The 576,716-nt window shown below is 41.6% G+C and overlaps 10 protein-coding genes across 14 annotated transcripts; 3 read left to right on the top strand and 7 right to left on the bottom strand.

Moving 5' to 3' along the window:
• The first annotated feature begins 17,354 nt into the window (after positions 1–17,354).
• pepd (peptidase D) lies at positions 17,355–51,628 on the top strand. Its single transcript, XM_084075757.1, has 15 exons — positions 17,355–17,471; positions 20,811–20,994; positions 23,016–23,143; positions 25,231–25,294; positions 27,605–27,652; positions 28,466–28,527; positions 29,266–29,310; positions 35,050–35,125; positions 36,067–36,113; positions 40,303–40,371; positions 42,994–43,071; positions 43,707–43,855; positions 47,907–48,091; positions 49,715–49,906; positions 50,918–51,628. The coding sequence occupies exons 1-15, from the start codon at positions 17,455–17,457 to the stop codon at positions 51,059–51,061; spliced, it is 1,488 nt and encodes a 495-aa protein (XP_083931883.1). The 5' UTR covers positions 17,355–17,454; the 3' UTR covers positions 51,062–51,628.
• Positions 51,629–120,902: 69,274 nt separating this feature from the next.
• On the bottom strand, positions 120,903–242,999 carry thsd4 (thrombospondin type 1 domain containing 4). The gene is made up of 16 exons (XM_084075402.1): positions 242,861–242,999; positions 240,204–240,404; positions 238,981–239,284; positions 236,756–236,858; positions 232,103–232,239; positions 148,893–149,097; positions 143,376–143,554; positions 138,140–138,236; positions 136,302–136,493; positions 135,534–135,663; positions 131,303–131,507; positions 129,629–129,802; positions 127,038–127,211; positions 126,259–126,438; positions 122,555–122,699; positions 120,903–121,724 (listed from the first exon to the last, which is right to left on the bottom strand). Exons 1-16 carry the CDS (start codon positions 242,968–242,970, stop codon positions 121,582–121,584), a joined length of 2,679 nt encoding a protein of 892 aa, XP_083931528.1. The 5' UTR covers positions 242,971–242,999; the 3' UTR covers positions 120,903–121,581.
• On the bottom strand, positions 206,775–211,558 carry LOC311033712 (uncharacterized protein). The gene is made up of 2 exons (XM_084041325.1): positions 207,068–211,558; positions 206,775–206,975 (listed from the first exon to the last, which is right to left on the bottom strand). The coding sequence occupies exon 1, from the start codon at positions 211,537–211,539 to the stop codon at positions 207,154–207,156; it is 4,386 nt and encodes a 1,461-aa protein (XP_083897451.1). The 5' UTR covers positions 211,540–211,558; the 3' UTR covers positions 206,775–206,975; positions 207,068–207,153.
• A 22,851-nt stretch (positions 243,000–265,850) lies between the features above and the next one.
• Positions 265,851–367,851, bottom strand: lrrc49 (leucine rich repeat containing 49; the record flags this gene model as incomplete). The annotated part of the gene is made up of 14 exons (XM_084055482.1): positions 265,851–266,215; positions 267,914–268,067; positions 280,314–280,423; positions 281,117–281,302; positions 283,241–283,484; positions 303,328–303,423; positions 304,588–304,766; positions 318,572–318,655; positions 325,405–325,552; positions 329,382–329,443; positions 352,235–352,378; positions 362,729–362,795; positions 364,315–364,518; positions 367,754–367,851. The coding sequence occupies 14 exons, from the start codon at positions 367,849–367,851 to the stop codon at positions 266,000–266,002; spliced, it is 1,992 nt and encodes a 663-aa protein (XP_083911608.1). The 3' UTR covers positions 265,851–265,999.
• A 9,915-nt stretch (positions 367,852–377,766) lies between these two features.
• Positions 377,767–387,839, top strand: larp6a (La ribonucleoprotein 6, translational regulator a; the record flags this gene model as incomplete). The annotated part of the gene is made up of 3 exons (XM_084064087.1): positions 377,767–378,812; positions 383,507–383,705; positions 384,976–387,839. The coding sequence occupies 3 exons, from the start codon at positions 377,767–377,769 to the stop codon at positions 386,071–386,073; spliced, it is 2,343 nt and encodes a 780-aa protein (XP_083920213.1). The 3' UTR covers positions 386,074–387,839.
• A 4,619-nt stretch (positions 387,840–392,458) lies between these two features.
• On the bottom strand, positions 392,459–403,698 carry tm2d3 (TM2 domain containing 3). 2 transcript variants are annotated; one of them, XM_084076481.1, is made up of 6 exons: positions 403,538–403,698; positions 402,225–402,326; positions 400,962–401,122; positions 398,557–398,734; positions 396,395–396,470; positions 392,459–394,883 (listed from the first exon to the last, which is right to left on the bottom strand). In XM_084076481.1, exons 1-6 carry the CDS (start codon positions 403,641–403,643, stop codon positions 394,718–394,720), a joined length of 789 nt encoding a protein of 262 aa, XP_083932607.1. In that variant the 5' UTR covers positions 403,644–403,698; the 3' UTR covers positions 392,459–394,717. The 2 variants fall into 2 exon arrangements, with proteins under 2 accessions (XP_083932607.1, XP_083932608.1); XM_084076482.1 differs by having other exon boundaries at positions 400,965–401,122.
• Positions 403,699–404,600: 902 nt separating this feature from the next.
• tars3 (threonyl-tRNA synthetase 3) lies at positions 404,601–442,902 on the bottom strand. Its single transcript, XM_084075640.1, has 19 exons — positions 442,573–442,902; positions 441,573–441,677; positions 440,265–440,452; positions 439,296–439,419; positions 437,393–437,517; positions 436,332–436,449; positions 432,360–432,424; positions 431,556–431,634; positions 427,504–427,650; positions 425,719–425,817; positions 417,047–417,213; positions 415,116–415,278; positions 413,493–413,630; positions 412,346–412,423; positions 411,590–411,690; positions 408,694–408,798; positions 407,349–407,421; positions 405,939–406,053; positions 404,601–405,473 (listed from the first exon to the last, which is right to left on the bottom strand). The coding sequence occupies exons 1-19, from the start codon at positions 442,894–442,896 to the stop codon at positions 405,325–405,327; spliced, it is 2,463 nt and encodes an 820-aa protein (XP_083931766.1). The 5' UTR covers positions 442,897–442,902; the 3' UTR covers positions 404,601–405,324.
• A 1,873-nt stretch (positions 442,903–444,775) lies between these two features.
• On the top strand, positions 444,776–481,790 carry ulk3 (unc-51 like kinase 3). 4 transcript variants are annotated; one of them, XM_084051558.1, is made up of 17 exons: positions 444,776–444,835; positions 445,530–445,652; positions 446,914–447,054; positions 448,659–448,779; positions 450,292–450,387; positions 452,570–452,713; positions 453,386–453,468; positions 455,054–455,209; positions 457,680–457,785; positions 457,956–457,996; positions 460,831–460,933; positions 462,488–462,552; positions 465,915–465,993; positions 469,993–470,033; positions 475,821–475,868; positions 476,475–476,538; positions 481,269–481,790. In XM_084051558.1, exons 2-17 carry the CDS (start codon positions 445,548–445,550, stop codon positions 481,283–481,285), a joined length of 1,410 nt encoding a protein of 469 aa, XP_083907684.1. In that variant the 5' UTR covers positions 444,776–444,835; positions 445,530–445,547; the 3' UTR covers positions 481,286–481,790. The 4 variants fall into 4 exon arrangements, with proteins under 4 accessions (XP_083907684.1, XP_083907686.1, XP_083907685.1 ...); XM_084051559.1 differs by having other exon boundaries at positions 444,799–444,835; positions 445,544–445,652; XM_084051561.1 differs by lacking the exons at positions 444,776–444,835; positions 445,530–445,652 and adding an exon at positions 445,840–445,877.
• A 5,696-nt stretch (positions 481,791–487,486) lies between these two features.
• Positions 487,487–490,887, bottom strand: LOC311046120 (growth arrest-specific protein 1). The gene has a single exon (XM_084058260.1). It carries the CDS (start codon positions 490,163–490,165, stop codon positions 489,413–489,415), a length of 753 nt encoding a protein of 250 aa, XP_083914386.1. The 5' UTR covers positions 490,166–490,887; the 3' UTR covers positions 487,487–489,412.
• A 7,852-nt stretch (positions 490,888–498,739) lies between these two features.
• Positions 498,740–508,909, bottom strand: cplx3b (complexin 3b; the record flags this gene model as incomplete). The annotated part of the gene is made up of 3 exons (XM_084058952.1): positions 498,740–499,087; positions 499,539–499,626; positions 508,755–508,909. 3 exons carry the CDS (start codon positions 508,907–508,909, stop codon positions 498,863–498,865), a joined length of 468 nt encoding a protein of 155 aa, XP_083915078.1. The 3' UTR covers positions 498,740–498,862.
• Between the last annotated feature and the right edge of the window lie 67,807 nt (positions 508,910–576,716).

Below are 576,716 nucleotides of genomic sequence, written 5' to 3'. Positions count from 1 at the left end.
CTCCTGAACACATTTATTGTATATCATGGTGTGATGGTGGACGTGAAGATTGGATTGTGTGTTCATGTGCATTAACATGAAAAGCTCACTGACCTTGGGCGGAGCCCCTGTGTGGGTCTCTCAGTGGATCAATTCCACCTGCCAAAGAAAGATTGATTCAACCTGTTACAGAGCTCTATATAGCCAGTGGTGTAAGAAGTACACAGATTTATGTGTTACTTAAGTAAAAGTGGAATATACCACAATATAAAAAAAATACTCTGTCACAAGCAAAAGGCCTGTATTCAACATTTTACTTGAGTAAAAGTACAAAAGTATTGTCGTCTAAATATAATTGCGCTACCCGAGTAGGCTACCAAAGTGAAAGAACTCACATTTCAAATCAAACGTTTTCGAAAATAGTTTTCGAAAATAGTCGATCCACAAGCTCACAACGCGTCGCGAGCTTGTGGATCAACTATTTTTTGAATAGCAAAGTAATAAATGTAGGTTTTGTAACAATCAATCTGCAAAGTACTGTAACTAGTAACTAAAGCTGTCAAATAAGTGCAGTGGAGTAAAAAAGTACAATATTTGCATCTGAGATGTATAGTTTTTAGAAGAAGTATAAACTATCTGAAAAATGGTGATAGTCAAGTAAAGTAAAAGTACCTCAAAAGTGTTGTAAATGTACTTTCTACCCACACTGTACAGTTCTCCCTTCATGCAGCTCCCCTCCACCCATGTGGAAACTGCTCATTACAGCCTGTTGTTTCTCATTGTTCCGTTGGGTCTAATCCAATCCCATTTTTACTGCAAATCCACCTTTCACAATGATTGGCAGGAAAATTGCCAAGTAAGTGGCACTCATTTATAATAATAGACATTACGTGTACAGTGTAGCACCTTCTATTGGGATATTATTATGACAATATTGTTGATTTGTGCTAAGGTGGTTCTTTTTCTGACAACTGTGGTTTTCCAAAGTCGGGTTTCATTCATTGCAGCAGTAGGTGATGCAGTAATTACTACTTGTCTGCATCTGGAGTGACTAATGAGGCACACACTTACTCACACACAACTCCCACAGACAGACGAAACCTTAATTGTTAACTGAACATACAGTCTAATTTGTTGTTTTGACAATTGGCGTGCAGTGTATTTTTTTTATGCTGGTGCACAGCTGTTTTGTTTTAAATCACTGTAGCTCAATGTGCAAATCAACACATTTTTGTTTTTATGTTAAAGTTTCATATTATGTTCAGAATCATTTCAGTCCAATGTGAAATCCAGGAAATGATATTGGTAACATTGATTTAGAGACATTTTGGAAATTGAAAATGTGACATGCTGATGGGGGTGAGGGAAATAATGTCAACGGTATGCAGTATATGAGAGAGGATGCAAGCTAGGCTCCTTAATATAATACAGTTGAACAAGTCTTTGCTGAAGATCACATTTTATTAGCAGGAACAAGATGAATATCAGTTTTCCATTAAGCCTACAGATTGCTGTCACATTTTAATCTATTGTACATTAGTATCCAAACCCACTACGACACAATATGATGGCTCAATGCCACATCTTACAATCAATGCACAGCATCTCTGTATACGTACATCTGTAGTTCGCGTATATCGAGAAGCGTTCGTTTGACGTCCAGACGCGTATTATTTAATGGTAACTAGATTCTACCAAGCCCCGCCCTGCCTGCCTTGCGATTGGCTGAATGCAAAAATGAGAAAACAACGACTCCGCCCCCAGAGGGGACGGTGGGGGCGTTGTCACATTCTAATACAGAATAGTAAATCATGTTTTGGGTGTTTGAGTGTTTGCCCCATCTGCCACTGACTACTGGCCAATCACAGCACGTCTTTTCCGGGACTTGTCAGACTCTAGTTGTATACAGTAAAACTATCACACGTCGCAGGCGACCCGAGGGAGATGAGTGCACGTCGTCGAGTCGGTCGGATAGGCAGTTGTCCTGAAACACCCCCAATTGATTGCCATGGCAACTCCAGTCTAAGCTCGATTTGGCTAATTCCCAGCACCTGTCAAATTCCCTACACCTGCCATTTGATTAGCTGGTCAGTCCACTTTTCACAGTCAGTTTGCACTCTTCAGACGTCCTCCTCACACTCTCCTCAGATGTTTACCACTGTACTACAATGACTTTTCTGTATAGACCATATTCACACGGCGGCCATATTGCCATTAAGTCAATGAAATGCCACCCCAGTTGCCACAGCAACGCAATGTTAAATTCCAAAATGGCCGCCGTGTGAATATGGACTATGGGCACAAAAGGGACACAGACAGACAGACGGTTACAACTGGTACTCTGACGGGTATAATGGGTATTGCATAACGGTGGGGTATGCATTCCCTAAATGTTGTTCCCAACTTGCACCAAGTAGGCCTAGTATAAGGTCTAGTATAAATAATAACAAATACACATAAAACATTTCATGGAAGCAACATTGTCAAAATGTTTTATTACAGTATGTACTCTGTGGAACAGATGTTGCCCTGTTAGACAATAAGTCTGGTCTTTTCTATATGAGATCAGTAATGACTATTTTTTTGCTAAAAGCTATTTAAAGTCAATGGCTAAAACTAGTTTGTGTAAACTCATAGATAGTTCAAACAAGCAACAAAGTCAACAATCCACAGCTGACTTTCCCTCTAGCCTATCCCACAATACAAACACTAGTATTACTTAAATCAGTACAGTATTATACTGTATATCAAGCGCACCTTGCCTTTGACAGACATTTGTCAACTGCTGTTTTGCTTAATTTTGTCATGTTTCTCTTTACTTTCTTTATTGGTACCATGATGACTTGGCTTTAATCTTGGGAAAAGGCATGTTTGTGTGAGCATTTTGTCTCCGTGCAGAGAGCTATGAGCTTGTATCTCTGCTATTTTTGAATAGCCCACAGACATCTTAAAATGACGCACAGATGCGTTCCCGGTCTGGAAGGATTAATGAAGGTCAAGTTCGAATGATGATTGAGCTACTTTAGGAGAAAATGGAGCGACAAGACAATGAGATTTTCGGAGGGGGTGGGGGGGTGGGTGTTACCAGGCTACATGGACTATACAGCATCCAGTAATAAGTGTGATTAGCCGGTTTGTAGAATATTAGTGCAGGACTAAATATTAGTGAAGGACTAAAGCTTGATTTATACCTCTGCGACAAAATGTAGTGAGCAGTTTGCTTGATAGAAATTATGTATTTTCAACTGGGAGAAAAAGTGCTGAAAAGTGCAACTTTTTCAGTTGCAAATACTGAAAAGCACAAGCATAAATCTATCAGCAAAGCATTAATCAGGTTTAATCCATTTGCGTATTAACAAGGGGGTGCAGGGAGGCGATGGCATCCATAGAAGAAATGTTTCTATGGATGCCAGATTCAGTCTCTCAAACAACTTATTCTGCAGACATTAGTTTATTTATTACACTCATTTCTTCAAAATTTAGACTGTTGACCAAAGCTAACTTTTTAGTCCATGCCTAATCCTGTCAGCACGACTGCCTTAAACGTGCAATGTTGTTGTTAGTAGGAATAAACACAGAAGCAGGAAGTGGCCTAAGAAAGGGGAGGAGCCAAACCAAGTTCCTGTTTCTACACAAAAAGGGAGGTGGTGCCCCCAGAGGCAATATTATTTTACCGAATTGGTTCCCAGATTGGTCAGTGCACTTCTGAGGAATATTTACTTTACTGGAGTGTTTTTGCAATACTTTTACTTCTACTCCACTACATCTCAGAGGCAAATATTGTACTTTTTACTCCACTACAATTATTTGAAAACTATTACCATTGCCATTACCGCTTCAGATGTAATCAACAAACTATACTGTAAAAATCAATCATTGGCTAAAATATCAAATATTACCCAAGAAAAGGAAAAAAAAAAAATTGTGAAAATAGGCGATCTACATGCTCACAACTCCTCGCGTAGATGTAGAAGCTATACTGTAGATCGCCTATTTTTGCACAATATTTATCTGTGGAACCGAGTCAAACTAAATGTAGCTAATGCCTCAACTCTTACAACTCCAAGTGCTTGTCAGGGTGGGGGGTCCCCAAATCAAATTATTTTGGGGGTCACAGCCTGAAAAGTTTGAGAACCACTGCGCTAGGCGACACGGCAGTTCCCAGTTCAAGGCTGATCAGAACAGATTATCGGACCAGATTACTTGTAGTGTGAGGGGTTCACAGATCCAAAATGATTCGCTCACAAAAGACCAAATGATTTGAACATGATATATCACAAAAACGGATTATTCTATTGACATTAACATTTGTATATGTTGATGAATTGAATACATAGGACCCCAATGGAAACAAGACTGCAAGGCATGCATTTTTTTCTAATAAAATATTCAATCAATCGATGTTGTCACAGCATCGATTCTTAAATTGATTACATCACCCCTACACCATAACGTTATCTGATCTCAGACTAAATGTGGGGATAAAACCAGATTAGTGTGGGGGAGAATGTCTGAAAGTTTTAATCCCCCAGATTGCCTGAGAAAATCCTAAACTATTCTCGGTCGGGCACATATAAGTAATGCTTTAATTCCCCTTCAAGAACCACGTACTACTAGGTGCCCTTGAATGGCGTACTTGCTGTGTTCCCGATTGCTTTAGCAAAGCTGCCCAGTGGGCACCATTAGCTTCAAGATGTAAATCTGGGTGCTGAAAGAATTGCTGAAATAGAGCAATAATAATAATTCAGAAAGCCTTTCTTTAACCCATTAATACCTGGAACGCATCTGTGTCACTTTAGATTTCTTTGGCTATTCAAAAATAGCAGATATACAAGCTCATAGCGCGGCACCGAGTGCCGCGCTATGAGCTTGTAGATCTGCTATTTTTGAAAAATCGTGAAAAAATATTTTTTTAGATTTTTTTCCAAAAACTGTTAGGATTTAGATTTTTTTAAAGAATTGCCTCAGGTCTTAATGGGTTAATGAAGGTCAAGTTCGAATGATGATTGAGCTACTTTAGGAGAAAATGGAGCGACAAGACAATGAGCTGCATGCACAGCCCCGTAGTCGGGCTGGAATCCAATGAGGTCATGCAGAGCCTTTTGTTCCACTACTAAACTGTCTCCCTCGTGCTTTGTAATTTGTGTAATAAAAATGCACAATGCAGTCGTGTCCTCTTAAAATAAAGTTAAATATGTTATTATACGATTACGATACGATATGACTTTATCATCAGCTCACACTGAAATGTGTCTTGCGACTCAGCAGCCATGTTGGAAACCAGTGGTGGAAAAAGTACTCAAATGTTTTACTTAAGTAAAAGTATCAATACTGCAATGTAGAAGTACTCTGTTACAAGTAAAAGTCTGGAATTCAAAATTGACTTGAGTAAAAGTACAGAAGTATTGATATCAAAATGTACTTAAAGTACCAAAAGTAAAAGTACTAAAATGTTGCGACATGTTGTGAGCTTGTAGATCGGCTATTTTCAAATAGCCTAGATATAAAATAGGGCTACAGTGGTTAATGTATGTTTTATAATAGTTTATAGTAACTAAAGATGTCAATTGTAGTGGAGTAAAAGTACAATATTTGCCTCTGAGATGTAGTGGAGAAGAAGTAAAAGTATAGACAATTGGAAATACTCCAGTGAAGTAAAAGTACCTCAAAATTGTACTTGAGTAAATGTACTTACAGTACTTACTTTACACCACTGTAATACACACATTTGAAACGAAACAAAAATAAATGACATGCATAAAAACATGAAAACATGAGCATGCCACCGCTCAGCCAACCCCTGGCCAGACTCTAAATTAAGCATCAAAGTCGACTGATGGACAAAGGTCTTCAGTCTGACCTTCTTGTATGTTGGAACGCCGTAGTGCATGGTACACAGTACATTTTTTCATAGTATTGTAGATTCCTAGATAGCCAGGCATGCAATGCTCATTTGGTATGTTCTTGCACTCTAATTCAATGACGTGACGCGCACGTCGCTTAACACCTACACTGCAAGTCACACAATGGACAATTGATATGCATCTAGGCTCATTCCTATGTTAATTCGCTAGGCGTGTGTCGGGAGCCTTTGAAAACTTTGTTGAGGTGCGAATTTAAAGTAGTTTTAAATCTATGCGTGTGCCTGCGTGTGCTCCTGGTCAAATAGGTTCCGGCACGGCGTGCAAGGCCGTCCAGTGAGCATTGCACCCCTGTAGTGAATATTGTCAGCATGAAATATAGGTGTTTTTTTTAATTATTGTTGTTTTTAAAACCCTCCCTTTTTAGATTGCTTTTATGCAAATGTTTTTAGATTAGTTTCTAATGTAAGTGCAATATAAATAAAACGTATTATTATTATTATTAATGGTTCATCCGCAAGATACAGTAGAAAGAAAATTACAAGATAAACCTTTAAATCACCGGGAGGAAATTCAGTTGTCATGGTACCCAAGCAACAGCAGTGAGAGTGAAACAAGAGCCAATAAACAAGATATAGATCACACTTAATTCAGTTAAATCCACGACATCTGCACTGGGTCTCTGAATGACTGAATTAGCATATTTACAGTCTATAAATGAATAAAGAGTATATGGTCTGTCACCAGTGAATATATGTATGAATATATGAATGAATATACATCCAACGTCAATGAATATATAAAAGGATTACAGACTATCAACAGCATGAATATTTGTACAGTGTCAACAGGCTTCAACAGTGAGTATAGTCTATCAACAGTGAATAAATGAATATGGTCATGAATATACAGTATTATTTTAGCTTCGTTGAGGTCATGCCCTATAGTTGCCTGCAAGCAAATAATATTGGAAAGAAATTGATGTCAGGTGTTGGAGGTTCAAGTAAATTGGCTCCTTTTCATGGCTCGTGAACTTGAAACTTTTATATTTGGACTGTTGTCTTAATTTTTATAAGATGGTGGTTGTTGCAGGTCCCTGCACTGTACTTCACCAAGGTGTCCAAGATTAGCCATGCACACACACACACACACACACACACACACACACACACACACACACCCACCCACCCACCCACCCACCCACACACACACACACACACACACACACACACACACACACACACACACACACACACACACACACACACACACACACACACACACACACACACACACACACACACACACACACACACACACACACGGACAAGGGAGGAAACGTTATCTCCATCTCCCTGTCTTCATGGCCTGGCAGAGATAATAAAAGTAGAAACGCTGTTAAATAATTTATGAGAGTCCAATTTAGTATTTTATTGTCATGGGGGACATCACAGACATGCATCATTTTGTCCTATTAAAATCTCCTGACTTTTGTTTTCTGTTCTGTTTTGCACTATTACTTTGGATGATGATTTTACCATCATTTTTACATGAATGGTATGGACTACAAAACACACATAAAAGGTCTGGTCCTATAATGCCTTCCTTTGAATTCGTATTTCTTTTATAGACCGACTAATCCGCTGTTGACATTCTTTGGCTGCATGCTCTATTATATGTATATTAATTAGGACAGATATGGGGGCTGCTGTCATTTAAATTCCGGGGTTGATTTGTGTTCCCAGTCCGACCCTGTACAAACATAATTGACACAACCTTTATGAATAATCAGCATACATGATCATAACCCTTCCCCCATTGCCCCGTGCCTTTTCATTCATGCGTTGTGCACAACCCCAGAGTCATGGCAGTGTTTTGGGGCTGCGCTACAATATTATGTATTCATTTCATTGATAAGATAGGGTTTACAAATCTGCAGGAATCACTGCTTTAATTTCATGTTCTAATAAATATTCTTATATAAGGCCAACAATGTATGCTTATTGTAGGCATAACAAAGTTTGGGAACCCCTGCTCTAATACAACGTCGGCATATATTTTCTAGTCTGAGTATTATTGCACCTGCTGCCAAGCCTAGTGGTCCATCATAGTTCTCATAGATCAGTTGGGCGGGAACCCCTATTTGTAACTATACCTTTCCAGGCCAGGCCAGCAATGTGTCCATGTGTGTCCCTGAGCAACAGTCTTAACCCCTAATTGCTCCCCGAGCAATTAGGGGTTTCATTGCTCCCCGAGCAATTAGGACTAGCAAGTGATTACAGGATGGGTAAATGCAGAGGACACATTTCACGTATGTGCAAATATAAAATGACAAAAAACACCCCAAGGAGTGGGGCCAGATATTATTATTATTTCTAGAAAATGTACCGCAGTAGAAGCACGCTTAGCAGAATCCAATTCCTGTTTCTTTGTGGGACATTTTAATTAAACTGAGCTGTGTGAACAACAAGCTGAGCTCTGATGGTGCCATTAATTGACTGGACAGTTTTTGTGAGAGTGGTACAGCTTCGGTGATGATGACTGAGGCATATCTATCTATCTTTCTTTCTTCTTCTCTCCACCTATCCCAATGTGTTTTCTATTCTTTATCCCTCATTTTCTCTTGCTTCATCCTAGCTTGAGGCTTGTCTGTTGATGAAGTGTTGATGATGCAAACAAACCACTCTGCTGATATTTGCGTTGGCTTAGAGAGAGGCACTCAACAGACAGCAGCAGACAGACAGTATACTCAAGTAAATGCTCAAGTATTCAAAAGTACAACTTACATTTTCTTTTTAAATATCAGTGCATTGTTGTATTGAGATTCCCTGAAGAAGACCGTTTGTCAGGTCAAAACATTGGTTTCCTAATAATTTAATCAAATTAATCTTTTGCATCCTAGCTCCAAAAATGTACTTCAGAACAGTACTCAAGTAAATGTACTTAGTTACAGTCCACCAGCTGTCTACAGAAGCATTAAGCTATTTAATACTGTTTGGTATGTGTTAACTCAGGTTTGTTTCAGTGTGTAGGGTACGCTATTCCTGAGAAAATCATGCTAATTATAGTTTCAACTGCCACAGTTAATACATGGCAGGAGACAACCTTTTTGTTCTATCTTTTGTTTTCCTTACAACATTACTGCTGTTGTTGGTACAACACTGCATAATATAATCACAATGGCCTCTGGTGTATTCATATTTAAATTATACGATATCCTCAGTAAGAGTGACTCAGGCTTATGGAGTCACTTTTAACCCTGATTTAATCAGGCAAGTCTTCTGAAAAAATAAATAAAGTTTTAATATTAATGACGTAACCCCACTAGCTATAGCCTACATATACATATATATATATATATTATTTTGTTCTCTCTTTTTTTAACACTGCAAGTCTCAGTGTCTTTGAAGACACCCACATTTCTACTGTACGTGTCCAAGCCCCTCAAGGAGAAAAGTTTGGTGAGTTCAAAGCTCTGCAGATCAACTGTATCATAAAGAACTCCAGCTGGCTTGGGAGATAAAAAAGAGAAGGAAAAAAGACAGAAATTGGGATGCAGGGGAATTGGCAATGCTGTACAGCATCTGGGATGTGCTATCATTGTTTACCCCGAGCCTTGTTTTGTACTACCAGCCGAAGGAAGCCCTCGTTCTCTGCCAGCCCGGCTGCCAATGAGGGTGAACAACCACATCAGTGTGACTACTGTACTCAAACATCCTGAAAACACTTCTGCACCGGTTGACACCAAGACACCAACATTCCTCTCCTTGTACTGTACTTGTAGCGGCTGTAATTCTTAATTAATGGTATTCTTTTGATTACACTTGGCCTGAAAACATGAGTAATAGTCATTTTACTAGAAGTTGGTTAAACTGAGACATATTTTACTTCCAATTGAGCACATAAATTGAGTTCAGCGAGTCTACATGGGTTAGAAGTACAGAAATTCTGTTTCTCATATCATCATGACCCAATATCGGTGGCTTGGTTGGTGTATCACACAGCACATTGGGTACCACACAGATTCCACTGTCAAGAACAGTTAAATTGGTGCTCCAGTACAGTATGTCTTTGACCAAGTCTGCTAATGCATTAAATGAAAAGCTATTGCTAATATTATAACATACTGTAAAATATGATAATATAGCAGTTGTATGGGCCTACATGTTAAATGTAACAGTTACAAAGCCCTGTAAAACTAAATGTACAAAACAAATAAAATAGAGTGTCAGCTATAATATAGGCACTAACATAATACTTTGATTTAGTCATTGTGACAATTACAAATCAGGCTTAACCCTCAGAGCCAATATTGTACAAGACTATAACTATATCAAAGAAAAAGAGGCATGCTATAGGAATGTAGGCTACTGCAGTTCTCTCACACACAAATATTGCAGATAAATTACAATGTGTTATGATATCAGGGGCTACAAAGAAAGAACATTGGAGTGAATAAATATACATATGTATAATATACATCAGTGACAAGACGACGAGTCATATTACATCCATTCTGTTAGCAATTCCTTCTCTAACTCTTAGCTCTGTCGGGCTGTTGCTGTTGTCTTTATTTGTTGATTGATTATACATACATCCTAAGTGGTATTTGTGATGTGAACCTATTCCATTTGTTCTTATGGACCGCTCATTACTGCATCAAAAGAGAGTTGCATCTCCCCCTACTGTTCGTACCGTAGGAGTGCAGTGCATATCTGTGTGAGAGACAGATGCAGACAGACACATGACATGCACATGCAGAGAGTGTGTGTGTGTGTGTGTGTGTGTGTGTGTGTGTGTGTGTGTGTGTGTGTGTGTGTGTGTGTGTGTGTGTGTGTGTGTGTGTGTGTGTGTGTGTGTGTGTGTGTGAGTGTGAGAGAGAGAGAGAGAGAGAGAGAGTGTGCGCGCGCATGCGTGTGCATACATGTGTGCGCGTGAGGATTATATGACATGATGAAAGGCATGTGCATTACTTAGAGTGTTATTGCCTTGTCATAGTGTCGTATTGCCTTATGTTATGATGGTGCTCTTACCTTCAGAGGACATATACTGCGGTTGATCAATAATGACAGAATCCACTGGTGCATCCCGTTCTCTTTCCTGCTACTGATATGATCAGATGAGATGAGATAGATAGGATAACAGCTGTAGCCTACCTCTGTTTAACAGCAGCGGCAACTCCATCTACCAATCGGGTCAAGCTTCTGAATTTTGACACGGTTGAAAACACATCTGTCTGTCTCCAGATGTTAGGCTGACTGTCTGGCTTCCTGGTGCAGCCAGAACCACTTAAACCCTATATGGTATGTTTAGTTGACCGGGGTCCCTGGGGCTACTAGGTCCACTCCCTTTTTTTCCCTCTATACCCCAAATCTCTTCATTGACAATAGCCGATCTTCAAGCAGCACAACACGTTGCAACACGACACACTCTGAGCTTGTAGATCGTCTATTTTCGCCAAATGTTAGCCCCCCCAGAATAGGGTACGCTACGGTTCAAACTGTGGAGATAGTGGTGGGTTTCAGCCCAGCCCCTACCACCCTCCCATGGTGGAAAGTAACTAAGTAAATGTACTCAAGTATCGTACTTAAGTACAATATTGAGGTATTTTTTACTTTACTTGAGTAGCCTACTTCCAATTTTCAGTACTTTGACTTCTACTCCACTATACCTCAGAGGCAAATGTTGTACTTTTACTATACTTTGTATATTTTGATTATTATTACAAAACATACATTACCCACTTCAGCCCTATATACATTTCGGCCATTTGAAAATAGCCGATCTACAAGCTCACAATGCGTCGCGATGCGACGCATTGTGAGCTCGTAGATCTGCTATTTTCAAAAGATTTTTATACATTTTATACATTTGAAAACTTGTGAAATGGGACATTCTACATAATGAGTACATTTTACTTTTGTACGTTAAGTATATTTTGATGCCAATAAGTACATTTTGAATTCCAGACTTTTACTTGAGTATTTCTACTCTCCATCCATTCAAATTCCCGGGGACAATAAAATGAAAGGACCTCAAGTAGGAGGATCAGAACATCACCTCCTTCACCATGAGGGCCCGGCAGAGGAGGTTCTTCCTGCGGCAGCTGATGAGATTCACTGCAGCAATGCGTGGGAGGACGCTGAAACTGGTCCTCCGCTCTGTGTGTGTTTGTTTGTTTGTTTGTTGGCAAGATTACTCGAAAACGGGTGGGCAGATTTTCATGAACTTGAAGGGAATGATCAGTAGGCTGCCCTGAGGAGATAATCAGCTCGGGAGGGGGCGGGGGGGGGGGGGGATCAAAAACCTCAACGATCAAGGTCAACTCAAGGCCAAGGTCTGACTTAGCTCAAAGAGACGATTAACTGCTGGGTCTGGGCCGAAAAGGTTAACGTCACAATAAAGGTCACAGTAAAAATCATGGATTTCCATTAATTACTGAATTACCTCTGTCAATGGATTGGGACGGATGTTATGGTTTTGCGCCGTTCCATTTGTCTGTCTGTCTGTCTGTCTGTCTGTCTGTTAGTGAAATAATTTGAGGTTATGGATTGAAAAGATCAAGGTCACAATCGAGTTTAACTCAAAGGACCACCAATACAAATGACTATAAAGCTGTCGACGTTTATCGTGTTTTATCCCTTTGACAGATATGTACAAATATGTTTGTATATGCATTCTTGTCATAAAAGATGTCAAATGATCAATCAATCAATCAATCAAATGCAGTGGATTCCTTGTGCAAAATTAGATCAAGTGATGCAATCATTTTCTATCCGTGACAAAACACTGTGTCATGACATAACATGTCTGTCTGTCTGTCTGTCTGTCTGTCTGTCTGTCTGTCTCTCTAAATAACTCAAGAATGGATAGGTAGAGTTTCACAAACATTGGTGGGAATGATGAGTAGGCTTCATTTGAGAAACTACTCGACGATTTTCATAACATTTGGTTGGAATCATCAGTCAGCTGAAGAGTTGATAAACTTTTGGACAAGGGCAAAATCACTCGCTCATATCTAAGGTAGATATTATATATCTTGACAGTCACATTGTGTTGGCAGAGGTATGCACTCCACTGAGTGCAATCTTTATAGTTTAACATTGTCCTCATTCACTCATTTTATGATACAGCAGCTGACCAAACAGCATAAAGATACAGTATCACCCTTTTGGTCTCTCTTGGCTTACTCCCTCACCCAGGGCTAAATAAAGCCTGGGTATGTGGTATATACAGTATTTATCACATACCCAGCCATTATTTGTCCCGGGTGAGGGGGTGATAAAAGAACAGAGAGGGTGATAAGCTAGCAAGCTAATGTGCTGATACTCACTGAACTGTCACCACTAGGGACCTTGCCGTGAAAGGAACTCACCATGTCAATTGATGAATCTCTGCTGCAGAACATGGTTGCTGTGTAGATGGTGAGATAGAATTCACAGCTGAGGAAACACTGGTGTTCATTAGAACACAAATGAACCAAAACCCAGAGTGGAAAACTGTGGCCTATGACGGTTCACACATAATGGCTGCATATACCGTTACCAACGAGGGCGAGGCAGCCAGCAGCACCTGCCATCTTCTCAGCCAACTAATTCCCTGTGAGTCCCCACACTGTCAGGAAATCCCAATGAGAATACGATTTCATTGTAGGAACAACAACGCATATTTAAATGCAATTTGCCGGGTGCACGGCTCATGAAGACTCACAACAACAAAATACATACAGTACACGACTTGTTTCGGCATCAAGCCTTTACTTCCTCAGCATACGCATAAGACATACACGCTGAGGAAGCCAAAACACGTCCGTGTATGTATGCCCGTGCCTTAATGAATTAAAAAGTACCAGAAGAACTTTTTGAGTGCTGGTTATTATTTTCTTACTGCCATTTCATTCCCTAGTTGCCACAGTTCCTCACTGACAGTAATGTTAATCAAATGCTATTTTCTTATTGTCTTGGTGAATAAATAAATAAATAAGCATATGGGATACACAAATTATCACCTGGCATTTGCTGTTGCCCTCATTATCCTCAGGCAACAATGAATGCCTGTGTGTGTCTGTGTGTGTCTGTGCGTGCGTGTGTGTGTGTGATCCACCAACTATGCACAGATGCTGAGCATACACAGGAAGCCACAGAGTGAAAAGTATAATTACAATATGTTGCTTATTATCAATTAATCAAAACACGACACATTTCTCCTGCAAAACCAATAGCAACAGCAAAACAATAGACAAGCAGTAGACATCAAAGACAACACTAAATTAAATATTGTAAATACATATATCCCAGAATAGCAAAACAGATTAAAACCGATTATAACAATCAGTCAATCAATCAATCAATCAATCAATCAATCAATCATATCAACAGGTAGGTTTTGCCCTTGTGTTATTAATCTCTTAAGCCCTACAGTATGTTGTATGAGGATGCAAAGCAGTGTGTGCTTGTAAATCCGCTATTTTCACTATTTCAAAGATTTTAAGGGAAAAAATGTTTTAAAGTGCAAATTGCAGCTGGTAAAAAAGAGTGCTGTAACTTTTACAACTAGCCCATATAGTATATTATGTCTCACAAATTATAAAGTTACATGTTTAAGCAATAACATTCACCCTTCCATAAACGTATCAGACACAGGGGGGTCCCTGCTTGGGGCTTGACTGTGTTACTATGTATAGGGGGATGACATTTGCCAAGTCAGAACTGCCAGTCAAAGTGAAGACTGGCCAATCACAGTGCGTCCTCGCTAGACACGCTTGCAGAGACTCTTGGGTAAAGATGTCAAAGACATTGGCTGCCATGTTATTTGTGTCCAAAGTGGCCCACTGATACCCCAAACTACATAGTGCTGCTTTAAAGCGTTGAACGGAATCAAGGGGCTAGCATCCGGGTTGTAAATTGAGGCTATATGGGAAGTGACAGTTCATATGAATGGCGTACGTAGTCTCGCTGTTTCACCCCTGCTGGTGTCAGAAGCAATTAGGCTACTATATGCGTCCAGTCGCTAGTTTAAAGACTTCTTTCAATCACCATGCGTTTTGGTAAACTATGGTCACATTTATTTTAAGATTCATGATAAAGTATGCTGTAGGAGGGGCGTGGCTACCTTGTGATGATTTTGATTGACAAGCTACACAACCAATAGCATTAATTCCCCACCCCCGCCCCCGAGTCCATTTTTCGGATATAGAAAGATGGCGGATTTTACGGTCAACATTTACGTTCTATAGAGTCTATGGGCGTAAAGCTGTCCATATTTTTTACTGTCTATATGAGTGGAACACGTGGGAGCAGTGAGATCAGGACATGCAGGCTTCATCAGGACAGGATGGATGATGATGGATAATCTATTCTGCGTGAGGCTCACCCTTCTGTACATTATGCTTTCTCCTCTAGACGTATATATAATAAGTGCATGAAATGCGTTTAAAATGTAAATATCATTTATACTTTTGTTCAGTAACAATCGTGCAGGGGAAAAAAAGAGATAACCTGTGACATTATAATCTGTAGTAAATTAAGAGTAACGTAGTAGTAGATGGGTTATTAATTGATCGGAGGAACACGGAAAATGGAGCAGTTCTCTATTACAGTATGTACAGAGAGAACCTTAGCAAATGTATGTAAAATGAATGACCTAACCTTTACAAAACATTAGTACGGTATAGGTTTTGAATTGTGATGTGTTGTCGGTAGCTTTTCTTTATGAATCCTTTGAACGAGTGTATAGCCCTATCTATTTTACTGTAACACAAGCTTTAATATGGGACGATAATCGTTTATCACAATAAAACCAATTTCATATCATTTATTGTGAAATTGTAGCCATACACTGGCTACTTGGACCGCTTTATTTTTTTACTCTTTACACCAAATCTCTTCGCCAAAAATAGCCTACACACAAGCTTGTAGATCAACTATTTTTGGCTTATGTTCCCCCCAGAATATGGATGCTGGTGGTTAACAAAATATTTTGACTATCGCGATACTATTGTTAATCTTATTTAATGTTATTTTGGCCACAATAATAGTTTTTCTGTGAAGTTGTAAATATTGATAGCAGGTTGTTTTTGTTTTTTTGGCTAAAGTGTAGACCTAGTTGCTTATTTGGGCTTGTTTCCTGTTGTTGCTAAACCTAGTGGTTCTCAAACATTTTTATGTCAAGGACCCTCAAATTAATATATTTGTCCATGGACCCCCCATCTAAAAATATTTTGTGCCAGGGACCCCCGCTCCAGATTTGTGTTGCTAAAATGTGCTAAAAAATATATTTTTTCACTTAAAAAAAAAAAATAGCAGATCTACAAACTCGCCGAGACATAATAGTCTAAAGCGCTCACAAGGCCTTGTTGCTTCTTTTGGGCTTGTTTTCATACACCATCCATAACTGATATTTGGAATTTTTGTTGTTGCGTGAATAGAAAATTGCATCAGGATAATGTAATTATTATAGGATCCCAGTAATCCGATTAATGTGAAGGGATGCACATGAACAATTGCATCTGACTTCAATGTCACTTGAGAGAGTATACAACCTACAGTATCACGTGTCTGCTTTATTCAAATACTCTAAAGGTTGTCTCACCAAAAAGCAGATGCAATGAACAAAATGTCAAAACAACACAAAGACATATCTTCATATTCATTTGACATTTCAGAAGTGCAGCATGTGTTCATTGGACATTAGCAGCAGCACATGAGACCCTGCTCTATAGCCTATATTCTCCTTTTTAATTAAACCAAAACGAATGAACTAATCATTCAACAGGGAGTGGAGAATTGGTGCCTATGTACAGTATGCCTGAATATATCCTCAATGTCATTATACATACATACATTATACATGGAGATATTTACCATAAAAATAAATAAATCTGCCAGTAAAATAAATTGCTTGTATTTAAGTAAAGCTCAGTAATTGGTAGCAATTATTGCAAAAACAATGATGTGTGTGCGCGCGTGTGTGTGTGTGTGTGTGTGTGTGTGTGTGTGTGTGTGTGTGTGTGTGTGTGTGTGTGTGTGTGTGTGTGTGAGACACACACAGAGGGACAGAGAGAGGAAGAGAGACATAGACAGAGAGAGAGAGAGAGAGAGAGAGAGAGAGAGAGAGAGACATACATACATACAGACAGACAGACAGACAGACAGACAGACAGACAGACAGACAGACAGACAGACAGACAGACAGACAGACAGACAGACAGACAGACAGACAGACAGACACACACACACACACACACACACACACACACACACACACACACACACACACACACACACACACACACACACACACACACACACACACACACACAGAGAGAGAGAGAGAGAGAGAGACATAGACAGAGAGAGAGAAAGAGAGAGACACACACGCACGGTACGCACGGTACGCACGCGCACGCACGCACCCACCCACCCACACACACACACACACACACACACACACACACACACACACACACACACACACACACACACACACACACACAGAGAGAGAACGCAGAGAGGATGCAGCTCGAGCTCAGCCAAGTCAGCTGATCTGCTTCCTGAAATGACCACGTGACTGCTGTCATAACATCACGTGACAGTAGAGTAGAAGGAAGAGCATCATGGCTGCAGCAGCACAGTGAGTACAGCTCTCACTGTTATATACGTGTCACTTCTTTATTATCATGTCTTTATACAACTTTTCAGGAAGGTTAAGAACATAATGTTTTATTTAAATGTCTCGGTCATATGTTGTCATTTACACTATACTGTATGTTCCATAGAACGTGTTGTTTTATCTCTCAAGAGTTGCTCGTTGAAAGTTCACTACAACATTAACCAGTGGTGTAAAGTAACTAAGTACATTTACTCAAGTATTGTTCTATAAGTACGATTTTGAGGTACTTTTACTTTACTGGAGTATTTCCACATTTCAGTACTTTTACTTCTACTCCACTACATTTCAGAGGTACTTTTGACTCTACTTCAATTATTTGAAAACTTTAGTTACTATAGTTACTTTGTAGATTTGGATTATTATTACAAAACATTAACCACTTCAGCCCTATTTATGGCCATTTGAAAATAGCCGATCTACAAGCTCACAATGAGTCTTGATGCAATGTGAGCTTGTAGATTGGCTATTTTCAAAAATATTTGTATACATTTGAAATCTTGAAATGGGACATTCTGCATAATTGCAGTGGAGTAAAAGTACAATATTTGCCTCTGAGATGTAGTGGAGTAGAAGTAAAAGTACTGAAAATCGGAAATACTACAGTAAAGTAAAAAATACCTCAAAATGGTACTCAAGTACAGTACTTGAGTATATATTCTTAGTTACTTTTGGCTATACACTGATGAATACCTTCCAGATAAATATAGATATTGAGATTTATTTTGGAATTGCTTGTATTACCTTAAACTTTTGCACAATAGTAGTAGTACTACTAGTACAGGTATATTGTTACTGTGTTAGCCTTTGATCAAGACTATCGTAGATGTATTTTATCGGGTTTGACTTCTACTTTCATATCTCTGTAGCCTTGGATTACAATACTGCATTATAATATATGACAGTCATGTATCAAGGCTATATCCGCGCTGTGTCGTTTATGGTTTATATTAACCTTTGAAATGTTGCAGTTGGATGAGATTTATCTTGGTTATATTATCTAATCGGACCGGAGCCACAGAGCAAAGATCAAGTTTTATTATGATTTATCTCATTCTTCAAGAGTGCCGTCTAAGGACACCAAGTTAGGCTGAGCAGGGTCCGCCCGCCTGGGGTTGGGTTTGGTTAGACTTTGTCTTCAACTTAGCCTTGCATCAAGATGGATTTGATCCAGTCTGACTTTAACTTACTCGTATCATAGATATGAAAATGTCTATGATGAAAAATATAGATATAAAATACTGTACATCTGTAATAGTCTCTCGATCCAAGGCTAGTCTTCACTCTGTCCTATTCATGAACAAACATGATAGATGTTTAGGTGCCTAATAGAGAAGAAGACGAGAAAGGATTTTACAGTAGAAATTGTCATAATAGTAAATGCATTGAGGATGATTGTAAACCAGGGGTCTTCAACAGGGGGTCCGGGACCCCTAGGGGGTCCTCAGAGTTACTACAGGGGTTCCGTCAAATATTTGTGTGATATGACTTTCTTTTTTACGTTAACCACTTGAACCCTAGCATCCCTTTTCTGAGGAGAACTTTAGCCAAAAATAGCACATCTACAAGCTCACAACGCCTAGCGCTGCGAGGCGTTGTGAGCTTGTAGATCGGCTATTTTTGGCAAAGAGGTATCTGTGTAGAGGGAAACAAGAGCAGACCAAGTAAACAAAAAAAGTTGAATCTGAAACACAATTTTATACAATATAGAGTACAATATAGAGGGGGTCCCGGCTTCATCTCTCTCTCAGCTAGGGGGTCCTTGGCCTGAAAACGTTGAAGACCCCTGTTGTAAACGACAGTAAGCTGATGGATGCTTAAAGTTAAAGAATTATCAGTATTACTTGGATGGGGATTAGAATCAACAATTGGGTAGAGGGGTATTAACCTTAGCCCTGCATGGCCAAACTAATATCACTGCAAATTATTTTTTTGTAATGGCAGATTGGACTGGTTCCCACTTCCCAGGCTATAGTAACCTTGCATTGCACTTTCACTTCCTTTCCAAAATATTTCTGGTTTAATTTGTTAACTTCTGCTGACTAGACGGACAAGAACATTGTTCCCGTCAACTAAATAAATGAAACAGGAACTATCTTTACAAGTGTTTTACAAGTGCAACTTCAATTTCAGCACAATCTCATTCTCAAAGCGGGCTCCTGTCCGGGGACCCCCAGGGGTCCTTGAGGGGGTTTCCAGGGGAGGTCCCCAGCAAAATGAGGAAGTGTTTAAACACTTGTATTTGCTACTTGAAAATAGCTGATCTACAAGCTCACAAGCTTGTAGATCTGCATGGAGAATTTTTATTTTATTTTTTTAGGGGGGGGGGGGGGTTTGCCTCTGGGGGCACCACCTTTTTTGTGTAAAAACAGGAACTTGCTTTGTCCCCTCCCCTTTCTTAGTCCACTTCCTCCTGGGTGCTTCTGTGTTTATTCATACTAACAACAACACTACATGTTTAGGGGCAGTGGTGCTGAACAGTAAACAAACCAACATACAGTATAAGTGTATACAGGGTATCTGCAATTTTTTTTTAAGTTGCAATTTAATTACTTTTAAGACCTTTTTAACACCAAATTGGCCAAATGGTCAAATATTACGTAAGAAAGAGGCAAACATTGTCGCAATGCGAGGCGCTGTGAGCTTGTAGATCGGCTATTTTCACCAGGGACGTGCACAGATAGACTCTAGGTGGTGCTAGAGCACCTGCCCTTTGCCCTCTTGACCAGAAGTGCCCTTTTGAAAAGAAGGGGAAAAAAGTTTTTTTTTTTCCCGGGGTCCGGGACCCCTTGGGGGTCCTCAGAGTTACTACAGGGGGTCCGTCAAATATTTATGTGATATGATTTTTCTTTTTACCATAACCACTCGAAACCTAGCATCCCTTTTCTGAGGAGAACTTTAGCCAAAAATAGCCGATCTACAAGCTCACAACGCCTCGCCCTGCGAGGCGTTGTGAGCTTGTAGATCGGCTATTTTTGGCAAAGAGGTATAGGTGTAGAGGGAAAAAAAGAGCAGACCAAGTAAACAAAAAAAAGTATAATTTACTTGAGCACCTGCCCCTCAAAATGTCTGTGCACGCCACTGATTTTCACCATATTTGTCCGTGGAACAGAGTCAATCTAAACGTGATGCCTACGATTCCAAGTGCTTGTCAGGGTGGGGCGGGGGTCCCCGGTTCAAAAAATATGATTATTTTCGGGGGTCCCTCCCGGGGCCTGAAAAGGTTGAGAACCACTGGATTAGAGAACCACTAGACCTACAGAAACCCCCTATCACCCTTCACCCATCTCCCTGTGTCCACAGACCTGTCTACTGGCTTGGGAAGGACACCCTCCGGGTGTCAGCGGCCCTGTTTGCAGAGAACCGTCGACGCCTGGTGGAGGGGCTGAAGGCCAAGGAGGACCTTCTGCCCAAGTCAGTGGTGGTGCTGCAGGGAGGAGAGCAGACGCAGAGGTTCTGTACCGACACGGACCTCGTCTTCAGACAGGTAGGAGGAGCCAGTGGTGGGAAAAAGTCACTCACATTTCTTACTCCAGTAAAAGTATCAATACTGCAATGTAGAAATACTCTGTTACTTTAAGTAAAAGTCCGGAATTCCAAAATTTACTTGAGTAAGAGTACAAAAGTGTTGGCATCAAAATGTACTTAAAGTACTCATTGTGCAGAACATTTTCAAATGTATAACATGTATAAACATCTTTTGAAAATGTTTGAAAATAGCCGATCTACAAGCTTACAATGCGTCGCGATGCGACGCATTGTAAGCTTGTAGATCGGCTATTTTCAAATGGCTGAAATGTATATAGGGCTGAAGTGGTTAATATGTTTTCTAATAATAATCAAAATCTACAAAGTAACTACTAAAGTTGTCAAATAATTGTAGTGGAGTAAAAGTACAATATTTGCCTCTGAGATGTAGTGGAGTAGAAGTAAAAGTGCTGAAAATTTGAAATACTCCAGTAAAGTAAAAAATACCTCAACATTGTTCTTAAGTACAGTACTTGAGTAAAAAATTGTACTTTACAGGTACTGGTAGGAGCTGGCACCATTATCACATTTTACTTGACGATTATTAGTTGTCATGCAAATAATTGCGACTATACATTTTTTTTATTGTGTATGAATAAAACATTACATTTCTGTTTGCCTTTAACCTGTTTAAACCCAGCATCCTTACTGTGGGGAAGGCTTTAGCTTTTTATTAACCCTTTAAGACCTGAAGCCGATTCTACAAAATGTCTTCTAAATCCCAACAGTATTCTGAAAAAAAGTTTCTATATCAGTGGTGCTCAAACTTTTCCATGTCAAGGACCCCCAAATGTATATGTATTTGGCCGTGGACCCCCATCTCAAAATATATTGTCCAGGGACCCCCAGAAGCAAAGATTTGAGTTAAAAATGTTTGCTTGAAAACAATACATATTCAAAGATTTGCACACATTTTCACGATTTTTCAAAAATAGCAGATCTACAAGTTCATAGCGCGGCACTCGCTATGAGCTTGTATATCTGCTATTTTTGAATAACCAACGTGTAAAATAATGCTTTTTAGCTCAAATCAAAACGTGACACAGATGCGTTTCAGATCTTAATGGGTTAAACCATTTTGCAATAGGGGGGTCGCAGGCAGAGGCTATGGCTATTTGGGGGTCTTTGTCCTATCCAGTAGAATACTTATTTGTAAAAATGGCTCCATTCAAATTCATATACTTTCTGGTCATTTCTATCCACAACTGCAGTACAGCCTAAAAAGCTCTATTAACTGCGTGTGATGTCACTGGTAGGCGAGTTTCTGAACTGTCCACAGCCCTCCTCTGAGTAGAGACCGGGTAGACAAGCTTCAGTGAGGACCGATTGTTTGAAGATAGGTTAACAATGAGTGAAGGGCTCCATTTAACCCATTAAGACCGGGAACGCATCTGTGTCATTTAAACATTTCTTTGGCTGTTCAAAAAAATCCGCTATTTTTTTGAAGAATCGTGAAAACTTGTGCAAATCTTTGAATATATATGTATGTTTTTAAAGCAAACATTTTTAACTCCAATATTTGCTTCTGGAGGGTCCCTCGAACAAAAATATTTTGGCGGCCAAATACTTATGATTTTGGGGGTCCTTGACATGAAAAAAGTTTGAGAACCGCTGATATTATAACAAGTTTTTTCAAAAAAATGTGGATTTAGAATACATTTGTTGTATCCACAGAAGCAAAGATTTGAGTTAAAAACTTTTGCTTGAAAAAATATATATGTATTCAAAGATGTTCACACATTTCCATGATTTAAAAAAAATAGCAGATCTACAAGCTCATAGCGCGGCACTCTGTGCCGCGCTATGAGCTTGTATATCTGCTATTTTTTGAATAGCCCAAAGAAATCTTAAAATGACACACGGATGCTTTCCCCGGTCTTAAAGGGTTAAGTACAGTGCTTGCAGTAAATGCACTTACAGTAGTTTGCTGTCCACCGCTGTCATCATCAGTGACACCTAATCTCCTCCGTGGTCATTTAGGAGTCCTTCTTCCACTGGGCTTTTGGAGTGACTGAAGCAGATTGCTTTGGAGCCATTGATGTGGACACGGGGAGATCCATCCTGTTTGTCCCTAAACTGCCGGACAGCTACGCCACTTGGATGGGAGAGTGAGTCATATTGATCTCTAAGCAGAGATTTACAAAGAGGCTATGGGCAAGAGATTGAGTTTACCAGTATGATGCTCTGATGAACAATATGCAGAATGTTTTATTCACATTTCAAAATTAATCTTATTGTCATAGTGATTTTTTTTCAACTATGTAAGGGTAAGATAATTCACAAAAATGTGTCTCCTTTTTATCTCGCTGTTCGGTAATTAATCCATTAAGACCTGGAACGCATCTGTGTCATTTTAAGATTTCTTTGGCTATTCAAAAATAGCTGATATACAAGCTTATAGCGTGGCACCGAGTGCCACGCTACGAGCTTGTAGATCTGCTATTTTTGAAAAATCATGAAAATGTGTGCTTCAAATCTTTGCTTCCGGGGGGTCCCTGGAACAAAATATTTTGAGATGGGGGTCCGTGGCCACTGATCTGAGAACCACTGATATTATGGCTTAAGTTTTTTCAAAAAACTTTTAAGATTTAGAAGACATTTGTAGAATCCCCTGAAGCAAAGATTTGAGAAAAATTGCTTTAAAAATATATATATATTCAAAGATTTGCATACATTTTCAAGATGTTTCAAAAATAGCAGATCTACAAGCTCATAGCGCGGGAGTGCCGCGCTATGAGCTTGTAGATCTGCTATTTTTGAATAGCCCTAAGAAATCTAAAATGACGCACTGAAACTTAATGGGTCTTAATGGGTTAATTCATGGTTAAATTGTGTAAAGTAGTTTACGGTAAATGTGACAGTACTTTGGACAGACATATTGAATACCGTCTTTATTTTGTCTATATAATTATAAACACTTTCATGTTGCCTCGCTCTCGCTCGTCTTGTTCATTTAAAAGGCATGACTAATTAAGTGTTTCTTGAACAGCAAGTTGTGGCCCAGAAATAATGTTTGATGTTCTGCCACGGTCACAGTTTCAATTAGGGAATATTGTGCCATGTAATATATTGGTTCCTGAATTAATAGTGAATACAAACTTCTTTTATGGCATATATATACTGGACTAAATAATGTGTTTATTACATTTCATACCATGCCCTCCTTGACATTCATCTTGGGCATTTGAATTTAATTTGGATGGAGTGACAGTACTGTAAATGCCTGAAAATGGTTCATAACCCCCCACCCCCACCCCACCAACACCACCCAAAAGAAACGACACCAAAAACATTCTTGCAGCAGAACATCAATAATAGAAATGTTGTTGCCGCCGTGCTTACCGTTAATAACACTGACGCACAGGGGGGTGTTTGGAAGGAAAAGAAATCATGCCTGCAGCATTAAAAACAGCTTCCCTCGCGCCTACAAGATTATGCTAAAATAACACGGGAATTATCACTTTAGTTGAACTTGGTGAGAAAAGTTGTCAGGATGTTGATACAAATTTGCATTCTGTGAGGAAAGGAGCGATCCAATTCTTTATGAATACTTGAGAGAGGTGCATCTGTAGTGCAACACATGAAATGTGAATAATTCATATTTGTATTCTTTGTGGTTGTGAGATTCATGTTAAATGGGGCATTGCTTCTTTAGAAGATAAGAAAATAAGGCTCTATCTCTATGCATGCGTTGACTAGTTGGCGTCACTCGTGAGTTGTTCATTTTTCATTCAGGGTTTATAAATCTCAGCAGTTTCATGTTACAGAGGACTCTTCTCTTGTTTCGTTCTATTAAGTTTGTTTTGTCCTGTGTCTTTCAGTCCTGCAACTGTCTCATAACTACAGAATCATATTTGTACTGTACGACCAGCCTTATGTCAGTAAAAACATATACACACACATTGATGTGTTATGGCAAAGTTCATGGCCTCAGAGGCATTATATGGTATATGTGTTTTAAAATTCTATATTCTTAGTTGACCGGAGTCCCCCAGGGGTCTGTGCTAGTGTCCCCCTTCCTTTTTTCCCCTCTACACTAAACATCTTTGCCGAAAATAGCCAATCCACAAGCTTGTACGAACTTAATCTGCTATTATCAGTGTTCGCCTCAGAATAGGGATGCTAGGGTTCATGTGGTTAAAATGATTAGATCTCCTTTGTTATCACTAATTCAGTGCTTTTTTTATGTTGACAGCATCCATCCTAGAGAGCACTTCAAGCAGAAATATGCGGTGGATGAAGTGCAGTACGCATGTGATGTAAGTCTGCCCGTGTTGGGGTGTGTGTGTGTGTGTGTGTGTGTGTGCTCATCCTCATACGCCCGCTGACCTTTTCCTCACGCAGTGACTGTCTGAACTCTGATGTTAACCCATTCAAGCCGGGAACGCATCTCTGTAATTTTAGATGTCTTTGGCTATTCAAAAATAGCAGATACAAGCTTGTAGATCTGCTTGCAAATCTTTGACTATAGATTTGTTTTAGCGAACATTTTTAAATATTTTTAGATGGGGGGTCCACGGCCAAATACATATCATTTTGGGGGTCCTTGACATGAAAAAGTTTGAGAACCACCATATATAGCAACATACCTTTTTTCAAAAAACTGTTAGGATTTAGAAGACATTTGTAGAATCCCCAGAAGCAAAGATTTGAGTTACAAATGTTTGCTTAAAATATATATATCTATTCGCACAAAGATTTGCACAAAATGTCCAAGTTTTTTTCCCAAAAATAGCAGATCTACAAGTTCATAGCGCGGCACTCGGTGCCGCGCTATGAGCTTGTATATCGGCTATTTTTCAATAGCCAAAGAAATCTAAAATGACACAGATGCGTTCCCGGTCTAAATGGATTAAGTTATTGAGCTGTGAAGTTGGAGGGAGTGGGTGCACTGCTTCCGTAGGCCGTTTTAAAGGTGAAAGCTTTCATTCTTTTATTTGAAGCCGTGGGCGAAAATGTAAGCGGGGCGCGCCGGATGGTATGACGACCGATCGAGTGGGTACCATGACCTTCTAGAATTTGCAATGGGCTCTGTGCACAGCAGCCATATTGGAAAGAAATTGGGCCTCTTCCTTACTTCCTTCACAGTGGTTCTCAAACGTTTTGATTTCAAGAGAGTGTACACCAGTTACACACCCGTAAGGTGCCATTTGGAACCCCCTCAATGGACCATGAGGGTACCTGAACCACATTTTGAGACCCACTGGTGTAGTAGTGTGTCCAGTGAGCCAGCATGCACAATATCCGCATCCTGACTCTGTTTGACCAGAATGGAACAGAGCCTTAATTAGTATAATTGGTAAATGGTAAGACCTGTGAAGGATTTTTTCCCCCCAAAATGGCTGCTGTGCCTAGAGCCTATTGCAACATAACCTCGGTCCCAGCCTCACTCATCTGCGAAGAGAAGAGCCTGGTCACGACCTAAAGCAGCGAGTGTCTAGGAAGTCCTGAGTGGACATGATTTCCGTTTCCCCTGGAAACTATATTTTTTGACCAATCACAACACTCGTTTCATTCACGGAGAATGTTAACAGATTTGTAAAGCATCAACGTCATATCCTTGGGTGGTACTTCCGCCAAATTCAACCATTTCCGGTTGTCAACTTCCTAGACAACCAACATCCCAGGTCTTGCCCAGGGTGATTGCAACATGAGAGTAGCTCAGCCACGTTTAACTCTTTCACTGCCAAGGACCACTTTTACGACCATCTTTCCAAAGGTCCAAACTGCCAAAGAAGACTATCACGACTTTTTCGTTTTCAATGGTCTTCCATCAGATTGCGCTGTTTCTCCAGCTTTTTATTAAACAGAAAATGCATTCATGGTTAACGGCATCGGTATACCAATTTTATCCAATCAGGATGGAGAACTCAGTCAGGATACAGATTAAGCAAGTGAAATGATGACACAAAGAAATGAGCAGACACAATTGGAACTGGAACACTATACTAATGAAGCTGATAAATGGGTACTCTCTCCTGATGGGCTGCAATTTTGTCACCTACCTGAAAATGTATTTTCTGTTTATTAACCCATTGAGACCTGGAACTGTCTCATTTTTAGATTTGAGCTAAAAAGCATTATTTTACACTTTGGGCTATTCAAAAATAGCAGATATACAAGCTCATAGCGCGGCACCGAGTGCCGCGCTACGAGCTTGTAGATCTGCTATTTTTGAAAAATTGTGAAAATGTGTGCAAATCTTTGAATATATATATTTTTAAAGCGAACATTTTGAACTCAAAAATTTGCTTCTGGGGGTCCCTGGAACAAGATATTTTGATGGGGGTCCGCGGCCAAATACATATAATTTTGGGGGTCTTGACATGAAAAAGTTTGAGCACCACTGATATAGAAACAAACGTTTTTCAGAAAACTGTTGAGATTTAGGAGACATGTAGAATCGGTTTCAGGTCTCAATGGGTTAAAGAGCTGGAGAACAAACACACTTTTACTATCAGAACATAGAGCTTTAACCTTTTAACAAAAACCCTTTTTGTTTTAACCAAGTAATATCACTTACCCTACCTTTAACCCTCTCCTGCATTCTCACTGCTGTGTTCCTACAGATTGTTGACGTCCTGTCCAACCTGACGCCTGCAGTCCTCCTCACTCTGGTACGCCTCTTGAGACTTTTTACATTCATGTTATATTTAGACATGCTTGCTGGGGGGGGCTGGGTGCGGGGTCCATGGCTCTGCTTTTGATATCCCTCCCCGTTCATGCATTTTTTATCGCTGGTGGGGGGATACACTTGCACTGAAGCATACATTCGACTTGAGCCTAAATGTCAGTGTGTCAGGATTACAAAGAAACACAAATTAAATCAGGTGATTTCATTAAAGTAAAAAGAGGAACATTTATATTTTCTTGTCTTTCGCCACCATTATGTAATCAGCCAATGTTCATGTTTTTTTATTTGTTTCCCCTTGTAAGCCATATACTCTCATTCTTTGTACTTTAACCCATTTAGACCGGGAAAGCATCTGACGGTGTCATTTTCAGATGGGGCTATTACAAAAATAGCAGATATACAAGCTCATAGGTGCTGCGCTATGAACTTGTAGATCTGCTATTTTGGGAAAAAACATTTTTTGCTAATCTTTTAATATACATATTTTCAAGCGAACATTTGTAACTAGAATCTTTGCTTCTACAAATGTTTAAAAAAATATATATTCAAAGATTTGCACTCATTTAAAAAAAAAAATAATCAAAAAATAGCAGATCTACAAGCTCATAGCGCGGCACTCGGTGCCGCGATATGAGCTTGTATATCTGCTATTTTTGACTAGCCAAAGAAATCTTTAAATGCCAGAGATGCGTTCCCGGGTTGAATGGGTTAATAATTAGTATGTTAACATGAACACAAAAGACTTGAAAGTGAAATAATGAATTCGTTTTTTTGCTTTTATCTTCCTTTTGTCCAGCGAGGGCAGAACACAGACAGTGGGAGTATCTGCCGTGAAGCGTCCTTTGAAGGAATCAGCGGGTACGTTTGATTGGCATCGGTTATAATTCCCCGAGGTATAATCGTACATTGTTCGACAAGGTTGTCGGGGAGTTTATTGTCAAGTATATGGTGGTGAGAGGGGCCTCTGGCTTACAGATTGTTGGCAAGATTATTCTTATTTTCTGAGCTAATTTGATTGGACAGATCTCACTTGTACGTTATTAATTCATGGCCAACTTGCTGTCTCCTCCACTGGCCTTAATCCCTTGGATTAGTTATTTTATGTTTTTTTTACGCCATACTGTATATATGTAACTGTGTGTGTGTGTGTGTGTGTGTGTGTGGGGCATATACATGTATGCTGTGTGCAGTAGCAGTCTTTGATTTGTCCCATGTGCAGGGTATGTCTTTGGGGAAAGAAATAGCTTTTTATCGGCCTTCGGTTCAGATGCTGTTCTTTTAATGATAATCCCTTTATCTAGGGATTTTAAAGTTCTCAACACATTTCATGTCATACAGTACATATATCTGTGTTTTCTTTTTGATTGTAAAAGCCTGTATCCCCTCTGTTTTCAGCTGTAGAAAAGGTACAAATGAATTGTCTAGTACCGTAGCTACCATACACTTATTGCAATACCAATTTGGTTCTGTGTAATGAAATGAAATGATTCCCTGCTATGATGGTGCAGGATAGATGGTGGATGATAATGACTTTTTTTTTTCACAAAGGCTGTCAATTTACTGTAGTGACATATTGCTGTATCTTTGATTTACCAGGTTCCAAGTAAACAACACTCTTCTCCACCCAGTCATTGTGGAATGGTAAGACATTTTTCTAACTATATTAGACGAGTATATCTCTGCTGTCCGGCAGAAACCAGCTAACTCCAAAATGTTCATGTTTCAGGAAAATGAAACAAAAAATGGAGTTAGGAGGTTTTGTTCATCATTGATAAGAACAGCTGAATGGACCTCCAAGCTCACAATGCAAAAGCGTCATCTGACCAGCTGGTTTCTGCCCGACAGCAACAATATCAAAGTATTAGAAGCCTGTTAAAGATGCTAATAATTTGTATTTGGACATAAACAGCTGTTCAGTCATTGAGCGGTTGCGGTGGCCTTGCCCCGGTTATCTACTCTAACCCTTTCAATACGGGAATGCATCTGTCATTTCAGATTTTAACCACTTTAACTATTATGTTCATACTTTGGCTATTCAAAAATAGCAAATCTACAAGATTCAAGATTGCTTTATTTGTCATTTGTTTTCCATCTGCGAACAGTGTTAGAAAATAAACAAAATTATGTTTCGCCAAGTAAAAAGACAGCAGAATTCATAAAGGAATAAAAACAAACAGTGCAGAAACATACCCTATCGACCTGAATAAAAAGACCTAAAAACTAAGAATTCATGTTATGAAAATAAGCATACCCAGATAAAGGGAAAAGCTTGTTGCGCAGCACCAAGTGCCACGCTATGAGCTTGTAGATCTGCTATTTTTTGAAAAATCATGAAGATTTGTGCAAATCTTTGAATACATCTTTTTTAAAGTGAACATTTGTAACTCAAATCTTTGCTTCTGGGGATTCTACAAATGTACACACCTTTTTTACAAAATGATATGTATTTGGCCGCGGACCCCCATCTCAAAATACGTCGTTCCAAGGACCCCCCCCAGAAGCAAAGATTTGAGTTAAAAATGTTTGCTTTAAAGAACATGTATATTCAAAGATTTGCACACATTTTCAAGATTTTTCAAAAATAGCAGATCTACAAGCTCATAGCGCGGCACTCGGTGCCGCGCTATGAGCTTGTATATCTGCTATTTTTGAATAGCCCAAAGTATAACACAAACGTTTAAAGTAGTCACACAGACGCGGTCCCGGTCTTACCGGGTTAAATTGCGTGTCTGCCAGCCTGTCCGTGTGCCTGTTTCTGTGTTAGAGAGCCCCTCCTGCGTGCCGTGATGGTGTCCGTGCCGCTCTGCCTATCGCTGGCATTAAGACTTTTGCACCCTCCAGACAAATTGACATTTCCTGGAATGAGGATGAATGCTGCTCAGGCACACTCCTCTCGGGGAAAGCAGACTTGTTTGGTTGCCCCCATACCGCCCCCCACCCCTCCCTACCCCTCCTCTCTTTCTCTCTCTCCCTTTCCCCTCTTTATCTTCATCGTTTGCTTGTGTGTACGGCCGGTCCTTTGGGCATTCTTTTCATCTTTTCAGGTGCCATTAGCGTTGCCACTGGTTACTGAAGTTTTCTCGCGTTAGTTTTTATCGGTGGTATTCTTATACGCTGCATGTCGAAACCCCATTAGTCGCTGGTATGTGTTACCGCGATTAAACGATGGGACTGCTAATTGTCAGATACTGTATTATACCACCCTCGTCAAGAAAAGGAGCTCTTGCAGCTCGGTTTATGTTCATGCAGTGGTGGAAAGAGTACTCACGTTTTTTTACTCGAGTAAACGTATCAGTACCGCAATGTAGAAATACTTTGTTCACAAGTAAAAGACCGGAATTCAAAACGTACTTGAGTAAAAGTACAAAGGTATTGATATCCAAAAATATACTTGACTCATTCACTGCCAGACTTATTTCTGGCTGTGTTTGCCCACTGCCAGAGATTTCTGTATTTTTTTTTACCTTTTCAACTGGTCACAGAAAATGTATATCCAGATTTGAGTTACAAATGTTCGCTTTAAAAATATATATATATTCAAAGATTTGCACACGTTGTCATGATTTTTTCAAAAATAGCAGATCTACAAGCTCATAGCGCGGCACTCGGTGCCGCGCTACGAGCTTGTAGATCTGCTATTTTTGAATAGCCAAAGAAATTACACAGCTTCTTTCCCGGTTTAAATGGGTTAACTGAGGTTCCAAATTGTGGCATATCATCTGAAGGACTCCCTAAACCCATTCAGACACATTACTCCTCATGGAAAGATTCCTGCAGACCCGGGAATCCTAATACGTCTCATGCCTTGTAGAGGATTTAATAGAGCCAGGTGTTCCATTGCCGAGATCTGATTACTGTCAAAGCCCTTGTTTAAATAGGTGTCTGATTACGCTTCTAACCTATAACATTGTACATTGTTGTTAATTGCTTGCTTTTAATTGCTTGCAATTATGTCACCTCTTAACCCTGTTTTTGCATACTTTAGGGTTAGGGTTAATGGGTGTAGGCTTTTACTAAATAGAATATTTTGACATAGGTTACATCTTATAATGTTTTAACTCATTAAGACCTGGAACTGTGTCATTTTTTGATTTGAGCTAAAAAGCATTATTTTACACTTTAGGCTGGTCAAAAATAGCAGATCTACAAGCTCGTAGCGCGGCACTCTTTTTGAAAAATCGTGAAAATGTGTGCAAATCTTTGAATATTTATATTTTTAACTCAGATCTTTGCTTCTGGGGGGTCCCTGGAACAAAATATTTGTATGGGGGTCCGCGGCCAAATACATATCATTTTGGGGGTCCTTGACATGAAAAAGTTTGAGCAACACTGATATAGAAACATACGTTTTTCAGAAAACTGTTGAGATTCAGGAGACATGTAGAATCGGCTTCAGGTCTCAATGGGTTAAGTGAATAAGTGACAGCCACTGCATATACATTATTTTCAGATTCCAATTCCAAGCTGAAAAACATTTGCCTACAGAAGCTGAGACTCGACGTGTGATTTGAACGTCGGCTACGCATACATCAAGCTGACAAATTGATAAAAGGCGAGCATTGCATTGAAATGAAAGTTGTTTACGTCTTTCCATTAAAAACAGAAAGTCACCAAAATACATTACTTGTGAAGGGCTGCCAAAACCTTCGCATACAACTGTACAACATACATAATGGAAACTGGCCCATATTATGTCCTTTGATCTGGGTGTGTGTATATCTCCCGGATGTAAAGCGCCTTTGAGTACCTAGTAAAGCGCTATTTAAATCTGAGATATTAATATTAGTATAGATAATATTATTTATATACTGTACAGGTGTATCACAAAATGTTTTTTTTTTTTTGTTTGTTGTTGTTGGGGTTTTTGTGCGCGCAATGTTTAAAACAAAGACATTTTCTACGTCCACTAAATAATTCTTTCTTCATTATTAAAATATGTTTGAGAAGTTATGCCCATATCAGTTTGAGCAACACAGATATTTTGAGGACTCATATAGTTTGGCCCGGACGGGGTAGGAAGGAAGTACGGCCGTCCAAGATTGAAATAACAATATCCTAACCCATTGAGACCGGGAACGCATCTGTGTCATTTTTTGATTTCTTTGGCTATTGAAAATTAGCAGATATACAAGCTCATATATCTATTCACCTGTTTTCTAGGCTGTGTGTTTTCCACTTCCTGTCGATTTGATCCAATGAAATCCAATGAAACTGGTCAGATGACCAATGATATCCAATGAAATCGACAGGAAGTGGAAAACACAAAGCCTAGGAAACAGGTGAATGTGAGCTTGTAGATCTGATAATTTTGAAAAATCGCGAACATTTGTGCAAATCTTTGTGTATGTATATATATATATATGTATGTATGTATGTATGTATGTATGTATGTATGTATGTATGTATGTATGTATGTATGTATGTATGTATGTATGTATGTATGTATGTATGTATGTATGTATGTATGTATGTATGTATGTATGTATGTATGTATGTATGTATGTATATATATATATGTGTATGTATGTATGTATGTATGTATGTATGTATGTATGTATGTATGTATGTATGTATGTATGTATGTATGTATGTATGTATGTATGTATGTATGTATGTATGTATGTATGTATGTATGTATGTATGTATGTATGTATGTATGTATGTATATATATGTGTATGTATGTATGTATGTATGTATGTATGTATGTATGTATGTATGTATGTATGTATGTATGTATGTATGTATGTATGTATGTATGTATGTATGTATGTATGTATGTATGTATGTATGTATGTATGTATGTATGTATGTATGTATATATATATATGTGTATGTATGTATGTGTATATATATATATATATATATATATATATATATGTTTTTAAAGGGAACATTTGTAACTCAAATTTTTGCTCCTGCAAAAAACTTATGTTGCTATAATATCAGTGGTTCTCAAACCTTTTTTATGTCAAGGACCCCCCAAAATTATATGTATTTGGCCGCGGACCCCCATCTCAAAATATGTTGTTCCAGGGACCCCCAGAAGCAAAGATTTGAGTAAAAAAATTATATGTCTATTGAAAGATTTGCACACATTTTCATGATTTTTCAAAAAATAGCGGATCTACAAGCTCGTAGCGCGGCACTCGGTGCCGCGCTACGAGCTTGTAGATCTGCTATTTTTGAATAGCCAAAGAAATCTAAAAATGACACAGATGCGTTCCCGGTCTGAATGGGATAATCCGAGAGACAGGTAAGAGGTTTTTTTTTCGTATACCGTATATAGAAGAAAGAATGTTTCAGGCAGAGCGTCCTGAAGGCATTGAGATGCCCAGAAGAATCTCAGGCCTGTCAATCAAGTTACATGTCAAAGTGAATGGAATCTTTCTTCTCCTGATTCTAAAATTCAAATCACCTCCCTGCTTTTTCATGCTTTTTTTTCCCCTTTTCAGACCAGAGAAGAATACAATGTAGTTTTCTACATGACCTGCAGTACATAATAATAAGTATCGCAGTTGCAATATGCTGCAGGAATGACAATATCTGTTCATGCATTGTGTTGCTAATATCATTGCCATACAGAATGTCCAAAACTTTTACTTTTCAGAATTCAAATTTAAAAACGGCACCAAAAAATATATATAGCAGATCTACAGCTTGTAGATTATTATTTTTTAATGCTTTTGTGTGACACACTAGTATGATCAAGTAGGGCATTAATTTACAAAAAAACATAAACGGTTAATCCATTAATACTGGGAATGCATCTGTGTGTAACCACATTAACCATTATTACCAGAGTAGATCCGCTACTTTGGAAAGTTGAGAACATTTGTGCAAATCTTTGAATATATGTGTATATATATATTTTTTTTTTAAAGGGAACATTTGTAACTCAAATCTTTGCTCCTGGAGGGGGGTCCCTGGAACGACATATTTTGAGATGGGGGTCCGCGGCCAAATACATATAATGTTGGGGATCCTTGACATGAAAAGGTTTTGTTCCAGGGACCCCCAGAAGCAAAGATTTGAGTTAAAAAATGTAAAATATATATATATATATATATATATATATATATATTGAAAGATTTGCAAACATTTTCACGATTACAAAAAAAGCAGATCTACAAGCTCGTATCGCGGCACTCGGTGCCGCACTAGGAGCTTGTAGATCTGCTATTTTTGAAGAGCCAAAGTACAGTAGTAAATAATGGTTATAGCTGAAATCTAAAATGACACGGTTTGTGTTCCCGGATTGAATGGGTTAAAATATGGAGAAAAGAGGTTTCTGCCCGACAGTGAAGATGTGCTGTTTGGGTGCTGATCTGAGAACGGCTTCCTGATTGATGCCTTGTCTCTCTGTCTGTCTCTCCCTGCAGCCGTCTGGTGAAGACAGACATGGAGCTAGAGGTCCTACGTTACACCAACAGGATCTCAAGTGACGCTCACAAAGAGGTACGGTCCTGCAGGGCAGGAGAGACAACAGTGTGTCTCAAATAATGAGAAAAATGAAAACATGTTCTAACATTTTCCCAAAGAACTTTCAAAGAAATCTTAAAAAAATCTTAATTGTTCAATTTCTTTCTTTTTTTTTTACCAATACCGACAATAGCCAATCTATAAGCTCACAGCACGTCGCAATGTGACACGTTGTGAGCTTGTCAATCTCGGAACCCAGAGACACACTAAAAAGGAAAAACGGCAACCTCTGCTGTTCTTCCTCCTGAGTGTGACTCTGGGACAATGGCGACGCAGCACATGTGCGCAAGGAAACGGGGTTTCACCGCTCCACTTCCGGTGGTGAGCTTGCGTTTTCATTCCGACTAGATAACATTTCTACACGGAACACTAACACCACTTCTCCCAGAGAACATGGATGGTTTTGGTTATAAGCCCACTTGTTTCTATGATGAAAGAGTAAGTTCAAATGTGAATATCTTTCCGTGGTTGTCTGCTCCGCGGACGCTATTGTTAAATTAGTTTCGGTTTAAGTTTCGAGTCGGGAAGGATGACGGACACCTGAATCCCGCCCACTACATTTGATTGGATAAAGCGCGGCCTCTGAAGCCACGCCCACTCCCACACAGTGTGTACACGTTCTGACGAACCTTCAAGACAGATTCCAACGCAGTGCAGAATCTGTTCTTGAGAGATTATGAGCTTGTAGATTAGGCTATTTTCACAATTTTTGAAATAGTGCTTCATAATGTATTTAGATAAGTTAAAGTTAACCAAATGTATATCACGAGCTAAAATATTTGGGAACCACTGACCTGCAGAGACGTTAGTTAGATCAGTGGTTCTCAAACGTTTTCATGTCAAATTGACATGTATTTGGCCGCAGTATCTCATGTCCAGTTGTCCACCAATAATGAAGCACCTTTGTGTCTCTGCAGCTGATGAAGCACGTGAAACCTGGAATGAAAGAGTATGAGATGGAGAGGTGAGTACTTGTAGATCAGCAGGTTATGAAAGATGCACACAAAACAGCTGGAGACATCTTCAAGAGTTGGTTAATAAATCTAAAAGTAGAGTACTTTGTTAATTCTCCATTGGATATAATCAGTCTCCATGTTTCCATTGGATATATCAGTCTCCATATGCTATTTCAGATGTTTAATTTTCTTGCCACATGTCTGTATTTAATATATCCCTGTAACCAGGGATATAATTGCACTCAGCCTTGAGTAATTAAAGAATAATTAAGGAATTCTCCAATCATACGGTTTTAGTTACTGTGGGAAAATCTTACATTCCTATTGATTAGTCAGTCAGCTGTGTACAGTACCCTCTGCTAATTGCACCATCTGCAATTCTGCATCTAAAGGATGATAACAGAACGGTGGGTTCATTACAAGGGTCAAGGTGTGAAAACTGCTGTGTTTGGATAGGAACACCATATTACCCAAAATAATCAAGCTGATGCAAGTTGCTTTGGCGCTTGGCATAGTTACAGTACAACAAAACATTACATTATTAACCCATTAAGACCGTGAAAGCATCTGTGTCATTTTAGATTTCTTTTAGCTATTCAATAATAGCAGATATACAAGCTCATAGCGCGGCACCGAGTGCCACGCTATGAGCTTGTATATCTGCTATTTTTGAAAAATTGTGAAAAGCGAACATTTTTTACTAGAATCTTTGCTTCTGGGGGTTCCTGACTCCCTGGAACAACATATTTTGAGATTGGGGTCCACGGCCATATACATGTCATTTTGGGGGTCCTTGACATGAAAAAGTTTGAGAACCACTGATATTATAGCAACATAAGTTTTTTCTAAAAACTGGATTTAGAAGACATTTGTAGAATCCCAAGAAGCAAAGATTTGAGTTACACATGTTCGCTTACATTTTTTAAATATACATTTTCAAATAATTTGCACAAATTTTCAAAAGAAATAGCAGCTCTACAAGCGTGCTGCGCTATGAGCTTGTATATTTGCTATTTTTGAATAGCCAAAGAAATCAAAAAATGACACAGATGCCTCCCCGGTCTTAATGGGTTAATGCAGGACTCTTAGCATAGAGCACACTGCAAACCTGTAAGTGTCACATGATGATGCGATGTGAGAGTGTGGTCTAGCCAACACCAACTCGGGACTCCTGAATCGCTTCCCTCCACACTCTCCTATCTACAGTAGCATCAGGGTCTTGAGCTCTAGAGTGTTGTTAGCTAAGCCGTCGCGCCGCAGTGCTTCTACGTATAGGTGGTGCGCTTCTTGCCTTTCAGGCTGTGCCCTGGGTTGGCTCCCATAGTGTCTGGCTTGCCTCTAGTTCCCGGGTGCCTGACGCAGTGCCCTGCCAGCCTCATCAAGTGTCACATACAGTATTGCAGGACACTGCAAAACAAGCATTAGAATGTTTAGAGAGCAGATGAATAACTCAAAAGCTTATAGTGAAATGTGAGAGATAATATATTCTGCGGTGACATCCATTCAGTGCCTGAGGCTTTCCTCGCAGAACTCCCACTAGTCTGTCTAATGGAGTCGCTGCATTCCGCTCAATAAGGAATTGTTTGGGGGAAAATGGCTTAAAGTGGATTTAACGTGTCAATTGATATCATAAAAGCAACGTCGGAGAGGCGTAAATATAAGCACCGCTGGAGAGGCTTTCACAGTGAATAAGCAGTTTGGGGTACCCCCCCCCCGCCACCGGCTCAACAGCTCGGCAACACCGTGAAAATGTCAGGGAGGCGTCACTTCAGAGTTATATTAAAATTGCTATCGAGGCGCTCGGGTGGTGCAGTGGTAAAGTGCCTGTCCGGCTTTGTCGAGCGTCTACACCAGTGTTTTTCAACTTTTCTCATGCCAAGGACCCCTAAATTGATATACATTTGGCCGTGGACCCCCCATCTGAAAATGTTTTGTGCCAGGTACCCCCAGAAGCAAAGATTTGAGTTGAAAAGAAATGTATAAATTCAAATATTTGCACACATTTTCACAATTTTTCAATGGCAGATCTATAAGCTCACTTGGCTGCCTCGCTATGAGCTTGTATATCTGCTATTTTTGAATAGCCAAAGCTAAGTGGTTACAATGATTGTGACGCTATGTTAACTAATTTTGCTGAGGACCCCCTGGTACCCCCCCCCCCAAGGACCACTGGTTGAGAACCACTGGTCTACACGAACACAATTGGCTTGTGTTTGGGGGAGGGAAGGGTGATTGAGCATTACAGTATACACATTCCTACGGGCTGGGGCGGCACCTGTCAGCAGGGAGTGTTGGGCGGGAGGAGTAGGACGAAGGTTCTACGTCCTCCTGGTGGGGGCTCCTCAGTAGGATACAACAGCAGTGACAACACAAACAGGTGTGTGTGGGGACTGGGGAAGAATCAATTGGCATAACGACTACATTGGATTGCAAAAAAGGGGTAAAAAGCTAAAAAGTGATCCTTTCTGCAATGTAATATTGCATTAACAGGAGTCTTTTGTATGTGCATGTGCTGTGCCCTATCTATAGTCTTGCATCACTACATAACTTACAGAAGAAAATCACTTGCAGGAACCTCCTCCTATCAGTTTCTACAATCAGTATCTAGACCTTTGCTTTTTTTATTATCTTGTCCATTGGTTCTCAAAGTGGGGTCCGGGGACCACCAGGGGTCCTTGGGGGGAGGGGGGTATCATGGGGTCCCCAGCAAAATGTGTTAATAGCGTCACAATCGTTTTAACCACTTTAAACATATTTCATACTTTGGCTATTCAAAAATAGCAGATATACAAGCTCATAGCGCGGCATTTTGGGGGTCCTTGACATGAAGAAGTTTGAGAACCACTGATCTAGTGTGTTAATCTACTGCAGAATGTCAATCAAATTCTGCTGATAAATATGTTGGTTAGGGATGGCCAAATGGAGACCATTTTATTAACCGGTTACCATTAGGCCTTACCGATTAATTAATCGATAACCGTTAAGGAAAATTTGTGTTAAAAAAAAAAGAATACATTTTATTTTGAAGGGCCAAGTTTACACAGTTTGTTTTGTGTCTCCAGCAGAGTTTCTAGTATCTATATCTCTCTCTGGAAGAGGTTGCACATGAACTCTGCAGCCGCACTGAGGCGCTCCAACACAAACATTACCAATACAAAGACGAGGAAGGAGAAGAATAAAGTGGAAGTCACGTGTGTAGGTGTAGACTTGGCCAAAAAAATATTTAAAAACATTTTGGCCCTTAAATTTTTTTTTTTTTTTAAATAATAATGATTTTAATCGTTAGTATTAATCGGTTGCCAATTTCTTAACGGTTATCGGTTGGCCATCCCTAATGTTGGTTTTCGTTTTTTTCCTGAATCCTCCATTACAGCCTGACGGTTGCTCTTCGGTGTGCAGGACAAAGCAAAGAGCACACTGCATATCAATCCCTAGTATGCATCATTCTGATGTTCTCGTTGTTCTGTCACGACAGAGAGAGGCGGCACAGAGAGTGTTTTGATGTGCACGACTGTGATGATTAGCCCGTTCAAGCTGGGAACGCAAGTTCAAAAATAGCAGATCTACAAGCTCATAGCGCGGCACCGAGTGCCGTGCTATGAGCTTGTAGATCTGCTATTTTCTTTTTTAATCGTGAAAATGTGTGCAAATCTTTGAAAAGATATATTTTTTAAACTACAGTTTTAACTCAAATCTTTGCTTCTGGGGGTCCCTGGAACAAAACTTTTTCATGTCAAGGACCCCCAAAATTATATGCATTTGTCCGTGGACCCCCCATCTCAAAATATGTTGTTCCAGGGACCCCCCGCCCCCCCTAAAAATTTTACTTTTAAAAAAAATATATATTCACAGATTTGCACACATTTTTCACGATTAAAAAAAAAAAAACAAGCTCGTAGCCCGGCACTCTGTGCCGGGCTACGAGCTTGTATATCTGCTATTTTTGAATAGCCAAAGTATAAAGTGGTTACACAGATGCGTTCCCGGTCTTAATGGGTTAAGCAAAAAGGGGGGGGGACGCTAAATAGGTTTTTTTGTGGAAAGCGTGAGGTCAGGAGTAGGGCAGGGTGAAGCGCTCTGCTAATTAGCGCTTCATGTGATCTCGGCGGTATCATTCATTTGATTTTCTTCCGCGTTGCTTGGATATGTCTTTGAAGGGGGTGTGTGTGTGTGTGTGTGTGTGTGTTCTATTTTCAGCCTGTTCCAGCACTACTGCTACACCAAAGGGGGAATGCGTCACACCTCCTACACCTGCATCTGTGGAACGTAAGACGTTGTGGAGGGAGGGATGGAAGGGATGGATGGATAGATAATTGGATGGATGACTAGATGGTTTAGATAGATGATTGGATGGATGATAAAAATGTATGGGTAGATGGATGGATAAAGAAAGAGGGAGAGAGAGAGGCTGTGGTGGAAAGTAACATTTGCTCAAGTACAATTTTGAGGTACTTTTACTTTACTGGAGTATTTCCGATTTTCTACACTTTTACTCATGCTCCACTACATCTCAGAGGCAAATATTGTACTTTTACTCCACTATAATTATTTAAAAGCTTTAGTTACTAGTTACTTTGTAGATTTCGATTATTATTACAAAACATACATTAACCACTTCAGCCATATATACATTTCGGCCTTTTGAAAATAGCAGATCTACAAGCTCACAATGCGTCGCGATGCGACGCATTGTGAGCTTGTAGATCTGCTATTTTCAAAAGCTTTTTAAACAGTTTGAAAACTTGAAATGGGACATTGTGCGTAATGAGTACTTTTACTTTTGGTACTTTAAGTATATTTTGATGCCAATACTTTTGTACTTTTACTCAATTCAATTCTGAATCCAAGACTTTTACTTGCAACAGAGTATTTCTAAATTACAGTATTGATACTTTTATTTAAGTAAAAATATCCGAGTACCTTTTCCACCACTGGAGAGAGGCCGAGAGAGTCTGGCGCTGAAAATGAACACAGACAATGAAAGGTGAAGCATTAAAGCTGCAATCCGTAATTTTGTCCCGCAAAAAAAAACATTAATTTGGCGGTCCTTGACATGAAAGGGTTTGAGAACCAGTGTGTTAAAGGACGACTTCACCACTTTTCAACCTATCTTCATATAATAGGTCCTCACTAATGCTCATGATAAAATGATACAATTTTTTTCTACTTGGTCTCTGTCTCATAGGAGGGCTGTGGACAGTCCAGAAACCCGTCTACCAGTGACATCATCGTTAGGCAGGATTTGTTTTCCCAAAAAGATTAAACATTTTTTATTCAGACTTTTATTAAGGCGAGAACAAGGGGATCTATTATTGCATTGCAACTTTCCAGGAATACAAAGCCTGCAGTTTCCATTAGCTTGGATTCCCCATCGATGATGTCACTGGTAGACGGGTTTCTGAACTGTCTACAGCCCTCCTCTGAGAGACAGACTGATTAGATTTTTTTTTTTTACCATTTTATCATGAGCATTAGTGAGGACCTATTATATGAAGATATGTTGAAAAGTGGTGAAGTCGTCCTTTAAGGGTACATCTGGGATGTCTTCTACCACCATGTCCTCTCCAGCCCAAAACATACTTCACACTTAAAGGAGAGTTCCAGTCATTTTATGTGTTTGCTTTGATGTGTCGCTAATCACTCACCAACATACCAGGGGCAGTTGACTTTTTTCATAGAAGCCCCTGTTGTCCATTGTGGAGACCCCTTCCACTGGCATAATGGAGTAATGCGGATAAACAAAAATCGCCTATTTTAGCAGCTCCAAAGTTCTTTTTTTTCCCACTAATCCTCATTATGCAGTGTGCTGACACTCAAACATGCACTGAATGTCCCTTATGAGCTGCCGTTCATGCAGAACGAAGTGAAGCCAGTCCTCGGGTGTTGCCAGATTATGTGAGAGAAACAAGCAACCAGCTCCACGTCGTTCTGCGTGAACGGCAGCTCATAAGGGACATTCAGTGCATGTTTGAGTGTCGGGACACTGCATAATGAGGATATAGGCCGTGCAACGGAGCATAACGTTGCTGTCGGATAGAAACCTCTTATCTCTGGCAGATCTGGCAGATCTACCTGCTCGAAACACTTTAAAGCAGGTAGATCTGCATTTTTTTTTACTTGAATCCTGAAATGTTTTGGACATAATGAGGTTTCCACCCGACAGAGACGATAAATTAGGCTCAACTCTCCTGTGTTGGTTCACTATTGGTTCACTCAGTGTCATTATGGATTAACCCATTAAGACCTGAGGCGATTCTTAAAAAAAATCAAAATCATAACAGTTTTTGGAAAACAATCTTAATTTTTTTTTCTCAAGATTTTTCAAAAATAGCAGATCTACAAGCTCGTAGCGCGGCACTCGGTGCCGCGCTATGAGCTTGTATATCTGCTATTTTTGAATAGCCAAAGACATCTAAAGTGACACAGATGCGTTCCAGGTATCAATGGGTTAAGACCTTTCTAGGTAATGCTGCTAATTACACTGTCCTGGCCTTTTGTATCTAGACATTTTTTAACATAATGAAACGCGTCCTGGGGATTAGTGGCCAGTGAATGGGAACGTATTTTCCTGTTAAAATTAAGTACTTGCTAAATTAGAACATGATTGTGTCGCCGAGGCACTTCGCCAAGGGCTTTTCTAGTCGAGATGAGAGAGCCTGAAAAGATGCCAAAGCATTTGTTTAAAATGATCATTTGAAAGAACCTTGATTGTCCGAAAATTTTACTTGTTCTTCTGACATAAAATCAAGATTTTTTTCCATGAAGTTTGCAATCAACTTTCTGGTGACATTACGTCAAGCTGTGGAACCACACGCTGTGCCGCGCAATTGCAATTATTTTTCTTTGAAAAGCACATTTTAATTATACATAATTATCGTTGTTCAACAGGGGCAACAACGCCTCTGTTCTCCACTACGGCCATGCTGGGGCTCCCAATGACAAGACTATTGAGGATGGAGACATGTGGTAAGTAACTGCATTTAACATTTTATTGAAGCAAGGTTAAAAAATAAATAGGTTGCGCCTTAACTCATTGAGTGCCAAAATTATTATTATCTATTTCTGGCCATTACAATTTTTTATTTTTTATTTTTTCAAAGTAAAAAAAAAGTGCTTAGGAAGCGAGATACAGCCTTTTTAAGTTATAATTTAAACAAGGAGGAGTGGATGGAGCTGCAAATCTTCAGATGATGATATCTTGTTGTTTTTTTTTCTTTCTTTTTTTTCTGTTTTTTTTTTCAAAAACACGTGAAACACGTTAATGGCACTCAACACCATAGCGCTAAAACACGTGAAACACGTTAATGGCACTCAATGAGTTAACAGTGGGAGTGTCAGTGGAATTATGCTAAACCCAAAACCCAGTAGACATATTCCACAAGATATGAAAAAGTTAGCACATCTCAAACTTTAAGTGGATAAATAAGTGTAAATGTGATTGTAAATTGTCCTCTTTGACTTGAAGTTAAACCCTCCATTCTTTGTAAAACGGACCTGAGTTACAATTGTGCTTGGACCGTTTTTTTCTACACCAAATGTCCTCACCAAAAATAGCCCATCTACAGTACAAGCTTTTATATTCTATACATTTTCCCCTGCAGTCTGTTTGACATGGGTGGAGAGTACTACTGCTACTCCTCTGATATCACATGCTCCTTCCCAGCCAATGGGAAGTTCACAGCAGACCAGAGGGCCGTCTATGAGGCGGTGCTCAAGTCTTCCCGCGCTGTCATGGCTGCCATCAAACCAGGTATCACCAAGCCAAGCCAAGTTACTGTGTATCGCTGTTGTCGGGCAGAAACCTCTTATCTCCACATTGTAACTTTTTATTTTTTTCCCGTAAATGAATAATACTAGACCATACCCGTCGGGGGAAATGAGCACCCAAAATATGTGCATTGTGGGTAGTGCGCTGTGCACAGACAGTAGATCAGGGATGGAAAGTGACTCGTCGCGGAGCCACAGGCTCATAAACAGTTCCAACAGCCGGAGCCGTCCCTCGCCACACACGGACCCACCCACACACGGCCGGAACCGCACACGTCCCGTCGCCGTGTCCTGGACCCACAGTGCACACACACACACACACACACAACCGTACTAATGTTTTCTTAGTGTACACGGCCCGTAAAGGAAAGTTTAAGCACGTTCTCTGTGTGTGCTTGTGCTCGACGGCAACAGTCTAACAGTGGGTCTATGGATTCGACGCATGCGCAGTTTGATCATTCATCTCATAGATCTGGGGGGGGGGGGGGGGGTAACCATGGCGACGGCTGTAAGCATGGTCCCATAGCCTGGATTATTGTACATAAAAACGCTAATAAATAGCTGACATTTGGGGAAAGTGAAAACGGGCGTCGCTGGTCCGTGCACATGCAGATCAATTGCTCCAGCCACTGAGGAGAACTGGGCTTGGGACAAACAGACACATTCTTGGGGACAGAGCTTTGTTTAATTATTGGAGGATAACATAGATACTATATGCTACACGAGCAAACATCATATTAGGATTACAAGGTGATTTGTAAGTCTTTTTGTTCGCAGACAGAATACCTACAGTTAGCTGCCTATTTTAGCATGAAAAGTGATAGAATCATGTATTAAAGTTCTCAGTCGCCAAGACTGATTTCAGTCATTTGGATTCCATGGAAGCCAGCATGTCTTCTATGGAAGCATGTTGCGCAGCAAAAATAGCCGATCTACAAGCTCTCAATGCGTCTGCGACGCATTGAGAGCTTGCAGAAAGGCTATTTTCGTTTTTTTTAAGATTAAATTGGTCAAACTAGCAATATGTCCTGAAGCATCTTCCACAATATGTTAATCGTTTGGGATATTTCATATAAAAGCAAAGGTTAAAGCCTCAATCTGTGATTTCTTCACATGGTTGGCAGTATGTAGAACAGCAGGAACTATATTACTAAAGCGTGCTAATTTTGCATATAGGATGCGTTCGAAAATACAGCTCTGAGCGCACTGGCCAATACAAACTAATAGGCAAGTGCGCTCCGGTGCGCAATTTCCGAACGCACCCTTTGTGTTAATTGTTTAGGAATCGGCGCTAGTGTGTTGGGGGGGGGGGGGATGCTTTCACACTGTTTCACAAATCGCACATTATGACATTTTCAGTCGTGAGATTTTATTTCGCTTTAATCCATGTAGAATATAAACATAATTTAGCACAAAAAGTTTGCAGGTTCGTGTTTGGTAGATCGTAGTTTACTTTTTCTATTGTAACAATGCTTCTTGGCAATAACATTTATACAGTCGGAAAGCCTGTTTATTTACCTTTTACATGGTGCCCCTTTTGTAAGGAACATGCATTTGTGGGATAGGCAGCGCAGCCAGCCGAGCATGTGGGTTTGTGCCCATGAAAAGAAAATCTTTACCAATGCCAAACAAACTTATTCCATATCCTGGAGGGACGTTTGTGCTGCGACTATTCATTCACAACTATGACAGCTGCTGTTGACTGATCTGACAAATATTTGACAATTCAGGTCCTTGGCCTGCTGTCAATGTGCACAAGAAATATGGCGCTCATCGGCCTCGTAGTATACGAGATTAGCTGTGGAAAGACGCACACGCAGCCACACATACAAGATTGAAAAGATGAAAACATCTCCTGGTGAACATGAAGGTCAAATAAAAATATACCGTTGCTGTCGGGCAGAAACCAGCTAACTCCATTTTGACACTTTTGCATTTTCTTTCCATAAATCAGTGCTATTGAACACCCTTTACGTCTGTGAGTTGATTAACCCATTAAGACCTGGAACGCATCTGTGTCACTTTAGATTTCTTTTGCTATTCAAAAATAGCAGATATACAAGCTCATATATTTTTTTCTGAAAGATTGTTAGGATTTAGAATTTTTTAAGACGCGGCCTCAGGTCTTAATGGGTTAAAAAAATATTGAACCAATGAAAAGTATTAAAAAAGCGCTTCTGACAAAAGCAGCTAACTCCATTGGATCCTCAAACTTTCTGCTAAACCGGCTAACTCCACCAAAGGAGGGTGGGGTTTGCTGGTTTTGCTGACTCCAGGCTCCACCCCCTTTTGACCTCCAACCTCATTGTGAGCTTGGAGGTCCATTCAGCTGTTCATATCAATGATGAACAAAACCTCCTAACTCCACTTTTTGTTTTGTTTTTGTCATTTCCTGAAAAATCACTACTTATTTCAGTTTTCTGGTCAATATTTCCTGTCATCACAATCAAATAGTACAGATTACAGTATATAATGGATCTGCTGGTGGCATGGCACAGTTCAAGAATACACCATCTCTGCTATAGCAGACATTTGAGACCAACGGGTTACCTGGGAGTTTGTGCAGTTGCTGTGAAACCGTCAAAAACCTGCTTTTAGCAAGTGGCACTTTTTTTTTGCCTTAGAAGATTAAACAAGTTTTAGTCTCTTAACACATCGGGTGCCAGCATTTTTTCATAACAACTTACCGCGGGTGCCAGCATTCTCCCCATTGACTGCGCTTTGCTGTTTAAAGCTCTAGACTCCACGACGAGCAAATCCATGTAAAAAAAAAAGCATCCATTCATGTAGCGCGATGACCCTGGCTACATCCTGGAACGATAACATTTCACTCGCGAATTACAACGGGGGCGGATCGCGCACCGCGCATGACCGGTTTTCCCCACCGGAAACAGATTCGGAGATATAGGCGTTTTAAAGAAGGAAATAGACAGGAAGCGGATGGGAGCCATGTTTTTGTTTCCGGTGATCTATCTGGCCGATCCTTCTCAGGATCACAATGGGTACTCCCAGAGCTGCTCTAGCCCCTCCCGTGTGGAGAAAAATGAAAAAAACAAAAAGACACCAAAACCGTACCGGTACGGTTATGGCACTCCGCGTAACTTTTTGCACCTTTTGCAAAACAGTATATATACGGTTTTGGCACCCCATGTGTTAAGTGCTAGAAAGAAACAAACACTAAGCTATTATTGGCACCAGGAACAGGCTTGGTAACAGCAGGGTTCCCTATGGAAACGCAGCACGAATTAGTACCTCATGAGCAAGCCAATAAATAAGCAAACAAGCAAGAAAGCGCTAAACTCGTGTATACTTGATTAAGTAGGTACCTACCGTATATCGTCTCTGTCGAGTGGAAACCTCTTATGTGTAAACAAAAAATAGCAAAAGTAGCAGATCTACAAGCTCAAAACGTGTCGCGTCGCGTTTCGAGCTTGTAGATCTGCTACTTTTGATGTTTTTGTGTGGCGCTGTACTATGATCGAGTAGAGCGTTAATTTACGGAAAACAGTTAGAATATGGAGATAAGAGGTCTCTGCCCGACAGCAACGATATACTGTAAGTTACTCAAGTAAAAGTATTCGTATCAAAATGTACTTAAAGTACCAACAGTAAAAGTACGAAAATGTTTGAAAATAGCCGATGCGTTGTGAGCTTGTAGATCGGCTATTTTCAAATAGCCTATAGGTATAAAATAGGGCTAACGTGGTTAATGTATGTTTTATAATATAATGATTTTTATCTGAAGTAACAAGTATCTAAAGTTTTCAAATAATCGTAGTGGAGTAAAAGTATAATATTTGCCTCTGAGATGTAGTGGAGTAGAAGTGAAAGTACAGAAAATTGGAAATCCAGTAAAGTAAAAACGCCTCAAAACTGTACTTTAAGTACAGTATTTAGTTACTTTCCACCACTGTTAGCAAGTGCATACGACAAGCAGGTACAGTATAAAGGAAGTAAGTAAGTGTGTTACTGTACAATCGAAAATACAATGTTTTCATTTACAAAATACAATAAATGTTTGCGTTTCCCACCAGGTGTGAAGTGGACAGAGATGCACCGGCTGGCCGACCAGGTGCACCTGGAGGAGCTGGTGAAGATGGGCATCCTGAAGGGCAGCGTGGCGGACATGATGAAAGTCCACATGGGCTCCGTGTTCATGCCCCACGGCCTGGGACACCTGCTGGGCATCGACGTCCATGACGTGGGCGGCTACCCAGAGGTCAGTGCCCCCCCGCCAGTGTTGATTTCGTCGACTAAAAACTATGACGAAAAATGTTGGTCGACTACCTTTTTTTCACTGCCGAAAACTAAATAAAAACTAAGCTATGATGACTAAGACTAAATATATTGACAATTTCGTCAACAAATAAAAACTAGACTAAAATGTCAGTGAGGGACTAGTGTAGAAGAGATCCAGTAGATCTAAAAGACAAGTCATGGCTGATTTGACACTTGGTTGCGCTCTGAAAATAGCAGATCTACAAGCTCACAACGCGTCTTGCTGTGACGCGTTGTGAGCTTGTAGATCGGCTATTTTCAGCTTGCAACCAAGTGTAAAATCAGCCATTACGACACCATCAAGGCACCGCCAAAATACATTTCGGATGACTAAAATATGACTAAAACTAAATGGAATTTCATTCAAAAGACTAGAACTAAATCAAAATTTGCTGTCAAAATCAACACTGGTGCCCCGCCCGCTCTATATCCCACTGTATATGCGGGGCGAGACAGAGGCTCTCTAAACCAGTGGTCCTCAAACTTTTTTATGTCAAGGACCCCAAATTGACACTTAAAAAGATATGCCACTGAAAAGATATGCCAGGGACCCCCATAAGAGAAGATTTTTACGGCTCGAGCAGTGATTTTCAACCATTTTAATTTCAAGGACCCCCAGTTTGACATGCATTAGGGCTACGGACCCCCATTTAATGGCATTTCTATCTCCGGGACTCCAATTTATATTGTAAAATAAATGTTCATTTAACTCCAGAGAGTGCACAAATGGAACCATTTGTACACTCTCAAAGTTACTGACCCATAAGGGTCCATTTGGTTCCTAACTATCTATCATTTAGCTGGGGACCCCCTGGAACTCCCCTGAGGACCCCTGGTCTAAACTAGGTGTTCCATGTAGCATTATATGTTCCAAAACATTGCCCGCCGCTGAACCGAACTGTCACACACAAACACTCCATCCAAATACATCCTTCATCACATCCAGACTTGATTATTGTAACGGCAACAGATATACAGATATACAGATATCCTAAGCAAGGGATAATGTAGGTGGTCATTATTGAAAATTAAGTCCCGACAGGGTGATTATCCACTGACGCGGAGTCCCAACACACTCTTGCCCCCCGGTCATTATTGAAAATTAAGTCCCGACAGGGTGATTATCCACTGACGCGGAGTCCCAAAACACTCTTGCCCCCCGATTTGCCTATAATACCGCCGGATTTGCCCCGGGGCGACTGTGTTTTGGGGCGAGCGTTTTGGTATTCTGCCGTTGTTGTGGATCAAATAGAGTCACTTTTCGGTTATTTCATCGTCTATTTCTCACTTCAAATGTTTTCAAAAACATTCTTGAGAGCAAAGTTTAATTGTAAATGACATGGTTTGTTTGTTTACATGGCTGTCATGTTGGATACGGCATAAAATCAAGCTTGATATGAGCAGGTGCTCTGAGTCTTCCATTAGACAGCGGTCTGTTATTGAGCTCATCGGTCATTATCCACTGATAACACACCGCTACAATTCAGCGACTTGACCAACCGGAATCAAGCATTCAACCAAGCCGTGTAATAAAGTGTATTATTACTATTATTATTTTGCTCAGGGCGTGGAGCGGGTGGACGAGCCGGGCCTGAAGAGTCTGAGGATGGGTCGGCTGGTTCGTGAGCGCATGGTGCTGACCGTGGAGCCCGGCATCTACTTCATCAACCACCTGCTGGACCAGGCCCTGGCCAACTCCGCCCAGAGCTGCTTCATCGACAACCAAGTGCTGGCTCACTTCCGCGGCTTCGGAGGGGTCAGTCTTATCCTCGTCCTCTTGTTTGCTTGTTTTATTGTGTTTGAGGAGTAGGATTTAGTTTAATGAAGAGGAAGGGCATATGAGTCACCCGCCCACTCCCAGCTCTCACATAACACATGCTGTACTGTGTGGAGGCTCACGTCTCCGTTTGCCTGTTTTGTTTGCTTTCAATCGAGTGAAGTGAAGGTGCGTTATTGTGTGGGCTTTTCTTGATTCATTTTCTTTGTTCTATATGATGCTAGTGTGAGTTCACTTTTTTAAATCAATGCAGCAGCAATAAAACGGATAACTTGTGTCATAAGAAGGCGGTCATAGCCATCACATTAAGAGATAATTTTAAGCATGAATGCTATAATATCATTAAGCACATGAATAGCAATTATTATTTTTTGTGTTTCATTTGAATTGATTTTAAAAGGAAGTGAATTGAGCACATTCTCTGGTGTAGATGTCGTCCAGACCATCAGTCTCCAACTGATCAGTCTTTCTTCTGTCTCACCACGTCTTGTACTGTATGTGTTGGTTGTTTTAATGACTGTTATATTGCTTTGGGGGGACATTTGAAGTTCACAAGTATAGTAAGTACACACACACACACACAATATTTGAGAAATAGACGTTGTGAGGACCGTTTTCTTGCTCCTCACAAGAAAAAAAATGTTTTATGGTTAAAAAAGATTTGGGGAGGCTTACAATTAGGAGAATATTCAGTTTGGGGTTAGGTTTAGGATTAGACATTTAGAGGTTAGGTTTAGGGGTCGGGTTTAAAACATGATTTATACTTTGTTGCGTGCCAGTGTCATGCACCGAAAAATAGCTGATCTGTAAGCAGTGCGACGTGTTGTGGGCTTGTAGATGTGCTATTTTTCGGCTTTGGGATTACGGTTAAATTGGCAAAATTAATTGAAAATGGCATTCATAAAATCACTGTCTTAAAATGTTGATATCCTATTTAGTATAGTAATACAAACTCTGTGTGTGTGTGTGTGTGTGTGTGTGTGTGTGTAGGTGCGCATCGAGGACGACATTGCGGTCACTGCGAGCGGTGTGGAGCTGTTGACCTGCGTGCCTCGCACGGTGGAGGAGATCGAGGCGTTCATGAGTGACCCAGCGAAACCCTTCAGCCCCGTGGTCAGCAGCGACAGGTTATAAAGGACATCGCTCCGCCATTGTCAGGCGTCGCCAACAACACATTTCACATTTTATGCAGAAAAGGGATTCTTAGCTTTCTTTCTATGATCAAATTAATTTGATTATACTGCCTGTATTTTGTATTAATATTCATATCGGGCACAACACAAACATAGCTGTACTGTAAACAATGACTTGACTTGCTACAAACACCCAACTGAAAATGATAGATGGGATTACCATTATACTGTGATAAAGGAACGACTAATTCCTAAGATGTTAGCATAAAGCAAATTAAATGTATTGTTTTCTCTTTCACATTCTCATCTGTAACACCTCCACAATAAAGCTGTATGAATCACATTCAACAGAAGCAGAACATGTCCATAAAAAGTCACGGAATGTTGTGCTTTAATTTGCCCTATAAAGAGCACTTTTGTACCAGCGATGTGCTGTCTAAAAAGATCTTGCTGCTAGGATTTCTGTGCCTCATGCTAAATGACCTTTTTTGTATTCCAATTTGTTTTTTATTATTAATGAGCAATTCCCCAAATCATCTGTGACTTAATAAACTCCCATTTTCAATTGGGTCTGTCATGGTTTGTTTCTTTCAGCTTTAGAAAAAGGATGCTATCTAAACCATAATGCTGATGTGTTGTAATGGCTATTTCTGACCTCTAGATGGAGAACTATACCCACTGTATGAGCCAAAGGCAGACCCATAGCATTTCAGCCACACTGACTGATTGTGCCACTGCTAAGATACGTTAGGTTTAGCGGGAGTCTTCAACAGGGGGTCCAGGACCCTTAGGAGGTCCTCGGATACTGCGGGGGGGGGGGGGGGGGGGGGGGAGGTCGTCAAATCTTTGTGTGATAGCAGCTTTTTTTTTTACATTAACCACTTAGACCCTAGCATCCCTACTCCTACAACATTGGCTCACGTGAGGGGTTGTGAGCTTGTAGATCGGCTATTTTCGGCAAAGAGGGGGAAAAAAGAGCAGACCAAGTACGGTCAAGTGTTGAGGGTGTAAGTGGTTAAATGAAAAATGAATAAACATGAAAATGAATCCAACACACTAGAGGAGATGGTGTGTAAAGTAAATGTATTGACAACACTGATGATAGTGCTGTCAAACTTTCAGTGAAATCTATGAAAAAGTTTAATCTGCAACACAATTGTATACAATATGTAGTGGGGTCCCTGCTTCATCTCTCTCTCAGCTAAAGAAGCAGGAACCCCTTAGCTGACAGAGAGATGAAGCAGGGACCCCTTAGCTAACAGAGAGCTGAAGCAGGGACCCCTTAGCTCTACGCAGCATCATAGTCCTCATCATAGTCAGTATCCCGGGGTCTATAACACGAAAGGAGAATTAAATAAGCCTGGATTTAAGTCAAATCCAGTTTTGACAAAGTCTGGTCCGTACAGCCTGGTTTATTCCGTTCCATGAACGCCAAGCCAGGCTGAAAAGGAGCGACTTTGTCGAGCTAGACCTTGTCAAGCCAGGCTGTGTCTAGCCAGGATGGTAAAGCCAGGCTTCACGAATTCCTCGTCTCTTCATGTTGTAGTTTAGTAATGAATGGCTCAAGCTGCTCTCAGAGCCCCTTTTATGCCAGGTGAGTACAGGTGATTTTTTTCACTGCCTGTTTTTCAGTCAGTCTTTTACTTCATTTTCTAGGGGAGGCGAGCTTTTAGTTCCTGCCACTGATAGCGTCACAATCATTTTTAACCACTTAGCTTTGGCTATTCAAAAATAGCAGATCTACAAGCTCATAGCGCGGCGCGCCATGAGCTTGTAGACCAGCTATTTTAGAAAAATCTTGAAAATGTGTGCATATCTTTCAAATATATATACATTTTTAAAGCGAACATTTTTAACTCAAATCTTTGCTTCTGGGGACCCTGGCATTTTCAGATGGGGGTCCGTGGCCAAATGTATATCAACTTAGATTAAGGCTTCGGTGCAAAATGTCAGTGTGTGTGTCGACCGCATAATCCACATACGGTAGACTGACACTGGTACTTCATAATGCCTTTCAACCTCAGCCGGGTGAAAAGAACCTGGTAGTGCTTCTCTTGATACTGCGGTAGGCCCACTTGCCCGGCCGCGGTCGTTGTAGGAGTTTGCACAGTTTGTGATTTAGGTGGTGCTTGTCCTTGATGATGCGCTGGGCTTTGACTATACACCGCTTTTTGTACAGTTCCTGTGGTGAGGATCACAGGAACTGTACGAAAGTCCTGTGGTCCTGTGGTGAGAATCGATGAGGATGGGCACATGATCTCCGCAGCCTCCTGAAGTCAACAATCAGCTCCTTGGTCTTGGTGAAGTAAAAGGAGAGGTTGTTCTACCGAGTCATGTGTGTCTGTGCAGTCATACGTGTACAGGGAGTAGAGGAGAGGGCTCAGCACGCATCCCTGGGGTGCTCCAGTGTAGGGTCAGGGGGTCAGATGTGATGCTGCCCATTCTCACCACCTGATGATGTCGGTTGGACAGGAAGTCTTGTATCCAGTCGCACATGCTTGGGTTTGGTGTAGCCCTAGGTCTCGGAGCTTTGTGTCAAGTTTTGCTGCGTCAATGGTGTTGAATGCTGAGCTGTAGTCCACGAACAGCATACGTACATATTTGTCCTTCAGCAGCTTGTTGTCCACGTGCGAGAGGACAGTGTGGAGAGCCATGGCAATAGCGTCATCGGTGGATCTGTTTTTGCGGTATGCAAACTGCCACGGGTCCAGCGAGGCAGGTAGCGTGGAGCAGATGTATTCCCTCACCAGCTTCTCAAAGCATTTGCTGACTATCGGGGTGAGAGCGAAAGCTCTCCAGTCATTCATGCATGTCACTTTGGCCTTTTTGGGAATGGGCACAATGGTTGACATTTTGAACCGTGCAGGGACCACAGCCTGGGAGAGGGAGAGGTTGAAGATGTCAGTGAAAACACCCGCCAGCTGGTCTGCACATGCTTTAAGGACCCGGCCTGGAATCCCATCAGGTCCCACCGCCTTCTGGATGTTGACCCGTGTATAGGCTGTGTGCACCTCGCACTCCGAGTTGGTTAGAGGGGTCTCCTCTGCTGGTGTTGCTGATGGCCCCGCTTGGCTGCCGCGGTTGGAGCTGGTCTCGAACCGGCTGTAGGTGTTCGGTTCGTTGGGGAGGGAGGCACTTCACTTCAGTTCTCTGCTTTGCCGTCCGTCAAGGTGTGTACCACGTGCCCCTGATGTCGCCACTGCTGAATTGGTCTTGCATCTTTGCAGTGTGTGCCTTTTTCGCCTTCCTGATGGCGCTGTTTAGGGCCGTGCGTTGTAACCAGTAAACTGTAACCAGTATATTTAAAAAAGAATATTCAAAACCAGCATGAGATCATATAGCTCCCCTGGCTTGTTGGCTATCACCCGTCTATTAGCTAATTCAGTTATCAGCTTCACCCAGCAGAGTGCTCATAGAGGAGAGTGAGGGAGAGCAGTTAGGGGGCTCCGGCGGCGGCTCCTACCGGAGACATTAGCATCTTTCCGCTGGTCATCAAAGTATTGGCTTAGGAATTCGACAAAAACAAAAAACATCTCCATGAATTCAAGTCTCCATGGGGTGTGTAATCGATAGGGAAAAAAAAAGTCATTTTGGGGGTGAACTTCCTTTAAGAATCTTCCTCAGGGACACCTTAACACATTGCCGGAGCCGGGAATCGAACCTGGGACCTTCTCCTTCCCGGGCGGGCTCTCTACCCATTGTTTGACTCAACTTATAAGACAGCATCCAAACTTTACATGAAGTTGTCAGGGAGTGCCGGGTTGTTCTGGCATCAGTGTCAGCTCTGTTAGTGTTTGTAGGGGAAAAGAAAACATGCAACCACAAGAAAATATCATACACAGACATTATCTCTGAAAAAATAAATAAACACATTTACTAAACATATCACACAACACAGTAAGCTAATTAATCATTGCTCTCAAGCTACAAGCCATGCCATCTCCTCATTCATATCCTTGGAAGAAATCCCCCTTTTGTTTAATAATTAATAAATCAATCATCAATCAAACCTTTCCCGGATTTCCTCTTTCTTTTGTAGAACGCTATGCCTCCTGCTCCTGCTATTACAGCTATTCGGGACAGAACCGCGGCCAGGATAACGAGAACAATGTTAACGCCAGGCGGATCAGATGGCGGGGGAGTTGTTGGGACCGGCCTGGGCCTCGGAGTGGCCTCTGGACTAACGTCGGGTCCGGTGACGTCAGTGATGCCAGGGATGGTGGCGTCAGACGGCGTGGTCGCGGTGGTATGGTCGTCAGACGGCGTGGTCGCGGTGGTATGGTCGTCAGACGGCGTGGTCGTGGTGGTATGGTCGTCAGGCTCGGGCACAGGGTTTGGAAGAGAGGTCACGTTCAGTTGGAAGGTGAAAGGCGAAAAGGCGGTTCCACGTTCATCCTGCAGAGAGCATTTATAAAATCCACTTTCATTATTATATTATTCGTCATTTTTCGTCACCAGCATTTTTTCGTCACCAGCATTTTTCGTCATTTTTCGTCACCAGAATTTTCCGTCACCAGCATTTTTCGTCATTTTTCGTCACCAGCATTTTTTCGTCATTTTTCGTCACCAGCATTTTTTCGTCACCAGCATTTTTCGTCATTTTTCGTCACCAGCATTTTTCGTCACCAGCATTTTTCGTCATTTTTCGTCACCAGCATTTTTCGTCATTTTTCGTCACCAGCATTTTTCGTCATTTTTCGTCACCAGCATTTTTTCGTCACCAGCATTTTTCGTCATTTTTCGTCACCAGCATTTTTCGTCATTTTTCGTCACCAGCATTTTTCGTCATTTTTCGTCACCAGCATTTTTTCGTCACCAGCATTTTTCGTCACCAGCATTTTTCGTCATTTTTCGTCACCAGCATTTTTTCGTCACCAGCATTTTTCGTCATTTTTCGTCACCAGCATTTTTCGTCATTTTTCGTCACCAGCATTTTTCGTCATTTTTCGTCACCAGCATTTTTTCGTCACCAGCATTTTTCGTCATTTTTCGTCACCAGCATTTTTCGTCACCAGCATTTTTTCGTCACCAGCATTTTTCGTCATTTTTCGTCACCAGATTTTTTTCGTCACCAGCATTTTTCGTCATTTTTCGTCACCAGCATTTTTCGTCATTTTTCGTCACCAGCATTTTTTCGTCACCAGCATTTTTTCGTCACCAGCATTTTTCGTCATTTTTCGTCACCAGCATTTTTCGTCACCAGCATTTTTCGTCATTTTTCGTCACCAGCATTTTTCGTCATTTTTCGTCACCAGCATTTTTCGTCATTTTTCGTCACCAGCATTTTTCGTCACCAGCATTTTTTCGTCTCCAGCATTTTTCGTCATTTTTCGTCACCAGCATTTTTCGTCACCAGCATTTTTCGTCACCAGCATTTTTTCGTCATTTTTCGTCACCAGCATTTTTTCGTCATTTTTCGTCACCAGCATTTTTTCGTCATTTTTCGTCACCAGCATTTTTCGTCACCAGCATTTTTCGTCATTTTTCGTCACCAGCATTTTTTCGTCATTTTTCGTCACCAGCATTTTTCGTCACCAGCATTTTTCGTCATTTTTCGTCACCAGCATTTTTCGTCATTTTTCGTCACCAGCATTTTTCGTCATTTTTCGTCACCAGCATTTTTTCGTCACCAGCATTTTTCGTCATTTTTCGTCACCAGCATTTTTTCGTCACCAGCATTTTTCGTCACCAGCATTTTTCGTCATTTTTCGTCACCAGCATTTTTTCGTCACCAGCATTTTTCGTCATTTTTCGTCACCAGCATTTTTCGTCATTTTTCGTCACCAGCATTTTTCGTCATTTTTCGTCACCAGCATTTTTTCGTCACCAGCATTTTTCGTCATTTTTCGTCACCAGCATTTTTCGTCATTTTTCGTCACCAGCATTTTTCGTCACCAGCATTTTTTCGTCACCAGCATTTTTTCGTCACCAGCATTTTTCGTCATTTTTCGTCACCAGCATTTTTTCGTCACCAGCATTTTTCGTCATTTTTCGTCACCAGCATTTTTCGTCATTTTTCGTCACCAGCATTTTTTCGTCACCAGCATTTTTCGTCATTTTTCGTCACCAGCATTTTTCGTCATTTTTCGTCACCAGCATTTTTTCGTCACCAGCATTTTTCGTCATTTTTCGTCACCAGCATTTTTTCGTCACCAGCATTTTTTGTCACCAGCATTTTTCGTCACCAGCATTTTTTCGTCACCAGCATTTTTTCGTCACCAGCATTTTTCGTCATTTTTCGTCACCAGCATTTTTCGTCATTTTTCGTCACCAGCATTTTTTCGTCACCAGCATTTTTTGTCACCAGCATTTTTCGTCATTTTTCGTCACCAGCATTTTTTCGTCACCAGCATTTTTCGTCATTTTTCGTCACCAGCATTTTTCGTCATTTTTCGTCACCAGCATTTTTGTCACCAGCATTTTTTCGTCACCAGCATTTTTCGTGACCAGCATTTTTCGTCATTTTTCGTCACCAGCATTTTTTCGTTACCAGCATTTTTCGTCATTTTTCGTCACCAGCATTTTTTCGTCACCAGCATTTTTAGTCATTTTTCGTCACCAGCATTTTTTCGTCACCAGCATTTTTCGTCATTTTTCGTCACCAGCATTTTTTCGTCACCAGCATTTTTCGTCATTTTTCGTCACCAGCATTTTTCGTCATTTTTCGTCACCAGCATTTTTTCGTCACCAGCATTTTTCGTCACCAGCATTTTTCGTCACCAGCATTTTTTCGTCACCAGCATTTTTCGTCATTTTTCGTCACCAGCATTTTTCGTCACCAGCATTTTTTCGTCACCAGCATTTTTCGTCATTTTTCGTCACCAGCATTTTTTCGTCACCAGCATTTTTCGTCATTTTTCGTCACCAGCATTTTTCGTCATTTTTCGTCACCAGCATTTTTTCGTCACCAGCATTTTTCGTCATTTTTCGTCACCAGCATTTTTTCGTCACCAGCATTTTTTGTCACCAGCATTTTTCGTCATTTTTCGTCACCAGCATTTTTTCGTCACCAGCATTTTTTCGTCACCAGCATTTTTCGTCATTTTTCGTCACCAGCATTTTTCGTCATTTTTCGTCACCAGCATTTTTTCGTCACCAGCATTTTTCGTCATTTTTCGTCACCAGCATTTTTTCGTCACCAGCATTTTTTGTCACCAGCATTTTTCGTCACCAGCATTTTTTCGTCACCAGCATTTTTCGTCATTTTTCGTCACCAGCATTTTTCGTCATTTTTCGTCACCAGCATTTTTGTCACCAGCATTTTTTCGTCACCAGCATTTTTCGTGACCAGCATTTTTCGTCATTTTTCGTCACCAGCATTTTTTCGTTACCAGCATTTTTCGTCATTTTTCGTCACCAGCATTTTTTCGTCACCAGCATTTTTAGTCATTTTTCGTCACCAGCATTTTTTCGTCACCAGCATTTTTCGTCATTTTTCGTCACCAGCATTTTTTCGTCACCAGCATTTTTCGTCATTTTTCGTCACCAGCATTTTTTCGTCATTTTTCGTCACCAGCATTTTTCGTCACCAGCATTTTTCGTAATTTTTCGTCACCAGCATTTTTTCGTCACCAGCATTTTTCGTCATTTTTCGTCACCAGCATTTTTCGTCACCAGCATTTTTTCGTCACCAGCATTTTTCGTCATTTTTCGTCACCAGCATTTTTTCGTCACCAGCATTTTTCGTCATTTTTCGTCACCAGCATTTTTCGTCACCAGCATTTTTCGTCATTTTTCGTCACCAGCATTTTTCGTCACCAGCATTTTTTCGTCACCAGCATTTTTCGTCATTTTTCGTCACCAGCATTTTTCGTCACCAGCATTTTTCGTCACCAGCATTTTTCGTCATTTTTCGTCACCAGCATTTTTCGTCATTTTTCGTCACCAGCATTTTTCGTCATTTTTCGTCACCAGCATTTTTCGTCACCAGCATTTTTTCGTCACCAGCATTTTTCGTCATTTTTCGTCACCAGCATTTTTCGTCACCAGCATTTTTCGTCACCAGCATTTTTTCGTCATTTTTCGTCACCAGCATTTTTTCGTCATTTTTCGTCACCAGCATTTTTTCGTCATTTTTCGTCACCAGCATTTTTCGTCACCAGCATTTTTCGTCATTTTTCGTCACCAGCATTTTTTCGTCATTTTTCGTCACCAGCATTTTTCGTCATTTTTCGTCACCAGCATTTTTCGTCATTTTTCGTCACCAGCATTTTTTCGTCACCAGCATTTTTCGTCATTTTTCGTCACCAGCATTTTTTCGTCACCAGCATTTTTCGTCACCAGCATTTTTCGTCATTTTTCGTCACCAGCATTTTTTCGTCACCAGCATTTTTCGTCATTTTTCGTCACCAGCATTTTTCGTCATTTTTCGTCACCAGCATTTTTCGTCATTTTTCGTCACCAGCATTTTTTCGTCACCAGCATTTTTCGTCATTTTTCGTCACCAGCATTTTTCGTCATTTTTCGTCACCAGCATTTTTCGTCACCAGCATTTTTTCGTCACCAGCATTTTTTCGTCACCAGCATTTTTCGTCATTTTTCGTCACCAGCATTTTTTCGTCACCAGCATTTTTCGTCATTTTTCGTCACCAGCATTTTTCGTCATTTTTCGTCACCAGCATTTTTTCGTCACCAGCATTTTTCGTCATTTTTCGTCACCAGCATTTTTCGTCATTTTTCGTCACCAGCATTTTTTCGTCACCAGCATTTTTCGTCATTTTTCGTCACCAGCATTTTTTCGTCACCAGCATTTTTTGTCACCAGCATTTTTCGTCACCAGCATTTTTTCGTCACCAGCATTTTTTCGTCACCAGCATTTTTCGTCATTTTTCGTCACCAGCATTTTTCGTCATTTTTCGTCACCAGCATTTTTTCGTCACCAGCATTTTTTGTCACCAGCATTTTTCGTCATTTTTCGTCACCAGCATTTTTTCGTCACCAGCATTTTTCGTCATTTTTCGTCACCAGCATTTTTCGTCATTTTTCGTCACCAGCATTTTTGTCACCAGCATTTTTTCGTCACCAGCATTTTTCGTGACCAGCATTTTTCGTCATTTTTCGTCACCAGCATTTTTTCGTTACCAGCATTTTTCGTCATTTTTCGTCACCAGCATTTTTTCGTCACCAGCATTTTTAGTCATTTTTCGTCACCAGCATTTTTTCGTCACCAGCATTTTTCGTCATTTTTCGTCACCAGCATTTTTTCGTCACCAGCATTTTTCGTCATTTTTCGTCACCAGCATTTTTCGTCATTTTTCGTCACCAGCATTTTTTCGTCACCAGCATTTTTCGTCACCAGCATTTTTCGTCATTTTTCGTCACCAGCATTTTTTCGTCACCAGCATTTTTCGTCATTTTTCGTCACCAGCATTTTTCGTCACCAGCATTTTTTCGTCACCAGCATTTTTCGTCATTTTTCGTCACCAGCATTTTTTCGTCACCAGCATTTTTCGTCATTTTTCGTCACCAGCATTTTTCGTCATTTTTCGTCACCAGCATTTTTTCGTCACCAGCATTTTTCGTCATTTTTCGTCACCAGCATTTTTTCGTCACCAGCATTTTTTGTCACCAGCATTTTTCGTCATTTTTCGTCACCAGCATTTTTTCGTCACCAGCATTTTTTCGTCACCAGCATTTTTCGTCATTTTTCGTCACCAGCATTTTTCGTCATTTTTCGTCACCAGCATTTTTTCGTCACCAGCATTTTTCGTCATTTTTCGTCACCAGCATTTTTTCGTCACCAGCATTTTTTGTCACCAGCATTTTTCGTCACCAGCATTTTTTCGTCACCAGCATTTTTCGTCATTTTTCGTCACCAGCATTTTTCGTCATTTTTCGTCACCAGCATTTTTGTCACCAGCATTTTTTCGTCACCAGCATTTTTCGTGACCAGCATTTTTCGTCATTTTTCGTCACCAGCATTTTTTCGTTACCAGCATTTTTCGTCATTTTTCGTCACCAGCATTTTTTCGTCACCAGCATTTTTAGTCATTTTTCGTCACCAGCATTTTTTCGTCACCAGCATTTTTCGTCATTTTTCGTCACCAGCATTTTTTCGTCACCAGCATTTTTCGTCATTTTTCGTCACCAGCATTTTTTCGTCATTTTTCGTCACCAGCATTTTTCGTCACCAGCATTTTTCGTAATTTTTCGTCACCAGCATTTTTTCGTCACCAGCATTTTTCGTCATTTTTCGTCACCAGCATTTTTCGTCACCAGCATTTTTTCGTCACCAGCATTTTTCGTCATTTTTCGTCACCAGCATTTTTTCGTCACCAGCATTTTTCGTCATTTTTCGTCACCAGCATTTTTTCGTCACCAGCATTTTTCGTCATTTTTCGTCACCAGCATTTTTTCGTCACCAGCATTTTTCGTCATTTTTCGTCACCAGCATTTTTTCGTCATTTTTCGTCACCAGCATTTTTTCGTCACCAGCATTTTTCGTCATTTTTTGTCACCAGCATTTTTCGTCATTTTTCGTCACCAGCATTTTTTCGTCACCAGCATTTTTCGTCATTTTTTGTCACCAGCATTTTTCGTCATTTTTCGTCACCAGCATTTTTTCGTCACCAGCATTTTTCGTCATTTTTCGTCACCAGCATTTTTCGTCATTTTTCGTCACCAGCATTTTTGTCACCAGCATTTTTTCGTCACCAGCATTTTTCGTGACCAGCATTTTTCGTCATTTTTCGTCACCAGCATTTTTTCGTTACCAGCATTTTTCGTCATTTTTCGTCACCAGCATTTTTTCGTCACCAGCATTTTTAGTCATTTTTCGTCACCAGCATTTTTTCGTCACCAGCATTTTTCGTCATTTTTCGTCACCAGCATTTTTTCGTCACCAGCATTTTTCGTCATTTTTCGTCACCAGCATTTTTCGTCATTTTTCGTCACCAGCATTTTTTCGTCACCAGCATTTTTCGTCACCAGCATTTTTCGTCATTTTTCGTCACCAGCATTTTTTCGTCACCAGCATTTTTCGTCATTTTTCGTCACCAGCATTTTTCGTCACCAGCATTTTTTCGTCACCAGCATTTTTCGTCATTTTTCGTCACCAGCATTTTTTCGTCACCAGCATTTTTCGTCATTTTTCGTCACCAGCATTTTTCGTCATTTTTCGTCACCAGCATTTTTTCGTCACCAGCATTTTTCGTCATTTTTCGTCACCAGCATTTTTTCGTCACCAGCATTTTTTGTCACCAGCATTTTTCGTCATTTTTCGTCACCAGCATTTTTTCGTCACCAGCATTTTTTCGTCACCAGCATTTTTCGTCATTTTTCGTCACCAGCATTTTTCGTCATTTTTCGTCACCAGCATTTTTTCGTCACCAGCATTTTTCGTCATTTTTCGTCACCAGCATTTTTTCGTCACCAGCATTTTTTGTCACCAGCATTTTTCGTCACCAGCATTTTTTCGTCACCAGCATTTTTCGTCATTTTTCGTCACCAGCATTTTTCGTCATTTTTCGTCACCAGCATTTTTGTCACCAGCATTTTTTCGTCACCAGCATTTTTCGTGACCAGCATTTTTCGTCATTTTTCGTCACCAGCATTTTTTCGTTACCAGCATTTTTCGTCATTTTTCGTCACCAGCATTTTTTCGTCACCAGCATTTTTAGTCATTTTTCGTCACCAGCATTTTTTTGTCACCAGCATTTTTCGTCATTTTTCGTCACCAGCATTTTTTCGTCACCAGCATTTTTCGTCATTTTTCGTCACCAGCATTTTTTCGTCATTTTTCGTCACCAGCATTTTTCGTCACCAGCATTTTTCGTAATTTTTCGTCACCAGCATTTTTTCGTCACCAGCATTTTTCGTCATTTTTCGTCACCAGCATTTTTCGTCACCAGCATTTTTTCGTCACCAGCATTTTTCGTCATTTTTCGTCACCAGCATTTTTTCGTCACCAGCATTTTTCGTCATTTTTCGTCACCAGCATTTTTTCGTCACCAGCATTTTTCGTCATTTTTCGTCACCAGCATTTTTTCGTCACCAGCATTTTTCGTCATTTTTCGTCACCAGCATTTTTTCGTCATTTTTCGTCACCAGCATTTTTTCGTCACCAGCATTTTTCGTCATTTTTCGTCACCAGCATTTTTCGTCACCAGCATTTTTCGTCATTTTTCGTCACCAGCATTTTTCGTCACCAGCATTTTTTCGTCACCAGCATTTTTCGTCATTTTTCGTCACCAGCATTTTTCGTCACCAGCATTTTTCGTCATTTTTCGTCACCAGCATTTTTTCGTCACCACATTTTTTGTCATTTTTAGTCACCAGCATTTTTTCGTCACCAGCATTTTTTCGTCACCACATTTTTTGTCATTTTTAGTCACCAGCATTTTTTCGTCACCAGCATTTTTCGTCATTTTTCGTCACCAGCATTTTTTCGTCACCAGCATTTTTCGTCATTTTTCGTCACCAGCATTTTCCGTCATTTTTCGTCATCAGCATTTTTTCGTCACCAGCATTTTTCGTCATTTTTCGTCACCAGCATTTTTTCGTCACCAGCATTTTTCGTCACCAGCATTTTTTCGTGACCAGCATTTTTTCGTCACCAGCATTTTTCGTCATTTTTTGTCACCAGCATTTTTCGTCATTTTTCGTCACCAGCATTTTTTCGTCACCAGCATTTTTCGTCATTTTTCGTCACCAGCATTTTTTCGTCACCAGCATTTTTCGTCATTTTTCGTCACCAGCATTTTTCGTCATTTTTCGTCACCAGCATTTTTTCGTCACCAGCATTTTTCGTCATTTTTCGTCACCAGCATTTTTCGTCATTTTTCGTCACCAGCATCTTTCGTCATTTTTCGTCACCAGCATTTTTTCGTCACCAGCATTTTTCGTCATTTTTCGTCACCAGCATTTTTCGTCATTTTTCGTCACCAGCATCTTTCGTCATTTGTCGTCACCAGCATTTTTTCGTCACCAGCATTTTTCGTCACCAGCATTTTTTCGTCACCAGCATTTTTTGTCATTTTTCGTCACCAGCATTTTTTCGTCACCAGCATTTTTCGTCATTTTTCGTCACCAGCATTTTTTCGTCACCAGCATTTTTCGTCACCAGCATTTTTTCGTCACCAGCATTTTTCGTCACCAGCATTTTTCGTCATTTTTCGTCACCAGCATTTTTTCGTCACCAGCATTTTTCGTCATTTTTCGTCACCAGCATTTTTTCGTCACCAGCATTTTTCGTCATTTTTCGTCACCAGCATTTTTTCGTCACCAGCATTTTTCGTCATTTTTCGTCACCAGCATTTTTCGTCATTTTTCGTCACCAGCATCTTTCGTCATTTGTCGTCACCAGCATTTTTTCATCACCAGCATTTCGTCACCAGCATTTTTTCGTCACCAGCATTTTTTGTCATTTTTCGTCACCAGCATTTTTCGTCATTTTTCGTCACCAGCATCTTTCGTCATTTTTCGTCATCAGCATTTTTTCGTCACCAGCATTTTTCGTCATTTTTCGTCACCAGCATGTTTTCGTCACCAGCATTTTTCGTCACCAGCATTTTTTCGTCACCAGCATTTTTCGTCACCAGCATTTTTCGTCATTTTTCGTCACCAGCATTTTTTCGTCACCAACATTTTTCGTCATTTTTCGTCACCAGCATTTTTTCGTCACCAGCATTTTTCGTCATTTTTCGTCACCAGCATTTTTCGTCATTTTTCGTCACCAGCATTTTTTCGTCACCAGCATTTTTTCGTTATTTTTCGTCACCAGCATTTTTCGTCATTTTTCGTCACCAGCATTTTCCGTCATTTTTCGTCACCAGCATTTTTTCGTCACCAGCATTTTTCGTCATTTTTCGTCACCAACATTTTTCGTCACCAGCATTTTTTCGTCACCAGCATTTTTCGTCATTTTTCGTCACCAGCATTTTTTCGTCACCAGCATTTTTCGTCATTCTTCGTCACCAGCATTTTTTCGTCACCAGCATTTTTCGTCATTTTTCGTCACCAGCATTTTTCGACATTTTTCGTCACCAGCATTTTTTCGTCACCAGCATTTTTCGTCATTTTTTGTCACCAGCATTTTTCGTCATTTTTCGTCACCAGCATTTTTCGTCATTTTTCGTCACCAGCATTTTTTCGTCACCAGCATTTTTCGTCACCAGCATTTTTTCGTCACCAGCATTTTTCGTCACCAGCATTTTTTCGTCACCAGCATTTTTTCGTCACCAGCATTTTTCGTCATTTTTCGTCACCAGCATTTTTGTCACCAGCATTTTTCGCCATTTTTCGTCACCAGCATTTTTCGTCATTTTTCGTCACCAGCATTTTTCGACATTTTTCGTCACCAGCATTTTTTCGTCACCAGCATTTTTCGTCATTTTTTGTCACCAGCATTTTTCGTCATTTTTCGTCACCAGCATTTTTTCGTCACCAGCATTTTTCGTCATTTTTCGTCACCAGCATTTTTTCGTCACCAGCATTTTTCGTCACCAGCATTTTTTCGTCACCAGCATTTTTCGTCACCAGCATTTTTTCGTCACCAGCATTTTTTCGTCACCAGCATTTTTCGTCATTTTTCGTCACCAGCATTTTTGTCACCAGCATTTTTCGCCATTTTTCGTCACCAGCATTTTTCGTCATTTTTCGTCACCAGCATTTTTTCGTCACCAGCATTTTTCGTCATTTTTCGTCACCAGCATTTTTTCGTCACCAGCATTTTTCGTCACCAGCATTTTTCGTCATTTTTCGTCACCAGCATTTTTCGTCATTTTTCGTCACCAGCATTTTTTCGTCACCAGCATTTTTCGTCACCAGCATTTTTTCGTCACCAGCATTTTTCGTCATTTTTTGTCACCAGCATTTTTCGTCATTTTTCGTCACCAGCATTTTTTCGTCACCAGCATTTTTCGTCATTTTTCGTCACCAGCATTTTTTCGTCACCAGCATTTTTCGTCATTTTTCGTCACCAGCATTTTTCGTCACCAGCATTTTTCGTCATTTTTCGTCACCAGCATTTTTCGTCATTTTTCGTCACCAGCATTTTTCGTCATTTTTCGTCACCAGCATTTTTCGTCACCAGCATTTTTTCGTCACCAGCATTTTTCGTCATTTTTCGTCACCAGCATTTTTCGTCACCAGCATTTTTCGTCACCAGCATTTTTCGTCATTTTTCGTCACCAGCATTTTTCGTCATTTTTCGTCACCAGCATCTTTCGTCATTTGTCGTCACCAGCATTTTTTCATCACCAGCATTTCGTCACCAGCATTTTTTCGTCACCAGCATTTTTTGTCATTTTTCGTCACCAGCATTTTTCGTCATTTTTCGTCACCAGCATCTTTCGTCATTTTTCGTCATCAGCATTTTTTCGTCACCAGCATTTTTCGTCATTTTTCGTCACCAGCATGTTTTCGTCACCAGCATTTTTCGTCACCAGCATTTTTTCGTCACCAGCATTTTTCGTCACCAGCATTTTTCGTCATTTTTCGTCACCAGCATTTTTTCGTCACCAACATTTTTCGTCATTTTTCGTCACCAGCATTTTTTCGTCACCAGCATTTTTCGTCATTTTTCGTCACCAGCATTTTTCGTCATTTTTCGTCACCAGCATTTTTTCGTCACCAGCATTTTTTCGTTATTTTTCGTCACCAGCATTTTTCGTCATTTTTCGTCACCAGCATTTTCCGTCATTTTTCGTCACCAGCATTTTTTCGTCACCAGCATTTTTCGTCATTTTTCGTCACCAACATTTTTCGTCACCAGCATTTTTTCGTCACCAGCATTTTTCGTCATTTTTCGTCACCAGCATTTTTTCGTCACCAGCATTTTTCGTCATTCTTCGTCACCAGCATTTTTTCGTCACCAGCATTTTTCGTCATTTTTCGTCACCAGCATTTTTCGACATTTTTCGTCACCAGCATTTTTTCGTCACCAGCATTTTTCGTCATTTTTTGTCACCAGCATTTTTCGTCATTTTTCGTCACCAGCATTTTTCGTCATTTTTCGTCACCAGCATTTTTTCGTCACCAGCATTTTTCGTCACCAGCATTTTTTCGTCACCAGCATTTTTCGTCACCAGCATTTTTTCGTCACCAGCATTTTTTCGTCACCAGCATTTTTCGTCATTTTTCGTCACCAGCATTTTTGTCACCAGCATTTTTCGCCATTTTTCGTCACCAGCATTTTTCGTCATTTTTCGTCACCAGCATTTTTCGACATTTTTCGTCACCAGCATTTTTTCGTCACCAGCATTTTTCGTCATTTTTTGTCACCAGCATTTTTCGTCATTTTTCGTCACCAGCATTTTTTCGTCACCAGCATTTTTCGTCATTTTTCGTCACCAGCATTTTTTCGTCACCAGCATTTTTCGTCACCAGCATTTTTTCGTCACCAGCATTTTTCGTCACCAGCATTTTTTCGTCACCAGCATTTTTTCGTCACCAGCATTTTTCGTCATTTTTCGTCACCAGCATTTTTGTCACCAGCATTTTTCGCCATTTTTCGTCACCAGCATTTTTCGTCATTTTTCGTCACCAGCATTTTTTCGTCACCAGCATTTTTCGTCATTTTTCGTCACCAGCATTTTTTCGTCACCAGCATTTTTCGTCACCAGCATTTTTCGTCATTTTTCGTCACCAGCATTTTTCGTCATTTTTCGTCACCAGCATTTTTTCGTCACCAGCATTTTTCGTCACCAGCATTTTTTCGTCACCAGCATTTTTCGTCATTTTTTGTCACCAGCATTTTTCGTCATTTTTCGTCACCAGCATTTTTTCGTCACCAGCATTTTTCGTCATTTTTCGTCACCAGCATTTTTTCGTCACCAGCATTTTTCGTCATTTTTCGTCACCAGCATTTTTCGTCACCAGCATTTTTCGTCATTTTTCGTCACCAGCATTTTTCGTCATTTTTCGTCACCAGCATTTTTCGTCATTTTTCGTCACCAGCATTTTTCGTCACCAGCATTTTTTCGTCACCAGCATTTTTCGTCATTTTTCGTCACCAGCATTTTTCGTCACCAGCATTTTTCGTCATTTTTCGTCACCAGCATTTTTTCGTCACCACATTTTTTGTCATTTTTAGTCACCAGCATTTTTTCGTCACCAGCATTTTTCGTCATTTTTCGTCACCAGCATTTTTTCGTCACCAGCATTTTTCGTCATTTTTCGTCACCAGCATTTTCCGTCATTTTTCGTCATCAGCATTTTTTCGTCACCAGCATTTTTCGTCATTTTTCGTCACCAGCATTTTTTCGTCACCAGCATTTTTCGTCACCAGCATTTTTTCGTGACCAGCATTTTTTCGTCACCAGCATTTTTCGTCATTTTTCGTCACCAGCATTTTTCGTCATTTTTCGTCACCAGCATTTTTTCGTCACCAGCATTTTTCGTCATTTTTCGTCACCAGCATTTTTTCGTCACCAGCATTTTTCGTCATTTTTCGTCACCAGCATTTTTCGTCATTTTTCGTCACCAGCATTTTTTCGTCACCAGCATTTTTCGTCATTTTTCGTCACCAGCATTTTTCGTCATTTTTCGTCACCAGCATCTTTCGTCATTTTTCGTCACCAGCATTTTTTCGTCACCAGCATTTTTCGTCATTTTTCGTCACCAGCATTTTTCGTCATTTTTCGTCACCAGCATCTTTCGTCATTTGTCGTCACCAGCATTTTTTCGTCACCAGCATTTTTCGTCACCAGCATTTTTTCGTCACCAGCATTTTTTGTCATTTTTCGTCACCAGCATTTTTTCGTCACCAGCATTTTTCGTCATTTTTCGTCACCAGCATCTTTCGTCATTTTTCGTCACCAGCATTTTTTCGTCATCAGCATTTTTTCGTCACCAGCATTTTTCGTCATTTTTCGTCACCAGCATTTTTTCGTCACCAGCATTTTTCGTCATTTTTCGTCACCAGCATTTTTCGTCATTTTTCGTCACCAGCATTTTTTCGTCACCAGCATTTTTCGTCACCAGCATTTTTTCGTCACCAGCATTTTTTCGTGACCAGCATTTTTCGTCATTTTTCGTCACCAGCATTTTTCGTCACCAGCATTTTTCGTCATTTTTCGTCACCAGCATTTTTTCGTTATTTTTCGTCACCAGCATTTTTCGTCATTTTTCGTCACCAGCATTTTCCGTCATTTTTCGTCACCAGCATTTTTTCGTCACCAGCATTTTTCGTCATTTTTCGTCACCAACATTTTTCGTCACCAGCATTTTTTCGTCACCAGCATTTTTCGTCATTTTTCGTCACCAGCATTTTTTCGTCACCAGCATTTTTCGTCATTCTTCGTCACCAGCATTTTTTCGTCACCAGCATTTTTCGTCATTTTTCGTCACCAGCATTTTTTCGTCACCAGCATTTTTCGTCATTTTTCGTCACCAGCATTTTTCGTCACCAGCATTTTTTCGTCACCAGCATTTTTCGTCATTTTTCGTCACCAGCATTTTTTCGTCACCAGCATTTTTCGTCATTTTTCGTCACCAGCATTTTTTCGTCACCAGCATTTTTCGTCATTTTTCGTCACCAGCATTTTTTCGTCACCAGCATTTTTCGTCATTTTTCGTCACCAGCATTTTTTCGTCATTTTTCGTCACCAGCATTTTTTCGTCACCAGCATTTTTCGTCATTTTTTGTCACCAGCATTTTTCGTCATTTTTCGTCACCAGCATTTTTTCGTCACCAGCATTTTTCGTCATTTTTTGTCACCAGCATTTTTCGTCATTTTTCGTCACCAGCATTTTTTCGTCACCAGCATTTTTCGTCATTTTTCGTCACCAGCATTTTTCGTCATTTTTCGTCACCAGCATTTTTGTCACCAGCATTTTTTCGTCACCAGCATTTTTCGTGACCAGCATTTTTCGTCATTTTTCGTCACCAGCATTTTTTCGTTACCAGCATTTTTCGTCATTTTTCGTCACCAGCATTTTTTCGTCACCAGCATTTTTAGTCATTTTTCGTCACCAGCATTTTTTCGTCACCAGCATTTTTCGTCATTTTTCGTCACCAGCATTTTTTCGTCACCAGCATTTTTCGTCATTTTTCGTCACCAGCATTTTTCGTCATTTTTCGTCACCAGCATTTTTTCGTCACCAGCATTTTTCGTCACCAGCATTTTTCGTCATTTTTCGTCACCAGCATTTTTTCGTCACCAGCATTTTTCGTCATTTTTCGTCACCAGCATTTTTCGTCACCAGCATTTTTTCGTCACCAGCATTTTTCGTCATTTTTCGTCACCAGCATTTTTTCGTCACCAGCATTTTTCGTCATTTTTCGTCACCAGCATTTTTCGTCATTTTTCGTCACCAGCATTTTTTCGTCACCAGCATTTTTCGTCATTTTTCGTCACCAGCATTTTTTCGTCACCAGCATTTTTTGTCACCAGCATTTTTCGTCATTTTTCGTCACCAGCATTTTTTCGTCACCAGCATTTTTTCGTCACCAGCATTTTTCGTCATTTTTCGTCACCAGCATTTTTCGTCATTTTTCGTCACCAGCATTTTTTCGTCACCAGCATTTTTCGTCATTTTTCGTCACCAGCATTTTTTCGTCACCAGCATTTTTTGTCACCAGCATTTTTCGTCACCAGCATTTTTTCGTCACCAGCATTTTTCGTCATTTTTCGTCACCAGCATTTTTCGTCATTTTTCGTCACCAGCATTTTTGTCACCAGCATTTTTTCGTCACCAGCATTTTTCGTGACCAGCATTTTTCGTCATTTTTCGTCACCAGCATTTTTTCGTTACCAGCATTTTTCGTCATTTTTCGTCACCAGCATTTTTTCGTCACCAGCATTTTTAGTCATTTTTCGTCACCAGCATTTTTTCGTCACCAGCATTTTTCGTCATTTTTCGTCACCAGCATTTTTTCGTCACCAGCATTTTTCGTCATTTTTCGTCACCAGCATTTTTTCGTCATTTTTCGTCACCAGCATTTTTCGTCACCAGCATTTTTCGTAATTTTTCGTCACCAGCATTTTTTCGTCACCAGCATTTTTCGTCATTTTTCGTCACCAGCATTTTTCGTCACCAGCATTTTTTCGTCACCAGCATTTTTCGTCATTTTTCGTCACCAGCATTTTTTCGTCACCAGCATTTTTCGTCATTTTTCGTCACCAGCATTTTTTCGTCACCAGCATTTTTCGTCATTTTTCGTCACCAGCATTTTTTCGTCACCAGCATTTTTCGTCATTTTTCGTCACCAGCATTTTTTCGTCATTTTTCGTCACCAGCATTTTTTCGTCACCAGCATTTTTCGTCATTTTTCGTCACCAGCATTTTTCGTCACCAGCATTTTTCGTCATTTTTCGTCACCAGCATTTTTCGTCACCAGCATTTTTTCGTCACCAGCATTTTTCGTCATTTTTCGTCACCAGCATTTTTCGTCACCAGCATTTTTCGTCATTTTTCGTCACCAGCATTTTTTCGTCACCACATTTTTTGTCATTTTTAGTCACCAGCATTTTTTCGTCACCAGCATTTTTTCGTCACCACATTTTTTGTCATTTTTAGTCACCAGCATTTTTTCGTCACCAGCATTTTTCGTCATTTTTCGTCACCAGCATTTTTTCGTCACCAGCATTTTTCGTCATTTTTCGTCACCAGCATTTTCCGTCATTTTTCGTCATCAGCATTTTTTCGTCACCAGCATTTTTCGTCATTTTTCGTCACCAGCATTTTTTCGTCACCAGCATTTTTCGTCACCAGCATTTTTTCGTGACCAGCATTTTTTCGTCACCAGCATTTTTCGTCATTTTTTGTCACCAGCATTTTTCGTCATTTTTCGTCACCAGCATTTTTTCGTCACCAGCATTTTTCGTCATTTTTCGTCACCAGCATTTTTTCGTCACCAGCATTTTTCGTCATTTTTCGTCACCAGCATTTTTCGTCATTTTTCGTCACCAGCATTTTTTCGTCACCAGCATTTTTCGTCATTTTTCGTCACCAGCATTTTTCGTCATTTTTCGTCACCAGCATCTTTCGTCATTTTTCGTCACCAGCATTTTTTCGTCACCAGCATTTTTCGTCATTTTTCGTCACCAGCATTTTTCGTCATTTTTCGTCACCAGCATCTTTCGTCATTTGTCGTCACCAGCATTTTTTCGTCACCAGCATTTTTCGTCACCAGCATTTTTTCGTCACCAGCATTTTTTGTCATTTTTCGTCACCAGCATTTTTTCGTCACCAGCATTTTTCGTCATTTTTCGTCACCAGCATTTTTTCGTCACCAGCATTTTTCGTCACCAGCATTTTTTCGTCACCAGCATTTTTCGTCACCAGCATTTTTCGTCATTTTTCGTCACCAGCATTTTTTCGTCACCAGCATTTTTCGTCATTTTTCGTCACCAGCATTTTTTCGTCACCAGCATTTTTCGTCATTTTTCGTCACCAGCATTTTTTCGTCACCAGCATTTTTCGTCATTTTTCGTCACCAGCATTTTTCGTCATTTTTCGTCACCAGCATCTTTCGTCATTTGTCGTCACCAGCATTTTTTCATCACCAGCATTTCGTCACCAGCATTTTTTCGTCACCAGCATTTTTTGTCATTTTTCGTCACCAGCATTTTTCGTCATTTTTCGTCACCAGCATCTTTCGTCATTTTTCGTCATCAGCATTTTTTCGTCACCAGCATTTTTCGTCATTTTTCGTCACCAGCATGTTTTCGTCACCAGCATTTTTCGTCACCAGCATTTTTTCGTCACCAGCATTTTTCGTCACCAGCATTTTTCGTCATTTTTCGTCACCAGCATTTTTTCGTCACCAGCATTTTTCGTCATTTTTCGTCACCAGCATTTTTTCGTCACCAGCATTTTTCGTCATTTTTCGTCACCAGCATTTTTCGTCATTTTTCGTCACCAGCATTTTTTCGTCACCAGCATTTTTCGTCACCAGCATTTTTTCGTCACCAGCATTTTTTCGTGACCAGCATTTTTCGTCATTTTTCGTCACCAGCATTTTTCGTCACCAGCATTTTTCGTCATTTTTCGTCACCAGCATTTTTTCGTTATTTTTCGTCACCAGCATTTTTCGTCATTTTTCGTCACCAGCATTTTCCGTCATTTTTCGTCACCAGCATTTTTTCGTCACCAGCATTTTTCGTCATTTTTCGTCACCAACATTTTTCGTCACCAGCATTTTTTCGTCACCAGCATTTTTCGTCATTTTTCGTCACCAGCATTTTTTCGTCACCAGCATTTTTCGTCATTCTTCGTCACCAGCATTTTTTCGTCACCAGCATTTTTCGTCATTTTTCGTCACCAGCATTTTTCGACATTTTTCGTCACCAGCATTTTTTCGTCACCAGCATTTTTCGTCATTTTTTGTCACCAGCATTTTTCGTCATTTTTCGTCACCAGCATTTTTCGTCATTTTTCGTCACCAGCATTTTTTCGTCACCAGCATTTTTCGTCACCAGCATTTTTTCGTCACCAGCATTTTTCGTCACCAGCATTTTTTCGTCACCAGCATTTTTTCGTCACCAGCATTTTTCGTCATTTTTCGTCACCAGCATTTTTGTCACCAGCATTTTTCGCCATTTTTCGTCACCAGCATTTTTCGTCATTTTTCGTCACCAGCATTTTTCGACATTTTTCGTCACCAGCATTTTTTCGTCACCAGCATTTTTCGTCATTTTTTGTCACCAGCATTTTTCGTCATTTTTCGTCACCAGCATTTTTTCGTCACCAGCATTTTTCGTCATTTTTCGTCACCAGCATTTTTTCGTCACCAGCATTTTTCGTCACCAGCATTTTTTCGTCACCAGCATTTTTCGTCACCAGCATTTTTTCGTCACCAGCATTTTTTCGTCACCAGCATTTTTCGTCATTTTTCGTCACCAGCATTTTTGTCACCAGCATTTTTCGCCATTTTTCGTCACCAGCATTTTTCGTCATTTTTCGTCACCAGCATTTTTTCGTCACCAGCATTTTTCGTCATTTTTCGTCACCAGCATTTTTTCGTCACCAGCATTTTTCGTCACCAGCATTTTTCGTCATTTTTCGTCACCAGCATTTTTCGTCATTTTTCGTCACCAGCATTTTTTCGTCACCAGCATTTTTCGTCACCAGCATTTTTTCGTCACCAGCATTTTTCGTCATTTTTTGTCACCAGCATTTTTCGTCATTTTTCGTCACCAGCATTTTTTCGTCACCAGCATTTTTCGTCATTTTTCGTCACCAGCATTTTTTCGTCACCAGCATTTTTCGTCATTTTTCGTCACCAGCATTTTTCGTCACCAGCATTTTTCGTCATTTTTCGTCACCAGCATTTTTCGTCATTTTTCGTCACCAGCATTTTTCGTCATTTTTCGTCACCAGCATTTTTCGTCACCAGCATTTTTTCGTCACCAGCATTTTTCGTCATTTTTCGTCACCAGCATTTTTCGTCACCAGCATTTTTCGTCATTTTTCGTCACCAGCATTTTTTCGTCACCACATTTTTTGTCATTTTTAGTCACCAGCATTTTTTCGTCACCAGCATTTTTCGTCATTTTTCGTCACCAGCATTTTTTCGTCACCAGCATTTTTCGTCATTTTTCGTCACCAGCATTTTCCGTCATTTTTCGTCATCAGCATTTTTTCGTCACCAGCATTTTTCGTCATTTTTCGTCACCAGCATTTTTTCGTCACCAGCATTTTTCGTCACCAGCATTTTTTCGTGACCAGCATTTTTTCGTCACCAGCATTTTTCGTCATTTTTCGTCACCAGCATTTTTCGTCATTTTTCGTCACCAGCATTTTTTCGTCACCAGCATTTTTCGTCATTTTTCGTCACCAGCATTTTTTCGTCACCAGCATTTTTCGTCATTTTTCGTCACCAGCATTTTTCGTCATTTTTCGTCACCAGCATTTTTTCGTCACCAGCATTTTTCGTCATTTTTCGTCACCAGCATTTTTCGTCATTTTTCGTCACCAGCATCTTTCGTCATTTTTCGTCACCAGCATTTTTTCGTCACCAGCATTTTTCGTCATTTTTCGTCACCAGCATTTTTTCGTCACCAGCATTTTTCGTCATTCTTCGTCACCAGCATTTTTTCGTCACCAGCATTTTTCGTCATTTTTCGTCACCAGCATTTTTCGACATTTTTCGTCACCAGCATTTTTTCGTCACCAGCATTTTTCGTCATTTTTTGTCACCAGCATTTTTCGTCATTTTTCGTCACCAGCATTTTTCGTCATTTTTCGTCACCAGCATTTTTTCGTCACCAGCATTTTTCGTCACCAGCATTTTTTCGTCACCAGCATTTTTCGTCACCAGCATTTTTTCGTCACCAGCATTTTTTCGTCACCAGCATTTTTCGTCATTTTTCGTCACCAGCATTTTTGTCACCAGCATTTTTCGCCATTTTTCGTCACCAGCATTTTTCGTCATTTTTCGTCACCAGCATTTTTCGACATTTTTCGTCACCAGCATTTTTTCGTCACCAGCATTTTTCGTCATTTTTTGTCACCAGCATTTTTCGTCATTTTTCGTCACCAGCATTTTTTCGTCACCAGCATTTTTCGTCATTTTTCGTCACCAGCATTTTTTCGTCACCAGCATTTTTCGTCACCAGCATTTTTTCGTCACCAGCATTTTTCGTCACCAGCATTTTTTCGTCACCAGCATTTTTTCGTCACCAGCATTTTTCGTCATTTTTCGTCACCAGCATTTTTGTCACCAGCATTTTTCGCCATTTTTCGTCACCAGCATTTTTCGTCATTTTTCGTCACCAGCATTTTTTCGTCACCAGCATTTTTCGTCATTTTTCGTCACCAGCATTTTTTCGTCACCAGCATTTTTCGTCACCAGCATTTTTCGTCATTTTTCGTCACCAGCATTTTTCGTCATTTTTCGTCACCAGCATTTTTTCGTCACCAGCATTTTTCGTCACCAGCATTTTTTCGTCACCAGCATTTTTCGTCATTTTTTGTCACCAGCATTTTTCGTCATTTTTCGTCACCAGCATTTTTTCGTCACCAGCATTTTTCGTCATTTTTCGTCACCAGCATTTTTTCGTCACCAGCATTTTTCGTCATTTTTCGTCACCAGCATTTTTCGTCACCAGCATTTTTCGTCATTTTTCGTCACCAGCATTTTTCGTCATTTTTCGTCACCAGCATTTTTCGTCATTTTTCGTCACCAGCATTTTTCGTCACCAGCATTTTTTCGTCACCAGCATTTTTCGTCATTTTTCGTCACCAGCATTTTTCGTCACCAGCATTTTTCGTCATTTTTCGTCACCAGCATTTTTTCGTCACCACATTTTTTGTCATTTTTAGTCACCAGCATTTTTTCGTCACCAGCATTTTTCGTCATTTTTCGTCACCAGCATTTTTTCGTCACCAGCATTTTTCGTCATTTTTCGTCACCAGCATTTTCCGTCATTTTTCGTCATCAGCATTTTTTCGTCACCAGCATTTTTCGTCATTTTTCGTCACCAGCATTTTTTCGTCACCAGCATTTTTCGTCACCAGCATTTTTTCGTGACCAGCATTTTTTCGTCACCAGCATTTTTCGTCATTTTTCGTCACCAGCATTTTTCGTCATTTTTCGTCACCAGCATTTTTTCGTCACCAGCATTTTTCGTCATTTTTCGTCACCAGCATTTTTTCGTCACCAGCATTTTTCGTCATTTTTCGTCACCAGCATTTTTCGTCATTTTTCGTCACCAGCATTTTTTCGTCACCAGCATTTTTCGTCATTTTTCGTCACCAGCATTTTTCGTCATTTTTCGTCACCAGCATCTTTCGTCATTTTTCGTCACCAGCATTTTTTCGTCACCAGCATTTTTCGTCATTTTTCGTCACCAGCATTTTTCGTCATTTTTCGTCACCAGCATCTTTCGTCATTTGTCGTCACCAGCATTTTTTCGTCACCAGCATTTTTCGTCACCAGCATTTTTTCGTCACCAGCATTTTTTGTCATTTTTCGTCACCAGCATTTTTTCGTCACCAGCATTTTTCGTCATTTTTCGTCACCAGCATCTTTCGTCATTTTTCGTCACCAGCATTTTTTCGTCATCAGCATTTTTTCGTCACCAGCATTTTTCGTCATTTTTCGTCACCAGCATTTTTTCGTCACCAGCATTTTTCGTCACCAGCATTTTTTCGTCACCAGCATTTTTCGTCACCAGCATTTTTCGTCATTTTTCGTCACCAGCATTTTTTCGTCACCACATTTTTTGTCATTTTTAGTCACCAGCATTTTTTCGTCACCAGCATTTTTCGTCACCAGCATTTTTTCGTCACCAGCATTTTTCGTCATTTTTCGTCACCAGCATTTTCCGTCATTTTTCGTCATCAGCATTTTTTCGTCACCAGCATTTTTCGTCATTTTTCGTCACCAGCATTTTTTCGTCACCAGCATTTTTCGTCACCAGCATTTTTTCGTGACCAGCATTTTTTCGTCACCAGCATTTTTCGTCATTTTTCGTCACCAGCATTTTTCGTCATTTTTCGTCACCAGCATTTTTTCGTCACCAGCATTTTTCGTCATTTTTCGTCACCAGCATTTTTTCGTCACCAGCATTTTTCGTCATTTTTCGTCACCAGCATTTTTCGTCATTTTTCGTCACCAGCATTTTTTCGTCACCAGCATTTTTCGTCATTTTTCGTCACCAGCATTTTTCGTCATTTTTCGTCACCAGCATCTTTCGTCATTTTTCGTCACCAGCATTTTTTCGTCACCAGCATTTTTCGTCATTTTTCGTCACCAGCATTTTTCGTCACCAGCATTTTTCGTCATTTTTCGTCACCAGCATTTTTTCGTCACCACATTTTTTGTCATTTTTAGTCACCAGCATTTTTTCGTCACCAGCATTTTTCGTCATTTTTCGTCACCAGCATTTTTTCGTCACCAGCATTTTTCGTCATTTTTCGTCACCAGCATTTTCCGTCATTTTTCGTCATCAGCATTTTTTCGTCACCAGCATTTTTCGTCATTTTTCGTCACCAGCATTTTTTCGTCACCAGCATTTTTCGTCACCAGCATTTTTTCGTGACCAGCATTTTTTCGTCACCAGCATTTTTCGTCATTTTTCGTCACCAGCATTTTTCGTCATTTTTCGTCACCAGCATTTTTTCGTCACCAGCATTTTTCGTCATTTTTCGTCACCAGCATTTTTTCGTCACCAGCATTTTTCGTCATTTTTCGTCACCAGCATTTTTCGTCATTTTTCGTCACCAGCATTTTTTCGTCACCAGCATTTTTCGTCATTTTTCGTCACCAGCATTTTTCGTCATTTTTCGTCACCAGCATCTTTCGTCATTTTTCGTCACCAGCATTTTTTCGTCACCAGCATTTTTCGTCATTTTTCGTCACCAGCATTTTTCGTCATTTTTCGTCACCAGCATCTTTCGTCATTTGTCGTCACCAGCATTTTTTCGTCACCAGCATTTTTCGTCACCAGCATTTTTTCGTCACCAGCATTTTTTGTCATTTTTCGTCACCAGCATTTTTTCGTCACCAGCATTTTTCGTCATTTTTCGTCACCAGCATCTTTCGTCATTTTTCGTCACCAGCATTTTTTCGTCATCAGCATTTTTTCGTCACCAGCATTTTTCGTCATTTTTCGTCACCAGCATTTTTTCGTCACCAGCATTTTTCGTCACCAGCATTTTTTCGTCACCAGCATTTTTCGTCACCAGCATTTTTCGTCATTTTTCGTCACCAGCATTTTTTCGTCACCAGCATTTTTCGTCATTTTTCGTCACCAGCATTTTTTCGTCACCAGCATTTTTCGTCATTTTTCGTCACCAGCATTTTTTCGTCACCAGCATTTTTCGTCACCAGCATTTTTCGTCATTTTTCGTCACCAGCATCTTTCGTCATTTGTCGTCACCAGCATTTTTTCATCACCAGCATTTCGTCACCAGCATTTTTTCGTCACCAGCATTTTTTGTCATTTTTCGTCACCAGCATTTTTCGTCATTTTTCGTCACCAGCATCTTTCGTCATTTTTCGTCACCAGCATTTTTTCGTCATCAGCATTTTTTCGTCACCAGCATTTTTCGTCATTTTTCGTCACCAGCATGTTTTCGTCACCAGCATTTTTCGTCATTTTTCGTCACCAGCATTTTTTCGTCACCAGCATTTTTCGTCATTTTTCGTCACCAGCATTTTTCGTCATTTTTCGTCACCAGCATTTTTTCGTCACCAGCATTTTTCGTCACCAGCATTTTTTCGTCACCAGCATTTTTTCGTGACCAGCATTTTTCGTCATTTTTCGTCACCAGCATTTTTCGTCACCAGCATTTTTCGTCATTTTTCGTCACCAGCATTTTTTCGTTATTTTTCGTCACCAGCATTTTTCGTCATTTTTCGTCACCAGCATTTTCCGTCATTTTTCGTCACCAGCATTTTTTCGTCACCAGCATTTTTCGTCATTTTTCGTCACCAACATTTTTCGTCACCAGCATTTTTTCGTCACCAGCATTTTTCGTCATTTTTCGTCACCAGCATTTTTTCGTCACCAGCATTTTTCGTCATTCTTCGTCACCAGCATTTTTTCGTCACCAGCATTTTTCGTCATTTTTCGTCACCAGCATTTTTCGACATTTTTCGTCACCAGCATTTTTTCGTCACCAGCATTTTTCGTCATTTTTTGTCACCAGCATTTTTCGTCATTTTTCGTCACCAGCATTTTTCGTCATTTTTCGTCACCAGCATTTTTTCGTCACCAGCATTTTTCGTCACCAGCATTTTTTCGTCACCAGCATTTTTCGTCACCAGCATTTTTTCGTCACCAGCATTTTTTCGTCACCAGCATTTTTCGTCATTTTTCGTCACCAGCATTTTTGTCACCAGCATTTTTCGCCATTTTTCGTCACCAGCATTTTTCGTCATTTTTCGTCACCAGCATTTTTCGACATTTTTCGTCACCAGCATTTTTTCGTCACCAGCATTTTTCGTCATTTTTTGTCACCAGCATTTTTCGTCATTTTTCGTCACCAGCATTTTTTCGTCACCAGCATTTTTCGTCATTTTTCGTCACCAGCATTTTTTCGTCACCAGCATTTTTCGTCACCAGCATTTTTTCGTCACCAGCATTTTTCGTCATTTTTCGTCACCAGCATTTTTTCGTCACCAGCATTTTTCGTCACCAGCATTTTTCGTCATTTTTCGTCACCAGCATTTTTCGTCATTTTTCGTCACCAGCATTTTTTCGTCACCAGCATTTTTCGTCACCAGCATTTTTTCGTCACCAGCATTTTTCGTCATTTTTTGTCACCAGCATTTTTCGTCATTTTTCGTCACCAGCATTTTTTCGTCACCAGCATTTTTCGTCATTTTTCGTCACCAGCATTTTTTCGTCACCAGCATTTTTCGTCATTTTTCGTCACCAGCATTTTTCGTCACCAGCATTTTTCGTCATTTTTCGTCACCAGCATTTTTCGTCATTTTTCGTCACCAGCATTTTTCGTCATTTTTCGTCACCAGCATTTTTCGTCACCAGCATTTTTTCGTCACCAGCATTTTTCGTCATTTTTCGTCACCAGCATTTTTCGTCACCAGCATTTTTCGTCATTTTTCGTCACCAGCATTTTTTCGTCACCACATTTTTTGTCATTTTTAGTCACCAGCATTTTTTCGTCACCAGCATTTTTCGTCATTTTTCGTCACCAGCATTTTTTCGTCACCAGCATTTTTCGTCATTTTTCGTCACCAGCATTTTCCGTCATTTTTCGTCATCAGCATTTTTTCGTCACCAGCATTTTTCGTCATTTTTCGTCACCAGCATTTTTTCGTCACCAGCATTTTTCGTCACCAGCATTTTTTCGTGACCAGCATTTTTTCGTCACCAGCATTTTTCGTCATTTTTCGTCACCAGCATTTTTCGTCATTTTTCGTCACCAGCATTTTTTCGTCACCAGCATTTTTCGTCATTTTTCGTCACCAGCATTTTTTCGTCACCAGCATTTTTCGTCATTTTTCGTCACCAGCATTTTTCGTCATTTTTCGTCACCAGCATTTTTTCGTCACCAGCATTTTTCGTCATTTTTCGTCACCAGCATTTTTCGTCATTTTTCGTCACCAGCATCTTTCGTCATTTTTCGTCACCAGCATTTTTTCGTCACCAGCATTTTTCGTCATTTTTCGTCACCAGCATTTTTCGTCATTTTTCGTCACCAGCATCTTTCGTCATTTGTCGTCACCAGCATTTTTTCGTCACCAGCATTTTTCGTCACCAGCATTTTTTCGTCACCAGCATTTTTTGTCATTTTTCGTCACCAGCATTTTTTCGTCACCAGCATTTTTCGTCATTTTTCGTCACCAGCATCTTTCGTCATTTTTCGTCACCAGCATTTTTTCGTCATCAGCATTTTTTCGTCACCAGCATTTTTCGTCATTTTTCGTCACCAGCATTTTTTCGTCACCAGCATTTTTCGTCACCAGCATTTTTTCGTCACCAGCATTTTTCGTCACCAGCATTTTTCGTCATTTTTCGTCACCAGCATTTTTTCGTCACCACATTTTTTGTCATTTTTAGTCACCAGCATTTTTTCGTCACCAGCATTTTTCGTCACCAGCATTTTTTCGTCACCAGCATTTTTCGTCATTTTTCGTCACCAGCATTTTCCGTCATTTTTCGTCATCAGCATTTTTTCGTCACCAGCATTTTTCGTCATTTTTCGTCACCAGCATTTTTTCGTCACCAGCATTTTTCGTCACCAGCATTTTTTCGTGACCAGCATTTTTTCGTCACCAGCATTTTTCGTCATTTTTCGTCACCAGCATTTTTCGTCATTTTTCGTCACCAGCATTTTTTCGTCACCAGCATTTTTCGTCATTTTTCGTCACCAGCATTTTTTCGTCACCAGCATTTTTCGTCATTTTTCGTCACCAGCATTTTTCGTCATTTTTCGTCACCAGCATTTTTTCGTCACCAGCATTTTTCGTCATTTTTCGTCACCAGCATTTTTCGTCATTTTTCGTCACCAGCATCTTTCGTCATTTTTCGTCACCAGCATTTTTTCGTCACCAGCATTTTTCGTCATTTTTCGTCACCAGCATTTTTCGTCACCAGCATTTTTCGTCATTTTTCGTCACCAGCATTTTTTCGTCACCACATTTTTTGTCATTTTTAGTCACCAGCATTTTTTCGTCACCAGCATTTTTCGTCATTTTTCGTCACCAGCATTTTCCGTCATTTTTCGTCATCAGCATTTTTTCGTCACCAGCATTTTTCGTCACCAGCATTTTTTCGTCACCAGCATTTTTTGTCATTTTTCGTCACCAGCATTTTTTCGTCACCAGCATTTTTCGTCATTTTTCGTCACCAGCATCTTTCGTCATTTTTCGTCACCAGCATTTTTTCGTCATCAGCATTTTTTCGTCACCAGCATTTTTCGTCATTTTTCGTCACCAGCATTTTTTCGTCACCAGCATTTTTCGTCACCAGCATTTTTTCGTCACCAGCATTTTTCGTCACCAGCATTTTTCGTCATTTTTCGTCACCAGCATTTTTTCGTCACCACATTTTTTGTCATTTTTAGTCACCAGCATTTTTTCGTCACCAGCATTTTTCGTCACCAGCATTTTTTCGTCACCAGCATTTTTCGTCATTTTTCGTCACCAGCATTTTCCGTCATTTTTCGTCATCAGCATTTTTTCGTCACCAGCATTTTTCGTCATTTTTAGTCACCAGCATTTTTTCGTCACCAGCATTTTTCGTCACCAGCATTTTTTCGTCACCAGCATTTTTCGTCATTTTTCGTCACCAGCATTTTCCGTCATTTTTCGTCATCAGCATTTTTTCGTCACCAGCATTTTTCGTCATTTTTCGTCACCAGCATTTTTTCGTCACCAGCATTTTTCGTCACCAGCATTTTTTCGTGACCAGCATTTTTTCGTCACCAGCATTTTTCGTCATTTTTCGTCACCAGCATTTTTCGTCATTTTTCGTCACCAGCATTTTTTCGTCACCAGCATTTTTCGTCATTTTTCGTCACCAGCATTTTTTCGTCACCAGCATTTTTCGTCATTTTTCGTCACCAGCATTTTTCGTCATTTTTCGTCACCAGCATTTTTTCGTCACCAGCATTTTTCGTCATTTTTCGTCACCAGCATTTTTCGTCATTTTTCGTCACCAGCATCTTTCGTCATTTTTCGTCACCAGCATTTTTTCGTCACCAGCATTTTTCGTCATTTTTCGTCACCAGCATTTTTCGTCACCAGCATTTTTCGTCATTTTTCGTCACCAGCATTTTTTCGTCACCACATTTTTTGTCATTTTTAGTCACCAGCATTTTTTCGTCACCAGCATTTTTCGTCATTTTTCGTCACCAGCATTTTTTCGTCACCAGCATTTTTCGTCATTTTTCGTCACCAGCATTTTCCGTCATTTTTCGTCATCAGCATTTTTTCGTCACCAGCATTTTTCGTCATTTTTCGTCACCAGCATTTTTTCGTCACCAGCATTTTTCGTCACCAGCATTTTTTCGTGACCAGCATTTTTTCGTCACCAGCATTTTTCGTCATTTTTCGTCACCAGCATTTTTCGTCATTTTTCGTCACCAGCATTTTTTCGTCACCAGCATTTTTCGTCATTTTTCGTCACCAGCATTTTTTCGTCACCAGCATTTTTCGTCATTTTTCGTCACCAGCATTTTTTCGTCACCAGCATTTTTCGTCATTTTTCGTCACCAGCATTTTTCGTCATTTTTCGTCACCAGCATCTTTCGTCATTTTTCGTCACCAGCATTTTTTCGTCACCAGCATTTTTCGTCATTTTTCGTCACCAGCATTTTTCGTCATTTTTCGTCACCAGCATCTTTCGTCATTTGTCGTCACCAGCATTTTTTCGTCACCAGCATTTTTCGTCACCAGCATTTTTTCGTCACCAGCATTTTTAGTCATTTTTCGTCACCAGCATTTTTTCGTCACCAGCATTTTTCGTCATTTTTCGTCACCAGCATCTTTCGTCATTTTTCGTCACCAGCATTTTTTCGTCATCAGCATTTTTTCGTCACCAGCATTTTTCGTCATTTTTCGTCACCAGCATTTTTTCGTCACCAGCATTTTTCGTCACCAGCATTTTTTCGTCACCAGCATTTTTCGTCACCAGCATTTTTCGTCATTTTTCGTCACCAGCATTTTTTCGTCACCAGCATTTTTCGTCATTTTTCGTCACCAGCATTTTTTCGTCACCAGCATTTTTCGTCATTTTTCGTCACCAGCATTTTTTCGTCACCAGCATTTTTCGTCATTTTTCGTCACCAGCATTTTTCGTCATTTTTCGTCACCAGCATCTTTCGTCATTTGTCGTCACCAGCATTTTTTCATCACCAGCATTTCGTCACCAGCATTTTTTCGTCACCAGCATTTTTTGTCATTTTTCGTCACCAGCATTTTTCGTCATTTTTCGTCACCAGCATCTTTCGTCATTTTTCGTCACCAGCATTTTTTCGTCATCAGCATTTTTTCGTCACCAGCATTTTTCGTCATTTTTCGTCACCAGCATGTTTTCGTCACCAGCATTTTTCGTCATTTTTCGTCACCAGCATTTTTTCGTCACCAGCATTTTTCGTCATTTTTCGTCACCAGCATTTTTCGTCATTTTTCGTCACCAGCATTTTTTCGTCACCAGCATTTTTCGTCACCAGCATTTTTTCGTCACCAGCATTTTTTCGTGACCAGCATTTTTCGTCATTTTTCGTCACCAGCATTTTTCGTCACCAGCATTTTTCGTCATTTTTCGTCACCAGCATTTTTTCGTTATTTTTCGTCACCAGCATTTTTCGTCATTTTTCGTCACCAGCATTTTCCGTCATTTTTCGTCACCAGCATTTTTTCGTCACCAGCATTTTTCGTCATTTTTCGTCACCAGCATTTTTTCGTCACCAGCATTTTTCGTCATTTTTCGTCACCAGCATTTTTCGTCATTTTTCGTCACCAGCATTTTTTCGTCACCAGCATTTTTCGTCATTTTTCGTCACCAGCATTTTTCGTCATTTTTCGTCACCAGCATCTTTCGTCATTTTTCGTCACCAGCATTTTTTCGTCACCAGCATTTTTCGTCATTTTTCGTCACCAGCATTTTTCGTCACCAGCATTTTTCGTCATTTTTCGTCACCAGCATTTTTTCGTCACCACATTTTTTGTCATTTTTAGTCACCAGCATTTTTTCGTCACCAGCATTTTTCGTCATTTTTCGTCACCAGCATTTTTTCGTCACCAGCATTTTTCGTCATTTTTCGTCACCAGCATTTTCCGTCATTTTTCGTCATCAGCATTTTTTCGTCACCAGCATTTTTCGTCATTTTTCGTCACCAGCATTTTTTCGTCACCAGCATTTTTCGTCACCAGCATTTTTTCGTGACCAGCATTTTTTCGTCACCAGCATTTTTCGTCATTTTTCGTCACCAGCATTTTTCGTCATTTTTCGTCACCAGCATTTTTTCGTCACCAGCATTTTTCGTCATTTTTCGTCACCAGCATTTTTTCGTCACCAGCATTTTTCGTCATTTTTCGTCACCAGCATTTTTCGTCATTTTTCGTCACCAGCATTTTTTCGTCACCAGCATTTTTCGTCATTTTTCGTCACCAGCATTTTTCGTCATTTTTCGTCACCAGCATCTTTCGTCATTTTTCGTCACCAGCATTTTTTCGTCACCAGCATTTTTCGTCATTTTTCGTCACCAGCATTTTTCGTCATTTTTCGTCACCAGCATCTTTCGTCATTTGTCGTCACCAGCATTTTTTCGTCACCAGCATTTTTCGTCACCAGCATTTTTTCGTCACCAGCATTTTTTGTCATTTTTCGTCACCAGCATTTTTTCGTCACCAGCATTTTTCGTCATTTTTCGTCACCAGCATCTTTCGTCATTTTTTGTCACCAGCATTTTTTCGTCATCAGCATTTTTTCGTCACCAGCATTTTTCGTCATTTTTCGTCACCAGCATTTTTTCGTCACCAGCATTTTTCGTCACCAGCATTTTTTCGTCACCAGCATTTTTCGTCACCAGCATTTTTCGTCATTTTTCGTCACCAGCATTTTTTCGTCACCAGCATTTTTCGTCATTTTTCGTCACCAGCATTTTTTCGTCACCAGCATTTTTCGTCATTTTTCGTCACCAGCATTTTTTCGTCACCAGCATTTTTCGTCATTTTTCGTCACCAGCATTTTTCGTCATTTTTCGTCACCAGCATCTTTCGTCATTTGTCGTCACCAGCATTTTTTCATCACCAGCATTTCGTCACCAGCATTTTTTCGTCACCAGCATTTTTTGTCATTTTTCGTCACCAGCATTTTTCGTCATTTTTCGTCACCAGCATCTTTCGTCATTTTTCGTCACCAGCATTTTTTCGTCATCAGCATTTTTTCGTCACCAGCATTTTTCGTCATTTTTCGTCACCAGCATGTTTTCGTCACCAGCATTTTTCGTCATTTTTCGTCACCAGCATTTTTTCGTCACCAGCATTTTTCGTCATTTTTCGTCACCAGCATTTTTCGTCATTTTTCGTCACCAGCATTTTTTCGTCACCAGCATTTTTCGTCACCAGCATTTTTTCGTCACCAGCATTTTTTCGTGACCAGCATTTTTCGTCATTTTTCGTCACCAGCATTTTTCGTCACCAGCATTTTTCGTCATTTTTCGTCACCAGCATTTTTTCGTTATTTTTCGTCACCAGCATTTTTCGTCATTTTTCGTCACCAGCATTTTCCGTCATTTTTCGTCACCAGCATTTTTTCGTCACCAGCATTTTTCGTCATTTTTCGTCACCAACATTTTTCGTCACCAGCATTTTTTCGTCACCAGCATTTTTCGTCATTTTTCGTCACCAGCATTTTTTCGTCACCAGCATTTTTCGTCATTCTTCGTCACCAGCATTTTTTCGTCACCAGCATTTTTCGTCATTTTTCGTCACCAGCATTTTTCGACATTTTTCGTCACCAGCATTTTTTCGTCACCAGCATTTTTCGTCATTTTTTGTCACCAGCATTTTTCGTCATTTTTCGTCACCAGCATTTTTCGTCATTTTTCGTCACCAGCATTTTTTCGTCACCAGCATTTTTCGTCACCAGCATTTTTTCGTCACCAGCATTTTTCGTCACCAGCATTTTTTCGTCACCAGCATTTTTTCGTCACCAGCATTTTTCGTCATTTTTCGTCACCAGCATTTTTGTCACCAGCATTTTTCGCCATTTTTCGTCACCAGCATTTTTCGTCATTTTTCGTCACCAGCATTTTTCGACATTTTTCGTCACCAGCATTTTTTCGTCACCAGCATTTTTCGTCATTTTTTGTCACCAGCATTTTTCGTCATTTTTCGTCACCAGCATTTTTTCGTCACCAGCATTTTTCGTCATTTTTCGTCACCAGCATTTTTTCGTCACCAGCATTTTTCGTCACCAGCATTTTTTCGTCACCAGCATTTTTCGTCACCAGCATTTTTTCGTCACCAGCATTTTTTCGTCACCAGCATTTTTCGTCATTTTTCGTCACCAGCATTTTTGTCACCAGCATTTTTCGCCATTTTTCGTCACCAGCATTTTTCGTCACCAGCATTTTTTCGTCACCAGCATTTTTCGTCATTTTTCGTCACCAGCATTTTTTCGTCACCAGCATTTTTCGTCACCAGCATTTTTCGTCATTTTTCGTCACCAGCATTTTTCGTCATTTTTCGTCACCAGCATTTTTTCGTCACCAGCATTTTTCGTCACCAGCATTTTTTCGTCACCAGCATTTTTCGTCACCAGCATTTTTTCGTCACCAGCATTTTTTCGTCACCAGCATTTTTCGTCATTTTTCGTCACCAGCATTTTTGTCACCAGCATTTTTCGCCATTTTTCGTCACCAGCATTTTTCGTCATTTTTCGTCACCAGCATTTTTCGACATTTTTCGTCACCAGCATTTTTTCGTCACCAGCATTTTTCGTCATTTTTTGTCACCAGCATTTTTCGTCATTTTTCGTCACCAGCATTTTTTCGTCACCAGCATTATTCGTCATTTTTCGTCACCAGCATTTTTTCGTCACCAGCATTTTTCGTCACCAGCATTTTTTCGTCACCAGCATTTTTCGTCACCAGCATTTTTTCGTCACCAGCATTTTTTCGTCACCAGCATTTTTCGTCATTTTTCGTCACCAGCATTTTTGTCACCAGCATTTTTCGCCATTTTTCGTCACCAGCATTTTTCGTCATTTTTCGTCACCAGCATTTTTCGTCATTTTTCGTCACCAGCATTTTTTCGTCACCAGCATTTTTCGTCACCAGCATTTTTTTGAGGGGGTTCCAGGTGGTCCCCAGCTAAATGACGGAATGTTGATAACCAAATGGACCCCTATCTTTAAATCTTGAGTATAACATTTCACACTCTCAAGAGTCAAATTGTTAAACATCTGCATTACTTACTATACAGGTACACAATTAGAGAAAGTAAAGAATTGTTTGTTTTGACAGCATCTTATCGAACGATAACAACATATTCTAAGTTTTGGGTGTGAGAGGCTAAAGCTCATCAAACGGTGTTCTGTGGCTCAAATGGCGAATAAATAATGGACCTTGATATGAAAAAGGTTGAAAACCACTGTTCTAATGCATTTATGTCAATTGAAGCAGACTGTCTCTCCACAATTAAAATCATCACAACTCCCTGAATGTTCAACCTATTTTCAAGCGGTTAAGAGTTACGGATGGATCCAGTAGGCGTAGGGCCGTAGGCCTATATTTGGTTACATCTAAATTGCATATTTTCATACCAAAATACTTTCAAGTAACAGTAATAGTCACAAAATATGTTTGTCTCCATTCACTGACAGACTACATGAAATATGCTGGACACATTGCAGCGTTGCCTTTATCCAACATCCTTATGTTAGCTATTCAGGTCAGAACAGAGCAGAACAGAGTCAACTTTGAAAGACTGAAATAATTGTTCATTTGAGAGTTTTCTCAAATGACAAAAACAGCAACTACAAATGAAATGTCTGTGTTCCATATTTTAATGGCACTGAAAGCATAACATATAACACAAATACTCCAAGACAGCCAAAAGCATAGGAACCTGTTTAAACTGTAAAACAGTAAAAGACGATTTATTATTGCACAAATCCAGAGTGTGGAGTTTGCCAAGTTCCAACTAACTAGATGCTGCGCAGCTGCTGCCTTTTAAAGGGTTAAGAGCTGGGTTACAAAAAGACCCGCCCCCACCTGTCTCTGATTGGCCACCAAACGCCCCCTTCTGTGACACACGCGGAAGCTTGCCTACAGCTTTCCTACGCTACAATGGCGCCCAAGATACCAATGCCTCAGAGCCGAAGGAGGCGTCTACCTTTATATGTCTATGGGTTACGCCATCGCCTACCCCTGAACTCTGAACCCTGTGGGTTGGCGTGCGAACTGATACACGGCGCCCCTCCTGGCCCGGTGGTCTATTCACACCATAGTAAGACTGTAGGTTACTGATGTAACCCCTGTTTTTGAGTGGTGCCGAAGGCAACCACTCCTACATGACTTTGTCCGTATGTATGTATGTATGTCTGTCCACAAACATTGATGACAACGTCAATACGGGGCTCATCAAAGGCACCACTCACTTCACACAGGGTGTGATCTTTTTAATTATTATTATTATGGAGATGTGGAAAATAACGGACTTATAGACTTTGTAGCGCCCTCCCTGGCTAGGCGGATGTACTGCTCACATGGAACTGAGATTCATGGACAGGGTTTTTGATTTGCAATGCCGCTTTGGTGTTTGCTTTGTGGACTTGAAGCCTGATAAACTGATGTTTATGTTTACTGAATGTAATAATATGATGTTCATCCATTAGGACTATATGATGTTGGTCCTGGACGTTTCGGTTATCTCCATATATGGAGTTCCAGGAGGGGTTCTCTGATGTCAGAGCTAGGTATCTCCATGTATAGCCGTCTAGGAGAGATGCTATGATGTGTTGGAGATTTCAGCTATTTAAACAACAGACAAATTGTGCAATGAAATAATTTGTTGTGCCTCCGCCCGTTGTATTGGTGAAATTAAGTGCAGACAAGACTGTTAAACCAGTGGTGTGTTGTAGTGCTGTTGTATTGGGTCACATTAAGAACCTTTCACTCCCATAGAGGTATAATTTAATGCTCACTCCGCTATACAGCTCCGAGATGAATGGCCGCAAAGGCTCCGCTGTTTACCCTATTCGCCACATCGTATCCAAAAACGAATGGTAGATTTCATTTATTTGATTGTACTGTAAGTTATATGAAAAATAAAAATCTTGCTACAACCACTTACAAGGGTTGAAAGGCTGGACTTTTTACTGTCTCTCTCTGTGTGTGTGTATGTATGCGTGCGTGTGCGTGCGTGTGTGTGCGTGTGTGTGTGTGCGTGTGTGCGTGTACGCGTGTGCAAGTGCGTGGTGTGTATGTTGATGCTAAATTGTCTAAATCATGGTTCTCAAAGTGGTGTCCGGGGACCCCCAGGGGTCCTTGAGGGGGTTCCAGGGGGTCCCCATCTAAATGAGTTATTTCAGCATCAAGATCAACTTGACTACTTTTATCCTAAATATGTTGTGGCCGGGATTTGAACCTCAGTCTCCCACGTGGGAAGCCAACATCTTAACCACTAGACTAAAGAGTATTTTCTATACTCTGGGGGGAATAGGCTCTATGGACAGCAGCCATATTGTGAATACATTCACAGGTGTTACCAAAGATACTAAGGCTCTGTTCCATTTAGTGTAGCACAGTGGTTCTCAGATTTTTCAATTTCCACGACCCCCATAACTCTGAGAGTGTACAAATGGAACTAAATGGACCGGGTCCATTTGGTTTCATTTGTACACTCTCAGAGTTACACACTCGTAAGGGGCCATTTGGAAACCCCTTAAGGAACCATGAGGGTCCCTCGTCCCTGGGCCACATCTTAGAGCCACTTGGTGCAGCTGGCCATATATGTTAGTGCACGGTGGAATTGTAGTGTAGCAGAGTGTTTCCAGTGAGCTAACATGCACAATATCAACACCCTGACCTCTGTTTGAGCAGAATGGAACAGAGCCTTCATTAGTATCATTGGCAACACCTGTGAATGTCTTCACTTTAAAAAGCCTTGACTGGGAGCTTCTTTTTTTTTAATGTGCAGACTTTATTATTTCTTATAGATATCAGACTTTTATCTCATCAGGCTGTGAGCCACTCTGCTACATATACATGATGCAACATATTGTGAGCTTGTAGATCTGCTATTTACAAAAAGAATATCGGCAGAAATTGGAAAGAATTTGCAATATATATATATTCTTTAACATTTTAACAACACAAATCCTTGTATGGGGGGTACCGAAACGAAAGTTAAATCCGAAAAAATCACTAAGTGTGGAGGCCAAAATCGTCCCCCCAAAAACCTGTTAGGAGTACGTTTCAGGCAATTTAGAATTGATTGGTAGTACTTTGTAGTGACTTTTTTTGGTCCCTAAAATTCATCGAGCTCCGGACTTAGTACATTTTTTTTTTCACCATTGGGTCACTACCGAAACAAAAGTTTGTCACTACCGAAACGAAAGTTAAATCCGAAAAAAATCACTAAGTGTGGAGGCCAAAATCGTCCCCCCAAAAACCTGTTAGGAGTACGTTTCAGGCAATTTAGAGTTGATTGGTAGTACTTTGTAGTGACTTTTTTTGGTCCCTAACATTCATCGAGCTCTGGACTTGGTACATTTTTTTTTTCACCATTGGGTCACTACCGAAACGAAAGTTTGTCCCTACCGAAACGAAAGTTAAATCCGAAAAAATCACTAAGTGTGGAGGCCAAAATCGTCCCCCCAAAAACCTGTTAGGAGTACGTTTCAGGCAATTTAGAGTTGATTGGTAGTACTTTGTAGTGACTTTTTTTGGTCCCTAACATTCATCGAGCTCTGGACTTGGAACCTTTTTTTTTTTCACCATTGGGTCACTACCGAAACGAAAGTTTGTCACTACCGAAACGAAAGTTAAATCAGAAAAAATCACTAAGTGCGGAGGCCAAAATCGTCCCCCCAAAAACCTGTTAGGAGTACGTTTCAGGCAATTTAGAGTTGATTGGTAGTACTTTGTAGTGACTTTTTTTGGTCCATAACATTCATCGAGCTCCGGACTTAGTACATTTTTTTTTTCACCATTGGGTCACTACCGAAATGAAAGTTTGTCACTACCGAAACGAAAGTTAAATCCGAAAAAATCACTAAGTGTAGAGGCCAAAATCGTCCCCCCAAAAACCTGTTTGGAGTACGTTTCAGGCAATTTAGAGTTGATTGGTAGTACTTTGTAGTGACTTTTTTTGGTCCCTAACATTCATCGAGCTCTGGACTTGGTAAATTTTTTTTTCACAATTGGGTCACTACCGAAACGAAAGTTTGTCACTACCGAAACGAAAGTTAAATCTGAAAAAAATAACTAAGTGTGGAGGCCAAAATCGTCCCCCCCAAAAAGACAGTTCATCATTTACAACTGTCTGTTAATGTGTTTGTTCATGTTTAACATGCTTTGTAAAACATTCCTAAAATATCTATAAATCCTTTGTACATGTTATTATGTGCCCTACAGTAGAGTGAAGACAGTTCATCATTTATGACTGTCTGTTAATGTGGACTTTCTCCTTACCTGTTGCAAACTACCTGGCTTTCATGAATGCAGACACCAAACAATTACTAGAATTTTCATTCATGTTAAGCAAATGATGCGTAAGACATTCGTAAAGAGTATGTAAACCATTTGTGGTGTTAGGGACCAAAAAAGTCACTACAAAGTACTACCAATCAACTCTAAATTGCCTGAAACGTACTCCTAACAGGTTTTTGGGGGGACGATTTTGGCCTCCACACTTAGTGATTATTTCGGATTTAACTTTCGTTTTGGTGGTGACCAACTTTCGTTTCGGTAGTTTGATTACAAAATGTAAGTTGTGTAAAAAATAATCTGACTATACTAAGTTGTTATTTGTTTGTTTAAGTCAGGCTATACTCTACTCAGAGTCATAAGTTTACAAAATGTACTAAAGTACAGTGAACGTCTGTGCGGTTTGTCTTCATCACTGAAAATAACGTACATGTAAACTGATGTCATGTGCAGTTGGGGTGAAGAAACACAACCATTTCACTCCTAATAATACCTATTTGATTTGACATCCTGACTTGCTGCTGTAGCTGAGGCTTGAACCTATTACCTGCGGCTCACTAGTCAGTGACTCTATCCATTCACCTACAGCTGTTTCCTTGGAATCTGTGGTTCTGAAACGTTTTGTTGTCAACCCCCCAAATTGACATGTATTTGGGCAGTGGACCCCAATGTGAAAAGACGTAGTGTCAGGGCCCCCCATGAAAAAGATTTATATTTATGCTGTAACACATTTTTTTAAAGTTATTTGTCTTGTTTGTTGTTCAAGTCAAAGCACCAGGAAGGCTGTTCTTGTCAGCCATCTGTTAGCTCAATGGGTTGAGACGCAGTATTCATGATCCAGAGGCCATGAGTTCAAATTCCATTGATGTCTTTCCTATGATTCTTTCCTTTGCAGACTGGCTTCCAGAAGATCAACTGAAAACTACCAGGAAGGCTATATTTGTCATCCAACTGTTAGCTCAATGGGTTGAGACGCAGTATTCATGATCCAGAGGCCATGAGTTCAAATCCCATTGATGTCTTTCCTATGATTCTTTCCTTTGCAGACTGGCTTCCAGAAGATCAACTGAAAACTACCAGGAAGGCTGTACTTGTCAGCCATCTGTTAGCTCAATGGGTTGAGACGCAGTATTCATGATCCAGAGGCCATGAGTTCAAATCCCATTGATGTCTTTCCTATGATTCTTTCCTTTGCAGACTGGCTTCCAGAAGATCAACTGAAAACTACCAGGAAGGCTGTACTTATCAGCCATCTGTTAGCTCAATGGGTTGAGACGCAGTATTCATGATCCAGAGGCCATGAGTTCAAATCCCATTGATGTCTTTCCTATGATTCTTTCCTTTGCAGACTGGCTTCCAGAAGATCAACTGAAAACTACCAGGAAGGCTGTACTTGTCAGCCATCTGTTAGCTCAATGGGTTGAGACGCAGTATACATGATCCAGAGGCCATGAGTTCAAATCCCACTGGTGTCTTTACTGTGATGCTTTCCTTTGCAGACTAACTTCTAGAAAAACAAGTTAAAACCACCAGGAAACCTGTAACTCTCAGCCAACAGCTTAGCTCAATGGGTTGAGACGCAGTATACATGATCCAGAGGCCATGAGTTCAAATCCCACTGGTGTCTTTACTGTGATGCTTTCCTTTGCAGACTAACTTCTAGAAAAACAAGTTAAAACCACCAGGAAACCTGTAACTCTCAGCCAACAGCTTAGCTCAACTGGTAGAGCGTCTGTCCAATAACATGACTTGACTTGACTTGAGTGGGTTCGATTCCCACTCGAGTCAAGTGTGCCCGGTATCTTGGGGCAACGGATAAATTGACTGATATCCTTAGTGATGCTTCCCTTTGCAGACTAACTTCTAGAAAAACAAGTTAAAACCACCAGGAAACCTGTAACTCTCAGCCAACAGCATAGCTCGACTGGTAGAGCGTCTGTCCAATAACATGACTTGACTTGACTTGAGTGGGTTCGATTCCCACTCGAGTCAAGTGTGCCCGGTATCTTGGGGCAACGGATAAATTGACTGATATCCTTATCTTGACTTGACTTGACTTGAGTGGGTTCAAGTCAAGTCATGTTATTGGACAGACGCTCGATTCCCACTCGAGTCAAGTGTGCCCGGTATCTTGGGGCAACGGATAAATTGACTGATATCCTTAGTGATGCTTCCCTTTGCAGACTAACTTCTAGAAAAACAAGTTAAAACCACCAGGAAACCTGTAACTCTCAGCCAACAGCATAGCTCGACTGGTAGAGCGTCTGTCCAATAACATGACTTGACTTGACTTGAGTGGGTTCGATTCCCACTCGAGTCAAGTGTGCCCGGTATCTTGGGGCAACGGATAAATTGACTGATATCCTTATCTTGACTTGACTTGACTTGAGTGGGTTCAAGTCAAGTCATGTTATTGGACAGACGCTCTACCAGTCGAGCTATGCTGTTGGCTGAGAGTTACAGGTTTCCTGGTGGTTTTAACTTGTTTTTCTAGAAGTTATTCTGCAAAGGGAAGTATCACGAAGAATATCAGTCAATTTATCCGTTGCCCCAAGTTACCGGGGACACATGACTCGGAGTGGAAATCGAACCCACTCAAGTCATGTTATTGGACAGACGCTCTACCAGTCGAGCTAAGCTTTTGGCTGAGAGTTACAGGTTTCCTGGTGGTTTTAACTTGTTTTTCTAGAAGTTAGTCTGCAAAGGGAAGCATCACTAAGGATATCAGTCAATTTATCCGTTGCCTCAAGTTACCGGGGACACTTGACTCGAGTGGGAATCGAACCCACTCAAGTCAAGTCAAGTCAAGTCATTGGACAGACGCTCTACCAGTTGAGCTAAGCTGTTGGCTGAGAGTTACAGGTTTCCTGGTGGTTTTAACTTGTTTTTCTAGAAGTTAGTCTGCAAAGGAAAGCATCACAGTAAAGACACCAGTGGGATTTGAACTCATGGCCTCTGGATCATGTATACTGCGTCTCAACCCATTGAGCTAACAGATGGCTGACAAGTACAGCCTTCCTGGTAGTTTTCAGTTGATCTTCTGGAAGCCAGTCTGCAAAGGAAAGAATCATAGGAAAGACATCAATGGGATTTGAACTCATGGCCTCTGGATCATGAATACTGCGTCTCAACCCATTGAGCTAACAGATGGCTGACAAGTACAGCCTTCTTGGTAGTTTTCAGTTGATCTTCTGGAAGCCAGTCTGCAAAGGAAAGAATCATAGGAAAGACATCAATGGGATTTGAACTCATGGCCTCTGGATCATGAATACTGCGTCTCAACCCATTGAGCTAACAGATGGCTGACAAGTACAGCCTTCCTGGTAGTTTTCAGTTGATCTTCTGGAAGCCAGTCTGCAAAGGAAAGAATCATAGTAAAGACATCAATGGGATTTGAACTCATGGCCTCTGGATCATGTATACTGCGTCTCAACTCATTGAGCTAACAGTTGGATGACAAATATAGCCTTCCTGGTAGTTTTCAGTTGATCTTCTGGAAGCCAGTCTGCAAAGGAAAGAATCATAGGAAAGACATCAATGGGATTTGAACTCATGGCCTCTGGATCATGAATATTGCGTCTCAACCCATTGAGCTAACAGATGGCTGACAAGAACAGCCTTCCTGGTGCTTTGACTTGAACAACAAACAAGACAAATAACTTTAAAAAAAAGTGTTACAGCATAAATATAAATCTTTTTCATGGGGGGCCCTGACACTACATCTTTTCACATTGGGGTCCACTGCCCAAATACATGTCAATTTGGGGGGTTGACAACAAAACGTTTCAGAACCACAGATTCCAAGGAAACAGCTGTAGGTGAATGGATAGAGTCACTGACTAGTGAGCCGCAGGTAACAGGTTCAAGCCTCAGCTACAGCAGCAAGTCAGGATGTCAAATCAAATAGGTACACATGACATCAGTGACATCAGTTTACATGTACGTTATTTTCAGTGATGAAGACAAACCGCACAGACGTTCACTGTACTTTAGTACATTTTGTAAACTTATGACTCTGAGTAGAGTATAGCCTGACTTAAACAAACAAATAACAACTTAGTATAGTCAGATTATTTTTTACACAACTTACATTTTGTAATCAAACTACCGAAACGAAAGTTGGTCACCATCGAAACGAAAGTTAAATCCGAAATAATCACTAAGTGTGGAGGCCAAAATCGTCCCCCCCAAAAACCTGTTGGGAGTACGTTTCAGGCAATTTAGAGTTGATTGGTAGTACTTTGTAGTGACTTTTTTGGTCCCTAACACCACAAATGGTTTACATACTCTTTACGAATGTCTTACGCATCATTTGCTTAACATGAATGATAATAAGTGTGGAGGCCAAAATCCCCCCCAAAAAAAACTGTTAGGAGTATGTTTCAGGCAATTTAGAGTTGATTGGTAATTTTCGTTTCGGTAAAATTTATTTTACCGAAACGAAAGTTAAATCCGAAAAAATCACTAAGTGTGGAGGCCAAAATCGTCCCCCCAAAAACCTGTTAGGAGTACGTTTCAGGCAATTTAGAGTTGATTGGTAGTACTTTGTAGTGACTTTTTTTGGTCCCTAACATTCATCGAGCTCTGGACTTAGTACATTTTTTTTTTCACCATTGGGTCACTACCGAAACGAAAGTCTGTCACTAGCGAAACGAAAATTAAATCCGAAAACATCACTAAGTGTGGAGGCCAAAATCGTCCCCCCAAAAACCTGTTAGGAGTACGTTTCAGGCAATTTAGAGTTGATTGGTAGTACTTTGTAGTGACTTTTTTTGGTCCCTAACATTCATCGAGCTCTGGACTTGGTACATTTTTAGCGGCGCTAGCCTCTATACCTGGCTTTTGCGTCAACGTTCTGATTGGTCAGACACGTCAACAAAGTGATTGGTCAAGCTTCACGTGACACGTGGCTATAAACACATTATAAACACTTATTGATGACAAAATGTATCAAAAGCGCCGCTACCTTCACACAGGTGTGATTTTTTTTTCACCATTGGGTCACTACCGAAACGAAAGTTAAATCCGAAAATCCCATCCCATCTTAATGCCCACTCTGTGCTACAGCGACACAAACACAAAGACAGACACACGTAGGCACCAGCGAACGCAAAGCCCCGCACAACGGCTGGGGTCTAGGGGGGGGCGTAGTCCCCCGAGACTCTAGTAAATGGATAAAGTGGTTAAAATGTTTATGATGCTACCTTAACTACTCTAGCTGGGAACCCCCTGAAATCCCCCCAAGGACCCCTGGGGGTCCCCGGACCCCACTTTGAGACAGGCTAAGAGCTTGTAGCTGTGTTAGCATTTGGAACCGTATCCATCACACTAAGAGCTGGTGTGTGGACTTCACGTCTGATAAACCATTAAAATACCAGTGGTCCTCAAACTTTTACGTTTCAAGGACCACCATAACGGGTCCATTTGGTTCCATTTGTACACTAAAGAGTTACAGACCTGTAATGGTCCATTTGGTCATCAACAATTATAATGATAATGAAGGATCCCAACCCTACACAATGAACATAAAGAATAAAACAAACCATGTAAGGGTAAATACAACATTATGAACATAAAGATAAAATAAACCACATACTGTAAGGGGAAATACAACACTATGAACAAAGAATTAAACAAACCATGTAAGGGTAAATACAACACAATGAACATAAAGAATAAAACATAAAACCATAAAGGGTAAATACAACACTATGAACATAAATAAAACAGACCTTATAAAATGGTAAATACAACACTATGAGTAGGGCACTGCAGGGAATTGAACCCCATCCCGGTACACCAGGAGAACCACACCAGAGCCTTTGTTTTTATGTTGTTATTTACAAATCACATGGTAACATTCACTCATTTACATTTCAACAGTAAAGTCACTTCACAATTTTCAATGTAGATATTCATCTATACTCTTTGTCCAGAGTGACTCACAATAAACAAGGTAAACACATACATAGAATACCATCACATTCAAATACAGTAAATGGAAGTTAAAACAAAACATACATTACAACTGAAATATTTTTTGTGCAAATATTACATAATTTCCAATGATATTATCCATCAAAGACTAATGCTATTATGTAATTTTGACAAGCCTATGAAGTCATGACGACCAAGAAGAAAACAGGAAAACAATAACCCAAAATACATGTCAATAATTAACATTACAACAATAAAAAAGGAGAAAAACTAAAACAAAATACAGATAAGATACAATAAACTAACAGATATTCAAATTAATATTTGCACAAAAAAAACTCTTGCTGACCTCCCTCATCTATCCCGTCACAGTTCATCCATTTACCAATTTAGTTTATCCACTTAACAAGGCTGCCATGTTAAAGGACAAGTCCGGACTAGTCTTTTTTTTTCCTACTTTTATTGATCCCAAACAGGCCATAAATAGGTAGCCATGTTTTCACTCCACACAAACTTTAAGGAAAACTCCTTAGACAAGAAAATATATTTGTTCATGATCATAAAGTGCTCCAAGAGCTAAGTGAAAAGTGCAGCAGCAAACTTTTGGGTCAAAGGACCATCGTCAGTGCCTCGCCTACTGACCCCCGTGAATAATGAAGCTTTACCCGCAAATGACAACACATAAATCCACATCACATACAGCGCCTATGGTCATATGTGATGTGGACTGACGTGATGAAGACTTACCTGCACATGACTGAAGTGACGTGAAATGATAAGACGAGACGCAAATCAAATTACGCGAAATGAAACGAGACATAAATCCACATCACATACTACACTACACTACACTACACTACACCAGACATACACTATGGTCATATGTGATGTGGACTGACGTAATGAAGCTTTAACCGCAAATGATTAGATCTGATGATATAGCACTGACGATGGTCCTATGACCTAAATGTTTGCTGCTGCACTTTTCACTTTGATCACTTGGAGCACTTTATGATCATGAAACGAATAAAATAAAAATAGCTTTTCTTTGTCTCCGTCTAAGGAGTTTGTGTTTTTTTTCTGCCAGTTTTGCTTTGTTTTTGAGACCAGCTACAGTCAGTAAATATTCCTCTTTTTCCTTTTAGTTTCCTACAATAAAAAAAAAGAAAGAAATGTACAGAAATAAAACATTATTTTTCAAAGGAACCTCATATATTTAAGGAAACATGGAACAAAATGGACCCTTGTCCACTGTTTCCCAAGTTATGGGTCGGGACTCAATAATGGGTCGTGGACACATTTTCTTGGGTCATGAGTAAATAACCCCCCCCCCAACCAGTTAATTAAGTATTCAATCAAAGCTTCCAGCAGGTTATTGGCCTGTGGATTACGGTTCATTGAACATTGTAATGTATTAAATACATTTGAAAATTACATTGGTTTGTTCTGAATGGAGCAGATATGACATATTGGAATATTGTTGATGTCCAAAAAACATTATAAAAAGTGAAAATAGCCGATCTACAAGATCAATGTCACAAAATAAAGAAAAACATTCAAAATAATGTAATTTAAGAAAATGCTAAATAAGAAATCCCATAAAGAAAAAATAATGAAAATCTACAAGAGTGAAGATCTACAAGCTCAAACTAATTTCATAAAGTAAATTTAAAAAATAAAAGCAATTCCATAAAGTAGGAGAATCATTTGTTTAACATACAACTTACATTTAGTTGACATTTAAACCAGTGGTTCTCCTCCTAGATATTTGGCAAAAACATTAAGATTTAATATAAAAAAGTTATACTAAATAAATAATTTATACTAAGTTAGTACCAATGGATTGATTGGTCTTTAAAGCATGCTCTGAAAAGGCCCACCCATCTGTCCACTTAACACGGCTGCCATGTTAAGTGGTCAGATTCAGAATAAGGTTGAGAACCACTGATTTACACATTTCAAAGATCTACAACTACAGCAGAAATGAACATTTAATTAAAGATCTACAACTACGGCAGATGAAAACCTAACCCTATGGATTAAGTACATGAGCAACATGTAATTAAGTTTCACAATTAAGATTGACATTTTTAGAGGACCTTTATCTTATTTAACACTTTTTTAAAGCTCTGTGGACATTGTTTTAATAAAAACCTGATAATGCTTTTAATCGGGTAAACAACATATAGATCATATTTGTTATCAAAAAATAAAAATGTCCACAAAACTTACAAGTGTGAAATAAAATCTTGACTCCTCCAACCAATTTTATATTTGTGAAAATTGTAATAATGTAATCATTTACAGACCATAAATGGGTAGCCATGTTAACATCTTTATAAAAAATAAAAACCGGTTGAAGAAAAGTCTCACTTCTCAAAAACCTTATGGAAAACTCCTTAGACAAAGACTAAGTAAATATATTAGTGTTTTAATTTTTCATGCTCATAAAGAGCTCCAAGTGCTAAAAGTGAAAAGTGCAGCAGCAAACGTTTGGGTCAAAGGACCATCGTCAGTGCATCGCCTACTGACCGCTGTGAATAATGAAGCTTTACCCGCAAATGACAACACATAAATCCACATCACATACAGCGCCTATGGTCATATGTGATGTGGACTGACGTGATGAAGACTTACCTGCAAATGAATTATAAGTGACGTGAAATGATAAGACGAGACGCAAATCAAATTACGCAAAATGAAACGAGACATAAATCCACATCACATACTACACTACACTACACTACACTACACCAGACATACACTATGGTCATTATGTGGTGTGGATTGACGTAATGAAGCTTTAACCGCAAATGATTAGATCTGATGATAGCACTGACGATGGTCTATGACCTAAATGTGTGTTGCTGCACTTTTCACTTTGAGCACTTGGATCACTTTATGATCATGAAACAAATAAAACAAAAATAGATTTTCTTAATCTCCGTCTATAAATCTTCATCTTTTTCCTTTTAGTTTCCTACAATTTTTAAAATAAAACATTTACAGAAATAAAAAGTTCTCATATTTCAATTTCTCAGATTTAAGGCAACAAATGGACCCTGGTCCGCTGTTTCCCAAGTTATGGGTCGGGACTCAATTGTGGAAACATTTTCTTGGGTCATGAGTAAATAACCCCCCCCAACCTGTTAATTAAGTATTCAATCAAAGCTTCCAGCAGGTGATTGGCCTGTGGATTACGGTTCATTGAACATTGTAATGTATTAAATACATTTGAAAATGACATTGGTTTGTTCTGAATAGAGCAGATATGACATATTGGAATATGTCCAAAAAACATTATACAATGTGAAAATAGCCGATCTACAAGATCAATGTCACAAAAATAAAGAAAAACATTCAAAATAATGTAATTTAGGAAAATGCTAAATAAGAAATTCCATAAAGAAAAGAAAATAATGAAAATCTACAAGAGTGAAGATCTACAAGCTCAAACTAATTTCATAAAGTAAATTTAAAAAATCATTTGTTTAACATACAACTTACATTTAGTTGAAATTTAAACCAGTGGTTCTCCTCCTAAATATTTGGCAAAAACATTAAGATTAAATATAAAAAAAGTTATACTAAATAAATAATTTATACTAAGTTAGTACCAATGGATTGATTGGTCTTTAAAGCATGATCTGAAAAGGCCCACCCATCTGTCCACTTAACACGGCTGCCATGTTAAGTGGTCAGATCCAGAATAAGGTTGAGAACCACTGATTTACACATTTCAAAGATCTACAACTACAGCAGATGAAAACATAACCCTATGGATTAAGTACATGAGCAACATGTAATTAGGTTTCACAATTAAGATTGACATTTTTAGAGGAACTTTATTTTATTTAACACTTTTTTAAAGCTCTGTGGACATTGTTTTACTTTGTTTTAATAAAAACCTGATAATGCTTTTAATCGGGTAAATGACATATAGATCATATTTGTTATCAAAAAACAAAAATGTCCACAAAACTTACGTGTGAAATAAAATCTTGACTCCTCCAACCAATTTTATATTTTTAAAAATTGTAATAATGTAATCATTTACAGACCATAAATGGGTAGTCTTATGACCTAAATGTGTGTTGCTGCACTTTTCACTTTGAGCACTTGGATCACTTTATGATCATGAAACAAATAAAACAAAAATAGATTTTCTTAATATCTCTGTCTATCAATCTTTCTCTTTTTCCTTTTAGTTTCCTACATTTTTTTTAAATAAAACACTTACAGAAATAAAAAGTTCTCATATTTCAAAAGAACCTCATACATTTAAGGCAACAAATGGACCCTGGTCCGCTGTTTCCCAAGTTATGGGTCGGGACTCAATGGTGGGTCGTGGACACATTTTCTTGGGTCATGAGTAAATACACCCCCCCCCCCCCCCCCAAACCTGTTAATAAAGTATTCAATCAATCAAATCAAAGATCTACAACATCAAAACATAACCCTATCGATTAACGCTCTGTACATGAGCAAAATGTAGTTCACAATTAAGATTGTTTTTAAAGGAAAAAATATTTTATTCAACACTTTTTAAAGCTCTGTGGATTTTTTGTTTTACTTTTTTTTTTTAAATGACAACCTGATAATGCATTTAATCATCGGGTAAACAATACATCATATTTTTATCAAAAAAACAAAGCAAAAATATCCACAGAACTTACAAGTGTGAAATACAATCTTGACTCTTCCAAACAAAAACATTTGGAAATTTGTAATAATTTAATCATTACAGACCATAAATGTGAAGCCATGTTAACATCTTTATACAAAAGGAAAACCGGTTGAAGAAAAGACTCACTCCACAAAAATCTTAAGAAAAACACCTTAGACAGAGACTAAAAAATATATATTAGTGTTTTATTTGTTCATGCTCATAAAGAGCTCCAAGTGCTAAAAGTGAAAAGTGCAGCAGCAAACGTTTGGGTCAAAGGACCATCGTCAGTGCCTCGCCTATTGACCGGCATGAATAATGAAGCTTTACCCACAAATGACAACACAGAAACCCACATCACATACTACACTCACTACACTACATTACGGTCATTATGTGATGTGGACTGACGTGATGAAGCTTTAATTGCAAATGATTACATCTGATGATATAGCACTGACGATGGTCCTACGACCTAAATGTGTGTTGCTGCACTTTTCACTTTGAGCACTTGGAGCACTTTATGAACATAGAAAAAATAAAATAAAAATGTATGTTCTTAGTCTCTGTCTAAGGAGTTTTCCTTAAGGTTTTTATGGAGTGAGTCTTTATTTCTGCCAGTTTTAATTTGTTTTTGAGATCAGTCAGTAAATATTCCTCTTTCCTTTTAGTATCCTACATTTGTTTTACATTAATAAAATAAAATATTTAGAGTAGTAAAACGTTCTTATGTTTCAAAAGAACCCGATACATTTAAAAACAAAAATCAAAGAAATTCCATTGAAAATATTAAAATAAGAGTAATGAAAATAGCAGATCTACAAGCCGAGCTTGTAGATCTGCTATTCTCACTAGGTCCCAGGGAGACATCACATTTCTCTTTTGGGTCTCGAGCTAAAACGTTATGAAAATCTTTACACTGAAATGTTTACATTCCAGTGTGTTTTTGCCATTGCTTGTTTATTGATAATTTCAGATCCAGATTCAAACAGTGACTATTTTTTCTGGGGTCAAATAGTAAAATGAAAATGAATTAAAAGCCCATATAAGAAGCAAGCAAAATAGAACAAGTGCTATTTCGTGAAAACAACAAATCTAAGCAATAAATTAGAAACAAAACAAAAAAAAGAGGTTGTGAAAATAGATTTACATGCTCGTTGTGAGCTTGCAAATCTATTATCTTCACTAGTTTGGGTCCTGAGCTAAAAGGTTTGGGAACCTCTGCAGTGGCACAATGCCTGGTAGCTGTTAAATATAGAGCTTACACATTTTGAATGACATCAGTTATGACTGTAATGTTTAGAATGCAATCACACAGTTGTGACTAATGTTTATTTTATTTTCCAGGAGTGATACAGTCTACAGTGACTGAACTGCCTCTTACACAGTGTCACAGTGGCTGCTAGCTGATGCCTATGAGTTCAATTCAAAGTTTACAATTTAAATGGTGCATTTATCTATAGTACCTTTACCAAAGCACTTTGTAATGTGCATTACATTCACCAACATACTTAGCAGGGGGAGAGATAGAGAGATGAGGGATAAAGAGACAGAGAGAGGGATAGATAGAGAGACTCGTATAATTTACATCATTTGTGAACGATTGACATAAATCATACGAGGCGCATATGACGCAATGGCAGCAGCATTCTTTGTTTCATGTTCTCTGCATCAGTCTCAGTCCAGCATCAGTCCATTTTCTTCATTATTCTCCTGCCAAATGACGAGCATTGTACGCAAACAACGTGAAACGAAGTCCACATCACATACTGGTCATATGGTTGTATGTATCGTTTATATTATATTATTATATTATTATTATTATTATTATTATGTGATGTGGATTGACGTGATGAAGCTTTACTCGCAAATGACGGCACAAATAACGAGTAACTATACGTGATGCACATGCCGACATCCGTCAAACACCTTCACATCACATACTGGTCATATGCGATGTGGATTGGCGTGATTAAGCTTTACCGCAAATGACGCAACGCAAAATCAATTGTGCCAATATTTGTCAGCAATACAGCAACAGCATGAATGACATTAGTACACAACACTATGAATGACATTAGTACACAACATACAACACTATGAATGACATTAGTACACAACATACAACACTATGAATGACATTAATACACAACATACAACACAAGCAACAGGAATAACCAAAGTCATTAAATGCATATGATATGAATGATGGCCCTACATCTCTCCCTGTTCTGACCTACAGTAAACAACGGCGTGTACCTCGCCTAAAATAAAAAATTGCCGACCGATGTGAATGACGAGCTATCCGCAAATGTCGTGAAATAATCACAAAATCACATAAATCCACATCACATATAACCCTAACCCTACGACCAGTAATGTGATGTTATTATTATTATTATTATTATTATTATTTTTATGTGATGTGGATTGACGTGATGAAGCTTTACTCGCAAATAGCCTGAAACGGTACAACGGCAATAAAATTACGCGAAACGACACACGACGTAAAGGACGACATGCATCACATACCTCCACATATGTTCATATGTGACGTGGACTAACGTGATGATGTTTTACCCGCATATGTTGTGAAATGACACAACACAAGACATACATCACATCAATGCACATCACATACGGCCCCCGTGTACGGTCATATGTGATGTGGGCTGACGTGATGAAGACTTACCTGCATATGACGGAAGCGACGTGAAATCAAATGTAATTTTTACCCGCATGTGTTGTGAAATGACAACACATACATCACATCAATCCACATCACATACTACACTACACTACACCATGGACTTATGTGATGTGGGCTGACAGGATGAAGACTTACCTGCACGGATATGACGTGAAATCCTGAGACGCGACGCAAATCAAATTACTTAACGCAAATGACACGAAATGCTACGAGACATAAATCACACAAACGCTGGCCGTGACCCAATAATAAAAAAAAATGGTCCAGTCCCTTACATATTCTTCACGAATGACGGGCATTGAACGCAAACGACGCAAACCGCTGGCCCGCCACCCGTTAAATGACGCAACGCAAGCGGCGCTGATAGTGCAAATTTTACAGTTAAAGCTAAAAAAAATGTTTAGTTGATACTATGACAGGGCAAAAAAAAAGCTATATTTTTAACTTTATCAAAAATAGATAAAGCACAAATAGGTTTAACTATGTGAGTTTGCTATGTGACCAAGAGCCACATATACTATACCCTGTCACTATATTATACAACCTAGTATACATACTGTATACTGTACCCTGTCACTATATTATACAACCTAGTATACATATACTATACCCTGTCACTATATTATACAACCTAGTATACATATACTGTACCCTGTCACTATATTATACAACCTAGTATACATATACTGTACCCTGTCACTATATTATACAACCTAGTATACATATACTATACCCTGTCACTATATTATACAGCTTAGCGTAGGCCTACATATACTGTACCCTGTCATTACATAAACAGCCTGGATACGTATACTGTCAGTACTACGAATAGAACCAAATGGACCAGTGACGGGTCCATTTGGTTCCATTTGTAAAAAACTCAAAGACACACTAGAAGGAAAAAAAGTTATAACTTTATTCAAGCAAATAATGAAGAGAAAAGAGGGGAAGTTAAAGTATGGAGGTCAGGCAGAAACCTTGTATGTCCAAAATTGTTACTTTTTAAAATGGACACAAAATAACCTGTGTTCCAATGGATCCAATATAATTATCATGATCTTTGCGTTGTGAGCTTGTAGATCGGCTGTTTGTACTGCTTTAGTATGTGACACTGTCACACGGTATGACCAAGTAAAGAAATGTCTTTACGACAATTTTTTTTTAATATATATATATATATATATATATATATATATATATATATATATATATATATATATATATATATATATATATATATATATATATATATATATATGGTTTCTGCCCGACAACCAATGATAGACCGTGTCACTACTATCACTTACCTTGAACAGCAGCCACGACTCAAACAACACCACGCACATCATTTGCTTTCTCTTTTAGTTTGCACAGACCTACAGCATAGATGACTGTTAACACAGTGTTAATGGGGCTACATGTTACCATAATGATACCAGACATAAATCACATAGCTCCACATCACATACATTTGTACACACAAACCACTAATGAAGAACTAGTGCAATAGACAGAGAAGAAGAAAGAAATGTGTTTGTGAAAAGAAAGATAGACAAAAATAAAAAATCGATCAAATAACTCAGACACAAAAGTAAATAAAAACAAATAATCTTGTTATTGCTTTATTAAAGCAAAGAATAGAGAAAAAGAGGAGAAGTTACGACCACATATATGTGATGTGGACCGATGTGATCAAAGTTTTGGGCGCAAATGACGTGAAACAATAAATAAAATCACATTAATCCACATCACAGAAAGGCACATGGTCCTATGTGATGTGGACCGACGTGATGAAGCTTTACCCACAAATGACGTGAAACGATAGACGACGCAAATTACCACATACATGGTATGGTAGCATGTAGCATGTAGCCCCCTTAACAAGCAGCAGCTGCAATCAAAAGGTTCCTACCTTCCTGCCATCTTCACTTACGGACGTCTACTTCTTGTCATCTTCGTGTTCTGTAAAGACACAAAAAAGAAAACAAAAACGTTGAGTTGAGCAGGCCTTACAGGGTGACATTTTGGAAGCCAAGATGGTCTGTAGGTCACTGACAGGGCTGTGTCACCATTAATGCATTTTACTTGAGTAATTGTCACAAATAATTGTGATTAAGGATTTAATTGTATTGTACATGAACATTGAACATGTTTGAAAATAAATCAACATTTTTGTAACTAGAAGAGTGGGCACCCGGGAAAAGTGGGCACTTCAATGTGTAATTGGCCATTTCTATTCCTCAAAGTAAGTAATTAAGTAACTTAAAGGAGTAGTTCACCCACAAAATGACTTATTTTCTATCAATTGCACACGCCATGAAGCCTTAATTCATGGATTTGTTTTTGTCGCATTCCTATGCCAATAATTAGATTCCCGTCTCCTACCGGCTAATGTATCCGGTAGGAGACACAAAGTAAATTATTTGTGTCTCCTACCGGAAATACACCCGGTCATCAAATGATTGGCTTAGTAATGAGACAAAAACTAAATCATGAATTCAAGGCTTCATGGGGTGTGCAATTTATAGAAAATAAGTGATTTTTTGGGTGAACTACTCCTTTAAGTACATGCTTTGAAGATGCTTGACTGGCCTACAGCCACTGTGGGCATAAAACAATACGTTTTAGGTCTGATAATGATGTACCCACCCGTACATGTTCACATCATGTATACTTTACATTACTTAAAAAAGGGATAGTTCACCCAAAAACATACGTTTTTTTTCGATTAGTCACCCCACGGAGCCTTGAATTATGGACCGGTAGGCAGCGGTTCCGGTAGGAGACACAAAGGAGACTCTTTGTGTCTCCTACCGGAACCGCTGCCGGTCATCAAATTATTGGTTTAGGAATGAGACAAAAACAAAAACATATTCATGAATTCATGTCTCCATGGGGTGACTAATCCATAGGAAAAAGTGTTTTAAACCGTTGGTTCTCAAAGTGGGGTCCGGGGACCCCCAGGGGTACTTGAGGGGGTTCCAGGGGGTCCCCAGCTAAATGATGGACAGGAACCAAATGGACCCTTATGGGTCTGTAACTCAGAGTGTACAAATGGAACCAAATGGACCCTAACGGGTCCATTTGGTTCCATTTGTACACTCTCAGAGTTAAATTGACATTGGTTTTACAATGTGAATTGGGGTCCGAGAGGTATAAATGCCACTAGATGGGGGTCCGTAGCCTAATGCATGTCAAACTGGGGGGTCCTTGAAATGAAAATGGTTGAGAATCACTGCTAGAGAGCCGTAAAAACCTTCTCTTATTGGGGTCCCTGGCTTATCTTTTCAAATGGGGGTCCGCGGGGTAATAAGTGTCAATTAGGGGGTCCTTGACATGAAAAAGTTTGAGAACCACTGTTTTAAACTATCCCTTTAAGACAGGGGTCTTCAACGTTTTCAGGCCAAGGTCCCCCTAGCTGAGAGAGAGATGAAGCAGGGACCCCCTCTATATTGTATAAAATTGTGTTTGGGATAAACTTTTGCTGCTCTTTTTTCCCTCTACACCTATAGCTCTTTGCTAAAAAATAGCCGATCTACAAGCTCACTACGCCTTGCAGCGCGAGGCGTTGTGAGCTTGTAGATCTGCTATTTTTGGCTTAAGTTCTCCTCAGCAAAGGGATGCTAGGGTTCAAGTGGTTAATGTAAAAAAATATTTGGCGGACCCCCTGTAGTAACTCTGGGTCCCGGACCCCCTGTTGAAGACCCCTGCTTTAAGAACATTTTGCTTCTTTATTTGCTTTACATTTTGGGAGAAACATTGCCAATTTAGCAAAGAGGTGCCGTCTATTCCTGTATCAAACACCATGTTCAAGTAAAGTCTACAATGCTTATCATTTCATCAAGTTTCAGAAACAACTAAAGACAGTGGCTCTCAAATGTTTTCATATCAAGGACCCCCACATGAATATTCATTTGGCCAAGGATTGGGCCTCTTCCTTACTTCCTTCACATTACCACGTTACCAATGATACAAATGAAGGCTCTGTTCTATTTAGTGTAGCACAGTGGTTCTCAAAGGACACCCATAACTCTGAGTGTACAAATGGAACCAAATGGACTGTAATTTGTTTCCATCTGTACACTCAAGAGTTACACACCCGTAAGGGTCCATTTGGAACAGAGCCTTCATTAGCCTCATTGGTAACACCTGTGAAGGGAAATGAGGAAGAGGCCCGATTTATTTCCAATATGGACGCTGATTCCAAAACTCCAGTTTGTGCCTCCTACCTCCAGCATGGTTGTGTGTTACAGTGAAATTGGTGACCTTCAGAAAACATGCGACCATCTCGTGGACTTCACAAAAACATCACCACGTCCAAATGTAAATAACAACCGTTTGTTTATGAACAGAGCAACTCTGTTCATGAACTAACAGCAGTGATTTACTTTGGATGTTTGACATGTGATGGACACGATGGACACATCTTTTGCCAGGTCACCAATTTCTCCATAACACTGGAGGAGGCAGAATGTTGAGGGTTGGGATTCGGCTTGAAAATAAAACCACAGACGTCTTGGTTCAGCTCTCAGCCGCTAGACCAGTGGCTCTCAAAGTGATGTCTGATACCAGTCATCAGTTACCATGAGTATAAACTCTAGGGTTTATACTAGACCGGTCACAATTATTACGCAATAGCCTAATTGCAATTATTTGAATTTGTAATTATGTTTTGCATAATCGTCATAATCATTACCATGTTAATAATGTTCATATATTTTCAAACATTTTGTGGAAATAGCAGATCTACCAGCTCAAAACGTGTTGCGATGCGACACGTTCTGAGCTTGTAGATTGGCTATTTCCACTCTGCTAATCCCACTATGAATGTATTTGTTGTAATTAAATGATGTATATTATGTGTCATATCTACCTTGTGCAACTTTTGTTTACGAAGCCCTAAAAGCCAAAAATAAATTACATTTGTATTCATAATGTTCCCATGCTCAACGTCAAACACAATTAAATCTTTGATCGCAATCAATCATGTGACAATGAATCGTCAACTTCCATTTTGTAATGGTGACACAGCCCTAGTTTATAATGGCCAGCAGTGGTGGAAGAAAATACTGATTTGTTTTTACTTAAGTAAAAGTATCACTACTGCAATGTAGAAATACTCTGTTACAAGTTAAAGTCCAGAATTCAAAATTCACTTGAGTAAAAGTACAAAGGTACAGGTATCAAAATGTACTTGAAGTACCAAAAATAAAAAGTACTCATTATGTAGAATATCCCGTTTCAAAAGTTTTCAAAATATATTAAAATCTTTTAAAAATAGCCGATCTACAAGCTCACAATGCGTCGCATCGCATTGTGAGCTTGTAGATCGGCTAATTTCAAATGGCCAAAATGTATATAGGGCTGAAGTGGTTAATAATTGTTTTTCTTAATTATAGTAAAAATCTACAAAGTAACTAAAATAAAGTTTTCAAATAAATGTAGTGAAGTAATAAGTACAATATTTGGATCCGAGATGTAGTGGAGTAAAAGTAAAAGCATTGAAATTTGGAAATACTCAAGGAAAGTACAAATCCCTTGAAATTGCACTTAATACAGTACTCAAGTAAATGCACCTAGTTACTTTCCACCACTGCTGGCCAGGTGTGATCCAGGTACGTACCGTGTGGGGCCTCCCGCCGCGTGGTTGAAGATAGCTGGTATTAATAGAGCCGCGTAGGTTGTATGGCACCACGTCCCGAGCACCGTACGCCTTGTATCTCAAACGGAGAACGTTCGTTGGCACCGTTATACGTTTCAGCTCTCAGGGCCTCGTTGTTGCGTCGACGCCATCGAGGTTCCATCTTCAAGCCCCTTGTCCTGAGTTACAGACACTCTATTACCAGCTATCTCCTGATGACTCCATCCATCCTTTGAACCTTCCCTGAAGCATTCATACAGTGAGTCAAACGCTGAGTCATAGCTAGGAGCCATGACTCAGCGTTTTTAACTCACTGTATGAAGTAGATTTAGTCCACTCTGCAGAAGGTCACATGATTAACCTGCAAGACACAGATATATACCAACATTAAATTTAATATATTGTATAATAATAACAATAATAATAGAAAATACAGTTTTTAAGTAGGCTATAGTGCAGGGGTGATACAACTTTGATGGTGTATAGGGCCACTATATTTCCACACTCACTCCAGAGGGACACATTGCATATTATTGTTACTGTCGGGCAGACGCCTCTTATCTCCATATTTTTACTTTTTTTGTAAATTAAATTCGTCATTCTAGTATGTCACACAAAAGTAGCAAAAAATAGCTGATCTACAAGCTCAAAGCGCGTCGCATCGCGACACGTTTTGAGCTTGTAGATCAGCTATTTTGGAATTGGAATCCTGACAGTTTTTTTTTAAATTTAATTTCAAACGGATTTGCTTATAATTAAGTTAACTTTATGAACTTAAATACAAATACATTGGATATAAAGTCATTGAACTAATAATATAGACTGGAGTAATTAAAGCGGGTCATGATTGCATGTTTGGAATTGGAACAGCTGAAATCAATAACATATATCACTATTAACCTGCGGGCCGCATTAAGTTAAGGTGAGGGCCGCATGTGGCCCCCGGGCCGCCAGTTGCCCATGTATGCTATAGTGTTAACCCTTTAAGACCGGGAACGCGTCAGTGTAAACACTTGAACCATTATCTTACACTTTGGCTATTCAAAAATAGCAGATCTACAAGCTCACCGAGTGCGGCGCTATGAGCCTGCATATCTGCTATTTTTTGAAAAATTGTGAAAATTTCTGAATTTCTTTTACTCAAATTTTTGCTTCTGGGGGGTCCCTGGAACAAATATACATATCATTTTGGGTGGTCCTTGTCCTTGACATGAAAAAGTTTGATTATAGCAACATAAGTTTTTTTCAAAAAACTTATGATTTAGAACATTGGTTCTCAAAGTGGGGTCCGGGGACCCCCAGGGGTACTTGAGGGGGTTCCAGGGGGTCCCCAGCTAAATGATGGACAGGGACCAAATGGACCCTTATGGGTCTGTAACTCTGAGAGTGTAAAAATGGAACCAAATGGACCCGTTAGGGTCCATTTGGTTCCATTTGTACACTCTCAGAGTTAAATTAACATTGATTTTACAATATGAATTGGGGTCCCAGAGACATACATGCCATTAAATGGGGGTCTGTAGCCCTAATGCATGTCAAACTGGGGGTCTTTGAAATTTAAAATGGTTGAAAATCACTGCTAGAGAGCCGTAAAAATCTTCTATTATGGGGGGTATGGCTTATCTTTTCAAATGGGGGTCCGCGGGCTAATAAATGTCTATTTGGGGGGCCTTGGCACAAAAAAGTTTGAGAACCACTGATTTAGAAGACATTTGTAGAATCCCCCCAGAAGCAAATATTAGTGTTAAAAATGTTCGCTTTAAAAAAACATATTGAAAAATGTGGACACATTTTCAAGTAGTACCATCAACAGTAGCAGATCTACAAGCTTGAAACGTGGCACAAAGCAACACGTTTTGAGCTTGTAGATCTGCTACTTTTGCCATTTTTTAAATCCTGAAAAGTAACAGTTTGGGACATTCTATGGTTTCCTCCCGATAGAGACGATATTATAGTTTCATCTTAGCCTTAGATCAAGACTCAGATTTCTTATCGATTTTGATATCGATATTTAGTTTAGATTACTTATTATCCTGCCTGAGTGTTATTTATCTTATGTTACAATTTAGCTCAGTTTAATCTCTATCCTTAGGCTTTTACATTTGTTTTGTTCTAGATATTTCATGAAAAGTATGAAATGTGAAAAGTGCTGTACAAATAAAATGACATTATTATCATTATCCTATCTTTGACATTCTTAACACTTTCCAAAAATAGTGTTTGTTTGTTAGTTGGTTCCATGTTAAAGTCTCAAACATCTTGATGAATGTATGTTACTCTAAATATAACGTGTTTATCCCAAAGCCACAGATGTTATCCCACCATACAGACCCTTTATGTTCGGTAATATTCCGCATTATTCGATAAATAAATGTTTCAATCTGGTCTGTCTGAACATCACTGTATATATCATTCAATGGGTGTAAGTGGCGCTGTTGCAGGTGAACACCGGTATTACACCCCATGTAATCCAGGAAATACAATGACGTTCATCCACAGAGGGGATTAAAACACTTCTTTATTAATCTATACTGAACATTAACTGAACACCAATACCCCGTATGTACGGATAACATCTGTGGCTTTAAGATAATCACTTTATATTTACAATGCATACATATAGACGCACGAGCCTTAAATACAGAACCACAAACTATTTGGTAAAGTGGCTGTTGCAGCAGGCAAATGTCCATGTAAATGTGGAACTAGAACGGCGTTCAGACGCACACGGGACTAAGACGCGTCTTTATTAAACTCTACGTAATATTACGGAACACAACATACCCGTATGGACGGGTAACATCCGTGTCTTTGTGTTTAAACACTTTATATGTTGGATTGGGTTCATTTATGAGGATTTATGATCCGTTTAAAACTACCAACAAACATCAGACTCGATCACCATAAATAATACAATCCCTGACGGGCCGTCTTGATCCAAGACTAAAGTAGATTTATAAACACACATGAACATATGGCAGGGTTAGATCTACAAACCCCCACACAGTGAGTGTTTAAACTTTAGATATAAATCAAACATTACCTTCAGCAGAGCGGCGCGACGTGGTGCAACCTAAAATGTTTGAAAGCAGACGTAGTGCGCCGCCTGTCTGTTTTACATCCGTATTCACATCCGGTTTGAAGCCCCGCCTACTGGATCCGGTGCGTTGAACACGTTCAAACGAACGTCACATGGACAAACCAATTGCGTTTTCTGACCGGATCTTCATCCTGCAGAGTGAATAGATCCCCACAGACTGCTTTTTACTCATCAACACTAAATCATCTTCACCTGTGCAGAGCAGCGGTGTAAAGTAACTAAGTACATGTACTCCTGTACTTACGTACAATTTTGAGGTGTTTGTGCTTTACTTGAGTATTTCCAATTTCCAATACTTTTACTTCTACTCCACTACATCTCAGAGGCAAATATTGTACTTTTACTCCACTACAATTATTTGAAAACATTAGTAGTTACTTTGTACATTTTTATTATTATTACAAAACATACATTAAGCACTTCAGCCCTATGAAAATAGCTGATCTACAAGCTCACAACGAGTAGCAAAGCGATGTGTTGTGAGCTTGTAGATCTGCTATTTTCAAAGCATTTTTATACATTTTGGAAACTTGTGAAATGGGACATTCTGCAAAATGAGTACTTAATTACTTTCAGTACTTAAGTATATTTTAATACGAATACTTTTGTACTGGTAAATGTTGAATTCCGGACTTACAGATTATTTCTACATTGCAGTATTGATACTTAATAAGTAAAAAATGTGAGTACTTTTTCCACCACTGCTGGTATGGAGTCAAAAAAACAAACGTGCACACACACGCATGCACGTACGTGCGCGCGCGCGACACACACGCACACGCACGCACACACACACACACACACACACACACACACACACACACACACACACACACACACATGCACGTGCACACATAGACATCAAAGGGGGCTTGAGCCCCTGCCCTTTTGTCTGTCGGTAAAAAGTGCCCTTGTCTCCTCTGACTGTAAACTGTAGAAACCCCTGCGCCCGTTGGCCTCGCACCTGCAGTAAAGCTTACTTAATTGAGCCCCGTGCCATGCAGTGCTCGCGCAGAATTATAGTTGATTTACAAGCTCACAACGCGTCGCAACGCCAGGCATTGTGAGCTTGTAGATCGGCTATTTTTTTGGGTGCGCGATACCGCCCGGCAAACGAAGTCTATTATACACATTCGAAACCTAACTGAGGGCACAACTGAACGCAGTGAATGCACGCAGAACACGGACCAATTGTTTGAGACAGATTAGGTATGTATGGACAAAAAATATATATATATAGCTGTTAATTTGAAATTACTTGTCAAGCAGGAGCCTATATATATCTCTCTTTCCCTCTCTCTCTCTCTCTCTCTCTCTCTCTCTCTCTCTCTCGCTCTCTCTCTCACTCTGTGTCAGCAGCAGTGGTGGGAAAAGTACTCAATTTCTTTACTTAAGTAAAAGTACTCATTATACAGAAGAATAAGTGGCGTCGTTAGGCGGGGGCTTCGGTGGCTATAGCCACCAATGTTTTTTCAAAGCCACCAATAAAAAAAAATATTTAAAAAAGTTTTTTTTATTTCTTTTTATTATATATTAAACCTGTATAAAACTCTTTATGTTCAATCAACCCTGTGTCTCTATAAACTCAGGGTTTTCTGGGACATTTTTTCAGACGGTTTTCATGAATTCAGCTTTCATGAAACCGATTCATCTCTAATCCTGGCTAAATTAAGCCAGGATAGGTGTTAAATCCAGGCTTAACCCCTAATTCTGCTTTCGTGAAATATACGGATTTCCGCGCGACGTCATCACAGAGCAGAATGCGCAATCTGCGCATGCTCGGGGGAAACGAATTGTTGCGCCGTTCACTCTGTTGTTATGTTCGGGAGTTAGATAGCCATAATTCTGCTATTATAGGCATAATAGGCATAATGCTGCTATTATATACAAACATATCCAACTTCCGACAAATCATTTTTATTGAGTAAACAAGGTATTACAAACTGCATAATTTAATCTACTTTCATTAAACCCGGTGAAGATCATTTCTTTTTTGAATGGACATTTGACCAGAGCTGCTGCGGGTAATGGCGCCCTCTATAGGCTTCCCCCTCCTCTGCACGGTCATATCCTCTCATGTTTACTAACAGGAAACCTGTCTATAGGCCCCCGGTCAGTATCATGGCCAGTATAATACTGACCTCTAGATAAAAGCAAGAGGCATGATTATTAAGTGTACAAAATACATTAGTAATTTATTTTATTAATCCTTACAATCTGAGGGGGGAAACTCCCTGTGGCAGTCAAACTCAGCATATCTGAAATCAGAAGTAGAAGTAATACAGATGATAAAACCTTTATTGGATGTTAAATACTGCTGTATTCTGATTCAAAGTCCAGTCTGTATGTGATCTTACAGTATACTTATAGTACAGTTAAGTCAACACATTCCGAATGGTTCATTCCCTTAGGGGTTGAATTCACTGCATACTTGACGCATGCTTTAACTTAACATTAATATACAGTACTTATGGATCAGAGGTAAATGTATAGTGCTGAGATGGAACTGAAAAACATTATAGCACATACATGCAGATGGATACGATGGTACAAGATGATTGAATATGACTGAAAATGGATTATAGTAGAAAAAGATGGGCTTGTTGAGAAAAGCCTTACTTCCAGCAGATGGTTTACCGAAACAACGTTATTAACAAGCTGTGATATTTCAGGAATAATCAAGTCAATGGGACATACTGTCTGTCCCTGGGGGTGTACAGTTGTGAATTGGATTGTTCCTTGTACCTTTTCTATATTGCCCCCCCCCCACCCCCACCCCCCAACCAAAAAAAAAACACAATTTGCTTCCTAACCATCTGGTTTTACCGTCCCCTTGACTCTGTGTTGAATTAACAACGAGAGGGGTGCAAATTTGTACACCTCTCCGAGTTACAAATGGATAAATTAGAGGGATTTTTCACTTGCAAACATGTTTGGTGTCATTTTAACGTCTACTCAGTCTTTTGTGAGCACCCCGGAAAAATGTAATAACATATTTTTTTATCAATGGAAAAAGTAATAAAAAAAACATGGCCCCCGCACGTATTAGGAGGGCAGTATGAGTCACCAGAACCAAGGACGGGTGTTTTCGGTGAATCCATCATGGTTAAAATGTATTTTTAAGTTACAATGGGTTTGTATAGGAAGGGGGCGTGTCTGATTAAATGAATATCAAATGTCGAAATACTGAATCAAGCAACTTGAAAACTGTTTGGGGTGTTCACAAAAGCCTGAGTAGACGTTAAAATGACCCCAAACCATAGAGGTATAATATAACTAGAGGGCGGATTGCCCCACCCCTAGCTATTCATTTCAACACAATTGCTCAGTGGCGTTTTGAAGCACCCGGAAGTAAGACATTTTGGTTCCATATTGGTTCCATGGGACCATTCCATTGGTTCCATGGGTCGTGACACGTCGTGAGCATGCGCACAAACGGGAGATGCACGCGCAGAAGCATTTTAAGTGCATTCTCAGGTTTGACCACCAGGCTTGGCCGCTTCACTTTTCTACCGTGGTTCTGGGGCCTTGCCCCAAACATGTTTGAAAGTGAAATATCCCTTTAACACTGAGGACTGTGTTGTCTGATAGAACAGTATCATGGTCTATCTCTCCCTCTGAACCCACGCAAATAAATAAAGAGGGCTTTCCTGTCCTCGGTCAAATGGGAGGACAAAGCCACAATCTCAGATGAATCAGTCATTAATACATACAATACAGTACATACATTACAGTATATATACATGAGCCATGGGCTGTGTTTGCCCTGCAGGGAACAATACAATAACATAACATAACATAAAATAGTGAACTCTTTGAGGCACTTGATCAGATCTTCTGGAGGGAAATGTCAGTTGTCATACGATGAAGATGGAGCTAACAAACGGAAACGGATTTTTAGACTGATGATAGGTTCTTGGTTTACCTATGATCCTAGATTACTATTCATATGCATTTGATTTATTGAACACCATTTCACATATAAGAACATGTAATGTGACATATTTCACTTATTCAGGGGGGAATTTACATGAGGTTCATTAGATTATCTGAGAAACCCCTCATTCAAGTGCATACAACTCAAAATGTGTTTTTGATAAGATCTGAATCACAATGGACATGTGAGGGTGTGATGAATGCAGTATGCCCAGTGTTAATGAAGTTAGCACCGTAAACAAATGGAGGATGAGGAGATGAAGAAACATCACCAGCTCTGGACTCAGAAAGAGTAAACGGATTCTCTCTGCTACCACTTTAGTATTAACTGCTGGGTGACCATCTGTCTGAATGAAACAAAATCCAACCACACACTTGTTAGCTTAACCCATTGAGTATTTCATATTCTAAAAAACATATGTTTCAGTGGTGCTCAAACTTTAGAATTATATGTATTTGGCCGCGGACCCCATCAAAATATGTTGTTCCAGGGACCCCCAGAAACAAAGATTTGAGTTAAAAAAAATTGCTTTAAAAATATATATATTTCAAAGATTTGCACACATTTTCACGATTTTTCAAAAATAGCAGATATACAAGCTCGTAGCGCGGCACCGCAGCTTGTATATCTGCTATTTTTGAATAGCCCAAAGTGTAAAATAATGCTTTCTTAGCTCAAATCAAAAAATGACACAGTACCAGGTCTTAATGGGTTAAAAAACAAGAACCTCAAAATATGTTTTGGGATGTTTTGAAAGTTATTTTCAATTCGAGAGACCTTGTGCAGATATAATACTCATCTCAACCTCAATGTTGACTGAGAAGTCAACGTCAAGTCTGTACCAAGTCGGCAGAATCCCTAAGTATGTCAGAGGGGTATATCCCCGTTACGATCCCCCGTTACTTACCGCACAACTTGCCGCAGCCAAGTCATGCTACTCATACACCGAGTTGGCGGTGCGGTGGGTTTCAAACCCATGTCCTTGTAGTTGAAATGCGAGAGCACAACCTCTGTGTGTATCACCGGTTGATAATATGTGTATTATGTGTATAACTGTGTAGTATGTAGTACATTTAGTATGTGGGTTTCGGACACAACATGTGACAGGAAATGATACCAAGAGAGAAAGACCCCATATGTAGCTTTTCTTGCACAATTCAACGCAAACAAAATATGCGACACAGAGAGCTATTCTTTAAAAGGATAGTTCACCCCAAAATGACTTTTTTCCCCGATCGATGAATCACCCCATGAATACTTGAATTCATGGGTATTTTTTTTTTTGTTTTTGTCTCATTCCTGAGCCAATAATAATAACAATAATAATAATTTGATGACCGGCAGTGATTCCGTATGGAGACACAAAGAGTCTCCTCCTTTGTGAGTAATCGATAGGGGGAAAAAAAGTCATTTTGGGGTGAACTTTCCCTTTAAGCAGCACCAAAAATGGAAGCTCTGTGTATGTTGAGGACAAGTCTTGTGTGTATGTTGAGGACAAGTCTTCTGTTCTCCCGACAACAGGGTCAGATCTTTGGTCAGCTACCGTATGGGAGAGTTCAATAGTACTCACTGATTTGTTCATTTTAGCACAACTTCATTATAGCACGTGTGAGCAGTCACACCATAAATATCGTCTCTGTCGGGTGGAAACCTCATGTGTCCAAATCTGTTACTTTTCAGGATTAAAAAAAAAAAAAAAGTCAAAAGTAGCAGATCTACAAGCGCGAAACTTGTGGGTCAGTACAGAGCACAGACCGTGAAAGCGCGGCCTCACGATCCTTCTGGCTTTTTGGGGTTTTAAGAGGGAGGTGTCAGAAAAGTTACCACAGGGATAATTTGTGGCGCTTGTGGCGTCCAAGTGTTCATTGCATCATCGCTCTTTGATCCTTCGATGTCGGCTCTTCCTATCATTGTGAAAAGTTAACCCATTGATACCTGGAACGCATCTGTGTCACTTTAGGTGTCTTTGGCTATTCAAAAATAGCAGATATACAAGCTCGTAGCGCGGCACCGAGTGCCGCGCTACGAGCTTGTAGATCTGCTATTTTTGAAAAATCGTGAAAATTATTTTTCAATATTTTTTTCCAATTTTTTTTTTTAGGATTTCGATTTTTTTAGACACGGCCTCAGGTCTTAATGGGTTAAACTATGGAGATAAGAGGTTTCTGCCCGACAGCAACGATACAGTATACAGACTGCAGTGAAGAAAAGCTTATTAGAAGGTGTAGGGTCTACTGTATATATATATATATATATATATATATACTGTACAAATACACAACAATGAACAGCGCTAGCTCTCCCTTCTCCCTTTACATGTCCTGTTATCACGGCAGCCCCAAAAGAAGTACATTTTCAGCTCAGCTGTCACGAAACACTTCCACAAATAAAAAGTGACACGGTTCCCTTTTGACTGGACGTACCGGGTTTGATCCCAAAAGGGGTTTGTAAAGGTTCTTCTTCTGCTTGATGCCGCTCTCTCTCTGGTCCAACCGCTATTCAGACAATTTTTTTTCCGCTTTTTCCACGGTGACTAAGTGGGAAGTAGGGGGTTGCCGTATCTTTGCTCAAGGACAGTTTGATAGGACGGCTTGTATGTGTCACTACTACAGGGACCTTTTGGAATAAAGGCCAGGGACAATCTCACTGGTTTGGGTCAGACTGCTTGCATTAGACTGAGACAGTGACCCCTACTCCTCCAATGTCCGAACTGCAGGTCAATGCGTGTCCACCGCTATTCCAAGCTATTCCTTGTGACGATCTTCGAGCAAATCTAGGACGTGTCCCTTCTGTCCCTTCTGTCCAGCTGATATTCTCGTCACTCCCTAAAATAAAAGTGTCCATTCCCGGGGGCAGGTTCCAAGCAGTCCCAACAACACCCCCCCCCCCACTCACTGACTCCCTTCTGGGTTTAACGTCTTTGACCCAGAAACAAGAGTTTGCCTGCTGTGGGTACAGAGTCCGGGCCCCACCGCGGGGATCCTAGGGGCCTATGGGAGAGACGGCGCTAGCTGCGTCCACGGTGGATGGACTGTCTGTGGGCCACTCGGGTGCAGGACGCGCAGCACGTGGTCTTGTAGTAGTCGTACACGCAGAGGCGAGCCTGGACCACCACGTTGCAGTTGAAATACTTGTCTCGGCAATTCTCATCTGAAACCGAAAGAATAATTAAAGTCTTAACCCATTAAGGCCCGAGGCGATTCTTTAAAAAAAAATCTAAATCCTAACAGTTTTTTGAAAAAAAAAAAAAAATCAAGATTTTTCAAGAATAGCAGATCTACAAGCTCGTAGCGCGGCACTCGGTGCCGCGCTACGAGCTTGTATATCTGCTATTTTTGAATAGCCAAAGAAATCTAAAGTGACACAGATGCGTTCCAGGTCTTTAAGAGTTAAATATAATGGAATAATTAAAGTCTTAAATATATGATATAAATATATATACTTGATTTAACCCATTCAGACCGTGAACGCATCTGTGTCATTTTAGATTTTAACCACTTTAACCATTATTTTTATACTATTATTATATTTTTTATACTTGGCTATTCAAAAATAGCAGATATACAAGCTCATAGCGCGGCACGAGAGTCAGTGTCGCGCTATGAGCTAAACTTGTGCAAATTAAATTTGTTTAAATCTTTGCTTCTGGGGATTCTACAGATGTCTTCTAAATCCTAACATGTCAAAATATTTTGTTCCAGGGACCCCCCAAGAAGCAAAGATTTGAGTTACAAATGTTTGTGTAAAAATATATATATTGAAAGATTTGCACACATTGTCAAGTTTTTTCCAAAAATAGCAGATCTACAAGCTCATAGCGCGGCTATGAGCTTGTAGATCTGCTATTTTTGAATAGCCAAAGAAATCAAAAAATGACACAGATTTGGCTTAATGGTTAACTATTTAATACAAAGGTTCCAGAGCGCTCTACAGTGCTGTAAGATCTATAAAGAGCAGATAACTCTGGGCAGTGGACAGACCTATTTGAGGTATACAGGGTTCTGGGTTGCAGTCCTCCTTCGCTGCTGGTTTGAGGTGTTCCTCACAAGCCTCACTGGAGCGCATGTCGTCAGACAGACAGCGCACCTCCCGCACGCGGAACCCGCCCTCACACGTCTTAGAACACTGGAGGGGTTAACGAGTTAGAGAGTTAGAGAAGACAAACGGACTGTACGAGAAAATGTTTCGTATACTTTTATTCAATTATACTGTCAAGTTTCCCACAGTGGTGGGAAAAGTACTTTTCACTTAAGTAAAAGTATCAATAATGCAACGTAGAAATACTCTGTTACAAGTAAAAGTCTGGTAATCAAAATTTACTTGAGTAAAAGTACAAAAGTATAGGTATCAAAATATACTTAAAGTACCAAAAGTAAAAGTACTTATTATGCAGAATGTTTCAGAAGTTATCATTATGTCTAAAATGTATAAAAACTCTTTTGAAAATAGCCGATCTACACGCTCAAGCTTGTAGATCGGCTGTTTTCAAATGGCCAAAGTTTAAATTAATGGAGTAAAAGTACAATATTTGTCTCTGAGATGTAGTGGAGTAGAAGTAAGAATACCTCAAAATTGTACTTACTTGAGTAAATGTACTTAGTTACTTTAAACCACTGCCCTTTACAAACTACTCACTAAACTTGATCAACTATTTTCTTGCTGAGCTGATTTAGTTCTTTGAAAGAGAATCAGAATCAACTTTATTGTCACATCACACGATTACAGGTGTAAAAGAATGGGTGAAGTATTTTTTTTGCAATTACTGTAGGCTACAGGAAGAGTTAGGATAGGGAAAGAGAGAATAGAGAAGAAGGGAACACAGTAGAACCAGAGCACTCTTCACACGTTCATGCTGTAGTTCAATATGAACAGAAGAAACATATACAGTACCAATTGTACCCTATGGTGCCCATTAAACCTGGCATGAACACACTTTGTGGGTGATAAACTAGTGCTAAAATGCATAAAAGCCAGGTGTAAATGCACCCAGACATGCTGACGGTAGTCAGGGATGCATTTGGCCATATTGAGTAATCAAGAGCAAATGCAATGTGTCTTGAAGCCACATCATCAGTGGTGGAAAAAGTACTCAAATTCTTTACTTGAGTAAAAGTACCAATACTGCAATATAAAAATACTCTGTTACAAGTAAAAGTCCAAAATTAAAAATGTACTTGAGTAAAAGTACAACAAGCTTACAACGCGTCGCGATGCGACGCGTTGTGAGCTTGTAGATCTGCTATTTTCAAATAGCCTATGTATAAAATAGGGCTAAAGTGGTTAATGTATGTTTCATTATATCATAGTTTATATCTGAAAAGTAACTGGTGACTAAAGTTTTCAAATAATTGTAGTGGAGTAAAAGTACAATATTTGCCTCTGAGATGTAGTGGAGTAGAAGTAAAAGTATTGGAAATTGGAAATACTCAAGTAAAGTACAAATACCTCAAAAATGTACTTAAGTACAGTACTTAAGTAAATGTACTTAGTTACTTTCCACCACTGTGTACGACCACATGAAAGGAACCGAGGAAATTGACTCAGAACACAAAATGTTCTGTTTGGCTTCTTTCTGAAAGGATGTAAATATTATGAGTAACGTGACGAGCGTGTTTCTCTGATGTGATTTCAATGTGTGTACTGTGGGACACGTTTCTAATGGCAGGTGCAAATCATCATCTGGATGCAATGTGGATACAAGACGTGTTAACCCATTAAGACCTGAGGCAGCGTCTAAAAAAATTCAAAATCCTAAAAAAAAAATCGGAAAAAAATATTTAAAAAATATTTTCACGATTTTTCAAAAATAGCAGATCTACAAGCTCGTAGCGCGGCACTCGGTGCCGCGCTATGAGCTTGTATATCTGCTATTTTTGAATAGCCAAAGACATCTAAAGTGACACAGATGTGTTCCAGGTATCAATGGGTTAAATCCCCATGGAATAAAGGAAAAATACAATCTCATGACTGAACATGTAATGACGACGTTTTTAGGTATTATGATTCTGAACCACATTTACAGCCAACCAGCCGAATAAATCACAGATTGAGGAGGCTTTAAACCTTTGCTTTTGTCACATTTCTGAGACCATTCATCCTTACAATAATCCTTTACAATCCTTTACAATAATTCCCCAAACCTCTGTCTGTCTGTCCCCAAAATCTCTTCTGCCCGGATCTCCTCAGTGGCTGGAGCAATTGATCTGTATTTGCACATGGCCCTTGACCATTAGCATGTGCACGGAACAGCGATGCCCGTTTTTCACTTTCCCAAAATGTAAGCTGTTAATGAGTGTTTTTATCTCAAAGAATTCGGGCTATGGGAGCTATCGTCGGCATGCTTACAGCCGTCGCCATGGTTACAGCCCCCCAAGCTATGGGCGGAAGGGGTCCTCCTTGGGGCCAAAAAGGTTTGGGACTATCGCTGTACAGCATGGCACATAACCCAAAGTCTGTCACTACCTGGAACTGCACACATCCCCGGGTATGTGCTAGTGTTTATGTAATATGCTTCTAAACATGTATTCAATTGCTAGTCTGACCACTTCAAAGACTAATAACCGAAAATAGCCGATCTTGTAGATCGGCTATTTTTGGTGCAAAGGCACGCTTCCATAGAAGACATGCTGGCTTCTAATGGAATCCAAATGACTGAAAAAAAAAACCATTAAGACCGGGAACGCATCTGTGTCATTTTAAGATTTCTTTGGCTATTCAAAAATAGCAGATCTACTTGTAGATCGGCTATTTTTGAAAAATCGTGAAAATGTGTGCAAATCTTTGAATATATATATTTTAAAGCGAACATTTGTACTCAAATCTTTGCTTCTGGGGGGTCCCTGGAACAAAATGTTTTGAGATGGGGGTCCGCGGCCAAATACATATCATTTTGGGGGTCCTTGACGTGAAAAAGTTTGTGAACCTGAGAAAAACTGGTTGGATTTAGAATACATTATGTAGAATCCCCAGAAGCAAAGATTTGAGTTACTTAATGTTCGCTTTAAAAAATATATATTCAAAGATTTGCACACATTTTCAAGATTTTTCAAAAATAGCAGATCTACAAGCTCATAGCGCGGCACTCGGTGCCGCGCTATGAGCGTGTAGATCTGCTATTTTTTAATAGCCAAAGTATAAGATAATTGGTTAAAGGACGACTTCACCACTTTTCAACATATCTTCATATAATAGGTCCTCACTAATGCTCATGATAAAATGGTACAATTTTTTTCTAATCACTCTGTGTCTCAGAGGAGGGCTGTGGACAGTTCAGAAACCCGTCTACCAGTGACATCATCGATGGGGAATCCAAGCTAATAGAAACTGCAGGCTTTGTATTCCTGGAAAGTTGCAATGCAATAATAGATCCCATTGTTCTCGCCTTAATAGAAATCTGAATAAAAAAATTGTAATCTTTTTGGGAAAACAAATCCTGCCTAACGATGATGTCACTGGTAGACGGGTTTCTGGACTGTCCACAGCCCTCCTATGAGACAGAGACCAAGTAGGAAAAAATTGTATAATTTTATCATGAGCATTAGTGAGGACCTATTATATGAAGATAGGTTGAAAAGTGGTGAAGTCGTCCTTTAACATCTAAAATGACAGATGCCTTCCCGGTCTTAATGGGTTAACCCATGAATCCAGGTGTGTGTGTAGTGAGGTGTGGGCTGGCGTGACTCACGGCGCTCCAGTCGGTGTGGTACCACTTGGCCCCGCACTCCTTGAGGTGGCAGCTCTGCTGGCTGAGCGGGCGGTCCAGGGACGAGCACTCGTACGGCGGCATGACGGCGTAGCCCTCGTCCGACTTCATGAGGCACGTGACCGCCCTCTGCTGGCTGCCTGAGCCACACTCTGCAGAGCACTGGGACATACAGTACACGCAACGCCGGCATTGGGATTACATTGATTCAGTGGTGTAAAAAGTACACAATTCTGCATCAATTCTGCAAAAGTAAAAGTCCGGAATTTTCTTGAGTAAAAGTACAAAACTATTGGCATGAAAATGTACTTAAAGTGGCTCAATGAAAAGTACTTATTATGCAGAATGTCCCATTACAAGTTTTCAAATGTATGAAAAAACATTTGAAAATAGCAGATCTACAAGCTCACAATGCGACACATTATGAGCTTGTAGATCTGCTATTTTCAAATGGACGAAATGTATATAGGGCTGAAGTGGTTAATGTATGTTTTGTAATAATAATACAAATCTACAAAGTAACTAAAGTTTTCAAATAATTGTAGTGGAGAAAAAGTACAATATTTGCCTCTGAGATCTAGTGGAGTAGGAGTAAAAGTATTGGAAATTGGAAATACTCAAGTAAAGTACAAATATCAAAAAATTGTACTTAAGTACAGTACTTGCGTAAATGTACTTTAGTGCATTTACGTACTTTACACCACTGCTTCCCTTTGACACCAGCATGACCTCACGTTATGCCCGTACTGTACTGTACATACCTGGCTCCAGGGACCCGTAAACCACTCGATGTGGCTCTCACACGCCCCGTTGTTGCAGACCTGCGAGTCGGCGGGCCGCTCATGGCCACACCCCTCCAGGGGTATGCTGCTGATGTGATTGGTCAGGCAGAGCACTCCGCGCGTCCGTACGCCCATTCCGCACTCAGCCGAACACTATGACAAAGAGCTAGATATGATTAGTCTCTGGTCATTTTTATATAGAGAAAAAAAAGGTATAAGTTGGTCTATTCAAGAGGTAGTCTGATATATCGGACTGACCACACATAATGTACAAAAATATGAAAAATGTAAAATAGGAATAATGAACATGCCTGCCTAGAATGCAAGGCATGTGTGCAGACAGTAGAATCAGAGGCCTTTTAGTGCACAGAGTTCACTATATTCATTATGGATATTGGAAATCTTTGAAAGAAAATAGGTTTATATCGGCCTTCCTGTTCTTCAAAGTATCAGAATTAGTATCGGCCTTGAAGAATCCATATCGGACCACCTCTAATGTGTTTGTCATTTCATGCTGTCAGTTCACAGTGGGTCAAAACACGGTTACCAAGTGATATAATAGTGTGTGAGTGACGTGTGAACAGATTATGAATTGTCTGCGCGCCACTCTATATGTAGAATAAGTATAGATATCCTCTTTCTGCCTCTGTGCAAAAACAAGTAGACTAGATCAGCGGTTCTCAAACTATGGGAAGGTGCCGTTGGCAACCGAAAAAATAATATTTCTTTTATCAAGAAATGGAAAGAAGTGGGAGCGTCGTGACCAGCGTGGAGAGGACATCAAAGACAGTCACTTGACTCCTCATACACACACACACACAGCTCCAAGCGACCGAGAACAGGAAAGACAACACACACACACACACACACACACACACACACACACACACACACACACACACACACACACACACACACACACACACACACACACACACACACACACACACACACACACACACACACACACACACACACACACACAAGCCCTTGCAGAGGTACACAGAACTGATTTAGTTGTTCATATTTAAACGATATATAGCAGGAATGAAGTTCAAAATGAGCGGGTGCCGGTGGGGTGGCTTAAAAGAGTTTTTGTAACTTCGAGAGCGAGAGGGTACAAATACATAGACCACGGGTCCATTTGGTTCCATTTGTACCCTCTCTGAGTTGATAAATATTCGTACATAAGAATGCTTTTATTGTAAGATATTCTTCACTATAAATAAAGTGTGGGATCGCCCAAAAGAATTCCCCCATACAATGGGTTCATGGTTTAAAAAAGTTTGAGAGGCCCTGCACTAGATAAACAAACACACATACTGTATGTATTATTTAAGAAAGGAGTAAAGATAGCATTGGAAAAATGGAGGTCCTGGGTATGTGGGAGAAAAAAAAGTAATCTCCTGTGAGAAAGGGATTTATTTGAGTTGTTTTTGGAAGAAGAGTTTGTATGTTGTATTTATTTAGACAGAAAGTAAGAAAGCCGAGGCTACTGATGGGATTTGACCCCAGGGCCACACATGGGGGTCTGAAGGCAGTGATCCTAATCACTACCTCATGGATGGCCACAGAAACATGAATAAAGGTTGTGCCCGAAAAAACACAGGAAAAAACAACAACAACTAAAAAGGCCTTTCTTGGGCATGGATCAACCAGTTAGTGCACAAACCTACTGTACTGTATAGTGTCCGTGTTTTATAATATAACTCAGCCACATGTCACTTACTGGGTGAAATGTTAGACCGTGGGTGGATGTCACAAACGTAACATGCAGTGGTGGAAAAAGTACTCGCATGTTCTACTAAAGTAAAAGTATCAAAACTGCAATGTAGAATTACTCCATTACAAGTCAAAGTCCGGAATTCAAAGTGTACTTGAGTGAAAGTACACTTTGTAGAGTGTACTCATTATGCAGAATGTCCCATTTCACAAGTTTTCTAAAGAAAAAAACATTTGAAAATAGCAGATCTACCAGCTCACAATGCGTCGCGTCCGTCGCATAGTTTTTGTTCCCCACATGATGTGAATCAATTAGTTCCTTAAGTTCCTTAACCCATGAAGACCTGGAACGGCGTAATTTTTCGATTTGAGCTAAAAAGCATTATTTTACACTTTGGGCTATTCAAAAATAGCAGATATACAAGCTCATAGCGCGGCACCGAGTGCCGCGCTACGAGCTTGTAGATCTGCCATTTTTGAAAAATCGTGAAAATGTGTGGAAATCTGGAAAATATAAATACTTTTAAAGCGAACATTTGTAACTCAAATCTTTGCTTCTGGGGGTCCCTGGAACAAAATATTTTGATGGGGGTCCGCGGCCAAATACATATCATTTTGGGGGTCCTTGACATGAAAAAGTTTGAGCACCACTGATATAGAAACATACGTTTTTCAGAATACTGTTGAGATTTAGGAGACATGTAGAATCGGCTTCAGGTCTCAATGGGTTAAAAATACTCACTACGCAACATTTATTTCAATCCTAAACTATGGTGACAATAAATAAAGGTTTTGATTGATTGATTGAGTGACTGACTGCCTCACTGACAGATGTAAATGAGCTTTACCCTGTCTCCCCAGTTGGTGTAGAACCAGCTCTTGGCACAGGGACCCATGTCACAGTTCTCATTGTCGCCGGGGCGAAGGTTCATGTTGCACTCCTCGTCGGGGACAAAGTCGCCCACGTTGCTCACACAGCGCACCTCCCTGGACCTCTGGCCCAGCCCACACGGCACCGAGCACTATAGGAAGACAACAGGCAACGTGGTTACAATGCACTGCTATGTTAACGTCGGAATGGACAACAGGTGCAGTGTTTATAGAAGTTTCACTTTTTAACAACGGCATGGTTGCACCCGCAGGAAAAATGTTTGGGAGGAAAAGTGTATAAAGTTTGGTTCGCTTTCCAGCCACCAGCAATTACAAGGAATGTTCAGGTTAATGGTTGGTGGAAAGACAATTAAATGAAAAAAGATTAGTAGTTTTCATCACAGACAAGTCACTAATGAGTCTGTCTGGTAAATAGCTTAAGGACAGTATCATGCTTTTCAACATGATCTCTATGTATAGTATGTGTTGTAGTCTTAATGCTCAATAAGCAGCCATAAAACTGACCAGTCTTTTGTGTCCCTGAAACATAGCCAAAGTTTTGCTTAAAAGTTTACTCAAGTGACGTCACACATGGTGTACAATCTGTGAATGTGAAAACTACGACCGTTAAGGTCTTTACACACCCGGGCCATTGACAAGTAAATCATATGAAAATGTCTGCGAATATTTCAAAAAACAAATGATGCCTCATTCATACAGGTTCATGCCTGATGTGTGGTGAAAAAATAGACCTCATTCCTCCACCATCTGCGCCCCTGTCACTAACTGAAATGCACATCAAAAGAGTGATAGTGTCCCTTTAAGATGCTGTACTACTGTAAATACAATTGATTAGAGCACACAACGTGTACCGTAAATTGGGTTTTGTGTGGCTGAAATATCTAGGAACATACTAAAGCGAGGTGTTACACACTATGTGAGATGTGAGACTTTAGGCAGTTTTCTTGTCTTTTTTTGTTTTTTGTTAACAGCCAAAGGCCACCTGTTTGTGAGTATCCACTATGGTGTCCTGTTCCTGAAATTCTAAAGAGTGTCTGAAATGAATAAATGAAATACAATGAAATATTGTTCATTTAAAGCTGCACTAATTGTACTTCCACCCCGGATTTGCTCAATTTCTTTTCCTCGGCTTTATTTGAAGAGACAAGATATTTAAATCCTCCTGACAATTAAAACCTCTTAACCCTTTAAGTCCGGGGAAGCATCTGTGTCATTTTTTTTTATTTCTTTAGCTATATTTGGCTAAGCAAACATTTCTAACCCAAATCTTTGCTTCTGGGGATCTGGGGGTCCTTGATATGAAAAAGTTTGAAAACCACTGATATTATACAGTAGCAACAAACGTTAAAAGAAAAAAAACTGTCAGGATTTAGAAGACATTTCTAGAACCCCCCAAAAGCAAAGATTTGAGTTACAAATGTTCGCTTTAAAATATATATATATTCAAAGATCTGCCCACAGTTTCAAGATTTTTCAAAAACAGCACATCTACAAGCTCATAGCGCGGCACTCGGTGCCGCGCTATGAGCTTGTATATCTGCTGTTTTTGAATAGCCGAAGAAATCTAAAAATGACACAGATGCGTTCGAAAATCAGTATAAAGTTAAAAAAAAGAATTCTTTTGCACTCACGGCGCTCCACTCTGTCCTGATCTGCCACTCGCTGCAGATCTTCAGCTGGCAGGTGCTGGCGGTTTCGGGTCGTTCCAGGTGGCGGCAGCGGCTGACGTGGACGTTGAGCGAGCGGTTGGCGTACACTTGTCGACACAGGACCTGCCGGTGCTGCATGCCAAGGCCACAGGTCTTGCTGCATTCCGACCACTCTCCTATGTCCCAGCTGCTCAAGGGACGAGAGAGCACAAGGAGCTTGTTGTCAGAGAGAGAGAGAGAGAGAGAGAGAGATGGATACGTGATGATTGGGTGGCAAGGGGAAATCACATACCTCACTTAATGAGGTGACCACTAAACTAGTGGTGGGAAAAGTGCTCAAATGTTTTACTTAAAGTAATACTAGGTAACGTTTTCAGTAAAACTAAAGTTAAATCGTATATCTTTAGTGAGTGGCAAATCTTTCACAACACCCACTCCAAGAATTTCACCCCCGAAAGCCTTTTATTTATATATTTTCTATTGAACGCCGTCGAGCATGACTTTCCCTCGAAAATGGAAGCGGAAATCCACGGGGTTCCTGTTTGGCCAGGAACTACCGCGCCGGTTTCCTGTTTGGCCAGGAACTGGCCAAACAGTTTCCTTTTGTTATTAGCGCGGTCGCTAATAACAAAAGGAAACTCACGCTGATTTTAAGAGAGAGAGAGATGATTTGAAGAACGAAAAAAAACAGAAAAAGAAAACACAGCTCACGGTAACTAAAGCTCCACTGGCTAAGAGAAACGATCCACAGATCGTATAAAACAATTAAAAGAACGCTTTTTGAAACACTTCCATCTTCCGGTGAAAACGAATGGAATTCTGGGTAACAGAGGATAAACGAACGGCCTGCAGTGACGGTAATGACCAGCAGAGGCTGCTAAAAGTCGTTTTTTGGAAACTTGCACAGAACAACTTTAAGTAAAAGTATCAATACTGCAATGTGGAAGTACTCCGTTACAAGTAAAAGTCCAGAATTCAATTCAATTCAAAATGTACTTGATTAAAAGTACAAAAGTATTGGTATCAAAATGTACTTAAAGTACCACAAGTAAAAGTACTAAATTGTTTGAAAATAACAGATCTACAAGCTCACAATGTGTTTGATGAGCAACTAGAAAAAGTGCTCCTCGGAGCACAGGTCTCCGCCAGGTCAGGTAGGCTACTGTGGCCTCCTGGTGGCGCTATAATAGGCCAACGTGAAAAGGGTGCCATTTCTTCTTAGGCCTTGCACGACAATCGGACACTGACTGCATTCATGATTTGAGGCATTTTGTCAAAAACATGTGTTTTGCTGAATTAGACCTGTTGGTGGCGCTATAACAGGCCAATGTTAAAAGGGTGGCATTTGTTCCTCAACATAGTGTGAATGTGCGTGCAAAGTTTGAGCGCAATTGGACGGTGCGTTCATGATTTGCAGAATTTTGTTCAAAACAAGCCAATAATGCAAACTTTAGATGTCAATCTTAGCCAATCAGTATGGAGTATGAAAAATCAAACACATCCGTCGTGATCACATGACTATAGAAATCATGTGTACCGATTTGCGTGAAATTTGGATACAATTGGAAGGAGTAGTATAAAAGAATGTGTTTTACACAAGTCGGCCTCCTGGTGGCGCTATAAAAGGCAGATGTGAAAAATGCAGGGCAAAGGTTTTTCCTTGACCTATAGGGAGTGTGCATACAAAGTTTTACACAGATCGGTGCAATTATAGGTAAAAACACGAATCGGCCTGTTATAGCGCCACCATGAGCCTGATTTAAAAATGTTCAAATGGTAGTTCTTCCTCGGCCTAATGGGAATGTGCTTGCAAAATTTCTCGGAAAGTGCATGCTGTGTTCATGATTTGAGGCATTTTGTTCAAAACGGAGCACTCCTGCAAACTTTGGAAGACATTTTTAGCCAATCAGGATGGAATATGAGAAATCTGAAAGACCCGTTTCGTTTAATGACTGTAGAGATACTGTGTACCGATTTGTGGGATTTTTGGACAAAATCTGTAGGAGTACTGTCAAAAAATGTGTTTTGCACAAATCGGCCTCCTGGTGGCGCTATAACAGGTCCCTGTGAAAAATTTGGGGCAGAGGTTCTGCTCTGGTATCCAGGGACTGTGTGTGCACAGTTTGGCTGCGAGTAAGCCAACGGTGCCGGAGATTAGCTGTACACAGACAGATCGAATGACGGACGGACACACGGACGGACACACGGACACACGGACGGACGGACAGGGGGTAAAACATACTCTCTCGCCATGCCTTTCGGCCTGGCGGAGACAATAAATGACCAAGTGGAGCTTTATGCAACTTTACCAGTGTGCAGACTCTATTCTTTTTTTCTTGATATTATTGGGCCCCTGTCGATGGCAAGGACACTGCTGTGTGCCAAGGGCATTCATGTGAACTAGAGCAGTGGTTTCGTGCCAAGGACCCCCAAATAGACACTTATTAGACCACGGACCCCCATTTGAAAAGATAAGCCAGGGACCCCCATAAGAGATGTTTTTTACGGCTCTCTAGCAGTGATTCTCAACCATTTTAATTTCAAGGACCCCCAGTTTGACATGCATTAGGCTACGGACCCCCATTTAATGGCATGTATGTCTCTGGGACCCCAATTTATATTGTAAAATCAATGTTAATTTAACTCTGAGAGTGTACAAATGAAACCAAATGGACCCGTTAGGGTCCATTTGGTTCCATTTGTACACTCTCAGAGTTACAGACCCATAAGGGTCCATTTGGTCCCTGCATGTCCATCATTTAGCTGGGGACCCCCTGGAACCCCCTCAAGTACCCCTGGGGGTCTTCGGACCGCACTTTGAGAACCAATGAACTAGTCAGTCTTTGGTTTGTATCCACCATCAACTTAATCACAAATCACAAGGCATGGCCTGCTTCAATGAAAAAAGAACACTCCAGTCTTTGTCCCATCAATGCTAAAACGCATTATGAAGAAAGGCAAATACCAGCATAATTAAACAGATGGTTGTTGTTATTAAACCCCACCCATCCCTTAGAACACAACCCAAACCTCCTCCCTCACATCAGAAGATCCTAGGGCACAGAAAAGAGCTAGAAGCAGTGTGTGCAGACAGCGTACATAACACCTTCATGACACGTGTTGCACTGAATTTACTATTTGCCTACAGACATTTTTATTCTTTTTTTTAAATGAGATAATCCATTACTGCATGAACCACATGACCACATGGTCGAATATTTGGCAAAAAGTAGCAGATCTGCTGGATTGGCTATTGTCAGTGAAGAGATTTAGTGTAGAGGGGACGATTATAGACCCTTGGGGAACTCTGGTCATTGAAATATATGGGGTTTAAGTGCTTAATGCACTTAAAAATGTTTTCATCCATCTTGTCTTGCATCATGGTGCAGCCAGGTGGTGCATGTGTTGTATGAATAGCACTCATGCCTTAAAGGCAGGGTAAATGTTTTAAGGTCAAAGCATTATTTTCTGATATTGCTATAGTATAGAGTGTTGGTTCAGTAACGGGAGTCTCCCTGTCCCTCCAGCTCGTCAATAAACAGGAAATACATTTTCAGGTGGGTTGCAAATCTCAGCCAATCAGGAGAGAGTACGGGTCCATTTATCAGCTTCATTTTTATAGTGTTGTAGTTCGATTGTTTTTGTGCTCATTTCTTTGTGTCATCACTTCCAATTTCACTTGCTTAATCTGTATCCTGTCTGAGTTCTCTATCCTGATTGGATAAAATTGGTCCCCAGCTAAATTTGTTAATACAGCGTCACAATAGTTTTACCCGCTTAAACCATATTTTATACTGGTTATTAAAAATAGCAGATATACAAGCTCATAGCATTCAAAAATAGCAGACATAGTTCAATGAGCTTGTAGATCTGCTATTGTTTTTAAATCGTGAAAATTTGTCCAAATCATTTTAAAGCGATTTTTTAAAACTAAAATCTTTGCTTCTGGAGGTCCCTGACACAAAATATTTTTGAGATGGGGTCCGTAGCCAAATACATTTTGGGGGTCCGTGGGGGTCCCCAAGTTTGAGAACCACTGCATTCCATTATGAGGGAGACAGGAGAGCGAGAGAGAGAGAGAGAGAGAGAGAGAGAGAGAGAGAGAGAGAGAGAGAGAGAGAGAGAGAGAGAGAGCGTGAGCGAGAGAGAGAGAGAGAGAGCGAGAGCGAGAGCGAGAGAGAGAGAGAGAGAGAGAGGGGTGGGAAGCTCTTACAAGGCTGGACAAGGCTCGAGGTTACAGGCCTCTTCCTGTGGGCTGGGCCTGGTGGTGCTGTCACACAACGCATCGGACACCGCCTCGTGGTTCACCCGGTGCACACAGCCAAAGATGGGATACCTGAACCCTGTAACAACCAATCAGAGAGTAGACATTTCATACAGAACCCCGTAACGACCAATCAGAGAGTAGACATCTTCATAAAGAACCCTGTAACGACCAATCAGAGAGTAGACATCTTCATACAGGACTTAATAGGGATTGGACACCAAAAGAAAATGCTTGGAAAGTGGTTCAACTTTAACCCTTTGAGACCGGGAACGCATCTGTGTCATTTTAAGATTTCTTTGGCTATATAAAAATAGCAGATATACAAGCTCATAGCGCGGCACCGAGTGCTGCGCTACGAGCTTGTAGATCTGCTATGTTTTTGAAAAATCGTGACAATGTGGGCAAATCTTTTATATACATTTTTAACTCAAATATTTGCTTCTGGTGGTCCCTGTAACAAAATATTATTATTATATATTAGACAAATACATATTATTTTAGAGTGCCGCGCTACGAGCTTGTATATCTGCTATTTTTGAATAGCCAAAGAAATCTTAAAATGACACGCATGCGTTCCCTTCCCGGCCTCAAAGGGTTAAAGGTGGTGTAAGTGATGTATGTCTTGTATTGTATTGTATGTCGCGCTGGATACAAGTATCCGATTACAGTAACGCACTGATTTGGAAAACGAGCACATTTTTGAATTGTTCTGACCTCTGCCACAGGAGGCGCTGCACTCCGTAGCCCCAGACAGTTTCCAGTTGTAGTCTCGTTGGCGCCGGGGGGGCTGTATCGCTGGGACCTGGTTGTCAGGGACGTGCGGCTGGTACCGTCCACCTCCACCCTCGTTGTGGGTGTTGCCATGGTGGTTGTACCCTCCGCCGCCCTGGCCGTTCAGGGTGTTTCCTGATGTGTGAAGACATACAGGAGATGAAGCACGGCAGTGATGCCAGATACTGTACAATAATCGTACCCTCTGTACGATGTACGATCAATCATTTTGAAAAATGACAATATATATCACAAAAACGTGTGTGAGTTTACTGAATTCCCTGACTGCTGATTCGGAATCCGGTTTGGCTTTTCAAACAGTGTATCAGTAAATCTGACTAGAGCTGTATTTGGAGGCATTAAAACACTAGTTGCGTCTTTCCAGGCCCCCAGAGCCGAGGTAGAACAGTGAAGTGGGCGCTGGGGGGCGCTGGGGGCGTGTCTTCTCCTCCGCGTCATCAGCGCCCATACCCTTGGTGGGGTTGGCGAAAGGGCCTATACTCTGTGTGGAGTTTGCATGTTCTCCCCGTGTCTCCTAGGGTAGTTAATACCCTCACAAAAACATGTAGTAATCCTAATCGCTATATCGCCTGATGGAGGGGAAGGGGACTGGTTGGAATAACGGGTTCCTTCCACGCGCTACGTCCTACCGGGGAAACTCCCCCCTGTCAGGTGACAAGAAGGTCAGTTGGCTCTCATGCATTGAAGGAAGCATGAGCTCGGCCCTGGCCTCGCTAGGCTGTGGGGGACTGGTGTAGCGCTGGTGTAGCGCCCAGGATCACTTAGGAAATTGGCACCGGGTGAAAAAAACGGGTTACAAAAATCGCAGGATAAAAATTAAGATAAACTAGAAAATGTGCTCCTCGGAGCACAGGTCTCCGCCAGTAGTAAAAAGGGAAAGTAAAAAAATAGTGTTGGGCATGTGCTGGCCTGCCCATTGACCATCAGGTCTAGAGAGTTCATGGGAGCCGTAGTGTGGCAGTTAGCACAGTCCTCCTGAGGTGTCAGGAGGACTTGAGTCAGCGGACCCGTCAGGACCCGTGCTATTTTAACCAAAGGAAATCACTCTCAGTTTGTACTGGAAAGTACTGTTCCTGATTGATCCTGTCTAAGCTATTTATATTACATATTGTGATGTCACGTGAAACTTGACCAATGTTAGGTGTTCTCAGACGGACACACACGCATGGTCGGGTAATTTGTACTGGAAAGTACTGTTCCTGATTGATCCTGTCTTACCTAAACATATTGTGATGTCACATGCAGCTTGACCAATGTTAGGTGTTCTCAGACGGACATATACAGAGACGGACGGTGAGGAAAAGATACTCTCCATTAATCCTGTCAACATTACATATTGTCACGTGTCACTTGACCAATGTTAGCTTGGCTGATGGATAGGTGTGTCTTACCTCACTTCCAAAGACATAAATAGTCTTTGGAAGTGACACACCTATTTATAGGTCTCGATTTCATCATGCGTCTCGCTAGCCAATCAAAGCACACCCTTTCAACATATTGTCACGTGTCACGTGAAGCTTGACCAATGTTAGCTTGGTGGACACACGGAAGGACGAGAACGAAAACAATAGTCTCCTGGCGGAGACAAAAAAAACAAAATGCTATTGCGCGTGCATCTACCGTTTGTGCTCCCTGCTCATAACTCTATGGCCATGCCTATTTGACCCAATATTGGTGCACAATATGGTGGCTGTGTACCAATCAATCAAAATGGATAGATGGACAGACACTCAGACAGACAGATGGATGTGCAGGCTTACCGTCTGGTCTGTGGTTTGGCTGCTGGGGGCCGAGTGGGTTGTCAGTCGGTAGGATGTACTCATAGCTAACACCAGGGTTAGGCTGCTGGTAGATCATCTGAAGGCAAATAATATGAGATTACTGTAGGACCATTTAGAGAGTACACCGAATATATCGTCGCCGCCGAGGGGAAAACCTCATAATGTCCAAAACCGTTCCTTTTTATTATTTATAAAACAACAACAATTAACATAGTGAAAATAGCAGATCTACAAGCTCACAACGCATCGGGTTACTTTTGTGCGACACTCTTGTATGATGAAGTAGGGCGTTAAATAGCGACAAGTTTAAATATGGAGATACAAGGTTTCAGCAACGATATGTAAAAGTGTAATTAGGAATCATGTTTATTCACATAATTGTAATGCTTCTGAAGCACACCTGTGCAACCTCACAGTGAGATGTGAGACTGGGAAGCCAGAACGTATAGCTAATATGTGAAGCGGGTAGGGGGTTAATCGCATGGACCGTCCGGCTAGATGTAGAAGATTAGAACCTAGATCTAGAACCAGCTATTTTCGGCAAAGAGATTTGGTAAAGAGGGGTAAAAAAAAAAAAAGAGAGGACCAAGTATAGATCCTGGGGGGACCCCAGTCAACCAAGTACATAGGTTTTAAAGGAGTAGTTCACCCCAAAAAATGGTTCATTGTCTCCGCCAGGCCGAAAGTCATGGCCGAGACTGTTTTGCACCCTGCCCCAAACTTTTCACATGGGCCTGTTATAGCGCCACCAGGAGGCCGCTTTTTGCGAAACCCATTTTTTGACAGTACTCCTACAGATTTTGTCCAAACATCACGCAAATCAGTACACAGCATCTCTATAGTCATACACGAAACGAGTCCTTCAGATTTCTCATATCCCATCCTGATTGGCTAAGAATGGCTTCCAAAGTTTGCAGGACTGCTCCGTTTTGAACAAAATGCCTCAGATTATGAAGACAGCGTGCGATTTCCGGGAAATGTTGCACGCACATTCTCACTAGGCCGAGGAAGAAATGCCACTTGAAAGTTTTCTCCGGTAGGAGGAGTCTCTTATTGACCAATGACCTCAGTTAAACTAAAACATCTCCATGAATTCAAGGCTTCATGGGGTGTGTAATTGATAGCAAATTAGTAATTTGGGTGAACTACTCCTTTAAGTGTCCTTTAAAGGGGGATGAAACCCCAGGCTGATTTTGCGGTTTGTTTTCCAGTTCAGGTTCAAAAACTACAGCAGATTAAAAACTCTGCAGACTAGTGTAAGCAACAAGTACAACTAGCAACTAAACACTGAACAACTAGTAGCAAAAGTAAGCTGCACCGAACAAATTAAAAACGAGAGTGTTAGATTTCCATAGGTGTTGTCCACAGTAAGGGCGTGGCCAAAGTGCAAGCATGATAAGACCGTATTGACACGCCTTAAAATCTAAACACACGCATTATTAATTTGATTAGCTGCAGCTGTGTTGCTTAAATCACTGCCTGCCATGTTTTTTTTCACCCTGCTGTAGTTTTTAACCTGAAGTGGAATACAAACTATAAAATCAGCCTAGGATTTCATATGGGGAAACATATAGCTTTTCATGATGAGTAATGCTACAAGTGGCTTGAGCAAAGGGATGATCACATTGGTGAGGGCAGCAGACATGGCTGGTGGTGGACATTTTTGTCAAAATATTATATTTTAAATATTAATTAAATATGACATATATTTTGCCATGGACCTGCAAATGAGCGGACAATAATATTAGGCGGGTGCATATATGGGGGAAAAAAGACCAGGAGACCTGGTTCTGCCAGACCCAGAATAAGTACTTTATAAGATCAGAGCACTACGTCACGGCTAAGCCGGACTTCACATGACGTGTCAGCCTTTTCAGAGGTCCCTTCTATGCCCATGTATGGACAAAAGGGGGACAGAAAACTGACATGCCCATGTATGGACGAAAGAGGGACGAAGCCTCATGTAAGCCGACCCTCTGGGTCTGGCAACAAAAAGCACCTTACCCAAAAAAAAAAATGAACAAAAGGTTTTTCAACAGTTTTTTTGTTGTATGTGGTGTCCTGAATAACATACTAAAAGCTTACCAAAGTTTGCCCACTGAAAAGGTGTTATTTCCAAGATGCCCAAATACTCATTCTTTTTATGTATTTGTTGTTGTTGTTAGTCATGGGTGCCAGTTCCCACCTGATGTTGTGTGTGAGTTCTGACTGCTCCAGATCATACTGAATAACTGCTAGTTTGCATAACGTCTTCAGACTAGGACTGAAGTCTAACATGTACGGGGCATCAGGTCTGTTGTATCCTCCAAAGAGGATGACACGATCTCCCACAATGCAACAGCACATCCTATACATCCCACATGGTTCTTTCCCTTTGTGCTCAACGTTCTTCCAGGAGAAGCTCTCTGGACTGAATTTCCACAGATCATTGAGGACAGTATAATTACTGTTTACGCCACCACATATGAACAACTCTCCATTGTAGGTAAAGGCTGAATGACCCCAGCGCCAGCGTTCTCCTGGAAGAAGCTGTGCAGAAGGTGTGTTCAGCCAGCAGTTGGTCTCTGTGTCAAACACTCTGATGTTGTTGTCCTGGTCCCCAAAGCCACCAAATACAAACATCTTTGTCCCAATGATGGTGGCAGAGTGATAATATGAAGCAGGAAGTGGCGTGCATCTGGTGTTAATTAAAGTCCAGACCATTGTGGTGGTGTCCAACTTGTACATGTCATTATAGTGTCCAGTTCTATTGTATCCTCCATGAATATACATGACCTTCCCCAAGGCACAGGCTGAGTGGCTCCTCCTCTCCTCTGGAAGAGTTCCAGAAACCTTGGGCTTGAACCATCTGTGGGTGTCGACATCAAATGCATAAAGAATGTTGCAGTACTCCTTCGTGTCATAATTATAACCCCCCCAGAGATAGATATCTTTTATCAGCACAGCTGTGTGGTAGCGCCGATTGGATGGAACCTCAAGGTGACATTCTCCTCTTCCAGTTGTCACTGGGGCCAACTTCCTCCAACGTAAAGACACTGTGTTGAAGACGTGGACATCAATCTGGTCATCCCTGTCGTTCCTGACCCCTCCAAATGAGTAGACTTTGTCTCCCACGGCAACAGCAGCAGCTCGACCGCCTAACTCTGGTCCTCCGTTCAGATGCAGCGTCCAGTAGAACATTTCTCACAACAGGTCCTCCAGGGTTTAAATTAGAATATTTAAGCCTTATCGTGTAACAGAATGGTGTCCTATTGTGTGCTCTACCACTTATATTGGTTCAGTGGCACACACGTCATACACAGTTGGACCAATCCACAAAGCTGATGTGTTGGGCTGGCCAATAAAGGAAGTCCAGATGGAAACCTCATATGTCCAAAAGTTAACTGTTCCTCTTTATTATTGTAACATTGTTTTTTTGTTTTTGTTTTGTTTTTTTGTTTACAGTGAAAATAGCGGATCTACAAGCGTGTCGCAATGCGTTGTGAGCTTGTAGATCTGCTTTGCGCAACACGCTTGTTTGATGAGGTAGGGCGTATTATTATTATTATTTGTATCATCACCTTTAACATTTACGTGTCCTGTAGTCCATGGTTCTCAAATATTTCCATGTCAAGGACTCCCAAATGAATATGTATTTGACCTCCATTGTAAATATATGCCCCCATCTGAAAATATGTTGCGCTAGGACCCCTCAGAAGAGATGTGGGAGAGAGACAACACACAGACAGACAGAGGTCTGTCTGTGTATAAAGGAAAAACGAGCCTGTGTAAAGGGAAAACGAGCAGACCAAGTACGGAGCCAAAGTTCAAGTTTACTATTGAGGGTTTAAGGGGTTAAATGTCTGAAAATACAACATACTCATTGAAACGATAACGGCAAACACACCCAAAAAAAAGAATAATTAATTGACACAACACTGATGATAGTGCCGTCAAACAAGTCTATGAAGCTATCTATCAAATCTATGAAAAATTGTATACAATATCTAGTGGGGGGAAGGGAGGTCTCTCCTTCATCTCTCTCTCTCAGCTAAGGGGTCCTTGGCCTGGAAACCCTTGAAGACCCCTGATATAGTCAATACACCAGGACCTGCAGGATTCTCTTCTGCAGGTTTCACATTGGATGTTTGGAGCCCAGACTTCACTGCCATGCAATCACTGATTGGAACATGTTGAGCCAGGTGCTCATTGGGATGTCAAGTGTTGACTTTTTGATGGCATAGAAATATATTACCAGAAACACATACAGAGCTAGCCGCCCCTAAATGACCATTAGGCCTACAGGTATGTAACTCTGAGAGAGTACAAATGGAACCAAATGGACCTGTAGTGTACACACTCAAGAGTTATGGGGGTCCTTGTAAATAGAAGAAGTTTGAGACCCACTGTACCAGTGGACTCCTAATGTGTCATAGTGTCATAGTAAATCAGTATCATACATATTGTGAAGAAAACCTGGAGACTAACATTCAGTAATTGGTTCTTATGGTCAAAACATTATGATGCTATGTAAAAACAAAATCAACATTTTTCCACGGACAAGGCCAAGTCTTGCCACAGACACATATATTGTCCTTGTACGGACATAGGCTATTGACATTGGTGGAAAAAGTACTCAATTTTGTTACATAAGTAAAAGTATCAATACTGCAATGTAGAAACACTCTCGGTTACAGGTGAAAGTCTGGATTTCAAAATTGACTTGAGTAAAAGTACACAATTATTGATATCGAAATCTGCTTAAAGTACCAAAAGTAGAAATTACTCATTGTGCAGAATGTCCCATTTCACAAGTTTTCAAATGTATAAAAATCATCTGAAAATGGCAGATCTACAAGCTCACAATGCGTCGCATCGCGACGCATTGTGAGCTTGTAGATCGGCTATTTTCAAATGGTCAAAATGTATATAGGGCTGAAGTGGTTAATGTATGTTTTGTAATAATAATCAAAATCTACAAAGTAACTAGTAACTAAAGTTTTCAAATATTTGTAGTGGAATAAAAGTACAATATTTGCCTCTGAGATGTAGTGGAGTAGAAGTAAAAGTATTGAAAATTGGAAATACTCCAGTAAAGTGAAAGTACCTCAAAATTGTACTTAAGTACAGTACTTGAGTACATGTAACTTAGTTACTTTACACCACCGCATATTGATGACCCCAGGACATGACCTGCTGTATAGGAGTATAGGTCTGAGCCGATTGGGTGACTCACATAAACATCTAGGATCTCATTGGTTGGGCCCTCGGCCAGGAAGGACTCCCCCGCGGTGGTGGTGATCTCATTGGGCCGCCGGTAGGTGAACATGGTCCCGCCTCCCTCGTACTTCCCCGGCCGGTCGATGGCCCGCCAGTTCCCGTTGATGATGGACCGCCCCGATCGGCTACGGAGAGCTGGAAGTGTCAAACAACAACAAAGACCAAACGACAACCTTCACCGACAAGCCAGTCCAAACAAGACAGGAAACGGTTATAAGAACCACTTCCACGTAATTGCCGTTTAATGTGAAAACGTTTAGACGTAATGAGCAATGTAGTAAAAAAAAAAGAAAAAAAGGCTGAACCCCTGAATTTCACCACTTTAAAAACACAATTACAGCAGAATAAACGATCTCACGTGCAGTTTCAAAGTAGCAGCATTTTATAAACGCGACCACCTTGTTTACGCTGGCAAATGTCTCATGTAAATCCTGTAATGGAATCTTTTCAAGTCCTTGTCCATTGATTCCATGGATTAAGGACGAGAGAGGCCATTAGAAAAGCATTAGATAGGTAACATTAGACAGGCTCGTAGGAGAGTGTTTTGACAACTAAAAGCACATTAGAGATGCACAGCGCTGAACAGAAGTCTATTGAGAGAGAGAGAGAGAGAGAGAGCACCAGCGCTACTGGAATGATAAGTGCCGCTGCATGGGGAGATTCCTGATTCGTGTCCCTGTCTTCTGTTTCCTGGCACCCGTCAAAATGTCATTCCTAAAACCATGTGTACTGTAGTACACTGTGTAAGAACCTCAGTGACAGTTTAGTGTGCAAATGCAGTGGTGGAAGAAATACTTACGATATTTTACTTAAGTAAAAGTAGCAATACCACAATATAAAAATACTCTGTTACAAGTTAAAAGGCCTGTGTTCAAAATGTTACTTGAGTGGAAGTACAAAAGTATTGGCATCAAAATGTACTCAAAGTACCAAAAGTAAATGTACTAAAATGTTGGAAAATAGCCGATCTACAAGCGTTGTGAGCTTGTAGATCGGCTATTTTCAAATAGCCTATATGTATAAAATATAGGGCTAAAGCGGTTAATGTATGTTTTATAATATAATGATTTATATCCGCAAAGTAACTAGTAACTCAAGTTAATTAATACTTTACCATTTCGGTAAATAAAATGTGTGTGCATCGTTCAATCAATATTTCAAATAATGACTTTATATGGTAAACCAATTAACTCATTGTCCGCCCCACATTTTCACATCACAACCACAACTACAGTATTTTATAAAGGAAATGTGATTTATATTCATTCCAACAATCATTGAGTCACGTTTCTGATGGAGCTGAGGTCTTAATTTCCTCTACAAGCTGTTATAATACGTTCCTCCAGCACTCACTCACTCACTGAAAGGAACTATTGTCTATCTATGCATACATTTCCACTTATTCAGCGTGCGTGCGTGCGTGTGTGCGCGCATGTGTGTTTGTGTGTGTGTGAGGTTGACGGGGGGGTACATGAGTGTATGACAGCGAGTGTGAGTGTCAGAGTGCACTTTGCAAACCCAGTTTACACTTGAAAAGGAGCCACAGCAGACAGAATGAAAGAGAGAGAGAGAGAGAGAGAGAGAGAGAGAGAGAGAGAGAGAGAGAGAGATCCATCTTTAGTGTTCACGTCTTCTCTCTCCCTTTTTCTTTCTTTTTTCCTTGAGGAAGTGGTGAAATTCCTCACCTTAATTAAAAAGGCTGAGGAGGCTGAAGGGCCATGGTCCTCTAATGAAAGCTTGTTTATACACTTTCCCCCGAAGGGGGAGGGAGGGAGGGAGAGGGGGGGGGGGGGTCAGGGGACCTCTGGGGGCCAGCGTCTGCTGCTGCCTCCGTCCCTTCAGAAAAGCTGCTGCTGAGACGTGGCATGGCTCTCATTAAACCAATGTCTCTGGCCTCTGACAACAAAACGCTGACATTCCAACCAGTCACTGTTACAGCAAATAAGCAGCTATACTGTGTCGTCGCCGCTCTTCGCTCTGCTATTAAAGACACCAATTATCTGTAGAGCAGCACTTCAGTGAGAGGGCACCGCGGTGGCGGTGGATAATACCCGCCATCATGCATGCCGGAGAAGTCCGGAGAAAAAAAGGGCAGACGCCCTCCGGCGTTGATCTGCCTTTTAATTAGATACATCTAGTCCGTTTTACAGGCAAACTGTGGCCGACTGCAGCATCAGGCTGCAGCCACACTGCTGTGACTTGGGGAATACAGTAAATGCAGAAAAAAATGATCCTGCCCGACTATTAGTCCTGTATTCTACAATCCTGAGAGACAGTGTTTTTTTTTATGGTAACACTTTACTTAAAAAGTTGGGTCTATAACGCATCATAATTGCGTTTAATATGCATCATAATGCACTTAGAAAGGCATTATAGCACTTGTTATAAATGTTTATAATCATGTACAGTATGACGGCTTATAAAAACGTTTAACGTATTATTAATCTCTCAAGAACAGATTCATAGCTGCGCTTGAATCTGTCGGGAGCCGCGTTGAGAACCTACAGTATTCACATTGGCTACAAGTGGGCGTGCCTTCCATAGAGTTAAAAATAATAGAGAGGGCACCGGATATCGCCTCCCGTCCACTTGCATTGAGTTGCTCACCCAGCGCGTGAAGCGAATTCACCCCTTCTTCCGGGTTGTAAAGTGTGATGGGCGTAGCCTATTTGGGGCCACTGTGATCCGTTCTGCGTCACACAAGTGACGCGTTTTACGTCACAGAGGTGCGCGTCCCTGTGCGCAAGCGTGTGCGCAAGCTCGTGAGCCAAGCCCATTGGTCGAAACAGTTTTCGCTCGTACATTTGCAGTGGCCCCATTCCGTTTAAGCTGCAGTACCTACGAATGACCAGCATGTCCATTTCGCTTCAATGCAAGCACTGGGTTCTGGGGGCTTGGTGCCTTCAGATCAGGGAGCAGGCCGCGCTTTACCCAATCAAATGTAGTGGGCGGGATTTACATGTGTGCGGCTCGCTTCCCACTGTAAACAAACCGAAACTCATTTAACAATAGCGTCCTCGGAGCCGACAAAACCACGGAAAGTTAGTAACACTTTAACTTGTTCTTTCATCATAGAAACAAGTGGGCTTATAAACAAAACGATCCATGTTCTTTGGGAGAAGTGGTGTTAGTGTTCCGTGGAGAAATATTGTTAGTGGGAATGAAAACATAGGCGCACCACCGGAAGTGGAGGGCTGAAGGCATGTCCAAACACCGGTTTCCAGTCAGCATGTGTCTAGTTCATTCCCCCCCCAGAGCCAAATGCAAGAGTGAAAAACAGCAGAGGGCGCTGTTTTTCGTTTTTATTTGACGATGGGTTCCCAGATTGACGTATTATAAGAGCTGGTCATAATGCATTATAAGCTCAGCGGAACAGCACATACTGAACTACCGTAACTTAGTTAGTTATATGTTGTTATGCATAACAAGTAAGACGCGCGAACGCTGGAAGCGAACGCAGCTCGAAAATAACAATAAGAAGAATAGAAAGGAATGAGCAATTACTTGCCATCCGGCCTGAAATATGCACAAATGACATGGAATTCTTAGATATCCCAATAGATGAACTTGTGTAGATGCTTGTAGATGTGTTATTTTTGACTGTCGCTGCTATATTTTTCTCAGAGGAGTGTAATTAGTCACCCAGGGGCACAGGCGAATTTCAGCCACACTGTAGTGCATGCAGGCAATGAGAGCGTGAGTCACATGGGGGCAGCCAATGAGAGCGTGAGTGACATGGGGGCGCGGCTGCACACATACTGCACACAGACAGACAGACAGAGACACAAGCCGAGCCGAGTTTGATAGTAGGCTCCACTTGGGCGGAGGCGCCTCCTTCCGCGTTCGCAATTATAAACATTTATAACGATTGTTATGAAGCATTATAAGTGCATTATAATGCATCATAATGCAAATTATTACAGCTAGTCTATACCCGGTTCGACGCATGCGCAGTTTGATAATTTGTCCCATAGCTCGCGGGGCCATCCCACAGCTGGGCAGCCGTAACCATGGCGACATTCTTTTACATAAAAACGCTAATAAACAGCTGACATTTGGGGAAAGCGGAAAAACAGGCTCCGCTGTTCCGTGCACACGGTAATGGTCAATGTCTGTGTGCAAATTCAGAGCAACTGCTCCAGCCACTGAGGAGAACCGGGCAGAAGAGATTTTGGCCTCACCACGATTTTGGGCTCACCACACAGAGCTTTGTCAAATCATAGGAGGATGTGAATCCCAGTGTGAAACAGTCAGTGGTGGAAAGTAACTAAGTACATTTACTTAAGTACTGTACTTAAGTACAATTTTGAGGTATTTGTACTTTACTGGAGCATTTCCAATTTCCAATACTTTTACTTCTACTCCACTACATCTCAGAGGCAAATATTGTACTTTTACTCCACTGAAATTAACTGCAATTAACTAGTTACTAGTTACTTTTCAGATATAAATTATGATATTACGAAACATACATTAACCACTTTAGCCCTATTTTATACCTAGACTATTTGAAAATAGCAGATCTACAAGCTCACAACGCGTCGCAAAGCGACGCGTTGTGAGCTTGTAGATCGGCTATTTTCAAATATTTTGTACTTTTACTTTTGGTACTTTAAGTACATTTTGATACCAATACCTGTACTTTTACTCAAGTAAATTTAGAATTCCGGACTTTTACTTGTAACAGAGTACTTCTACAGTGCAGTATTGATACTTCTACTTAAGTAAAACATTTGAGTACTTTTTCCACCACTGGAAACAGTGTGTGGTTTGATGTGACGCTCTGTTTGTCCTTCATGGGTTTTGATCCAGGTCCAGGTGGTTTATGGTAACTGTAAGCCTGGAAGGTCACTGAACTCCCCTAATGCTGTGTGTAGCTGTGATACACTGGTAACATGATACCATGGGATAGATATCAGGGCCATGCTAGTTGGCTTACCAGTAATTCTTTCAGATTTCTTTGGCTATAAAATAATCGTGAAAATTAGTGCAAATCTTTGATATATATTCTTTTAAAGCGAACATTTGTAACTCAAATCTCTGCTTCTGGGGGGTCCCTGGAACGAAATATTTTTTGAGACGGGTGTCTGCGGCCATATACATATCATTTTTGTTGGTTGCTATATCAATGGTGCTCCAACTTTTCCCATGTCAAGGACCCCCAAAAATATATGTATTTGGCCGCGGACCCCCATCTCAAAATGTTTTGTTCCAGGGACCCCCAGAAGCAAATATTGGAGTTAAAATTTTTCGCTTGAAAAAATCTATGTATATTCAAAGATTTGCACACATTTTCAAGATTTTTCAAAAATGGCAGATCTACAAGCTCATAGTGCGGCACTCGGTGCCGCACTATGAGCTTGTAGATCTGCCATTTTTGAATAGCCAAAATATAAAATAATGGTGATAGCTCAAATCTAAAATGACACAGATACGTTCCCGGTCTTAATGGTTTAAAGTGTTGACATCTCACCTAGGTAGTTGCGGCTCTTCACCATCTCGGTGACGTTGATCTTGGTGGCTCCCTCGGGGATCTCCACGATCTTGTGGTAGCCCACCCTGGACAGGCTGTGCTGGAAGAGGCCGGACACCAGCCGGCAGGCCGTGTTGTCCCCGCCGCACACGCCACACCTGTCCATCACCTTGCCCGAGCCGAGGTACTCGTCGCAGCCTGGGCTCTGTGTCACAGAGAGTAAAGGGATAGAAGAGGCCCTCTTTATGAACAGCGCATTAAATCACAAGTAAAATTCACTTATTCAAGAAGGACATGGGAGAGGTGGCAAATAGCTGAATGGGTGGAGAGGACGTCTGGCAATCAGCCGGTCAGTGGTGGAAAAAGTACTCACATGTTTTACTTAAGTAAAAGTATCAATACTGCGATGTAGAAATACTCTGTTACAAGTGAAAGTCCGTAATTCAAAATGTACTTCAGTAAAAGTACAAAAGTATTGGTATCAAAATATACTTAAAGTGCAAACGTAAAAGTACTCATTGTGCAAAATGAATACAAAAATCTTTTGAAAATAAGCCGATCTACTACTATTTTCAAATGGTCGTGGATTTGCGATAATAATCAAAGTCTAAAAAGTAACTAAAGTTTTCAAATAATTGTGGTCGAGTATAAGCACAATATTTGCCTCTGAGATGTAGTGGAGTAGAAATAAAAGTACAGAAAATTGGAAATACTCCAGTAAAGTAGAAAATACCTCAAAATTGTACTAAGTACGGTACTTAAGTAAATAGACTTAGTTACTTTGCACCTCTGATCCCCGGTTTATCCCCCGTAAGTGTCCCTGAGCAAGACACTTAACCACTAACTGCTCCCCAGGTGTTATATAGCACCCAGTGCATGCTCCTAATAATTAGGATGGGTAAATGCAGAGGACATATTATCACATACGTACAGTATGTGCAAATGTACAGGGACAAAGAAAATACCACAAAGGTGCAGACTAAGTGCAGACTAAAGTAAAAATAAAGTAAAAAAAATCTGACAGATCCATCTTGATCACATGACTATAGAGATAATGTGTAGAGATGTGTGTGATGTTTGGACAAAATCTGCACAAGTAATATTTTAAAAAATGTTTAGCAAAAATCTGCCTCCTGGTGGCGCTATAACAGGCCCATATGAAACATTTGGGGCAGAGGTTCTGCTCTGGCCTCCAAGAAGTGTGTGTGTACTTTTTTACCAAAAGTAAAAGTACTAGAATGCGTGAAAATAGCAGATCTACAAGCTCACAACGCGTCGCACCGCAACACGTTGTGAGCTTGTAGATCTGCTATTTTCAATAGCCTAAGTATATAATAGGGCTAAAGTGGTTAATGTATGTTTCATAATATCATAATCTGAAAAGTAACTAAAGTTGTCACGTAATTGCAGTGGAGTATAAGTACAATATTTGCCTCTGAGATGTAGTGGAGTAGAAGTAAAAGTATTGAAAATTGGAAATACTCCAGTAAAGTAAAAAATACCTCAAAATTGTACTTAGGTATAGTACTTAAGTAATTAATGTACTTAGTTACTTTACACACCACTGCACTCTAATATACCCTTGTGCTGAAGAGAAAAAAGAGGAATCAAATGTCCAATTAGCTCTTATCCATATTTATTCTACTATTGCGCCTCCCCTGACACCTCCGCGGTGGAGTGTAATCCCCATCTGCCGATTGATGCTTACTCCAACAGTTGCAACTCGCCGGAACTCCCTCTCGATAAAAGTGTCATCTAACGCCATAAGTCTGAATGTAACAAAGGAAGTGCTGAGCTGGTGTTGGGCTCATGCAGTGAAACACACACACACAACACTCTTTAGGTGTTGATCTGTCGAGGCCGTTTTTCCAAAACCGTACAAAAGTACATTAGCTGTATATGTGCAAGCGGACGAGGACACAGCTGAGGTTGATTAAAAACACAGTAACATACATTCACAAAGCTAAGGCTTTGCTTCACCTGCTTCGCCGTGAAACCGCATAAGACTCCATCATAATTAACTAAAATAACACAACAACCAATTAGTCAGAGGCCTGGGTCCTCTCCAGGAGTCATATTCTTGGCACACGGGTTAGAGAACACATTTTCTTTCACGTTTTCCTGAGCTAATCCTCCGGGGGGGGCGGAGTGCTTTCTGTTCGGCTTCATTGGTGGCTGTGAATAACAGGAAACGCAGCTACAGTGAGTATAGAACACTCAAATCAGCAGTCCATAAATTCAACCCAACAAGCCCTAAAAAGCAGCTGGACGTGTTACCAGGTGTTCCAGGACTGGCAGCGGTCCCACTAGAGGCGAGGGCCCCGTCTCTCTCTCGGACCAACCCAAAACATTCAGCCATCTCCCACTGGGGGCCCACAGTGACTGCATACTGATGCCAAGTGGTGGGGAAAAAAAGTATTCAGATGTTTTTACTTAAGTAAAAGTATCAATACTGCAATGTAGAAATACTCTGTTACAAGTAATAGTCTTGTAAAATAATTGACTTAAAAGTACAAAAGTATTGGCATCAAAATATGCTTAACGTACCAAAAGTTAAAGTACTCATTACGCAGAAGGTCCCATTTCAAGTTTTCAAACTGTATAAAAATCTTTGGAAAATAGCCGATCTACAAGCTCACAATGCGTCGCGATGCGACGCGTTGTGAGCTTGTAGATCGGCTATTTTCAAATGGCCGAAACGTATATAGGAGTAAAGTGGTTAATGTATGTTTTGAAATAATAATCGAAATCTTCAAAGTAACTAGTAACTAAAGTTTTTAAATAATTGTAGTGGAGTAAAAGTACAATATTTGCCTCTGAGATGTCGTGGAGTAGATAGAAAATTGGAAATACTACAGTAAAGTAAAAGCGCCTCAAAATTGTACTTAAGTACAGTACTTGAACAAATGTGCTTAGTTACTTTCCACCACTGCTGATGCCAAGACCTCTGTGAAGGCTAAAGCTGGATTTATACTTGGCTGCGCACATGTGTCGCTTTATTTAATACCAAAAAGATCTACAAGCTCACAACACGTTGCAGCCAGCGAGACACGTTTGTGAGCTTGTAGATCGGCTGTTTCCGGTATACACGACGACAACTGCGTCCGAACAAAGTATAAATGAAGCCCCTCAATTTGGCAAGGATGCAAAGCAGGCGGCATTGGGCACGACCCTTTTCCTTCAGATCCTCTGTGATTGGACAGCCGCCAATCTCCCATGCTTTCCTGTCTGCTCGGGCGTGTTCCAGAGGGGCGTGGCTTCACAGTGCCCCGCCCCAAATGCGTCATTCACACGAATCCCTCCGTTTCCTAGCCGTTAACCCATTAAGACCCGGGAACGCATCTGTGTGTCATTTTTTTTTACATTTATTTTGGCTATTCAAAAATAGCAGATCTACAAGCTCATAGCGCGGCACCGAGTGCCGCGCTATGAGCTTGTAGATCGGCTATTTTTTGCAAAATACGTGAAAATGTGCGCAAATCATTGAATATATATGTTTTTTAAAGCGAACATTTGTAACTCAAATCTCTGCTTTTGGGGGGATTCTACAAATGTCTTCTAAATCCTAACAGTTTAAAAAATATATGAAAAAAAAACGATTTTATAATCGACGCTATAATATCAGTGGTTCTCACACTTTTTCATGTCAAGGACCACCCAAAATGATATGTATTTGGCCCGCGGACCCCCATCTCAAAATATTTAGTTCCAGGGACCCCCCAGAGGCAAAGATTTAAGTTAAACATTTTCGCTTTAAAAAATATATTATTTATTCAAAGATTTGCACACATTTTCACGATTGTTCAAAAATATCAGATCTACAAGCTCGTATCGCTCGGTGCCGCGCTATATCTGCTATTTTTGAAGAAATCTCAAAATGACACACAGATGCGTTCCCGGTCTCATTGGGTTAAACCATCACAAACAATCTCTTCCTGACCCAGGGTGAGGTCTTATTATTGCTAAAGCTTTGTGTAGCTGCCCAGCTTTACGTGTGGTCCTTAAGTGCTGAATATAACTTTCAAAAGATAAATCCCATCAACAAATGCGAATAAGAATGTGTAGACAGTCATAAAAAAGGGTTTTGCAGCAGATTGCAGTGAACTCCTTGGGCTTAGCTGTACCGGGAGTAGCAATAAGTCACTATAGGGCCGAGGACAGAGAACTAGAGAGAGAGAGAGAGAACGAGAGAAAGTCCAGAATTCAAGATTCACTTGAGTAAAAGTACAAAAGTATTGGTCTCAAAATATACTTTAAGTACAAAGGTAAAAGTACTCATTATGCAGAATGTGCTATTTCACAAGTTTTCAAATGCATAAAATGCATAGTAATCTTTTGAAAATAGCCGATCTACAAGCTCACAATGCGTCGCATCGCGACGCATTGTGAGCTTGTAGATCGTCTATTTTCAAATGGCCGAAATGTATACAGGGCTGAAGTGGTTAATGTATGTTTTGTAATAATAATCTAAATCTACCAAGTAACCAATAATTAAAGTTTTCAAATAATTGTAGTGGAGTAAAAGTACAATATTTGCCTCTGAGATGTAGTGGAGTAGAAGTAAAAAGTACTGACAATTGGAAATACTCCAGTAAAGTAAAAGTACCCAAAAAATGTACGTAAGTACAGTACTTGAGTAAATGTACTTAGTTACTTTACGAAAGAGATGACGACAGGGTAGATGAGGACAGGAGGAGAGCGAAAGGCAGAGAGAGGGCAGGATGAACAGAACAAAGGCACAGGGATGGAGTGATGGGAAGAGGAAGGGTGATAGATCCATGATAGAGAGATTCTAGTGAAGGATGGAGGGAGAGATGGGGAGGGAGAAAAAGAGTCAAACGGGGGAGAAAGAGAGAGCAATGAGAGGAAGAGGGACGTATGGGGGGGGGGGGGGGATAAAACCCAGATAACCCGAAAACCCCAAAGTCACGCATCCAACAAGCTTTGAACTGAGCAGATTGGACCTTCCGTTCCAGAGATAATGGCCAAAACATCTTGAAAACGACCACTTTTGCAGATTTTCGATGTTTGAGTTCTGGCTATTTTCGGCAGTTTTTTTTTTATAACACGGTCTAGGCGACAAATGATACGCAGCCTGCGAGGTTAGTTCAGGCAGTATACACTCGAGAGGTTTACAAGCATGCACATTACTATGTGGGTGTATACTGTGTCACGCAAGACCCATACGTCATACACTGACGTGGCAATCATATGACCAATTGGGCGGGTTATTTAAGCTCACCTAAATCTGCATTCCTTCCGCTTTGTGTGTTCTGGTTTGTTGTCATACGGCTGTTTGCTCTCACCACCACCCCAGCACCACCAGTGGGCTCTGCTATTAGTTCTGTTCCCCATGGGGGTACTATATATATCTCCCTGCTCTTAATGGTTAATGATGGTTGTCTAAATTGTGCTGAGCAGGGAGAAATACTGTATGTAGCAGAGCCTGAACGCCAAGATAAAATATTACATCCACACATGTATTCTCATTCTATAATATTGGTTCAATCTATTTGTTCTATTATATTGGTTGAATCTATTCATGAGTTATCTGACTGAAACTAATTTAGATATCCGAGTAAAGTTCACTTTGTGGCCCGGCCCAAAAACATTGAGATATAGGGTCGGGTTGGGGCAGAATTTGAGAACTCTAGACCATTGGTTCACAAAGTGGGGTCCGGGGACCCCCAGGGGTACTTGAGGGGGTTCCAGGGGGTCCCCAGCTAAATGATGGATAGGAAAAAAATGGACCCTTATGGGTCTGTAACTCTGAGAGTGTACAAATGGAACCAAATGGACCCTAACGGGTCCATTTGGTTCCATTTGTACACACTCAGAGTTAAATTAACATTGATTTTACAATATAAATTGGGGTCCCAGAGATAGAAATGCCATTACATGGGGGTCTGTAGCCCTAATGCATATCAAACTGGGTGTCCTTGAAATCAAAATGGTTGAGAATCACTGCTAGAGACGTAAAAAATCTTCTCTTATGGGGGTCCCTGGCATATCTTTTGTAATGGGGGTCCGCGGGCTAATAAGTGTCAATTTGGGGGTCCTTGACATGAAAAAGTTTGAGAACCACTGCTCTAGGCGAGAGGGAGAGGCTGGGAGAGGGATGCTGCGCGAAGAGAGCCAGGGATGAAGAGACAGGAAAAGGGGAGAGAGAGAGAAGAAGCGGGGGGTGTTCTCCATGAGACATGGAGCCTGGCTCTCACCCACCCACTGAAGCTCATGTGTAACCCTGGCCAAAATACCACCATGTCCAAACTAAATACAGAGCACCTCCTCACAAATAGGAAACCAGGTCATGAGAGCAAATACATACGTACAAAAAAACAGAGAAGAAAACGGACAAAACTGGCAAATGCTTCATGTGCTCAGCGTGGAATTGATTGAGCTACAGTATAATACAGCACAAGGTTATTTAACCCATTAAGACCTGAGGCAGCGTCTAAAAAAATTCAAAATCATAAAAAAAATTCGGAAAAAAATATTAAAAAAATAATTTTCACGATTTTTCAAAAATAGCAGATCTACAAGCTCATAGCGCGGCACTTGGTGCCGCGCTATGAGCTTGTATATCTGCTATTTTTGAATAGCCAAAGACATCTAAAGTGACACAGATGCGTTCCAGGTATCAATGGGATAACACAGACGTCCTTGGTTCTGTTTACATGCATAATAATATCCTCTTGATATTTCTGATCCTCGTGTATTCTGTTGGATAACCCGGATACGCTCTAATCTTGGCTACAACAATAAGCCCAGATAAAGTGCCTGGGCATATTCTTGATATCTGGGATACTGAAGCAACATGCGATCTTGTATGTGGGGGTTCTCCGTTTCAGACAGTGATGGGAGCATGTTTTGCTTAAGTAAAATTATCAATGTATACTCTGAAGTAAAAGTACAAAAAAAGTATAGTCATCAAAACTATGCTTAAAGTACCAAAAGTAAAATGAAGGTAAATGACTTCAAGGTCAAAGTCGATGACACAATCATCACTAGCGAAGAAGAGATTACCTATTTGGGATGTATTCTTGACAAATACCTGACAGGTGAAAGCATGGCAACAAAGGTGGTCAAAGGAGTAAACCAGAGAAGCAGAGTTTCCTCTTTTGTCAACCCTCAGGCCCTCAGGACCCTCTCAGGGGCCCTGATTCAGCCCCGTTTTGACTATGCTAGCTCCTCTTGGTACTCCAACACCTCAGTGTCACTGAAGACTAAGCTTCAAACTTCCCAAAACAAACCGATTCGACTACTTCTCGGACTGGGGCCCATGACCCACCTCTCTCCCACTCACTTTGCCAGCCTAGGCTGGCTCAGGGTGGAAGACAGGGTTAAACAACTAAAAATGGGACTGGTCTTCAAAATTTTAAATGCAGATTTGCCTGAAATGCCCCCTATACCCGCATATCTGTATAAATACCTCAAAAAAGTTAGTGACACCCACAGTCACAAAACTAGAGGGAGCGTGAACAACAATCTGGTAACACCCACCCATAAAACAAACATGGGCAAATTCTCCTTCTACAGCACAGCCACCAAGGTATGGAATAGTCTAACCCCATTCCTCAAAAAATGCAGTTCGCTGGGCTCATTCAAAACAGCCCTAAAAACTCATCTTTCTGGAGGCCAAAAGAGGAGCTAGTACCAGTTTCCCTGTAAACAGACGATTATGTATTTTTATGTTGATTTTTGAACTGTTTGGTTGCTACTATATATGTCTATGAAATTAATTCAAGGACCCCAACGGAAACAAGTCCGCAAGGACTTTTTTGGCCGGACCTTTTAGACAAAAGTATTATAAATGTAACTGTGTTGTTTTACATTATTTTGCCTAATAAAAATTTCAATCAATCAATCAATCAATCAAAAAGTACTCATTGTGCAAAATGTCCCATTTCACAAGTTCAAAATGTATTAAAAAAAATATGAAAATAGCCGATCTACAAGATCACAGTGCGCCTTCAACGCATTGTGAGCTTGTAGATCTGCTATTTTCAAATGGCTGAAAGATATACAGTATAGGGCTGAAGTGGTTAGCGTATTTTGTAATGATAATTACAATTAATAATTGTAGTGATGTAGTGGAGTAAAATTAAAAGTATAACAAAGTAGAAACACTCTGGTAAAGTAAAAGCACATCAAAATTGTAAAATGTTAAGTACAATACTTAAGTAAAATGTACTTAGTTACTTTCCACCACTGCTGACACTGCACACTCATCCATAGTCACAGTAGGTAGTTAGGAAAATAATGACTTCCCACCAAATATAACATTACTTTCTCAACGACTGCAAACAGTTGAATAACCAACAGGACAAGTTGATAGTAAATAATGATGCAGAGAATGGAAATGCCTCAGCTAGCGAGAGAGAGAACAAAACAAACAGAACATGGTTTTATTTGTGGGCACATTGAAACACGGGACACGGGAAAGCAGTGAAAATAAACAATATCCCAAAAAAGACCAAAACAGAGATATGAGTTACTGTTTGCACGAAGAAACTGAGAGGGAGAATGAGTGACATGCTAGCTGTACACACAGTAAAAACATGTTTACAGGTCCAATTGGTTACAAAATGGTTAAATCAACACTGAGGATTTCACCCAGTGGTGTAAAGTAACTAAGTACATTTACTCAAGTACTTAGGTATGTTTTACTCTTTTTTTTTACTCTAGTATTTCCGGTTTTCAGTACTTGTACTTCTACTCCACTACATCTCAGAGGCAAATATTGTATACTTTCTCTCCATTATTTGAAAACTTACTTTTTAACTAGTTACTAGTTACTTTGTAGACATACATTAACCACTACAGCCCTAATATACATTTCGGCCATTTGAAAATAGCCCATCTACAAGCTCACAATGCGACGCGACCCGAAAGATTTGTATACATTTTATGCATTTGAAAACTTGTGAAATGGGACATTCTGCATAATGAGTACTTTCTACTTTTGGTATAAAGTACATTTTGATACCAACACTTTTGTACTTTGACATGTCAAGTCAATTTTGAATTCCGGATTTTCACTTGTAAGGGCACGGTCCCACCGCACTTTTATTTTACCTCTGGGGTGGAATCTGCCAATGCTTTGTCAACGCAAATGCGTGGATTCATGGTCTTGCGGATTTTTCCCATGAATCCACGCATTTGCATTGACAAAGCATTGGGAGATTCCGCCCCATAGGTAAAATAAAAGTGCGGTATGACCGTGCCCTTAGGGCGCGTTCCCACGCACTTTTATTTTACCTCTGGGGCAGAATCTGCTAATGATTTGTCAATGTAAATGCGTGGATTCACGCAAGAGCGGATCTTTCCGCATGTCGCGCAGACCGTGCGTTTATCCGCTCTACACGACTTTTCCATTTGAAGCATAAAACTGCTGGAAGCAGGAGCTGATTTTCCCCCTCTGTCCAATCGGGTGAGTCGAAGGCGGACCGTCCCAAGACTCAGGAAGCACCATGGTGCTCAAGGCAGAAGGCGGGCTACGGGGAGGGTCCAGAAAGCGAGTGACAGGCGCATCACTCCCGTTTTTTTAGAATCCGCTGGCTGCAAAAAACTGTGGCCGCGCACAACCTGCGTTTAACGCTAGCCGACCATGTTTTGGTGGGAGCGCGCCCTAACAGAGTATTTCTACATTGCAGTATTGATACTTTTACTTAAGTAAAAAAAATGGCAGTAGCCTACCTTTTCCACCACTGGATTTGTACTGTGTATCATATATGACAAAGTGCCTAATAACACTATGGTATACCCACTGCAATATACTATAAAACACTGTAACTTTTCATAATATTTTGACTGGCTTCAGTGAGTGCACCACAGGAAAAAAAGGGGGGGAAAGGCTTGCTGCTCATGGCAGCCTAAGGAAGGCTATCGGTTACGTAGCATACCCAATGAATCTTTCTTTCACATATCCATTTTCAACATAAATCCCTTGACCTAAAATAACACAATTATCACAGCTATCAATTCAGCTAGCCTTCAAGCTACGGAGAGAAAAAAAACGGGGAGTAAAGTAATCCTCCACCTCATAAAGATTCTGACAGGCTAAGAGGTTATCTGTAGCCATTTGCCTGGGAAAGGCTCTGAATCACCACATATTAGTGTCAGAGGAGAGAGCCGGGACCATAATTTATGCAGTGGTGGAAAGTAACTAAGTACGTGTACTCAAGTACTGTACTTAAGTACAATTGTGTGGTATTTGTACTTTACTTGAGTATTTCCGATTTCAAATACTTTTACTTCTACTCCACTACATCTCAGAGGCAAAATATTGTACGTTTACTCCACTACAATTATTTGAAAACTTTAGTTACTAGTTACTTTGTAGATATAAATTATTACATTATAAAACATACATTAACCACTTTAGTCCTATTATATACCAAGGCTATTTGAAAATAGCCGATCTACAAGCTCGATGCGACACGTTGTGAGCTTGTAGATCTGCTATTTTCAAACATTTCAGTACTTTTACTTTTGGTACTTTAAGTACATTTTGATACCAGTACTTTTGTACTTTTACTCAAGTACATTTTGCACACCAGACTTTTACCTGTATCAGAGTACTTCTACATTGCAGTATTGATACTTTTACCTAAGTAAAACATTGGAGTACTTTTTCCACCACTGAATTTATGAACAGACAATCTGAGCTATCGGCATTATACATCACATGACCGTGAACTTTTTAGCAAGGGGGGGGGGGGGGGGGGACAAAAAAAAACACCCTAATGTAGGATTTCCACTCCTTAGATATGGTAAGGAGCCAAAGTAGCTTCGAGTTCTACAATCCAGGAAGCATTAGTAGAGCTAAGGCAAATCATTTGATATCTAGTGATGTGGACAGTTGCGCCCTTTAAATCGTCCGACTGTCAAGACAGACTTTTCAGCATTAGTCTGGCATGCCATACAAATCACACACATCCTGATCTGTCTGCCCGATTAACCCCTTAAGGCCGAGAACGCATCTGTGTCAATTTAAGATTTCCTTGGGATATTCAAAATATTTTTTTGGGGGGGAAAAAAAGTTGTGAAAATGTGTGCAAATCTTTGAATATATAAATCTATATATATACATTTTTAACTCAAATCCTTGCTTCTGGGGGTCTCTGGAGCAAAATATTTTGAGATGGGGGTCCACGGCCAAATACATATCATTTTGGGGGTCCTTGACATGAAAATGTTTGAGAACCACTGATATATATAGCAACATATATTTTTTCAAAAAACAAACTGTTAGGATTTAGAAGACATTTGTAGAACCCCCCAGAAGCAAAGATTTCAGTTAAAAATGTTCGCTTTAAAAATATATGCATATATATATATATATTCAAAGATTTGCAAAAAAGTTGATAAAAAAAAAAAAAAAGCAGATCTACAAGCTCATAGCGCGGCACCGAGTGCCGCGCTATGAGCTTGTAGATCTGCTTTTTTTTGAATAGCCAAACGAAATCTAAAAAACGACACAGATGCGTTTCCCGGGTCCTTAAAGGGTTAATCCCCCCTGAAAACAGTCAGATCTCGCCCCCTCGGGGCTGTTCCCTGACAAGGGGGTGACCGCTACCGCGACCCCGTCAAAACGAGGTGTCGGGGGGGTGTCAGAACACATGAGCCACAGCTAAGGACATGGGAGAGACTTAGCTGTTCCTCTAGCAGAGGGAAAGAAGGCCCTTTTGCTCAAATCCCACGCAGCCTTTGGAACGGAGATGAACACTCCAGCCCAGAGGGGGGGCTGGAGACTTTCTTTTTCCTTTTTTCGGGGACATGCGTGCTGCTGTGCTTTGGCCTTTTCTAAGTCATTTAGGCAAATAGCCTATGTATAACGCTCATAACGCGTCGCATTGCCAAAAAGAATCATATTTGAACTGGGGACCCCCACCTAGACAAACACTTGGAATTGTAGGAGTTGAGGCATTACATTTAGTTTGACTCTGTTCCACAGATAAATATTGTGGAAAACACCTCGCTTGTGGATCAGCTATTTTCACAATGTTTGCCTCTTTCTGTCTTTTTTTTTTTTTTTTTTTTTGGTACACATTTCTTTTTTTAAACATTTTTCACTGTCATCTGCGGACCCCCCCCAAAATCATGTGGTGACCCCCCTGGGGGTCCCGACCCACAGGTTGAGAACCACTGCTTTAAGTATATGTTGATGCCAATACTTTTGTACTTTTACTCAAGTAACATTTTGAACACAGGCCTTTTACTTGTAACAGAGTATTTTTACATTGTGGTATTGCTACTTTTACTGTACTTCTTCCACCACTGCATTGCGTGCTGTACTTTGGCTTTTATTTTATTTTTTTAGTCAGGGGCCACATCGTTACTGTCTTTTATTTTCATCTTTTCTCTGTGGGTGGTTTAATGCCATCTGGAGAAGAAAAAACACCCCGTTTCTCGGTGGAACTACAGTATACCAGGGATTTTAAACTGTCACTTAGAGCGTATACCTTCATCTGGAAATGGTTAGGCGTGTCAGGATAGTGGAGTCGACTCGCAGTCAACAGGGGAACGCTGAAAATAACATTATTCTTTAAGTAAATCTCGACGGTATTTCCCCCACACACACACACTAGGAACTGGCGTTTACTCGCTGAATAGCTGAAATTGCAGAAACAAAATGAAACTCACACTGTGTTATTGTTGGTGGCACTTGTCACTGTGGATTTCTCACATCTTGCACCCCTACAGTACAGTATATATGTACCGTAATGCAGAGGTGTAAAGTAACTAAGTACATTTACTCAAGAACTTTACTTAAGTCAAAAATGTAGGTATATTTCCAATTTTCAATACTTTTACTTCTACTCCACTACATCTCGGAGGCAAATATTGTACGTTTACCCAACTACAATTATTGAAAAACTTTAGTTAGTTTATAGATTTTGATTATTATTAAAAAACATACATTAACCACTTCAGGATTTTTAAACATTTGACATTCTGCATAATGAGTACTTTCTACTTTTGGTACTTTAAGTACATTTTGATACGAATACTTTTCTACTTTTACTCAAGTCCATTTTTTATTCCAGGCTTTTACTTGTAACAGAGTATTTCTACATTGCAGTATTGATTGATACTTTTACTTAAGTAAAAAAATGTCATTCCACCACTGCTGTAATGTGTGCTGACTGACCCCTGAAGTTTAATGTAACCCACTCTACAGTATCTCTCCGAGAACATGGAGCATATTGCATAAATCTAACAGACCACCACAGAGAAGCACATCATAATACAGATATTATGGGGACCCTTGACACAGTAATTGCAAAAATTAATGGCAGCTACGTTTTTCTTCTCTTTTTTTCCCCTTCCAGTAGCATGTGTGCAGAGGCGTCTAGTCTAGAAATAAAGATTTAGAGGCGCTGCAAATCTCTCCGAGCCAATGGCAGGGTTAGTTGGTGGGTGGGGACGGTAAATATCATGCTTCCATCATAGCTTAACCCATTAAGACCGGGAACGCATCTGTGTGTCATTTTTAGATTTCTTTGGCTATTCAAAAACAGCAGATATACAAGCTCATAGCGCGGCACCGAGTGCCGCGCTATGAGCTTGTAGATCTGCTAGAAATCGTGAAAATGTGCGGCAAAATCTTGGATTATATATTTTTTACAGCAAACATTTGTAAAATATTTAGTTCCAGGAACCCCCAGAAGCAAAGATTTGAGTTAAAAATGTCAGCTAAAAAAAAGGGGGAAAAATAATATTTGCGCAACTTTTCATGTTTCAAAAATAGCAGATCTACAAGCTCATAGCTCATTGGTGCCGCGCTATGAGCTTGTATATCTGCTATTTTTGAATATCCAAAGAAATCTAAAAATGACACACAGATGCGTTCCCGGTCATAATGGGTTAAATGCTAAACATGCATGCTGTCAAGATATACGGTTGCACAGGCAATCTGTCACAGAATCCCTTCCCCGACAGCGCTGGCATAAGTTACAGCAGCCTTGCAATAATAATGCTTTTAACAATGTGTGGGGGCCCCTGGTTTGTGGTCCCCCACCACACAGGAATGCAAATATGACTAGAAATTGAGTGGTCAGAATGACTTCATGCTTTAAATTAACAGGAATGTTGGATACGGCGTGCTGCGAGCGCTTTTAACCCATTAAGAGCGGGAACGCATCTGTGTCATCTTAAGATTTCTTTGGGGCTATTCAAAAATAGCAGATCTACAAGCTCATGAGCTTGTAGATCTGATATTTGAGAAAAATCGTGAAAATATGTGCAAATCTTTATATGTTTTTTTAAAGCAGACATTTTTTACTCAAATCTTTGCTTCTGGGGATTCTACAAATGCCTTCTAAATCCTACAGTTTTTTCTTTTTTAAACATGTTTCTATATCAGCGGTTCTCAAACTTTTTGATGTCAAGGACCCCCCAGAAGCAAAGATTTGAGTCAAAAATGTTCCCTTTAAAAAATACATATTCAAATATTTGCACAACTTTTTATGATTTTTCCAAAAATAGCAGATCTACAAGCTCATGGCTATTTTTGAATAGCCCAAAGAAAGAAAAAAAGAATTACACAGATATCGTTCCGGGTCTTAATGTGTTAACTCCATCCCCGCCTACAGTAAATTAACTTTGAGATGCGGTGGAAAAAAAGGCCTTGTGCTGGATGCTGCACGGGGACCAGTCAGTCACAACTAAAAGCATGTGGGCTGAGCTGACTGTGTGTGTGTGTGTGTGTGTGTGTGTGTGTGTGTGTGTGTGTGTGTGTGTGTGTGTGTGTGTGTGTGTGTGTGTGTGTGTGTGTGTGTGTGTGTGTGTGTGTGTGTGTGTGTGTCGTTCCAACTCAGGGTGGGTCCATGTCAAGCGACTTTTGACTAATGAAGACTCAAAAACGTGGGGAGATGTTCTGCCTAAATGGTAGCAAGACTCACAGTCTGGGTGTTCCTCAACTTTACCTTTGTTCATTATTATTATTATTTATTTGTTTTTTGTTAAAGTAAAGTAAATATTTCTTCATGCCCCCAGGTTTTTCTTTACACCGCCTGCACATAATATAGTTTAACTCATATAGGCTTCATCTCCATAAATCAGTGGTTCTCAGCCAGTGGTCCGGGGACCACCAGTGGTCCTTGAGGGGGTTCCAGGTGGTCCCCAGCTAAATGATGGAGAGTTGGTAACCAAATGGACCCTTATAGATCTTTAACTCTTGAGAGCGTAAAATGAAACCAAATGGACCCTTATAGATCTTTAACTCTTGAGAGCGTAAAATGAAACCAAATGGACCCTTACGGGTCCATTTGGTTTCATTTTACGCTCTCAAGAGTTCAATTATTGTTAAACATCTGCATGACTTTATTTACAAGAAGTCTACACAATTAGAGAATGTAGAAGTAGAAGAATTGTTATTTTGATCAACGTTTGCCTGTTATCTCTCCTATGGTACCAACATCAATACAGCATGGAATTGTGGACAAAATCTTAATCCAACGATAAACAAAATATTCTAAGTCTTGGGTCCGAGAGTCTAAATCTCATCAAACGGTGGTTCCGTGGCTCAAATGCCGAATAAATAATGGACCTTGATATGAAAAAGGTTGAAAACACGGCCATAAATGAATAAAACATCATAAAAAAAATATGCCTGGATCTGAGACAAAGCTCAACTATATTTTTGTTTTTGCTGGACCTGGCAAAAATAAGTTGGAATAATGTGTTACTTATTGACTTACAAACCGACTTACTTACTGACTGACTGACTGACTGACTGACTGACTCCCCATTGTTGAAACACAGGTTATGTGTTGCCCACACATGCACCGTGCACCATGGATAGACAGATAGACTGACGGAGTGATATAGTTACAGCATGGTTTGGTCACCCCAAAAGTGAACTAGCAGAACAATCGCTCCTCGAAGGTCATGGGATGTAGTCTATCCTCATTTTGGTATAACAACAAACTAGCCAATCACAGCGCAATCGTGACTCCAGGCTATGGGATCTTTAAAAAAAAAAGAAGCTTTTGCAAACAATGTCAGCTTGTCTGGAAAGGATCTCTATTTCATCTTGTGCAGTCAAACACAAACAGTTTCTGATCTACAAATGTTGAAAAGGTTTGTTAACAACATCCACCGAGTTTCCGAGAGAGAGGAAACAGTTGCCGTGTGCGGTTGCTACCCTGTCACACATTCAACAATCCGATTGGGCTTTTTTATGTCCAGAGTCTGTGCTTTGTCTCTCCCCGGTCCCGGTGTTTATGGCGGTCATATCCTCTACTGACAGGCAGATCCAAGAACCAAGGCTGACAGTGGACTGACAACAGCAGATGCTGCTGGAGGAGGCTTGGTCCAGGCTCCTCCATCAGCATCATCCGTCCAGCGGAGGCAGCTGTTTGGGAGGCAGCCGTATATACTGTACATAAATGATCCATCATCACATCGACCGTGCGGGGTTAGATATATTGGATCCAGCCCAGGGTTTACAGTCTCCCCTTTTTGACGTATTGTTATACAGTAGAGGAAATCTGGAATGCATTCTGAGCCAGCCGTAATGTCGGGTATACGGTTATATTTTCACGTGTCCTTGGAAAGAGGTTCCACTTATGGGACAGGGAAACAAAAGCTGTTGAAAGTCGTGTCATTGCCACATAACTTAAAAAGTACAGTTTCGAATGTGGTGTTTACCAAACATGAAAAATGTCAACATAGCTCCCACGCAACCTGAAAACACAGCATTACGCTGGCGTCTTTACATATCCCACCCTGACAAGGCTTATACCAGTGGTGGAAAAAGTACTAAAATGCATCAATTTTACTTTAGTAAAAAGTATCAATACTGCAATGTGGAAGCACTCTGTTACAAGTAAAAGTCTGGAATAAAACATTTACTAGAGTAAAAGTACAAAAGTATTGGCATCAAAATGTTCTTAAAGTACCAAGAGTAAAAGTACTAAAATGTTTGAAAATAGCCGATCTACAAGCTCACAACGCGTTGTGAGCTTGTAGATCTGCTATTTTCAAATAGCATATGTATAAAATAGGGCTAAAGTGGTATGTTTTATAATATAATAATTTATATCTGCAAAGTAACTAGTAACTACAGTTTTCAAATAATTATAGTGGAGTAGAAGTACAATATTTGCCTCTGAGCTGTTAGTGGAGTAGAAGTCAAAGTATAGACAATTTGTAAATGCTCCGGTAAAGTAAAAGCACCTCAACTTTGTACTTAAGTACAGTACTTGAGTAAATGTACTAAGTTACTTACTACACCACTGCTTATAACATCCAAAGCCCGGGCAACACATTTCATAGTGAGTACACAAAATATTTCTTCAATCCAAGAAATCACTATGCAAACAAAGCCAACAGTGGCGTCTCGGTGGAGGCCAATTAGGGGATTGGGCCATTCAAGTGAAACAGCTCCGTTCGTTCTTTGGCACAAGTGGTGCATTCTATTTAAAAAAAAAACACTGTATATCCATTTAGGAAAAACAATCATCACTTGACATTCATCATCCGTTCTGTTATGTAGATAATCCGGTTGAACCGAGCTCTAGTGTGGTATGCTAGCCCCGGGGCCCAGAATTCCGAGTGCCTCGGAGACAGATATTAAAATGGTATTTCAACCTCAGCCAAATGAGAGAATCGGAGTGAACAATTGAAGAAGCCATTGAGAATCCCCCGCTGGCAGGACGCTTTATGTTATATACGTCCTCAATGAGACTTGATTTCCTTCACAGCATCACGGTTGACAGTTTTTGGTTCTAATGGAAAGTCTTTAAACCCTGTGAGCCATGGCAATTCCATCAGCCTCTCTCAGCTATATCAGCGCTTATGAAACCATCATAAGCTGTGTAAAAAGAAAAAGAAAAAAAGATGCTTTTGCCATCCTATATCAAAACGTTCCTTGTTATACCCTCCAGAACAAACTAAATAAGGTGAGAAAGATGGTTATATCTTAATCATATCAGCAGATCTATTAACCCATTCAATCCGGGAACGCATCTGTGTCATTTTAAGATTTCTTTGGCTATAAAAAAATCACACCCAGTGTGAAGAGAGTGGTGCCTTTGAAAGTGTAACTGGTTGCATCCGCAACAATCAGCAACAATATGTTGTCACGTGACACGTGAAGCTTGACCAATCAGCCGTGCTCAAACATACGGACGGACATACGGACGGACGGACACACGGACACACGGACACAAGTCAAATGTAGGAGTGGTTGGCACCACTCAAAAAATAGCAGATATACAAGCTCATAGCGCGGCACCGAGTGCCGCGCTATGAGCTTGTAGATCTGCTATTTTTGAAAAATCGTGAAAATTTGTGCAAATTTTTGAATATATATATATTCATTTTAACTCAAATCTTTGCTTCTGGGGGTCCCTGGAACAAAATATTTTGAGATGGTCGCTTTGAAAAATATATATATTCAAAGATTTGCACGAATTTTCACAATAAAAAAAAAAAAAGCAGATCTACAAGCTCGTAGCGCGCCACTTGGTGCCGAGCTATGAGCCTGTATATCTGCTATTTTTGAATAGCCAAAGAAATAAAGAAAATGACAGACAGATGCGTCGTTCCCGGTCTTAATGGGTTAAACTGTGCATTACCATCTGGAATAGAGAAATCTCTGAACAGAAATCTATGACATTTGACTCACAATTCTCTCAAGAAAACTTTAAGATTAAAGCATAGTCAAATCGCTCATTTCAACCGTTAAAAAAATGCACTCTGAGATGAAAGTAGCACATCCCTTTAAGAGCAGATTTACGAGGAACGGGTAAAAAAAAGGGGTTATTTGGTGAACATTATGGGCCCAATATCTTCCAGCTCCTCCGAACGTACAAGAGAGATGCATGCAGAGACCTTTGGACACCTGCCATCGTTGTTATCAAGATTTGGCCGGGCCAATGACACGCCATGCAAGCTCATCTGGAAATGCAATATTTACTTTAGAGGGCTCCCAGGTCGAGAAAGCTGAGGCAACATCATCCCGACGAAGAAGAATTTATAGTGGAGAATTTATAGTGGACATGACGGTCACAAGCATGGAAATGACATTAACTGAGATCTTACACATATCTCTCAGACTGACCACATCCTACAAATACCATTTGAGATGGTATTGTCTTTGGTTTCAGTCAAATACTGTGTGCAATAGGTTAGGACTTCTACACTTAATGTACACGCTCACAACGCATTGCATTGTGAGCTGTATGTTTTTATTTTATTATTCGATACATTTTTGCCCAAAATAGGGATGGCAGGCTGAAAGTAAGTGGCTAAGACACCACTGTGTAATGGATTGAAATATCGTTGCAATCAGTGGTTGAAAAAAGTACTCACATTTTTAACTTAAAGGAGCATTTCACCCCTGGAAGAAACTGCAATCACTCAATGGTAATAGTATTTGTAGTAGATAACAGTAGCACAATTTTAAATTTGCACCCTATGGCCAAAAAAATAATGAAATCTGTGTGTTTGACTACGGTTTGACTGGACTGCTGCATTACTACAATGACCATAATGCTTTGGTTTACTGCCCCTCCTTGTGGCAGGGGAGATTCTATGTGGGTGTGATCTCCAACGACAACATTCAAACAGCATGGCAGTGTTGCCATGTCTGCTTATTATAAGCGGCTTCTTTCTAAAATGTAGTTGATATTTGGGCTTGTTTCCAAATGTTTTGATTGTTGTTTAAACCAGTGGTTCTCAAACATGTTCATGTATTTTTCCACAGTCCCCCATCTGAAATTATAATTTGTGCCAGGGAGCCCCTAACAGATATTTGTCAAAAATATTCCACATTTTGCACTTTTTCCCCCTCAAGATTTTTTTGTAAATAGCAGATCTACAAGCTCACAATGGGTAGCGAAGCGTTGTGAGCTTGTAGATCGGCAATTTTCAAATATATAATATCCCATGTACATGTCTAGGTAAAGTTGGCCTAGTTATCCTCTTTTGGGTTTGTTTTCTTAGACCTGGTTGCTTATTTCTCTCACAATATCTGGCAACACTGACTGAAGAACGTGAACCTAGCACATGTTCATCTAGTTACATATATGTCCAAGGATTCGTTAGTGATGTCATATCACTGTCAAATCCTTGCTATCTTCATGCAGTTCTACTTCCGTGTCGCATAGTAGTGACATCACTGTCGAATCCTTGGTATTTTTATCCTAGCCTTTCGCGACGGTTTGTTTACCAGCTGCCTCTCCACGCTGTCTTTTTTTTTTCACGCTTGCGCTTATGAAACACTACACAGGATTATTATTTCATGTCAACATTCAAGTACAACTATCAGAAGATAACTCAGGTAAAGTAAAGTCTCACTCTGCAACGGGGGGCGCAGCTAATGGGAGTGACTGTGTGGGGACACCCCATTGGGGCGGTCTTTGGAGCTGGTCTGTGTGAGACGCGTCGAGACAACATGTAGTGCGGAAAAGGAATGACATAACATCTCGTGACGTAAATAACGTCACGAGATGCTAGAAGATTACTAGATATCTCAAAACACAGATCATACACAAAAATAATAATAATTGAGTCCTAAACTTCATTACCATTGGGTCATTTTCTTCCAGGGGTGAAATGTCCCTTTAAGTAAAAGTATCAATACTGCAATGTAGAAATACTCTGTTACAAGTAAAAGTCCGGAATTCAAAATTTACTTTAGTAAAAGCACAAAAGAATTGGTATCAAAATGTACTTAAAGTACCAAAAGTAGAAAGTACTAATCATGCAGAATGTCCGTTTTCACAAGTTTTCAAATGTATACAATGTATACAAATCTTTTGAAAATAGCAGATCTACAAGCTCACAATGCGTCGCATCGCGACGCATTGTGAGCTTGTAGATCGGCTATTTTCAAATGGCTGAAATGTATATAGGGCTGAAGTGGTTAATGTATGTTTTGTAATATTAATCCAAATCTACAAAGTAACTAACGTTTTCAAATAATTGTAGTGGAGTAAAAGCAAAAGTACAGAAAATTGGAAATACTCCAGTAAAGTAAAAAAAATACCTCAAAATTGTACTTAAATACAATACTTGAGTAAATGTACTTAGTTACTTTCCACCTCTGGTTGTAATTTATGAAGTAATGATGCCCACTAATGACAGAACCATTGTATGCTTAGAATAGAATAGAATAGAATAGAATTCCTAAAACTATTGCACAGCGTCCTCGTATTTCACTTCCCCAAAGTTTTTACACACTCAGATGTTTGTCGTTGTTGTTGCTGGTGTAACTTGAAATTCCATAATGGGAATTCAATCTTGTTTCACTTCCCTGTCCTCTCTGCTTCAAAGCAAGACGTTCACTGTACCGTCTGTCTTAGCAGAGCCAAACGCTTTGAGTCAAACTGAATGTTTTGACTGGCTGGGAAAATATGTATTGGGAAAGAAGTGCATGGATAATGCTATCCGGGGACTTACTGGAACCCTGCCAGAGCAGCTCTCAGTGGTTCCCTGTGGTTAAGCTGGCAGGTGTGAAAGGGTGCAAACTGTACCGATGTGAAAGGATGTACATCCCCTCAGCTTTACATTCACCTATTCACACACAGGAGCAGTTGTGTCTTGCTCAAGGAAGACACTTTGACAGTTAACACATTAAACGCCAAGAACGTAGTCCTACGGTCCATTAAATCCAACTGTTAAGCGCCGAGACCGTAGTGCTACGGTCCGGGTGCTTTGATGACCGGGTGTGTATCCGGTAGAATAATCTACTTTGTGTCTCCTACCGGATACATTAGCCGGTAGGAGACGGGAATCAAATTATTGGCTTAGGAATGCCACAAAAACAAAAATAAATCCATTGATTCAATGCTTCATGGGGTGTGCAATTGATAGAAAATAAGTCATTTTTTGGGTGAACTACTCCTTTAAGGTCGTAACAGTTATTCTCCTGCGCGGTGCGGGAAACAGAAAAGCTCACCACGGTGCGGGAAACAGAAAAGCTCACCACAATCCAGCTCTTGCCGCCAGCGCGCGTGTGCACAAACGAGCACGTGCGCGAGAATTTCACGGGACCGCGCCCGCCCGCCTCACCGCCCCCTCAACTTCTCAGCGCGTCCCAAATAATCGCCCGCCTCTCACTGAAAATGAATTACATAGGCACGTCGGCCGCTTCCCGTCTGAAATGACCTTAACACAGGGGGGAGCCAGGGATCTATACAGGAAGGAACAGAGCAAGTTATTCGAAGCTCAAGGTGTGCATCAGGCTGTTGCAGATGTTCTACCACTGTCTTTAGTAGCCAGCGTCTTCCATTGGTTTGTTTGAGGTCACTCAACACAAGGGGGATATGCTAACAAACTGCTGGGTTGGTTGTGGAGGGGAGGATGAGGAGGATGCCATCCTGATGAAACCCTCTCTTATCCCTTCTATGAGGAGCTAGTGGGGATGAGGAGAACATTCAGCCACAGACTAGTGGTGGGAAAAAAGGTTCATTTTAGTGAACGAGCGATTTTGTTCACGTTCGCGGCAACGATTCATTCAAATGATTCGTTCACGTTCTCGTTCAGTAGCGCTATTTTCTAGTGTTCAAAATGTACTTGAGTAAAAGTACAAAAGTATTGGCATCAAAATATACATAAAGAACCAAAAGTAAAAGTGCTAACATATTTGAAAATAGCAGATCTACAAGATCACAACGCGTCGCGATGCGACGCGTTGTGATCTTGTAGATCTGCTATTTTCAAATAGCCTAGGTATAAAATAGGGCTAAAGTGGTTAATGTATGTCTTATAATGTGCGTAAAACACCATCGCGAGAGCTTTTTTTTTTTACGTCGCGCGTGAACGTAACAGTTTCAGAAAGTGAACGAGTTTGTTCACGTTCGCGGCAAATGAACTAGTTCTTTTGAACGAAATCGATCATGAACGACACATCACTACCACAGACTCATCCCCCCTCAGCAGACCTCACCTTGGCCAGTCCTTTGTGCCAGCAGCCACCAGGCTCCACAACCAAGCTTGACCCCCATATGAGTTTAAGAACTGGATTTCTGACTCCGACTTTGACTCCTATACTTAACTCTGTCGCATTTGGACTACTAACACGTATAGAATGTTCTCATCTTATCTTAGTAGCAGTAGTAACAGCAGTAGTAGTAGGGATAGGAAGAAGGAAGAGGAGATAGAGGAGGTAAGATATTGACCCTGGTTTAATACTTTTGTTCTTTTGTTTGTTTTGTATTTGACTTTTGCCCACTTGGCACCTATTCCATGCCGGCTGTCCGCACAGGAAAGATGTCCCCTGTTTTTGATCCTTCCCAAGGTTTCTTTCTCCCCCCCCCCCTCCCCCCCTTGTCAAGGGCTTTTTCTTGGAAGTTTATTCTTGCTAGATTGAGGATCTAAGGACAGGAGGTGTTGTTTGTTTCCTTTGTTAAAAGTGCAGGCCTTTAAAGCTTGTTGAGGCCGTAACAGTAAGGGCTATTGGTTGAGTGTTAGGGTTAGGCAACGCGAGGCGTTGTGAGCCTGTTCTCTTCAGATTAGGGATAATAGGGTTCAAGTGGTTAATGTTACTTTTCAGGATTCAAATTCAAAAGCATCAAAAGTAGCATATCTAGGCCCAGACTGCAGGCGTAGCAGTCCGGGCACCTAGGCTGGCCACAGCCAGCTATATGCCTGACAGTGTGTGTCGCGGGTTCGAGTCCCGTTCCCAACGACCTTTGCTGCGTGTCACACCCCATCTCTCTCTCTCCCCATTTCCTGTCAGTCTACTTTACTCTATATCTATCCAATAAAGGCAGTAATAAAAATTAATTTATTATGTCTGAAACTGAGACTAAATATATTGACAATTTCGTCAACAAATAAAAACTAGACTAAACTGTTAGGGAGGGACTAGTGGAGAAGAGATCCAGTAGAACTAAAAGACAAGTCATTTAAGTTTGGTAGCGCTCGGGTGTTGCGCTCTGAAATTTGCTATTTTCAGCATGCAACCAAGTGTAAAATCAGCCATCACGACGCCATCAAGGCACCGCCACAATACATTTTAGTCGACTAAATCAACTGTAGATTTAGCCGACTATAATCTTATGATATTAGATGACTAAAATATGACTAAAACTAAATGTAATCTGATTCAAATGACTAAAACTGGAGCAAAATTTGCTGTCAAAATCACTAGGCTGTTGTATAGGGCTGTTCATTTACGAAAAAAACTCAAAAAGTTAAGAATATGGAGATAGGAGGTTTCTGCCCGGCAACAAGGATATGGTGGATGGATGTGACAGCAGACATGATGACACAGACCCATCTGTAAATAATAAGAGGAAAGCTCTATTAGCCTGCTGACCTGATAATTCCTGTTCAGCAGAGTCCACCACACATCTATGACTCATATCCTCTGTGTGTGTGTGTGTGTGTGTGTGTGTGTGTGTGTGTGTGTGTGTGTGTGTGTGTGTGTGTGTGTGTGTGTGTGTGTGTGTGTGTGTGTGTGTGTGTGTGTGTGTGTGTGTGGTGCCTGTGTTTTCCAAGTGCACAGCTATACTGCAAAGTGTGTGTGTTTGCTCATGTGCACCGGGTCCGTGTCTGTGTCTGTGTGTGTGTGTGTGTGTGTGTGTGTGTGTGTGTGTGTGTGTGTGTGTGTGTGTGTGTGTGTGTGTGGTGCCTGTGTTTTCCAAGTGCACAGCTATACTGCAAAGTGTGTGTGTTTGCTCATGTGCACCGGGTCCGTGTGTGTGTCTGTGTCTGTGTGTGTGTGTGTGTGTGTGTGTGTGTGTGTGTGTGTGTGTGTGTGTGTGTGTGTGTGTCAGTCAGTGGATATATAGCATTTCTGTGCGTTCTGTGAGTATATGGTATGCATGTTATGAGTTATGAGTGTATAGTCTGTGTGTTGAGTGCGTGCGTGTGTGCGCACGCGTGTGCATGTGCGTGCATGTGCGCGCGTGCGTGCGTGTGTGTGTGTGTGTGCGTGTGTGTGTGTGTGTGTGTGCGTGCGTGCGTGCGTGCGTGCGTGCGTGCGTGTGTGTACGTGCGAGTGAGTGTGCCTGCAGAGCATTGAGGCTGGTGTGTGTGTGTGTGTGTGTGTGTGTGTGTGTGTGTGTGTGTTTGAGGTGAGGTCACGTGCGTCATAGTGTTTGGTATGACAGCCTGTGTGAAGTGAAGTGTACGTACGGTGACCACAGCCAGCTATAGCATCTGCATCCCACATGGTGATATGCTGTGTATCTTAAACTGGGACCGATCCCAAGTGCTTTTAATGAGCATCCACTCCACAGCTAGCAATGCTGGATTTGCCTCAGTCAGCAACTTTGCGAAACACGTCTGCAGTATAGTGGACCCGAAGGCTCGGGGACTGACTGCTGTCAAGTTCAAAGGTAACACTCTCACTGGGTTTCACCAAATTAACACTCACACAGCACTGAAGTCTCCTCTGTGTGCTACTGGTACTGTATATCGTTGCTATCGGGACAGAAAGCTCTTATCTCCAATCTAACTTTTTGTGTTTTTTCGTAAATGAACGTACTACTCAGTGGTGGAAAAATAACTCACATTTTCTACGTAAGTAAAAGTATTATCAATATTATTAATATAATAATATAATATTATTATCAATACTGCAATGTAGAAAAACTCTTGTTACAAGTAAAAGTCCAGTATTCAAAATGTACTTGAGTGAAAATACAAAAAGTATTGGTATCAAAATGTACTTTAAGTACCAAAAGTAGAAAGTACTCATTATGCACAATGATCCTATTTCACAAAGTTTTCAAATGTATAAAATGCATACAAATCTTTAGAAAATAGCAGATCTACAAGCTCACAATGCGTCGCGGTGCGACGCATTGTGAGCTTGTAGATCGGCTATTTTCAAATGGCCGAAATGTATATAGGGCTGAAGTGGTTTTGTAATAATGATCAAAAGTAATAACTACAGTTTTCAAATAATTGTAGTGGAGTAAAAGTACAATATTTGCCTCTGAGATGTAGTGGAGTAGAAGTAAAAGTAATGAAAATTGGAAGTACTCCAGTAAAGTAAAAAATACCTCAAAATTGTACTTAAGTACAGTACTTGAGCACATGTACTTAGTTACTTTACACCACTGCACCTACTCGATCACCCTACAGCGTCACACAAAAGCATCTAAAGCTAGCTCTCAACCGCACCGACGTCGGGGGCGGAAGGCGTTGGAAATCGCGTTTTGCCCGACAACCTGTTGTAGATGCCGGTGCCGTGCCGTCGGGCCGGGACTTCTAGTACAATGTCGGTCGCCGACCCGAACTTGCTCGGTTCGGGTCCGGACAGGTCGATAGCCACGGGGTGATGAAGAGGGGGGAGAGAGGGTTTTGTACGTGTTTTGTTTTGGTCCCAAACTGAGGGCTTCAGTGTTGCCAGATTCTGTGAGTGAAACAAGCGACCAGGTCTATGAAAACAACCCAAAAAAAGCAACCAGATTTACCACTTGATCCCTGGTATCTTGAAAGCAAGCCCAAATAAGCAATTACACTTCAGTAACACGCCAAAACAAAAGCAACCCGCAACTATGAATATTTACAGGCTGACTTGACTTAATAAGGAGACCTGGCAACACTGGCAGGCTACTGCCAGTCTGTTGTAATCTGTTGTTGTCTGTTTGGTGGAGAGCCACCTTAAAGTAGCAGATCCACAAGCTCAGAACGGGGCGCGAAGCGACACGTTCTGAGCTTGTAGATCTGCTACTTTTGCTATTTTCTAAATTTGAAACCTGAAAAGTAACAGTTTTGGACATAGCCTATGAGGGTTCCCCCCGACAGAGGCGATATGCCACATTGTGAAATATTCCATTTTCCATGTCACTCACAGCATTGAAAGACGATCAGAAATTGAGCCGTTTTTTTTTGGTCTGTTGTGAGGTTAATGCTTACATTATAAAGGGGGAAACATGGCATGGAGATACCCAGCCTTTCAACCAAAGAGATGCACAACTATCTGATGCTTTTCCCATAAACGCCAGTGGTGGAAAGAGACTAAGCACATTAACTTACTGTAAGTACTGTACTTCAGTACAATTGTTTGGTATTTTTACTTTACTTGAGTATTTCCAATTTCCAATTCTTGTACTTATACTCCACTACATCTCGGATCCAAATATTGTACTTTTACTCCACTACATTTATTTGAAAACTTGAGTTACTAGTTACTTTGTAGATTTTGATTATTATTAAAAAAACTACATTAACCACTTCAGCTCTGCATACATTTTGGCCTTTTGAAAATAGCCGATCTACAAGCTCACAATGCGTCGCGATGTGACACATTGTGAGCTTGTAGATCTGCTATTTTCAAAAGATGTTTATACATTTGAACACTTGAAATGGCGACATTCTGCATAATGACTGCTTTTACTTTTGATACTTTGATGCCAATACTTTTGTACTTTTACTCCAGTAAATTTTGAATTCTGGACTCTTACTTGTAACGGAGTATTTCTACATTGCAGCATTGATACTTTTACTTAAGTAAAGCAATTAAGTACTTTTTCCACCACTGATAACCACCACCAAATGAGCACGCTTGTGTAAAAAAAAAAGAAAAAAGCATCTCGTTGAACTAAAATAAATAGACAAATGGACCATCACACACCACACGGAGACAAGAGAAGTGATTTGGAGTCTAACTAAACCCTCGTGAGCTTATCCAATTTGTTCTTTTCCCTCGGATTCCACTTTGGGTGTTTGTATCAGGGACATGCTGGCACGGAGGCTGACCGCGGCTCACGACCACAAATAGAAACTTCAAGGTTTCTGGTGAGTTTGGAATAGAAATGTATCTCAACTCTCCTCCCTCAAAATGAATAGCCCAGAATTCCCCCAACATGAATAACAACACGCATCAAAATATCACGCGGGGCTGGCTTTAACCAAAAGTGGATGACGAAGGGACTGCCGTGGTCGGGAGAGTCCCACAATTTACACAGTGAACGACTTCCACTACTGTGCGTCAAAGAGACCCAAAAACAGCCACAACACAAACAATATGGTTTGACTGCATATCAGCGTCTGATGGAATAGACGTTCTGCAAAAAAAGCCACGGCTAAAATGTAATAGCATCTGGCGTTGGTATTAATTCCCCTCACCTCAGGTATGAATGTTTCCCAGAGAAATAATAGCCATAATAATAGCCATGGTAAAGTAATTGAAAACGGGCTAATTTTATTCCTGTTCAGTATAGCTTCACATTACTGCTGTATGACTCTTTGGCTAGTGGTGGAAAAAGTACTCGGATGTTTTACTTAAGTAAAAGTAGCAATGCCGCGATATGAAAATACTCTGTTACGCGTAAAAGGCCTGTGTTCAAAAATATTGGCATCAAAATATACTTAAAGTACCAAAGGTAAAAGTACTAAAATGTTTGAAAGTAGATGCGATGTGACGCGTTGTGAGCTTGTAGATCGGCTATTTTCAAATAGCCTAGGTATAAAATAGGCCTAAAGTGGTTAAAGTATGTTTTATAATATAATAATGAACATCTGCAAAGTAACTAGTAACTAAAGTGTTCAAACAATTGCAGTGGAGTAATAGCACAACATTTGACTCTGAGATGTAGTGGAGTAGAAGTAAAAGTACTGAAAACTAGAAATACTCCAGTAAAATAAAACATAATTCAATATTGTACTTAAGTGAAGAACTTGAGTAAATGTACTTAGTTACTTTACACCAATGCTCTTTGGATAACATCAATGTGATTTATGTATACTTTACTCATTGGGCAAATGTTCCCATTGAGAGCAAAAAGGGCAGCGGACCGCCTTCCATCATAACCTAAATAGGCTATCTATATTCTGCAGTCTGCCCCCGAGGGGGATTTCTGTGTCCCAGTGTCCCAGAGAGAGAGATGTAGGCATGACTGGGGGGCCTTATCCCAACAGTAAAAAGAGGGGGGCCTCAAGCACCACAAACTTGCTCTACGAGCCTGGGGCCAAGGGCACAGGGCCTCCATAAATGCCCCGTGCTTGTAAAGCACTCGGAAATAGCACCGAGGGTGTCGATTCTACAGCCATTAAAACGCATTGGGTTTCTCTAACTGACATCACCGCTCTGGTTTGTGAAAAACTGTTTTGGGAAAAGAGTGACACGCTCTCTCTCTCTCATGGTGAAACCAGGAGGGCAGCTCTTAATTAGCCGACCTGTTGAAATAAGAACTCTCACTATTGTTGTGATATAAAGTGGTGTTGGTGTAAACAGCGTATATGAGATCTAGTTTCATGGCCAGAAGGCAAACCAAGTCATGGTTCCGACTTAACATGCCGTGGTGGGAAAAGTACTCTAATATTTTTACGTGAAAGTACCAATACTGCAATGTAGAAATACTCTGTTACAAGTAAAAGTTCGGAATTCAAGATTTGCTTGAGTAAAAGTACAAAAGTGTTGTATGTACTTAAAGTATCAAAAGTAAAAATACTCGTTACGCAGAATGTCCCATTTCAAGTGTTCAAATGTATACAAATCTTTTGAAAATAGAAGATCTACAAGCACACGACGCATTGTGAGTTTGTAGATCGGCTATTTTCAAATGGACGAAATATGTATTGGGCTGAGAACTTGGTTATGGTGTGTTTTGTAATAATAATCAAAATCTACAAAGTAAATAATTGTAGTGGAGTAAAAGTACAATATTTGCCTCCGAGATGTGGTGGAGTAGACATAAAAGTATTGGAAATTGGAAATACTCAAGTAAAATACAAATACCTCAAAATTGTACTTACATACGTACATGTACTTAGTTATTTACACCACTGCATGTAAGTCATGTACATGTACTGTACATTTACAAGGTGTCTGAACACTCAATTATACAGAAAAACACCTAACCATAAATGTCAGGAACTACACACAGGTTTGCCACGAAATTGACTTTCCTGACATAGTTATTTCCATATTTCCATACATAAATCAGACATCTATACATAATATAGACAATCGCCTTAAACAGAGTTCTAAAATCAATACTTCGCCCCAGACAAGACAGCAGTAACATGTAAGGGATCTTACCCCCCCCCCCCCCGTTGCACCATTAATTACCCAACTCAAAGCCAACTTCCACTCAGCTGAGACCAGCTACAGCCAACCAAACAGACATGCTAATCGGGATGTAGGCTACTTTCTCTCCGCTTCTATCCCTGGCCAAGCTCGAGCCCGTAATAGAGTTTCCAATGTGTTTTAACCCATTAAGGCCGCCGGGTCATTTCAAAACGTCTTTGGCTTTTCAAAAAAAGCAGATCTACAAGCTCTACAAGCTCAGATCTACAAGCTCATAGCGCGGCACCGAGTGCCGCGCTATGAGCTTGTAGATCTGCTGTAAAATCGTGAAAATGTGTGCAAATATTTGAATATATATATATTTTTAAAGGGACATTTTTTTACTCAAATCTTTGCTCTGGGGGACCCTGTTATCCCTATTATAATTGTGGGGGAAAAAGTTTTAGAACCACTGATATAGCAACACACGTTTTTCAAAGAACTGTTAGGATTTAGAAGACATTTGTAGAATCAGCAGAAGCAAAGATTTGAGTTACAAATGTTTGCTTTAAAAATATATATATATTCAAAGATTTGCACAAACTTTCACCATTTTTCAAAAAAATAGCCCCAGATTTTTTTTTTTTTTTTTTTTTTATGACACAGATTCTTTCCCCCGGTCTAAACGGGTTAAGTACATCTTTATAGTCCCAGGACAGGAGGACTGACAGACCGGGGGCTTCCACCATGGAGGAGGGAGGGAAATCTAATCCCACAGGCAGCCTGTGAATGCGCTGTGGAAAAATAAACAGCACGGAGAGAGAGGAGCAAGAGCCACTGTGAAAACATACCCCTACTGTAAATACCTCCGAGTCAGGGAGAGAGGGAGAGAGAGAGATCGCCTCGTAAGAATCACAGGCAGCACGGAGCCAGGGAAACCCAAGACAGAGAAAGAAAGGACGGTGTTCAGTTTTAGCCTTTTAGAATTTTCCGGAAAGGTTTTGCTGGAGGGAGGTATAAAAGTCGAACTTAGTCCACCGCTGTCGGTATCGAGAATCGAACTCACGATTGCAACAAAGTGTACGCAGAATCTGTACACACTGACCAACACACAGCGCACAAGGATGACAGCAGGGCTTCACTTAAAGGGGTAGTTCACACCCCAAAAAAAAAAAATTCTATCGATTACACACCCCATGGAGACTTGAATTCATGGATATTTGTTTTGTTTTTGTCGCATTCCTAAGCCAATAATTTGATGACCAGCGGACCAGTAGGCAGTTCCGGTGAGAGATACAAAGGAGAATATTTCTGTCTCCTACCGTCATCAAATTATTGGCTTAGGAATGGACAAAAAACAAAAAATATCCATGAATTCAAGTCTCCATGGGGTGACTAATCGATAGGGGAAAAAAGACATTTTGGGGGTGAACTATCCCTTTAACTTCCAGCATGAAGGGACAGGTGCAAGTCACACCGCGGACATGAGAATCATCTGATGTCCATAATAACGGTGTGACTTGGATACTGAAGCGTGTCCTGTCTTGCATGCAGATAACCAGTCTATGCATTTATTATCCAACCTGCATGTCTTCCATCAGAGACACCACAGTAAGAGTGTTAGTACGAAGGAGAATCCCTTTTGTTATCCAGAATGGAAAACCTGCAGCAGCAGCATCCAGCAGGTATCTCTGACTTTTTTTAGTACCACAAAGTATCAGTGCTATAGCTATCTGAGAGGATCAACAGGTAAGCATTAGTAAGTGCAATAGAATTAGTATCAAGGAGAGGAATCAGGTGTCACTATCAGAGATAAATGTCACACAGCGCCACAGAACATCTGAACGGCTGTATCAGGAGCAACCGAGCACCGATACAGTAAGTCCACTTACAGGGTTATAAGACCAGGAACGCATCTGTGTGACTTTAGATTTCTTTGGCTATTCAAACATAGCAGATATACAAGCTCATCGCACGGCACCGAGTGCCGCGCGACGAGCTTGTAGATCTGCTATTTTTGAAAAATCTAGATTTTTTTTTTTTTTTTTTACAAAAACTGTTAGGATTTAGATTTTTTTAAAGAATCGCCTCAGGTCTTAATGGGGTTAAGCTCACATCAGAGGGAAAGGCAATACACCAGACGAGAGTGCTACCAGTAGAACAGAGTATGACTAACGTGTCAATGAAATAAGAGTACACAGTAAAAAAACCTCAGTGTTGATTTAACTCAAGAGAGCGTTCACATGTGTGTGTCGGCTACATTTGTACACCCTCTGAGTTGAGTTGAACCACTGAGGATTTCAGCGTGCCTATCAGTTGGTGGATAAATCCCCAGGCTGGCCCGCAAGGTTCCTCGAGGAGGACCCCCCTAGAGGAGTTCCTTCCTCCTCTCCTCTCCTATCTGACACCATGCATGACCCCCTTCCTTCTTCTTACCTGTGTCCACGGCTTCCCCTGCCCGCGCACGTGGAGGCAGGCGAGCAGCAGGAGAGCCAGGCCTGACAGCATTCTCTCATGTGGACCCACCAGCACGGAGAACAGACTGGACCAAGCTCTCAGTCGCTCAGTCAGTCAGTGGGTCAGTCAGTGGGTCAGTCAGTGGGTCAGTCAGTGGGTCAGTCAGTCCGTTGGTCAGTCCGTCAGGCAAGGCAAGGCAAGGCAGGCAGTCTTCCAGTTGCAGACTACTACTGTTACTCCTCCTGGCTACTGTTTCTCTCTCTTCTCGTTGTTGCTTCTGTTAGTGGTGCTGAACACCAGGAGAAAAAAACACTCTCTCTCCCTCTCTCTTCTCTCTCCCGTTCTACTACTACTACTACACTACTACTACGACGACGGAGCTGAACTCTATGCTGCTGCCTTGTAAACTGAGCTGGAGGAGGAACTGATGGGACGAAGGGGGGGGGTAGAGGAGAGAGGGTTTGTGGAGTAGACGAGGAGGTGGTGTTGGTGGGGGGGGGGGGGGGGGGAGACTGTGGTTACTGCTGCTGACAGTAAGTTGGAAGAAAGAGAGGAAGTTTTAGGGATGAATATTTTCAATGTGAGAAAGTGGGGGGGGGGGTGGAGTGAGGCATAGACTCTCGCTGTGTTGTGATGACTGAATTAATAAGTGACAACGTTGTAACCAGACCACTGAGCCAGAACAATAAGGAAAGCACTCCACTGTGTGGTGACGATGGCCAGGTGAACACAGACAGACGTCTCTCTCGCTCTCTCTCTTTGCCTTTCAGAGAGAGAGAGAGAGAGAGAGAGAGAGAGAGAGAGAGAGAGAGAGAGAGAGAGAGAGAGAGAGAGAGAGAGAGAGACTTGTGAAGAGCCACGGGGATTTGACTTTGTCCAGTATCAGAATTGCAGGATATACCAACATGAGTGAAGAGGATATCGATGTTGCCGGGGGCAGAAACCTCGTATCTCCATATTCAAACTTTTTGTGTTTTTTCGTAAATGAACACCCTATTAGATACAGATTAGATGACGTTGTATCGAGTGAAAGTATCGAAACGTGGCGCGAAGCGACACGTTTTGAGCTTGTAGATCTGCTACTTTTGATACTTTCTAATTTGAACACTGAAAAGTAACAGTTTTGGACATACAGTATGAGGTTTCCACCCGACAGAGACGATATGTAATGGGAATTGAGACACGCGTTCAGAATGTCTGGGGGGGGGGGGGTTTTACATCTCAACAGCACTCACTTTAACCACTTAAACCCTTATGCTTAGTTGACTGGGGTTCCCTGCATGGGCTCTATAATGCTATACTAGGTCTGCTCCTTTTTCCCCATGATTTTTCAAAAGGTAGAGTAAAATCGCTGTTTTCGCTGGCAAGGGGACCAATAGGCTCTATGCACAGCGGCCATTTTGGAGAAAAATTGGGCCTCTTCTTACTTCCTTTACAGGTGTTACCAATGATACTAATGAAGGCTCTGTTCCATTCTGGTCAAACAGAGTCAGGGTGCTGATATTGTGCATGTTGGCTCACTAGAAATACTAGTGGGTCTCAAAGTGTGGTCCAGGGACCCTCATGGTTCCTTGAGAGGTTGTAACTCTGAGAGTGTACAAATGGAACCAAATGGACCCTCCCGGGTCCATTTGGTTCCATTTGTACACTCTCAGAGTTATGGGTCCTTGAAATTAAAAAGTTTGAGAACCACTGTGCCACACTAAATGGAACAGAGCCTTCATTAGTGTCATTGGTAACACCTGTGAAGGAAGCAAGGAAGGGGCCCAATTTCTTTCCAATATGGCTGCTGTGCATAGAGCCTATTAATCCGGAGACGGATGAATAATCAGCATTTTGCGATCCAATTCAATGATGTACAACACAGACCAGGGGGGAAAAGGAACACAGTTGTGGTGTCTAATGGTGAAATAGCCCCCTACAGATATTTATACTGTGTGTATGTATATATATATGTATAGTATATATATATATATATACTGTACATATTCTCAATCCACAGCAACCACATCTCCCAAACAATATGATCCCTTGCACTCCTTTCTTCCACCAGCGCCCTCCAGCTACTTAATTACAAGCCACGTCGCAAAAAAAGGTTGGGAAGCGCGAATCTGGAGCCAGAAGAGGCTCGACTCATATGGTTTTCCTATTGCGCTGCCATTGTTTCCACAACATTAACCCATCTAGACCGGGAACACGTCTGTGCCATTTTTTTTATTTCTTTGGCCATTCAAATATAGCAGATCTACAAGCTCATAGCGCGGCACTGAGTGCCGTCCTATGAGCTTGCAGATCTGCTATTTATTTATATTTATTATCTATTCATTATATATATATATTTATTTATATTTAATCTTGAACATTTGTACAAATTCTTTGAACATATATATATTTTTAAAACGATTTGTTTAAACTCAAATCTGCAGAAACTCAAATCTTGCTTCTGGGGGGGTCCCTGGAACAACATATTTTGAGATGGGGGTCCACGGCCAAATACATGTCATTTTGAGGGCCCTTGACATGAAAAAGTTTGAGAACCACACCACTGATTATAGAAACATATGTTTCTCAAAAAACTGTTTTGATTTAGAAGACATTTGTAGAATTCCCCCAGAAGCAAAGATTTGAGTTACAAATGTTTGCCTCAAAAATATATATATATTCAAAGATTTGTACAAATTTCAAGAGATCAGCAGATCTACAAGCTCATAGCTTGAATATCTGCTATTTTTCAATAGCCAAAGAAAACTTAAAACAACACAGATTCTTTCCCCGGGCCTAAATGGGTTAAGGCCTAATTCATGAGGATGCGGTGAGGCGAGGAGCGCACTCTTCATCCCCATATCTGACAGTTGGTTTTCACATGAAACTTTACAGCCATGCTGGACGCATCGGGGTCATTGTGGCCGCAGGACCCGTCTCGCGCACAAAGACAATTATGCACACAAATGCAAAGCAAAAAAAGGAAAAGGAAAAAAAACATGGGCTTGAAATATCCATGACATAATTGAATACCTTCCCAGTACAGGGAGTGACATGATACTCACAGCCACCACAGTAAGCATACTGTACACACAGCCAGCCATGTAGGAAAAAAACTGGGTCGTATCAATGAACGGGATATGGGCCACAGGTGTCTTTATACTGTTAACATGGAATTAATAGCAATTTGTGCACCAAAAACCAGAGGTGTAAAGCAACTAAGTACATGTACTCAAGTACTGTACTTATGTACAATGTTGAGGTATTTCCAATTTGCAGTACTTTCACTTCTACTCCACTACATCTCAGAGGCAACTATTGTACTTTTACTCCACTACAATTATTTGACAACTTTAGTTACTAGTTACTTTGTAGATTTTGATTATTATTGCAAAACATGCATTAACCACTTCAGCCCTAAATACAGTAGGAGGCCAGTGACTTGAGCCAGTTTCCCTTTCAAAACCTTTGCATCATGCATGTCACACAAACAGAATGCGATGCGTTTTGTTGATACAACAAGTTTGTTCATATAGAGTCCTATCACTTGTAACAGAGTATTTCTACATTGCAATATTGATACTTTTACTTAAGTAAAACATTTGAGTATTTTTTTTCCACCACTGCTCATTTGTGTGTTCAGTAAAATAAACACGTTCTAGGAGGTTTCAGATTTATGTGTGTGTACTCACACATTTAACTAGACAGCTGAGCAGTTAGGCAAACCCTTTGCACGGTAAGGTTAACATGGGTGTTATTAGACTGTTCTCTGTCACACAGAGCGAGTAGAGACATCAACAGCAGGGAGAGCGGCATGAAACGCATGGACTCCACACCTGGAGTTAGCTTGGCTTCTGCTGGGATCTCTCACACACACACACACACACACACACACACACACACACACACACACACACACACACACACACACACACACACACACACACACACACACACACACACACACACACACAGAGTGGACGTGCACACATACACATTCATGCCCCAACATGCATGAAGACACATGCGTGCACACTCAAGCAAATGCATGCATACACACTCACACACACACCCCCTGCGCGCGCGCACACGCACGCACGCACGCACGCACGCACGCACGCACGCACGCACGCACACACACACACACACACACACACACACACACACACACACACACACACACACACACACACACACACACACACACACACACACACACACACACACACACACACACACACACGCATCAAAAGAACACATGGGCAAATAACGCTGGCAAACACACATTCTGGTTGACCCGGCCAATAGGATATGCTTGTCTCAGAGATTAAGCCATGCAAGTCTAACACACTGTAACATGTACAGTAGCGCATGTGAACGGCTCATTAAATCAGATATGGTTTCATGGCTAAACACTCACACACGCGCGCACACACACACACACACACACGCCCCACAGCTGCAGACATGTGCGTAGTAGAGACATGTGTAGCGAAGGGAAGGCTCTTTTCAACAGGCCGTCATCACAGTAGGCTCATATACATAATCTATCTGCTCTCTGATAAGATCTGCAGGCGTTTTGTAACACCCTGGGGTTCTCCTCCGTTTCCTGTTCCAGCTCCACCCAAAACTCCACTCTGTGTGTTTGGAGAACCTTTGTCTCAACTCAAATCACAGGTCAGTCAACAGTGGTGGGAAAAGTACTCAGAATGTGTTACTTAAAGTAAAAGTGTCATTTCTGCGATGTAGAAGTACTCCGTTACAAGTAAATGTACGGAATCTTCATTTTACTTGAGTAAAAGTACAAAAGTATTGGTGTCAAAATGTACTTTAAGTACCAAAAGTAAAAGTACTAAAATGTTTGAAAATAGCAGATCTACAAGCTCACAACGCGTCGCGGTGCGACGCGTTGTGAGCTTGTAGAACTGCTATTTTCAAATAGCCTAGGTATAAAATAGCTGAAGTGGTTTAATTATGTTTTATCTAACTATATAAATGGCGAGCGACTTCCGCACCCTCGGTGAGGACACCCCACAGCTCTGTTATCGAATAAACACCGCACCGCCAGACCACATGTCGCCAACTGACTCGCCACGGCGGCCGCGCTGAATTTACGCGTCGCGTAGGGGACATCTCATTGCTCACTACACCTTTTCCACCGCGCAACATAATTAATTCTACTCACCAAATGTCGGACAAAACGGAAGGGGAGGCAGCTTCGTACCGTTTACCGTGCACACCACCGACACCGAACGGCGAGGGGTTTCGCCGAAACAACACCAGCGGCCGCCATTGCACTCTGCCCATCTCCTCCACAACACCACACACACAGCTCCTTTGCTTCAACCCCCCCCCCTTCTTACGTACCTCCTTTGTTCCACCCAGGCCGTTACTTTCACTTCACTCATGTCTCGATCACAATATGTCCGTCCTTCACGTGCCATGTTCATCCCAAACACAAAAACAAACAGCCACGGCCACAGCACAGCACGCTGCCCAGGGTAATCTGGTAAACAAACCTGCCTAGGTTCATGACACCAAAGGACTCGACAGTGATGTCATCATTATGCAACCCGGAAGTACAAATACCAAGGATAGGTCAGTGATGTCAGTCGGGTTGCCAAGTTTGCTGCCAGGTTTTAAAAAACAAGCGACAGAAACAAGCAAACCGTGCATGAAAAAAAAAAAAACTGCCGAAGGGGTCCGCCATGTTCCAGGGGGGTCCCCGGGGGTCCCAACACTCACAGGGGTCGGCGGACCACCAGGGGGTCCGCGGACCACCAAAGTAACAATCAATATTAACATTTTTTCCAAATTTTCTTTTTTTTTTTTTTCCTTTTGGACACTTTTACTCCGGCGATTTGGGTACCCCAATATACACGCACCCACGCTGGGCCCCGTGCGCGGCTGGGGTTGAGGGGGGCGTAGCCCCCCAAAACTCTAGTAGTGTAATAATGTATATCTGCGAAGTAACTAGTAACTAAAGTTTTCAAATAATTGTAGTGGAGTAAAAGTGCAATATTTGCCTCTGAGATGTAGTGGAGTAGATGTAAAAGTACTGAACATTTTAAATACTCCAGTGAAGTAAAAGTACCTCTGAATTGTACTTAAGTACAGTCCTTGAGTAAATGTAGTATGAGTAATGAGTAAATGTTACTTTACACCACTGTAGGTCAACTCTGAGGAGCTCTACGGACATGGTGAGAATACGGGACTGACTGATATGATTTAGATAAAAGACGTGTGATAGAAAGACAGGCGGGCAGACAGACAGACAGCAATGGTGGAACAAGTACTCAGATTTCTTACTGAAGTAAAAGTATCAATACTGCTATCAATGTAGAAATACTCACAAGTAAAAGTCCGGAATTCAAAATTTACTTGAGTAAAAGTACAAAAGTAATGGTATCAAAATGTACTTAAAGTACAAGAAGTAAAAGTCCTCATTATGCAGAATGTCCCATTCTGCATTTTTCCAGTTTTCAAATGAATACAAATCTTTTGAAAATAGCCGATCTACAAGCTCACAATGCGTCGCATCGCGACGCATTGTGAGCTTGTAGATCAGCTATTTTAAAATGGCCGAAAATGTATATAGGGCTGAAGTGGTTCATGTATGTTTTGTAATAATAATCCAAATCTATAAGTAACAAGTAACTACGTTTTCAAATAAATGTAGTGGAGTAAACGTACTGAAAACTGGCAATACTCCAATAAAGTAAAAAAATACCTCAACATTGTACTTAAAGTAAAGCACTTGAGTAAATGTACTCAGTTACAGTACTTTCCACCACTGATAGATAGACAGACTAAATACAAAAAGCAGAAGAGATGATACTGTATGTTAGAGAGAGAGGGGGAAAAAGAATCTCCTTCAACAACTAACTGGGTCAGCTCCATAGAAACCTTGGCTCCCGTTTTCTCTCTAATTCCTCAAGCCCTTCTTCCTCAACCCACACACATCACAGCAGCAGGTGGTCCCAGCATTACTGTACCCTGTCAGTATCTGGAAGACAGGCGCTTTGCACACAGCGCTTTATTCAGCTCCCGTTTTGTCTATTAACCCTTTAAGGCCCGGGAAAACGCGTCCGTGGGTCATTTTTTAAGATCTCTTTATTGGCTATTCAAAAACAGCAGATATATATAAGCTCATACCGCCGCACCGAGTGCTGTGCTACGAGCTTGTAGATCTGCTATTTTTCTTTTTTTGAAAAATCGTGGAAAAATGTGTGCAAATCTTTGAATATATATATATTTTTAAAGCGAACATTTGTAACTAATATCTTTCCTTCTGGGGGGGATCTACAAGATCTCTTTGGCTATTGAAAAATAGCAGATATACAAGCTCATAGCGCGGCACTCGGTGCCGCGCTATGAGCTTGTAGATCTGCTTTTTTTTATCATGGAAAGTTTGTGCAAATCTTTGAATATATAAGTTTCCTAGGGCGTTATGGCTCCCTGGAACAACATTGAGATGGGGGTCAAATACATATCATTTTGACATGAAAAAGTTTGAGAACCACTGATTATAGCAACATATGTTTTTTCAAAAAACTGTTTTTTTAGAAGACATTTGTACAATCTCCCAGGAGCAAAGATTTGAGTTACAAATGTACGCTTTAAAAAATATATATTCAAAGATTTGCACAAATTTTCATGATTTGAAAACAAACATAGCAGATCTACAAGCTCATAGCGCTATGAGCTTGTAGATCTGCCAACTTTTGAATAGCCAAAGTATAAGATAATTTGTTAAAGTGGTTACAATCTAAAGTGACAGATGCTTTCCCGGTCTGAAGGGGTTAACTGCCATATTTCCAGTTCTGTCTTGATAGTTGGGAGGACAACTCTCATCCAAAGTATCTTACAAATACCACGAGTACATTTATGTACCGTGTTGTTCAACCGGTTGGGAACAGTGGTGTAAAGTAACTAAGTACATTTACTAAAGTACTGTACTTAAGTACAATAGTGAGGAATTTTTACTTTACCTGAGTATTTCGGTACTTTTACATCTACTCCACTACATCTCAGAGGCAAATATTGTACTTTTACTCCACTACAAGTATTTGAAAACTTTAGCTACTTGTTACTTTTCAGATACAAATATATTACATTATAAAACATACATGAACCACTTTAGCCCTTTTTTATACCTAGGCTATTTGAAAATTGCCGATCTACAGCTCAAGCTCACAACGCGACGCGTTGTGAGCTTGTAGATCGGCTATTTTCAAACATTTTAGTACTTTTACTTTTAGGACTTTAAGTCCATTTTGATACCAATACTTTTGCACTCCAGTAAATTTTGAATTCCGGACTTTTACTTGTAACAGAGTACTTCTACATTGCAGTATTGATACTTTTACTTAAGTAAAACATTTGAGTACTTTTTCCACCACTGGTTGGGAATGAGTTTAATTACTCAGTGTGATTTCGAGAATAAATCATTCTTGAACGAATGAACCAAAAATACACACGAGGCACCATGGAATATTGTGATTATATTACAGTTACTGGTGTTGTTGGCATGAGGCGAAGCCGGCAAGTCTTACATGATTAAATGGATTAGCAACAAGATCCAGCTGCAATTTTCACCAAAAATCAATATACTGTTAACGACGACGCAGTGGGTTATCATCGTTGTACAACAAAGACCTTCAATGCTTTCCAATGGAGAAGTATTGAACCAGGCGGCAAGCATCTGGCTTCAAAAATGAAGCCAATAAGGAAGTGCCGAATTCCCTGCAGTTCTCATTAACGGTCCAGCAGGACCATTTTTCTTTTAGCACTATACACTGTACGTGGAAAAAGTACTCAAATGTTTTACTTAAGTAAAAGTATCAATACTGCAATATAGAAATACTCTGTTAAGTCCGGAATTCAAAATTTACTAGTACAAAAGTATCAAAATGTACTTAAAGTTCCAAAAGTAGAAAGGACTCATTATGCAGAATATCCCATTTCAAGTTATCAAATGTATAACAACATTTTGAAAACCACAGATCTACAAGCTCACAGTGTGTCGCATCGCAACGCACTGTAGATCGGCTATTTTCAAAAGGCCAAAATGTATATAGGGCTGAAGTGGTTAACGTATGTTTTGTAATAATACTCAAAATCTAAGTTTTCAAATAATTACAGTGGTGTAAAAGTATAATATGTGTCTCTGAGATGTAGTGCAGTAGAAGTAAAAGTAGAGAAAATTGGAAATACTCTAGTGAAGTGAAAAAAAAACCTCCAAATTTGACTTAAGTGCAGTACTTGAGTAAATGTACTTAGTTACTTTACACCACTGTGCATTGAACCGTAACAACAGGGACCGTGGAACCTGTGGGAGACATGGACAGTTGATTTGTAGCAGTGTATAGGAGCACGGACTTGGACCTCCACATCCTGGCAGGTATATTATAAGAATGAATATCCATCAAACATGATGGCGCGTCTCAGTTCTTATTTCCCCAACATTTACCTTACATTTCAAAGCCCTCCTTCCACACAAAAAAAAAACACAGCCTGGGATTCCACAGCCCAGTGTGGAATCCTGCAGATAAAGAGCATAGAGTACAAAACCACAGACTTTCTCGTGTCAAGGGACCCCCAAATTGATTATGCATTTGGCCTGCGGACCCTCAAAATATTATTCAAACGTTTCCAAACCTTTTCATCATCAAAGATAGCAGATGAACAAGTTTCGCAGCGTAGACCCCTCTTTGAGAACCAATATTTATAGGGATAGTTCACCCCCCCCAAAAAAAAGACTTGAATTCATGGATATTTTTTTTGTTTTTGTCACATTCCTAAGCCAATAATTTGATTTGGTAGGCAGCTGTTCCGGCTCCTATGATCTTGTAGATCTGCTATTTTTTTTTTAAATCGTGAAAATCTGTGCAAATCTTTTAATAATAAACATTTTTTAAAGTGAACATTTGTAACTCAAATCTTTGCTCTTTTTTTTTGGGAGGGGGGGGTCAAAACATTTTTAGATGGGGGTCCTCCACGGCCAAATACATAATCTAAAAGTGTTTTCTAAATCCTGACATTAACCTTACATTTCAAAGCCCCTCCCACAAAACAAACAACGGCCTGAGATTCCACAGCCCTGTGTGGAATCCACCAGGTGTGTCATTCAGACAGAGGATCAGTGAGAGGAAGAGGAGGAGGAGGAAGAGGAGGAGGAGGAGAGAGAAAAAGGCAGTGGTGGAAAAAGTACTCAAATATTTTACTTAAGTACAAGTACCAATAGTGCAATGTAGAAGTAGGCTACTCTGTCCGGAATTCAAAACTTACTTGAGTAAAAGTACAAAAGTATTGCTATCAAAATGTACTTAAAGTACCAAAAAGTACAAAGTACTCATGTGCAGAATGTCCCATTTCAAATGTATAAAAAACGTTTGAAAATAGCAGATGTACAAGCTCACAATGCGTCGCATCGCGACGCATTGTGAGCTTGTAGATCTGCAATTTTCAAATGGCCGAAATGTACACAGTGCTGAAGTGGTTAATGTGTGTTTTGTAATAATAATCAAAATCTACAAAGTAACAAGTAACGTTTTCAAATAAATGCAGTGGAGTAAAAAGTACAATATTTGGATCCGAGAAGTACTGCAGCTAGTGGTGTAGAAGTAAAAAGTATTGGAAATTGATACAAATACCTAAAAACAATGTACTTAAGCACAGGAACTTAAGTAAATGTACTCAGTTACTTTCCACCACTGGAGAAAAAGGCATGATTTTTTTTTGTGTGTTGCAGCTGGGATAGATATTAAAGCCACAGCAAGGCCAGGCACACACAGGTCCCAAGATTATTTCCTCTGAGCTATGTATCTGACTGAGGAAGGAGTGGAGGGGGGGTTAATGATCAAACCAGGGGCCAGGGAGGAGGAGGAGGTGAAGAAGGGAGGGAGGGGGAGGTTGGGGAGCCCTTGTGGTTATTTGTCTTTTGGCCTGTTTGCCTCATAAAGCCAGCTGGCTGTGAGTGACACGGTCCATCCTGTGGAGGTTAAAACATGTCAACACATCCGTGGTTTTGTTAGTTCCTCTCTCTCTTATCCACTGGCCCACACGCTCCTCAAGGCCACGCCCTAATGAACCCACACCTGGGCGTTGATTGGTTGGCCCACCTTCATGGCAGCAGTTATTTTGTCAACCCATTCAATCCGGGAACGCAGCCGTGTCATTTCTGCTAAATGACTGTAATGTCATTTTAAGATTTCTTTGACTATTGAAAAATAGCAGATCTACAAGCTCATAGCGCGGCACCGAGTGCCGCGCTATGAGCTTGTAGATCTGCTATTTTTCTATATATATTTTTTTTTTATCATGGAAAGTTTATGCAAATCTTTGAATGTATCCACACGTTTCCTATAGGGCGTTATGGGCATCACTTCCTGTCGATTAGATCAGGTATCAGGGATCAAATCGACAGCAATTGAAGCCCATAACGCCCTAGGAAACTTGTGGATATATTTTTTTGAAGTGAACATTTGTGACTCAAATCTTTGCTTCTGGGGGATTCTACAAATGTCTTGTAAAAACAGTTTTTTTTAAACGTATGTTGCTATGTATCAGTGGTGCTCAAACGTTTTTGTAGATCAGCTATTTTCACAATATTTTATGCCTCAAATCGTACAATTCCAAATGCTTGTCAGGGTGGGGGCTCCCCAGCTCACACATTTTTTTTTGGGGGGGGGAACAAATTAGAGAACCACTTGCAGTAGACCACCAATAGATTGTAGGTTATATTCCGGTTACATCACGGTTCATTCACCATGGTGTCCCAGGTCTACAGTAAAGTGGTCCCTGGTTAATCTTCTCAAAGTGAAACCACCAGTACATAGGGGGTCCCCAGGAGCAGCAGAGTACAAAACCACACACTTATTCTTATGACGATGGTGGACTTTCTCAAAGTGAAGGAGGCTTTGAGGTGTGGAGATGAATTGGATTCAGAACAGATGGTTACCTGATGTTAGCATAGTGCAAAACATTCAAAGCACACTACGCTACTTTGCCCTTAAAACCCTCAACATTCATGTAACCAGTTTATACCTGGCGTCAGTGTTGCCAGGTCTGCTTATTGTAATTTCCCCCCAAGATTTTATTTGAAAATAGCAGATCTACAGTTGTGAGCTTGTAGATCTGCTATTTTCAAATAGCTGATGTATGTTTAAAGTGCTCATGTGGCCCATAGTCGCTTCTTTTGGGCTTGTTTTCTAGACCTGGTTGCTTGTTTCTGTCACAGAATCTGGCAACACTGCCTGGCTTTTGGGTATTGCAATTGCAGTCATTGTGGTTTAAAACAAATATTAAAACAAGTAGCGAAAATAGCCGATCTACAAGATCATAACGAGCCACAATGCCATGCTGTGAGTTTGTAGAGTTTGTGGAGTTAAATGAGCACTGAAAGTATTGTGCATGTGATAAAGGTTGTGTGATCGTGTGAAACTTGATGCTGGATGCAAAATGAAGGCTTGTATTATGCACAAACTAAGTACTGTGTGCCCTTCAGACCGGTGATTCTCAAACGTTTTTGTGTCAGGGACCCCCAAATTGATATGCATTTGGCCTGCGGACCCTCAAAATGATTCAAACGTTTCCAAACATTTTCATCATCGAAAATAGCAGATGTACAAGCTCGCAGCGCAGACCCCACTTTGAGAACCAATGCTTAAGACAACCATAGAACCCTACCAGCCTCGTCATCATCACCAAGTGAAGCATGGTGCCGTCACCGTGGCCACCCGACTGAAACAACAGACAAGGTCACAACCAGCGGGCTGTGACCTAAACAGTGAGTCGTAAGACCACGTTTTCACAGGGTCATGGACTAAGAACGTCTTCGACAAGGAGACACTGGGTTATGTAATGTATTGGGGGCTGTCACTTTAACGGGGAATGTAAAGGTACATTTTGAGTCCACAGGAGATAAGCTGTGTGTTTGTTGTGTTTCTTTACAGACAGCCAACACACCACGCCATAAATGAAGCCATCAGGACTCAGGGGCGGGTCACACACACACACACACACACACACACACACACACACACACACACGCATTTATAAGCATGAACACAGTACAACATTAAAACATAAGATGTACACACCTACCAAACACACACTCTTACACACACACACACACACACACACACACACACACACACACACACACACACACACACACACACACACACACACACACACACACACACACACACACACACACACACACACACACACACACACACACACACACCTAGTAGCAGTGGTGTAAATGTATACTTAGTCACTTTACACCACTGCCTAGTAGGCACATCTCAATTGAGCATGAATTCCATGCAGTCAGTGAGCGCTGACCACACAGCGAGCGGCCCATGTTGCCCGGCATTCCAAACAAAGCGTTAGGGGCATAAAGTGCCCTCAACTATGTCTTCAATTGACACTCAGCCACCCAGGAAGTAGCCGATCACTTGTCAACAGTCGTGTGGCCTGAGGAGTATAACCCATGTTACTGCTGCTGAGTGCTAAAAATACAGGCCTGCCCTGCGCTCAGATAGTGTTCCCTCGTAAATCAGTTGATATCACAGAGGACAGTAAGACGCTCTCTGCCCTGGAACCACCATGCTCCAACCTCCTAACCACCCCATAGCTTTTACATTTTCAATTCAATTTTATTAAAGTGTCAAATCACAACAAGTTGTCTCAAGACACTTTACATGTAGAGCAGAGACCAGTAGTCCCACCCTGAGCAAGCAATTTTGCGAATTTAGCTAAGTGCTCAAAGCCCATGGTGGGTCACTAGCTTATGGCTAGTCATTTGCTGTTTGTCTGTCCATTTATCTTTCTTCCATTGTCTGTCTGTCTGTGGAAACAAGACCGCAAAGACTTTTTTGGACGGCCCTTTTAGACAAAGTATTATAAATGTAATTGTGCTGTTTACATTTTTTGCCTACTAAAATATTCAATCAGTCTGTCTGTCTGTCTGTTTATCTCTCTCAGTGGTTTTCAACTTTTTTCATGTCAAGGACCCCCAAAATGATATGTATTTGGCTGCAGACCCCCCCATCTCAAAAATATTGTGCCAGGGATTTTAAAAAAAAAGCAGATCTACAAGCTCAAGGCGCGGCACTTGGTGCCGTGCTATGAGCTTGTAGATCTGCTATTTTTGAATAGCCAAAGTATAAAATATGGTTTAAAGTGGTTAAAATGATTGTGATGCTATATTAACATATTTTGCTGGGGACCCCCGGGGAACCCCTCTCAAGGACCAATGGTGGTCCCCGGACCACTGGTTGAGAAACACTGATCTATCTGATGGGGGGACACGCCCCTTACGCCATGGCCGTCAAGGAAAATTCAGTGGCTCTGGCTGAAGAGGGAATATCCCACATGCAGTGATGGAAAAAGTACTCACATTTCTTACTTAAGTAAAAGTATCAATACTGCATTGAAAAAATACTCTGTTACAAGAAAAAGTCCGGAATTAAAAATGTACAAAAGAATAGGTATCAAAATACACTTAAAAAGTACAAAAGTAGAAAGTACTCATTATGCAGAATATCCCGTTTCACAAGTTTTCAAATGCATAAAATGTATAAAAACCTCTTGAAAATAGCAGATCTACAAGCTCACAATGCGACGCGTTGTGAGCTTGTAGATCGGCTATTTTCAAATGGCCGAAATGTGTATATAGGGCTGAAGTGGTTAAAGTATGTTTTGTAATAATAATCAGAATCTACAAAGTAACTAGCAAGTAAAGTTTTAAAATAACTAGAGTAAAAGCACAATATTTGCCTCTGAGATGTAGTGGAGTAGTAGTAAAAGTACTGAAAATCGGAAATACTCCAGTAAAGTAAAAAAATACCACAAAATTGTACTTAAGAACAGTACTTGAGTAAATGTACTTGTAATGCACCGCTGAGCCTAATGGAGACGTCGTGGGTCCAGTCAGTGAAGTGGTGATGAAAGTATGTGAAGCCCAGTTGACAAGCTCAGTGACATGTCTGTCTGCCCCGGGCCTTCTCCACAGTGGAGTACAGCTTATAGGTCAGTGTTTAAAGTCTTCCATCATTAAGGTATGCATGCGGTCAGCTTGGCTCAGGGAGGAGGAGGAGGAGGAGGAGGACGGCCCAGCTGCCATATGCACGAGTCCCCACAGGCAACTTTGGGTTTTATATCACGTCCTGTATTCATCCATACGTACATACGTTAACCCTTTAAGACCGGGAAAGCATCTCTCGTATTAGATTTGAACCACTTCAACCGCTATCTTATACTTTGTCGATTAAAAAAATAGCAGATATACAAGCTCAGAGCGCGGCACCGTGCCGCACTACCAGCTTGTAGATCTGCTATTTTTCTTTTTTAATCATGACGATTTTTATATATATATATATATATATATATATGTGTGTGTGTGTGTGTTTTTCTTTGCTTCTGGGGAATCTACAAATGTGTTCTAAATCCTGTAAATTTATGTTGCTATAATCAGTGGTTCTCAAACTTTTTCATTACCCCAAAAATTATATAACCTGACGCTACCAGATCCAAACAGCTTGCTCCACACATTGTTTCAATACCGCCACCTCTGGCAGGGTCAGGTTAAAAATTATATGTATTTGGCTGCAAACCCCCATCTCAAAATATGTTGTTCCAGGTACCCCCCAGAAGCAAACATTTGAGTTAAAAAATGTTCGCTTTAAAAAACATATATATATTGAAAGATTTGCAAAAAATAAATCACAATTTTTCAAAAATAGCAGATCTACAAGCTCATAGTGCGGCACTTGGTGGCGCGCTATGAGCTTGTGGATCTGCTATTTTTGAGTAGCCAAAGTATAAAATAATGGTTAAGGTGGTTACACAGATGCGTTCCCGGTTTTAATGGATTAAATGGCATACAGTATATGTATGTTTTTACAGCTTTGTAGAATGCCTGATACTACAGACATGTATGTTTCTGTATTCTTAGCTGTGGTCACATCGTTTGGTGTCAAGTTTCCCAACTTGCACCGACACAACTTTGCTGGCTGCCACACAGGAGTTTAGGTTAAATCCATGTAAATGACAAAGCGTATGCACATTTATCTCCATGTCATTTCAACTTCCTTGAGCTGAGCTCAGAGTTAAGCTACCTTCATCAGATGATACAGTGATAGAAATATGCTCTGGCGGTAGTTTACAATGAGAGCTCAGCATTAACCACATGAACCCTAGGCATCCCTATTTTCCGAGGGACAAACATTAGGCAAAACTAGCATATCTACAGTAGCCAATATACATTATAGCCAAAATAATTTTTGGCAAGGAGATTTGGTGTAGATCATACATGGGCATACACGGCCAGGGGGCCACATGCGGCCCCCACCTTCACTTAATGCGGCCCGCAGGTTAATATCGGAATACTGATATATTATTGATTTCAGCTGTTACAATTCCAAACATGCAAACATGAACCGCTTTAATTACTTCATAAAGTTAACATAAGTATAACTACATGCATTTGAAATAAAATAAAAATGTAACTTTTCAGGATTCCAATTCAAAAATAGCAAAGAAATGCAGAACTACAAGCTCAAAATGCGTCGCAGATCTGCTATTTTTTGCTACTTTGTGTTTGACTTTGTGTTCGACAGTATATTATGCAATGTGGTCCTTCAGAGTGAGTGTGGAAATATAGTGGCCCTCTCCATCATCAAAGTTGCCCACCCCTGGTGTAGAGGGAAAGAAAAGGAGCGGGGGACCCCAGTCAACAAATGATGAGCAGTAGCCTATATACTGTACTTGTAGGGTTTTTACGTGGTTAAATAAGAGAGAATGGATACAAATGTAAGATAGTTGTCTCCATTCTGTGTTGACATAAACACTCAAAGTGCCAGCTCAGCTGCTGTGGTGCTGAGCTGCCAGAATGCTATACAGGAAATGGACATTGGAAGCACTAGAGCAGGGGTCTTCAACGTTTTCAGGCCAAGGACCCCCTACCTGAGAGAGAGATGAACCAGGGACCCCCTCTATATTGTATCAAATTGTGTTTCAGAATAACCTTTTTTTGTTACTTGGTCTGCTCTTTTTTCCCTCTACACCTATACCTCTTTGCCAAAAATAGCAGATCTACAACTGCGAGGCGTTGTGAGCTTGTGAGCTTGCTATTTTCTGCTAAGTTCTCCTCAGAAAAGGGATACTAGGGTTCAAGTGGTTAATGTAAAACAAAAAATCCTATCACACAAAGATTTGGTGGACCCCCTGTATTAACTCAGAGGACCCCCTACGGGTCCCGGACCCCCTGTTGAAGACGCCTGCACTAGAGCATAGAATGTAACACTGCCAGCCGTTGCCAGCACAATAAACTGGGTTATGTTGTGCTCCAAGTTCATAACCAATGCATCATTTCTGGTACTGCCGAATAACCAGTCGCCTGATTAGATGGCAAAATGGCAATGGAAGAGCTTTGAAGGATAGCCGTGTGCACATATCCAAAACCTCAGTAGGGCAGGAGCTGGATACGGGGGGAAAAAGTACATGAAAGGATAAGAAAACACTGGGATTTAAGCTCCCCTTATTTGTAACATTTTGAACCCGCAAAAAAGTCTTTTAATCCATTAAGACCGGGAACGCATCTGTGTGCAACCACTTTAATCATAATTTTATACTTTCGCTATTCAAAAATGATCTACAAGCTCATAGCGCGGCACTACAAGCTTGTAGATCTGCTATTTTAGAAAAATTGTGAAAATGTGTGCGAATCTTTGAATATATATATTTTTTAACATTTTTAACTCAAATGTTTTCTTCCGGGTGGTCCCTGGAACAACATAATTTGAGATAGGGGTCCGCGGACAATTTTGGGGGTCCTTGACATGAAAAAGATTGAGAAACACCCACATAGAAACCATAGGTTTTTAGTCTTTAGTATTTTTAGAATCGGCTTCAGGTCTCAATGGGTTAAGATGGCAATGAAAACCATTATTCATTGCCATCTTATTTCAAATTCCTTGAGCTGATGGTGGGTCCCCATCACTGGAGTTGAGAACCTGGTTTATACCTCTGTAGCACTACTATATCTCAGGATGGCTGAAGCTGCTGTCACCCATTGCATTGAATAACCATCGTTTTTAAGCCTATATCACAACGACTATGAGAAAGAAGCATGGAGGTCCGGGGGGGCTGTGTGTGGAGGGGAGACCTGCGGGGATGATGCCTCAGCAAGGCTTGGGTTCTCTGGCTTTCTCCAGGACCAGCCAGGATCTCCATTATAGAACAGAACCCTGAGAGAGGACCGCACTGTTCGCCTCCAACACAGCAGCAGCTGTCAGCCACGAGCACACGCGCAATCCGTCACGCCGGGGGGGTTGTGCCCTCCGTTTAGCATAAATCACAATATTCTCAAAACCAGTCAAAACAGAAAACCGTGTGATATATTGTCCTTCCCTCGGGCTAATTATTCAAAACAAAAAATAACACGCGGCGCCGTAACGCGCTACAGCAAGTTATTGATTTCGCGTCTTAACAAGAGTTAAGAGTCATGCCGGGCCAGACACGGATGCCCTGGGGATTCCCCACGCTGAGAAAATACTAGTTCTTTATTCAGAGGAAATTAGCAGAACAAATGTAAAAGACAGGAGGTAGAGAGGGGGGTGGGGGCGGAGCCAAAGTCGTGTTGGAAACACATCAATTGGAGGTCCCGGGTGAAAGACGACACTTTTGCTTTCTCACAGCGTGAAGGAGGCGACGTGGCCCTACTCAGAGGGTTAAAGACTCCCCTGTCTCCACAATGCAGACTTTATGAGCTGTGCGTGGGCTCCCCATCTCAGAGAAGGACCAGGCAACAACGGGAACAAGTGTGTGACTTGGGATGGGACGATATGTCACGATTATTGTGACCAAAATAATTGCGATTTACAATATTATCGCGATAATAAAAATATGCTTTAAAAATCTTAAAAAGTCACTTTTGTTAACCTGCTTGAAACCCAGCATCCCTAGTCTGGGGTGGAACATTTGCCAAAAATAGCTGATCTGCAAGCTCAGAACGCGTCGCAACGCGTCGATCTTAATCGATGTTAATTGCATGAGATTGGCTATTTTTGGATAAGAGATTTAGAGAGTGAAAAAAAAGACGTTCTTTACAGGTGTGTTTTACCAATTCTAGAGGGTTTTAGTGGTACCGGATATGCAGCTCTGCAAAGGTGAATTGATCCCAGTGTATGACGGAGGAAAATGTCATGATAAATTAAAATCCTGATTATCGATACGACTATTGTGTAAATTGATGGCAGGGGGAGAGTATGGCGCCCATGATTACATAGGCAATTGGCACTGGGTGAAAAAAACGGGTTTCAAAATCGTGGGATAATTTATTGATTTTCTTTAAATAAAAAAATAAAAAATAAAGGTGGGGAAGCAGCTTATAGTTTGTATGCAACACATTATCTGGAACAAACTCCCTAGAAAACTGCATGTCTGATGCCACTCTTATGTTAATCTGCTATTTTTGAATATAGAATGTTGGGCTCCCAGAAGGCCAGAATAGGGACGATATAGGGTTCAAGTGGCTTAAAACATTCATGTTCATATAAATTGTACAATACTACACACAGAATTATGTAGTAATGCTTCTTGCACTTCAGGTCTTCGAAAATGCAGGTCCACGATTACATGGCCAGAGCACTAACAAGCTGAATGACCATGGTGCTGCTTGTCCTCATTAATACAATTTATACATTTTACATGGCATTCTCCGGCAATGGAGGATGCTCAAATATCAAATCACTGTAACTGGTTAAATACTTTCTTTGTAGGTCTATTGTACTTAGCAATTTTTAAAAAAGGGCAAAATGAATTCAACTTCTCAACTCCACGATTGCCGCCATTACAAACAGTGGTGGAAAAAGTACTCACATTGTTTACTTAAGTAAAAGTATCAAGTAAAAGTCCCGTATTCAAAATGTAATTGAGTAAAAGCACAAAAGTATTGGTATCAAAATGTACTTAAAGTACCAAAAGTAGAAAGTACTCGTTATGCAGAATGTCCCATTTCACAAATTTGAAAATAGCAGATCTACAAGATCTGCTATGCCAGGGGTCCAGGGGACCCTTACATGTCTGTACAGTAACTCAGAGTAAAATGAACACGGATATGACAGTGTAGATCAGTGTCCCAGAGATGACAAATTTGATCATCAAATTGTGGTCTGTGGCTTAATGCATATCAAACTAGGGATCCCTGTAATTAAAACGGACGAGAACCACTGCTCTATAAAGCAATCGCAGTAACACTTGCTCATAAAGTACCCAGGATTAGCGCTTAATTTATGATTACTTAATACATTATTTAAGCGTTGATTAAGCGTTAATTAAGCATTAATTAAGCATTAATTCCTTGTAATTCATCATTAATTAACATCATTAGTTAATCATTAGTTAAGCAGAGTTACCTTATACATTATTTAAGCGTTAATTAAGTGTTAAAGGTAGGGTAAGTGATATTTTTGGGTTAAAACAAAAAGTATTTTGTTAAAAGGTTAAAGCACTATATTCTGATAGTAATCATTGCTATAGAGTGTTTGTTCAGTAACAGGAGTCTCCCCGTCTCTCCAGCTCTTTAATAAACAGAAAATAAATTTTCTGGTAGGTGTCAAAATCTCAGCCAATCAGGAGAAAGTACCCATTTTTTAGCTTCATTTTTTATAGTGTTCCAGTTCCAATTTTGTCTGCTCATTTCTTAGTGTCATCACTTCCAATTTCACTTGTTTAATCTATATCCTGATTGAGTTCTCTATCCTAATTGGATAAAATTGGAAATGAAACTGAAACGAAAATGCATTTTCTCTTTTATAAAGAGCTGGAGAGACAAGGAGACTCCTAATACTGAACAAACACTCTATAGCAATGAGTACTATCAGAATATAGAGCTATTTAACACTTATTTTAACCAAAGAAAATCACTTACCCTACCATTAATTAAGCATTAATTCATCATGAATTCCTTGTAATTCATCATTAATCAACATCATCAAATTAATCATTAGTTAAGCAAAGTTACTTAATACATGAATTAATGATGAATTACCAGGAATTCATGATGAATCAATGCTTAATTAATGCTTAAATAATGTATAAACTCATTCAGTGCCATTGACGTATAATCTGTCTGATTTTTCAATTGCCCAGAGCCGGATAATCCGTCCGTTTTTTGTTTTTTTTCTTCTTTTTTCTCTTCTTTTTCTCACACAGAACCCAAGATATCGTGATACAAAGATTTACTGCTCCATTCACTTCCTGGTTAACTTATTACCTAAAAAAGGCTGTTTATTTAATTAGCACTGAATGAGTTAAGTCATCATAAATGACGCGTTAATTACGGGGCAAGTGAGCAAGTGTTACCGCAATGGCTATACTGATGGTTTGTGATCTCCTGCAGCAGTCAGTGGGCAGGCAACAAGCAGCACACTGGAGGCTTGCTGACTGGGGTCTGTCGTCATACTGAGACAGGGTTGTGATCTCTCCGCCAGTCTGTGCCAGTTCAGCCATATATCAGAGCTCTCATCCCCCTTTTAACAAGTTGGCCTGTCCAACCAGGCTGGGGAATGCCTAAAACAGATGCAGCTGTCAGAGGAGAGGAGTGAGGAGGGAAAAGGCTTTGGCTGTGGCCTAGGTGCACTGGATTTAGTTAGGGGTTAGTTAGGATTAGAGAGAGCCTCAGTCTGGGTCTAAAGCCTGTGGGCCAGGCCGTGAAAGAGGCCAGCAGCCCATGGCGCTCTCCGACACGAGGCTTGATGCCAGGACCCTAAGAGCCACACAAGCTGGCCTCTCACCCCCCCCCTATGTGCTGCCACACTGGGGCCTTAGCACTGACAAGGAGCAGAGTTCTCCTGGGGTGTGATGACGGCCCATACAATTCTTCAGAGAGAGAGAGAGAGAGAGGACAGCACTATAACCCATTCAATCCGGGAACGCATCTGTGTCATTTTAAGATTTCTTTGACTATTCGAAAATAGCAGATCTACAAGCTCACGAGCTTGTAGATCTGCTATTTTTGAAAAGAAATTGTGAAGATCTTTGAATATTTGAATATATACATGTACATTTTTAACTTAAATCTTTGCTTCTGGTGGGGGTCCCTGGAAAAAAAAAACATTTGAGATGGGGGGTCCGCAGTCAAATACATATCATTTTGGGTGGTCCTTGACATGAAAAAGTTTGAGAACCACTGAAATATAGCAACATAGTAAAACATGGTAAAAAAAAAAAAAAAAAAAAAATCCCCAGAAGCGAAGATTTGAGTTTAAAAAAATCACTTTAAAAAAATATATATATTCAAAGATTTGCACACATTTTCACGATTCAAAAAAGAATATAGCAGATCTACAAGCTCGTAAGGCGGCCGCGCTATGAGCTTGTAGATCTGCTATTTTTGAATAGCCCAAAGTATAAAATAATGGTTATAGCTAAAGAAATCTAAAATGACACAGTACAGTATGTGTAGTCTTGGATTGAATGGGATAAGAGTTTACTGGCTAACTGTGTAAGCACAGACAGTTTTGTGTTGACGAGGCACATTTCAGTGCCAATACAAAATGAATTTCTTTACTGGAGGAGCTGTTTGTCCACAAAGCCTGCCAGAACATCCCACAACAAGCCATGTTTGGGGCCCCACCCATTCCCAGCAACACTGATGCAATGTTTGTGATAAATGCAGATGATTGTGTGCACTTTTCTAACTCAGAAGCACAGAGTTAAAATGTTCGCTTTAAAACATATATTCAAAGATGTGCACAGAATGTTCAAGATTTTACAAAACTAGCAGATCTGCAGATCTAAAAAAATATCGTTGCTGTCGGGTAGAAAACTATTTTCTCCATATTTTAACTTTTAGTTTTTTCCTAAATTAACGCCCTACTTTATCACACTACAGCATCACACAACAGCATCAAAAGTACCAGATCCGTGGCCCCGACCGCTGACCTTGCGGTCCGGGCACCTAGGCTGCGATGCAGCCTGACAGCGTGTCGCGGCTTCGAATCCCGATCCCGACGACCGTTGCGGCGCGTCACTCCCCGCCTCTCTCTCCCCATTTCCTGTCTATCTACTATATGCTTGGCCTGGTTCCAAACCATAGACCCCGCCCACACTCTGAGTGGACTGCCTCTTGGTCTGGTGTTCAAATGTGAGCCCAGGACTTTCTTCGATACCGTCCAGTACCGTCCAATGAGAGTCGGAGGTGGGGGTGTGTCTAACGACAAGCCAATCAGCGAATATCTGCTAAAACAAGCTGTGTGATGACGTCAGAATTATAATCCCCTCCCCCGTGTAATCGCCGACACGGCAGCCAATGTCAGACTGAAGCTCCACGCAGCTTCAGGCTGATAATCAGGCTACTATATACTATCAATAAAGGCGTAATAAGAAAGTACCAGATCCGCAAGCTCGAAACGCGATGCGATGCGTTTTGAGCTTGTAGATCTGCAACTTCTTGCTATTTTTGAATTTGAATCCTGGAAAGTAACAGTTTTGGACATATGGGGTTTCCACCCGACAGAGACGATAATGTCTATTACATGTTTACGTAATAACTGTCTCTTTAGGCTCTGCTTCATGAGGGGATTGTGCACTCACGGTACGTTTTAACAGCGGGCAACTCTGGGCGATGCCGGGCGACATCGCCCAAAAAGATAAAGAAAATCCATCTTTTGGACGATGTCGCCCGGCATCGCCCGGCATCGCCCGATCGCCGGCTCTCATAGACTTTCATTATATTTTTGGGCGACGTCGCCCAGTATTGCCCGCTGTTAAAACGCAGGGTCAGAGTGGAGTCTGTGTGACTGTGTCACGCTTGTGCAGATCTGTTCTGGAGCATCACAGGAACAGAGCCACAGAGCCACATCGCCACGTAAACCATTGTTAAAATGTTTTTTTCTCCTCGACGAGAGGGTCTTGAATGTACTAGGAGAATGTGCCTTAAAGGTGTGTGAAGATATTTGATATAATATAATTTATTTAATATTGTACAGTAAGAATCACAAAGGTTCAACACCAAGCTTGCATCAGTGTCCAACGAAAATATGGTCAAGCGAGACATTGCAGAAATATGTGTGAACCGCATGTACTGTATAGGTTTGGGCTAGTGCCCGACCGAATATATCCGTTTGGCCAATATACAGTATCAAGACATTATTTGACTTTCTTTTACAATATCTGTACCGGTAACTATGTGGTCCTGATTTTTAACCTCTTCAAAAATAGTACATCTACAAGTTCACAATGCACCACGACACGTTGTGAGCTTGTACATTGGCCTTTTTTCTTTCTATTTTTCATAGGGTTTAAGTGGTTAAATGAAATAAAGTTCAGTTTGTGTTAAATGTTGTGTTAAAAAGTTTAATGTCTTTTCATATTAAAATGTAATTTAAGCATTTTATCTATCAAAAGTTTTTTTGTGTTTAATTGTACACATTTGTTTGCTTAAGTTAAATGTTCTCAAATAGTTTTTTTCAAATTTATTTCAAGATTTAGCACTTTTTTTTTTTTACAAAATATCAGTCCATCAGTAAATCGGTCATCTAGGTCAGGAAGACTCTCCAAAATCTGGACTGGCATCGGACCCAGAAATCTGTCTCTAGTTTGGGCATTGGTGGCTTCTGAGGTCTGGGTCTTTTTTCACTTTCCATTAAATTGGTCGTGTTGAGTAGCGTTTTATATCTTCATTATCTGCTGAGCAGTCGGAGCAGACCCCGGCGGCTATTGAACCTGGAACAGTACAAATCCAGGCCAGATATGGTTTCAACCCTCTCCTGGGCCAGCCACTGCCAAGCAAGAAAAGTGTGTGGTCGGAGATCGCCCTTTAAAAACACACACACACCCTTCTCAAATGCACATCCTTGGCACAAAGAGAGAGAGATCGCAGCTCAATAGGAATTCCCACCATAAAGGGAGCTTTCTTTTCAAGCGTCCATCTGAAATGAGTAACCGCATTCAGGGTTCTCGGTGGATGTGATCCGGGTTTTCCTCCTTAACGCAAAAGGGCTGGCAGACGTGTGCCCAGGGCCCTGCCGCCGCAGTCACAGGAAAAGCTTTCACCTAAAACATGTGATTCTGGGGAAGGCCTCAGTCTTTCCACTGTTAACCCGTTGAGACCGGGAACGCATCTGTGTCATTTTTAGATTTCTTTGGCTATTCAAAAATAGCAGATCTACAAGCTCATAGACACCGATCTTGTAGATCTGCAATTTTTTTTTGCAAATCTTTGAAAATATATATACATTTTACACTCAAATCTTTGCTTCTGGGGGTCCCTGGAACAAAATATTTTGAGATGGGGAGGGGTGGTCCGTGGACAAATACATATCATTTTGGGGGTCCTTGACGTGAAAAAGTTTGAGAACTACTGATATTATAGCAACATAATTATTTTTTCTTTAAAAAAAAATGTTAGGATTTAGAAGACATTTGTAGAATCGCCAGAAGCAAAGATTTGAGTAAAACAAAAATCAAGATTTGCACAAATCTGCACTGTGGGACACTGATCAAGGCCAAGACACAGATAGGCAGGGTACAAGCCCAATGAAGGGTTTTTATTCAACCTCTTAGCTCAGAGAGCTCTTGTTATTACGTTATTTGGCAAACTTAAATCATAATAGGGAAATCAACATAAATTCCTCCCAGGTCTGGGGACATTTTCCATTCACATTCACATTTGGTGTTTAAAGCTCGATCCATCAGGTTGCCTATGAAAATAAAAGAGACATTCTTTTAGTTCTCAAATTCACACACAAAGTCATTTAACGGTGTAGGGAATTTACTGTGGGATCTCACTCACCGCCCGAAAGCACCTGTCCAGTCACCAGGAGAGCCAGTGGAGAATGAGGCAGAGTGGCTGCGCTTTTAAATGTTTGTGGGCCACACCTAACTGGCCAGCGCAGGTGTGCGGAGTTGGGGCTGATTCATGATGAGGACAGGTAGGTACCGCCCCTCTATGACGTGTCCCAGGCTGCGCTGCTGTCTGTCTGGCCTCTCTCTGCCTCTCTCCCACTGCTTCTCCCTGGTGAGGTGCTTACCTGTCGGGCGGCGCCCTAGTGAGACTCCACATATCCCCCCCCTAAGCCCACCGCCTGTGCCGGGGGCTTCATTTCCTTCCTCCTCATACATCCTGGACAGGGCGTCTGCGTGCGGGATGTCCTTTCCAGGCCGGTGCTCCACCCTAAAGTTGTAGTCCTGGAGTTCCAAGAACCAGCGCGTCACCCTCGCGTTCCTGTCCTTGTTTGTCGCCATCCACTTCAATGGTGCGTGATCTGTAATGAGAGTGAAAGTGCGTCCCCATAGATAGTAGCGGAGGTGGTGTATGGCCCACTTCACCGCCAAACACTCTTTTTCAACTGTTGCATAGTTTTTCTCGTGGTCTAACAGCTTCCTGCTCACATACGTCACTGGGTGTTCCTCGCCATCGATGACCTGGGCGAGGACCGCTCCAAGCCCGGTGCCGGACGCGTCCGTGTGCAGGAGGAACGGCTGGCTGAAGTCGGGGGCCTTTAACACCGGCTCCTCACAGAGTGCGCTCTTCAGCCGCTGAAACGCCGTCTCCGTTTCGTCCGTCCAGGTTACGTGGTGCGGTAGTTTCTGCCTGGTTAACTCATACAGCGGGGCTGCAACAGTAGAGTAATTGTTAATAAACTTCTGATAATATGATATTAGTCCGAGAAACGACTTTACTTGTTTTTTCGTAGTGGGACGGGGCCAGTCCCGAACGCGCTCCACCTTGCGCGTCTGTGGCTTCACACAGCCCCGGCCAATCGTGTAGCCGAGGTAGTCGGTCTCGGTCAGCCCGAGACGGCACTTCTTGGCGTTGGCGGTCAGCCCGGCGCGTCTGAGGGCCTCGATTACTGCGTCTAGGTGCTGTAGGTGTCGGCCCCAGTCGCAGCTGTGTACGACGATGTCGTCCAGGTAGGCTGCGGCGTAGGCGCGGTGCGGCCGCAGGATTCGGTCCATGAGCCGCTGGAACGTGGCGGGGGCCCCGTGTACGCCGAACGGCAGCACCGTGTACTGGTAGAGGCCCTCGGGTGTGGAGAAGGCCGTCTTTGCTTTGGCCCGGTCCGTCAGTGGTACCTGCCAGTACCCCTTGGTCAGGTCGAGGGTGCTGACGAACCGGGCCGGGCCGAGGCGCTCGATGAGCTCGTCGACGCGCGGCATCGGATAGGCGTCGAACGTGGAAACGTCATTCAGCTTCCTGAAATCGTTGCAGAACCGCAGGGAGCCGTCTGGCTTGGGGACGATAACAATGGGGCTGGACCAGGGGCTGTACGACTCCTCGATGACGCCGAGCTCCAACATCTTGGCCACCTCTTCTTTAATCGCCACCCGTCTAGCTTCTGGAATCCGGTAGGGCCGTTGGCGCACCACTTTCCCTGGCGTGGTGCGTATGTCATGCCGTATGGCGTTCGTCCGTCCAGGCAGGTCGGAGAACACGTCTCGGCTCCGTCCCAGCAGCTCCTTGACGTCCTGGCTCTGCGCGGGGGAGAGGTCCTCTCCGAGGGGAACCGGGGGCAGGCTCGGCGGGGCGGACGTGGCGAGTAGGGCGGGTAGGGACAGCGGCGGCGTGGCGTTCCATTTCTTCAATATGTTGATGTGGTATATCTGGTGGCCCTTCCTCCGGCCGGGCTGTGCCACCTTATAGTCGACGGGCCCCATCTTCTCGACCACCTCATACGGCCCTTGCCATTTGGCGAGGAATTTGCACTCGCTGCTGGGAACGAGGACCAACACCTTCTCCCCCACCTGGAGCTCACGGAGAGTGGCGCCCCGGTTGTACGTGCGCGCCTGGTCCCGCTGCGCCTGCTCCATATGCTCACGCACCAGGGGCCAGATCGCCTTGGCCCTGGCCTGGAGGCGCTCAATGTGGTCCACGACGCTGCGGTGGGGGGAGGGTTGACTCTCCCAGGTCTCCTTGGCGATGTCGAGCAACCCACGGGGTCTCCTGCCGTACACCAGTTCGAAGGGGGAGAACCCCGTGGACGCCTGCGGCACTTCCCTGATGGCAAACAGTACAAAAGGGATCAACTGGTCCCAGTCTTTCCCATCAACAGTGGTTAGTTTTTTCAACATTTTCTTTAGTGTCTGATTAAATCTCTCCACGAGACCGTCAGTCTGAGGGTGATATACAGAGGTGCGTATACGTTTCACTTTTAGCCATTTGTACAGCAGCGTCATAACCCTCGACATAAAACACGTGCCTTGATCAGTAAGGACCTCCTCGGCTATCCCCACCCGGCTAAACATCATCATAAGTTCGTGGGCCACGGCTTTGGCCGAGGCGGTCCGTAGGGGAATGGCCTCTGGATATCGAGTGGCATAATCAAGAATTACCAGAATGTAGCGGTGTCCGCGGCCGGACTTTGGCAGCGGGCCCACGATGTCCATGGCGAGACGTGAGAATGGCGTGCTGATGATGGGTAGCGGGACCAGTGGGTTGTGGAACGTGGGTCGGGGGGCGGACTTCTGACACTCCGGGCAGCCCTTGCAAAAATCTTCCACGGCCCGCTTAACACCGGGCCAGTAGAAGCGGGCTAGAATGCGCTCGTGTGTCTTTTTCACCCCCAGGTGAGCACCCAACTGGTGCGTGTGTGCTAGGTACAGGACTCGTGACACATATGATTTAGGCACAAGCAGTTGTTCTAACGTTTCCCCCCCCTCGTCTATCACTCCTCTATACAATAGTCCATTTTTAACAAGAAAGTACGGGGGCTTTAGTGTACTCACCCCGTCACATTTCTTCCCATCAATGGCGGCGACACTCTGACGCGCCATCTCCAGCGTGGGATCGCACCACTGGGCGGTGGCGTACTCCCCCCCCCTCGGGGTTTCGGGCGACTCGGGCCTGGGGAATTCGGCGAACGGGTCGGGGTCGCTCGCCGCAGTCGAGACGGCGCGGCCTGGCGGAGAATGGACCTCCTCTTCTCCTGCGCTCGCCTCCTCGTCGTCCGCTGCTGGGGCGCCTGGAGCCTCTTCTGGCGAGGCGCCGCTCTCGGAGCCGGGGGAGGTGGGCCGAAACGCCGGGCAGGCGTGTAGTGGAGCTGGGGGTCCGCTGCGCTCTGCGCGGCGGCGTCGTCGGTGGGGCGGCTTCTTTTGCAGGCCGGGCTTCCAGTACCGCTCGAATAGGACGCAGTCCACGCCGATCAACAGCGGCACGGGGAGGTTCGGCACCACCCCCGCTGGCACCACGGCGTCTCCCCGTGGTGTCTGGACCCGCAGCTGCGTCACCGGGTAGTGGCGGACGTCGCCGTGTACACACGACACGGGCACGGTGGCGGTGGAGAGGCGGCCTGCCAGGTCGGCGCGGACCAGGGTGACGGCGCTGCCCGAGTCGAGGAGCGCGTGGGCGTCAGCGCCGTCTATCTTCACCGGCAGTCGGGCGTGGCGTCGAGGTCCAGTACCGGTGTGCAGGCAGGGGCGAGCCGGGTCGGAGCTGGCGGCGGTCCCCATTGACACGTCGCGGTCTCGGTCGGGGCAGGACCAGGAAATGTGGTCGGCTTGGCCACATACATAGCAGCGTCTCTGCTGGGCGCCCCGGCCGGGGCCCTCGGCGACGGCCGCGTCGGTGCGGTTGGTGGACGGCGGTGGCGGCTGGGCCCTCCGGCGGTCACGGCTGGGTTTTTCGTCTGGCGCCGTCTTGGGTGCGTCAGCGCGCGTGGACCTCATCATCTCAACGCTGACTTGGTGATTTTCCAACAGAGCTACGAGGGCCTCCAGTGAGGTTGGGCTCACCTGCGAGGCGTAGCGGCGTGCGTCGGGCGGCAAGGATCGGATGCATCTGTCAATGACGATTCGGTCGATTATGGGTGGCTCTCCTCCACTCGTCAGCCAGCTGTGCGTGGTGCGTAACAGGCTCGCTATTTGGGGCCGAGGTGGCTGGGCCGGCTGGTAGGCCCAGTGGTGGAACCGCTGCGCCCGGGCGGGCAGGCTGTAGCCCTGGCTGGCCAATATCGCTTCTTTTAGCTTACGATAGTCTCTGGCATCTGCCATGGTCAGGTCGCGACAAACCCGCTGTGATTCGCCCGTCAGGAAAGGCGCCAGGAGCGAGGCCCACTCTGCTGCCGGCCATCTCTCCCTGGCTGCGGTCCGCTCGAATACCTCAAGATAAGCTTCTATGTCGTCGTCTGGTGACAATTTAGTGAGCACCTCCCGCGGTGCGCGAGTCGTAGAAACATCTCTGGAGATGCGGTCGATTAATTTTTGTACCGCTGCCTGTAAGTCAGTTTGGCTTTTCAGAAGCGCAGTTAAAGCGGTAGAGTGCTCCATGCTGTGGCTTCTTGACGTAGATCAGTGTTGCCCGTATTCTCCACCATATGTGGGACACTGATCAAGGCCAAGACACAGATAGGCAGGGTACAAGCCCAATGAAGGGTTTTTATTCAACCTCTTAGCTCAGAGAGCTCTTGTTATTACGTTATTTGGCAAACTTAAATCATAATAGGGAAATCAACATAAATTCCTCCCAGGTCTGGGGACATTTTCCATTCACATTCACATTTGGTGTTTAAAGCTCGATCCATCAGGTTGCCTATGAAAATAAAAGAGACATTCTTTTAGTTCTCAAATTCACACACAAAGTCATTTAACGGTGTAGGGAATTTACTGTGGGATCTCACTCACCGCCCGAAAGCACCTGTCCAGTCACCAGGAGAGCCAGTGGAGAATGAGGCAGAGTGGCTGCGCTTTTAAATGTTTGTGGGCCACACCTAACTGGCCAGCGCAGGTGTGCGGAGTTGGGGCTGATTCATGATGAGGACAGGTAGGTACCGCCCCTCTATGACGTGTCCCAGGCTGCGCTGCTGTCTGTCTGGCCTCTCTCTGCCTCTCTCCCACTGCTTCTCCCTGGTGAGGTGCTTACCTGTCGGGCGGCGCCCTAGTGAGACTCCACAGCACGATAAAAATAAATAGATAGCAGATCTACGAGCTCATAGCGCTCGTAGATTTGCAATTTTTGAATAGCCCAAATAAAATAATGGTTTAATATAGCAAGAAAAAAAAATCTAAAATGACCCAGTTTGTGTTCCCGGTCTTAATGGGTTAAAAGACGGCCGACTGTCCGACAGAAACCATTGCAAGTTTTTTTGTATCCATCGCTCAGATGGAGCTTGCGTTGGCATTGGCCTGGAGTTAGACAGGCTGAGTGATTACTTGTAGGTTGATGATTCTAGTGCCAGGCAGAAAGGTAAATTCCTGCCGTGGAGCTGACGACAGAAAGGTAGCAGGCCTCACATATTCACCCCAATAACACTGTTAGTGTGGGCACTGAAGAACTCGAGAAACACACCAACGCCCCCAAACTGCTTCAGGGCTACCACACTATAGGTCAGCGGTTCTCAAGAAGTGGTCCGGGGACCACCAGTGGTCCTTGAGGGGGGTTCCAGGCGGTCCCCAGCTAAATGATGGAGAGTTGGTAACCAAATGGACCCTTATAGATCTTTTAACTCTTGAGAGCGTCAAAATGAAACCAAATGGACCCTTACGGGTCCATTTGGTTTCATTTTACGCTCTCAAGAGTTAAATTATTGTTTAACATTTGCATCACTTAATTAAAGAATTGTTATTTTGATCAACGTTTGCCTGTTATCTCAATACAGCATGGAATTGTGGACAAAATATTATCAAACGATAACAAAATATTCTACGTTTTGGGTCCGATTCTAAATCTCATTAAATGGTGGTCCGTGGCTCAAATGCCGAATAAATAATGGACCTTGATATGAAAAGGGTTGAAAACCACTACTCTAGGTGATTGCAGATTGCTAGATTCGGAGCCCCGGGAAGCAGTGGTTCCCAAAATGTTTGGGTCGAGACCCAAAAAAAGAGACATTTCTCCCTGGGACCCAAACCAGTGAAAATAATAGCCGATCTACAGCCTCACAACTTGTCGCATTGGCTATTTTCACTTTGATTTCTTCTTTTTTATTTGTTCATGAGATTGTTTTGAAAAAAAAGAGGAAATGTACTCGCATGCACCCATATACGAATGTTTCGGCAACCCACGAATATTTTGTCCCGACCTTGTGTATGGGAAACACTGTCAAAACAGCTACTGTAACGAGCTGTATTGTACATGAGCTGAGGATGATGACATGTCAACACACCGGCCATCGTTGACTCGTTGAGGTTTGCAAAGTTTTTCAATGGGTTAACCCATTAAGACCGGGGACGCATCTGTGTCATTTTAAGATTTCTTTGGGCTATTCAAAAATAGCAGATATACAAACTCATAGCGCGGCACTCGGTGCTGAGCTATGAGGCCGAAAATGTTTGAAATCTTTGAATATATTTCAAAGTAACATTTTTGACTCAAATCTTTGCTTCTGGGGGTCCCTGGAACAAAACATTTTGAGATGGGGGTGCTCGAACTTTTCCATGACCCCCAAAATTATATGTATTTGGCCACGGACCCCCATCTCAAAATATGTTGTTCCAGGGACCCCCAGAAGCACAGATCAGTTAAAAATGTTCGCTTTGAAACGTAGGGTATATACTGTATATATTTCTTTTTAAAATTGCAGATCTACAAGCTCATAGTGCGGCACTTATATCTGCTATTTTTGAAAAATCTTGAAAATGTGTGCAAATCTTTGAATATATAGTTTTTAAAATCTAACATTTGTAACTCAAATCTTTGCTTCTGGGGGGTCCCTGGAATGAAACATTTTGAGATGGGGATCCGCATCCAAATACATATCTAAAAAAAAGTTCTAAATCCTAACAGTATGTTGCTATATACCAACTTGTCCATGTCAAGGACACCCAAAGATATATGTATTTGGCCACAGACCCCCATCTCAAAATATGATGTTCCAGGGACCCCCAGAAGCAAAGATTTGAGTCAAAAATTTGACTTTGAAATATATTCAAAGATTTCAAACATTTTCGGCCTCATAGCGCAGCACCGAGTATGTATATATATATTGATTGATAGTTTTTTTTTCAAATAGCCAAATAAATGTTAAAATGACACAGTTGCGTTCCCGGTCTTTATGAATTAAGTCTGGTGCCTATGGTCCCTCATGATGTACATACCTAAGGCTGATGTTAATTTCCTCTCCTGTATGGATGTTCTGTCCAGTAACAAAAACACAGAAGCCACCAGGACAAGAACAAAGCTCAGAGGATTTGTTCTATAGATTTGAGTGAGATTTCTATCAGCACTGTGGAATTCAATGCTTCTGAGAAAAAGAAAAGTTCATAAAAACTATATCCACCACTCATTGTATTCTAGAGACCGTAAACAACAATGACAGAATGTTGTTTATTGTCCAATTTACTGACAGCAAACAGAATTGTTATGCAAGTTTCCAAACTCAGAAAATGTGTCTAATAACCCATTAAGACCAGGAAACTTTGGCTAGTCAAAAATAGCAGATATAAAAGCTCATAGCGCGGCACTGAGCTCGTATATCTGCTATTTTAGAAAAATCGTGAAAATGTGTGCAAATCTTTGAATATATATATTATGTTTATGTCTTCTAAATCTAAATTTTTGAACGTAGGTTGCTGTAATATCAGTGGTTCTCAAACTTTTTTCATGTCAAGGTTTTATTCCACGGACCCCCAGAAGCAAAGATTTGAGTTACAAATGTCCGCTTTAAAAAATATATAGATTCAAAGATTTGCACAAATGTTCACGATTTTTCAAAAATAGCAGATCTACAAGCTCATAGCTTGAGCTTGTACATCTGCTATTTCTTAGCAGATACAGATACGTTCCCGGTTTTAATGGGATAAGCAAAAACACCATGGACTGCATGTCCAAAACTATTTATTTCATGTGTCATTTAGCTCGCCAATGGAGCATACAATGCTACAACTCAGCAGTTCTTTGACTCAGTTCCTTGGAGGTTCTCTTGCAGCACAGCTGAGGAAGGACAAAAATCGTGACGGAAAGCAAAGTCCTGGCACACAAAGACAGCCGAGGCGTCCCCGAAAAAACAGTGAGCGACTGTTTAGCTCTGCAAAGCTCTGTTACATTCAGGATGTGGCCTGTCTGCCTGTGAGTAAGCGCAGGCTCTACCCAATGGAATGACGGAAAAGTTCACAGGTCACATGAATAGGAGTGTGAGTAAACTGTAATTTTCATCTTCTGAGAGGGAAAACGTGCCAAATCCCTTTTCCATATTATCTACAGTACAACCATCTTTTTTTTCTGGGCAATATGGAGTGAAGTCGCCATGATGCGATGCTGTTCTACGAAGACATACCGTACTGTCATTGTTGAGCATGCGTGCAAATAGCAGATCTACAAGCTCACAACAACTCGTCGTTGTGAGCTTGTAGATTGGCTATTTTCAAACATTTTAGTACTTTCGCTTTTGGTACTTGAAGTATATTTTGATGCCAATACTTTTGTAATTTTTGTAGATCGGCTATTTTCAAATAGCCTATGTATAAAACAGGGCTAACGTGGTTAATGTGTGTTTTATGATATAATAATTTATATCTGCAAAGTAAATAGTAACTAAAGTTTTCAAATAATTTTGAAAGGTAAAAGTAAGTAAAAGTACAATATTTGCCTCTGAGAGTGGAGTAGAAGTAAAAGTACTGAAAATTGGAAATACTCCAGTAAAGTAAAAATACCTCAAGTACTGTACTTAAGTACAGTACTTGAGTACATGTACTTAGTTACTTTACACCACTGCCCACCAAGTGGTTGAAACCGACCACCAAGTGCGACCACACTGCTCACTGGAGATTTGACCAACCGTCGGACATCAAACCTATACAGTATATATACGGAAACCACCACTGGTTTGCTTTGGGCCATAAAACCTGTCAGACCTGCTGTTTCAGACCCAGTGGAGGGTCTCAGTGCTGTTTCAGACCTAGTGGAGGGTCTCAGTGCTGTTTCAGACCCAGTGGAGGGTCTCAGTGCTGTTTCAGACCCAGTGGAGGGTCTCAGTGCTGTTTCAGACCCAGTGGAGGGTCTCAGAGCTGTTTCAGAGCGAGTGAAGGGTCTCAGAGCTGTTTCAGAGCGAGTGGAGGGTCTCAGAGCTGTTTCAGAGCGAGTGGAGGGTCTCAGAGCTGTTTCAGAGCGAGTGGAGGGTCTCAGTGCTGTTTCAGAGCGAGTGGAGGGTCTCAGACCGAGTGAAGGGTCTCAGACCGAGTGAAGGGTCTCAGAGCGAGTGGAGGGTCTCAGACCGAGTGAAGGGTCTCAGAGCGAGTGGAGGGTCTCAGAGCGAGTGGAGGGTCTCAGTGCTGTTTCAGACCCAGTGGAGGGTCTCAGAGCGAGCGGAGGGTCTCAGTGCTGTTTCAGACCTAGTGGAGGGTCTCAGAGCTGTTTCAGACCTAGTGGAGGGTCTCAGAGCTGTTTCAGACCTAGTGGAGGGTCTCAGAGCGAGTGGAGGGTCTCAGTGCTGTTTCAGACCTAGTGGAGGGTCTCAGAGCTGTTTCAGACCTAGTGGAGGGTCTCAGAGCGAGTGGAGGGTCTCAGTGCTGTTTCAGACCTAGTGGAGGGTCTCAGAGCTGTTTCAGACCTAGTGGAGGGTCTCAGAGCGAGTGGAGGGTCTCAGTGCTGTTTCAGACCTAGTGGAGGGTCTCAGAGCTGTTTCAGACCTAGTGGAGGGTCTCAGAGCGAGTGGAGGGTCTCAGTGCTGTTTCAGACCTAGTGGAGGGTCTCAGTGCTGTTTCAGACCTAGTGGAGGGTCTCAGTGCTGTTTCAGAGCGAGTGGAGGGTCTCAGTGCTGTTTCAGACCTAGTGGAGGGTCTCAGTGCTGTTTCAGAGCGAGTGGAGGGTCTCAGTGCGTCAGGACCGGGGGAACATGAGATGGAGGCATGCGGTAGCAGCCAAGGTCAAAGGTCAAACAGACTTAGCTAGGCTGTTACTCATCTGGCAGGAGGGTGAGTCTATAGGAGAAGAACCAGGGACCACACAGCCAACTCCTAGAGATTGTTCTATACTGCTGTACTCAAGCTGTTATGTGGACAAGAATGCAGGCTAAATGCCTCAAAAAGGATTCTTGGATCTGTGGCAAGAGTGGTATGGGTAAATACTCATTGGCAGTGGTGGAAAGTAACTAAGCACATGTACTCAAGTACTGTACTTAAGTACAATTTTGAGGTATTTGTACTCCAATACTTTTACTTCTACTCCACTACATCTCAGAGGCAAATATTGTACTTTCACTCAACACAACAATTATTAGAAAACTTTAGTTACTAGTTACTTTGTAGATTTTGATTATCATTACAAAACATACATTACCCACTTCAGCCCTATCTAAACTTCGGCCATTTGAAAATAGCCGATCTACAAGCTCACAACGCTTTCTACTTTTGGTACTTTAAGTACATTTTGATGCCAATATTTTCTACTTTTACGCGTGAGTGCGCGTGCGCGCGCGTGCGTGCGTTCCTGGGTGAGTGTGTTAACAAAAGCCAATAGGATGGAAGAAATACTGTAACACAGTAGCTTCTTTTGTTTACCTTTTTGTCTCTCTTTTCTTTGACACTCATGGACAGTGTATTGTACATTGTAAATGATGATTATTTGTATGGTGGTCTTCATCGTACTGTACCAATGGACTTTAAACCAATTTAAAACTTTAAACAATAAACAATTGGTTGGGGAAAAAATGACATGGATCTCGGGATCAACATGGCGAATGGCTTTCAGACTATGTGGCCACCCTGTGACTTCAGTCGTCTATGATATATCTAGGATGTATGACTGGTTTCAGTCTGATAAAAGCCCCTTTGACTTTCCATTAAATGAACCTAATACGTTTCAAAAAGCACATAATATTATGTGAAAACAAATGTGTGTAGGTATTTCTGTGGCGTACTGGCAGTGTGCACTAGAAATGTCCAGTGGTTTGAAAGATTAGCTACAGACACACAGACAGTCACACAGACAGACACAGACACTCTTATAGACAGGCTTGCCTGCCGTAAAAATAAAAAAAAAAGGCAATAGCCAGCTCCCTTCATAAACAGACAGTTCTGTATAACATACTTAATTTACATGAGTGCTATGGGTATTTCCAGTAACACATCATATTTGGAACCTAACAAACACACGCACCCACGCACTCACAAACACCCACACACACACACACACACACACACACACACACACACACACACACACACACACACACACACACACACACACACACACACACACACACACACACACACACACACACACACACACACACACACAGCCCTGAGCTCATAAACACAGCAGCAGCAGTGGAGGTCTGCTTTCTGTAGAGCATTTCATGTCACAGAAATAGACAAGGTCTGGCTGAGGACAAACTGCAACCTCATGCAACAGCGTCTACATCTGATCAGGTCTGAGAGCTTGAATAACAGCATGGCACAGTTTTGCTCCAACAAATGCTGTTTTTAGTGGGAAAAAAACTTGTAACCACATGAACTCTACAGCGTTCCTATTCTGGGGGGGGGGGGGGGGCGAAAATAGCAGTGGTGTAAAGTAACTAAGTGCATTTACTCAAGTAATGTACTTAACTACAATTTTGAGGTACTTTTACTTTACTGGAGTATTTCTAATATTCTGTACTTTTACTTCTACTCCACAACATCTCAGAGGCAAATATTATACTTTTACTCCACTACAATTATTTGAAAACTTTAGTTACTAGTTACTTTGCAGATTTGTATTATTATTACAAAATATAAATGAACCACTTCAGCCCTATACACATTTGGGCCATTTGAAAATAGCCGATCTACAAGCTCACAATGCGTTGAGATACGACACATTGTGAGCTTGTAGATCTGCCATTTTAAAAAGACATTTGAAAACGTGTGAAATGGGACCTTCTGCATAATGAGTACTTTCTACTTTTGGTACATTTTGATACCAACACTTTTGTGCTTTTACTCAAGTACATTTAGAATTCCGGACTTTTACTTGTAACAGAGTACTTCTAAATTGCAGTATTGATACTTTTTCCACCACTGGAAAATAGCCCAAAGCTCAAAGTGCGTCAGCTTGATCGGCTATTTTCGGCACAGAGATTTGCAGTAGAACAGAAAAAAGGAGGGACTAAATAAAAATACAGACCCTGGCCTGGGGGTCAATGAGTGTTTTTACACAGTCAAGACAGAACAAGGTTCATCACCCTGGGGCTCATGAAAGCCATTCAAAAAATGCATGTAAAACTGTTTTTCTCCAGGCTTTTTCCCTGAAAAGCTGACTTCTTAAAGATGACATCAGAGAAATGCAGGGAAATTAATGCTATTGCATTCATTTTGTTATCGGGGGTGGGGTGGGGGGAGGGTGGCTATGGCAGTGGTTCTAAAACTTTTTCATGTGAAGGACCCCCAAAATTATATGTATTTGGCCGTGGAGCCCCATCTCAAAATATCTTGTTCCAGGGACCCCCAAAAGCAAATATTTGAGTGAAAATATATATTAAAAAATGTTCACGATTTTTCAAAAATAGCAGATCTACAAGCTCATAGCGCGGCACTCGGTGCCGCGCTATGAGCTTGTAGATCTGCTATTTTTGAACAGCCAAAGTATAAAAGGTCAAAGTGGTTAAAATGATTGTGATTCTATATTAACACATGTTGCTGGGGACCAACCTGGAACCCCCCCAAGGACCCCTGGGGGTCCCCGGACCCCACTTTGAGAACCAATGGGCCAAGGCACGAAGAGCAGCTGTTTCTTTGGCTTATGTCATATCAATGAGCTTTGGTCTTCAAGCACAATTTACAACATCAGTCTCTTAATAATCTGACAGGATGGGCCCCAACATGCTGAATTCTAAAAGCTATAGAAGCATCACACACACCAAGAACTGATATGATTGAATGATTGCTCAATGTATGTATATGTATGTATCAATGTATGTACAGTATATGTATTTATGACAGAGAGAGAGAGTGCCGCGCTATGAGTGCCGCGCAGAGAGACCGAGTGCCGCACTATGAGCTTGTAGACCTGCTATTTTTGAAAAAACGTGAACATTTGTGCAAATCTTTGAATATATATATTTTTAAAGCGAATATTTGTAACTCAAATCTTTGCTTCTGGGGGTCCCTGGAACAAAATATTTTGCGATGGGGGTCCGTGGCCAAATACATATCATTTTGGGGGTCCTTGACATGAAAAGGTTTGAGAACCTCTGCTGTATACAGCAAATGCACTTGGTGAATAGAATTAGGCAGATGCTATTAGCATCCAGGTGACCGTGTCCATAGCAAACAATGCTATTTGCACCCAGGGGTGGAAGAGCCAGTGTGGCTATTTTGCACCCGGGTGTATATAGCATGGCAGAGACAAGCACCCAGGTGTCCGGAGCCAAGAATGCTATTTGCACCCAGGGTGGAATAGCCAATGTGTCTATTTTACACAAGGATGAACATACTGTGGCAGGGCATAGACAAGCACCCATGGGTGTCCGTGGTCAACAATGCTGTTTTTCTAATAGGCTCTATGCGCAGAAGCCATATTGGAAAGAAAGTGGGCCTCTTCCTTACTTCTTTCACAGGTCTTACCAATTATACTAATTAAGGCTCTGTTCTATTCTGGTCAAACAGAGTCAGGGTGCTGATATTGTGCGTCCTAGCGAGACCTGACAGAATGGGTTTCATTTGCAACCAGTATGACGCTTGCAACCAGTGTGACGTTGTCTGTTATGGGGTCTATTGGCTCACCCAACCAAACTGGCAGAAAGATATTGCCCTTTTACGTTGAATGTCGACTTTTCTGAGCCAAAAATACATTTCATTTAACACGTCTAGATGCGGAACATGTCCTCTCGACACAGTCCATGTGGAAACTGTATAGTCTCATTTACTTACTTGTCAAGTACTATTATGTGCAATTTCAAAATGGATTATAACCGGCCATTTCTGTCAGCGCACCTGCCTTGTTTTCAATGCCAACATCTTTATTGAGTCGACGGCACAGTCTGCACTGTTGACATTCTCTGTGAAGCCGGTGGGCGGACGCGATGGGACTGGGTGTAAATAGCCAAATAGCTGCCATGTGACTATTCTCGACCGGGTGAATATAGACAGTCGAATAAAATGATTGATGTGATGTTGATTATGGTTCTTCTAGGAATATTGCAGGCATGTGAGTTTTCTTCACCGGAAGGTGGTATGGTTCCATGTTGAGTTCCAGACGGGTGCATGTCATTAAGTAGACACTGTAATTATAGTACACTGCATGTACAATATCTGTTGGGGGAATGATGATCATAATAATAATAATAACAAAAAAACACATTCAATTAAAGTGTTGTAACGCATAGTAAGCCTATAGTGTGTTTTGTGTGCAAAATGTCAGCATTGAGAGCACGACCCATCTACTGTACATAGATAGACAATGTCGGAGTATAAAGGGTCAGTGACGTTTTTCTGCATATGTATCGGCCGAGAAGTGCAGCCCCCCACGGCTCACTAATCCGGCCATCAACCCCCTGCGCCATGAAAGCTAGCTCGCTCAGTGGAGGAAGTAGCGGCGATATATGGGGACGCTGCACTCTCCCCACGATTCGAATCGAAGCGCTCGCTCTCGTGCTTCTCCCCAGTGACTACACAAAGTCACTCACGTTTCTCACGTTCTAATATCACAGGAGCAGAGCCACACCCCAAAACAGCCAAAAACAGCCCAAAACAAGGCGATATCATTGTGGTTTATCTTCATGAAAGTGTCTGACTAGGAGCAGTGGTGTAACGTATAAGTACATTTACTCAAGCACTGTACTTAAGTACAATTTTGAGATATTTTTACTTTACTGAAGTATGTCCAATGTTCAATACTTTTACTTCTACTCCACTACATCTCAGAGGCAAATATTGTACTTTTACTCCACTACAATTATTTGAATATTTTAGTTACTAGTTACTTTGCAGATATAAATTATTATATTATAAAACACACATTAACCACTTTAGCCCTATTTTATACCTAGGCTATTTGAAAATAGCAGATCTACAAGCTCACAACGCATCGCATCGCGACGCGTTGTGAGCTTGTAGATCTGCTATTTTCAAACAGTTTAGTACTTTTACTTTTGGTACTTTAAGTATGTTTTGATGCCAATACTTTTGTACTTTATTACTCAAGTAACATTTTGAACACTTTTTTTACTTCTACATTGTGGTATTGATACTTTTACTTAAGTAAAAAAAATCAGTACTTTTTCCTCCTGCTATCAGAATAAAGCAGAGAATGCCAAGAAAAGAGGAGGAGGAAAAAAAGGAAAAGAAAGGAGACCCTAGCTCCGGTGAGATCAGTGCCCCTTGAATGAATGAATCACAATTTTGTCTGAATTACAAGTCGAGATTACATCAGGGCCAATATGCTGTAAAAGATCAGAGGACTTTCTGTTTTGATTAAATATTAATATGGTAAAGATCTGCACTGGATTACGGAGCATGGGAAACACAAAAGGGAGTTAACAGACCGGGTCAGCGTGTCCAGCTAGGGGATGCAGGGAAACTAACCCATTAAGACCTCATTAAGATCATTTTAAGATGTCTTATCAGCTATACTATGAGCTTGTACAGTAGATCTGCTATTTTTGAAAAATCTTGAAAATGTGTGCAAATCTTTGAATGTATGTTATTTTAAAGCAAACATTTGTAACTGTCAAATGTCTCAACGAATGTCTTCGGTTTTCTGAAAAAAACGTGTGTTGCTATATTAATGGTGCTCAACACTTTTTCATGTCGAGAACCCGCAAAATGATATGTATTTGGCAACATATATACGTCTCAAGATATTTTGTTCCAGGGACCCTCACAAGCAAAGATTTGAGTTAAAAATGTTCGCTTGATTTAAAAATATATATATATATTAATAATAAATATATATATATATATATATATATATATATATATTTATTTTCAAAAATAGCAAATCTACAAGCTCATAGCGCGTCACAAAGTGACGCGCTATGAGCTTGTAGATCTGCTATTTTTGAAAAGCCAAAGCCTGCTAGCTAAAAAAATCTAAAATGACAGAGATGCTTTCCCGGTTTCAATGGGCTAAAGAAGGCCTTGGAGTGGACGTATTTGGCTGCAGTTCATTCAGAAGCAGGACTTTTTAAAGTCACGCTGAAAGCCCCCCCCCCCTGTCCCCCAACCGCCCCCCCCCCCCCCCCGACATATTTCCCAGAGCTAAATCCTGATCAAAAGGGGACTAAACTGTATTCAGCATGTGAGACACTGAGCCAGTTAAAGGGACGTTAGAGACTCATGCGAGGGGGACTTGTGTTTTAAAGCCAATGCTCTCATATAGTGCATATAGGTGTGCTTTTAGTGGTGCATATTAAATATGAGGTTATGAGGGATAAATGTGTCCCCTCATTGAGTTCCCAGATAACTACGCTTTGGTCCAAGAGTGAAAAAAAGCGTCCATATTATTTGCCTCCTTCCTTTTACAGAAGTGCCGCTCTTATCCTCTGCTGCCCTCTCCTGGCGATAAACTGTATTAAATGATAATATGGTAATCATAGCTGTCTATATGTCCAAGACTTACTTTTCAGGAAATAGAGGAAAAAAAGAGCCTGTGTTCCAATGGATCTAATGTAGTTATTATTTATAGTCACAAGCTTTTGTCAATACTTTTCATTGGTTAAATATTTATAAAACCCACAGACAGACTTTAGTCTCTGACTCAACCCGGTGTCCCTATTTTGAGCATGTCCTGATAGGTGGCAAAGAAAAACATAAAAAACATTAAAAAGTAGCAAAAGTAACGACTCTACAAGCTCTCAACTTGTCGCACTAGGATGTGTTGTGAGCTTGGAGATTGGTTATTTTTAGCTACTTTTGAATGACAATATCATACGAGGAAGTATCAAAAAACGGCATTAATTTATGAAAACATCACGAAAAGATGAAATATGGAGACACAAGGTTTCTGCCAGACAGAGACCATATTATATATTGTATGTTTATAGCGCCTTGAGACACACGAGTAAGAGTATAAGCAGCCTTAATGAAACACACTGACTGATTTATGAGCTATCTATGAATTATCTATTCACCTGTTAAGTCCACTTATGTCAAGATTCAAGAAAGACAAAGAGAACTTCTGTACTGTAAATGGGGGGGGGGGGGGCACAAAAGTAAATACTCATTTATCACGATGGTATGAATCTGATGGATGTTCTGTGCTAACTACTGAACTAGGGAGGTCACTAGGGGTGAAAATGTGTACAAATCTCTACCACTCAAACAGAGAGCGTCTCCTTCCCAAACCCCAATGGTTCTAATCAGCCCCCCGCCCACAGGAGTAGCCCAATTCACTCACAACTTGCTACAAAAATCGCTCATGAAAAAATATATAATCTCCTACATTCCATTTTCCACCTTCACATCTGTCTCCTTCTCTAATAATCATAAAGTGCTATATATTTCATCTCGCACTTTACTTCCGGATGGTTCGTTTTGCACCTTCTTTGCCACATCCGTCACGGGACAGAAACAAGCCCTGCCGTGCTCTATGGAAAACAGCCCAAAAGCGCGCCCAAATGAGCCCAAAATCGCTTACACACAAAGCAGACCTGGCACCCCATTTCAACGTCACAGCAACATGCAGCCAATCAGCGTCGACGGCAACGCAGCCTACGCCAATCATGTGTGAGAGATCTACAAGCTATGGGGCAGAGACGCCGTGTGCCATGCACCGTATCTTAGCAACAACGAAAGCGCTCACTCTCATTGGTCGTGTCACGCTAAGAGCAGTTCCCAGACAATGGCATCTCAGAGAGCTTGCTGTAGTGTTTATATATATGGCTGTAGCCATCTGAGACGAGTCAGTCGCAGCGACGACGGACAGGGCGCTGTGATAGTTGGCATGTAGCTAACGCTAACGTGGTTGTCATGCCTGCAGTGGCTGTGCAATCACTTTGTCAACAATGCACGTTCGTGCGGTAACTGTTATTATTGCTGCTCCGTTAGTCCATTGTAGATGGTGTATGTTGTGTGTGTCTTCTGGTGTAGCTCCACAGCAACTCCACTAACTAACGTAATGGCAGGACCGCCCCGTGCAACGCACGTTTAGGCTGCATTATGGTCATGTAGTAATTTCAGATCATTTCGGTCCGATTAGGGCAGTGGCAGCGGCTCATATTTGAACTGGGGACCCCCCCAAATTTGTTTTGACTCCGTTCCACAAGTCAATATTGTGAAAATAGCATATCTACAAGCTCACAACGCCTCACGTTGAGAGGCGTTGTAAGCTTGTAGATCGGCTATTTTCAACATGTTTGCCTCTTTCTTAAATTATTTGTATATATTATAATCTTATATTATCTGGCCAATGTTTTATAGTATAGTTTGTTGACTACTTTTGTTGCAGTAATGGTCTTTTCCTTTACTTTAGCTTTTTTATTATCTCCGCCAGGCCGAAAGGGATGGCGCGAGAGTATGTCTCACCCCCTGTCCGTCCGACGGTCTGTGGATAGCTAATCTCCCGCATCGTTGCCTTGATCGCAGCGCAACTGTGCACACACACTCCCTGGATGCCTATTCAGAACCTCTGCCCCATTTCTTTCACATGGCCCTGTTATAGTGCCACCAGGAGGCCGCTTTTTGCAAAACACATTTTCTCACAGTACTGCTACATATTTTGTCCTAACATCACGCAAATCGATACACAGTATCTCTATAGTCATTAAAAAATACACGGTCTTTCAGATTTTTCATTTTCCATCCTGATTGACTAAAAATGCCTTCCAAAGTTTCCAGGACTGCTCCGTTTTGACCAAAATGCCTCAAATTATGAACACAGCATGCACTTTCCGTGCAACTTTGCACCCACATTCCCACTATGCCGAGCAAGAAATTCCACTTCAGATTTTTCTAATCAGCCTCATGCTGGCGCTATAACAGTCCGATTTGTGTTTTTACCTATACCTGCACCAATCTGTGTCAAACTTTGTATGTGCACTCTCTAGAGGTCAAGGAAAAACCTTTCCCCTGCATTTCTCACATCTACCTTTTATAGCTCCACCAGGAGGCAGCCTTATGTACAACATATTTCTTTACATTACTCCTTCCGATTTTATCTACATTTCACGCAAATCGGTACACATGATCTCTATAGTCATGTGATCACGACGGATCTGTTTAATCTTTCATATTCCATCCCGATTGGCTAAGATTCACATCTAAAGTTTGCACAAAATGCCACAAATCATGAATGCAGCGTCCGATTGTGGTCAACTTTGCACGCACATTCACACTATGTTGAGGAACAAGTGCTACCATTTTAACATTGGCCTGTGGGGGGTCCCCACCGACTCTACCTGGCCCTTAGGTGGGCCCCACCTAGGCAATTCTATGTGGGGCCGAGGTGGGTCTTAACTGCCATGCCCATGCGGGCTAGAAGTCGCTTCTACCTGGCCCTTAGGTGGGCCCCAACTAGCCACGTTTATGTGGGACCAAGGCGGGTCCTAACTGGCTTTGCCCATGCAGGCTTTAACTGGGTTCTACCTGGGCCCTAGGTGTACCCTAACCAACCAGCGTGCAGTGCCCATCGCTCCAAATGTTGTGACGTCAGGGCTCTCAATACTGCACATTGGTGGAGGAGGAGGGCCCGCAGGGCGCCCGCACACATCGCTGAACCAATGGTAGCCCACGGATGTTTTCTCTGGAGATTTAAAATCTGCCCCTCTATGCCACATATCATCCGCGCTACAGGGTCTTCACTGACCGAGCCACGGCCCCACTGGCCCTCATGACGCTATGCCACTTACAGTGGGTGATCATTGACTTTGTCGTTTTTTTTCATTCTTCTCATGCGTTTCATGCAGGGCATGTATGATTTCCACGCTGTGCCACTAGGGGCAGCAGCGGTCTACTGCCTACAGCTGCCTACAGCCCACAGCAGACAGCAAGAATATATTTGTTACTAGTATACTGTATATCCTCTCCAAACTGTACATACATTACTTTACACTTTTGTATTATGTTTTGACACTTGCTTTGGAAAATGTAAACGTATGTTTTATCATGCCAATAGCTCATTTGAATAGCAAAATTGTTTGTTTTGGGGTTTTTAGGCACTGTTTTTCCTAGAAAGACAGAGAAAGATCCTGTCTGTTGCTTACAGTACAAGATGTGACATTTATATTAAGCAAAATATTAAGCAAATAAAGTTAGATAGCATGATGCTGAGCTTAACATTAGTTTAATTTTAACGTCTTAATTGATAAAACGAGACGGGAAAATAAACGTATTTTTTCTCTTGCCAATAGCTCATTTGAATTGACAAATTGTATTTCTGTGGTGGTGGTTCAGTGGCACTATATATATATATATATATATATTTAATATATACTGGGGTCATACGTTCTGTGCTTTCTGTGTGTGCACTTATGCCGTGTGTCTCTTTCTTTGAGCGGGGGGGGGTCTATCAAGGCAGGCTATTTGTTCAGATGCAATTTCAGCGTGGCTATTAAATAGGCAAAAAAATCTGATCTACAAGCCCACAAAGAGTCGCGATGCAACTCTATCTTCTAACATTTTAGTCTATTTTTGGCAGAGAGAGAGAGAGAGAGAGAGAGAGAGAGAGAGAGAGAGAGAGAGAGACACACAGAGAGAGAGAGAGAGAGAGAGAGAGAGAAATTAATATAATATAGGCCTACTATATATACTTTACTCGTAACAGAGTAGGCTACTTCTACATTGCAGTATTGATATTTTTACTTAAGTAAACTGCAAACCAAAAAACTCTTCAACGACATGTGCTCCTTGTCCAGTCTATTCATCGCTAAACCGGTTATGTTAATTATCTCTCTCTCTCTATACAAAGACAAAGTCTCTTTTATCCAGATGCGCTCTCTCTCTCTGTCTCTCTGTACAAAGACAAGGTCTCTCTCTGAGAGAGAGAGAGAGAGAGAGAGAGAGAGAGAGAGAGAGAGAGAGAGAGAGAGAGATGCATCAAAGTAGGGGTTCTCAATCTTTTTCAGGCCATGACCCCCCAAAATAACCATATTGGGGACCCCCATTTTGCGTGTGCGGCTTTCATCATCAATTTAAAAATAAAGATGATCGGATCATCTGTGAAGCATTTTCATATACGCTGCTGTCTCGTTAAAACCAGCTGCGGGGGAATATTATCCAACACATCACCACGGTTAACGCTACGTTCATGTTTACTGCATTACATTTGTAACAACAGCATAATATTGGGTTGTGCAGGTGAGATTTCGAAAAATCTTCAGTGAATGCTTTTAGGGACTATGCCTAGGCCTACATAGAATGTGGAGGGAGAAGGGTACCAGCTGCACTTGTACCCCTTATTAACTGTAATATGCTCATTCCATGCAGCTCGGCAGAATGCGTGTGCGGCTTTAGTTTGATGAACATTGAACCTCATAATAACATCACTCCGTTCGCGACTACATACAGAACGTGTGTCGGCTCTGATGTTTATTAGACATATGGACCTCCGCTCAGGTCCTGGAATCCAGAGCCTTATGTCAAGACTTGGCTGCGAGCACATCGCACGGCAGAAAGTACAAAAACCAAAGTGGCACAGCCTGTCATGTCAGATAACCCCGACCCACTTTGGCAGTTTTTATAAGACAGGGGTTATTGGCGTCTTTTTGGTTTGTTTTATTTTATTTCCTCGTTTATACTTATTTCCTCCTCAATATTGTTTAAGAATTAATGTGCTATCCATGACATGCTGTCACCAGTTTACCAGTTCACTGTCTGTTATTTAATGATGATCGAATATTGGCTAAATGTTTACAATTTCTTCTGTCCAAACAATGAAAAGCACTAAGAAAAGGCAAGTGAGTCTCTCTTTAATTAAGCATGATGAGCCATGTGTTTTCCACAAAACAATTGAATATCATTGAATATAATTGCACCCTTGTCATACTACTATGTTATTAGCTTTCAGTAGGCCACCACAGGCACAGACAGTGCGTTTTAGCGCAGCGCGGCCTGGCGCAGCGCGGCGGAGTGGTTGCGTGCGGGGGGTCGGGGGGCTTTCGTGGGAGGGGGGACGGGTGGATCAGAGCTTAACCCTAAAACCGAAATAAAGTAACAAAAAAAAAACTCCAATCCGCTCAAGAACCTTGCTCCCCCACTTCCAAAATTAGCACTAGCCTACAACACTGGCCCAGTCTCTTGCCAAACCGGTTATGTTAATGATTATTCCAAATAAGCCAAGTGAGGAACTCTGCTATCAGGTTCCCCCTCCCCCCTACAGTACCTCTGTAGGCCTATCTCTTCTATCAAAGTATTTGTTCAGATACAAATTCAGAGCGGCCAATTTTGATATTTTTAATGCGCCTACATGAAGTTAGAGGGATGGGCAGAAATGGTGTAGGCCAGTGGTTTTCAACCTTATTCCCATCAAGGACCCCCAAATTGACACATATTAGCCCAGGGACCCCCATTTGAAAAGATATGCCAGGGACTCAACCATTTAGATTTCTTGGGCGTCCCAATCTACACTGTATCATCATCATCATCAGTGTTCATTTAACTCTGAGAGTGTACAAATGGAACCAAATGGACCCTGACAGGTCCATTTGGTTCCATTTGTACATTAAGAGTTACAGACACATAAGGGTCAATTTGGTTGCTAACTATTAATTTGGCTGGGGACCCCCTGGAACCCCCTCAAGGACCACTGGTGGTCCCCGGACCACTGGTTGAAAACCTCTGGTGTAGGCTATTTTCAACTGTTAATGGGTGTTTCTTTCTTCACAAATTAATTCTACTTTGTTGTACAACAGTGTCCCATAAAAGTAGCGAAAATAGCCGATCTACAAGCTCACAAAGTGTTGCATCATGATTTGAATTCCGACTGAAAACGCCACCCTTGCGTCTCCGTGTGTACAACCAAATACGCATCTTTCCTGCACCGATGACGCTTGGGGCTTTTACAGCGCTGCTCCTACACTACCACCGTCAGCAACAAGTGGACATGGAGTAAATGTACTTAGTTACTTTCACGTGCATATAAATGAGCCACGCGGTCTTATAAGAATGAAAACAAACGCCTCGCTGTTGGCCATGGATCACATGACGGTCGTCTGTTACGGTCATGGATGAACTCAAAATGTTACTTGAGTTCAATCAAAGTAAAAGTGCAAAAGTATTGGCAAATAAATGTTTGATAATAGCTGATCTACAAGCTCACAATGCGTCGCAATGCATTGTGAGCTTGTAGATCGGCCATTTTCAAATAGACTATATGAAATAGGGCAAATAATGTATGTTTTATAATGTCATGATTTATATCTGCAAAGTAACTAGTAACTAAAGCGTTCAAATAATGGTAGTGGAGTAAAAGTACAATATTTTCCTCTGAGATGTAGTGGAGTAGAAGTAAAAGTAAAAATAGCAGATCAGCATGCTTTTAGCGTGAGATTCGAACCCGGGTCGTAAAATCGCCGGACATCAGTTTTAACCGCTACACTAACTGGACTATTTCATTTATAGAGGAAAGAGGTAGAATCCTACTATACAGAAATTGATGCGAGAAAAAAACAACATATAAGACGTCTGTCTGTCTGTCTGTCTCTCCACGGACTTTTGAGACAGACAGACAGACAGACAGACAGACAGACAGACAGACAGACAGACAGACAGAAACCAATGTGTGTCTGAACATTTCTAAAATGACAGAGATGCGTTCCTGACTGCCCGACGCTGAACAGAAAACCCAATTTAAACGCTCTAAGCACACGTAATTATTGCTAGTTATTATTATTATTATTAATAATAATATAAGACATCTATCTGTCTGTCTGTCTGTCTGTCTGTCTGTCTGTCTGTCTGTCTGTCTGTCTGGCTGTCTGTCTGTCTGGCTGTCTGTCTGTCTGTCTGTCTGTCTGTCTGTCACAAAAAAAGTGACTCCAAAGCGGCACCTTGTGGTAGTATTTGGAACTTAAATTTACTGCAAAGCGGGTGAGGCAAATGAGTGAAGTGATACTCTTATGAAAAGCGACAAAGTCAATGGTCACCCACTGTATATGCGCTGCCACGTGGCCGCGGGCGCTACGTGGGCGTGGCGGCGGGCTAGACGCGAGGCCCTGCGTAGCAGGGCCGAGCTTCTAGTCTTTACAAATGTCTTCTAAAATCCTAACAGTTTTCTGAAAAATGTGTTTGTTGCTATAATGTTAAAGTTAAAAATGTTGTTTCAAAAAAACATATGTATTCAAAGATTTGCACAAATGTTCAAGATTTTTGAAAAATAGCAGATCTACAAGCTCGTAGCGCGGCACTCGTGCCGCGCTATGAGCTTGTAGATCTACTATTTTTGAATAGCCAAAGTATAAATGAATGGCATCTGTGTAATCTGAAATGACACAGATGCGTTACGCAGCCAAAAACAAAAGGAGATAATGAAAAAATGTAAAAGTCAAGTTCATATAATCAAAAGTTAAAAGCATGATGTTTCCCATATGATCCCTTTGAGACATCTGATGAAAGTTATATGGGAACGAATCATCCTTCTTGTCATTTTGATTCAATAATCTTTAAATGTTTTATATAAAGACGGGGGGAAAAAGAGCGCGTGGCGCCTCGTTCCTATAAAATCTTGGAGGGGAAAAGGAAAATAGTCTGTCAACAAACTATCACCACGGTCTACAAAAAAAGCACTTGGACCATAAACACACCTGTGAAGCAGATTTGTGACCAACAGTAATAACAGCCTGTGGCGTTACTGGGGAAGATCCCAGTTCTGAAATGTGTGTATGACTATGATGACAGCATTGTGTTGCTGAAAAATAGTATGCATGCCTAGCCTGGAAACCAGACGAACCTACCAGGGGGGAAAAAAAGAAATTGTCTGGCCATGCCAGGCTAATAATGCATGCCGACCAAGACCCTCGAAAAAGTAAAGAAAAAAGCACCCTACCTGACACTTTCCCGCCACACACACAGACGTCTCATTCTGTCCACATGGAGTCCCGTCGATCACTCTGTCTGCCTGTCGAACGTAGAACCTGAAGCCGATGGCCCTACAGTTCAGCTCACAGTGCTGGTCCCCAGGAACTGTAGACAACAACAACCAACACATAGTAGAAAAGGATGACTTCAAGTGCACATAAAGACTCGTCTAACCCATTCACAGAGTGCCGCGCTATGAGCTTGTAGATCTGCTATTTTTGAAAAATCGAGATTTTTTTTTTGCAAATCTTTGAATATATAATATATTTTTTAAAGCGAACATTTGTAACTCAAATCTTTGCTTCTGGGGGGTCTCTGGAACAAAACATTTTCAGATGGGGGTCCGCGGCCAAATACATATAATTTTGGGGGTCTTTGACATGAAAAGGTCTGAGAACCACTGAAACATAAGTTTTTCAGAAACCTGTTAAGATTTAGAAGATATTTGTAGAATCCCCAGAAGCAAGGATTTGAGTTACAAATGTAAAAAAATATATATATATTTTTTTTCAAACTAAATATTTGCAAAAATGTGCAGATCTACAAGCTAGAATGCAAATCTACAAGCTCATGAGCTAGGAGCTTGTAAATCTTCTATTTTTGAATAACCAAAGAAATAAAAAAATGACACAGATGCGTTCCCGGTCTTAAAGGACAACTTTGGTTTTTTACAACCAAGGTTTATATTTTAGCTTGTAATTAAAGTAAATAAATGATGAGTGTCATTTTTTTTCATTTACTGCTTTCTATAGTTTTAGCATTTTTTGAGATATTTTTTACAGTGGGCGGGGGCATTCTGTCCGGTGGCTAAATATGCCTTTTTTACACAATAAAAAAGGTCCGGCTGTCTGAGATGGCCAGATGTGAGTTATTGGGGGCTAGAAGAGCTACTGTAAATAATAATAAAGAAAACGCCGGGTTAATGTGTTAAAAAAATACATAGGGATGTCCGATATTATCGGCCTCCCGATATTATCGGCCGATATTATTACTGTATATGGTGTGTGTGATATGAAATTTGAGCTTACCCTAATCACAATAATCCCCGCATATATCGGTATCGGTTGATATCGGTATCGGTAATTAAGAGTTGGACAATATCGGTATATCGGTTATCGGTAAAAAAGCCAATATCGGACAACCCTAAAAATACATATTTAGCCACCGGACAGAATGCCCCCGCCCACTGTAAAAACACTGTAAAAACGATTGTGAAAATTGCTAAAACTATAGAAAGCAGTAAATTTAAATGTTTTAACACTCATCTTTTATTTACTTTAATTACAATCTAAAACATAAACATTGGTTGTAAAAAACCAAAGTTGTCCTTTAACACTTCCACCGCCAGAGGTTAATCTCATAATGTACTCACCAGTGCCAAGGTTTTATTGTTGTTTTTTGTTTTTTTCACTTCGCCATAGACCCCGTTAAAATCCTTAAGAATGCACGATGAACTGTTTGTAAACATCGTGCAGATGTCCCTGTGTCTACCAGTGAATACCACGTGTCAAACGGGGCATCCATGTTGTAGTTAGAACGGTTTATGTTAAACAGTGATGACCGAGGAGAAAAAACTACAAGGAAGAAAATGGAGTTTTAGTGTGCGCTTTAGAATGGAGGCCGACGGGATCGGCAAAACCGGATCGGAAATAGTTCCGTTTCCGGTGGTGTTACACTGAAATGGTCCGTGTCGCTAATTGAAAAAAATTAAATAAAAATCGAAAAAAAGGAAAAAGCACCCGGACCGTAGGGCTACGCTCTCGGCGCTTAACAGTTGGATTTAATGGACCGTAGGACTACGCTCTTGGCGGTTAATGTGTTAATGGGCTGAAGGCCTTACATATGTTCACATCAGAGTGTCTGATGATTGTTCCATTGTTGAGTTAGAAACTTTTTAGACAATGTTTTTGTATACTTTGTTAAGTATTGCCCACGTACATGTGGCCTTATGTGTTTACACTACTAGCACTGCCTGTCTGTTGTTGTTTGAACCCTGAGAGGAGTTCACCCAAACACGCAGATGGGCGATCAAAGTGGATGACCAGGCACAACACCCCCTGTAAAGGCGCAAATAATGGCTTTTATGTGAGGTATAGGTCAGACCCATTTTGTTGCTGGTTTGCACTGATGTTATGGCCAAAAGAACTATTTAGACCCCTATTTGTGACCTTTGACCTTGACCCAACCAACCCCAAAATCTAATCAGGTAATCTATTCTAGGGACTGATTGCCCAACTTTGCGGAAACTTTCAGGTCATCCGGTGAAGCCATTTTTCCCATTGAAAATCGGCAGGGTTCCAAAGCTTTGTGGGTCGAGGGGGTCAATGGTCCAAATGACACACATATTCCACAGAGACATGTTTTCCCAAATAGGAAGTCACAATGGTCTTTCATTTGGTTTGTATTGTCTTTTTTTTTTGTTAATGGTACAACAAGATACCAGGGTTGTGGCTCTTTCAACTTTGGGGGGTGGGAGGGGTAACGTACACTGTTTTTGTATGCTTTTGTCTCATTGGCCAGTATGTGAGTTGGACAATACCAATAAAGAAACCTTGAACAATGGCCTTTCATCTGGCAACATGACATGTGAACTTGAGAGGTCAAACTCATCGCCAAAGTGGATCAATTCCCCCCAAAAAAGCCAGAGGTCGCCCTGTGTGTTTGGTCTGTTTAAGTAGGGGGGAGGTGACTCATTCATGTTAACAATGAAACAATGCCTACATGAGCTGCTTTGATGGTTTGGATATTTAAAGCTCCAAACCGTAATTCACCTGGCAACTCATACTGTCAGCAGCAGTGGTGTAAAGTAACTAAGTCATTTACTCAAGTACTGTACTTAAATAAAATTTTGAGGTACTTTTACTTTACCAGAGTATTTCCAAATTTCAATACTTTTGCTTTTACTCCACTACATCTCTGAGGCGAATGTTGTGCTTTTACTCCACTACAATTATTTGAAAACTTTAGTTACTAGTTACTTTGCAGATATAAATAACTATATCATAAAACATACATTAACCACTTTAGCCCTATTTTAAACATAGGCTATTCGAAAATAGCCGATCTACAAGCTTACAATGCGTCGCGTTCCATCACATTCAAGGGCTTTTGGAGAGAAATGAGACAGACTCCATAGAGCACTGCAAAGTGTGTATATGTGTCTGTGTCCAGCTGATGCTCGTTGACGCTCGTTAATGTTATATACATCAAGGCAATTATGTTTTTGCACTCATTTTCGGTTTCGGACAAGAATGTTCCTTTTGGTCCTTAAAAAACGCCGCTTATCGATTAATGAATCGATTATTTGCATCCCTAGACACAGAGTGACATTGACTAACATCATAAGCCCTATTTTATACTTTATATACCATTATCCTATAATGACATGCAGGCCCAAAATAGGGATGCCAGGTTGTGAGTGGTTAACTGGATGGACTCGAGGCAGGCTGCCCGCCCCTGGTAATTTCAAAGTCTGGGGTTAAAGGGTTAAAGGTCACTGGGCCCCTCCCCCGCCAGGCCCCCTGCTGGGCCCTGCAACACCCTGCTGTCTGTGTCATCAGTGATTCATCAGTGACTCATCAGCCTCATCCTTGAAATCATGTCTTAAAAGCATTTGTATACATACAAACATTTACACAGCTTTGTTTTGCCTATTGTGTAATAGTCAATTCATCTGCTTTTGAACCCTGTTTAACCATAATATGGTTAAACAGGGTTCAAAAGCAGATGAACTGGCAGATGATAAGACATATTATGTCTTATATCATCTGTAAAGCCTTAGTAACTCTGTGCAGATGAGTCTATAGAAACGGGATAACCAAGAACGCAAAGCTCTCATTATGTATGTCCTTCGTCCTCGAAACTTCATCGCTGGTAAAGATAAGGTTTCCCTCGTTTTCCTGTATTTCATTTGTCTTATACATTTAGATGGGCTACATTTTATTATTGTGTACATGTACTGTGTGGTATCGTATATCGTATGTCGTGGTATACCTTTCTGCAAATATAATTTCACGTTTGGGACAATACATTCGTGACTCTGTACAGTTCAAATCCATGTTTTTTTCTAAAAGAAATTATCCCACGATTTGTGTTACCCATTTTTTCACCCAGTGCCAATTGCCTAAGCTGTAATCCTGGGCGCTACTCTCCCTCTGCCAGCCTGGGGAAAGCCCCGAACTGAGCTCATGCCTCCTTCAATGCATGAGGAGTGAGCAGGCCGCTTCTTATCACCTGACAGGGGGGGAGTTTCCCCGGTAGGACGTAGCGCGTGGAAGGAACACGTTATTCCAACCATTTCCTTTCCCCTCCATCAGGCGCCCCGGCTGACCAAGGGGAGGCAGTATAGAGACCAGGATTACTGCATGTTTTTTTGTGAGGGTACCTACCCTAGGGGACACGGGGAGAACATAACTCCACACAGAAAGGCCCTTTCACCAACCCCACCTGGGTAATGGGGCACTGAAGACGGGGAGGAGAGAACACGCCCCCAGCGCCCACAGCGTCCCCGGCGGGAGTCAAACCCAGGACCTTCTAGCTGTGAGGTGACAGCGCTACCGACTGTACCACCGTGCCAAATCCATGTTGAAGAGACATTCATGGAGCCGGTTGGTTTTCCTACCTTCATTGAAGGGCTCCCATTCATAGACTCGGCCCATGAACGGCTGGCTGTTGTAGGAAGAACACTGTACGGCCCGGATGGGTCTGCTGGACGGAGGACAGGCCTGAGGATGGAAAAGAAAGACGCGCGCACGCACGCACGCACGCACGCACGCACGCACGCACACACACACACACACACACACACACACACACACACACACACACACACACACACACACACACACACACACACACACACACACACACACACACACACACACACACACACACACACACACACACACACACACACACACACACACACACACACACACACACACACACACACACAGGAATGAGCACAGAGAAGCAATAACCTGTGGGTGGAAACCTTGTACGTCCAAAACTGCTATTTTTTTCAGGACATGACACAATTAGCTGTACATATTTTTCTTTTTGATTTTCTAACTGTTTATATGATGTTTTGCATAGTATTGTATACTGTATCTGTCTGTCATTCAATGTTTCGATGAATTGAGTACAAAGGACCCCAATGGAAACAAGTCATGGGTCTTAGCAGACCTTGTATTGAACTGTACTTTCCTGTGCTTTTTTTGTTTTTTGCAAACTGCTAATAAAGTATTAAATCAATTAATCAATCAAAGCTTGTGTTCAAATGCATCCAATGTAGTTATTATTTAGTCACAAGCTCTTGTTAATACTTTCCATTGGTTCAACATTTATAAAAACCCACACTCACACTTAAACCACTTTCACCTATTTCCGTTACTTTCGCATGACGATCTCATACAAACTAAGTAGGGCAATCATTTATGAAAAACAAAAACATAAAATATAGTTACAAGGTTTCTGCCCGACAGCAACGATACACTATATACTGTATATACACTGAGAGACAATAAAAAAAAGATCCAGCACTACTACAGATAGCTTGTCTATAACTATACACCTGGATCACATTTCATAATGCCATGCCCCATTGACTGACTGTCTGCTTTAACCCATTAAGACCCAGGAACGCATATACTGTGTCATTTTAGATCTTTAGCTATAACCATTATTTTGTACTTTAGGCTTTTCATAAATAGCAGATATACAGGTGCCGTGCTACAAGCTTGTAGATCTGCTATTTTTGCTAAATCTTGAACATTTTGTGCAAATCTTTGAACATTTTTAACTAAAATCTTTGCTTCTGGAGGTCCTTGCAACAAAATATTGTACAAATGTTCGCTTTTAAAAATATACATATTCTAAAATGTGCACACATTTTCACGATTTTTTTCAAAAATAGCAGATCTACAAGCTCATAGCGCGGCACTCGGTGCCGCGCTATGAGCTTGTATATCTGCTATTTTTTGAATAGCCAAAGCAATCTGAAAATGACACAGATACTTTCCCGGTCTAAATGGCTTAACCTCGTTGGATACTTTTCCCTTTTTTCTCCCTCATGGTTGTAGTCCAGCCAAGACCAGATTCTGTGGAGCTCGATTCCACTATTTATGATGACAGGCCAATAAAAGACCTTCATCCAAATCCATGCTCTGTCTAAAAAAGGTCCCCCAGCCAACATTACTTTGTCTTCAGTCTCTATCTATTACATAACCGTGATGATAATGTGTTGGGGAAGCGTTGCTAATTTAAAGGGATAGTTCGGCCCAAAAATAACTTTTTTTTCCTATTGATTAGTCAGCCCATGGAGACTTGATTTCATGGATATTTTTTAGTTTTTGTCGCATTCCTAAGCCAATAATTTTATGACCAGTGGACCGGTAGGCAGCGGTTCCGGTAGGAAACTCTTTGTGTGTCCTACCGGAACCGCTCATCAAATTATTGGCTTAGGAATGTGAAAAAAATAATAATAATCCACAAATTGAAGTCTCCATTGGGTGAGTTAGATAGAAAACAAAGTACTTTTGGGGGTGATCTATCCCTTTAAGTGTTACGCGTATTTCTTGCCAAGAACATTTTTTACACATACCCGGAATGTGTCCTCTGCATATAACCCATCCTAACAAGTAGGCAGCTGTTCTCAAGCCATCGGTTTGATGACTTAAATATAAAACACACACATACCCATGTCATAACATAACCCCATGTCAGTACCTGCCTGCTCAGGACAGCTAACTCAGTAGCAATGCAATACCAATCTGTCAATGTGAATTCAGAATCCTTTTACTGTACATTTTTTTTGCGTTAAGTTGCGTGCGTTGGCGAGGGTCTTACATCGATGTTGCAGATCTTGTACTGGACGGGCTCCCCCGCACAGGAGGAGCTGGGCAGAGGATTGTACGGTCTCTCAGAGTGCTGCTGCTGCTGAGCTCCAGACGGCTGCTGTTGGCCGCCGCCCGTGTACAGATCCTGGTGCTGCTGGGTCTGATGGGGCTGGAGGGCCGAGCCCGGCTGGTAGAGAGAGGCCCAGACCGGGTTGGGTTTGGTCTGGGACGCTCTGCCGGGGGGCTGTTGCTGGTAGTGGGGCCTGCCGTAGTAAGCGGGGTTGTTGTTAGAGACTTGTTCCCGGTTGTGTGACCTGTGAGTAGGGGTGTGTGGGGAAAAAACAATCAATTCATACTCGTATTACTCACGATTCTTATGTTGGACGAATCAGAATCGATTCTCATTTTCCAAAAATCTTTTTTTTTTATGAGAAATGAGACCATGTTGTCTTGGATTTACCTTTGTGTGTTTACATTATTATCAGTTGATAAAACCTTTCCAATTATAAAAGCTACATAAATGTGCTCTGCTTTCATGCCAGCAGACTGGAGTAGATCCTGAAATCCTATGTTTTGAATCGAGAATCGTTTTGAATAGAGAAAAAATAATCGATTTAGTCGAAAAAGGTTTTTTAAAGGACAACTTTGTTTTTTTACAACCAATGTTTATGTTTTAGATTGTAATTAAAGTAAATAAAAGATGAGTGTTAAAAATTTCAAATTTACTGCTTTCTATAGTTTTAGCAATTTTCACAATCTTTTTTACAGTGTTTTCACAGTGGGCGGGGGCATTCTGTCCGGTGGCTAAATATGTCTTTTTTTAACACATTAACCCGGCGTTTTCTTTATTATTATTTACAGTAGCTCTTCTAGCCCCCAATAACTCACATCTGGCCATCTCAGACAGCAGGACCTTTTTTATTGTGTAAAAAAGGCATATTTAGCCACCGGACAGAATGCCCCCGCCCACTGTAAAAAATATCGCAAAAAATGCTAAAACTATAGAAAGCAGTAAATGAAAAAAAAATTACACTCATCATTTATTTACTTTAATTACAAGCTAAAATATAAACCTTGGTTGTAAAAAAACAAAGTTGTCCTTTAAATCGAGAATCGTTTGTTTTGAAAAAAAAAAAAAAAAAATCGACGAAAATCGTCAAAAAATCTGAATCGTGACCCCAAGAATCGGAAATCGAATCGTGAGATACAGTAGCAGACGATTCACAGCCCTACCTGTGAGCACCGTGGTGGGCTCTGGAAGTGGTGTGTTGGTGGTGCTGGTGGTAGCGATCGGCCGCCGGGGAACGCTTCTGTCGGTGGGAAGTCGCCGCCGCAGTGCCGGGGCTCTGCTGCTGGCCCGTGTCCGTCTGCAGCGGAGCCACGTAAGGCATCCTCCCGTAGCCGTACCGGCCCGGGGTGATGTGGCTCACCCTCCTGAAAGACATGAAGACACACACCAATGAAACACAGCGGGAACGCAAGCCGAGGGAAGATGGGACGACTTCCTGATGGGAGGGGTGAAGGGGGGGGGGGGGGGGGTCATTGATAACTGGGGCGGACGATGAAGGTCACATTCCCCAAATTAAAGAAGAAGGAAGTCCGCACACTGTTCTCAAGCTCCAAGAAACTCACTTTTTATTTTTGCAACGTTTCGACCATCTAGGTCTTCATCAGGCAAATATTGACACAATCTTCTCTTTGAAATTCCCCAAATTGACAGGGAAAGTCGGAACGAAGATAGCTTCAACTGAACACATCACGAGTTTACAGGTGTAAAAGAAAACGATCTTAGCTCCCCTCCCTCAGCACTGTCGATGTGTGAAGGCTCTGTAATACCAAGTCACTTTAACACAGCCACTAAGTGGCAGTAGAACAATTAGAACATAATGGTTGCATTGGGACAAGCTCTCGGGTCCAGTATGAACGCGTGTGTAACTTTATATAAGTGTGAAGCAAGGCGCTGATGAAAAGGAAAAAAACGCACCTGTGCTGCCCAGTGAACTTTTCCTGGGAAAACAAATTAAAAGCAAAGAGCCCTTCAGCTAAACGTCATCTCTTGACTGAAGCAAACATTAAGGGCGGACCATGGGGAACGGACCCCTCCTTTAAATGCACACGACTCCTCGAGAAGAGAAGCACTCGGACCTTGGCGTTGGCGGCACAACGCTGGGAGCCTTTGTTGTTATTTTGGCCGCTTGAAACGTATTCCCCGCAACCTCCCATTACTCAGCTGTCAAAGCTGTTTGTTTAAGGGGCTTCTTAGCTAAAGCGCACAGGAAGCAAAGCGGCAGACCTGCCAAGCTGCCAGCCGAGCCATTGACTCCGTCTATGAAAGAGTGGGTTTCCACTGGAGGGCAGTCAAATAGCCCACAGAGAGGTTCTCCCCAGGCACTTTCAAAGTCACTTTTTAGTAGAGACGACTACTCAGCATGCAGCACAGTTGCAGAGGCCGCTCTACAGAGTTCTCAGATTCAAACCCAGATGGGGGTTTGAATCTGGGGCGTGTAAGATATTGCAAAAATGTCAACATTGTGACTGTGAGATCAATTAAGATAATTAGATTTGGAGCTTGAAAAAATATATACACTATGTAGCAAAGGGGTTGGTGTGGTTTTGTGATACTACTGTATGCTACAACCTGTTGAAAGTTGAAATGGAACATTTTCCTTTAAGCAATCAATCTAATGACAATGTTTGCACTTTTGCATACGATCAAATGCGACTCAATCTGACACGCAACTTCATCGAAGTGTCTTGATCAAGGTCACATCTGTGTGTCATTTTAAGATTTCTTTGGCTATTCGAAAATAGCAGATCTACAAGCTCATAGCGTGGCACAGAGTGCCGCGCTATGAGCTTGTAGATCTGCTATTTTTGAAAAATCGTGAAAATGGGTGCAAATCTCTGAATATATATATTTTAAAGCAAACAATTGTAAAATATTTTTGTTCCAGGGACCCCCAGAAGCAAAGATTTGAGTTACAAATGTTCGCTTTAAAAATATATATTAAAAGATTTGCACAAATGTTCACGATTTCACTCTGTGGCACACTATGAGCTTGTATATCTGCTATTTCTGAATAGCCAAAGAAATCTAAAATGACAGAGATGCGTTCCCGGATTGAATGGGTTAAAAAATGCGAGAGTATTACTCATTAAAGGAGTAGTTCACCCCAAAACTGACCTATTTTCTATCAATTACACACACCATGAAGCCTTAAATTCATGGCGATGTTTTAGTTTTTGTCGCATTCCTAAGCCAATAGTTTCAAGACCGTGTGTATTTCCGGTAGGAGACAGAAAGAGTCTCCTTTGTGTCTCCTACCGGATACATTAGCCTGTAGGGGACGGTAATCAAATTATTGGCTTAGGAATGCGACAAAAACAAAAAAAATCTCCATGAATTCAAGGCTTCATGGGGTGTGAAATTGATAGAAATAAGTCCTTTTTTAGAGTGAACTCCCTTAACCCATTAAGACCTTAAACGCATCTGCGCGTCATTTTTAGATTTGAGCTAAAAAGCATTATTTTGCACTTTGGCTATTCAAAAATAGCAGATCTACAAGCTCATAGCGCGGCACCGAGTGCCGCGCTACGAGCTTGTAGGTCTGCTATTTTTGAAAAATCAAGAAAATGTGTGCAAATCTTGAATATATATATATACTTTAAAGCGAACATTTTTAACTCAAACCTTTGCTTCTCGGGGTTCCTGGAACAACATATTTTGAGATGGGGGTCCGCGGCCAAATACATATAATGTTGGGGGTCCATGACATGAAAAAGTTTGAGAACCGCTGACATAGCAACATGAGTTTTTAACCCTTGCAGAATTGGAACCTCAGGCCTTAATGGGTGTGTGACTTAGTGTGACGTGGCAGTGCGGTACCAACCTGCGCCCCGCGGGCTGAGTCTCCCTCTCCCTCTGAGGAGGATTCCTCGTCTCTCCTCCACGACCGGCGCCGCTGCTGCCGTTGGAATACGAGGAATGATGACGGGTCATCGTGTCCCGGTGCAGAGGGACCGTATGGGTCACGTCCCCCCGGTGCAGAGGGACCGTAGGCCGCAGCGCTGACACCACGTGGTGGTGGCCCCCCCCCGGATGCTGCTGCTGCTGGGGGGGGTGCAGGCCTCCTCCTCCGGCCCCGGGCCTGGAGGAGGAGGAGGAGGAGGGGTAGTTGGACAGGGACGGCGCCGCGTACGCGGGCAGGCAGGGTCTGCTCTGCTCCTGCACGCCTCCTCCGCAGGTACGCGAGCAGGTCGTCCAGGGAGTCCAGGTGCCCCAGGAGCCCTGAACCCCTCCTCCTCCTCCTCCTCCTCCTCCTCCTCCATGCTGGGGCTCTGCTGCCCTCTGAGGAACCTGTGTGAGAGAGGACGACACCAGAAGCTCAGGGGTTAATAGGGGAAGTACACAGCACACACAGAAAATCGCAATTATTTTTTGCGTGATCCGTCATAATCGTTTCCACGTTGAAAATGTTTCAAATATATAAAAAAAAAAAGCAGAAATAGCTGATCTACAAGCTTACGGTCAATCATTTGTTTGTATATCTATTATTATTTGTCATATCTGCCCTGTAGATTCTTGATTACGAAGCCTAAAAGGCAAACAGAAATAAAATGTGTATTCATATATTCCAATGTTGAATGACAAACACACAATTAAATCGTTAATCGCAATTATTTCAGTGACAATTAATCGTCAACTTAAATGTGTAATCATGACAGCCCTGCACACAGAATGTGGAAATGCTACAGAGACAATGAGGGGGGGGGGGGTGGGGTATCAAGACCGGGTGGAAGAGCGCTCTCTCAGTGAGGCCCACCTTCCACTCCGCCTCAAGTCAGTGACCTCATCCCATCAACATGAGCCTCCTGGCCCCCCCTCACTGTTTATGAAACGGACCTCTGTTCATGCCTAGAAAGCTCCGATCTGGCTGATTAGTGGGTGTCTGCGAGTGGCCCGTCCCCCTATTGGCTACCTGCTGTTGACCCCATCCGTGTGCGTGTGCGTGTGTGTGTGTGTGTGTGTGTGCGTGTGCGTGTGTGCATCGGTTAAAGCAAAATAAAATCTCATGACTGAAACATTCTGTCAGGCCAAGTCCTAATGTGTGATTTGTGAAAGAGCACTTGAAGCTCAAAATGAGAGTGAATACCAAAAGAAGAATATTGCAGGTGGTTGGGCAATTTTTTTGGGGGGAGGGGGGGACGCTACAGTTGTGTTACTCATTCCACGAATGCACGATCCTTACAAGTTGTACCTCGTTGTAAAGGTGATCAATCAGGCTTGCCAATGATATAAAATACAACACCAATTGGTATTATTCAGACCGAAATAACATTTACATTTAATTACTTCAGGAGTTCATCTGAGACCATTAGAGTTTATGGAAAATCTATTGCAAGTTTGACCACTTCAAATCGTTACGGACCACTTCAAGTCTTTAATCTTAAAATAATTAATCACGCTTGTCGATCAGCTATTTAACAGGTTTCTGAAAAACGTATGTTGCTAAAATATCAGTGGTGCTCAAACCTTTTCATGTCAAGGACCCCCAAAATTACAGTATATGTATTTGGCCGCCGACCCCATCCCAAAATATTTAGTTCCAGTGACCCCCCAGAAGCAAAGATTTGAGTTACAAATGTTCGCTTTAAAAAATATATATTCCATGATTTTCATAAATTTTCACTATATATATTTTTTTCCCCAGATCTACAAGCTCATAGCGCGGCACTCTGTGCTGCGCTATGAGCTTGCATATCTGCTATTTTTGAATAGCCCAAAGTATAAAATAATGTTCCTGGACTGAATGGGTTAACAGCAACCACTGCTCTTTCTAGTCTGACGAGCCTGCCAAGCCCTGCAACCACCAGTCAACAGTGTGCCAGCCATGACGGGGGATATTTAACCCACGGAGCTGCGATGGAAATCCTGCTCTTTAAGAAGCACTTTGTCTCCATTCACCGTGACCTCCCCGCCGCTCCGCTAGCACATGGGGGACGTAGTAAAATGCTCAGCTTGCCTTGGACTTTAAGCGAATGGTAAGAGAATACGGAAGCACCGGGGAGGGAGGGAGGGAGGGAGGGGTGTGGAGTTAGTTGGCAGCTGGCATCTCCTTGCTGTCAGTGTCCGGCACTGAGCTATTCAGAGAGAGAGAGGCCTCAGACCGTCCTCACACACTCCTCCCTCTCTCTACACACTATCCTCCTCCTTTGTAACTCAACGCCACTGTCATCTCCCGGTGGGGTCAGTCCCGGGTCACACAGCTGGACCCCTGTGGTCTGTGGAAACCACAGACCTATAACCAAACCCCAACCTAGACCCACAAAGCTTAATCCATTAAGACCTGAGGCCAATTCTACATAATGTCTTCTAAATCCTAACTGTTTTTATTGAAAAAACGTATGTTACCCCCCAGAATTATTATGTATTTGGCCGTGGACCCCCATCTCAAAATATTAGAAGAAGCAAATGTTTGAGTTAAAAATGCACACATTTTCACGATTTAAAAAAACCCCGCAGATCTACAAGCTCATAGCGCGGCACTCTGTGCCACGCTATGAGCTTGTAGATCTGCTATTTTAAAATAGCCAAAGAAATCTAAATTGAGTCTGACACAGATGCTTTCCCGGTCTTGACGGATTAATCATCAGTGTTAATTTAACTCTGAAGGTGCAAATGTAACCAAATGGACCTGACGCCCAGGTCCATTCTGTTACATTTGTACACTCTGGGGAGTTACAAATGGATACATTAACAATTTAACTGTGCATTCTCTCTTCCAAGAAATAATGCCCCCCCCCCACCCAGCCCGGAACGCCCTGGCCCACAAATCACCCAGTACCAGTGTTGATTTCGTGACGAAAAATGTTCGTTGTCTACCTTTTTTCACTGACGAAAACTAATTAAAAACGAAATAAAAACTAAGCTATGGTGACTAAAACTAAGAGTAAATATACTGACAATTTTGTCAACAAATAAAAACTAGACTAAAATGTTAGTGAGGGACAAGTGGAGAAGAGATCCAGTAGAACTAAAAGACAAGTCATTTTATGTTCGGTTGCGCTCAGGTGTTGTGCTCTGAAAATAGCAGATCTACAAGCTCACAACGCGTCGCAGCGCGACGCGTTGTGAGCTTGTAGATTGGCTATTTTCAACATGCAACCAAGTGCAAAGTCAGCCATTACGACGCCATCAAGGCACGACTAAAATACATTTCAGTCGACTAAATTAACTGTAGATTTAGTCGACTATAATCTCATGATATCTAGTCGATTAAAACTAGACAAAAAATAAAACATTTCACATGACTAAAATATGACAAAATCAACACTGCGCAGTACCAACCGCCCAAAATGGCAGAGGACCGAGGTTCGGCCCCGTCAGTTAGATCCTTTCCGAGTAAATTCATCTTAGGCCATGATCGTTTCTGTGTCTGTCTTTGGACTCTTCACTACACTACTCCCTGGACACAGGTCTTTCTTTCACCGCACGGTGGGGGGTTTGGAGGACAGGGGTCTGCTGACAGCTGGCACGACCCCTCCTGTGATCAACGGGGCTTTTCACGTTGCGGACAGATTTACACCCGGGGTGGGTCGGGTTGCTCTCTCTCCGGTGACGTTCTCCCCCCCCCCCTGGTGACTGCATATTTACATGTACTGGGATATAGGCCGAATGAGTTCCATTTACAATTGAGGCATTTATATCCAGCATAATCCCGAGCGATGTACAGTAAGCAAGGTAGACACGAGGTAATAAGTCAAATGCATTGAAATAGTAATCTAGGCAGTAAACCAAGAACCTATCATCAGTCCAAACAGTATAATATCAATGAATAAATAATCTGTACATTGAAACAATACACACTATAGCAGTGGTTTTCAACCAGTGGTCCGGGGACCACCAGTGGTCCTTGAGGGGGTTCCAGGGGGTCCCCAGACAAATTAATAGTTAGGAACCAAATGGACCCTTATGTGTCTGTAACTCTGAGAGTGTACAGATGGGACCAAATGGACCCTCACGGGTCCATTTGGTCCCATTTGTACACTCTCAGAGTTAAATGAACACTAATGATGGTGATACAGTGTAGATTGGGACCCCCAATAAACCTAAATGGTTGAGTCCCTGGCATATCTTTTCAAATGGGGGTCCGTGGGCTAATATGTGTCAATTTGGGGGTCCTTGACGCGTAAAAGGTTGAAAACCACTGCACTATAGGATACCTGGTCAACACATTAACCTGGCATCTGTACATAACATGCTATCTAAATGACATTTTAACCTTTTGCAGAAGCCTACAAGGTCGCCGAGGCTAGGGCAAGTGCTACGAACAGGCTAAGGTGGAGTCTGAAGAGGTGAGTCAGATTATGGCGGAAGATTGCAGTTCTAACTGCAATGGGGAGTTTGTTCCACAGTTTGGGAGTGTTGTCCCGGGTGTTTTAGGGAAGGTTCTGACAGCTTCCCTGACAGATTCGATGATTATAGTTGGACAGTGGTGGAAAAGGTATTCACGTTTTTCACTTAAGTAAAAGTATCAATACTGAAATGTAGAAGTACTCTGTTACAGGTATAAGTCCGGCATTCGAGTAAAAGTACAAAAGTGTTGGTATCAAAATATACTTAAAGTACCAAGTATATGAACTTGGTACTCTTGAACTCTTTCTCATGCTATACAACAAAAATGTGGAATGCCCTACCTAGAGGAGTAAAGGAGTGTAAAACCCTACTCACTTTCAAAACTGCCCTAAAGAATCACCTTCAGGAGGCTGCAATTCCAAACTGGCCCCTGTCAAAGTCTTAACCTACCGCCCCCCCCCCCCCCTCCTCCTAAAACTGGCTATTGTACATATTTCTTGCTTTTCATACCAGTAACCTGTAAGCTGATTGTATGACGTTCTGCATAGTAGTGTATATTTGTATGTCTTCTTAAATGTCATCATGATTTGAGTGCGCAGGGATCTCATTTTAAATAAGCCAAGTGCTTTTATGAGCGATCCAGTTTAGAGGACGTTGTATTGTGAATTGTACTTCCATGTACTTTTACCATGTCTTTCTAAATAAAGTATTCAATCCATCAATCAATCAAACCAAAAGTAAAAGTACTCATTATGCAGAATGTCCCATTTGTCAAGTTTTCAAATGAATAAAATGTCTAATGTCTTTTGAAAATAGCAGATCTACAAGCTCACAATGTGTCGCATCGGGACACATTGTGAGCTTGTAGATTGTCTATTTTCAAATGGCCGAAATGTGTATGGGGTGAAGTGGTTAATGTATGTTTTGTAACAATAATCAAAATCTACAAAGTAACTAGTAACTAAAGTTTTCAAATAATTGTAGTGGAGTAAAAGTACAATATTCGCCTCTCTGAGATGTAGTGGAGTAGAAGTAAACGATAAACGATGTATTGTTGTCATTCCTCACAAAACATGGCGCTGGCACTTCTCAAAATGTTCCCGCCGTAGGGGGGCCATCAATTAGCTCAGCTAAAGACCCCCCATACACAGCACACTGTATATGGAGTCACACATTCCATGCAGCTTGTGCCAACCGTGGCCTGGAACGGGCTAGAAGAGGAGACCCCTCACTCCTCACGCCTCCAAACAGTCCAGGGAGGTCTATCTATCTATCGCTGTGAGCCTGGGGATGTCAAACACTCCATGGGTGTTACAACGCAGACAGCTTTTCTCTCTCTCTCTCTCTCCGGCTAACCAACCACCCACACACACAGTGGTGGAAAAAGTGCTTAGATGTTTTACTTAAGTAAAAGTACCAATACTGCCATGTAGAAATACTCTGTTACAAAGTAAAAGTCCGGAACTCAAAATGTACTTGAGTAAAAGTGCATATTGGTATCAAAAATGTACTTAAAGTACCAAAAGTAAAAGGACTCGTTATGCAGAAGGTCCCATTTCACAAGTTTTCAAAATTATAAAATGCATAAAGATCCTTTGAAAATAGCTGATCTACAAGCTCACAACGCATGAGCTTGTAGATCGGCTATTTTCAAATTGCCAAAGTTTAAATAGGGCTGAAGTGGTTTTGTAATAATAATCAAAATCTACAAAGTAACTGAAGTTTGCAAATAATTGTAGTGGAGTAAAAGTACAATATTTGCCTCTGAGATGTAGTGGAGTAGAAGTAAAAGTATTGCAAATTGGAAATACTCAAGTACAATTTCGAGGTACTTTTACTTTAGTGAAGTACAGTACTTGAGTACATGTTCTTAGTTACTTTCCACCACTGCCCACACACATGTACGCACGTGCAGTGTCGCGCACACACACACACACACACACACACACACACACACACACACACACACACACACACACACACACACACACACACACACACACACACACACACACACACACACACACACACACACACAAAACTGCTCACCTTCCTGTGGTCTGTGGACAGTTGGCAGACCAGGGGGTCGGCCCAGAGCAACAGGAGAAGTGGAGAAACTCTGCAGACAAAATATGCAACTGGTTTAGAGAAGTTTCAGGTGATAGTTGTTTATGCATTTTCATATAAAGTTGATAATGTTAAAGAAGATACACAGAGAGACACAGAGAGGGACAAACGTCATGATGCACATGCTTACCTCAGAATCCACACACAGGCTTCGCTCATAGCGTACTGACTGTTACAGTTGGGAGTGTCTGTGCAAAGGAGAGAGGTTTGCATCATCAACACAGCATTCAGTAAGCAAAGACGTTTTTAAAGGAGTAGCTCACCCCAAAAATGACTTATTTTCAATCAATTACAAATCCCATGAAGCCTTGAATTCATAGAGAGATTTGTTTTGTTTGCATTCCTTATAGGCAATAAATTGATGAGGAGAGTCTCCTACTGACCGCTTGATCATCAGCACAAGTATTGTAAATGCAAGGCTTCATGGGGTGTGTAATTGATAACAAAAAAAAAAAGTACTACTCCTTTAAAAACTGCCTGTTGCAGCCTGTACATCCGTTGTCTTTGGGTCTATCCTACAGAGCCCTGACTAAGGGTCTCCTCCTAAAAGACCCCTGGCTAAGAGGGGGGAAATGACTGCTGCCCACTTGACCATGTGACTTGACCTCTTGACCTCTTGGTCCCTAATGAGCGATGCCCCCTGCTGAAATGTGACACCTCCCTTGTGAGACAGAGCTCTGAAGTCTGTGACACCCCCCTTATGATGGTGGTTCTCAACCTGGGGGTCGGGACCCCCAGAGGGGCTCCCCACATGACTTTTGGGGGGGGGTCCGCAGATTACAGTAAGTGACAATGTAAGGTAATACCTAACAAAAAAAAAGAATTGAAAAAAGACCAAAAACTGGTCAAACATTGTCTGGCCAAATTGTCAAATAATATTAGAAAGAGGAAAATATTGTGAAAATAGCCGATCTACAAGCTCACAACCTCGCGTTGCGAGGCGTTGTGAGCTTGTAGATCTGCTATTTTCACAATATTTATCTGTGGAACTGAGTCAAACTAAATGTAATGCCTACAATTCCAAGTGCTTGTCAGGGTGGGGGTCCCCAGTTCAAATATGATTATATTGGGGGGTCCCCAGTTCAAATATGATTATTTTGGGGGGTCCCCCCCAGTTCAAATATGATTATTTTTGGGGGGTCCCCAGTTCAAATATCATTATTTTGGGGGGTCGCGGGCTGAAAAGGTTGAGAACCACTGCCTTATTAGAAAGAGCTCTGTAGTGACCCCCCCCCCCTTATGAGAAAGAGCTCTGAAGTCTGTGAAGCAGACACTTTCACTCTATTAGCCTACACCACACTGCTGTGTGCAGTGGTGGAAAAAAAGTACTCACATTTTGTTTTACTTAATTAAAAGTATAAATACTGCAATGTAGAAATACTCTGTTCAAAATGTACTTACTTTACTTAAAAGTACAGAAGTATTGGTATCAAAATGTACTTACTTTACTTAAAAGTACAGAAGTATTGGTATCAAAATGTACTTAAAGTACCAAAAGTAGAGAGTAGCCTACTCATTATGCAGAAGGTCCCATTTCACAAGTCAAATTGAATTATGTATGTATGTTCAAATGTATACAATGTATACAAATATTTTTGAAAACAGCAGATCTACAAGCTCACAACAATGCGTCACATCGTGAGGCATTGTGAGCTTGTAGATCTGCTGTTTTCAAATGTCCAAAATGTATAAATTAGGACTGAAGTGGTTAATGTATGTTTTATAATAATAATCAAAATCTACAAAGTAACTAGTAACGTTTTCAAATAATTGTAGTGGAGTAAAGGTACACTATTAGAAGTACAGTACTTGAGTAAATGTACTTAGTTACTTTACACCACTGCTCCTGCGTTCCCCCAGAATAAAGCTCATTATTGCTGATTGGAAACAGCAGGTCGAACATTCACTGTTGCAACAACATGATAGTGAGTCATTTGATGGACCGACGAGCTGAAGTCACATTAATATAAACACTTTACAAAAACATACAATGCCTTAATGTTGAATTTGACTGTGAAATAAATAAAACAAAACGAGAAAAAAAAATAACAAAAATGATTTAGTTGTAATAAAATTCAATAAAAATTACCCGCCCCGTCTACACTTGCACAATAACTTTATTTCGTTGTAAAATAATAACATAAAATAGAATAAAATACAAATAAATAGCCTATATAATTACCTTTCGTCAAGTGACGGCTGAGCTGAAACACTTTGAAACAGTGAATGTTCTCCTTTGCTGGGGTTTGATCACCAACAGACGCACCAGGTGGAAGAATAATAATATGTCGATAATAATCCAAGTGAACCAAAGAACACGATTAAATCCACGTGGAGTTGAAACACACAGTAAAGTTGAATAAATCCGTATCAGACGTTTTTCCAGGTTATATTCCAGTGTTGTGTGGACATCTGGTCATTATTGTAAGTCCCTTTAGTTGTCCTGTCCTGTTCTCTCTCAGCGTCCCACAGCCTAAACCCTGGTCCCTGTTTTACGCACAGACTAGACAGTCTAGTAGTGACCTAGAGCCATTGCTGCAGCACAGCAGCGCCACTCACTGCATGCGCCCCCGTGCGCGCGCTCCTCGTCTGTGCGCGCCGTGCGTGTGCTGGTACACTGAAAAAGAGAGTTGCAGGCTACTATAATAAATTATAATAATAATAATACACGGTGTAACATTTCAATACTTTTACTTCTACTCCATCTCAGAGGCAAATACTTTTACTCCACTACAATTATGTGAAAACTGTATTTACTAGTTACTTTGTAGATGTGGATTATTATTACAAAACATACATTAACCACTTCAGCCCAATACATTTTGGCCATTTGAAAATAGAAGATCTACAAGCTCACAAATGAGTTGCAATGCGACGCATTGTGAGCTTTTTATACGTTTTAAATACTTTTACTCAAGACACTTTTACAAAATTGGAAGGAAAGGTAGCCTACTATTAGACTATTATAGTAGGCTAAACAACAAGTTAAAAAAAGAAAGAGAAAAAGAAAGAAAACAAATATACTGTCAAGTGGCAAAGCTATGGGGAGAGAGAATGAGAGAGAGAGGGAGAAAATGAGAGAAAGGGAGGGAAAGAGAGAGGGGGGGGGGCGAGAGAGAGGGAGGGAGAGAAAGAGAGAGAGGGGGGGCGAGCGAGAGAATGAGAGAGAGGGAGGGAGAGAGAGAGAGAGAGAGAGAGAGAGAGAGAGAGAGAGAGAGAGAGAGAGAGAGAGAGAGAGAGAGAGAGAGAGAGAGAGAGAGAGAGAGAGAGAGGGAGGGAGGGAGAGAAAGAGAGAGAGAGGGGCGAGAGAGAGAGAGAGAGAGAGAGGGAGGGAGAGAAAGAGAGAGAGAGAGGGAGGGGGCGAGAATGAGAGAAAGACGGAGAGAATGAGAGAGAGGGAGAGAAAGAGAGAGAGGGGGCGAGAGAGAGAAGGGGAGGGAGAGAAAGAGAGAGAGGGGGGTGAGAGGGGGAGAGTGAGAGAATGAGAGAGAGGGAGAGAGAGAGAGAGGGAGAGAGATAGAGAGAATGAGAGAGAGGGAGAGAAGAGAGAGGGAGAGAAGAGAGAGAGGGAGAGAAGAGAGAGAGGGAGAGAAGAGAGAGAGGGAGAGAGACAGAGAGGGCAAGAGAGAGGGCAAGAGAGAGAGAGAGAGAGAGAGAGAGAGAGAGAGAGAGAGAGAGAGAGACTTTAAAACACACTGACAAATGCCACACAGGTGTTGCACTCTGCACTTCTCTCAGACATCTGCACACCCTCTCCACTAAAAGAGACATGCCTTCCCTTCCGTCTGGGTGGTCAATATTATTACCATCTCTCTCTCTCTCCCTGCATGCAGAGATCTGGAATGGTACCAATGCTCCATGACAGCAGAATGAAGCATGCTGTTACATGCAGCCTATATCATGAGCTGCTGCAAGCTGCACAGGCTTTCCATTGACAATAGCCGTATACCCACACAGACCTTATAGCAACAGCAACAAATGCATGGGCACGCAGCAGAGGATAACCATTTATAAAGGCTTAAAACTACATTAAAGCGCTCATTCTGCAGTGCTTATTATAACCACCCTGACAACATGAGCGGAATGTACAATGTATGGTCAAATTACACCTACATTCTCCAGTCATTAGCTGGGGTTTGGTATCCCAGGTTCCATTCCCAAATAGACGTGTGTAATTGAGCATGACAAGATCAGACACCACCATGCTTGATGCTCTATAAATCAGTGGTCCTCCAACATCTTCACGTCAAGGACTCTCAAATTAATAGCCCATAATAGTCTCAGATCTAACCATAAACAAACCTGATATGCCCATATAGGCATGTCACAGACATAACCATAAACAAACCTGATATGCCCACATACAGTACATATAGGCATATATGGAGATCCGGTTGTCCAGAGCCACAGATCCAACCGCTATGTACAATATGGTCATGTGCATATGGGACCGACTTCAAACTCGGCGTGCATCGGCAAGAACTCGAGGAAATGCAGTGCGCGCCGCCGAGTTGTTCAGATATCCAGTTGTCCAGAATCGCCGATCCAACCGATATATGGGATACGGGGTATGGTTATTTCCATATTTGGGCATAAAAGGGACACCGGTAGACACAACGGGTGCTCTGACAAAACCCCAGAGACATATCGGTCGGATTTGCATAACGCAGGCGTGAGGGCCACTCCTGCAAACTTAGGAAGCCAATCTTAGCCAATGTCTTGATCACATGACTATAGAGATAATGTGTACAGATGTGCGTGATGTTTGGACAAAATCTGCAGGAGTAATATCAGAAAATGTGTTTTGCAAAAATCTGCCTCTTGGTGGCGCTATAACAGGCCCATGTGAAAAATGTGGGGCAGAGGTTCTGCCCTGGCCTGCAGGGAGTGTGCCTACAAAGTTTTATGCCGATCAGTCCAACGGTGCTGGAGATTAGGCTCGCAGACGGACAGACAGACAGACAGAAAGCCAGACAGCCAGACGCGGACGGACGGACAAGGATGAACCTTCGGCCGTCCGAGCCTTGGGCCACCCAGCCTGGCGGAGACAATGAAGACTTAATGGCAAGACTCAAAGAGGTCCTACATGGAGGAAGGTGGCAGCAGAACTGTCGCAGTGGTCCCAAGTAAACTGCCTCTTCTTGAACCAAGGAGATGATCATGGATTTATGCAAGAAACGGCAGAGGTCCTGTACTACATGGCCCTCTTGATCGATGGGTCAGCAGAGTGTTATCTTTATTACCTTGTTATCTCAATCTGTATCTTATTTCTGCACCTTACCACCCCTTCACTGCACTGTATGTGCCTATGACTAGTGACACATAAACCTTCTTGATTCATTCTTGACTGAAAAGGAAATCCCATGATGTCATATTCCTTCCAACTGTTAAATCCTGACAACTTAAGTCATGAACAGTTGTAGATGATGGAGAGCAGACAGGTTCAAGGACTTCTGAGCACCTTTTTAAGCTTCAAGACAACCCAGACATGACGCTAAAAAACCTGTTAGGAATGTAAGCCTAACATTTTGCACATTCAGTGAATATTGTCAAATACAGTGTGCATTTACATGCAAAGTGGGTAAATTGTTCCAGTCAGAAGGTGCTTTAAAGTTAAATGAACGTCTTCCAATTTCTTTCTGTATACCGGCACTGCGGCAGGTATACCTTTAGAAAGATTGGGAAGTCATTCCCCCCCATATCTCTGTCTGTCTGTCTGTCTGTCTGTCTGTCTGTCTGATGAGACACCTGGGCATCGGTGGGTATATATATCTATCTATTTTCATGTGCCCTGCATCATCAAATAAAGTGTATTATTGTTGTTGCACTCAGAGACCTGTGACAGTCCTATAGACTATAGAGTTTAGTGATTGTGACATTTGTCCTTATTAACCCCAGTGTTTCCAAACGGCAGTCATGGACAAACAAGTCTCCAATTAAAATGCTGTTAATTAACAGCCGTTCCGGATGACCCATCCAAGGCCCATCCAGACAAGATCCGGAAAGAAGAGCCGTTCAGTTCTCTGTCATTGGACAAAAATGTGCATTTCCACGCCACTGGACATACAGCACACTGCAAAAAAAAGAGGATTTTCTTTCTTCCTATCCTGCCCTGAGTCTCAAAGTCTCAGTTATGTGTCTCAATTATGTTAAGTGAACATACAGTATGTGCCAATGGGTTGAGATTGAGATAATGTCAATTGTTTTCAGTAATTAAATATATTTTCACAATTGTAATAAGATCACTCTACTAGTCTCAAAGCTATATCACTTAATTCTAGAGCACTCTTAAAGAAATTTAATTGCAGCTGCCATTCCATTGCAACGGAAACTATCTTGTGCCAATGGCAGATACTTGTTTTCAGATATCTTAACAGAAAAGCAGATTTTTAGGTTTTTTAGGTTAGAGGTTTCATTCTGATTTTAGGGCGGCTATTTGTTGCAGTGTGCAACTCACAATAAACAATGTGTGAGGTTCATTCCAGGAGAAAGTAATAGTTTGCCCTGTGAGGTGGAACGAATTGGCAGCCATGTCCCCAGACACATACACAAAGCTATGGGCAGACCGCAGAGCTATGAATGAACACAAACACATCGCCTCCGGTCCCTCGGATGTGACACTCTATTCCTCTTTCATTTGCTTAAATTCCTACAGCAGAGTTTGTTATTATTCACCCACACACTATAAACTCCACTATCTTCTGCAATGTGGTTGTCTGATAACTCCTCCACACAGTGCAAGCAAATATTTATACTATATCGGTGAGTCTAAATAGATCAAAGTATACACGAGAGGGATTACTATGACAGTGACACAAACTTATCTGTTTACAGTATCTAAATGTTCTCACAATAGTGTTAGACTTTATGGGAAGTAAACGATATACTGCAGATTTCACTGCTGTCTGTGTGTTCCATCAATACACATAAAGTCCGAACCCCTCTGAGGTCAAGATGCAGGTGGCATGGCTGTTTGGGGTGATGGCTAAAAAGAGAAGGTTTCAGTCCCTATACTTCACATGTTGGGTACATATATAACTATAGGACACCGGCTTCCTATACCAAAGATTAGACCAAACATTAGAACATTCCATCAGCTAAACTCTGGCTTCCAAGGGTTGAGGGTTGAATCCTTAGATAGATCGGAGACCTTTGAAAACAGTAAACACACCGCCTTCGCGTTCCATTATTCCGAGCCTGTGTTTTTATGCCTCTACCGACAGACAGCCGTGGCTGGTGGCATTATGTTTTTGGGGTTGTCTGTCTGTCCATCCATCCATACGCCCGTCTCTCTGTCCTTACATCAGTATGTACGGTACGTACGTCCCAACATTGTGAGCGTGATATTTCAGGGACTGCCTTGAGGGAATTTCATGACATTTGGCAAAAACGTCCACTTGGACTCACGGATGAACTGATTCAATGTAGGTGGTCAAAGGTCAAGGCACCGTGACACATGCATTTAATTCCTTTGAAGTCTTCACCACAGTATATGAATCTGGAAAAACAAGGATCTAAACGGCAACGGGTTGGCGGAGACATACAACCATGATGTATTATTTCTAGTTATAAACCTACGGTATGTTTACAAAATGACTGACAATGACGAACCCTACATTATCAGTTGTCTATTATTGGTCGTCAGAATCAGAATCAAAATAGCAGATATACAAGGTCATAGCGCAGCAGTGCCGTGCTATGAGCTTGTAGATCTGCTATTTTTGAAAAATCTAGAACATATTTTGTGCAAATCTTTGAATATATATATTTTTAAAGCGACCATTTTTTACTCAAATCTTTGCTTCTGGGGGTCCCTGGAACAACATATTTTGAGATGGGGGTCCGCGGCCAAATACATATAATTATTGGGGTCGTTGACATGACACAAGACATTTGTAGAATCCCCAGAAGCAAAGATTTGAGTTACAAATGTTTGCTTTAAAAATATATATATATTCAAAGATTTGCACAGATTTTCAAGATTAAAAAAAAATAGCAGCTCTACAAGCTCATTTCTGGTATAGGTAAAACAGTGGGTGAAATTTGTTTTTGTGCAAGCTCTACAACTCTCTGCAAGAGAAAGGGGAGAAGAAGAAGAAGGGGGGCGAGGGGGAAGATATATCAATAAATAACAAACAAATTTAAAAACTAAACAAAATGATCTACACATTTACACATAGGCCTAGTACCGGATATCTTAAGACATACAGTAAGGTGTGGTAAGTGCCTGAGGTAAGACAGTCTGTTATTGTGGGAGTCAGGTGCTGGGTGCTGTGATAAAGAAATCTCCAAAAAGGATATATAGTATTTTGTAATTAAGCCAATCATTGTATTCACGCGAGGAACTGTTGTTTCTTTAGTCTCTGCAGCAGCCTCCCCACGCAGGGCTCTCCTTCTCAGCCAGTATCAAGGGCTTTTGACGGATTATGTGGGAGATTCCTCACTGACAGTGGCACCTCCATAGCCTGAGGTTCCTAAGGTCACAGAATATCAAGAATAATGATCATACTTAGTGTGCTTTGCTTTTCAAAAAACCGAGCCCCTACTTGGCTCGCTTCTGCTGGCAAGGGTTGAAAACGATCCACACACGATCATTATCGCTGTGGAGATGACACGACATTCAGAAAGCACATGTATCTTGATTTAGTAACTCTCGTTTAGATTTGGCTTCGTGGGGCTTATGAACTCCAAATATCAGATAGATAAAGTGATCTCAGTGTACAGCAGTCGATCAATTTTACGACTACGTTTTAGTCACGTCATACCAGTTTAGCAGTGTCAGCTAACAGCACATAACGGTTTTTTTTTTTACCTAATACAGAGAAAATATTGTTTCGATAACGGCAAACAGACAGTGGTGTAAAGTAACTAAGTGCATTTACTCAAGTACTGTACTTAAGTACAATTTTGAGGTACTTTTACTTTACTGGAGTATTTCCAATTGTCTATACTTTTACTTCTACTCCACTACATCTCAGAGGCAAATATAGTACTTTTACTCCACTTCAATTATTTGGCAACGTTAGTTAATAGTTACTTTGCAGATATAAACTATTACGATATAAATTATTACATTATAAAACATACGTTAACCACTTTAGCCCTATTTTATACCTAGGCTGTTTGAAAATAGCCGCAAGCTCACGATGCGACGCGTTGTGAGCTTGTAGATCGGCTATTTTCAAACATGTTAGTACTTTTACTTTTGGTACTTAAAGTACATTTTGATACCATTACTTTTGAACTTTTACTCAAGTAAATGTTGAATTCCGGAATTTTACTTGTAACAGTAGTACTACATTGCAGTATTGATACTTTTACTTAATTAAAACTTTTGAGGACCTTTTCAATCACTGGTTATTATTCATCAAGACACATCTAGATTGTGCCGATCCATCACACTAGCTATAACCCTGCTGGTGTGTTTTGCAGTGTCAGCATCTCTGACTCCGCTTTCTTAACGAGTTTGAGTTCATTCTCTCTCCCTTGTGCACTTAAAAAAAATGCTAATCCTTTCTTTTCCCTTTTCTCCCTTTCCCCCCCACTCCCCCCCCCCCCTTTACTAATTCTCCCTCTTTCACTTTCTCCCCATCTTTTTCACTCCTCCCACAAGCCAAAGCGTGCCGTCACTTGCCGTGACATTTTGTTGGAGGGAGCGAACCACCCTGCATCTTCCTTACCAACCAGTCCAGTCCATGCCGTATGATTTTTTAAGCCAATGGAAACATAAAGCTACATTTATCAGAGTATACAGTATAGAGAAAACAAACGTGGCTTGTTCTGGCATTATGGAGATGGCACGGATGCCAAAACCTCCAGATCACTGGGATTATCAAAGAATGCATGCTAGAGTCATACCAGTCAGCACAGGAAACACAGACTTCTTCCTGTTGGTATGACAGATTAGGTGTTGACTGGCAATGCAGCACCATTATGTTAAAGTGTACAGAAAACGTTTATAGATCCGTTTTCTGAGATTATTCTTTGAGGCATCTCCAGGGAACAGTGTCACATGATACTATGGTCTTGGACTGTATCTGAACAAATTAATCAAACAGTTCATACCAACAGACATTTCTCTTACTGTATTTGTTCTCTGATCTTGATGCAGAAGTGTAAAGTACGTATATTTACTCAAATACTGTACACAATTGTGAGGTATTGTTTACTTTACTGGAGTATTTCCAATTCTTACTTCTGCTCCACTACATCTCAGAGGCTAATTTTACTACACTACAATTATTTGAAAACTTCAGTTACTACTTTGTAGATTTTGATTATTATTACCCACTTCAGCCCTATAGCCTATACAATTCCAGCCATTTGAAAACAGCCGATCTACAAGCTCACTTTCCAAAAGATTTTTATACATTTTATACATCTGAAAACTTGTGAAATGGGACATTCTGCATAATGAGTACTTTTTACTTTTGTTACTTTAAGTACATTTATATACCAATACGTTTGTACTTTTACTCAAGTAAATTTGGAGTATTTCTACATTGCAGTATTGATACTTTTACTCAAGTACAAAATGTGAGTACTTTTTCCACCACTGATGATGCAAATATGTAGAGTACATGTGTATTAGGTCGTATGTCCTCTGGGCAACAGAGTGGCCCGCTACTTAAAGAGGCTCTTCCTGTAATCAAAAGGTTATATAGGTTCAATCACTACAAAAAATAATAATCCCTCTGTGTTTTGTTGATTATAATGCTCTTGATTAGAGTCAACTAAATGACTAAAATACTCCCTTTTGTACCTTTATCCTTAAAGATGATTTATGATTCAACAATAAATGTCAAGTGTTGCATGATATTCTTTTTGGAGATGCATGAAATGAAGTGTATGCCTAGGCTTCACTCTACAAAACAACCTTCGATACTACAATAGATGTGCTTAGACTACCTTGTATTTAGCATTCAGACATCTGCAGTCAGCGAGGCAGTTCTTTGAGTCAGACACAGCTGCACGGAATGAATCTCTCTCTTCACACTGTAATAAAGGCATAATAAATTCATTCAACTTGTGCTCCAGTGACAATCTTTTCTTAAGTGTTTATTTTAAGTTGATGTAGTGCAAAAACATTTGCAATACAGATAAAGATTTATAATTTGTATTATTGTATATCATGTTGCTTTGACTTTGTCTCTGTTTATTCAGTTGCTGTAACATTCAGTAAAAAAAACAAAAAACATTTGGATACCTTCAACTCAATCTTTGGCATAGGTCCTGTTCCTCTTTTCACCACTTGGTCTCGGTGCTACAGGCGTTGGCAGTTGATTTGGCTCAGCTGTGAACCTCTGACAGGATGTGAATCTCTGAGAGGATGTGAATCTTTGCAAGGATGTGAATCTCTGAGGATGTGAATCTTTGCAAGGATGTGAATCTCTGAGGATGTGAATCTTTCAGAGGATGTGAATCTCTGAGAGGATGTGAATCTCTGAGAGAATGTGAATCTCTGAGAGGATGTGAATCTTTGAGAGGATGTGAATCTCTGAGAGGATGCAATTTTATTTTAACTTTAACTTTTTTAATTTTTATCCCACGATTTTTGTAACCCATTTTTTCACCCAGTGCCAAGTATCTAAGTAATCCTGGGCGCTACTCTCCCTCTGCCAGCCTAGGGAGAGCCTAGAGCCGAGCTCATGCCTCCTTCAATGCATGAGAGCTAGCAGGCCGCTTCTTATCACCTGACAGGGGAGAGTTTCCCTGGTAGGACTTAGCACGTGGAAGGAACACGTTATTCCAACCAGTTCCTTTCCCCTCCATCAGGCGCCCCGGGTGACCAGGGGGAGGCTGTATAGAGACCAGGATTACAGCATGTTTTTGTGAGGGTACCTACCATACCCGCTAGGGGACACGGGGAGAAGAAGGATGTGAATCTCTGACAGTGCTGTCTAAGTCAGTGATTCTCAATCCCGGGTTTGATATGCATTAGGGCCACAGACTCCAATATGACAATATGATGTGCGGCTTGTTTTTATTACCTCTTGGCCCTCAATCTACGCTGTAAAATAGTTACAGATCCGTAACTCCTCCAGGATCCCTGGTGGTCCCCAGATGTTGAGAACTACTGGTCTGTGTGAAGGGCGTTCTAATTGCTGGTTGTATCTGTTGAACCATGCAGGGGTCAGTCCACTTTCAAGTAACTGGCAAGGTGGAGATACGTTATATTTCTGTATTGGAAGACTATTCCCTCAGTCAGTATGTGCATAATAGTATGATCAGGGTCCTAATGAACTACTTCCAGTAGCCAACAGTAAAAAAAAAACGCTGGTTATACCAGGGATAATGATAATATAATGATGAAACTATAACACTATTATGTTCATGCAGGAGCTAAGCTGCCTGGTTCGGAGGAGGAGGGGGACACTTTATAATCAGCGTTGCCAGATTCTGTGAGAGAAACAAGCAACCAGGTCTAGGAAAACCAGCCCCAAAAGAAGCGACTATGGGCCACGTGAGCACTTTAACATATACATCAGCTATTTTCAAATAAAGTCTTGCGGGGAAATTATAATAAGCAGATCTGGCAACCCTGTTTATAATGGTTTGATTCAAGGGAATGAGTCAGTCATATTGAACCTTATGCAAAAGGATTAACGATGCAAGTTGGGAATGCATGCCCCGCCCGTTTATGCAAGGTACTTGTTGTCAGAGTACCTTGCATCCCCCCCCCCCCCCCACACACACACACACACACACACACACACACACACTCTCTTCTGGAATTTATAGATATATTGTGATTATTTGGGGAAGTTCAGGTATGTGACACACTATCATTACATACTATCACACAGTATTGCAAAGTACTGATACAAACCACACAGGGACACTGTGCATTGTGTAATACCGTTGCATAAATTATGACACAGGTTCATAATAATGTAATCAGCCCACTGTCAGCTCCAGCGTTACCAATAAGGATTAAAATGTGCACTTGAAGTGTATGGAGCAAGTTAACCCATTCAATCCAGGAAACCATCCATGTCATTTTAGATTTTATATATATATATATATATATATATATAATATATATATATATATATATTATATATATATATATATATATATATATATATATATATATAATATATATTATATATATATATATATATATATATATATATATATATATATATATATATTATATATATATAGCACATTAGTTGGTTGGTTATAAAAATAGCAGATCTACAAGCTCATAGAGCGTCACTTCGTGCCGCGCTATGAGCTTGTAGATCTGCTATTTTTGTGAAAATGTGTGCACATTTTTTAATATATATGTATATATTTTTTAAGCGAACATTTTAAACTCAAATCTTTGCTTCTGGGGATCCCTGGAACAAAACATTTTGAGCGCGACCAAATCCATATCATTTTGGAGGTCCTTGACGTGAAAAACATAAGTTTTTCAGAAAACAGTTAAAACATTTTGTAGAATGGGCCTCAGTTCTTAATGGGTTAAGGAGTGAGGGGTGCAGGAGCAGCTGGTGAAGGCCTGGTGGAACCAGCCTCTACGTATATACATTACTACGTATGTGCCTGCAGGGACATTCCACTACACAGCCTGGGTTAACACAGCCCAGAGGTTCCTGCACGCTACGCTACGCCACGGCCTCCTGGACCTCCCAGCACCCAGCAGGGTACAGCATGCATGCATTGCACACACACACAGTACAGTGTTGCCAGGTCTGCTTAGTATAAGCGCCTTTGAGCTTGTTTTTCTGTGAAGTCGCTTGTAAATATTGGTAGTTGCGGGTTGCGTTTTTTTGGGGCTTGTTTCCTAATGTTGTTTAAACCAGTGATTCTTAAACTGTTTCATGTCGAGGACCCCCAAATTGTATTTTTCTGCGAAACCGCAAATGAAAATATTTTGTGCCAGATTTGTGTTGTTAAAATGTTTCTAAAATATGTCATTTTTTTCCAAAGATTCTGTTGAAAATAGCAGATCTACAAGCTTGTAGATCGGCTATTTTCAAAAAGCTGATGTAAATTATATTATGATTATATTATAATTATATATTTAAAGTTCTCGTGTGGCCTATAATCGCTTCTTTTGGGCTTGTGTTCATAGACCTGGTTGCTTATTTTTCTCGCAAAATCTGGCAACACTGATACTGTACAGTACAGCCGCACACAGCCTAATGGGACGGAAAAACGTTAAAGAGGCTAACGGCCTACTTGGTGTTGATAACACTGCACTTCAAAGTGACGTCCTGTCAAAGGTAATCTGGTTAAAAGGCTGGAAAAAGGAAAGAGAGGTCGAACTTGAGCATGAACCCCACCAGGTGTATGCAAAATAGAGCCACCATAACGTAAAAAAAAAACTGTTTTTTAGAAATGCCTCTTCCTGGATTAAAAAAGCAAACGGGTTTTTATTGATCCTTTATCATTTAATGCAGGGGTCTTCAACGTTTTCAGCCCAAGGACCCCCCAGCTGAGAGAGAGACAAGGCAGGGACCCCCTCTATATCGTATACAATTGTGTTTCTGATTCAACATCTTTTGTTTACGTGGTATGCTCTTTTTTCCCTCTACTCCTATACCTCTTTGCCAAAAGTAGCCGATCTACAAGCTCACAACGCCTCGCAGCGCGAGGCGTTGTGAGCTTGTAGATCGGCTATTTTTGGCTAAAGTTCTCCTCAGAAAAGGGATGCTAGGGTTCAAGTGGTTAAGGTAGAATAAAAAATCCTATCACACAAAGATTTGGCGGACCCCCTGTAGTAACTCTGAGGACCCCCTAGGGGTCCCGGACCCCCTGTTGAAGACCCCTGATTTAATGTCAACATTGATTGCCTGATAATCTCTCAAGACTGTCAGCACTCTTTCACTGCCAGAATACATAAATCACCCAGTGCCAGCGATTTTCTTACCTTTTCAAGTAGTCACAGAATATTTATCTTTAGTGTGATCGATCCCCTGATGGTTGGTAATCACGGAGGGTTTCACTGTGCGTCCGCGAGAAGAAAAAAAAAGTCAATGCGATCCTCTGGTCGCTTGTTACAGGCTGTTGAATATAGCTCGTCTCATCCGAAATGCAGGGAGAAAAAAAGAAAAATTGTTACAGCCGTTTCCCCAAACACGCTAACTAGGAAGGGAATGGTGGTGGGGATCTTTCAATCACGTGGTCTCCTGGATCTGTGTGACTTGAAGATGAAAATGGTCACTCGCGTGTTAGAGAACAGCGCCACCTGGTGAAAAAAAAAAAAAAGTATTTGAAAAAAAAGTATTTGGCAGTCTGGACCTTTGGAAAAAAAGTCATAAAAGCCGTCCTTGGCAGTGAAAGAATTAAACATGTAATGTTGTTGTTAGTAGGAATAAACACAGAAGCACCCGGGAGGGAGTGCACTAAGAAAGGGGAGGAGACAAACAGAATCCCTGTTTTACACAAAGAAGGAGGTGGTGCCCCCAGAGGCAAAAACGAAGGGGGGGGGGGGGGGGGACCTTTTCTCTTTTTCCTGAATGGGTTCCCAGATTGATTGCCCGATTGCTGAAAACGCCGTTCTCACCTGCTGCTGTGGAGACCTGTGTGGGACAACAAATAACACAGTGCAAAGTGCAAACACATACGAGTGACGAGCACTTGAGTGTTAATAGGGAATCCTTTAATACTAAGGTACAATACAGAAAAATCAGAGGTCATCAAAAGAAAACAACAAACAACAACAAAGTAACGTGTCTTTTGTGCCCTTTCTTGTCCCATCAGGCGGGAGGGAGTGAGTGAGGGTGAGAGAGCGACACATGGAACATGAATTAAGACACAGAGAATCATTCTAGTCTCGACAAAGAGACGATCTCTATTATTGAGCTGATGTCAGTATAATGGTGAAGAGAGGGGTCATTCAGGAGGCTTTTTTTGTGTGTTTAGTTTAAAGTGCATCAGTCGATAAAGTCCCTTGTGGCTTTCTCGAGTATGCTGTACTGTAGCTTCAAGCATTCTGGACTCCAGGCAGGTGAACCAAAAAAACAACAACAACTAAAAAACACTATAGCGTCTTCTCAGTGAAAATGTACATTCAAATCAAGGCAGCCTCGTAACCTTGCAACCGTTTCAAGACATCTTTGAAAATGGCTCTACTACATCCATCTGGAAGAAGAGGTACTGAAGAGAGAAATAAAACAGTGTCCGTCTTTGAAGACCGTGGGTGACCGTGACCGATGGAAGTCTCTGAGGTGATGCTCGGTGTCGTTGTGATGTGTTTGGTACCGTTGTTGAAGTGAGGAGAGCGAGATCTGAGGTGTCTCATGTTGACCACTCAAACCCTACATACTCGGCTTATCAGAGTCCCCCCCCCCCCCCCCCCCCACCCCCAGAGGTCAATACTAGGCACGCTCCTTTTTTCACCCCTTTAAACCAAATCTCTTCGCTGAAAACAGGCAATCTACACGCTCACAACCCGTCGTCATTGCGACGGGTTGTGAGCGTGTAGATCTGCTATTTTTGCTGGGTACTCGCCCCCCAGAATAGTAGGGGTTCATGTGGTTAAGGTGTTAGTGAGAGAGAGAGAGAGAGAGAGAGACCTGTCGGTCCCGTTATGTCACTTGGTCTGTGAGAGCCTGGCGAGGCAGGCCTGGCGGAAGGACGAGCAGTCCTTCATCTCCAGCACGCAGTCCCTCACCATCTCCACGAACATGGCGGGCCACAGCTTGTGCAGGGCCTCGCCCTTCAGGTTGGTGTCCGACGCCCGCTGGACGAGCTCCCGGAGGTACTGCTCCGTCGTGGCCGCCCGCTCTGACGACTCTGGGGCGCCCTCCTGAGGGAAAAAGGGAGAAAACCCCCAAAAAAGAAGAAGTAAAAGAAACTGTAAGTCAGTGGCGGCCCAGGGGTGGTGGGAGTGTGGCGTGTGCTGTAACCACTGTTGTTACAATCTCAGCACTTTGCAATACTAAGTTATTAACGTCCAAACAGGAGGGAAATTGGAAAGCATTACTTACATCTATAATTTCGTCTACATAATACATCTACCAAGCGTCCCAGACTCTTCTTCCTCATGTTTATGTGCTACAGCCCTGCTGCTCATTCATTTAGAATGAGCTGAGTAAGCCCCCCCCCCCCACAAGTATGCAGATAATGGAAGTCAGCATTTAAACACTAACCCAAAGCCTTCTAATCCTACATCTAACCGTAAACCCAATTATCTTATATAATCAAAGAGAAATCTTAATCGCAGTCTGACTGACACAGCAGCTACATTTCTTGCTCCAGCTTCTCATTTATTGTGGGGCATGTAAACACTCGTCACTGGATTAGAGAAGACAACATCAATGGATGCAGGGAAAAAGATCTGTCTTAAAAAGGCCTCTCTAAGGCCCTTTTATAATTGACTAGGCCAGGGCGGAGCGATGCCTATTGGGAACGATGCCCGATTGGGAATGCATGCATGCCTCTCTGGTTATGCAAGCTGTTATCGGGAGCACTTAGTGCAGAACCATTACCAAAGTACTTCAAGTTCCAGTCTATGACGTCAATACTATGATGACATATTGATGACTCAGGGATCTTCACACATATGCACAGACAGACAGACAGACAGACAGACAGACAGACACAAGCAGACATGCATTTTTATAGATATAGATGTGGGGGGGGGGGGGGATATTAACCCATTAAGACCTGAGGCCGCTTCTAAAAAAATTCTAAATCCTAACTAATAAATAAAATCAAGATTTTTCAAAAATAGCTAAAGAAATCTAAAGTGACACAGATGTGTTCCAGGTCTAAATGGGTTAATACGATCCATAACATTTTAAATGTCCACAAATCCAGAAACGACTTCCCAATCTTTCTAAAGGTACCTGCCGGTATACAGAAAGAAATTGGGAGACGTTCATTTACGTTTAAAGCACCTTCTGACTGGAACAATTTATCTACTTCACTTAGGTCAAGGTCAAGATCAATTACTGAATTTCCTGTTTTGAAAATGTCTTTGCTTGATTCGCTCAAATCTAACCGTTCTTGCTTTTGATTCTTGTTTTATATAATTGATTGTATTTAGATTCTGATAGCTCATTTTTATTCAAATGTTTGATTTTTTTTTGTGTGTAACAGGTGTAGAATGGTCTGGGATGGTGTGATAGTCCTCATGTGTATGTTTTGTCGTCGTTATTGTTGATCGTTATGTGGTTGTTTCTTGTCATTGTTTGTGCCTTGTGCCTGAGGGCCCTCTGGAAGACGAGATGATGCATCTCAAGGGGTTTATCCTCCAATCAAATGTTCAAATAAAAGATACAGTTAGATGGTGTCACTCAGTGGTGGAAAAAGTACTCACATTTTTACTTAAGTAAAAGTATCAATACTGCAATGTAGAAGTACTCTGTTACAAGTAAAAGTAAAAGTATTGGAAATTGGAAATACTCAAGTAAAGCTGGTGTCACTATCTGACAAAAAAGCTGATATCAGTTCAGTGTGACACGTTGTGAGAAGGACATAAACACGGCTCATAGACACTGACCTCCAGACTGTCTGTGCTGCAGTCTCTGCTGGGGTAGTTGAAGAGCGCCCGGCTCAGGCCCTCTCCCAACAGCTTCCCGTTTTCTCTCAGCTCCTCTGGGCTCAGCCCCGCCCTACGGCCACGCCCCTCCAACAGAAACTGCAGCTGACGCTTCCTACAGGGAGAGAGAGAGAGAGAGAGAGAGAGAGAGAGAGAGAGAGAGAGAGAGTGGTGAGGAGCAGAAAGAGAACAAGAAAGCAGGGCAGGAGAGGGAGAGGGAGAAAGGGAGAGAGAGCGAAGGAAGGAAGAGAGAACGATACAGAAAAAAAGAAAGAGCGAGAGAAAGAAAAGGGAGACGGCGGTGGTGGAAAAAGTACTCAAATGTTTTACTTAAGTAAAAGTATCAATACTGCAATGTAGAAATACTCTGTTACAAGTAAAAGTGTGGAATTCAAAATTTACTTGGGTAATAGTACAAAAGTATTGGTATCAAAATGTACTTAAAAGCACCAAAAGTAGAAAGTAGTCATCATGTAGAATGTCCCTTTTCACAAGTTTTCAAATGTATACAAATCTTTTGAAAATAGCAGATCTACAAGCTCACAATGAGCCGTATAGCGACGCATTGTGAGCTTGTAGATCGGCTATTTTCAAATGGCCGAAATGTATATACAGTAGGGCTATAAGTGAGTAACGTATGTTTTGTAATTACAATCAAAATCTACAGAGTAACTAGTAACTAAAGTTTTCAAATAATTATAGTGGAGTAAAAGTACAATATTTGCCTCTGAGATGTAGTGGAGTAGAAGTAAAAGTACTGAAAACTGGAAATACTCCAATAAAGTAAAGTACAGTTCTTAAGTAAATGTACTTAGTTACTTTACACAGCTGGGAGAGAGATAGAGACTCAAGGCAGTGAGGTCATAAGCAGGGCTTTTATAGGCATCAAATAACATTGTCGTGCTGCATGTCAAGTCTCGGGGGAATTAACTAAATTGTATCAGCTTGCTGCTCAGCATTAACCCTTTGAGACCGGGAACGCATCTGTGTCATTTTAAGATTTCTTTGGCTATATAAAAATAGCAGATCTACAAGCTCGTAGCGCGGCACCAAGTGCCGCACTACGAGCTTGTAGATCTGCTATTCTTTTGAAAAATCGTGAAAATGTGTGCAAATCTTTAATTTGAATATATATATGCTTTTCTAAAGCGAAAGTTTTTAACTCAAATCTTTGCTTCTGGGGATTTTACAAATGTCTTCTAAATCCTAACAGGTTTTTTTCCTAAAGTTTTTTTTTCTTTTTTTTGGTTTGGTTTTCTAACTTTTTTCTTGTCAAGGACCCCCAAAATATGTATTTGTCTAATATATAATAATAATATTTTGTTCCAGGGACCACCAGAAGCAAGGATTTGAGTTAAAAAACTTATATAAAAGATTTGCACACATTTTCACGATTTTTCAAAAAAATAGCAGATCTGCAAACTCGTAGCGCAGCACTCGGTGCCGCGCTACGAGCTTGTATATCTGCTATTTTTGAATAGCCAAAGAAATCTTAAAATGACACACATGCGTTCCCTTCCCGGCCTCAAAGGGTTAAGACATAATTTCAAGACTGACAGAGGACTAGCACTGGGAGCACCAAATGAGTGCCAAACATAGAATGACTTGGAAAATGCAATTTACTACTAAAGATACGGCCTCATTTTAACTACTCTCCAGCTGGCATCCCTATTTTGGCCATGTCATTATGGCGATACTTGATAGCAAATCTACAAGCTCACAGTCACAACGCGCCATGATGAAACAGCTTAAGGGTTTGTGAGGGCTTAAGTGGTTAAATTCCTTTATAAATACAAACCTCTTGTAATGTTTTTTTATCATCTCTCATCTCTGAAGCAATAAAGCGACATAATCTTTATTCGGAACAAGGTAGATCTTTCTGAGCTTACACATTGCAACTAAAGGGATCGACCTGTATAATGAGGTATCAACTATATGAATATTTTTGATCATCAAATCATATTATGATTATAATATGCTCCCTTCAAAAACAACACCATGTAATTGTCACTTCTCAATCTCAAACGATGAAAAATACACACATAAAAGATGTGAACGACAAACTGCCTCTGAGAGATTTTTGCCTTCAGATTTATTTGGCTATTAAAAAATAGCAGATATACAAGCTCATAGCGCGGCACCGAGTGCCACACTACGAGCTTGTAGATCTGCTATTTGTTTTTTAGATCATGAAAATGTGTGCAAATATTTGAATTGTTTTGTTTTTTTAAGCGGATATATGTAACTCAAATCTTTGCTTCTGGTGGTCCCTGGAACTAAATATGTAACAAATGTTCGCACCATTTTTCAGACATAGCAGATCTACAAGCTCATAGCGCGGCACCGAGTGCCGCGCTATGAGCTTGTAGATCTGCTATTTTTGATTAGCCAAAGAAATCTTAAAATGACCCTGTCTTAAAGGGTTAAAATAACATACGTGTCTATTTTTGGATCATCATAAGCCTCCGTGCAGCCCTTCTCCTGCTTTCCGCCAGTCTTTTTTTTTCCCCCAGTATATTAATTCACTCCCATCCGCGGCGGTTTGAGCAGCAGGATGTATACAGATGTAGAGGACATTATGAAAAGGATGTCGGCTACACAACATGCTGCTGTCTATCAGCATTAACACAGCACTGTACCAACACGTTCCACACGACTCTGCCAGAAGTGCCAAATAGTCATTTCACTTAGAAAGCAGGCTGCAGGCGGAAAATACATACCTGCTGGGATAAGTGTTTGTGTACGTGTGTGTGTGTGTGTGTGTGTCAGAGAGAGAGAGAGAGAGAAAGAGAGAGAGGGGTGTGTTTGTGTGTGTGCGCGTGCGTGTGCGTGTGCGCGTGCGTATGCGTGTGCATGTGAGTGTGTGGGTGTGTGTGTGCGAGCGTCTGTGCGCGTGCATGCATGTGTATGTGTGTGTGTGTGTGTGTGTGTGTGTGTGTGTGTCTGCGTGTGTGCGTGTGTGCGTGCGTGCGTGCGTGCGAGACTGTATTAGTGTTTGCTTGCTTCTCTATGTGTCGGTGTGCTCACTGAAAATAACACCTACTGTAGAGCAAGGGTTCCCAAACCTTCCAGACCATGACCCCCCAAAGTAATCATATTTGAACTGGGGGACCCCACCCCCCAGCCTGACAAACACTAGGAATTTTAGGAGTTGAGGCATTTCATTTAGTTTGACTCGGTTCCACAGATAAATATCGTGAAAATAGCTGATCTGCAAGTTCACAACGCAAAGCTAATCATCTGGGGACCCCCCAAAAATCATTTAGTATTGTAAAAGATAAGAGGCAAATACAGTTGGGTACACATCTATCAGATATCAAAGCACCTTCACATCTGCTCTCAGCGCAAGCAGGGGCAGTTTTACTCAGAGGCCCAGTGATCCTGACAGTCAGCATATTTGTGTATATAAGGTGATGCTGTCTGCAAGTGTGAGGGCATAGGATTATCAGACAGGTCAAGGAAACGTTCTAGCCTGATCTAAATCGTTCATGTCTTCCCGACCATTCTGCAGACCAAAGCTCTTTACACACGGGAGGCGTGATAAATAAAGGACCGCGGGCAAGTATGTAGCAAAAGCACATCAAAAAGTAACATTTATTGCTAGAGTCTCGACTCAGGTAGAGCAAAGAGCCCTGAAAATACTAGCATCAGCACTAGTACAATGCCATTTTGACAATGCCTGCACTTCCTGGTATTCTAGCACCCCTAATATCCTCAAAACAAAGCTACAGACCTCTCAAAACAAAATGATTAGATTTATCCTTAAGCTGCATCTCAGAACTCATCTTCTCCATGCCCATTTTCCTATCCTAAAGTGGCTTCGAGGAGAGAGTATCTCACGTGAAAACGTGTGTGCTGGTTCACAGGATTGCAAACAGTGTAAGTATCTAGTCAACTATTTGGTGAAGGTCAGGGACACCCCATAGGTATGTTACCAGAGGGAGCTCTACAGACTTTGTACCGTGCCGATTTAACAGCTGTAAGGGCGAGAGCACGTTCTTACACTCAGCAGCTGTCATGTGGAATGGGCTTTCCTAAAAGTCTCAAAGGCCAAGTTTAAATCTTCAAAAGATGGCTGAATGACGGCATGACCTATTCATAACTATGCCCTAATTGTAACATAATCCAGATATATCACTTTTATATATATATTACTGTTGTGTATTGAACCATCTTTGAAAGGACCGCAATAGAAATAAGCCTTCAAGGCTTTTTTGTGTTCATCCTTTTGACTATTGTATGCACGTGTTTTTTTTTTACTTGTACATGCAAATGTCAATAAAGAATTCAATCAATTCAATTCCAAAAAATAAAAACAGGTTGATCTCTTTATTCACAATGCGGAAGCTCGGAAAAAATGTACCTTGTTCAGAATAAAGATTATGTCACGTTATCACTGCATAATACTCACGTTCTGTGTGAATGTAGTCATAACAACAGTTTGAAAAAAAGATATATTTTTGGCCAAATTAATCTCCCCCAAAAGTTAGTAAATAAGAGGCTTCGTACTCTGCATATCAAACAGTATACTAGTATGTTTCATTCTATTAGTGTACAGTGCAATAGAGGCCTTTGTAACGTGCCCAGTAGGATGTGTCAACATTGTGTGGACAACAGTAGCTGACATGTGTGGTTGAGTGGAGTGTAGCCTCGATCTCCAGGCTTTTATTGTTTAGTTTTGCTAAAAAATAAAAGCCTAGAGGAGCGCGTCGGTGTACCGGGTATGGGAAGTGTTTCATTTCCCCAACCAACCAGAGTGCAGTGGGCGTCGCTCGTAATGTTGTGTTAACGGGGCGGGGGGTTGACGGACAGATCGGCGAACCAATGGGATCAGGCGCAATAGATCTGCCATCTTAAAAAATAAACTAGGATGTGGATCACAGGATCCACGTCAGGATGAGACCACGCCCACATTTGGAGTCACACGTCATATTAGCTATGTCGGCCAGTGTTGCCAGATTCTGTGAGAGGAACAAGCAACCAGGTCTAGGAAAAACAGCCCAAAAGAAGCGACTATGGGCCACACGAGCACTTTAACATATACATCAGCTATTTGAAAATAGCCGATCTACAAGCTCACAACGCGTCTGTAGATCGGCTATTTTCAAATAAAATCTTGCGGGGAAATTATAATAAGCAGATCTGGCAACCCTCATGTCGACTCGTATACGACTGACGTCACTAGAGATCCACATTGAAGCCATGATGTTCTCATGTTAATCCCAAGATCCACATGATTTGATTTGTTCGTGTTTTCCTATGATGATACGCCCAACAGACAGGTTTGAAGTGGTTAATAGCTATCATAATATTTGTCCTGGCTACAGACCAACAATAAAACATGTAGCACTTATAGCCATGTAGTACAATCCCCCTCAGAATGATGTGCCCACCCCCAATGACTGCTGACATTCAGTGGTGGAAAAAGTACTAAAATATTTTACTCAAGTAAAAGTATCAATACCGCAGTGTAGAAATACTCTGTTACAAGTAATCAAAATGTACTTGAGTAAAAGTACAAAAGTATTGACATCAAAATATACTAAAACAAAAGCACTCATTATGCAGAATGTCCCATTTCACAAGTTCAACATGTATACAAATCTTTTGAAAATAGCAGATCTACAAGCTCACAATGCGTCGCATCGCGACGCATTGTGAGCTTGTAGATCTGCTATTTTCAAATGGCCGAAATGTATATAGGGCTGAAGTGGTTCCTGCATGTTTTGTAATAATAATCTAAATCTGCAAAGTAACTAGTAACTAAAGCTGTCAATAATTGTAGTGGAGTAGAAGAACAATATTTGCCTCTGAGATGTACTGGAGTAGAAGTAAAAGTATTGAAAATGGGAAATACTCCAGTATAGTAAGAATTCCTCAAAAGTGTACTTAAGTACAGTACTTGAGTATATGCACTTAGTTACTTTACACCACTGCTGACGTTTCACCATATTGTTTCACAAAACCACAAATGACCCCAGTCAGTCCTGATGCATAGAATTGATGGGGTTTTCCTGCTTTCTTAGAGATAACACAATGGAGAGAGTCGGACACAAAGGTGAGAATATAGTGAGAGGGTGTGAGAAGCATGTGCTCAACTGGTTGAGAAAACACAGTGCCTCAAATTCAACATTTTATCATGATAAAGTAAGTGAAAAACGTGTTTGCACAGGAAACTATTTCGTATAACAGCCAAAACAGGGATGATAGTCAAAGAACCAGAATTAAAATGAACATTAAATCCTTTGTCTTCATTTTGTCACGAGGCATAACAATACAGTGCCTTGCAAAGATGACAACAATGAAAGGGAAAGGGTTAAGTTCATAGCAAGTTCAAGTGCATAGTGAAATCTGGAGTGCTAATTTAACAAGCGGGTAAAAATGGACCAGTAAGGGGTCAATTTAACACTGAGGATTGTGTGCTCATGTAAGGAAATACAGCAGCACCGACTGCACAGTGTTTCTGTCTTCTCATTTGAGAGGAAAGGGGTTATAAATTGTGTCATGCTGCTCCAGGTCAGAGCAGAGGTTAACCTGTACTTCATACGGCCCAAAGTTACGAAGTAATATGTTTTGCATATGGACTCAAGAGCAAAATTCCCTATAGAGCAGGGGTCTTCAACGTTTTTCAGGCCAAGGACCCCTTTAGCTGAGAGAAAGATGAAGCAGGGACCCCCACTACTATATAATATTGTTTAAAATTGTGTTGCGGATTAAACTTTTTCCTAGGTTTCTTAGACAGCTTCTTAGACTTGTTTGACAGCACTGTCAAGCGTTGTGTTGGATTCATGTCGATGTGTATTTTCAGACTGACGAAAATACACATTCATCTGGCGCTTAAACTGTAGACCTTTCACTCTGTACTTGGTCTGTTCTTCTCTCCCTCCACACCAAACCTCTTTTGTGGAAAATAGCCGATCTACAAGCTCACAACGCCTCGCAGTGCGAGGCGTTGTGAGCTTGTAGATCTGCTATTTTAGGCTAATGTTCCATCCAAAATAGGGATGCTAGGGTTCAAGTGATGAATGTCAAAAACGAAGTTCCTATCACACAACGATTTGGCTCCCCCCCCACCCCCCCCCCCCCCCGTAGTTGAAAACCCCTAGTAGTAGTTGAAAAAGAAACTGTTGAAAACCCCTGCTCTAGTGGCCACACCACTGCAAGCGCTGGTCCACATCCTGCACCACTCTGAGGGAGCCCGGTATCATGATGAAAGCTGAGGTGTCCACCGCTCCATCCCCGGGACACTCCTCTCTTCACACAAACACACGCACACACACACGCACACGCCGCGCACACGCACACACACACACACACACACACACACACACACACACACTGACTGACACAGCCCTGGGGTAGGCCACCCAGCCTGGCGAAGGCCTGTGCTCCGAGGAGTGCCATTTAGTTAATGTATACAATGGGAAGCTCCAACCAATGTTTCTATGTTGATAATACAACCTAATGAGCTTGTGAGCTTTCTCGCCTTGTTCTATTTGTGGTTCTCACAGACAAAACACAGCAGCACAATTACTAGATTTTTATTTTGTTTACAGTCACAATCATAATGTAGATGTACTTAACAATTAATGAATGAATTGAATGAATTAATGAAAAAGTAGTTCATGAGCAGGTTAGTATTTAGAAACTCTTCCCAGATCCTGTAACAAACTCTACACTAACCATTAAAGTGAAGTAATTAAACCTCATCAAACTCATGTCTGAACTTAACCACCTGCAAGCTACAACCATCTGATCACACCTCTGATCAATAGACATAGAACAAAATTCACTGCAAATCATTTCAGATAAAGTTGTGTCAAATCACCTGCTACAAGAGTGGCCTTGAGAAGTGATCGTTTCAGCTTACACCTTTACAACAATTAATAGGATTACAGGCATTTTTTTTTATCATCATGAACAATAATGTTATTCTTATATCATTTTCTTAATAACTTTTTCTGTACCATGAGTAATTCAATAATAAACAACAACATAACAAATAGCTGAATAATTTTGAATCAGTTTGTCTGACACAGTGGAAAACGTACTATTACACACAGGTCTGGTAAGAGATCTATCCTGCTCTCAGAACCCCTTGAAGCAAGGCAGTTTCCTAGCCTTGTAGATGTAGAGCAAAGGATGAGCAAACCCTGACATCACAACGATTGAATATGTGATGGTCACAGCAGCAAATTGGATGGAATTAGACATGACAGTTACAACAACAGTAATTTGGCACAGCACAGTCACTACCGCTACTATCAAGCTGATCAGAATAATTTTAAAAGCTCTTCCCTTCATGTCGTTTCCCTCCCCTCTGCCCGTCTGTCCTTCTCCTGGTCCAGGCTGTTTCAGAGCTCTGAGGACCGAGAAGCAGCAGAAGGACATCACAGAAATGCACACAATGCTAAAGCACAGAGAGACGCAACTCAAAACTGTCACTGTCGTTGTTAACCAAAGCCGTACGGAGCTGACTGCAAGACTCATCAGCCAGACAACGCAGCAACAGGCCACCCTGTACCGAAGAGCTTTGTACCTGAGAAATACCACAGGGTGAACCACCGCTATGTAACGCTCCACACAGATACAGCACTGGAACCATGGAACAGAGTAGAAAAAAACAAAAGCAGAGGCAAAGTCATAAATACGGTAAAAAACATAGTTGTGTGTGAAGAGATTTGCAAAGTAAAAGACAGAGGCCAGGGAAGAGATGATCACAGTTGCAGTCAGGTTGAGATAAAAGAACTCTGAGGCTATCGTCCCACCAGCTCCACTCAGTATCAGCCACAGAACGTAGCTGTTGATGGGGAGACCCAGGATGATGTAGATGGATTTGACAGCAGTTAGTAGTGCCAGGCCGGTGTCGACCTCTGAGGATATGAAGGGGATGGAGGAGTCGGTGCTGTTTCCCTGGGTGTCGTTCATCGTAAGGCTGTGCGTGTGCTCTGCAACTGGTTCAGAAGAGAAAAACATATTGGCTGGATTTGAGTACAGTTAACCTAATGTAACATTGACACAACTAAACATGTTGAACAACTCTGTCTGAAAACAACAACTATTCTAATGAACAATGAGCACAAGGTTAAAGTGATCTCACGTTTTAGATGCCAGCAGAGAGTCTCAGATCTCTGAGTCGGGTGTTTTGGTGAAGTCTCTTCTTCAGACAGTCACTGTCTTCCTGATGGCAAATCCTCCAAGTGATGTTCTCTCTACTTCGCCTCCTCTAACCATTCTCTTCCCTCCTCATCCTTCCTCTGTACTGCTTGTTGTACAACTGCACTGATAAGCATTGTCACCTTTCTTTTGCATATTGAATCACTATGCAAACTTTGCCTTTGGCTAATACTACTAATACTTAGAGCCTGGGATTCTCAAATCCTGGGGGTCACACGACTACTCTTTCTCTCTATATCACTCACTCGCACACGCGTGTATACGCACACACACACACACACACACACACACACAGACACACACACACACACACACACACACACACACACACACACACACACACACACACACACACACACACACACACACACACACACACACACACACACACACACACACACACACACACACACACACACAATTGTCCCAAATATATTGGGACAATTGTCATTTATAGTCAGGGGATTACCAGTACCTAGAAATGTCTTCACCAATGTGTTTGTAAAGTCTCTAGTCACACATAAAATAAAATAAAACGCATAACAAAACGCATAATTCACCTCTCCGAGGGCAGTGTTTCCCAAAAAATGCATTAAAAAATAAATAAAAAGAAATGCTTTTTCCATTATTTCTTGAAAGCTTTTATTAAATAAGGCTTAAGTGGTTATTTTTTTATTTAGGTTTGAATCCCGGGAGACACCATATTTCTCTTTTGGGTCTCAATAAGAAAGCTTTTGAGAACCGCTGCCCCAAGCAGACCAGTGACAGCTGCTGAAAGTTGGGGTACATGTATTCTTATACGGCCTTGTGTGAGGGTTAACTAGGTTATTTTATCATGATTGTGGATCAATTGCAAGCATTTGTCTTGCACCAATAGCACTCCTTGGCAGAAAAACTGTCAACCACACTTTCCCAGTCATCACAAACATGCAAGTACATTAAAAAGTGGCTATAAAAGGCACAGCCCTGGGTAGGTAACCTGGCCTTGTGGGTAGCTGCGCACTTTTCTAGCATTTTTCTAAACAATAGCAAAAATAGCACATCTACAAGCTTGTGGGCTTGTAGGTCGCTACTTTTCAAATAGGGTTAGGGAGGTTACATAAAGTAAGTGGTAAAAATCCTTACTGCCACTGCCTTCTGTAGAGGTTTTATTTTTATTCTATTTTATTTTTATATCATTCTTCTGCACTGTCATTTTATTCTCTTATTTTTCTGTTTTATCTCTACTTCTTTCCATTTCTATTTTAGTTATTTTCAAATGTCCTTTAATAATGTGTTGTGCTCCGTGTCTTGATGTCTTAATGCTTCATATTGTATGTGAAGCACTTGTTGAAATGTGATGCTAAACAAATGAACTGTCCTCGCCTAAGCCTTGCTTTTTTGCCACCCTTGTGTTTTTTCTAAAACAACGCAGCTGTGTCAGTGTTGCCAGGTCTGCTTATTATACTCGTCTTTGGACTTGTTTTTCTGTAAAGTTGCTTGAAAATAATGCAGTGTGCCAAAATGACCTCGTTTAAACCAGTGGTTCTCAAACATTTCCATGTCAAGAACCCCCACCAGGGGACCCCCGTACCAGATCTGCATTGTTTAAATATTTCAAAGAATATAAAAAATGTGTCATTGTTTTTCCACAATAGCCGATCTAGTGCACAATGCGGCACAACACGGCGCTCTGTGCGCTTGTAGATCGGCTATGTTTAAATATCCGATGCACATAGGTTTAAATACTTCTTTTGGGCTTGTTTTCATAGAGCTGGTTGCTTATTTCTCTCGCATAATCTGGCAACACTGATCCGTGTGTGACATTCAACTATTTGAATGTCACACACAGACAACCTGACAACATGTTTGAACTGGAGCGAGGCTCATTGGAGCTGTTGTTGTTGTTGTCATCACCACAGCATCATCTCACACGCCTTGAACCCATCTGCTGACATTGTCGAAACCCTCACAACTCTTTTAGTTTGAGTGTGACAGATGTATAATGGGCCAACATGAAAGCAAAATTTGGAAGCAAATGGACCAATTTCACCCACAAACATCCACACACGATTCGACAGGAAGAGCCTTCTTTTAAGATTTCAAAATTTATGGGGAAATAATGATGGGTTCCAGGCTGTTGTATCTGCCTACAATAGGAAAGTTGAAGTTCTGCCAACAGACAGAGAGAACCTTCAGTATTAGAATCCTGACAGCCAGGGAGGGCACCGAGATAGCGGCTGTGAGTGAAGCGTGACCTATTCAGTGGAGGCATTACGATGATCAGGAAAACAATGAAACGCACACACACACACACACACACACACACACACACACTATGCTTACTAAAATAATCCCACTGAAACTATAGTGCGGCAGAACTCCAAGAAGCTCCAATTAGAGATTAACCCGTTAAAGACCGGGAACGCATCTGTGTAATTTTTTTAGATGTCTTTGGCTATTAAAAAATAGCAGATATACAAGCTCATAGCGCGGCACCCAGTGCCGCGCTATGAACGTGTATAGATCTGCTTTTTTTGAAAAATCTTGCAAATTTGTGCAAATCTTTGAATATATATATTTTTACTAAAGCAAACATTTGTAAATCAAATCTTTGCTTCTGGGGATTCTACAAATGTCTTCTTATGTTGCTATCAGTGGTTTTCAATCTTTTTTCATGTCAAGGACCACCCAAAATTATATGTATTTGGCCGCGGACCCCCATCTCCAAATATGTTTTGTTCGCTTTAAAAATATATCTATATAGTCAAAGATTTGCTAAAATGTTCACGATTTTTTAATAGCCAAAGACATCAGAAAATGACACAAATGCGTTCCCGGTCTTAATGGATTAATGGGAGTTATAGTATTATGCTCAAGAAAAGTCAAATCCAAAGGGGGGGGAAAAAACGATCACATCCCCACAATGGCATGTTTTGCTTTGCATGGCCGTGCTTCACTGACGTGGAGTGACAGGGATGAAAGGCGCTTGGCTTGGGACAGGAATGTGTGCGTCTGGGTGCCAAGGTACCCACCCATACCCTGGGACACAGCGGAACCCATCTCACCTTGGATCCACGGTGCCAGGCCGTGTCTATAGCTGCCTCACACACAAACACAACACACACACGCGCGCACGCGGTCTCTCCAGGACACAGCGTGTATATTTTAATTATAGCTAAAGTGTGTTTTCATGAGCCCTCACCTGGATTCCTCCAGAAGCAGCAGAAGCCGACAGCGTGGCGTCTCGGTGGCCGCTATGTGACCCAGCGTCCCGAAGACACGCTCTGCAGCGATCACATCATTCATCGTCACCTAGAGTAGACATACACACACACACACACACACATGCTGTACATACACATCTCACGTCTCTGTCGGGTGGAAACCTTGTATGTACAAATCCGTTTCTCCTTTATTGTTATTCTAAAAAACGTTTTATAATAGTGAAAATAGCTACAAGCTCGATCTGCTATTTTCACTACACACCCTTGTATGATGAAGTAGAGCATTAATCTCGTTTTTGTTTTTTTGTTGTTTTCAGGGAGGGAAAAAGAAAAAGAAGAGGGGGGGGGACAGGGAGAGCAAGGAGAAATGAAATCAAACATTTTGTAATATCAACGTCTCTTTTCTTCCCTTCACCCTTCTTCTTTCATCTCATCTCATCTAATTTGATCTCATCTCATATGAATGGATGGTTCATTTTCTATCAATTACTCGCCCCATGAAGCCTTGAATTCATGGAGATTTTTTATTTTTTTGTCGCATTCCTAAACCAATAATTTGATGACCAGCGGAAAGATCCTAATGTATTCGGTAGGAGACTCAAAGTTGACACTTTGAGTCTCCTACCGAAGCCGGTCATCAAATTATTGGCTTAGGAATGCAACAAAATCAAAAAAATCTCCATGAATTCAAGGCTTCATGGGGCGAGTAATTGATAAAAAATAAGTCATTTTTGGGTGAACTATCCCTTTAAGGTGCTACACGGCGGCCCACATGACTCACCTCCAGACCGTTGACCCTCTGCAGGTTGAAGTGGTGCAGTCGGTAGATGAGGAAGGAGCGCCACAGGGCCAGGCTGACCACAGGGTTCCCCTCTGGGTGGATGGTCAGCTGGTCCAGACGTCTCACCTGAGACAGGGCCGCCAGCTGGGGCAGACGGCAGATGTTGCTCTCCAAGAAGATCAGATGCTGCAGGGAGGAGGAAACGCCAACTAAGTCAGTGTCAAGGTATACTGTGGGTTGTTGCATTATCCACTTGACTCCTATATTCTGACACCCTATTCTGGGTGTTAAAAGTATTTAAATCTAGTAGTTTATCCCGCATGTCACCGCATGACACGTCAAATATGGAGTCATGCCTATGTTCCCTTAGCCCTATGTTCCCTCAGTTTAGGATTAGGCTTGGGGTTAGTGTTAGTTTTGAGGGAACGTACGGCTGAGGGAACATATTAGGTACGCTCCCTTCAAAGATGATTTATGTCACCTCTGGAAATGAGACTGTATCCAAATGAGTGTCCTGTCCAGAGATAAAGGAGTCTCCTAAATGTGTCTAGAAATAGGTATTTCGGGCGTTCGGGTGGCGCAGTGGTAAATTAACACATTGACCGCCAGAGGTTAATCTCAAAATGTACTCACCAGTGCCAAAGTTTTATTGTTGTTTTCTGTTTTTTTCACGTCGCCATAGACCTTGTTAAAATCCGTAAGATTGGGCTCTGCACTGTTTGTATACATCGCGGACATCTGCCTGGTTCGAGCAGTTAAGACCATGTGTCAAACGGGGCATCCATGTTGTAGTTAGAACGGTTTATGTTAAACAGTGATCACCGAGGAGAAAAAACTACAAGGAGAAAATGGGGTTTCAGTTTCGTCATTAGAACGAGGGCCGACGGGATCGGCAAAACCGGATCCCGAATAATTCTGTTTCCGGTGGTGTTACAATGAAATGTGCCGTATCGAAAATTGAAAAAAGTTTTTTTTTCGAGAAAAAGGAAAAAGCACCACAGACTGTAGGGCTAGGTCTCGGCGCTTAACAGTTGGATTTAATTGACCGTAGGACTACGTTCTTGGCGGTTAATGTGTTAATACCCACCACCGCAGAGTCTAGCTAGCTAGTGCTGGCAGCAGCTAGTTAGTCAAATTTCCAGGCCAGTACACACAGGGCCTAGCAGGCTAGTTAGACAAAGCAAACCGCTTTAGTAACGTGTTTACTAGACCACTATGGACGTATTCAGCTACATCAGAAGAGGAAACAAGGACGCTGGACTTGGCTTGGTCCAGTTTAAACATTTATTGCATTTACTGTGTGTCCCTAAATGCAGTGATGTTAAATCCCCTCAGTGCGGCTGCAGCGACAGGAGCAGTGTTGCCAGAATTTGCGAGAGGAACAAGCAACCAGGTCTATGAAAACAAGCCCAAAAGAAGCGACTATAATAGGCCACATGAGCACTTCAAACCTATATATGTCGGCCATTAAACAATGTGCATATTTATATATGTTGTCTATTTGAGAATAGCCGATCTACAAGGTCACAACCACAACTACCATCATTTACCAGCAACTTTACAGAAAAACAAGCCCAATGTGGCTTATAATAAGCAGACCTGGCAACACTGCAGACAGGGAGAGAGGAGAGGTAAGATTACATTGGGGACAATGGCTTGCGCAGTCTTCTCTTAAAGGCAATAGCATCTGGCACGGTGATTGGTTTTATCATTGTAACGACCAAACCACACCTATGCATAATGCAACGGGTAGTGCAGGTGTTTTGCGGGTAAGGCAGGTGTCCCAAAATAGCAACTTTAGCTCGGCAACGCCCCTTGCGCAGTCCTAAATCCTCAAATAGTGGGTTTAGCCGGTATGGACGATTTTAGGGCCCTGTGTGTCGAAACGTTCAAATCAATAAAGCCTTGATAGGGAGCTTTTGAAAAGTCTTGTGAGCTTTTGAAAAGTCTCAGTGTGCGGACATCTATTTATTTTATCCTGCCTTGATCCACTGTTGGTTCTGCACCTGCCGTCCAGCAGGATGCGCCAGTTTTATTTGTATTTCTTATAACATTTAATGTTCCCCCAGAACATTAAATGCCAGAGTGGAACCACTGAGCTAAACCCGAGTGTTCTTCCTTTACCGAAAGGTTGGGGAACTTGACCCTTATGCGTGGCAGTGTCGGGACGATGGTCTCGAAGTGGATGTAGCGGAAGGCGATGGCGATGACGGCGGCCGCGGTCTGGACCCCCCAGCCCCGCTCCAGGGCCTCCAGGGCCCCGGGGCCGAAGAGCCGCAGGGTGTCGCCGTCCAGCTCGGCCAGGTGACTGTCGGAGAGAGAGAGGCTCTGGAGGACGCCACCGCCGCCGCTCCCTGCTTCAAGGAGCCTAGGAATGCACGGTCACACACACACACACACACACACACACACACACACACACACACACACACACACACACAGGGACACAAAGACGTTTGTTATTGAAGAGTTGTGCTATAGACTCCCTGGAGAGAAGCAGAGAAGCAGCCTGTGCCAGTCTCACTCCCAGATGGCACGATCCTATCGCCATGGTGTACGAGTAAGTATCCCCCCCTTGAAGCCTTAAACTGCTCCCTTTACATGTGTTTGGAGAAAGTGGGGCATTCAGAGGAAAAAAAAGGCTAGGAGAGAGAACTAGCAACGCCGCTGATGAATAATTGGGGGGGGGGGGGGGGTGGGGGGGAGCATCTTAGTGAAAGTCCCATTTGTCTTCCCTCGCTGCCTAATTGCTTTTCTTTCTTTTTTTTCTTTTCGGTACAACATTGGAAAGTGCCCTGCCCCTGATAAGGAAGTCGTGAGAGTGGGGAATCTGGGCGAGTCTCAGGGAGGCCTAATCTCTCTTCACCCTAGTTGGAGTGTGTGTGTGTGTGTGTGTGTGTGTGTGTGTGTGTGTGTGTGTGTGTGCCTCGCTCTGGGGCTGCCGATACTCAGGGGACCCTCGGCATACCATGGGATCGGATGGCCTAGCTAAGGCCCGCTTGCTACTCAACACTGGTCATTAAGGGGTTTGACCCTGCACCAACAAACTAATCACCCCTATTCATATTTCACACCCTCCCAATCTTATAGCAAAGCATAGGGCTTACACACACGCACACGCACACACACACACACACACACACACACACACACACACACACACACACACACACACACACACACGAGCGCGCACAGTGCGAGGAAGACTAATCCTTTGGCTGTGGAGAGGTAACCCAAGAGTCTTGTCGGGGCCAATTGGAGAGAGCTGGAGAGAGAGCGAGACAGAGACACCAGTGACAGAGATGCAGAGGTAGGCAGAAGAAAAAAGAAAACGGGCAGAGAAAGAAAGAAAGAAAGAGAGAAAGAAAGACAATGGCAGAAAGAAAGGAGAAAGTGAGAGTCAGAGACAGTGAGACTGTAACTGAAGCCTGTTTGAAAAGAGCATCTCTGTGGCATCAAGCCTGATCCCCTAGAGGTGACTCCTCTCCTCTCTCCAGGTCTGTGAAGGAGAGAGAGAGAGAGAGAGAGAGAGAGAGCAAAGAGCTTTCTCTCTCTTCCGTCTGAATGGCCACAGCCAGGTGAGGTGACTCACAGAGTCTGGTAGTGAATTAACCCATTTAGACCGGGAACGCATCCGTGTCATTTTTATAGATTTCTTTGGGCTATTCAAAAAAATTGCAGATATACAAGCTCGTAGCGCGGCACCGAGTGCCACGCTACGAGCTTGTAGATCTGCTATTTTTTTGAAAAATCGTGAAAATGGGTGCAAATCTTTGAGTATATATATATTTTTAAACATTTTTCTTACTCAAATCTTTGCTTCTGGTGGGGGTCCCTGGAACAAAATATTTTGAGATGGAGGGGTCTGCGGCCAATTACATATCATTTTGGGGGTCCTTGACATGAAAAAGTTTGAGAACCACTGAAATATAGCAACATACGTTTATAAAATTAAAAAAATGGATTTAGAAGACATCTGTAGAATACCCAGAAGCAAAGATTTGAGTTATAAATGTTCACTTTAAAAATATATATAGATTTGCACACATTTTCAAGTTTTTTCAAAAATAGCAGATCTACAAGCTCATAGCTTGTATATCTGCTATTTTTGAATAGCCAAAGAAATCTAAAAATGGCACAGATGCGTTCGCGGTCTTAATGGCTTAAAGGACATCTTGTGAATAAAAGATGAACTAGATCAGAGCGCTGGCCTTCAGAGTGGAAGAAGTAAACAGGTCTGTGGCATTCCATTCACCGACGATGACCCATCATTTTCATTGCTCACAATGGAAATGATGCATTATTGAATTTTGTAATGATGCAATTGATGCATTGAAGTTATAGCGCTTGTAGACAGGCCAATGTGTCAAGTGAGTTTTCAACGGGCCTGCGGCAGTGGATACAGGTACATCAAGCAGTGTTGCCATGTCTGTTTATTATAAGCGACTTTGGGCATAGATTTTCTGTAAAGTAGCTTGAAAATATTAGTGGTTGCGTTTTTTTGGGCTTGTTTATAAAGTGTAGCTGCTTATTTGGGCTTGCTTCCTTATGTTGTTGAACATTTTCATGGTTAAGACCCCCAGATTCATATGTATTTGTCCGCAGACCCCCATCTGAAAATATTTTGTGCCAGGGACCCCCCATACAAGATTTTTGTTGTTAAAATGTTTCAAAAATATTCAAAAAATATCAAATTTAAGAAGGATAAGTTTTCTTTTTTTGAAAATAGCAGATCTACAAGCGATGCGACGCGTTGTGAGCTTGTAGATCGGCCGTAGCCTATAGTCGCAGCTTTTGGGCTTGTTTTCATAGACCTGGTTGCTTATTTCTCTCGCAAGATCTGGCAACGCTGACCTCAAGCGGTTTGTTCAGATGAAAATGATGTGGGCTCCAGGCCTAAAAGGAGACACAGATCCACTGTTCACCAGCAACCTGAGAGGCTTTGGTGTGTGCGTGTGTGTGTGCTTAATAAAAGACTGAAAGAGAGAGGTAGTGGGGCCTCATTACAAAAAAAATCTCCTTTGATTTCTCCTTAGATTGAATAATACATTGAATTACCAAATTCACAAAAATGAATGAAAGTGATACAGTACATACTGCATCAGCAGTGCATCTGATCATGAGGTTAACATAAGCTCTTACAGGAGATTAACTACTGACTTTGATATTAGCATGAGTTTTTTTTTTTTTTTTGTAAAACAGCTTTTTTTCCATTAAATTTAGTTGTTGCCAGCAACCTCCATGTTTATAGTCCCAAGTCACTGACATCCCTTCCCTATAACTATTGGTCTATGGAGGTTGTAGACCCCCAGGGGTCCTTGGGGGGGTTCCATGGGGGTTCCCAGCTACAGTAGCTAACATAGCATCACAATCATTTATGCAAGCTCTAAGATCTTGCATATCAGCTATTTTTAGCAAGTATTTGAAAAAATATTGAAAACGTTTATTTCCATATATTTTCAGATGGTGTCCGCGGCCAAATACATACAATTTGGGGGTCCTTGACATAAAAAAGTTTGAGAACCACTGGTATATCAGATCCTGTTGGAGGAAGGCCATGAGACAGTGTTGATTTCGTCAACTAAAACTATGACGAAAAATGTTTGTCGACTACCTTTTTTCACTGACGAAAACTAAATTAAAACTAAATTGAAACTGAGCTACCGTGACTAAAACTAAGACTAAATATATTGACAATTTCGTCAACAAATAAAAACTAGACTAAAATGTTAGTGAGGGACTAGTGGAGAAGAGATCCAGTAGAACTAAAAGACTAGTCATTTTTATGTTTGGTTGCGCTCGGGTGTTGCGCTCTGAAAATAGCAGATCTACAAGCTCGCTGCGACGCGTTGTGAGCTTGTAGATCGGCTATTTTCAGCATGCAACCAAGTGTAAAATCAGCCATTACGACACCAACAAGGCTCCGCCAAAATACATTTTAGTCGACTAAATCAACTGTACTTTTAGTCGACTATAATCTTAATAATATGATATTTAGTCGACTAAAACTAGACAAAAACAACACATTTCAGATGACTAAAATATGACTAAAACTAAATGGAATTTCATTCAAAAGACTATGACTAAAACTAAGTAAAAATGTGTTGTCAAAATCAACACTACCGTGATAAAAGGTTGATTTTACACTGTGGTCAGTGGGGTCATTTAGTGAGGAGAACTACTAGGCCAGTCAGCAGCTTGGACATCATGGTGAGTGGGCAAAGTGATGAAATGACCACTGGGCATGTCACTGTGGCACGCTTCCTCTGTGTTTACGTACACATTGCACAATTACTATACTTGTTTTGTGTTCTGTTTTTACCTTGTATTGTTCTTACGTTCTGTGGTTGTTTGTTTTATTGTTGTATGTCAGGGGCCATGGGGATGAAAATGACCACTCTTGCTAACTCATTGTATATTTACACTGCTTTCTTAACTGCACTGTTATTGTGCTGTAGTTGAGTGTGTTGTTACATCCATACAGTGGGTGGAAAGTACTGTACTTTACTGGAGTATTTCCGATTTTCAGTACTTGTACTTCTACTCCACTACATTTCAGAATCAAATATTGTACTTTTACTCCATTACAATTATTTGAAAACTTCAGTTACTAGTTACTTTGTAGATTTTGATTATTATTACAAAACATACATTAACCACTTCATTTTGGCCATTATGGCCATTTGAAAATAGCCGATCTACAAGCTCACAATGTGTCGCGATGCGACGCATTGTGAGCTTGTAGATCTGCTATTTTCAAAAGATTTGTACACATTTGAAAACTTGAAATGGGACATTCTGCATAATGAGTACTTTTACTTTTGGTACTTTAAGTACATTCTGATACCAATACTTTTGTACTTTTACTCAAGTAAATTTTGAATTCCTGACTTTTTGTAACAAAGTATTTCTACATTGCAGTATTGATACTTTTACTTAAGTAAAACATTTGAGTACTATTTCCACCACTGCATTCATTCATATATGTTGTCCCTCTCAAATAAACAAATAAAGTGTGTGTGTATTATGTGCGCGTGCGTGTGTGTGTGTGTGTGTGTGTGTGTGCGTGTTCAAACGTGGGCTCATGCAGACAGATCATGAGGCCCTGTATACAGTATGTGTTTGATGGTGAGCGGGCCTTCTCTGCCTCAGGAGTTCATTAGAGGACTAATATTCGACTCAGCGTTTTAAATAAGCTCCGGGAGAACTATCGGCTGACAAAACAAACCCACCAATTACTCTGTCAAATAAACACAACCCTCTGCACTAATTGGGTCCAAATCTCCTCCAGGAAGCCACTGACTGACAGGTAAACCCACTTTAAACTCTACAGTTTGTTAACCAGAGTCCCCCAGGGGTCTATATTAGGCCCCCTCTTTTTTTTCCTCCTCTAGAGTACACCAAATGTCTTCGCCGAAAATAGTCGATCTACTAGATCACAATGCATTGCGACGCTAGGGTCCTCCTATTACGACGAACAGCTTTCTGCCTAGTTACGTTGTGAATGTTACTGTATGAGCCAGAGAACACGACAGGGCAAAAGCAAAGCAAAGTTTGTTGTTTACCCAGGGTGTTGGACTAAGTGCGGAACTTATTTACAGCCAGACCCTGCATGGAAGCCTTGCTCAAGGGCTATTCAGCGGTGATTCATGATTGATGTGATAAATTGGGGAATCGAACTAGGGACCTTCCGGTATCAAGGCCGCCCCTCTAACCACTAGGCCACCGCTATTTAACCTTATCTTATGGGATGGCTCAGGCTAGAAGACAAATCAATGGGATTGGTATTTGATACTCAAAGGGACAGTGCCCTCATACCTGTCTAACTACTGTACTTCTCCAAAGTGAGTGACGCCCACAGCCACAACACCAGAGGGAGCGACCACGATCTGGTACCGCCAAAATGTAGCACAAACATGGGACAATTCTCGTTCTACTACTGCCCTGACACCATCCATTAAAGGATGTGAATCACTGGTTTGTTTCTAAATCGGGAAACTACAAGTGGAGTTAGATATTAATTCCCATTGAAATGAGGGGTCATACACTGCCGCTGTTTTTCTGTTTTCCTTTTCCTCCTCTGTGAATATAGCTATTCGTATTTGTTGATGACATGCATTAATGTGTTAATATTCTACGCCCTGTGGATGAATTGAATACATAGGACCACAATGGAAACAAGTCCCCAGGACGTTTTTGTGTTATCCTTTTAGCCTAGATGCTTTACTGTATCTTCGTGCTGTTCAATCGTTTTTGACTAAATCAATCAAATCAATCAATCGATCGATCAATCTTAACCAAAACACCTCATGTTTGCAGTAATGTGACGTTGGGTGAGGGGAACTAGAGAATGGCGGACCCTTGCCTATCTTACTGTATTGATTTCTAATAGGGAATCGTTGCTGTCGGGCAGAAATATTCTTATATTCTAACCTTTTGTGTTTTTTGTAAACGAACGCCCTACTTGATCAGACACTACAGCGTCACACAAAAGCATCAAAAGTAGCAGATCCACAAGCTCGAAACGCGGCGCGAAGCGACGCGTTTCGAGCTTGTGGATCTGCTACTTTTGATGCTTTTGAATTTGAATCCTGAAAAGTAACAGTTTTGGACTATGTGAGGTTTCCACCCGACAGAGAGAACATGCAACATCAATTTCCTGTCTTTCCACACTGGCCGTATCTAAATAAAGTAAGAAACCCCCTCCACCCCCCAACCCCCCCCAAAAAAAGAAGAAAGAATATCCATTGAGTGAGACTGGATTCGATTTAGGAACGCAGATAATTTGTTGAGGATGTTGCAGCTGCTGCTGCAGAACGTGTGTACAACAGCTGCTCGTGCCCCAATTGCAACGTTTTTTTGCAATTTTATTTTGTGTTCTATTGTATAATTCCCTATATTAAAAAGCACCTAGAGCTACATTCTAATGTAAAGACATTTTATAGAATTAAAGTGTGTTACTTTTACCGTTATTCATGAATGCAAATGGAATTTGTTTTAGACAAGTTATCGTGTCATATACTGTACCCAGCTGTACTCTTAATTTTCCTGGGATGAAGGGAGAAATAAACGGACCTAGAGGGTGATAACACATACAGTATCAGCCCTTGGGCTGGTAACTGTTATCAGCACAAGCTAAAGTGCGCTGCCGCTGCACTGTCACACAGTGAGCCGAGTATCGCAAGCTGAGTATTCTTTTTCCTCTATTAAGAGTTTCATTTTCTCCAGATTAAAAAGCCTATAGTTCAGACCAAACCCGAGAGAAAACCGCCATAAGCTCGATTTATACGTCGTATGGCGGTGTTGTGCGGTGAAAATAGCTGACCTACAAGCTCACAAGGCGTCGCGTCCGCACCGCCTTTGTGAGCTTGTAGGCCGGCTATTTCCGGCGAAGCCTAAACTAAAAACTGCGGAGAAAAAGCTGTCTGAACTACCCTTCAGTAAGCTGGCGCCTATCATAAGCGTTGTGCCCATCCTATCCTATCCAGCACTCGACAGACGGGCACCAGTCACCTGGGCAGTGAGGCAGGAGACAGGGAGATATAAGTTACATAAAGAGTCATGGCAGCTCCTGCGGGGTGTGGAAACGTGCCATCGACTCTTCGCCGTGTCACGTATTCTTCCTGTAATCGCACTTGAAAGACAGCCAGGTGGCCCCTTAACCCATTAAGACCGGGAGCACATCTGTGTCATTTTTAGATTCCTTTGGCTGTTAAAAAAATATCACATCTACAAGCTCATAGCGCGGCACCGAGTGCCGCGCTATGAGCTTGTAGATCTGATTTTGTTTTGAAAAATCGTGAAAATGTGTGCAAATCTTTGAATATTTATATATATATATCCCAGAAGAGAAAATACAGGCAGCATATGAATAGAAAAGGTGGATTCAACAGACCACTGGACTTCATTGCTTGAACGGAGGAATGAGTCGCATAATACTTCAGATATAAACCTTTGATAGCTTCTCTCCTCCTCATGAAAGTGTTTGGTTTTATTTAGAAAGCGAACATTTTAACTCAAATCTTTGCTTCCAGGGGATTCTACAAATCTAGTCTTCTAAATCCTAACAGTTTTTTTTTTTAAACCTATGTTGCTATAATATCAGTGGTCCTCAAACTTTTTCATGTCAAGGACCACCCAAAATTATATGTATTTGTTTGCCGACCCCATCTCAAAATATGTTGTGGGGACCCTAGAAGCAAAGATTTGTGTTAAAAATATTCGCTTTAACAAATACATATATTTCAAAGATTTGCACAAATTTGATTTGCACAAATTAAGATCTACAAGCTTGTATATCTGCTATTTTTGAATGGCCAAAGAAATCCAAAAATGACACAGATGCGTTCCCGGTCTCAATGGGTTAACCCCCCCCTCCTCGCCCAAGAGCTCAGTAACAAACCCCTGATAAGGGAGTTGGAGACGCATAAGGGGAGATAGAACTGTGTGTGGTGATAAAACATGCCCTGCTGTAGTCTATTTGTCTCCGAACGCAAATTCAATTACACTTATCTTAAGTAAATCCAACGGCAGCTTCACACAAAGACAGGCTGTCATCTGCAAACAACTTAATCCCCATGAAGACAAGGCTGGTGTTGAGGTGTACTAACATTCCCAATTCCCCACTGTAAGTAGTACTGTGTGATAGTGACACGCGTGAAACGTAATATCTATCCAAGCTGTCATTTTCTCAAAAAATAACCTTTCATCAGCGCTCTCTGTTGAAAAGCAAAAAAACTAATGGTTGGCAGGGTGTTGGCGGCATGCAGATAATTGATTCGCTGTCGAAGTTTAGAATGGTTTTCTTCCTATAAAAAGTACAAGCTTGTCGCATGATGATGTAAAAATTCACTATCAATCTGGCGTTCTTGGGCATGCCATTATAAGCGATAATCTTCAAAATGTGTTACACACAGTAGATTTGTCTCTTCTTGTTGTTTCTTTTCTTTTTTGTACCTTTTTGATAATGTTTTATCTGTGCTGTCCTTTATGTATATGGGTTTGTATGTGGGGAGGGGGGAGGGATGTGGGGGGATTGTATGTGTACTTTTGTGAAAAATTTAAAATAAAACAATATATTAAAAAAAAGAAAAAAACAAAACTCACCGAAAATAGCGTAAATAGCTGATCGCATGTGAGCTTGTACCTCGGTAATTTGTGAGCAACACTGTCGTACAAAGAAGTATAGAACAGGGCTTAAGTGATTAAAATGTCTCTCTGTCCATAATGAAGAAGACACGCCCTTTGATTTATGAGCACGCCAGTCCACCTGCTTTGGATCTCGGTGTGGGTCTGTGCTAAATTAAATTAAAGTACTGTATAAATAGAAAGAAGGCACTGCCATCTCTGCACACACACAGCAGTGTGTGTGTGTGTGTGTGTGTGTGTGTGTGTGTGTGTGTGTGTGTGTGTGTGTGTGTGTGTGTGTGTGTGTGTGTGTGTGTGTGTGTGCGTGCAGAGACTACAGTATAAGATTTCTTGGCAATAACTCTTCCCTTACTCCCATCCCCACTCCACTCTCCAGGGAAATGAAATCAAATAAATCTCTGCGCACAAAAAAAGATCAAAATGTGTGGTACGGGCCTGGGTTAGGCTGCCAGAGTACTGCTGCCATTGACTGTATGCAGCCACAGCACATACAAATAAATGCACACGCACGCACACGAGCACACACACACACACACACACACACACACACACACACACACACACACACACACACACACACACACACACACGTACTGTATATATGTATATATATCCTGGCACTGAAACAAGTCCTCCTATCACGTCTCTCATATGGAGCGCATCATTCTCCCATTCTAAACGTACTGTCAACATTCTCCTCATTACTATATCAACTCCATGGGTTACAGAGATGACACCATATGGTTTCCTTTACCTGCCCCGAGTTCAGCTCCATGCCAGCTAATCCACTTAACCCTTTCAGACCGGGAACGCATCGGTGTCATTTTAAGATTTATTTGGCTATTCAAAAGTAGCAGATATACAAGCTTGTGTGCCACGCTATGAGCTTGTAGATCTGCTTTTTTTTTTTTATCGTGAAAATGTGTGCAAATCTTTGAATATATATATGTTTTAAAGTGAACATTTGTAACTGAAATCTTTGCTTCTGGGGGGTCCCTGGCTGGAACAACATATTTTGAAATGGGGGTCCGCAGCCAAATACATTTTGGGGGGTCCCTGACATGAAAAGGTTTGAGCACCACTGATATTATAGCAACATACGTTTTAAAAATAATTAAAACTGTTAGGATTTAGAAGACATTTGTAGAATCCCCAGAAGCAAAGATTTAAATTACAAATGTTCGCTTTAAAAAATATATATTTATTCAAATATTTGCACAAAAAAAAAAGGCACGATTTTCCAAAAATAGCAGATCTACAAGCTCATAGCGCGGCACTCGGTGCCGCGCTATGAGCTTGTAGATCTGCTATTTTTGAATAGCCCAAAGACATAAAAATGACAGATGCTTTCCCGGTCCTAATGGGTTAATCCATTTAACTGTATCACTCTGGGAAGACATCAGATTGAGAAGGTGCAAAGCTAGACGCTGGTATGACTTGTTGACCTCCATGACATTAACATAGCATTTCTAAAGATTTAGAAGGCTTTAGTCTTATTGTAGCGGGGTTAGCCAAAGTTCGTTGCGTGTGCCTTATTCTATCTTATAATAAAGCGCCTGTGACATTATGAAGTGTGGGACTTTGCGCTGGGCACATGCCAGGAAAGGCTGCTTAAATCTTCAAGCTATCTCCCCGTAAAATGGATCGACTTCGTTAAACAACTAATTGCTGCTGATTTATTTGGGTTCTTATTCTTTGTTCAAAAACTTTTATTGTTCCCCCTCCGCTGTTTATAGTCAAATTTATTAACCAATGATTTGTTCTGTTTAGAGTGTGTTATGCCTTCGGCGGCAGACAGCGTTTCCCAGAGGCATAGTGTTTTTGGGTGGTCCGTCCGTCAGTCAATCCGTCCATATGCACGTACTGTACATCTGTCTGTCCCTCCCAATCTTGTGAACGCACTATCTCAGGAACGCCGGGAGGGAATCTCGTAATAGTAGGCACAAACGTCCAGCTGGACTGACGGAGGTGGTCAAAGGTCAAGGTCGTGAACGTGATATCTCAGGAAGGCTTTGGGGGAAATTCATATTCATAATTCGACACAAACGCCCCTTTTGGACTCAACAATGAACTGATTGGTTGGTGGAAAAAGTACTCAGATATTTTACCTAAATAAATGTAGCAATACCACAATACAAAAATACTCTGTTACAAGTAAAAGGCCTGTGTTCAAAAATGTTACTTGAGTAAAAGTACCAAAGTATTGTCATGAAAGTATACTTAAAGTACCAAAAGTAAAAGTACTAAAATGTTTGAAAAATAGCAGATCTACAAGCTCACAACACGTCGCATTGTGACGTGTTGTGAGCTTGTGGATCGGCTATTTTCAAATAGCCGAGGTATAAAATAGGGCTAAACTGGTTAAAGTATGTTTTATTATGTAATCATTTATTTCTGAAAAGTAACTCGTAACTAAAGTTTTCAATTAATTGTAGTGGAGTAAAAGTAAAAATATAGACAATTGGAAATACTCCAGTAAAGTAAAAGTACCTCAAAATTGTACTTAAGTACAGTACTTTAGTAAATGTACTTGGTTACTTTACACCACTGCTGTGACCTCACAAAACATATTCATTAAATTCCCCCAAAGCCTTCACAACATACAATATGATGTCTGCACAGAACATGGATGTAAACGCTAAACGGTTGGCGGAGGCATAGAACCATGATATTTCTAGTTTTTTTGTGATGTTTTCCGGATGAAAAAAAGGCAAGAAGCAATCACAGTTTATACCATGGCTGATCAGTTTCATCTCAGTGCATCTGAGCCGTGGGATCCTTTCAAAGAACTGTGCATTACAGTGTGCAGCAACATGAAGGCATTTTGGATTAACCCTTTAAGACCGTGAACGCATCTGTGTGTCATTTTTAGATTCCTTTGGCTATTCAAAAATAGCAGATATACAAGCTCATAGCGCAGCACAGAGTTCCGCACTATGAGCTTGTATATCTGCTATTTTTTATTTTATTGTGAAAATGTGTGCAAATCTTTATACATGTATATATATATTTTTTTTAAAGCGAACATTTGTAACTTAAATCGTATTGCTTCTGGGGATTCTACAAATGTCTTCTAAATCCTAAATGTTTTTTGGGGGAAAAACTCATGTTGCTATTTATCAGTGGTTCTTACACTTTTTCATGTCAAGGACCCCCAAAATGATATGTACCGTATTTGTCCGAGGACCCCCATCTGAAATGATTTTGTTCCAGGGACCCCCAGAAGCAAAGATTTGAGTTAAAAATGTAAATATATATTCAAAGATTTGAACACATTTTCACTGTTTAAAAATAAATAAATAGCAGATCTACAAGCTGCCGCGCTACGAGCTTGTATATCTGCTATTTTTGAATAGCCAAAGACATCTAAAATGACACAGACACGTTCCCGGTCTTAATGGATTATGTGTGATTGTGTCGTAATCCTTCTGAGCCTTCTCTGGTAATGGTAGTCATTTCTCATGATTGGGCTTGTGGGGGGTATCAGAGCAGAGGGCAACCCCCAGACTGTCTCTAATAACGCCTGAGTTATACTCGGTAGCAACTCCATGTCGAGGCCCCAACAGCCGATCTACAAGCTCACAACACGTCGCAGCTGCGACTATGTTCTGTGCGCAACACCACCATGCAACTAAGTATAGATCACCTATTAACCCATTAAGACCTGAAGCCGATTCTACAAATGTCTTTTAAATCCCAAGTTTTCTGAAAAACTATATCAGTTTCTATATCAGTGGTGCTCAAACTTTTTCATGTCAAGGACCCCAAAAATGTCATGTATTTGGCCGCCGATCCCCATCTCAAAATATTTTGTTCCAGGGACCCCCCAGAAGCAAAGATTTGAGTTAAAAATGTTCGCTTTAAAAGAATACATAAATTAAAAGATTTGCAAACATTTTCACAATTTTTCAAAAATAGCAGATCTACAAGCTCGTAGCGCGGCACTCGGTGCCGCGCTATGAGCTTGTATATCTGCTATTTTTGAATGGCTAAAGTGTAAAATAATGCTTTTTAGCTCAAATTTAAAAAAATGACACAGATGCGATCCAGGTCTTAATGTAACCCATTAAGTGGTCACGAATTCCCGCCCTAGGGGGTCAGCTTGCTTCTTTGGCCCCCCACACACACACAACAGATCCAGATGTGTGGACTGGACACAGCAGGACAAGCCATTACTCCAGCAAAGTGGAGCAATGGCTGCCGAGAAGATAGATTAAAAGTGAACAGCAACACTATAACCAAAGACTCTCTTTCTCCAGGAGAGAATGAAAGTAAAAAAAGCATGCTGTTATTGTGACGTTTCACGGGGCTTTCCATCCCTAATGCTGTTGGATATTTGAAGGGTCAGGGAGTGTTGTGTTCTCGGCCTCATAAATCACAGAGCGGTTCATCTATCATCTGAGCTTTCTTACTCTCTGCGGGGGACGTTGGATTGTTTGCAGTGGTGGAAAAAGTAATACATTTTTTTACTTAAGTAAAAGTATCAATACTGCAATGTAGAAGTACTCGGTTACAAGTAAAAGTCTGTAATTCAAAATTTACTTGAGTAAAAGTACTAAAGTATTGGTATCTAAATGTACTTAAAGTACCAAAAGTAAAAGTACTAAAATGTTTGAAATATATAATATAATATATATTTTCAAATAGCCTAGGTATAAATTAGGGCTAACGTGGTTAATGTATGTTTTATAATGAAGTCATTTGTATCTGCAAAGTAACTAGTAACTAAAGTTTTCAAATCATTGTAAAAGTTCAATATTTGCCTCTGAGATGTAGTGGAGTAGAAGTAAAAGTATATAGACAATCGGAAATACTCCAGGAAAGTAAAAGTACCTCAAAATTGTACTTAAGTACAGTACTTGAGTAAATGTACTTAGTTACTTTACACCACTGATTGTTTGGTTCTTTTCTTTCTTTCTTCCAAGCTGTAAACTACAGTGGAGGACCCTAAACCACTATAGATACAGTATGGTATCCTGGGCAATATATTACATGGTTTTCTATACGTTATCTCATGCTGCATAGCTGGACTCTTACCTACAGTGTCTATTCACCACATGCTTGGATGTGACCGTGTGTGCAGGCTGTTACTTAACTCAACAATGGAGCTGCAACACCTTTATGCCAGAGTTCAAAAGCCCCACCCCCAACCAACCAACATGGCTAAGAGAGGGAAATTAAGATTGTTTGTGCCATAATTGGGGAGGTATTTATATTGTATATGATGTATTACCATAAAGTAAATTGTAACAGCAAAAGCTTTCAAGTGAGATCAAATAAAGTACCGTAATTGTATGTATTAGCGTGCAACGTGGCTTTGGATTAAGAGTGGCACTATAGGAAAGGCCTTGGGTTTTGTGGAAATCTTCCCGTTAGATTTTGAGATCCTGTGTCGAAGACATGTTGGCCTAAATGTGGCAAATGTGGAAAAGCTATGGGGTCATCAAAACATCTGAAGAGCACATCCTCCAAGGAACATGAAGATGCACAACAAATTCCATGGCAATCCAACCAGTAGTTTTTGAGATAATGTTGTTTATAATAATAATAATAATAATAATACATGTCATTTATGTAGTGCTTTTCCAAATACTCAAAGTCGCTTTTTTCGGGACCAGAGATGTGGACTGACGGATCAACTGGCGTACCGACCAGACCGACCAACAGACCAACTGAACATTGACCACAGCCACATCGCAGGGCCACAATAGAGCGCCGAAGTCCTGGCGTCACTGCCAGTAGAGGGCGCATTCCGCAGGTTCATGGCTTTACTTTTTGTGTTGATATCCTCATTGGGGAATCTTAGATCGCTTCATATAAGAACTGTGTTCCAAAAATAAACACACCACCCTGGCGTTTTTACTCATATGGATATGAAGCATCGACTGAAGGTGTAAATGTACACATTTACCCAATGAGTAACACAATATAAACACTAGAAACGAGTCAAACAACCCAAAGACTACATTTCCCATGAACACGGCTGCTGTAGGGACAGTGATTTCAGACCCGGAAGTAGTAATTCTTAGGACTTGTAAGGCAGAATGAATTCCATTTTCGCCAGAAACAGGCTGTATCAAAAATGAATGAGTATCATAAACGATGCAGAGCCACCCCCCTGACAAAAACGCCAGGGTGGTGTGTTTATGTTTGGAACACAGTTCTTATATGACGTGATCTAAGATTCCCAAATGGGGATTTCAACACAAAAAATAAAGCCACGAACCCTGGAACAGTGCCCTCTATTGGCCCTCTACTGGCAGTGACGTCAGACTTCGGTGCTCTATGCAGGGCCACAACGCAGGGCCACAACGCAGGGCCACAACGCATGCAGGGCCACAACGCAGGGTCACAACGCATGCAGGGCCACAACGCAGGACCATTATGTGGAGTCCATGTCTACTGTCCTCCCCCGTGTGTCAGTGTGTACCTACACTATGCATCGGTGACAACGTGAATGTTGCTATGTTTGTAAACAAGACAAATACATGTGCATCTGACGAGCTTGGCGAATGAAGTATGCTTTTTGTGGTACAAATGGTAAGGGGAAGGAGGGTTACGTACACACACACACACACACACACACACACACACACACACACACACACACACACACACACACACACACACACACACACACACACACACACACACACACACACACAAACACACACACACACACACACACACACACACACACACACACACACACACACACACACACACACACACACACACACACACACATCTGGGAGCTGTGTGTTGTTGTTCATTACTGTTTCGGTTCATTGCATAAGCACCCTTTCACAGCAGTCTTTCACCGAGGGAGGGAGGGCAGAGTGTTTTTTCTGCCCACTCTTCACATTGAAACCAGCAATGTTCCTGTCTAAAGGTCACTTCAACAGCAACCCTCAAATGTACCGTTTAAAATGCTTCAGTGACGTCAAGCCTTCTGGCTTTTTTTTTGTGCCTTTATCCTTTTGAATTCATTTTTTCGATAAAGTGCTCAAACAGGCAACAGACGTTCAATAAGCCCACATAATGACTCAACCCTACATCCACAACACAATGCTAGAGGAGCACTACAAGAGTTGCCACTTCCAGCGAGGAGGGGTTGCGCTCCAGGGATGTCCCTTTCATATCCTGACGCAGGAAGGAAAGGCTGTGTTTAACCCATTAAGTCCGGGAACACATCTGTGATCATTTTCAGATTTCTTTGGCTATTCAAAAAATTGCAGATATACAAGCTCAACGAGCTATAATTGTAGATCTGCTATTTTTGAAAAATTGTGAAAATTTGTGCAAATCCTTGAATATATATATTTCTTAAAGCTAACATTTGTAACTCAAATTCAAAGATTTGCACCAACTTTCACGATTTTTCCAAAAATAGCAGATCTACAAGCTCGCTATGAGCTTGTAGATCTGCTATTTTTTAATAGCCAAAGTATAAAAGGATGGTTAAAGTGGTTACACACAGATGCGTTCCCGGTTTGAATGTGTTAAAACGTGTAATGATAGTGTTTGACACGGCCTCCACTTTCATCTCCAAACCACCCCCTTGTCATAACTCACCCACGCCTGTGTGTGCCCTTGGAAAGATCAGGCATCACAGGGCAGCTCTCCCATTTGGCATCGACCACCGTATTACACAGTGTAACGGGAAACATAGGCTCGTGTCATATCAAATTGAGCACATGGGGTGGTGGCATCCCTGAAACTGACGATCTTTCTCAAGGACACTTTCACGGGGAAAGAGTACGGTACAGTACAGTAAGTTGTACAGTATGTTGGCTGTGGTAGGGACCGAAAAAAAACATCACCTTCCAATTATTGTAGGAAAGTGTGGAACCACAGCAGATGCCACTCCTGCCTTATACTCATAATAATAGAAAGTAGGGGGGAGACACGGATGGAGTTCCTGAATCCCACAGAATAAACTGTTTAGATTCATTTGTCATTGCCAGGGGCTGAACACGCCTGGAGTATGACAGTTGAACATCTGGTTAACACTTTCACACTAGAGACACTTATAATGTGCGCACATAACACATACTGGGCCGTTATGTATCTTACCTATCGTTCACATTCATAACAGGTCTATAATCAGCACATTGTCTATAAGTAACCAATCAATCTATGAAGCTGAATTATTCATAACATGCATTCTATGCCACAATTATAATCTATCTATAGTATATTGATAAACACTCAATGAACGCATATTACATAGATTTTCATATAAATTATGAACTGGTTGTTGGGTGCATTGATCTGCTATTTTACAAAAAATGGGTGTCCCTGGCGCGAAATCTTTTCAAACTAGGTGTTAAATTCATATGAATTTGGAGGTTATTGACATGACAAATGTTTGAGACTCCACTCTGACCTACTGTAAGCTACATGCAGTAGCAAAGCTGCTGGGTTGAAGAATTCCTAATGGTCTTGAATAGAGACCCTGGTTTCACTAGATGTTATATAGGCAACAGGTGGACCTTTCCACTGAAGTGATTTTATGGACACACAGCAGCCAGTTAACCAGTGGTGTAAAGTAACTAAGTACATTTACTCAAGTACTGTACTTAAAGTAATACTAGGTAACTTTTTCAATAAAACTAAAGTTAAATTGTATATCTGTTGTGAGTGGCAAATGTTTCACAACACCCACTCCATGAATTTCACCCCCGAAAGCCTTTTATTTATATATTTTCTATTGAACGCTGTCGAGGTTGACTTTCCCGCGAAAATGACGTCATCTGGCCGGAAAATGGAAGCGGAAATGCACCGGTTTCCTGTTTGGCCAGGAACTACCGCGCCAGTTTCCTGTTTGGCCAGGAACTACCGCGCTATTAACAAAGAGGAAACTCACGCTGATTTTAAGAGATTGTATGATTTGAAGAACGAAAAACAACAGCTAAAGAAAACACAGCTCACGGTAACTAAAGCTCCACTGGCTAAGAGAAACGATCCACAGATCGTATAAAACAATTAAAAGAACGCTTTTTGAAACGCTTCCGTCTTCCGGTGAAAATGAATGGAATTCTGGGTAACGCAGTAGTAAACGAATGGCCTGCAGTGACGGTAATGATCAGCAGAGGCTGCTAAAAATCGTTTTTTTGAAATTTGCACTGTACAACTTTAAGTACAATTGTGCGGTACTTTTACTTTACTGGAGTATTTCCAATCGTCTATACTTTTGCTTCTACTCCACTACATCTCAGAGACTAATGTTGTACTTTTACTCCACTACAATTATTTGAAAACTTTAGTTACTAGTTACTTTGCAGATATACATTATTATATTATAAAACATACATTAACCACTTCAGCCCTATCTTATACATAGGCTATTTGAAAATAGCAGATCTACAAGCTCACAACGCGTCGCATCGCGACGCGTTGTGAGCTTGTAGATCTGCTATTTTCAAACATTTTAGTACTTTTACTTTTGATACTTTAACAACTCATTCAGTGCCATTGACGTTGCCGATGTCACGTTTTTATAAGCCCAGAGTGCCAATGACGTCGCCGACATCATGAAAAAAAAATGTTCAGAACCCAAGATATCATGATTTGAACATTTGCTGCTCCATTCACTTTTTGTTTAACATCTTACTGAAAAAGGCTGTATCTCGCTTCCAAAGCACTTTTTTTTTTACAATGTACTTGGCATTGGCACAGGGATGATAAAAGCCAGAAATATGTTTGGCACTGAATGAGTACATTTTGATAGCAATACTTTTGTACTTTTACTCAAGTAAATTTTGAATTCCGGACTTTTACTTGTAACGAAGTACTTCTACATTGCAGTATTGATACTTTTACTTAAGTAAAACATTTGAGTACCTTTTCCACCACTGCTGTTAACCAGAGCTTGGCCCACGGTCCTAAGAAGGTTAGACTGAGTGCAGCTCTACATAGACTGAGATACAACTAGGTCAGGTTATACGAAAATCTAAGTTGATTTGTGATCATCGAGTCGCAATCAGTAGATATCGGGAGAAAAGAAAAAAAATAAGTTTTTTTTAAATATTTAAAACATGTAATAGCAATGCCAGGATTAACGTGGTTAAAGGTCTTTTGAAATGTTATCAGTGGTTGGGGAGAAGTTGCTAAAGCGCCGATAAAGCAGGTAGATATGGAGAGAGAGAGAGAGAGAGAGAGAGAGAGAGAGAGAGAGAGAGAGAGAGAGAGAGAGAGAGAGAGAGAGAGAGAGAAAGTCGGGAAAAAATGAAAGACATTCCACATTGTGTTAAGACTGTGGGCACTGTTATATGGGGTCTGGCTGAAACTAATTGTTGGTTGAAAAAAAAAGGTGTCAGAATGATAAAGGACCAGGTGTTAAGCCTCATGTGTCAGTGACACATTCTTTCACACATAGTGCAATGTAACAATATATTCATGGACTTTACGCGGTCTGGAAGACTCCCAGTGTCTTTGTCTGGTGGTCCCTGCATCAGTGGTTTTCAACCATTTTCATATCAAGGTCCACTATTTATTCGGCATTTGAACCACGGACCCACCGTTTGATGAGCTTTAGACTCTCGGACCCAAGACTTAGAATATTTCGTTGTCGCTTGATACGATGTTGTCCACAATAATTTAACTCTTGAGAGCGTAAAATGAAACCAAATGGACCCGTAAGGGTCCATTTGGTTTCATTTTACGCTCTCAAGAGTTAAAGATCTAATAAGGGTCCATTTGGTTACCAACTCTCCATCATTACGCTGGGGACCACCTGGAAGTGGACCCCATCTTGGACCACTGGTGGTCCCCGGACCACTGGTTGAGAACCACTGGTCTGCATGCATCCGTGTGAGTGTGTGTGCAGGTACTTGCCTTGGTTTGTATAATGCTGTCTATGTCTAGTCTATGTGCAGTCCAGTCTATGTGCTCAAATACATGTGTATTGTGTGAGTGCGTGTGTTTTGTCTACTCATGGAAGAAAGCAAAAATAAAATGGCGACTAAGAACTTCAATCCATGGTTATGTCTACTGTATACGATACGATGTGTGTGTGTGTGTGTGTGTGTGTGTGTGTGTGTGTTTCGTAAATGTCTTACTTGGGGTCCCGGGGGCTGTTGGGGCGGCTGTTGGTGCGGAGTCTGTTCTCGCTGACCGCTGTGGGTCGCTCTGGTCCTGACACTGGGCTGACCCTCCTGATCAACGCAAAAACAAACCAACACAGAACCTTCAGAAAGCAGACAAACATTCACCCTAAATACTCTCATAGAACCATGTTAGATTGAAAACGTCACATGGGGCGAAATGGTACACAAATGGCATACAAATGGTCTCCTACAGCAGTGGTTCTCAAACTTTTTTGTGCCAAGGACGCCCAAATAGACACCTATTAGACCGCGGACCTCCATTTGAAAAGATAAGCCAGGGACCCCCATAATAGAAGATTTGTACGGCTCTCTAGCAGTGATTCTCAACCATTTTAATTTCAAGGACCCCCAGTTTGACATGCATTAGGCTACGGACCCCCATTTAATGGCATTTCTGTCTCTGGGACCCCAATTCATATCGTAAAATCAATGTTAATTTAACTCTGAGAGTGTACAAATGGAACCAAATGGACCCTAATGGGTCCATTTGGTTCCATTTGTACACTCTCAGAGTTACAGACCCATAAGGGTCCATTTGGTTCCTGTCCATCATTTAGCTGGGGACCCCCTGGAACCCCCTCAAGTACCCCTGGGGGTCCCCGGACCCCACTTTGAGAACCAATGTCCTACAGTAAGTGGGCGCCGTTTGACGTCAGATCTCGAGAACATCTCATGTTTACTGGTGCTAGATCTCGCGAGAGTGTGTTGCTGGGGCAATTTTGAGTGTCAAAATATTGGGAAGATTGTGTGTCTTGCGACGATTGGGTCCAATATTTAGTTCAGTGACCATGGAGCTAGAAAATGGTTCAGAAGCTGTGTTCACGTTCACTCTCCCATTGGAAATAATAGACTCCAACCTGCTTCAGGTCTCCTAAAGAGACAGCCACCTACTTCACAAACATACAGGAAGTAAACCGGAGATCAGTGGTGGAAAAAGTACTCAAATGTTTTACTTACTGTAAGTAAAAGTATCAATACTGCAATGTAGAAATGCTCTGTTAGTTTAAGTCCGGAATTCAAAAAAGTATTGGCATCAAAATGTACTTAAAGTACCAAAAGTAAAAGTACTCATTATGCAGACTGTCCCATTTCCAGTTTTCAAATGTACAAATCTTTTGAAAATAGCAGATCTACAAGCTCACAATGTGTCGCATTTAGTTACTTTCCACCACTGCCGTAGAGGGGCGGGTCTTGCTTTGGGCCATACTGTACCTGGGCTCATCTGGAGAGGGCTCCTGCGCGAGGCCATTGGTCTGTGCAGGGCTGTGGGCGGGGCTGCTCTCCGGGCTGGCCTCCTCCTTGGTGCCGTTCTGTGGAGGAGGGTCCGAGCCGGGGGGCCGGACCCCCTCCCACTGCTGGGCCGCATTACGGATGGCCAGACGTCTCTTCTCCTGGGGAGAGACACACACACACACACACACACACAAGCACACAGAGACATTTACAGGGGCCTATAGCGCACACACATGCACGCTAGTGGTGAGAAAAAAAGTTCATTTCAGTGAACGAGCGATTTCGTTCGCGGCAATGATTCGTTCAGATGATTCGTTCACGTTCTCGTTCAGTAGCGCTATTTTCTAATAGCCGATCTACAAGCTCACAACGCGTCGCGATGCGACGCGTTGTGAGCTTGTAGATCGGCTATTTTCAAATAGCCTAGGTATAAAATAGGGCTAAAGTGGTTAATGTATGTTTTATAATGTGTGTAAAACACCATCGCGGGAGCGTTTTTTTTACGTCGCACGTGAACGTAACAGTTTCAGAAAGTGAACGAGCTCGTTCACGTTCACGGCAAATGAACTAGTTCTTTTGAACGAATCAATCATGGACGACACATCACTAGCGCACGCACGCACACACACACACACACACACACAGGAGCACACTACAACACAAAAGGATGCCTGGGGGTCCCCGGACCCCAACTTTGAAAACCACTGCATAAACACCATGCACGCACACACACACACACACACACACACACACACACACACACACCTATTGCAAGTGTGAGGTTACGCACACCATAAACACACAGGTTCATGTGTATGTGTACATTCAAGCATAATACTGTACACAGACATGTGCACACGCGTGCATATACATACACGCATATGTATGTACACTTTATAAACAGGAGGACACAGCAAGGTGTCAGGTGAGCACACTGAGGAGCAGAGAGCCCACAGGGTGACATGCAGTGAGGTGAGCCTCTCTCCGCCTGGGTCACACACACAGAGACACGTGGCACCTGCCTTGCTGGTCCCTGAGGGGTCCTGAGACTTGGGCGCTGCAGTGGAAGGAAGGACGCTGTGCTGCTGAGTGGAGTTATGTGCAGGACTCTATGAGGACAAAGTAATCACAACAACACATATTTTGACATGGGGGTCCGCAGCCACATACGTGCCATTTTGGGGGTCCTTGACATGAAAAAGTTTGAGAACCACTGCAACTTAACTCTTTTCAAAAAACTGTTAGGATTTAGACATTTGTAGAATCCCCAGAAGCAAAGATTTGAGTTAAAAATGTGCACTTTAAAAATACATATATATTCAAAGATTTGCAACAAAAAAAATAAAAAATAGCAGATCTACAAGCTCATAGCGCGGCACTCTGTGCCGCGCTATGAGCTTGTAGATCTGCTATTTTTGAATAGCCAAAGAAATCAAAAAATGACACACAGATGAGTTCCCGGTCTTAATGGGTTAAATAACCCAGCCAGATTAGTCAGCTGATTGACACGCATGGGTCTTGGCTCAACACTGTTGTAGAGTGTATAATAATAACACATCCCTATACATCCACATAGTAAATAATGCGTATGTGTGAAACCTCTCTCGAGTCTATCTGCCTGAACTAGCCTCGCATCCTACGCCTCATTTACAGCATCAGGACATCAGGTTCAGCAAAGATAACAGTTACAGTATAGAAAGTGATGTCATAAAACTAGTCTTTGTTCAGCAATGCAATGCAACGTGTTGTGAGCTTGTAAATCTGCTATTCTCTCCATACTGTATGTTAACCCCAGAATAGGGGTCGCTAGGGTAGGGTCCATGTGGTTAAAAGTGGATTGATGTTGAAGAGGTGAATTACTCACAGCACGTCAGTTCACGCCGTGTTGCAAGCTTGTTTTTGAAAATATTTGAAAAAAATATTTTGAATATTTTGCAATTTTAACCCCAAATCTTCTTCTCTCGGTGTCCCTGGCACCAAATATTTTCAGATGGGGGTCCGTGGCCAAATACATATCAATTTGGGGGTCTGCATCCTGAGCGTCTTATTTGTGTGTGTGTGTGTGTGTGTGTGGGATCTACTGCAGTGGGTGTTATCAGGCTCAGGCTGCAGCATACAGTAGTACTGTAGTAACAGTGCCATCCACACCCTGCAGCAGAAAAGAAAGCTGCTGCTTTCTCTTTTTTTTTCCCTCAACCCCCCCCCCCCCCCCCCCCTCTCTTGCCAGTGTTTAGTTTCGATACACTCAGGTATGGAATGTGCCACTCCCACTCGCTGGGGTAAACCCAGGATCCATCCACCTCCGTTAGGTCTTTTACACTAGTACTCTTGCGTATCGTTTCTGTCGAGGCAGAAACCTCTCATCTCCACATTCTGAACTTTTTGTTGTTTTTTCGTAAACGAACGCCCTATACTTCATACATGGGCAACTGGCGGCCCCCACCTTCACTTAATGCGGCCCGCAGGTTATTATTCGGTATACTGATATATTATTGATTTCAGCTGTTACAATTCCAAACATACAAACGTGACCCGTTTTAATTACTTCAGTCTATATTAGTAGCTTAATGACTAGTGTTAAAATTCTAATTGTCTTTTTAACGTCCAATGTATTTGTAGTTAAGTTCAAAAAGTTAACATAAGTATAACTAAATGCATTTGAAATTAAATAAAAACGTTACTTTTCAGGATTCCAATTGAAAAATAGCAAAAAAAAATCTGGATTCCAATAAAGAAATAGCAAAAATAGCAAATCTACAAGCTCAAAACGCGTCGCACTGCGACGCGTTTTGAGCTTGTAGATCTGCTATTTTTGCTACTTTTGTGTGACATAGAATGGCGAAGTACGGCCGTCATTTACAAAAAAAAGTTAAAATACAGCTATAAGAGGTTTCTGTACAGTATATGTAATGTGGCCCTCTGGAGTGAGTGTGGAAATATAGTGGCCCTCTCCATCATCAAAGTTGCCCACCCCTCGTTTTGAGCTTGTAGATCTGCTACAGTACTTTTAACATTTAAAAAAAAAATGTCAAGAAAAGTAACAGTTTTGGACATATGAGGAAACAAGGGAAAGCTTGTATATGTCCAAAAATACATATTTTCAAAAAACAAATAAATAGCCGATCTGCAAGTTCGCACGTTGGGAACTTGCAGATCGACTATTTCCACTCCTGTTTGTGCAATGATGAAGTAGGGCATTCGTCTTTGGAGAAAAAAAAAACATAAAAAGATGAAATATGGAGATACGTGTTTTTTTGCCAACCACAGCGACGATATGCAAGCAATGTACCGTAAAATGAGTGCAAACGCAAATGGTGTCAGCTACAATTCCTAGATTACCACCCAGAGAGTACAAGTGTTATGACAACGTACAAAAAAGAAAAGTGCTGGCAGAGGTCAAAAGTGAGGGAGGTACAGTCAGTGGTGGAAAAAGGACTCAGATGTTTTACTTAAGTAAAAGTATCAATACTGCAATGTGGAAATACTCTGTTACAAGTCCGGAATTCAAATGTTACTTGAATAAAAGTACTAAAGTATTAGTATCAAAATGTACTTAAAGGACCAAAAGTAGAAAGTACTCATTATGCAGAATGTCCCATTTCAGTTTTCAAATGTATAAAAAATATGAAAATGTTTTGAAAATAGCAGATCTACAAGCTCACAATGCGTCGCATCGCGACGCATTGTGAGCTTGTAGATCGGCTATTTTCAAATGGCCGAAATGTATATAGGGCTGAAGTGGTTAATGTATATTTTGTAATAGTAATCAAAATCTACAAAGTAACTAGTAACTAAAGTTTTCAAATAACTGTAGTGGAGCAAAAGTACAATATTTGCCCCTGAGATGTAGTGGAGTAGAAGTAAAAGTACGGAAAATCGGAAATACCCCAGGAAAGTAAAAAATACCTCAAAACTGTACTTAAGTACAGTACTTGAGTACTTAGTTACTTTACACCATTGGGTACAGTAAAGAGGCTACAAAGAGATCGAGAGGCAGGAGAAGAGATTTTTCCCAGTTCTTCTTCCTCCTCAAGACAGAAGGGCATGACATGAACCTTGGCTGCGACGTTCCGCCGTATCATTTTCTCTCCTGGGATTAGCAGAGTCAGATTGCAAACAGACAATCGGCTCCCAGCAGCAGCAGAGCCCCTTCTCCTCCACAGCTTCTCAGCCAAAAGCAGCCACAGCCGCAGCAGCAGAGCACAGACAAAAGGAATTCACGCATGCATGCATGCATGCATGTACGCAGTGTTGCCATGTCTGCTGATTATAAGCCACATTTGGGCTTGTTTTTCTGTAAAGTTGCTTTAGGTAGTTTGTGGGGGTTGCTTTGCTTTTTTTCGGGCTCGTTTCTAAAGTGTATTGTATCCTAAAATGTCGTTGAAACCGGTGGTTCTCGACCATTTTCATGTCAAGGACAACCCCATTAATATGTATTTACCCCCCCATCTGAAAATATCGTGTGCCAAGGGACTCCCGTACCAGATTTGTGATGTTAAAATGTAAAAAACATATATTCAAAATGTTTAACAAGCTCGCGAGCTTGCATTTCGTCTCTTTTCAAATATCCGGTGCTTATAGGTTTAAAGTGCTCATGTGGCACTTCTTTTGGGCTTGTTTTCATAGACCTGGTTGCTTATTTCTCTCGCAAAATCTGGCAACACTGACACACACACACACACACACACACACACACACACACACACACACACACACACACACACACACACACACACACACACACACACACACACACAGTGAACATGCCCGTATGCACTCTCACATATACAAACACAAATATTCATCCACGCATTCATGCATACATAAACACAAGTGCATGCACACACACACACAAACACGCACAAATATATTCATTCTTACACACACACACACACACACACACACATGCATCCTCAAACATACATCAACACACACAGACGGACACACCCAACATATACACTCATAGACGAAACAGATTAATGCACACAAACACACACACGGGCAACAGATGTACGAGGCACACAGATGGGACATAGTACACGCGCACACACACACACACACACACACACACACACACACACACACACACACACACACACACACACACACACACACACACACACACACACACACACACACACACACACACACACACACACACACACACACACACACACACACACACACACACACACACACACGTGTGCCTGTTTACTTTTCAGGATCAGTCACATGCCAGAAGAAGAAGCCTTTCAGCAGTTTGATCAAACATTCTATAACACCCGCTGAGCGTTGCTTTCCCAAAGCACCCCCCCCACCTTTCAATACAAGCTGGCCAAATCAGTGGCACAGAAGATCTGTAGCATATCTACAGGCTATTTTAGCTACTAACACATTCACTGCCAGACTTATTTCTGGCTGCGCGCACCCACTGCCGGCGTTTTTTTTAAATTTTCAAAGCTTTTCAAGTAGTAGTCAAGTATATTTATCTCCCGTATGATCGATCCCCTGATGGTTGCTAATCACGGAGGGTTTCACTGTGCTTCCGTGAAAAAGAAAAAAAAAATGTCATCGCGACCTCCCGTTCACTTGTCATACGCCGTTGAAAATAGCATGTTTCACCAAAAATACATAGTAAAACACAGGAGTCGAGATACAGAATACTTCCCAAGTACTTTAACCAGGAAGTGAATGGAGCAGTAAATCTTGGGATCACGTTATCTCCTGGTTCTGTGTGAAAAAAAAAATGAAATAACGGAGATTCATTTTCATACTGAATATTCGGCCCCCTGTTTGGTCCACGTCATGCTTGGTGCTTGGTTGCATTTATATAGCTCCTTTATCCAAAGCGCTTTACATAGACTGTGCATTACATTCACCCATTCATTCACACACCGATGGCGGAGGAAACCATGCAAGGCACCAACCTGCTGATCGGGAGCAATTAGGGGTTCAGCGTCTTGCTCAAGGACACTTCCGACACCAACTCTGGGGGAGCCCGGGATCGAACTGGGAACCTCGCGCTTCCCATACGGCCGCTCTACCCCTGAGCCACTGCCGCCACAAGTGTCATCTCATACAGTACATACAGTAGGCCTACTGTACCATGTGACACCCAGCCCAGCACAGTGCTATTCACACCAAAGTCTTTGTAGCGGTGCCCGCCCACGGCAGAAGGATCCAAATGATAGTCTTCAAGAGACAATAAAGTGGTGGTCTGGTAGCCAAAGTGACAATATTTCATTCTGGACGGACGTAGAGTAATGAAAACCAATGTTTCTGCAGCTAAACTGCCTTCTTCAGGGTATGGTTTTTATTACTCTGCGTCCAGAATAAAATATTGGCACTTTGGCTCCTAGTGTGTGTGCGGCCACTTTATTAACCAATTAAGACCTAAAGCTTTTTCATGTCACGGACCCCCAAAATGATATGTATTTGTCCGCCGACCCCCATCTCAAAATATTTAGTTCCAGGGATCCCAAGAAGCAAAGAATAGAGTTAAAAAATGTTCGCTTTAAACAATATATTCAAAGATTTGCACACACTTTCACGATTTTTCAAAAATAGCAGATCTACAAGCTCATAGCGCGGCACTCGGTGCCGCGCTATGAGCTTGTATATCTGCTATTTTTGAATAGCCAAAGTGTAAAATAATGCTTTTTGTCTCAAATCAAAAAAGTGACACAGATGCGTTCCAGGTCTTAAAGCGTTAAGACTATCATTTGTACCCTGCCCAACACAACCATGAGAATCATAACCGGGACTAATTGGCTCAACACCACACTCCCCCTGGCTGCCCCTGTCTTATCAAGCATAGCTCCTCCACATAAATCGGCGAGTAGCACTTAACTCAAAGGATGCTTCAAAAAGGTCAAAGACTACATCCACATTCACACAGATATCTTCAAAGCCGCACACTGCTCGACTTATGCATCTAGAAGACCCACCAGCTGACTTCACCATCCAACCAGTTTGGGGAAAGTATAATGGGAGTGTCAGACGGCCACTGCTGCGTTAAAAAATAAAATAAAAACGCAGAGACATTTTATTTTGTGAGCGCGGACTGTTTCCATAGCCCATTCAATCGGGGAACGCATCTCTGTCCAATTTCCAATTTTGTCTGCTCATTTCTTTGTTTCACTTGTTTAATCTGTATCCTGTCTGAGTTCTCTATCCTGATTGGTTAAAATTGGTATCCTGACCTGAAAAATGCATTTTCTGTTTAATAAAGAGCTGGAGAGGCATGGAGACTCCCGTTACTAAACAAACACTCTATAGCAATGAGTACTATCACAATATAGAGCTATTTAACACTTACTTAAGTCACTTACCCTATACCTTTAATTTAACTCTGAAAGTGTGAAAATGTATCTGTAACGTACTAAGTACTCCTCATACTTTGTGGGTTTTTTTTCACCACATCGCTTGACTCGAACGCTCCTACTGATCAGCGCCTCTGTGACACTTAATGCACAACAGATGAACCATCTGTGTCCAAGATGGGCGCGCCACAGTGCACAGCTACATTCCCAGCGCTTATTATGTGAGCGTTGATTTATCCCTGCTGATTCATTTGAGTGGATTCGACGACAACAACAACAGAGCCGACATGGCTCATCAACTGATCTAGGCCAGTGGTTCCCAAACTGGGGGTCGGGACCCCCAGTTTGGGAACCCCAAATGATTTTGTCAGGGGTCCCCCAGATGATTATATAGCTTAATGTGCAACATTGTTTTCTCGCTCAACAGTAAACAAACCAGTATATACATACAGGGTATCCGCGTATTTCTTAAGTGACAATTTAAGGACTTTTAAGAGTATTTTAATACCAAATTGGCCAAATTGTCAAATATCACGTAAGAAAGAGGCAAACATTGTGAAAATAGCCGATCTACAAGCTCACAATGCCTCGCATTGCGAGGCATTGTGAGCTTGTAGATCGGCTATTTTCACAATATCTATCCTACTATTGCAAGTGCTTGTGGGGGGGGGGCGTCCCCAGTTCAAATGGGATATTTTGAGGGGGGCCGTGGCCTGAAAAGTATTGGAACCCTTGATCTAGGCACAGAAAATGTGCAGGAGGAGTTATACACATACTAGAAGTAGTTTTTTTTTAGACACTGATACTTGATACTGTATAATAAGTCATAGGGGACAAGCACTTTATTATGGACTGCTGGGGATGCTGTTGAGCCTCTCTCTCTCCATGCACTTTAACCCATTCAATCCAGATCTACAAGCTCATAGCGCGGCATGAGCTTGTAGATCTTTTTTTTTTTTAAACGTATGTTACTATATCAGTGGTGCTCCAACTTTTCCATCTCAAGGACCACCCAAAATTATATGTATTTGGCCGTGGACCCCATCTCAAAATATGTTGTTCCAGGGACCCCCCCAGGAGAACAAAAATGTTCGCTTTAAAACATATATATATAGATATATATTCAAAGATTTGCACACATTTTCAATATTTTTCAAAAATAGCAGATCTACAAGCTCATAGCCGCGGCACTTGGTGCCGCGGCTATGAGCTTGTATATCTGTACAACCCCCCCCCCCCCCCCCCCACTACATTGGATTCAAGTAAATGTGTATTTTCAGACATAATAACGACTTAAAACCCCCAATACTTTGTAAACTTGACCTTTGGCTCTGTACTTGGTCTGCTCTTTCTTAACCTGACTCTGTCAAATGGAAGAAGCTTGCGACACACATTTTGTTCCTGAAATCAAATGCAAATGAGATTTCCGGAGGGAGGGGGGTTTACCAGGCTAGCTATTTCTACCCTGTGCACCAAACCTCTTCACCGAAAATAGCCGATCTACAAGCTCACACAACGTTGTGAGCTTGTAGATCGCTGCTATTTTCGGCAAATGTTTGCACCAGAATAGAGATGCGAGGGTTCAAGTGGTTAATGTTAAAAAAATAACAAAATTAAATCCCTATCACACAAATATTTGTGTGGGCCCCCTGTAGTATCTCCGAGGACCCCCTATAGGACTCTAGGGGTCCCGGACCCCTGCCCTAACCCAACTCTAGGGAGGAATCACTGTCATGTCATTCCATGTATAGCCATTTTCACATAGAATTGACAGACAGACAGACAAACAAGCCGGACAAAAACAGTACCCTTAAAGGAGAGTTCCAGTCATTTTAGGTGTTTGCTTTGATGTGTCGCTAATCACTCACCAACATACCAGGGGCAGTTGACTTTTTTCATAGAAGCCCCTGTTGTCCATTGTGGAGACGTGAAGCTAGTCCTCTGTGTTGCCAGATTCTGTGAGAGAAACAAGCAACCAGCTCCATGTCGTTCTGCATGAACGGCAGCTCATAAGGGACATTCAGTGCATGTTTGAGTGTCAGTACACTGCATAATGACGATTAGTGGGGGAAAAAAACGAACTTTGGAGCTGCTAAAATAGGTGGTTTTTGTTTATCCGCATTACTCCATTATGCCAGTGGAAGGGGTCTCCACAATGGACAACAGGGGCTTCTATGAAAAAAGTCAACTGCCCCTGGTATGTTGGTGAGTGATTAGTGACACATCAAAGCAAACACCTAAAATGACTGGAACTCTCCTTTAATAACAGGGTAATAACGGTCCGATAAGATCAAATGGAGTCATCACTCGTGACACAGATACGATCAAACAATTGCTTTGTAGGTTAGCATCCAAAAGTGCACTTAATGATATATGCTGATACAAACTAATGGTGGTTTCATGCATACTGATACCAATGAGAATCTGATACTGAACACTAAAGCACCCACAAGTGCACTTTAGAAGCCTTTCTGAACCCCTCCACAATCCCACGCCACATTAGTGCTCCCACTGTCACTGTCACCAGGGCTGACATGACAAGCAAAAATAGACAAACAAACGCAGCATATTTTTAACATGACCTAATGTTTTAGAGTAGGCTTTCTAATCTGAAACATTCTGCATCGCTGGATTGACAAACATTACCACAAAAAAAAAGAACTAAAACGTGGATACAAAAAATGTTGACAAAGCAGCATCAAAAGCCAAGGCTGTTTTTTGTCCAGATAAATACTTAGCCCAAATTACATTTGTGTTTCATAATCATAATAATAACAACAGATCTTTGGCTAACACGGTGCAGTGGATAAGAAATCACGAAATGAGTTAATGCGTGATCTGTGCTTAGATCAACCTATTAACTGTTACTACTCTATTCACTGATACCAGGCCAGTGGCATTGTGGTTAGTATTCCGCCCTGAGAGTGGGAGGCCGGAGGTTCAATCCCTGTCTGAGTCATACCAAAGACTATAAATGGTACCGGACACCCCATCCGCACTGCCAACGAGCGAGCGTCCAGACGGCGATGTCGCGCAAAAAACTGTCCTGATATGGAGCGATATGGAGCGCCGGCCATGGCGTTGCGACGTAGCCTGAACCAATCAGATTAACTATTAAATGAATAAATAATAGGAGCGGAATTGTGGAAAGGAATAAGCTACAGTGCAGCGCGCTCGCAAGCGCGCCCGCGCACACACACACACACACACACACACACACACACACACACACACACACACACACACACACACACACACACACACACACCTCTCAACCAGGTCCACAATGAAAACAAGTCCCTATAGGGCTTTTTGTGTTATCATTTTAACAACCATTTTAAAATCGTCCCTCTGTACTGTTTACAAATCTGTTAATAAAGTATTCAATCAATCAAAACAAACCAATAAAAAGTGTTTGGGGGCGGGACACGGCCGGGAAACCTCGCTAAAATAGAGACTTTGCGAGCGAATATAGGAGGGGTGGACGATGCCGCTGCACGGTTCGTTGTCGCTCGCGGAAGGACAGGACGTTCTCATTGAAACACATGTATTTTAATGAGATTTCATCACTCGCTCGCGTCTCGTCGCATCGCTGGCAGTGCGGATGGGGTGTCATGCCTCCCTGCTTGGCATTCAGCCAAGGGTTGGATTGGGGGGTAAGTCCCTGTGTCATGCTACAGTAGTGTCATGTCCAGGGGTGGGGTGGGGTGGAGGGGGAGGGGGTACTTGTGAGTCAAGCTGCCTTGCTTGCTATTCACTGATAAGCCTCTTACAGGCAGCAGCAAAAAAATCCTGCTATACTGTATATGTATGTTTACGATACAGGGCAGAGAGAAGGCATCAGCAAAGAAGGCAAAGCCAGTCCACACACAAGCTGGTGTGTAAGCTGGTAATATTAATGTTAGACTAGAAAAAGTGCTCCTCGGAGCACAGGTCTCCGCCAGGTCAGGTAGGTTATTGTGGCGTCCTGGTGGCGCTATAATAGGACAATGTGAAAAGCCATTTCTTCTTAGGCCGTGAAAGGCCCAAGAAGAAATGGCACCCTTTTCGCACTGATCGGCAATCGGACGGTGCATTCATGAGTTGAGGCATTTTGTTCCAAAAATCGGTTTTGCAATATGCTATAACAGGCCAATGTGAAAAGGGTGCCATTTCTTCCTCGGCCTAGTGGGAATGTGCGTGCAAATTTGCAAGGAAATCGCACGCTGTGTTCATGATTTGAGGGATTTTAATTCAAAAGGACCAATCCTGTAAACTTTGGAAGCCAATGTTAGCCAATTAGGATGGAATATGAAATATCGGACAGATCCGTCTTGATCACATGACTATAGAGATCCTGTGTACCGATTTGCGTGATCTTTGGACAGAATCTGTAGGAGTAATATAAACAAAAATGTTATGCAAAAATCGACCTCATGGTGGCGCTATAAGGCCCACCATCCACCATCAGGCTGATCTGAACAATTCGGAGCAGAGGTTCTGCTCTGGCATCCAGGGAGTGTGTGTGCTCAGTTTTACAGCGACCGGGGCAACAGTGCCGGAGATTAGCTGCTCACAGACAGATGGACACAAGGACGGACGGACGGACGGACAGGTTGCAAAACATAGTCTCGGCCATGCCTTCGGCCTGGCGGACATAATTAGAATGTAAAAAAAGAGAGTTCCATGAACACAACACAACATTATGTGGAGTCCAGACACCAGCTTTGCTTACTAAAAGTGAGTTAACTCTGCTGTTTGTTTACTTCATTTCTACAATGATAGAATTAAAAAAACAACTAAGTGAACGTAAATATAATAAATACAGGGATTAGTAACAGAATCGAGCAAGTGTCTAAGCAAAGGCACAACTGAAGTCAGAGAGAGAGAATCCAAATGACAACAAAACACGCCCATGGCAGAAAGACACAAAAGAACAAGGTCAACCCACTTGCCAGGATAAAAGCTAGGATGTGAGTACATAGGACCACAAGGCCCCCCCTTAGATCGCTTCATATAAGAACTGTGTTCCAAAAATAAACACGCCACCCCGGCGATTTTACTCATATGGATATAAAGCATCGACTGAAGGTGTAAATGTACACATTTACCCAAAGAGTAACACAATATAAACACTAGAAACGAGTCAAACAACCCAAAGACTACATTTCCCATGAACGCGGCTGCTGTAGGGACAGTGATATCAGACCCGGAAGTAGTAGTTCTAAAGACTTTCAAGGCAGAATTCATTCCATTTTCGCCAGAAACAGGCTGTATCAAATATGAATGAGTATCATAACCGATGCAGAGCCACCCCCCTGACAAAAACGCCAGGGTGGTGTGTTTCTGTTTGGAACACAGTTCTTATATGACGTAAGATTCCCAAATGTATTCAGTTGAATATATATATTTTTTTCTGTCTATATACACGGTCATGCAACAAAGTATAAATCATTGTAACAAATTCGCCATCCGGCTTGGCCGAGCGCTCCAACGCAACACAATAGTCCGTGATCGCTCCTCAACATACAGTAAGGTGGAAAGAAGTGGCTGCTATCTTTTACTAAATGTTGCTATGGTTAGGGGTGCACACAGGGTAAGACCTAGCCCAGTGGTTTTCAACCTTTTTCATGCCAAGGACCCCTAAATTGATACACATTTGGCCGCGGACCCCCATCTGAAAATGTTTGGTGCCAGGGACCCCCCAGAAGATTTGAGTAAAAACGTTCACTTTAGAAACACATATATTTAAAGACATGCGCACATTTTCAAGATTTAAAAGAAAAAAATAGCAGATCTACAAGCTCATAGCGCGGCACTCGGTGCCGCGCTATGAGCTTGAGCTTTTTTCAATAGCTTTGAGCTTTTTTCAATAGCCAAAGCTAAGTGGTTACAATGATTGTGACGCTATTTCAACTAATTTCACTGGGGAGCCCCCGGCCCGGTACCCCCACAAGGACCACTGGTGGTCCCCGGACCACTGGTTGAAAACCACTGACCTAGGCGGTTGAGTGTCTAAACGGGAGTACCAGAATCTGGCGGAAGTACCGCCCAAGGAAATGACGTTGACGCTTTATACAAATCTGTTTAGATTCAGTGTTCATTTCACACCGCTCTGCTGCAATGTCACGTGCAACACAGTTCGGTATGGCATTTACTCTCAGTAGCAAAAAAACTGACAGTGTGAATGAACAGTGGCGTGCACAGACGTTTTGAGGGGCAGGTGCTCAAGTAAATTATACTTTTTTTTGTTGACTTGGTCTGCTCTTTTTTCCCTCTACACCTATACCTCTTTGCCAAAAATAGCCGATCTACAAGCCCACAACGCCTCGCAGCGCGAGGCGTTGTGAGCTTGTAGATCGGCTATTTTTGGCTAAAGTTCTCCTCAGAAAAGGGATGCTAGGTTTCGAGTGGTCATGGTAAAAAGAAAAATCATATCACATAAGGATTTGGCGGACCCCCTGTAGTAACTCTGAGGACCCCCTAGGGGTCCCGGACCCCCTGTTGAAGACCCCTGCTGTAAACTGGAAAAAAAAAACTTTTTTTTTTCTTTTTTTCAAAAGGGCACTTCTGGTCAAGAGGGCAAAGGGCAGTTGCTCCAGCCCCACCTAGAGCATATCTGTGCACGTCCCTGTGTAGTGAGGTAGACTCTACTACTATACCTTGTGAATGCTCTGCTTGTGGGTCTCCTTCTTCTTCTCCTCCTCTTTTCGGGCCTGTGCGACAGCTACGCGCCGCTCCTCGTCCTGTGAAACACAGCGGGGGCTATCAGAGTGTCGCTCCATTCAACGGCAAAGAGCGGGACTGTCTGTGTGACACCATCACTCATGATGTTGTCAGTGATCCTGTCCTGTCCTCTGGTGACTGTTTGTTTGTGCTGTTGATCAGAGTGGATTCCCTGGAGGCTGGCAGAGAAGGAGGACAGAATCTCACAGCAGCCAGCTGCTGCATCACGGGATTATATAGTGCATCGTCGCTATCGTGGCAGAAACCTCTTTATCTCCATTTTCTAACTTTTGTGGGGGTTTTTTTTTCGTAAATTAATGCATCAAAAGTAGCAGATCTGCATGCGACGCGTTTCGAGCAGTGGTGGAAAAAGTACTCCCATTTTTTAACTTAAGTGAAAGTATCAATACTGCTATGTAGAAGTACTCTGTTACAAGCAAACGTCCGGAATTCAAAATTTACCTGAGTAAAAGTACAAAGGTTTTGCCATCAAAATGAACTTAAAGTACCGAAAGTAGAAAGTACTCATTACGCAGAATGTCCAATTTAACAAAATTAAAATCTTTTGAAAATAGCAGATCTACAAGCTCACAATGCGTCGCATCGCGGCGCATTGTGAGCTTGTAGATCGGCTATTTCCAAATGGCCGAAATGTATGTTAGGGCTGAAGTGGTTAATGTATGTTTTGTAATAACAATTTATATCTACAAAGTAACTAGTAGTAACTAAAGTTTTCAAATTATTGTAGTGGAGTAAAAGTACAATATTTGCCTCTGAGATGTAGTGGAGTAGAAGTAAAAGCACTGAAAATCGGAAATACTCCACTAAAGTAAAAATACCTCAAAACTGTACTTAAGTACAGTACTTGAGTAAATGTACTTAGTTACCTTACACCACTGGTTTCGAGCTTGTCGATCTGACTACTTTTGAATTTGAATCCAAAAAAAGTATAACAGTTTTAGACATAAAGTATGAGGTTTTACCGCCCAGACAGACAGAGGCGATATATCTGTCTGATTTTCAATTTCAGAGATTAGCCGAGTCTAGCCGTTGCCGCTACGATCGCCCAGAATGCAACACTGGCTGCTGGCACAATCCAAGCCATGCCAGCCGTGCCAGCCAGCCAGGCACTGGAGGATGTGAAGCTCTCTTTGTCTGAGTCAGTGGAAACAATGGCTCGATGTCTGATCAATAGAGATGAACCTAGCCGTGGGTCTAGAGCCGTGTAGCAGTAGCACCCTGTGTCATGTACCGCTAGTAATGCCAGGTCTCTTGAAAATCCATGCTGGTGATGCGTGTTTGCGTGTGTGTGTGTGCGTGTGCGTGTGCGCGTGTGCGTGTGCGTGTGTGTGTGGTGAAAACGTAATATTTCACCAAGGCAAGAAGGTGTGAAGCAAGTCCGATGTCTAATCAATACAGTATGTTATTGATTAAAGGGAGGGCTGTTTTCCAGGTACAGTAATTGTCATAAATGTATGTAAGGGCTGCACACTCTTAATCAACTGGTCAACTGTTCAGTTATTAAGGCTTTAAACAGTAGAAATGTTTTGATCATTTGTTATGGATAACTTTATACGTAGATATCACATGAGTTACTTTGTGATAACGATAAGCTAATCCCTTACATTAGGGGAAATATTCACAAGTGGGTCTTTGCGCAGTATCTTCGCCCTAGATCTAAAATTCAGTTTGTACAGTAAGAACTACGAAGATAATAACGTGGAAAGATTTATGTGCTGCATGTTGTTCTCTACTTCTCTTTCCTGTTTCTGTCCAATTGTACGGTGAAATAAGCAATAACCCTAGTGCATATACACAGTAGTGCGGAAAAAGAACTCAAATGTTTTACTTAAGTAAAAGTATGAATACTGCAATGTGGAAATACTCTGTTACAAGTAAAACTCCGGAATTAAAATTTTTACTTGAGTAAGTACAAAAATATTAGTATCAAAATGTACTTAAAGTACCAAAAGTAGAAAGTACTCATTATGTAGAATGTCCCATTTCAGTTTTCAAATGTATAAAATGTATAAAGATCTTTTGAAAATAGCAAAGCTACAAGCTCACAATGCGTCACGCATCGCGTCACGCATTGTGAGCTTGTAGATCGGCTACTTTCATTCAATTGTAGTGGAGTAAAAGTACAATATTTGCCTCTGAGATGCAGCGGGGTAGAAGTAAAAGTACTGAAAATTGGAAATACTCCAGTGAGTAAAGTAAAAAATACCTCAAAACTGTACTTGAGTAAATGTACTTGGTTACTTTACACCACTGCAAATACAATGCATGGCTGTGTAGGCTTTCAGTAGGCCGAATAGCTCTCAGAATTGGCAGCCAAGAACATGTCATGCGTCCTTTAGCTTTTGATGGAATCCAAACTCGGGTAGACACAGGATATAAATCCCAGATGGGAGTCAGAGAGGTGCACTCTCTCCTGGCATCTATCAACTCTGCCTCAGAGCCTGGTTCATTTGCAGTATTAAACTCAAATGTCATTGATAAATTGTAGCCACTCTTCAGACAGGTGGATCCCAGCCATGACTGGTGGCACAGATACAGTGGTGGAAAGTAACTAAGTACATTTACCTTAAGTACTTAAGTATAATTTTGAGGTATTTGTACTTTACTTGAGTATTTCCAATTTCCAATACTTTTACTTCTACTCCACTACATCTCAGAGGCAACTATTGTACTTTTACTCCACCACATTTACTTTAGTAACTTTAGTTACTAGTTACTTTTCAGATATAAACTATGATATAATGAAACATACATTAACCACTTTAGCCCTATTTTATACATAGGCTATTTGAAAATAGCCGATCTACAAGACGCGTCGCATCGCGACGCGTTGTTGTTGTGAGCTTGTAGATCTGCTATTTTCAAATATGTAGTACTTTTACTTCTGGTACTTTAAGTACATTTTGATACCAATACTTTTGTACTTTTACTCAAGTCATTTTTTTATTCTGGATTTTTACTTGTAACAGAGTATTTTTATATTGCAGTATTGGTACTTTTACTTAAAGGGATATTTCACTTTCAAAAAAACTTTTGGTCATTTTATCGTCTACTCAGGCTTTTGTAAGCCCCCCAGACCGTTTTTAAAGAGCTGGTGCCATGTTTTTGCACTTTTTCAGTTTTTCATGTGTCTATGAGGTTGATAGAACTTCATTAAGCCCCCCGGAGGTGGTTTTATGGTGTTTTATGTCTTCTCTGATTATTTGGAGTTTCTTCCTGGAGGCTGAAATCTTGAGGGTCAAACATGCCAATAGAGAAACAGCCCTTTAGTGACATCACAGAGACCCCAAAAAACATACCCTCCCCCTCATTATCATAACACAACATGTGTGGGCATGAGGAGGAGGAGGGACTAGGACAGGTGGGTGGTGCTAAGGTGATGGAGGAGGTGCTAAGGTGAGAACCAGGCATACTTAATGAACTGGAGGCATGTCCACATAAAAACTTTTTTTTTTACAATTTCTGTACACTTTTTTTTTTTGAAAAAAATCCTTACATAATAATAATACCTTATGATCAGGTTTTAGGGTTGAAAAATATCATGGCACTCCATCTTTAAGTTTCTTGATTCACTATTTAGATATAACTTCAAACTCCATTTTTAACATGTTAGATTCATCAAAAACACTCGTCCTTGGTTCTGGTGACTCACCCTGCCCTCCTAATACGTGAGGGGGCCGTGTTTTTTCGATAACTTTTCTCATTTATTTTTAATATTTTTTTGGGAAAATTAAAAAAATCAAATACAATTAAAAAAAATATATAAAATAAGTGAAAAAAGTTATTGAAAAAACACGGCCCTCTCGCGTATTAGGAGGACAGGGTGAGTCACCAGAACCAAGGACGAGTGTTTTTGATGAATCTAACATGTTAAAAATGGAGTTTGAAGTTATAATGGGTTTGTATAGGAAGGGGGCGTGTCTGATAAAATTAATATCAATTATCTAAATACTGAGTCAAGCAACTTAAAAACGGTCTGGGGGGCCTACAAAAGCCTGAGTAGACGATAAAATGACCCAAAGTTTTTTTGAAAGTGAAATATCCCTTTAAGTAAAGAATTTGAGTACTTTTTCCACCACTGCATAGATAGAGCACGTTAGGGGCAAGTTTTCACAGCAGACAGAGAGGAAAATAATATAGATCTTCACTTGGCTGCAGGGTAGTTTCCATACAGACATATACTATTTTGAAACTGTAGATGAACAGAGCTACAGTAGGTTACATCAGTGATTCTCAAACATTTTCGTGTCAAGGACCCCCAAATTGATATATATTTGGCCGTGGAGCCCCATCTGAAAACATTTTTTGTGCCAAGGACCCCCGGAAGAGAAGAGTCGTGTTAAAAAAAAATCTTAACACTTTAAATTTGTATTCAGGAATTTAAAATAACTTTTCAGACTATAATGTTCATATCTTAAACCACTGGCTCTACCTTTTCAGTTCATCCAAAAGTCAATGAAATAATTCAGTTTCACCTGACAATGGTGTGTTCTGAGCTGGCATGGTGTGTAGGAACAGGTATAGAGATTCTTCTGGAAGTACAAGCTCAGACCTGGGCGCTCGCCTGCATGACAGCTTTCAAATGCCTGCTGGTACTATGAGCTAAAGTGCCTCGCTGGCATAGACAATAGCATCATGCTTGCATGATCATGGCATGGTTGAATTTTGATTTAGCCAAGTGCTTCTAAAGTATTGCCTGTGGCCTCAATGGCCTGTAGGCCTAGTGTGATCTAACAGCCAATTTGGCAGGCAACCATCGAGCGGTTAATGGTCAAGCAGGGCTTAATTTGTGCCGGAGCTGGCCGGAGCCGAGCTCTGGTACCTGCCTGCTGCGCAGCGGGCTGACCGGGGGAAATCTAGAAGGTTCTCCGTCACCTCAAATGCACATACAAAACAATACGTTTTTATTTTAGGCTATTATTAATTCTACTTTTACACTTCAATGTCCCTTCTTGCAATGGAAAGGGACCGTGGATGAAATGAAACCGAGTTACGTTCGTAAATCGCCACAATTTAAACACTTTTAATTGTTCGCTGTTAGAAAAATGGTTGCGGCCGTGAGCCGGGTGATCTGACCCCTACGCTCACTACGTTAGTTGAAGAGGACTCCGCAAATAACGCAAAGGCCCCGCCTCCTCCTCATGTCAAAGCAGTTGTCAATGTTTACAACTTGATGAGAGGACATGACTTTTAGTCGGATTCATGAGCTCCAGCACCTAATAATTGAGAAAACTAACTCATTAAGACCGGGAACGCATCTGTGTCACTTTAGATTTCTTTTGGCTATTCAAAAATATCAGATATACAAGCTCATAGCTCGGCACCGAGTGCCGCGCTATGAGCTTGTAGATCTGCTATTTTTGAAAAAGATATATATTTTTAAAGCGAACATTTGTTACTCAAATCTTTGCTTCTGGGGGGTCCCTGGATCAAAATATTTGACAAAACGCTCGCTTTAAAAAAATACATATTGAAAGATTTGCACAAATGTTCACGATTTTTCTAAAATATGAAGAAAAAATAATGCGTTTCCGGTCTAAATGGGTTAAGCACTGTGGTCAAGTTATTGTAAATGTTAACTTTAACCACTTGAACCCTAGTGTCCCTGTTCTGGGTGAGTTTGTAGACTGGCTATTTTCTGCGAAGAGATTGTATGTAGAGGGAGAAAACGAGAGGGGGAAAAGGAATCGACCCCTGGAAATATAATAGGGTTGAAGTCGTCAATAAGTTTGAAAGTTGGGATTAAACAGCCACTGTGGCTTGTGTACACAGGACAGACCACAGCAGCAACACATATACAGTAGATAGTACATGATACAGTAAAGGTATGCATATTGCGCGCACACGCACGCTCACACACACACACACACACACACACACACACACACACACACACACACACACACACACACACACACACACGATGACGTCTCTGTCGGGTGGAAACCTCAAACCTCCCAAACGGTTACTTTTCAGGATTCAAATTCAAACATAGCAAAAATAGCAGATCTACAAGCTCAAAGTGAATTGCGTCGCTTCGCGCCGCGTTTCAAGCAACGGTGCAACGCGTCGCACCGCGATGCGTTGTGAGCTTGTAGATCTGCTATTTTCAAAAATGTTTGTACTTTTACTTTTGGTACTTTAACACATTGCCTGCCAGAGTTTTTTCAGATTTTTAGCTGTTGCCTGCCAGGGTTTTGCCATGTTTTTGGTACCTGTTCGCGTAGCCACAGATTTTTTTCCTCCAGTATGATTGATCCCCAGATGGTTTCTAATCACAGATGAGATTCAGGTGTGGTTTCACAAATGTCAACGAGGTCATTTTGACCTCGTTGACATGTTTGGTTGATGTTTCAATATAGCTCAAAAGCAGTAGTTTTAAACCAAAAAACAAAGTGAATTGTTTGTCCGTTTGAATTTTAACATTGAAGTGAATGGAGCAGCAAATCTTCGAACATTTTTAGCTCCTAATCTGTTCATAATTCGACTTTTTTCCAAAGACGTATATATACGTCTTTGGCAGACAACAGCTGATAATTAAAAGACGTATATATACGTCTTTGGCAGCTAATGTGTTAAGTACATTTTGATGCCAATACTATAGTACTTTTACTCAAGTAACATTTTGAACACGGGCTTCTATTTTTTTTTTTTTGCCCGACAGCAACGAAATACATAATATCCATACTGTAAACGTAAATATACATACATGCAACACACACACACACACACACACACAGCGTGTTACCGTGATGCGCTTCATGTCCAGCTGTCTGAGTTGAAGCACACAGCGCAGGACGGCCTGCTTGTACCATGTCTCCAGGGCTAAAGGGTTCCCATCCAGGGTCAGCTCACACAGGGAACGGGACTCTCCGAGGCAGGCTAGCTCGTCAACACTGCACGCACACACACACACACACACACACACGAGAACAACAACATCAACAACACACAATTAGAAACATTACACACAAATGAGAACCACAGCAACACACACATTTAGAACCCGGGAGCAGTGGTGGAAAGTAACTATAGACTTAAGTACTGTACTTAAGTACAATTTTGAGGCATTTTTTACTTTACTGGAGTATTTCCAATTGTCTATACTTTTACTTCTACTCCACTACATCTCAGAGACAAATATTGTACTTTTACTCCACTACAATTATTTGAAAACTGTGGTCACTAGTTACTTTGCAGATATTAATCATTAAATTATAAAACATACATTAACCACTTTAGTCCTATTTTATACCTAGGCTATTTGAAAATAGCAGATCTACAAGCTCACAACGTGTCGCGGTGCGACACGTTGTGAGCTTGTAGATCTGCTATTTTCAAAAATGTTTGTAGGGCTCTATACTAGTGTATTTTCTGTTTGTTGTCATTATGGGGAAAGCTTTCGCTGAAAATAGCAGATCGACAAGCTCACGATGCATTGCGCGTTGCAACGCGTTGTGAGCTTGATGATCTGCTATTTTCTGCGAAAGCTTTCCCTACAATACGGATGCTGGGGTTTAAGTGGTTAAAAAAAAAAAATGTATGTGTGTCACATAACATAACTCCATACTGTAGATAATGTGTAAAGATTTGTTTTAGAGGTGTGTTTTGAGGAAAATGTGAAATGGTGGGGAATCTAGTTTGGCTGAATATGGAGAGTTGTGTCATGATCCAAGGAATCCAGGGGGGGGGACATTTTGATTGTACGGCCTACGATTCAAGAGTGAGTTAGTTATAGGCCAAAACGTAAAACTGCCTGTTATAGCGTTACCATGAGGCTGAGTTGAAAAATCTAGCAGGGAGTGTCTTCCTTGGCCTAATGGGGAATGTGCATGTATATTTTCACGCCGATGTCCAAGCGGTGTCCGAGATTAGCTGCACACAGCTAAGACTCATAAAACGGACACACACACACACACATACAAACACACACAGACTGGGGCGAAAACATAATCTCCCCCTCCCTCCTCATCAAACTCAAAGTGGTTAAGCCTATCCCTCATATTCCTGTGAGGATTTTCCTCTGAGGTTCTGCCATCCTAGATAAACCACCTCAAGTGACAGTTTACAATTCATCTTTGATTATGGTTTAAGAGTGAGACTAGAATCTTGGAGCAATCTGATTCAAATTAATTCCTGTTTAAAGTGAAATCGAAATCAGTTTAAATTAAACTTGGGTTAGATTGAATCCATGCTTAAAAAGTTGTGCAACATGATTAAACATTAAAACTGATTTACACTGGTTTAGGGCTTAATCCTTGTTCCTGAATCCAAACCTTTAAGTAACTTATGAGTAATTAGTAAACTAAACTCCAGTGTAGGCTGTAGGTTACCCACACACACACCACAAACACACACACACACACACACACACACACACACACACACACACACACACACACACACACACACACACCAGAGTCATCGGCGGTATGAGTCAAGTAAGAGGTTTCCGCAACTATGCCTTTTGATGATTTAAGCTTTAATCCAGGCTTGCCTTGGACCACAAAGAGCTATGCTAAATTGACATGGCAGACTGTCAGCCTGGCAGCACACAAGCAACAGAGCAGAGCTGATCCCACACTCAGTTACAGTAGATATAATATCAGGGGTTACCAAATGTTTTTGAGCTCGAGACGACCCCAAAAAAGTGTCTCCCCGCTGACCCAAACATACAAAAATACATTATGAATTAACCACTTAAGCCCTTTATTTAAAAAAATAGGGTAAATAGCTGATAAACAAACATACATTGCATCACGGTGCAACGTGAAGCGAGCTTATAGATCTGCTATTTTTTGAATTTTCTGAAAATGTAATGACATTGTTTTTTACAAGATTTCTGGAAAATGTTTTTACTTTTTTGTAGGAAAGGTACAAAAAAATGAAAACAGAAAAGGGCTATTTATTCATGACCCATAAAAACAGGTGCACAACACAAAATGGGCTGTGGACATAATGGGGAACATAGGGGGTCCCTATGTTTGGAAAACACTGCTGTAGAAGCAGGCCTGTGGCAAGGAAAGATATGCAAAGCTCCACAACGCTGTGTGAGGCTGGTGAATCACAGATAATATATCGTTCTAATTTGTGATAATGATCTCTGGAACTAGAGCTCCACTGGTCTATGCCTGCCTAAACCAGGCATGTCTGCTCTCCTTTTCCCTCACTCTCTCTCTCTCTCTCACTCTCCCTTCCTCTGCCTGGCAACAGAATGCAAACTGTTAGCCTATCACAATTACTGTATGCAAGTCCAAAAGGTAGACACATTCTATAATGCATGTTTGTATGTTAAGAAGAACGATAGCCTCAAATGTCAGAAAATGCAGCGGTAAAATGTGCTCCCTAATTCGTCACTGTAGTAGAATAATCTCTCTCTGGGGGGGAAAGAACATTTAACCCATTGAGACCTGAAGCCGATTCTACACGTCTCCTAAATCTCAACTGTTTTCTGAAAAACGTACGTTTCTATGTCAGTGGTGCTCAAACTTTTTCATGTCAAGGACCCCCAAAATTATATGTATTTGGCCGCGGACCCCCATCAAAATATGTTGTTCCAGGGACCCCCCAGAAGCAAAGATTTGAGTTAAAAATGTTCGCTTTAAAAGTATTTATATTCAAAGATTTGCACACATTTTCACGATTTTTCAAAAATAGCAGATCTACAAGCTCGTAGCGCGGCACTCGGTGCCGCGCTATGAGCTTGTATATCTGCTATTTTTGAATAGCCCAAAGTGTAAAATAATGCTTTTTTTGCTCAAATCTAAAAATGACACAGTTCCAGGTCTTAATGGGTAAAAGCTGAGGAGGACACACATATCTGAAATCAAGTTATTATTTAGCATACCGTGTAACAACAGAAAACATGGATTCTGGAGACAGCAGAGTAGTACGCTAGCTTGACGTGTCACGTTAGACAGACTTGGAGGACAAGGTGACACACAGTAGGCTGGCCTTGGCAGTGACACCGATGTCCTACTCTGAGTGTCCCAGAGAGAGAGATGAGGGCACTGAGGCAGCCTCCGCTAGCCTCAGGGCAGCTGGAGGGAGAGGAACTCTAATATTGAACTCCACTGATTCTACTTGGATCAGAAAAAGTATGTGTAACTGTGCAGTATTTGTTGTGTGTGCGCCTGGTGCTATAGTGTGTGTGTGTGTGTGTGTGTGTGTGTGTGTGTGTGTGTGTGTCTCTCCATGTGCGCCCAGGGAACTATGTTTCCGCTATAAGCATCTTAAAGCGGACCACGCATTCACACGCCTTCTCCTAGCAACCGCTGCTGCTCTACTTCCGAAACCCTCATTCATCCAGCGTCATTTATTCATTCCATGCCAGGAAACGGATGAATGGATGAATGGATGGATGGATGAATGACTCAAACCACTGCAGCGGCTCCTGCCTGGTACTATACTTCTGCTAACAAGCATGCTAACTAGTGACTAACAAACAGCGTCATGTCGTCTGCATCACGCAGGCTTAAAACAGACACTTCTGTCTCAGTGACAGCGATCCCATCTCCTTTATGACCGCGTTTCCTTCCTGCTGCTGCTGCTGCAGCACGTTGTCCGGGCCGGGCCCAGCCCCACAGCACAGTGACAACAAGGGAGGGGACATTGCTGCTTACGCCGGCACCGGCCCGGCCGGGCTGCATCACGTCCCCTGTGTTTGAATTACAGCCCTGCGGAGAGGAGGGGGTTAAGCATCAGCTGCAGCCCACAGCTTCTTACCTGGTGATGTCGTTGCAGCTCAGAAAGAGGCGCTGCAAGCAGGGCAGTCGGTCCACCTCGGTCTACACAACGAGCAGAGGAGAGAGAGAGAGAGAGAGAGAGAGGAGAGGAGAGGGAGATGATGGAGGTGAGAAGGAGATAGAAGGATGAGGAAGGGGGGAGAAGGCATTAGTGAGGAGGACAGGAGCTTAGCGACTCAGACCTCCCCATCCCTTTCTACCGTTCTCTCTCTCACCAGTCACCTTGCACAGCTCCCAGCTCTGGCACACAGCCCCGTCCAGCCATGCGCGCGTCGCACGCACGCACACACACACGCTCACGCTGCTGCACGCTGCCGCTGCTGCTTCGTCTGCAGAGGGGAAGGGCGGGGGAGGGAGGGAGGGAGGGAGGGAGGGGTGGAGGAGAGAGGAAAGGACTGAGGAGGCGTGTGGGGAAGGAGAGAAACAGAGAGCTGCGCTAATGCAGAGATCCCCCCTGCTGCAAGGAGCTCACACACACACACACACACACACACACACACACACACACACACACACACACGTGCACGCACACACACACACACACACACAAGCAGATACTGTAGCAGCTAGCTGAGCTAACTATACCCAGGAACAAAGAGCCAGCAGGCAGGGCATGGCAGAAATACATCTGAATAGTAAATTCAGTGTGAATTGATTTTCTATTGTTCCAGAGGTTGGCTGTGTCATGTGGGAGCAGAATCAATGGAGGCTTTTAAACTAGGAGGAAGACTGTGAGGGCAGCCAGCTGGCTGGAAGGTTAAAGATGACACACACAGACACGCACGCACGCACGCACAGGCAACATCATCAGTGGCTCCATCTAAAGAGATGAAAATGAAGATGGCATGTTAAGTAGCAGCAGGGGCCAGGGGGAGAGGGCTGAGCATCCATCGTATAGCAGCAAAGGGGAGAGAGGACGCTCCCAGGAGTATAGCCCCGGGGAGCTGCGTCAGCGTCAGACCATATTGCAGACGCCAACCTCTCTTCTTTGCCCGCCTTGCCTTCCACAGCACTAACCAACCTGCCAGGCTCCATTCAAATGACATGTTAGAGCCCAGAACTAGAGAGAGAGAGGAAGGAGGAGGTTGCAGAGTCAGCTGTTGAGAGGGAGGGAGGGAGGGGGAAGGAATCAGGGGAGGGACGAGAGGAGAGGATAGAAGAAGAGCGAGAGGAGGAGGGGTTAAAGCAGGGGTCTTCAACGTTTTCAGGCCAAGGACCCCCTAACTGAGAGAGAGATGAAGCAGGGACCCCCTCTATATTGTATAAAATTGTGTTTCGGATTTAAGTTTTTTTTTTACTTAGTCTGCTATTTTTTCCCTCTAGACCTATAGCCTCTTTGCCAAAAAATAGCCGATCTACAAGCTCTCAACGCCTCGCAGTGCGAGGCGTTGAGAGCTTGCAGATCTGCTATTTTTGGCTAATGTTCCCCTCAGAAAAGGAATTTTAGGGTTCAAGTGGTTAATGTAAAAAAACTAAATCCTATCACACAAAGATTTGGCGGACACCCTATAGTAGCTCTGAGGACCCCCTAGGGGTCCCGGACCCCCTGTTGAAGACCCCTGGGTTAAAGGTTTCATCGGGTGATGACAGTTTGAGGTCGGATAGGTTTTAGGTTTAGGTGGGAGAGTGGCAAGAGAGACGTGGTTATGAAGTATTGGGGGGAGCCGTAAAGGGGGGGTAACAGAGAGGTTATTGGGACAGCAGGCTCTAGAGAACACTAGGTTCAATACATTACCAGCTGTATATTATGAATAATTAACTACATTGGGTTGGGTCATCATGGCAAAGACAGAAAAAGACTAGACTACAGCTGCCCATGTCCACCCTCACTCAGCACTGAACTCTGACTATAACGTGAGCAGTGGTGGAAAAAGTACGCAAATGTTTTACTTAAGTAAAAGTATCAATACTGCAATGTAGAAGTACTCTGTTACGGAAAAAGTCTGGAATTCAAAATTTACTTTTTTTTAATTTAGTAAAAGTACAAAAGTATTGGTATCAAAATGTACTTAAAGGTAGGGTAAGTGATTTGCGTTGGTTAAAATAATTGTTAAATAGCTCTATATTCTGATAGTACTCATTGCTATAGAGTGTTTGTTCAGTAAAAGGAGTCTCCTTGTCTCTCCAGCTCTTTATAAAACAGAAAATGCATTTTCATTTCAGTTTCAGTTTCATTTCCAATTTTATCCAACCAGGACAGAGAACTTGTCCTGGTTGGACAAGTTGGAAGTGATGACACTAAGAAATGAGCAGGCAAAATTTGAACTGGAACACTAAACAAATTAAGCTTAAAAATGGGTACTTTCTCCTGATTGGCTGAGATTTTGACACCTACCGAAAAATGTATTTTCTGTTTATTAAATAGCTGGAGAGACAGGGAGACTCCTGTTACTGAACAAACACTCTATAGCAATGATTACTATCAGAATATAGTGCTTTAACCTTTTAACAAAATACCTTTTGTTTTAACCAAAAAATATCACTTACCCTACCTTTAAAGTACCAAAAGTAAAGTAACCAAAAGTAAAGTAATCAAAAGTAAAAGTGCTAAAATGTTTGAACATAGCCTAGGTATAAAATAGGGCTAAAGTGGTTAATGTGCGTTTCATAATATCATAATTTATATCTGCAAAGTAACTAAAGTTTTGAAATAAGTGTAGTGGAGTAAAAGTATAATATTTGCCTCTGAGATGTAGTGGAGTAGAAGTATTGAAAATTGGAAATACTCCAGTAAAGTAAAAGTAACTCAAAATGTTACTTAAGTACAGTACTTGAGTAAATGTACTGAGTTACTTTACACCACTGAACGTGAGTCACAAGACCAAGTAGAACACTGTATCCAACAACTCTGTCACATAACTGATAAATGAGGACAACCTCTCCTTACTATGTGCATGAATCAAATCAGTGAGGATTAAGGTTCATTCTGAACAATTTCAACTAAATCTTTGAAGTCACTTTCATAGTATTTACCCAGAGCGCTATCTATCCATCCGGTTACCTTCAGTCGTTCAGAGTGATTTGCTGAGGTTTGGAAAATGTTACTGAAGTGTTTTCTGCTATCAGCCCAACACAATGGAGCTACAAAGAAAGAAAATCAGTGCTTCCTTCTATGCTATTGCTATTCCTTCAATAGACAGTTGCCGGGCATAATTCAGTAGAAAATACTCGGTAACTGTTCACAGCCAGGTCTGTGATTTATGGTAACTGAGTAACCGTGTCATGATTTCAGAAAAGACACATCGCTGTGGAGTTTTTCAAATGTGATTTTTGGCTTTTTGAGCATCACAAACTAAATGTTATTGAGCCCCTTTGTGTTGGTGTGACGAGTGACGATAGACATCTCTATGTCTCATTCTCCAAACCTCTGCACATTAAGTGCTGACCTGCTCGAGGTGCCTACATATAAAAAATACGGTGAAGCAGCATTCTGCTTTTACGGACCAACAGTGTGGAATAAACTCCCATTACACCTAAGACAGGCAGCCTCTGTCGATAGCTTTAAAGCACAGCTCAAGACCTACTTCTTCACTCTTGCTTTTAGCTGATTTTTTGGTTGATTTTTAAGTCCTCACTGTATTGCCTATTTTAATGTTGTTTTATGCTTTTGCTTTTATTTTATTTTATTTTTGTTTGCTTTATTGTTAAATTGGTTGTAACTAACTGTATTCTTGCTCTGTAAAGCACTTCGCGCTGCATTTCATGTCATGAAAGGTGCTATACAAATAAAGTTTATTATTATTATTATTATTATTATTATTACACTGATACTACTCTAGCATGACATGTACAGTTACAGTACAGTAAGAGGACTCTTTCTTGTATTTTTCTCTTTTTTTTTGTATTTTGGATGAAATGATGTGTAGCATGTGAGCTAGTTCAGGGAGACACACACACATGTTCATTACTATGTGGGTGTATATGGATGTGTTATCATTACACTCTACAACAGTGTTGAGCCAAGACCCATGTGTGTCAATCAGCTGAGCAATGTGGTGGGTTATTTAAGCACACCTCAGTCTCTGCTCGTCCTCCTGCTGTCAGAGTCTCTGGTCTGTTGGTAGGATGCACCCGTTTGCTCCCACCACCACCCCAACACCACCAGCTCTGCTAATAGTTCTGTTCCCCATGGGAGGTCGTTATTGTATATCTACCTCCCTGCTCTTAATGGTTAATGATGGTTGTCTAAATGTGCTGAGCAGGGAGAAAAAAAACATTTGCAGAGCCTGAACGCCAAGATAAAATATAATATTCACACTTGTATTTACGTTCTATGAATAAAATATTAGTTTCAATCTATCCGTGAGTTATCTGACTGAACTGAACCACACCTAAGCCCTATGTACCTTTTAGATGTGTTTACATTTGCCAGGGTGCCAATGTTACAACAGTATACAAGGACTATTTGGTGACTAACAGTCACCAAAGTTCAAACTTAAGCCTAGTTATTGCTTAAAGGACAACTTTGGTTTATACTAAGGGTTATATTTTAGCTTGTAATTAAAGTAAATAAAAGATGAGTGTTCTTTTTTTTTCATTTACTGCTTTCTATAGTTTTAGCAATTTTTGCGATATTTTTTACAGTGGGCGGGGGCATTCTGTCAGGTGGCTAAATATGCCTTTTTTACACTATAAAAAAGTTCCTGTGGTCTTTGATGGCCAGATGTGAGTTATTGGGGGCTAGAAGAGCTACTGTAAATAATAATAAAGAAAACGCCGGGTTATTGTGTAAAAAAAGACATATTTAGCCACCGGACAGAATGCCCCCGCCCACTGTAAAAAATATCGCGAAAATTGCTAAAACTATAGAAAGCAGTACATTTAAAAATGTTAACACTCCTCTTTTATTTACTTTAATTACAATCTAAAACATAAACCTTGCTTGTAAAAAAACAAAGTTGTCCTTTAAACACATTCAATCCGGGAAAGCATCTCTGTCATTTTAGATTTATTTGGCCGTGCCGCGCTATGAGCTTGTAGATCTGCTATTTTTGGAAAAATCATGAAAATGTGTGAAAATCTTTAAATATATGTATTTTAAAAAATATGTATATATTTAAAGATTTGCAAAAAAATTCACATTTAAAAAAAATAGCCAAAGAAATCTAAAAATTAAAGATACTTTCCCGGCTATGGGTTAAATGGCTTTTTTAAAAGCCATTTAAGCTATAACTAGGCTAAGTTTGAACTTAGTGTGAGGTGGTGCAACTGGGCCCAGTTGGGCATCTGGTGGCATCAATATACTTAGTTGTTGTTTCCAGTAGTCCTACCATGGTAAGTGTTCGTAGTTCAGTGACTCCATGAATAACACATGTTGTGCTCAGAGGACCAAATGAAAAAGCAGCCTCCATTAAAAGACTCATTACCAGTCACACAAATCATGAACAACAAAGGAAAACACTTCTCTCCACTTATTAAACACAGAAGGGGGCTTTCCCGTGCAGAGAGTCTGCACATCCAAGTCTGTCACGGGAACGTTTTCAAAGAGTTGGATGTCAATAACACAAAATTAAAGGTAGGGTAAGTGATCTTTTTTGGTTAAAACAAAAAGTATTTTGTTAAAAGGTTAAAGCACTATATTCTGATAGTAATCATTGCTATAGAGTGTTTGTTCAGTAACAGGAGTCTCCCCGTCTCTCCAGCTCTTTAATAAACAGAAAATACATTTTACATTACAATTTTTAAGCTTCATTTTTATAGTGTTCCAGTTCCAATTTTGTCTGCTCATTTCTTAGTGTCATCACTTCCAATTTCACTTGTTTAATCTATATCCTGATTGAGTTCTCTGTCCTGATTGGATAAAATTGGAAATGAAACTGAAATGAAAATGCATTTTCAGTTTAATAAAGTGCTGGAGAGACAAGGAGACTCCTGTTACTGAACAAACACTCTATAGCAATGAGTACTATCAGAATATAGAGCTATTTATTTCACTTATTTTAACCAAAGAAAATCACTTACCCTACCTTTAATCAGTTTGATAATAATAGTAACTAGAAAAAGTGCTCCTCGGAGCACAACTCTCCGCCAGAAGACTTGTGTTGGGAATGTTGGGAATGTTCTAATTCTTATGTTCTAACTGTCCTATCCGTCCTGTCTGTATAAGTGTCCGATCCGTCCTGTCTGTATAAGTGTCCTATCCCTCCTGTCTGTATAAGTGTCCTATCCGTCCTGTCTATGTAAGTGTCCTATCCGTCCTGTCTGTGTAAGTGTCCTATCTGTCCTGTCTGTGTAAGTGTCCTATCCAATTGTTGTAGTATCTGCCATTTAACTGTCCTATCCATCCTGTCTGTATAAGTGTCCGATCCGTCCTGTCTGTATAAGTGTCCTATCCGTCCTGTCTGTATAAGTGTCCTATCCGTCTTGTCTGTATAAGTGTCCTATCCGTCCTGTCTATGTAAGTGTCCTATCCCTCCTGTCTGTGTAAGTGTCCTATCTGTCCATTTCTCAGCCATGTCAACTCGAAATCATGCTCGCTGGCTTGGGCGCTTAGCTGTTAACTAAGCATTTGTAGGATCGAGGCCTTCCCATCTAGAGAGGCTTTAGCTTAATTAAAGTATCTGCTTTGCATGCAGGATTGTTGGAACTGTCTTACCTCACTTTGAAAGAGGCACAGACTCTTTCAAAGTGACAGATGTATTTTATAGGCCGCTATACGTCACTAGCCAATCGGATCACACTATTTCACCGTATTGTCACGTGTCACGTGGCTTGACCAATGTTAGTCCCAGTTTCAAAAAGTGAAAACAAACTCTCCTGGCGGAGAGAATAATATCTCAAATTTAGATAACGCTTTTCTAAGTACCCAAAGACGCTTTACATGGGGGAGGGGGGGGAGAACAAAAGAAAATCTATAGGGAAAAAACACAGAGAAAAGGCTAAGCCTAAGGAATTAAAATCAATAAAAAGTGGAATGGTGAGACAGGGGGGTGTGCAGTTAGCTGGGGAAAGCCATATTGAAGAGGTGGGTTTTGAAGGTTCGGAGGGTGGGGGCTTCTCTGAGACTATTGGGGAGTGTTGGGGCGGCAGAAGCAAAAGTCCTATCACCCCAGGAGGTACGGTACTTCAAGGAGGTTCTGACGTCACCAGACCTGAAGGAGCAGGAGGGGACATGACGTTTGAGGAGGTCGAAGAGGTAGGGGGGAGCCAGATTGTTCAGTGCCTTATAGGTGGCGAGTAGTTTATTAGTTTCTCTTACTGTAGGTTAGGAAATCTCATTTAGTTTTGGACCTCACTCAGTATCATCACCCTGAAAGGATATTTCCTGTCTTCCTGCTGAGACATTTCCTGAAGCTAGAAGTGAGGCTTGCTGAAGTTGAAGAACCAATGAAGCTAGAAGCTAGAAGCGAGGCACAGCAACCGCACAGCAACCGAAGTGGAAAAATAATTTGCCTCTTCCTTACTTCCTTCACAGGTCTTACCAATTTTATACTAATGAAGGCTCTGTTCCATTCTGGTCAAACAGAGTCAGGTGGTGCTGATATTTTTGCATGTTGGCTCACTGGAAACACTCTGCTACACCAATGGATCTCAAAGTGTGGTCCAGGGACCCTCATGGTACTGTATCTTGAGGGAGTTCCAAATGGCCCCTTATGGGTGTGTAACTCTGAAAGTGTACAAACACAAATACACTTGAAGAGTGTACATTTGTACACTCTGCATGACCATATTTGGGTGTAGCTGCAGTGGGAACTCTATATTTGGTTATGTCTGAGTATTCTGCCCTTATTTGGCTTCAGCCAGCTTCAAACATAAAACATAACATTTAGCTTCATGTAGGTTCAATAGTATTTGGATAAACATCACAAAATAGACTAGACTAGAAGAAAGCTAAACTTCAAGAAAACCAATAGAATGGGCTTACAGGCATATATTTTCCAAGGCTTGTCAAAAGAACAGGTTCATAGTATGCTCTCTCCTCTGCTGTCTTGTAAACACTGAACACAGATTGAGAAACTATGGCAAGCTCAAAGGTTCAAAAAAAAATCACATGGTGCAAAACAAAACCTACATACAAAACTACCACTAGGTGGCCAATGCTGGCCATAATGCCCACTAACAGTGGACAGAAGACTGAGTCATAGTGAGCTCTATATATGGTTATGTCTCAGTCATAGTGAACTATATAGTTATGTTATGTCTGAGTCATTTTCAAAATTTCAAAAATAAACAAAATAGCCATTCTACAAATTCACATTGTGAGCTTTTAGATCTGCTATTCTTGCTATGGGAAGTCAGTATGAGTGTTCATCATTCCACAGCGGCGGGTGGAATCCAACAATTCACAAACCACTTTCACAGTTATGCCTGATTTATACTCGGTTGCGTAAAGTATAAATCATCATGCATTACACTAGCCTGATTGTTTTTTTGTGGCTGGTTGAGCAGGCTACAGTAACCACCAGCCACTCCACACAAGACTGTGGGAGTGGAGAGGTACTATGAGAACTTTCAAATAGACTCCTGTGTACGCGGCTATCTGTTTTCTCTGATTTGTCTCGCAGAATCTGGCAACACTTCTAGTGGCTCCCCATTGGCTTAGACCTGCTGCTTATTTCTCTCGCAGAATCTGGCAACACTGCCATAGAGGTGAGTGGCGTGTCTAGTACCCAAAGATTGTTAATTTAGCAAGATACACAATCTCCATTGGAGCCACTAGAGGCGATTCAGGCGAAGTAGTACACAAATCCTACAAATGGTCTCCTAAGTAGGCGTGGTTTGCTTCGAGATGGACCCTTCAGATATCTTCCCAAATCTCGCGAGAGTGGGTTGCTGGGATAGAGAAAAGTCGATAACAAAGTTGATTTTCTCCTCATTTGTGTCACACAAAAAAAAGCCATTTTAGTATGAAATTCTTGTACATATTGTGTGTCTTGTGACGATTGGGTCCAATATTTAGTTCAGTAACCATGGAGCTAAAGAATGGTTCAGAAGCTGTGTTCACGTTCACTCTTCCATTGGAATCAATAGACTCCAAGCTGCTTCCTGTCTCCTAAAAAGGCGTCCACCTACGTCACGCAGAAACGGGAAGTAAACCGGAGAATGCGACTCTTGCTATTTCCCTCTTCGCTTGTACCATAGCTTGGGAGTTTAGAGTATGGGAAAGTATCCCCATTGGCTTAAAGGGCAGCCAATGATGAAAAAGTGTCTAGAAAGTGTTGACCAGACTCAGTCTCTTCTTAGACCAGCGTGCTTTGCAAGCTAGTAAAAAATGGTTGATGGCATGTTTGTTAGCTTTGCGCAGTTATGCTCTACAGTACATTCAACCTTCTGATCTGTTCAAGTATTTCCAAATTCTTAGCATTTCCACAGGCTCCGCCGGCTACAGGCATTGACCATTTCTTGCAGTTAATCATTAGCTAAAAAAAATCTTTTGCAATATCATCCTGCTCTGCATAAGATCATGACAGGTTGGGAAACTGAACTGGGCATCACTGTCAGATAAAGAGCGTGGGACAATGCATTAAATGCAATGAAGTCATCCGCTTCTTGTGCAAGGCTTTGCCTCATTCAATTCAAAGTAGGCTACGTCAGAGGATCCATTTAAATCTAGGAAATGAAATGTATCCAAACAATGGCTGACACCTGTGATGGATGCTCTCGGGTTTCGGCAGACTTGACGTGTGCTGTGGTCATGCCCGAGCTTGATGGAATATACCGGAGATCTATTTTTAAATCTCATATGATCTCACATATAACATCCTGTGGATCCATCACCACAGATCGCTATTTTTGGTGATCCTGAAGAGGGGAGTTAAGAATGAATACTAAACAAGTTAAGGTCATCTCTTTTGCCTCATCGAATTCTCCTCTTATGACAAAGGGAAAAAAATAAACTCACTCCCATCAAACATCATGGCTGTGGGTGTTAATGTCATTTCTGAAAATGGAAAAGATTACATTTGCTGTCTGTGAAAAACGGTATAAACATTGGCAGCTTCTCATCTCTCTTTGAAGCAATGCAATCTATCCCATTAGAAACCATTAAGACCTGGAACGCATCCGTGTCACTTTTTCATTTGAGCTAAAAAGCATTATTTTACACTTTGACTATTCAAAAATAGCAGATATGCAAGCTCATAGCGCGGCACCGAGTGCCGCGCTATGAGCTTGTAGATCTGCTATTTTTGAGAAATCGTGAAAATGTGTGCAAATCTTGAATGAATATATATTGTTTAAAGCGAACATTTTTAACTCTATTCTTTGCTTCTGGGGCGGTCCCCTGGAACAACATATTTTGAGATGGGGGTCCACGGCCAAATACATATACATTTTGGGGTCCTTGAAATTAAAGTGTTTGAGAACCACTGACATAGCAACATACGTTTTTTTCAAAAAACTTATGATTTGGAAGACATTTTGTCGAATCGGAACCTCAGGCCTTAATGGGTCAATCCATATAATTATGCGTACAACATGTGTAAACTATGTGAGGGTTCCAGTGAGTAAACATGTGTGCAGATGTATTACATACATCTTGGACCGTGACTTTGTGAGGTTTGGTGTTTTGCCAGTACTGTATACTGTACAGATTGTGGAATAACATTTAAAGATACCAAGAAAGACAAATCTGAAAGGAAAGTGTTCAAATGCCCGAATAAATCATATTGATTTGGAAAAAAACAGCCTTCTGAATTGATGATTGCTTACCCTGATAAGGACCATACCCTGATTTTGGAAATCAGATCATGTTTTTTACTGTTTAGATGAACATTTCAGTAACCAGAATATTGCCTTAATCGAGGTAAGAGTGGTGTATTAGTGTAAGTAAACACAGAGCTGACAAAGGTATGACTAACCTCGCATCACCAGTCTTTCCACCTCGGAGGAAAAAGGTATGACCAAAAAAACTGCCTCAACATCGTTGCTACAGGTCATCACAGGGGGTTAAGCTAATGTATTAGAGATCAAATCCCAGCACACCCTTCTTTGCCGTGTCCTCCCGTTTCTGCATCACATTCAGGCTTTCAACGTTTTCAGTAACAGAGAACACACTAATGGTGCGTTCACACGAGCAGATTAACCCTTTGAGACCGGGAACGCATCTGTGTCATTTTAACATTTCTTTGGCTATATAAAAATAGCAGATATACAAGCTCGTACAAGCAGTAGTATATACAAGCAGATATACAAGCTCGAGTGCCGCGCTACGATCTTTTTGCCAGGAAACATCTAATGACATTTTTCACCCAGGGTCTGATTTTGTGCCGAATTCTGCCTCACTTACTGTAATAGTTCTGACGCACTTGGACATAATCAGCAGCAGAGCATCTATAATATCCCACAGTTACATAAGTTGTCTGCTCCTGAATTATGGAAACCATGTTGATCTTAATGAATAGTTTCTGCCACACAATTTGATTGGTCAAAAACCTTCAGTGATGTAATTGATTGAAGTCGATGCTGCGTGCCCAAGATAATGGGCTACATACAGTACTGTGCATAACTCTGACAGGACACACACACACACACACACAGTCACATCCCATATCATCAAAAGCACTTTCAAACCTTTTGGGCATGTCATTATAAGTGAAAAGTTTAAGAACATAACAAAACAAAAAAATCCGTCCCTGTGAATCCCAATCCCATTCCCGATGACCTTTGCTGCGTGTCACTCCCCACCTCTCTCTCCCCATTTCAGACTACTGTATACTATCTAATAAAGGCAGAAAAATACCCCAAAAAATCTTTTAAAAAAATAAAATAATAAAAAACAGAAGATGTATAAGCTTGCGGCGCGTAGTGACACGCTGTGTTTGTAGATCTGCTATTTTTGAACAGCCAACGCTAAAATCTAAAATGACACAGATGCTTTCCCAGTTTTAATGGCTTAAGTGGTTATATAATACCACTCACTTTGTAATTATGGGGGACAGTGCAAGTCATGATGCCACACAGTTGCTTTATGTTCAGTGAGCAGACTTTGTCGTCTCAGTGTCTGGATCTGCGTGCGTGCGTGCGTGCGTGCGTGCGTGCGTGCGTGCGCGTGTGTGTGTGTGTGTGGCACGCTGTGTGGAGACAGCAGCAGCTTCCATCACCCTGTGTGATGCTAAATATAGCAGGCCAGTCTGAGGCTGGGTGATGTCACCGCTGGGCTGACGTAGTGTTTCACTAAAGTCCATTTATATGGTTCGGTTTCCTCTTCTAAACTTCCTAATTGATCACCAGAGTCAATCACCTGGCAGGATGTGTTATTTGTGTGCGTGTGCGTGTGCGTGTGCGTGTGTGTGTGTGTGTGTGTGTGTGTGTGTGTGTGTGTGTTACCATACTTGTGAGGACCAAATGTACCCACAAGTATAGTAGAATTTGAGAAATAGATATTGTGTGAGGACCATTTTCCTAAACATTTAGAGGTTAGGTTTAGGGGTTGGAATTAAAGTTAAACATGATTTATACTTAGATGCGTGCCAGTGTCATGCACCGGAAAATAGCAGATCTGTAAGACGCGTTGTGAGCTTATAGATCTTCTATTTTCCGGTGTTTGGTCAGGGTTAAAAATGGCATTAATAAATGCCCTCGCAAGTGTAGTGATACACTTGTGTGTGTGTGTGTGTGTGAGTGTGAGTGTGAGTGTGAGTGTGAGTGTGAGTGTGAGTGTGAGTGAGTGTGAGTGTGAGTGTGAGTGTGTTTTTTAGATTTAGATTTTTAAAACTATATTTTAATACTTATCGCTATAGTGCTCAGTGTGAACGGCCCGTAGTTGTGGATTCAAATGTACAGTGTGTGTGTGTGTGTGTGTGTGTGTGTGTGTGTGTGTGTGTGTGTGTGTGTGTGTGTGTGTGTGTGTGTGTGTGTGTGTGTGTGTGTGTGTGTGTGTGTGTGGTCCTCGCCTCTTCCTCCCAGACCCATCCTGCTCATGCTGACAGATGTGTTTAGCGTAGTCATTGATCTGTAAACACAGCACTACTGTAGCTCTCATCACTACAGACTCAGCTGCACGCAATCACACACTAACAAGCATGAAAGGTTGCTCTATAGTAAAAACACAGGTGCATAGATAGGCACTGTGCACGTGACACTGACAATGCCAGGTTTAGGGCTCCGTTTTTTAACTGGGACTACCTATGTGATAAATATACTCACAAATGTTACTGTATGGCACTTTTCATGAAAAATATCATGTGACATACATGTAGTGGACTGCAAAACAACTCTTTAGCATGGGCATGACTACATGAAACCTAGTGTCCCTATTCTGGGGCGAACATATGGCCCAAATAGCTGTTCTACAAGCTTGCAACACTTCAAAGAGATTCGGTGTAGGGGGGAAAATAGAGTGAACCAAATATGCAGCCTTGTAGATCTGCTATTTTCAAACGTTTTAGTACTTTTACTTTTGGTACTTTAAGTACTTCTACATTGCAGTATTGATACTTTTACTTAAGTAAAACAATTGAGTACTTTTTCCACCACTGGCACAAACCCATCTCCAACATCATCATGACTTTGATCATCACGCTTGTGACCTGTGTCACACAGCTTTGTCAAACCATTGCCATGCCCTTTCTTTGCGGTCGATCTCCATGGTGCTGTCATATAGAGCAGAAAACCCATAAAACATAATCTTTCAAAATAAGATACTGCAATTTCTTAACTCATTCAGTGCCCAGCTTATTTATGGAATTTTGGCTCTGAGTGCCACAGCTAAAATTCACTGTTAAAAAAAAGTGCTTAGGAGCCGAGATACAGGCTTTTTAAGTTAGAAGTTAAACAAAGAGTGAATGGAGCAGCAAATCTTCAAATCATCATTTTTATTTTTTTTATTTTTTTCATGACGTCTCTGACGTCATGTGGCGCACGGGGCGTCAGGCCACGTGACGTCTTTGACGTCATGTGGCACTGGATGAGTTAAATTACAGTAAAAAAATATGCACCATGATACTGCAGGGGTGGGCAACTTTGATGAAGGAGAGGGCCACTATATTTCCACACTCACTCCAGAGGGCCACATTGCATATACTGTCGGGCCATTCTATGTCACACAAAAGTAGCAAAACCAGCTATTTTTGCTACTTTTGAATTGGAATCCAGATTTTTGTTTAGCTATTTTTAAATTGGAATCCTGAAAAGTAACATTTTAATTTAATTTCAAATGCATTTACTTACTTTGTTAACTTTATGAACTTAAAATACAAATACATTGGACATAAAAAAGACGAAAGGAGAATACAATTGTAATACTAGTCATTAAGCTATAGACTGAAGTAATTAAAGCGGGTCATGTTTGCATGTTTGGAATTGTAACAGCTGAAATCAATAATATATCAGTATTCCGATATTAACCTGCGGGACGCATTAAGTGAAGGTGGGGGCTGCATGTGGCCCCCGGGCCGCCAGTTGCCCATGTATGCTCTATTGTACCAATCTTCAAATTCAGAAATGTGTCCACAATTTGAGGATAACCTGCGCTCAACGTACAGTAGTGCACGGAGGATTTAAACCTCCTTTGAACGTTGCTGTTCGACACACGCTGTTTTTGCGCTGTCAAAAAATCTACTTTGTATTCACCTTGACTGAAAAGGCAAAACCCTTTTACGACACCTGGAATTGCATGCGTATGTATATATTTAGTTTGAGCCTTCAAAAAGCGCTTGGCAGCAAATCCTTCTAATTACACAGAGCCGGAAACTGCTGAGACTCATCTCCCCTCCTCTGCGTTCAATAAAACATTACACCTGATAATTACAAGTAGATGTGTTTTTCACGCACATCTTTGAAGCATCAAGCAAGGCAAGCAACTGTGAGAGACAAATAGACAATGTTTAGAAATATTTTAAATTATACTATATACTGTACGTAGGCAAGGCCCTGATCACTCTAACACTGATATTGAACAACTATTACATTTATATACTGTAGTACATTGGTTCTCAAAGTGGGGTCCGGGGACCCCCAGGGATACTTGAGGGGGTTCCAGGGGGTCCCCAGCTAAATGATGGACAGGAACCAAATGGACCCTTATGGGTCTGTAACTCTGAGAGTGTATTGTACACTCTCAGAGTTAAATTAACATTGGTTTTAGCCTAATGCATGTCAAACTGGGGGTCCTTGAAATTAAAATGGTTGAGAATCACTGCTAGAGAGCCGTAAAACCTTCTCTTATGGGGGTCCCTGGCTTATCTTTTCAAATAGGGGTCCGCGGGGTAATAAGTGTCAATTTGGGGGTCCTTGACATGAAAAAGTTTGAGAACCACTGCTGTAGTAGGCCTACATTTTGACTACAGGTCTTATTTGCAAGTTATATGCTTCACTCTGACACTGTTTTCTTTCTGAAAAAACAAACAAACAACAACACATGTTGGAACTCAATGAAATAGAGATTGAAATAAATAAATAGATAAATAAAACCCAGCGTTTGGACACCGTTTTTATGTTTTCCACGTTCTGTGAGGCAGAAGGAGAGGGCTTGGGGATTTGCATACAAATGAAGCTGTTTAGGCATGCACACAGCTCTGTTTATCACATCAAAACTATGGAAACCAAGCGAGAGGAGTGCATTTCTGTTTTTCAGCGTATCCCCTTTCTCCTGCGCCGAGCCACTCGCAGGCAGGGGGTTGTGGGTAATGAGCTACATCTCCCTGGGTAACGGCAACCAGATAAATTTCTCCTCAGATCCTTTTTCAGAGCGCTTCTATTTATGTTATTTATGTGTTTGTTTTACAGAGCTGGAAAACGGGTACATGTCATATCAAAACAAAGCAGGTACTACGCCGGTAACCAAGCGAAGGCTCATGCCAAGGAGATGACAAGATGACAGGTTTTTACACCTTAATGAGACACAGCGTGATGACACTTCATGTTGGTATGCCAGGGTGCTTCTGCGTTGATGTGTGGAAGTGTGTGTGTGTGTGTGTGTGTGTGTGTGTGTGTGTGTGTGTGTGTGTGTGTGTGTGTGTGTGTGTGTGTCTGTCCATCAAAGCACAGTTGGACTCATTTACAAGTTATTATTGGCAGCATTAGGGACACACAGAGCAAAGTGTTACTGCGCAGGATATAACAGCACGCAAGGACTGAGCACCATCCTCACCTATTAATGCTGACACAGGGGCTGAACTGTTTACGATCTCAGGCCAGCGTTTGAATCATTACCGGGCTGAGACGTCACATCTGTACAGTGCATTAGTACGAGAGACCCTGCGGATCAGACGCACTACAGCTGCCTCACTACTTTACACAGAAAGAAAACAGACACAGCACCTAGAACCCACGGTATGAGCATAGAAGCATATACTACGATAGAACTTAACAGTACTACACCCCAGTCCCATAGTACTGCCATAGAACTCGCAGTAATACACCACAGTCCCAAAGTACTACTATAGAAGTCACAGTAATCAGTGTTGCATTGTTGAATTGGAAAGTGGTTGCACTCTATTTTAATGACGTAACACACACGTCGCTTAACACCTATCACCACAGGTCACACAATGAACAATTGATATGCATCTAGGCTCCTTCCTATGTTAATCCTATGCTAATTCATGCTGGTGTGACAACCGGCGGTCGGCAGCCTTTGTTAACTTTGTGTTGAGGTGTGAATTTAAAGTTGTTTTAAATCTGTGCATGTGCGTGCTCCTGTTCAAAGTACTACCATAGAACTCAATGCAACCCTGACAGTAATACACCACAGTCCCAAAGTACTACCATAGAACTCACAGTAATACACTACAGTCCCAAAGTACTACCATAGAACTCACAGTAATACACTACAGTCCCAAAGTACTACCATAGAACTCACAGTAATACACTACAGTCCCAAAGTACTACCATAGAACTCACAGTAATACACTACAGTCTCAAAGTACTACCATAGAACTCACAGTAATACACTACAGTCCCAAAGTACTACCATAGAACTCACAGTAATACACTACAGTCCCAAAGTACTACCATAGAACTCACAGTAATACACTACAGTCCCAAAGTACTACCATAGAACTCACAGTAATACACTACAGTCCCAAAGTACTACCATAGAACTCACAGTAATACACCACAGTCTCAAAGTACTACCATAGAACTCAATGCAACCCTGACAGTAATACACTACAGTCCCAAAGTACTACCATAGAAGTCACAGTAATACACCACAGTCCCAAAGTACTACCATAGAACTCACAGTAATATTGCTAAACACTGATACATAGAAAGAAAAGAATGAAGTACAGAGTCTGGCACTTCCTTGGTTTGGATGGGAACAGTATGTGGTGTAAAGCCCTGATTTATACTTAGTTGCACACTGGTGTTGCCTGCGGTAAATAGCAGATATACAAGCTTGTAGATCTGCTATTTACTGGAGCACGACACTGGCACGCAACTAAGTCACTAAAATCGCACCTAACCGCAACTAAATCAGGCTCAAGGGGGAGGTGGGGACCACGTTGGAGATGAGTGGATGGGGACAGCAGTGAGTTCAACAAGCTGACAGCGTAGAGATAAAGAAGATGTTGCACAGACCTTGTAGTCTGTGTATGGGATGCTTCTGAACATCCTGCCGGATGACAGGGGGACAAAAAGCATGTATTATGTGAGGGGCGGGAGAGCTCCTCCTCAGCGGCCGGGGGGGGGGCTTTCGAACAGAGCAGAGTGTGGAAAATGGCTTAGATGGAAGGGAGAGACACCGATGGTTTGCTCAGCTGTCTGGCGTGACAGTCTCTAGTGAGAGTGTAGAGCTTGGCGATCAGTGGTGGATCCCGTACCACAGGGGTCTTCAACGTTTTCAGGCCAAGGACCCCCTAGCTGAGAGAGAGACGAAGCAGGGACCCCCTCTATATTGTATAAAATTGTGTTTCAGATTTAACTTTTTTTGTTTACTTGGTCTGCTATTTTTTCCCTCTACACTAAACACCTCTTTGCCAAAAAATAGCCGATCTACAAGCTCACAACGCCTCGCAGCGCGAGGCGTTGTGAGCTTGTAGATCGGCTATTTTTTGGGCTAACGTTCTCCTCAGAAAAGGGATGCTAGGGTTCAAGTGGTTAAGGTAAAATAAAAAATCTTATCCCACAAAGATTTGGCGGACCCCCTGTAGTAACTCTGAGGACCTCCTAGGGGTCCCGGACCCCCTGTTGAAGATACCCTGCCGTACCAGATGGTTACGCAGCCGATGAGGATGCTCTCAATGGTTCCTCTGTAGAAGGTGGTGAGGACGGACGGGCTTCAGCCGCCGCAGGGAGCCGCGGCTGGGATTTCTTGGCCGGATTATCGGCCCAGGAGAGAGAGGGGGTCCTACGTGATGTGTGTGGGCCAAGAAACTTGGTTGACTTTATTTACCCTTTACACTACGGAGCCGTTGATGTTCAGTGGGGAGTAGTCTGGGCGTGACCCTCTGTGCTTAACCCATTCAAATCCGGGAACGCATCTGCGGCATTTTAAGATTTCTTTGGCTATTCAAAAATAGCAGATATAGTACAAGCTTGTAGATCTGTTATTTTTGAAAAATCGTGAAAATGTGTGCAAATCATTGAATACATACATTTTTTGTAAACATTTTTAACTCAAATCTTTGCTTCTGGGGGTCCCTGGAACAGCATATTGTGATGGGGATTGGTGGCCAAAAACATATCATTTTGGGGGTCCTTGACATGAAAAAGTTTGAGAACCACTGATATAACAACATACGTTTTAAAAAAAAGAAAAAACAAGACATTTGCAAAGATTTGCAAAAAAGTTGATGATTTTTCAAAAATAGCAGATCTACAAGCTCGTAGTGCGGCACTCGGTTCCGCGCTACGAGCTTGTAGATCTGCTATTTTTGAATTGCCAAAGAAATCTTAAAATGACACCGATGCGTTTCCGTCCCGGTCTAAATGGGTTAAGTCAACAATCATGTCTTTTGTTTTGTCAACGTTCAGAAACACACACTGTCGTCCTTGCACCAGTCTGACAGCTGTTCCACCTCCTCTCTGTAGGATGTTCCATTGTTATCGCCGATGAGGCCCACTGGTGTCATCCCGCAAACTTAATGATGTGGTTTGTACCGGATCTGGAGGTGCAGTTGTGGTTCAGCAGCGTGAAAAGCAAGGGGGCTGTGAGCACACAGCCCAGGAGCATGCTGCTGGGGTTCAGCATGACTGGGACGGAGCTGTTGTCGCTGATCCGTAACGACTACAGTCTGCCGGTGAGTAAATCCACCATCCAGTTACAGAGGGAGGTGTTGAGTCCCAGCAGGTCAAGCCTTAGCTGCCGAGGGATGATGCAATTAAATGCTTAAAGCAATACAAGGTAGGTCCAAAAATGACGATTTTTAGCAGCCTCTGCTGGTCACTACCGTCATTGCAGGTATTTAGCGGAGTCCTGCATTACCCAGAATTCCATTTGTTTTCACCGGAAGGCGGAAGCGTTTCAAAAAACGTTATTTTAATTGTTTTATATTATCTGCGGATCGTTTCTCTTAGCCAGTGGAGCTTTAGTTACCGTGAGCTGTGTTTTCTTCAGCTGTTGTTTTTCCATCTTCAAATCCTATGTGTCTTAAAAACAGCGTGAGATTCCTTTTTGTTAATAGCGCGGTAGTTCCTGGCCAAACAGGAAACCGGTGCATTTCCGTTTCCGTTTTTCGGCCGGATGACGTCATTTTCGCAGGAAGGGCGCCCCACCACACTTTCAATAGAAAATATAATAGAAAAGGCTTTCGGGGGTGAAATTCATGGAGTGGGTGTTGTGAAACATTTGCCACTCACAAAATATATAAGATTTAACTTTAGTTTTTTTTGAAAAGGTTACCTAGTATAGCTTTAAAGGAGTTGTTCACCCAAAACAATTACTTGTTTTCTATCAATTACACACCCCATGAAGACTTGAATTCATGGAGATATTTTTGTTTTTGTCGCATTCCTAAGCCAATAATTTGGGTTATGCAATTCAGGGTGCAATTCATGGGGTGTGCAATTAGAAAATATGTTTTTTTTGGGTGAACAACTACTTTAAGTCTATGAAGAGCAGTCTTATGTACAGAACATGTTTTGCTTTGGACCAGATGAGACAGGGACAGATAGAGGCACATGAGATTGGTATGCAAACTGCATCGGGTCCAGTTAAGGAGTGGAGACTGGACTTGAACCACCTCCGGGGTGGAGGTGGTTTAGATGCACGGGCGGGAACAACGGCTTAGCTCAGGGAGGTGTTGAAGATGTCTGTCAGGACACCTGCTCGCTGGCCGATGCAGTCTCTGAGCCCTGGTATGATTAATTAACTAATTAATCAATCGATACCAGCTGAGCAAGTGATACCAGACAAATGCTGGTAAATTGGTCGGATCTACTGTCCTCTTTGGTGGGTAATCAACAATAGGCTCTATTCACAGCAGCCATATTATCACTTCCTTCACAGGTGTTACCAATGATACTAATGAAGGCTCTGTTCCATTCTGGTCAAACAGAGTCAGGGTGCTGATATTGTGCATGTTGTGCATGAGTATTTTATAACTCTACTGGTTTTACATGCTGTGATCGGGGCGTCCTTGAAAAAGAGAGCGTGCGCTCAATGGTCTCCTCTGAATAAATAAAGGTCAAAGAAAGAAAAGAGAGGTTTAACCCCACCCAACTACACTAAGGTTTATAGCATACATGGGCAACTGGCGGCCCAGGGGCCACATGCGGCCCCCACCTTCAATTACTGCGGCCCACAGGTTAATATCGGAATACTGATATCACTTCAGTCTATATTAGTAGCTTAATGACTAGTATAAAAATTCTGCAGTCTTTTTTATGTCCAATGTATTTGTACTTAAGTTCAAAACGTTTTGAACTTAACGTACTTAACAAACTTAATATAATTATAACTAAATGCATTTAAAATTAAATAAAAATGTTACTTTTCAGGATTCTAATTAAAAAATAGCCCAAAAAATATCCGGATTCCAATTCAAAAGTAGCAAAAATAGCAGATCTACAAGCTCAAAACGCGCCACCTTTTGAGCTTGTAGATCGGCTATTTTTGCTACTTTTGTGTGACATAGAATGGTCGAAGTACGGCATCGATTTACGAAAAAAGTTAAAATATGGAGATAAGAGGTGTCTGCCCGACAGTATATGAAATGTGGCCCCTGGAGTGAGAGTGGAAATATAGTGGCCCTCTCCACCAACAAAGTTGCATCACCCCTGGTTTATAGGCTATCCTCCCCATATGCCTTCAGCATCTCACATGCATTATGCACATGCACATACGCACGCTCACTACATGCTTTCCACATGACCCGACTGTCTGTTAGTAGTGTTGAGCATCCAAGCTGCTGTCATGGTGTGAAGCGGTTTCTCAGTGGTGGAAAGTAACTAAGTACATTTACTTAAGTAATGTACTTAGATCTGCTGTTTTCAAAAGAGTTTTTATACATTTGAAAACCTCAAATGGGACATTCTGCATAATGAGTACTTTTACTTTTGTACATTTTGAAATTCCAGACTTTTACTTGTATTTCTATATTAGTAAAACATTTTAGTACTTTTCACAACACTGCAGTTTCTTGTACTTATATATGTTGGTTAACATTTTTTAAATGTTTTTTTAAATATGAATATTGTATATTCTCAGAATAGTGTAGTACCTCGAGCTCCACTCAAGGGCCTCTAGTTTGAAGGTCGTAAACAGGCACACCTGGCCTATAAGTACCCAGCACAGTGTTTTCACTGGGTTCCGTGCAGGTGCTAAAGAAAACTCGTGTAGTTAGATTCCGAAGGATTATGAGCCGAAACCATCATACTTTTCAAGCAAAAGAAAAAAGAACCTGTGTTCCAATGGATCCGGTGTTGATAGCATTTTGTCACAAGCTCTTGATAAACCCAGACACATTTAGCCACTAAATTAAACAAGACATGAGTCAGTCATGTATACCAGCTTGCCCCCCCCACCCCCCGCGTCCCGTCGCAAAGTCTTAAAATGACAGAAACAGATGCTTTCCCCGGTCTTAACACATTTACCGCCAATACCGAGATATCTCGGGATATCGAATCCATCCGTTAACCCACCTAACCCGAGACATATCTCGGGATAGGGTATTTTTTGTGGTTTAGTAAACGATCGCGCTGTTCTCTGTACCATCCTTGATCATTTTCTCTTCCCATTCGCTTTCCGCTCATCCTATGTGAAAATATCGGTAAACCGTCTCCTGTTTCCGCTTTTATCTTGAGTTAACTGGTTTTGCCCTGGTTTTGGCCAGACATCACAGTTTTCACATGGTATAAAAGACAAAGGGAAAGCTCTGGTTATATTTTCTTTTCTCTGGACGACGAACAGTTATCCCCTTTGTGTTTACCAACCATCTGACACGCGATCATAATATATATAAACTGGATGTGAGGGCCGCTTTGCGGCCCTCACATCCAGTTTAACAAATACAGGTCAAGAAACCCAAAACGCCAAAGCCTGGCCTAATTATAGCTCTGCACACACGTCATGCGAAGTCCGGCCTCTCTGGCCTCTCCTCTCCTCTCGGCTGCTCTCCTCCCCTCTCCTCCCTCCCCGCTTTGCTTTGCGGCCCTAACCTCTAGTCACATCCTCCCAACCTCCCAACCTCGTGCATTATTGCCGGATATGGTGCCTGCAGCCTGGTTGCGCTGGTGAAAACTAACTCAAGACAACTCGCCTCAGAAAACGTAACCCTTTGGGAGCTGGTACAAGGATCGTGTTTATTTACACACACACGGTAAGACGATGGATCAAAATGGATATAACATTTCTGTGACCGGTTGAAAAGGTTATAAAAAATCGCTATAACAAATCGCTGGCACTGGGTGAGTATGAACAAACTCTGGCAGTGAATGTGTTAATGGATTAATTTATGAAGAGGGAAAAAATGGAGATACAATATTTTAGCTATGATGACAGGTGATTATTACCACAATAGAGATGCAGTTGTGTCGCAGGTTGAGTTCAGCCAGAGAGTCCAGGCCCCGCAGGTTTTCTACCCTGGAGATGTTGTTCCCTGCCAGGCTCAGCACCCGCAGCGCGGACAGCTGAGACACGCCCTCTATCCTCGTGATCTGGAGAGAGAGGGAAAATCAAGGGTTAACCACATGTACCCAGTGGTGGAAAAAGTACTCACATTCTTTACTTAAGTAAAAGTACCAATACTGCAATATAATAATACTCTGTTACAGGTAAAAGTCCAGAATTAAAAATGTACTTCAGTAAAAGTACAAAAGTATTGGCATCAAAATGTACTTAAAGTACCAAAAGTAAAAGTACTAAATATTTGGAAAATAGCAGATCGGCTATTTTCAAATAGCCTAGGTATAAAATAGGGCTAAAGTGGTTGATGTATGTTTCATTATATCATAATTTATATTTGAAAAGTAACTAGTAACTAAAGTTTTAAAATAAATGTAGTGGAGTAAAAGTACAATATTTGCCTCTGAGATGTAGTGGAGTAGAAGTAAAAGTATTGGAAATACTCAAGTAAAGCACAAATACCTCAAAATTGTACTTAAGTACAGTACCGACCCCTGCAGCAAAATGTGTTAAGCAAAGAAATCGTTTTAACCACTTTTATCCATATATTTTATATGTTGGCCATTCAAAAATAGTAGATGCCCCAAGCTCAAAGCTTGTGCATTTGTTGTTTTTGAAAGATGTTTGGATGTTATATATATATATATATATATATATATATATATATATATATATATATATATATATATAATAGGGGTGGGACGATATGGGTATCTCACGATACGATATCTGTGGCGATATTAGGCCCTCGATAACAATAATATCACGATATTCGATATACTGCGATATCGCGATATATTGCATGAAATTTCACCAACGATATATCACGATAGTCCTTGTATTCAATTCATGAACACACAAAATAGCACCAAACAGTTGAAAATCATCATTACACAAATACAGATATTTTTCGGCAGTATATCGATTATTTATCGCGGGAGAAAGTATTGCGATATATCGCGATATCGATATATCGTCCCACCCCTAATATATATATATATATATATATATATATATATATATATATATATATATATATATATATATATATATATATGGTTAAACTGATTTTGATGCTGTATTAACACATTTTCCTGGGGACCTCCTGGAACCCCCTCAAGGAACCCTGGGGGTCCCCGGACCCCACTTTGAGAACCACTGCCTCAACAATATACTTCAAAATGACCTGTTGTACAGCAACAAAGTGCACAACACTCGCACGACTACGTCATCTGATGCCATGATAACGAGAGTTCACTTTGAACTAGTGGCTCCCGCGTGACCTTCCAAATTAACAAAATATAATTTCTATGTCAAAACAGTTAAGGAACAAGGAGTTGACACTAATCACATAGAAGGTTTCTATGATAAACACAAGAGGGTCAATGGACTGTGAAATATGATTCTGGCCTTTTCGAGACAGTCTCGATGGGACAGAGGGACTGGAGGCCCCACCCTCTTGTCAGGATGAAACTCAAACCAGATTGGTGGGATTCTGTGCGAGAAACAAGCAACCAGGTCTAGGAAAACCAGCCCAAAAAAAGCGACTATGGGCCACATGAGCACTTTAACATATACGTCAGCTATTTGAAAAAAGCAGATCTACAAGCTCACAACGCGTCGCGATGCGACGCGTTGTGAGCTTGTAGATCGGCTATTTTCAAATAAAATCTTGCGGGGAAATTATAATAAGCAGATCTGGCAACCCTGTGTGTGTGGGGGGCGGGGGGGCAGGATCCCCAATGGCTGTCCTGGTTGCTCTATATGCTAAGGTCGAGGTGCCGGTCGATAAGTGGTTTCCTGTAAGTGTGAGACATGGGGTCAAAACTGAGCTGGGGGTCGAGGCAAGACAATGCCCCAAGACTCACTGCAGTTCAGAGGTTACGTAGGATCATCAGACAGATTTGTACAGCCTGCTTGACGCAGGGAAGAATGGGTATTGGGAACAGACTGAGGCAAGATTTTAAAGGTTTCATGACGTTCAGTTTTACCACACATTAAAAGTCTTTGTCATGGTCCTTCAAACGTGTATAGGTTTTAACAAAAACATCCACTCCATTGATCCATGGCAGGTGTTTTTCTCTCAAATTTCTAAAGCCTTTTGAACTGCAATGAAAAAATAAATCTTTGCCTGCGGGTGTCGCTGTTGAGGGATTTTGCCTGTCAATCATCGCCTCTGCTCCCCCCCCCCCCCCCCCCCCCCCGCCCCCAAAGGAAAGGATAGGGGAAGGGAGGGGCAAGGAGGAGAGTGGGCGGGATTAATCGGCTGTGACCTCACTGCCGAAGGGCCAAGCTCAGATTACTTTTCAGCCTAATTATTCAGAAAACCCCAGACCACAGAAAATCCACTGAATGTTCAAAGTTCAGATTTTTTGGGTGTAATTGAGGTCATAAACCCCCAAAAAAAACACACAAAATAAAAAAAGTGAAAATGAATGTCATAGAACCTTTAAGGCCGGGTCTTACCAAAGACTATAAAAATGGGACCCCATGCCTCCCTGCTTGGCGCTCAGCATCACGGGTTGGATTGGGGAGTCCCTGCAACATACTATAGTGTCATGTCCAGTAGCTGACAAGAGACTGTGGTTCTGTGGTACCGTGCTGCTACCATATCGTTACTGTCGGGATTCGGGAAGAAATCCGGAAATCCCTCTTATCTTATCTTGTGTTTTTTCGAACATTAAAGGGACTACACCATGAATTTTAACTTTTCCTTCTTTTTTGTGTGTTTTTGGTCTCCCCTACCTCTTTTCTATCCCAAAAAACACCCCAGTTTGAACACTCAGGCTTTCACAGCATATCTGGGGTTTTCTGTAAATTGGTCTCAAAACAGACCAAACTGATTTTCACCCGAACGTGACGTCACGTTCCCTCCCGTTTTTTCAGTTCCAACTAAAAATAACATATATTTTTTTTTACTTTTTCCACACAGAACCAGGATATCACATGCCAACAAACTGGCTCAATAGCGCCCCGTGCCAAACAGGAAAATGTGGTATTGCAGGTGAAAGTGCTTTATAAGCCAGAGAGAAGTTGGAATGAGTATATCTGAGGCTTGATTTAGGCTCAAACCTTTTGAAAAACGTTTGAGGGACATAAACAATATGATATTAAACATAAAAAAAAAAAGAAATCATGGTGTAGATCCTTTAACACCCTACTTGATCATACTACAGCATCGCATAAAAGCATCAAAAGTAGAAGCTCCACAAGCTCGAAACGGAACGCAAACGCGAAGCGACGCGCTTACAACTTCTAGATCTGCCACTTTTGCTGAATGAACTGAAGCTCAGGGCCAGGTTTGGTTGGGTATCCCTTAAATCCGGCAAGACCGGTATAGTGAATGTCTGTTGCCAAAAGCGAAGCATAATCTCCATTATCCATGACCCCTCTCTCATCAGGGTAGATTGGATAAGCTCATTTGAAAATATTTAAGGAGGTCGTGTTACAGACCACATATTAGGTGCTTTCCGTTGGTGCTGGCCAAGCATCCCAAATATGTTCAGGTGGTTTCCCGTCAAAATTAATGTCAGGCTTCGTACCTGTACTGCGGCTGTGTTTTAATATGAATATGCTGCCTTTATGGTCTCGCAGTCGACCTACAATTACAGAACGGACAACCAAGTTACAAACACCAAACACGGCATAGCGTAGGCGGGCAGGAAGAGGAGGAGAACAAATAAAATCTGTTCTATGATGCATGGGCAACGACAAAAAAACATCTAAATGGTACATGTGTCTGGTATGAGTCTTGTGAGAATGAAAGAGATTTACCTGTCTATGTATTTACCGCTGTTCTACACGCACTTCATGGTCAAATGGTTAGCTAGAGGGTGAATAAAACTTTTTGTAAGATTGTTATTTAAGCCAAGTCCTTTTCATTTAAGAATATGTTCCATTTGGATAAGCTCATTTAAATATTTTGAGTGGGTTGTACAGTGAATAAAGACACACAGTAAATTCTGCATAATTTAAAACTGGACACTTACTAGTCTGTTATACTTTCAGAGTTAAAAAGTGTTTGTCTTTGTGGTTCACATATAATAGCTAGCTCCCATACAGTGTGCAAATTGCTTGAGAACTTGAGAACTCAAGGAACGCTGCTCGACAAAATGGTTGGTTATTCAATAAAGAGAGGTCACATTTTGTAACCCAATGACTTGGTCGCTGAGGTCTGGTTTGAATGTCCTACCCTCCCAAAGAGAATATCTCTTTCTGAATATTTCTAGTGAATACTTCCAGTGAACTGGACATAATGACAACATCCTGCCACAGAACCAAATGGGTATATGGGAAAAGGATAAACTGGGAGTGATAGGAGTGGGTTAGCTACAGGATGAGGGGAATGAAAGGAGGAAATTAAATGCTGTTTTTGTGGTTGATGATACCTATGCCAGCACTGTATCCTGGGAGACGTTCACGCACATACTAAGAACAGAAGAAAGCAGGACATTGTTTTGTGGCCAGCAAAGCGTGGGAAACTATATTTTTTTGCAGCTTGATAATAATATAACATAACATTCATAGCTCTGCATTCATTCATAATATTCACTGGAATAACTAACTTATGTTATGTCGTGCCAGCCACAAACACACACACACACACACACACACACACACACACACACACACACACACACACACACACACACACACACACACACACACACACACACACACACACACACACACACACACACACACACACACACACACACACACACACACACACACACACACAAATAAAAGACAAACTTATAGTGTTCTGTTGTTAGCTGTGACTGGAACTCAACCAATGCTGTTGGGAATACGATAACAGTCATTGTGGTGACTGGGATTGTGAGGCATGTTGTAAAGAACAGTCAGAGTCAGAAGGTGAGTCTCTCTGTGGGCCAGTGGAGAAACTCTAGTGGGGTTGTGTAGGCGGTATGCTGGCAGAACACAAATATATGACTTCTGCTGAAGCCACTTTGTGCCGTGGGGTCAGGCCACAACGCCTGGCACTGTCCCAAAGCCACCACAGAGAGACATGACCCAAATGCACAACAATGACCCAAATGTCAGGTCAACGGCCTTTAACCCATTGAGACCTGAAGCCGATTCTACATGTCTCCTAAATCTCAACAGTATTCTGAAAAACGTATGTTTCTATATCAGTGGTGCTCAATCTTTTTCATGTCAAGGACCCCCAAAATGATATGTATTTGCCCGCGGACCCCCATTAAAATGTTTTGTTCCAGGGACCCCCAGAAGCAAAGATTTGAGTCAAAAATGTTCGCTTTAAAACAATATATATTCAAAGATTTGCACACATTTTCAAGTTTTTTCAAAAATAGCAGATCTACAAGCTCATAGTGCGGCACTCGGTGCCGCGCTATGAGCTTGTATATCTGCTATTTTTGAATAGCCCAAAGTGTAAAATAATGCTTTTTAGCTCAAATCAAAAAATGAGACAGTTCCAGGTAATGGGTTAACCTGTAAATACCACTCATCAACACAGCACAAATACAGTATTTTTGGACATCATCTTGCACAACTTTGTAGGTTTTTCGTTTTTAGATTGAATCTAGGCCAAGGGCTGTTACTGTTATAGTTCACCACATAATACTGACTGACTGTTTGCACTATGTACTGTACTTGCGAATAGCCAGCAAGGCTACACAGCACCTATAAGTACCTCAAGAGTACTGTGACTAATGTATGACCACAAACTATTTATTTCCTTCTACTACTGCTGCTGCTATTCCTCATTATACCGTGTCATTGTTTATAAATACTGCTATTCTTTATTAAAACATTGAGTGCCAGGTACTATACATCCGCTTCATCCGCAGGGTGCCAGCGTTTTTGACCGTGTTTTGACAATCTTTGGAGAGCCGCAGAAGCCACGACGTGCACGCGGATGTAAACAAAAAGTGTCCGGTGGGTGGGGGAGGGTCTCATCTATCTACTGGAACTAGGGGTGTGCCGATACACTAATATCATGAAACGATACGATATATGGCACTTTTTTATTATGAAAATATATGGGGGGGAAAAAAAGCTTATACAAATATTTGGGGGGGGGGGGGGAAGCAAATGCAAACAAATACTTTTGTTTTGGCATTATTCAGACATGCAAACTTGTAGCTTTTCAGCTAAAATAGGGCAATTATGTGACACCTGACCCAAAAAAAAAAACACGTTGTCACCTTTTTCACCTCGGGCTGTTTGCATGCCTGATTATTATTATTGAAAAAAATAAATATATATATATATTTATTTATTTATTTTTTCAAAACGATATTTTTTTCCCCCAAAACGATACATATCGTCACGAAATATTTCCGAATATTTCCAATTTCCAGTACTTTTACTTCTACTCCACTACATCTCGGATCCAAATGTTGTACTTTTTCTCAACTACATTTATTTGAAAACTTTAGTTACTAGTTACTTTGTACATTTAGATTATTATTACAAAACATGCATTAACCACTTCAGCCCTATACATTTCGGCCATTTGAAAATAGCCGATACCAAAAACAACTGACCTCACCTCCTCTCCATTTCAAAGCTTTTGATATCATGGGATATCGGCCAGCAGGCAGGCAGGGCAGAGCATCTCACAATAACAGTTACACGCTAGACTTCAATTTTCCGGTTTATATTGAGAAATAACATATTCAGCTTCCCTGAGCCTTTTTGGGAAAAATGTCTGTGCCTGTTGAGTAACTCAGAATTCACAGCGGAAATGGACGTGGGTGTAAACTCCAGACAAGAACTTTGTGTGGGCTTTGATGTCGGAGGATCATTGTTCTTAAACAATGGTGGGAAAAACACTCAAGTCACCTCATGGTAGAGTTTCTAAAGACTGAGGTAAGTAAGGCGATCATTCAAATCTGACACTTACAGATGCTGCGACGGCAAATAGGAAAATGGATTTAGGTATTCAACCTACAAATTGGAACTACAATTTAAAACGGTGGTCCTTGAGGGCGTTCCAGGGGGTACCCAGCTAAAGTAGTTAATACGGCATCATTTTAACAACTTTATATACATTTATACGTTGGAAATTCAAAAATAGCAGATCTACAAGCTCACAGCCTGACAGCATGTCGCGGGTTCAAATCCAGATCCCGACGACCTTTGCTCGTGTCACTCCCCATCTCTCTCGCTCCCCATTTCCTGTCAGTCTACTGTATCTATCAATAAAGGCAGAAAAAGCCAAAAACATCTCTTTATAATTTAGTAATTTCTTTACACAAATCTTCTCTTCTGGGGATCCCTGGCCCAAAACCTTTTCAGATGGGGGTCCACGGCCGAATACATATCAATTTGGGGGTCCTTGACATGAAAATGTTTGAGAACTACTGATTTAAAAGGTTTTGTATCAAATACAGCACTAGACATGCTACGAATCTTCACCCCCCCCCCTTTTTTTTACCGTACTAGTCATGGTCAATTTTCCCTTAAATACAGAGGTACTACACTTTGGGACAAGTACTCTACTGGTATACAACTTTCTTCACTTCATTTATATAAGAACAAAATTGAAGGATGTTCTGATTGACCAGGTCACATGATGTCACATCCATTATCACACATTCCCTGATAACCTTTGTTTGGTTTATCTTCTATTTGTTTGGTTGCTCTATGGGTTTGGCATCCTTTAAAATCCGATATGTCAACTATGTTGGCTAATTTGTATCAGTATTCTTGTCATGCATAACCAGGTATTTTATTTTATTTTATACTGCAATCATTCTATATATTCATATTTTGTTGTTTACAAATCATGTTCTATTAATATTTGTATTGTGTTACACATAGGTAGAGGCCTCGCATAAGCCCTTTGGGCTTCTTGCCTTTTACTAGCCCTTTTTTTTTTATATTTTGTGTACAGTTTTTGGTATTGTTTTTACGTTGTGCTAAATAAATCAAATAAAATCAAACCAGACATGGGAAAATTAGGTTATAATGGGCTGTGTTGAACAGGCACATCAAATGGTAACATTTTGCGCATTTAAGGCACCCCCCAAGAGTCAAAGTGGAAATGCTTTTAGCGATTTGTTGAGTACATGACCCTCAATATGTGTTTAAAATTTGGGGTTGATTGGACATGATCTTAGATTTTTTTTTTGTCAAATAGGCTCCTGCCACTAACTGTGTAAGCCTATTACGGACGAACGGTAGGGACAATCAAAATTCCACCAAAATGTGTTTATCACATAGGTCCAGAGATCATGTGTACCAATGTGTGTGAGATTTGGACAAAATCTGTGGGAGGAGGAGCAAAACGTTTTGAAGAAAATTCTAAGAAAATTCTAAATGGCAGAAAATCAATACGTACGCAAATGGCCGTGGCCTATATGGGGAGTTGTGTCATGAGTCAAGGAATTCAGTGAAAAAGTGATTTTAATTCTACGACTTACGGTTTAAGAGTTAGAGGCCGAAACGTAAAGTGGGCTGTTATAGCGCCACCAAGAGGCCGACTAGTGTAATATATATATTTTTATGTAGGCCACTGGACTATGAACCTTTCCTCCAAGTGTCCAATAGCCCTTACGGTTTTTGAGAGAAAAATACTTGAATGGGAGTTTTCGCATTTGCCCATTCAAGTCAATGGGAAAAATGTATTCACTAATAAATGCATATAAATTAAACTATACAACATATAGTTTAAAGCACGCGATTCCCGATGAAGCCGGTTGATTTGACATATGGCTCGAGTGTATGCCGCCAAAACTGTGGGAGAAGTAGCGTGCCAAACTTTTGGGGTTGCTCTAGAAATAAATAGTCGCCCAAGTACTATAGTGTGTTGCCCTTTCGGGCAACCACACTAATAAATCCTTCTTCTCTGCCCTTTCTCTCTCACCAAGGAAAAATCATAGTTATACAATAAGCAAACAATGCGATTTCCGAGCGATGCGCCCAATGTGGTGCCCTATCGAATTCTGTTGACCAGAGCACTTAAGTTTCTGAGTGTTTTGTCAAATGTGGTCACCTAACGAATTCTGTGACCAGAGCTGTTCTGCCCGTCCGGAGCATGGGAAAAGCATCTCATTGGCTGTCCTTCGGACCAATGATCAAAAGGTCGCTGCCTTTTGAAGTGCATAGCCTCTGACGTAACGCTTAGCACGACTCTCTTCACTTCTCATCTGTCCTCTCAGTTGTCTCTTATAAATGAATACATTTTATCGGTAATACCCTGAGCCTTTCCCTCCATAATGAATACTTCTAGGGTTGATGGTCTAAAACTGAAGCTTACTCTACTCTTGTGTCTACTCTGTATACAATGCTCAAAAACATCTCAAATGATTTTAAAATAAAATAAGGAACAAAGTTTTAAAATAGCAGACCTACAAGCTCACAACGCGTGTTGTGAGGTTGTAGATCCGTAGATCCGCACCAAGTACAGTGCAACTCAGTTCCGTTTTACTAAGTATAGAGGGTCAGTGGTTAAAAAACGGTCAAATTGGCTTCCTTTACAGAAACAGGTCCTGTTTTTCTTTTACCAGCAGAAAGACTATTGTTCAATCTGTAATAATGTCTGTATTTGATTATGGGGATACACTGTATATGCATGCTTCACTCTCCACACTGAAGCCTATGGTTGCAGTCTACCACAGTGCTTTGCGTTTTATTACTGGTGATGATTATCTCACCCATCACTGTATTTTATATGATAAAGTGGGTCGGCCATCTCTCGCAGTTCGTAGAGAGCAACATTGTATGTATGTTGTTTATTTATTTAAGGCCTTGTGTGGTAAACTTCCTTTATACCTAACCTCGCTTTTGGAACCAAAGGTTACTGGTCACTCAACACGTTCACAAACACACATTAGATATACCAGTCCACGTAAGTGCAGTGAACATGGAAAAACTGCATTCATGTATTATGCTCCACACAAATGGAACAAACTTCAGGACTCTCTGAAACTGGTGCGATTGGTCTCAATTGAGACATTCAGGATGCTTCTTGAGGACACACTACATAGTGACTGTACCTGTTTCATTTAACACTGTTTATCTGCATCTGTTAAATCTCTGTGTTTTATCCATGTCCTCACTGTATTGTCTGATTCACCGCCTTTTAGGATTAATTTGGTGTTGTTTTATGCTTCTGCTTTTCTTTTTTGCTTTATTGTCAAAGTTGTGACATTGTAATGTGATTCAAATGTTTGTTATCAGGGCGTCCTTGAAAAAGAGAGCTTGCTCTCAATGGGTTTCCCTGAATAAATAAAGGAAAAAGAAAGAAAGTAAGAAAGAAACTGAAGTGATATTGATCAATTTAAAATATTATCAAAGTATTCTGCAGCACCCCTGGACTTACTCACCCACTTTAAGAAACCCTGGGCTAGAGGAGAGATCAGATCAGAGAATTTGTGATCATTGAATACCTGATTGCCGTGTAGATCCAAGACATTTAGTTTGGACAGCTTTTGTAGACAGCTTATGTTATGGATTCTGGAAAATACAGTAAGCAATAAAATAAAATCAGAATAAGCAACGACATAAATCAATCAAAGAGTAATAGGTCGGTGGGTACATAGGACATTATGGGATCAAACGGGTATTGTTGCTTGCCAGGAAGGTACTGTAGATCCTTAACTTACAAGGATAAGTGCAGATTTCCAACACATTTCTCCCCTTGAAATTTACCACGAAAAAAAAAACATCAAGATCTTCATTTCAAGAATTGAATGGAAGCTTTTGGCCAGTGTTCAAGGCTGTATGATGGTATCGTCTCTTGGAAATGGCAACGGAAACCTAAATCTGTGGTGTGCTTTACTGTGGAACGGGGACTTCAGATGGCCTATGAAAGTGGCTCTGAAAAGACAAATGTCATGTTTTACAGAGGCCGCCCCGTGGAACGGCAGCACTGGACCTCAGTTGTACATTCCCAATGGCTTTCACCATGATTTGTGACTTTAATCTCCTTCCTGTCGACCTTTCAGACCGACACGACATTAGACGTTAACAAAGAGAGGTATGGTTTTCCACTGACATTTGGGCACCTGCAGGAAAACACTCATCATTATAGCCTGACATGATCTAGCAGCAGACATATCATATGCGAAACACAAAAAACAGAATGAGCTTGGTGTGCGAGAGGTTTGCATCTGTCCGTTATGTAAAGAATAGCAGAACCTTAAAGGAGTAGTTCACCCCCAAAATCAATTATTTTCTATCAATTACACACCCCATGAAGCCTTGAATTCATGGATTTGTTTTAGTTTTTGTCACATTCCTGACCCAATAATTTGATGACCGTCAAACTCTCCGGAGTTAAATTGATTGAGACTCAATCAATTTATTGGATCAGGAATGCAACTAAAACAAAAAAAAAATCATGAAGTCAAGGCTTCATGGGGTGTGTAATTGATAGAAAGTAAGTCTTTTTTGGGGGGTGAACTATCCCTTTAAGAAGGATGGGGACTTTTATTTTTGTTTGTTAGGTAACTACAGTAAACAGTAAAATCCTGAGAGTTCATTTAACTCGGAGAGTGGACAAATGTAACCAAATGGACCCGAGTTAAATAGGCTCTACGCGCAGTACCCATATTAGGAAGAAATTGGGCCTCTTGGCGGTCTTACCACTCACTTATACTAATGAAGGCTCTGTTCCATTCTGGTCAAACAGAGTCAGGATATTGATATTATGCATGTTGGCTCACCGGAAACACTCTGCTACACCCCTAGGTCTCAAATTGGAGTCCAGGTACCCTCATGGTTCCTTGAGGGGGTTCCAAATGGCCCCTTACAGTTTAATTTGTACACTCTCAGAGTTATCGGGGTCCTTGAAATTAAAAGGTTTGAGAATGACTGTGATACACTAAATGGAACAGAGCTTTAATTAGTATAATTGGCCAATTTCTTTCCAATACAGCTGCTGTGTATAGAGCCTATTAACACTCAAGATCTCACTGTGTAACGACCATGAGCAGTCATCATGATGCAATGACGAGGGGTTGTCTGAACTCACCTGTTCTTCCCCAACATCAACACTCTGAGAGAGCTCAGGGCTTCGATGCCGGTCATGTGCGAGATGTGGTTGTCGTAGAGGTCGAGGAAGACGAGGCGCCTGAGGTGCGACAGATGCTGGATACTCGTGATGAAGTTGTGTTGCAGGTTAAGCAGCTGCAGCTGCTCCATAAGGCCCAGCTGAGGGCACTCATACAGACCGCGCCTAAACAAAAAATACATTGACAAAAAAAGATAAGTGCTACAGAAGAATGTCCAGAAACACAATACATATATTCAAGAGGTGTTTCCAATATGCCGTTACCATGTTGAATACCGGGTATATGAGGCGGCAGTGGCTCAGGGGTAGAGTGGCCGGTGGAGCGGCCGTAAGGGAACCGCGAGGTTCCCAGTTCGATACCGGCCTCCCCCAAAGTTAGTGTCGAAGTGTCCTTGAGCAAGACGCTGTTGCGATGAGCACGTTGGTGCCTTGCATGAATTCCTCCGCCATCGGTGTATGCATGTGTGTGTGAATGGGTGAAATAAAGCGCTTTGGATAAAAGCGCTATATAAATGCACCATTTACCATTTTTTAAATGTATTATTCTTCTTAAAACATTTTAAAATAGTAAAATAGCCGATCTACAGGGTCACAAGGCGTTGTGCGCTTGTAGATCTGCTATTTTCACTACTTTAGTGTAACATTCTTGTATGAAGTAGGGCTTTAATGTATGAAAAAAACAAAAAATAGAAACTTGGAGATACAAGAGGAGTGCTCCGGGTAATCAGATCGATCACATGACGTAATGGTAAATTGACCGCATTTATAGCTCTTTGTCTAAAGCAGTGGTGTAAAGTAACTAGTACATGTACTCAAGTACTGTAATAAAGTACAATTTTGAGGATGAGTACATTTACCACCAGTGATCCGACCACACAAAGCAAAGGCGTAACACCATTGCACATTAACAGCATGTGGTACACATTCACACACCAACAATGGGAGAAACCATTCAAGGCACCAAGCTGTTCATCAGGAGCAGTTAGGGGTTCAGTGTGTTGCTCAAGGACACTTCACACGCAGGCAGGAGGAGCCGGGGATTGAACCGCTATGGTCGCTCTACCTCCTGAGCCACTGATGCAATGTCCCTGGGTTGATTACATATATACACTGTACTCTCTGTGAGTGTGTGTGCGTGCGTGCATGCGCTGGAAGCTCTTTTAAGTCATTGTGTCGGCAAATGTCCATGTATGAAAAATAAAGAATTATCCCATCTTTCACAGTCAAGGTTCTCAATTATAATATATATATGATTGACTGAATGAATGAATATGTTATCTCCATCATTAATGTCATATATCGTTAATGCTTTATTAATTCTCTATGGCAGGAAATGTCTGTGATTCTGGTACCAGAGGTAGTAGAACAAATAGATATATATAGTGTAAGAAAGGGATGTTGCTGCCCCCTTGTGGCACGCTGCACCAACACCACCTTGTTCTTGTCATTTTGAGTTGACTTCTCAAAAGCCAGAAAAATGAGGGACGAACGCAAACAAAAATGTTAATGAATGGTCTGCCACACACAAAACAAATACACCACAGTAAGTTTGACCTCCAGTTGAATAATTCCATTATAATTCATGATTCTAGATGTTCTAGATCAGGGGTTTTCAACAGATATGTGAACCAGGGACCACCACCACAGGGAGTAAGAATCCCCCTGGGGACCACACTGAGTGGAGAATCGAGATACTTACTGAGATTCTAACTAACCTACCCTCTAACCCTTTTCTGAGGAATTCTGACTTCTCAGTAACTCACCCATTTGTACCGCTTTTACTCTACGCTCTGGGAATTGCGTCTGACAACTCATCCTGATTGTGTTTCACAGACGTGCCTCTTAGTCTTGACTGAGTCTATGAGCTGATCCTCTTCTATTCAAGTACTCTTGTAAGGTAAGCACAAGCCTCCTCAAATGGCCATGATACTCGGGTACCATGGTACTCGTGTAACACAAATACCTTAGATTTTGATATTAAGAAAATAGGAAGTAGATATTTCAGGCTGCTCTGTGCACATGGAAGTGTCTTTGTGTGAAGAGTATTAGAGGCAGGCTGGCAAGGTGAAGTGTTTACATGTTCGCATGAATGAAAGGTTTTATTTTTCATTTTATTTATTTTTTTCAATTAGTTTTGAGCACCCAGCTGATAAGAGCACAAGCTCTTATGGTGTGTTTGAAGTGGATGAAGATGGAGAAGCTGGAAGATGGACAAAATCCACACAAAACTAACATATATACAAGCTAATGGATGCATAAGGCATTCTTACTGTTTTGTTTCTTTGTACTATGAAAAGGTATTTATAATTTTACACCAGTTGCTTTTCTTAAGGACATATGAGGTGAGCTACTTTAACACTTTCACCCAAAATGTAATTTAACATTGGAACATGGAATATGTTCCAGGGGCCACGAGAAAGCTCAGCTGGGGCCGGATTTGGCCCGCGGGCCTTCAGTTGAATATCACTGTACTGGAGGTACGGTATCTTTTTTTTCTTTTTTTTTTTTACATACGTTTTTTTGTTTGTTTGTTTTATCTTCACTTTCCTACATTATGCATCTATGCATGGTCAGACTCAGGGACCACACACTCAATACGTTCGTAGGGATGCATGGGATCATATCTGCACTGTGTCTAAAGTCTTTTGTTGGACATCTCAAGCTGAAGGCTGCCAATTGAAGGCTAAGTAGTTTTGCCAGGCTATGCATGGCTGGCATAGTTGGCTGTGAGACACATTCCACTCATTAAGTAGCACCTGTTTCTGTTTATAAGTCTCATTTTGAGTTTGTTCTGGGTGGAGAGAGGAGGTCTATTGTTACTGGGCGTTTATGCATACTTTGTTATGTGGAATTTATACAGGCAATTATATTTGTTGTTTAATTGTTTGCTGTTAACCTATGTTCATATTATGCTATTGTTGTTCATTCATGTTGTACTGGATGCTGTGCTGTTTTCTGTCTGTGATTTATATTCCTGCAGACCATTGGTAACCTGATAAACTAAATTGAATGAATATCTCTTCACATGGAGTTCTTTCCGATGTGTTTCCAAGCAGTGTTAATTAGTCCTTCCCTAACATTTTAGTGAGTCTAGTTTTTGTTGCGAAATTGTTAATATATTTAGTCATAGTTTTAGTCAATATAATTTAGTTTTTATTTCGTTTTCGTCAGTGGAAAAGGATAGTCGACACTAGGTCATATAGCATTGGTTCTCAAAGTGAAATAAAAGTATTGGAAATTGGAAATACCCCAGTAAAGTAAACAATACCTCAAATTTGTACTTAAGTACAGTACTTGAGTACACGTACTTAGCTACTATACACCACTGCACAGTACTCAGATATCATGCACCAGAGATAAAGCTTTCTCACTCAGGTAGTGAAAACAGATGCAGACCTACCTATCCAAGTCCATCCGTTCGGGATGTAAAGCGAAGTCGCCATAGGAACCAGAGGAGATGGGAAATCCTGTGACTGGGCGGTCAGCATTGCCTGGCATGGACAAAACTTTGGTTAACTTTGGTGAATGTTGCATACAGAAAAGTGCAGTACTGTTTTTAAACATAATCTATTTCAATTAAGTCATATAGCGTTTAAGTTTATTTGCACATGGGTAAAAAGAAAAGAAAAAGAACAGGCTAATACTAGTTTCATCAATAAGAATGTAGACATGGTGATGGAATAGTGCAAAATGCAAATTTCCGTTTTATAGTGTTTATTTTATGTCACAGCAAACATGCTGCCATAAATTCACATTCTACCATACAGCATTGCGGACAAACTAGCCGCTCAGGATATAATCTATATTCAACATTGCCTGGCTATTGCACATTGTCGCCAAAAGAATAATTAAAAATAAAACCGCATCATATTTGAGCTTATACAACCTCAGCACTTGACAGTCATCAGTCACTCTTTTTTTCTTCACAGCATAATAAAAGAAAACAAGGGGCTAAATAACTTTAATATAAATAGGTTATTCTTAATTGGGATCTATATGAGATAATTCAATGACTGTATGTTGGAGGTATATATGCAATGAATGCTTCTGTTAACCCATTAAAGGGAAATTTTGGACCGAAATATAGATGAAATCTAATCTAATGACACAGATGCTTTCCCGGTCTTAAGACCGGGAAAAGCATCTGTGTCATTTTAGATTACTTTGGCTATTCAAAAAAAAAAAGACATACAAGCTCATAGCACGTCACTTTGTGCCGCGTCATGAGCTTGTATAGCTGCCAAAAATAAATGTTTGTGAAATTTTGTGTAAATCTTTGAATATAATCAAAATCTTTGCTTCTGGTGGTCCCTGGAACAAAATATTTTGAGATGGGGGTTCGCGGCCAAATACATATCATTTTGGGGGTTCTTGACATGAAAAGGTTTGAGGACCACTGATATAGCAACATACATTTTTCAGAAAACTGTTAGGATTTAGAAGACATTTTTTAAATCGGCGTTAGGTCTTAATGGGTTCAAATCCAATAAACAAAAAAACAAGGGGCTTGTGACATCAACTGATATGTAAATATTGTTTGAAACCACTTTCCATTTCCAGAGTATAAGCTTTATGTCTCTCTGCCACATTTACCATTTACCTGTTGGCCTAGTAGGGAGGTTTAGGGCATTGTGGTGGTGGTGATGATGATGATGATGATACGAGGCTCCAGCACTCAGAGTGGTTCTCTTTGGTTTTCTTCCTCTGTGTCCCTGTTGCACTACATCCACTCCAGACGCAGCTGGTAAACGACATTCTCTACAGTCACTGGTGGAGCCCTCTGGTGGTGGAGGAGGGGTCTGCCTACGGTTCCTGCTCCTATGGTGTGTACACAACCTGTTGTCTACAGAGGGGGGGTGGTATGTAAGGGCTAGTGTCACCATTACAAATGGTTGACAATTAATTGTCATACAAATAATTGCGATTAACAACTTCTGTTTTCGGCATTGAACATTGGAACATTATGAATAGAAATTATATTTCTGTTTGCCTTTAAAGGGATAGTTCACCCCAAAAAAAATCACACCCTGTGTGAAGGAAGCGGTGCCTTTGGGGCGGGGCTTAACTCATTTCAGTTTGTGCCTATTGGTGGTCTGAGTCCACTTACCAAATTTGTACTTGGTACCATGCTGCAAACTGGAATGATGGCTGTTTAAAGCCCAGCCAATGGACAGACAGAGGGGGCGGGGCTTAAGTAATTACAGTTCGTCCCTATTGATGGTTTTAGTCCATGTACAAAATTTGTACTCCGTAGCATGCTGCGAACTTGAGTTATGGCTGTTTAAAGGCCAGCCAATGGGAAGACAGAGGGGGCGGGGCTTCAGCAATTCATGCTCGTCCCTATTGGTGGTCTAAGTCCACATACCAAATTTGGACTTGGTGGCATGCTGCAAACTGGAGTTATAGCTGTTTAAAATCCCGTGCTCATACGGGCGGACGGACATAACATACGCTGGGGGTCCCTGGACCCCTATTTGATAACTTCAGCAATTCATGCTCGTCCCTATTGGTGGTCTAAGTCCACATACCAAATTTGGACTTGGTGGCATGCTGCACACTGGAGTTATAGCTGTTTAAAATCCCGTGCTCATCCTGTGCTCGGACATAACATACGCTGGGGGTCCCTGGACCCCTCTTTGATAACCAGTGGTACGTGTGGGCAATGAGAGGAGAGATGGCATAGGCAGTCTCCACGTCCGTGTGTCCGTGTGTGTGTCCGTGTGTGTGTGTGTGTGTGTGTGTGTGTGTGTGTGTGTGTGTGTGTGTGTGTGTGTGTGTGTGTGTGTGTGTGTGTGTGTGTGTGTGTGTGTGTGTGTGTGTGTGTGTGTGTGTGTGTGCGCGTGTTTGTATGTGTTTCTTCTTTGCCGTGCTCATCCCGGGCTCATACGGACGACGGACGGACGGACATACGGACAAAGTCAAGTGTAGAGCGGTTGGCACCGCTAAAAAAAAATCTTCTATTGAATAGTCACCCCATGGAGACTTGACTTCATGGATAATTATGTTTTAGTTTTTGTCGCATTCCTAAGCCAATATACGATTATGTCATAATTGTGACAGGACTACATTGCAGTCATTTAGCAGACGCTTTTATCCAAAGCGACTTACAATAAGTGTATTCAACATAGGTAGGGAACGAAAACTACTAATCACCAGAAGTCTTAAGTGCATTTCCTGCAAAAACAAGCAACCAAAAGTATACCTAGCGCTAAGGTAAAAGTGCAATATATCAGCTACCTACTTTCTTTAACAGATGAGACAAAAATGGCAAAATCAAATGAGCACAAGCTAAAACAAATAAGTGTATCGACTAAACAAGATCCAACAAAGCAATACAAAAATAAAACAAGAGTTCGTACAACTAGTTAACAACAAGTAGGCCAGGCAAAGAGGAAGGGTAGTGTTTCCTGAAGAGGTGGGTTTTCAGCCTGCGGCGAAATATGGGCAGTGACTCTGCTGTCCTAACATCAGTGGGAAGTTCATTCCACCACTGTGGGGCCAGAACGGAAAAGAGTCGTGACCGTGTAGATCGACCAGAAGGACCCTTGAGCGACGAGGCAATCAGTCGCCCCAAGGTGGCAGACCGAAGTGGTCGAGCGGGGGTGTAGGCATTGACCATAGCCTGGAGGTAAGAAGGAGCTGTTCCTTTCACTGCCCTATAGGCTAGCACCAGGGTTTTAAACTGAATGCGAGCCGCACGGGGAGCCAGTGCAGAGAACGGAGAAGGATAGTGTGGGAGAACTTGGGGCGGTTGAACACCAGACGAGCCGCAGCTTTCTGAACAAGCTCCAGAGGTCTGATGGCTGATCCCGGAGCACCAGCAAGGAGGGAGTTGCAGTAGTCCAGGCGGGAGATGACAAGAGCCTGGATGAGCACCTGGGCTGTTTTCTCCGTGAGGAAGGGGCGAATCCTCCTGATGTTATGATGAAGTCCAAGACCATATGAACAAAACAGGCTGTTTGGTTGATTGATTGGAGCAGTACCTAGTCTGAAGGGATTCATTGTCAGCATGTTCATCATGTGTGTTTCTTTTGAAAGGTCTTTGGAGAATCGGCGGTCCATCTATCAAAAAGCCAAGAGGAACACATAATTAAAAACACAGACATAGGCCTCTCTTTTCACATTTTTTCTGATACTTGTATTCTCTTGTAAAGCACAGATTTATATCCTTGAGTGAAAAATGATGTGCAAATACATTCTGATGTGACTTGACATGTCTTCATCAACACTTTATGCCTGATGATGATGACTCACTGGCCTCTAGAGCTTCCTTGGAACCAAAGACTTCTGGAGAATGATGATGACTGTTATTTTTCAATTTTTATTTGCTGCTGCTGGCTGCAGAATCTGTCTTCAGAGCAGTGGTGTAAAGTAACTAAGTACATTTACTTAAGTACAGTACTTAAATACAATTTGAGGTATTTGCTCTTTACTTGAGTATTTCCAATTTCCAATACTTTTACTTCTACTCCACTACATCTCAGAGGCAAATATTGTAAGTACAATTATTTGAAAACTTTAGTTACTAGTTTTCAGATATAAATTATGATATTATAAAACATACATTAACCACTTTAGTTAATGTATGCCGCGTCGCGGCGCGTTGTGAGCTTGTAGATCTGCTATTTTCAAACAATGTAGTACTTTTACTTTTGGTACTTTAAGTACATTTTGATACCAATACTTTTGTACTTTTACTCAAGTAAATTTTGAATTCCGGACTTTTACTGTTTTACTAACAGAGTACTTCTACATTCCAGTATTGATACTTTTACTTAAGTAAAACATTTGAGTACCTTTTGCACCACTGCTTGAGAGATTAGTGTGCTACTGGCACAGGACCCATTTAAAATGTTCATTTCAACTACAGTATATGTGACATACTTTTGTTTTGTTCAAACGCATTATGACTCAGCTGCTCATACTGTACGTGGCGCAATATCAAAGTTTCCAGTATATCATGAAGATGTCAAAGGTAAATTGCATCATAATGATAATTCACTCATATATCTCATCTCTTTCTCTCCTGTCACACATAAGTCTGACGTCACAATAAAGACAACGAGATGAAGATGAAAAGGAAATTGCATTGGGAATCAGGTGGTAATAATTGAATGAATAAACAACTTACTCTCCTTCAAAACCACTCAATGCAATTCGGAGCTGGCCCTTTTATTAAAGTGCTTTTAATAAAAGACTTGATATGAATGTAGTAACTACCGTGGGGGTGAGAGACATTCTTCTGTTGTTTGTCAAATTGGTGTGTTTTGGTGAATGAATTACAAATTAAGTGCAATTAAGAAATTGCTAGTTACAACAAATGTGTTTAACACGAAAATTACTATAACAAATCTACCATTAAGAATGTGTAATCTTATTTTAATCTCTCCATTTAGCAACTACTTTGTAGGATAGAGCAATGCATTACACTGTTAACGTTACTTTTAAATACTTTAGTTTGTTTATGTGTTTACCTTATCACAAACTGATCTTCATCCTCGACCTGTCTGTCACGTTGTCACTACAAACAAAACATACAACTTCCGGTTTGAGTTCATAATAAAAGCATTTTTTTTGTATCAAAACGCAAAACAAATGACGTTTTAAACGAAAATATATTAAGTACTGTTTTGCTAACCATAAGCCTATACATTTACTGTCTGGAGCCAATGCACAATGTCATGAAGATCAACAAAGCAACTGACAGCACCAGCACTGGTGGAAAAGGTACTCACATTAAAAGTATCAATACTGCACTGTAGAAATACTCTGTTATGAGTAAAAGTCAGGTTATCAATGTGTTATCAATGTCCCATTTCCCATTCAAGTCCCATTTCAAGCTTTCAAGTGTAAAAAAAATGTATTTAAAAAATAGCAGATCTACAAGCTCTGTATTCTCCTGTAGCCTCCCAAAAACAATACTTTTATTTTCCACGCCATGTCACTCCACATCCGCCCATCAGAGGCTAGGTGTGGGTCACATGACCAGACCGTTTGCATCTTTACGACACACTTCCTTAGAAACCGTTGCCATGGTTAAGGGAAAAAAAGAAAAACGTTTACATGTGGTTTCACAGCAAATCATACTGCAGAATGGTTGGTTCCTTATCTTTGTAGACTAGGGGAAACGGTTAATCGATCAAATCGATGTGTAATCAATTATAAACAATCAATAAATAAAGAAAATGATTAGTTATCAAATCCCAATTTTGGGCATGTCATTATATGCAAAATCTTGCAAATTGTTTAAAAACGTTCAAAATAGTCAGCATGTAGCTGATACACACTCACAACACTGAATATTAATTTCCATATGCCTGGATAAAGTTTAAAATGTAGTTATTTATCAAGTGTAAGTTATGTTTAGTGAACACATAGGGATGAACGATCAAATCGTTGCACTTTCAGTTATGATAAAGCCTCTTATAAGCTACTCTAGTCCAGTACTGTCAGGTGTTAAAGGCTGCAAGTAATATTTTGCTTTGTTTGGTTTAATAGCTATATATTCCAATCATTGAGTGTTTGCTCAGTTACATAACAGGGGCCTCCTCTCTTCAGCCAGCACTTACACAATGGAGAGAAAACTCATAAAGGATACAGGTGGAATTAATTTAAAAACAAAAATGAAACATGGTACACTATGAAACTCTCTCTGGACAAAATTGGTAAATTTGAACATTTATTTTCTGTTCACTAAAGTGCGAGAGATACACTCTGGTTACTCATTGAATATAGAGCTTTAACATTTTAAACACATCACTTGTACCACTTCAACCTTAATTTATACTCCATTGCACGACAGTGTTTGCTTGAAAGAACTGATTTTCAAGCTACAAAGTTTAGTTTTTGTTATCAAGGGACACCTTCGTACCGAGTAGGCTATAAATTAAGATTTAGCCTGTGTCTTGCTTAAAGCCTAGACACAGGATCTGACAGAAATTTTGACCCGATGGTCAAGATTCAATTTATCCCCTGAGCAAACAGGCAGGCTCAATTATTATCTCAATGGTAAAAAAAAAAAACTTCAGCACTTGCGCAGGAAACCGGGTTCAAATCCAGGGTAGAAGGGGAAAGTTACATAGTGCAGCTTTAATAACACTGACATAGAGAGAAGCTGTGACCTGGTCGTTATATAGGCCAGCCTCTGCAATCACCAGGTTAACCCTAAAGTATCAGTTCTACTACAAGAGCTTAAACCCAGGACCTTCTGTGTGTAAAGCAGATGTCATAAACACTACTGTATATGAAAGAAAAGCAAGGACAGCATAAACCTGGTAACCAAACAATATTATTTAGCACACACACTGTAAAAATAGCTGAATGTGATAAATCCAGACATCCAACTAGCAGAAGCAAGTGCTTTCTGAGAGTTCTACTAGAGCTTAAACCCATGAGGACCAACTGTGTGTAAAGCAGATGTCATAAACACTACTGTTTACGAAAGAAAAGGGGGGAAAAGCAAGGACAGCATAAACCTGGTAACCAAACAACATTATTTAGCACACACCCTGTAAAAATAACTGAATGTGATACATCCAGACATCCAACTTGGCAGAAGAAGCAAGTGCTTTCTGAGAAAACACCAGCCTTGGTTTACCAAAGACACTTCCCACACACTGGTGCCTGTCACAATCTATTCATAAAACCCAGGGGGTGTCTGGGAATGCATTGTCAGTTGAGACAGTGACAGGCACACCAAGAAACAGCTCCATGTAAATCTGAGCAGTATAATGCTTAATTTATGCTACGCGTTGTGCCCTTGTAGGATGGCTATTTTCGGGGTGTGACATTGGTGCACAACAAAATATTTATCAGTGATATTGATAAAACAAAAGAAGAATATATCCAAAGAACTTTCAAATATATATATATACAAAATAAAAGTACCGCCCAATTATGATTGAATAATAATATTTCTTCTATTATCTGTATTACTGACCTTTTCACTGGGGAAGGGAGGGTACTTTTCTTTTCCCTAAAGAAATGCTTGGAGGCAGGGGCTGCGTTAAAATGGTGCAAACTGCAAGAGTAGTAGCCTACTGTCGTGACATGAGTCGTGACTCAGGGAAATAAGGAACCTTATGTAACAGAGGTGCTGTGATGGGTGGGGAAAGACATCTAGAGGCTGAATATTGTCTATGGCACCTTAAAGAACATATGTGAAATGAGACAAATACAGGCATGCAGGAAATGTACTTAAAACTTCTGGTGATTAGTAGTTTTCGTTCCCTACCTATGTTGAATACACTTATTGTAAGTCGCTTTGGATAAAAGCGTCTGCTAAATGACTGTAATGTAATGTAATGTAATTGTATGTAATGTAGGCTATCACACACGCTGCAAGTAAATAAATAGAACAATCCAGTAACAACACTCAGGTGGGTCAACGTAATTTGTTTTGGGACACTTCATCAGTCTGAAGCCTCTTCAAATGTTAAAAGGTTTATTAACATATCGTCTGACCAGTGACGGCTCGTCTACATGTGCGTTGCGGGCATCTCATAGATGCCCCCCAACCCTATCAGTGTTTGTTCAATAACAGGGGTATCTCCAGCTCTCTATTAAACATAAAATGGCTACATTTTCAGGTTGGGATACCAATTGTATCCAGTCGGAGACTAAACACATACATATTTGGAACATTCGCCCTCCCTGAAAGATTTGCCAGGAGCCACCACTGCGTCTGACTCATATTTTGCATAATGATGCGGAGCAGACCACAAGTGCAACACAAGTGCTGGCTTATAATTGAAGAACGTATGCTCTAGTGGCCTCTATTATAATTACCATCCCAGAAAATCTACACAAAACGAAAGACAAAGGAGTATTAATATTCCTGGCAGTGGCATGGTGCCAGTGAGAAGTGCTTTCCATGCAAGGCAGGGGACAGGGTGTTTCAACAGTTGACTGAATCAGGTGTTAAAACACACAGGAAAACAGGCCACCTGAGGGGAGAGATGGGAATGAGATTAAGAACATTTGTGAGAAATAAAGATAGGCTACAGTATGTTGCTTTCGATGACCTGTGTTTGCTTAACCTGCTCTCTGTGTTTGCTTAACCTGTCCCTCAGGGCTTTATACTGGTATGTTTTCTGTTTTCACTCTACATTGAATATTTTTCGCTGTAAAATAGCCGATCTACAAGCACTTGTAGATCCGCTATTTATATTTATTTTATTTCTGCGAAGGTTTTTCCCTGAATGTGTGAAGTTCTGTGTGTGTGTGTGTGTGTGTGTGTGTGTGTGTGTGTGTGTGCGTGCGTGTGTGCGTGCGTGCGTGCGTGCGTGCGTGTGTGTGAGAGAGAAAGAGAGGGGGGGGGGGGGTATCCATTATCGGATTGCCTAGCATGTGTCAAAACTGGTTAACTATTCACTCGGAGCTAGAAAAGAATAACACACCTTAAAAATATCATTTAGATTTTAAGATTGAACAGGGAAACTATAAAGTGCGTTCATCAATAATAGTGCTGCATGGCATCGTGTGGTGGTGCAGGGGATGAGTCAGACTGTCCACCAGCTGTGAGCTTCTCTTGCCAACAGGGAGGAGTAAAGTTATCTCACAGGGCATGGAGAGGAGAGGGGTGGGGGGCACAGCAGTGTGGATGACGTACAGGTTCATAAAGGATTAGATGTAGTAGTAAATGTGGTGCACTCAGTGAACTGATATGATGGATGAATGGCTGGCAACAATGTTATTTTTGTTATTCTGTGAACTGTTGATATTGTCAGGCACAGTGGTGTAAAGTAAAGTAATTTACTCAAGTACTGTACTTAAGCACATTTTGGGGTATTTTTTACTTTACTGGAGTATTTCCAATTTTCAGTACTTTTACTTCTACTCCACTACATCTCAGAGGCAAATATTACTTTTACTCCACTACAATTATTTGAAAACTTTAGTTACTAGTTACTTTGCAGATATACATTATTATATTATTAAACCACTTTAGCCCTATTTTATACCTAGGCTATTTTAAAAAATGTTAGCACTTTTACTTTTGGTACTTTAAGTAGGCTATTTGCCAATACGTTTGTACTTTTACTCAAGTGACATTTTGAACACATGCAGGCCCTTTAACTTGTAACAGAGTATTTTTATAATGTGCTATTTTGCCATACTTTTACTTAAGTAGAATATCTGTCATTTCCTCTGAGAATAAAACGCGTCCTGGAGAGACAGAGACATTTATAAAAGCCACAATAAGAAGCCTGTTATCCAATTAGTGAGGTTAAAAAAAGGGGTCGTCCTTGTCACACAGGTCATTTCCCAATTAGAACGCCGCACGTTGATTCGCAGCCAAACACATTACATATACTCCCCCCTTTTAGACACATGTGAACCATGTGAACCAACCGAGAGAAGCCAAATTCTCTCTCTCCCTCAGAAAGAAAGAAAGAAAGGAATATATAAGAAATGCACGCTTTGGTGAACGCGTTCATGCGCTGCCTGGGCTTCCTGCTGCTGCCTGCCCCCTGGCTCTCTGTCACATTGTGCTGCTGGGTTGGAGGGGGGGAAACGACGCCATCATGGCCCAATCCCAGAGCTCGCCTCAGAGGCAGAAACAAGCCTCTTACATATGAGGAAGTAACAACCTCCACCAGCAGCAGCGTCTCAACACTAGTTCCTGCTGCTGCTGCCGCTGCTGACGGCTGCGTCTCGCCGTCACCGTGGGCTCCAGTCCGGGGTGTCTGGGAGGCTGTGGAGCGCGTCCTCGGAGCTCCCTGGACCCTGAAGAAACGTCGAGGTTTGTGCGGTGCTGCTGCTGCTGCTACTGCTGCCCGCGGCGGCTGCTGCTGTCCTCCCCCCGTTGTTCCCGTTGCCAGTGCCGCCACGGTTTATAATACTAATCATAATAAAAGCAGCGTTCAGGGAGGAGAGGGAGGAGGGGGAGGAGGGAGCGCCGTTTTAATCGAGGAGGAGGAAGAAGCGCAAGCGGAGGAGGACAAGAAGAGCGCGTTTACTGCTTCCTATCTGCGGTGGAGGAGCGACATGAGCGCGGCGGCCGCGGAGTTCCCGTCGAGCCCGGTGAGCCCGGTAGTAGGACCCTCCTTACCGGCGGTAGTAGGACCCTCCTCACCGGCGTTCCCGAGCCCGGTAGGGGGACCCTACTCCTCACCGCCGGTGGAGCCGGCACCACCCGGTCGTGCCGGCTCCACCGGTGGGGAGGAGGAGGGTGCACCTCCTCCGGGTCCGAGATCAAGCGAGCAGGTGATCACCCACCACACCGTGGTGGTGGACCTGCTGGACGAGCACCTGCAGCAGCGGGAGGACGTGATGCCGCCGCCGGGCGCCGCGGTGAAGATCACCGTGGCCATCATCCAGGCGGCGGAGGACGAGGAATTCGAGCCAGAAGACCTAGAAGTGTCGTCTATGTCTAATAATAATAATAATATTGATTTCCTCATGGGTGGAGGAGGCAGCTGTAGCGACGACGACCAGGGAAGGCACGACAAGTCCAGGTACACCACTGTGTGTGTGTGTGTGTGTGTGTGTGTGTGTGTGTGTGTGTGTGTCTACTACAGCTTTTTAATGTGGAAAATCACCTTGCTCTTTTACAATGCCTCAGAAAGATGTATCTTCCTATATACTGTGTCAAGGTTATTGGTCTGCATCGGCACTGGACTTTTACACTATTAAACTCTGGCTGTGTACACATGGAAAGGGTTCATTTGGTTCCATTTGTACACATGGAAAGGGTTCATTTGGTTCCATTTGTACACATGGAAAGGGTCAATTTGGTCCCATTTGTACATATGGAAAGGGTTCATTTGGTTCCATTTGTACACATGGAAAGGGTTCATTTGGTTCCATTTGTACACATGGAAAGGGTACATTTTGGTCCCAATTTGTACACTCTCTGAGTTATAAATGGATTACATTGGATGCTTGGTTTTCTATTTGTATTTATTTTTTAACTGTGTGTGTGTGTGTGTGTGTGTGTGTGTGTGTGTGTGTGTGTGAGACCACCTGTAGGCAGCAACAGTGACGTAAACTCCCAGACACCTGGGGGGAGAGAGAGAGCAGAGGATGAGATGAAGGATGGCACCTTCACATTACTCTAATCTAATTCCCCTGCGTCATCCTGGTGCTATTCTTGTCCTCTGTGCCCTATATGTTATCCTCCCATCTGCTTCACTGTGTTGTGAAATGTACTGAAAGGCAAAGCGGCCAGAGGTGGGGGAATCACAGTCACCGCTTTCTATTCTAGCCATCCGTTATATATTGTATATTTTCACTTTTCCCCCAGTACAACTGCAAAGCACCTCAGTTGCACTCTGCTCTGCTGCAGTGACTCCTCATTCCTTTTCCTTTTCAAGGACCCCCATTTAATCTCTGGGGACCCCCGTCTTCACTGTGGAATCCTCAGTGTGTATTTGACACTACAAATGGACCCATAAGGATCCGTTGAGGTTACATGTGTGACCTCTTAAGCGTTCCAGTCCCATAAGGTGGTCTCCGGACCTGCCATTGAGGAACAGTGTTCTACTACAGCACGTATGAAATATGTTACAGAAATACAGTTCTAGCACTGTTATTGTTCCTTTGTTTGATGCCTACTGAGCAGGCCACGCATGCGTTTGCAAAAAAGGACATGTGTCCTTTTTTAGATAGATAGATAGATAGATAGATAGATAGATAGATATCTGTAGATAGATAGATATCTGTAGTTTGTAACATGTAGCCTCCAAGCCAGATGGTTCCTAATTTTGGATCATTCTTCTTTCACACAGGATGCATTTTGACCTCAGTTAACCCTGACATCATTCTGCTGTTGTTGAGACCGTTGACGGCATATGGAGCCGATTTACTATAATTCATTTTAATTTGTGTGCCTTTGCGTGGGTGTTTTTTAATTGTCATCTCATGCCCATTGCTGGCTTTTAATCTGAGCTCTTGGCAAAGGCAAAGGATTTATCACACATGTGGCGGTGGTCAGCAGGGGTTAGGCTACTTACTGGGGGTTTAGTAGCAGGGGTTAGGCTACTTACTGGAGGTGTTTAGTAGCAGGGGTTAGGCTACTGTTTAGTAAGTGAGTAGAGCAGTGGTTTTCAACCCTTTTCATATTGAGGTCCATTATTTATTCGAGCCACGGAACCACCATATGATGAGATTTAGCCTCACAGACCCAGGACTTGGAATATTTTGTTATTTTGTTAGTGGGTGGATACGATTTTGTCCACAATTCCATGCTGTATTGATGTGGAGAGCTATTAGGCAAACGTTGATCAAAAATAACAATTCTTTGATTAAGTAATTCAGCGTAAAATGATTACGCTCTCAAGAGTTAAAGATCTATAAGGGTCCATTTGGTTACCAACTCTTCATCATTTAGCTGGGGACCACCTGGAAGCCCACCAAGGACCACTGGTGGTCCCCGGACCACTGGTTGAGAACCACTGAAGTAGAGGAAAGAAGAGAGAGCGAGAGAGGGGGGGCGAGAGTGAGAGTGGGCGGTTGTGGGAGGTGATGAGTCATCCACAGAATTTCATTCACACCCTCTCTCTCTGTTCCCACACAGTCCTTACCTGAGTGTAAACTTCAAAGCTTTGGCCACCACAAGTCTTTCTATGCATTATTGAACAAAAGCCTCCCAGATGGACAGTTAGTATTATTATTTTTTTGGTGAACATCCACATCCTATGTATGTGTGGGAGGCGGTGCCGCGTGGACAACCTAGGCCTGTCACAATTATACATAATCGTACCTAATCGTAATTATCTGAGATAATAACGGCAATTATTCAGCATAATCTTTATAATTTCCATGTTGAAACATTTTCATACGTTTTTCAAATCTTTTAAAAGAATAGTGGAAATGGCAGCTTCAAAAACAAGCTCACAATGCGTCGCTTTAGCTTGTAGATCGGCTGTAAGTATAAAGCTATTAAATATGTCAGCCGTTTCTTTGTATATTTAAGTTATTTGTCGTATATACCCTGTGGAATGTTTGTTTACAAAGCCTAAAAGCCAAACAGAAATATATTTTCATATTTATGTGTTCCAACTAGGACTGGCTCTGTCTGCTGCAGGCAGCCTCTCAGATGGAGAGGTCTTAAGGGAGTAGTTCAGCCAAAAAATGACTTATTTTCTATCAATTACACACCCCATGAAGCATTGAATTCATGGAGATTTTTTTTTGTTTTTGTCGTATTCCTAAGCCAATAATTTGATTACCGTCGGAAGGATGCTAATGTATCCGGTAAGAGACTCAAAGGAGACTCTTTGAGTCTCCTACCGGAAATGCACCCGGTCATCAAATTATTGGCTCAGGAATGCGACAAACACAAAAAAATCTCCATGAATTCAATGCTTCATGGGGTGTGCATTTGATAGAAATAAGTCAATTCTTTGGGTGACTATTCCTTTAACAGGACACTGACTGGCGGAGGCTCTGACCACAGAGGCATGGTTGGTGACTCGCACGGCTGTTGACAACAGTCTGTCACAAAGGGTTGACAACAGCCTGTCACACTGTCACAAAGGAAAAATGTCAAGGAGATGCTCTGAGGACAGAACAACAATGTTGGCAGCCTTTGTGTCCAGTCTGTGCAGGGCGAGGCTGTTTCATAATACAATTTTCTGACTAAACCAGTTAAGTTTCTGCTGCCTCGTGTTCAAGAAGATAACTGCTGTGTTCGTAGCAATGTGTGTGAATATATATATTTAGATGAAAAGCAGCACGTGTGCAGCAACCTGATGCTGTTGTATAAATTGACAGACATGTCTTGTACCGGGTTGTTTTTTACTTGTACAAAACGGAATGCAATGATGCTGTCATGGAATTCTAGATCGATCGAAGAAGCGAGTCGAGACAATGGGGATGTGATGGTTATGCTTTAATTTACATATCATTCATGGGGAGAAGTACGTTAGACACACAGTCTGACACAGATCAGTTGTAAGGTAGTTCTGCCGACGAGCACAGGGTGCAGACCATAGATATACTAGCTGCAACAAGGACAAGCTGAACCATAACATATGGGCTGTAACAAAAACAATAGCTATCAGGCCTAGCGGAGACATCTTTGCTCCTACAGGCTACCAAATATCATGTCGTATCATAAAAATCTACAAGTGATGGTAAAATATAAAGGTTAGATATAAACCATAAAAACATAACATAATTCTTCCTCAATGCCGTCGTGTCCCATGTGGATCTCTGACATCAATATGATGTTAGCTTCGCCCACATATGGACAGATTTATGGGGTTTTGTCTCTCATCCAAGCCTTTGTTATCTTTCTGCTTCTACTTATCTTTGAATGATGATTTGCGGCGAGGCGCTGTGCTGTAGGCAAAATGACAACTAAAGCTGCCCGCACCCCGCTTTTATCATTTATTTCTACCTGATTCAGATGCTATTTCTGGTGTATCGATGACATCATATTTATGTCCGTCGCCTCCAAATGTTAGGGACGTACGATTCGTCTTAAAAATGCAATATCTGTAAAATTGGTATCAGCAAAATATTTTTTAGCCGATATTTTATTTATAATTATGTTTTAACGTGAAAAAGCATTTTGTGACTGAAGTCTGCAGATTCAGTCATAACGGGTGTAAGGTAAACCCTACTGGAAACTTATTGCAATACAGATCTGTATCGATCGATTTGACATGCAATCAATCAGTTATCGGCCAATGTTTATATTTCGTGCATCTCTACCAAATTCAGGCTCAGTTCTTGCCCAATCCAAGGCAAGCCCCATTGGCTTCCATTATACATTTAAGTTAGATTGATTTTTTTAAAAGCGTGACGGTAATCAAGAAGGCTTTTATTTGTCACTACGACTCATACAAGTACAAGAAGTGAAATGTTGTGCATTCCATAATTTGCCCTGCTGACAGAATGAACAAAGACATTTGGTGAACGATGGTCCAACGGTTTGCACGATTAGCTTGGGACAAACATGCACGCACACACAAACCCTCTTCTCTTCCCCAGCAAAAACACATTTTGCTGGGGACCCCCTGGTACCCCAAGGACCCCTGAGTCCCCGGACCCCACTTTGAGAACCACTGTTCTAAGCGGCTAGCCTCCTACAGAGCCAAGCCGGGAAAAATCTGTTTACAGTCTGGTAAAAACAAGCTTGAACTACCTACCTTTGAACTGCTAAGATGCAAAGTAAATATTTCCTCCTCTCTCTCTCAAACAGTGGAGCTGGCACCAGCGGAGGTGAGCTGGAGGAGGAGAGTTGGCAGCCCCCAGACTCAGACCTGATCCAGAAACTGGTGGCTCAGATCGAGTACTACCTGTCGGATGAGAACCTGGAGCACGACGCCTTCCTGCTAAAACATGTCCGACGCAACAAAATGGGCTTCGTCAGCGTCAAGCTTCTCACGTCTTTCAAAAAGGTAGGGTCTGGAAATCTGTTTTAAAGAAGTTGATCTCCAGGTCTTGCTCAAAAAGGAGGAAAGAGTTGTGAAGGACATGAACACATAGTTGATGTATTTGTAGAACTGTTATTGCAGTATATCATGTTGTAATATTGTTTAAAGACATTTAAGCCATAGTGTATTGGTATTGCAGTGAGGCTTTGGTTATAAACCAACACAAACCTTTTTTTTTTTTAAATGGTGAATATGCATGAAGTCTGTGTAATTATGTCCAGCCTGATGTTTAGCAATATTGCTATAAATTACAAATGCCATGAACACTTAAATTGGAAAACAATTCAGACAAAAAGTCTGTTTGATTATGTCTAGCCTGTTGTCTAGCAATATTGCTATCAATTCCATGGACACTTGAATTGATATTTAGGTCTATTTAATTATGTCCAGCGGCCAGCCTGTTGTCCACTGTCCAGCAATATTGCTATTCATTCCAAATGCCATGGACACTTGAATTAGACAATTATTGAAGTCTGTTTATATTAATTATGTCCAGCCTGTTGTCCAGCAATATTGCTATTAATTCCAAATGCCATGGACACTTGAATTAGAAAATTGTTTATGAGTTTCTAGTTTCAGTATGGTTTGCTGTTTGGGGGCAGCAGTGAAATTCTAACACCAAGCGGCAACAGCTGGTGCTACTGAGTGTCCTTCCTAAGTGTTGGTGGTTTAGTTCTGTACACACACACACACACACCCTACTTAAATCATTTGGTTAAACATTATTCAAACAGCTTTACTTACTGTAACCATGATAACCATCAGTGCCAAAAGAAAGTTAAGTGATTCATTATTGGCTGATGCAATGAAACCAGGATGTTGTTGTCATGAGTCACATCAGTTTATCATAATAACATCAGTGCTCTTACTGCTTCAGGAAGTCTGACAGAGGATGCTATAGGGGGTGCTGCAAATTCTGGTGAATTTCCCTATAGGGGAAGCCGTGAATTTCCCTATAGGGGAAGCTGTAAATTCTGGTGAATTTCCCTATAGGGGAAGCTGTAAATTCTGGTGAATTTCCCTATAAGGGAAGCTGCAAATTCTGGTGAATCTCTCGTCTGCCAATTTGACATAACATTTTTTTTTGGCTTTTAGTTAACTTTGTTATTTGTAGTATATGTAGCTTATAGTATAATGAGCACCTTATTTTTTGATTTACCTTAGCATTTAGTTTTTAGCCACTAGGCTGTACCCTAATGGCTTAAGACAATATTCCATTATCTCCTCGTTGCAGGTGAAACACTTGACCCGTGACTGGAGAACAACCGCGTACGCCCTGAGACACTCGACCATACTTGAGCTCAATGACGAGGGCCGCAAGGTGCGGCGCAGGTCAATGGTGCCCGTCTTCGCCAGTGAATCTCTGCCCAGCCGCATGCTGCTACTGAGTGACCTGCAGAGCTGGCCAGAGCTGGCGGCTCTGGAGCCGGACGGTGGGGAGAACGGAGGTGGCGGCGAGGGAGCGACCCAGCAGGAGCAGCTGATGAAGCTGTTGCTGAAAGCGTTCGGTACGTACGGCGCCATCTCCTCGGTCCGGGTCCTGAAGCCCGGGAAAGATCTTCCGGCCGACCTGAAGAGGCTGAGCAGTCGATACAGCCAGCTGATCACGGAGGAGTGCGCCATCGTGGAGTTTGAGGAGGTGGAAGCGGCGGTCAAGGCCAACGACGCCGCGGGTAACGAGGACGGAGGGGCCGGCTCTCTGGGGCTGAGGGTGGTCCTGATTGGAACCAAGCCGCCGAAGAAGAAGGTGCCCAAAGAGAGAGCGCCGCGCGAGGAGGGAGGGATGCGCAAAAGCCGTTCGCTCAACAGCAGAGTCCGAGAGCTCCAGTACCACGGCGAGGATTCGGCCTGCAGCTCTTCGGACACCGAGAGCAACCCCACCTCCCCCAGTCTGGCCCGCAAGTCGCGCTCCTGCAACAAGCTCAGCCCCACCACCGCGGGCATCAACCACCTCAGCCCCGTCGTGTCCCCGCGAAACAGTCCCTGGTCTAGCCCGCGCGCCAGCCCCGGCCCCCAGCGCAAATCCCCGATCCCCCAAAAGTCTCCCCTGGCCAGCGAGGGCAGGCTGAGCCCCGAGGCCGGGCGCCGCTGGGCAGACTACTCCTCGGATAGCAGCCTGACCCCTTCGGGGAGCCCCTGGGTTCAACGGCGTCGGCAGGTGGCATCGCAGGAGAGCAGTCCCGTGGGCAGCCCCATGCTGGGTAGAAAGATCCAGAATGCAGACGGTCTGCCGCCCGGCGTCATGAGGCTGCCACGAGGCCCCGATGGCACCCGTGGCTTCCACTGCATCGCCATAGGCGAGCGGGGCAAGACTGCGGCTACTCAGACTTGAAGCATTAGAGCACTTATGACACACTTTCCCTTTATATACCCTCCCATATAAACGGTACAGTGGAGATTTTGACCCAGTCCCTGGACACAAAACGCAACCCCCTCCCCCATATTTGAATGACGTGTAGATATTTTTTGTTGCGATTTAGTTTAGTCTCTTTTTGTTAAAAATATATATATTTATATTTTTTTATATGACTTTTTTGGTTAACATGGTGACATCTTTTTGATTTGCTAATGAAGATTTAAGTTGTAACTTCATATTGATTCAAGGGAAAAAGAGATTCTGAATAGTTTTATTGTTTCTCAGGCGCCATAGAAATGGACTATGTCACCTCCATTGCTCCCTTTTCCATATCGTCAGTGGGGTGGAGAAGAATGCCCACATCAGATACATTTATTTTTGTTAGTTTTTTTGTGTCTGCTGTCTGCAAGTATGTGCTTTAAAAGCTCACAACGTTGTCTGTGGATGATGTATAAATATGTAAATTGTGTGAAAAGTGGCATGGGCGCAATGGGGTTGATATCGAGGTATTACCATTATGCCTTTATGTATTTGTCTACTGTGATTATCACTCTTACATGCTATTTAAACTGAGCCCTGCCGTACAGTTTGATCGGTTATCTTTCATGGACATTTTATTATATATATTTTTAATTTTTAATTTTGTTTGCCTTTTTTTTTATTTCTTTATTTTCATAATGCCTTGGTGGTTACTTAACTTAAGCTTCCAAAGTATGGGAGGTGAGAGGGGTTCGCTCCAGTCTATGAAATGTTGGGCTGTTTGGCAGGTAGCTCTGGGTTGGCTTATCTCTGTTTTCTGTCAGTATGACAAAGCTGGTTGGGTTTGGGGAATGTCAGTGATTTAGATGCTCTCTTGCCTTTACACCTAAGCTGGGGTATTGTACAGTGCATTTCTTAAATAAATCACTTAAATTGCATTTGGCTTGACTATGCTTGATTGACTTTTCTAGCGATTCTGTAGGTCACTTCATGATCATTCTAACCTTTTATTTAAATGTTCTTTTTTTTAAATAAGGGCTTTGCCAGTATGGTCTGGAGATTTCATGTACTGTGCCAAAACGCATACTGAATTAATTTGAGTGTTGGAGAGTGGAATTGGCTGTATTCCAGAATTATACTCTAGCTAACCCATCTGAGACTGGCTGCACAGATGGGAGGTTTTGGAGATATGGGAGAATATAGTATATATGTTTAGCTCTGTATCTCAGCAGAAAGTGAATTATGTGTGTGAGTAGTATATTTAGATGAGTGACTGACTGTAGTGGAGATCCAGAATGCCAATTGTAAAAGAATCAACTTCATCTAAGGATTAAATGTGTGCCTTTGCTGCTTCAGCTATCAAAGACGTAATGCATCTTTCATTTTCTTGGGAGATTTCATTTAAATGTATGACATGTTTTTGCTATATAGTGTAACTGACCATCATGTGAGTACACGGGAGTGCCTAAAGCTATTCAGGTACTGTTTATCCAAAAGGACGGGGCTGAGGCCTGTCTTTTGGGATCAGTGACTGATGGGAATAATTGGGCTTACACAATACTGGAATAATGGTCTTTAGTTATCTTTGCTCATGAATAGTGAATGAAACGCAACATTGGGTCGGCTCACCTCAGAGTAGCACCCTGATTTCTGACCACTTATCACACATTACAGCCATTATTCCTGTAATATCATGAACAAATGAGAATAGTGGATGGCCTACATAATTATATAAAAACATAATGTAACCAAGTCCAGTAATGACGTTTGATTTCTCCCATAGGTAATGAGAGGATAATAAGATAATGTTGCATCTAGTGCCGAGCAGGAGCATTGGCTGGTAATGATGCCAGGGGCCCTGGACTGACACAGGGTTACTTTAAAGATGACAGATTTGATTGTTTAATGTAATCCATTAAGAGTGGGAACGCATCTGTCATTTTAAGATTTCTTTGGCTATTCAAAAAATAGCAGATATACAAGCGAATAGCGTGGCACTATGTGCCGTGCTATGAGCTTGTATATCTGATTTTATTAAACTTTTATTTGTGCAAATCTTTGAATATAATATATGTTTTAAAGCAGGGGTCTTCAACCTTTTCAGGCCAAGGACCCCCTAACCAAGAGAGATATGAAGCAGGGACCCCGACTACATATTACATAACATTGTGTTGCAGATTAAAACTTTTCATAGATGTTGGTTTCATGTTAATGTGTATTTTAAGACATTTAACCACTTAAACCGTCAATACTTAGTAAACTTTCACTCTGTACTTTGTCTGCTCTTTTTCCCCCTCTTTGCCGAAAATAGCCGATCTACAAGCTCACAACGCCTTGTAGATCGGCTATTTTCGGCTAAAGTTGTCCTTAGAATAGGGATGCTAGGGTTCAAGTGGTTAATGTGAAAAACAATGATCCTATCACACAGAGATTTGGCGGACCCCCTGTAGCAACTCTGAGGACCCCCTAGGGGTCCCGGACCCCCTGTTGAAGACCCCTGTTTTAAAGCAAACATTTTTTACTCCGATCTGTGCTTCTGGGTGTCCTTGGAACAACATATTTTGAGATGGGGGGGTCCGTGGCCAAATACATAGCCTTTTGGGGGTCCTTGACATGGAAAAGTCAGAGCACCACTGATATAGCAACAATGTTAGGATTTAGAAAACATCTTCAGATATGTATTTGGCCGTGGACCCCCATCTCAAAATGTTCTGTTCCAGGGACCCCCAGACGCAAAGATTTGTAAAAAATGTTCGCTTTAAAAAAATATATATATTCAAAGATTTGCACACATTTTCAAGATGTTTAAAAAATAGCATATCTACAAGCTCATGAGCTTGTAGATCTGCTGTTTTTGAATAGCCAAAGAAATATATAGTGACCACAGATGCGTTCCCGGATTGAATGGGTTAAAGATGCCAGATTTGATTGTTTAACCCACTAAGACCTGGAACGCATCTGTGTCACTTTTTGATTTGAGCTAAAAAGATTTATTTTACACTTTGCCTATTCAAAAATAGCAGATCTGCAAGCTCATAGATCACGAGCTTGTAGATCTGCTATTTTTGAAAAATAGTGAAAATGTGTGCAAATCTTTTAATATATATTGTTTAAAGCAAACATTTTTAACTCAAATCTTTGCTTCTGGGGAACAAAATATTTTGAGATGGGGGTCGGCGGCCAAATACATATAATCTTGGGGGTCCTTGACATGAAATCACCACTGATTCAGAAAACTGTTGGGATTTAGAAGACATGTGTAGAATTGGCTTCAGATCTTAATGGTTTAATACATTTTAGGGGTCCAGTGGGATACACAGTACATAACCCATAGCCCAGAATGTAGTGTTTCCTCTGGTGCTGAGTGCTCCTAATTATTCAATTCATCAACATGGCATGTTGCAACACAGTCCGTGTGGGTGTAGGCTGTTAGGTGGAGGTCAGAGATCCATGTAGATTTGAGACGAGGGAATTCCAAAATGCTTCTTTTTTTTCATGTGATCCACGTACCTGTAGACCTCAGGGCAACAGATAAGGGACAACTTTTCACTCAATTACATATCTATGTCCATATCTAAACGACAAAAGCTGTTTCTTTTTTCATATAACTATATGGAAATGAGTAAAATTAAGAAGTTTGGAAAAGGTGACCCTGAATGGAACTGCACAGTGATGACATCACAGGGTGGAGAAAACTGCAAGTTTGTTGTACACTGTATTGCCAGTACTTGGTTCAATATTGGCTCTGAAATGAACATGGTGAATGTTCTTTTATTGTAAAAGGTTCAATTAAATGTATATTGATGAGATGAGTATCCTTGTATTTGTTAATAGGGAGTTTAGGTGAGTTTAGCAGGGTGCACTTCCTCCACTCAGATCCTGACATGACAAAACTGCTCAACTGAATGTTGGGGGCGGGGCAGATTCAGCCGTTCAACACCCTTTTCTTTCTTTTTTTATAGCCAGCATTTAACCCATTAATTCTACAAATGTCTTCTAATTCCCAACAGTATTCTGAAAAAACATATGTTTCTATATCAGTGGTGCTCAAAACTTTTTCATGTCAAGGACCCCCAAAATTATATGTATTTGGCCGCGGATCCCCATCTAAGATATTTTGTTCCAGGGACCCCCCAGAAGCAAAGAATAGAGTTAAAAACGTTTGCTTTAAACGATATATATTCAAAGATGTGCACACATTTTCACGATTTTTCAAAAATAGCAGATCTACAAGCTCGTAGCGCGGCACTCGGTGCCGCGCCTATAAGCTTGTAGATCTGCTATTTTTGAATAGCCAAAGTGTAAAATAATGCTTTTAAATGGTTGTTCCGACTCTCTCTCTTCACATGTCTCTTAGCGTGGACGTTAGTGTAATGGGGTGGTGTCAAATTTGAGGAACTAGAGTCTGGGGAGGAGTAAATGTTTCTCAGCTGCTTGCAAAGAAGAACAACCCATTCTAACTGTTGACACAAGCCCCAACCAAGTCCGCCGTTAGGGGAAGTTATTTCATGTACCTCCCACACCCCACCCGCATTATGTAACAGAGAGAGAGAGAGGGAGAGAGGATCGGATTTAGCGAGTCGATTCACACCAACTAACTGTGGTATTAGAAGTTAGAACGTGTCCTTTGACTCTGAGAGGTTACTCCATGGACCATGTTTCATCTGTGAAAAAGCACACACACCTGTGAAAGTGGCCTGAGCTAAGAATATAGCTGTGAATTCTATCAACCGAGAAGTATATCGCTGTTGTTGTTGTCGTCTGGTAGAAACCTCTCCATCTCCAAACTTTTTTGTATTTTTTTTCCTACTTGATCATACTACAGTGTCACACGACACGTTGCTTCAAATCTGCTACTTCTGGCTTTTGAATCCTGAAAAGTAACGGTTTTGGACATATGAGGTTCTCCTTCTACCCGACGATATGAGAGCACTAGCACTAATCTTCAAACGAGGTTTAATCTTCCAATCACTGCATAACGGACTGTACAGCCGCTAAACATCAGAATAAAGCAAATGACAGCTCCATGACATTTCACACATTTATTTACACGGTCACCAAGCAGAAAAGACAATGACAATGAAAACTTCAAATAAAAAAATCATAATGTACATTTTACAGCAGAACAAGGTGTATATTTGTGCTGCACATTCTCGAGTAACAGCATCCTACAGTATAACCATTAACCCATTAAGACCTGAGGCGATTCTTAAAAAATGTTTTCTAAATCCTAACAGTTTTTTTTTCAAGGTTTTTTCAAAAATAGCAGATCTACAAGCTCATAGCGCGGCACTCGGTGCCGCGCTATGAGCTTGTGTATCTGCTATTTTTGAATAGCCAAAGAAATCTAAAGTGACACAGATGCGTTCCGGGTCTTAATGGGTTACGGTTGGTGTAATATATGACGAACAACCCAATGAAACCAAACAGAATGATATGAAAAGGAATCAAAACACTACTTAGGAAGCATAGCATCTGCCTGGGCATGTCGAGCTCTGAGAACAGCAATTTAACGATAACGTACTGTACAGTAAGCATGGATTAAAGCAAAGATAACATGTCACGACTGAAAAATGTTGTCCTAATGTGCGATTTGTGACCCCCCCCCCCCAAACACACACTAGTGCGGTTTCCTAAACATCACAATATGTCAAGTTATTATGTTTTAGTCCGATTTTTCCTGCTGTTCCACAGTACATACTGGATTGAGGCTTTAAACTTTGCTTTTACAAGAAATATCCGAGACCATAAGGGTTTTATGAAAGCGGCTTCAGATCGTTGTTCTAGTTTGACCACTTTAAATGCTCTTATCTTAAAATAATAACTGAAAAAATCTACTGTACAAGCTCTCAACGCGTCTGTGACGCGTTGAGAGCTTGTAGGTACATGCTGGCTTCTATGGAATTCAAATGAACACCAAAACGCTCGCCCCAAAACAGTCGCCCCGGGGCAAATCAGGCGGCCTCGGAACGGTCACCTGGTATTCCTAAACGTAACCTCAGTAAACTATGCCTAAACCTAACCTTATTCCTAAACTTAACCTCAGCAAAACTATGCCTAACCCTAAACTTATTTCTAACCATATCATCAGTAAAAAATACAAGAACCGCTGGGGGCAAGAAATGGTCCGCGGAGAAAATGGGGGCGAGGGTGTTTTAGGGCGAGTCTTCCGGTTACCATCCAAATGACTGAAATCAAGTCGTGGCGACTGAGAACTTGAATCCATGCATACAGTAAGCTATGTGAAGACATACAGCCTGAGTGAGTAGTAAGTGTAATACTTTTGAAGTGAATAAATCCAAGTATGTATTATGTACACATACGGTGCAGTAAAATGCGTTTCCTTGGTTGTGCTCCCAACATCAAATAATGTGCGTCTGTGTGTGTGTAATCAGAATGTGGGGCTGCACAACCATTAACCCATTAAGACCTGGAACGCATCTGTGTCACTTTTTGATTCGAGCTGAAAAGCATGATTTTACACTTTGGCTATTCAAAAATAGCAGATATACAAGCTCATAGCGCGGCACCGAGAGTCAAGTTAAAGAACTTGACTTCAGTTCTTTAAGCTGTAGTTTCAAAACTATTCACTCAATCGTATTAACCAATATATCATTATTTTGCTATGATTCCCTGCTTTCATATGACATGAAAAAAATCTAATGAAAAAATGCTAGATGACAGTCTCCCAGTCAAATCTGGTCACATATACACACACACTACTTTCAGTGATCAACAAAACCAAGTTTTCTAGTAATTGAAGGGAGGGGGGGTGTAGCTGGAGGGGCCCTGTACAACTGAATCAATGGACAAACACTCCCAATCAGGCCCCATTTCTTACAGTGTTAAATCCGCAGTACACACACAAAAGCGCCATTGAGGCTGGTAGGAAAGAAAAAGGTTGTCTGTAAAAAAAAAACTCAAAATCTTTGTGTTATACGTTCTCGTAGGACATAAACCGTGCCTCTCAATTGTTCTTCTGTCAGCTTCCATTGTTGCCACAAATCGTCTCTGTCGGGATGGAAACCTCACGCGTCCAAAACTGTATTCAGATTCGGAAAATAGCTAAAGTAGAGCTCAAAACACGTCGATTCGCGCCACGCTTCGAGCTTGTGGATCTGCTACTTTTGATACTTTTGTGTGACGCTGGAGTGTGATCAAGTAGGACGTCAACCCATTAAGACCTGGGACGCATCTGTGTCACTTTTTGATTTGAGCTAAAAAAAAGCATTATTTTTACACTTTGGCTATTCAAAAATAGCAGATCTACAAGCTCGTAGCGCGGCACCGAGTGCCGCGCTATGAGCATGTAGATCTGCCATTTTAGAAAAATCGAGAAAATGTGTGCAAATTTATATATTTATATTCTTTTAAAGCGAACATCTTTAACTCAAATCTTTGCTTCTGGGGGGTCCCTGGAACAACATATTTTGAGATGGGGGTCCGCGGCTAAATAAATATCATTCTGGGGGTCCTTGACATGAAAATGTTTGAGAACCACTGATATAGAAACATAGGTTTTTCAGAAAACAGTTAGGATTTAGAAGACACTTGTAGAATCGGCTTCAGGTCTTAATGGGTTAATTTACGGAAAAAACGCAAAAAGTTAGAACATGGAGATGAGAGGTTTTCTGCCCGACAGCGACGAAATGCACTATAACCATGGTTACGTCATGGCATGATGCTCCCTCCGGAAATACATTTATTTACCATGCAGTGAGCGCCACAGGAGTCCCCAAGGTGACGGCGTGTCGTCAACGAGAGCAAAAGCTCAGCAGGAAACCAAACCATCTAAACGTAGCTCCAGTCAGCATGACCGAACCGACCGTACCCATCATCAACTAACCTTTTACAACCCCTCTTTGATTTCTCCCAGATCCACTGACATAAAAAATAATGAAGGTCTCTTTAAGCTCTCCAGTGCGGTTTCTCCTACAAAAAAGGTCTTCCAGCAAGATGAGTGGAGGAGGAGGGTGAATGGAAACGGAACTGTGGGTACCGTAGCCTCCTTGACCAGGGCGAAAAACACATCCTGCCTGCTTTAGTCTGATGATGGGATGACGGATATGTTGTTGTTGCAGACAGAGGAATATACAGGAAGCTTGAGCAGGCGAGACATGCTGAGAAGAAGTGACATGGACAGTCATAGGGCATAGCAGTGGCGGCCATTTTCTGGTTCCACTTCAAAATACTCAATGCATTTTTCCCATTGACATTTACAAAAATATTTATATAAATTAATTTAAGCCTAGAATCAAGCCATCCAGGGTCCTGGTGACTCATTTTTTTCTGTGATTGTATTTTATTTTATATTTAATGATATGATATACTATATTTAATAAATACCCTTTGTTTTGCCGTTTTCAAAAATGTTTTTTCACAGAATCAAACGTTTTATGGTCATGAGTCACCAGGACCCTGGATGGCTTGATTCTAGGCTTAAATGAATTGATATAAATATTTTTGGAAATGTCAATGGGAAAAATGCATTGAGTATTTTGAAGTGGAACCAGAAAATGGCCGCCACTGCTATGCCCTATAGCGGTGGCGCGCAGGCCAGAACATTGGAGGGCAACGCAGCACTGTCCATCCAGCCAACCAACCAACCAACCGGGTCCACCACACACACACACTACAGAGGTCAGATGTAGAGAGAACCGTCGGCCGGCCCAACGTAGCCGACCCCTATTAGCAGTACGTCTATTAAGGTCCAGATACCCAGGCCTCCGAAGCTGAACAGCTTGCCCAGGCCTTCCCTCCACTGGCCCAGGTAGAACCGGTCGGCTCCGAAACCACCCAGTGTTATACTATAAGAGATAAGACAGAAAAATCAGTGACGCCCTCAGACCGATTACGACAAAATAAAATCTCACGACTGATGACTGACTAATGTGTGAATTGTGAAACAGTGTGAGAGGAACACCCCCAAGACTAGCACTGCCTGATTTCTAAACAATTAACACCTGGCTGCGGGATTTAATGTCATTTTTGAAACTTGAAAAGATTAAATTTGCTGTCCGCGGCTCGGTTGAAATTTTTTATAAACACTGGCAGCCTCTCATCTCTCACTTTGATGCATTACAGAACATTCCACTTGATTAGACGTGATTAGATGGAACATCTGAAATCTGGGGGTGTGGGTTGTGAGGTACTTGCGACACACAAGGCGCATGCAACATTTGAGGATGAGTCAATATGCTGGTTTCACTCTTTCCTTTTATTTCTCTTCTCTCTTTCTCTTTTCCTTCTTTTTCTCTCTTTTCCTTTCTTCTGTTCTCAATGCTTTCTCTTCTAGTTTTCCCTTCCCCCGTCTTTTAATTTTAAGGGGTGGACAGGTGGGTGGGGAGGTAGGGAAGGGGTACTAGGAAGTAGGAGGATAGCTGAAGGGTACGTTTTTAAAAAAAATAGAAAAACCACAAGAAAGCACTGACCTTGGAACCACTGGTAAACTACCGGTAACTGTAACTATGCAAAGTCATGAAATATGTATTCACATATATAATGAACTATGTAATATATTGTATATCATGAACTACGTACTCACATATATAATCACGTGATGTATCATTGCAAAATTGTGGAATAAAACTTAAATATATAAAAAAAAAAAAATTAACACAATGTTAATTATGTAAAATTATGATGTTTTTGTAATACTATGAAATATCAGAGACCATTAGAATTTTATGGAAAATGATTCTAAACGGCCCCCCCGACGGCTGGCGTAGTGGTCCGGGCACCTAGGCTGTTAATGCAGCCTGACAGCGTGTCGAAAATAGCCCATCTATAAGCTCTAAATACGTCGCGGATGCATTGAGAGCTTGTAGCAGCGCAACATGCTTTCATTTACTGAAAGTTTGGAAAACAGAAAGGAGACACTGACAAGGTCTTGGCAGGATAAGGACTCAGTCCTCCTACGACAGCTGTGAGATTTCATAACCAACCATCAGTGAAACCTTCTCTTGTCTTGGTTTAAGTCTGCGTTTAGGTGGATAAATGGAAACATGTGCACTTTTACATGGAAAATAGCGATAATGTTTTAATTATGTTTAAGATAATGTGATTATGTGTAAGCTATGGTAACAGTGGATACAACTAAGGCTGGTGTTACAGGTTTAAGTGATACCCCATCACTTGTTTTTCCAGGAGAGCTCCTGGTGCATTGCCATTAGTACATAGCGAGTCCCACTAGGGCCGGTTTTGGACAGAGAACCGGCACAACAGTGTGATATCCAACTTTAATCAAAAGTTGGATGTCTGAGGGAGTTTTAGTTCTAAACCTGGCCGGTCATATAACACTTGTGTCATTTGTGGTTACCTGAGTGCTAGTGCAGTCGACCACTTGTATCCTCCAGTCCAGTTGCAGTATAAACGTTTAGGAAAATCTCTTTTACCTACAGAGTACAGTAAGCAAAAGAGGGCAGTGAAAAGACACATGAATAACACATGCCAGCTGTGAAAGGAGTAGGCAAGAGGTTAGAAAAGTGCCGTTGTAAAACTGAACATTGCCAAAACAATGAGCAATTAGAGCATACGTGGGCAACTGGCGGCCCGGGGGCCACATGCGGCCCGCAGGTTAATACCGGAATACTGATATATTATTGATTTCAGCTGTTTACAATTCCAAACATGCAAACATGACCCACTTTAATTACTTCAGTCTATATTAGTAGCTTAATGACTAGTATTAAAATTCTATTGTCTGTTTTATGTCCAATGTATTTGTATTTGTATTTAAGTTCAAATGCATTTGAAATTAAATACAAATGTTACTTTTCAGGATTCTAATTAAAAAAATAGCGAAAACAAATTCAGGATTCCAATTAAAAAATAGTAGATCTACAAGCTCAAAACGCGTCGCAGTGCGACGCGTTTTGAGCTTGTAAGATCGGCTATTTTTGCTACTTTTGTGTGAATTCGAATGGTAAATGGTACGGCATTAATTTACAAAAAAAGTTAAAATACGGAGATAAGATGAATGCAATGTGGCCCTCTGGAGTGAGTGTGGAAATATAGTGGCCCTCTCCATCATCAAAGTTGCATCACTCCTGAATTAGAGGAAAGTAACACCTATTCTGCTGCTCATGTCACTAGACCTGTCACAATTATTATTACATATTTGCAATAATTTGAGATCATTGCATTTTCTTTGCATAATCGTCATAATCATTTCCATGTTGAAAAGTAGTGGAACTAACAGATCTACAAGCTCAAAGCGCGTCAAGATTAGGGTTGCCAACAGTCCCGTATTAGCCGGGACGCCCCGTATTTGAGCCAAAAGGGGCGTATCCCGTACGGGACTTTGTTTGTCCCGGACTCCGGTGTAAAGGGAAAAATAAAAAATATATTTCTGTTTGCGCACACTGCAGTGTCTGGCTGCGTGTTTGTGTGCTTTATGAGATGGGCGCTAGGACCGCTCAGTTGACAGGGCAGGCACAGTGCTCGCACGAGTGCTTGTGTGTGTGTGTGAGATTTTCTCCGGTGGGAACGGCATCATTGTTTGTGTGGCATGTCAGCCTGTTCCCAACCCTAACCCTAACCCTAAAACCGAAATAAAGTAACAAAAAAAAGTAACTTTATCCGCGGGAAACCCGAAAAAAATCGCGCACGGGGGAACCATGCACGCGCGCTGCCCGTTTCTCCAGTTCTGGATGTTGGCAACCCTAGTCAAGATGTGACGCGTTTTGAGCTTGTGGATGGCTATTTCCACTACATAAAGTACAAACTTATTAAATTATGTACGTTGTTTGTCATATCTGCACCTTTTGTTTACGAAGCCTAAGAGCCAAACAAAAAATGATTTTTTAAATTCATATTGTTCCAATGTTTCAACGACAGAAACGCAATTAAATCGCTAATCGCATTTATTAAATCGCAGAAAAAAATCATAATCGTGACAGCCCTACATGTCATATGCCCTTTTACAAACTGCTCTTATCTGTCAAGAGGCTAGACACCCCTTTATACAGTAAACAACAATAAAACAAGCTTTTACAGAGAAGAAAACAATCACCTATTCACAGTAACTAACACCAGTATCCCTTGTGCGATTAACCCATTAAGACCTGGAACTGTGTCATTTTTAGATTTGAGCTAAAAAGCATTATGTTACACTTTGGGCTATTCAAAAATAGCAGATATACAAGCTCATAGCGCGGCACCGAGTGCCGCGCTACGAGCTTGTATATCTGCTATTTTTGAAAAATCGTGAAAATGTGTGCAAATCTTCTGAATATATATATTTTTAAAGCGAACATTTTTAACTCAAATCTTTGCTTCTGGGGGGTCCCTGGAACAAAATATTTTGATGGGGGTCTGGGGCCAAATACACATAGTTTTGGGGGTCCTTGACATGAAAAAGATTGAGAACCACTGATATAGAAACATAAGTTTTTCAGAATACTGTTGAGATTTAGGAGACATGTAGAATCAGCTTCAGGTCTCAATGGGTTAAATGGACGTGAGAACATGGAGCATTACCTAAACAGTGCACGTGGTCCAGCACCACACAGGTGGCGTTGTAGCGCCTGCGTGGACAGGACACCGTCATACAGCTGGGCGAGTTGGAGCAGCGGTACAGAGACGGCTCCAGCTGCCAGCAGAACTGACAGGTGACGGACAGGGAGAAGTTGGCCTGCTGCTGCTGTCCCGACTCCACCTGCAAAATAAGGGAGCAAACGTCATGTCAGTCACACCACCGTACAGCAATTCCTCAGCATTTGTTCTCCATACATACAGGTATATTTAATAAAGATTGATTAAAGGATGAAATATTAATCCATTAACCCATTGAGACCTGAAGCCGATTCTACATGTCTCCTAAATCCCAACAATTTTTGGAAAAACGTATGTTTCTATATCAGTGGTGCTCAATCTTTTTCATGTCAAGGACCCCCAAAATGATATGTATTTGGCCGCGGACCCCCATCAAAATATTTTGTTCCAGGGACCCCCCAGAAGCAACGATTTGAGTTAAAAATGTTCGCTTTAAAAATATATATATTCAGAAGATTTGCACACATTTTCACTATTTTTCAAAAAATAGCAGATCTACAAGCTCGTAGCGCGGCACTCGGTGCCGCGCTATGAGCTTGTAGATCTGCTATTTTTGAATAGCCCAAAGTGTAAAATAATGCTTTTTAGCTCAAATCAAAAAATGACACAGTTCCAGGTCTTAATGGGTTAAGACCGGGAACGCATCTGTGTGTAATTTTTCAGATTTCTTTGGCTATTCAAAAATAGCAGATCTACAAGCTCATAGCGCGGCACTCGGTGCTGAGCTTGAAAATTCGTGACTTTTTTTGCAAATCTTTGAATATATATATATATATATATTTAAAGGGAACATTTGTAACTCAAATCTTTGCTTCTGGGGGGTCCCTGGAACAAAGTATTTTCAGATCTTGACATGAAAAAGAGAACCACTGATATATAGCAACTTATATAAGTAAAAAAAGAAAAAAGAAACTGTTAGGATTTCGAAGACATTTCTAGAATCCCCAGAAGCTTAAAAATAATAATAATTAAAGATATATATATAATCAAAGATTTGCAATTTCTTTACGATTTTTCAAAAACAGCAGATCTACAAGCTCATCTGCTAGTTTTGAATAGCCAAAGAAATCTAAAAATTACACATTTAGTCGTTATGCCAATTTAATCCTCCCCACACACACACACTTGTCACTGCTGTTGTATCCTACTGACACACCTACCAGTGAGGAGCCCCCATCAGGAGGACGAAGAGCCTTCATCCTAATCCTCCCGCCCAACGCTCCCCGCTGACAGGTGCTGCCCCAGCCTGTAGGAGTTCGTGCAGTGACAAATATCACCCTCCCCGCCCCGGTGCTGTTCGTGTACAGCAGACGCTCGACAAAGCCGGATGCACCACGGTGGATTCGAACCCACAACCCTCGCCGTGGTGGGCAGGCGCTTAACCACTGCGCCACCTGACTAGAGCCCTACCTATATACTGCATCAGTGTCGCCGATATATCGGTCATTACTTGACGTTTTTGTCAACATCGGTATCAACAGTTATGCAGCCGATATGTCCCCATTTCTTTTTTTTAACCACTTTCAGTCTCTATACTTTGGGCATGTCATTCTTGGTGAAATAATAGCCAATCTACAAGCTCATAGATTGGCTATTTGTGATTTATTTGGATTAAGGTTTAAATATAATCAGGGTTCCCACACATTTTTACCACTGAATTTCCAAAACTTTTCCAAGACATTTCCAGAATATTTAACCCAATTTCCAGGCCTGTAGAACAATCATTCAGCACAATAATGAGTCTCTTACTCATATGTGCAATGCCCAAAGACAGGCAGTGTAGCAAAAATAAACCATAGAATGGTACAATTCCATTTTCGTGCCAAATTTACTAACTACGCATCACGCTGCAGCACATTGTGAGCTTGTAGATCTGTTATTTTTGTCACGTCCGGTATACAATAGGCTGCAATCACGCAGCCCGTTCGGATATTTTTATATATATATACACACAACATATTTTGTGTAATGTTGTAGATGTTTTGGAAGAAAATTGTATTAACAAAATCAATAGCCAAAAACAATACATAGCCAAATATTTTTCCAGGACCCTTGATGAATTCCAGGACCCTAGACAAATTCCAAATCTTTTCCAGAACTGGAGAAAGATTTTTCTAATTTCAAAATATTTCCAGGAATTTCATGACCGTGGGGACCCTGTATAATACATTCTAGTTAAAAAAAGAAACTTCAAGCAAATCAAAGTTTTCGGCATTCGGTGGTCTAGGACTCTCTAAAATCGATATCGGCATCGGACACAAAATGCTGGCATCGATCGGGCCCCTGAGCGCCAAAAAGAACACGCTATTTTATCTGAGCCATGATCTCACCACACAGTGGACTCCTGCTTTTGGACTGCAGGTGAAGGAGGCCGTCTTCCCGTAGCTGCAGTTGTGATGGAAGAGGCAGTTGATGCAGTCGGCTGGCAGTCGACTGCACAGACCCCCGCTGGGACACTTAGCGGTGTAGCTCTCCTCATCTGTGGGAGATGCTGGGCGAGGAAACAACAACGTCAAAGGGAGTTCGTTAAAAGGAACATAGCTCTTTTTATATGGCTGTTAGCCACAAGCAACTTAGATGCTATAATGCTATCTGACGTCTAAGTCAGGGGTCTTCAACCTTTTCAGGCCAAGGACCCCCTAACTGAGAGAGAGATGAAGCAGGGACCCCCACTATATATTACATACATTTTGTTGCAGATTAAAGCTTTTCATAGATGTTGTATTCATGTTAATGTGTATTTTCAGACATTTAACTACTTGAACCGTCAATACTTAGTAAACTTTCACTCTGTACTTAGTCTGCTCTTTTTCCCCTCTTTGCCGAAAATAGCAGATCTACAAGCTCACAACGCCTTGCAGCGCGAGGCGTTGTACCTCATAAGATGTCTACGGTGCATTTTTATGAAACAAAAACTCGACAGATAGAAAGAGGATATCCCACGCTTTCCGTACAGCTGCAATATTTGTGAGTTTAACGTGGTTTAACTTGTAAGTCGTCCTTCACTGCCAAGGATGACTTTTACAACTTTTTTTCCAAAGGCCCACACTGCCACGGACGATTCTTTTTGGGGGGGTTTCCACTAGATGGCGCTCTTCGCTAACAGATGAGTGACCATTTCATCCCCAGATGCACACAGAACCAGGAGATCACGTGATTCCAAGATTTACTGCTCCATTCACTTCCTGGTTAACGTATTTGGGAAATCGCCTTTATCTCGCCTCCCGTGTTTTACCATGTATTTTTGACATGTTATTTTCAACAGCCTATAACAAGCGATGGGTCGCAATAAAAACTTTTTTCCTTGGCGGAAGCACAGTGAAACCCTCCGTGATTACCACCGATCAGAGGATCGATCATATTGGAGATAAATATTCTGTGACTACTTGAAAAGGTAAGAAAATCGATGGCAGTGGCTGCACGTAGACATAAATAAGTCTGGCAGTGAAATACTTAATATAATCAGATAGGACTTTTCGGTTTCAATCAATGGGCCGTCAAGGGTTGGTATTGCGACTTAAGACGCCAAATAGCATTATAGCATCGTAATATTGCTTGCAGCTTGGCTGTGAGGAATGAGCAGAGAGTTGTACCGGAGGCAGCTGCAGGAACCACAGGGCTGGTGATGACAGGACTGTGGTGGGGGGCATCCCGGGTGTAGGGGGGCTCCGGACCCACATGAGAGCTCAGATAGCCTAAAAACACACAACACAAACAACAGTCAATCGTCACTTAACCTAAAAAGAAAACCCTCCATACTGACAACAGCATCTACCCAGAGAGTACACATCTGACACACCTATCAGTTAACTACTATGATTGATTGATTGATTGATTTATTGATTGAATACTTAATCAACAGTTTGCTCAAAGTCCAGGGGTGCACGATAATGCTAAAAGGATAACACAAAAAGCCCTGAGGGCTTGTTTCCATTGTGATCCTGTGTATTCATTCAATTCATCAAGACGTTTCGATGAATTGAATACACAGGACGCAATGGAAACAAGCCATATAGTGCTTTCTCTTGGGGTTTTAATCCTTTCAGCATCCTTTTGTATAGAACTGTACTTTCTGTGCTTTTTTTTGGTGCAAACTATTAACAATTCAAGAAATCATCAATACTAGGAGCAGTAGGCGGGGGGGGGGGGGGGTCATTTCAGGGGAAAATAGCTGATGTACAAGCTATCAACGCGTGTAAATCAGTACTTTAAGGCAGTAACAGTAAATAAGGAGGATTAGGCAATACGCAGAAAATAGATAATGACCCTTATAATGACCCTTACAGACGTCCATCTAAGAGCTGTTCCAGGCAGAACTGTAATAGACATCAAAGCTATTCATTGTTGTGTTTACAACGTTAGCCAGCAGCTAGTGGGCAGTGTTGCCGTGTCCGCTTACTATAAGCGACTTTGGTTGGGCTTGTTTTTCTGTAAAGTCGCTTGTAAATATATTAGTTGTTGCGGCGGGTTGTGTTTTTTTGGGCTCGTTTCTTAATGTTGTATAAACCAGAGTTTCTAAAACATTTTCATGTCAAGAAGGACCCCCCAAATGAATACGTATGTGTGCCAGGATCCCGCCCCATTCAAGATTTGTGTTGCTAAAATGTTTAAAAATATAACAAAAATGTTTCAAGATGTTTTAAAAAAACAAATAAAATAAAATAACGCGTCGCATCGCGTTGTGAGCTTGTAGATCTGTTATTTTCGATTAGCAAGGGCTCCTTGCTTCTTTTGGGCTTGTTTTCATAGACCTGGTTGCTTATTTCTCTCGCAGAAAAACCTGGCAACACTGCCAAGCAGTGCAACTCAGTGTAAAAACCAACCAGTCAAAGCTAGCATGTTAGCTAGTGGTAATAAACTGGTGATAATGTTCATGTTTGTATTAAAAACCAAGCATAAACCCTACCGTTAACACACTGTAGGAACAGGTCCAGGAATAGCAGTGTGATGATGCCCTGGGCCTTCACACAGCGTCCTCTGTCTGGTCTCCAGATCTGACAGATTGTGGCCATTGTTGTTTTCTGGAGATCCAGTAGATCTCTGTCTGCTCTCTGCTATGAGGCTAGCTGGGCAGGGTTGCCAGATATCGGGAGAGAAACAAGCCAACCAGGTGTATGAAAACAAGCCCAAAAGAAGCGACTATTAATAGGCCACTTTGATTAAATCAAATTAATATTTGAAAATAGCAATGTTTCAAAAACATTTTTTTTGTAAATAGTAGATCTACAAGCTCACAACGCGTTGCGAGCTTGTAGATCTACTATTTACAAAAAAAAAATGTTTTTGAAACATTCTATCTAGACAACACAAATCTGGTACAGGGCTCATGCCCTGGCACAAAACATTTTCAGATGGGGGACAAATCAGATATATTTTAATTTCAATTTGGCACCACTGGTTTAATATCAATAATATTATTTTGGAAACAAGCCCAAATAAGCAACTACACTTTAGAAACAAGCCCAAAAAGCCCACCAAACACCAATATTTACAGCAAGGGACTTTACAGAAAAAGAAGCCCAAGGTCGCTTATAATAAGCAGAGATGGCAACACAGTAGCTGGTGCTGAGTCTAGATCCCATATGCCGGAAGGACAGTTGCCCTGACTACCAGGTTCACTGTTGTTGCCATGGTAACCTAGGGTCACCACCAGGCTTTTCCAGTTTCCACACACATGAATGATGCGCCAGAGTGGGGGGGGGGGGGGGGGGGGGGTCGTGCAGATGTTTCTATAACTCTGGAACCCTGGGGGTCCCTACACCCCACTTTGAGAACCACCATTACAGATTTTTTACTGTTTGCCTTTCCCTGGAAATCTAATAACCAATCACAACACGAATGTCCCTCTGGGTTATGGGATCCAATCCTTCAGCCACGCCCACCACTTCCACTTAAAACAAATGACTATTTTACAGTAAATGAGACCAGACTGATGACATCATAAAATAGCAACTATAGTACTTGCAGTCTGACTGAGGCATTGTTTTTATTTGAAGATTGTACCAACCACCAAGGGGACAGATTTGATGGAAAAAAAGTCATCTCACAATCACATACCTTCAATAACAACCTAACAAACATTTCCATAGTACATGATTGAATATCATTATCCTGATATACTCGCTGTATACACTCACTATCCTTCTAAGGTTTCTGACAGGCCCCATGGACAAATAACAGCTTTAACAGAATATAGTATTCAACGCATCTGGTCCTTTCTTTAATGCTCAATTGCAAGATTCAGTACATAGGAGTGGCAAAGACGAGAGCAAAGACTTTAAACCAGGGGTCTTCAATGATTTTCTTTTTCAAAGTGGACCCCCTGTTGAAGACCCCCGCTTTAATCCAGTGCGTGATCTTGGCAACATCACTATGGATACAGAATCTACAGACAGGCCTCTCCTCACCTCCAACTATGTTGAATGCACTTTTGTAAGTCGCTTTGGATAAAAGCGTCTGTTAAATGACCGTAATGTAATGTCCTCAACTCTTTCCTTATCCTTGGCTTGGATCAACTTTTACACATACCCCAAAACTTGTCTTCCTTATTATTTTGTTTCCCTTTACCCCTATTCTACATGGTGTGTACCATCACATCTCCCTTCAGTGTTCCATTCATTCACATATGACAGTCAGGTATTACACACGAGTGCCCTAAACAGATCTTGTGTCTGTCAAACAAGTCGGCGTCTCTCAGAACTCCTCCTCAGCGTTCTGACAGCGGGCCTGCTTGAGCAGGGTGAGGCGGGCCAGCACCTCGGTGACAGACAGCTCTCCGTGGACCTTGCTGTCCCTCGTACGCACGTTGACGCTGTTAGTCAGCCTCTCCTTCTCGCCAACCACTGTCGGAACACACAAAGCAGAGCAGTTCAATGTTGTCCAAATGACACACTCACACACACTTTTTGGATGGTTTCCATCAAATATCCATCTACATAGAACTGTGAGTGGCTTGCTGGGTTAGGAATCCATTTGCATACAAATTAAATTAAGAATACAAATGTAATAGGTTGATCCTCACTCATTTCCATCAAACAGCCACCTACACCGTGGGCGGCTGGCTTGCAGGGTTAGGAATCAAATTAGCCTTCAAATCAAACTACATACAGTTTCGATTACAAGTGCAATCTGAAATAGATTGATCCTCACTTATAATCACTAATAAATAAATCATAAATGTTCTTTTGGAGGTGAAAATAAATAGAAAAAAAGAGAGTGACCCTGACTGTAGTGGGTAGTTACTGTCAAAAATCAAACCCAATTACAGTCAGTCAGTGCTCAATCTCCCTGGCCACAATCTTCCTTACCCAGGATAAAGTTGGACTGTGCCAACTGAGCGTTGCGGATCTTCTTGTTGAGCAGGCAGCCGGAGTCCACGTCAGCATCTGCCGTGAAGCCAGCCTCCACAAACTGCTTACACAACTGACAGCCACAAACACCACTCATTAATACACATCCATCAAAGCAAAATAAAATCTCACGACTGAAAACAAATGTGTATCGCCTATTATGCGATTTGTGAAACATTATGTAAGGAGCCCCCACTCCCAACACTAGCGCTGATTCCTAAACAATTAACACAATATGTAAGACTATGATGTTTTAGTAATATTGTTCCTGCTGTTCTACACACTGACAACCAGGTGAAGAAATCACAGATTAAGGCTTTAACCTTTGCTTTTACATGAAATATTCAAGACTGTTAAGATTTTATGGAAAACGCTTCTGAACATATTGCTAGTTTGACCACTTCAAATGCTCTAATCTTAAAATAATAACCGATAATAGCCTATCCACAAGCGACGCATTGAGAGCTTGTAAATTGGCCATTTTTGTTGGGCAACATGCTTCCATAGAAGACATGCTGACATCTATGGAATCCAAATGACTGAAATCGTCTGATGGAAGAAAAAACATCCACAGAAAGATGCAGGAAAACTGGTCATACATAATTTATGTTATGATAGATGTTTAATAAGATATTGAATAATATTCCTCCAAGTATTATTTTTTTGTACAGATTTTCTTCGCCACTAATGCAACATGGACAGTAACAGTGTACCGATACGGTTCAAAACCCAACAAGAGCACACAAGCAATGCAAGGCTAACACAAGACATGCATACATACATCAGACAGCCTCTACATATCTCTCTACAATACAACAAGCATAATATCGTCGCGGTGGAAACCTCATATGCCCAAAACGGTTACTTTTCAGAATTCAAATAAAACTAGAAAATGTGCTCCTCGGAGCACAGGTCTCCGCCAGTACTGTTCCTGATTAATCCTGTCTTAAGTGTTACTCCGCCATTTCTCAGCCATTTCGTGATTATTCCTGTCTTACCTCACTTTGAAAGAGACCAAGACTCTTTCAAAGTGACACATCTATTTATAGGCCGCTATACGTCATGCGTCTCACTAGCCAATCAGAGCACACTCTTTCAACGTATTGTCACGTGTCATGTGAGGCTTGACCAATGTTAGCTTGGCCGAGGGGGGGGGGGGCGGAAAGTGAAAACATAGTCTCCTGGCGGAGACAAAAATAGCAAAAGTAGTTGATCGAAGCTCAGTAGTAGATAGAAGCTCGTACATCTGCTACATTAGGTACTTTTATGTGGCGCTGTAGTAAGATCAAGTAGGGCGTTAATTTATAAAAAAAACACCAAAAGTTAAAATAATGGAGACAATATAAAATGTGGAGGCAGAGTATTTACCCTCTTGGCATACTCTTCTAAAGACGGGTTGACGGGTACAATCATCACTTGACGTGGCGACAGCCACAGCGGCCTTGGGGAAGAAGAACACAATTCAATGGTGAGTGGAAAGTTGGACAATCCCACAATCCCAGGTAGAAAAAAAAAAGGTAACCAAAACACACCCGCCGCCCATTTCTTTCACAGGCTACTCGCCCCCAGCGGTTCTTGTATTCTTGTATTAGTTTTACTGAGGCTAAGGATAGGAATAAGGGTTTACTGCGGTTACGTTTAGGAATAAGCTGAGGTTTAGCCATAGTTTTACTGAGGTTATGTTTAGGGATTAAGGTTAGGTTTAGGCATAGTTTTACTGAAGTTACGTTTGGGAATAAGGTTAAGTTTAGGCCGTTCCGAGGTCGCCGGATTTGACCCGGGGCGAGCGTATTTTGGGGCGAGCATTCTTGTAATCGTAAAAAATATGTTTTCGAGCTAATTAAATCACAAAAAAAGCTCCTGTATGCAAGGAACTTTAACACTTACCTGTGTACCTATCCTGTGTTTCATTATTATGCCTTTGCTTCTACGACACCTGAATTTCCCTCTGGGGATCAAGATTAAAGATTTTTAATAAAGATTGTTCTATCTGATCTTAACTTGTGGGCTTATATTTATTATAATTGCTTTAGGCTATTTTATTATTTTACGTTTATCATGTTTGAAACTTCAGAATGAGTTCTCGATGATGTAGCCAAGTCCACCCTTGAAAGGTTTTAATCTCAGAGAGTTGCTTAAAACAGGGGCACTGTGATGAGATCACAGGGCCACATTTATAGTAATGTTGTACTTTGATTCCATCTTTATATCAATATATGATATTTCATTTGAAAGAATATGGTAAAAACAAATTGAGTATATGTTCTATATAGTACATATTCTATAAAGCTATAGAATTTATTCTTTTACATTGAAGGAGAAAAAAACCTGCAGCAAAACAAATGTCAACCATAAATCACAACCTTGGATTTGGCATCTAGGTCCATAAAAAGCACCATCTCCTAGGTTGAGCTTACATGTCTCCCAAACCACAATTGAACCTAAAGAAACAGAAAGTCGGGTGGAAACCTCATTATGTCCGAAACTGTTACTTTTCAGGATTCAAATTCAAAAGTAGCAGATCTACAAGCTCAAAACACGTCGCAGCGTTTCAAGCTTGTGGATCTGCTACTTTTGTGTGGCGCTGTAGTATGATCAAGTGGGGCATTAATTTACAAAAAAGAAAAACACAAAAAGTTAGAATATGGAGATAAGAGGTTTCTGCCCGACTGCAACGATAACAGACTGCAGGACTGACAAGTTGACACCTCACCATTTCCCTGCATAGTTCTCTGTGAGAATGGCAATCATCCTCTCCACTGAGCCTAGGATGGCACGATGGATAATAACTGGTCTGGCCTTGTCATCTCCATCCTTCCTACAAGACAAAAATAAATGTAAGCCTTTACTTAAATACAATAAATAAAGTTTAATGGCAGAAAAAAAATTGTAGCCTAAGGAAAAAAAAGAAAAAAACCACGACATCAAAAGCATGACAGTTAAAACATGAGTTAAGAAAATGGGCAATGCAAATGATGTCTTTATTTACTGCAATCAGTTTCCTCAGGGTGTGGGAGGCTGTTCCACAGGCTGAGGGGTTCAGTCTTCTTGACCGTGGTGCATTTTTAAAAGTCCTTGTTTCAAGGACCTGGCCCGCTCACTCTTTTTAAGACTTGTCTTGGAACACTCTTTTTTTATTCCTAAGCTTTGAATCCAGTTTCAGTTTTACCTCTATTTTACAAGTTTTATGAGCTTCTATTTTATGAGTCTATTTTTTACTGATTCTCTCTGGTTTACTGTGTTTCTTGTACTCTTATTTGTGTCTCTTCAACATTTTCTGTAAAGCACGTCTTTGGTCAGCTCTGTTGTTTTTGTTGAATATAGTTGGATCGGATTGGACATGGCCAATTTCAGAGGCTTTTGATGACATGGACACATCAGTTTAGTCACCACTGGATGAGACATCCTCTGTGAGTCACCATTGGATGAGATGTTGTGGGCTGTGTGTAAGTGAGGTGTTGGCACAGTGTCAGCATAATGTAATTGATGCTGAGACTAGTGTGTGCTTAGGTGGTGTAAGTAAGTATATAATAGACAGGGGTGGTTCAGAGACAACTGAATCTTACAGCTAAGCCCCACTGTTGCCAAGTCTGCTTATTCTAAGCAGGCCCGGATCTGACCCAATTTGCACCGACGGCAAGCTTTCTTGGACGAATTCAACCAAGCTCTGTAACAACTATAAGGATACTTATAGCATCAATATACATTTAATTTCATAGTTAACAGAAGCGAGACTTCCAGAGCATTGCAAGTGTACCTAGTTTTGAATGAGCGACATTTTCAGTGTACATTCATAGACCAATAGTATACGAACATGATATTATAAGAACATTTAAGTTCAGTATGTACAACTAGCAACTTCCTATACTCATCATCATGTCTTGATTGTTCATACCCAGTCATTATCATATCATTAAAAAAACATTAAGCAACTGATATTGTTGTCTAGATATGGACTAGTATTTAACACAACATATTCGAATGTTTTGAATCAAAGCTCGCACACCCACGTCAGTGTTGTCTAATGTTACACTGTGCTGTTTGACAGCTGCTGACCGTAGACTTTACTGCCAGATGACAGATAAACCCCTCTTGATATATTTTTTACATAACTTCACTAACACATGCAGACACAAAATTGACTGACATAGCAGACAAAGAAGCTCCGATATTGAAGCATTTTCCTTTACCAAGCAACATGAAGGATGTTTTTCCAAGTAAGTAGAGCATGCTAACGTTGTATAACCCACTCAATTGTCAAACAGTCATAACACAATGTCACTCTCTCCCTCCGTCTGTCTCTCTCACGCACACGTATACACAACCAGATGACAGCTGTCAGTAGATTTATACATTTACAACAATAGCCTGACAAAATACTGACAAAAGATGTTACGTGTCGTTTATTTAGACTAGGCCTATTAATTCCCATTCTCTCATTTAAAAACAAAGTATGACCCGCACATCAGAGTCAGAGAGAGACATGTTGATGCCTACTGTAACATTACAAATGGAGGATTTGTGTGTGAAATGTGTTCATGATGCCATTCCCTTTCCTTTCTACACAGATAGACGGCAGATGTCGAGTCACCAAGCTGGCGACATCCACTGCCATGGTTAACCCATTCAATCCGGGAACGCATTGGCATCTGTGTCATTTTAGATTTCTTTGGCTATTTAAAAATAGCAGATATACAAGCTCATAGCGCGGCACCGAGTGCCGCGCTACAAGCTTGTAGATCTGCTATTTTTTTTTTAAGAATTGTGAAAATGTGTGCAAATCTTTGAATATATATATATTTTTAAAGCGAACATTTTTAAAGGTAGGGTAAGTGATATTTTTTGGTTAAAACAAAAAGTATTTTGTTAAAAGGTTAAAATACTATATTCTGATAGTAATCATTGCTATAGAGTGTTTGTTCAGTAACAGGAGTCTCCCCGTCTCTCCAGCTCTTTAATAAACAGAAAATACATTTTTCGGTAGGTGTCAAAATCTCAGCCAATCAGGAGAAAGTACCCATTTTGAAGCTTCATTTTTATAGTGTTCCAGTTCCAATTTTGCCTGCTCATTTCTTAGCGTCATCACTTCCAATTTCACTTGTTTAATCTATATCCTGATTGAGTTCTCTATCCTGATTAGATAAAATCTGAAATGAAACTGAAACGAAAATGCATTTTCTGTTTTTTAAAAAGCTGGAGAGACAAGGAGACTCCTTTTACTGAACAAACACTCTATAGCAATGAGTACTATCAGAATATAGAGCTATTTAACACTTATTTTAACCAAAGAAAATCACTTACCCTACATTTAACTCAAATCTTTGCTTCTGGGGATTCTACAAATGTCTTCTAAATCCTAACAGTAAAAAAAAAAACATGCTTTATATCAATGGTTCTCAAACTTTTTCATGTCAAGGACCACCCAAAATGATATTTATTTGGCCGCGGACCCCTCCACATCTCAAACTATTTAGTTCCAGGGACCCCCTGAAGCAAAGTTTGAATAGCCAAAGAAAGCTAAAATGACACAAATGCGTTCCCGGATTGAATGGTTAAACACATAACACAGACTCGGCACGTGTGGATGCTTTGACACTAGGCTGACTCACCCCACAAAGGTCAGGTTGAAGCGGATTGGAAGCTGGAAGTCCAGCTGAATGGTTGCACACTGATGGTAGCGTCCAATTGCATCTTTGATCTTGATGTCAATCTGAAAACAGCAAAGATTATATGCATGGATTAAAGCAAAAAATATAATCTCACGACGAAAAAAAATTGTAAGGCCAAGTCCTACTCTGCAAGTCGTGAAACTGTGTGAGAGGAGCCCAATTAGCACAATATGTACAATTAATAATGTTTTGGTAGCCATACAGCTAACCAGTTTGCATATTGAGTTTTTAACCCTTTTGAAAACATCTGAGATCACTAAGGTTTTTTGGAAGATTGAACATGTATTTTATTGCTTTTATTGTTTGACCACTTCAAATACTCTTTTAATCTTAAGAAAAAGAGGTTGCGCATCAACAACGGGTTTTCTCAGTGGAGTGCTAGACCCCAAAAAGGGTAGCACATCCAAAGTTTCAATTAAATGGAGGACAAAGTACTCACATTTCCACTTTCTTTGTTGGACACACCAATAAATGAACGCTTACGCGTTTCGGCTATGAGCCTTCCTCAGAGCATTCATATCACAAAGATTCAACTCACTTTATACAAAAGGTCAGAGTTCACCTACAGCTGAAATCTCTCTTTACTCTTTTAATCTTAAATTAACCAATAACCAAAAATAGGCTATCTACAAGCTCACTGATTTGAATAGATTTTGTGTATTTTATGGGGAGTAAAAACAGAGAAATCAGGCAGACCTTAGGTCCATAAAAAGCACCATCTCCTGGGTTGAGTTTCCATGGCTCCCCAAACTCATTCAAGCTGTTCTCCAGTTGCTGGACACAAGAGGAGAAATAAATCATTTAAATCTGATTCAAGTACCCGGTGTGAAGTAGCCCTTACATGCAAACATTTGCAGGCAATTTCCTGAAGATCAAAAGTAAAGTCGGGAAACAAAAATCAAAGCACAAGTGACTTATGTAGACCACTGTGCACACACACAGATCTGTGTGTGTGTGTGTGTGTGTGTGTGTGTGTGTGTGTGTGTGTGTGTGTGTGTGTGTGTGTGTGTGTGTGTGTGTGTGTTCATGTACATTATGCTTGAGTGTTAAGAGGCGAGCAGTTGAACATGTACTGTATCCGTCTGTGTGTAAGAGCTGCAGACCTATGCATGTGTGCGTATGTATATACTTCATTATAATATAGTTTAATATACACAACATACCATTCATGCATGCATTGGAACTAACATGAACATGTCGCCTGTGTCGGGTCGAAACCTCATTATGTCCAAAACCTTTAATGTTACTTTCCAGGATTAAAATTAAAAAAAAAATGTACTTGCTGCAGATCTGCAACTTTTGATGCTTTTGAGTGACGCCGTGGTATGATAAAGTAGGGCATTTCATTCACGAAAAAACACAAAAAGTTACAATATGGAGTTGGGAGGTTTCTGCCCGACAACACAGCGATATGCTAGTGACTATGTGTCACTAGTTTGTTGTGTCGTCTGCTTCATCGTCCTCTGCCTTTCCCACATGAAAAAATATAATGAGCATTAAAACAATATATACAAATATTTTTAAAAGAATAATGTTTGGCTGGTGTTGGACCCTGATAAAAACAGTGTGTACTACCTTCTCAGCAGATTAAACAGTGTGTACTACCTTCTCAGCAGATTAAAACAGTGTACTACCTTCTCAGCAGACTAAACAGTGTGTACTACCTTCTCAGCAGATTAAAACAGTGTACTACCTTCTCAGCAGACTAAACAGGGTGTACTACCTTCTCAGCAGATTAAACAGTGTGTACTACCTTCTCATCAGATTAAACAGGGTGTACTACCTTCTCAGCAGATTAAACAGGGTGTACTACCTTCTCAGCAGATTAAACAGGGTGTACTACCTTCTCAGCCTGGTCCCACACAGCGATGTCTCCCAGGTACTTCTCTGGGCGGGTGGACAGGTGAAGCTGGAAGGAGAAGCCAAACACATGGTAGACGCAGCGGAGGAAGTCCAGGCAGCCTTTCATCTCAGACTCAATCTGGAGTCACAAGCAGTGCCGAGAGAGAGAGAGAGAGAGAGAGAGAGAGAGAGAGAGACACAGACAGACAGACAGACAGACAGACACACACAGACAGACAGACAAGTCAGAAACCTAGGTGTCTGAAATTCGTGAGAGTAAATATTGTTAATGGTAACAAGGCCTGGAAAGTTCACTCAGTGTGAAACCCAGTAGTACTTCAGGTCATTGGGGAGTAGGAGTTATGAACCATAGCTTTACAGTGATACAGGGGAGTAGAAGTTATGAACCACATATTTACAGTGATAGTCACCTGGTCCATAGTGCAGTAGGAGTTATGAACAGTGGTGGGAAAAGTACTCAAATTATTTACTTAAGTAAAAGTACCAATACTGCAATACAGAAATACTCTGTTACAAGTAAAGGTCCAGAATTCAAAATTCACTTGAGTAAAACTATTGGCATCAAAATGTACTTAAAGTACCAAAAGTAAAAGTACTAAAATGTTTGAAAATAGCAGATCTACAAGCTCAAAACGTGTCGCGATGCGACGCGTTGTGAGCTTGTAGATTGGCTATTTTCAAATAGCCTATGTATAAAGGCTAAAGGGCTAAAGTGGTTAATGCATGTTTCATAATATCATAATGTAATTCTGAAAAGTAACTAGTAACTAAGTTTTTCAAATAACTGTAGTGGAGTAAAAGTACAATATTTGCCTCTGAGATGTAGTGAAGTAGAAGTAAAAGTACTGAAAATGGGAAATACTCCAGTAAATTATGAACTCCTCAAAAGTGTACCGAAGTACAGTACTTGAGTAAATGTACTTAGTTACTTTACACCACTGGTTATGAACCATAGCTTTACAGTGATACAGTCACCTGCTCCATAGTGCAGTAGTAGTTATAATATGAACCATAGCTTTACAGTGACACAGTCACCTGCTCCATAGTGCAGTAGTAGTTATAATATGAACCATAGCTTTACAGTGACACAGTCACCTGCTCCATAGTGCAGTAGTAGTTATAATATGAACCAGAGCTTTACAGTGATACAGTCACCTGCTCCATAGTGCAGTAGGAGTTATAATATGAACCATAGCTTTACAGCAGGGGTGGGCAAGTTTGATGATGGAGAGGATGGATATTTTAGCTATTTTTGCATTGGAATCGTGATATTTGTTTTGCTATGGGATCCTGAAAAGTAACATTTTTATTTTATTTTTTATTCATTTAGTTATACTTATGTTAACTTTATGAACTTAAATACAAATACATTGGACATAAAAAAAAGACGCTAGAATTTTAATACTAGTCATTAAGCTAAGCTTAAGCTAATATAGACTGGAAGTAGTTAAAGCGGGTCATGTTTGCATTGGAACAGCTGAAATCAATAATATATCAGTATTCCGATATTAACCTGCGGGCCGCATTAAGTGAAGGTGGGGGCCGCATGTGGCCCCCGGGGCCGCCAGTTGCCCATGTATGCTTTACAGTGATTCACAGTCACCTGCTCCATAGTGCAGAAGATGTGGGCGTCGTCCTGCTGGAAGCGCCGCACCCTGGTGAGGCCGGTCAAGGTTCCAGACAGCTCGTTTCTGTGGAGGACTCCAAAGTCGGCCAGCCTCAGGGGAAGCTCCCTCCACGACCGGGGTCTGTGGCTGAACATCAGACTGAGAGAGAAAGAGCAAGACATAATGATAATAATACACTTTATTTTGAATAGCACCTTTCATGACATGAAATGCAGCTCAACGTGCTTTACAGAGCAAGAATGCAATTACAGTTACAACTCATTTAACCCATTGAGACCTGAAGCCGATTCTACATGTCTCCTAAATCTCAACAGTATTATGAAAAATGTATGTTTCTATATCAGTGGTGCTCAATCTTTTTCATGTCAAGGACCCCCAAAATTATATGTATTTGGCCGCGGACCCCCATCAAAATATTTTGTTCCAGGGACCCCCCCAGAAGCAAAGATTTGAGTTAAAAATGTTCGCTTTAAAAATATATATATTCAAAGATTTGCACACATTTTCACGATTTTTCAAAAATAGCAGATCTACAAGCTCGTAGCGCGGCACTCGGTGCCGCGCTATGAGCTTGTATATCTGCTATTTTTGAATAGCCAAAGTGTAAAATAATGCTTTTTAGCACAAATCTAAAAATGACACAGTTCCAGGTCTTAATGGGTTAACAATAAAGCAAAAAAGAAAAGCAGAAGCATAAAACAACCTTAAAATAATAGCAAAAGGCAGTGAATCAGGCAATACAGTGAGGACATGGATAACACAGAGATTTAAAAATCAACCAAAGAATCAGCTAAAAGCAAGAGTGAAGAAGTAGGTCTTGAGCTGTGCTTTAAAGCTATCGACAGAGGCTGCCGGTCTTTGGTGTAATGGGAGTTTATTCCACACTGTCGGTCCGTAGAAGCAGAATGCTGCTTCACCGTGTTTTTTATATGTCATTGTAGGCACCTCGAGCAGGTCAGCACTTGGAAGACCTGAGGGGGGCGGTTTGGAACATATCTAGGCAGGCAGTCATAGAGGTAGGAAGGTGCCAGACCATTTAGAGCTTTATAAACTAGTACAATTATTTTAAAACATGTATAAGAGAAAGAAAGGGTGTGACAAGACGAAGAGGATTGCTGCATGTTGCGAGTCAACACGTCCATTTGGTTTGCCGAGTGATGTGTGATTCCTATGGTTTTATATCCCTCCGTCTGCTGTAGTGTGCACTTTACACTAACTCAGGGGTTCCCAACGTGTTCCACGCCAAGGACCCCCAAATAGACATAGCCTGTTTAACCCATTAATACCGGGAACGCATCTGTGTGTAATTTTTTGATTTCTTTTATGCTATTCAAAAATAGCAGATATACAGGCTCATAGCGCAGCACCGAGTGCCGCGCTACGAGCTTGTAGAAAGATGCGGGATATGTTCCCGGTCTTAACGAGTTAAATGAAATAATAATATAGTAGTAATATATAGTACATAATAATAGACAATAATGACATGTCCGAAATAGGGATGCAAGATTGAAAGTGGTTAATCACTTAAACCCCAGCATCGGTATTGTGGGGAAAGCTTTCGCTGAAAATAGCAGATCGACAAGCTCACAACTTGACGCGGGCTTCTCAATCTGCTGTTTTCAGCGAAAGCTTTCCCCACAATAACAGAAAACACAAAAGACACTAGTATTGAGCCCTGAGGGACTCCGGTTACCCATAGTATGGGGTTTAAGTGCTTAAACTGGCACAATCAAATTTTAATTGTACATTTTATAAATTTGTACCCCCCTCTCCTTTCCAAGTGGACCCAGTGGTGCCCTTCCCCCTCTCCCCCAATTTTGAAAACCTGTGCACGAGATGAAATATAAAGCTGAAAAAATATATAGAGAAAAAAAAATAGAATGAACTTATTGTTTTTTTAATGTACCAGTGTCCGGGGCAGTTCATTGGCTTCAGTGCAAAGATGTCGTCCTCCACAGGGAAGGAGAACATGTTGTCGCTGTAGTGCTGCCAGTGGCCCGACGTCTCCCACAGCTTACTGTTGAAGATGTTGGGGGAGGCCACCTCCTGGAAGCCTCGTCTACAGTATTCCTCCTGAGAGAGAGAGAGAGAGAGAGACAGACCTTTCAGACTAAAGCCTGATTTATGCTTTATATTTCACTTTGTTTTATTATTTTCAGACTTTTTTAAGACAGAATGTAAAACATTGCAAGTAGATCATTCTCATTGTTTGACCCCCCCCTCGTCTAATTTATACTTTGATGTACGACCGTACTTCTCCCCTGAAAATCCGTTTTTTGATTGGAATCAACGCAGGGGCGTCCTCTTCCCTGAGCCAGCCATAAACCTGACCGCATACCAATTTAATAGAAAGAAAAACTACAACAAAATAATAGTAAATCACTAAAGTAATCCTAGTTATAGTAATGCATTCCATACTGTAATTTAACTGCCCTAAAGATAAAAGAGACTTCCCATAACAGTTTTTATTTTTGTAAAACATAATAATCTTTGCGTCTTTATCTTGTGTTGACCTGGTGTTTATCACAAACTAATGTCAATGTATTCTTTATACCAGGGGTCTTCAACCTTTTCAGGCCAAGGACCCCCTAGCTGAGATAGAGATGAAGCAGGGACCCCCTCTATATTGTATAAAATTGCGTTTCAGATAAACTTCTTCTGCTTTTTTCCCCCTCTACACCTATAGCCTCTTTGCCAAAAATGGCCGATCTACAAGCTCTCAACGCCTCGCAGCGCGAGGCGTTGAGAGCTTGTAGATCGGCTATTTTTGGCTAAAGTTCTCCTCACAAAAGAGGATGCTAGGGTTCAAGTGGTTAAGGTAAAAAATAATAATCATATTACACAAAGATTTGCCGGACCCCCTGTAGTAACTCTGAGGACCCCTTAGGGGTCCCGGACCCCCTGTTGAAGACCTCTGCTTTATACTAACTGGCTCATTACACATTTGAATTTCGGAAAATGTATGCAACAGAACAGACTGTTGTCTCTCACACACTGAAGTACTGTGGGCCATTATTATTGTTACTGGTGGTACAAGACCCTGTCGTTGTATGAGGCTTACTGTGTAGGTCCTATGATGGTAGGCATACAGTATGGCAGGAACTGCCAAGAGCTACAAACTGACTCGCAGGCAACTCAAAAGGAAAATATGGAAATTTCCATGTAAACGTTTCTATGGAAATTCCCATGCAAACACTGGCACACTGAAATACTTTTAAATGCAGTACATTTTGTACTTCAATTAAAAGTAAATCAATAATTGTAAATTCCAACTTAAGTAAATAGATGTGAGTAGGGAAGAAAGTAATGCAATTTTATTTATTTTTAATTTACGTCACACCAGAAAAATGTGTTTTGGCATGTGGCTTCCTCAGTGCATCAATAACACTGTTGTTGAAAACTGCTGTCTTTAAACTTAGTGGCTCCCAAGTGACAATCGTCTCAAACCTCAGTATAACAAAAGCGCAATTGGGTGGTACCACGTGATCCACTTGTTTTCTTATGGTTGAAATTCTTCTTCTGAGAAAAGCAATTCAAGATTCTTATTGCGTCCCTTTTATGTCTCTGGTTATGAGTTGGTTCAGTCATTGCTGTGAGGAAGAAAAGAATATGCTCTGAAAAACATGTGAGTCACTGCAGCAAGATTATAGCTGAGCCATTTGAACAAGAAGCCCTTTAGAATGGCTCCCAAACTTTCCCAAAAAAGAGAAATTAGACGTTTACCCGGGACCCAAACTGGTGAAAATAGCAGATCTACAAGCTCACAATGCGCGTTGCGAGCTTGTGGATCTGCTATTTTCACTACTTCTTAACATTAAAAAAAAAATGGAAATTGCATTTTTAGATTTTATTTATGAAATACTTTCAAAAAATGTTGGAATTGTTTTGAATTGTTGAAAGGTTGTGACTTATTTGAAATATTTTGAAATTGCATTTGTTTTATGTGGGAAAAGAAAAAAAGGTGACATTTACTTGCGACCCATAAACATTGGTACTCGACCCAAACATGGGTCCCGAGCCCCGACTCACTGTTTGGGAAACAGTACTTTAGAAGGCCCAGGCTGTCTTTTCAAGACAGTGAACACATGGGCCCTCATTTATCAACGCAGCGTATAAACCGCCGTATATTTTTCCATATATTCGGCGTACACCAACGTCGAAGTCACATTTATCAACGCATCCTACACAGCTGATCCGAGCTTACACTTGGTCCCAGCGTTGATAAATGTCACGGCTGAAACGAGCGTCATTTAAATAACACGCCCCATAAATATTCTCAAAACGCCCCGATTTTACGACATGAAGACGAACCAGAATACGACCAAAGACATGAAAAGCCAATAAGAAACAGCCCCCCCCCCCCCGCTGGCCTCGCCGCACACGCACACGCCTCTCTCGCTCGCTCTCTCTCTCACACACACACACACACACACACACACACGCCCGTAGCGTATTGTCACGTAGGCTTGTAGCCTACATGAATGACATATTATGATACCAATCACATCGGCATGAATGGAATACTTTTGTAGATTAATGTATTTAACCCATACCGAGCAGTGCGCGTTCGAGTTACACTAAAATAAAGCCCTCATGTAGGCTATTCCCATTTCCCAGTGAGACTCGGACCGTCGGACGGGCGAGTCCCGTCCCGCTCCGCATTAATGAGAGATAGCCTGGAGAGAACATTAATGAATGAAGGCTGGTGTGTGTTGGACCATGGGTTAAATGTCTGATCTCCCGGTGGCCATGAAAATATAACAGCAGCGCCGCCTGTTAGACCGGTGCTCGCGCAGAAGAGTGCTCTCGCAGAAAGCGCCCGTATATTTTGAAAATAGCAGATCTACAAGCTCACAACGCGTTGCTGGCTTGTGAGCTTGTAGATCTGCTATTTTCAATACAGACAGATCTACAATCTTATCTGAATGACTGTTAAAGCAGTTTGTTTAAATTACTTTATAAAATGTTATATTTTCACAGGGATTATTTATTAGTGTAGATATACAGATTTATGAGTGGATTAGGTGTCCAATGCCTCTCAGACAGTCAAACAATGCTGCTCACGTCAGGATATATTGATAAATGCCGAAAATTGCGGTGATCTCGCCGTACGCCCATTATTTGGTCTACACCGCGTTGATAAATGAGGGCCATGGTCTGTCTCTGCAGGCTGCACTCACAGCAATCACAGGAATCTTGCAGGAATCAGCAATAACGTAGGTCAGACACGTCTGCCAACAGTTTAGGGCTGCAACAATGATTATCTTCTTTGGGCTGGGGGTGTGTGGACTATGTATTCGCTCCTGTGAGTCTGTCTGTCTTGTTTGTTACGTTTGTTTTCCGGTTCAGGCAGGGAAAAAACATTGCAGGCCGCATAAGGCTGACCTAAGGGTACGGTCACACATTCATTTCATACGCGTTGTGGCCAGAGCAAGCCGAGACTTTAGACCTGTCAATTTCCCCATGTTGTCTTGTGGGGCTGTGGGCAGCTGACAGGAGTGACTGTTTTCTGGTGTGTAGTTTGTCTGACTCATGTTGGGAGTGTTGGCTCACTGAAGGAAAACTACACGCGAAATGGCTGCCATGTGGGGTCAACCACAGCACTTCCTTCCTAGTGGTTGACACTAGATTGTCATGCACATTTCTGTTCTCTGTACTGTCCTACTGTCCTCACGGTGGGTCATTCTTTTTTTGGCTTCCTTTTTTCCCCCCCGTTTGGTAAAATGTAATAAATATAAAATAGACTTGAGAGTGTCATACAAGCACGATTGCATCCGTACATAAACAAGTACGTTATATAAACAACTCTTGACCTATTCCACCATTAGTATGCCCAGTATCAGATGTATTGAGTGATGTCAAACTATACAAGGGAGTATGGATTCAAGTGAAAGGTATGCTTTCAACAAACTCTATGAAAGGGGTCCAGGTTTTAATGTATCCATCTTTAGAGCCACTGCAAACAATCAAACCAGGTTTCCACCGAAAGCGTGACATCTAGAGCCGCTTCCCACGCCAGTTTAGTGTTGTCAAAAGTGGGAGGATTAATGTCCTGTATTATATTGTAGATCTTTTTAATTATTATTTTTTCCTCAAAGGATGAAGCTCAAGTATTATATTTATAGCATTTTTAGGTGGTGGAGAAGGGAATGGAGAGTGTTTCTGAGCAAAACTGCACACCTTGTAGGTATCTAAAGGAATGTTTGTGTGGGATGTTGTTGTCTTGTTGTAACATTCCGAATGAGGAAAATGAGCCCTCGATGAAGAGGTCTTCAAAACAAACCAAATCAGATTAATGCCACACCTTGAAAGCTGCATCGTTCTGCGACGGGGGGGAGCAGGTGGTTACCAACCAGTGGGAGGACTGTTTGCCTCATTGAGGCCAAAATGTTTCCTGAATATGAGCCAAATTAGAATTCTTAACAACCGGATTTAGACTTGTTGATTACTTTTGATGGAGTAATGGTATTTTCCCCCCCCGCCTTTTTTTTAATGTATTGAAAGTCCTTAAATTGTCACTTCACTGTCATCTGGGGACCCCCCAAAACAAATCATGTCGGGACCGACCCACAGTTTGAGAACCACTGTATTGCACTACTGTCTGGTACACGGTGTGATCACATCATCTATTCTAGGGAGAATTTGCATTGAACATCCAACAAATAGTTACACAATAAAATGCTCAGTGTTCATTTATGCATTTGTAACTCTTGTGTTCAAATTTAATTCCAGGTGATTACAGTTACAGTAGTAATCACAACAAGTGTTTATATTATATTGTTGTCGGGTGAAAACCTCACATCTCCAAAACCAGTCCTTTTTTTCTCATCATTCTTATGTTTTGAAATTAAAATGAAAATATCTTATCTACAAGCTCTTGTGAGCTTGTAGATCTGCTATTTTCACTAACACTTTTGTGTAGTATGATGAAGTAGGGCATTCATTTATGAACAAACATTAAAAGTTGAAATATGGAGGTACAAGGTTTCTGCCCGGCAAGAATCTATCTAAGACATAGAAATTGTCAATAGTTTAATGTAAATAATAAAGGCAAGATGGGGTCTTGCCTTTATGTGCATCAAACAATGCCAACAAAACATTATGGGACATTTAAAATGCTGCTGACAGCACTTGAGCTCATTTTTCATGCACGGTACACATATAGTTGACATTTCGGTTATGTCTTTATTTTTCCCAGTTCACTGTCGACAGGAAAAGTAATGTCAAATGGTTTGGGGTTCGTTAAAGAGGTGTTTTCCAAGTTCTCTTTCTTTGCCATTGCTGCTTGTTGTCGATGAGACTAATACAAATAAATCTTTCCCCATTCTGCGTGGACCTTGTACATATTTTGTCTCATCGCATCTCTGCCTTATCTCATTCTAAATACTGTCGTCTTGTCTCGTTGGCTGTGGTTGAAAAGCAGTAGTAACCTAGTACATTGGTATGCTGCCAGAGCCTTACTTACTTACGCCAATTACCCCTTCTGGGGCTTAGGCTGTCCACAAGAGTTCTCCAAGCATCTCGGCCCTGAGCCAACATCTCCAGCTGTCCCCAAGTGTGGCCCATTTTCTTGTGGTGTTTGAGGCTGGTTTACGGAGAGTATACGGAGAGACCTATCCATCTCCAACGTGGTCTGGTTTTTGTTTTTTGGTTGGTGCGTTGCCAGAGTTCTTTGTTGCTGATGGTGATGTTATGCCAGCGGATCTGGAGGATTCGTCGCAGACAGGTGTTGATGAATGACTGGATTTTGTTTGTGGCGTTTACACTGGTCCTCCATGTCTCAGAGTCAGCAGAGGCGATGATTGACAGTCAAAATCCCTCAACAGCGACACCCGCAGGCAAAGATTTCTTTTTTCATTGCAGTTGAAAAGGCTTTAGAAATCAGAGAGAAACAAATCCTGCCATGGATCACTGGAGTGGATTTTTCAGTTAAAACTTTTAATACACGTTTGAAGGACCATGATAAATATTTTTAATGAGTTGTAAAACGGAATGTCATGAAACCTTTAAAGATCCTGATCTTTGTTGTGATGGGCAGGTCTTTTGCGCTCCAGATGTATTTTAGTTGGAGGTAAGCTACCCTGGCCTTGCCAATCATGACTCTCACATCAGCATCTGTTCCACCCTGCTTGTTGACAATGCTGCCAAGGTGGGTGAACTCGTCGACCTCCTCCACTGCTTCCCCTTCCAGCATGATGGATGAAGTGCTGGCAGAGTCGACTCTCAGGACTTTGCTCTTCCCTCTGTGGATGTTGAGACCAAGGCGAGCCGAGTTGGCTGCGATGGAGCCGGGCTTTTCCTGCATCTGCTGCTGGGTGGGAGAGAGAAGGGCCAGGTTGTCCGCTATTAAGCTGCGTCCACATTGTCCAGTGCAGTGCAGATGCCAGAGCCATTCCTGTGTTAGTGTGTGCTGCACCATACCCCAATACGATTCGTTGGGGTCTCACATTCAAACCGGCAAACCTGAAGGTGATTGGACGGTGGACGATATGAAGGGATAGTTTTGTTTGGGTTTTCACATTGCTCCACGACAAACCAAAAAGTCTGTCTAGATCGACCGGTCGATGTTAAACACATAGTTGTCCATTCCTGGATTCAATTATTCTTCTCACTGCTTGACATTTGTTTTCCCAACTCAGGGCTGAACCTTTGCGTCTTGACGACTTGATTTGTTGTTCTCGCCAAATGTGACATTTCAAGTGGTTCAAAGTGTGGCACTGTCTGTACCCTCCACGAGTCCTGAGTACAGAGTAGCTTGTAAAATAATCACTTATCCAGCCATTCAGAGTGCACACATTGTGCATCTGGGTTTACTAAATGACTCATGCACTTGTAGAGTGTTGCCAATGTGTTGACTGCTAGAACTCCTCTCGTGTGTCATTGTTATAACAATGTAACAACATAATTCGAACTCGGTTCTTTGCGACTCACAGGGAGCATATGGCCTGTACACTAAGGCAGTGGTTCTCAAACTTCCTCATGTCAAGGACCCCCAAATTGACACTTATTAGCCTGCGGACCTCCCATTTGAAAAGATATGCCAGGGATCCCCATAAGAGAAGATTTTTACGGCTCTAGCAGTGATTCTTAACCATTTTAATTTCAAGGACCCCCAGTTTGACATGCATTAGGGCTACGGAACCCCATTTAATGGCATTTCTATCTCTAGGACCCCAATTTATAATGTAAAATCAATGTCAATTTCACTCAGAGAGTGTACAAATGGAACCAAATGGACCTTACAGGTCCATTTGGTTCCATTTGTACACTCTCTGAGTTACAGACCTGTAAGGGTCCATTTGGTTCACAACTATCATTTGGCTGCGGACCCCCTGGAACTCCCTCAAGGACCCCTGGGGGTCCCCGGACCCCACTTTGAGAGCCACTGCACTAAGGAGCCACCAGGCAGCACCACACCAAGTTTCATCAATACCCGGCTGCAACACCTTCAGAGACTAGAGGTCCTCAAAATGTAGATCCTATTGTTGGCTCAAAGTATGATTTTACATATTGAAACTGTATAATATGCATTTCAGAATGTTATTTCAAAACAACACAGCCCTCACTTCTGGGGGAAACTTGCTAGTGGAAGAATATAGCTTCACTCTAGGACCCAGACGCACCAGGACCCGAACTTTAAACTGTTTTCAAACACTTTCTGGGTGCCAGCCAGGGACAGGGAAATGTCACATTGACATCCAATCTAATTACCATAAATGACTAATGACTAGTTGAGTGTGCTCTCACAGAAGCGTGATTATGGATCCCACCAACGCTCCAGGATATAGACCTGCCTTACCTGTCTGGTAGGCAGTTTTACTGAGGTTAGGGTTATAGTTAAGGTTAGGTTCAGGCATAGTTGCAAAAACGAGAACTGTCAATCACAGCGGCTTTTGCCAAGGGCTGGCGTGGGATCCATAATAACGCCTCACAGAATGCCTTTCTAAATAAAGGCCATGGTGACCTGGGGCCAGTTGCACCACCTCACACTAAGTTCAAACTTAGCTTAGTTATAGCTTAAATGGCTTTTAAAAAAGCCATTTAACCCATTTAGCCGGGAAAGTATCTGTGTCATTTTAAGATTTCTTTGGCTATTCAAAAATAGCAGATATACAAGCTCATAGCAGTGCCGCGCTATGAGCTTGTAGATCTGCAATTTTTAGTTTTTTATGTGATTTGTTTTGCAAATCTTTAAATATATATATATATATATTTAAAATATGTATTCAAAGATTTGCACTCATTTTCACGATTTTTCAAAAAAAATAGCAGATATACAAGCTCATAGCGCGGCACTTGGTGCCGCGCTATGAGCTTGTATATCTGCTATTTTTGAATAGCCAAAGAAATCTAAAATGACAGAGATACTTTCCCGGATTTAATGTGTTTAAGCTATAACAAGGCTAAGTTTGAACTTAGTGTGAGGTGGTGCAACTGGCCCCTGTTTTTTTCTTTTTCCTCAGCAGGGGGTACGTTTAACTGTTACCAATATTGGAGGGGACATGTCCCCCCCCCGGTTTCCTATGCCTCCTGTGAACTCCATGTGTAGTGAGATGACGTGCAGTCAAGCAGTCCTACCCTGATGAACTCTGTGAGGGTGTTGTAGATGTAGGCTCCCCGTGGCAGGAAGAAACAGCTTCCGGGGCTGAGATCATGGAAGAAGAAGAGTTCCTGGTCCTGTGGACAGAAGGACGTTTTAATGACTTTCACAGATTTCCACTCAGATTTCATCTCAGTTACAGCACAAGTGGCCAAAAACTCCTCTCCACACCGCAGGGGGGGAGCAGCCTAATCAACACGCATGCACACACACCAGCTGAACTGTCCGGGAGTATCAGGCCAGAAGGTTCCGTCACACACTTGTATGCACACACAAACACACACACACACACACACACACACACACACACACACACGCTGAACTGTCTGGGAGTGTCAGGCCATAAGGTTCAGTGAGCTCTAAGATGAGATAAAGAGGGAAATGGATCGTGACGAGCTCGTATGCAAACCACGTCCTCGCAACAGCGTGTGTCCAAACATGTGACTCATGACCTTTGACCCCTCCCACTATAACGCTATGCAAGTGGTTCTCAAACATACAGACCTGTAATCCATTTAAGAATCCCCCAAAGAACCCCCGGGGGTCCCTGGACCCCACTTTGAGAACCACTGCTCTATGTGCCTCTAATAAAAAAAGGTATTACACGTGACACATGTATCCTGTATCATAACATAACTACATGTCTGACATTTGTAACAAACCAAACCGCATGAAAAATCGGTTGAAAATTCATCAAGTTTGATTATTTTAACTGGATAGACCTCTTGCTTCAATAGACACTGTACTGTACATGCAATGGGAGGGTTGTCTGGATCAATATGGCGGTCGCGTTGAAGCATCACACCAACTAACAGCACCAGCCAATCTGCCAGCCAGTCTGTGTATTTAGTCTCTGTCGGGTGGAAACCGCATATGTCCAAAAGGGTTACTTTTCAATTCAAAAATAGCAGAAGTAGCAGATTTACAAGCTCAACTCTTGTGGATCTGCTACTTTTGATACTTTTGTGTGACGCTGTAGTTAGGGCATTAAAAACACACAACAAAAAATATTTGAGATAAGAGGTTTCTGCCCGACAGCAACAATATGTTACAGTACATGTGGGATACCAGTGCAAGTGGGGAAAGCAAAATACATTTTCCATGATTTAGCGTTTTCTTCAAAAGACACTTTTTGCTACAACTCCTCCAACTTTTGTCCAAAACTCACACAAATCGGTACACATTATCTCTGAAGTCATGCGATCAGTCATCAAGATGTATACGTTTAATCTTTCAGATCCCATTCCAAGGGGCTATGACTGCCTTCCAAAGTTTGCGGGCCCTGTGTAGGCCTGGCAGAGACCTGTACATTTTTCTAGTTTCCCTATACCATTAGTTCTCAAAGTGGGGTCCACGGACCCCCAGGGGTCCTTGAGGGAGTTCCAGGGGGTCCCCCAGCTATCAGGCATATCTTTTCAAATGGGGGTCCGCGGGCAAATAAGTGTGAATTTGGGGGTCCTTGACATGAAAAAGTTTGAGAACCACTGCCCTATACAGTGGCAAATTCTATATGCTAAAGAAATATATTTGGTGTCACTATTTTGGCCATGTCATTATAGGCGAATAGTTCCCCCCCCCCCCACAAAACAAAAGAAATAAGCGAAAATAGAAGATCTACAGGCTCACAGCGCATTGCAATACGGATGTGCCTTTTAGATCGGCTATTTTCGCTATGAACACAGGTGTGCCTTCAGATTTGGACTTGCCCACTGTTGCCGCACAAAAGGTTTGAAAACCACTGCACTAAGTGAATAGTCACTCACTTTTCCAATCTTGCGGTGGTCTCTGTTCTTGGCCTCTTCCTGGAAGCGTTCCCACTCCTTGAGCATCTTGGAGTCGGGGAAGGAGATGCCATAGATCCTCTGCAGGGTCTCCATGTCCGAACGCCCCTCCCAGTAGGTGGAGGAGTTCTGGTGACACACATGGTACAGCACCGGAGTATTTATATTAACCCTTTAAGACCTGAGGCGATTCTTTTTAAAAAATCTAAATCCTAACAGCTTTTTGAAAAAAAAATCACGATTTTTCAAATAGCAGATCTGCAAGCTCGTAGCGCGGCACTCGGTGCCGCGCTACGAGCTTGTAGATCTTGTAGATAGAAAATAGATCTTGTAGATAGAAAAAAGATCTGCTATTTTTGAACAGCCAAAGAAATCTAAAGTGACACAGACACGTTCCAGGTCTTAGGCTGTGACATACTGAAATAATAAGAGTATATCCAATTTATATAGCGATTTTCTCTGTACTCAAAGTCGCTTTACAAAAACAGAACAAGAAACCACTTTATTGAGAGAATAACTAGTTAAAAAGCTAAAAACTAAGAAAACAACAACATTAAGATTAAAGGGCAAAAGGTTAGGTGGGGAAAGTGAGTCTGAAGAGGTGGCTTTGATGTGAGCGAGTTCCAAAAGGGATTGATTGCTTGATTAATTGATTGAATACTTTATTAGCAGTTTGTAAAAAAAAAAAAGCACAGGAAAGTACAGTTCAATACAAGGTCTGCTAAGAGGATTTTAAACCCAAGAAAGCCTATGGCTTGTTCCATTGGGGTCCTTCGTACTCAATTCATCGAAAAGGGGGGAGGGGGCTGCAACTGAGAATGCCCCCGCATCGAACTGACCCAAATTAAACCAGGTACTTAATACTAAAACACCTACAAACCCAAAGCACACAGGAGTACGCGCTCGTTCCATTTCACTCCTTCTCTCTCTGGTCTGTGCTGAACTTCGATGCTCCAAAATAGAACCGAGCTTTGAAAGACCACTATTTGATGACGTGCGCGTCTGACGCTTTAAAGGTGTCAGAGTCTTTGTATTCTTCTGTTCACTTATAACTCAAAGACCTGTGAAGGAAGTACGGAAGACGCCCAATTTCTGTCCAATATGGTTGCTGTGCATACAGCCTATATTGCCATTGAAAATACACAGACAGAATATGAGCAGAATATTACCTTGGAGCCCATTTCATACAGAGATCATGCAAAAGTGGCGTAAAGAAGATCCTTACGCTGCCTCTGCTTTTTTTTTACGGCATGGTTCCTCAGAGGCCAGCCGTCTATGGGAGGGTCTGTCTGTGTGTCTGTGTGTCTGACTCTGGAGCTATAGTCTCGCAAACAGCTGGACCGATCCAGTGCCAAAATGTCTTGTGCACACTGCCAGTAGGCCACAGAAATATCTCCACTATTACTATCCATGTATGTTTTATACTTTTTTAAATGTTTAACTTAACTTCTATAGCGGAGGTCAATGGGGCTGTGATTGGGGGGGAAACCGTGCCCATATTTGGAGTCATATGTCATAGATTTGTCATACATGACCAAGTCTAAGATCCACATCGGAGCCACGCTGTTCCCACGTGGATCCCGAGATCTACAATGATTACATTTTTTACACAGAACCCCCCAAAAGAACCCCCCAAAAAAGCCCCTAGTGTTCTTTTACATGGCATGCAGCCATTCCCGCATCAGAGGTGTGATGTGTACCACAAGAGCATCCGCATCTAGTGACATTTGTTTCACAGTCTAGTACCGACACTTGGTAAACAAAGTCCTTCAGCAAACCTACTGGGTAGAACAGGTGCGTAGGAGTGAAGAGCCAACGCAGGAAGAGGAAAAACATCCCACACACTGTCTTCACTTACAGCACAGTTTATTGACGAGAACACAACGTTGCGGTCAAGGAGGGTCAGTTTAACCGAAACGTTGTGTCCTCTTCAATCAACTCCACTGTATGTGTAGACATAGACAATTGTGCGGGATTCTTTCCTCTTCACAAACTACAGACACAAACTGGACAAATGATGTTGCAGACCACATTCACAGACGCTCCAGGATCCTACTGAATAATTGTCCTTCACTGGAGGCTGTTTTTCCAAATAAGTAGAGCATGCTAGAATTGTATGTACAAAACTTACTTCATAACGTAATTTCGCTCTCCCTTTCTCTTGTTCGCTCGCTCTCTTTCTCTCTCTCATACACACACAACAAGCTGCGGATCACTATTGCGTGTGATAGAGAGCTCAACAGTAAAACTGGCGGATTTGTGCGAGAGACGTATAAATAATAGATCTTTACTGATCCTGCGGGGGGAATGCAGGCACCAGAGGCAGCACAAGAGAACAAAAATATCACAAAAAAAGCACCAACAATGTTGAACAAATAGTATACAACACTATGCAGAACAAAACTACACCCAGAGTCAAAACAGTGTCCCGCCCAGAGCAACGACAACTGTGTAAGCAAACGGTATACGAACAATATACGCCCTGTACACTAAATAGCCTGTCATCACAGTGACTAATCACAGTGACTGTAATCATAGTGACACGTGAATGTGTTTGTGCGATCAGAAATACACTGAAGGAGACACTCGGGTGGTAAAGTGCCTGCCCACCACCACGAGCAGAGGCTGTGGGTTCGAATCCACCCGTGGTGCACCCGGCTTTGTTAGGCGTCTGTACGAACACAATTGGCCCGTGTTCGGGGGAGGGAAGTCGGGCGGGGAGGAGGGTGATATTTGTCACTGCATGTAATCCTACGGCCTGGGGGCGGCACCTATCAGCAAGGAGTGTTGTTGGGCGGGAGGAGTAGTACGAAGGCTCTACGTCCTCGCGGTGGGGGCTCCTTGCTGGCAGGTGAGTCAATAGGATACGACACAAATGTGTGTGGGGGAGAATCAATTGGCAAAAACAACTAAATTGGGGAGAAAAGGGGGTAAAAAGTACCCACAAAGTAATAATAATAAACTGAAGGAGAAATGTAAGAGAAGCAGGGAGTGGTTCAAGGAAGAAAGGAGCACAGACCATATCACACCCAGTGTTGCCAGATTCTGTGAGAGAAACAAGCAACCAGGTCTAGGAAAACCAGCCCAAAAGAAGCGACTATGGGCCACATGAGCACTTTAACATATACATCAGCTATTTGAAAATAGCAGATCTACAAGTAGATCGGCTATTTTGAAATAGAATATTGCAGGGAAATTATAATAAGCAGATCTGGCAACCCTGATCACACCCATCTTCCCATGTCAACTGTGCCTTTTACACACATGTCGATTTGACCCTGTGACTACCTCTGCTGCTTTAATCACTTAAACCCTCTACTCTTAGTACAATGGACCCGAGTTGCAACTGTACTTGGTATGCTCTTTTTTCCCCTCTACACCAAATCTCTACGCTGAAAATATATGTTTTCAGCAAATGTTCCCCCCAGAATAGGGATTCTGAGCCTCAAGTGGTTAACACCGTAACAACAATGCTCTCCAATTCCATGTCTGTACTACGTAATGTTAAAGAAGCTAATGACAATAGCACTGAATGTTGCAAACATATTTGCCAAATCTACAGTATACTGAATGCTAGATTATATTTAGCATTGAATGTGCACATGTTGTACTTGCTTGTAAACATGTAATAATTGGCATAGATGGAGGGGGTTTATCTAGGGCATGTAGTACAGACGCTAGATGCCAGCATGTTCATTTCATGGACATCATCTGTTCAATTCTCCTGAAGGAATTGAACAGATGATACAATTTCAACAAATCTGACGAAAGGACAAATGTCCTTTTTTTGTTGTTGTTGCTTAGGAACAGTAGATACTGGTCACACAGATTTCTGACCAACTGGTGTGTGACTTGGAACCGAGTTCTGAGGCAGTATAAAACACTTGACAAGCTCTTCTGAAGCCAAACAAGGTTCTTGTTCGCTTGGAGTGCGTTGCCGCCCTTAAAAGTCAACGTTGGAGCGTTATCGCTGGGCAGTTTAATTTGTACCGTTGATAAGTTGTTAAAAAGACAACGCAGTCTCATTCACCAACCTTGTAGATCTTCATGGCTTTAATCTTTCCAGTGTGCCTGACATGGGGTCCTCGGCACAGGTCAATCAAAGGTCCGCATCTGAGAAGTGTGAATAATTCAATTAGAAATGGCAGTGTGTGGAAACAAACAAAAGAGCAAAAGCGCACACCAGTAGTAAGGAGGTGCTGACCACTGGAATAGTAAACTAAAAAAAGGGTAAGGAGAGGTCGCACAGACTCGCAGCCACGATGCAATAAACTTTTTTATTTATAAGTTACCAACGTTTCGACATATTATGTCTTCATCAGGGTATGTGTGGAAACAAACACTGAAATCTTAATGTGTTCTCTGCATCCGTGTCATTTTATAGATTTCTTTGGCTATTTTTTGAAAAATCTTGGAAAATGTGTGCAAATCTTTGAACATATCTTTTTTTAAACACCTGAGGACCCGATTCTATCTCTTCTAAATCCTAACAGTTTTCTGAAAAACTTATGTTACTGTATCAGTGGTTCTCAAACTTTTTAATGTCAAGGACTCCCCAAAATAATATATATATTTGGCCTCGGACCCCCCCCCCTCCCCATCTCAAAATATTTTGTTCCAGAAGCAAAGATTTGAGGGGGAAAAAAAGAATATTATATATATACATACACACATACTGCACACACGTAGAGACTTTCTTTTCCAAAGATTCAGAAAATAGCAGATCTGCTATTCTTTGAATAGCCAAAATCTTAAATGACACATGGATGCTATCCTGGTCTTAAAGTGTTAAATCAAGCCTCAGTAACATCACTGTCAGTTAAGTTGGACTCACTAACCTGTAGACAGTAGTAGTGGGTGTGGTGACTTTCTCGTTCAGAATGCGACACTTGAATTTGTTGTACTAAAAAAACAAATGGCTCACATTAACAGAGACATTCTGAGAAGAGGAATACTTTTTTCCACATTGTTCCAGGTTCCCACACATTTTGAATGCCATCATCATAGACAAAATAAATACAAATCTAAGATTTAAAAAAAAATCGAAAATAGCCAACCTACAAGCTCACAATGCATCACGATACGAAAGGTTGTGAGCTTGTAGATCGGCTATTTTAACCATTTCTGAAATAGGGTTTAAGTGGTTATGGTTTTAGCCTGCGCAGTGTGACACATGCAGTGGTGGAAAGTAACTAAGTACGTGTACTCAAGTACTGTACTTAAGTACAATTGTGTGGTATTTGTACTTTACTTGAGTATTTCCAATTTCCAATACTTTTACTTCTACTCCACTACATCTCAGAGGCAAAATATTGTACGTTTACTCCACTACAATTATTTGAAAACTTTAGTTACTAGTTACTTTGTAGATATAAATTATTACATCATAAAACATACATTAACCACTTTAGTCCTATTATATACCAAGGCTATTTGAAAATAGCCGATCTACAAGCTCGATGCGACACGTTGTGAGCTTGTAGATCTGCTATTTTCAAACATTTCAGTACTTTTACTTTTGGTACTTTAAGTACATTTTGATACCAGTACTTTTGTACTTTTACTCAAGTACATTTTGCACACCAGACTTTTACCTGTATCAGAGTACTTCTACATTGCAGTATTGATACTTTTACCTAAGTAAAACATTGGAGTACTTTTTCCACCACTGGACACATGGTAATATTGGTAAATGGTGCATTTATATATAAAGGGTAAATGGTGCATTTATATATAAATGGTAAATGGTGCATTTATATATAAATGGTAAATGGTGCATTTATATAGCGCTTTTATCCAAAGCGCTTTACATAGATTGTGCATTACATTCACCCATTCACACACATATTCATACACCGATGGCAGAGGAAACCATGCAAGGCGTCAACCTGCTCATCGGGAGCAATTAGGGGTTCAGTGTCTTGCTCAAGGACACTAACTCTGGGGGAGCCTGGGATCGAACTGGGAACCTTGGGTTCCCATCCGGTCGCTCTACCGGCCACTCTACCCCTGAGCCACTGCCACCCCCAATATTGACATCATCATCTTTTCTTTTTATGCTTTGATAAATACACAGTAAGACTGTGGTTTTAATTACGGGGCCAGAGCTCTGCTCTGGCGCTCTGCTCTGGAACCGTATTGTTATTGGCAGTATTCTGTCACTTCTTCTGCCACTTTTCGCAGTTCTGGCTGAACCGTGCAGTCGCTTTTTACGAAACTCGGCCATATGGTAGATGGTCATGAAAAACGATCAAGAAATAATTCTCACACTCATTCGTCAAAATGTGGCGCTATAGCACTCAATTGAAAAATGCCAACTTTGAACAGGTACAACTCATGCCCTGTTTGACCTACAGCCATGAAACTTGGATACACATATGCGTCTCCACATGCTGAACAACTTTCACACTCTGACTTTTGACCTCTGACCTTTAGATCTCCCACCATTTTGAATTATATGAAAAACAGTCATTGGCTCCTAACTTCTGCATTTTTTCACTTATGGAAAATCCGTTGGAAATTTTTGTAGAAAGTGGTCCAAAGTTCAAGTGTGAAACGTTTCGTGCAGATTGCTCAAAAATCCCAGGAGGAGATAGATTTTAACTATTACAGTTTTATGAAAATTATTCATCTGTGCCTAAAACATACATGCAGACTCACATTTCTTTGAAACTTTGCAGAAATGTACAGGGTCATTCCAAATATCACTGAAACCAATCTTACTCCAATCGGCCAAAAGGGGGCGCTATAGCAATTTTTTGAAAAGGCAGACTTTAAACAGGCATAAGTCATGCCTCGTTTGGCCGAAAGTCGTGAAACTTGCTTACACATGTGCCTTGACTCATGAGGAACACACGTATCGATTTGACCATTAAGCTCCGCCCTTAGATTTTCCGCAATTTTGAGCAGTTTGAAAAATACTTGTTTTTGCCAGTTCTGGCTTAACCGTGCATACGCTTTTTACGAAACTCGGCCATATGGTAGATGCTCATGAAAAACTACCAACAAATAATTCTCACACTCATTCGTCAAAGGGTGGCACTATAGCACTCAATTGAAAGTGCCAACTTTGAACAGGTACAACTCATGCCCTGTTTGACCTACAACCATGAAACTTCGATACACACATGCGTCTCTTCATGCCCGACAACTTTCGTGGTCTGACTTTTGACCTCTGACCTTTAGATCGCCCACCATTTTGAATTATATGAAAAACAGTCATTGGCTCCTAACTTCTGCATTTTTTCACTTATGGAAAATCCGTTGGAAATTTTTGTAGGCAGTGGTCCAAAGTTCATGTGTAAAATGTTTCGTGCAGATTGCTCAAAAATCCCAGGAGGAGATAGATTTTAACTATTACAGTTTTATGAAAATTATTCATCTGTGCCTAAAACATACATGCAGACTCACATTTCTTTGAAACTTGGCAGAAATGTACAGGGTCATTCCAAATATCACTGAAACCAATCTCACTCCAATTGGCAAAAAGGGGGCGCTATAGCAATTTTTTGAAAAGGCAGACTTTAAACAGGCATAAGTCATGCCTCGTTTGGCCGAAAGTCGTGAAACTTGCTTACACATGTGCCTTGACTCATGAGGAACACATCTATCGCTTTGACCAGTAAGCTCCGCCCTTAGATTGTCCGCAATTTTGAGCAGTTTGAAAAACACTTAAACCCAGGATTTTTCAGCTATTTGCGTGAAACTGTATCATCTGTGTGATCTCCTTTTTCACAGTTACTTATCTGTTGGGCCAATGGCGTCTCCCTTAAATGAAGGCCTCACAATCTCAGGGTCGCCAGTTCAAGCCTCACTTGATGCATACTTAATTTAAGTTGAATTGCAAACAACATGACTGTATCATTGAATACATGTGCAAGTGTTAAAGGTAATGATGAAATGCTTCTTGGAGAGAGTATGTTTTTGCAATGTATGACAAACTTCATTGTGAAAATAACCGATCTACAATCTCAAAACTTTTCAGATAGCAACATGTTTCTGAGCTTGTAGATCGGCTGCTTTCACTGGTTCACTTTTATCTTCAACAGATGACCTCAGCCTGGACAAAGCTATAGCCCTATAGGTAGTGTCTCAGCCTGTGAATCCAAAGGTCGAGAGTTTGATTCCTGTCAATGGCAATAGGTTGAGATGTCAATGGGTGAGGTTTTTCACCTGGGATTGCCCCCCTGCGTCCTATATATGACCACCTCAGCTGGGTTGGGCTGAAAAGAATATTCGCCTGTTGGAATCATTTGCTTTGTCTCAATTTCAATCTATTCCCTTTCCATGTCTTATTGTGCTATTATTGCACTTTGCTTTTTGTCTGTCTGTGGGTGGGTCATTCCACTTTTCAATTGCATTGCACAAAACATAACTGCATCAAATAATGCATGTGCAATTGTTAAAGATAACATGAAATGCTAATTTGAGAGTATTTCATGTTAAAGATAACATGAAATGCTTATTCAAAAGTATTGTTGTCAAAACTCTCTCTCTCTTCAATCTATTCCGTTTCCATGTCTCTCTCTCTCTCTATTCACTGGCCCCGTATTATCGCTGCTTGCAGCTATATTCTTAGATTTGTATTCAATGCTCTTTAATCATTGTCTCTTCTGTTCCTATATTTCTTGATTGCATTGCATATATTTTTACTTACACCCTTTCTTTCCATGACCTTAGTTATAGAAAAGTGCTGTATAATAAAGTGTATTACTATCATTATTATAAGAGATGGAAGTAAAGTCATATTTTATTCCATAGATTTCCAGACCAGTGCAGGAACCCAGGTTGTGCGAGGATGGGATTCTCACCTTAAACATCTTCAGAAGTGTCTCCTTGCTGATCTCCAGCCTCTCGAAAGCCTGCTTGTCCTTCACCACGGCCTTGCACAGCGTCTCCAAGTCCCCAAAGTCATTGCTGGACACACTCCTAGAACAACCACATAACATATCGTCGCTGTCGGGCAGAAACCAGCTATCTTCATTTTTTAAAATTATAAATCAGTGCTATTGAACACCCTTTACGTCTGAGTGTGGGTTTTACAAATATTGAACCAATGAAAAGTATTAAAAAGCGCTTCTGACTAAACCTCCTAACTCCATTGGATCCTCAAACTGCCGTTCAAACACATTCAAGTAGTATCTGACAGTGTATTAAGTCACCATACCAACTTTGATGAGGCAGTATTGTGTTGTTCTAAAAACATGTTTTCTTTTTCATTTCCTGAAAAGTTAATTATTTGGACATAGCTGGTTTCTGCCCGAAAACAGAGATATACTCAATACATGACTCTACAGACTATGTTTGCTATGTGAGTACATATATCAATTAATCTTGAGGAACAGGAAAGCGGAAACAGCAGCACTAACTGGAATGTCTCGTTAAAAGAAATAAACCACTGCGGTAGCATCAAACCATTGTGCATTTTGTGCAAGATTTGTGTTACATGCATACATACATTACTTCAACACATTTGACCAGGTCAGACCAGAATTCTGCACTGACCATGAGGTCAAAAACTTAAATATTAAAGAACAGGTTCTTCTAATAATCCACTCCTGGTCAGCAGCCCTGCTAAAACATCCTTTAATTGGCAAACACCAGGTTCCCTACCCATAGAAATACTGCACGAGACACACTCTCACCTATCCTGATCAACCTGGACTGTGTTTAGTATCACTTAGCAGACAAGAAAATGCTCATGCCTGATTTATCCTTGCATCGCTCGCCGGTATTGCGCATCACCGAAAATAGCCGATCTACAAGCTCACAACATGTCGCAGTGCATTGGGTTGTGAGCTTGTAGATCTGCTTTTTTTGGTGCATGACACCGAGTATGACTCAGGCTTTTTGGTGATTGTACTTTGCTTACGTTTGCTCATCCATGTACATGTCATAGTAGAAGCCATTCTCAATGGGGGGTCCATAACATAGACAGCCTCCGTAGTGATGCTCCATTGCTTCCCCAAGGATGTGGGCACTGGAGTGCCAGTATACCTGAAAGAAAAGACCAAAGAAAATGACACATATGATATAACAAAGCACTTAAAACTGAAAATAGATGATGCTCCTCACATTAAAATGTGTTTTTTTTTCTAGACTAAAAGCATGGATGCAATTATGGATCATTACCTAGTTAGTTGGAAATATGTGATTTAACACAGAAACATCAGAAACAGAGAGGGTAAGTCCGCACACCGTTTGGGCTCCCAGTAGAAGAGTTTGTTTATTTGTTAGGCAACGTTTCGACAGGTCTTGATACATTCTGTACTTGCATGGCAAGACTAGCAGAGCCCTTGGCACTCGTATTAGTGAACATTGAAGTAATATCAGATGTGGTGATGAACACAACCCAGTTGCAGCACATTTTTTTAAATGTGGACACAGCATTACTTCTCTCCGTTATTGGGGTATAGAAAAAGTAGACAGACCCCCCAGTGGTGGTGACCATAACAGTCTACTCCTCCAACGAGAATATATTTACATATACACACACACACACACACTCAATACTATGTCTCCTTGTGGGCTCAATGGAGAGTTTGATGTCAAGTCAGTCTTGTGATTCTTTTGTATTTTTTATTTTTCATTTTTTTTTATTTCTCTGTACAGTATATCTGACATTTTGCATTGGTTCCGTTTTGTCCTCTTTATTATTTACTCTTTGCATTGCATCTGCTGCACTCATACTTTGTTAGTGGTCGTTACTTTTAGGCGTTTTTATCATAGAGGTACTTTTAATTTGAATGTGTCCATTTGAGCTGTGAATGGTAAATGTATCGCACATGAACTTTTTAGTGTTGGCCCTTTAACCTGTCCACCCTGAATGCCCTTATTTGGAAATATGTTTTTCCTTTTTTTCCGTATTGCTCTTCCCTAGATCTACAAGCTCTCTATATGGCATCACTGTATTCAGCCTGAGCCTGTAGATTTGCTGGGTGTGTTTGTAGGTTAATACCACAGCTGCCGTTGATTGTATTGTGCCTCTCCTTCCTGTATTTAAACACGCCTTTCTTTGTAATGTATCAAGACCAGATTAAGATCGGTTGCGGTCGAAACGTTGCCTAACAAATAAACAAAAACTCTTCCACTGGGAGCTCAAACGGTGTGCGGACTTACCCTCTCTGTTTCTGATGTACGTATTGTTGTCCAGCACCCGATAAATTCTTTTAGGATGTGCGTGCTTACCCCTCGTTCCCATTGTTAACACAGAAACATCACTGCTGAAATATATTGCAATCATTTAACTGAAAACTGCTGTATTTCTTTTTTGCACTTGAAAGGGCACTCAGATTCAAGCACTTAGCTTTGTTCAGCTGGAGTACAACGGAATATTTTCTCTATCATATAACTATATTTGAACCCATCAGTAATTGGTTCATCCTAAACATCCATATCTTTTGACAAAAACATTTTAAAACTCTGACATTGAACATGGCACAGGTCAACATTGTGATTCACGTTGTTTTTTAGATCAATTTTAGTTTTGTATTGTATGCTTTATTTCAGACAGAGACAGTGAATAGAGACAAGAACTATTAGTATAGCCCTTATGTGTGTGGGATGTGCACTTATTCAGTGAACCACAGTGCCAATTCCGGTTGATTTTAAGATTGGAGGGCCACAGAGTGATTTCCTCCCACATAATGTACATTCAATTGCTTGTATATATGTGGACACCTCCAACACCACATTACAAATGCCGGATTTGACATTTTCACTGCCCACTTGTAATGTCACCAAAGCACCAAAGGCACTGCGTCAGTCCTACTCACAGCCTGGGCGTCCTCGTTGTCAAAGCGGAGAATCTCCAGAGAGCAGTCCTTCTCCAACGGTCTGTCCAGGTCCCACAGCTCCCCACTCACCCGAGAAATCACTGCGTTGTCCGCCAGGCCCTGACTAAAGGCCAAAACACATTAGTGTCTGAAAGAGCTGCTGGGAAAAAATAGGTGACGTTGTGAGGGATAATTAAGTCCCCATCATCAGTTGTTGTGGGAGTATTTGCTACAGTACATTTTGCACATGTAGAATTTGTTCTCTGCATTTACCCATCCTAACTGGGTAAATGCAGGGGGGGGAGCAGGTAGGGGTTAACCACTAGAATTTAGACAGATGCCAGGTTCATTTGTTGACCTGGCATCCAATAGTTTTAATATATGATTATTATTATTTTTTGATATTATACCATTTTAGACTGATGCTAGGTTCTTGGTTTACCTATGATCCTAGATTGCTGAGGCACTACACTGTCTCTCTGAATTTTATGTATGTGTTTACCTTGCTTACTTTAAAGGAGAATTCCAGTCATTTTAGATGTTTGATTTGATGTGTCGCTAACACACCTCCAAAGGTATAATGAGGATTAGTGGGGAAAAAAACGAACTTTGGAGGTGCTAAAATAGACGATTTTCATTTATACACATTACTCCATTATGCCAGGGGAAGGGGTCTCCACAATGGACAACAGGGGCTTCTCTGGAAAAATTCAACGGCCCTTTGTATGTTGGTGAGTGATTAGCGACACATCAAAGCAAACATCTAAAATGACTGGAATTCTCCTTTAAGTCGCTCTGGATAAAGAGCGTCTGCTAAATGCCTAAATTGTAAATCGCAATGACTGTTACACATACAGTACAATCACTAGACAGAATGATCAGTAGTAATTGAATAGAATGTCCGATTGTAACGAACAATCAGATATTCTATCGCACTGAAAAAACACAATATCCAGCAGTCTACAATACCTGATACCACAGGCTAGCTGGTAGGGGGTGGTGACCCAGGCCTGTCCCGCCACCTTGCCACCGTCAGGCAGCTGGACAGTGATGGGCTTTCCGTCCGCAGCTCTCCTCGCCTGCAGGGCATCGCTCTCCTTCTTCAGCTCCTCGTACAGACTCAGGCGCTCTGCTATGTAGCCAGGCAACGGCTTCGCCTGGGAACAAAACAGAAGAGGTCAAATATAATGACCAGTGAACAGTAACACACACACACACACACACACACACACACACACACACACACACACACACACACACACACACACACACACACACACACACACACACACACAAAATGGAGAAAACAGCTTTTAATTAGAATTGTGTGCATTTATAATGGTGTATTTGTAGCACTGGATTATTTGGTCACACATTCCTAACACCACAAAAGTGGCCAAGTTTGAATTGAAAGGAGGGAAATTACAATTGTGAAGACAACACAACGTTTCGGTCGAACTGACCTATAATTTTAAATAAATGTTAAATATCTCTATAGTCCCCTAGCTATGGAGTGTTTGTTCAGTAACAGGACTCTCCCCGTCTCAATAGCTCTTTAGTAAACATAAAATCAGATCAGAATACCAATTCTATCCAATCGGGAGAGAGAACTCATATAGGATAAATACATGAAATGGAAGGGATCAAACAGACAAATGAGCTGACACAATTGGATCTGGAACACTACGCGATGCTATGCGATGTGAGACTGCGGTCTAGCCAACATCAACTCAGGACTCCTGAATCGCTGCCCTCCACACTCTCCTATCTAACAACAGGGTCTTGAGCTCTACAGTGTTGTTAGATAAGCTGTCAGCAGTGCATCTACGTAGGTGGTGCGCTTCTTGCCTTTCCTGCCTTTGCCTGGAACACTATAACATTTAAGCTGATAAATGGGTACTCTCTCCTGACTGGATGCAAACCACCTGAAAATGTATTTTCTGAAAAGAATATCACTTACAGGTAGCACCATTAATGAGCTCCAGGTCTACATAACTGCTGATTCATTTTGTGCTGTCAATTCCTCTGTTAAGCCTAATCTGTACACCACTGCACAATAATGTCACACGCCATAAATACATAGTCTTCAAGTTGTTAGCTTGAAAATCTGTTATTTCAAAATGTTCCAAAAATAGCGACATGCTGTGAGCTTGTAGATCTGCTATTTTCAATATTTATCATACAAGGAATTATATGGGGCTTAAGTGGTTAATATGAACACAAGCAAGCAGTTTGGTGGATGGACGTACAGACAGATGCTGTGACAGTGACACTCACTTCTTTTCTCCCTCCGGCTTCCTGTCCCTTATCGTCCTTCTTTTCCTTCTTGTTCTTGTCAGCAGCTGGCTTGTTGTCACCTGGCCTGGGATTAGGGACCACCACCTGCAAAGAGTCATGTGCATAACATATATCTATTGGATAACCATAACCAACGGCACCATATCACATTTCATTAAAAGTGAGCAACAACAGAACATGATGCAATTCAAAGCAAGCACCCCTTGGACAGCATGGTGGTGGCACTAGGTGACACAGGGTGTCACTGCTATTTCTAGAAAGGGGGAGTTTGCCAGGGCAGACTGGTAGCATCTGATACAACACGAGACCCAACTACTCAGCATCATTACTACTTTTCCTCATTATAATGACACCATACAATAACAGAAGTAAACAGATCTAGCCAGGATGAGTTCCTTAGCCCTGATACATGACTCTCACATTATATGACAGTCATGGATGAACTTCAACATAGTGTTTGCACTTTCTCCCTTTTTGTCTCGTACATCTACATAAACGTTCAAATTTCAAATATAAAGTGCTTACCCCGTGGCCACGGATGTTACAATTATGTACGGCTCCTCAAAAGTACCCGTATCTTCCGTATTGTTAAATAAAAAGCATTTTAATCCGATCGGTGGCCATTTTCTTCGTATTTACTCCATATGCTTTCAACTACGCGACCCTATCGGTTGAGAGGTGTATTACACTCTGATACATCATAACTCTATGAGAAAATGGCCACCAATTGAATTAAAGTGCTTTTTATTGAGCAATACGGAATATACGGATACTTCTGGGGGCCCGTACATGATTGTAACATCCATGGCCATGAGGTAATAACTTTATATTTGAAATCTGAACGTTTATGTAGATGCACGGACCAAAAAGGGAGAAAGTGCAAACACCAGGTTGAAGTTGATCCATGGGCCATGGATGAACTTCAACCTGCTGTTTGCACTTTCTCCCTTTTTGGTCCGTACATGGACCATGGCTATACCTTGTTATCTGGTGGGTTCTTGCTAGTGTTCCTATGTGGAGCTTTGGCAGTAACAGTGGCTGCTGGTGACACTGCCTGCTGCCGGCTCTGGGCCTCCAGCTGCAGCTCTGCCTGCAGACCCCTCCGGAGGTGCAGCAGCCGGTATGAGAGCTTCTCATTCTCGCTGCGGAGGCTCTCCAGCCCCGGGGGGACGACGGTGGGAAGACAGACGAGGCCGCTCGGGCCTCCGTTCACCAGTCCGTCACGGAGACTCGTTATCTCCTTGGTGAGGAGCTGGATTTGGTGCTCCTGTGCGGCCAGGCGTGCAGACAAGCACTCCGCCATCTTTAAATGTCCAATAATAATGTCTTCAGAGCTGCGCAGGGGGGATAGCGCCCTCCTGTGTTGTTTTAACTTATAGCCATGGATCACATCCATGGCTACGATCGTCTGTCACGAACGTCATGAATTAACTTCAACCTGGTGTTTGCACTTTCTCCATTTACAGCCCGCACATCTACATAAATGTTCAAATTTCAAATATAAAGTGCTTCCCTCATGGCCACAGATGTTTTAATTATGCCCGGGCCTTCATAAGTACCCGTATTTTCCGGATTGTTCAATAAAACGCATTTTATTCCAATCGTTGACCATTTTCTTATAGAGTTATAATGTATCAAAGTGCAATACATCTCCCAACCGATAGGGTCACGTAGTTGAAAGCATATGGGGAAAATACGGAGAAAATAGCCACCGAACGGATTAAAATGCTTTTTATTGAACAATACGGAAGATACGGGTACTTTTGAGGACCCGTACAGTGTTGTAACATCCATGGCCATGGGGTAAGCACTTCATATTTGAAATTTGAACTTTTATGTAGATGTACGGAGCTACCAGCTAAAAAGGGAGAAAGTACAAACACTATGCTGAAGTGTATCCATGACAGTCATGTATCAGGGCTACCTCCTGTGTTGTGAAAGTTGTGTTAACTGTGTCGCTCACATGTTTGGAACCCAAAAGGTTAAATTAGTGTTCTTAATTGCCCTCTTGAAGACCAATAATAAAATATCCTATTCATCTTATATATTTAAAAGCAGTTTCAACAGACAGACAAATACATTTAACATTTGACACCATGTGGATGGTCTGCAGTACCGGGTCCAACCAGTAGGAGGCAGTGTCATATTTTACTGACGCTACACGTAAAGTTGACAGTTCACGAGCATGGGCTGTCAGTTCATAGGGTAGTTTTTACCTTTTTATTTTTTGTATTCTTAACTTTATATCATTATTATTGAGGATAGCAACAACAACCAGATAGAGTTCGTGTACTCTGGTGACAAAAATATTACCTTATTTGAGAAAAAAAAAACTATTAATCATGTTAAAGCCAGTGGTGTAAAGTAACTAAGTACATGTACTCAAATAGTGTACTTAAGTACAATTTTGAGGTATTTTTGTTTACTTGAGTATTTCCAATTTCCAATACTTTTACTTCTACTCCACTACATCTCAGAGGCAAATATTGTACTTTTACTCCACTACAATTATTTGACTAATTTAGTTACTAGTTACTTTGTAGATTTTAATTATTATTACAAAACATACATTCACCACTTCAACCCTATACATTTCGGCCATTCGAATGAGAATAATGAGAACTTACTTACTTGTGGTACTTTAAGTACGTTTTGAATACTGGACTTTTACTTGTAACAGAGTATTTCTGCATTGTGGTATTGATACTTTTACTTAAGTAAAACATTTTAGTACTTTTTTCCACCACTGAGCATTACCACATTTTAAAAACTACAACAAAACTATTAATCACGTTAAAGCAACGACACAATTTGAGACACTTTCATAATTTATACAACGTTTTCAGGCCAAGGACCCCCTAGCTGAGACAGATGAAGCAGGGACCCCCTACTCGATATTGCATAAAATTGTGCATACAATTGTACAATGTCACAACGCCTTCGCAGCGCAAGGCGTTGTGAGATTGTAGATCTGCTATTTTTGGTTAAACTTCTACTCAGAAAAGGGATGCTAGGGTTCAAGTGGTTAATGTAAAACAAAAAATCATAGCACACAAAGATTTGGCGGACCCCCTGTAGTAACTCTGAGGACCCCCTAGGGGTCCCGGACCCCCTGTTGAAGACCCCAAAGGAGAGCAGCCTCTGCCTTACAAACATAAACTAGGGCAAAATAAGTACCACATGTCCTCCTGTAGCGTGTGATCATGTAAACATTAACTCTGTGTGTGTTCATGATCGGACAGGTAAATCATTTTAATTTAATGAAACATTCTGAAGAAAAGTGAGCCATAGCTTTGAATGGTAAATTGTACATTTTAGAATAATTGTAGCTGGTAAAGAAAAGACTCTGCTTGTTCTGTGATTTAAACTGGTATTTATAGTAGTACACTAGCCTTGGATCAAGGCTATCATACATGTATTTTATAGAGACTTTCACTTTCGTATCTATGACAGATATGCAAATGTAAAGATCTATAAAATACATCTATGATAGTCTTGGTCCCAGGCTAGTAGTACACATTGGTTGCTAACAACACAGCAGCACTGCATGCCTTTTTTTCTCTCTTGTACATATTTTTAATTTTTCATACCAGTAACCTGTAAGCTGATTGTATGACGTTCTGGATGGTAGTGTGTATATCTGTCAGTCTCTTATATATCATCATGATTTGTGTGCGTGGGGATCTCATTTTAAACAAGCTCAGTGCTTAATGAGTCTTCCAGTTTAGTAGACCTTGTATTGTGAATTTCTACTTCCATGTACTGTTGTTCTCATGTCTTACTAAATAAAGTACATCAATCAATCATGTATAACATCCACTGAATCATGTTATAGTCGATCATTAAGCATACACGTTGCACAACAACACAGAATGCACACACTGTGTATTTAAACGTTTAAAAACAATAATAATAATCTGACCTGATGTATTTCAGGACATTTGATGCAGAACCATGGCTGCCACTTCCAGCTTCGCCCCTCCCAAACTGACTGACTTCATCCTGACAGAGAAGCTGGGGAGTGGGACCTATGCTACAGTCTACAAGGCCTACAGCAAGGTAGACCTACTGGTGTTATTATTATGCAGTCTACAAGGCCTACAGCAAGGTAGACCTACTGGTGTTAATACAGTCTACAAGGCCTACAGCAAGGTAGACCTACTGGTGTTAATACAGTCTACAAGGCCTACAGCAAGGTTGACCTACTGGTGTTAATACAGTCTACAAGGCCTACAGCAAGGTAGACCTACTGGTGTTAATACAGTCTACAAGGCCTACAGCAAGGTAGACCTACTGGTGTTAATGCAGTATGTTAGTTTCTGGCAGCCTTTTATACTCAGCTGAGCCAATCAAGTGTCAGTCAATCAATTGTGGGTTCAACCATGTTGCAGGTTACCTCAACCATGCAACAGATCAGATCTAAACCACACATTCCATTAAACATCTGCATCAATTCAATACCCCTGGTAAATACATATAACTTAAGCACCCTATTGCAACACAAACTTCACATTATTAGCAGCTTCCAATATACAACCCAAAACTCCCCTCTCTCTTCTACTGTGGTCCAGTCCAAACCCATATATGGTGCTCGGGCACCCTGGGGACTCTTTTGCCCGAACACCCTGGAACAGACAGACATAAGCAGTATTAAAATCACAATCCAACATCCCATATATATTGCCACATATTATATTGCACTAAAACATATTGCACATTCCTCTTATGGTATTGCACTGACTATATTGCACTTGCCCATCATGATCCAATATTCTTGTGTGCAAATATACTGTGCAAAAGAGTAAAGTGCAAAATGCTGTGCAAATATAAATAAATCAATAAATACTGTTACAATATATATATATGTGCAAAATAAGTGGTGTGCAAAATAGTGCCGATTATAAGTAACAGAGGACCTCTTCGTTACAAGCCTACAGAAGGGTACTATAATGCTACAGTCTGCAAAGCCTACAGAAAGGTAGACCTACTGGTGTTACAGTGTACAAAGCCTACAGAAATATACTGTAGGCTTATTTTAAATCTTAACTTTTTTGTTTTGCTTAGTTTTTTTGCTGTTTTAACTACCGGTAGTTATTTTCCTATTATTAAAGTCGTTTGCATTTGTTGATGTATTTAATCCCTGTTGTATTTCACTATTCTGTTCTGCGTCCATTGTGTCTTGTACTGTGATATAGACCGTGACATTTTGATGCTTTTCACATCCTTTGCAAATATTTTATACAATGTTGAAATGAAAAAAAAAAAAGAAAGCCCAGAGCTGCAGCTGACGTCCGGGTGTTGACTGTCTGTGTCCTTGTAGGGGGACAGCCGAGAAGCGGTGGCAGTGAAGGTGGTCGGGAAGAAGACTTTAAACAAGGCTTCTATGGAGAACCTGCTGACAGAGATCGAAATCCTCAAGACGGTGCGACACCCTCACATAGTCCAGCTGAAGGACTTCCAGGTCAGGCACAGCAGCTAGTGAAGTGTGTGGAAGGAAGCCTCCCGAGCATTGGTTCTCTAAGTGGGGTCCGGGGACCACCAGGGGTCTTTGAGGGGTTTCCAGGGGGTCCCCAGCTAAATGATGGAACCAAATGAACCTTTATGGGTCTGTATGTCAGAATATTCAGGAGGACTCAAATGCAGAAAACAGCAGGCAAGAGGCAGAATGAAGTTAACTCAGTCTTTACTTAATTCCCGTTAAACAGAACAAAAAAACAATACCAGAGGTATGTCATCAAAAAACAGCAAACAAGGCAGGCAAGGGCAAGGGCAAAGATTAAATCCAAAAAACTTCTTAGTCCAGGAGCAAAACAAGTAAAGGGCGGTGGTTCAGGCTGGAACATAAGACAGGCGTTACTAAGACAAACTGACAAATGATAATGTTGAAGCACACTGAAATATATACCCTCAAACTAATCACAGAAACACACAGCAGGTGAGTAGCAACCTGTGAGGAGTAGACAATTAGATAGGGGGAGTGAACACAAGGGCAGGTCTAGAGAGGATTCCTGACACTGTAACTCTGAGAGTGTACAAATGTTCTATTTGTACACTCTCAGAGTTAACATTGATTTCACTATATAAATTGGCATCCCAGAGATAGAAATGCCATTAAATGGGGGTCCGTTGCCTAATGCATGTCAAACTGTGGGTCCTTGGAATTAAAATGGTTGAGAATCACTGCTAGAGAGCTGTAAAAATCTTCTTCTATGGGGGTCCCTGCAACACATCTTTTCAATTGGGGGTCCGCAGGCTAATAGGTGTCAATTTGGGAGTCCTTGACATGAAAAAGTTCGGGAAGCACTGCTATAGAGAACCGAAGTCCGGAAATGTGTCCTCTGCATTTCACTAAAATGTAGGATGGGTGGGTCAGTGGATGGGTGGGCCAGTGACTGCCCGCTGCTCCTAATGTTTAATACCAGGAGCAGCGGGCAGTCACTGACCAGCGCCCAGGGACCAGCAGCTTCAGCTGTTGGGTCTAGGGGCACTAACAGGAGGAGTATGCGCTCCACATGCATGTGTTTTGGTCATCCTAGTTATATTTGTGTAACTATAACTGAAGCTTTTTCCACTCTCCTCTCAGTGGGACAGTGAAAACATCTATCTCATTCTGGAGAGTTCTGTGTAGCTTTACAAATGGCTTCTAGTTCCTAACAGTTTTCTGAAAACCATATGTTGCTATAATAATATGGTGCTCAAACTTTTTCATGTCAAGGACCCCCAAAATTACATGTATTTGGTCGCGGACCCCCATCTAAAAATATTTTGTTCCAGGGACCCCCCAGAAGCAAAGATTTGAGTTACAAATGTTCGCTTTAAAAATATATATATATATATATATATATATATATTCAAAGATTTGCACAAATGTTGACGTTTTTCTAAAATAGCAGATCTACAAGCTCACTGCGCGGCACTCGGTGCCGCGCTGTGAGCTTGTAGATCTGCTATTTTTGAATAGCCCAAAGTATAAAATAATGGCTTTAGCTAAAAATCTAAAATGACACAGATGCGTTCCCGGATTGAATTGGGTTTAACTGAAGCTTTTCCCCCCTCTCCTGTCAGTGGGACAGTGAAAACATCTATCTGATCCTGGAGTGGTGCTCTGGAGGAGATCTCTCTCGGTTCATCCGCGGCAGAAGGCTGTTGCCAGAGAGCGTGGGACGTCGCTTCCTGCAGCAGATAGGTGAGCTGAAGTGAACTGAACTGTTTAGAGGCTTAAAACAGTGTTGATTGCATATAACGGGGCGGCAGTGGCTCAGGGGTAGAGTGGCCGGGTAGAGTGAACTGGAAACCGCAAGGTTCCCACTCCAGTTCGATCCCGGGCTGGGGAGCCCCCCAGAGTTAGTGTCGAAGTGTCCTTGAGCAAGACGCTGAACCCCTAATTGCTCCTGATGAGCAGGTTGGTGCCTTGCATGGTTTCCTCCGCCATCGGTGTATGAATGTGTGTGTGAATGGATGAATGGCACAATCAATGTAAAGCGCTTTGGATAAAAGCGCTATATAAATGCACCATTTATAGCCAACGTCTACAGCCGTCTAACTCCCACCAAAAGTATATATATCGTTGCTGTCGGGCAGAAACCTTCTTATCTCCATATTCTAACTTTCTGTGTTTTTTCGACGTCACACAAAAGAGCTTGTAGATCTGCTACTTTTGCTATTTCGGAATTTGAACCCTGAAAAGTAACAGTTTTGGACATATGAGGTTTCCATCCGACAGAGACTATATATAGACTATATATATATATATATATATATATATATATATATATATATACACACACAGTATATAGGACTGTTTAATGGTTTATGTATACGGACATGTAGATGTCGTTGTTGCCTGACTATGTGCTACCATTAACCCATTAAGACCTGAGGTCGATTCTACAAATACCTTCTTAACCAGTAGTTCTTTCAAGATTTTACAAAAATGTGCAAGATGTACAGATATACAAGCTCGCAGCACGGCACAAAGTGAGCTTGTATATCTGATATTTCTGAATAGCCAACACTAAAATCTAAAATGACACAGAATGCTTTCCCTGATCGATGGGTTAAAATAGACCTGTACTGTGGCCACCCCGGAGCATAACCATACCATACAAATAAGGCTATAGTCCTGACTCCGGTTCGACCCAAGGCACTTTACTGTATGTCACTCTGCCTTTTCCGTCTCACTGCATCTATGTGAAATACAGCATAAAATGCCAAAGCTAAAAAAAAGAAAATAGACCTGTGCTCTTTTAAGATAATTAATAATGAAGTCATATTATTGTCCAATAATATGACTTAATTTTAAAACAAGTACTAATCATTTAGATTAAAAAAAGTTTCTTTGTTTCGTTTTGTCTTTAATATGAAATTACCATTTTTTGTTTGTTTCTTTTGTCTGTTTTTTGAATGTAAAATTTCTGTTGTTTTGTCTTGTATATATATTTTTTGTCTCCGTTTTGTATTTGCATTGTTGCTCCCTCCCTGCCTCCCTTCCCCAAAAGGACCACAATGGAAACAAGCCTTTGGGCTTTCTTGTGTATTTATCCTTTTGAATTCATTTTCAATAAAGTGCTCAATCAATCAAAAACTCTTGTCTGTGTTGGGCTGTGCGTGCACGGCAGTTGAATTTGATAGTTTCACAGCTTCATTCAATTATATGGTTCATTTTTGTTGTTTCTGTTTCATGTTCCCCTGTAAACAGCTAGTGCCCTACAGTATCTTCACGAGAGGAACATCTCTCACCTGGACCTGAAACCACAGAACATCCTGCTCAGTGGCTCTGTCCTCAAACTAGCAGGTGAATCCGTCACACTGTCATCCAGAGCCAGCATTTATTCTGCTCATTAACCCATCAAGACGGGGAAAGCATCTGTCATTTTAGATTTTAACCACTTGAACCCATTGTCTTATACTTTGGCTATTCAAAAATAGCAGATATACAGCGCGGCACCGAGTGCGGCACTATGAGCTTGTCCCATTTCACAAGTTTTCAAATGTGTAAAAATCTTTTGAAAATAGCAGATCTACAAGCTCACAATGTGTAGCATCGCAACGCATTCTGAGCTTGTAGATCTGCTATTTTCAAATGGCCGAAATGTATGTAGGGCTGAAGAGGTTAAAGTATGTTTTGTAATAATAATCCAAATCTACAAAGTAACTAGTAACTAAAGTGTTCATATAATTGTAGTGGAGTAAAAGTATAATATTTGCCTCTGAGATGTAGTGGAGTACAAGTAAAAGTATTGAAAATTGGAGATACGTAATACGTAAAGTAAAAGTACCTAAAGTACAGTACTTGAGTAAAGGTCCCGGCTGGCCATTAAAAGGGTGAAGTCTGACTGATGATTTTGTAGTGGTTCTTTATTAAATCAACGTAGAAACTGGCGAAGAAAACATAAAATACATAACATAAATCAATACAATAATCCATTAACGTCATCAAATCTCAAATGGCACAATACATTTCCCATAAAATCCATGGGCCTACATCACAAACTAACCTACATAATGCATCTTATTAGAAAAATACATGAAAAAGGTAAATACATGAAAAAGGTACAAACTATAGCAATAACCCGCAGACAATAAAAGCCAACAATAAGATCACTCAGATAACAATAAGACCATGTAAACAGTGCAACAAATCCAACAAACAGAGACATATACCTTGTTCCCCTTCCAGCTAGGTGCTAATTGTGGTAGACAGTGGCATGGTGTGTGGCTTCCATTTGTTCCAAGTTTGTCATTTTAACCTTCCTTCCGTCCGTCACCGTCACCCATCCTTCCAGGGTCCATTGGCGTCCGTCCTTAACCCATCCTTCCAGGTTCTATTGGCTTACAAACATCATGTGCAACACTGTGCAGTCCTTAATGCTCCTCTACCACCAAACCCATTTTGTTGTTTGCTCTCAGGCACCTGCAGCCCCATACTGGCCATCAGCACCAGGTGAACTTGATTATTCTAATTACAGCTGATTTGCTCCTGTGCGCAGGAAACTCTTCAAGTAAAAGCCTTGCAGACCTGATGTTTTGGCAGGAAGCTCTTCAAAATAAAAGTAACAGGGACACCAAATTTATACTCCTGGAAACCCCCCTTCGGGTCCGTTACAGTACTTAGTTACTTTACACCACTGGCGACAGATGGCCCAACCATGAGATCACAGCCTTGTCAGGGTGCTGCTGTTGTTCTTGGAAGGAGAGCTGTGTCAGCTCGAGTGTCTGTGATGTTTTCACAGCATAATGAAGTATTCTCAGACTCAATGAAGACACTTGGTTAATTGTGCACTGCTTGCTCATCATAAATAATCAGAGACCAGGTATTATGCCATCGGTGGATACTGTGTGGTACAAATACAGTGATACAACGCGATTGATTGATTGAATACTTAATTAACACGTTGCAAATTGTACAGAGGTACGGTTTACAATGATTGTTCAAAAGGATAACACAAAAAGCCCGAGGGTCTTGTTTCCATTGTGGTCCTATGTGTATTCAATTTGTGAGAACAAACGTATTCAGCATTGAGCAGACACTCGAGTTCAAAGTGTTTTACATTAATTATCTTGAGTGCATTGAGGTGTTTCCTCAAGAGAAATGGTACCCTCTTAACACTGGCAATATTAATTGAGTAATTCATTAAATTATATGAATGCTATATAGAGCCACACCGGAACCACATGAATGAACAAAATACAGACAAAATACAGCTACCCATACACAGTAAAATCCTCAGTATTCGTTTAGCTCAGAGTGCACAAATGGATCCTTCATGGACCCCATTTGGTAATGGGGTCCATGAAGGAAGATTGAGGAGTTAACTGTGTACAATGGCACAAAACCTTTTCAGATGGGCGTCCACACCCAAATTCATATCAATTTGAGGGTCCTTGACATGAAAAAGTTTGAGAACCACTGGTGTACAGAATGTGAATGTTACACAGTAATAACTTGCTTATCTCCCCTCCGTGTGTGGTTTCAGACTTTGGCTTTGCCCAGTACATGTCCCCGTGGGATGAGCAGTGTGTGCTGAGAGGCTCTCCTCTCTACATGGCTCCTGAGATGGTGTGCAGGAGGCAGTATGACTCCAGAGCTGACCTCTGGTCAGTAGGAGTCATTCTCTATGGTGAGACAGACAGACAGTTGCTGCACTTCTTTTAACACCACTGGTTCCCAAACCTTTTGGCTCGAGACCCAAAAGAGAGATTTGATGTCTCCCCGGGACCTAAACTAGCCGAAATAGCCGATCTACAAAATCACAACGTGTCGCGATGCGACACGTTGTGAGCTTGTAGATCGGCTATTTTCACACTGAAAGCTTTTTTTAATTCATGGAATTTGTTAATTTTCTTTTTCCCTGAAAGATTTAGATTCGAGATTTTTTTGTGACATTTTTGAAAATATTTTGAATTGAAGAACATTTTAGGAAAATGGGGGATATTTACCCGCGACCCATAAAAATGGGACCGAGACCCAAACATGGGTCCCGACCCAGTGTTTGGGGAACAGTGTTTTACATAATCTGTCCTCTTTGCATTTAATGTAGACCACTTTTCTTATACTGTAGTCCCAGTGACACGTCATTGTTTAAACTTGGGGATATGCTTCAGTTTGTTTGTTCAACCAGTGGGATGTAAGATGTTCTGACAGAGGGCTGTGTGGAGTATGGCTGGTATGACATTGACGTTACTTTTACGTCAATCCAGGCTAAAGTGCATTATCAACACAGTATTAATAATGCACTTTGCTTACCCCTTAAGAAGTAATCTACCCACTGCAATGTTTATATGCACTGTAGAAGCACTGTTTGGCCGCGCACCGTTCGCCTCAAGGTCCTACACTGAACTGGAAGAGAAGATTCGCAGCGACAAGCCCATTGAGGTGAGTCACATCCCAGAAACGGCCTTTTACGCAAACCGTGAAGAATAGTTAAACGTGGCGCTGGGTAAGGGAACATGAGCTAAGGAGTTACGTTATGGTAATAATGTCCTTGTTAGTGTGTGCATCACAGAACGTTCAATGTACTGTAACACAGGCAGATTGATGTCTTTGGTCATTTTGCTTTAGAGTCGTGAATATTGTGAATCTATGAAGAAATAATGTCACTCCTCCAAACCAACCAAAGAGAATCTCTTTCTGACCTGTCAGTGCTAGCTTTCTGCATCGTCACTGCTGTGCTGACACACAGGGCACAACAGGGGTGATTACAAGCCTGGAAACTCAGACCAATCTGCCAGAGCCAATTAATTTGGTCATTACTAGTGTACATTAGTGTGTTGTTCCCCCGTGGAGCCACTAGGGGGCATGATTGCTCAGTATACCTTCACTTGTATGAAGTCATTAGAAGTTGGCAATAGGCAGTGCTGCGTGCATGTGCATCTGAAGTGGTTGAATGTGCTTAAAGCATGCTTCCAGCATACATACCAACAATGTGAGATGTCTGAATCACTATACAATCCCCAGACAACCATAAGCCTACAGGGCAGAACGGGGAGCTATAAAGCCTGATTTATGCCTTATATCGTGTCTTGCATCGAAAAAATGGTAATCCAATTCAAATGAGCTTTATTGGCATGAGAAAACATATGTTTACGTTGCCAAACAAGTGTCAAAACATCATAAAAAACAATTTTAAGAAATGAATGGGGAAAGCATGTACAGTCGGTGGGGGGTACAGCATTGTGTTAAACAGAACTATGTCACATTGCGTCGGTATATATGTTACAGGTAGATTGGCATTCCAGGTAGATTGGAAAAGAAGAGCTTATTTTCACCGCCCGTCCGCCCCCCCAGGCAATTCTGTAGAACCAACGCTAGAGGGCAATAAGTCCCACACCACACACGCACGCATGCACACGCGCACAAACGAGCACGCACGCACACATGCATGCGCGCGCGCACGAAGCACAAGGGGGCGAGCCTGAGGAGGCGGGGGCGGGCTATGTTAGTGCAGCGAGTGGCAGTTGGGGGAAACCATGGAGGGGCAAACGCAGTCCCCACAACATCATTTACTATTCTGTGCCTATTGGTACATAACTCGGACGGCGCTGATTCGACTAGCAGACCATCGGCCGGTATAAAGCTTTTTGAAATAAAGAGCAGAAATCTTTTAAGATTTTGCAGTCACTTTTGGGACAATTAGCAGCATTTTCCCCCAAACTATTTAAAATAGTGTAGAAAAAGCCTCAGAAAAGTAGCAGCAATCTGTAAAAATCATTTTGTTAAAATCATTTTTTAAATATAATCAATTAAATTGATTAGCTCAACTGTTAACTGTTGCACCCGTAAAAAAAAAAAACGACTGCTTGTTAATGCCAAGCTAGAAGGTGACAGACAGACAGACAGACAGACAGAGGACGGACAGAGGAGGATGATGATGAAGCTGTAATGTGTGTTGTGTTGTGTTGTGTTGTGTTGTGTTGTGTTGTGTTGTGTTGTGTTGTGTTGTGTTGTGTTGTGTTGTCAGCTGCCTGCTGGGGCCCGGGTCTCCAGGGACTGCAGAGACCTTCTGCTCCGGCTGCTGGACAGAAACCCTGACACTCGGCTCACCTTCGCCCAGTTCTTCTGTCACCCCTTCGTGGATCTGGAGCACATGCCCAGTGCAGACAGCCTGGGCAAAGCTGTGAGAGACAGGGTGGGGGGAGGGGAGGGGAGGTGTGTGTGTGTGTGTGTGTGTGTGTGTGTGTGTGTGTGTGTGTGTGTGTGTGTGTGTGTGTGTGTGTGTGTGTGTGTGTGTGTGTGTGTGTGTGTGTGTGTGTGTGTGTGTGTGTGTGTGTGTGAATTACTCAGGTATTTTACTTAAGTTAAAAGTAGCAATACCACAATATAAAAACACTCTGTTTCAAGTAAAGGGCCTGTGTTAAAAAATGTTACTTGAGAGTAAAAGTACAAAAGTATTGGCATCAAAATGCACTTAAAGTACCAAAAGTGAAAGTACAAAAATGTTTGAAAATAGCAGATCTACAAGCTCACAACACGTCGCGATGCTAGATCGGCTATTTTCAAATAGCCTAGGTATAAAAGTGCTAAAGTGGTTAATGTATGTTTTATAATATAATGATCTATATCGGCAAAGTAACTAAAGTTTTCAAATACTTGTAGTGGAGTAAAAGTACAATATTTTGCCTCTGAGATGTAGTGGAGTAGAAGTAAAAGTACTGAAAATTGGAAATACTCCAGTAAAGTAAAAAATACCTCAAATTGTACTTAAGTACAATAGAGGATATGCGTGTGACATCATCATCAAACCCGGAAGTTATGCAGGAATGCCTACTGAGTGTCAAAAAAATACTTTCTGGCCTTGACAGCCCATGCATCCAAACAGAAAAGTCATATTTGATTGCATTAAACAACATTAAACAATGTTAAACTCATTTTGCATGTTTCTTTGCCACTCGATTTGCCATTCACTTTAAGCATGCGCATATCCTCTATACTTGAGTAAATAAGTAAGTACTTAATTACTTAACACCACTGGTGAATGGAATGTATACATTTCACACATTTGTTTGTGTGCATTTGTACATATGTATGTGTGTGTGTGTGTGTGTGTGTGTGTGTGTGTGTGTGTGTGTGTGTGTGTGTGTGTGTGTGTATGAGAGAGAGAGAGAATGCAAGTGCAGGGTACTGTATGTACATACCGTAGATGTTTGCATGTGTTTGTATGCATTCAGTATAATCGTTGCTGACGGGCAGAAACCTCCTATCTCCATATTAACACACAAGTGTATCAAAAGTAGCAGATCTACAAGCTCTCGAGCTTGTAGATCTGAATCTACTGCTGTTTTTTAATTGAATTAATTGAATGCGTGCCGTGCGCCTCTTTTGGCAGTTGTGTTTGTGTGTGTGTGCTGCTGACATCCCCTTGCACAGTCTGTGTGTGTGTGAGCATGTGCACGTGTGTGTTGCTCTCTCTCTCTCCCCTACGTTTGTGTTCATCCCTGGCTGGCACACGTTGGCTCAGGCATGAGTGCGCCTCATGCATGCATAAGCACGCATTCCTCCCTCCCTCAGAGAGACTCGCTCCTCCAGGCCTCTCGCATTTGCGTGTATGTGTGTGTGTTTGGATGTTTTGTCTGCATTGCCTGTGTTTGTATGTTTTGTCATTGCGCGTGCGTGTGTGTGTGTGCGTGTGCGTGTGCGTGTGCGTGTGCGTGTGCGTGCAGCATTTCCCCCGAGTATTGGGAATGTGCAATGAATTACAATACGTTTAGACACCATTTCATATCAACTTTTTTTGCAGTTTGATAAAGGAAAGTAAGTAATCTTACTGTGTGAATCAAATTGATTGATTTGTAGGCCTGCAAGCAGAATTATAATACTTTATTAATGAAAACATGTGTAACACCACCAGAGGAAAACAATTATAAGCCGAGTGCAAGTCGTCGGTAGTAATTGTTTTGATCGTTTTTGTAATTGGCTGAACTGCTCTGTTATGTATCTACATATTATTATGTCCATGCACATGTCAGAGAATCATGAGCAACACACTGTGGCATCCTCAGTGTCAATGTAACCCAGAGAGTGTATGAATGAGAACCGGGGTCCATTTGGTTCCATTCGTTAGACCAGGGGTCTTCAACGTTTTCCAGTCCAAGGACCCCTTAGCTGAGAGAGAGATGAATCAGGGACCCCCACTACAGATTAAACAGCACTATCATGTTGGATTCAAGTTAATGTGTATTTTCAGACAGTTAACCACTTAAACCCTCAATACTTTTGTCCCTCTACACTAAACCCACTTTTGGCTAAAGTTTCAAGTGGTAATGTAAAAAAAGATCCTATCACAAAGATTTGGCGGCCCCCCTGTAGTAACTGTAAGGACCCCCTAGGGGTCCCGGACCCCCTGTTGAAGACCCCTACGTTAGACCTTTGTTAATTTGCGCGTTGAAATGGACGTGTTAAATTAACAGTATTATGTCACGATTTTTTTCATGGAACCAGAGGCTCGGCCCGACTAGACTAGACTAATTAGCCTACATTTTCGTCCCGGCCCGAAAACGTCGGGTAGGGTCTCGGACAGAGAACTCTAGGGTGGACCCCCCAGTGATGCGTGTTGTTGTTTTGGTGTCTCTCTCTCTCCTATATGACAGAAGGAGCTGGTGGTGCAGGCCGTCCACAAGGACCAGGACGGAGAGAGGGCGTCCGCTCTGTCGCTGTACTGCAGCTCCCTGGAGCACTTTGTCCCCGCCATTCACTGTAAGAGAAGCAACACAACAAACCACACTCACATCCTCCGCCACAAAACAATGGCCTAGTCTTTGTTTCCTTCCACAATAGAACGACAAAATAAACTCAACCCCGACGTAAAAAAAACCCAAACCGTCTCGTCTCTCTCCTTACCCCCCCCCACCCCCCCTCCACTCCAGACGAAACAGACAGACTGCGCAAAGAGACTCTCAGACAAAAGGTAGGCTTTATAAATCCCTCCCCGCCATTCACCATTGTATTGCTTTTTGACTTTTATTTCTTTACATATATTCCGCTGGCTTTGATATGGAATGAATTCTCCTCTATCTGTTCCATATGGTGGGGGATGTGGTGGCCTGCTCAGCTATAACTCCAGCTTAGTGGCCGTTCCCATTGTTTCAGGCGGTGAAGAAAAAACACTGATTTCTGGTTTTCCCCTTAAATTTAGAGTAGCCAATTATTTGTATCCCTTTTTCTCCAAATATATTAACCCTCCCCACATAATTTGTGTTACCACTGCTATTTTAGCAGACGGGCACCACCCAGCCCGTAGGAGTCATTAAGCACAGTGACAAAGATCACCCTCTCTGTCCGAAACGGCCAACTCTGTTCGTACGTTAAGACGTTCGGCCAAGGCAAGCTAGGTTTTGAACCCCTAAGACTTTTCGGTGATGGACCGGTACTTTACCTCTGTACCACCCGAGCACCGACAAAAAATCATTGACACTTGGTCCATGGATGTATGGTTGCTGTTCAGTCAGACACTTTTAGTCAAAACATTTTATTGCAATGATATTGCATTGCATTGTATTTGGGGGTGTGGCTCTGCTCCTGCAATTTTACAATAGACCCTCCAGAAAAACGCAATTATGCGCATAATTGCTTTATTTCAAACAGGGCGCATCACATCGCATAATATGCGCATCGCATAACATAAGATGTTTTCGCATAACATGCAATATTTTCGCATATATCTTATATTTCAGCATATTTTGCATTTCTCCATATGTTCCACCTTTTAGCATATTTCCGCATATTTCACATATTTCAGCATATTTCGCAATGAAAATCTGATAAAAACCCCGCATATTTCATGGCTAAATCAAGGATTTTAGCCCACACAATCAAGGATTTTAGCCCGCGTTTTTCTGGAGGCTCTATACAAGCATGACACAGACTCTGAGATCATAACTCCCTGAAGCAGAGTCTAAAGATACAGTTATTATACGTAAACATGATAATAGACATATGAACCCATTCATAGGGCAGAACCAAAAGATACTCACACAACGTACAACAGATACAGGACGAACATGCATTAAATGACATGCTGACACAGTGAACAGCTAGATGGTACTATGGGAGGTGGAGAGAGTTTGTTCACTGACGAGCTGTCAGTTGTGATAGCATCAGCAAGAGCTGTTGAGCATGTCAGAGGGAATGTCAGTCTTGCGTAGACTTCATAGATTGAACCATTAGGTTCCAGGTCATCACGTGATGGGAGGATGCAGTGTTGATTTCGTCGACTAAAACTATGACGAAAAATGTTGGTGGAGTCACTGATGAAAACTAAATAAAAAACAAATAAAAACGAAGCTACGATGACTAAAGCTAAGACTAAATATATTGACAGTTTCGTCAACAAATAAAAACTAGACTAAAATGTTAGTGAGGGACTAGTGGATCCAGTAGAACGTGTTGCGCTCTGAAAATAGCTGATCTACAAGCTCACAACGCGTCGCGCTGCGACGCGTTGTGAGCTTGTAGATCAGCTATTTTCAGCATGCAACCAAGTGTAAAATCAGCCATTACGACGCCATCAAGGCACCGCCAAAATACATTTTAGTCGACTAAATCAACTGTAGATTTAGTCGACTAAAACTAGATAAAAACCAAAACATTTCAGATGACTACAATATGACTAAAACTAAATGGAATCGTATCAAAATTTGGTGTCAAAATCAACACTGGGAGGATGTATGAGTGTGGAACCGGCTCCACTTCTGAGCCTGCCTGAACTCCCTTTACCAAACTGTCTCTCTCTATACCTAACTATGTCAGTGAGTAATACGTAGTAATACTATGTACCATAGTAATACTAAGTCAGTGAATGCTAAATGAATACTTAGTCAGCCCCCCCCCCACCACCCACCAGAAAATCTCCTTATTTTTCACAGTCTAATGTTGGCAGGTATGACCTTTACTGTTCTTTTCTGTTCTCCTGTCATCCTGCTTTACAGAGTTCAAAACTACACAATCACAAGTCCTTTCTTTTATTGAAATCCTGACAACTGGCAACGATGATTCTGACATTAGTTAAATTTCCGTCTTTCCTTTTTCTCTAAATGACCTTCAGCAACATGTGTTGCTGTCTGAACAATGTGTTTTGATACAGTGGGTCACGTACTGTATGCCAGGTTTTTGAATTCACAGTGTACACATGGAACCAAATGGACCCCCCCCATAACTCTGAGTTACGGGGGGTCCTTGAAATTAACCCTTCAAGACCGGGAACACATCTATGTCACTTTCCGATTTCTTTGGCTATCGAAAAATAGAAGATCTACAAGCTCATAGCGCGGCACCGAGTGCCGCGATATGAGCTTGTAGATCTGCTATTTTTTTTTATTGTGAACATTTGTGCGAATCTTTGAATATACTTTTTTTTTTTTTCAAGCAAACATCTCTAACTCAAATCATTACTTCTGGGGGGTCCCTGGGACAACACATTTTGAGATGGGGGGTCTGCGGCCAAATGCATATCATTTTGGGGGTCCTTGACATGAAAATGTTTGAGAACCACTGATTTTAAAAATTGCTTTAAAAAATATTTCTTCAAAGATTTGCACACATTTTCACTATTTTTTTTTTTAGCAGATCTACAGGCCGAGTGCCGTGCTATGAGCTTGTATATCTGCTATTTTTGAATCGCCAAAGACGCCTAGATGCGTCCCCGGTCTTAATGGGTTAAAAGGTTTGAGAACCACTGGTTTACAGTATGTGATGATGTGACGGTGAATGAGTGTGAGAGAACTTGTGCTAACCCCCTCGCAGGTCAGTCAGTATGTATCCAGAGCGGAGGAGCTGAAGGCCCTCGTGGCTTCAGACAACAGACAGAGCTTTGAGGAGGCCAAGACCACCAGGGACATCCTCCGAGGTAACACACACACACACACACACACACACACACACACACATTCGACCACCAGGGGGACATCCTCGGAGGTAACACACACATTCCATCATGGTGACAGCTAGTAGGCTAAACTGCTCATCTTGTTAACTGCTACTGTTTTGTTTTGTTTGTTTTATGTTTTTTTTTCTTTTTAGTGGCGACTGAAGTTCTCAGTCGCCACTACTGATTTCAGTCACTGAGTGCCGCGCTATGAGCTTGTAGATCTTCTATTTTTGAAAAACATATATATATATATGATAGAAATGTATAAAGAAATGGCTATTTCTCCATTAAGATCGTTCCTTAACCCATTAAGACCTGGAACGCATCTGTGTCACTTTAGATTTCTTTGGCTATTCAAAAGTAGCAGATATACAAGCTCATAGCGCGGCACCGAGTGCCGTGCTATGAGATTGTAGATCTGCTATTTTTGAAAAACATATATATATATGATAGAAATGTATAAAGAAATGGGTATTTTTCCATTAAGACCGTTCCTTAATGGATAAAGTAGTAATATTCAGTATATTATTTTCTTTCGGTTCATTCATCAGGGTGTTGTCTTATTTGATCTTATCTTGAGAATGACGACATCATCTGAATACCACACTTTACCATAAATGACTTCTGAATACAATGTGAATATACTTTGTGATTAAACGGTGTGTGTGAACCTCTAGCTTCCCTATTTTAGAGAGGTAGAACGTTCGGCAAAAATAGCTGGCCTACAAGCTCACAACGGGCTGCAACGGGGGGCGCGCGCTGTGAGCTTGTAAATCAGCTATTTTCGGCAAAGATATTGTGTGGAGGAAAAACAGGAGGGAGGCGGGGGGGCTAGTATATAGAGACCCCTGAGGTCTATACGACGGTCAACTAAGTATATAGGGTTTAAGTGGTTAAGCTCTGATTTATACTTAGTCATATAAGCTGACATGGCATCGCATTGTGAGCTTGTAAATCCCGCTACCTTCGGCGCGGGACACCGTCGTACGACGGAGTATAACGTCTCTGTCGGGTGGAAACCGCATATGTCCAAAAACGTGTTGATTTTCAGGATCCAAATTCAAAAACGGCAAAAGTAGCAGATCCACAAAGCTCAAAAACGCATCGCTTCACGCCGCATTATCTCTCGCAGTGCGTAGAGAGCAACATTGTATTTCATTTATTTTTAAGGCCTTGTGTGGAAAGCTTCCTTTGTACCTATCCTCGCTTTTGAAACCAAAGGTTAATTCAAATGTTTGTTATTCTTTTTCATTATGTATGTATTGTATTTTATATGCTGTTATCAGGGCGTCCTTGAAAAAGAGAGCTTGCTCTCAATGGGCTTCCCTGAATAAATAAAGGAAAAAGAAAGAAAGATTTGGAGCTTAGTAGTTACCTTTTTATGCTTTTTCTGTGACGCTGTAGAATGATCAAGTAGGGGCTTTAATTTACCAAAAAAACACAAAAAAAGGTTAGAGTATGGAGATGGGAGGTTTCTTCTGCCCAGACGGCCATGATAAATTAGGACATTATTTTGTCTTTTGCTGTTTCCAGAAATGTCTGGTGATCGTCCACGTCTTCTGGCTGCCCTCCAGCTGGCCTCCACCGCCATAGCTAAGGTTAGATATGATTACTGCTGGGTGCCACTGACAGGCACGCACGCACACACACACACACACACACACACACACACACACACACACACACACACACACACACACACACACACACACACACACACACACACACACACACACACACACACACACACATACACATACACATACACATACACATACACATACACACACAGAGACAGGGCTAAGATTAACCCATTAACACCGGTCCGGGAACGCATCTGTGTCATTTTTTTAAATTTCTGTGGCTATTCAAAAATAGCAAAAGAAATAGCGCGGCACTCGGTGCTGCGCTATGAGCTTGTAGATCTGCTATTTTTTTTTAAATAACGAAAGTTTGTGCAAATCTTTGAATATATATATTTATTTATTTTTAAAGCGAACATGTATAGCTCAAATCTTTGCTTCTGGGGGATTCTACAAATGTCTTCTACATTTTTCTTTTTTTTTTAACGGATGTTATAATCAGTGGTGCTCAAACCTTTTCATGCCAAGGACCACCCAAAATTATATATTTGGCCGCGGACCCCCATCTCAAAATATTTTGTACCAGGGGAGCAAAGATTTGAGTTACAAATGTTCGCTATAAGAAACATATATATTCAAAGATTTGCACACATTTTCACGATTGTTTTTCGCCCAAAATAGCAGATCTACAAGCTCGTAGTGCTGCACTCGGTACCGCGCTATGAGCTTGTATATCTGCTGTTTTTGGAACAGCCCAAAGAAATAAAAAAGATGACACCGATGCGCTTCCGGACTGAATGGGTTAAAAAGAGAAACGGCACAAGACACATACCAGGACACACAAACTCATCCCCCGCTTGTAGTTTCCCATCTGAACTGCATATTTTTAGATGGCTGGTGAACCAAATGTAAACATATATTTGGTACATGTTTGGTTGCTCTGTTATTACGTTGGCCATGTTCTCTTTCACATAACTCACTCACTGCATCCACTGTCAACACGCTTTAATGCACAGATAGAAGTGTTATTTATATTAGTGACAGAAAAATACAAACGTCAGCCAATACCAATACTTATGCTATTTACGCAGTGTTGGAAAAAGTACTTTTTTAAAAAACTTTAGTAAAAGTATCAATACTGCAATGTAGATATACTCTGTTACAAGAAAAAAAGCCAAGAATTCAAGTATAGGCGTCAAATTATACTTAAGTACTAAAAGTAAAAGTAGTTGTTATGCACAATACAATTTCACGTGTCCAAATGTATAAAAAATCCTTTGAAAATATCCGATCTACAAGCTCACAACGTGTTGCTTTGTGACGCGTTGTGAGCTTGTAGATCGGCTACTTTCAAATAGCCGTGGCTGAAGTGGTTAATGTATGCTTTACAAAGTAACTGGTAACTAAAGTTTTCAAATAATTGTAGAGAGTAAAAGTACAATATTTGCCTCTGAGATGTAGTTGGAAACACTCCAGTAAAGTAAAAATACATCAAAATGGTACTTAACACATTGACTGCCAGAATTATTTCAGATTTTTTGCAGTTTATTACCAGGGGTTTTTACATTGAACAAAAAAAAGTACTCAGAAGCCGAGATACAGCATTTTTAAGTTTTAAGTTAACAAGGAAGTGGATAGGAGTCTAAATCTTTGAAAAATCATATCTCCTTGGTCTTTGGGCCAAATTAAAAAAATATATATTATTATTATTATTATTATTATTATTATTTTCTAAAAACGCATATATGCGTTCTTGGCAAGCAATGTGTTGTACAGTACTTGAGTACATGTTACTTTCCACCACTGTATTTATGTTTATATCAGTTTCAATTGTATATGTGTAATGATTAAATCCATCAACAAAACTTTAACGTAAATGAAGCTAAAGCAGGATTAATTTCTTATCACATCCCTCAAAATAATTCTTTGTCCATATTTGTAACCTAACCACGGTGGCTAAATCTATTAGAACAAGCACACAACCCGCGATAAACTGCGACCGGTGGCCAATGATGGCAAATATAACTTTTATTAGAAGATACAGGTATTTGCATGATACATTGGTTGCAGCTATATCTAAAATGACAAGAACGTCACAATGTTTTATGCTGTCTAGACAACATAATGAGGACATACATACTTACTCACTAGCAGCTAACTTGCGCCTCACAAATCTCCCAAAATGATCTATAGCAGTGGTTCCCAAACCTTTCAGCTCAAGACTCAAGAGGAGAATTATGTTTTGTCTCCCCGGCACCCAAACTTACAAAAGTACATTATGAACTAAAAGACGACTTCACCCATTTTCAACCTATCTTCATATAATTGGTCCTCACTAATGCTCATTATAATATGGTCAAAGTTTTGTCTACTCGGTCCGTGTCTCAGAAGGAGGGCTGTGTGGACAGTTCAGAAACCCGCCTACCAGTGACATCATCGATGGGGAATTCAAGCTAATAGAAACTGCAGGCTTTCTATTCCTGGAAAGTTAGCATGCTGTAATGGAAACCATTGTTCTCACGTTAATACAAATCTAAATTAAAAGATCTTGTTTGAAAAAAAAAACCTGCCTAACGATGATGTCACTGGTAGGCCGTTTTCTGAAGTGTCCACAGCCCTCCTCTGAGACACAGACCGAGTACATTTTTTTTATTTACCATTTTATCATGAGCATTAGTGATGACCAATTATATGAAGATAGGTTGTGAATGGGTGTCGTCCTTTATCCACTTAAGCCCTATTTCAAAAATTGTTAAAATAGGCGACCTAAAAGTCCACAACGTGTCGCATCGTTACGCGTTGAGCTTGTAGATGGAACCACTTAATTTGTTATTTTGTAAAATCTTTTAAAATAATAATTACAAATGTGTTAAAAGGAAACGTAAAAAAAGGGGTAATTGTAAATATGAAATCAAATACAAATGAGATTTCCGGGGGGGATAGTTTACCAGCCTAGGACTAACCACTCTCCCTCTTTAAAAACACAGCATGTGTTCTCCAACGTGTCTACTGGACTAGTATGCATTAGTATTTTATTTATGGTAATATTATTGACCACTCATTTTGTGTGTCCTTGGCAAAAAATATAGTTTGAGGAAAATGTCCATCACAAGCCCAGGGGTTGATTACCCCTGATTGTGACTCACCCAAAGTGAGTCACACTCGCAACATATTCATACAGGATACAGCACCAAAGAACAGCTTTAGGCTAATAGTGGAAAAACTAACTGTTGTTTATGCTGACCGAGTGCAAAGTCAGGATCCTGGTCCTGGTGGTATACGTGTAATAATCAGTTGAGAAACACTCTGTTCTGTTGCGCGTGGTGGTTGAGTTTTAGCATGTTTTTTTTCCCTAACGTTCCTGTGTTTCATTCCAGGAGCAAAGTGGACTGGACGAGAACGATGCACTGGACCTCTACCAGCAGTGTCTTGGAGAGCTATTACTAGCACTCGCAGGTACATAGACTCCTATTAGCATTTGTTTCTTTATGTTTAAGTTCCTTATTTAAAGTTCGAAAATGTCGCGCGAACAACCCGCCCTCCCGTCCTGTGTACGTTCCTGTTCGCGGCAATGAACTAGTTCTTTTGAACAAATCGATCATGAACGACCCATGACTGATTCTGATTTGGATTCCATAGTAGTCAGCATGTCTTCTAATAGATGTATGTCACACACTGAAAATAGGCCATCTACAAGCTTACAATGACCCGTTGTCACTTGTGGATAGCCTATTTTCGGTTATTAGTTATTTTATTAGTATTAGTGGTCAAACTAGCAATAGAAAGCATGTTCAATCTTCCAGAAAAAAATATATTTCATAAAAGCAAAGGTTTATTTCATAATCCTTTCATGCTGTTTCACAAATCGCTGATCAGGACTTTTTTTTTTTTTTCAATCGTGATATTTTATTTAGCTTTAATCCATGTGAGCCAGGAATGATTTTCAGAGCTCGTGATGGAGTTTCACATTCATATAGTAACTTAAATGTTAACCACTAAACGGCTCCAATGAATAATCACTCAGGGGTTAACCACTTCATTCCCAAGTAGCACTTAATTGCACGACGAATAGCGGAAATAAACCGATACGACCCGTCGTGAGCTTGTAGATCTACGTAAAGGAAGTATTCGCACATCCATTTCATTGGGATGCAGGTGCGTTGGACAGTGAAAACTGAAGCAAACATGAACAACAATATTTTGTCCTGCACACTGTTCTTGCTCAGCAGCCTCTGCTTTTATTCAAATTGACAGACGTTTCGCTATCCATCAAGAGCGTCTTAAGATACTCTTGATGAGGGTCCAGTGGGAGCGAAACGTCTGTCAATTTGAATAAAAGCAGAGGCTGTGCTGAGCAAGAGCAGCAGTGTGCGGGATTTTTTTGTTCATGAAAAAAACAAAATCATGTTTGCTTGAGCTTGTAGATCTGCCATTTTCACAATCTCTTTGACAATTTATGCGCCTATAATGACATCCCCGAAATAGGGACGTCATGTTGAAAGTTGTTACGTGCCTGATTGTAAAGGTCACACACACACACACACACTAGTTGCTGAGGGAGGAAAGCCGTGCTACTCCCGTCACACGATGGCGTCCGCTCGCCGAAACGAGCCGACCTTCAAGCTTAACATCGCGACATCGCTTTCAAACCTTGTTTGGGGTCATTTAGTCGTTTCAAGTTGCTTGATTCAGTATTAAGCCATTAAGACCGGGAACGCATCTGTGTCGTTTTAGATTTCTTTTGGCTATTGAAAAACAGCAGATCTACAAGCTCATATCGGCTATGAGCTTGTAGAAAAAAAAAATGTGAAGATTTGTGCAAATCTTTGAATATATATATTTTTTTTTAAAAGCAAACTTTTGTAACTCAAATCTTTGCTTCTGGGGGGTCCCTGGAACAAAATATCAGCCAAATACATATCAATTTGGGGGTCCTTGACATGAAAAAATGTGAGCACCACTGATATCTATAGTAACATACGTTTTTTTCAAAAAACTGTTAGGATTTAGAGGATATTTGTAGATGCGTTCGCGGATTGAATGAGTTAATAATGAAAAGAGTAATAAAAAAAACATGGCCCCCTCACGCATTAGGACGGCAGTATGAGTCACCAGAACCAAGGACGGGTGTTTTCGGTGAATCCATCATGATTAAAACGGGAGTTTGAAGTTACAATGGGTTTGTATAGGAAGGGGGCGTGTCTGATGAATGAATATCAAATATCTAAATACTGAATCAAGCAACTTAAAAGACTGTCTGGGGTGCAACACAAAACCCCAAACATGTTTGAAAGTGAAATCCCTTTAAGATCTTTTCTCGCCTGCGCTAAATTAATATAAATCGGGCGTTTACACGTAGGACCACCATGGAAACAAGTCCCCGGGACTTTTTTTGTGTTATCCATTTAGCTTTAATGTCTTACTGTACCACGTGCCGTTTACATTTCTGACTAATAAAGTATTCAATCAATAAAAAAAACAGACACGTTCTGGTTCAAAACAGTTAACTATCGGTCACAAGCCTGCTCTGACCGTTGCTTGACCGCTAAAAGCCGCTCTCTCCCAGCCCATAAACACAGTGTGGTCTGCCAAAAGGGACAGACAGACCGTCTTTGACTTTTCTGCATTTGGAATCTGCCATTTACAGTCCATCAGATACTCCTCTGTGTTCATGTGTAAGTGTATGTATGTTTTTATCCATTTGTGTGTGTGTGTGTGTGTGTATGAGTGAGTGTGCCCTAATTATGGTTGATATGTGAGAGAGAACGTGTGTGTGTGTGTGTGTGTGTGTGTGTGTGTGTGTGTGTGTGTGTGTGTGTGTGTGTGTGTGTGTGTGTGTGTGTGTGTGTTTGTGTGTGTGTGTGTGTGTGTGTGTGTGTGTGTGTGTGTGTGTGTGTGTGTGTGTGTGTGTGTGTGTGTGTGTGTGTGTGTGTGTGTGTGTGTGTGTGTGTGTGTGTGTGTGTGTGTGTGTGTGTGTGTGTGTGTGTGTGTGTGTGTGTGTGCGCGAGATGGGAGTTTAATGATTGTGTATGTGTTCGTGTATTAGAGAGAGAGAGCATGTCATTATTATTAGAGATGGTGATGATGGTTTAAATGATGGTTCCCTCTCTCCCATGATCCTGTCTGTTTGTCTGTCTGTCTGTCTGTCTGTCTGTCTGTCTGTCTGTCTGTCTGTCTGTCTGTCTGTCTGTCTGTCTGCCTGCCTGCCTGCCTGTATCTTCTTGGGTTGGGTTTGGAGGGGGGGGTGAGGCTTAGAAAAAAAGAGAGAGAGACAGAGAGAGAGAGTGGGACGGTAAGAGAGAGACAGTCTCTTCAATAATGACAGAGCATGAAAGAATGAGGGAGAGAGAGAAAGGGAGAGAGAGGCTGAAAGAGACATACAGTGACAGGCAGACTAAAAAGTCATGTGAGCGAGAGACAGACTCAGAGAGAGAGAGAGAGAGAGAGCTCTGCAGCCTGGCGCCTATTAGCTCCGGCTCCGTCATGACCTCATGCGGGAGAGATGGTCCTAATGGAAGACGTTCGCTGGAGCCATCCATCCAGATGTGGCTCAGAGCCTGTAGAGGATGAATCCCTGTGCCAGCAGCCTGTGTGTGTGTGTGTGTGTGTGTGTGTGTGTGTGTGTGTGTGTGTGTGTGTGTGTGTGTGTGTGTGTGTGTGTGTGTGTGTGTGGTATCGAGAGCCCCTGCCATCTGGTTCCCATTGACGGCGCACAGTTCATTTCTCTGTGTTATTACACACTGGAAACAAATAAAAACTATTATCTCTGTAGAGAAGTGCTCCAATCATTCTGCATTCCCTGTGCTCTACCCCCCCTCCCCCTCCCCCTCTCCTCTCCATGGTCAGGGGGCCGTGTCTCTCTCTCTCTGTGTGTGGGACAGCACACAACACCAGAGAGAGAAGAGAGAGTGTGTGTGTGGGGGGGGGGGCACTAGCCCTTTGTTTGGCCACCGGTGGGTCTTTTGTTGCGTGGCTTCCCAACATGCTTTGCTACAAGAGAATCTCTCTCTCTCTCTCTCTCTCTCTCTCTCTCTCTCTCTCTCTCTCTCTCTCTCTCTCTCTCTCTCTCTCTCTCTCTCTCTCTCTCTCTCTCTCTCTCTCTCTCTCTCTCTCTCTCTCTCTCTCTCTCTCTCTCTCTCTCTCTAATTGATAAAAGACTGGCCCAGTTCAGAGTGATTTCCTCTCCCTCACACGGAGCACCCTGGTCGAGTCGACACGCTAGCAAAACCCCAAACCCAGCTCTGTAAATTACCTCTCCTTGTGCAAACACAAATGATTGGGTAGAAGACCAATGATCCATCTCTCTCTGTTCTCTCTGTGTTCTCTGTTCTCTCCTCCAATCTCTCTCTGTCTGCGTCCCCTCATTATTCTCTGTACCCTTGTTCTGTCTCTCTGTGTGTGTGTGTGTGTGTGTGTGTGTGTGTGTGTGTGTGTGTGTGTGTGTGTGTGTGCCAGCCGAGTCGCAGGGCCGCAGGAGAGAGCTGCTCCATGGCGAGGTGAGTGGGCGGGCGGGTAGAGGGTGAGGGTCGGGGGAAGGCCTTCTGCCTGAGTGCCCACTGTAAGAACGTCCATATAATTTATATGGCCTTAATGTCCTCCAAGCCCCCCGGGGACCAGTGGTGGAAAATGTACTCAATCGCTTTATTTGAAGTAAAAGTATCAATGCTGCAGTGTAGAAATACTCCGTTACAAGTAAAAGTCCGGAATTCTAAATTTACTTGAGTAAAAGAACAAAAGTGTTGGCAACAAAATGTACTTAAAGTACCAAAACTAAAAGGTACTCGTTTTGCAGAATGTCCCATTTCAAGTTTTCAAATTTGTGAAAATCTTTTGAAAATAGCAGATCTACTAGCTCACAATGCGTCGCATCGCGACGCATTGTGGGCTTGCAGATCGGCTATTTTCAAATGGCCGAAATGTATGCAGAGCTGAAGTGGTTAATGTATGTTTTGTATTAATAATCAAAATCTACAAAGTAACTAGTAACTAAAGTTTTCAAATAATTGTAGTGGAGTAAAAGTACAATATTTGGATCCGAGATGTAGTGGAGTAGAAGTAGAAGTATTGGAAATCGGAAATACTGAAGTAAATTGTACTTAAGTACAGTACTTAAGTAAATGTACCTAGTTACTTTCCACCACTGCCTCCAAGCCCATCGGGGAGCACAGCTAGCTAGCTCTGACACTGTGTACTCCCTCCCTCCTCCCTTGCATTCACACGTGAATGTTTTCCATAGTATAGAAGGAGAATAACATGATCCATCAACCAGATTGCTGCTTCCTAACACACATAGATCTTTATAATAGGATCCTTGAGCTCTACTCTCTCCGTTAAAAGAAGCCTGAGTTGTGTTACGGGTGGGTGCCGCGCAACCGAAATAAATAGCTGATCAACAAGCCCCGCACGCATTGTGAACTATTTTCGGGGTGTGCGGCGCCCATTGCGCAACCGGGTATAAATCAGACATTAACCCATCCCTGAGTACAACCGTGAGCTGCATTGGCCCTGTTGTTGTGCAGCCATTTTAAATAACATGCCTTTTAACCACTTTAAGCCCTGTACACATAAGTGCCGCGCTATGAGCTTGTATATCTGCTATTTTTGAATAGCCAAAGTATAAAATACTTGAATGGGTTAAGCCCTGTACACATAAGGCCTCTTGCCTAGGCCTTTTTTTACTATTTTGAAAAACATTTTAAAATATTTCAAATAGCCGATCTACATCGACACGTTGTGAGCTTGTAGATTGGCTCTTTGAACTATTTTAGAATGTTTTTTAAAATATTGAAAAAAGCCGTAAGGGAGGGGGGTAAACGGCAAGATAGGGCCCTTGATAGCTAAATTTGCCGGGTTTTTTTTACTGCTATTTTTGAACATTTTGATGTGGTTCAGGTATCAGATTGTGCTGGCAGCCTGCCAACTGCCTCTGAGCATCATTAATATATATTCTACGGTTTTGTATAGTATAGCACAGGGGTGATGCAACTTTGAGGATGGAGAGGGCAACTATATTTCCACACTCACTCCAGGGGGCTACATTGAATATACTGTCGGACAGACACCTCTTATTTCCGTATTTTAACTTTTTTCGTAAATTAATCCTGTACTTCGCCATTCTATGTCGCACAAAAGTAGCAAAAATAGCCGATCTACAAGCTCAAAACGCGTCGCAGCGCGACGTGTTTTGAGCTTGTAGATTTGCTATTTTTGAATTGGAATCCTGACATTTATTTTTGCTATTTTTGAATTGGAATTCTGAAAAGTAACATTTTTATTTAATTTCAAATGCATTTAGTTATACTTATGTTAACTTTATGAACTTAAATACAAATACATTGGACATAAAATAGACAATGGAATTTTAAATACTAGTCATTAAGCTACTAATATAGACTGAAGTAATTAAAGCGGGTCACGTTTGCATGTTTGGAATTGTAACAGCTGAAATCAATAATATATCAGTATACCTAATATTAACCTGCGGGCCGCATTAACTGAAGGTGGGGGCCGCATGTGGCCCCCCGGGCCGCCAGTTGCCCATGTATGGTATAGCACATTCTGTGAGGTGCATTTCAAACTCCCAGGAGCTTCAGAGAGGGGGAAACAAAAACATTCCAAACATACAGAAAGTTGAATAAATCGTATTTCAAAACAGTGCTAAAGAGTACAATCGTTGCTGTCAGGCAGAAACCTCTTCTCTCCATATTCTAACTTTTTGTGTTTTTTCCCCATAAATTAACACCCTACTCGATCATACCACAGCGTCACACAAAAGTATCAAAAGTAGCAGATCCACAAGCTCGAAACACGGCGCAAAGCGACACGTTTTGAGCTCGCTGTTTTGGAATTAGAATCCCTAAAAGTTACAGTTAGAGTTTTTTTTCTCCACCAGACAGAGACGATATTACAAATGGTGGCAAAAAAAAAATCTGCGCCGTTTCTCTGTGCAAACGAAGGCATTTGTTACACATTGTTTTAGCCAGAAACCCAGCCAACAACAGACAACAGAATTTCAACAACAAACCCCAGAGAGGGCTGGGGTGTGTGTGTGTGTGTGTGGGGGGGGGGAGTGGGCCCCCTTAGACCTCCCTATTTGAAGTTTTATGGGAGCCTGGCTTAAGTAAATTCAGATGCGGCTGTAATAATTTAGCACAGTGCTTGGGGGAGAAAGGGGAGGGGGGGGTTCTGAAGATGGAAAGCGTGTGTGTGAGAAGCCCAGAGAGAGAGAGAGAGTCGGTTCGACACATGCCGCTGGGGAAGGGCCTCCCTGTGTGTGTGTGTGTGTGTGTGTGTGTGTGTTTGAGATGTATACTGTAAAGTACGGAGTTTTAGCCGCCCCCCTCATGCCCCAGAGCCGTAATTCCCACTCAGCAGCCAGGCTTAGCCTGCAGAGGCCACAGCACAACCAGCCTTGATCTAGCTGGTAGGTTAATACGCTTTCATCACGGACAGGACAGACGTATAATCTCAGGAATCATGGTATCTTAATAACATTTTTCAGGACCTGTACTGCATGTACTGTACTGTATGTGGGGTGGTCCCTCCCCCCCCCAGTCCTTGAACTATTGGGATATACAGTACAGTTTCTTTAACCATATGACACTGCGTTTTAATGAACAATTAATGTCAATGTAATGTAAATACACCAAACTTAGCAATGATGCTAATTTTCATCCGCAGTCCCCACAAAAAGCAACAATAGAGTATATTACATTACAAACGAAAACAGAGGTACATATGGGGCGTTAATGGTGATAATGGGCAAACATTCAGTGATAATAGCGGATCTACAAGCTCAATCAACGTGTTGTGAGCTTGTAGCCTACATTGTCTGTCTGTCTGTTTTCTGCAAAAGTGATTTTGTGGGGAAAAAGGAGGGGGCCGAGTTCAGATCCCTGGGGGGACCCTGTTCAATGAAGTATATGTGTTTTTTAAGTGGCTACGTTTGTTCAAAACTGTTTCCACATTACGAGCTAGAGAGCATGTGCTTCTTTGCCTCTATGTCAGGGGTCTTCAACGTTCTTCAGCCCAAGGACCCCACAGCTGAGAGAAATATGGAACAAGGACCCCCGCACTACATATCGCATAAAATAGTGTTGGAGATTACACTTTTTCATAGATTTCATAGCATATTTCATAGACTTATTTGACAGCATTATCATTGTGTTGGGTTCATGTTAATGTGTATTTTCAGACAGTTAAACACTTAAACCCCCTTAAAACTTGTACTTGGTTTTCTCTTTTTTCCCTCTACACCAAACCTCTTTGCCAAAAATAGCCGATTTACAAGCTCTTGTGAGCTTGTAGATCTGCTATTTTCAGTAATGTTCCCCTCAAATAGGAATGCTAGGGTTAAAGTGGTTAATGTTAAAAAAAAAAATCTATCGCACAAAGATTTGGCCCCCCTTGTAGTAGCTTTGAGGACCCCCTAGGGGTCACGGACCCCCTGTTGAAGACCCCTGCTCTATATGCTAATCATCATTACTGAATGCAAAAGCAGCCATGTTGCTTTTAGAGTCACCAGTTTACCAGACTGGTTATACTAATGGTTATGTAATGTAATTGTATAAACTATTAACCGTGGGTCTCTTGTTATTATCTGGTTACTACTGGTTATAGTAAATCGTCTCTGTCAGGCTGAAACCTCTACTACCATCTACTGTATATTCAAAATGATTGTGCTTTTTCGTACATTAAAGGAGTAGTTCACCCAAAAAAATAATTAATTTACACACCAATTACACACCCCACAAAGCCACAGAGTTTTTGTCGCATTACTAACCCATTTAGACCTGAGGCCGATTCTAAAAACGCCTTCTAAATCCTGAAGTTTTCTGAAGAACTTCAAATATTTATAAAAAAAATCACACCCAGTGTGAAGTGGGCGGTGTGGTCATCACAGTGGTCATCACAGACCCATGACTCACTTAAAAAAAAACATAAATGTGTTTTTTTTAAGTGCATAGTCCTATTTATCGGACTATGCACATGTGTCATGTGTCTCGCTAGCCAATCACAGTGCTGAATAGAGTCAGCCAACCACAGTGCAGCTAGTGGTCATCACAGTGATGGAAGCTCACTTAAAGAAAAGTATAGATTTGCATTGAATGTGTAGGGGTTAGGGGTGTACAATGGGTGGCCAATCACAGTGCAGGGTTAGGGGGGTACAATGAGTGGCCAATCACAGTGCAGCAAATGTCAATGTCCCAACCTCACATATAGGGGCGGTTACACCGCCCAAAAATGACAAAAAACTTATGTTGCTATATACTGTACATAGCAACAACAACCCCAAAAAGGGTTCCTGTCTTGAAAGCTATAGTTACAAATAGGGGTTCCCGCCCTACTAAGCCAATAATTAGATGACGGCAGAGTCTCCATTGAGTCTCCTATTGACTGATGACCTGATCATCAAATTATTGGCTTAGTAATGCGACAAAAACAAAACGATCTCCATGAATTCAAGGCTTCATGGAATGTGTAATTGATAGAAAATAAGCAATTTTTTGGGTGAACTACTCCTTTAACGCCCTACTTGATCATACTACAGCGTCACACAAAAGTGTCAAAAGAAGCAGACCTACAAGCTCGAAACGCGGCGCGAGGCGGCGCGTTTCGAGCTTGTAGATCTGCTACTTTTGAATTTGAATCGTGAAAAGTAACAGCTTTTGGACATGTGAGGTTTCCACCCGACAGAGACGAAATGAGAAGGGAAGGCGTGATAATACAAATTCCATTCAAGGAGCTTTATTGGCATCACAAAGCAAAAAGGGGGTTCTTCAGGCCAAACCCATAGGACCGTTCCCACGTCAATGCTGAACTTCACAGGACCTCTCTTTAGAAAGACCTTGCATAAGGAGCTTATAGGGCTAATGTATATTTTAAATAATTTCTGAAAACACCCTCTGTTAGTTTTTACTACGTTATTTTTGTGCTGTTATTTAACCACTTAAACCCTATTTACTTAGCTGACTGGTTTCCCAAGGGCTCCATACTACTACTACTAGGCCGGCTTCTGTTTTCGCTCCACGCTAAACTATCTCTGCCGAAAACAGCCGATCTACAAGGTCACAAAGCGTCGTGCTTTGCGGCTCGTTCTGAGCTTGTAGATTGTGCTTTTTTTTGTTGAGTGTTGGCTCCAGAATAGGGATGCTATTGCTAGAGTTAAAGTGATCAAATTATGTATTTATTATTCTCTTTCTCATTCTTGTTAATTTTATTTTGTAGCGATGCAGGCAGACATATTATGCATTAACTTAACACATGGCATTCCTTTCCCCCAGATTAAAAGCCTTATGACCAGGGCTGAATACCTCAAAGAACAGATCAAGGTAAGAGTTTGTTACAAAAAATCCCGACAGGTTTATAATTATCTGTTATTATCCCATTTAATCCGGTAACGCATCTGTGTCACTTTAGATTTCTTTCGCTATGAAAAAATAGCAGATATACAAGCTCATAGCGTGCCACTCGGTGCCACGCTATGAGCTTGTATATCTGCTATTTTTGAAAAGAAAAATCGTGAAAATGTGTGCAAATCTTTGAATATATATATACATTTTAACTCAAATCTTTGTTTCTGCAAGGGGGTCCCTGGAACAAAATATTTTGAGGTGGGGGGGCCCGCGTGCCAAATATATATCATTTTGGGTGGTCCTTGACATGAGAAAGTTTAGAACCACTGATATTATAGCAACATACGTTTAAAAAAACTGTTTTAGAAGACATTTGTAGAACCCCCAGAATCAAAGATTTGAGTAAAAAAATGTTGCTTTAAAAAACAAAGATTTTCACATTTTTTTAAAAATCTGCTATTTCTGAATATCCCAAAGTATAATAGCTATAGCTAAAATTTTAGAATGACACAGTATGCGTTCCCGGAATGAATGGGTTAATGTTTGCTGAATTTTTATTTCAATGGTCTGTTTGTTTTTCAGATGCAGGAGACTCAGAAGGATGTGTCACTAGCAAGAGAACCACTGTCAGAATCTGTCAGAAGCTGTAAGTGTCTACGTTGTTGTACCGGTACTCTTAAGCATTGGTTCTCAAAGTGGGGTCCGGGGACTCCCAGGGGTCCTTTTGGGGGGTCCTCTAGCAAAAGTAGTTAACATACAGTAGCGTCACAATCATTTTAACCACTTTATCCATTTATACATGTATGTTTGTGTTTGCTATAAAACAAATATACGTATAGCAGATCTGCAAGCTCACATAATCTCCCTAATAAGCTGCTATTTTGTAAAATGTTTAATATTTCCAAAATATGTCAAATGTTTTTTTTGTTTTTTTTTTTCATAAATCTTCTCTTCTTGGGGTCACCTGGCACAAAACCCATTCAGATGGGGGTCCTCGGCCAAATACATACATAAGTGTAACCACTTTAACCATTATTTTATACTTTGGCTATTCAAAAATGGCAGATATACAAGCTCTGCCGCGGTAAGAGCTTGTAGATCTGCTATTTTTGAAGAATCATGAACATTTCTGCAAAAATAAATGTTGCTTTAAAGAATATATACATTCAAAGAGAATGTATATATTTTTTAAATCAACATTTTTTTTGGTCAAATCTTTGCTTCTCTGGGGGTCCCTGGAACAAAATATTTTAAGATGGGGGTCCTCGGCCAAATACATATCAATTTGGGGGTTCCTTGACATGAAAAAGTTTGAGAACCACAGCTCTAAAGTGTGTGTGTGCATGCATGTGTGCATGCGTGTGTGTGTGTGTGTGTGTGTGTGTGTGTGTGTGTGTGTGTGTGTGTGTGTGTGTGTGTGTGTGTGTGTGTGTGTGTGTGTGTGTGTGTGTGTGTGTGTGTGTGTGTGTGTGTGTGTCACCCCACTTTCTGACAGCCCTGCAGCCACACTGATCAATGACTATATTAGAGAGTTTAAATGGAGGTCTTTTTCCACTAGTAAAACATGAGTGTTTCTCTCGGGGCGTACAGGGGGAGGGGGGTGGGGGGTTGGGGGGGCGTACTGCCCCCCCCCCCCCCCCCCATGGGAGCGTCTGGCTCTTTGATTTCACCCCTGTGCAGCCGGGGGCCAACGCCGTCCTCTGGCCTCTTGTAAAACCTGCCTTGTGAAAGAGAGACTCGCTTCTAACCAAGAACACTCATCCTCACACACACACACACACACCACATGTAACACAATCCCTCTCTCTCAACCCACACGCCATATAATCCTCCCCCTGCATGTTAATTTTGTTAAAATATTATTTAACATTCATTTCCCGTGTGTGTGTGTGTGTGTGTGTGTGTGTGTGTGTGTGTGTGTGTGTGTGTGTGTGTGTGTGTGTGTGTGTGTGTGTGTGTGTGTGTGTGTGTGTGTGTGTGTGTGTGTGTGTGTGTGTGTGTGTGTGTGTGCTTGCGCGCGCGTGTGTGTGTTTGTTTGTTTGTTTGTTTGTTTGTTTGTGTGCGTGTGTCTGTGCGCGTGCGTCCACTTCCACTATACATGCACACGGCCTGATTTTTGAAAAAAAAAGCTCAGCTACTGGATAGATGGATAGTATAGCGATGTCTGAAGCCAGACAATATCCTGTGTCTTCTGTCAGGAATTCCTGAGGAATTATGGATGAAAAAAAAATGAGGGGGAGGAAGAGGAAGGGGGGTGGGGGGGGGGGTGTCAGAGAGAATGTGGAGGAGGCTCCAGTTTCATGCAGAACGTGGCTTCTTCTTCCTGGTCTCTGGTGTTATTTTAACACACCCACGCGGCCAAGCCGTGTCGCGCTGGCCTCCTGCCAGCGAGCAGCTGTCTGTCTGTGTGTGCCGTAGGGTCACAGCTACGCCCAGCACTGTCTGGTGACCTTAAAGTACACCAGACAGACATAAACTTCCACCAAGTCTAGCAGGGGAAACTAATCCTACTAAAGCACTGTCACACAGTATTAGGTGTTTATCTGACGCGGCACAAACAGGCCATAAAACAAATGACGTTCATTTATTTACAGAATGGTTTCGTTTAGAGTTGGAAGAGATCCTCGTTATGAGAGACTTCTCTTCAGCCTTATTTTCAAAGAAATATCAATGTTTTCGAATATACTGTAGCTGTTCTACATGAATGGTTAGAGAGCCCCCCGCCTGGGAAGGTCCCAGGTTCAATTCCAGGCCTCAGCAATGTGTCGGAAGTGTCAAACTGAGCAAGACACTTGGGGCTTCATCCCAAAGCAGCGTTAAAAATAATAATTTTAACCCTAACCCCTAACCCTAACCCTTTTTTTTATTGTGAAGCACAGGATAAAAATGTGCATTTCCGTTCAAATATATGCGTTGCTTCCTTTTACAAAAACAAACAAACAGACATACACACAAATTAAACGGGTACAGTGAAAAGAATATGATGTCAAAATGTACATTTCCTTATAACATTAACAATGTGTAGAGTGTGTTACAAAATCAAAAAATCTAAAATAGGACCGACATTTTTAGCTTGCGGCCCTTGGACTTTTGGTATTTTGCTGAGTGGCCCCTGAGCCATCTTAAGTTGAGTAGCCCTGCCCTAACTGCTCGCCGAGCGCGTCACACAAACAGCTGATCACTGCTCCTGTAGGGTGGGTAAAATGCAGAGGCCCAAAATAGGGACGCCAGGGTTAAAGTGGTTAAAGGAGAGTTTTGGATATCGCATATTTTAACAGCTTTTGTTTTTTTTTGTTTTTTTTGTTAGACGTTCATAGTGACAGAACACTATGCAACCAAAAAAATAAATAAATCTAAGTCTCACTAGACGAGATTGAAATCTCGAGATTTCAATCTCGTCTAGTGAGACTTTTTTTTCTTTTTTCTTTTTGGACAGTGTTCTGTCACTATGAAAGTCAGATCTCACAAAAAAAACACCCAAAAAAGCTATTAAAATATGTGATCTATATCACATATAAGGCCTATCCGCGCACGTTTTAAGCTGTGGCAGACCCAGGATGGAGTTATGAAAATGTTCTACTGTACCATTCATCCTAAGATATCATAACATCATAGAAAAGGTAAGAAAAACTTAGTCCAAAATTCTCCTTTAAGTTGTGGGAGCAGGTAGTGGTTCACCAGTGGTTTAAGAAGTACTCACGTTTTTGTACTTAAGTAAAAGCATCAATACTACAATGCAGAAATACTCTGTTACGAGTAAGTCTGGTTTTCAGAATTCACTTCAGTAAAAGTACAAAAGTATTGGTGTCAAAATGTGCTTAAAGTACCAAAAGTTAAAGTACTCATTATGCAGAATTCTTCCATTTCATGTTTTCAAAATGTATACAATCATTTGAAAATAGCAGATCTACAAGCTCACAACGCGTCGCGATGCGACGCGTTGTGAGCTTGTAGATCTGCTATTTTCAAATAGCTGAAGTCTATGTAGGGCTGAAGTGGTTAATGTATGTTTTGTAATAATATTTTAAATCTACAAAGTAACCAGTAACTAAAGTTGTCCAATAATTGTAATGGAGTAAAAAGTACAATATTTGTCTCTGAGATGTAATGGAGTAGAAGTAAAAGTATTGAAAATTGGAGTTTAAAAAAAAACTAAAAATTGTACCCAAGTACAGTACTTGGTTGCGCTGCCTTGCTCAAGGACTTTTTTTTGGACAGGACACATGCGTTGTGTGATGAGCGCGTTGGATGTCTTGGCGACGGAGCCTGTGGTCTTCTGGTCACAGCGTGGTCTCTCTGAAGTACATGACCGCCCCACTGATCAGCATGTGCATGTGACATGCACTTCATAGAGCCCGCTGGGTCATGTGACATACCGGGATAGTTGTATAATCCTCCCGCGTAGAGCGATATGCCCTAGTTTACTCTTTAATACCGCCTTGCTGCTATCAGAAAACATCACCTGCATCCAGTGTTGTAAAGTATCTAAAGTACATTTACTCAAGTACTGTACTTAAGTACAATTTTGTGGTATTTGCACTTTACTGGAGTGTTTCCAATTTTCCCTACTTTTACTTCTACTCCACTACATCTCAGAGGCAAATATTGTACTTTTACTCCACTACAATTATTTGAAAACTTCAGTTACTAGTTATTATTACAAAACATACATGAACCACATTAAGCCCTATATACATTTCTACCATTTGAAAATAGCCGATCTACAAGCTCAAAATGCGTCGCGATGCGACACATTGTGAGCTTGTAGATCGTCTATTTTCTAAAGATTTTTATACATTTTATACATTTGAAAACTTGTGAAACGGGACATTCTACATAATGAGTACTTTCTACTTTTGGTACTTTAAGTACATTTTGATACCAATACTTTTGTACTTTTACGCAAGTAAATATTGAATTCCGGACTTTCACTTCTAACAGAGTATTTCTGCATTGCAGTATTGATTTTTACTTTTACTAAGTAAAAAAAATGTAGTACTTTTTCCACCTCTGCCTGCATCACCACAGTGTCATCTTCACATCTAACCAGGAGATTTAGGTCTGGAAAATAAGTGTGTGATTTCTAAGCACTTAAACTATTATATACTTTGTTGACCACCGTCCCGCCGCTGTTCTATTTGGCACCCTAATTTTCTCCCTCTACACCAAATCTCTTGGCGGGAGAACAGCCCGTCTAAAAGCTCACAACATGACGTGTTGTTTCGCGGGAATGTTTGCCTATTATTTTTTTGCAGAGTGTTCACCTATCATGACATGCCCAGAAAATATGGGACGCTAGGGTTCATGCGGTTGAAGCGAGCACACAAACAAACTTGTGGAATTAACTTAACACACATCTCTTCTCTCTCTCCTCAGCGTGCTGTTTGCAGTGAGACCACCGCGTCCGCAGTGGGGGAAACAGAGAGGTGCATTCATGGTGCAGCGGGACCACCTGTCTGTCTTCAGGTTGGTGGAGATGGAGCTCGTCCACACGGGCAACCACCGCAACCAACCAAGCCACCTCCACCCAGTGCCCCTCTCTCTCTCTCTCTCTCTCTCTCTCTCCCACCACGACCACCACAGCTGATCATCCGACCAACACGGCATACACCCAGAGCCATATAAGGAGAGACGCGTCACCTGCGTTCACTTCATCGGGGCCAGGTCTTCTAGTACACAGAGCCTTCAATTTGGCAAACGGTGACAAAGCTCTGAACCCGAAGTTTACGGAATGCATTGGAGTCTATGAGCGTTTGTCACTATTTCGAGTTTACATGAACCACGTGACCGACGCTGTTTTCTGCCCCCTAGTTGACGTAACTCTCCAAATAGAAGGTTCTGAGTACGCTGAGAGGCTGGCAATATATATATATATATATATATATATATTGTCAACAAATCTAACAATTGATTTTGGCTGATCAGTTTGCCTGTTCTTCCCAGACACTGTAAACACATAGTGGAAATGGCTGTTGAATTGCAGAGCCGCCTACCACCAGCCAAGTTTGATCTATGGATACACGGTTGTGCCTAACTAACAAACGCCACTTAGCTGTTCCAAAATCTCTGTAAACCACGGCCCTCCTGGGCCTTATTGCTTTAGTCTTATATGAGGTCAAAATATATTGATCCCAAAAAAGGGAAAGAGACACTGTAGTGATGTACTTACTGCCTTGCATTCATGTCCACCTATATACCAATCTGGTGAAGTAGCTCAACCACTGTAACATTTCACCTTTTTTTATATATCTGAGTATTGGGTATTGAAGCTTGTACTTGAAATCAAGTATGGTGCTGTGTTGTTAAGATTAGCGGTTCTCAAAGTGAGGTCCAAATGGAGCCTTTACAGGTCTGTAACTCTTGAGAGCGTGCAAATGGAACCAAGTTATGGTGGTCCTTGTAATTAAAAAAGGTTTGCACTGATTAAGATCTATCATGGTGATCTTCATAACTTGTGTGAGGCAATGTGGGGGGTTCTTGCTACAAAGACACACACACACACACACGCCCTCTCGTTCATAGGGCAACATGCACTCTCTGTTCTGGAATGACTCATGAACTGTCACATATACACAAACTTTCTCTCTCTCTTCCTCTCCCCATCTCTGTGTCCCTTCTTGCTCTGCTCTTCCCCCCGTTGCCTTTGCTGTGGGTTCGACCACAGCTCACCACGCTGTGTCCCACTGATGGGGCGCTCTCCACCACTATGAGGGGAAAACTGGAGAGGTGCGGCTTCGGCCCTATTTACTCTAGACTCGCATTTTCTTAGGTTTGGCACCGGCTGCAGATTTGAGGCGTAGAGCCAGTAGTAGTAGTAGTAGTAGTAGTAGTAGTAGCGGCAGGCAGCGGCAATGCCGAACCCCAAGCTCTTCAATAACGCTTCTGTGAAATGTTACAAGCCTGAGCCAGTCTATTGGCAATCATCGCTGTGTTGTGTTTTATTAAGTTTAACCACTTTTTCACCCTGGAGTCGCTGATATGGGTGTAAGGCAAAAAAGAAAACACAGTTTCAAACATGTCTGATCATTCTGGAGTTCCTTTGAAAAATAGCCGATCTACAAGCTCACAACATTTCGTCTGATGGGATGTGTTGTGAGCTTGTAGATTGGCTATTTTCTAAAAATGTTTTTGTTTAATAGGGCTTAAGTGGTTAACACAACTGTAGCAAAATAACTGGGAAGGGTGTAAGAGAGGAGAAGTATACTGTAGATCTGTCTGTTGGTCTTAAAGGAATCACATTTCTGCTTTTTTTTGTTTTTGTTTCTCTATGGCTGTGACTTTTTATGAACTATAGTATTTATTAAATGAGAAAATGGAGCCAAAAATAAAATCACAATGTCCACTTGCTCTGTGGCTCTCATAATCTGTTTGAGTTTGTGGATAATAAAGTGAGACAGTTCCCTCAGCCGGCGAATGAAAAGCAGACGCTCGACTCTTGTCAGGAACTTATGGAAAGATTTATGTGTCCCAGTATGGGAGCTCTTCCACTGGTGCCTCGCCAACATCATCATTTGGAAGGCCATTCCGGAGAAACAGCTGGCTCATCTCCATAAGAGAAGGGGTGGGAATGTGAAGAAGAAAAAAAAACTTAGAGAGGGGGAAACTGAGGACGTTTTATACTGGAGGATGTAACCGGCGGGGTTCCTTCGCAGGTCTGGAAAGTTTGGGAGAAGGCTGGAGAATGAATCCCACCATTTCCAGGTGTTCAAAATTAAAATGGGACTGTTTGTGCATTTAAAAAGGAACGGGCCAGGAAATGTATGGAGAAAATCAGGAAGATGTAATGATGAGTACTCATTTTACAGTATGTCTGCCATTTCACATTTTAACGGTTTGTGAAGAATAATGTTGTGATAAGTGTGATCCTTGCATTATAGCCTTAAAAGGCTAAACAAAAAGAGTCTGGTGCCTTGTTATATGTCCACCAATCTGGGAACCCATCGTCAAAAAAAAAAGGGGGAAATTATTTTTTTTTCTCCTTTGAATTTGCGGAGCTCGGAATCTGTTCTTGAGAGATTATCTGTCCACAGAAATGAATGGGTGTGCTGCTGCTGTGTCCAAAACAACAACAAAGCGGAAGAAATACACACCTGATATTCCTTTACCTTGCTGATACTCATAGAAAGATTTTGGATATAGCTAATGGGCAGCAGGCAGAAGGATTTTACGTCAGTAATATTGATGTAAATCCTTCTGCCATCTGCCTGCTTTGCCCTATGGTCGCCTTTGATCACACTGGAACATCTTGTAGCCAGGAGAAACTTTGCTGGGAGCGTTTGCCCCCCCCACGTCGCCCCCCCCACGAAATGCCTAGTAGATCAGCTCACTAATACAACCCAGAGAGGGAAGAAGACTGCCAGCCAGAGATCCAGAATCTCCAGAATCTTAAGGAGGGGGAGGGGGGGGGGGGGGGGTGAGTGAGTGAAAACCACACTGCCTGCCTAGCCCCCCTCCATCCTCCCGTCTCCCTCGCCCAAAGCCAACGGCATTGTAGGGCTAATTGGTCTCCATTTCACTGCAACTCCATCAAGACCACTTGTTGCCCTTTCTCCCATCGCTGTGCCTCTCTCTCTCTCTGTGTATTTCTATCTCTTAAGAGTGCTGATACCATCAGCGAGAGTGATCTCGAGAGAGACTACTTAGGATCTCTATCTTTCTGCCTCTCAACAGTGTTTAATCGATAGAGAAAAGAAGTCATTTTGGGGGTGAACTATCCCTTTACTCGCCCCATGGTGCCTTGAATTCATGGAGGTTTTGTTTTTGTCGCATTCCTAAGCCAATCATTTGGCGGAGTCTCAAAGAGTCTCCATTGAGTCTGCAGGTCATCAAATTATTTGCTTAGGAATGCGACAAAAACAAAAAATATCTCTATGAATTCAAGGCTTCATGGGGTGTGTAATTGAAATACGATTTTTTTGGGGGGGTTCACTATCCCTTTAAGTTATTATTCACTTTCAACCTGTGAACTTTTTCCAAGAATGTTTCCAAAATAGCAAATCTACAAGCTCAGCGCTCGCTGCATGAGCTTATGGTTAATGGGATGGCGGTGGTGTAGTCATAGCAGTAGTAGTAGTACTGAGACCAGACCAGAGTGGCGGTTCATGCACTAACTAAGCCAAAAGAAACTGGGTGCCCTTGACTAAGAAAATTCTTCCACCCGAATACGGGTGCACACACACACACACACACACACACACACACACACACACACACACACACATCAACAACAATTCACTGTGAGTAGACGCGGCAATGGGGTGAATGGAACATTGTACTGGGATGGGAGACAAAACGAGACTCTAAATCCCTGCGTCACTCTCTCTCTCTCTCTCTCTCTTTCTCGGGGGGGGGGGACAAATGGGGGCAGGGGGTTTGTCTCAGAGAAACGTTGAATAAAGATAATTTAGAAAATGGGCCCTAGCACAGTACTGCCTCTGTAACAGTCCTCTCTCTCCCTCCCCTCCTCTCTCTCTCTCTCCACTCCGCTATTCACCCAAGGCTGTTCTGCTTATGTTTGTTTTGATTTTGTTCCCAGAAGCTGGGTGGGGGATTTGGGGAGGGAGTGGAGTGGAGTGGGGTGGGGTGGAGGCGGGGGTGGCTGTGTTGGGAGAACTTTTTAAGAGATGCATGGCAATGGTTGGTTAAAGCTGCACTGTTTTTTTTTTTTTTTTATATGAATAAAATGTAATTTTTTCCAATCTGTGTGGTAGAGCAGTGGTTCTCAAACTTTTTCATGACAAGGACCCCCAAAATGACATGTATTTGGCTGCGGACCCCCCCCCCCCCCCCCACATCTAAAAAATATTTTGTGCCAGGGATTTTTCTAAAATAGCAGATCTACAAGCTCTGCTATGAGCTTGTATATCGGCTATTTTTGAATAGCCAAAGTATAAAATATGCTTAAAGTGGTAAAAAATAATTGCGACGCTGTATTAAGAAATTTAGCTGGGGACCCCCTGGTACTACCCCCCCCCCCCCCAGGACCCCACTTTGAAAACCAATGTGGTAGAGTATGTTAATACAATATAACTATTGGGGTGGTTGTATTTTGTCTCCCTGCTCTTCTATTGAGACATTTAGATCATGTCAAAGGTCATGTCTCACCTGACACGAATTTTGACCTGCTGGTCAAGATTCAATTTATCCCCTGAGCAAGCAGGCAGGCTCCACTAACTCAATGGTAAACAAAAAAAATATGTCAGCACTTGCGCAGGAAACCGGGTTCAAATCCAGGGTAGAAGAGGAAAGTTACATTTTCGTTTAGGGTCCAAATATGATCCAAATAGAAGGCATGCAGAGGGAGAAAGAGGCCAGTGTTTCTCAACCAGTAGCTCAGGACCCCGAAAATGGGTCATCATGAGAGGTTCTGACTGGGAGCCGCTTTAACAACAGAGGAATGAAGTGAATTAACACATACAATTCGTCTCCCACTGTTAAACTAGCAGATGCCGGTATTAAAAAACAAATGTCAGCTCAGAATGCATTGTTTTAACATAATGCTTTACACCTGTCTTGTTCTGTGACTGTCTCTATCATCATTAAAAACACTGGCATCAAGGGCAGTTTTCTTTAGATCAACACAATAATGGTAGTTATTGTAGTTAACCTCAAATCCACTTAAGTTTTTTACACTGGACCTGTACTCAATCAAACTACTGTAACAAAATAGGCAACATTTCAACATAATTGAAACATACATCTTTTTTTGTATTTTTTTCCTGCTCTAAATAGCCTAATGCGGTTTTTTTACACCTCGTGGGCATGCCTGTGCTTTCTTTATTTGCCAAACAGGTGTTGGAAAAAAGCTTGCACCTGGTGTGAATGCTAAATGACTTGGAGCCATGGCAGCTTGTTTTATAGTTTGTTAATGACTCATAAATACTTCAGTAAATAATAAAGAAACCCCTTAGTTAGCTGACTGGTCCGCTGCTTTGATTCATGAGAGTAGCACTCATTAGCAAGGAAGGGCCGTGAGAAAGCGGTAAACACAAACACTAGCGACGAGCTCCCTTTGCACTGCAACTCTGATGCATTCACTGACATTAAAGTTAATGTTCCACTGACATTTGCTAAAAGCTACGGGACTGGCCCTCCAAATGGACACAGTGTCTTTCGGTGATGACTTGAACCTTAAACGTAACTAGACTCCTGCCCTGGCCTTTTGCTCCAGTGAGGATGTATTGTGCAGCAACTAGACACTTAAAATTCCTTCCTTGGTCTCAGTTACACAGGCCTTAATCCCCTAAGTATTATACAATGGTGGCTTTATGAAAGGTACACAGTGCTAAGAGGGGTTACTTATATAGTAAGTGCACTCATTATAGAGACGCTCATTTGTTAAACTTCATGACATTTTTTGTTTGAGATTTGTTGCATTTTGTTTGCTGTATGTACCGTACAATTTAGTAATTAATCTTGTGTTTGTAGCTGTACAACCAACTTAACTCCCGGATATCGAACATAACCAGTAGATGTGATAAATGCGAGGGTTAAAGCCACGTTGTGTATCTCTGCACAGCCCAAACATCTGGAATATATTTAAATGTATGAGTTGAAACACACCTCTGGGTGGAAAAAAGTCAATCACTGAGCAATTCAGTTCATAATCATTTTATTACAAAATGTGCCCTCCCATATAGTACATTCTGCTCTTAACTGTTATTCAAACACTGGCTGAGATGAGAAGTCTAAATTTGGCGGGTTTCGCGGACAACCTTTCACTACTTTTATGTGTTAACTATATTAAAGTAACTGGCTTATCTGATTGCATATAGATGTAAAGTATATACATTCCTCAAATTATAGCGTCATAATTTAACATATAACAACATTTTTCATTGAGACCAGCAGCTATGGAATCGGGGTCCATTAACACATAATCATGACCTTCATCGCAGAACAAAGATTAGTTTCATGACAGGAGAACTTCAAGTGGTGTAGATGTGACATCAGGCAAACTAGCTTCTTCAAAATAAGAAATCAAACACCTTCAATGTCAGTCTGGATCTCGTAGCCGTAATGCAAACCATTACACCTAAGCAGACTTTAGTCAAATACTATTTGCAACTGCTCTTTCATGGTTTGTTTTAGACTTCTTAGGTTGTAGATTAGCAGGGCTTACAGTAATACAATGATTGCCGTCAAGTGTGTGTGGGAAAGGATATAAAAGCCAATGTTGTATCCTTTTCTGTGACTGACACCGATATGGTAAATGCAAACCCCTGGGCACTGCCAACAAGGTTATAGACAATCACTTGAGTTGCAAATTCTAGTTGACCCAGATCTGCCCCTAATACTAGATTTGCAATAAGTTATGCGCCACATATAGCTTACTCAACTTTAGCTATGAATACTTTAAAGTGAATAATAAACTTCACTTAATCTCACATATACTGCATATACTATATAAGAGACACTCCTTCTGTGGTATATACCTGTTCTAAAGAGCTGTGTTCCAAAACGAGATATCCACCATCTGAAAAAACATGACACATTAAGTTACAAAATTATTGCTGTTATGAAACTTAAACCGAAATTCCTAATGAAAAGTTAGGATTGAAGTTATCAACTACATTAGCTACAAGATGCAAATGAAAGTATTTCAAGGTGGTGTAATATCTGCGAGATATTTCTAGTGTGCTGTGTCACATTCCTCTGGTTACTAAAGTTATTTAGTGTTTCAAGATGAAGGAATGCCATTTTGGAAAAGAAGCCCTTCAGAAATCATTTGTACATTCATCTTATGGGGCTCAATATGAAGACAAGTAGCCAACGGTTTCCTGCCCTCTGTTATCTGTGGAGGTGGTGGTTGGGGGGAGGAGGAGGTAAAGCAACAATTTAAAAGACAGGGGGTCTAAAAAAAAAAAAGAAGGCGTAAAGGGTGGAAGTGGGGGCAGGAAAGGGGGGGGTTCAATAAAACAACCTTTTCGCGTGGGGGATGGGTCACTGACAAGAGAGGCACTTCAGTTAATTTAACTACTTGATCCCAAAAACCTCTTGTCTGTTCTCTGACCGTTCCCACAAACATTTGAAGTGTTCTGTGGCTGCTGCAACAATACCGAGGCCCCCTGAAATGGAGAGAAGAGCAAACACAAGCCCTGGACGGGTCCAATGTTTGTCTTAAGTCTTAATAAAGCCACACTCCGAGGACCATTGAAATGAATCCAAACAAACAGCATCCGTTTAGAGGGGGAACACAGAACGGTGTGTGCCAGTGGCAAATAAACAGTTGTCAAGTTTGGGATTCTTAGTAGCCTTAGTGGCCATGGATTTTCGTGATATAGATGTACCATCTCAGGGAAATGTGATGGTTATAGGGTCTGAATCCCTTAGCCTGGAGGGGTTTGGACCAAAATATATCCACTCCATGTACTGTGTAGGTCTATGCAACAATGACCATAGCAAATCACACAGTAGAACATCTCATGTATGCAGCGAAGAAGTACTATGAGGACCTATAGAAAACCTCACTGACCCCACAAGCCCCACCACACGACTGCTTCGCACAAAATGTGAACCTCTCAGCATAATATCCGAGCCAGTAGCAGAAACAAGAGCGTCCCCACACAGCCGAACCGCTGCCGGGAACCCGCGGAGACGGGGCCGTACACCTCGTCTCTGTCGTGCTTGGGGTCGTAGTCTTCGTCCTCGTAGACGTCGTCCACGTCCGGCTGGTCGGAGATCACGCCGTGGTCTCCGATGGCGCACAGGTTCTTCATGTTCTCCTTGACCACCTCGCAGAAGGGCCTCTCCACGCCGTCGCACACGCAGCGGTTCAGCAGGACGCCGCTGGGGATGAAGAGCATCTGCTGGATGGTGGCCTTGCACTTGGAGGAGCACTTCCTGCCGTTGAAGAGCTGGCCGCAGTAGGACAGGTAGGCGGTGAGGGAGCCGTGGCAGGCCGGGTCCTCCTCGCAGCGCTGCCGGGCCTCCGTGCAGCCGATGCCCCCCGCGTCCCCCGGGTGTCTGCGGGGCAGGCACGGCTCGATGGCCCGCTTGGCGCCCACGCACTCCATGTCCTTGGCGCAGTCGCAGGTCTCCAGGTCCGGCCCGTTGCGCGTGTGGTTGAGCCTGATCAGCGCGTTGATGCAGTGGCTGGGACACTGTCTCCGGGTGCCCCTGATGTTGCCCTCGCACGCCGCCAGGTACTGGCTGTAGGCCAGCTCGCAGCCGGGCTCGTCGTGGCACCGGAGCAGCGCCTGCCAGCAGATCATGGCATCACCCAGGGCCACCAGGGCCCAGGAGAGCAGAACCAGGGCAAAGCACCATCTCATGCTTAATGGATGGGAGGTCAGGCTTAGTTTGGTGACTCGCACCTTTTCCACCACGAAGGTTGGCACATTGAGGCCGAGGAATTTACAGACCAACTGGGTTTTGTTTGGTTACAATCATTCACATATGTGTGTTATTATTATTATTACTGAGTCCCCCCAGCAGTGCATGCACACCCCTCCCCTCCCCCCTTGTCTGTGCGCCTGTGCCCCCGAACAACTCCTCACACTCACTGAGCCCGTTCCCTAGAAATAATCACCGATCCTGGCTTTAACTGCGGGACACAATGTAGCCAAACGTTTCATTCCTCCAAGAACAATGTCCGCTCAAAAAGTTAGAAACCAAAAACACACACAATAATGTCAAATTGTTACAAAGTGTCCAACAAAACAATGCCAGTCGCATCAATGTATCCACTACAGCACAACATACCACCAACTCCCACACTCCGGTGTCCGAAGCGGACGCGTATCTTGATTCTTCTTTGCAAACTTGTATCCGTTTTTTACACTCCAACAAGTCGTCTCTCTTCTTCCCATTGTTGCTGTTTCCAAGTATTCCACATTTTGGTTTATTAGTAGACGAGGTTGTAGCATTTTTTTATTCTAACGGTCCGCTATGTCTTTGTTCCTCTTGCCTTTCCCCTCTCTCTCTCTCTCTCTCTCTCTCTCTCTCTCTCTCTCAGTTACGAGTCACGCTTGGTGGAGCATTTCCCCACACTATACTATAGCCTACCTCCTTCTCCTCAGAGAAAAGAAAAGAAAGAAAGGAAAGTTTTCCTTCCCCCCTCCTCCTCCTCCTCCTCCTCCTCCTCTCTCTCTCATTTACAACCCCAGCCAACGATCAGTGTTGCCATGTCTGCTTATTATAAGCGACTTAGGGCTTATTTTTCTGTGAAGTTGCTTGTAAATATTGGTGTTTTATGGGGGGGCTTGTTTCTAAAGTATAGTTGCTTATTTGGGCTTGTTTCCACCATTTCTATAATTATTTTAACCAGTGTCATGGACCCCCAAATGAATTGATTGATTGATTGATTGATTGATTGAATACTTTAATAACAGTTTGCAAGAAAAGCACAGAAAGTACAGTTCTATACAAGGTCTGCTTAAAGGATTAAACTCAGAAAAGCACTATGGCTTGTTTCCATTGGGGTCCCTGTGTATTCAATTCATCAAAACATTTAATGACAGACAAATATACAACAGTTGGGGGGGGGGGGGGTTTAGGCTTTCACTTTTTATAGGTTCTGAATTGCAGCCACCTGTAAGTCATTGATTGATTGATTGATTGATTGATTGATTGGTGTACTTTATTTAGTAAGACATGAGAACAGTACATGACAGTACATAACAGTACATGGAAGTACAAATTCGCAATACAAGGTCTACTAAACTGGATAGCTCAGTTAAGCACTTAGCTTCTTTAAGATGAGATCCCCATGCACACAAATCATGATGAATGAATGAATCATGAAGTGCTCTTTTAGAGAAGTTTAAAAAAAAAAAAAAAAAAAAAACATCTGAAACACAATTTTATACAATATAGAGTAGGGGGTCATCTCTCTCTCAGCTAGGGGGTCCTTGGCCTGAAAACATTACATTACATTACATTACAGTCATTTAGCAGACGCTTTTATCCAAAGCGACTTACAATAAGTGCAATCAACAAAGGTAGGGAACGAAAGCTACTAATCACCAGAGGTTATAAGTGCATTTTCTGCAATAACAAGCAACCAAGAGCATACCTAGCGCTAAGGTAGAAGACCTCTGGTATACAGTATATAGGTATAATGTGCTCATGTCCTCTTTGCTTCTTTTGGACTTGTTTTCATAGACCTAGTTGCTTGTTTCTCTCTGAACACCTGGCAATACTGTTGGTCGTCATTGAAGAGGCAGAGGAACAGCAGCTCTAGTTCAGCCGTGGGACCCATGTCATGTCTGTAGCAACACAACAAGTTTGCAAAAACACATGGACGAATATGATCAGATAAATGCTGGTGTTTATAAAAATGTTTTTTACCAAGCTGCGATCTGTGTGGTCCTTCTACTGTGTCTCTCCTCTTGTCTTATTGCAAAACAACGCACAGCCATGGGGATTTGGTGAAGTGTGCTGCAACACACATGCATAGCTGCTATGCAATGGTGTAAAGTAACTAAGTACATTTACTCAAGTACTGCACTTACTTAAGTACAATTTGAGTTTTTTTGTTTTTTTTTACTTATGCTGGAGTATTTCCAGTTTTCATTACTTTTTCTTCAACTCCTTCTACTACATCTCAGAGGTAAATATTACATTTTTACTCCACTAAAATGATTTGAAAACTTTAGTTACTAGTTAGATTTTGATTTATTATTACAAAACATGTATTAACCTCTTCAATCCAATATACATTTACACATAGCAGATCTACAATCTCACAACACGTGACACGTTGTGAGCTTGTAGATCTGCTATTTTCAAAGGATGTTTATACATTGTGAAAACTTGTGTAATGGGACCCTTGTCAGCATAATGAGTAGCCTACTTTTACTTTTGGTACTTGAAGTATATATTAATGCCAATACTTTTGTACTCTTACTCCAGTAACACATAGATAACTACAATAATAGGGCTTAAGTAAACAAAAATCCATCACTGCTACTATGTGCATTCCACTGAAAGAACAGCTCACATCTGCAAACCCACTGGTCCAAATGTTCAGCAGGAGAAAAACAAATCTGTTCCTCTTTAGGCGTTTAAGCAGACGATGGATGGGAAAAACCTCTAGCTATGATAGTGAAGTGAATGAAGCAATAGGCTCTATGCACAGCAGTCATATTGGAAAGAAATTGGGCCTCTTCTTACTTCCTTCACAGGTGTTACCAATGATTCTAATGAAGGCTCTGTTCCATTCTGGTTAGGGTGCTGATATCGTGCATTTTGGCGCACTAGAAACACTCCATTTTGGTTCCCAAATGGCCCCTTATGGTGGGTGTGTAACTCTGAGAGTGTACAAATGGAACCAAATGGTTCCATTTGTACACTCTCAGAGTTATGGGGGTCCTTGAAAATAAGACAACCACTATGCCACACTAAATGGAACAGAGCCTTAATTAGTATCATTGGTAATACCTGTGAAGGAAGTAAGTAAGGAAGGGGCCCAATTTATTCCCAATATGGCTGCTGTGCATAGAGCATATTCGCTCTAAAAATGCTTCTCACTAATTGTCACCTCTCTCTCTCTCTCTCTCTCTCTCTCTCTCTCTCTCTCTCTCTCTCTCTCTCTCTCTCTCTCTCTCTCTCTCTCTCTCTCTCTCTCTCTCTCTCTCTCTCTCTCTCTCTCTCTCTCTCTCTCTCTCTCTCTCTCTCTCTCTCTCTCTCTCTCTCTCTCTCTCTCTCTCTCTCTCTCTCCTCCTCTTTTGCTGAGTTTTTTAAGCCCCGATTGATAGAGGAGAATGGCAGAGAATGGTGTTTTCTGGCCCGTTTCACCCCAATTGTGTCAGATTGGCCATGCAGTGGCCCCCAGACCCCCAGTGTCTTTGCCCTGGAGCTGGAGATTGTTCACGCACTGGGGCCTATCAATGGAGTGAGGGTTCAGCATCAATATATTTTACAGCTCTCCCCTTTCACAGCACACTTGAAAACTACCAAGAGCTCAGACTCTCTTGCCATTGAGATGGTAACTAACTTGATTTGGGGGTAAAAAGAACCCAGGCTGTTCTGCATTTTTTTCCCTTCTTTTTTTTTTTTTTTTTACAAAGTTCCAGCCATCATGGCCCACTGAGACCGTGCCATTTGTTTTTTTTCTTCCAAATAGTTCCTCTGAATTTGGAAGACATGCGTCTGAACTGGTACCTCAAAGTCAAATTTCACTAATTTACAGTGGTGGAAAGTAACAAAGTACATTTACTCAAGTACTGTACTTAAGTACAATTTTGAGGTACTTTTACTTTACTGGAGTATTTCCAATTGTCTATACTTTTACTCCTACTCCACTACATCTCAGAGGCAAATATTATACTTTTACTCCACTACAATTATTTGGAAACTTTAGTTAGGCTGCTTTGCAGATATAAATGACTACATTATAAAACATTAACCACTTTAGCGCTATTTTATACCTAGGCTATTTGAAAATAGCCAATCTACAACATGAGCTTGTAGATCTGCTATTTTCAAACATTTTAGTACTTTTACTTTTGGTACTTTAAGTACATTTTGATACCAAAACGTTTGTACTTTTACTCAAGTCATTTTTAAATTCCAGACTTTTACGTGTAACAGAGTACTTCTACATTGCAGTATCGATACTTTTACTTAAGTAAAACATTTGAGTACTTTTTCCACCACTGATAAAAACATAGTTCAGTTGTGAGTGTGAGTGTGAGTGTGAGTGTGAGTGTGTGTGTGTGTGTGTGTGTGTGTGTGTGTGTGTGTGTGTGTGTGTGTGTGCACGCGCGCGCGTGCGTGGGTGCGTGTGTGTGGAGGGGGGGGCAATAACTTGCTTTTGTTTTTGATGATGGTAGCCTTTTTTCTAAAATTATTATCTGTCTATCAATTTTGTGGTGCCTTAATGTTGGTTTTCAACTCATCCGTTTTTAATTCTTGGTATTTTTTAAAGATTTATAAATCATATACATTTCCTACTACACTATTAATACCAGTCATAATGAGGTAATGAGGCTGGCCTACTTCACCACCAAAACATCACTGTCTGTTGCTGTCAGATGATGTCATTGTGTTTTTGTCTCCACCTGGTGGCCAGCCTCATCTGACTTGTTTTCCATTTACCTTCTAGCCTGTGGTTCTCAAACTTATGTCAAGGACCAAGTACAATTTAGATTTTTACTTCACTGGAGTATTTCCAAATTTCAATACTTTTACTTCTACTCCACTACATCTCAGAGGAAAATATTGTACTTTTACTAATTACTGCACTACAATTATTTGAAAACTTTAGTTACTTTCAGGATTTTGATTATTATTACAAAACATACATTAACCACTTCAGCCCTATATATATTTCGGCCATTTGAAAATAGCCAATCTACAAGCTCACACGAGCTTGTAGATCTGCTATTTTCAAAAGATTTTAAAACTCTAAATGGGACATTCTGCGAGTACTTTTACTTTTGGTACTTTTAAGTACATTTTGATGCCAATACTTGTGTGCTTTTACTAAGTACATTTTGAATTCCTGACTTTTACTTCTAACAGAGTATTTCTACATTGCAGTATTGATACTTTTACTTAAGTAAAACATATGAGTACTTTTTCCACCACTGTTCTTTAGCAACCTGCTTTGCACAAAAACAACAGCAAGGAAACAGCCGGGGGGACATATATCATAAAAATCTGTTTATTGTGGTTCACAATTGTCATCTTTTAAATAACAGAGACCTTTCCAGAGATGAGAGCCACCATGTGAATCAAGTGTCCTAGCAGCCATTACCTGAAACACGGTGTCCCACACTGCAACGTTGAACAAAACAAATAAACTTCAAGTTATACACACTCATCAAAGAGACATCAGCTTGCTCTGGAACACCAAGCTCACACACAACCATTTGGGTCTCACTTAACAAACACGTTATTGTAGCTATCATTATTAGAGAAGTACTTATTGCAAGATTGCCTGCCTTTCTTAATACTCTACATGTCACACACAGACTTTGCGAACTATCACAAGACATGAACTATTGCCAAAGGGTTTTTTCTGTTGTTCATATAGCAGTGGTGTATCACCGCTGTAAGAAAATGAGTAAGAATGAGTAAAACCCCTAACAGCACAGTAAAATGTCTATCTTTTCTGATTATATAACGATAAAAGTATGCCAAAAAAAGGTTTTTAGTGCCTCAAAACCTGCACTGAGACCATAACTGAAACAGAAACACGAAGGGTTATGAGTTATGATGAAACCCCTCAAGCACCACTGCTGCATGAAACCTACAGAGGAAACTAGGGATGCAGCGATATCGGCATTGGACCATATTTGCTGTTATCGGTCGGTATCGGCAAATAAAGTTGACATTCACCGATGGCCGAAGCCGATATTTATCTGTTGTTGATAAGCATCAATTTTGCTCTGGCTACGTTGGTGTATTCGTTATCTGCAGCCTACCAAGCTGAAGATTCTGAACAGGTATTTCTTTTATAAAGAAGATTTATTTGTTTCCCTGGCACAAAACGGGGAAATAATAACACCAAAAACTAGGCTAAGTTGTTATTTTAAACATCGGTATCGGCCAAGAATTTCCCTATCGGTGCATCCCTAGAGGAAACCCTAAAAAGTGTGAATATATGGATGTAATACAAATGACACAGATGCCTCCTCCTCCTCCTCGTCATTCTGTCACAGCTTCTATTAACGTTGCTAGAAGACAGGTCAGAATATACCAAGTACATACGTATGTTCAAAGGACTGTGTGCCGTTTAACGTAATGAGCAGCGCTGACAGCCAAAAGATTTTTTGGCTGTCAAAAATCTGACAGCCAAAAGGACAACATTTCTTCAAAGACACCACTTGACATATCATACTGGCTAAACGACACCGAACCACCAGCACAAGATACCACTACAGATAGGAGGTCAATGACATAAACAGGGCTGAAGACAATGTTGAAAGGTCAATTTGTCATTGTTCGGGCGGAAACTTGTCCAAAACTCTTATTTTTCAGGAAATGGAGAAAAAAACAGTAGTTATTATTTAGTCACAAGCTCTCTTAATACGTGTGAGCTTGTATATCTATTTCCCCTAATTTTGTGAGACAGTCTCACAATGACCAGATGGGGTGTTCATTTACAAAAAGTTGAAATATGGAGATACAAGGTTTCTACCCGACAGCAACGATACCATGGTTCAATCCAAGAGCCAATGAGTAGATTAAACACGGACTGAACAAAAGGCAACAGTAGCACAGATAAACAGCAAAAACAGTTACATGTACTGTACATCTTATACAGATATACCTGGATATTTAACACATACCCAGCCTTTATTTGCCCTGGGCGAGGTTCATAAAAGGACAGCGAGACTGCGAGAGTGATACGTATCCGATAACGTGATGATTGATGGTGATTTGACAGGTAGCAGACCAATCAGTGCAAGCTCAAGTGACACCGCTTGCTCGAATGTCGACACAAAGGAACAACAATGGCTGCTGTAATTGATTAAATGTTATTTTCGTCACGTCATTGTGATAAGGCTATATGGGTATGTGATAAACAAACGATCGCCCAGGCATTCATTGTAATGCATGGGTGATAGCCAAAGAAATTTCACAATTGGACATGCTTTGTATTGTGCCACATCCTTCACGTATATAGGTTGGAATGTATTCGACAGAAACTTTGGCATGTGGCATGTACAAAGCATGTAAATTTAAATTTTTGTTTAAATGAAGGAAGATGGTAACATGTACATTTCACGTTTTTTCTGCATTGTGGAAAAAACTTTCACACCCCTTATTATTTCCTTTCATGGAAATAACTATGACTATATAACTATGTATATTTAACCATAAATATGTACATTTCCCCATCTCCCCACATTTACTGCAACATTTGTTTCTGCAAATCACAAGATACTTACTGTTGAAGGTCATTTTTTAATCTATTTTTTACCCAAAATGTCTCAATCCTAGTACCAGTAACATGTTGAGATGCAACTTATCAGAGGTTTGCAGAAACGTTTCTTCTCTGGCTATACAGGGTTGCATTTGTACACTCAGGATTTGACTGCGTGTATATTTCAATACTGCAGGCCAGTGATGTCCAGCATTGTGCCCAGCAGAGCCAACAACAGTACACAACATTTCACTCCCAACTAGACATCACACCAGCTGGTTTGGACTAATTAGAACATCTTCCACTAGAGGGGGGGAGAACTCATGGATGAAATCTGCTGGTGTACTGTTTGGTTAGCAGGCAAACGTGCATACTATCGGTCTTCCACCATGACACAATGATGATTGGACACTTCTGCTGTAGACCATCGATGCCAGTGGTTCTCAAACCTTTCCGTGCCAAGGACCCGCAAGTTGATACATATCAGCATCACGGACCCCCCATTTGAAAAGATATGCCAGGGACCCCCCAAAAGAGGCTATAGCAGTGATTCATTCCGAACCATTTTAATTTCAAGGAACCCAATTTGATATGCATTAGGCTACGGACCCCCATTTGATGGCATTTGTATCTCTGGGAGCCCAATATACACTGTAAAAATCATTTAATGTTAATCTAACTCTGAGAGAGAACAAATGGAACCAAATGGACATTTGGTTCCATTTGTACTCTCTCGGAGTTACAGACCCATAAGGGTCCATTTGGTCCTGACTATCAATAATTTGACTGGGGACCCCCTGGAACCCCCTCAAGGACCCCTGGGGGGGGTCCCCGGACCCCACTTTGAGAACCACTGATCTATGCGTCCTACAGTAACATCATGTGTGTGAGAGAGAGAGAGAGACAGACAGACAGACAGAGAGAGGAACAGGAGAAGAGAAGGACGGTTGGTGGGGGGACTCAAAATGAAAGGCTATAGCCTATACTCCGTTGCACAACAGTGTAGATAATTGTTGCTCAACAAAAGAAATTACATATTTCCAACTGAAAAAAGTCTCAACACTGTTTTTCAGCCGTAAAATACTTCTTTTTTCTTTCTTTTTTTTAAATCTTTGTGATTGTATAAATGAAAACCCTTAAGAGTTTGGCCAGATCACATGAGGCTGCAGTTTTCCGTCTGCTTTTTGAGGTCTTCCAGGGTGGCCTGGGCCTTGTCCTTCAGCTGGTCCATGTCCACATTCTGGATGCTGGTCAGATGGCCCAGAACCGAGGACTTGCTCTCCTCCTCCTGGTTGTCCTCTGCAATCATCTTCGCCAGCTCTGTGGGCAGGCTCACGTCATCTCCGGCCGCCTGGATCTGGCCCTCGTCTAACTCGTTCTGAGACGCGCGCGCGCACACGCACACGCACACACACACACACACACACACAAAAGTAGATAAATGCATACAATTACATGAACTCCAACACACAGATATAGATATGTAAATGCGTACAAACAACACTAGAAACAACACGGACACACAATCTGTCAGGGGAAAGCTCTGGGGGGGAAAAAAGAAAAGAAGCCCCAGTGGGGAAGAAGTGGTAAATATAAAGGCATCGTCTCCCCCTCTGTTAACAGACGTAGTAGAGAAGACATCTGCACACTAAGATGAACCCGTTTACTGTAATATCTAGGTCAGCGATTTCCAACCTGAGGGCCGGGGCCCACTGGGTGGTCCGTGAGGATGTTGCCTGTGGGCCCCCAAATAACTGACAACATTTCAATGATAATATGATCCTTGTTTTCAAAGGTTATACAGCTAAATCAGTTGTGCATTTATTTACCTTTGGTAGTCTGTATTTATCCCGGAAATGACTTCGAACTGTCGCTCGCTCAGCCTTCTTCTGGGCAAAGTTAGCTTCTCGTTCCTGCCTGGGGGGGGAAGGAGGGAGATTATAATTCAGCTGAATACTGGAGATGCTTCTGGACATACAAACCGATAATCTCAGCTTCTAACTGAAGCCTCTTAGCTAATGCTGCCTTCAATTAACTGTACACCTCTGTGGAGATAAGAAGGATTTAATTGTCAACACAGTGACTCCTTCAGTTCCAACCCACACTTATATTTAATATGAGAAATTAGCCTCTACCATAAAGTATATCGTTGTTGGGGCAAAAACCTCTTATCTCCATGTTTTAACTTTTTTGTGTTTTTTCGTAAATTAACGCCCTACTTCATCATACAACAGGGTCACACAAAAGTATCCAAAATAGCAGCTTGTTGATCTGCTATTTTTGAATTTGAATCCTGAAAAGTAACAGTTTTGGACATGAGGTTTCCACCCGACAGAGACGATATAAAGTCTTGATACTCAACTATACAGTATTTTTGTCGGGCATTAAAGGCTCTGTAAGTGATATTCTTTCGTTAAAATAAGTGTTAAATAGCTCTATATTCCGATAGTAATCATGCTTATAGAGTGTTTGTTCAGTAACAGGGGTCTAACTAACGGAAAATATATTTCAAGGTCTGGATACCAATTTTATCCAATCAGGAGAGAGAGAACCACAAAGAACATCCATCAGCTTAGATTCCAGTGTTCCAGTTCCAATAATGTCTGCTATTTATTTTTTTTTGTTTCAATGTTACTACCCTGTATCCTCTATGAGTTCTCTCTCCTAATTGGATAAAATTGGTATTCTGACCTGAAAATGAAAGTATCTGGACAATCACTGGACAATCACTCTATAGCAATTATTATAGAATATAGAGTTTCAATTTCTCAGCAAAACAATTATTTTCTGCTTTTACAAAACACATCACTTCACCCCCCTTTAATGAGACACTTACCCACCACCAAGGTGAGTTTGCTCGCTCAGTGACCCACAGTATAAGACTAAGAATGTGGGGCTCATCTCATCTCGCATACAAACAATATTAGTCCCTATAAAGCAACACAGGAAGCCTAACATCACCACATTCACAGTTTTGCCCTGATTGTACATGTACTTCAGTGCCAATTACCCTTTGAAATTGTAAAAAAAAAAAAAAATGAAAACAAATGGATCTGTAAATGAAACTTTTACCCAAAGAGTTGAATGAACAGAGGATTTTTAGGTGTAGTAGGGTCAGCATGAGGTGAATGAACAGCAGTGTTTAACCCATTAAGACCGGGAACGCGTCTGTGTGTCATTTTTAGATGTCTTTGGCTATTCAAAAATAGCAGATATACAAGCTCATAGTGCTACGAGCTTGTAGATCGATTTTTGAAAAATCGTGAAAACGTGTGCAAATCTTTGAATATATATATTTTAAGTAAACATTTTTTACTCAAAAACTTTACTTCTGAGGGGTCCCTGGAACAACATATTTTGAGATGGGGGGACCACGGCCAAATACACATGTTATTTTGGGGGTCTTTCACATGAAAAAAGTTTGAGAACCACTGATATATATGCAACATATGTTTTTTTTTTAAAACAGTTAGGATTTAGGAGACATTTGTAGAATCCCCAGAAGCAAAGAATTGAGTTACAAATGTTCGCTTTAAAAACCTTATATATTCAAAGATTTGCACACATTTTCACGATCTTCCAAAAATAGCAGATCTACAAGCCCGTAGCGCGGCACTCGGTGCCGCGCTATGAGCTTGTAGATCTGCTATTTTTGAATAGCCCAAGAAATCTAAAATGACAGAGATGTGTTTCAAATTGGTCTTAATGGCTTAATGTCAGATAATACTGTGCTATCGCTCCCTGAATCCCCAGATGTAGCCTGCTGTTGGTTCAGTGCTCAGAATGTTCCGTCCACTGAGACGTAGATAGAGCCAATAGTCTGCAAACAGCAGACGCAAAACAGCCCAGAACGACACCACTCTGTGCCCTGCAGCGAGCAGACCTAGATCGGGACCCCCGTTCTGTTATGCATTAGGCCATGGACCCCCGCATTGTCTTTTTATCCCCAATCTACACTGTAAAATCCTCGGTGGTCATTTAACTCTGAGAGTGTACAAAGAATAACCATCAATCATTCAGCTGATGGGGGACCCTCTGGAAACCCTCAAGGGCCCGTGGAGGTCCATGGACCCCACGTTGGTTAAACACGTGTGACCTAGATAACCTTCACAGCCTCCACTCACATGCTCCACTAACGCCGTTAGTTACCAAACCTCTACGTATGACCATGCAAGCTACAGCATAGGCATAAGATCAGTTTCAAGGTATTTCTGCGTACTCGCGTTGTGAGCTTGTAGATCTGCTATTTTCAAACATTTTAGTCGTTTGTACAGTATATTAAACATTGTGAACACAGGCCTTTTACATGTAACAGAGTATTTTTATATTGTGGTATTGCTACTTTTACTTAAGTAAAATATCTGAGTACTTCCAGAACAACAACTCTACAACATGGCGTTGTAGTGTTGTTGTTGTTGTTATTTAATGTTGCTGTGAGGGTAGTCGATCTATTCAGTAGATGTTTCCAGTTGGAAGAATAATAAAGTGATTTACCTATAGATCTACTGGTTGGACCGTAGTTATAGCAGCTGGAATCAGGTCACACGTTTGAGATGAATAACCCCCCCAGTGTTTTTCTGTAAATACACTTGTATTGCTCCTAATATTGATGACCTCTTGTATAGTATTGTGTGTCTTTATATAGACTCTCTCGCATGGCCAGACTGTTGCCTCCAACAATTTTCAAATGCTTCCAGACCGGTCATACATCATTGTGATTGTGGAATAGTTGTCTGGCTATTAGTTTATAGTCTTTATATGTCTTGATGAATTGAGGACAACAATGGAAACAAGCCCCTGCCCTCAGGGCTTTTTGTGTTATCCTTTTAGCATTGTTGTATAACTTTACAGCTGTACTTTTTGCAAACTCTTAAAATAAAGTATTCAATCAATCAATAGATGAGCCTTCATCAGGGTCCACTCACTTTAACCCTCTATACTTAGTAAAACGGACCTGAGTTGCAACTGTGCTTGGTACTCTACACCAAATGACTTCGGCAAAAATAGCCGATCTACAAGCTTTTTGCGTTGTGACGCACTGTGAGCTTGTAGAGCGGCTATTTTTGGCTAATGTACCCCCAGAATATGGATGCTGGGGTTCAAGTGGTTAAGTAATGTAAGAGTGCTTTGTGGGCCCTGATGAAGGCTCTTGGGCTGAAATGCGTTTTCCAAAGCCATACTACAATTAAGGCTTTTTAAACATTTAACTGAACAACATGCTTTGGATCCTTTTTTTAAAGTTCATGACAGGAGTATAATGTTTTCCACAAAGTAAAGGAACTTAAAAACTCTTATTGCCCATTTTCCTATATCAGTCCCTATGCATCTGTTATGATGTGTGACTTACTGCCTTTATTTTAATATAACTATGTGGCTTTGATGATGATGACTCTCCCCTTTCTGTCTATGGTTGCAATGTTTAACCACTTAATCCCCATATGGGTAACCGGAGCCCCTCATGGCTCAATACTAGTGTCTTTTCTGTTTTCTGTTATTGGTCTGCCTGGAAACGTTTGTTGATAGGGACATTATCACATCAATAAATATACAGTATGTCAACAGACTGAGGCCAATATATCATACACATTGAAATGCATCGCTCATATTTCATTGGCCTCCATCTTTTCCAATAGATTAGTAAAAAGTATACATTTTACAATGTCTAAATGACATCGACCCAATGAGGATATTGTTGTCTGCTCCTCTAAACAGCCATGTGATGCCTCCAGCAGAGGGCAGACTGCTGGCACGGTCCTCTCCAAGTCAATCTCACTCAAATGTTAGTAGGGCACTTCTTAATTGTCCATAATGAAATCCTCCCTCATTAAATCGTGCCTGCACCATATAAGCCATGAGAAGGCATTGAAAGGAGCCTGCTTCAAGGAGCCCTGTGGGCTAAACATAGACTTAATAATAACAGCCATGAAAGTGATTACAGTCAATCAATGACACAAAGAGCCCAGACTGTGTGATTATTACATAACGTATTAACATCAAAAAGATGAGATAGCGTTTATCCAAAACAGAGCAGGGAGAAACCACAGGGGTGACATTAAACGACTGGAGCTATCAAGTCAACAGCTTAATTTGAATACGGTCCGGAGGGGACGGCGTACTGTAAGACCGTGGGGAGTGTTTGCACCCGAGTGTGTCAACATAGTGGAAGGTCATTTGCTTTTTTATCTTTTTAAATATAGTATTCATGATGCTGTCCACACACCAGCACCGAGTTTCACAACGCTATCAACATGAAATAACCCATTAAGATCGGGAACGCATCTGTGTCCTTTTATAGATTTCTATGGCTATTAGGAAAAAAAAGATCTACAAGCTCATGAGCTTGTAGATCTGCTATTTTTGAAAAATCATGAAAATGTGTGCAAATCTTTGAATATATTTATACATCTTTTACTCAAATCTTTGCTTCTGGGGGGTCTCTGGAACAAAATATTTTGAGATGGGGGTCCGTGGACAAATACATAATAATTTTGGGTGGTCCTTGACATGAAATAGTTTGAGAACCACTGCAAAACTGTGTTTAAAAAAGATAAAAAAAACTATTAGGATTTAGAAGACATTTGTATAATCCCCAGAAGCAAACATTTGACACAATTATTTGTTTAAAAAATACATATACATCAAAGATTTGCACACATTTTCACGATTTTTCAAAAATGGCAGATCTACAAGCTCATAGCGCGGCACTCGGTGCCGCGCTATGAGCTTGTATATCTGCTATTTTTGAAATGCCAAAGTATAAAATAGTGGTATAAGTGGTTACACAGATGCGTTCCCGGTCTCAATGGGATAAACAATCTTCAACTGGCGGTTGGCGCGCGGCCTCAAATAGATCTGCTGCCTGCCTTATTGTCCTCTTCCTCCTCTCGACCTCTCCAAGGGCATCAGATGTCACTGTGGCCACAGTTTGTCACCGTGGCTGGGTGCTAAATGTGATAAAATGGCTCTGTGTGTGACATGCCACTGTGAACAGGCCCATCGCCCCAACCTTCCATTTCTACTTTAATGAGTGCAGCTTCTGTCCCTCAGTGATGTATGATGTGTCTAATAATTCACCACCGCTGAAGGTCATGGTATGGTGATGATGTTGTTGTGTATGAGGTCACACAGTGGCCTGTAGGTATAGAACTATAACATTAGATCAGAGATTTATATAGAAATAGTATCCTGCTTAATGTTCATAATATGTGGTCCATCATGTCACTATTAACCACTTAAACCCATAGTATACTTGTTTATATTTCGTCATGCGACTATGGACAATACATCAACGTTTACCATGGACCAGTGGTGGAAAAAGTACTATATTTTTTGACTTAAGTAAAAGTAACAATACTGCAATGTAGAAATGTTACAAGCAAAAGTCTGGAACTCAAAATTTTCTTGAGTAAAAGTACTAAAGTATTGGTATCAAAATGTACTTTAAGTACCAAAAGTAGAAAGTACTCATTATGCAGAATGTCCCAATTTCACAAGTTTTCAAATGTATAAAAAATCTTAAGAAAATAGCCGATCTACAAGCTCACAATGCGTCGCTGCGACGCATTGTGAGCTTGTAGATAGGCTATTTTCAAATGGCCGAAATGTATATAGGGCTGAAGTGGTCAATGTATGTGTATAATCAAAATCTACAAAGTAACTAGTAACTAAAAATTTATAATAATTGTAGTCGAGTAAAAGTACAATATTTGCCTCTGCGAAGTAGTGGAGTAGAAGTAAAAATACTGAAAATGACAAATAATCCAGTAGTAGAAATACCTCAGAATTGTACTTAAGTACTGTACTTGAGTAAATGTACTTAGTTACTTTCCACCACTGCCATGGACTCATACGTACATTTTCTGTGTCTCATACACAATACCAATCCCCCCCAGTCGAACAAATGTCAATTAATTTCTTTGACATTTGACCAAAATATGCTATGTTCGGCAAAGAGATTGGTGTAGAGGGGAGGAAAAGTACAGAGCCAACCCCGGTCAACCAAGTATTAATATAGTGTAGAGGGTTTTAATGGTTAACCAAATAGCTATTCCTGAATGATGATCAAAAGGGAACACCTGTTCCATCCATCACATTTGTAGTATGTGGCATACAGGCATATGTGGCAGCACCCCAGGGTGCAATCAGGGGGGAGAGGGCACGCCCCCTGTGTTAACATGATAATGGTACATTTCTAAGGGGTCATGATAGGGCCATCTGGGACATCAATAATTGACTGATTTAAGTAAGGCCGTGTTTTTCCGAGGTTTTTTTCATTTATTTTATTTATTTATTTTATTGTATTTTATTTTTTTCATTTTCCAAAAAAAATATTAAAAATAAATGAAAAAAGTAATTGAAAAAAACACGGCCCCCTCGCGTATTAGGGGGGCGGTAGGAGACGGGTGAACCAAGGACGGGTGTTTTTGATGAATCTAACATGTTAAAAATGGAGTTTGAAGTTACAATGGGTTTGTATGGGAAGGGGGAGTGTCTGATAAAATGAATATCTAATATCTAAATACTGAATCGAGCAACTTAAAAACTGTCTGCGGGGCTCACAAAAGCCTGAGTAGACGATACAATCACCAAAAGTTTTTTTGAAAGTGAAATATCCCTTTAACCACTTAACCTATTACAATATCACCAAACCATCTCAAACACTTTTAAATTCGTCTTCAAAAATAGCATATCTCCAAGCTCACAACATGTGGAGGCGGTGTGATCTGAGCTTGTATATCTGCTATTTTCGAACATTTTGCGAAACATTTGCCCCTATAATGACATGTGCAAAATAAAGAGCAAGGCAGCACCACCCAGGGTCATGGGTTCTACACCCTGTGTCCAACATATGGAAGGGGGGGGGTCTTTCCCACCATGACCACCCATGCGTAAAATCCATGCAATCATTTAATGAGCTGATGGGTATAGCCTACAATGTCCTCATGGAACTAATAATGGTAAAGGCACTAAATGCAAATAGCATGTTAATTATCCAGGTTAGCAGCAGGCCCATCTTTTGACCTCCTGAAAGGCAACTGTATGGAACAGTGGCGACTGCAAAAACAATCAACTTAAGCAAAGGCATGAACATATTGTCAGAGTTTAGTATCAGAGTTTAGTAATTGGCTTGGGTATAAAATCCACATGTACCCATGCTGCCCGGCTCTCCCTCTCTCCGCCTCTCCCCCTCTCTCTCTCTCTCTCTCAGTGTCTGAAGATGGCAACATGACTAAGGGGAGTGAGTGGATGGCCATGCCTAGATTGCCTACTCTACTGAAAGAAATCATTTAAAAAAAAACAAGAAAAAAAGAAAAACACCACCAACACATCTCTTATGTCCCAAATACTACGTGTATTAAATTCTCTCCCCACAGCAAATACAAAAGAACAGTTGATCTGGTCGGGGCTACATGGGCTGGGGAACCGCGGATGCTTATTCCGTGAGCAGGAGAGTGAACATCTGATTTGGCCGGTGGGGGAGCGCACCGTACCGAGGGAGCCGTCATACTAATTGATTGTGAGGTGTTGTCTCGTGTGTGAACTCTCTGTTAACCAAATGACCTTGTTGCAGGAAATGTCACTTTTAATATGTAACACCACAGTCCTCTGGAGACGAACATCACAATGGACGTGCACAATGTGGATGGAAGAAACCTCCAGAGTATTCATGAATCAGCGTTAATATTTGGCAAGGTGATCAGATCAGTTCAGTTGACCAAAAACAACCATTATTAACCATTATTGTTTGTGCAAAAAACAACTTTCAGCCCAGATAGTCAGCCTCAGAATTAATTTATTATTCATATTAAAATATTGACTCATTCTTTGTTGGGTTTTATAATTAAAGTATTGACTTTGTATTATTAGCAGTCTATAATAAGATGTAAAAGCAAAGGTGGTTTTCCCTGTCACTGGGAACAGCCAACCAAGTGATCTATCCAAACAACACTGTCTCACTACCCAAAAGGCATATTGTGACTTACTAACCAAACGTCAACATGTGTCTTGAAGGGGGGGTAAATAAGGCACATGTTGACTTTTAGGGATTTCCACATTAGCAAATGTGGAAATCCAGTTCTCAGCGTTTTGACGACCTGGCAACAAAACGGTTAAAAAGTCGGAGGCCTGCAGTCTCAAGCGGACTTGAGCCACTGGAGGCACCACCGAGCGAGCTTAGGCGAGAGAGTCACTGCACTGAGCATTGTGAAGTCGGAGTGTCCGAGTTATGTCAGACAGAATCGTAAATAATATATTCCCCAAAAGTCATACTGTGACTTTTTTTGCCCCCCTTCAAGGCACATGTTGACTTTTGGTCAGAATTGTCCCAAAAAGTCCAAATATGTCTTTCTTTTGTGAGACAGCAGTTGATCCAAAAAGCTTGCCCAATGTCCACCCCTGCTACAATCAGTGTGTAGGCTTTTCCGAAATTAATTTCAATTTCAGTTCCTGCCGAGATAAATAATTCCCAGTACAAATTCCCTTGGGTAGGTGCTGTCCTACATTATTTACCAGGGAGAGAAGAGATCCCGGGGCGCAGAACAGATGTGAGCGGCGCTGCACTGATGCGTAAAGTAGAGCGCATGGCACTACTTTAAAGTAGCGCATGGCACTACTTTACGCATCAGATTTACAGCTTTACAAACTGGACTACAACACCTTTACACGACACAATATTCTAATTCAGTGGTTCTCAACCTTTTCAGGCCGTGACGTGACCCCCCCCCCAAATAATCATATTTGAACTGGGGGACCCGGGGGACCCCCCCCCCCTCCCTGATAAGCACTTGGAATTGTAGGAGTTGAGGCATTCAATTATCGGTTCCACAGATAAATATTGTGAAAATAGCAGATCTACAAGCTCACAATGCCCCGCGCACCCCCCCGCAAAAAAAAATCGACCCACAGGTTGAGAACCACTGGACTACACAACAACACCTTTACACGAGACATTATTCTAAATGCCAGCATTCTTTTTTTTTTTTTATTCCGACACAGATTCATTCCGACTATTATTTGATATTAAAGCCCAAACGAATTCTGCTTACTTTTCCTCTTCCAACTGCTCCTTGTATTGTTCAAACTCCTCCTGGGTCATTCCCGCCGCGGCGGCTTCAGTTTTCTCCTCTGCGGGTTTGTCCTCCGTTCCTCCCGTCAGGTTCTTCAGCTGTCCACCCACCATCTGTTTGACCATGAAAGCCATTCTTCTGAGCCTTGTGGAGATCACTTGGTCTCACTTGGCCCAGGTTGAAAAGTTGAAACCTCTGGGAAGACGCGCTCTTGCCTTGGATACAGGAGCGCGGGCGGTGATCACAGCAGTGTTAATTTTTTTGACCAAGACTAAGACTATAATTTTGGTATTCAGTAGAAATCAGAATTCTCTGTCAAAATGAACACTGATCTCTGGGAAGACGCGTTCTTGTCTTGGATTACAGGAGCGCGGATCACAGAGAGATCCGGTGATCACAGAGATCCAACCGAGAGAGAGAGTGATGTTCTACTTCTTTGGTTCGAAAGTACAAAGAGCACGCGCTGTTCAAACGCTTCTTGATGGGAAAGAAAAGAGGAATTAAGAAGCGGGGGAGAAAACGGGGAGGAAGGAAAGTTTTATTCCAACTGTCTACGCGTCGATCCTTCTCTCTGGTCAGGTGTGGTTTCAGCACCGCTACCGACGGACAGCTCCGCGTTGTGATTGAGAGCGACGGAGCTGCACAAATAGTGAGTCAACAAGTCTGCCTCGTTGTTCTACCAATCCCCCAACCCAGCGGTTCTCAACCTGTGGGGTCGGGACCCCCAGTGGTCCTTGAGGGGGTTGCAGGTGGTCCCCAGCCCAAATGATGGAGAGTTGGTAACCAAATGGCTTTAACTCTTGAGAGCGTAAAATTAAACCAAATGGACCCGTGAGGGTCCATTTGGTTTAATTTTACGCTCTCAAGAGTTAGATTATTGTTAAACATCTGCATTACTTAATTTACATGAAGTCTACACAATTAGAGAATGTAGAAGAATTGTCATTTTGATCAACGTTTGCCTGTTATCTCTCCTATGGTATACCAACATCAATACAGCATGGAATTGTGGACACAATCTTATCCAACGATGACACAATATTCTAAGTTTTGGGAGAGGCTAAATCTCATCAAATGGTGGTCCGTGGCTCATATGCCGAATAAATAATGGACCTTGATATGAAAAGGGTTGAAAATCACTGATTTAACCTCCAGCTGGTTATAGACAGTCAGTGCGCCTGGATGATGCGCGGCGCGCTACCAAACACGGGACCCCGTGATTCGCCGTTGGATTATAAGTCACCATTGAGTCAGACAGAGAGCGGACCCCCGGCGGACCCCAGGCAGGGAGAAAACACACACTGACGAGTTAGTGTGTCACTGACTGTCACATGATTTCCCCATGACTCTCTTCCTGGGTAATCTTTACCACATATCTTTCAGAGTAGGCTAGCAGCTCTATATCACAATCCAACCAGTAATCCTCAATGAATTTAATACAGACAGGACCACAATGGAAACAATTCCTTGGGGATTTTCGTGTTATCCTTTTAGCACCACTGTATAATCGTACCACTGTACACTGTTAAAAGTATTCAATCAATCAATCAATCAATCAATCAATCAATCAATCCACAACATTACAATCTCCTTTTGGAGATGCATGCAATGAGATACACACAACATTTTATAACCAATATTGGCCAATGTACTTTTTGATAGTCATTAGGCCTATAGGCTACATATCACTCATGTCAACAATAACTCTACAAGCTAAACAAGGTGTCGAGATACAACGCAAATTCAATTTATTAGAGAGCCTTTTTTTCTGTCTTTTTTTGTTGTTGCAGCCAGAGCCAGGCAAGCAGAAGTTTTAATCCGAGTTGATGTGCTGTCTAAATGTATGTTATGCACTGCACTGTCTGCTATGGCCTATAGGTTCATCTTGTACAGTATATTCATGTTTTGCACGAGCTATTTGTCATTTAATGCTGCATTACTTGTGACATAAGACTCATTTACGTTTAAGCAAATACAACAGTGGCTCCTGGCAAACCTTGCAGGGAGGGTCGAATTTTGTGACTGTACACTGTGTGTGTGTGTGTGTGTGTGTGTGTGTGTGTGTGTGTGTGTGTGTGTGTGTGTGTGTGTGTGTGTGTGTGTGTGTGTGTGTTAAAATCAGCGAATTAAAAATTGCATGTTGCATTTTATAATGTCATTGTGCACAATGACAGTTACAATACAGTACAGTGTCTAGACTACAATACAGTGTGTGTCTAGTCTCCGAATGGATAGAATTGGTATCCCAACCTGAAAATGTGGTGGATGACATCAACATTGAAGTCAATGAGACCACCTGGGTGCAAATAACGTTTTAAAGCTAGGCCTACTTGCCTCCAAACGGGCGGGCCTACGGTTACACTGGACTCTTGATTGGATTGTGACATTCGGTAGGTGATTTGAAGACACCACTTTTGGTGTAACATTGGGGAGACAATGACAATATAGCCTACATATAATATATATAATATAAACCATATTAGGCAGTTGTGATTCAATCCTTTTTTTTTGTAGTAGCCTAGTAGTAGTGTTTTCTAATAAATGTTTTATTGCGCGCTAAAAATAACAGAAGTACAAGCTCCCATGCTATTGATCATTTTCTCAGTAAAAGAGCCTCAACATGTATGGTAATTAGATATTAGTCACTAATGGCCTCAAAATGTGGTTCAAGTATCTTTCCCTTTTATGAACAGGTGAGAGAGTTATTATTACTGTCAGCATGCTGACTCTCTCTGCTGGGGCTCTTTTATCCAGCATGACTGCAATTTGAGCCCATTGGATATAAATAGATGACAATGGCAATTTTAGAACAGTGGACATATGCACCAATGTGCCCTTATCCGAGCATCTTGTCTTTCAGACGAACCCTATAGCGGGCACTCAGTAAACCATATTATACATTTTGAATTACATTAGTCTGGTTCAAATTTCCCATGACATTATGATTGAGGTTATTCAGAATATCAGCACTCTTCTGGAAAAAAAGAGAGACCAAAAATCTGTTCAATACATTAGATTCAGTGTAAAAAAAATATATATATATATATATATATATATATATCTTGACAATTGGTCAACGTTGGCTAATAAAAATAAAAAATAAAAAAGGTTTACCGTTCTTTAAGGTACTGGTTTCTTATTGGTGTATATGCTATGTTTACCAGAATACCGCTAAAATAGGGAAAATGCAGTTTATCTCAATCCCATATTAAAATTGACAAATGGCAGGGCGGGCAGACCACGGCCACATCAGTCTGACATAACCATAAACAAACCACAGCCACATCACTATGACAACATAACCATAAACAACCAACAGCTACTATAACTCATATATATTGGAAACTCTAAAAGTGCAGTTTTTGACTTTGGCAAGTAATCCAACTTATAAATAAAAACATAGATTGTCTTGTTTAAAATGTATCAATGTCACATGTCTATAGTGTGAAAGCTCACAGCGTCACGACCACAGACGAGCTGATTGAGTCTGAGGCAGATGACAGAGCTTCACATCGCTTCCACAGAACAGTGTGCATTGTGAATCCATACATCATAAGGCCCAAAAACAGGATAACAAGTCCTATGTATCACACACACACACACACACACACACACACACACACACACACACACACACACACACACACACACACACACACACACACACACACACACACACACACACACACACACACACACACACACGCACGCACACACACACACGCTTGTGATGAACATTTTTGTCAAACTCCACATACATACAAAATGAGCGCCAATATTACCACAAACACGTAGCCCCCTGATGCCATTGTTGGATTCATACAGCGGCAGATGCCTGAGGAGGGCTAAAAGAATCATGGAAGACAAGCAACACCCCAGCAAGCGCTTGAGGTGTCTCAAAGCCCAGGCTCTAAGTTTGGAAAAAGATTACGTACAGTATATTCGGCAGCTGTTAGAGCAATAAACAGGGACACGGAGAAGAGGGAAAAAAACATGCAAGGAAAAATAACAAAAAATTAAGTGGTTTGGCACTAGAAACTGTAGTCTTCTCGTATAGTGTAATCAACCAAACATTGCACAATGTACATATACTGTTACCAAAAATACAGGGAAACTGTCGTTATTGCTGAGGCATGGTATATCTTGCACATTTGTCATGTTGATGTGACTACTGTTGTGACTACTTTAGTATAAATACTAGGTACTGTTACTATTGCTGCTATACACGTAGTAGAGACAGTAGGTGTAATGCCACTCCAGAGGAAGAGAGCCACTGTCTGTTTTGTGATCTTGGTGAAATTGAAAATGAGGTTATCTTTTGTGTTATTGCCCTATATGTGATGATATAAGAGAGGTATTTGTTAGTAAAATCAATGTCTTCTATTTGTGTTGATTTCTTTGAGTTAGATCATTACGAAAAACCTGAGATACGTTTCAGGAAAGGAGCTTTTGTTGTCTGTCAAGCTTAGTTGGGAGAGAAGACTCTGAGCTGTAATGGAACGTATCATGTGAATACAAACAAACCCATGAGGGTTTGGCATAATTGTGTGCAGGAGAGCATTTAAGTAATTAGTCAAAATATATAACTGATTCTAATAGCATATACACGTTTTTCTACAGCTAAATGGCTGCCTTATTGCACATTTACAGCAATATATAGTTTTTACTCTTATTATGCTATGCTGAAAAAAAGTTTTTTTAAATAATATTATCCTATCTTAGTTTGTCTTTTGTAGGTCTATGTCATTGATGTTGGAGCACAGTACTTTGTGAACGTCACAAAATTGCATTTTGCGTCTTGTACCTGTATGAATATATATATATATTTTTTAAAGATATTTTTGGGGGCTTTTCTGCCTTTATTTGAGAGGAAAGTAGGCTGACAGGAAATGGGGAGAGAGATGGGGTGTGACACACAGCAAAGGTAGCCTGGACCGCAAGGCCAGCGGGCGCCCCTTGTATGAATAGTTTTGAGTGGACTTTGTCCATCATACCGAAGAAAGAATTCTCCATCTACATCCACTTGTAGCTTTTACACGGACGTGTGTGCCCATCCTGGGCTGAATCCCTGGTCTACCTTGCATTGGATGACTCACAAAAGAACAAGAACATTTTAAGAGCCTGTGCTCCTATTAGCCAGGTACTCGACCAAATAGAAAACAAAAAATGTTCAGACATACGGACATGGAAACACTTTCACCTTGCCAGTCTGCCTTCAGTGCTCTTCTTACAAAGGCACTTCTGTGCCAGCTCTAGCAGGGATCCATGGACCATTTCTCAAAGTCAAATGCAAAGCCTGTGCAATATAAAGGACTGGCAGAGAATGTATCCTATCAAACATCAAAATGCATAAATGCAGTATGAAACAAATACGTCACCATAATGGACATGTGTTCATTATTGTATCCTATAGCACAGTGGTTCTCAACCTGTGGTACGCGTACCACCGGTGGTACTTGAGCCCCCCCCCTGGTGGTACGCGGAAGAATCTTCCCAAAAATGAAAAAAGTGGGGGGGAAATGAACAATTTTTTTTTTTATATTATATATATGAAAACATAATAAAACTATCGAAATACTACTTTGAATGGAAATAACATTACCATAATATCACTCAAATTTAATATAAAAAAGGTTTTGTTGAACACTTTTAGGTGCGTTCGGAAATTACGCACCGGAGCACACTCGCCTATTAGTTTGTATTGGCCAGTGCGCTCAGCGCTGTATTTTCGAACGCGCCCAGCAGTGAGTGTCTGACAGTCAGCGTGGGAACAGCGCATTTCCTGGCTGTTACTTTTGAATGCGCCGGTACTGGTAGCCACGATCAAAACAAACACGGTGAAGGGCAGGGGTGAAGGTGGGCCGGCACGGTCCGGAACGGCGTTCCGGTAAAAGATTCGGCGTTCCGTTAAGAAAAAGTCAAAGGCAGCTGTGAAAATCCCATATTAAATAACCTGCCACAGACCCATGGCCATGTTCAAGAATAAAACATAATCTACTAACGTCAGATTAACATACAGGGCGTCACAACCATTCATTAATTTGTGCGTACGACGGGACACTCTCACAGATCCGTGATTTCCCCCCACTGTTTGTCTGACTTTTTTTTTTCTCCCCCCGTTCCGCATAAACAGCTGCTTTCGCGTGAAGTTAAGTAGTTTCAACTACTAGGCTACCTGGGTACTTCTACTTCCAGTAGTATGATTTCAAAATAAAACGTGTGTTGAATTGTAACAATACAAGGATAGAGTTTTAAAAAACCTCTTATTCTGAAATGCACATCGTTTTGAAAGGAAACCAGATTTATTTTCTGGAGGCCACTTGACAGCTTTCTGCTCACGGAACACAGCTCCACTAACGTGCATCGTCAAAATGTAAATAACACGGACGTGGGTCATGGGACATTATGGAATATAAAGACTTTGTGGCAAAAGTTCATATTTACAACCATGATCTCTGAAACCAAGACAATGTGGGGCTATGGAACAAAAGTGTGTTTTCTTTCATCTTTTCAGAAGGTGAGTAATTCATCTTATCTAATGCTGACAGTGGTGGAAAGTAACTAAGTACATGTACTCAAATACTGTATTGAGTATAATTTTAAGGTAATTTTACTTGACTGGAGTATTTCCAATTTGCAATATTTGTATTTCTATTCCAATACATCTCAGAGGCAAATATTATACTTTTACTCCACCTCAATTATTTGAAAACTTTAGTTACTAGTAACTTTGTGGATTTTAATTATTATGACAAAACATACATAAACCGCTTCAGCCCCATTTAAACTTTGGCTTTTTGAAAATGTACTTGGTATTGTACAGTATGGTCAAGTTGGACATGTGTTAATAGCGTCACAATCATTTTTAACCACTTAGCTTTGGCTATTCAAAAATAGCAGGCACTGCACCGCGCTATGAGCTTGTAGATCTGCTATTTTTGGAAAAACCTTGAAAAAGTGTTGCATATCTTTGAATATATATATTTTTTTAAAGCGAAAATGAACTGATATCTTTGCTTCTGGGGGTCCCTGGCACAAAACATTTTCAAATGGGGGTCCACGGCCGAATGTTTATCAATTTAGGGGTCCTTGGCATGATAAAGGTTGAAAACCACTGCCCTAAATCCATCCTAAACCCGCCCAAAAAGCATCAATAACCGCTAATAACCGCAAAAAAAATCGCGCGCGCACGATGCCAAACGTGCACGCGCGGCGGTAATGGTACTTGGAATGACAGATAAAATCTGAGGTGGTACTTGTTGTAAAAAGGTTGAGAACCACTGCTATAGCACACAACAAGACAGCAGGCAACCTGTCTTAATGAGAGTGCTACATGTAGTTGTTCTGAATATGAACAGTCTAGAAAATCCAATCCAATACATTTGAGTAACAAGGTGTCTTTATTGTAGAAGAGTGTAGAGTAAAAGTGTAATTTTCATATTTTAAATGTATTTAAAGGTAGGGTAAGTGATTTGCTTTGGTTAAAATAAGTGTTAAATAGCTCTATATTCTGATAGTACTCATTGCTATAGAGTGTTTGTTCAGTATTAGGAGTCTCCTTGTCTCTCCACCTCTTTATTAAACAGAAAATGCATTTTCGTTTCAGTTTCAGTTTCATTTCCAATTTTATCCAACCAGGACAGAGAACTCAATCAGGATATAGATTAAACAAGTGAAATTGGAAGTGATGACACTAAGAAATGAGCAGGCAAAATTGGAACTGGGACACTATACAAATTAAGCTTAAAAATGGGTACTTTCTCCTGATTGGCTGAGATTTTGACACCTACCGAAAAATGTATTTTCTGTTTATTAAAGAGCTGGAGAGACAGGGAGACTCCTGTTACTGAACAAACACTCTATACCAATGATTACTATCAGAATATACTATTTTAACCTTTTAACAAAATACTTTTTGTTTTGACCAAAAAATATCACTTACCCTACTTTAAGTAAAAGATGTGATGAATATATAAACTCATTAAGGTATAGATCCTCCCAAAAATGCGTAAGTATTGTAACAAAGTATCTGGCTGTATACAGGATTAAATGCAACATGGTCTACTCCGTGTTTGGAATAATAAAAGGAAAATTATATACACACACACACACACACACACACACACACACACACACACACACACACACACACACACACACACACACACACACACACACACACACACACACACACACACACACACAATACATATATGTATTTATTTTGTCAACGATTTGTCACAGACCTGGGCATGTCTTGACACATTGATGACTCCAGACAACTTAACCAGCATAAGATCAAAAAGGTCATAACGTTTGTGTGTTAGGGAGGTCTAAGAAGTAAGATGCATACTGAAATTGAAATAGTTTTTCGGGGGGGTATAAACTGAAAAATTGCAGAAAGCATGCCTATATTAACTGTGCTAGATTTCTGTTCAGTTTCCATTTATTATAAATCTATCGATTTATTTGCACATGTAACCACCTTAAAGTTGAGTAAAAGAGTGTAAAAACATGACAGGGGATTGAAGACTTGTACAGTTTCATCAAAACGAGGCGTGGTGTAATAAAGGCGCGGCTTCCCTAAGGATCTATGACATCATACAGATGACGTATGTCTTTCCCATTTGTGTAGGAGGGAGGGCGGGATGGGGATCTGAGATTACGAATTCACAAAATGTGAACAATATTCAGGAATTTAATTCCTTGGCTTACTGTTAGTGTGCACAATAAATTTGGTGCTCATTGGTCCAGTGGTTTGCGAATTGCGATAATAGCCCATGATGTGAAGGACACACACGCGAGCGAACGCGCACACACAGTCAGACAGACGCCACACCAGAAAAAACAAAACAATTACTAATGACCATACCATTTAAACCAGGTTATTATAATAATCGCATTAATGCAAAAGCATGCTAACACTCATTGCCATAACCCAATTATTCCCAGTAATCATTGTGTGCATGTATTGTAATTACACGCCAGCACCGATACAGCTTCACTCACCTCCATTCTCCTCAGGGCCTTTTTGAACTTAACAGAGAGCATGCAATTATTGCATGACCTCTATTAACTTCAAAAGTGACCATGACCCCTAAAGTTAATGGTCATGGGAAAGTTTTCCTTCTCCTCTTGCCGCTTTCACGTATCAACTTTGGCCAGTGAAAATTATTCCCCTATTTCAACGCATTCAATCAGATTTAGAGAGATGGAACTCTCTTCCAATCTCGTGGCTGGGTCGTGTTGCTCTTTTAAAAATGAACATCATGGCAAGGCAGCTGTGCCCAATTCAGATGATTCCAGTCATCTTTTCACATGAAGCCATTAAAACCCTGAAAAGCTGGTTCAGCTCCTTCATATGGACCGAGAGGAAAGCACGTCTTGATCTTGCTAATATTCGAAGGTATCAACTCAGTGCACACCTGCATGTTATTCAGGTTCCAAACATTGGGTCGGGACCCATCTTTAATGGGTCGCGAGTAGACCGGACAGGACCACAATGGAAACACGCCCTCAGGGATTTTTGTGTTATCCTTTTAACATTATTGTATAACTGTACCTCTGTACTTTTTGCAAACTGTTAATAAAGTATTCAATCAATCAATCAATCAATCAATCAATCAATCACTTTTTTCCATTTCCAACAAATAATTCTTTAGATGGAAAAGAAAATCTAGAAATTTCAGTAATAGAATGTCAAACATTTTTTTAAATAAATGAAAAAAAAACAACAACTGCGGAAGCTCGCAGTGCAATTTTCACTAGTTTGGGTCCCGGAGAGACATCACATTTCTCTTTTGGGTCTTGGGCTAAAAAGTTTGGGAACCACTGTATCTGTATCGGCTTCGAGGTGACCAACAGGCTGACAGGCATGTCATTCTCAGGAGGAGAGCACTCGTCTTTGGGGCACAATACGTCCAACAGTACCACTCCGCTTGGGTCAAGCAGCAAGGATGCTGTGTTTAGCAGTAGTGAAGATGTTGATTAAAGCCTATGGGATCTCTGGTTCAACCAGACATTCAAACACCATTCTGAAGAAGCCCATGTTCTTCCCACAGACAAACATACACCACGTATGAGGTGAAGGAGGAGTGGGTGGGAGGCAGACAGACAGGAGGGCAGTAGAGCACTGTTTCTCAACGTATAAGTCCATATAAACCTGGCTTGAAATAGATAGCTCCATATCCAAATTCCTGTTAACAAACTTGTTATTCATTAAAAAACCCAAATATCTGAAATCGGCCTATAATAACCTGATTATAATCTACACTGTTGTGTTAAGGTAAAAATTTAAGAGCATATGTCTCAAATCACCTCTTTCTTCACTGAAATATGTAATACCCCGATTTCTCACCAGGAATAACAGACAATGCTTTACAGATTAACTAACAGGCTCTAACAACTAACAGGCTCTCAAATATGTGTGTATAAAAATATATATAATATTCAAAAACAAGACTTCTTTCTGTTACTTACAGAGAAAGGATTTTATCAAGAGGAGCGCTACAATCCTGGACAACCATAATGTCTCTAACTTGGAGAGAAAGCCTTTCTTAGCACGGACGAGCAACTCCATAATCTCTTTTCATAACAAGCGCAAAGAATATGACACCTTCAACGCTTCTCATCTTAAGGAAGCGTGGAAGAAAACACGTAGAAATGACAGATGACGAATGGAGTGGAACGGTCCGTCTCTAACAGTAAAGCTCATGCTTTCACAGCCCTACTGTTTTTGTAAATAATTTAACACCACTTGTTGTCTGAAAAAACATCCGGGAAACTGATTTAAATGGTTCTTTTTCAGATAAGGTGGTCTGACATCCCGGATAAGGAAAGGGCAAAAGGAACTCAAAAAAGGTGTAATTAAATTCAGGATTCCTAACAGGATTTACTGGACGGCCGCTAAGCGTCATGATGCGAGTTCTTCTGAAATACGAATTATGCAATCACGCTGGGTAAAAGGTTGTGCACGCCTCCGTGGAAGTCAGCACATTAGAAAAGTATTTCATAAAATGTGAAAGATACTTGCTCTACATTGAGGACCAATAGTAAACATGTTGAGTTTATAATTATCATACAATTTACCTCTCTTGCTCTCAGATAAATGGTAAAATGGTAAATGGTGCATTTATATAGCGCCTTTATCCAAGGCACTTCACAATGATTGTGCATTACATTCACACACACATTCATACACTGATGGCGGAGGAAACCATGCAAGGCACCAACCTGCTCATCAGGAGCAATTAGGGGTTCAGTGTCTTGCTCAAGGACACTTCAGCAAAGAGCCTACTCTGTGTGGAGTTTGCATGTTCTCCCGTGTCTCCTAGGGTAGTTAATACCCTCACAAAAACATGTAGTAATCCTGGTCACTATACTGCCTCCCCCTGGTCAGCCGGTGCGCCTGATGGAGGGGAAGGGAACTGGTTGGAATAACGTGTTCCTTCCACACGCTACGTCCAACCAGGGAAACTCCCCCCTGTCAAGTGACAAGAAGGTCGGTTGGCTCTCATGGATTGAAGGAGGCATGAGCTCGGCCCTGGGCTCCCTAGGCTGGTGGAGGGAGTGTAGCGCCCAGGATCACTTAGAAAATTAGCACCGGGTGGAAAAAAAGGGTTACAAAATTGTGGGATAAAAAATTTTGATTTAAAATTAAGGACACTTCAGCACAAACTCTGGGGGAGCCGGGATCGAATCCCAAGCGGCCGCTCTACTTCCTGAGCCACTGCCGCCCATAATAATAATCAACAGCAGTGTCACAGTCTGTTTGTATGTCTTGTTCCTTGTTTTAATGTATTAGGTTTTGTCCAAATACTTGATCTTATACACACATCACCTTGTATACAGTATATAATACTACTCCTTCCTCAGTAATGTTTTGATCGTAGTAGTAGAGACAAATACAACTGTTTTGAACTTCTGGTTAACATCTCTCACCGTCCTCCCTGTTTGAAACACCTACAGGTGTGGTTTGGTGTGCAGAGCAAGTGCCAAAGATGTCGGGCGGGATTTGCACCCACAATGTCACGAGCTTATGGCGTTCAGCTCTATCTTTTTCACACATTTCCCTCCCTCCCGTTTGTTTCTGAGTTTTCTCTTCTAGAACCGCTCTTCCCTTCCTCATCCCTGCTCCAACCGTTTTCCGTCTTTCCTTTTATCCAGGGGGGGCATAGCCGAGTGGTTAGTGAGCCCGCTTGGGGAGCCAGAGCCCCAGGTAGGACTCCAGACCAGGCCAGCAATATGTCGAGGTGTGTCCCTGAGCAAGGGTCTTAACCCCTAATTGCTCCCTGAGCGCCGCACAGTGGCTGCTCACTGCTCCTAATGATTATAGGATGGGTAAAATGCAGAGGACAAATTTCACGTGTGTGCAAATCTACAGTGACAAATAATGAATTACGTTACATTATTTTCTCCACCCCTTCCCTCCCCTGTCTCTTATGCTCCAATGCTCCCTCTCTACCTCCGTACGTGTACTCTCTTTACACCCACCTCTCCACTGCTCCTTCTAGAACACACCACCCTCTCCCCTAAGCTTCTTCCTCCCAACCTCCCACTCTCCCTCGTTCCTTCTCTCCCCGTCCTCCTTCCCCCCCTGCCTGATATGGACCCTTTGCCTGAGAGGAAGAGCAGGGCACAATGGGTTGGTACAGGCTGACCCTAAATGGAATGCAATCAATGGAAACATCGCTTTCATGAAGAGATGCAGACAATGGAGCCGAACAGGAGAGAGAGAGAGAGAGAGAGAGAGAGAGAGAGAGAGCAGAGGACGTGGAGGGAGGTGAAGGAGGAGGGGGTGGAAGGCAGACAGGAGTGGAGTGGAGCACTGTTTCTCAACGTAGGGTCCGGGCACCACCACAAGTCCAAATGGACCCTTAAAGCCCCGTCCACATCAGTGGTTTGAGATGCAACGAAACCGTTGCAATACGTTGCGGGGAGAAATGGCGGCGGTCTGAATTGCCCTGTCGCAGGTCTGTTTAGAATCAGGGCTTATTAAGGACGTCTTAGTTACCGGCAGGTCTTATTCCTTAATTTAAGACGTGGAGGCGTGACCAATGCTACTTTGCTACTTCATATTATTTCCACAATACTCATTGGCGAGAGCGCACCATTCCGAATGGTGCTCGTCCCAAAACACACTCGGCCCATTTTTTCCGCAGATAGAGGCCGCCGGATTAGACCCGGGGCGAGGGTGTTTTAGGACAAGCGTTCTTCCATTCCATTGCAATGGATAGAGGAATACATAGGAATGGATAGAGGCGCATGAGTGCCCTGTCACCGGCCGATGTTTCCTTTTTGCTTGATATCGTTTGATGGAGAGACAATACAATACACCTAAAAATAGACCCTTCACAGATTATAGGGAACTTTGAATTGTAACAATCGGTTTAGAATTGACTGAGCACGGATTAGTTAAACTGCCGGCGTCCTTACAACCTAACATTTATTTTTGTATATGCGGTGAGTCTTTTTAAGTCAAGGTGCAAAATAGCAGATACCACATTGCGCCCTTAACATATGGACACTCCCCCATACCTAAAATATGCTGGCAAGTCTTATTCCTTAAAGACGGGGTGCCGTGATTTTCAGTGACCCCCCCCCCCCTAAAACATAATCATCAGGTATTATGGTTATACTAGGAGGAAGATTTGTTTCAAAAAAGTGTACAGAAAGTGTTACAATTATGTTTTTATGTGGACACGCCTCCAGTTCATTAAGTATACCTGGTTCTCACCTTAGCACCTCCTCCACCACCTTAGCACCACCCACCTGTCCTAGTCCCTCCTCCTCCTCATGCCCACACCTGTTGTGTTATGATAATGAGGGGGAGGGTATAATTTTACTGTGTCATTAAAGCGCTGTTTTTCTATTGGCACGTTTGACCCTCAAGGTTTCAGCCTCCAGGAAGAAACTCAAAATAGTCAGAGAAGACATAAAACACCATAAAAACACCACCAGGGGGCTTAATGAAGTTCTATCAACCTCATAGACACATGAAAAACAGAAAAAGTGCAAAACCATGGCACCGCCTCTTTAAGTGTTCGTGTTCAGCCAGCGCAACTTGCATAATAGGGATTGCGCATAAGATGGTGGCGTTATCACTTAATTACCGCCTAAGACGTGGATTTAAGTCACACAAAATAGGGTCCTCAGTTGCAAGTGGTTACACGTTGCAACTTGTTGCATCGCAAATTATTGCTGTGGACTGGGCTTTACAGGTCTGTAACTAAATTGTGTATTGAAACCCTCCCCTAAACGGACCTGTAAGGGACTGAGGACAGGAGGGGAGTAGAGGATGGGGAGGAGAGATGGGGGAGTAGAGGACAAGAGGACAGGAGGGGACTAGAGGACAAGAGGACAGGAGGGCAGTAGAGGACAGGGAGACAGACGGGGGAGTAGAGGACGGTGGGAGGACAGGAGGGGAGTATAGAGGACGGTGGGAGGACAGGAGGGGAGTATAGAGGACGGTGGGAGAACAGGAGGGGAGTATAGAGGACGGTGGGAGGACAGGACGGTGGGAGGACATGAGGGGAGAGGACAAGAGGGGGGAGAAAAGGTTGACTCGTGAGGGAATGATACGTTAAGGTTTCATATGTCCATGTTGATAACAAACTAGGGATGTCCGATATTGGCTTTTTTTGTGCCTATATCCGATGTCCAAGTCTTAATTTCTGATTCCGATATCAACCGATATCGATGTATGCAGGCTTTTTCACCCAAACTAATGTCGGGTAACATCATCACATACAGTATCTCCTGTTGTGGAATTAACACATTATGCCTAATCTTATTGTGATGCCCCACTGGATGTATTAACACTTTTCAAAAAAAGACAGCCATCTTTGGAAAGAAAGATCAACTGTGAGATGTCTGTGTGAAATAAACTTAAAACTAAGCCAATTTGGGGCGCCCGCTCGCCTAGCGGTCCAGGCGCATGCCGCATATAGGCTCTAATTCAGCCTGACAGCGTGTCGCGGGTTAGAATCCCAATCCCGACGACAGTTGCTGCGTGTCATTCCCCGGTCTCTCTCTCTCTCTCCCCGTTGCCTGTCTCACTCTACTATATTAAAAAATATCTTTAAAAAAACTAAACAAAGCCAATTTAGACATATAGTCACTAATACTATTTATTCCCGGGTTGGCAGTTCAGAATGTCCTGCCAACCCCTATAGAACCATCATCTCAATACTGTAGTACAGTATAGTATATAGGTCTACGGACATTATCCTTCCTATGATGCAGCACTCCACTTCTCATAAATACATTCTGTCATCTGGTCACGGCCCTGAGGTCTGCTTGAAGCCTGATTCTCCATCTGTTTCCTCTGTATTACAGTCATTGCTCTCCCTTAAACAGATACATGGAGAGACATATATATTTATTACTACTACTATTATTATTAATATATTAATATTATTTATTAACCAGGGCCAATGCCCGCTGGAAACGCAATACCCGTTGTCAGTGTACAGTGCAGTACATATTATCATAAAACTTGTAGGCCAGTCTGTGACATCATACATAAACATCAGGGGTCTGCTATGACACTAGTCACACCAGGGGCCACATGTGGCCCTTGGAGGCTCCATGGGCCACAGGTTGCTCCAATCGGCACAAAACTTGCCACAAACACTGTTCAGGGCTCTGCCATGACAACAGCCACACCAGGGGCCAGCACAGGCGCAGTGTTACAGCAGTGTTTAACTCTTCAAATGACCATAACGCGGTGACCTTTGCTCTGATCAGCGCAATGAAAATCTAGTTGGGTAAAAAGGCAGTTTCAAATCATCTGTATGTTTTTGTATTTTTTTTTTTTGTGTGAGCATTTATATTAGCTTATGATAAGCATCATGACATGTGACGTGAGCTTGTAGATCTACTATTTTTGCTGCTTTTGAAAGAGGGCTTAACTGATCCCCCTTTTCCACCCTCTAGTCTTTTTTCTTCTTACTTCGGAAATGACGCCCATATGCTGGGTCCTGTTACAAATGTAGCTCTTTCTGCCAGCTTTGTGTTTTTTTTTTACCATTTGCTAATCTTTTTTTTTATATTGGATTAGGCTCTTGCATGCAACCTGTGTGGATATGTTTGCCTGAATTAGATGGACTTCGGAATGCCGTCGTGGTTTTGACCCCTGCCTGCCTCACCTCTGTAAGCCTTGTTTTTGACTAACAAATATGCTTTAATTGAACTTGCTCTGGCTCCGGTTGCCTGCATTTGGGTTCAACTCTCCATGCACTGTAACGCATGTGGGACACATTTACTAATTTCACGAAAGCTAGATTTAAAGCTATCAACAGCTTGAGTTCTCCCTGAAAAATAATTGGGGAAAAAAACAATTAACATCCAATCCTATGGAGGATAGCTGGGTTATTTATATATTATGGATGTTATGATCATCAACCGTATCAAATGCTTTTGATAACTCAATGACAAGTGCAGCACAATGTTGATGGTTATCAAGATAATTAACAACATGACAGACAATCGGAGACAGACAGATACACACAAACAGACACAGAAAAACAGACACAAACAGGTATACACATTTTGAAAACATATTTGCATATAATATGGCTACATTTAAAACGGCAATATGCTGCACGCCTCATATTTAAAGGTCACTTCACCTGCGCTTGATTGAGTTACCATGATGCATGCACGTACGCACGCACACACACACACGCGCACGCACGTCATCCACCTCCCCAAACACATCCCATCTCTCGGTTACATAAAAAACAGTAACCAACCCAAGAAGATCGTCACAAAGCCATTCAATCACCCCTCCTCCCCCCAGCCCCCTCCACTCTCCGAAGGCCGTGGCTTGAAGCGACGTGTGTGTTGTTTGAGTCACGTCAGATCCAAAGCTTATCCCAGGATTCACATAAACACAGTTTCAGAGTGTTTACAGTAATAGAGCCGACTGCCGTAGTGGCTTAGAATGTTTCCTCAAGAGAGGCTGCTTTCAGGGCTGTGCCTTCCCCTCCTCTCTCAGTTGAGGAATTCTAGGACTCAAAACAAGACAGAGAGAGTTTGCCATTGGCTTGTGAATTATTGGGAGTAAATTTGAAGAGTGCCGGTAGAAAGAAGTAGAGCAGTGATTCTCAACCTCTTCAATTTCAAGGAGGCCCAGTTTTATATGCATTAGGCCACAGATTTACCCCCCCCAATCAAAATGATTTCATGAATGAAAAAAGAAAAAAATCTAAGGACTACTAGTGAAAAAAGCAGATCTACGAGCTCACAACGCTTCGTGGATTGGTGTAGTGAATATTATACAATGGGTGTGAGTAACACACCTGTTATCATATTGCATGCGTGTGACCTTAGTCAACCTTTAACATGTCTCTAAAAGCCCATGCACCTTTTCTTATTGTAAGCGTAGTAGTGTACTAAATTTAGGGAACTTCACCAAGTTCGTGTCCTCTGAGTTTAGGGAACTTCAGAAAGTTCGCGTCCTCTCTTATCTTAGTCTAATCAATTAGTGTTGAGCAATTTGTGTAGAAACATTGAAATATTTGCAGAAGAACACGGTTATCTACAAGGACCAGATCTTCCAGCAAAATCAACGGGGAGGCCATTTGCACCCTGCAACGCACTTGAGGCTTTAGCGCTTGTGCAAGAAGATGATGACCATGGCACATCCGGCTACCTTGACAGACAGGATGTCTGGGGGCCTGAGATGCTGCGTGTTCCGCTAACCACCTAATCATGAACTTTTGCACCCCAGATCACAATACACATATAGAGAGGCTTCCTTGATTGTAATCAGTTTAAACCGTCCATTTGAGACCGCCTCAAATGGGATGTTCCACATTGACCTTGTATGTATATATACGACTGTCTGTCTTTCAATAAATTAGAACATGTTAACCTTGGACGCTTGTTTGAGACTTAATGTGTTCCCGATGCATCGCTCTTCTTCTATGCTGCTACAACTGAGACATCACCTGGTATTTTCCTATGAACTTCTCTCATCCACATCATCTGACCAGACTTTGACTGAGCTAGAGAAAGAAAATCGCTACAATTGGCTATTTTCACTAGTTTGGGACCCGGATCTCTTTTGGGTCACAGCCCCAATTCTACACTGTAAATTTTTTTAGTGCACAAATGGAATTGATTCAATTTGTACACTCTCAGAGTTACAGGCATGTAAGGGTCCATTTTTGCTCCCCTGATGGCCCCTGGACCCTATGTTGAGAACCAGTGAAGTGGAGCACTGAGGAAGAACTAATACATTACACTATATTGTTATTATGGTTGTTTATATCTAACCTTTACATTTCACCATCACTTATAGTACTTACAATATGACATGATATTTGGTAGCCTGTAGGAGCCAAGATGTCTCCACTATGGCTGCTACATGTCCTTGTAGCAGCTAGTATATCTATGGTCTGCGCCCTGTGCTCATCGGCAGAACTACCGTACCACCAATCTGTTCAGACTGTGTGTCTAATGTACTTCTCCCCATGATATAATTTACAGTAAAGCATAACACCTAGAACATTGTCTTCGACTCGTCTTTGCCTCATCAATTACTGATTGATCCAGTCCAGAATTCCACAACAGTCCAGGCTCTCTGTTTCTCAGCCTCTTGCAACACTGACCCATGTCCTGGCAGCCACGGATTAAGTCTGATTTATTCTTAGTTGCTGAAACACAAATAAAATACACAGATTTATATCGCGTGCAGAAGAATAGCCAATCTATAAGCACGCAACACGTTGTGAGCTCGTAGATTAAGTATAAATTAGGACCACAAAGTATAAATCAGGCTTTTAATATTGCTAATGAGTGTGTTTGTGCAGGTTTGTAGGCCTATTAACGTTGGTGTTTAATGGATGCACTTGCACATTTCATCTGTTTGCCTTTGCGTGGCTGTTGTTGTTGCCGTTTTTTTGTGGATGCCTTTGTGTTAATGAGTGTTTTTGTGTTTGTTTTGTGGCACATTTAATTTGTTTCTGTGTGTTTTCTGTGCCCCCATTCGTGTCTTGTGTGTATTTTACCAGTAATAATTTGTGTTGTGTGCGCGTGCGTGTGTGTTTGTGTTACTATGTTTTATGTGAGCATTCCGCATTAACGCGTACCTTTTCAAAATGTGTTTGTGTTTCTTTGAGCACAAACCACAAACGGCAGGGAGTCTGGGTCCATTCCCTGTGTTTTTGTTTAGCCATCAGAGTGGCGTGAGCACTCATGCTTACACTCTCCCAGTGGACACTGTGGATATGAGCACAGCTGGACCACCACAAACATCAGCTCCCATGCACGGGGGGGGAGGGATACGGACAGGGGCATGTTGGAGTCATGCCCTATGTTTAGACAAGTGGTTGGTGGGGGGGGGGGGCATGAGGCCTTGTCTGTTTGGAGGTAGTCAAAATCTAAAACTGGCTTTCATCCACTTTGAGCTCATAATTCAGCCATTTTCCCTATTCCTCATAAGATAACTAGTGTGTGTGTGTGGCGCTGTGCGCGTGCGAGCGCACACGTGTGGGGGTCTCAGCATTTGTCAGATGTAAGGAGGGCGGGTTCCAAGGGAAAAAACGGTTGTGAACCACTCATATTTTTGTTTTTGCATAAATGAATGCCCTATTGTATATTTCTTTATATGACAGTGTTGTGAAAAAGTAGCAAAAATATCTTTGTGAGCTTGTACTTTAGCTATTTTCGCAATATTTGAAAACTTCTGAAAATTGTTACCTATAATAACGACATGTCCAATGATAACTTAGGAAAAATAGGCAATTCTGCAATAATGAACCCAAGTTATCGTTCGGAACCAGAACCTTGGCAAAATATAATTATAAAAGTGAGAGTTATAAAAAGGTATGTTTCAAGAGAAGACACGACACGAGTGGTTATAAGAAGTGGTTATATTACAATTAACTTTGAATTAAGAATAATTAACTTGGCACAAAACAGTAGAGAATGGAGGCAGTTACAAACAGAAATCTATATGTTCTATACAATAAAATCATTAACATACAGATAAGAAAATATCCATCATCCAAAATAGGGACGCCTGGTTGAAAGTAGTTAAAGTCTGTCTGTGGGTTGTAAATATTTAACCATCATTTGTATTTGACATTTAAATATTTAATGAAAAGCAGAGAGCAACAGGAGCTTGTGACAAAATAATGACTACTGTACATTGGATCCACTGGAATACAGGTTATTTTTAGCGGTGCCAACCGCTCTACACTTGACTTTGTCCGTATGTCCGTCCGTCCGTCCGTCCGTCCGTCCGTATCAGCACGGGATGAGCACGGCAAAGAAGCAACACATACAAACACACGCACACACACACACACACACACACACACACACACACACACACACACACACACACACACACACACACACACACACATGGAGCTTGCCTCTGCCATCTCTCCTCTTATTGCCCACATGTGCCACTGCTTATCAAAGAGGGGTGCAGGGACCCCCAGCGTATGTTATGTCCGTGGAAGCACGGGATGAGCACATTATGTCCGTGGAAGCACGGGATGAGCACATTATGTCCGTGGAAGCACGGGATGAGCACGGGATTTTAAACAGCTACAACTCCAGTTTGCAGCATGCCACCAAGGCCAAATTTGGTATGTGGACTTAGACCACCAATAGGGACGAGCATGAATTGCTGAAGTTATCAAAGAGGGGTCCAGGGACCCCCAGCGCCCGTATGCGCACGGGATGAGCACGGGATTTTAAACAGCTATAACTCCAGTTTGCAGCATGCCACCAAGTCCACATTTGGTATGTGGACTTAGACCACCAATAGGGACCAGCATGAATTGCTGAAGCCCCGCCCCCTCTGTCTTCCCATTGGCTGGCCTTCAAACAGCCATAACTCAAGTTCGCAGCATGCTACGGAGTTCAAATTTTGTACATGGCCTCAAACCACCAATAGGGACGAACTGTAATTACTTAAGCCCCACCCCCTCTGTCTGCCCATTGGCTGGGCTTTAAACAGCCATCATTCCAGTTTGCAGCATGCTACCAAGTAACAATTTGGTATGTGGACTCAGACCACCAATAGGGACGAACTGCAATGAGTTAAGCCCCGCCCCAAAGGCACCGCTTCCTTCACACAGGGTGTGATTTTTTCCACTTTGTGATAAAAAAAAAATCGATTTTACGCCTGACAGCAACGAATATGTAGGCCTACATAAACACACACAGAAGAGGGACTAGGGAAAGGACAGGGGGAAAAAGAATAATAAACAAGAAAGTCCCGTTCAACTGGAGCTGTTGAACAGAACAAATTTCCTTTGGGATTAAATAAAGTATATATCTATCTATCTATCTACTTGTTACCAGGGACCACACTACCTCTAATCCCCAGCTTGTAGATTCCCTCGCAAACCATGTATTTTTAGAGTGCCACTGACTGAACCAGTGGTTAACAGTTACTTTGCATTCGTGTTAGACTGTCAGGATGATGTCAGCCATGTTGACTTGTACACATTTAGCTGTCTGCGCTGTCAGCAGGACTGCAAAATGAACACATTCCACAGGATGCTATATATAGGAGCACACCTCCATTCTCTGTCTCCATCTAGCCCTAGTTCCCTCCCCACGTTCACATTTTTCAAATGCGAAGACAGACACACACAATACATACTCAGTTGTGAGTGTGTGTGTGTGTGTGTGTGTGTGTGTGTGTGTGTGTGTGTGTGTGTGTGTGTGTGTGTGTGTGTGTGTGTGTGTGTGTGTGTGTGTGTGTGTGTGTGTGTGTGTGTGTGTGTGAGTGAATGTGTGGGGCGCACAGACACACTCACTCACTAAGAGGCACGTACGCACGCACGCACGCACGCACGCACATTCACTCAGAGGCACGCACACACACACACAGACAGACACACACATGGATGCACGTGTTATAAGCGGGCACAAACACAGATCTCTTTTCCTGTCCCCTCCTCCTCTCTCAAAAACAGACACGGACACCGTCTCTCTATCTCTCTCTCTCCATCTGTCTCTCACACACACACACACACACACACACACACACACACACACACACACACACACACACACACACACACACACACACACACACACACACACACACACACACACACACACACACACACACACACACACACACACACACACACACACACACACACACACGGCTGAATTCCTCAAAGAGTAAGACCTGTAGCTACAGTATGTGAGCATATTTCTCTCATATGCCCATGTGATCTCTGTCGGTCACAGATATAACTAATCCTACAACCCTGTAAAAACACACACACACGCAGATATAACGACACACACACACACACACACACACACACACACACACACACACACACACACACACACACACACACACACACACACACACACACACACACACACACACACACACACACACACACACACACACACACACAGAGAGAGGAGGTAGGATGAGTAATTGTTTAGGGGAGGGGCTTCCTGCCCTCATCCTGTCACATCCTGCCTTCCTCAGTCGCGTCGTGCGAGACGCCTCAACACTTTGTTTCACTTGTTTTTGTGGAGCAACGCGTCGCACAACACTTTGTCTCTGACACATAAAACAGGACTACACCACACCTTCCTCAACTGACATCCTAATCTTACTTCTTGCTATAGCAGAATAACTGAAGCTCATCCTTTTTTCCTATTTTTTTTATCCCACGATTTTGTAACCCATTTTTCACCCTGTGCCAATTGCCTAAGCTTGTAATCCTAGGCGCTACTCTCCCTCTGCCAGCCGGGGGAGAGCCCCGAACTGAGCTCATGCTTCCTTCAATGCATGAGTGAGCAGTAGGGGTGTGCCGATACACTAATTTCACCAAACGATACGATCCGATATTTGGCTCACAACTTCGATACGATATCGATACAATACGCACTTTTTTTTATTATGAAAATATATGGGGCAGAAAAAAAGGAAATGCAAACAAATAATTCTGTTTTTGCATAATTCAGACATGCAAACTTGTAGCTTTTCAGCTACAATAGCCGTTTTGAATCCAAATAGGGCAATAGTGTGACACCTGACCCGAAAAAACAACAACATGTTGTCACCCTTTTCACCTCGGGGCTGTTTGCATGCCTGATTATAATGATTGTAAAAAAAAAAAAAAAAAAACGATATTTTTTCCCCCCAAAACGATACATATCGTCACGAAAACGTATCGCGATATATCGTGGGACGATATATCGGCACACCCCTAGTGAGCAGGCCGCTTCTTATCACCTGACAGGGGTACGTCCCCGGTAGGACGTAGTGGGTGGAAGGAACACATTATTCCAACCAGTTCCTTTCCCCTCCATCAGGCGCCCCGGCTGACCAGGGGGAGGCATGTTTTTTGTGAGGGTACGTAACCTAGGGGACACGGGGAGAGCGGGTTGTGAGTCGACAGCGCTACCGACTGCGCCACCGTAAAAATCTCAAGTAACCAAGGCAAGCTGATATAAACAAACATGGATGCCGTGAAATGCCGTTTCAGGAAATCAATACATCTATCCTATCTATCCTATCCTAGTTATATTAAAACTAGTCCATACCCGTAGGGGGATATGCGCACATGATCTGGCAACCTGGGAGCCATCATCCCATTGCTCGCGGGGCCATCTTTCAGCTGGGCAGCCGTAACCATGGCGACATTCTTTTACATAAAAACGCTAATAAACAGCTGACAGTTGGGGAAAGCGCAAAACGGGCTCCACTGTTCCGTGCACATGGTAATGGTCAATGGCTGTGTGCTAATTCAGATGAATTGCTACAGCCACTGAGGAGAACTGGGCAGAAGAGATTATGGCCTCACCACCACCACAGAGGTTTCTAGAATAATAGTAGGATTGCCAACGTCGAACTCGAAGTTGGGTCGATGTTGTGTCGACGTTAGGTCGCTGATGGCCGGTGGATGTCACAACATAACATGCACTGATGTCAGACACAACCGAAACCGTTGCCAATGTAACAAGGTTACAATTATAGTTTTATTTTCATGGTTGAAAGTCCACCAACTAACTATTGAATGGTCTTTCGTTTACTACTTTCAGTCAATGTTTATTTTTCTTTACAACTGTTGATACCTGTACAGAGTACTGTCTCTTTAAGATTTCACTGCAGTCGAGAGTCAATGACGTCACAGCTGCGCGCCTCTCTCAGTTCATGCTGGATTCATTGAGAGGAGGTATGCTGTTTGTTTACTCCGTCAGAGTTGACGTTTTTATTTCGTTTTGTAAGCAGTGTTACACAACAGTATGCAACTAGAAATGATGCTAGTATGCTTGTGAATATGCAGATGTGTCTTATGTTTGAATATAAAGTCTGTAAATACACTTTTGCAACGTTTATAGGAGACATGTGTTTCCCAATGTTACAGGGTTCCTTGTGTGCTGCTGAACCCTGTGTACACTATATGGAGGACTGCATACTCACAGTGTTGTGTGTTTGTTTTGTGATTGTACAGGTATGTTCATTCTGTTTTTGTTATGTATCTGCATTTTGTATTTGGTATGCTGGAACTGGTGTGTGGTTAATTGTATTGTATTCTGTTAATAATAATGAGCTATTGTATACAGTGTATTAGATGCAAAGTGTATATTAGGCAGTTCATGCTGGATTCATTGAGAGGAGGGTTCCTTGTGTGCTGCTGAACCCTGTGTACACTATATGGAGGACTGCATACTCACAGTGTTGTGTGTTTGTTTTGTGATTGTACAGGACTGTACAATGCCACTTCACTTCTACCAGTAAACAGCAACCAGCAACACGTGTGTCCGAGTCCCTTCTTCTCCGCAAACCACAGAACACAACGCAGAGGCTATCAGGGGTTAACGGATGTGCAGCCAGCCAGTTAGACTGACAGAGCCAAACACACCCGTTACAATGGTGCCGTGACCTTTCTAGGATTGGTCTAAGGATCGACGTCAGCTCGTTCACCGTGGGAGGCTGCTTTCATTTACCTTTTACGGTGTTAAGGTATTTTTTTTGTGTTTATGGACTGAGCCAGTCTCTCGGCAGACTATTGTTTTTTTTCCATGGACTGAAAAAAAAAAGAACACACACAAAGGTCTTAATAACAGGAGGTGAACTCCATGGACCGTTTCTTTATTATTTCTTTGAAAAAAATTGATGGGGTTTGTTACAGTATACGTGTTCTTCTGATTTTGCCAGTTTGATTTTATTTTGCTTGTTTTTTTTCCTGAGGACATTTTCTGTGTGTGAAAAGCAAAGAGAAAATGGCAGAAAGTGAAACATATGTGGTTGAAGATGGGGATGTGGATGGATTGAGTGTTCCTTATTTTTTGTCCCAGTTTGGTAGAGGGAGGGGTTTCAGTCAACCCTCAGAGCCCAGGACACCAGGGCCTAGAGACACTCTATTAGGCACTCCACTGTTTGCTTCAACCCGTAATGTCGAACATGCCATGCCAAGCCAAGTCGGACAGAACCCAGACTTAGGCTCACTCATCACACAGTTGGCTGACAAGATTGGTGAATCAATTGCAGCTAAGCTACAACCAGAAAGGAGCACACACAGCTCTAGAGCTCCAGCTCCAGTACAGTCTTCAGAGACGACACAATCCAGCATAAATGTTGTCATGCACTCAGATGCAAGGGAGCCCCCTATATTCAGGGGTGATGGCTCAGACAAATTCACGGTTCGGGAATGGGAGAACCTAATGTCCCTGTACTTAAGGAAGCGAGCCATTCCAGTCGATGAGCATTCACAAGAAATCCTGGCGAGGCTTATGGGCAAAGCAGGGGATGTGGTGAGAATTAAGCTTCGTAACAACACATCTCTCAATCATACTGCTGATCCTCATGTCATTTACGACATCCTGAAACAACACTTTAGCGAAATGACTTACTCAAGCATGCCCTTGGCAGATTTCTACAATACAGTGCCCATGCAGGGTGAGGATTCTATGGAGTATTGGATCAGGCTGAATAAGACAATGGATGTTGCAGATGAATGTCTGAAGAGGCAAGGCCGTAGCATTGATGACCCTAGCCGTGAGGTCAGTATGATGTTTATCAAACACTGCCCTGACCAGTCTCTCGCAAGTGTTTTCAAGTTTAAGTCTGCAAATAAATGGTCAGCCTGTGATATTCAAGAGAGGCTTGATGAGCACATGCAGGAGACAAGAAACAGAGCCATTAAGTCATTTAAGCCTAGCACAGCGGTACAGAAAGTCCACTCTCAGTGTCAAGTACCTATGGTTGACAATGTTAATACACCTGTCTTGAACAATGCACCTGTCTTGGACAATGCACCTGTCTTGGGCACTGCTGTGTCATCGGTGCCGCCTCCAGCACCTCCTGCTACCGCTGGTGTTGACAATGACTGCATGAGAACCTTAGTGAGCCTGTTAGGCCAATTGGTCACACAGCATACACAAGTGCCAGCTAGCTTCAGCAACCAAGCTGCGGGGCCCAACTCTTTCCAAAAGGTGTGCAGGGTTTGTGGGTCTCCTGGTCACTCCACAGTGGCTCACTGCAGACGGGAGAACAGATGTCTTAAGTGTTTATGTCCTGGCCACTGGAAGAAGGACTGTCCTCAGCAGACAAACCAGCATCGCTTTCAAACCACTGATGGCGCTGGTGGACAGAACCAGCAGTCAAACTAGAGCGCCCACACCCGGGGAGGGGCGGTGTGGGAGACATGGATGAATCCCTCTCTAAAACATGTGACCTGGCTCAACTGTATAAAGACAGCTGCGCCACCGCACCTCAAGGATCCCGAATAGTTGTTCAAGCCACTCAGAGGATTCAAGCTTTTGGGGAGCTATTCTATGCTCCAGTCCTTGTCAATCACTGCGTGCAGCTCAAAGGCATGCTAGACTCTGGCTCCATGGCGTGTAGTATAAGCGAACATGCAGTGGAGGAACTCAGATCTGCTGGTGTTTTGCCTGAAAAGCAGCACCCCAAAGAAAGAATTATCTTGGTTGGTTGTGGTGGTCTGCAGACCCCAGCTGAGGGCTTTTATGACTTGGTGATGCTGGTCTATGGGGTTCGCTGTGTCGTGTCCACTTTAGTTGTGCCTGGTCAGCATGACGATCTCATCTTGGGTTCTAACCTTATCAAACACGTGACTCATGTCCTGAAGGGCGGTGATGACTACTGGGACATTGCGTCTAGACATGAACGTCAGTCTGACCCTGAAGTTGAGCGCTTTCTGTCAATGTTCACCAATGTCGAGCGCTGGAAAGGGGAGTCCCTCCCTGACAAGATAGGCACTGTCAAGCTCACCCAAGCAGTGACCCTCTTACCCAGACATGAACACTTGGTTTGGGGCAGACTCCCTGCTTACGTGCCTATGTCACCAGGCAGTACCGTTGTTGTGGAGCCGACTAACTCCAGAGCCATGCCACGAGGTGTTCTAGTGGGTCGTCTTATCACACCATTTTGGGGCGATAGGTGGGTGCCAATGACAGTTGTGAACCCATCAGACAAACCTATCACGCTGAAAAGGAATAGCAAATTGGCTGATGTGTCTCCGTGCTTGGCGGTTGAAGATTTCGATGCTTTCCAAGGGCTACAGGTGGTTGCTGGTGATCGACATCCTGACACAAAGACACAGCGACATGACGCCTCGTCCATTACCTGTCCTACCGCTCAACCGGCTAAAGGTCTGTCGGAGTTGGGTCTAGGTGACATTGATATAGACTCGTGTCAGGTTAGCGAAGCCTGTAAGTCTCAGCTGATACAGCTGCTAACAGAGTATCAAGACATATTCTCCAAGGATCCACTGGACTGTGGTGAAGTCGAGGGGTATGCACACCGCATTCGTCTCACGGACGATCGCCCTTTTCGCTTGCCATACAGAAGAGTTCCCCCAGCCCATTATCAAAAGTTGAGGCAGGTTCTCACGGACATGGAGGAAAAAGGAATTATCAGGAAGTCCTCGAGTGAGTACGCTTCGCCTTTGGTGATGGTGTGGAAGAAAGACGGTGGGCTACGGATTTGCACTGACTTCAGGTGGTTGAATGCCCGAACCTTGAAGGATGCCCACCCCCTGCCTCACCAATCTGACTGCTTGGCTGCCCTTGGTGGCAACGTCCTCTTTAGTACAATGGATCTCACTTCTGGCTTCTTCAACGTCCCAATGCATGAAGACGACAAGAAGTACACAGCTTTCACAACTCCACTTGGACTGCATGAGTACAATCGCATGCCGCAGGGTCTGTGTAATAGCCCAGCGTCCTTCATGAGGATGATGCTCGGGATCTTTGGAGACATGAATTTTACAAAACTTCTGTGTTATCTTGACGATCTTCTTGTCTTTGCGCCATCAGAAGATGAGGCCATGTCCAGACTCCACACAGTGTTTCAGAGGTTGCGGGAGAACAATTTGAAACTGGCTCCTAAGAAGTGCCATTTGCTACAAGAGCAAGTTGGATTTCTTGGTCATGTCATCAATAGTCAGGGTGTGTCCGTTGATTCTGCCAAGGTAGAGGTGATCTCCAACATGAAAGTTCAAGACCTCATGGAGGATGATGGGTGCACGCCCTCTGTTCGCAGGATAAAATCGTTCCTTGGCATGGTCCAATATTATCAACATTTCTTGCCAAACTGTTCTTCCATCGCAAAGTCCTTGTTCGCACTTACAGCGGGGCAGAAGAGGCGGGGAAAGTCAGCTAAAGACAGGAAGTCCCAAGGCGTCTATCGTAAACTTACCCCTGCGGATTGGACAGTGGACTGTGGGAGTGCTTTTGACCAGTTGAAGACCATGCTGTTGGAATGTGTCGTGCTTGCCCATCCTGACTTCGATGAGCCATTTATCTTGGCAGTAGATGCATCATTGGATGGACTGGGGGCAGTGCTCTCTCAGGTGCCCAAAGGCGAATCCAAGGCCAGACCTGTTGCTTTTGCGAGTAAGACTCTCAGTGGGCCGCAGCGGAAATATCCGGCCTACAGACTCGAGTTCATGGCTCTGAAGTGGAGCGTATGTGAAAAATTCAGCCATTGGCTAAAGGGACGTAGCTTCACGATCTGGACGGATAACAATCCACTTACTTACCTTCTGACAAAACCAAAGCTCGATGCGTGTGAAATTCGCTGGGTGTCAAAACTTGCGTCCTACTCCTTTGACCTGAAACACCTGCCTGGGAAAAAGAATGTGGTGGCAGATGCCTTGAGTCGAGACCCTTTTGTGAAACCCATTGGCCAGAGGTTGTTGAAGGAGCCATACTCCACTCTGATTCGGGAGGCCAGTGGGGTGGAAGAGGATTCTGTCCAGGATGTTTTCAGGGTCAGCTGCCAGTCTCAAGCACTGAAATCGGTGGGCCAGTCAGTACCAGGGAGTGTGTGTGATGCAGCCGAGGTCAGAGCTTTTTGTCAAGCCCACTGTGACTGGATTTATGCAGCAGAGTCCAGAGCTCTCTGCTTAGCTCAACATGTTCAACATCTGTCAAGTGGTCAAGAGGTATTGCCCATGTTCTCTGCCCAAGAGCTACAGTTGGGTCAACAACAAGATCCCACCATCTCTACAGTGTTGCCCTTTGTTACCGCCAAGAAGCGACCATCCAGGCGAGAAAAGTATGGTGCCGACTCGAAGGTTCTCAGATTGTTCAAACAATGGGAGAAATTGGAAGTCCGTGATGGTGTTTTGTATAGGGTGATGAGGGATCCTGTGTCCAAGCAGAAAAGATTCCAATTCGTGCTGCCTCGCAGTCTAAAAGACACAGCATTGTCTGGCATCCACGATCTGGCGGGTCATCAGGGCCAGGACCGTACTCTCTCGCTTGCGAGACAGCGCTTCTATTGGCCTGATATGGAGAAGGAAATACGAGCATATGTCAGATGTTGCCAGAGATGTGTGTGTGGGAAGTCGCCGGAACCTGCTGCCCGTGCACCCCTGCACAGTATCAAGAGCTCCACCCCAATGGAGTTAGTGTGCATGGACTTCTGGTCAGCAGAGGACAAAAATCAGCGGTCTGTGGATGTTCTGGTGATCACCGACCACTTCACCAAGCTTGCTCTTGCATTCCCTTGTACCAATCAGACAGCAAAGCAAGTTGCCAAGAAACTTTGGGATAATGTGTTCTGTGTTTATGGGTTTCCAGTGAGGTTACATTCTGATCAGGGGACCAATTTTGAGAGCAACTTGATTGCAGAGCTCCTCCGATTAGCTGGTGTTGCAAAATCCCACACTACAGCCTATCACCCAATGGGCAATGGGGGAACGGAGCGATTCAATCGTACTCTGGGCAATATGCTCCGTGCACTTCCCCTTAAAGAGAAGCACCAGTGGCCACAACAGATTCAGACCCTCACGTTTGCTTATAACGCCACCGTCCATGAGACTACGGGTTATGCACCATTTTTCCTCATGTTTGGCCGTGTCCCTAGACTACCGGTTGATGTTATGTTCAAGCAGGTTCTAAATGACGCTGAGGTGGCTGACTATGACTCGTACGCCAAGTCTCTGCTTTCCTGCTTGAATAGTGCTATGGAAATTGCCCAGAAACACTCTTCCACCGAACAGCAGCACCAGGCCCAGCAATACAACAGGCGGGTCAAGGGCGCTCACCTATCAGTGGGGGATCGTGTTTTAGTAGCAAATAAGGGAGAACGAGGAAAGAGAAAGCTGGCCGACAAGTGGGAGGATGGTGTGTACACAGTTGTTGGGGTGAATCCCAGTATCCATGTCTACAAGATACAGGATGCAGAGGGCCATACAAGAGTTGTGCATAGGAATCTCTTGCTGGAAGTCAACTTCTTGCCTCTCCCTGGAATGGATCGGGGTGAAGATGCCCATGCATTTGACATGTTACTTGACAGTGAGGAGTCCGATCAGGATGAAACGGTTTCGGTGTCTGGAGTACTGGCTCAGGATGACGATAAACAGGATTGTGAGGAGTCTGGTCAAGAGGATTATGACTGTGACAATAATTTAGTTTCAGTGTCGGAAGTGCTGCTTCAGGATGATGTTGCAAGGGACATGCCCAATGACAGGGATGAAGAGGAGCCTGTGGTCTCACCTGAGCCTGAAGTGGCTGATTTGGAAGGTCTGGCCCCAGCCAGTACAGTATTCAGTCCTGCTGATGCCACTGCTGACCCCACATTCATCCCACTGGCACAATATGCTGACATTTCAGTTCACGCTGACTCACATGCACACACTGGGGTTGAAACCCAGGTCAGGACACGTACAGGGAGGTTGGTGAAACCAGTTAACAGACTGATTGAATCCATGGTTCAGCATCCTTTACTCATGGGGATTTGAGGTTTTGAGATGTAAAAGAAAAAAAAGAATGCTCATGTCTTTTTCTTTCTGAAAAGTTTTGAGTTATACGGTGTGTGACAATGTTTTTTTTCTTGACACATGTGTAATTATCCTCTGGACAGTTTTTTTTTTTGGGTGGGCCAAGTGTTGTGTGGCGTACTAGGCGTCGCATTAGATAAAGAAGACTAGGTCTTTCTTTTCACTTGTGCCAGATGCTGTCAGTCGTGGACTTGTCCTCTTTAATGTCCCGGGGAGACTTATGGTCGAGTTGTTGGTGGATTTCAGGAGGGGTGAATGTAACAAGGTTACAATTATAGTTTTATTTTCATGGTTGAAAGTCCACCAACTAACTATTGAATGGTCTTTCGTTTACTACTTTCAGTCAATGTTTATTTTTCTTTACAACTGTTGATACCTGTACAGAGTACTGTCTCTTTAAGATTTCACTGCAGTCGAGAGTCAATGACGTCACAGCTGCGCGCCTCTCTCAGTTCATGCTGGATTCATTGAGAGGAGGTATGCTGTTTGTTTACTCCGTCAGAGTTGACGTTTTTATTTCGTTTTGTAAGCAGTGTTACACAACAGTATGCAACTAGAAATGATGCTAGTATGCTTGTGAATATGCAGATGTGTCTTATGTTTGAATATAAAGTCTGTAAATACACTTTTGCAACGTTTATAGGAGACATGTGTTTCCCAATGTTACAGGGTTCCTTGTGTGCTGCTGAACCCTGTGTACACTATATGGAGGACTGCATACTCACAGTGTTGTGTGTTTGTTTTGTGATTGTACAGGTATGTTCATTCTGTTTTTGTTATGTATCTGCATTTTGTATTTGGTATGCTGGAACTGGTGTGTGGTTAATTGTATTGTATTCTGTTAATAATAATGAGCTATTGTATACAGTGTATTAGATGCAAAGTGTATATTAGGCAGTTCATGCTGGATTCATTGAGAGGAGGGTTCCTTGTGTGCTGCTGAACCCTGTGTACACTATATGGAGGACTGCATACTCACAGTGTTGTGTGTTTGTTTTGTGATTGTACAGGACTGTACAATGCCACTTCACTTCTACCAGTAAACAGCAACCAGCAACACGTGTGTCCGAGTCCCTTCTTCTCCGCAAACCACAGAACACAACGCAGAGGCTATCAGGGGTTAACGGATGTGCAGCCAGCCAGTTAGACTGACAGAGCCAAACACACCCGTTACACCTACCTAACAAGACCCCCAAATAGCCATATCCTATGGGGGCAGCACTGAAGGGGGGTTTGCCCTAGGGTGAGTACTGGCCCTGGAAATGACTGTAATTCAATTTAAAATCTCTCTCTCTGTGTGAGTCTCTCTCTCTCTCTGTGTCTGTGTCTGTGTCTGTGTGTGTGTGTGTGTGTGTGTGTGTGTGTGTGTGTGTGTGTGTGTGTGTGTGTGTGTGTGTGTGTGTGTGTGTGTCTCTCTCTCTCATTAGAATCACTTAAACTGCCAAGTATAAGTAGGAACAGTATAAACAGACCTAACAGACACACTATCCCAACAGATAGTTATAGCTGTACAACAGAACAGACAATTAAAGGACAGAAACAGGAACTACCAAGCCAGGAATGGCACAAAGGTCCTCATCCATCACAACACAAAACAATGGATACACAACTCTGAAACAGCAGGAACGCCAAATGGGAAACACAGGAACACTTCACACCAGTCTGAGACGCCAATTAGTAGACTCCAGTCGTCTTTGCCAGGTTCGATTAAAGGCCGATCTACACCAGAGAATCTTCGCACACACGCACATATACAAACTGCGCATTTTTAGATCCAGTCCTGTTTTAAAGTATATGGCACTGGCTGGTGTGGACGGTTGGTGAGTGCACTGCGGGTCTGTATACCAACAAAAGTAAAAATCCATTGGGGGAGGTAAATATTAGGAAGAAAGGACACAAAATTATAGAGGTGTGTTTTTAAAGCATCTGTCTGTCTCTGGTTTTCCTGATGGCTTTGAAAGGTGCAGTTTAGAAAGAAGAAATGGAGGTAGTACAGGAGGTAGCCATGGAGATAATAATACTAATTTAAAGCACTTTTAGAAAAATTGGTTACAAATCGCTCCTCCTATGCCTTCCCTCTATGAGCTTTCCTACCATCACAACAAAAGAAAATAAACTACAAGGGGACCTGATAGCTGGGTGGTTAGAGTGCATACCACATGGGCACAATGCTCTGACCAGCAAGTCCCCAGTTTGATAATAGGAGATAATAATACTAATTCTGTCATTTAAAGCAATTTGAAACAGGGGGGGGGGGGGGGGGGGTTGTAGAGTGCTCCTCCAATTCCTTCCCTCTCAGCTTTCCTACCATCTCAATAAAAGCAAATAAAATACAAAGGGACAATGACTGACCACTCTCTCGCTTAAAAAGAATATATACAGGATGTGTTCTCCATTATGCCAGAACGGCCAGAAACGCCACTGACTGTAGGTTTCCCTATAACATTTCATTGGATCTTCTCAGGAGTACAATACGGTGGTGTATTAGCGAGAAACTAAACTGTATAGCTACAGTGAAACTGGTACAGGGGAGAGCAGACAGTTCTGTCTAGGCAGTTACTCTTCCACTTAGGATGGCTGATTTATCCAGTGTGCATCAATTAGCTCCATGCACAACGGGTGTCCTACCTATAACATTGAGTCGGGCTCATGTCCAATTAGTTTGACTCAGGCCAGGTGTGACTGGTTAAATCAGCCATCACCCATCCCACTGGAGCCTTTTCTGGATTTCCAGCTTTTTAGAATATCCTTGTAGAAACATTGTATCTACGACTCCATATTTATTATTGAAACATGTTTTAACTTCTCCACAGGCTTTTGTGTGCACCCCAGACAGTTTCGAGTATCTTGATTCAGTATTTAGATATTTGATATTCATTTTATCAGACGCCCCCTTCTTATATAAACCCATTTATTATGCTTAATTGACAGTCTATCATAAATTGGTAGTTTTCCTATATGGCCTATATTTTACCCGAACAACAAATCCTGCATTGCAAGAGCCAACCTTTAGCGCCCCACATCAAGCCAAGGGACCATAAGGCTGTCTCTGTAGAGAGCCACTGATGTGAATTACGGTCTCAGAGATCTCCCTGAAGGCATCCAACTCATCATCTCCTTCACTGCTGGAGTGATACCCTTCCTCCCCTCCTCCTGTCAGTGTTAGCCCCCCACCAAAACTTATGTACACCAAATTCTATTAACTCTGACTCAATCAGAGCGCTCTCCGCATGTCATGGCCGAAGGTGAAGGCAAGGTGCGCGTCCGAAGTAGGCCGTCCATATCTAGTGGGCGTCAGGGACAATCGCTGGGGCTGTCAGAGTCCCGTCGGCTGGACAGGCTGCTGAATTTATGTGACAGGCTGCCTGTGGTAGTTAGCATGGCCCCGCGTCATGGACCAACTCGTGTGATGATGGCCTAGCTCCTTCATCTATATATGGACAGTGGCAGGCAGGGGGGGGGGCAGGGTGGATTGATGAAAAAGTAGGATGGAAAAAATTAAGATGAGTGGGGAAGATGATTGGGGTAAAAAAAAAAAAGGAATGGAGGAAGGGGCGAGGGTAATGGAAGAAGGAATAGAAACGTAATTGAATACAAAATAATAATTGGATGAAATGGGATGGGGATAAAAATGAAATAGGACATTGTGGGAAATAATGAGAGGCAGGGGTTGCCCATCAAGTAACCAAGAGGCATCTAGATTCATTATTTTTTGGATTAGTGGAATATTGTTGTAAAACATGGCAGGATAATGAATGTGCTACATATTATTGGTGTAATGTGGTTGGCTCAAGTCAGTTTATCTCTGTAATATGTGGCCATGCTAGCTCTTAGTCTGTGTTCTTAACGACTTGCACCCCTAGCATCCCTATACTGGGGCAAACATTTGGTTAAAGTAGCATTTCTATAAGCTCACAATGTGTAGATTGGGGGGAAGGGATTTGGTATTCTTCTGCCTACACATACAGTACGTCATGTCCTAGTATGAGCGAATAGGGGAAGGGGATCGACGTGATTCCCTTATTTGACCCGGCAAAAACTCGGATGTGTCTCAAAGAATGATTATTGGCAGAATCGTGGAAAGTTTATAATATTTGGCGGTCACGTTTTAATTTTTCACACGGTCGTTGGTTGTTGCAATGACCTTCCTACACTACAAAACTTCACCACACGTTGCGCTATGACAAAAAAAAACATGAAATGTAACAATGCGTACGTTCCGTAATGCAATTCCAATGGTGAAAGCTGTGTTATTTCACCCGGTGAAGGAATGGCGGATTCGGCCACGCCCCGAAATACCCATATGTGTACCCCTGTCAACTAAGGGTGTGTTCGGAAATTGCGCACTGGAGCGCACTCGCCTATTAGTTTGTATTGGCCAGTGCGCTCAGTGTTGTATTTCCGAACGCACCCTAAGTATATCGTCGGGTGGAAACCTCAAACCTGTCCAAAGCCGTTACTTTTCAGGATTCAAATTCAAAAATAGCAAAAGTAGCAGATCTACAAGCTTGTGGATCTGCTACTTTTGATGCTTTTGTGTGACCACGTAGGGCGTTAATTTACGGGAAAAAAACGCAAACAGTTAGAATTTGGAGATAAGAGGTTTCTGCCCGACAGCGACAATATAGGGTTACATGGTTTTAAGGAACCATTTCTTTCATAAATGTGTCTCAGTGAGCAGTGAAGCATTAAGGCAACATGACATGTTCTACACCACACTGTGAGCCTGCCTACGAGGAGGAACAGAGAGCTGTAACAGCAAGGTCACAGGTTCAGTCCCCACAACAAGCATGTCCCCGTTCATCCCCGTCCAAGTCACTGACAGCCGAACGGGGCGAGTATTAGTTTGTTCCAGTGTTTTGGATTGCATTCTCCTGGCTGAAAGACAACCAGTGGCGTAAAGTAACTAAGTACATTTACTCAAGTACTGTCCGTCAGTACACTTTTGAGGATTTGTTACTTTACTGGAGTGTTTCCAATTTTCAATACTTTTACTTCTACTCCACTACACCTCAGAGACAAATATTGTACTTTTTACTCAACTACACTTATTTGAAAACTTTAGTTACTTTGTAGATTGTGATTATTATTACAAAACATGCATTTACCACTTCAGCCCTATCCATACTTAGGCTATTTGAAAATAGCCGATCTACAAGCTCACAACGCGTCACTTTGTGACGCGTTGTGAGCTTGTAGATATGCTATTTTCTAAGCATTTTTATACATTTGGAAACTTGTGAAACGGGGCGTTCTGCAAAATGAGTACTCTTACTTTCAGTGCTTAAGTATATTTTATACTTTTGTACTTTCACTCAAGTACATTTTGAATACCAGACGTTTATTTGTAACAGTATTGAGTATTTATACATTGCAGTATTGATACTTTTGCTTAAGTAAACAAAAATGGAGTACTTTTTCCACCACTGAAGACAAACAAACTATTTGTCACAGTGACTTAGGCTGGCTGCTGCTTTCGCCCTCGATCCCCGGGGAGAGGTCTCGGTCACATCCCCCTGTCACATCATTCCCAGGCTGTAGGACATGTCACAACGCAACATAGCTCACCTGGCCTGACACTCTCCTCCGTTACACACAAAACACAAGCCTTAGCTAACCTCCAGCATTTTTTTACAGTTGAATAAAGTCAAGAGATTGATGAGGAAAAAACATTCATTTGTATTTTAGGCTTTTCTTAGTGGATGGACAACTACTGAAGCAGTGCTTCATTGGATTCTGGGGCTAAAATCATTCTTGCTGGTGTTATGCATGATTCAACCCTAGTGGATGGCAATAGCAAAACAACCAAAGAAAAGACATGCCCTTCAGGACATACACCTGTTATTCATTTCCATTTTAATATTGCATTGTGCATGTTTTTCTAAAGAAAAAGCACTTAATATTGCAGGCAGCCAAATTCCTGTACTCAACAGCGTAGCCAAAAATAAAGAATATGATAAAAAAAAGATTATTTTTTAAATGGCATAATAAAAGCTAAATAGTAAAAAAAAAAAGCAATGCATATGCAAAAATATCTGTAGAACTATAGATAGACTGTGAGGCTGTGATCAAGGCATAAATAATTACATTAATGTATCTTTTTAATATCTCAACATTAACTTCCTAAATTGATTTTAATACTTATAATGCTTCACAGTTTGCAATTATCACGGTAGTTTGTCTTGGGGTTTGTGTGTGCTGAAACACTGGTGATTGCTTCAGGCCATAGCTAATAGGGTCTCCTTAGTTCAATTAACAAGAACATTACTCCACTAAACAAGAAAGCACTGTGTGCTCCCAGCATGGCAGCACAATTTGTGTTCTGAAAACCATCAGTGATTTACTCTTACGTTTACAGATGCTATGAACACATCAAATATAACATAACTAGCAGAAGTAAGTAAATACGTCTTGCCTTTTTAATCATAATTATGATTTATGCAAGTAGTGATAATATACAAACAAAAACGAAACGCTAATTGTAATTCACATTAGCCTTTCATTTTTTGGGGATCAACATAAAACATGACTAATGTGTTCTACTGTGTTCATAACAGTCGTCCATGTCACGCTGACATGGAAGTCTGGACAAAAAAATGTATTAGTTATGAATCACTTATGCATGATGACGCATGGGTTGCAAAAATAAACCTGAAATGAAAATGGGCACTTTGAGCTGCTTTAAGGACGACTTCACCCATTGTCAACCTGTCTTCATTGACGTCTACCAGTGACATCATCGATGTTCATCGGTTTCTATAAGCCAAGCTAATAGAAACTGCAGGCTTTCTATTCATGGAAAGTTAGCATGCTATAATGGATATTCTAATGTCTTATACCACACTACTCCTGTGGGTGTATCCACATATACACTGGGAGTAAACTGTTCCTAAAGGTGACCAGGTCTTTAGCCAGTCAAAGATGCAACAACAACACCACAAATGAATATTATAGATCCGTCACGTCAGTGCTCTTATCGATCGCAATCAGGGGTGCAATGCTCACTGGACGCCGTGCCGGAACCTATTTGACCAGGAGCACACGCAGGCACACGCATAGATTTAAAACGACTTTAAATTCCCACCTCAACAAAGTTTTCAAAGGCTCCCGACTCACACCTAGCGAATGAACATAGGAATGAGCCTAGATGCATATCAATTGTCCTTTGTGTGACTTGCAGTGTAGGTGTTAAGGACGTGCGCGTCACGTCATTGAAATAGAGTGCAAGAACATACCACATGAGCATTGCATGCCTGATCGCAATAGAGAAGGCAAATATATTACTTTGCTTTATCTTTTAGCTTACTGTTCCTTCAAGGTCTCTGATTGTGTCTCTGCCTCGCAGTAAGACACAGTGCAGTGCTGACGCACAGGCATGAGATGACGTACGTGTGGCCCTCGTGGTGATTACACACAGCGGGCGGGAAAGTGGCTGCCATACGCAGATAGATAACTGGACACGAACATTTTCATTAAAAAAAATCCTTTCATTCCTTTCTTTTTACATGTTTGTAAAAAGAAAGGAATGCCCCCCCCCCCCCAAAAAAAATCATCCCGCGGGCCAGATTGGAGCTCTTAGTTTAGTGCTACAGACCGAGCATCCAAGCATCCTGACTGACTACTGTTCCTTCACAGACAAAACAATGACAAAGGCTCACCTTTAATGACAATGAGTCATCATAATCCTTACACACTACTGTTGCTCACAGACAAAACAATGACAAAGGCTCACCTTTAATGACAATGAGTCATCTTCCTCTTTGGAATAGTCTCCCCGATGACCTGACTTCTGCTACAACAGTGTCATCTTTTGAATGCAGGTTTAAAACCTTCTTATCTTCCCAGGCATTGGGTAATAAAGATAATAATAATATTTTGTCCGTGTGTGTGTGTGTGTGTGTGTGTGTGTGTGTGTGTGTGTGTGTGTGTGTGTGTGTGTGCGTGTGTGTGTGTGTGTGCGTGTGTGAGAGAGAGAGAGAGATTGTGGGGTGGGATGGGGTCTTAAATATTGTATCATTATCTCAAGCCAAAGTCAAAGTCATTATGTCTTTGTTGTTTGTCCTATACAAATCAAAGTGACTTGTGGGGTGTCATTAGCCTCGGCCCGGAGACACCGTCTTGCTCGTTGATCCCGCTGGGACACGCCCAGCCACTAATTATGCTAGACTACACTTATCACATAGAGTACATTGATAAATACAATACTATTATTCTCTCTTTATATAAATATATATCTATATGTAACACCCAAGGTTAGAACCCGGGTCTCCCATGTGGAAAGACAACATCTTAACCGCTAGACTAAAGGCATTTCCCTATTGACTGGGGGAGATCAGAGATTTTAGCTAATCAGGCTGAGGCAAGCCACTCATGCACACACACACACACACGCACGCACGCACGCACACACACACACACACACACACACACACACACACACACACACACACACACACACACACACACACACACACACACACACACACACACACACACACACACACACACACACACACACACACACACACACACCTGGTTGGTGGAAACCTGATATCTCCAAAGCTGTTACTTTTCAGGATTCAATAAATATATATATATTTATCCACCCGCCAGGGACACGAGAGAGAGAGAGACTACACACACACACACACACACACACACACACACACACACACTTGCAACACAACCACACACACACACACACACACACACACACACACACACACACACACACACACACACACACACACACACACACACATGGGTCGGTCTGTCTGTGTGTTTGTCTGTGAGTCAGGAACTAATTTCGCAAGCCACTGGACCAATCAGTGGCAAATGTATTTTGCACACTGCCATTAGGCCGCATATGTTTTATCATTTTTGGGGGAAGTATTTAACTTCATTTTGGTAATGGGAGTAAAATGGGGCTTTGGATTGGGCTGAAACCTTGCAGATTTGGAGTTCTACCGTATGTCGGATAGCCTACGTCACGACTGACGTCACTGGCTGGCCACATGAAGTCTGAGATCCACAATTGAGCCGTGCTGTTCCCATGTGAGTTTTATTTGACGTTACCATTGTGTTTGCGGAAAGAAAACAACTAAGGTCTGTATTGTATGCCAGGCCATAAGACACATCTGTGTCACTGCCTTCTGCTGTTCCCACTGTCCCTCTCAGCACCCGATGTCCTCATAGATCATGATGAATGAATGTGCCCTTGACCGCGGCTATGCACTTCAAATGTCGTCTTCCAAACACTCCCTGCAGTGTCCTCTGAATCACCGGTTCTGAACGTAGGGTCCGGGGACCACCAGGGGTCCAAAATGGACCCTTACGGGGTCTATAGTAACTCAGAGAGTGTACAAATGGAACCAAGTGGACCCAGGTTCAGGTCCTTTTCGACCCCTGGTGGTCCCCGGACCCTACGTTGAGAAACGGTGCTCTGAGTTATCCTGAGCTTCACCTCCTGAGACAAATACTGCAATGTAGAGATACTCTGTTACAAGTAAAAGGAATTCTAAATTTGTTACAAGTAAAAGGAATTCTAAATGTACTCGAGTAAAAGTATTGGTATCAAAACGTATTCAAAAGTAGAAAGTACTCATTATGCAGAATGTCCCATTTCACAAGTTTTCAAATGTATAAAATGTTTAAAAATCTTTGGAAAATAGTAGATCTACAAGCTCCCAATGCATCGACCTAGTACAGAGCCCTGGGGGACACAAGTATAATAGGGTTTAAGTGGTTAAAGTGCTACGGACAGACACTGTTCACATACATGAAAACACACAAAGACACTGAGGGACATTGCAGCTAAATATTTCACATCTTAACCCTTTAAGACCCGGGGCCGATTCTACAAATGTCTTCTAAATCCTAACGGTTAAAAAAAAAACGTATGTTGTTAAATCAGTGGTTCTCAAACTTTTTCATGTCAAGTACCACCCAAAATGATATATATTTGACCAAGGATATTATATTTTGTTCCAGGGACCCCCAGAAGCAAAGGTTTGATTTACAAATGTTCGCTTTAAAAATATATATATAAAAAAAAAAAAAATCAGAAATAGCAGATCTACAAGCTCGTAGCGCGGCACTCGGTATGAGCTAAAATGACACAGATGCTTTCTCGGTCTTAATGGATTAAACATGGGTGTAGATGAATCAAACATACATGTAATTTAGGCAAATTAGGCAAAGATTATTGGACATGTTGTGAATTAGATGCTACTGTCATAAATCAGTGCTATTGAACACCCTTTACATCTGTGTGTTGATTAAAACAATATTGAACCAATGAAAAGTATTAAAAAGCGCTTCTGACAAAACCAGCTAAATCCATTGGATCCTCAAACTTTCTGCTAAACCAGCTAACTCCACCAAAGGGGGGTGGAGTTTGCTGGTTTTGCTGACTCCAGGCTCCACCATTTTTTGACCTCCAACCTCATTGTGAGCTTGGAGGTCCATTCAGCTGTTCTTATCAATGATGAACAAAACCTCCTAACTCCACTTTTTGTTTTGCTTTTGTCATTTCCCGAAAAATGAACATTTTGGAGTTAGCTGGTTTCTGCCCAACAGCAACAATATGTAATATATAGCCTGTTGTGTTACGTGCTTATCTGCACTGCAAGTCATTATATTAACGGCATAGCTGTCATAGCTGAGTCATTCAAACTTCCTGTGCGGTTAATTAATTTGGCATCTCAAACAGGTTATGTGGGCAGACCTGTGCGTGACATTGTGAGAGGAGTCATCTGAGATAATGACACAGGTTGCACCTGGGGGCATTCAAAGGATTGACAGAGATTCACACGGAGAGGCTGGAGTGTGACGAAGCACGGAGAAGCACGGGGGTGCTCAGTGCCATTTGGGACATAAGGTTTATTCCCCTTTCGTGACCTAAGGCAGTGGTTCTCAAACTTTTTCATCTCAAAGACCCCCTAATTGACACTTATTACCCCGTGGACCCCCAATTGAAAAGATAAGCCAGGGACCCGAATAAGAGAAGGTTTTTACGGCTCTCTAGCAGTGATTCTCAACCATTTTAATTTCAAGGACTCCCAGTTTGACATGCATTAGGCTACGGACCCCCATTTAACTCTTTACCTGCCATTGACGAGATTTCTCGTTTTTCTCCGCATGGCTCAGCCAGCCGTCGACGAGATTGACGAGATTTTTGAAAAAATTAAAAATTAAAACATTTTTTATTTATTTTTTCAATTTTTTTATTTTTTTTTAATCACAAAGGAAGCAGGAGATAACGCAATGCGAAGATTTTCTGCTCCATTCACTTCAATGTTAAAAAAATAAACGGAGACAAAATTCACAGTTTACTTATTTGTGGGATCGCTAAAGCGATCACACTAATGTTATTGTCACTATTTATTGTGGGATCGCTAAAGCGATCACACTAATGTTATTGTCAACGGTGTTTTTTTGGCACCTAACTAGTCCTTCATACTTTTAGCTACAAACTCCGTTCCAACTCTTCAACGTTCGGCCTACTCAGGACATGTCGGCTTACATTCAAATTTTTTAAATAATTTGTACTTTTAGAGATATTGCACTTTTTACTTCTAAAAAAAGCCCATTCATTTCAATGGGGAAATTCATACTTTTAGCTAGAAACTCCGTTCCAACTCTATAACGTTCAGCCTACTTAGGACATATTGGCTACCATTTGAATTTTTGAAATAATTTGTACTTTTAGAGATATTTCACTTTTTACTGCTAAAACAATCCCATTCATTTCAATGGAGAAATGCTATTTAGCCACAGTGGAGCCTAGCAACTGCTTATTATACCCTAACAACACCATATTAGAGCCTAGCAACCACCTATTATACCCTAGCAACCACCTATTACACCCTAGCAACCACCGTTTTTCCCTAGCAACCACCTTTTGTACCCTAGCAACCGCATATTAGACCATATAAACTGCATATTAAACCTTAGCAACCCCCTATTAGACCCTAGCAACCACGTATTACACCCTAGCAACCACATGTTTACCCTAGCAACCACCCGTTTTACCCCAGCAACCACCTGTTTTACCCTAGCAACCACCAATTAGACCCTAGCAACCACCTATTAGACCCTAGCAACCGCTTATTAGGCCCTAGCAACCACCTGTTTTACCCTAGCAACCACCTATTAGACCCTAGCAACCGCCTATTAGACCCTTGCAACCGCCTATTAGAACCTAGCTATCACTGTTTTACCCTAAAAAAAATACATTTTACACTATTCAACACTGCCAACACTATAAAAACTTTTAACACTAATACTTTAACAGCTTTCAAACCTTTCACACCTTTCAAACCTTTCAAACCTTTAGAACCTTTCAAACCTTTAGAACTTTTAGAACCTTTAGAACCTTTAGAACCTTTCAAACCTTTAGAACCTTTAGAACCTTTCAAACCTTTCAATCCTTTAGAACCTTTCAAACCTTTCAAACCATTCAAACCTTTAGAACCTTTAGAACCTTTCAAACCTTTCAAACCTTTCAAACCTTTCAAACCCTTCAAACCTTTCACACCTTTCAAACCTATAACACTACTAACACTATCAATACTCAATACCAGCAACATTCTTAGCGATCCCACACTGTTTCTTCAGGAACAGTACTTTCTAGTTTTGCAATGTTATTCTCTGGCAGGGAAGGGGGGTAGATGTGTAAATACTCTGGCAGTTAAAGAGTTAATGGCATTTATACCTCTGGGACCCGAATTTATATTATAAAATCAATGTTCCCGTTAGGGTCCATTTGTACACTCTCAGAGTTACAGACCCATAAGGGTCCATTTGGTTCCTATCCATCATTTAGCTGGGGACCCCCTGGAACCGCCTCAAGTACCCCTGGGGGTCCCCGTCCGTACCCCACATTGAGAACCAATGACCTAAGGGATACACGCAGTGTACAAAGACGCTATTATTGGACCACCTTCTCCCTGTTCCTTTGGAGTCCTTCGTGTGCAAGTTGTGCAACCAGAGAACCATGGAAGGCCCGGACCGGGTGTTGAGCCGGGAGACGATGCAGTCGCGGGAGATATAAGTATATACAGTAGGTTGTTGGAGTTATTGACACCACTAACTACTGTATAGCCTATCATCTCTGTCGGGTGTCCAAAACTGTTACTTTTCAGGATTCAAACTCAGGAATCGCGACAGTAGCGAATCTACAAGCTCAAAATGCGTCGCTTCGCACCGTGTTTTGAGCTTGTAGATCTGCTACTTTTGGCACCACCATCGATCACAAGCTCACCTTTAAGCTGAGAACAGCCATTCAAGTGCATTCAAGTGCCAACCACGCCATGTTCTTCCTCCGGGAAAGATGAGGAGGCTTCAGGTCCGACCATCGCTCCTGCAGGCTTTCTCACAAGTCGTTTGTGGAATTCATAATGACCTTCGACATCACGTCATGGTTTGGCGTAATGCGCACTATCAACCTAACACCCCTCGACAGGATTGTAAAAATCAGTGGTGCACATCCTTCTTGTCAAGCATGATGTAGTCTCTCAAGCCGACCAGCTCTTCCGCATGCAGTCTTCGATTGCTACAGTCCATAATTCCCAATGGCAATTCCGTCAGATGCCGTCATCTGCTCTTCAGACCGGAAGGCTATTTATTTGACCATCACAACGCAGTGTTCACAAAAATGTATTCTAAACAGTGGTGGAAAAAGTACTCACATTTTTTACGTAAAAAGTAGGGTAGTGGAATAGAAGTAAAAGTACTGAAATTTGGAAATACTCCAGTAAAGTAAAAATAACAAAACATTGTACTTAAGTACAGTACTTGAGTAAATGTACTTAGTTACTTTACACCACTGATTCTAAATATCTTTGACACATATTCTTTAAACTTCAATTTCAATTTCAACTAAACAGCAAGCTACCGTAGATAGGCTTCAACCCGATTTGGTTTCCAATGGGACTTATTTATGTGACTGCAGTGCACAGGCAAAACGGAAGTGGGAAAATTACATGGCATTTAGTTTCAAATCATTTTTCAGAGCTTGCGAAATACAGACCGTTTGGAGGAATCATTTGAGAATTGTGGGAGCCAACATGTCTGTCTCAAGAGATAACATCTGTTTTTACAGATGCTATTGATCCTGTATGGTGAAATTCAGTTGTATAACATAGCAGTGAATGTACAGTATGAAGCAGAGTGAACATTACACATAACAGTATCTGTCAGCACCACTGCCCTAAACACGTAGTGTTGTTGTTAGTAGGAATAAACACACAAACACCCGGGAGGAAGTGGACTAAGAAAGGGGAGGAGCCAAGCTAGTTCCGAGCTCCTTTTTTCCTATTTTTTTTTACCAAATGGGTTCTCAGACAGATTGCACATAAAGTAGTGTGCTTCTCACTGTCCCTTTGTACTGAAGTACATTTTGTACCATGGGGTGTCTACTGTGAAACTCTAGAACAGGAGATTCTTACATTTTGTACAGCCAATGAATACATTTGATGTTTTTCATTAGTGAACATTTCCGAGGGCCACATAGTAGAGGTCTTCATTGGCCCAGAACCCTAATGGACCCGTGAAATTCCTTCAGAGATCCGATTGGTTGCAAAAAAAAAGAAGAAAAAAGACGGACCCTAGTTGCACTGTGAAAGTCATTCCGAGATCTGATTTATTCCAAGATATTATAGAACTGACCCCGACTATAGTGGGTATTATATGGACCTGACAAACCTGAGACCCGGTACGAGTCTCAGGTATTGTGGGGTATTTCCGGTTTGGGTGGACCTCTATCACAGAGAATTAGCAAAATAGCAAGTGACATGTTTTTTCACCAAGTGTTAACATCCCTCAGTAAATGTTAATTTATCCATCTGTAACTCAGTGTGGACAATTAATTGTAACCAAATGGATCCATTGCATACATTTGTACGAGTTAAATGAACACTGAGGATTCCGTGACACTACACTACTATGCCTCTCGCCAAAGCAGGGGAAAAAAATGACTGTATACTCTTGTGTCCATCACTATGGTACTTTCCTCCGGCACCACATGTTAAATTGCTTGTTTAAGTTCACATCTCACATAATAGCCTTGTTGTTGTACTGCCCATAGACTCTCTCTGAGCTTTTACTACTCTTTGTCCCACCATAAATTGCCTCTGTGTCTCAGCTTTCCTTTTGTTTGGCCCCACTACACCGTCTCCCTCAGCTTCCCTGGCTGCCTGTCACAATTATGACATAATCGTGTAGTGTAGTCGCAATTATTTGAGATAATCGCAATAATATTTGTAATAATCGTCATAACCGTTTCATGTTGAAAAATGTTCATACATTTTAAAATATAAAAAGGCAGAAATAGCAGATCTACAAGCTTACAACGTGTCACGAGCTTGTAGATCTACTATTCCTGCCTTTTGATTACGAAGCCTAAAAAGGCCAAACAGAAATGTCATTTTTATGCATATGCTCCAATGCTCAATGCCGAAAACACAATTAAATCCTCAACTTAAATGCTGTAGTCGTGACAGCCCTATAAATGGCACGTTCTCCTTTTAAGGGGGGGGGGGGGACACTCTGTTATGAGTCACATAGTGAGCCACGACGTGGGGCCCTGTTGGCTGATGGGAAATGTGGCCTTGGGGCCCTGGTTCTTGCATGCTAAGGTCAGTGTGGTCAGCTGATCTCCAGCTCAGACACTGCATGGCCCCTTGAAAACACCAACCTACACCATCACTCTGTCGTCCACCAACCACACACACACACACACACACACACACACAAGACAACAAAGCACAACTCCCTCCTGTTTTCGCTTATCCGCACTCGCACTCGCACACGCACACACACCAACCACATCATGTAAATAATAGAAGTGAGGACCAGTTGGCGTACTGATTGTGACAACAACGCAAAGAGCGGGTAAAGAGAATATCCCTATCAGAAATGGGAAACAATGGGAGCTGTGTGTAAAAAAGAAAGACAGAAAGAATAAAGAAAGAACACATGATTGATTTTCTTTAGATGAATTCTCACTTCTATTACCATGCAGATGCACAAAGAATCCCCCTTGAACGAGGGCAGAAAATGTCGGGGGAATGGATGAAAGCAGTTGCGTACAATGTATATACTCAAGTAAATACTCAGGTATTCAAAAGTATAAATTACAAAGTACATTTTCAGAAATCTTCAGAAATGTAGGGCTTAATTGGTTAATTCGCAATATATTTTTTGTACGTTTTGGTCCCAAGAGTCCCTTCCTAGAAATGTAGTCAAAAGTACAACATTTCAATTTAAAATGTAGCGGAGTGAAAGTCATCAGCTTGCAAAAAAAAGAGAGACAAATACTCAAGTAAATGTACTTAGTTACTGTCCACCAATGGATGAATGAAGGCAGAGATGGATGGATGAGCAGCTGGTCCACATCTCATTGTGTCAGAAGTCCATCAGCCACTATAAGCCACCAAAGCACTGATCCATTAAATGGAGAGGACAAAAGGGACAAATGAACAGGGTCAAACACAGTGCAGGGTCAAATATCTACTGTACTGTAAGACACGCTATAGCCTTCCATATCTACAGTAATGTTAGTCCCATAACCACTTAACCACTTAAACCCTACTTACTGTAGTTGACCGAGTTGACTTAGAGTCCCCTTGGGCTCTTAACCCTTCGAGACTGGGATCGCATCTGTGTCATTTTAAGATTTCTTTGGCTCTTCAAAAATAGCAGATACTGTATACAAGCTCATAGTGCGGCACCGAGTGCCGCGCTATGAGCTTGTAGATCTGCTATTTTTTTTAAACAGTGAAAATGTGTGCAAATCTTTGAATATATATTTTTTAAAGCAAACATTTTGAACTCTGTTACAACTTCTGGGGGTCCCTGGAACAAAATATTTTGAGATGGGGGTCCACGGCCAAATAGATAAAAAAAAAAAAAAAAAAGACTTAGGATTTAGAAGACATTTGCAGAATCCCCAGAACCAAAGATTTGAGTTACAAACTTTCGCTTTAGAAAATATATATTCAAAGATTTGCACACATTTTCACGTTTTTATTTTCAAAAATAGCAGATCTACAAGCTCATAGCGCGGCACTCGGTGCCGCGCTATGAGCTTGTATATCTGCTATTTTTGAATAGCCAAATAAATCTAAAAATGACACACAGATGCGTTCCCGGTCTTAATGGGGTCCTCTCCTTTTTTTCCCTCGACACCAGGAGTCCTCTGTCCCTCAAATGCTTGAGAGCAGTGTGGGTTAAGCATTCACTGTGCCTTTTCTTTATGTACAATATATTGGTAAAGCATATCACATATGCTGTCATGTCATCTACTCTGATACTCTTCTGGCTGTTTTTTTTTTTGGGGGGGGGGTCTTTTTTCCCCCTTCCTTTTTGCCCCCTTCTGTGTAACTTTTCTTTTACTGTCAATGTACTTTTTTTGGGAGAGAGTTGGGTGGGAGGGTTTGTGGTTGTTTGTTTTCTTTCAGAAAAGAAGGGTTTCTTTATCACTGTTTATCCTTTCCTGTAGCTTTACTAAAAATAATGTTAACATAATACACCAGGAGTCTTCAAAAGGAGGCCCGGGACCCTTAAGGGGTCCTCGGAGTTACTACAGGGGGGCCGGCAAATCTCTGTGTGATAGGATTTTTTTTTTTACGTTAACCACTAGAACCCTAGTATCCCTATTCTGAGGAGATTTAGCCAAAAATTGTAGATCGACAATTTTTGGCTTTGGTGCAGAAGTTTTAGAAGTTTTGGTGCAGAGGGAAAAAAGAGCAGACCAAGTACAGAGCCAACAGTCTATGTATTGAGAGTTTAAGTGGTTAAATGTCTGAAAGTCAACAAACCAAAAAACACAAATTTACACAACACTGATGATAGTTCTGTCTATGTCTATAACGCTATCTATGAAATCTATGCAAAAGTTTAATTTGCAACACAATTTATGCAGTATGTAGTGGGGGCCCCGGCCTCATCTCCCCCTCTCAACTATTAAGGGGTCCTTGCCCTGAAAAATGTCGAAGACTACACCAAATCTCTCCACTGAATCTCCACCTTAGCCTTGGCTCCAGCCTATGAATCGCTAGCGACGCCCATGAAAAAAAAAAAACTATATTCTGGCGATTAAGGAGTCTGGTGATGCTGTCGAAGGCGGGGTTTGGTTCTCGGTTGAAAATCTAACCAGCCCGATGGGGGATGATGATCCAGTATAAACCAATCGTCAAAGAGTCCCATGTTGGCCACGCTCCCCCCCCCCCGCATCTCAGAAAAAGGCTGCACAGAGAGGGCTTTCAGACTGAATAAATGGAGTGTAACGAAATGAGAATTCGGGCTGAGTGTCAGGCTGAGTATCTCTACCTACAAGCTCACAACGCATCGCGTTGGGATGGGACATATTCGGGATATTCCCAGAATAGGGACACCACGGTTCATGTACTTTGTTGACCGGCATCCCCCAGGGTTCTACACTATAGGGTCTGCTACCTTTTTTCCCTCAACACCACCAAAATGTCTTTGCTGAAAATAGCCAATCTACAAGCTCGGCTAATTTATTATGTTGATGCAATGAGCTCGTAGGTCGGCTATTTTTTGCGGGATGTGCGCCCGCCAGCCCAAGAATAGGTACGCTAGGGGTTCATGTAGTTATTGAAGAAGGTCTTCTCATCCTCTTCAGGAGTCGACAGAGAGAAGAACATGTCTGTTCGCCAACAGCTTGCTTCACCATGGCTATGTGATTATACATGTCTGTTCACATGTGAGTTGCCACATTGCATCAACTTAATTAATGTGAATGTGCCGGGAGACATCCCATCCATGCCCACGGTACAGAGCCTGTTACATCACACACACATACGGACTGGCCTGAGTCCGCGTGTGCGTACGCACGTACGCGTGCACAAACACACACACACACACACACACACACACACACACACGCACGCACGCACGCACACACAGGAGAGCAAGCACGCAGCTATTTGGGGACTTGTTTGTGTGTGGATGCATGCCTGGAGAAGGCAGTAATATTCACTACTCTTCACAGCTGTGGCCATGTTGTATGGCATACATACACTACACTGAGCATGGAATTAATAGTATATGCTTTAATGGACACAGATATAGAATGTTGAATGTAAATTATGCACATTTGTACACACAATTACTACTAGTATGGTACGTCATCGGAGTATGTCCTGCACTGATCCTTTGGCCTATAAGTGAGGTCACGCCGTCCCCCAAGGCATCTACTCTACATGCATGGTTTTACAGCTGGCCTACTAGGGCAGCGCTTGTAAAAGCGTGTTTGTAAAAAAGAACAATGATGATTCTTTTTACCAGCTTGCAAGCTGGTCTAAGAAGAGACTGACCTACTAGTCATCCATGTGTTCGACATGTGTTCGACATATTCGCGACATGTTTTCAATCATTGGCTGTCCTTTAAGCCAATGGGGATACTTTCCCATACTCTGAACGGGCGGTCTCGTCCTACCAAGCTATGGTACTAGACACGCCTCTCGCCTCTATACACGCCTGCCGTCGGTTCAAATCGCCGTGACACAGAGTAATATATAGGACAACATTTAAGTAAAGTACTTGAGTAAATGTACACCTCTGCATACGAGCAGCGTAGTGTCCATTCTGGCCTAGCAGTGTTGCCAGATTCTGCGAGAGAAATAAGCAACAGGTCTATGATAACAAGCCACACACACACACACACACACACACACACACACACACACACACACACACACACACACACACACACACACACACACACACACACACACACACACACACACACACACACACACACACACACACACACACACACACAAAAGAAAGCAAGCTGGTATACATGACTGGGTCATGTCTTGTTTTTAACTATCCTTTTGACTCTCTTTACCAGTGAACTGATTGAACGCACAGATTGTATTTCAGATAACCTATTTTACTTGGGGGATGATGGTTGAGATTAGAAGTGTGTGTATAGTGATCCAGTAATGGAAAGTAACTAGGTACATCTACTCGAGTACTGTACTTAAGTGCAATGTTGAGGTATTTTCACTTTACTGGAGTAATTCCAATTTTAATTACTGTACTTTTACTCCACTACATCTCAGAAGCAAATATTGTACTTGTACTCAAAATACAATTATTTGAAAAAATTAGTTACGCTACTTTGTAGATTTGTTATTATTAGAAAAACACTTCAACCCTATATACTTTGGCTATTTTCAAAAGATTTTTATACATTTTGAAAACTTATCTCAGGGAATACTAGGTGATAGGGCTTTAGGAGAAGTATGGACCAATATTTAATCAAACTAATTGATTTAATCTCATAGCATATAATCTGAATTGTTAAAGGAGCACATCACCCATTTTCAAACGTATGTTCATATTATTCAGGTTATTAGTAGGCAGGTTTCACAGCTGTCCACAGCACCACCCCTGAGACACCGAGTAGACAGAAATGGTGCCATCTTATAATGAGTGTTAGACGTGTTAGACAATTACATGAAGATAAGGTTGAAAATGAGGAAAGTGCTACTGTAACTGGGTTTCATCCAAGTCTTGTTTGGTTTGTTTTGTTTTTGTATTTCATACTGTAGTAGTTCAATTGCAGTTACACCTTCTTGTAATTGATTTGTAACCTACCTTGCACACCGTATATGCAACTAACGACTGTGCATTTTAATGTCAAATAAAGATATTATTATTATTTAGATTATATGGCTATTAGGTATTCTCTATTATAGGCCTATATAATTACATATTTATTATATTGGATCCTAGAAATATTTAACGTTTTAAAGTTTTCAATGAAACAATTACACTACAGACTCTTGATTGAATACTAAAACATATTTTGTGTTCTTGCCTTGATTTACCTGCCTCCTGTCCCCAAAGCAGTTGTTAATTGGCTGCATTGTGCTGCTCTGCTGACGCACAGACACAAGTCTAGAGAATACAGCCATGGCAAACCTTTGTCAGCGTGGTTTTATTTCAATAAAATCTCGAAAGCATAACATGAACCTTGGCATTACTCACGGTTGGCTAGTGTTTCTCATGTGTCACAACAGTTTATGGTCTGTCCTCTCTGTACGCGAGCTACTGTACGTTAACCAAACAACTGTCTCTTTTGTGCGGGCTGGAAAGTTAGAGAGGCAGACCATTTTTAATTGATTTACAACACACTAATTAATGTTTACTCTGAAATGCACATCATTTGATTTCACTGCATCTCATTCTCGAGCAACATGGTACAGTAGCCTTCATTGCATCAATGGTCACTCACTGTACACTTGCCTCTACAGCTGCCACAACACTGCCATGCCGCCATGCAAATGTGTGTGTGTGTGTGTGTGTGTGTGTGTGTGTGTGTGTGTGTGTGTGTGTGTGTGTGTGTGTGTGTGTGTGTGTGTGTGTGTGTGTGTGTGTGTGTGTGTGTGTGTGTGTGTGTTCTATCAGCCTGTATCCATCTATAGATGCACGGAATCTCTGTCTGTGTGTCTGACCTTCCCCCCACGTATCTCGGGAACTGTCCCGACTGTTCGACTTCAAACGTGGCGTGTGTATACCAGAGGATCCGAGGGTGTGATGTGATGTGCCAATTGGGAAGTCGGTCGGATGGGCGAAAATCCAAACGTTTTGCTGTCAAACAACTCCACAGCACAGTATATGAGGCCATCGAAGCGGCGGCATCACTTAGAGGCAACCGAACCCATATAGGAACAAAAACCAAGCTGGTCTTAAATCTCTCAATGGTATCTTATCATAAAAAAAATCACACCCAGTGTGAAGTGGGCGGTGTGTGGTCATCACAACATGACTCACTTTAAAAAAAAAGGACAAATAACTTTTTTAAAAGTCCATACTGCTATTCATAGGGCTGCACATGTGTCATGTGTTTCGCTAGCCAATCACAGTCCTGAATTTGCAAAGTCAGCCAATCACATTACAGTTAGTGGTGATGACACTACCTGTAATGTGATTGGCTGATATGAAAAAAGTATCGATTTGCATTAACAATGGAAGGGTTAGGGGGTACACAAATTTTTTGGTCGGTGTCCAAAACTCACTTATAGGGGGCGGCTACACCGCCCCAAAAAGAACATTTAAGAAAAATAATTGTATACAATAGATGTAGTGGGGGTCCCTGCTTCGTCTCTCACTCAGGTAAGGGGTACTTAGCCTGAATGTACAAAATGTGTACAAATGTGACAAATCTATTTGGTCACAATTATACAGTTACAGATGGAGAAATAAACACTTGGTGAAAAATATGTCACTTGCTATTTTGCAAATGACTTCTCAGTCTGTGGCCCTCAGAAATGTCACACATTAAATGTATTCACTGCATGTACAAAATATAAGAATCACCTGCTCTAGAGTTTCACAGTAGACGCACAGTACAAAATGGTGCATATATAGATGCATTGTGAGCTTATACTGTAGATCTGCTATTTTCCGTGGATGTTCCCCCCCAGAATAATATGACAATGACAATGGCGTCTGAACTGAAGGCACTCCGACGCTAAGGGAGCGTTGTCAAGAGCCCGCCGCTCGGATCTGCATTACTCCTCCTTCATGTGGATGACAGCTCTGTGTGGCATCTCGTCTTCACAGTGTCCCACCCTCAACACTGAATCATAGTTTATTCACAATGCCACTTCATCTGGCTTCAGCCTCCGCTCAGATAGGCGAGGAGACAGGCTGTTGCTTTTTGACATTTTGAGTTGACAATTCTTTTTATAATATATCACTTTTTTTTATATAATATTTTCTGTCATTCAAATCGTTTACATTTTCTCTCTCCCGTGATGTTACGCGCTACATGTGGACAGTGGTGTAAAGTAACTAAGTACATTTACTCAAATACTGCACGTAAGTAAAATTTGTTGGTATTTTTTACTGTACTGGAGTATTTCTACGCTGCAGTATCGATACTTTTACTTAAGTAAGAAATGAGTGAGTACCTTTTCCACCACTGTGTGTGGAAGAGGTAAAAGGCTGAGCGGAGGAAAACAGCAGAGCTATAAGGAAGGTACTGCCGTGAGGGTGAGATTGGGAGATGGGGGGGGGGGGGTTGGTAACAGTGGTTCCTATACGTCCTAGGGGCCGTGGGGTCCTTCATCCCAGCCTCTTCAGAGATACATGTTGGCACGGCTTACCCCTACAGGCAACCAGGGGGGGGTGGAGGAGGAGGGGAGGGGCCCCGGGGGCCAGAGGGAGGTGAAATGTCACGAGCCAAATGTAAATCTGTGCTGACAAGTGGTGCAGAAAAAACGTTCTCTCTGACTCTGGGAACCTTGATATTTCACAAAGTCAAATGAACATGGGCCAGCCTGTGCCGCGGGCCCAGCCGGCTATTGGCGTTATTTAGAGGAAGCGAGAGGGGGGGGGGGGGGGGGGAGGGGGGAGGAAAAGGAAAAACAACAATGTTATTTCACAGGCAATGAGGATGGGTTAGGTACAGCTCACTGGGCAGAGCGGGCCTTTGTAGTGGCTGTTATCGCCTCCTCGGTTTTGAGATGATGAGCCATCTGGGAGAGCGTGATGATGCTGGGTGGATGGAGGAGACTCGTACAGGGTTTTGCGTTAGCCCCAGCAGTCCGTTATGCTGTGCTCACACATCCACCACTTATAGAGAGTGCCAAACACAATCCGTTAACCTTACTAACAGAACCTTATTAACCCGTTCAATCCGGGAACGCATCTGTGTCACTTTAGATTTCTTATATAAAAGGGAACACGGTTGTAGAACACAGTGCCACGCTATGAGCTTGTAGATCTGCTATTTTTTTTTAACGATTGTGAAAATGTTTGCAAATCTTTGAATATATATATTTTTAAAGCGAACATTTGAAACAAAATATTTTACAAATGTCCTCTTTAAAAACATATATTCAAAGATTTTCTCAAATGTTCAAGATTTTTCTAAAATAGCAGATCTACAAGCTCATAGCGCAGCACGCGGAGCCGTGCTATGAGCTTGTAGATCTGCTATTTTCGAATAGCCAAAGAAATCTAAAAATGACAGATGCCTTCCCGGTCTTAATGGGTTAACAGAACTTTATTAACAGAACTGTATTACCATAAATCTGCAATCACTTAAATGAACACTCAGAATCTTACTGTTTATGAAGTGGTCCAATTTAGGGAACTATGGGCTGATGCAAATAGACCAATTATTTGTTTACCAACATTGAGACTGGATGCACAGGTGATTGTTTCATACAATCAATTCTCAACCGGTTGTTTCGGGGGGCGGTGGTTTCAGCACACCCCAACCCCCTCTTGTGTGTTGGCTAGTGCTGCGCACCCTAGCGAGACCTGACATAATGGGTTTGACGCTTGTGCAGTATGACGCTTGCAACCAGTGTGATGTCGTCTGTTAAGGGGTCTATACTGCCGATGTGAGCGGTGCCATTCATTGTGCAGTGGGTGGTAGTCCATGGCAATATACCTGTAAAGCTTGGGCATGTGATAATTAGTATAGGCCGGGTCACTCACTTTAAATGTATGCATTGATAATAGGCAACTGTGGAGTCATTTTGAAAAAATTGTCCACAACATAATATCCAGGCTACCCACTCATTGGGGTGTTTTTGCCACTGTTTATTTGCACCAATCTGGGAACCCATCGTCAAATAAAAAGGAAAAACAGCGCCCCCCAGCTTTTTCGACTTTTGCATTTGACTCTGGGGGGGGGGGGGGGAGTGATTAGAATAGACCGACGACTGGAAACCGGCGTTTGGTCTCTGCCCTCAGCCCTCCACTTCCGGTGGTGCGCCTATGTTTTCAATATTTTTCCACGGAACACTAACGCCATTTCTCCCAAAGAACATGGATCGTTTTGGTTATAAGCCCACTTGTTTCTATGATGAAATAACAAGTTAAAATGTTACTAACTTTCCGTAGTTTTGTCGGCTCCGAGGACGCTATTGTTAAATGAGTTTGGGTTTGTTTCCAGTGGGAAGTGAACGCACAGATGTAAATCCCGCCCACTGCATTTGATTGGGTAAAGCACGGCCTGCTTCCTGATCTGAAGGCACGCCCACTTGTAGGCTAACGCTCACACGTTCTGAACGGGGCTTCAGTAGCGCAGCTCTGAAACTGTTATTGAGAGATTATTTGCACATACGTGAAATTCGTCCTCTGCATTTTACCCGTCCTACAGGAGCAGTGAGCAGCCGTTGGTTGTAGCGCACGGGGAGCAGGTAGGGGTTAAGCGTCTTTCTCAGGGACACTTCAACACATTGCTGAGGCCTGGAATAGAACCGGAGACCTTTTGGCTTCCCAGGCGGGGCTCTCTAACCATTCCGCCATGGCCGCCCCCATTGTCATGTCAGGTTGCCATACTACAACATAACATGTCATATAGATACATGTCGTGTATCTATGTAATGACCTGGTCTGTTTATGTGATTCATAGCTCCTGTACATCATGTTCACTACCAACCAACCACTCCAGGACAGCTCTGTGACGTAATGGACCTCCGGCACCTTACAGTCAAGTACCCTGGCCTGCTGCCGGCTGGGAAAATGACTTCCTCAAGGCCATGCCTCTGGCACTGAGCGGCTCGCAAAACTGAGAGTCATAGAATGTGAAATTTCAACCCTTATACCACCGAGTTTCTGTTTCTGCAGGCCAGACATTCAAACGTGCATAGGAATGAGAATTCAGCTGCAAAGACATTAGCCCCCATTTTAACCAGTGGTGGAAAAAGTACTCAAATGTTTTACTTAAGTAAAAGAATCAATACTGCAATATAGAAATACTCTGTTACAAGTAGAAGTCCGGAATTCAATCGGCTATTTTCAGCAAAGTTTTTAGTGTAGCGAAAACTCGCCGGCCTATAGTATAAAGCCCTCGGTAATCCGGTCAAAGTAGTATAGGGTTTAAGTGGTTAACTGGAAGATGCGACACATACCAGCCAGCATGGAGATACACAGAACAGGCTGCCAAAAGACAGCGACACATTGTCACACTCTACAGCCATGACACATCGCATGCCGCAGGCATCACACTGAGCAGAAGGGACTGAACACTGTGTCCCACAAAGGGGTGGGGGGAGTGGCGCCCATATTTGAAATACTAATACTCCTGTCATCCTGCATGGCCCCTAATAGAAGTTAATTGCAGTAGAACCATTAGCTACAGACAGTAGATTTAAAAAAAAAAAAGAAGCTAATTCTAAGGCTGCTCAGAGAAATCAGAAGTACAGACAGAAGGGAGGGGGGTTGACCGTGTGAAAACAAAAGAACACAGAGGACCATTTGCACAGCGGAGACAGCCTCACATTGGCCTGACAACGTCAATACTATTTCCGTCATCTCTTATCATCTCAGCTCTCACTCTCTGTCTCATAAACTGTCTGGAGAGGAAGAAGAACTCCACTGTAGGCCTACATACATGTTTATTCTCTCTCTATACAGTATAGCTTCCCTCTCTTCAAACTGCCTTAAATCAGAGTTTGAACCTGAGGAGTACAGGGGAACAGTATACCTATAGGGAATGCTAGCTTGCAACAGGTTGCCAGTTTGAATCCCCCAAATGACAGTTTTCCCCCTTATTTGGCACGTAGCCCCATTACGAACCTCTCAATCCGCTATACAGCTCCGAGATGAGGTTCCACTGCGAGGTCTCCCGGAATCGGTAGAACGGCCGCAAAGGGTCCGCTGTTTACCCTTTTTCGCCACATCGTATCAAAAAACGAATGGTAGATTCCAAACTGTACAGATGTTTGAGGTATGGTCCGGCACCCTAACTTTTTGGTAGGGGCACGAAACAACCGTTTAAATCGCTTATTTAGTCAACCGGTGGCCATGTTTCCCATTCAACCCAGAAAAAAAATCCTACGTCCGGTGCCAGCACTGCTCCCGGTTCGGCTACAATGGGAAACATGGCCACAGGCTGACTAAATAAGCGATTTAAACGGGTTGTTTCGTCCCCGACTTAAAATGTATGGTGCCGGACCATACTGTACCTTAAACATCTGTACAGTTTGGAATCTACCATTAGTTTCTAGATACGATGTGGCGAAAAGGGTAAACATGGGACCCTTTGCGGCTGTTCTACCGATTCCGGGAGACGTCGCAGTGGAGCCTCATCTCGGAGCTGTATAGCGGAGTGAGAGGTTCGTAATGGGGCTATTTGGCACGTAACTGGTGTCGAGGAGCCCTCATGTAAGGTAACCTGATTACTCCAGTGAAGTGCGGAGTGTGTGTGAAACTGTACCAATGTGACACAGTGTGATACTGAAAGCACATACTGTACGCTCAGCAAGCAACACACATCCCTGGATGAAAGGTCAAAAATGAAGCATTGAAATAACTTTGGCTGAGCGATCACAGTGACAGCATATATTGACTCATACGTCTTACTGATTAGCCGAGAGGCTTTGCGCAATCTGCCGTCCTCCTGTCTCACAGCTGCTGTGCACGTCGCAAGCACTGCTTTAGCTGTAACTAACCATTACCTCATCAAAAAAATGTCCTTCCTCCCTACCAGTGGTGTAAAGTAACTAAGTACATTTACTCAAGTACTGCACTTAGGTACAATTTTGAGGTATTTTTTACTTTACTTGAGTATTTCCAATTTCCAGAACTTTTACTTCTAGTCCACTACATCTCAATATGCAAATATTGTACTTTTACTCCACTACATTTATTTGAAAACTTTAGTTACTAGTTACTTTTCAGATGTAAATTATGATATTATAAAACATACATTAGCCACTTTAGCCTTATTTTACACATAGGCTATTTGAAAATAGCCGATCTACAAGCTCACAACGCTGCGTTGTGAGCTTGTAGATCAAATATCAAATATCTGAGTACTGGTCCTTCCTCCCTACGTTCTGCCACACGTGTACATCTGCCAGGTCAAGCATTACAAATAGCCTGAGGGAGGACAATGCGTGCCGCTAACCCCGCATAACACACGTCCGTCAGCATCTCAGGGGATTTATTCATCCCCCCCAGAACCTGTTGGCGTAATCAGATTAATTCATGGGAGTTGAGCTAATTTGTTGCTTTTGAGTGAGAGCTTGGTGGGTGGTTGCTGTCAGCATCATAGATCCCTAACTTATTGGAAGCTGATTAACCTCATCATCAAGACCTCCTGTACTAGTGATTTATAGCTAAACAACTTTCTAAGCTTGTTTCTATAATCTGCCAAAATGACAACGGGCACTGCAATACTCAAGCAGCTGGAACTATCCATAGGATGATCACTTAACTAACGTCCATAGCATATCATGTAGTAGATATCTGCTACTATACCTCAGGTAGCCTACTTACTGCACTGGATAGATATACTATGAGTAAATATGTAGATACATTGTAGTTTTTTTGTTGATCTCTCTCTCTCTTTCCCTTGCTCCCCTTCTTCTTTCCTTTCTCTTTTATGGAAAAAACTAAACAATGGAGCTTGCACAAAAACTAATTTCACCCACTGTTTTCCACCTGTAAACATGTGATGTGACAATAAAGTTGTTTCTGATCTGATTCTGATCACTAAATCTACAGGAAAATTATTATTATTATTGTTATTATTATTATTATTATTCGGGGACCACACATGTCGGGAACGGTGTAAATCAGGAATGATGCAGTTGGGAACGCATGCCCCACCTGGTTATCCTATACCCGTTGTACCTGGTACACATGGCTCTTGACGCTCCCTCAGCGGAGTGCCTTCAGACGTCATTGTCATAATTATTCTGGGGGGAACATCCACTGAAAATGGCTGATCTATAAGCTCACACAATGCGTCTATATATACCATTTTGTGCGTCTACTGTGAAACTGTGAGCAGCAGGTGATTCTTATATTTAGCACATGCAACATTTGATGCGTTTTTCAGTGAACATTTTCTTAGGGCCACAGACTGAGAAGTAATTTGCAAAATAGAAAGTTCACCGAGTGTTAATTTATCCATGCCTGCGGGTACCCAGTGCAGTACCCGCAGGCACCGGCCTACTCGGGAACGATGCAGGTCGGTAACGATGCAAATTGGGAAAGCATGCTCCACTTGTTTATGCAATATCCGTTGCACTTGTCGTACTCGCCAGAGTACCTGTTGTACCCGTATTTAGAGTACCCAGCATGCGGTACCCTACCCACTACCTTATGACCAATCGAATATGGACATAACGGGATCCCTGATGTTGTCAAGAAGGGCTGATGTCGTGTTGAGTTCCGTTGCACACGCTACCACCTATATTGGTGCAGCGACACAAACGTTACGCAAAGCTCAGCCAATCCCAGAAACCGATGTGGGTCGGGGGTGGTCAACAGGGAAGCCGATACCTACACACAACAAAAGAACTAAACGCCTTGTTATCTATCTCTCCTCTCCTCGCGATGACAGAGCACCAGGTTAACAGTTTAATTCCCTCACCTGCCTCAGTTGAGTTACCTGGGCACAGGTGGTGCATGGCTGGTAGAGCAGACACAACGGATGCAAGTAATTCCCCTTCATTCATCCCAATGGCATCAAATAAAACAAAGATTCTCCTAAATCAGATTAACATTAGCCATCACAATTTCCCTCGGCATCCAAAACTGACACATTTGGTTCAGACATTCCTATTGTCATTGCCCAGACTAACTTTTGTCCCCTACTCCTACTGTATCGTCCATGTTGGAGTACATGAAATGGTGGGATTGAGCAAGACCGCTGTTTGTCAACAAGAAGGGATAGGTCGGCGTCATGGTCCTGATTCATAGCACATTAGCACAGTTTTGAGTTCTATGATGGCTCTGTAAATGAATGGCTATCCCCCATAACATAGCACTAACAAAATTATTATAATCACCAAATAAATGGTGTTGTGTATAGGTGATTGGCTGGGACTAATCTGGGACAAATATTCACAATAATTAAAATGTACATCTTGGTATCCATCTGTAGGGATCCACACAGATGTGCTCTCAGATGTGCAGCAATCGAATCTCAGAAGCCACTCATGGCCCAAGATATCTTTTTGAATATCCTGGTAATCCAGGAAATACAGGCCTAGTGACTTGACATATGGTTGGGCTGCATGTTGGGGTTTGGAGGATTAGACCATGCAAAGCCCCATGCATGTTTCATCGCGTGCTGTAGGCTATATTTTATGTCGAGCTATATTGCTGCAGCAGGCTGCATCCTCAAGAGTAGAACCATATGTCAAACTGTACTGTCATCTCCATGTGCAGTAAATGGTTTACTAATGACGTGAGTGGTTCCTAAACCCTGATCCAAGATGTCTCTGACATATGTGGGAGTCTCAAAAGAATTCTCTCAGTCTTATATGCACGAAAACGTCAAATAGATCTACTTTGACACGTAAACTAAGTAATATGGGGCTGTGGGAACGAATCATACACATTTACTGACGACAGTGTACGCCATTCAGGGCCTAACTAGATAAGATTTAGGAGGGTCACCTCTATAGTAGCCTATACATTCTAACCAATGCAACACTGTTACTCATCCCCTACACAGGTGGGGATGATGACATGCATTTCATTTAAAATGAGGGGCGTACACCCCCATTGTCACTTTTTAATCTGCTCTGAGGGACGTTGAGGCCGAAACGCATTAGCGTTCTCAATAAATAGAATGTGCATCTGAGCCTCTCTTTCATTCTTCATTTTGAAGTGCCGCTTTTTCCACTTCTGTGGTATTTGAGCACTGTTACTCATTATCATAATTAGACACATTTATTTTAAAGCTAACCAATCTAACCAATTAAACACTAATCTGCACCTAAAGAATGCATATGAAAAATTCCTTCATTTAAATGTATTACTATTACAACCAGCTAAGCAGCAGAATATAAATATTTACTACTTCACCCATTTCCAACCGGTCTTCGTATAATTGGTCTTCACTAATGCTCATTATAATATGGTACCAGTTTTGTCTACTCGGTCTGTGTCTCAGGGGATGGCTGAACCCCGGCTGAACCCCGCCTAAACCCGCCTACCAGTGACATTAGGCCATTTCAAACAAGATTAAATTATTTTTTTTGTATTAATGTGAGAATAATGGCTTCTATTATAGCATGCAAACCTTCCAGTTATAGAAAGCCTGCGGTTTCTATTAGCTTGGATTCCCTATTGATGATAGGCGTGTTTGTGAACTGTCCACAGCCCTCCTCTGAGACACAGACCAAGTAGACAAACATTTTACCATATCATAATGAGCATTAGTGAGGACGAGTGATAATGGGTGAAGTCGTCCTTTACGTTAGAGAAACATTGGATTAATGTTTTAGACAACCTCTCTTGTGGTAACATGTCCCACATTGCCCCACACAATACACTAGCTGACTCTTTGTCCTACATTTGGTTTGTTGGGATCTGGTAAGATGTGACTGGTGAATTTTGAAGCAACCACAATGTAGGAGTGAGTGACACACATCTGGTGCAACAGACTGAACAGACGTCATCTGCAGTCCCTTTAGAAATAATACTTTACAATCCCCATGGATCCGATAAGAATTCTGAAGTTTTTTTTCTTAAGAGGTGGGCATTAGAGAGCCTGTCACAGACACAGCTCTAATTGGGGCGGCCATACCTGAATGGTTAGTGAGCCCGCCTAGGACTCCGGACTCCGGAGGTCCCAGGTACGCTTCCAGCCCTCAGCAAAAAGTCGAAGTTTAATTGTTTATTGCGGATCCCTATTAGTCCACACTAATCCCCATTAGGGTTGAAGTGTCCCTGAGCAAGACACTTAACCCCTAACTGCTCAAACCCCTAACTGCTCTAGCCAATCAGAATCAAATATGAAAGATCTGACTGATACGTGTTTATCACAAGGACTCCACAGATAATGAATTCCGATATGTGTGAGTTTTGGACAAAATCTGTGGAAGAAGTAGCAAAAACTGAATAAAACACAAAAAGGGTGGAAAGCATTGTCACAGACACACAGACAGACGGGCAGGGGCAAAAACATAATCCCTGCCCCTGGTTGTGGTCTGGGGGAGAGCTCTCGCTGTCTGCTTGCTGACCTCCCGTGACAGTCTGGAACTCCTACATGCCCCCCAGTGGCGACGGCAATGCATGGCAGGCTGAGGGGACTAGCCTCTCCTCTCCTGCAGGCCAAGCTCGTGTGGGGCTGTTGTAGCAGGATGGTAAATTGGACTTGGGAGTGATGATGGGTCCTGACAGCGGCACAGTCCTGTGGCCATGAGCACAAACAGCCTGGCTTACATAACCCTCCCATTGTTACTTCCCTGTCACCGCCATTAAAAAATTCATAGGAACTGCATGAAGTCATGCACCGCAGCAACTGTCGGCTCTGGCGGTGGATGGGTGGCTTTGCCAGGAAGCGAGGAGAGAATTTGACACAAAAATATACAAATAATCCAGTGAAAATTGACGTTTCAAGCACTACAGGGTGACACAATGGTGAACAGAGAAAGAAAGCCCCCAGTGCAGTTAACAAATGCTGCTCCGATTCTAGGCAGCGAGTCAGCCGTGCAGTTTGTAGAACATCACTGGAGGCCCCACCAGGGCCAGGGGTGAGAGAGAAGACACACAGCAGCGATTCACACCTTGAAGAATGTGCTATAGCACCTCGGCTAAATCTGTACTCCAACCTTCACATCACTGAAAAGTATTAGACCATGTTACATCATGTGAGGATTTAAATAAAGCTATAAAATCCAGTCTTAAATGAAAGCTCGGGAAGACTAAAATGACTATAAACTGGTCAAACCACCGGGCAACTGGGTAACCTTCTTCTATAGAGCTTTGTAGATTAACAACCTTTGATCTGTAAACTCTTTGAAGTAATCCACTGTATCTACTAACATGATACTGAGTCTGATTATGGAATCCTATGGTACATGCCTCATGTCTCACACTAACACGAAGGTATTTTAGCTCACGAGTGACCTTTCTTTCGAGGATCGAGTGAGCGAGTGCATAGCCAGACGATTAGATAGCTCCGCCTATCTCCGCCTAGCAACATCTAAATTCATTCTTTGGGCTTGGACGGCCGGCGATTGGTGTCGGTGACAAAGTTAAACCCACTGTTTTTATTTTCTAAAGGACACGCCTTTCACCACACCGACTGAATGCCCCCGCCCAGATTAGGGAGGACCACCCTCCTAATTGCATTGGTTCTGCAATGCAGTTTTTTGGTAGATTTTGTATTCTCTGAATTGTTACCACCAACCGCTAGCCTTGGCCTGCACACAATCTGAAAGTCTGGCTATGTGAAAAAGTGAGCAAGAGCAAGTGCTATATATTTTTTTGTAAGAATAGCTTGAGAACGTCTAAGAAGAGGATAGCGCTTGTTTTTGTTAAATGAACAAGGCAGGCTGCAAGTGCCCGCGCCGAACAGCCGGTGGCCTTGTGCGTCATCTTGAGTTGGCAAGCTGTGGTGGATGAATTGGAATTGTTTATTACGTGAAGTAAAAGTAGAACTCCCGTCAATCACAGGCGGCACGGCTAGAGCCGAAATCAAAAGTGTCAAAAACTCCATGGTGAAAAACGTGGCCTAATCAATGGCCACTAGAGAGTCTAAGCAAGTATTGTTGCTTTCTCCATTCTGATGTTGAAAAATAGATTAAGAATGACTAGTCCAGGCCTTTACCCGCATGCCAGTTCTATTACGCGTGCGTGCGTGTGCGTGTGTGTGTGTGTGTGTGTGCGTGTGCGTGTGTGCATGGGATGTGTAGTTGTATTGATTTTCCTGGGGTCGGCTGCTTCAAATCACCCATCTATGAAGAAGTGGGGCCTGACAGACAGCGCAGCATGCGAGTGTGGGGAGCTGGAGCAGACTGCCGACCACATAATCAACACCTGTCCCCCTGTACAGACCATCTTCAGAGGAGGGCCTGTTCCCAGTGGAACCAGAGATGAGGGCATGGCTGCACCACGACGCTGAGTTGGACATTTGGTGATGATACACGAAGTGTTGGTGTTGTGTTACGTTGTGTCAGAATCTCATTGTCCAGTCCACGTCTAGCACAGGCAAAACATTTGCTTTATCACTGGCAATGCAGGACAATAGGTCACCCCAGGTGAAAAGGTGTCAATTAAGAAAGTGTCATTTAGAACCAGACAATTTCTGCTTCTCTTCCTAAGAAGTCTTGTAAACTAGCCATTACTGATGAAAAAAAGAGTATGCTACAGTACATAATAAACAGATAAAGAAAACCAACTCTGAAGTAAAATCATGTGACAATAATGACATTAAGAATAATATTTTTAAAGTATTTGCAGTTCACATCTAAATTGCGCTACGACGTGCTGTTGCAGCACCGCCATTAGATCTCTGTCTGCATTTTCTTCAGTGCTGAGTTACAGATTGTCATCCGGACACCACAGATGTCCAGTAGGACATGACCATGTAGTGTCATCGGTGTCACCACTCACCAACATAGAACTCTTTGTTGTGGATGAAGCATGATACCGGACCAGTTGACAGAGAGCATTAACATCTGCGGGCAAGTTTCCCTTTTTACTAAACTTAAGATGCCCTGCTTTTTACTCCCTAACAAACCTATTCTCTCCCGTTTCTGCCAGTAGGCTGCCAACTGCCTCTGGTCTCTGACACCTTTGAAAACACAGACACATTTCACACAAAACATTCATTCCTCAACCAGTAGTTACCATCAGCAGGCTTGAGCAATGAAAAGACCACAATAAGCTACAACATGTAACAGGAGTTTCAATATCCTAAACTATATGCATTCTTCCAGTGGATTTATGACATAATTATGTTGATTTGTTTTCAGACTGAAAGTTTTGCTGAGTCTCTGATGCTGAGTCTCTGTGAAAAGACACCCGCGTGAAAGAGAAAGCTGCGGAGTGGCGAGATGTCGGAATGGAAGGAGCACCCCCCCAAAACGTAATCATTGACACCGAAATGCTCGTGAGCACAGAAGATGTTTTACACAACACTCAACACAATATGACAACAGCTTGAATCACGTTAGTGAAACACAACATAACAATAGAGCAACAGCTTGAATAATATTACTACACAGAATACAATACAACAACAACAACAATAGAACAACAGCTTGAATTACAATTACAGCATACAACAACACAAGCAGCAGCTCGGCAAAGAATAAAAAACAAGGTTCCTATCATGAGAGAGAGAGAGAGAGATGGGGGGAGAGAGAGAGAGAGAGAGAAGGAAAGAATGGCCATGAGGAATAGGCCTACATAGGCCAGTCATCAACCAATACAGCCACGTGTCACAACTCACAACATCATCCACAACACACATACAGTAGATCCACATCAGTCGATGGCTGTTATGTCAAAGCCCAAAACCTCTAGCTTGAACTTCAAAAGGAAATAGCAAGCTCACACATAAGATAATTGAAGTGACCAAGAGCCACATACACATACTGTGCCCTGTCACAACTCAACACCTTCCAACAGAAACAACATACACACTGTAGATTCACATAAGCATTAAATTCCAAAGCCAGAAAGGGTCACTGAACATGTTTCATTGCCACCCGGTGGGTCTGAAAATGACAGCAATAGTACCACAGCTTGAATCACGTTAGCAATACACCACAAGCAGCAGCAGCAGCAGCAGCAGCAAAGAAAACATAAAAGGTTCCTACCTTGAGCCGTCTTCCAGGGTCAAACTTTGGAACTCATCATAGAGTGATAGAGCCTCCCTCTATCCAGTCATCTCCATATCTGGTTAGCTTCACCAGTACATTCCTCACCTGCTGGGAGCTCCCGGTGTCAAAGGCAGTGACCGATCACCCATTCTCCCGGGTGCCATCTTCTCACTCAACCTTGGTAGCCATCCCAAACAGATGCTTGTTAGTACCATGTTCATCCTAGTTGATGTTTAGTATTGCACAGTGGCCAGGGACTTCTGTAGGGCAGGCTTCAGGGTCCAGCACTCACAGCCATAAAGGAGAACAGACTCTACAGTCGCTGAGAAGAAGCTGAGCTTGATATGGTGGAGGAGATTGGATTTCCACACACTAGACATGTCCTTCAGAGCCATGCAAGGGATTTCCTCACTTTAAGGTTGTGTTGACCCACGAGCCCAGGTATATAAAGTCAATTAATTACTTCTTTCAGGACACTGCCTCCTGTTGCCTAGTCCAACCTTGTCACACTTGACACAACTCTGGTCAGGAGCACCTGTGCCTTCTCTACATGGTCAGGCAGATGTCATCTATATATAGCCTGGCATGGCCAGACTAATATCACTGCGTAATCTGCCCAGGGCATTTTTTTTTGTTGCAATGGCAGATTCGTCTGGAACCAGGCTAATCTCTATAGTCTAGGTCTGTTAAGAGTTAAGAGTAGTGAAGACAAGTTCTTGCTCCCCTCCACTGATAGTGCATAGCCCAGGACTATAATGAAGTGGAATGGAGCGAGGGTGCCCTCCTGCAACACACCCTGCCAGGATGTCAAACTCTGTAATGTTGTTGTCTGGGGTCATCACCGTAGCTCTTGTATCCATTTACATGGCTCCTATAGCCCAGAGAAGGTTGGAAGGGACGCCCTTCGAATCTCTGAAAGAAAGAAAGAAAATTCAACTAAAGAGCTGCTTAGGGGCCATCAACAATGTACTCAACATTGTGTTAATTGAAATATAGTAGGCATATTAGGATCTAGTCATTAGTATTTTCAAATGCTTCTAAAACAAATTAGTGACCATCTATCAACAAACTCTACATTGTGCAAGGGGGTGAATGTGTGC

Source organism: Gymnoscopelus microlampas, assembly GCF_963454915.1.
Source record: "Gymnoscopelus microlampas genome assembly, chromosome: 1".
Taxonomy (NCBI): Eukaryota; Metazoa; Chordata; class Actinopteri; order Myctophiformes; family Myctophidae; genus Gymnoscopelus; species Gymnoscopelus microlampas.
The sequence above is the reverse complement of the archived record's forward strand: the minus strand, read 5'-3'. Positions and strand labels throughout refer to the sequence as shown.

Excerpts from the sequence above, each read along its gene's own strand:
- tars3 (XM_084075640.1), bottom strand. The coding sequence starts at position 442,896 with ATGGCGGAGTGCTTGTCTGCACGCCTGGCCGCACAGGAGCACCAAATC. Across the intron at positions 427,651-431,555 it reads AAGCCATGAAGATCTACAAG|AACTCCTCCACCTACTGGGA; the intron begins GTTGGTGAATGA and ends GTGTGTCACCAG. Across the intron at positions 412,424-413,492 it reads TGTGGGACCAGGCTGAGAAG|CAACTGGAGAACAGCTTGAA; the intron begins GTAGTACACCCT and ends TCTTGTGTCCAG.
- ulk3 (XM_084051558.1), top strand. The coding sequence starts at position 445,548 with ATGGCTGCCACTTCCAGCTTCGCCCCTCCCAAACTGACTGACTTCATC. Across the intron at positions 455,210-457,679 it reads CAGACAGCCTGGGCAAAGCT|AAGGAGCTGGTGGTGCAGGC; the intron begins GTGAGAGACAGG and ends CCTATATGACAG. Across the intron at positions 475,869-476,474 it reads ACCTCAAAGAACAGATCAAG|ATGCAGGAGACTCAGAAGGA; the intron begins GTAAGAGTTTGT and ends TTTGTTTTTCAG.
- LOC311033712 (XM_084041325.1), bottom strand. The coding sequence starts at position 211,539 with ATGGAGCACTCTACCGCTTTAACTGCGCTTCTGAAAAGCCAAACTGAC.
- thsd4 (XM_084075402.1), bottom strand. The coding sequence starts at position 242,970 with ATGACCCGTCATCATTCCTCGTATTCCAACGGCAGCAGCGGCGCCGGT. Across the intron at positions 138,237-143,375 it reads ATGAGATCCTAGATGTTTAT|ATGATCTACCAGCAGCCTAA; the intron begins GTGAGTCACCCA and ends ATTTGCCTTCAG. Across the intron at positions 122,700-126,258 it reads ACCACACCGACTGGAGCGCC|TGTTCTAAGACGTGTGAGGG; the intron begins GTGAGTCACGCC and ends TAACCCCTCCAG.
- tm2d3 (XM_084076481.1), bottom strand. The coding sequence starts at position 403,643 with ATGGCCACAATCTGTCAGATCTGGAGACCAGACAGAGGACGCTGTGTG. Across the intron at positions 401,123-402,224 it reads GGTTCCTGCAGCTGCCTCCG|CATCTCCCACAGATGAGGAG; the intron begins GTACAACTCTCT and ends TTCCTCGCCCAG. Across the intron at positions 394,884-396,394 it reads TCGACTGCACTAGCACTCAG|TATAACACTGGGTGGTTTCG; the intron begins GTAACCACAAAT and ends TATCTCTTATAG.
- LOC311046120 (XM_084058260.1), bottom strand. The coding sequence starts at position 490,165 with ATGAGATGGTGCTTTGCCCTGGTTCTGCTCTCCTGGGCCCTGGTGGCC.
- pepd (XM_084075757.1), top strand. Across the intron at positions 35,126-36,066 it reads CAAGTGACGCTCACAAAGAG|CTGATGAAGCACGTGAAACC; the intron begins GTACGGTCCTGC and ends GTGTCTCTGCAG. Across the intron at positions 43,856-47,906 it reads CATGGCTGCCATCAAACCAG|GTGTGAAGTGGACAGAGATG; the intron begins GTATCACCAAGC and ends GTTTCCCACCAG.